This window comes from Anabrus simplex, chromosome 1 (genome assembly GCF_040414725.1).
Source record: "Anabrus simplex isolate iqAnaSimp1 chromosome 1, ASM4041472v1, whole genome shotgun sequence".
NCBI classification, from domain to species: domain Eukaryota; kingdom Metazoa; phylum Arthropoda; class Insecta; order Orthoptera; family Tettigoniidae; genus Anabrus; species Anabrus simplex.
In genome coordinates this window covers 1,073,531,880-1,073,956,279 of record NC_090265.1, presented here as the reverse complement: position 1 = coordinate 1,073,956,279, position 424,400 = coordinate 1,073,531,880, and the positions used below count along the sequence as shown (strand labels likewise).

Genomic DNA, 424,400 nt, shown 5'->3' with positions numbered 1-424,400 from the left:
GTTTAGTGTTCTCTTTTGTTGGTTGGAATCGGACCCGTGATCATGGGTCGGACACCACCACTAATCTTCCGAGGAAGACAATTAACCATTGAACGATGGGTAGGACCGCTGTAAAATTCAACATAGTTATTTAATAATAATAATAATAATAATAATAATAATAATAATAATAATAATAATAATAATAATAATTGTACCGGTTGGTACACCTCTACGCCGCACTTTTGAATTTTCCGCCTTAAAGTACTCCCCTACAGCAGAAACTCTGAACTTTGAAAAATGAATTATCTCAACGATTTCTCAGAAGATGTCACTGTGTTAATTTCGAACTGCTTTTGTTTACTAATTATCAAGAAGTGTGGACATTCTCTGATAGATGTCTCTACAAAAACGATGACCATGCACCCTGGTGCGAAGTGGTAGAACTTTATTTGAAGAAATTTTGTATTCATAAGTTTGTTCCTTACTAAATTTCGTTCTTTTATTTGTGGGTTGGCAATATAAATCTTTTCTTTCCGCCAGTTTTGAAGTTAGCCAATCAATAATTTCTGTCATTAATTTTCAGCCAATTGTGTCTTTCTTCTCCAATTTTGAAGTGTAACTGTAAGCTACCCAATAAACGACTGTGGGTGTGTCTTAATTATTCATGAAAGGTCTCGAATCTTCCCCGAGAGTATAAAAACTGCTGATTTTCCTGGCCACTTCAACAATATCTAGCTTAGTGTATGAAAGTATAGCAGGCGGCGGGTAGCGCCTCTTCCTTCGGGCAGCAGCTCTTCAACAAAGGTAATTGCCGTTTAACATTTTTATTTCTTGCTAGCACAGCAGTTTAACCCTCGGGGAAGGTCCGAAACCTTTTCAATGTAACCTACCTATCTAGAAATGTAACTTAGTGCCGGCTTATGTAAAAGTTTCTTATTACTTTAACTGTAAATCGGGGATAGAGAGTGCTTTACCCTCTCGAGCTCCCCTTCATTTTTGATTTGAGGTGACTACGTTTCCATAACCGATTTTCTACTCTTAATGTATTAAAATGTTCTTATACGAGTCACCTCCCTAGCTTGAGAATAGCCCCTTTGTCATCGGCCTAGTGCCTCCTAGGTTTTAAAAAGTGTACTTAGGAGTGCTAATCCACGCCTCCTTTCGTTTTTTGCATTTAGGGCCATTTAAATTAAACTATTAGTTTTCTTTTAAGGCCCTGTAGGCTGGGTACTAGATACCCCTGTTTAATTCTTGTAAGTTGTGTCTCGATGGCAAGTGATTGTAAAGTATAGTATTGCCTTTAATAGACTTGAAAGATTGAGAGCGGATCACCTCTTCCTGGTGTTTTGAAAGGTGCCTCTAGGAGGCTTGACATTACTAGCTGGGAGCAAGTGCTCCATGTAATTAGGGGTTTTATGCCCTTTGGTAATTTGTAGTTGTGAGCTGAGACCTCAGGAACTATAAAACTTGGGGCTCGAAGCCCAGATCTTGTAATGATCGCCTAAAACTTGTGCTATCGTGCTCTGGTTTATAAATTATACCTTGTACTAATTTTGGCTTGTTGTTGATTTGTTACTTGTTGAATTTTGAAAGTCTACATGAAAATTGTTAAGTTCTGAAAAAATAACCTTTATGGACATTTTAATTCATCTTTCGGACTTGTAGTTAGACCCATTCCAGCCCGCGCCTTCTTTTATCTCTGCATTCCACGGGTAACCCCGTAACAAGAACAATAATAATAATAATAATAATAATAATAATAATAATAATAATAATAATAATAATAATAGTGCATGGCATCTACATAGGCTTCGAGGTGACCTAATAAGGATAAAATGAATGGCGAAGATGTCATAAACATCCAGTTCCCAAATCAGGGGAATTAACACTATGAGGGGGTTGATTCTGAAAATTGAACCGGGGCCGTCGGACCAACGACAAAGCATTCTATTCATTTAGCCTCAAAGCTGGTCTTCAATTTGCTAAACCTTATGCTACCAACTCGATTGACCAGGTGTTGAGTATTGACGGTGGCAGAGGCCAGGGCATAACTTGTAAAGCAGCCTTGACAACACAACGGGCAACTCCGTTGGCTGTTGGCTGCAGCTCAAAATGCTTAAGGCTTGATGTTCCCTAAACTAACTATCGAAAAGGGGTAGCCTAATTCTAGTGGTAGCCCACGTCTTGATGCCAGCATACGCGACTGATTGACAAGTATCTTAATGTGATGATACAATGTTTTTAAGTGAGAAAAAAGACAAATCTAACCGTAAAAGTTCAGGATGGAATGCTAAAGCAAAAAAAGTAATGCATAAATGAAAGATCAAGCCATTCCACAGCAGTCCATTTCACATAATAAGGCCTCACAACTGTTCCGGATGTCTACCGTGACGGCAGCACCGGGAGGCAAGCTTGAAGCTTCTCAGTGTTAAGAAAGCAATGAGCGTGGCCATGTGTCGGTGCAATTATGTAAAAGTGTTTTAATTATTTTGATACCAGCATACGCCACTGATTGACAAGTATCTTAATGTGATGATACAATGTTTTTAAGTGAGAAAGTGTTTTAATTATTTTGATGCCAGCATACGCCACTGATTGACAAGTATCTTAATGTGATGATACAATGTTTTTAAGTGAGAAAGTGTTTTAATTATTTTGATGCCAGCATACGCCACTGATTGACAAGTATCTTAATGTGATGATACAATGTTTTTAAGTGAGAAAGTGTTTTAATTATTTTGATGCCAGCATACGCCACTGATTGACAAGTATCTTAATGTGATGATACAATGTTTTTAAGTGAGAAAAAAGACAAATCTAACCGTAAAAGTTCAGGATGGAACGCTAAAGCAAAAAAAGTAATGCATAAATGAAAGATCAAGCCATTCCACAGCAGTCCATTTCACATAATAAGGCCTCACAACTGTTCCGGATGTCTACCGTGACGGCAGCACCGGGAGGCAAGCTTGAAGCTTCTCCGTGTTAAGAAAGCAATGAGCGTGGCCATGTGTCGGTGCAATTATGTGAAAGTGTTTTAATTATTTTAAATGTACCAGTTGCGAATCGTTGTGTACAATGGTGCTAAAGTGTTATGTGCCCAACTGCAAGGGAAATTACAAAAATTATAACAAAGTGCATGTGTTTAAGTGCCAGAAAGATGAGGTTATGCAGCAGAGATGGTTACGTGCAATTCCAAGACAAGATTACCGAGTTACTAATTACTCAGAGGTTAACTGTTACTTTTACATTCTCACATAATCATAATGCACATAGGCCTGTTAGGTATTAAACTATACGCAACAACTGGTGATATGTAGATATGCTTACTCTCGTAAGATATGAGGTTATGTCAGCTTACAATTAAGGGATACATTATTATTATTATTATTATTACTCGAATTAGATTTATTATACACATAAAAATATATGCCTACACATGTAGGCCTATTCACTCTGTAAATGCATGAAGTTGGCTCACAGTGGTATCTTATTTTATAGGTATGCCACAGACATGTCAAAGCCAGTGATGGTTTGTGGGAAGTAACTGCTACTGGTTCAAAGACAAGAAAACTTTAACTGCTCCTCTTCCAAGACCACGACTGTCAGAGAATGCAGTCCCCTGTATCTTTCCCAACTGTCCATCATATTTATCTTCACATTCTGTCAGTTCAAGAGAAGAACCGCACAAAAAGAGAAGTAGAATAGAGAGGGAATCAATAAACAGAGCAATTGAAGATATCGTAGTATCAACAGTCATGCCTTATACACAGACAGAATTTCAGTCCACAATCTAACACGAGTGAAAAGTAAAATAAACATGTTGATGTTACCTGATGGTTGGTGTACTGTGGTGAAGGAAATGCAAGTAATTTTTCTGTACATGGATACATTAAAGGAACCACATTGCATAGCATATATAATAATGGAAGAGGACATGTCCACAAAAGTGTGTTCTAAAGGGGTATTATTGCAATGTAAATTTTCTAATATAGACAAAATTACCAACACAAATGAAGTACATTCTTTAGTTACAAAATTCCATAGCAACATTCCAGAGAATGAGTGTAACAGTGTGCAGAAAGATACAACGAATAAATTAATTCTAGGCCTAGCGGGTGAATTGATCACTGAGGAAGATGAGCCCACGTTTAATTTAACAAAATCATACTTAAAACTTTCCTTAGTTCCTAAACACAAAAGGGAGTATGATAATGATTTTCTTGTCATTTGTTCAATCTTCCAACTGATTTCTCCTCATGCTTACAAATTTATGAGACATTGAAGTAATTTAATTTTGCCACATGTTAATACTGTGAAAAGAGTATGTTCCAGCCTGAATGGTAGCCCAATATTAGAACAGAACCCTACATATTTTCTGGAATACATAAAACAGGAAGTTCAAGTTTTTCAAGAGAATGACAAATTTGTAACATTGATGGTAGATGAAATTCACATTAAACCATACATGGATTTCAAGGGAGGGAACATTATAGGCTCATGTGCTAACAGTACCAATGTTGCTACATCAGCACATGTATTTATGATCCAGAGTATTTTACCATCAAAGAAGGAAGTAGTTCATATTCTCCCTGTGTCCAAGTTAACAGATGATGATTTACACAGTATCATGTCAAAGGTTATTGTTGGTTTGGAATCTATGGAATTTAATGTTCTCGCTGTTTTGACTGATAATAATGCTCTCAACACCAAAGCAATGTCAAAATTTTCAAATCCACCTCAACTTAAAAGTGAGTATTGTAATCCAGGAAATCCTAACAAGTCTCTTTTTATCTCATTGACACTGTGCATTTATTTAAATGAATCAGAATTAATTGGCTCAACCAGAAAACTAATGGTTTGGAATGCGTGTATCCTGATTTTGATGTTTTTTTTCTAAAGTTGAAGTTGCATCTTTCAAAGCTATAAGGGACTTGTTTCAGGCTGAAGGGTATGGTTTGACTGTCAAAGCTCTATGGCCTTCAAGTTTTAAAGACAAAATGTGAAATATGTGTGTCAGTTGTGTAATGATCAGATAGTAAATGTTTTACTAAGTTAGTTGTAGGAGAAAAGCACAATTTAACATCATATGAGGGCACAGCTGAATTTGTAAAAGTAATCACTACCTGGTGGCATATTGTTAATGTAAAGACCCCTTTCAAAGTTGTAAGACTTAATGATAAATTTCAACAGCCTCTCACCAACAAACCTGGTGATGAACGGAAGGGTTTTCTTTAATGAAGTTTTGTACGGTGGATAGATCACTGGGATAATCTAGGTCTGAAATGTGGCAAATTGTCTAGTCAAACGCACAGGGCTCTTACTCAATCAACTCGCTGCCTTATACAGCTAACAGAGTTTTGTTCTGAAGTACTCAAATGGTCACATTTTCTTCGTGAAAAGTTTCGGACAGATGCATTGCAGGCACAATTTGGTGAAAATACAGACAACTTGCAGGTGGCCAATACCATGTTTCTGTTAGACAGGTGTTTGAAATTGAGAAAAAAATCAGAAACTTGAATTCAATTGAACTGCCCAGTCCTAATGGTAGGAAAATTGTTGTAAATGATATTGTTGATGAAGATATACTGTTAGATCATGATTATTGTGCAGTTTCCTCATTTCAAACATTTACAAGCGAGCTCAATGTAACAGACTCAGATCTTGACAGCACATCTGGTGTTGTAAGTGTTTTAACATACATAGCAGGTTATTGTTGTCATTCTCTTCTCAAGAAATAAAAATTCTAATTACCGGTACTGTGCAGATTTCTTAGTTTTGAAAGATGTTACTGTTAGAAATAGTCATCATAATGTTTCTGACAGCCTCAATAGGGGCAATCTGAAATATCCTGCAAGAAACAGCTGTAGGTACACTTAGTGACATACCGATACACATATGTCATCATAAAAAAAGATGTTGAGGCCAGAAGTGAGAGAAAATTTCTTAGCTTAATTAACCATAAGAAGTAGGTAAGTGATGTGACCCTGCAAATTGTTCTCTCAGCTGATGAATGTATAGACCACAGGAATGAATGTAGGGAGCACACTTCAGAATATTTGTATTACAACATTATTTGGAAGCGTATAACTATTCTAATAAATAACTACTGCAGGAACAAAACAAATAAATCAATAAAACATTGTACAAATTCAAGAAAGTCTGTAATTTTCTCAAAATAGGTATTTACAGAACTCATGTAATATGCAAAAGTATTGAAGTCTTTTTGCATTACTAGCATGCTTGATATATGATGATGTATATCTTATTAACTTTAATGCCAATGTTTTATAATTTGGACCTAGGCCTACATACGGACCAGGTGAATATTATGCTCCTCTTCCTTAATATTATTAACTCAGTGTCTTTCTAAATTTACTACTATTATAAACTTTAATTCAAAATGACAATAGTCAATGCATGCACAAAAGACGATACAAGTTTAGAAAATTTGTTATTTTCGCAATATGGAAGTCTGTAAATAAATGTTATGTTTCATATTTTTGTAGTACAGTCTACATGTTAGGCCTAAACTAATTTTAATGCGTTCTCTTTTTATTTTAAAGTCATTTACTGTCTATTTAGTGCCTATTTAAATTGAAATATGTTTGTGAATTTCAGTTCTGCGTGTTAGCAAGTCAGCCTGGAGTAAGTTAACATTGTAAAATGCTGCCGTGTTATAAACAGTGTGTTGTTTATCTTTAATTACAGAGTCTCTGAGATACGGTAAAAACGGCAATATAATTAAATGTCCTTTAAAATTTAAACTTTATTTGTTGGTTAATAAGTTATTCCACAAGCTAAAAGTATTAAAATCATGTTTGTGTGTGACCAGGCTTAGCGTTTTTTTGGATTGCGATCGCCTCCTTAGCGTGACATCACAGCGCTGTTGTGAGGCCTTATTATCTAGGAGGTGTTGCCCAGGCCCCCGGGCTAGTCAAGGTCTATTCGACGGCGGTCCTCTAAACACCGTTGCCTACGTTATAACAAATATCGTAGAGACAATACACGACACTTATTTTTTTCGAGGGCCCCCAAGCCACACTCCCCCTGCGTGACCATCGACTCAATCTACATGGCCTCCGACATGCTATTAATTTCTAAGAAGAAAGAGATAGCAGGGGAAGAGTGGGAAGTGATACAAGGAGTATCTGCCGGTTTCCGAGCCAGACTCGATACCGCGGCAAAGCTTGTATTGATTGGATAGTGTTGTAACGTGTTCAAATCGCTTACCTTATTTTTCTTCTATGCTCAAACCCAACGCATCGTCTCGCGACACGAACTGTCTGCCTTCACGCCTGCCACTTGACTGTCTGGACTGTTTCATCGCTCCACGCGAGGCCCTGTGACGTCATCGCTTCTCGCATGTTCCACGGTGACCTCGGTTCCGTATATATACGGGCTGCGTGTGCTTGTTCGATGTTCAGGTGTGGATCAAATGTTGGGATAGGCAGTGGAAGCTCTGGAAGTGTGCGCGGCTGGCCCGTGTACATACTGGTTTTAAAATTTCTCCGTTCAACCTACTGGGTGAGAAGACTTCATATTTCTTCTCATATTAACATTCATTCTATTGTGCCCTTTTCTTCGGTTTGTTAATTGGAATCCGAACTTTAGTCCCTTTTTTAAGGGCATTACGAAATTGTCACTCTGGTAAAAATTCTAACTCCGAACTTGAGATAGAAAAGTGAATCGAGAATGTGGACTGGACTCGCGATGTGTGATGTGTGAACTTTGCCTTCCATTCATGTGATGCGGGAGCTTCGCGGCCTGATCAGTACTCTGTCTCCTTATCCCTCCTAATTTTTCTTCTTTCTTCGCCTCATTGCCCTCCTTTTGCCTTTCCCTTCCTTTATTATTTTTATCCTTTTGTTTACCTTTGTTATTAAGATGGTGTAGTGTATCGCGGTCTGCTAACCCTTTTATCATCTATCTACATTAGGTGTGTTCGATGTTCACATGTTTTCCTATGTTGTCTAAGCTGAAATACGAATCTGGGGGATTGTGGTAGTATCTTGCAAAGTACTCCCTTTTTGGTATTGTAAACCTTTCTTCAATTAAAATTACTGCCAATTGTATTTTAACTATCTTATTCTGGTTCATCAAATGGCCCTGCTATGGGAGCTTATATGTAAACAAGAACATTGATTTGCTCACGTTTAACCTTTTTACTCGAATTTGTACGAGTCAAGATATGTTATTCACGGGGCATTTACCCCTTGGTTGTACCTCAAGGACAGTTGTAATTCTCGGGCTTTATATCCCTTGTTGTAACCAAAGATAATGTTGATTTTTTACGGGTCATTTTTACCCTCCGTTGTAATTGCGTGTGCCTATCTAAACTAGATTATTGACCCTTGAAATAGTTCCTCGTGATCTGTTATATATATATTTTTTGTGTATATATATCTTGTTATTTTGAAAACTTTATTCAATATATACGTTATCTTTAAAAAAGAATTCTGTGTTTTGGGAGTTCCCTTTTCTGGTATTCCTTTCCTATGATTTAACATGCACTTACCACGATAACCCCTCTTGGGTATGGCCCACCATTAATGTTTTTTTTTTAATGTTCCGAAGTACGTCTTCGTGTATTATACCTTCCTCTGCGCTCCGCTCTGCTGAGTTTATTGCCTTGTGAGTTAGAACTTGTATACTGGAGCATCCTGCCTCTTACGCATAAAGTGTTCATAACATATGGTAGCAGAGCGTGGTGAAGGGAAGAAGGTGATGGACAGCGAATTAAGTAGGCAAAAGAACAAGCCAAAAAAAGGGAGTAATAACCGACCCGATCAATACAGTGTTAAGGTGTGGTATTGAAGGGCCAGGGAAAAACCACATAGGCAGGTAGTATAATTGGATGGTTCTGCCGCCTCCTCCTCCTCCTCCCGCGGGAAATTTGAATTTTGGCTGGAAATTTGAATTTTGGCGCGAGATTTCCAATTGTGAACAAAGCCACGTGCTTTTTGACAGCTGTCATCGACAACAACGCATCGCTAACCTCACTGCTGCCATCTTGACGGGCCTAAACCTCAGTGGTACCAACTTAAGCTAACAAGCGCGAGGTAAAGAAAGCCACGGGTTTTTGACAGCCACGTGCTTTTTGACAGAAAACAACGCATTGCTAACCTCAGTACTGCCATCTTGACGGGCCTAAACCTCAGTAGTACCAACTTAACCTTACTAGAGCGAGATAAACAAATCCACGTAAGTTTTTTGACAGCCACGTGCTTTTTGCCAGACAACAACGTATCGCTAACCTCAGTGCAGACATCTTGACGGACCTAAAACTTAGTGGTACCAACTTAACCTCACTAGCGCGAGATAAACAAATCCACGTGTTTTTTGACAGCCACGTGCTTTTTTGACAGCTGTCATCCGCCATCTTTAAACTACAGAGCACCGTGCTGCACTCTTTATCGCAGTAGCTGCTAATTCGTCACCTGTCATCAGCAGTGCTGCCATATTGGCGGGCCTAAACCTTAGTGCTTTCAACTTAACCTCATTAGCGCGAGATAAACAAATCCACGTGCAGCTGTCATCCGCCATCTTTAATCCATAGAGCACCGTGCTGCCCTCTTTAGCTACTTACCTTTGAAATGTGGTGGTGGGTAATTTTTACGTCACAGCTGTCATCCGCCATCTTGCATCGCAAACCTCAGTGCTGCACTCTTTAGCAAGATACCTTTGAAATGTAGTGGCGGCAATTTGAAAAATTCTTTATGCTCTTGTTTGGAAACAAATCTATGCGTTTTTTGACAGCTATCATCCGCCATCTTTAATCCAGAGAGTACCGTGCTGCCCTCTTTAGCTACTTACCTTTGAAATGTGGTACGTCACAGCTGTCATCCGCCATCTTGCATCGCAAACCTCAGTGCTTCACTCTTTAGCTAGATACCTTTGAAAAGTACTGGCGGCAATTTGAAAAATTCTTTATGTTCTTGTTTGGAAACAAACCTATGCGCTTTTTTGACAGCTGTAATCCGCCATCTTTAATCAATAGAGCACTGTGCTGCTATCATGCGGGTAATTTCATCAGCTGCCATCCGCCATCTTTAATCGACAGAGCACCGTGCTGCTCTCTGTAGTAGCGGGCAATTTGAAAAGTTCTGTTAGCTGTCATCCGCCATCTTTAATCAAGAGAGCACCACGCTGTCATCTTTAGCTAGATACCTTTGAAATGTGGTGGCGGCAAATTGAAAAATTCTACGTGCACTTGTTTAGTAAACAAACTCACGCGCTTTTTGTCAGCTGTCATCCGCCATCTTACATCGCAAACCTCAGTGCTACACTCTTTAGTTGAAATATGGTGGCGGATAATTTAAAAAGAAAAATTCTACAGCAGCCATCTCTCGACGCTAATTGCACAAGATGGTGGCTATACATGACTCCTTAAAGGTGCTTATGCAAGATGGTCGCTATACATAGGTGCTTATGAGACTCCCTTGGGATGCTTGCGCAAGATGGCGGTTATACAAGGCTCCTTATGAGACACCCTAGGGATGCTTGCGCAAGATGGTGGTTGCTCTTATGAGGCGGCTTAAGGGTCCTTGCACAAGATGGCTAGAGACACCCCTAAGGATGCTTGCGCAAGTTGGCGGACGCAAGATGGCGGCTATACGTAGCTCCTTATGAGACAGCCTAGGGGGTGCTCGCACAAGATGGCGGCTACTCTTATGAAGAAAGCTAGCTTAGAGGCTACTGCGCAAGATAACGGTTGCTGTTATGCATGCGGTGGAGAGCAAATTGAAATTCTATGTGCTTAATCAACAGAGCACCCTGCTGCCCTCTTTAGCTGAAATGTGGTGCTGGATAATTTGAAAAATTCTTTTGACAGGTGTCATCTTTAAACAATGGCGACTATACATAGACTGTTAAGATCTTATCATTCTCTTCCTCCTCCTTCTGTACCTCCTCCTCCGCCTCTTATGTCAAGGCATAGCTTTATATCGAACAAGTTTAAACCTGCATCGCGAAGGCAAGCGTGTGCAGCGATAACATTATTGTACATGTTTAGACTTGCGAAACATAAGAAGAGTATAATCAAACGCTGTACTCGATACAACATGTGATCAGAACATTGATTGATGTGTTTAGAACACAAAATAATTGATCAAGACTAGAATCGAACACTGTACTCGATACAACATGTCAGGGGATACCCTTGTTCTCAGAAGATCAGATTGAAACATAACAAGACTAGAATCGAACACTGTACTCGATGTCGTTAACTTTAACATGTGATTCAGAACATTGATTGATGTGTTCAGAACACTACATAAGTAGAATCGAACGTTGTACTTAATACAACATGTTAGGGGAGAGCTTTGTTCTAAGAAGATCAGATTGAAACATAACAAGACTAGAACTGAACACTGTACTCAATACAACACGTCAGGGGATAACATTGTTCTAAGAAGATTAAATTGAAACATAACAAGACTAGAATCGAACACTGCACTCGATGTCGTTAACTTTAACATGTGATTCAGAACATTGATTGATGTGTTCAGATCACTAAACAACTAAAATCGAACACTGTTCTCGATGTTGTTAACTTCAACATGTGATTAGAACATTGTCTGATGTGTTCAAATCACTAAACAACTAGAATTGAACACTGTACTTAATACAACACGTCAGGGGATAACTTTGTACTAAGAAGATCAAATTGAAACATAACAAGACTAGAATCGAACACTGCGCTCGATACAACATGTGATCAGAACATTGATTGATGTTTTCAGATCACTAAACAAGTAGAACCGAACACTGTACTCGATACAACATGTCAGGGTATACCTTTGTTCTAAGATCATATTGAATCATAACAAGACTAGAATCGAACACTACACTCGATGTCGTTAACCTTAACATGTGATCCGATACAACATGTTAGGGGATACCTTTGTTCTGAGAACATTAGATTGAAACATAGCAAGACTAGAATCGAACACTGTACTCGATACAGCATGTGATTAGAACATTGTTTGATGTCTTCAGAGCAAAAGTACAACTTCAATGATTCACCTAGTGTAAAAATCAAAAACACACACTGTGCACATATCGCATAGCTATCTCGCCTATCACTTGCCTAGTACGAAAAACAAAAACACACTGTGCACATATCGCATAGCTAACTCGGCAACACTTCAAATGATTTGCTTTGTGCGAAAATAAAAAATCTATACCGCGTAGCTAACTCGTTCACCGCACTGCTAAGACGCTTAGTAATTGCAAATACACTGATATATGTCATACGAAATTCAAGAAAGCACACTGCGTAGACAACTCGCTCTGTCACTCGCTTATTAATTGCAACACGACTAGAACACTGATACACGTTAATCTTTTTTTCTCGAAACACACACACACGGATAAGAATGTTGCGAGATACTACATACGTACATGTTTTTTTTAAAAAATAGGGGGTGAAAAATCATAAATTATATGTACACATGTTGTCTCTTCCAAGTTGTAAGACGAAATAGACGCAGTACCACGAGTTTCCGCTATAGATGGTGAACTGAAGTAGCATGATATCTCAGCAAAAAAATACGCGTGAGCTTTCATACACGCAAGTCAGACACAACGATGGTTACCGCGATTCAAATACTGGCAACTTATGCCGTCAGGAAGGGCATCCGGCTAGATCATGTAATTACACGTTATGACGATCGCGCAGGTCCCTCGCCTAGCATTTGCTATTTTTACGGCTTCCAAATGTAGGAGTTCGAACCCACGAGAATGATTGCGGGTACAAGAGTGTTGAGGGTGATTCATCTGTCGTATGGGGGGCGATCCTACTGTTACATATTACATTCTCAGGTAGTTTCGAGGATGTGCAAAAAGCCAGCATTAAGTAAGGGCTGTTGATGGTGACGTTAAACCTTGTGCAGTCTCCTTCGAAAATGATTGCGAGTACAAGACGTTGATGGTGATTCAACTGTCGGATGGAGGCAATAAGCTGTGTGCAGGCTTCATCGGCAGGAGTAGGCTATGTGCCGGCACTGGGTTTTACCCTCTCCCTACTGTTGTATATTACATTCTTAGGTAGTTTCGAGGGCGTGCAAAAAGCCAGCATTAAGTAAGGGCTGTTGATGGGGACGTTAAACCTTGTGCAGACTCCTTCGAAAATGATTGTGAGTATAAGATGTTGATGGTGATTCATCTGTCGGATGGAGGTGTTAAGCCTTGTGCAGGCTTCTTTGGTAGGAGTAGGCTATGTGTCGGCACCGGGTTTTACCCTCTCCCTACGGTAGTATATTACATTCTTAGGCAGTTTCGAGGGTGTGCAAAAAGGCGGCATTAAGTAAGGGCTGTTGTTGGGGGGGGGTTAAACCTTGTACAGGCTCCTTCAACAGGAGTAGCCTATATGCCGGCGCCGTGCAGGCTCTTTCGATAGGAGTGGGCTATGTGCTGGTACTGGTTTTTAACCTCTCCGTACAATCATAATATTTTATGTTAGGAACTTACACCAGCTAAATGCTACACGGTTAAGAAAACGTTCCGTGAGTTACAAGTGGCTTATCAGCACGCAGTGTCCTCGTTCAAGGTTACTACAGCCGGAAGATGAGTGTACAATTTCAGTCAACGCATGCATTCCGCACCTCGCTCTGACTGACTGCGCCGATACAACTTCAAAGATAGTGTTCTATGTGGTAGAACAAAAAATGTAACCCATAGCCTGTTCCTAAAGCTTAACACTGTAAATGTTTGGAGCTCCTGTTTTTACAGCTAGATGTGGTTCCTAACGTAACAGGGCCTGGATTAAAAATATGAGAATCTGTTTTACGGCCGGTTGGCCTTCCTGACGCGAGATTTTAAATCACAAGAATCTGTTTTACAACTGGATGCCCTTCTAGGATTTTGGAAAGCAGTATCTAGCCTCTTACATCATACACTATTGTTTTACGGTACGGCCGGTTGCCCTTCCTGACGCGAGATTTTAAATCACCCGGTCGACGATTCTGGTTGGCGGCCTTGTTAGTCTGCGTGTACTTCGTAAAGTACAGTGGTCCAAATGGGGGAGCGCCACCGTCGTCCTCGATCCTAGGCTCCGTCTGTGTGGCTGCCTCCTAGGCAGGTTCTCCCTGAGTCCTGGTAGTCGGACCACTTGGTGCTGCTGGGAAACCAGCTCTTCGTAGCTCCTGAGGCTGGTTGCATCCCTAGGGCGGATGATGACCGCGGAGCTAGGGATCACCTCGCTGATGATCTCGAAGAGCGGCTCTCCGATGAACTCCGCTATCGCTTTAAGGGGATCGATTATGTAAATCGTCTCCTCGTAGGCGTGCTTCCCCCACCGGTTGTACACCAACAGCGCCGAGCATCGAAGATCGGGGGCTTCCGCAGCTATGCGCGCCCCTTGTAATTTCGCTACGGCTCTCCCGCAGTAGTAGTCGGCCTGTCTCGCTGGAACAGTTAACTTCTCCATCCTGGTCCTCCTGGAAATAAAGCTCCTAAAAGAGAAATAGCGAGCACTGAAAAGTGCTCAGCTCCGACAAATGCTCTTTCGAAAATGTACTAATAAGTACAACTGCCTGGCTAACACTTAGAAAGTACAGAGCGCCTGGCAAGGAGAGGGTCGTTTCCTACCCTATCCTAGCTCTTCCCTCTCCCAGCGTCGCGATAAGACCTATCTGTGTCGGTGCGACGTAAAGCGAATTGTAATAAAATGTATTACATGATAGCAGTAAACTTGTGTCGTCATCCAATGGCGGTGCGGCCCTTTCTTTTTTCAGACACAACCGCAACAGACGTGACCTGTATGTACCATTTCGACCACATACCATTCTTACATTTCCCCAGTACCGGGAATAGAACCCGATCCACGAGGACGGCAGTTAATTACTTAAACGGTTACACTACGAATGCAGTTCTCTAATATAAGCGTTTATTCCTTTTACTAGAAAAGTAGGCTAAATTGCTGGCTTTAATACTTATTATAATAGACCTAATGATGTGTTAATGTTAATTTTAACCGTTCACACTTCTTTGATCATTATTACATTGTTCATGATTAGGCACCCTAAATTAGGCCTACTGGCTGAAAAATTGTTAATAATTTTGTCATGTAGTCTGTTCTTAATGCCATTGCAACTGTTCACAATATATGAAAACTTCTTATAAATGACAAAATATATAAATTAGCATTATTTCTCAATTCGTAGGTTATGGTAAAACTATTAATTACATGTAATAAAAGGCAAAAACCTATTTTAACTGCCTTTTTGTTCTTAAATACATTTTAAAATACTAAACTCGCCGATATCCAACACAGAAATAGTGTGGGGAACGCCCAGACTTAGTCCCAATATGGCGGCGACTCGTGCGTGTCCTGACGTGTGTATATAGAACTTGAAGGTAGTTGGACAGTTTTCCCTCGTCCTGTTCGTGACGTCATCATAGTAGCACCGTGTTTGCAGCATACAGCCGCGCGTGCATCTCATTTCGCTGTACAAGGAGCCCAACACAACATTTCAAGAAGGCGATCTTATTTTGCCGTTTACTGCTGTCTGTCTTATAATGAAGCGATTTCCACTTACTATCTATATGTAGTTTCTTTCCGAATAATGCAGTTGGTTTTTATGTCTATTTGTATAGAGGCCTACTTTATTTTGAATGGTGTGTGTATCGTACTTCGTCTCTGTGAGATCTCTGATAAGTAGCTGTGTTTCTTCTCGTTAGTTGTTTGAACAGTTAAATAGTAGTTGGAGTGAAATTCCTGTGTTCAAGGTATCAGTGTAATGTATATATTTGCGTGGGGTTTCTTTGCAAAATTTTCAGTGTGAATAACATTTCTTAAATGTGTTATAGCAAATGATAACTGTTCATAATTTGTTTTGTTCGAAATAACTAACAACAATGCTTGGATGTGCAGTAACTAGTTATCTGTTATACAGCAAAAAAGACGAAATGAACCGCTATCGTGTATCAGTCATTTCCTAAAGCTTCAGACCTGCAAATTGTATGGATACAAATGTGTAAAGGGAATAATGTCTTCAATGTAGCTACTTCTACCGGGTGTTCACGGCATTTGACAGAAGCCATTTATGTTCACGATTCAAGAACAGAATTACTGCATTTACCTCCCTAGAAGATCTTGAAAACACATGTGGTATCCACAGAGAACCTTCTCGGTAGCATTTACAGTAGCATCCCAGTAAAAGCACAATTATATTCCTAAGAAATTCGTCAGAAAGTAAAAATAAGAAGAGAGCTGTTGATACTCTTGAGAATGTATCTCAGAAGAAAAGACAGAAAAACTGATCAGTCAACGGGTACTGAAGATACTACCTCAGAGGAACTTTTGTGGAGGGAGCATTAACCTCGTACGGCTGGTCCGTGCGATCTTTTACTTTTCATCAAACTGTCAACGTTGGGCTGGGTGAGCAATTATTGATGTAGTACCTTACTACTTTTACTTAAAATTCTTTTCGTTTGTGCCAGGTATAAAGTGTAGCTTGAAAATTACGCCCCAAGTGTGGCTATTCGTGTGCTCACCTTAAGTGAGTTCCTTTTCTAATATAACTCAAATCTTGAAACGTTATGCTGCATGATTCTCTGTGTGGGCAAAAACTTGAAGGATAAGTAAATGGGTGTCTTTCAGCTAGGGAACTAATGAGCCTGATTTACATGTGATGAAAGAACTTTTGAATTAATGCAGCCGGCTCTTCCTTTCTTTTTCCTCACCCGTCCCCCACCTTCTTTCCTTTGGTTAATAAAATTTATTGTCGGTCCGTTTTATAACTCAGTTAATGTTTGATTAATAACCCTGGTGGTTCTAATTTTGTAGGGCGGCCTTTGAGGTTTTCTTTGTTTGAACTTAGTAGTATCAATCTATTGTGCTACTTTTATTGCACCAAGTTGTCGTACTTTAAAATAGTTTTGACACGAAAAAAACCAATGTCTTACTTAAAGTTCTAGTCATGATCTTTAAATAACAATTTTCTTAATAGACTCATCATATGTTCAGTGAAAAACCGTGGGTGTTAACTCTACAAAAAAGAACGTAATTTAATATAAAGATTTGTATTTTCAAAAAAGTGTTAAAATATATCTTGGTATTGAATTTTGTTTTTTTTTTACGAATAGCGAGGCTCTTCTATTTCTTCCCTTTCCCTTGTCACTATTGTGCCGTTTCATTGTCCTGATTGACAAACACGGAGTTAAGATGTTCTCATTTGCCGTGAATAAAGTTTAAAAGTATGCATTTTAAGTGTCAGAAAGATACAAGTCAGATGATGCAAGCGCAGCTCGAATCATTGTGGCCGTGACCAAAATAAAATGTACCATCGGAAATTGTTAGCATCAACCAAAAGAACAAAAGAGGACTGATTTTGAAAAAGACAGGCCAGAAGATCGGCAGAATCAATCTCTAGAAGAAAGACGTTATTTTGGAGTTAAAATAATAAATTTGTCGATAGAAAACCGAAGACATATCAGAGACATACTTCCGCGCGTAATGTACAAAAATATTTTAATACGGAAAAGAGATATATTATAGAATTCATCTTGAATGCTCGAAAGAAGAAGTGAAAGATTTTAAACGGACCAGACTTATACAGATAAAGAAAAGGTTTCGTTAGGGAACAGATTTTAAAATACGCAATCATATAAGATAAATACTATTGAGTTAGACGAACTTAAGTCGCGTCAGACATATTGGTAATCTGTATATAACTTTGACATTGACGTTATATTTGAGAATATAAAACAAAATAATGGTACAATAAGGCTTTGCATCTAACAAAATGATGCTATTAATATTGTCTTTGAATCTGCTTTCCTTGGATGCGAAGGAAACTGGCGTTGTGGATCTGTAAATCGAGCATGGGGTTGACGACTGAAGGAGTCCAGCCGACATCACCAGCAGATGAGAGCTCATTTCTCGAAAATCCCAGGTGACTTGAGCCTATAACCAAAGGAAGGCCAGTACAGCGGAAGATGTAGAAGAACCATCACCAATCCCGGCAGCAGACGAACACAGAATAAGATAAGTTTTCAAAAATGTTTTCAATCATTTCATGTTTTCTTTTGTAGAAGGTTGCTGTTGTATGTTTTATTTTAGCAAGGAATCGGTCGTTATATCTTCGCGATATGATTCAATAACATGTATTTTCACACGAGTGATTCTAAAGTGAGGTATCATGAAAGATGATAGGTAGTCTTCAGCATGTTTTAAATACACCCTAAGATAGGGAAGTGAACATATATCAGTGAAGAGTTACGTTAGCGATATTCAGTTAGTTTTAATAACCATTGCCAATGATGGGAATTAATGATGAGAATATGATGTGTTACATATTAACCCGGCATTACTCGCTAGTGAGCGCAGCGCTCACCAAATATGCACTGTCGCACGTAATAATAGACTGAAGTCTTGGTTTTCCAGGATAATAGAAATGACTACCAAAATCTCTTTCTAACGATGGGTTTAACAGGTATAGGGAGTTTCAGAAGTAGAGGTCTTGTAAAATTCCAACAAAAAGCAATACACTACTGAGATGAGCGCCGCGCTCACCATGCGAGTATCCGCGAGTTAATATCGAGTCGTAGGTTACCAAGTTCGTAAAGATTGATTATTTATTGCCAGTTATAAGTCAGTACAGATAAAATATGAATATATATGGATAAATAAGGTATATATGGGCAGAGATATGACATAGTTGTTGATCCATGAAATGATATCTTGGTTATATATGAAGTGAATTGAATTGTTTGTTACATAGAATTAAATAAGTAATACTGACATATGCTGCGGTATACATATATAAAAGAAGTATGAGAAAGGAAGTGTAAAATGATGAAATAATGTTATATGAAGGAAGGAATCGATGAATTATGATAAATGCGAAGAGATATGAGGAAGGGTTTTCTAATGTGAATGAATAAAGAGTAGTTAAGTAACGCGAATGTGGATCAATGGTAGATTGAGTGGTAATAATCGCATGGCAAATGGCAACTTGGTATTGAACTTACGAGCTAATCATGATAGGTATTGGTCATCAAAAATAAATCCAGTAACCCATGATCATCAATCACATGGCAATTTCGAAGTCAAATATATATTACATATGTGATTTAAGCTGATCATAGCCAATATAATAGGTTGTCAGTTAGGATATACGATCTTAATGTCGTCTTAATAATATTCCATGACTAATGAAGACTAAGGATTTTCATCCATGGTATTCCTGACAAAATTGTATTGGAATGACTTAATTTTTTGAGATGATAGACTATAGTTTCAATCTAACTATGAAGCTACCGAGACTATTTAGGACAATTTCACCTATTTCTAGAATTGATATTTGAATATATATACTTATGATTAATTTAATTTAGAAAATATTGTATGGTAGGTAGCCAGTGCGAGCTACACATAATTGAAACTGATCTTATTCTGTGCAGGTCTAATTTGTGAAGTATGGAAGAAATCGTTCTTAATATCAAAATATTTTATTATCAATGTCATGATATTTTTTAACATTTCAATCTGAATATCAAAATATTTTTTAAAACATTTTTGTCTCTTGATAATTTAATACTTCAACATCAGGAGCCTATTTTTCGAATATGTGAGAGGCAATTTGTGTTGATTAAGATTAATATATTGGTTAACTAATTCCAATGTACGAAGACTTGTATGATGTGAATGATGTAATTTTAAAGTCACACTATGAGGAAAAGCTGAGATGACTATTTTCTTTTTAACGATCATCATGCAAATTTATATGAAGGGAAGACGTTATTGAGCAAATACTTTAAAAAACTATATTATTTTGAGCCTCAAGCAAATATTTAATTTATCCATTATAATTAATATTTTGAATAGATGATAGTTAATAAGAATGAATTCATCTTTATTATTTATAGATTATGCTATAATACTTAAGTTAAGATCATAGTAATGCGAGTATATGCATTTGCTGATTCTGCGGTTGACATTTCATAGAAACACATAAACTAGCTTCGGTGGTGGGATCATGTGAGGCGAATAGAGTAGGATAGATTATCTAGGAAACTAATGAACTTGATCATGCAGGGTAGGAGAGATAGAGGGAGACCAATGTGATGATGATTAGACTAATTTTTTATGATTTAAATGTACATGATTGGAGGTAATGAAGCCAAAAAGTAGGTTAATTTTTTATTGAAAACCTTCACTGCAATAACAATATATCCGCCATACGTACAGGGGATCCAAGTTATGGCAAAATGCACAAAATCAGGTCCCTATTGAATCATTCGTAGAAAGCTAGTCTGGAAAACTGTGATCTCTCCACCTACTTATCAGTCGACGAATCTATTGTACAATAAAAAGGCAGAGCATGCCTCAAACAGTATATGCAGATAAACCAGTCAAACGGGGATATAAAGTCTCGTGTCTTCCTGACTCCACAACAGGTTACATACTATACTTTGACGTAAAATGTGGTACAGCAGATGTGGCCAGCAATCAGATGTGAGAAAGGGTTGTTCTTGACCTATGCCAGCCATTTTTACACACATAGATTAGTAGTGTATGCCAACTTCTTCACCACATTCAATCTAATTCATTATTTGTCTGAGAGGTTTATTTTCTAGCGCTACAGTAATAATCAACAGGAAAGTACTACCAGCGAACTTGAAGGAGAAGTACAAAATGAAACGGGGCGAGTGTATGTTTGCAACGAAAGGTTCTGTTTCTGCTCTAAAATGGCAAGACAATAAACCAGTTTGCGTGTTATAATCTTCGCACAATCCAAAAGAGATTACATTTGTAAAAAGGAAGAACAAAGACGGGACAAAATGTGAAATTCCATGTCCTGTAGCGGTTGAGAAATATAATCACATAATAGGTGGTGCTGATCGATTCGATCAACTGAAGGAAAGTTATCAAGTCGGAAGGCGAGGCATAGGTTGATCCTATTTGATTTAGCAATAAATTGTGAATTCTTTCCAACTCTGAAAACTAAATCACAAGCAAGCTAATCAACTTGGTTTTCGCATTCGCCTAGCTCGACAGCTAATTTATGGGTACTCATCCCGTAAACGCAGAGGGCCTCAGCATTTCGAAAAAAAGTAAACGTGGTATAGTGGGAGTTCCAGTTTAAGTTCGATTGCAGAATGTATGGAAAACTGTGCCACAGAAAATCAGCTCAAGGCGACGATGCCGACACTGCAGCATCAAGTTGCAATATAAAAAAAATCAAAATCTCTTTATTTGCAAATGAGGTGTCTACCTCGGTGGCAAATGGTACACTAAAATACATTATTGTCAAGCACTAAATTTTAAATTAACAAGAGACGAAGAAAATTTTCCTAGAATACAATATTATACAATTTACGCTAATAATTTGTTCTACAAAACACACACATCATCCTTAATACATTTATATTGTTTACAAAATTCACTTATCATATCTTACAAACATAGTCAACTCATATACAGTATGTGAAATTACTTCTAATAATAATATACAACTGGTATACGATTAAAATTAACATTGAATTTATTTACATATTTATATTTTACCCATTTTGGAACCTAAGTAGCATAACGACCTGCTGCGTCTTAACCAGAGCCCCTTTTGACACCACTTTTCAGAGTTACTGAAGGGCCTTCCCAGCTACCGTGGCGGTCCCAGGGCCCTCGAAGTCCCCCCCTGTACTTCGCCCCTACAGGCAGTCCCCTACTTGGGCTGTCCAAACTCCATAGACCAGGGGATGGAATTAATTTAATCACACACATTTTTATTTACAATATCCTGCACTGGTCGAATGCCCTCTAACATTAAATTTCTTTTCTCTGTTGTTGTTTATTCTCTTCTTGAATATCTGTACAGATTTTGGAAAAGGATCAAACACTACCTCGGGTAAACTGTTCCACTCCTTCACGCCCTTCCCAATGAAAGAAAATTTACCCCAATCGCTTCTGCTAAAATTCCTTCTAATTTTGTACTTGTGGTCAGTTCTACCAATATAATTATTTTCCTACTGAAGCCTCTCACGGATATCTCTCCATGCTTCTTCTCCTGTATAGGCTCTATATAATCCTATAAGTCTAGTTTTCTCCGTTCTCTTACTTAAAGTTTCCCAACCAAGTTCCTTTAACATTTCTGATACACTACTCTTTCTCCTGAAATCCCCTGTTACAAACTTGCTGCTTTCCTCTGCACACCATCTAGTTCTTTTATTAGGTATTCTTGGTGAGGATCCCAAAACTTTGCTTATTCCAATAATGGACGAACCATACTTAAGTAACTTTATCTTTTAATTCTTTGTTGCATCCTTTAAGTAGCCTGATTATGACATGTAACGATCTGTATGCTTTCCCAACAATGTCCTCAACATGACCCTTCCAGTGCAAATTACTTTCAAATCTCACACCTAAGTATTTGCACTTCCCATCTTTTGGGATAACTACCTCATCCAAAGTATATTCAAATTCAGTTTTAAAGCTCCTGTTTGTAAATGTTGTAACAGTTGATTTGCCTCCACTAATCTTCATATTATTTTCTTCAACCCATTCTTGGATACTCTCAAGGTCCCTTTGTAATTCTGAGCAATCCTCAATGTTATTTATTTCCCTATACACAATTATGTCATCTGCATACAATCTTATTTTCGATGTTATATTGTTCCCTAAATCATTTGCGTATATTAAGAAAAGTAACGGACCAATTATACTACCCTGTGCAATTCCCTTCCATACTTTCTCTTCCTGTGATATATTATTTCCTACTTTGACTTTCTGAACCCTTGAATTTAGAAATGTTCTTATCCAACGTATAACCCTTACGTCCAATCCTATTCCCTCCAATTTCTTTAATAATATTCCATGTTCCACTCTATCAAAGGCTTTGGAAAGATCTATGGCTATGCAATCTAACTGGCCTCCTGAATCCAACTGATCTGATATGTCCTGCTGAAATCCCACAAGTTGTGCCTCGCAAGAAAATTTCTTTCTAAATCCATACTGGCTCCTCATGAACCAATTTTTATCATCACATATCCATCTGATGTACTTTTATATTAAACTCTCCAGTATTTTACAAACTATACTGGTCAGGCTGATTGGTCTGTAGTTCTCTGGTTTCCTTTTATCACCCTTTCCTTTATAAATTGGTATTATTATAGATTCCTTCCATTCCTTTCGTATTACACTATTATTTATGACATAGTCAAAGAGAAATTTTAAATAAGGCACTATATACCACCCCATTGTCTTTAATACCTCCCCAGTAAGTTGATCACTTCCTGCTGCTTTTCCTTGCTGAAGCAGTTGGATTTCTCTGAAAATATCTTCATTTGTGAATGAGAAGCTTCTTGTTTCCCTATGTGTCTCTCCCTCTCTAACTTCTGTTATGGTTTCCAAGTCCTGACAATCTTCTACTGAATCTCTCAATTCCCTACTAAAGAGGTTTGCTTTCTCAGTATCTGTTAAATAGTGTTCACCCCCTTCTCCCCCCATTGTAGGAATTTGGATTCCTTTTCCTTTTTGATACCTGTCTGTCTGTCTGTTAGGTCATCAGCCCAGAGGCTGGTTGGATCCTCAAATAGCATCACCAAAGGTTATGCGGTTATAAGGAAACCCCCAAAAACCAATGGCAGCACCAAAATGAAGCGTACTAGGCAAGATGAGGAGTGAGGTAGTTTGCCATTGCTTTCCTCACTGGGTCAGAAAGTACTATTGCTGCACGACTGACCCTATGAGCAGCACCTTTCATAACACTCAGATGCACTAGTCATGCTCTGAATGTCATTACTCAGCACTACCCATACCCCAGCAACTTCCATATTGTCACAGCCATGGATGTTGACTGGGACTTCGGTGGAAGCTACACTTTACTCTGGCCTGTGCCAAGAGATGGATGCAAAAGTACTGTATCCATCAAGAAATGACAGCAGGCAGTTTTGATACCTAATATATGAATACAGCTTTTTCCATTTCCCTTTGTGGTCATTACCCTCTTGAAGAATGCCATTCATATAATTCTCTTTTGCTTCCTTTTTCACTCTATTCAGTTCCCTCATTAGCTGTTTTCTAGTTTCTCTACTCTCCCTACCCTCTTTGATTTTCCTGTTTACTATTCTACATTTTCTTTTTAATTTTCTTATTTCCCTTGTATAATAAACAGGGTCTGAGGTCATTTTACCTTTCTTAACAGGTACAAATATCTTCTCTCCTTCCCAAATGATTCCTTTAAATTTAGCCCAAAGTGTATCCACATTACTCCCTTCACTTATCCAACAACTGAATTGTGATTTAAGGTAAGTCCCAAATTCATCAACTTTAGTTTTTCTGTACAATTTCTTGTCTTGTGTGACCCTCTTATTAAGCCTTTTTGGTACCAGTCCTACATCCATTATTACAGCCTTATGGTCACCTATTCCTTCAATTACCTCAGTTTTACCAACAATTTCCCATGGTTTAACCAAGAATACATCTAGTAAGTTAATGAGACGAGTCGGTTCTTGTACTACTTGTGTAAAACCTCCCTCCCAAATTAACTTATTTGGCAGCTTCTGTTCATGGGCTTCACTTGCAGCTCCATTCCATTCAACTTCAGGCAAGTTTAGATCTCTCCCAATTATTATCATATCATTATTATTGTTTTTATGAGTACAATCTATTATTTTCTCAAATATTTCCATGTCTCTTTCCTCTCTTCCAGGCCTGTATGTTCCTATAATTCCCACCTCCTTCATATTAAAACAAACTAATTTTATCCCTAATATTTCCTCCCTTTCATCGGTAAACCATTCATGTGAACAATAAGTTTCCTTCACCAGAATAAACACCCCCCTCCCTTTTTATCTTCTCGGTTTCTACAATAGACTGTGTACCCTTCTGGAAATACTTCTCTATTGCCCACCCCTCCTCTCAACCACGATTCCACTCCTATCACCACATCAGTCTCATAAGATTCCATCAATGTACCGAATTTTAATTGTTTATTTACTACACTCTGACAGTTTACCAAGAGCAATCTCAGACCTCCTTCCTCCCTAAAACTTGACTGTTGCAATTGGGAAACGTTTGACTTGCTTGAAAAACGCAAGAATGTCATCTGCTCTTCTGCCACGTTCCATTGTATGGTACCCCATATTTTGGACAGTGAGTTACAGATGTGTTGTGTATTTTATTTATGCACCTACATTATTGTTTTCCCATACTATGCAAATATGTTTGTAGAATGACAAGTAAGCACAGTATGTCTCTCATTTTCATGCTCTTATTTAGCAATGTATACTTTGTCTAACCCATGTAAATAAATATGACGACCTATATAATGTAGAAATTACTTTTAGTAGCTGTTTATCGTTTCTGCCTACTTCAACATGTAATTTCCCTTCTATCCTAGGTGTGGTTCCGAGAGACCATTGGGAACAATATGTCCCAATTCAAGTTTTGCAAAATCGGTACATGATAGGAAAGAAAAAGTGTCACTTTCCATTTTAGAACACCCTACTGCACTACTATACACTATACACCCGTACACTCCCATCACGCCCGACCACCCTAGCCACAAGTAATGTTCGATCCATGCGGTTTTTGATGACCAGACATATACCTTATATCTTCAATATCACATTCGACGGGACTCGGAACCCGCCTTCACGTACCAGTCCCTTCTTACACATCTTAACCAGTATCTTGATAGTTATCATCCCCACAAACCCTTTGTTCCTTCCGCCCCCCGCCCTTTCCAATATATTCATTGGTGGGATAATGAATGCCAACAACTTATACTAACAAGTAAGCTTCTATTCCGCACGTATCGATGAACCTTAACCCGTCACAATTATCTACGGCTGAAGCATCGTATTGATAAAACAAAACTCATTTTCAAAGAGAAACGCCGTGCCGCGTGGAGGTTGTTTATATCTTCCCTCAATTCGCACATGTCTGCTCTTCATTTATGGAACGCCATCCAAATGCTGTGGCTGCCTCTCAACATAAAAGGCAACGGGTCATACCACGTGATATTATAATTTTTCTTCATTATTTGATCCCCGATTATTCTTTACCAATATTCGAACTCGCCACCTAGAATCCACATAATCAATAAAGTAAAAGCTGTCCTTCATTCAGCATTCAAATCTTCCCCAGGTCCGAACTACATTACATATCACATGCTCCGTTTATTACCTTGGAGCGCACAGACTGTACTTCTCCATCTTTACAACGATATATTACTTACTACTCATATTCCTACACAGTGGAATGAGTTTTTCCTAATCCCTATTCTCAAACCTAAGAAACCTCCTACGGACCCGAACAGTTATAGTGGAATTGTCCAGGATCAAGTATTCGCAAAACTTTATTAAAAATGTTACTACAACGTTTGTTGTGGACTATAGAATATTATAAGTTAATTCTCAAGTACCAATATGCCTTCCTAAAAGTACATATGATACCATCCATATGTTGAGTATGGGCCTTCTCCTTGCCAAGTACTGTAAACAGAGTACACTTTCAGTATTTCTGGATATAAAACGAGCCTACGACTCTGTCCCTCTACATCTTCTCTGGGAAAAACAAGTTGCGAAAGGCCTACCTCCCGCCGTTGTCGTCATTTTACAAAAATTATATACATATCGTTCATTAACGATTAAATCTTCATATCATCAATAATCTAACCGCTCTTCTTGTAATGGTTTGCCCCAGGGCGAAATATTAAGTGGAATTTTATTCGCACTCTATATTAGTGATTTAGAACATCTCATTTCGCAGTATGCCCAAGTGCTTATTTATGCGGACAACATAGTTTTATATACATCTCATGGTAGCATCGATGATGCAAGAATACTGAGGAGAGACGTAATGAGTAAAGTACATGCATAGTTTCATGATAATGGACTTCAACTTTCTATCGATAAATGTGCTGCAATGGTTTTTACTCATAAGAGTTCTTATCACCGTTCTCCACTTACCTTCGATGGCTATATTATTTCCTTTACTACTCATCGTAAATATTTTGGCATAATCTATGATCAAAAGCTCATTTGGCATGGCATATTACATCGATATGTCAAGAAGCTGACGGATATCTCAAAATTTAAAAAATGTCTTACGTCGTCAATGGGGCGCAGATCCCAAAACTGATCTCTCATTATATAAAGCGACTATCCGCTCCTATCTGGACTATTGCATCCATATAATAGACATTGCTTCAGTCACATCTCTTACACCGCTTAATACTTTACAATTTCACGCCCTACGTCTCTGCATCGGAGCCCTTAGACTACTTCTACCAACGCGTGACTGGTAGAAACAGGTGAATTCCCACTTGTAATTAGACGGCACATGCTTGCAGAGAAATACTTGCTTAAACGTCTTGCCTTCTCGTCTTCCCCTTTAATACCGAAGTTGTAGCTCTTACAGGAATATTATCAACAATGCCCTCCCCGTTCAGGACGATTCCCTGCTATATCCACTGCTTCTATTACTCTAAACATATTCCTAACTTCGTTTCTCAAGAGTCCTTCACTCCAAATATATACCATTTCCTTTACTAGACTACACTATACCCCAAATATTATAATTTCTCATAAATCCTTATTCTCTGGATCGCCGTCTAATTCAGATCTTCCCTTTCCCCCGTTGAAAAAACTACGCATAAACCCTTCTGCTCGTGGTGTTAATATCTACACTGCCGGATCAAAACATTCCCAAGGAGTTGGTGCTGCTTTCTTTATTAGCAATTCCTGCACATATGAACAATTCCATCTCCCGACTACTTTTTCTATTTTCTCTGCTGAGTTTTTGCTATCCAACAAGCTTTACTTTATACACAACAATATTCCTTCACAAAAGTTACCATTTATACAGATGCTCGAATCGTTTTACAGGCATTATCGTCATTTACCCCCTCTTTAAACTGGTATTTATTATACTGTCAAATCTCTACTCTATCATCTTGAAAAAGAGGGAGTATATATAACGCTTGTATGGAGACCTGGATATTCTAACATTACCGGCAATGATCAAGCTCATTTTGCTGCCAAATGAGCCAGCCGTTTCTACACCCCTCCTCTTACAGTGGCCATACCACCTGTTGATTTCTATCCTAGTCTTAAAGAAACTGCTTACCGGTCCTGAAAAAACGAGTGGAACCAATCCACATATTATAAAGTTACTTATTATTACCAGTTTCAACCATACATTCCAACAAATCCTTGGTTTTCAAATTGCACATATAGACGGAGACATATTACTAACATAATTCGCTTAAGGTTCAATCATACCCTTACCCCGCAATATAAGTTTCGTTTTCATTTAGTTAACCTGCCTAATTGTGTGTGCGGTGATTCAGACGGGGATCTTAATCATTTATTTTTCCAGTGCCCTGCATATTTTCTCTCTCGTCGTAAGTTACTCACTAGCCTTACGCGGATGAAAATTCCATTCCCCACTAATATTACCTGTTTGTTATCTGACTTCCCCCGCCACCATAAACGTTATTAATCAATTTCTTGATGACGCTCAACTGATTTTATAACCATTATTCGTTCATAGTCTTGTTTTTGACCACTTCTCACTTCTCAGATTCTACGTCAATTCTGTTTTTGTGTCGCCCCTTCTCTTTTGTTCTTCGTTGCTACTGTAGCTACTGCGCTTCTAGTTGCATTGCTACCGTCTTTTGTCATTCCTACTACTCATTCTTTTTGAATCCTATCATACGTGTTTTGGTGATTTCTTCTTTTGTCAAACCGATCAAACTTCGCGCGTTACGGTTTTAGGTTATCATGTCGATTTTAAAAACACTCCCTTCCGATATTTTTCTCATAGTCCTTAATAACTCCCTAAATGTTCCCCCTCCTTTAATGTTGTTGATCCATGTCTTATCATTATTCCCAATTGTAGATCCGGTCATGTTCGTGTGGTAATAAGACACCAAGATGGATCACTTCGGCGTGAGGACTAGTACTTTTTGTGTCCATGTGCTTTATCATATGTGTCTTTACCTTTATGACTATGTTTTAATTATTAATAATCTTAGAGTTTCTTGGGTCATACTACTTTCCGCATAGTTGCTCTAATCCAACGTTCTCATGAGGGATCCCTTACACATCCTTTACCCAGACTTTTGCAGTTTTGTCACATGCAGAAATTGTGGTACAGTGTTTTTATCCAACATCATAAATTGCTGTTAATAATGCAGTGAAGTGTTTCATACTTATGTATTGGACCAAGGTGACAAATGCCAAGCCAGTTCAAATTACTAGACTGTAAAGTTTTGTAACCTTCATACTTCAATTATTTACCATCAGACAGTACGCTCTGGCTTCCATTTTGAACTGTGTGCAAGATTCTTTTTCGTGCGTAATCTAAGAATAACTTGACAATCCTAATAGTGTTCATGAACTCTATACCTCTTCTTCAATATGTGAAAAATTTCACCTGTATATGTTTTTAACGCCCCTATTATGCGTGTGATTCCGTTTATTAAGAAGTATAGTGACTGGGTAACAGTAAAAGAGTCCATAAGTGTCATGAAAGAAGGAAGAAAAAGAAGGTTGTTCAAACAGACTGTGGACCGTTCATGAATCAGTTTGCTGGCTGACAAAGCAGTTCTAGGTCCAGAACAAGAACTGTTCGTCAGTGACACGCGCAGTACACCAAAATAACTGTGAGCTGTGCATTGTGGTACAAGGCTGCGAACCGCTGATCGATCATCATCATCCGGCGGGAGCAGACGACACATTACACATACTATTACAATTAAATAGAATAACGGCATTATTATACAATGAAAAAGTTATACTTCGCTACACACAAGGTAACAGGCACTAGTTAATAAGAATGACATGACTATACTGAAGATGATTTTGATGATTTTGATGATTTTATGAACGTAGACTCCAGTGAAGATGATCCGGAGATACATTAAAATATTCCAAAAACAAAAAGGACATTTTAGGCAAGTTATTATAATTTCTACTTGTTTGATTCACGGAAATATTTTTGAGAAATTATTGTAGACAACCTCGTATTTTTAGTAGGCCTAATTAAGGACAATGTTATTCTCCGTCCCGTGGAGTAGGGAAAATAATAGTAATCCACCAGCTGTAATAATCACATAACCACATTTCAGTTGAGAATTGTAGTGAAGATAAGGTATATTAGATAGTATATTGGGCCGATGACCTTCGATGTTAGGCCCCTTAAAACAACAAGCATCATCATCATCAGATAGTATCTTGTCTGTTATATTCGTGTTTCCTTTGTGTACGGCAATCCTTTTGATACTTAAGCATTCAACCAAACGCAAGATTTCATTTCTATTAGAGCATAGTAGGATAACGTAATACGAAAGAAATAACTTTCTGCCTACGCGTTTAACTTTGTTGTTAATCCTTGAGCACGGCAGTTCTTGCGAATTTCAAACTTTAGGCCTAATTGCCATTTTCATTTCTATTTGTGCTTAATAATAATGTATTGTAATTAAGATACGTTTGAACGTAGTTTAAAGCTGTTGTAGTGTATTGTAGTGACTTATTAGAAATTAGAGTGCATTTTCTATTATTTTGAGTAGTCTTGCGAAGTTCAAACTTTAATTGTAATTTCCATTTCAGTTTGTGCTTAGTAATAACCAGTTGTATTATAATTAGGATACGTCTGAACGTAGTTTAAAATCATTATATTGTATTATAGTAGGAATCTTATTATAAATTAGTGTGTTTATTCTATTACTGTGAAATATTTGTGTAGTAGGCCTATAGTATCTGTAGTATGTATAGTATCTGTTGTATCTGTATTAACTCTCTTACTAGAATTCTGTTGCAGTAATTATGGTAGACTTTACTGCAGTATAGAATTGTGTAGACCTAATTCTTGTGTATTACTTTCGGTTTCCAGTAATTAACAGCAATTTTCATTCTGTTAGGGTGTTGTAGAAAAAAATTCGTAGAACTAAGTAGTATTGTAGTGTAGTAGTAGCAGCAGTAGCTTATATTAATTACCTTGTTGTTGTGTGATCTTTGTGAACTATCCTAGACAATATTTCTTTCCTTTCATTTTTATTAGCAAAGAATAAGTTATTTTATATTTCCTTTTCTTCCCATTATTCCGTAAATAATGACTACGCAGTGCAAGTGTAGGAACTGTGGGTGTGGCCAGGCTTTAAAGAGTATGAGGAAGCAGTTGGAGAGTTTGAGGGAGATAATTAGGATTCTCTCAGAGGACAGGAAGGAACGTAGGCCTCCCTGAAATAACGTACATCATACAGTAGGTGTACAGGAGGGATGGGAAGGAAATGGGGGAATTGTAGAAGACAGGTGGTCTAATATTTTAAGGGGACTGCAGGTAGAACAACCGAGGAACGATGAGGAACAGGGAACTGTTGCTGAGATGTGTGGAAGTAGGAAGAAGGGAAAAGGCAGGAAAGGGAAATGTAGTGCAGTGGAAAGGGAAAACCAGGTGGAACAGTGTCATGGGAGGGAGGAAAGGGGCGAGGAAGTAGATTCTGCAGCAGTGAGAGAAGATAGGTCTGATCAGGAGAGAAGGGGATCAAATGAGGTGGGTAGGGTTAAAGCTCTAGTCATGGGGGGTTTCATCGTTAGACATGTGGAGAAAGTGTGTGAAGGAAAGGGAACCAGGGTAGAGTGTTATCCAGAAATTAGGTTGAGGCAGATGTTGAGGAAAGTACAAGAGAAGGAAGAGGGAAAGGAGAAGGTGGTAGTGTTTCATTTTGGTACCAACAACGTAAGGCAAGCAGGTATAAGTACCAACATAATTGGGGATGTGTGGGGTCTGGTAAGTGCAGCAGGAATGAAGTTTAACGAAACGGAGTTTGTTATCAGTGGAATACTGTGTAGGAGGGACACTGACTGGAAGGTTATTGGGGATTTAAATGTGATTATGGAGTGGTTATGTGGGAAACTGGGAGTGAGATTTCTAGATCCTAATGGGTGGGTAAGAGACAGGGATCTGCGCTCAGATGGCCTTCACTTAAACCGCAGTGGTACGTATAAGTTAGGAAACTTGTTTAGAAGGGTTGTAGGCAGGTACGTTCAGGGCAACGGAGTGGACTAGGGAGCGGTGTTAAGCGAACAGGGAACTGGAAATCAAGTAGGGATGGCATAAAATTGTTAGTGTTCAACTGTAGAAGCATTGCAAAGAAATGTATCGAATTAAGTAATTTAATAGATATATATTTAGCAGGTATTGTAATAGGAATTGAATCATGGCTGAGAAATGTTCTAATGGATGTAGAAATATTCTCACGGAACTGGAGTGTGTATCGTAGAGATAGGATAGGAATGGTAGGAGGGGGAGTATTCATGCAGGTGAAAGAAGAATTTGTAAGCTACGAAAAAGTTAGGGATGAAAAACATGAAATTCTGGGTGTAAGGCTCATCTCTAAAGATAATAGGCAACTTGATGTCTTTGGAGTGTACATACCGGAAAAGGGTAGCGCTGACGCTGATTCAGGATTATTTGATAAGAAAATCAGCTATTTTGGAAATGATATGCAAAGGAATGTGATAGTAGCAGGTGTAACAAATGGCAAATAAGTTAATATGGGAAGGGCAGCTGTTTCAGAAAGTGATGGAACCAACTAGAGGGATGAATACTTTGGATGTGGTGCTAATAAAACCAGATGAGCTCTATAGAGAAACCGAAGAAATAGGTGGTATTAGTAATCACGAAGCTGTTTTTGTCGTAGTTAAAAATAAATGTGAAAGAAAGGAAGGCATTTAAATTATGACTATTAGGCAGTACCATATGGCTGAAAAAACAGGCATGAGGTAGTTTAAAAAAGTAACTATGATCGCTGGAATATGGTAAATAAAAATGTAAACAGACTGTGTAATGGGTTTAATGCAATTGTTGAGGAATGTGAAAATAGGTTTGTACCTTTAAAGGTGGTAAGGAATGGTAAAGGTCCACTACATTATAACAGAGAAGTAAAGAGACTAAGGAGGTGCAGGTTGGAACGAAATATTTACACAGTGACAATAAATTGAGTTACTTTGGCTATATACAGTACATAGGCCTATTTACGCAACTGTCAGTGTCATTTTGTGAAACAATCAAACATGGTAGTTTGCTTTTAAGCAAACCGGTTTCCAGATATCTTTGCCTGTATTGACATGAACTGCACCAACACACATACAGTAATTTACCCAATGACAATAAAACAAGGAGATACGCACCCTACACACTATACTGCTTTTTGGCCTACAACATTTTCTGTAACATTAAATTAATACAGTAGTCAAAGATCATAGAATCCCAGCACACTACAAAATTAAGAAATCCACAATATATTTACACAATGACAATAATATTTTGAATTACTTTGCCTATATACAGCACATATTAACAGAGCTGTCAGTATCTCATTTTTGAAATAATCAAAGATGGTTGTCTGATTTTAGCACTCTTTGATTTTAAGTTCAAAATATTCATTTCCAATGGGTTTCTCGGTCTATTACAGAACTGTCCACTTTAAACACTGTCACAAACCTCCTAACAATGTCTATGCAGGCAACAGCTTCACTGAATGATGGCGGTTGAATTTCTTCATCCCTATCATCAGCAGCATCGTCATTTTCATCATTCTGCGTTACTTCCTCTTCGCAAATTCTTTCAACATCCCGGATACCTCTAGTGATGACATCAACATCATCATCACAACCCACAAATTCGTTGAAAGTGATGGGTACATTACTAGATGCCTGCCCCCAGTCATGCATGTACACTCCTGCTTCTTTACAGTCCTTGTTGTCGGTACCCATTTCATCAAATCCAGCCTTACGAACGCAATATGGGATGGTTTCCTTAGTAACCATCTTCCAAACTCTTGTTAGCATAAGCATTTCTTGGAGGATGCTCAATTTAAGATCCACATTTCTGTCAATAAAAGCAAGTGCCTTAAAGACAAGAGCTTTCCGGTACTTTCTTTTCAGACTATGAATCATTCCTAGATCCATGGGCTGGAGTCTGCTAGTACAATTTGCTGGAAAGAAATGTACTTTCACACTCTGCAAAAATGCTAAGTCTATTAGATGAGGAGGACATTCGTCCATAATGAGAAGCACTTTCCTGTTTTTAGTTCCCATTTGTGCTTCAAGAGCTGGAAAGAACTTTTTGAATAAGTCCGCAGTCATCCAAGCACTGTCATTGCTAAAATATTTACACGGTAATGTAGCATTGTTTTTAAAAGAAACGAGGTTTCTAGAACTTTCCAATAACTATGGGATCCAGTTTGTCGTTTCCGTCCGCATTGCTGCATAAGAGAACAGTAATTCCCTGCTTACTCATTCCTCCCCCATGGTATGGCGCTCCTTTTACCCTTAAGATTTCAGAGGACATGCGTTGATAAAACAGGCCAGTTTCATTCACATTTTAGACATCCCGAAGTTCAAAGCCTTGCAATAGGGATGGCAGCAGGTCTTCTTTTCAGTGTTCCACACTTTCGTCGCTAACAGCGGTACACTCTACATATACCACCCTGCAAGTAATCCCGTGTCGGTTTTTTTAATCTATCCAGCCATCCGTTTGAAGCATTGAATTGTCTAAGCCCAACTTTCGCTAATATCGCAGATGATTTTATTTTTATTTTTTGCCCCATCGATTGGTACGTTTTCAGCACATGCCCCATTGAACCACTCCATCAGCTTAGATTCTAATTCTTTGTACGGCGACTCTTGAACGTTTTTCGCTGTTTTGCTTTAGAACCACACTGTGTTTCTTGATCTAGAATCTTTTCCTTATTTTTTAATATCCCTGACAATGAAGACTCTGCAAGTCCCAGATGTCGAGCCGTGTTACTACCGGAATCAAGTCCACTTTATCTGCGACAGATAGTTTTTGTTTTCGCTGCAATAGTCTACTTGATTGTGTTGTGTTGTATAGGTGGGTGAACAGTAGAAACATACTAGTGTTATTTAATATAAGTGGTATGTTCCGAGATGTCAGTGGAGAGATGGTGGCAAATATTTGTTTATAGGAAGAGGAGTTAGGGATTGGAGTAACTTACCAAAGGAGATGTTCAATAAATTTCCAATTTTTCGCAATAATTTAAGAAAAGGTTCGGAAAACAACATATAGGGAATCTGCCATCTGGGCGACTGCCCTAAATGCAGATCATTAGTGATTGACTGAACTTCTCTAAAACAACGAACTAGAGCAAAGTGACATAGAGCTAGATAATCCACGTGATACACACACACGAACTGACGCTATACTCTAATGCTGCTACAGATGTGCACACTAACAGAGCTCAGCTGCGTACTGCGTGCATCCAACAATACATCGCGAGTGTTTGAACATTGTGTCATCGTTAGTTTTCAGCCGCGGTCGGCTAAGTACGAGCTCGCTAGTGCGTGTTGCGGGGAATCGATACGGAAGATGATCGATCACTTTATATAAACACTTGGATCGAGAGTATGAATATTGATAACGGAGAAACTAATTTGCCCTTTACAACGGATGAATCTGTGGAAGGGTTCTTATTGTAACCGGAGGTTATTTCACACATTAATATAGGAATTTTCGATGGGCTTAATACTTTGTCATTACTTCTACTGTACTGTAGCGGACGCGGTCGGATGTGTATCAGAGTCTGACATTTTACTTTCGTCCGCGCTCTAAATTCCTATTATGCCTTGAATCACCCTTAGCAAGCTTATGACATCTTTTTCATACGTTCTTAATCTCCCATAACCGTAATGAATGAAATACATACTTGGGAATTTTAAAATGTCTTAATTCTAAATGCGGGTGTTGCCGAAATGTTAATTACGTTAAATAGAATATAAAATTGCATTGTTCTCACGGCATTATTTTCGGGACTTGAATTTTCTTCCATTAATTGTGAGTTTACGTTAAATCGAGGTAACGTAAAATCAGGGTTGTGCTGTATTTTTTAATGTTAAGGCAGTTTCGAATTAAAAATCAATTTCGGTAATGGGAGTGTCACAGTTCATCGAATTACGAGGTTGCTGGCTTACTCACATGTCCAAACTAACAAAGTCATTTGAATGTGCTCTATCATTGTCAAGATTATAATCTCTAATGACATTACAAATGTCCACCATATCAATAGGATGTATGTGCTCACTTGGAGCACCATTCCTAACCTCTTTTAGAGTTTGTTTCTTAGGAATTCCATTCCTAAGCTTCCCAGCAATCAACTCCTTATCAGACCGAATTAAACGTAGATACTTGAGACAGTTTTTATGCCCTACGTGTGATTTATAGAATATTACCAAAACACCATTACCACTTTCCGACACGATGAGTTTAGATGGACGCAGTTTTCCAATTGTAACGCTATTTTCAGAATTAAAGATTCGTTTATCTCTCCCACGAGTACCCCGCTCACCTGAACGGTGACATGCAAAATAATATTTTCATGGATGCTGGCTACCTCTTGTGGCCGTGGTTTTGGAATGCGAAGACAAATGTTCTTTTTCCATCGTCACTTTCCATTGATAGAAATCTACAAATGGAAAGGAAGATAGAATTTTCCAATCAGAATATTACTATAACACATTCAGGTGGTCAAAGGTATTCTGTCTGAAGAATTCATTATTACCTCAATGAAATACGCTCAGACGTTGATAAATAACTGTGTACCTTGTGGAAATAATTCACAGATAATTCCTCAATATCTTCTTCAATGTCATTCTGAATTCAGGTGTTCGCTGAAATCACTACCATACTTGACATCAGCATCACATACGGAGCAGATGGAGGATGGGATTTTCTGCTCTTCTATACCATGCACTCTGGTGACATGCTGTTTGAGCGAATAGGCCCTACAATATATTTTCCCACAGTATGAGCACAGATGTTTGGCCTTATTATCCAGGCTATTGTCTTCACTGCTGGAATAATCACTCGGAGATGTAAGAACTGAAAGAGCATCAAAATATCCAGTTGCAACTTTTCATGACACAAATAAATACAGTACTTAGATATAAGCCTACAAAGAAACATAATTCTCAGAAGGAGACTGAAGGATGTTTGACCCTTACAATAGATTTGTCACAATTCAAAAAAATTTGCTACGACTTAGATGTCAGCACTGATTATGTCTGTTTAAACAACTCGGGGTGAAGTTCAGGTTTACCTCAGGAATGCAGGCTTCTCAGTTCTCTGAACTGACTTGCGAGTAAAATATAAACAATGCCTGTCTTTTAGCCAGGTTGTTCTAAATAACAAAGAGTGATGGAAAAGAGCTAACAGTGCAAATCCCATTATGTTTAGATGTCCCTATCTCTTTATATAAAAATATGATGCTCTTTAGAGGGGCCGAACATCTAGGTCATCGGCCCCTAATTACATGATATAGGATACATACATCTTCATTATATGGTGTACGTAACAATCAAACACTAGGAGAGCAAAACAACAGAGTCACGCCGCAAGCATACGGTGCCTATTATCAGTACAACCACATGAATGTTAAGAGACAATCCAGTGCAAAAACACACCAACTATGGAGGGAAGGTCCTGAAGTATAAGAACAGGAATAAGGAAGTTTTGGTCTCTGGGCAAACCAGGGACATAAGATCCGACAGATGAATGGATCTTAATACAAGGAATAGAACACATCAGTCAAAATAACATAATACCATTTTTATAGTTTAAAGACAAAAATGTAATTAAAATTATAAAATGTAAATGGTGGGTGGACAACGATTCTTTGAAATCATTTCGGAAAAGGCTAGGAAAGCAACAGATAAGTAATCTGCCACCTGGGCGACTGCCCTAAATGCAGAACAGTATTATTATTATTATTTAGCGTATGGCTTATACAGACATAATCAGTAATATACATATATACATATTTACAGCTGAGAAACAAAGCAACTTGTGCTTCACAATTGAATGTCTAATTCTTCGATCCAGCAGAACAGTATTGATTGATATTGATTGATTGATACAACATTCAAGAAGACGTGATCTTATCAGCGAGCAAAAGCAACATCCCACAATAATTCAATGGACAGCGTCATTTCCAGAAAAGAAACAAATTGACGTAAATTACCTAAGAGGAATAATAAAAGAAATTTAGAATAATCAAATCAAGGCAATTGCAAATCGCATCATTCAAAATAAGCCTACAGTTCAGTATCCACAGGCTCTGATTTAAATATTTATATTCTGTAACAAAAGTTACTATCCTCAGATGCTCGCATCTATGAACCTATGCAGGAAGCTCTTCCACCGCCATTCAAGGCTAATAAACTCGTACTTTTGCTATCGTATTTCACAAAAACTGACCAGTAGATCCTGTCAGCTCGAATTCTGAGAAAATGAGCGAGTAAAATTTCCAACACAGCATCTTTTGTGCCACCACTCACACCGGTATCACCTTACCAAACAGTTAACAACCACCAATGACAATAAGCCGCTTGGCAATGTGACCACCGCTTCTTTACAAGAGGGGATTCTTCTATTTCTGCCATTGTCGTCTATTTCAGCCAGGTGTTTATAGTCAGTTCAAAGACAGTGAGTGTAGAGGTGAATTCTAGTGCGTGTTTAGTAGAAGTGATTTGCCCGATTTAAATAAACTAATAAAAGTATCGCCATACACGTGGATAAATGTGGGTAAGGCGTAAATAGGGACACAATGGAAATTATTTATCGAGTGCTTTCACTCCTTCGAAAATATTCAGTCCTAAAAAAGAGCAAGATTCGAATTTATTCAAAGTACATTGTTATTCCGCTTCTACTTCTGCTCCCACCAGCAACATTAATTCTACACCCAAACACATAGTGTGTAATTATCAAGGCTTTACCAGTATTCTTTTGAATAATCAAGAACAACCTCAAAACCTTCTTTGTTTGGAGATTTTTAGCTAACAACAGTTTGAAGCCTGTGAAACTTAAAAAACACTTGCAGACAAATCATCCAGAATCTGTAAGTAAACCTACATAAATTTTTAAGCATCATGAGCAACAACTAAAAGGTAATGTCAGATTTCCTTAGAAAGGACGTAACAGTTCCTAAAAGAAAATGCTAAGAGCATCCTATTTAATTGCAAAATCTAGAACGCCACATGTCATTGGTGAGAAATTACTCCTTAGCTGTGAAAATGTACGTGATCATACATGGAGAAAAGTCCGGCGATTGTCTGAAGTCAATACTGCTCTCAAATGATACAGTTGCTCGCTGTACTGATACAATAGCCTCTGACATAAAACATCAATGCTGCTATATCGTCATAGTGCCCAGCTTCTTGTTTTTGTACACTACTCTCATTAACATGAAATGCACGACGATTTTGTATTTTGTAGTTCTCAGGAAGGGAGGACTACAGGAGAAGATATTTTTGACAACAACCTGTCATGGACAAATTGTGTTGGTATATGAACCGATGGGGTGGCGGCATTTACTGAAATTTCAAAGGAGTTCAGAGCAAGAGTGAGTGCCGTTACTAATTCTGTAAAATTTACACACTACATGATAGACAGGGAGGCCTTGACTTCAAAAGTATTACAACCAGAAGTCAATAAATTGCTGAACGATGCAGACAGTGTTGTAAATATTGTGAAAGCAAGAACTTCAAACAACAGGCCATTTTCCATTTTCTTCGCGAGATGGGATCTACACGATTCACTTCTATTGCACATGGAGGTACGTTGGTTGTCCCGTGGTCGAGTCCTTTGTCACGATGTTACTGCGTGCTTTAGCAATGAAGAATGGTGGATGAGAAATTATATTTATTGGGTTATAAAAGTAAACGTTTTTCTGGAGCCTAGCGGGTGGTTCCCTGGCAGTCGCAGTGAACACATCTCTCCTCTACAAAGTATTCCACATAACATTTATGACATTTCAAATCCATTATAATATTATAAAACTTACACAGAACATACTGAATTTTACCATTGTTTGATCAAACAGAACATGTTCTAATTCACTTTCAAGACTTTTGAAGGCTTCTCAAGATTTGTCAAGTACTGCAAGCGATGTGACAGGTAAACATTTGAAGTATTGCATATTCTTGCGAAGTCTTACATTTGACCGTATACAACAGGCTTCAGTTTTGCGTTACACTGTTTCCTTGTCGCACTCAAGATTGTCTGGGAAGTAATTGATCCTTCCAAACATACAGTATAATAAAAGTAAGTTGAACACTTAAAGTTATTTTATTGTTTGAATAGAGCAACTACTACCATATATATAAAATACACTAAAGTAAATCAAAGAGGAATTTGGAAAGGGAATCACAATCCAAGGGCAGGAAATCCAAGCTAACGATATTGTTATTTTATCTGAGTCGTAGAAGATCGGGAGAAATTGCTGAATGGTATGGACACAGTCTTGGAGAAGGAGTGCAAGGTGAACATGAATAGTCTAAGTCCAAAACAAAAGTAATGGAGTGCAGTCTAATGATCCCTGGCCATGCAGGAAAATTTGATTAGGAAATGAAGTCTTAAAGTAGGTGATTACTGTTGCTTGGTAAGTAGAATAACTAATGATGGCTGAAGTAAGAACATAGAATGCAGATTAGCACGAGCAAGGAGAGCCTTTCTTAAGAAATTTGCTTACTTCGAACACTGATATAGGGCACAGAAATATATTTTTGAAGACTTTCGCCTGGAGTGTGGAATTGTATGGAAATGAAACATGGATGATAACTAGTTCAGAAAGAAAGAGAATAAAAGCTTTTGAAAAGTAGTTTTGCAGAAGAATGCTGAAGGTGAGATGGATAGATAGAATTATGAAGCTTATATTTTACAAATTACTTTACGTCGCACCATGGCTACGTTGGCACAGGAAGGGGCTAGGAGTATGAAGGAAGCGGCCATGGCCTGAACTAAGGTACAGACCCAGCATTTTCCTGATGTGAAAATGGGAAACCACGGAAAAACATCTTCAGGGTTGCCGACAGTGGGGTTCGAACCCACTATCTCATGAATACTGAATACTGGCCGCACTTGGCTACTGCATCTATCGAGCTCTCTGATTTACGAATGAAGAGGTACTGAATCAATTGGGGAGAGGAGAATGACTTGGCAAAATATGACCAGAACAAGAGATAGAATAATAGGAAACATCTTAAGACATCCAGGACTTGTTCGGTTGGTTTTTAATGGAAGTGTAAGGGGTAAGAATGGGAGGGGTAGACAAGGTATGAATATGACAAACATATAAGAGTAGATGTAATAGTTGCATAGAAATGAAAAGGTTGCCACAGGATAGGGTGGGATGGACGGCTGTATATCGACAGTCTATGGACTTACGACCCAAACAAATAACAACAATAAAAGTTATAACTGAATATATTTACGCGTCACACTATTGATATAGCGTACATGATTCCAACTGACACCAACCAGCCTAAGAACCGGAAACTACGGAATCAACATTCCTCTCGGTCATTTTGGATTCCCCTCTGGCAGTGGAGGCTGAACGTGGACTTAAAACGACATCCATAGTGTTCAATGCATATTAGCAACCCCGAAAACTATGGATTCAACACTATTTTTGGTTATTTTTACATGCCACCCTCTCCCCACCTCCGCCCCTAGCAGTGCTAGGGATGGTTTAACCTACAGTGCTTTTCTCCAGGGATTAAGCCATTTAGCACCAATTTATAAGTTTGAAATATTTTAACAGAATCTCTTGTAAATACCGAATTTAACGATTGCATGCTTTTCACAGTCATTACCATAATATTGTAGTATGTAAATTCGGAGAGTATCTCGGCAGATGAATTTTGTCTACAAGTTATAAAATATTTTTGGCGCTATTTGCAATGATCATGCTAATAAGAGTATGGAAATGTGGATCCAGTAGCCATAAGTATCTCAGCAGATTAACGCTAGGTATAAGCTTAAAACGTTTAAAGTAGAGTCTATCATTGGCCTTGCCTATATTTAAGCGCATGCCTACTTCGAACACCAGACCTGTATTCAACTGTAGAATCCTTGAGCTGACATATAGCCTGTCAATTTCTTCATCAGATTCCTAGAGCTGGAGTTAGCGTGATGCCAATATATCTGATGGTTGGTTTTAGGCTTTAAAACATGGTTTTCGATGCCCCAAAGGGAGTTATCGAGCTTTGTCCTGTCCTTGTACTGTATGCCATATTCGATATTTTGGGATGGGTTCTTGTAGACAGGATTATCCGCAGGATCCTAAAAGGTAAGTACACAAAATTTGATTCAGATTGACGGAACATTATGTAGTTGTATATGGAACAGACGGACAGACATTCTGCTTTATATACAGTATATACCTTTTAGTGATAGATGGACACCCTAGTACAGAATCTGTCGACCTCGGTTATCTTCGAGATTCGTTTTGGTAACCTTTGAAACACAGACTATGAATCGCTTATGCATCGCTGTGTGACATCGGGCGTACACTTTACGTACTAGTACTGTTGTTGTTTACGCAGGCAAGCCAAACTATAGAATTCATGCTAGGAACAAAATTCCCATTGAGAAATGTTACATACCGTTATATAATGTGTGTGTATGACACAGTTGTTGGTTTAAGGTAATAAACGTTTAGAAAATTCATATCGATCGATCATATTATCGATTCAATTCAGATTTACTTTCCATTCAGTTGGCAGTATTACAGGAACCGGGAAAGCTCCCCCCTTGCTCCTCACCACCGGTCAAAAATTTATCGCTAAAAGGTGCGCGAATAATATGCAGATTGCTGCGGCTGATATCATACATATCAAGAGATTATTTATGCAGACAATATAATTCACACCTCAAGAACCAGCGCGGAACTACAACAGACATTTAACGTGCTGGTGAAGTGGACAGAAGAAAACTTCACTTAAATGAGGATAAGAAAAGTCATTTTCAAAGACATTCAGAATGGGTTTAAAAGCTTCAGAGTTTTACATACATGAAAGACCTCTGAAGAATGTATCGAGTTTCAAAGATTTGGGTATCACGCTAAAACTAGGGGTAATGTCTTCTCTATCCACATCAATGCCAGGATAAATGCATCAATTAAAGTCACAAATGACAAAATAATGTGAATACATTTTCTATCAAAACAGCATTAAAACTATTATAGACTTGAAAGTCCCGCCCGTTCTCACATATGGTCTGGAGATTGTCTGGCCACATTTGAAAATGAAACAACTAATGCAAATGGAAAAAGTGAAGACAACGTTCCTTAAGAAGTTCACGGTGTGTATCAAAACACACACTTTCAAGGCTTGTATATGAGTTAATATGTGAACCATTCTACGTAGCAGATCTTCATTATCACTTGATGCTGCTATCTACATCGAGTTATGTACAGTTTATAGAGAAATTAAGGACAAAGAACAGACATATTGTACCAGGAAAAGTTGTGGGCAAAGGGCATGAGTAGGACCTCAGGGAGTGGAACTGGGTTTTGGAGCCGATACAGAGAAGGATAGTCTCGCAGAGCGAATAATAGATGGTAAATAAATTTTTTTTCTTAAAACAATTTATTAATTTTTCACACTGCGGTATGATTATTGACTCAAATTTTGCATAGAAATTAAATGTCGAAAATAATCTCCTTAAAAAATGGCATAAATATCATTGGTTTCAAAGTCTTTCATATGTGGGAATTTCCACCTAAAGTCTTTTTAAACCTAAGCACACTTTTATAATTGTAAATGGATATGAGAAATTATCAAAGTTTTCAGTTCTCAGTTCGTCAATCTCGATATATAGCACACTTGAAAGCCTACAGTCTTTCTACGAGAAATGAAACTGAAATTAAATTTATCACTTTTGAGAAATTATGAAAATTGTTCACACGCGACACTGAAGTTTCACTGTTCAAAATAAATGAAAAAGTTTAGTCAGTTTGTTACTCACTTATGACAAGAACTGTTGCTACCAAATGTCGAAAGATGGACGTCTGGAATGTTCCATGTAGAATCAGGATTGGCGATGTTGACGTTCCCAATGAGGTGATGACAGCTGGAACTGGATCACGTTGAGTTGTAGCTTGTTCGGGTGATTTTCGCACACAAAAATTTACTTAGTGTGAGTAGTTTATCACTGACACTGTTGAACACTATTTATGGCGTATGAAGAATCACAGTCCTTTCTGTACGAAATGCTATTTACAGTCGTTATTGAAACGTTCATAATCACACAGTTCACATAAAAAAAAGAAAGTAAGTCGATAAGCACAGTCTTTGAACACAGTCTGAAGTTGCTAGGGATTATTTTCTGCTAATCCTGTTACTATAATGTTATATTAACACAGAAAAGTTCTCACTTTTTTCACTCAAATTACTACTGTGAGTCTTATGTTGATGTGACGTGAATATGAGTTCTGGTAATTCTAAGTATTAGGCTCAGTAGAAGTTCAATGTTACTTGAAGTTACCTAAGTCCACACGTAATGAAATAGTTAATATTTGTACTCCAATAAGTTCACTCGCGTTACAGTCTTAAATGTCTTTAGGATTATATTGTAATCGCGACGCGGTATACTAACTGCAGTGCGATGTCCTTTAATAATTCTATCGGTGATAGAATTTCGCGTTCCGGAGATACGACGGAAAGTACTTCTACCGTGACTGCGCGAACATACTGTACGCGGGCCGGTCTCTTCGCTATCTCACTCACACAGCTGTTTGCTTGTCCTTGTACTAGTTTGCGGGCTGTCTGGCCTTGACATATATAGATACCAGCGCAGGGAGGGGTGGCGGCTCTCTCGGCCATGTGACCGTGATTACGTAATTTCGTTGAGACTTTAAATTATTATAACTCAACAACCGTTTGATGAATTAATTTGAAATTTACAGGGATTAACTTTTATGATGTTTGCTATAATTCAGCGTTTGTCCCGTTGAAATTGGTTAAGGCGTTAAAAAGCTGTTAAAAGAAAATTTCTTTCGAGAAATATCTCTAGGGGAGGTGAGCTTCAAGCGACAGGTGACGTCACTTGACTCCGCCTAGCGCACTCGTAGGGTCTGGCACATACTGGAACATTCTTTACATGGATGTTCGTACGTCGGTCGGATTTTTAATGCTGGAAATAACATTTCTTTCAATTAACATGGACCAGGACCTAGGCCTTCCTGGTACAATATGGAGTGAATTTTACTTCACGGATGCAATGATCTACAAAGACTGGCAAGGAGAAGGTTGCGAGTTGAGACATTTTGTTACACGCGTTGCCATGCATGGTTTTCATTATAAGTTGTATAAAACTAAGAAGTCCCATCAACCAGACTCGGACTGTGTTTGTGAACGTTGGGTCAAGACCTGTGAACGATACCATGCTATGACTCGTGCACTTCAGCACGAATCTTTTAACAGTTTTCTTGCAAAGATGATGAATGTTATTTTATTTCTTAATTTTATTTTCGTGTTTGGTCATTGGCTGCAATAAAGTTTATTAAAATATGGCAGAAAACATCGATATGGATTTTTCTAAAATTAGAGGAAATATACTGAGAAGTTATTAACACATTGGCTACCGCGTTTAATCAATACCTGCTATCTCAGGGACGGTCTCCACTGATTAACATTTAACAACATGTTAAATATTAAAAGTGTTGAATGTTAACTGGTGACACCAACAACATGTTAAATGTTAAATGTAGAATACTGTTTCTTCATTTAACATTGTGTCCACACTTAATAAACATGTTAAACTTGACTTTCTTTGTTTATATATAGGTAGTTCATCATATCAATTTGTGGTAATACATTTAGGTGGTGTGAGGTATTTTCAAACAAGGACAATGGACTCAGATGAAGAGGATTTGTTCTTTGTTATTGCCATTGTTGCTTCTTGTTATGATTTAGAAATGCAGTTCTATTAGACACATTTCCTCCACTCATACTGCTCATTGCTTCAAAAGGCCGGTCTCCACTAATTAACATTTAACAACAACATGTTAAATGTTAACTGGCGACACCATCAGCATGTTAAATGTCAAATACTGTTTCATTTAATATTGTATCCACACTTAATAAACATGTTAAACTTGACATTCTTTGTTTATATACAGGTAGTTCATCATATCAATTTATGGTAATACATTCAGGTGGTGTCCAGTATTTTTAAATAAGGACAATGGACTCAGATGAAGAGGAATTGGCCTTTGTTATTGCCACTGTTGCTTCTTGTTATGGTTTAGAAATGCAGTTTTATAAGGCATATTTCCTCCCCTCACTCTGCTCATTGCTTCAAAAGCAAACCACTTTGAAGTATAAACTTCGTCCGCTCCCGTCTACCGAATTTGCTGAAATTTCTGCAATTCTCTACTGTACTGGGAATGGAGGGACGCTAGTTTTTTTTTCGATTTACTTGCGGTAACAATTATAGATATTTTCGAGTTTCTGGAAACTGTCTGCTTTCTTCGCTTTATATCTGTATTCCTCTTATTAGACATCCCACAAATAAGACCTTTCTATTATATCATTAATTAAGTCCAGAGTAATCTCCTTGCTCTACTCCATTTCTGACTATACATTTTAGTATATTACAGAGAGAACGACACACGTGCGCGTACTGTATTTGTAGCTTATAACAAAGAGAATGAGTGTTGCGGTGTGTTGTAATTATAATCCTACTTCATGAGGAGCACGTCGTTCGCGTCGTTCAGGCTATGTGTTGACATGGAAACGGAAAGGAAGTTGCCGAAGCTGTGCCAACATCTCACGAACAACGACTTGACTTGACATGTTTTTTACTTGGAGCGGAAAACACGCCAACGTGTTAAAAGTGTTAACCTCATCATTCTGAGTTAACATGCAAAGTCAATTGGAAGACACAATCACAATATACATGTCAATTGTAACATGTTAAATTTAACTTGTTGATGTTAAATGTTAATCAGTGGAGACCGGCCTTCACACGACTTTCACCACATACAACTACGCGCGGAACGACCATCCTTTGTTTACTTCTCGCGGAGGACGTAGTCAGGCGGTGCACAAGACTGACAACCTGTGTACTTAGGAACTAAGGGGTTAGTGGTGGGAAGCTGAATTCGTAGTTTTTCTTGCCGAGTGGACGCGCCACTGTTCTGGACCAATGATTCGGGGGCAAACAAAGGAGGTCTGGGGCGTAAGCACCCAGTTAAGAGACGCGAAGTGGCATAAGACCTCTACTTTCCTGCACAAACACCATTGGTCTGCATTGGTTAAGACAAGGGCTGGACAAGGCCAATGTCTGGTCTGCTTTAATTGTGCCGGAGTTGGTAAAGGAGTCTAATTATCATGATAGACAGGGATGGAGTCACGTACCACTTTACGCTCGCCAATAGGAATGCGAGTAGCTACTGCAGCAATAAAAATGGCATGTATTGCTCTTCATTAAGTTATAAAAGTAAATATACTTCTGGGTGTGAGATGGTGGGTTCCTGGGCATTGCAATGAACACATCTCTCCTCTGACACTCTTTCCAAGAATGATTTCATTAAATTCTACCTCCATGTAATGTTAGAAACATGTTGTGACTAGGTGTCAATTTTTACCCACGTTAGAAAAAAAAGAAGAGATGCACCCGATGCCACTGTAAATTCTTCATAGTTTATATTGTCTTTAGTATGCTTGTTAAGCAAGACAGAGGTGAAGTGTGGTATCAGGTTCTTGATATTCTGTGTGAACCATACACTACTCACACACCCCCAGAATCAATAAGCCTACTTATTAAGCGCGCCACGTTAGTTGTATGCAATTCACGTCATCAGTGTCTAAAGGCAATACCTTGTCTATGCAACCATTCTTCTCTGTCCTCAGCGCCTCGCTTCGTTACTGAACAAGTGATAACATGAACCATAATGAATAGTCTGTGCCAAGTCCTGAAGGAATTCTTTCCTCGGTAGTCCTCTGTCCTTCTTCCCCGTGATTTTCCCTTCCAGCAAGAAATATTCATGTCAGAGGAATAAAATTATATAAAAAAACTCTGAAATGAATTTATTGATATGAGTGATAAAGATGTGTCATTATTTAGTAATATTTCAGGTGAGTATTTAGCACGTGAATCTACAAGTGAAAGAAATGAGAAGTTTTCTTTTTGCTAGTTGCTTTGCGCCGCACCGACACAGATAGGTCTTATGGCGACGATGGGACAGGGAAGGGCTAGGAGTTGGAAGGAAGTGGCCGTGGCCTTAATTAAGGTACAGCCCCAGCATTTGCCTGGTATGAAAATAGGAAACCACGGAAAACCATTTTCAGGGCTGCCGACAGTGGTGTTCGAACCTACTATCTCCCGAATACTGGATACTGGCCGCACTTATGCGACTGCAGCTATCGAGCTGGAGAAATGAGAAGTAGAAAGTAACACCAGTAGTTACAATCTCGACAGTATAAACAGGATGTAGCCTTCTAATGCTAAATACTGTTCAAGGTGATGATGAAAGGACGTTCAAACTAGAGCAGGACCAAAGAAGAAGCCGGTAATAGTAATCGATTTTGACCATTCAAAATCATTCATAGAAGTCTCTAATCAAATGAAATCATACTCCCATTCCCTAATACGTGCCCTGAAATACACTAATGCCCACGACAGTCTCCTTCGGATTATTTTTGGAAGAATAAATAAACTTAAAACAGTACATGAATATGCTTTTGTAATAAAATGAAATAACACTGTAACTAACTTCAAGTTTAGTTTGAAAACGAATGTTACATACCGGAATGTTGCAGACGTACATGATGAGCGAATTATTTCTTAGTACCACAGGAAACTGTACAATGTGAATATTCCTTCTCATGAGCTTTTGGTTTAACAACGTGAATTACCTTTAAGCGGCGATCAACAGAGGAAATAGCAGAGAGCTGGTTACCACAAATTTCACACAAATAGAACGTTGGTGTATTTTCTCCACTCGAAGAGTCAATACCATGAATATTTCGGACGTGTGTCAAGAGATTTCTCTTTGCCGAAAATGTTTTACCACAATACTCACAGACTGTACTTTCGCATTCATAATCAACGTTTTCAACAGCCATTGTTCATTCCATACAAAATTCCTCTCATTTAATATTCCGGTCTAACTTTGAACATGCAACACAAAGAAATAATTAGGAATCAGCTACACCAAGCCACGCTAAACTAACAACATAGCAGGCGGTCACTTAAAGCGTAAAATGAGCCTACCACTACGTCTCCACTCAAGACCTCCTTCCCGTCTTCTTCGCCAATAACCCTTCCTTCCCCCACCACACCAATAACCGAACGTTGCCGAACAGTACCCCTTCACTCAAGAACGTGAAGCCCCCGAAGTGATAGTCTGGATTGATTTTTAATAAGAATACATTGCAGCCGAATTGCCATTATGATATACAAAACGTTATGATTTACAATATTCCAGTAATGGTTTTTTCTCATTGTACATTTGAAGAAATGGTACAGTTCACACTGCTTATTGCACAACACACATGCACACTGTGGGAGATGGTTCGTGAAAACTTCGGCGCGCACATTGTTGGTGGTGAAATCCATGCACCGCTAGTCTGTTCAAGGCGCTTCTTAGGTCGTTGCTTGGTCTTGTCCAACTTCGATCCAACATGGCGTCTGTTGTGTAGAAGTCTGGGTCAATCTATGCCCTTTTCCTTCGCCTGGTTAGGGGCAATTCCTGTTCCAGCTGTATGGATGGGAGTGGCAGTCTGATTCTCAAATCTTCTATTTAGAAATGTTTCTTTGGCTAGCTCGTATGCCAGTCTTGAGCGCGACATCTTGGAGATTCCTAGAATTCTTCTAAGGAATCTAGCCTTGACGTTTTCTATAGTCTTTAAGTCAGTTACTGTTAGATTCTTCCAGATTAGTTCTAGCCCATAGATTAGTACTGGAAGCATCTTGGCGTAGAACAGAGCCATGGCTGTGGATATAGACAATCTAGTGCAGGGCCTTTCAAATGCCCAAAATCTCGCGCGTGCAAATCGAGGCGCAAGAGCTCCGTGCACTGTGCCTCGGTCCGACTCGGTTCAACTGGGCTTGTGTAGTGAGCTGAGGGGGGCGAAACATTTGGTGATAGACGGCTTGTTTATCAGTGAAATACATAAGCGCAATACAACAACATAACAATGGAGCTACCTGATTCGAAGAAAGCAAAGACTTCCGAAAATCCATTTCAATCTAACTGGGAACTTTGGTATTTTTTCTCAGTCATGACGATAAAGTCAAATGTTTAATCTGTGGACGACAATTATGTGATAAGTGAATCAAAAAGATCTATTTTCCAAAACAAAGGCTTTGCTCAAATTCTACGACAATTTGTCTAAGAAAGATTTTCCTAAGCTGCATCGAGAAGCAGCTAAAATTATTTCTATGTTTGGTTCCACATGCATATGTGAAAGGCATTTCTTTCCTGTTTTGACTTGTACGAAAACTAGATTGAATGAATGAAAACTGATCTGCATTTAGGGCAGTCGCCCAGGTGGCAGATTCCCTATCTGTTGCTTTCCTAGCATTTTCCTAAATGATTTCAAAGAAATTGGAAATTTATTGAACGTCTCCCTTGGTAAGTTATTCCAATCCCTAACTCCCCTTCCTATAAATGAATATTTGCCCCAGTTTGTCCTCTTGAATTCCAACTTTATCTTCATATTGTGATCTTTCCTACTTTTATAAACGCCACACAAACTTATTCGTCTACTAATGTCATTCCACGCCATCTCTCCGCTGACAGCTCGGAACATACCACTTAGTCGAGCAGCTCTTCTCCTTTCTCCCAATTCTTCCCAACCCAAACTTTCAAACATTTTTGTAACGCTACTCTTTTGTCGGAAATCACCCAGAACAAATCGAGCTGCTTTTCTTTGGATTTTTCCCAGTTCTTGAATCAGGTAATCCTGGTGAGGGTCCCATACACTGGAACCATACTCTAGTTGGGGTCTTACCAGAAACTTATATGCCCTCTCCTTTACATCCTTACTACAACCCCTAAACACCCTCATAACCATGTGCAGAGATCTGTACCTTTTATTTACTATCCCATTTATGTGATTACCCCAAAGTAAGTAAGTAAGTAAGACATTATGTGTGTTGGCAGCCATCCAGTGGGTGACCACTCCCCATGTTGCTTAACTCCTTATCTGCCTGTTATATCAGTTGTGCGTGTTTTTAATAATGGGTGTGCCTAAGAATCAAAGTACATTCAGTGTACATGTCTAGCACAGCAGTAACGTGTATCAGTAAGTGGCTGTACTGGATGGTCGCCCATCCAAGTGCTGACCACGCTCAATGTTGCTGGTCTGTGAACAATGAGACTGTTACTGATTTTGTTCGTAGTGACGACCACTTTCGTTAAGCGTGAGTTTACGTTGACGTGGGTTTACGGATGTTAATATTGTTTGGCATCGTTTATTTGCAGCATTTTTGGTGTGTGCACCGCCTCGTCTCTGGGAACCAGTGCTTCAGCTTATGTTATTTTGTGTTCCGTTATTGTTAATGTTAGAAGGCCGTTGCTGTTGGATCAATATTTAGGAAGTGAAAACTAGGCATGGTAGGTCTTACGTTCTTGGCGGGGATGTGGGGAGGGGGTTCCTGATTAGGTTCATCTGGGTTTCGGCTACTCAATCCACCGAGGGGGCCCTAAGTTGGAAATTTGGATTTGGAGTGGTTGAGGATAAGCAGTAGGAGGTTATTGTTTGGGTTGACTGGGGGGCGGTGAGAAGCGGTGGGGGTGGGTTTGGTTGTGCATGTGTTCTGGTTGATTTTGAGTAGGTGGTTTTGCGGAGATTTTGTTTGATTTCCTTTTTGAAATGCGGGCAGCCAGGGAACGATGCTGCGTGATTGCCGTGGCAATTCGCGCAGGTCGCCTGGTCGGTGGCACTGTACATTGGGTGGTATGAATAAAAAGGAGAATTTAGTATGTACTCAAGTTTTCTGAGTATATACTCCACTTCATAAGAATAAAGTTCTTGCGAATGTACTCACTAGCTGAGTATATACTCATGTTATGGAGATGGTGTAGTATATACTCACCTTCCTAAGTGTCTGATAGTAGTTTCCCATATGTGCTATGAATAAAAGGGAGTACCTTCTCAGATTGATGAGTATATACTCACTTTATTTGAGTATGGCAGTTAGTTGTCTCAAGCTTGAGTATATACCAATTTTTAGCTTCTGAGGAGAAATAACATGGCTGAGTTTATTAATAATGTGGTGCCTCGTGGAAAAATTTACAAAGAGAGAAGTGAACATGTGGACTAATAATTTTAAAAGTCTATATCGTTTTTCCAAAGTTAATGTGAACTGGTTAAACCTATACTTATTTGGACCGGAGAAACTGGAAACAAGAGGTGGTGTTGTTAAAAACATAGTAAAATTAAAAGCATTTTTAAGATTGGTAGGTAACCCAGGATTCCAGTGTGGCATGGGAGAAGAGCTTGGAATACATCAAACAACTGTGTCTAAAATCTTGTTGAGGTTATGGACCGCATCATGGTTAAAGCTGCAGTGTGGATAAAATTTCCTGAAACAGATATGGAATTTGAAGTTGCGAAACAAGAGTGGCAGGAAAAGTACTACTTTCCAGCAGCGTTAGGTGCTCTTGACTGCACTCATGTTGGAATTAATAAGCCTACACATTATGGTGATGAATATGTAAACAGGAAAGGTTATACAAGTATTACTGTACAGGCAACGAGCAATGCCAAGGAAGTTTTTACCAGTGTCGATGCATTATGGCCTGGATCTGTGCATGATTCTCGAGTCTGGAGAAATTCAATTGTCCAGACAACAGTAAGTCTGAATAGGGTAAATGCGTTACTATTAGCGGATAGTGGCTATGGTATTGCACCTTTGCTTATGACACCGTTCAGAAATCCACAAACACCTCAAGAAATTGCTTATAACATTAGCATTACCGGAGAAAGAGTTGTGATCGAACGATGTTTTGGGCAACTAAAACAACGCTTCCCAATTCTTCAGCACAAAGTACGCCTATCTCTAAATAAAGTGCCAAAACTGATCATTTGTTGCTGTGTGTTGCACAATATTGCCAAGTATTTACAGGATGAGGATCCTGAACTACAACCATTAGGTGGCAATGTAAGGTTAAAAGATGGAAATGAGGATGACATGGCAGCTGCTGCAAATATCAGGTGGAATGGTGAAGCTAGGCGAAATGAATTGGCAGAGATAATATATCAAGGTGTTTGAGTTGCAGCAAGTACCAGTGTCACTCTGTTTATTGTTCACAAAAATATAAAAAATGTATGCATAACAATTTATTTTAAATATATATACTCGACTATCATTCTTTCATCTCTGATTTTAACTTTTTTTCTGTGAGTTCCAACACTCTTATCTGTTTTAGCACCACCAAGCGCTGCAGGTCTGTATTATTTTGAGTTCTGGTTTCGTCATTTTCATAGTCGTCCAAAAGACTTCTTTTTCGTTTAGGGGTGGCTACATTTGGATAGTTGACGATTTCTACAGGACTCCCTCATTCTCCTCCCTCTTCCAATACTACAAATTCCACTACAGGTGGAGGAATGTGATGTGGCTGAACTTCAGGAAGCCCTACTCCAACCGCAGTTGCTCCTACAAAAAAACGAAAAACGTTTTAATTCACTAATTCAGTTTTCTACGGACAATTCAGTTAAACGGAGCTAAAATCCCAGGCCCAGGATTCAAACCCGGTACTCTGAACCAAATGCCTAGGTACTATTTGGTCCTTATAAAGCAATAAATAGAAATATCTTAACCTTAAAATATGTAGTGTTGGCACACAAAATACTGAAATTTCTACAAACTCTATAAACCTGTTCAAGAAAATAATCGTGAATATATTTTAGGAACATACCTGGAAATCGTGTCAATGTTAGATTAATATCCCCATCCAACAGCTCGTGGATAATATTCTCCCAGTCCTTCAGCACTATCCTTTTATTCCCCGTTTGGTTTAGGTCGCACTTTTGTTTCACCCTCATTTTCATATTGTTTATACTTTTCGTAATGGTGCCGATCTCTACTTTCTTGCCGCACATGGCTATCAATTTCGTTTGAATTGCCTCCAACGATTCGGATACCGATTTTTCTTTCCGAACCGCCGGCAGTTGGGACTTACTAAAAAGTACCGCATGTTCCCGCAATATATTCGCAAATGTTATCGGATGAATAATTTCCATATCGACGAACGAACAATCAGTGCAACTACAAACTAAACCGGATCCAATTGAGGTTATGTTGCGATTGGAACCAAACAAGGTAACAGTTGACGATCGTACACAACTTGAGTATCTACTCAGTTTCAAACGATCCACATGGCGGTGTGCTTGAGTATCTACTCCATCGGAGGAGAATCTTTTTATTTTTACTAAATGGAGTACATACTACTTGGGCTGAGAATATACTCCTACTAAATGCTCATGCTCATGAGTATATAATTTGAGTAAGTACTCACGTTTTATTCATACCACTCATTCAGGGTGGAGGTGGGTTCCCCACACCTGTTGTATCTGGTCTCGTTTGTGCACTTGGCGGCATGGTGATTCACTTTAAGACAATTGTAGCAAAGAATGGTTAATGATGGGTGAGGTGAGCGGGGTTGAGATGTGGATTTGAAATGTGGTGTGGGACGAGGGGGTGCTTTGGCGTTCTTTGGCTGTTTTGGTGGGTTTTGCTTCTGGGGTTGGGTATTTTTGACTGTAGTCTGACAGGTTTGTGGCTGAGCGGTAATGTGTGTTGATAGGGTTGATTTGCTGCTTGACGGTGGGGGTGGCAGAGGGGTAGGGCTAGGAATGGTTTGAGTGTGAATATCGGCGTCTATGGGATAGAATTTATGAGTTTTGTCTTGGGTGTCCGGAGTTGTTTGGGTGGTTGGAGTGACTTGTATGTAGGTGCTTGCGGTAGGGTGGTGGGGATGGTTAGGGTATATTTTGGCTTCATTCTTCTTCTGTTGGCTGTGGCTTGACAGCTGGCGTCTTAAGTTTTCTTGGCATTAGTTGCGGTTGTTTGAGTCGTGGCTTCCGCTGTTACGGGATTGATTTGAGATGTGGGGGTGGATCGGGTTTGGGTTCCTTGGTTCATGGTTTTGGGCGGTAAGTTAATTTGCTGACTGACGTCATTATTGATAGGATTGACAATGATGGGGGTAGGAATGTTGGTTTGTTCAATCACTCCTAGGATATGGTTGATGGATTTATTGCGATAGGGAGTGACCAACAATAGGTTGTTGTGCGACTCTTCAATGACAGCGATGTGTTCGGAGAAGATGGGCATGAGGGCACTAATGATGGCTTTCCTTATCACGGGGACCGGGTCTGGGTTCCTGAGGTTGAATATTAGCACCTTGCATTTAGGAGAGACTGGGAAGTTGGAACTCCCGCGTACACAGAAGAGTGGGGCTGTGTAGTCGACTTCTTCCGTGTCGTCTTCTGTTTCTTCTTCTTGTTCTTTGATGGAATTGTCGCTGTCATCTTCTTCTTGAGGGGTTGATTGGATGAGTGGTTGGCGGGGAGAAGAGTACGGAGAGGCGAGGGAGTAGTGTGGAGAGTGGTGGCGTACTGGGCTTGGGGTATTTAGTGGCGTTTGAGATGGAGTGAGTTGAATTAAAGGACTGAGAGATGATTCCATGAAGGCAGTAATTTCTGCTCTCCAGGTTTTTAGGTTGGCGGTTAGCTCGGTTTGCCAGGTTGGAGGTTGGCTCATGGTGAGTGAGTGTAAGGTAAGGTGAAGCACTGGATAGGTCTGATCAAACTCGAACTGAGGACCGGTGTCTGAATTGGCGCACTCAGTGGGTACCAGTCGTGTCAGGTTTAGTTTTAATTGGATCACGCCAAGGCAAGACACGAGCTGATAACCGCACTGAGCATTAGACAAATTGTTCTGTTTGTCTGCGCAACGTGGGTTTTGCACTCTGGTCAACCTAGTGAAGTCGTTTCCTGCACCTTGCGCCGTGCAGTGCACACTGAGAGGCCCTGATCTAGTGGGTTTAATAATATCATATTCAACCCTGTACCCTTCCAGACTTTGAAATGTGGCACCGGCATAAGACTATCACAGGGTCGCTGACTGGCTACTACCCACAGAGACATCTTCGAATATTATAAACTAACCTTAAATTACTAAGCGGGAAGGATAAGAGGGAAGATGAAATTAAATAAAAAGATCTGAATGAGAATCTTTTAAGAAAACATAAATTTATTAAGTAAAAAAATTAAACTCTGGCAAAGTAAACATCCCTACATCAATATAAACAATGTTCGGACTGTACATGGATACGTCATTCATTCGTCAACTCATATGAAATTCTTTTGTTCAAATTTTGCAAATTAATCTACATTAGGTCATTACACAAATCATCATCTTTCGAGAAATTCATCAATCCAATTACCAACCTCAACATTTCAACTTTTTCAACTATGACCATAAACCATCAATCTTATCAGCTGATTTAAAATTCACCCAACACATTACTGAATTTAACTCATATTACATCTCCTCGTCATTTACCAAGATTGCGTTACTCCACTAACTCTTTCCTTAAATTCATTATTTGATCTCCATTATATTTGGTAAACACCATATTTCAAAATATTAATAAAAATATTAATGTAGTTGACCATCACTTGTTTTTCAGAGTGACCTTTCGAAATTCAAAAGAAAATATACATTCTCAATGCATTCATCCATTCCTGAGTTCAAAATCAGTATCCACTTTTCGCACTCCCAAAATCATTTAATCATTAACTTATGAAAATCATAATTATACGATTATTTAGAATTATTACAATATTATCATCATGTAATCGTGAAGCTGTTTGTAAATTAAAAATCACAGCACATTATTGAATTTATGAACTTTACCCGTGCGAAGTTACAATCGTTAAATCATTAGTGACCATCAAGAATTATTCAATCATTTAATTTTGCTATCTCATTTAATTATTGAGTCCGCAACATTTCATTAATTCATTCTTACATTGCTTTATTTCCTACTCTATTTATATACAACACGGGAAAAACACGACCGAACCGACAAGTACACCTGACCCGGATTTAATTAAGTTACTACTCTGATTCATTATTTAAAACAATATCTCACGTACGCACACTCAGCTGTTCAAATAATACAAAGTTAACCATCAACTTCTGTAGCAAAGGACCTACGCTAAATGAAAAATCACAATCATAATCTACACTGACTCTATGACAATAGGGCGGAACCAGTATTGTCGCAAAATGTCAACCTCAAGTGAAAAGATTTCACAAAATCGAACAGAAATTTGCCACTGCAAAACCAGAATTTGCATTGACAAGTTCATAATAAATTTCACATCATATGTACAACACACAACAACAGTCAAACACATCATGATAGAAACACCATATCCATTGACCTGGCCGGGCATCGAACTCCAGGTATTCAGCATCGCAACGTTACAGTGACCTATCCTTTCGTACGACACAATGTGGGCGGTCATGAAGTGTAATTAGTATTTTAAACATCAATGTGCTGTTCATAAAATCTCTCAAGTGGTTTTGTATAACAAATGAGATCAGTATTCTCATTTTATAAGACCTTAACCAAAGCAGTGGATTCCTCAAATACACACAACCAGCCAGCGAACGATACTGTTATCTCCGAACGTAACACACATCTGCTATCTCCAATGACACGGCAAAGTTTATGTGGGCACTAATTGATCTCTCCGTTCTAATTTAATCCATATCTCTTTTAAATTATCTTACTAATCACTTGGCCTCCCTGGCTAACAACAACCATCATTCTGAAGCATTTAACGCTTTTCAATGTACCTTACACATTCTACATATCTCATTACTTAATTCGTACATTTCTCCTGGATTTCACATCATCTCAAGAAACACTTATCAATTTGCCGGCTCTGTATACCTCATATTACACTTCACAGTATCATCGGTTCGTTTCCCACGACTGGTATGTGTCTCTTAAAGGCCTAACTTCGAAACTGTCTCCCTAAACCTCACTTGAATTATATGACAGATTATTATTTCCTGACAGCACATTCCGTCTAATGGTCAAAATGTACAGGTTACTGACTGATAAAAATGGATCGTAAAATCTCACTGTAATGTGCGCCAGTGGCCCAGGTTCGACTCTTCACAACACCAAATATTTTTCTCAATGATCATAACATACTATCATGCACATGCCATAACTATTTCCCTATTCCTAGGATTATTAACCCATACTGAATGCCGTCTATCTTACTTACGTATTTACACACACACGGATATCACATCTGAAGATCACGCACTATGCAAATCATATTTCCACACACGTAATCAAGGTATTGAAAAGATCGTATTCACACACGAAACTTATTCTACACAAATTTACTTCCCCCCAGGCATTAGTATATCACATATTATTCCCCACAACTAGCTACCCTTTGCTACAGCAGAAAAAGAAATATAAAAATGAACTTTCATGCAAGGTAAGGAAAAATTATTTACAAATTAACAATAGAACGTGCATAGGTGATATATAATGAATCAGGTGATACTTATCGGTTTCGGTGGCGTCCCATTCAGCTACACAACATCTGGAATCTCAGGTAGGCCCCATGGTGGAGTTTTAGTGCATCATGCTGGTGACTTTAACATTTGCACTAATGTCTTCCTGGGTATCCATGTTCTTCATACTTGCTGGCGTTTTTATTTACACCGCTTCACAATTATCATCACACTAAAATCACAAACAACATATACGTGGGTTACTTATAAATACACTTTTCGCTATTATTGATACAATCATAAAGAAAAACAAAAAACACTCAGTCTGCAATATTCTGCGATACACGACTCGCGACACGGCAAAGCGTCCCAATACTCGAAATCACTCCGGACCTCGTTACCTCGTTACAGTTAATATTCAGGTACTGTTCCTTCACTCCCATTACAGTATATACGTGAAAGCAAGATGCGTCAGATTCAGTTATGCTTTGAGGCTTATACAATGATCAGGCTAAGAAAATGCTCAAGATTTCTACGAGTGACAAGCGCCATACACTATCCTTCTATCCCGTTCGAATCGCGCAGCAGAGTGCTTCTCCACAGCAGCGCGTGGCTTTCTTCCGGCACACCGACACACAGGGAAATCCCCTCATCAGTGGTGCAATATCCTCTTGGGTATAACTACCTTTATTGGTCACAATAGTTTATAAGGAGAACATCGTCTTAAATTCTCGTTTAACTGGAAGCCTAAAATTAATTCTACGTTGTACTTGGCGAAATTTTATCCATTATTGGAGAGCTTTTACACTGGCGGCCATATTTCTTTTCCCCTTCTTCTCGAACATACTGAACCATTCTGTTCATGGGAGCAATGGTATTAATTTGAGTATTGGATATTGGAATAATACTAGGCCACCCACGAAGCCGATGTCTTACAGTATATGTCATAAAGGGGTCCAGAAGAAGCGTTCTTATGTGAAGTGAGCGCGAGCGTCATTATGAGAAATCTCCAGAACCCTTTAGAAGGAGTTATGTCCAAAGCGAAGCCTCTTGATGAAGCTTGGGGACGCGTTCCAGTTCCCGGCTAAACTCATTCTAGGAGGGAAGAATGAAATAAATTAATATCTTTGGTTACAGAAGAGTTGCATTGGATTTGAGACAAGAATTGCAACCTGTATTATATCTGCTTTATTTTGATAGGCATTAGGGCTGCATTAATTAATGCATTCGCTAAGTTGCGCTCATGATAATTAATGCGGGAAAATTTTCCCGGGCACGCTAAGATTGCACGCAGCCAAGTGGCTTGATGACGCCACCCGGAATTATAAATTAAGGCCGCCAGGGCATATCAGGGTCATTCGTAGACCGAGAGGCTGCAGGAACGAATCGTCATACGGTGTGTTGGTCCTGAGAACAACGCTTTGTCTTCAAGCTACGCCGACTACCTGTACTGCTATTTCCGCAAAGATGTAAGTAATCAACTTGTATATTCAGATGAATTGAAGATTTTACCTGTGAGATTATGCTATGGGGAGATGAGGAGGGTCATACAGCTTATTTGATTATGCCGTCAGGTGATGCTTGATATTTGTGTAAACGAGCTCCCACAACCAAGTGGTATTTTGTTGATTTTCCCCATAGAATAGGGCTATAGGTCATAATGTGTATCTATAAAGGCAGGACCTGATATTTTGGTAAATAAAGGTCGTGCAAGGCTTGATTTCAGGCATAGGTTATGACAGCTGCATTCAATTACGTGTTGTGCAGATATACCAAGTGTGGTCTGTGGTCTGTACTGTTAGCTTGAGGAGATTTGGAGTATGTTGTTAAACTTGTGAGGTTGAATGACTGCCAGTTCAGAGAGGTATTTTGTGATGTTCTGTCTTTGATCTTACCATTAGTTTATGGATATTGCTGTTGGTGGTGTTTAGCGAGGATGTGCTGATTGTGTGGTTTTCTGGGAGTGAGGGATGATATTCGTGCGGGGATTTGACCTGCAAGGTGTTGTGTTTTACATGTGTATAATCGGATAGCTTGGAGTTGTGCATGTGGTAGTTTTTGCTGGTTTTTGACATTGTGTGGGAGAATTCTATGTTTGTGTTGTGTATATATTTTTGTATCATAGTGTTGTACTGACGGTTACCATATGTTTGAATGACATGATATTAGATTGAGGTAGCCAATTTAGGCTTTGAATGTTCGAGAGTTTAGCAGTAGGAACATTTTGATAAATTAGAAAGAGTAGGAAATTTATAGTATTTGAAATTTAATCGAGGACATACGGAGCGGCTTTTCCCGCCGGACTTTATAACAAGTGAGTTGAATGTCGGTAGACATAGGGGAGTTGCTGAGGCAATTCAGCGAGCAGATGAATGAACAGTTTGTGGCGTTTAGAGAGGATATGCGAGCTATTATAGGACGAAAGACTAGGAATAGTGAGCCATTCCCTAAACAGTGTGCCAAAAGCGAGGTACAGTTTGTGGCGCTTGGTGAGCATTTGAACGACCAAGTTAGTACAAAATTTAGAGAACCGGAAGTTAAGAACTCGGGACAAGTGAACGAACTGAAGGAATGCTTGACCAAGCAACTCACAGATCCATTCGCGGGGTTCCAAGAACGCTTGACCGAACGATTAAGACTCACAGAGGCACGGATAACGAGCCAAATAACTGAGTTTAAGGAACATCCTAGCATGCGTTTGAAGCCATTGGCCTCTAGAAATGAAGCGACTAGGGAAACCATAGCCAAGGTAGAAACGAAGATAGAGATCAATAGTAGACCATGTGTTACCCCTACAGAGGAAATGAATAGACAGGTAGAAGAGTCACACAGGACAATAGATGAACAGATTTGTAAGGTTAAGGGCAGTATTGGAGGAATAAAACAGCTGATTGAAGAAGAGGACAAGGAGATTCAGACTGAACCGAGAACCGTTAAAGAAGAACTGGTAGCAGTAATAGATCGCATAGATTCTACCCAAGAGAGGCTAGAAAAAGTAGAGCAGAAAGTAGCAGACAGTATGGAGGCGAGGACTCGAGAAGGAGTTGGGAGGAAAGAGCAAACCACGGAAGAGAATAAGGAAGGTAAAGTCAGCGATAAGGTGTCTGAGGAGGAAATTATCACAGAAGTTCAGCAGTCTGATTCACCGGTTGAACCGCCCGAAAATGAAGTGATGCGAATGGAGCAATCTGATACAAACAGTCCAATGGTTCAGGAGGCAGAAGCAGAAAGGGAAGATACACCAGGAAACGAGAATATTACCGTAGCCTCAGAAGAAGGATTGAATGACACAACAAGCAAGGAAGCTAGGGAAACGGCAACTTTGGTTTGGCTACAGGAAGGAGAAGAGGAGCAGTTCAAGAATCACATTGTGCAGAGATCTGGCAACATAGCCATAGTCCTGTCAGAAGGGGCTGAGCTCAAGTACTACGCGGCGACATCTGAGGGCGAAGACCTCGTAAATCCTGCGGTAGAAGAAAAGAGTCTGGAATGTGTGACAGCATACAAGGTCGAGGCCGATGATATAGGAAGGAAAATAGCAAACAACGTTAATGGGATTTCCGGACAAATAGAAATGGGAGACCCGACTGGGAACGCACAAAATAATCAAAGGGAAACGGTTGGAAAGTATCTTCAAGAAATAGCAGCCGGTAATGAAAGAGATGATCAATGGTATAACCAGCATTCGAAGCGAAATGAAGGAAAGAGAACTAAGTCATACAAGAGAGGCAAGAAGAGACAAAACTACCGATACCAGTTTGGTTGGTTCGGGAAACAAGTGAGAAGACGCCGTAGGTGGAAGATTGGAACCATCAAGAGAAAGAAGAAGCGGCGAAAAGAAGATATGAAAGAGGGACGAATGCTTGAACCGAGAAGCTATGTGGAACAGTTGAGGAGAAAACGTGCTGTTGCGAAGAGGTGGCTTTCCGCATGTCGTGAAATCAGGCGGAAGAAAAGTGACTGGAAAACCGAGAGAAAGGAATGTCTCTTACTCCACAAAGGAAAGAGTGGAACAGAGAGAGGGAACCTCTCTAACTACAGAAGGAAACAAACACGTAGTGCCAGGAACCTCTGCAGGCTAGAAGGCCGCATGAATGAGACAGGGTGTGAAGAAAGTTGCGAAATGGCCGTGAGACAAGGAACTTCTAAGTTTGGCAAATAGAAGAGCCATTTAGATAAACACCACTGTATATAAGTAGTATTGTAAATAGAAAACTGATGATAACCAGTAGTTATAAATTTATTTTATGAATTAGATTAATTGAACATCATGACGAATGAAGAGAATTTAAGATGAATTTAACAGGGATCCGTAACTAGATCACGAGTTAGTGTTAGTTAAGACACCCACTGTCTCTAACCCTACCGAGAGATACTACCATAAGTTCGCGGAGCTATACACTGGACCGTATAGAGTAATTCATAGTTATGAAAATAACTCATACAAGGTACAAAGCTTGGACGCTACAGTGACTAAGGTCTTTAACTCATCAAACCTTAAGCCCTTTTTCCAACCCGGCCAATATCAATTAGACAATCAAGAAGAAGAAGAAGAAGAAGGAGGCGAAGAAGAGGAAGAAGAACCTGAGGACGAAGAGACCGAAAATATTACCAGAGAGGAGGTTATCATTCCGGAAGAAGATGGAAATGACAGCGAAGAAGAACAACCAGAGATACCCAATGATGAAGAAGAAGCAGAAGAAGAAGTGAATATGATTTCTCCAGGCGACCAGCAACAGCTATCTGAGCAGCGCGAAGAAACGGAGTGTCAAGACTGCGAGAGTAACCACCGGAGATTTCTAGCTCTGCTGGATGCCTATTACCAAGTTAGGAAGGATAGGGAGGCTATCATGTCTGTAGCTGAAGATAGTCCCATGCCCTGAAGTTTTGAATATTGACAGCAGATATAATTGCAATGAGAAAATGATCTTGGAATTTGGGAAAATAAAATTCTTAACAAAATTTTATTTTGTCGTTCACGGGGGGCTATGAACCATTCTGTTCATGGGAGCAATGGTATTAATTTGAGTATTGGATATTGGAATAATACTAGGCCACCCACGAAGCCGATGTCTTACAGTATATGTCATAAAGGGGTCCAGAAGAAGCGTTCTTATGTGAAGTGAGCGCGAGCGTCATTATGAGAAATCTCCAGAACCCTTTAGAAGGAGTTATGTCCAAAGCGAAGCCTCTTGATGAAGCTTGGGGACGCGTTCCAGTTCCCGGCTAAACTCATTCTAGGAGGGAAGAATGAAATAAATTAATATCTTTGGTTACAGAAGAGTTGCATTGGATTTGAGACAAGAATTGCAACCTGTATTATATCTGCTTTATTTTGATAGGCATTAGGGCTGCATTAATTAATGCATTCGCTAAGTTGCGCTCATGATAATTAATGCGGGAAAATTTTCCCGGGCACGCTAAGATTGCACGCAGCCAAGTGGCTTGATGACGCCACCCGGAATTATAAATTAAGGCCGCCAGGGCATATCAGGGTCATTCGTAGACCGAGAGGCTGCAGGAACGAATCGTCATACGGTGTGTTGGTCCTGAGAACAACGCTTTGTCTTCAAGCTACGCCGACTACCTGTACTGCTATTTCCGCAAAGATGTAAGTAATCAACTTGTATATTCAGATGAATTGAAGATTTTACCTGTGAGATTATGCTATGGGGAGATGAGGTACTGCTTATAAGAGACTAATGAACTAGGAGTTTCATATTTCTGGGAGGTCAAAGTATGACGGACGAAATGCTAGTATTAATATTGGCTCAGGTTAGGAATTCTAAAACTATACGTTGTCCGTGTGATGGGGTGAGAGAACAGTGACGGAGAGTAGTAAAGAAACTCTTGTGTACCAGGTTAAAACTCTGAACGAGACTTGGTCAGTGTAACGTGTGAGACACGCTAGTAGTGAAGACAGGCATCAAGTTTGGACAGTCTGTAATATATGAATTTATTTTCAGTTACCCCAGCATCAAGTCAGAACGAGTGTTTGACAGCATCATTCCAAAGAAGCCACAACCAGGAGCTGAAGCCAACACAGCAACGGGTATCGAGCCAGGAACATTGGGAGCACCTGACCAGCACAACATCGAAGAGGACACCTCCCGACTACAGGGGGAGCTGTACGAAGACGCTACACCAGCAAGAATGTCTCCAAGTGGTCAACAGTATCTGATGCAAGCCCGGCAGTCTATCAGAATGTGGTAGATCCAGTGGTCCACAGGGATGGCCGCTCCGCTATGTCTTCTATTTTAAGGTCAGAGCTTTCCAATTCTGTTTCAAGCATGTCATTTAAATTTAGATAGGAATATGGGGGCCGTCAGTCAGCATATTTGTGTTAATAGGAGAGTTTCCCTTGTAATATAGAGCTAGGCCTCAAACTCGAACCCCGTACTTTAAGGTAGATGTTATTTGTAGAGTCCTTGTTAACGAATTTATAGTTCATTTTGATTGAGTTATTTTGAAGTACATGTTTGTGTAAGGGTCTGATCGAACTCAGTTGGGCATAGGAGGTTAGTCTACAGATAGGTACTTTTATTAGATCACATTCAGGCATTTGTTTCTGCAGACGTAGAAGTGTATAATTATGACCAAGTCGTGACCAGTAATTCACCCAGATTCATTGATAGAGCGAGCGAGTCCAGGTATTAAGAGATTGGAGCCCATAAGAGGCAAAAGTAAGATTTGCAGTCGGCCTGAGAGAGCCCAACCATTGAGAGTTTATTGAGTATATTTTGGAAATGCCAAGTATGGCAATGTGACGATCGCTTAATGATTAGTGTTTTGTAGCACCAGGATTTAGCCCATGAGAGGCATAAGTAAGATGAGCGAGATTGCTGAAGTATGGAGACAAGGGCAGATAGCCCAGGTATATTTAAATGAGGGCTTTAACAGCTGACTACGTGAAGTGTACTTTGAAAGGCAAGACTTTAGCCTGTCTTCCCGTTTGAGCTCGTAAATTAGGGAACTGCCGCAAGGGGAGGGGTGAGAATGGAGGTCATTGAGCTTGACGTCACAGGCGGGTGTGTTGGTCGTCTGCAGTATTTCAAGTATGCCAGAAGGGGAAGAAACGACCTTCATGGTTTGAGAGCAGAGAGAGATTTGTTTTATGTCCGATTTGTTTTACGTAAGATTTTAACACTGGCCCATTTTATACTGACACCCTTGTATGTGTTGATTGGATCTTTGATATTGTTTGCATAGGTATCTTGGACACCTTACCTGTCATAGGACTAGAGTTCGTGACCGTGTCAGGTCATTGTAAAATTTGTGGTGATTTTGTTTGCACCGGGGTTCGACGGCGCGAGGCATTGTAAATTTTTAAGGGAATCATTGTTTTTGTGTCATTAAGCAGATATCCATCTTTCTAAACTTCGTGACTTACACTATGGTTACATGCTTGTTGCAGATTCACGTGTTTTTGTGAAGGCAGTGAAATGATAGTCATCGGCTCAGCGTCATTTTTCCATCTCATATTGTAATGATCTTTTATTTGTAAATAATTCAATTTTATGTAATAAATCCCTATTTGTTAAACTTGGAATGCAGCGGTGTTTTCTGTTAGATATTTTATTTTAAATTTTTTATTTAGTCGAATTCTTACCTGAGGAGGCACATGTCCTAGTGTTTTATCTTTATGTTGCCCCATTATACCCATGTTATCCTGAGAAGAGCGCTCTACCGGCTGATTGAAGAGGACAGTGTTCAGGTAAGACTATGTGCACCAGCTCACGTCTGTGAGAGTCCGTTCACTACTGTACTCTGGGTTCGAGACCGGCCTTCGCCTGGACGGAACTTAATAGTGCAGTAGGGCACAATACTGTACGCTGATTTGTTGCACAGAAGGGTTTCCAACTTAAATCCAAGTAACTCGATCACACTTCCTTTCCCTTTATGAGTGGAAGATTCCATAGCTTTTATATTGCGCCATCCAATGACCTCGACACGTGTACTCCAGCTTCAAGCTAAGGCAACGGAATTTCAACACACATCCGGTCCCTACTGTAATTTCACTCCATTCTCCTGTAATTTCTCTAATTTATATTATTTTATGCCAATGATCCAACCCATGCGGGTTCATCATTCCCCCACTTTCTTTTTGGAAAAATTGCTGGCATGTGATTTTTCCATCACACATGTTCTGACTTATCATTGGCTTTCAAATTTACAGTTTCTTAACAATTCAACATTTAGGCTCCTGTTTTCCTCCTTAAGACGATAATTTTCCTTTAATAGCTCAACTACTTCCTTGAATATCTCTCTAAGTTTTAATGTGTCTTTACAGGTACCTTCTTCTTCTGAGCATTTTCCTTCCTCCTTTCCTCGTATCGATGATTCTTCTGTGGTATCGTAGGTTATCAGGGCATCTTCTTCTTCGCCATCATCCTTCATTTCGTCGTCTGCTCCGTCTCCTTCTTCTCCCTCTTCTTCAGGATGTCCTTCAAACTCATCTTCAACTATCAAAAGTGTGTCTTCTTCTTTACTCCCTTTCCTTCCAAGGAAAAACCCGGGGCATTTGCATTTAAGCCCCTGGATTCTTCTCTCTGTGTCATGTCATGGTTTTCATCCATCTCATCTCTACATCTTCTATCCAGATTCCCTTGTTGAATCGCACTACTCCATTTGTCCGATGACACTCCTTTATCGGCCAACTCCTCAACATATCTTCTTGACTCGTTCCTCCGTTATTGAAGATCCATTCTGTCATCCTCTTCTCTTCTTGGTCGACCTCTTCCATCACCTGGTCTATTATATGGCGGATAATGTCGTCTCATTTCTCTAAATCTTCCGTATCTATACTGGTACCCTTGTCTCCTATTTCCTCCGTAATTCTGATCACCATTTGATTCGCGACCCCTATCATTCCAGCGTCCTCTTCCAAATGACTGAGCTCTCCAATTTCTTCCCTGGTATCCTCCTCGATATTCTCTACCTTGGTTATCCTTATTCTTATTGCTGTACGTATTTGTTCCCTGGGTCTTCCTCTGTGGTGTATTTTCGTCCTTAGTTAAATGAATCGTATGTATTGCTTCGTTATTCCGGTTCCTAGGATGACACATATTCGACGTTTGATCTAGCTGTCTCAATAATACTTCGGCCTCCACAGCTGTCTTTACATTTGCGGCTATCAATGTCCTTTACACATCTGCAGGTAATTGCCTTTCAATCGAAGCTACCAATTATTCCTCTGGAGGCGGACACTCTAACTCCCGAAGTTTTAACAATTGCCCACTGAAAAAGTCGGCATATTTCGTGGGTACTTTACTCTGATATGTTCGCGAATATAACTCAAGTCTGAGCCCTTGTTGAACTTCCTGACCCCAGTACTTCTGCAAAAACGCACGCCTGAATCCTTCGAAATCATCAAAGCAATATTTAAAAGCTTTGAACCAGATCAATGGCTGTCCTTCAAGAAAACGTTCCACGACTCTCAGCTATCTATCAGGATGAATTCTATTATCCTGAATATACTCTGTCATTTCCCTAAAAAGTTTTTCGGTGTTATCTCAGGTCCACCAGTAAATTTGCTTGGCTTCCCCTCTGATAATCTCATTAGCTCAAAATACGGAATTGTTCCCATAATTTGCGGCGTTGAAGTCCATTCTTCAGAAGGCTGATTAGTAGTTTCAGGTAAACGAGTCTGATCTACTCCATTTCCCAATCCTACACTGCTAGAATGACTTCCTGCTTGTTCAATAATATTTTGTTTGTTTATCATCGAACGCATGAGCAGTTCACCCTTAGTCTCCTTCAACTTCAATATCTCAACGTCTTCCTTGAGTCCCTTGTTTGTCCAATTTCTTCTTTCATCTCTTTCATTAATTCCTCGTGAATGTCCACCTTGAATTCAGTTTCATGACATTTATGAGTCCATTCACTAATCTGCTTAGTTACTTCGCACCCTTCAGCTCGAAGATCTGCTTGTACTCCATTTATTTCCTCTAGAAGTTCCTTCCTATTTGCTACAATCTCCTCTCTCAGTTGGTGTTCTATCCTTTCTGAGGGATTGGACTCGGGGTGCCTACTAGAACTGAAGATATGCTGGATTTGGAGTTGTTCGATCTCGCGTTTGAACATGGCGGACGTAAATTGAGACCCATGGTCACTCAACATCTTGTCTGGCTTCCCCATTGATGGAATTATCTTATTTCGGATCTATGTCATACCGACCTGGAGTTCGCCTTCTGTACTGGGCACAGCATCACATACTTCGAGAAAACTTCTACGCAGACCAAAATGAATTGTAACCCTCTAATTGCCTTGGGTAAAGGCCCATAAAAATCTATCGCAAACAGCTCTCGTGGCTTCTCTGACAACAGCGGTTTAGGTGGTTGCCGCAGAAGATAAGTATTTGGTTTGATTCGTTGACAGGTGTCACATGTTGTCAACACGGTCCTAATCATCCGCCTCATGCTAGGCCAGACAAAGATCTCCTGGAGCGTCGAGGTATCATTATCGATTCCCGCATAACAGATGCAATGATGCGCGAGCCAAATCAGTTCCACTTGAAGCACGGGCGGAACAACAATACGGTATTTCGTATGGTCTTCATATATGAACTGGTCATGGATCCCGTAGAAATAGTTATATTTCGATGCCTGTCTCTAAATCTCCTGGTATTCAGGTGTTCCTGGAGTTCGCCGTCTGTACTGGGCACAGCATCACATACTTCGAGAAAATTCTTGAAGAATTCGATCAACCGTCTGGGCGCGGGCCAATTCTCTTGCTCTTAGCCGATGCGTTGCAGCCTGTCCAATGTCTCACGGTCACCCTCACTTCACTCGCAGTAATGAATAACTTGGGCTTCCGGTTCGGGATTTCGGCTTAACGCGTCAGCAATCACGTTGCCCTTTCCTGCGCAATGCTCGATCTCCAAGTCGAATTGTTGAATGAATAACGTCCAGCGATTTACTCTCTCGGTTGCCATCGTCGACTTCAAAGCAAATGTCAGAGCTTTATGGTCCGTTCGCAACACGACTTCCTCCAGTGACTGAGGGCTGTAACAATTGCCAACATCTCCCATTCTGTGACGGTATACTGGCATTCATGAGCCCGAAGCCTACGACTCATGAACGCGATGTAGGTTCTGCGTTTTTCCTGATCTGGCGTCTCCTGGTACAATACAGCCCATACGCCTATCATGGTTGCGTCGGTTTGGACCATGAATCTGTCGAAAAGTCGAGGTACCCAAGGTTGATGCTGTTGGCAAGTACTTCCTTAGTCCTTTGGAAAGCTTCGTCACAGGTCGAATCACTTTTCCATCTATTATTCTTCTTCAGGAGGTCCTGAAGAGGAGATACCGCCTCGGTGTAACCGGGGCAATGGTCGGCGAAAAACCCGCAGATTCCCCAAAACTGCCTGGTGTGTTTGACTCGCGTTGGTTTGGGGAAATTTTGAATAGCTTGAATTTTAACGGGGTTCGGAGCGACACCCTCCGAATCTATGACGTGTCCCAGGATCAAAATGCTTTTCAGCAAAAGTTCGACTTATCCAAATTAATTCTGAAGTTGTTTTTATTCAATTCTGCTAATAACATGTTCAGCTGCTCCAAATGCTCCTCCAGACCTTCGCTCGCAATCAGAATGTCGTCCACATAACGCACCGTGATGTCCTTCACCTGCTCGCTCAAATTCCTATCAGTGCCCTTGTCAAGGCGGATCCTGCGTTCTTGATCCCGAACGGCAAGCGATTGTAGACGTACGTCTGTCCGTCGAAAATGAATCCCGTCAGTACCTTGGATTCCCCTGACTACTCAACGTGGTGGGAGGACGATCTCAATTCTACCCCAGAGAAATAATTTTGTGGTTAAATTTCTTCAAAAATATCCTTAATGTTTGGTGCCCTATCGTATTCTGGTACCAAACGCTCGTTAATGACACGTGCGCCTAGGCACACTCTCAGCGTATCGTTCGTCTACTCCACGATGACTAAAGAGTATAAAAATGGTGATGGAGCTTTGGAAATTAACTGGATTTCTTCCATATCCTTGATGATAGGTCGGACCTCGGCATAATGTTTCTCGGGAATCGGGTACAGATTCCGTCGAAAAGGTTCCCAAATGGTGACGACGAAATTGTATTTGAAATTTGAAATTTTTCCCGGTTGTGATCCAAATGCATCTCGGGGCGTTCCAAGATTTCTTTCAGTCTAGTTCTTCCCTCTTCATGGATCATGGTTTTATTAATTTTTGATAGCACTGCCTCCTCGTATGTCGGTTCCTCCTCCTGTTCTAAGTTTGCAACCATTCTCTCGAATCCGATTATCTCTTCTTCCTGACGTTTCACTTTCAGAATCTGCCCAGGATGAAATTCCTCGTCGTAGGTCACTTGAGTAGTCCAGATCCTCTCATCAACTACGCAATCTCCACTTTCATTTAGTTTCACTCCTTCCGAATGCATGTTGATCTCTAGTCTGATCTCATTGCCGTGCATGTCGATAACTGCCTTATAGTCCATCCAGAAGTCGGCGCCTAATATAATGTTGTATTCCATCTTCTCGAGAATGATAAATTAATGTGAAGTTACGACCTCCCCGATCTGCAAATCTAAATAAACCTGAGCCTTGCACAATGTGGTGTGATCTGGAATGATTCACGTACCTTCATGTTAGAGACTAAAAAAGGGATCTGCTCCTTCGATTGTATTTCCCGTATGAGCGTTCGAGATACGACGCTTACGCTGGCACCCGTGTCTACAAGAGAGCACAAGCGCAATCCATTAGCCCTGATGTACACCACTGGTAATTCCCTGAAAATCCTCTTACTCTGTCGGTGTGCGTCTTCGATCAAATCCTCGGGTTGGATCACCCACGCATCTATGGTAACTGACGTCCACTGCGAATCGAAAGAATGGTTGCTCCCCGAACCGCAGGCTATCTCCTCACTGGTTAAGCGAATTTTTACGCCCCGGAGCTACTGGCGTACTCCGGAGCCTGGGGGTTCAATTCTCTTCCACGTCCTTCTTTCCTGTGGGCTTGCAGTTGCTTTCTGCCCCTTGTCCCGTGGTGGCCATACCTGTATGGGTCTGCCACTTGTCAATCCCGGACGGCGCGTTTCGCAGTTGTCCTACATACTGTTGTGACTCATTCCTGCGATCCCTTATATACTCTTCTCTCCTTCCTGGTCGCTGCCCTCTTGACCGTTGTCAGCTCGGTCCCCAATTCTGGTAGGGTCTCCTCCGCTGTCCATACTGGCGATACCGGAGTCTTGGCCCCTGATACATCCTCTCCCGGGGTCCTGGATCGCGGGTGTTCCAGCCGTCCCGGTATTCCCGTTTCGGTCCATTCCATGTCGGAGGCCCCGAATCATTCCTGATTCTTGAGGGATACATCTCCCGAACTTCATTGTTACTGGTCCCCTGGCTCTTCCTTTTAGGTGGGCCTTCGTCTTGATTTAAGTCGACAACGTGGACCGCCTCGCTATGGCGCTGTTGAGACCGTAATCCACTCGTTTGATAGAGCTGCCTCAATATTTGTTCATTATCCACCGCATTTCGGACATTCGACGCTATGAGCACCTTATGCACTTCCGGTGGGAGCTGCTTGCCCATGGCGGAAATCAATTCTAACTCTGAGGGAGGACTGTCCAATTCTTTAAACTTTAACAGCTGGCCCATGAAGTACTCGCAGAAACGGGTCTGCCCTGCGCCAGGGTACCTTCGCGAATACAATTCCAGTCTCAAATTTTGTTGCGTCTCGATCCCCCAATACTTCTCGAGGAAGCGCCGCCGCATCTCCTCATACCCATCGAAACAATATTTGAACGCCCGGTACCAGACCAAAGGCTGATCCGTTAGGTACCGTTCGACAACTCTGAGTTTCCGGTCCGCTGGAACTCTGTGATCAATGAAGTATTGGTCTACCTCAGCAAGGAACCCTTTCGGGGTAAGATGGGTGTTTGACCCGAAATTCTTCGGCTCGTCATTCGTCATCCGGATGAGATTATGTACGGGAATTGCTCCACTCTGTTGCTGAGTCGACCTTCCCCGAGGTGCATTATGCAATGGTGCATTTTCATTTCTCTGCGAAATGTCAGCGTTCGCCTCGTGGCCAATACTACTGGGCGGACTCACTCTGTCAACGCTATCCTGCTTCTTGAGGATCGATCGCATCACGATCTCACCTCTCGCCTCTTGGAACTTTAACAACTCGACATCCTCTCGGATCTCCTTGATAAGCTCCGTGTGGACTTCTACTTGGACCGCAGACTTGTGAGTCTTATTGTCCCACTCTTCCACTTGCATGTTCAGGCCTTGGACCTTCCCTCGGATTTCTTCTTGTTCCGCTTCCATCTCTTCGGTCACTTCCTTCCGAAGCTCCATGGCTTCCCCATGGGCCTGAGTCTGGACATCCTTGAGCTTGGCGGTGCAATATCATGCACTTTTTTCAGGCGGTCATTGAACTCATTCGCCACCTGGTCGAGGGACTCCGTCGTCTGTGTCCTTAGTTCTCGGACTTCCGCCTTGACATCTTGCGCGTCTCTCGCAACATCCTCGACACGGCTGCTCACCTTCTCCATCTCTTCCTCGCACGCGCTTACCATGGTGTCCGTCAGGTCGATCCTATTTGTCACCCTCATCTCCACTTGCTTTAATTGATGGATGACTTCCTCTAACTTCCCCTGAACGCCTCAGTCATCTTTTCCTCCAATCTCGCGGCGTTCTCGTCGCTACGTTCACGACCTAATCCTCCGCGAGCTCGTCTAAAGAAGCCTGATTCGTAGCCGCCTGAGCCTGGCAACATTCTGCCTGGTTGTCTAATTGTTCCTTTAAAAGTTTCCCCTGCTCCGCCTGCTTCTCGAACTTCGCCCTATCGTCTCCTGCCTGCTTGTCTAATTGTATCTTGAAATGTTCCTTCTATTCTGCCAACAATTTGCGCATCATCTCCCGCATGACTTCCACGTCCATGTTGCATTCAATCTTGGAGAAAGCGGATCTCCCGTCGGCAGAAATTTGACCACAGGTGATCGACAGAAAGCATAGATACATTCAAATTCCAATACAAATTTCAGCATGACCTATCTTTACTTGAAATTCCAACAAATCGATTCAACTGAGCCTACAAATGGCTTATATCACGCCGCCTATCACATAAACGCCTCAATTCATTGTGTGGGAAACTTCATCATATCACTCGAAAATAATAATAATCATTCTGCGTTAGCCCTTAACCTGGAATAAATTTTCCGGCCTCGCGTGCGACCTATCGTGTGCTCGATATTACGTATGCCGGAAACAGGGCATACTCAAATCACAAATGGATGTTATCACCTTGAGAATGATAAGATAACGTTAGCAGACAATTACCCGTGTCAAACTGGCAACATCGCATCCGTCACTGCGCAAAAATAAGAGCATGGGTTGAGGTAACCATCTCTCGTCCGCGGCATCTAAAGCCCTCTCGAAAGAAATATTTACATCTGCCAAATTTTGACACCTCAACACACAAATTTAGGCTGATACCCGTAACTGGCGGAATTTGAAGAATTTTACCGGCCGTTTTAACCTCACACTGAGAGAATCATAACATTGACTCCCAACGAACTGACCGCTTCATAGTCTGTCCCATGTATCAATTTTAATCTATGAGCGACACTCATGTGGATTTCCACTTAAACTGAACATATGATTTTGTAGTTCTTGCCATTTTTCTATCCTATTTATTATTCATGGTTCATCGTGTGTGAATTATCATCACGAGTTGTGACTTCCGCACAGCCGTACGATAACCTTAAGAGTCATCCTGAGTATCACACAATCTGAACAAATACTGTAGTATCCAATCTATAATTCTGAATCTTAGCACTTCGGACACGTGCTTAACGTCTCCATCCGTTCGGTTCGGTTACGTGGCGGGTGCTCCATTTCAAATAACTGCCAAACCGTTCGATACCAAATGTAATAAGATAGTGACAGGAACTTGGCAGTTTAACTCCATCATAGCACACTATCCTTCCCGTGGGTGGCCTCTGTCTTACTAGAAATGCTCCAGCGTAAAATATAAACAATGCCTGCCACGGTGGACGCCAAGTATACGCCCTTCCGGGCCTCGAATGGATGACCCGCGCATAAGAATGCCTCCACATAACAGGGTAAACACCCACGGATGGGACTAGAGTGAAGAGCAGCTCGAATTGCCTAACGGGCTTCGAACCGCTCCCCTTCCTACTTTCTATGCTGGCCTCGGCAGCTAAAACACTCGGGGGGTGGTACGTTCGAAAGAAAAGAAAAAACAACAAATATTTAAGATGGAGCCTTATGTAATGTGAAAGTAGGATTCTCTGGGTTCAGTTGTCTACTGGATACTGCTTAGCATAACTACAAGTGACAAGAATCATATAATGGGGGTTACGAAAACTAAATTATTCAAAATATGACATAATAAAAAATAGACACAACCCTATACAATGAATTCCCCGCACACGGGAGGAAAAGAAACTAATTAACACTTTAAAATTCGACTCGCCTATGGGCGTCGTATGCACAAAGGTATGACTGAGGTTTTGCGACCACTACCGTCTATCTTTCCCTCATTAGTTCGTACCTTTTGTTGAATTTTTATATTCTGTCGATCACACCGTGAGATGAGCTAATGTCCCTACACATAGTACTTCCTGTTCTTAGCACGTAATTCACCGGTTCCTGCACTACATGATTACCATATTAAAAGATATATTTACATAATACATAGACAAACACACATACCATTAGCTAAAATCCCCGGACTTCCCCCTATCTGTCCCCAAGACAAAACAACGTTGAACATCGGTTCTATTTGAACTCAAAATAAATGCACATTAAATACAAAGCACACACAGATATATATACACATCATGCATACAGGAGGCTATGCCTGTAAGAAAAACATGGTTATCTGTATATTCTGCCTCCAGTGCAAGCTTAATGGAAGCTTGCCCAAGGTGACCCATCCTGATCCGGGGCTCTAACTGGATGAATCCCGACTGAGAGGTACACTCCTGAAAAATCCCTAACTAGCTAGGTCTCATATCACCGGATATTGGGGGAGATTCATATTCATTTATTAATTACCTTCTAAATCACCATGATATATTCATTATATAAGCATTCTTAGCTGAGCCATTTAAACCAAACAAATGAGCACGGTGAAAACCCAGAGCGCCGAGTCTTACTACAATAGCACAGCAGTACCGCTCTGTCGCGAAGGGGAGCGGAACAAACACGCACAAGAAAAAGAAGGGAGGGTTATTCGCCGTACTGCAACCGGCACTCGTTCATTAGCTACGCCGGATTCTTGACCCCTCTCGATTATAATGGCCAGCCCTCCTTTTCTCGGAGACACATATGTCTGGCCCATGTGTTTATTCATCTTACAGCAGAATTCCCAAGAAATACTCATTTATTCTATACCTTCTCATTCTTTTCGTGAGCACCATCAATTCCGAATCATCTCATCATAAAACTATCTGGGCATTCGGCCCATTCATTACGTCTCATATCGCGTATCTTCTTTCCTTGGGCATAGGGCTCTCATGATTCCTCAATTCCACGCTCCTCTTCTTCCTTGCTCACCGCCCAAAGGTATGCATATATTGATATTTCTACCATACATACGACTCTGGCTTCCCTGGATCTCAGCCGGTTGCAGACAAAAACACTCCATACATTTCTGGTAAAATAATCAAGCATCACGGGAGACTCGCGAACTGTCCCTCACTATTATACCTAAATAACATATTTATGTACCTCTCTCGGTCAGGGATCTCTTATTTCTTGCAGCATGCAATTGTTATATGTGTAAGTTCGCATGTATAGCCTGACTGACCCATGATCTTCCCCAGCAAATTCTATAGCCATGTTGGACATTAACTAACAACCTTTGGACATGGTTTTCCCTGCTCATCCACTATTGTCCCAGCCACCCCTAGGGAAACTCAAATACTCTCCTGTCCTTGTCCCCATACATGCTAGGATATTCTACATATTACTAAGAATAACCCCTCACGATAAACTAATCATTAGGAAGAAAACAAATGGGTTGTCCGGGGAGTTAGCTTCCCTTGAAATTTACATTAACATGATCAAGAACAATAAAATTTCCATATTAGGACATGCATTATTTTACAACATTTAGGTACTACAAAGGAAAGCTCATCATACTACCGGTTCTACATTACGCGCTAAGAGATTATATTGACATCACTCATCTGTTTGGTGGACATGGTTTTTCCTTCCACGGGAGACCCATGGGGGCGCTTACTGCTGCATGGCCTCGGCGCTGGAGACAGGCGTGCTGTCCTTCAGCCCTGGTCCCCACAAGTGAGACATCCTGGATATCTCGTTCACAGCTGAAATCTTAGGGTAATCCAAATGGGTAACACTCCACCACTCGTCACACGGTCCTCTGCTTACCGCGACACACACACAGAGTTTACACCATGAATATGCAGGTCATTCTAATCACAGCTGTCGCGTTCACAGCAGGAATCGTGTTACTCACGAGACTTGAGCACCCTGACTTAGAGTAGCAATTTGGGTGATACCAATTTACTAATATCACGGACTCATTTAGGCCGGCATTGTATATAGCCGAAACCCGCCACTCGTTTATAAATTATGCTCGCAGCTTGTTTAATGACATGCGGCACAGAGACATTCGCCTAGGCTCGCTTGGCTTCCCGTCCACACTTCACAAAGGCTTCGTATTTCACGGCCGCGCCGGACACAATAACGCTGTCTTAGTATGCGGTCAGTAGGGTTCGGATTGTAAAACTGGAGCACAAAGTGACACAATATCCCCTCTCAACGTCCCGCTAGGAACTGCCTCCGGCGAGGGCCAGCCCAGCCTTTATGGTATACGCACCGGAAAACAATGGGCGTAAACGATTCACGGTACATTAAGGACAGCAGCTCCTTTCATCCCAGGAATTCAAAACATTTAAATGGTGCATATTGTAACCCACTCTTTCCTCTCTTATTTGAACCAAGTGTGCTCTCTCAACGATCGGCAGTTTTCACGTAATTTGCTTCCCGCTTTTAATTATTCCATTAGCGTCATCTGTGGGGTGGAGTCAACTTTGAGCGCGACTCTTAGCTTGGGGGACGCTTTCTCGTTCACATGTGTTTGCGATATGTCACTGCTGGGCATCTGATGACCTCGTTTCGTCCCCTGAATAAAGTATTCCATATTTTTAGTCTGGGATACGCAGAAAATTCAGCTCTATTCATCGGTGTGCCTCTCATAATTTTCCCATGTCTGGATCAAAATATCTTACAATTTTTACTCGCCAAAATTCGACGTTGGCACGCGTGAAACGTGCATAAAAACCGGAAGTTCCTTTTGTTAGTTTGGATCCCTGTAAAAATAGGCCACACCTCGGGGCGTGTTTGACTACGGTCGCGTCGTGTCATCTCTCCAACTCTGTCTGCAAGCTGAGAGGGTTTTTTCGCGGGGGCTTGGCTGCTGTTCAGCCTTCCCTATGTTTTCCAGGCGCTCTTTCGCTGGTTCCGTTCTGGCCAGACGCTGCTCGATCCCCATCGCCCATACTACTACCAATGACGAGACATTTAGAAGTGAATTTAATAAGGTAGTAAGGCACCTATGATTTCAATGAGCTGTACAGGACATTGTACGGTTTCGTTATGTATGTATGTATGTATGTATGTATGTATGTATGTATGTATGTATGTATGTATGTATGTATGTATGTATGTATGTATGTATGTATGTATGTATGTATGTATGTATGTATGTATGTATGTATGTATGTATTGCTGCCATAGACCTCTCCTTTATATGATTTCTAAATGAGGTGGCTGAAGGTTGAAGTGTTATTCCGAGGTATTTAAACGATTTTACGATTTCTATATATTTCCCACCACACTGCATTCTGTCATTGTGTGAGATTCTTCCACCCTGTCGGAAAACCATCTGCACCGTCTTGCTAGTGTTGATTACTAGGCTGTTGTTTGCGGCATAGTCTTCAAGTTTAACCATTACCTCTTGGAGTTCATCTCTGTTATTTGAACCTATCTATGTCGTCTGCATACATACAGTATATAGTGCAACCGAAGTGTTGTGAGTGATGTTTATAATATCAGTAACGGCCATGTTGAGTAGCAGGGGGCTGAGTGGATCACCTTGCAGCACTCCATTTGTCTGTATTATGGAGGCCGAAGATGTCTTGCCATCTTGAACTGTGACTGTTGTGTGCCAGGATGTTGTTTTTCGTTATTGTCAGCGTGTTATCTGGTATAATAGGCTTTCCAGATTATCAAGGAGTATTTCTCTGTCTAGATGGTCGAAAGCTTTGCTAAAATCAACAAAAACAACGTAAAATTTCTATTTTGGTTGTCTCGTTGCATTCTGTTGGACCTTTATGTTTTCTTACATATATATCATGATTTGAGTAAAGGAGTGAAATCACACGTAAGGCTTTTTTCGGATGATGTTATGCTCTATAGGGTAATAAATAAGTTACAAGATTGTGACCAGCTGCAAAATGACCTCATAAATGGGAAAGTAAATAAAGGATACAGATCTCTGCAAATATTTATGAGTGTGTTTAGGGGTTGTAGCAAGGATGTAAAGGAGAGGGCTTATAAGTCCTTGGTAAGACGCCAAATAGAGTATGGTTCCAGTGTATGGGACCCTCACCAGGATTACTTGATTCAAGAACAGGAAAAAATCCAAAGAAAAGCTGCTCAATTTGTTCTGGGTGATTTCCGACAAAAGTGTAGCGTTACAAAAATATTGCAAAGTTTGGGCTGGGAAGAACTGGGAGAAAGGAGACGAGCTGCTTCACTGAGTGGTATGTTCCAAGCTGTCAGCACATAACTGGTGTGTAATGACATTAGTAGACGAATAAGTTTAAGTGTCGTCTTTAAAAGTAGGAAAGATCACAATAGGCCTACCTACTCAGAAGTACAAATGAATGGAATACAAGGTCAGGTGATTTTTATTTATATTTACTTGACTACACTACACACTTTGTTCACGACTGTAGCCAACAATGCAATATTTTAATATGAGGAGCGACAATAATCAATAACAATACAACGACTGTTAACTATTACCGTGTAATCTCTTTAACTTCTTTTTAAATGGAAGTTTACAGGCGTATCGTGTTTTTTTAATGTAGTAAATTATTACCGTCGCGATAGTTTGAACGGATATCTATACGAAATACCGGAGAAGTTGCTGCAGAAGTTACGGTACTATTCCTTTTGATAATCTGCTTTTGTAAGTATAACCATCGAACCCACAGATATTTACAAATATTTTTAAAGTTAATATTATTACCTAAAGTATTTCCTAAACCTAAATTCGAAACAAGGTACACCTAGCTGGCCTACTTTACCTAGAAAACATAATTTACTGAAGACCATCTGAATTACTTGTTACAAAATTTAAATAAATATCACTATTCCCAATTTCTACCAACAAGCACTAAACACCACTATATAAACAGCACTAAATGAATCAGATATACACAAAATTAAGCTATTTCAATAGGTTTTCACTACTTTATCACTACAATAATGCAAGAGCTCTCTCAACAGCCAACCGTTCTCAAGCGCATCCAACAATGAAGGTCCAAGCACAAACAGAAATGAAATTCCCCTCATGTTGAGAGGAGATATCAAGGAATGACACACGCTACTATTTAATTATGTTAACACACTGAAAATGCATAAATAACACCAAAACCTTCACACACAAATACACTTGCTCTAATGAGAGAATCAGTAGTTCTCAGGTCTGCCCGCTAGAGAGAGCTCTAATAGCTGTCCCTCGATATCTCGCTGAGTGTCGGGTATTGTCTCGACTGTATTTGGAAGAACGTACCAAGGGAGATGTTCAATAAATTTCCATTATCATTGAAATCACTTAAGGAAAGGTTAGGAAAACAACAGATAGGGAATCTGCCACCTGGTCGACTGCCCTAAATGCAAATCAGTATTGATTGTCGATTAGGTATTGGATTGCATTGAGAATTCCCCTTTCATGAAGCCGAACTGCTGTTCCGGTATCGATCTTGCCGTTTCTAAAACGAGTCTATTCTGTAAAATCTTGGTATATATCTTGATGTTGTTTTCTAGAGCAATGCCTCTGTAGACGTCTGAGTCCTCTTTGTTTCCCTTACTTTTGTATTAATTTTTTGAACTGTGATTTCACACCAGCAGTGATTTAGTAGCAGGTTTGCAAATCGCTTCCTATCAGCATCACTAGTTATCGTATATGATTACGGTGTAGTTATTGGGTATGGAGTTAAAACTAAGCCCAACAGCATACAAGGAGAAGAAGAAGAATCGTATATGATGGTGGGAGTCTCGTCCGCGACATCGTACCGTACGGTTCGTTGTGTTCGAGGTTTCGTGTTCGGTGTCTGAAGTTTCTAGAACTTACTCCTGCGTTCGAGTGCTAGCTTGCGTGTGATTGTGCAGTGGTGGCATGAGTTCTGATAGTGGAGGTACTCGGGACTTTCATCCCGCGTCAAATAGTAATGTTGAACGGGAAGAAGAAGTGAAAATGGATACAAACGTGAATGATAGTTCTCCTCCTACCCCTTCGTTGAAAACTTCAACTCAATGCAATACTAACCCTCCCCCTCCTGTTCAACCTCCTAATACTAGTGCATGTAATTTATACCCATTAAACCACCCAGGACCGTATCTTGTTTTTGTTTCATCCAAACAAGGTAATAACATTGGCACCCTACACCCTATGGCTATAGGGCGTTTACTCCATGAAATGAACTTTCCTGTTAAATCCATCCAGTATAAAGGCCGTAACAGGATTCAGGTAAACTTTCACTCTCCTAATCATGCTAATGACTTTCTGCAGAATAAGTTCCTTGATACACACAAGTTGCATGCCTTTATTCCTCACTCCAATATCTTCCGCGTAGGCATTATACGCGGTGTTGAGAAAGATCTAACTGAATCCGATATTCTTACTTTACTTCAGAGTGACGTCAAAGTTCATTCAGTTCATCGCCTACGCCGTAAATCCCTCCAAGATGGTCAGGCAGTATATCTACCAACCGGCTCCGTAAAGATTGTCTTTTGCTCCAAAACGTTGCCCAAATATGTTTCAATCTATCATGTAATGTTAGAAGTCAATCCCTTTATATTTTACCCCATTATTTGTTCCAAATGCCAGCGTTATGGCCACACCATACGCAATTGCCAGTCCACTAACTTTCGCTGTCGCAACTGTGGTTTGAATCATCCTACCTCAGACTGCCTTGCTAATGTCAAATTATGTGTACATTGCAACCGGGAACACGAAACCGGTTCATCAGATTGTGCTGTTCATCAGAAGCAAGTGGAAATCAAAAAACTCATGTGCACTGATAACATCTCCTTCTCAGAAGCTTCTGCTCGACTCTTTCCACCTACTTATTCTGAGTATAATAACATTCAACAATTTCCTCCCATACCCTCTCAACATCCTTCTCCTATACAAAACGCCCCTCGCAAACGCAAATTCACACAAGTGATTGTTAAGGATTTGCCACCTAAACCTTCTCCCGGCTATGATAGAGCTGCGTATCTCCAGCTAGTGCAATCCACTACATCCTCTCGCCCCTCTCAATTTCTGAGTTATCAATACCCCATTCAACCCAGTCAGCCCACTCCCTCAACATCGTGCCCGTCAATGCCTCTGCAACCCGCACAGCATCCTCAAACAGGTACTACACTCCCTCAGCGGGAACATGTCCATCAGTGTGTTCTCAATCTTCTCCTGCAGCTTACTCAACTAATTGGAGATCACTCCAATATCTTACCCGTTATTAGTCAACTTCGCGAAAGTTTACACCTTATCTTTAATAATGGTAGTACGCATCCTTCAATGGAATGCTAGGAGCCTACAAAATAAACAATACGAATTCAAAATTCTCATGCACGAAACGTCTCCTCATATAGTCGCTTTGCAAGAAACTTGGTTTTCTCATACAACTCACTTTTATTTTCCAGGATATTCTATCGAACGCCATGACGGACCAGGATTTGATGGTGTCGCACTTATGATACATACTTCGTTATCGTACACTCCATTACATCTACAATACTTAATACTAAATACCTATTCCCTAGGTATTATATATCAGAACACGTATGTTATAAACTTGTATAATCCCCCTGATAACTACATCTCTTTTGCCCAATGGTTCAAATTTTTTAATCAGTTTCCACCTGATACCCAACTGTTGTTTTTGGGAGATGTCAATATTCATCATACTCAGTGGGGAGCCCCGATCAACACCTCCAAAGGCACACAGTTCTTACATGCTGTAACTCAACATAATCTCTTGCTTCTGAACGATGGTTCCCCTACCAGGCTCACTCCTCCTGGTTCGTTGCCTAGTGCAGTCGATCTATCACTTTGCCGCAACTCCATTGCCTCTATAACCACGTGGCGGGTACTCAGTGACACTCATACAAGTGATCACTTTCCTATCCTCATTACTTATGGCCACGGGTATATTACAAAAAACCCACTTAACGACAATTATATCGCTCCGCTACGTTCCCTGAAACAGTTCAATGCTTCGTGTTTTAACTCCTACATGGTAACCCAATTGGAGACCTTCCCTGTAACAGAATTATCCTATCACTCACTGCTCAATATAATAACACAGTATCTGGACCTATACCATCCTTTTACACCGCCATCAAACTCCATGACAACTGGTGCCTCTCAATTAAAGTGGTGGGACAGTGAATGTCACCACTTAATCCTTAAACGCAAGAGACTCTTCAAAATTTATCGTAAAACTCTAACCCCTTCACACTACTTTCACCTCAAACATCATATTGCTCATATCAAACGCGTATTCAATCAAAAACGACGACAGGCCTGGAAAAATTTTATATCCTCTTTCCATAACCATATTTCTGCATCTCAATTATGGAATGCTATCCGTGCTCTCACCCGAGCTTCCACTCACGTCCCACGCCCTCAAATCCCGCCGACTATTCTGAATGACTTTCTAAGGTCCCTCACTCCAGATCATGCACTTCCACCTTATACTCCAGCTATCTCTGCTTCCACTCGTCAGTGTTCAGTCCTTTCACGTCCCATCACTCTCCCTGAGCTCACGTCCGTTCTTACTTCCTGCAAATCATCCACTCCCGGTCTTGATTATATCTCTTATGCCATGTTACAACAGTTGCCGACCAAAGCCCTACACGTGCTTGTTCAGTACTTTAATTTTGTGTTACATACTACGACTCCTCCTCCCGAGTGGAACACTTTTTTCCTAGTTCCGGTTCCAAAGCCTCGACGTCCAATGACCTCCCCTCACAATATTAGGGGAATAATTTTGCCGTCTTGTATACGCAAACTATTTCTTAAACTCCTGCTCCAAAGGTTTTTCTGGTACTTAGAATATTATTCCCTCCTTCCCAAGTATCAGTATGCTTACTGTAAGGGTCGAAATGCTCAGGATGCGATCAATATGCTTATAATAGACATCTTATTAGCTAAATCTCGAAAAGAACACACTATTGCTGTCTTCCTCGATATACGAGGTGCCTTTGATTCCGTCCCCCTGAATATGTTATGGGATGTGTTATCACAGAAAGGCATCCCAACCACTTTCATCACTCTTCTACGTCATCTATTAACGTCTCGCACTCTAATCTTCAAACCTCCTCTCACTACGCCATCCCCTCGTCAAGCTACTGTCGGCGTCCCTCAAGGTGATATCTTCAGTGGAATACTGTTTGCTTTATATTTATCCGGCCTCGAACAACTTGCCCTCCAATCTGCCCGAATTCTTATGTATGCCGACGACATAGTTCTCTACTTTTCCCATAAAGACGTAGATGTTGCTCCCAAATGCATAACACGGCTGCTCATTCAAGTTCAGTCCTGGTTACACACTCATGGGTTCTCCTTATCACCCGATAAATGCTCTGCAGTAATCTTTACTACCAAGCGGGTTTACAACTCCGAGCCTTTACTGTTCGATACTTATGAAATTCCCATACGTTCGCACCATAAATATCTTGGCATTATCCTTGACCGTAAATTACAATTTTCCCAACATATACAACACCTACGCAACTGTACTACCACGTATATTAACCTCCTAAAATCCATTACACGTCGTTCGTGGGGAGCTGACCCTGCTACAGCAAAATTAGTCTACTGCTCCACCATCCGTGCTCGTTTCGACTACTGCGCACATATAATTGATCTTGCATCACCATCTGCCCTTCAATCCCTCAACACAATTCAAAACCAAGCACTACGAGTTTGTTTTGGTGCGTTGTCTACCACGCCTACTAATGTCTTATTAGTTGAAACTGGTGACCCTCCTCTTCTCCTTCGACGCAGATTTCTAGCATCTAAGTATCTCCTCAAACGACTTCTCGTGCTCTCCAATAACCTTCTCCCCAAAATACAATTACTCGCTCAATCATTCTCAACACCTATCACCCCTGCTTGCCGAGCCCCTGCCTTAATTTGGGCATTCGAGTCTGTCTCCCCTTTTAAATCTACTATTATTCGTAGTCATGTGCTACCATACTATTCTGTGGCATACGACGTGATTCAATATACTCCTACTATTATTCATTCTAAAGAATCTTCTTTTGCTATGCTCCCTTACCGGCTTTCATTTTTTCCTTTACATTCTAAAAAAGTTCGCATTTCATCCACTAATGCCTGTCCCAATTTTTATACTGATGGATCAAAAAATTCTTGTGGTGTCGGCTCTGCTTTTTATTACGAACAGACTCAGTATGCTGAATTGTTTCACTTATCGTCCCACTTTTCTATTTTTTTGGCTGAACTCCTTGCCATACGACAAACATTACTGTACATCAAACATTCATCCATACAATCTGCTAATATATTCACTGACTCTCTCTCCGTGCTCCAAACACTAAAATCTAACAAGTTTACGCTGAACTGGTATGTTTATAATGTCAAACACATCCTCTTCAATTTACACCAATCAGGTATCCAAATAACCCTCATTTGGATACCTGCGCATAAGAACATACCAGGCAATGAACGAGCCGATCGCTTAGCGAAAGAGGCTTCCCTCTTATCTACAACCCCAGCTACATTTTCTGTTCCAGCCACAGATTTCATATCTCTCCTCAAATCACAACAACGACAACTATGGCAAGACACATGGACAACATCTGCATGTCAGAAGGGCAAATTCTATCATAGTCTCCAACCCATACTACCTACTACTTTCTGGTATCAACACGCCACCTACACTCGTCGTCATATCATCAATATCATACGTCTTCGCTTTAATCATTCCCTTACACCTCTCTATAAATTTCGATTTCGCTTACAACCGCATCCCCTATGCCATTGTGGATCTGTAGATGCTGATATCAATCATCTCTTTTTTCAATGCCCATTGTACAACTCTCCTCGCCGCTGCCTGTACTCCAACTTAATACAATACAATTATCCACTCCCCTCGTCAATTGCATGTCTCATCTACAAGCCCTCTCCCACAATCATACGTATCTTAAATCAGTTCTTAGATCACTCTAATTTACAACTCTAACCCCACTTTCCCACAATATATTGACACTACTTACATATTTCATCATATTCTCATTTGCCTCCCGCCCTCCCTAACGCTTCCTCTTCAAACAAGACACATAAGGTTTGTTCCAACAAGAACGGGGACAGTTTGCAAACTGGCAGACGCATGCGCAGTACGGAAAGAGCGTTCCAACAAACTTCAAACTCAAACGCGGACTCGGAGTCGGTTGTTCCAACAGACTATGAACCGTTCATGAACCAGTTTGCGAACTGGCAAAGCAGTTCGTGCTCCAGAGCAAGTACTGTTCGTCAGTGACATGCACAGTACATCAAAATAAGTGTGAGCTGTGCATTGTGGTCCTAGCTGTCACTTCGTGAAGCGTGAACAGCTGATCGGTCATCATCTGGTGCGAGCAGAGGACACGTACACGTATATACAGTTAAATAGAAGCACGGCGTTTTACATAACAGTATTAAAAAGTCATTTGACTGCACACTTAGGTACACGAGAATGATGCATGACGATGACGATTTTGACGTTTTTGAAGGCGATTCTGATGATGATCGTATGAACTCAGACTCCAGTGAAGATGATCTAGGGATATATTGCAATATCCCAAAAGCGAAAAATGAAGATTACTTAGGCAAGTTATTACAATATTTTCTTACTTGTCTGCAATTATGTTTAAATGATATTTATTTTCACTACATGTAACTCATAATTTTGTAACCAAAATTTCCTTTCTCTCTTCCCGCCTGTAGAAGAAACAGTACCTCTCTATGACAATCAAACGTTTAAGGAGCATTTTCGCGTCAGTAGGGAGATAGTGGAAAATATAGTAGGAAGGTATGAAGGAAGTGACCAATACAAACATCAGTCTGGCCAATATGGAAAGCTTTCTGCACTGAGTCAGATTTGTCTGCAGCTGCAATAATAATAATAATAATAATAATAATAATAATAATAATAATAATAATAATAATAATAATAATAATAATAATAATAATAATAATAATAATAATAATAATAATAAAGTGTTGCTTTTCCAATATAGGTTCTGATTTTCCTGTGGTTTATTGGGCATCAAACTGCAAGTTTCCGGGATGTTGCAGATCGGTTTGACATTTCTCTGAGCTCTCTGCATAGAATTGTCAAACGATTGGCTGTCTTCATTAGTAACTTATCTCCGCAAGTGATCACTTGGCCTGCTGAAGATGAGAAAGTACATATCGAGCAGCATTTCAGGGAAAGTGGATTTCCTGGTGTCATTGGTGCCATAGATGGCTGTCATATTGAAATTGACAAGCCTGCAAAGGATCCTGACTCCTACATAAATAGAAAAGGACACTATTCGATACAGGTATATTTTATTGATCAACATATGTCTTCATAGAAACCACTGTTATTATAATTAATGGATGTGTGTATATATTGGTAGAGCAGTTGATTATGTACAGTACTTTTAATTTTCAGATGCAAGCTGTTTGTGACCACAGGCGAAAAATTTTGGATGTGTTTCTGGGGTATCCTGGTTCTGTGCATGATAGCAGAGTATTTAGAAATTCGCCTCTTGGCAATAATTTAGAAGAAAAATGTGGTCAGTATTTTCTTTTAGGCGACAGTGGCTATCCTCTGAAGAGAAACCTACTAACCCCCTTCAGAGACAGAGGCCAATTGAATGAACATCAGGTTAATTACAATGTGAGACTGGCTAGAAGTAGATATGTTATTGAACACACTTTCGGTATACTAAAACAAAAATTTAGGCAACTGTATCATGTAAAATTGAGAGATATCGAACTCATTGCACATTTGATTAGGGCAGCTTGTGTTCTGCATAATATATCTATCAATGAGGGATTTGTGTTCAATGAAGATGTCGGGGTTAATGTAATTCCTCAAGTTCAGTTCCATCCGGAGGATGAGGAGGACTTAAATGACGACAGGGATGCAGCAATGATAAGAGAAAATATAGCTCTCAGATTGTAGGTCTGCATTTAGGGCTGTTGCCTAGGAATCAGTTTCCCTATCAATTGTTTACCTAATCTTTTCTTAAACGATGTCAAAAATGTGGAGAAATGTAGAACATTTCCCTTGATAAATGATTCCATTCCTCTGCCTGTAAGTTAATATTTCCCCCAATTTTTCCTGTTGAATTCCAATTTTATTTTCATACTATCATATTTCCTACCTTTAACAAGTCCACACAAGGTTATTTGTCTGCTGATGTCACTCCACATTATCCTTTCACTGACCACTGACACCTGGGAACATACCACTTGCTCGAGCATTTTGTCTCCTCACTCGCAAGTCTTCCAGCCCAAAAATAGTGTTTTAAATGAGGAAATGAAGTTGATATTTAACCTGCTTGAAGCAAGAGAATTTTTATATGTAACATACATCTTCATTACAGACTGTTATGCCTTGCAACATTCCATCTGCAAGCCTTTGTGAATATACAGCACTAAATGCATCCACAATCCTCTATTTGTAGCTAGCCTCTGTGTCCTCATTTAGTTCCACACATCTCATCTTTAAATGATAGGAAACAAGTCTCACCATTGTTGTCTGGGCCACCCTGTACGTCTCTTAACCTCCATGATTGAGTCCATTATTATCCTAGGTAACCTATCCTCCTCTATTCGCCTTACGTGACCCTACTGCAGAAGCCAGTTTATGCATACAGCTTCATCAAGGAATTCATTGTTTATGTCTTCATTGTAAAATTCCTCCTGCCATTGTCTCTGCCTGTTTGTACCAGTGAACATTTTCGCTATTTTCATGAGTTACTTGTAACTTATGAATAAGATATCCTGGGTCCAGTGCGCTTTCACTCCCATACAGCAAAGCTGGTCTGAAAACAGATTGGTGTAAAGATAGTTTCGTCTGGTAGCTGACTTCTTTCTTACAAAATACTGTTGATCGCAACTGCAAACTTCCTGCATTTGCTTTGCTGCACCTTCATTCATTCTCACTTACTAGGTATACTACCATCCCGGGAGAATACACATCCTAAATTCTTAAAATGATCTACCTATTCCAGCTTTGTATCCCCAACCTGACATTCAGTTCTCTTGGATTTCTTCGCTACTGTCATCTGGTTAGTCTTGGAAAGGCTAATAATTTTCATATCGTACTCATTGCGCCTATTTTCAAGTTCCAAGATATTACACTGCAGGCTTTCAGCACAATCTGACATAAAGATCCAGTCGTCAGCATAGGCTGCTCACTACATTTCAACTTAACTGAATACCTCCCAGCCACTTTATACCTTTCAGCAGACGATCCATCTAAACATTGAAGAACAGAGGTGAAAGATTACAGCCTTGTCTAATCCCTGTAAGTACCTTGAACCAAGAACTCTTTCTACCATACAATTTCACTGCAGGCCAACTGAAATGCCACTGAATGCTTTCAGTAATCTACCCACAATCCCCTAGTACAGCTAACATCCTTTCTCCCATATGCCTGCTCCAGATCTATGAAACATAATTGTCTATTCCTCTCCTAGAATTTGTCAGTTACCTGATGCATACTGAAAATCGGATCCTGACAGCCCCTTGGTGATTTGAAACTACATAGGATTTCTACCAACTTGCTCGCAACCACTGATCACACGCTCCTTTCCAAAATGCCAGTTAATGCCTTGCCAGGTATAGGGCCTACAAGTTCAATGAAATACCTTGATAGTTGTTGCAATTCTTCCTGTTGCTTACACGTAGATGAAATTTTTGCGTTTGTCCAGTCAAAAGTTCCCTTACTAACATTACATGCTAATCTTATTACTGTATGAAGCCATTTCGTCCCTGCCTTCCCACTATATTTCACCACTTCAGGTATAATTTCATTCATTCTTGCTGTTTTAAGGCAGTAGAATTTACCATTCTTTCTACTTTCTCAACCATAATTTCACTGACATCATTGTCCTCCTTCCCATGAGCTTGGTTATTTGAGCTGTCAAGAGAAACATATCCTCATATGCTGAGATGATGTTGAAAATATTCGTTCCACCTTTTCGGTGATTCCCTTTGATCTAATATGAGTTCACCTGATTTACCCAGAACACTTTTCATTTTATTTTCCACTTCCAGTATTCTTTATTATTGTCCAGAAAGGTCTCCTTGCAGCTTCACCTAGCTTCTCCAGGTTATTACCAAAATCTTCCCATGACTTCATCTTTCATTCAACAATTATTTGTTTTGCCCTGTGTCCTTGTTTGAAGCCATTTCTGATATGCCTTCTCTTTATATTTACAGGCTGCTTTCAGTTCATCATTCCACCAAGGTGATTGATTGCTTTTCCCATTATTACACACAGTTGTTCCTGGGCATTCCCTTGCTGTTTCTACTACACTGTCCCTGTATGCCACCCATTTTCTTTCTGTGTGCTGAACCTGCTTACTATCTATTGTTGGGATGTTCTCACTAGTCATATCCATGAGCTTGTGCCTAATTTCCTCATCCTGGAGAGTTTCTACACTTATTTGTCTGCAGTCAGATTTCGTTTTCTCTATCCTAGACCTGGAGATACTTAGTTCACTACAGATTAGATAGTGCTCTGTCTCATCAAAAAATCCTCAGAATACTTGCATATACCTAACATATTTCCTGAATTCATAGTTAGTTATGATATATATACTGTTATAGATCTGGTACCTCTACCGCCCCATGTGTAGCAGTGAATACCCTTACGATTGAAGAATGTATTCATAACTGATAATCCCATACTAGTACAGAAGTCCAGTAAACACCTCCCTTTTCTATTAACTTCCATATCATGCCCACATATACTCATCACCTTGTCATATCCTTCATTTCTATTTCCAACTCGTACATTGGAAATGCCCATCAGCACTAACCTGTCGTTAATGTTGACCCTCACTATGATGTCATTCACTGCTTCATAAAACTTACCAATATTTTGTGGATGAAGTTATACCATATTCAGTAATAAATAAGTTACTGGACTGTAAGCGACTACCAAAAGACCTCAACAAATTTGTAGATGGACAGGACTACTAATTCTCTTAGTTCTCTTTTCTAGAAATTTAGCCACCCCTCAACCACTCTTGTCTAATTCAATAGCCCTCATTTTTATTACTACTCTCACGATATATCCTATAAAAAGTCTTTGAAAAATCAATAGCAATACAGTCCATTTGACCACCTGAACCTAAAATATCTGCTATAACTTGCTGGAATCCTACAAGTTGAGCTTCACTGAAATAAGCTTTTTTAAGCATGAACTGCCTTCTGTAAAATCAGTTCAGGAGGTTTACTAATGTGTCTAATCCAAAAGAATGCTTTTCCAGTGCATACAAACACCACATGTCAAGCTGACTCTCCTTATCTTATGGTGGGTTCCTCTTTCAGCTTTTCTTCCCATACTCGCATTACGTTTTCCAAGAGACACTTAAAAAGGAACTGGGGACAGTTTTCAAATAACTACAATTATCTTCCAAATAAACATACCTTTATTAAATATGTAAATATAATACAAATATATAACACTTCAAATTAAACATATTCATTCTCGAATAGAAGACACTTCAAGCTCTTTCATAAATCCTGCACATTGTGAAATGTTCCTTACTGTCTCTTGTTGTCTTTTCTTTACATTGTGCTTGATTGGAGAGTGTTTATGGTTTGTACATGTTCAAATTTGAAGTAAGTTAACAGAAGATTTTTCTTTTCTGGTATGTTCCATGTTAAAGCAAGTGTTTGAAATAAACAAGGTCTGGTTTCTCCTCCAGAATCCATACACTATGTATTGTTATTTTTAATATTTATACATTAATTAGAAATATATTACAAGTAAATATGAAATGTAAATACTGGACAGTCTAGCTTAAGCCAGTGAGGAGGACGGACGTGTCGTGTGGCGTGCGCCTGCTGAGTGGAGTGGATTAAGAGTGAGGAAGCGGTAAGGTCAAGCGGTCGGCAAGGAGATAGATACGATGAATTGGGTAGACGTAGAGGTTATGAGGAAAGTAGTAAGAGAAGTAATACAGGAGGTATGTCCGTTTGAACAATTAAAGAAAATGCTTCAAGAACAAGGCCAGGAGCAAGAAAAGACGAGACAGTGGATCCAGGATTATATGAAGAATACGAAGGCGATGATAGAAGGCAGCGAGAAAGAACTGGTGTCACTAAGAGAGAAAATAAAAAATATGGATGAAGAGATGGTAAACCTGAAGAAAGAAATCGAATTCTGCAGACAGGAGCGCAAGAAGAAATCCATATTTATTTATGGGGTGGAGGAAGACAAGGCAGAATCTAAAGTGGACATTATTTACAAAGTGGTAGATGTTATACAAAAAAAAATGAAAATAAATTTCAGTGAGGTAGATATAGACAATGTGGAGAGAGTTGGCAAGGTGGGAGGGCACAGGCCCATAAAAGTGTCGCTGCTATCTTCATTGATGGCAGACATAGTGATAAGGAACGCTGGTAATCTACAGTGTGAGAACATTAGAATTAAGAGAGATTTCGGAAGAGAAGAGAGTAGAAATTTTAAAATTCTTAAGAAACATCTTGTGAAAGCAAAAATTCAGGGATTGAAAGCGTATATTAGTGGTCAGATACTCGTGGTGAGCGACAGGAATTGGACCCGAAAGTGGACAATATCGAAACTGAAATTAATGGATGAGAGTTTGAGGCAAGAAGAAACTAGCAGGGCTGACAGTTCGAGGCAAGAAGAAACTACCAGGGCTGATGTACATACTGTAAATGAAGGAACACTGAGTAGATGGGGTTCCTGGGAAGAGATCATGAAAAGAGCTGAAGAAAAAGTAAATGCAAGAAGGATGGAAGTAGTCAGGAATTTAATGGACGAATTAGTGTCGGAAGTTTGCGCGAGGGAAGAAAAAGAACCACAGGGGAAGACAAGCGGACAGAATCGGAGCGAGAATAATGGTTTGAGGGAGGAAGCAGAAGTAAGAAGTGCCGGGATCAAAGGGAGAAGCTTGAGTTTGAAGGACCTATGGGACAAAAAAGGAAAAATGGAAGGAATAATTACGAGAAGTAAAAAGTCAAGTAACAGTAGTAAGTAACATAGTTTGCCTATGATGGAGGACAGAAGCGTAGTTATGGTGGTGTTTGTATGTGTGTATTTACTCAAGTAATGGTGCCTGTATGTGTAGTATAATTGTAATTGAAGTGATGGTGTCTTTAGGTAGAAGATGGATAGACCAAGTGTATGGTATTTATTCAAGTGATGGCATGACGGAGATCGTATTGGTGAGTGATTTATTAGTTAATGATAAGAGGTATATATGTAAGGATATGTGGTATGGAATTGAAGAGAATGATTGTGGAGTGCGATGGATGGATGATAAGAGAGGTAGTGAAGCTTAGAGGATATTATTCAAGTGAAGAATGATAAGAGGTAGATATGTATTGATGTTTAGAAGTTGGATCAGAGTTTAGATGGATGGATGATAAGAGAGGTAGCGAAGTTTAGATGGTACTTACTCAAGTAATGATGTCTATATGTGTAGTGTAATTGTTACGAGTTTGGAGATATAAAGGAGGTTGGATGGTATCTACTGGAATTGAAGTGTTAAATATGAAAGGTGATGATAATAGATATATGAGGGATGAATGATAAGAGAGGTAGCGAGGTGATAAGGTGTTTTTAAGTGTACTGTAATTGTATGGCACTTATTCATATAATGGTGTCTTGAGATATAAGATGGATGGATTGTTGAGTTCGAAGGGCATTGTAATGGTTAAAGTAAAGAAGTGATGGTATCTGCATGTGTATGGTATGATGGATGAATGATAAGAGAGGTAGCGAGGTGATAAGGTGTTTTTAAGTGTACTGTAATTGTATGGTACTTATTCAAGTAATGAGACTTGAGATATAAGATGGATAGATTGTTGAATTCGATGGATGGATGAGAAGAGGGGTAGCGAAGTCTAGATGGTATTTATTCAAGTAAAGATGTCTTAATGTGTATTATAATTGTAAAGTGAATGAGGACTGGAATTGAAGTGTTAAGTATGACGATGATGGATGAATGTTAAGAGAGGTAGCGAAGTTTAAATGGTATTGGTAAGTGATTTATATAGTTAATGGTAAATCGGCAAGCAAAATGAAGTGAATGATTGTTGAGTTCGATGGATGGATATTAAAAGAGATAGCGAAGTTTAGAGGATATTTTTTCAAGTGAAGGTGTATTTATGGATATTAGGAAAGATAGCGAAGTTTAGAGGGCATTTATTCAAGTGAAGGTGTATTTATGTGTATTGAGACAGTATTGGTTTTGATTTATTAGTTAATGATAAGAGGTACTAGGATAGAATTAGTATAGATTTAATGTTGTAATTAGTTATAGGCTTAATTCAGATGTAGGGGGTGCCCTAGCATGTGAGCTGGTCATCCGTCCATGTTAGAGGCAGCTTAGGATAGATTAGTATAGATTTAGAACTAGTATAGATTTAATGTTGTAATTAGTTATAGGCTTAATTTAGACGTAGGGGTGCCCTAGCATGTGAGCTGGTCATCCGTCCATGTTAGAGGCAGCTTAAGATAGATTAGTATAGATTTAATGTTGTAATTAGTTATAGGCTTAATTTAGAGATAGGGGGTGCCCTAGCATGTGAGCCGGTCATCCGTCCATGTTAGAGGCAGCTTAACAGATTTGGCTAGGGGTGGAACCTTGCATGGTTGTCCGGTATTCCGCCTGTGTAGGGTCCACCAAGTTAGTAGTATGTAATTTGGCTTAGGCTGGACATTGTTATTTTTCTTTATAACGGATCAAATGGGTATTATTACTGTAGATCTAAAGAAAAATAATAAATCTAAATCTAAAAAAATGTAAATACTGATAAAGTTACTATATGTAATTAATTAATAGGATGAAATGAATATTTCTAATTCAATATATTACATTATTTAAATCATTCTAGTACTATAAATGTACATAAAAGTGTCAATAAACTGTGCTGTTTAAAGTCAATGGCAAAACAATTATGTAACATTATTTGAATATTGCAATTTGGTCAATTACAAAATCCTCCTTCAAATCAGTAATGAGTTTCTGTCAGACAGGTAATCAATTAAACTCCACCTCACTTCCTCCTTCCCTCCTTTCAAAAATCTGTCACTGCAGGTGATCAAAATAAATGTTATCAAGCATTATATACCTAATAGAGCAATATAATTTCTAAGGAACTGTTACCCTTTAAACAAGAGCACTTTTATGATTTTGTACACACTGAAGTGAGATTAATGTGCATTCCATGAAAATACATACCACTGTCAAAGGCAAATTTCACTGGTATAAAAGTAAAATGAGGTGTCCAATCAATAAATGTTGACTAGAAATGAATAAGTATGAAAGAAATGTAAGTTATGCAAACCAATAAATGGACAAACAAGTGTAGTGCTTGAATAATAAAATTACATGTCATGTAATTATAAAAGATTGCATCAGAGAAATACATTGGATAAATTTCATCCATTGGGATCAGGATCCCAATAGGTCAATATGCTAAATTATTACCTTCAAATTTGAAGTACGTTGACAGTGGATTTTTTCTTTTCTGATATGTTCCATGTTAACGTAAAAGGTTTGGTATCTCTTCTGGAAACCATATACTATGTAGTGTTACTGTTTAATATTTATACAGTACATTAATTACAGAAATATACAACTTAATATGAAATGTAAACACTGATGAAGATATTACATATAGGGCCTAATTAAATGACAGGATGAAGTTAATGTTTCAATATATAACATGCATTATTTACATTATTCCAGGTACTCTCAATGTACAGAACATATTTCTTCCACTTTGCAGCCTCTGTCAAGACTATCTTAATATTCTCATAACATAAATGATGGTTTATGGTGTGGGTTACTGTAGTCATGTCCTACATTGTGAACCATGGGCAACAACTGAGTGGCCTAGTAAATGGTCCAGAGAACTGGGATACCAGTTGGACATAAGTCATGTCCTCCTAGTGCACAGGTGGCAACAGATTATCACTGGGACACTGTGCAAGTAGGGAAGTATCCTGATTCACTGAATTTTTACTGAGGACACTCAGAACCTTTCACTGTGGGTGGGGGCGATAAAATAACATCCACAGTATCACTTGCCTGGTGTAAGAGGCAACTAATAGAGGCCAACTCGCCCGGTTTGACCATTGTTTGTTGTGATGTTCTTTGCCTCTTATCGTGCCCTCAACTCCGATAGATGGGATTACTTTTGCGTACCGAGTATAACAGCATGACTCAATATTGGCGGGAAAGAGTTGGGGAGTTAGAAAATTGTTTTCTTTAGCATGCCATTCCTCTGGTTCATACATTGTCTGATACTGCTGGTACGTAACACACTGGTTCATCAGTATTCCAGCTATTGGCTCCCTACTCTGACGCGCTGTTTTGAATGAGCAGTGTGCAGATTTGGCAGAAGCTCACTTAGTAATAGTAGTATGACCTGGTCTAGAATTACAATTTAAGCCTATTCCAAATTATAGCACTACAATTCATTATTATTCAAAATTCAACCCTGAAAAGGGACGTTACTTAAGAAAAGCGCCTTCCTCTTCACTTTTATTAAATTCTACATTCATTTTGTTCCAAATTAACAGTGAAGAAGGGTTTACTTCTCTGGCTTGGAGAAAAAATTTGCCTCCAAGTCAGATAGATTTTTCCGCTGCCAGTATAGTGAAATGAGATTTTCCGACTCATCGGGTACTCCTAGAAAAGAGATTAGCAAAAGGGCATAGATTTGTCCTCCTGGGACACTCCACTCTTCGACCCTCCCACCCCCCGACGAAAAAAGACGAAGAGTGTTCACGGATCAAGGCTGTGCGGCTTGAAGGTGAAGTGTTATCTGATCCTGTAATGATTAAGAGGGGGTCCCACAGGACAGTATTACTGGAACTTTGTTTCTTTCTTATATACATGAATGATAGGAATAAAGAACTCTTAACTTGCATTCGTGAGATAGTGGGTTCGAACCCCACTGTAGGCAGGCCTGAAAATGGGTTTCCGTGGTTTCCCATTTTCATAACAGGCAAATGCTGGGGCTGAACCTTAATTAAAGCCACGGCTACTTCCATACCACTCCTAGCCCTTTCCTATCCCATCATAGTCATAAAGTAACTGTGTTGGTAAAACATAAAGCAACTTCTCTCCAGTAAAGAACCAGAATCATGCTATTTTCAGATGACGCTTCACTGTATAGAGTAATGAATGAGTTGTAGGATTGTGAGCGAGTGTTGTGGGATGAACAGCCGTTAATGATAATAGGTAAGTTTCACCGAGAGGAAAAGTCCTGAGTTTGAATTACTGTGTTGATGGGGTGATAGTACCTCGTGGGGAACACTGTAAGTAGCTAGATGTTAATGTCAGGAATGATCTTCATGATGTTAAGAAAGGTTACAGATCTGTTCACATAGTTATGAGGGTATTTAGGGGTTGTAGTAAGGATGTAAAGGAGAGGGTGTATTAAGTAAATGATAGAACTCCACTTAGAGTATGGTTCTACCATATGGGACCCACACCAGGACTACTTGTTATGAGAACTGGAAAAGATCCAAAGAAAATCAGCACGATTTGTTCTGGGTAATTTTGGACAAAGAGTAGGCCTAGTGTTACAAAAATGTTGCGAACTGTGGGCTGGGGAGCCTTGGGAGTAAGGAGACGAGATGCTTTACTATGTGGTATGTTTCGGGCTGTCACTGGAGAGATGGAATGAAATGACATTGGTAGACAAATAATCTTGAACGGAGCTTTTAAAAGTAGGAAAAATGTTGCTATGAAGATAAAGTTGGAATTCAACAGGACAAATTAGGTCAATTATTAACTGATAAGATGAGCAGTAAGGGAATGTGATACATTATCAAGGAAAATGTTTGATAACTTTACAAGACTTTGAAATTGTTTAGGAAAAAGGTAGGTAAACAATAGATAAGGTATCTGCCACCTGAGTGATAGCCCTAAATGCAAATCAATGGTGATTGATAAGACTAGGATGCGTATACATCGTTTGGCTTCCGCTGACAATATTAAAATCCTTTCTGAGGATGTTCAAACAGCATTCATCCAGGTTAAGCTTTTGAAAGGAAGGAGAAAGTTGAACTTCAGATATCTGTTGTGAAAGCATAATTCATGACCGAGATAGGAAATGGATGTTAAGGTTATTCCAAGTGAATGTCTCGATGGACAAATGGACTACTTTATTTCAGAATTACGTGAAGTTATCATTCTGCCAGGAATACCAGTAATGTCAACTTTACCATCAACATCATCAGTTTCTGTGCTGCTCAGTGTTGCAAACAATATGGAGTGCAAATTGAGTATACAGGTGACGAAAATATTAATCAACCTGTATGAAAAATATAGATCGAAATATGGGAAGCTTTTAAAATTAGAAATGTAAAGCAGATATGGATTGTTACAGCAGAAGTTCTAAGAGGAGACTTGCAAATGAACATCTCACCTAATCATTGTGAGAATAAGTGGAGAGTGCTCAAAAGGAACTGCAAAAAGCACGTAGATAATAAAAATGCCACTGGACGGAGTAGGAAGTACTTTGATTATGGTGAAGAACGATACCTTAATAAGTGTGTCTTCATCAAAACTGAAATCAGGTTCTACACTATGCTAAATTAAACCAGAATGTCTCTTTGCTACAGAGAGTATGTTTTTCATGAAAACAGAAGACTCTGAATCCTGTCATAGTGTTGAACAGCGACACTGTCCATGTGGCAACTACCATGGATGAGGAAGGTGGAGAACTAGTTCAGCAGCAGGAAGAAAACAACAGCGAACAGCAATGGGGCCCATTGAAGACTACAATGGGTAGGGGTTCTGACACGGGAAGAATTAAGACCAGTACAGAAATAAATTGAAAGAACATCTGATATGATCAGGAAGAGGAGAGTTTAGTTCTTTAGTCACACAGTAGGGATGGTTAAACAAATTTTAAATCACGTTCACAAGAGTAAGAATGGCAATCAGTGGGTGCAAGGAATAGAGATATGGCAGAGATGGGAATAACAGCAGACATAATACTGGACAACTTTTAGGAGAATGATACAAAATTTGAAAATGTTTCCAGGAGAAGGAAGGAACAGAATAACATCTGGACAGAAGAGGGGAGAAAAAAACACAGTGGAATAATGATGAACTATTAACTATTGGAAAACAGGAAACAAACAGAAATGATTGCAATGGGTTATTTTATGTGGTCCAAAGATCATCAAAATAAAGAAAAGAAAAAAAAATAATAATGTAAATTGTCACATCAAAAACAAAAGCATTAATACTTACCAAAAAAAACCAAAAACAAACAAATAGAACACTATATAATTTTAAGCACTGCGATGGGTACACAAATGACATTCTTTTTCCCTCAAGATTATGTTCCTTTCTTCCATTATCTGAACTACTCTATCGTTCTTCCTCTTTGTTTCTTCCAGTCTTGCTAACTCAATCTCGAGGCGTTTCTCCTGGTATCGTAATCTATCCTGCCTCATTTTCTCCAGAACACCAGACTTCCTCTTCATTGCAGTTTTTTTCTTCATTACTGGTAGGCCTACATTTACTTTAGCTGCTTCCTGCTGTTCACTGTTCTTTTCTTCCTGAAGTAGTTCTGCATCTTCCTCATCCATGGTAGTTGACACATGGACAGTGTCACTGTTCAACACTATGACAGGATTCACAGTCTTCTTCTCAGCAAAAATCCTGTCCATTTTCTCCGCGTAATCAAAGTACTTCCTACCCCTTCCAGTGGCATTTTTGTTGTCTACGTACTTCTTATACAAGCACTCTCCACCTATTCTCACAATGATTAGGCGAGATGTTCATTTGCAAGTCCTCGCTTAAAACCTCGGCGATGACCACCCACATCTGTTTAACATTTCTAATTTTGAAGCCTCCCACTTTAGGTCTATATTTTTCATACAGGTCTATCAACATTTTTGTCATCTGTATACTCCATTTGCACTCGCTACTGCTCATAGGGGTGTGCAGCATAGACGATGTTGAAGGTACTGGCGCAGAGACGAATGGGGTTACTGGTACTCCTGGCACCGTAGACCCCGAGGTTGACGGTACCGGTACCGGTAATCCTGGTGCTCGTGGAAAGATGATAAATTCACGTAATTCTGGAATAAAGTAATTATTATTTTAGAAACAGGTCCATTAGTCTATAATCTTATTAGTTGAGTCATTTTATTGCCATTTACTTACCTTCCATTGAGTAGGCCTAACAAGTAGTTTTGCACAAATTAGATTTATCTAAGAGAATGGCAGAGATGATCAAGAACACCTGTTTATCCACAGAAATCTCCCGCGTAATCGTGAACGCATGCGCATTGTAGTGTTTGTTGACCGTTCATGAACCGTTCCAACAGCCTGCTGTTTAGCGACGGTTCCCAACGAGTACATAGCTCGCGCATGCGCTTACATCAGTCCATGAATCGATACAAAACCGTACGCAAACTGCTTGTTGGAACGAACCTATAGCTACCGTTTATTCTCATCTCCCCCTCCACCGATCGCGTGTACATTTTCATATCAACACACTGTCGCCCCTCTTCATCTTTTGTTTGCGATTTCACTGACACTTTGCCCCCTCTACATCACCCCATATACGTTGCTCAGATATTTCTTTCCATCTGTCCAAAGTCCTACACTCTCACATATATCCACCCCTCCGTCGTTCCCCTGCCCTCTCCTGCTTGTCCCTTATATGTTGGCTCGGTGTGTATGTTTTGTAGAAGTCGCTGAGACGGCCACTCTAGCGTGAAGATTAGTATACCTTGTGTCCCTGTGCTTTTCCTATATCTCCTAGTCTTGTATACATATTTCCTCACTCTCAATTGTCTAGGTGATACGTCTTTTCCTGAACTACTTTGAAGTGCTTTGAACCCATATTGTGAGTCTGCTGCATGGTCTACTTCCCTCAATCTTCAAGTACTTCGTACTCAGAAAACATTGTCAACTGCATTGGTGTACTACTTTATTGAACTTGTGTGCGTGTGTAGAACTAGTACAAATATAATACAGTATTGTGTCTGGGTGAAATAACAAGCTCAAATCAACTTCACGAACACACAGTACAGTATCTCTTTGCACAAGTCTCGTTCGCTCTGTCGTGCGGTGCGGTTGTACAGCGAGTGCGCTTGTATCGAGTCGGTTCTAGAGTGTTCTACTTAGTGCTTGCCGAGTGATAGCGTGCTACACGTAGGTCGACATGGCTAGTGACAGTGGCGGAGGTGAAGACCCTGATCCTTTAGCTAATGATAATGTCGATCATGAAGAAACAGTGAAGACGAATCAACATTCTACACCTATCTCTAAGAATTCCTCGGTGACTAATAATCATAAACCTTCTAATTCTCCTAATTCGACTACTATACCCACTAACCATAATCTTGCTGCATATAGCTACCCTACTAACCATCCGGGACCATATATTGTATTTGTGTCAGGTAAGAGTACGAATAACATTGGCAACCTACACCCAATGGCACTTGGAAGACTTCTACATGAAAATAATTTCCATGTTCACTCCATTCAACCCAAAGGGAGAAACAGGATTCAGGTCGTTTTTCTATCTGCATTACATGCTAACTCATTTTTACAAAGCAAATTTCTTATCTCACATAACTTACATGCCTTTATTCCGCACTCAAACCTATTTCGCATAGGTATCATTAGAGGAGTTGACAAAAATCTAACTGAACGTGACATATTAGCTCTAATCAAAAGTGATATTAAGGTCTATTCTGTACAACGGTTAAATCGTAAGACGGTCGAAGATGGGAAGGTCGTATACGTGCCAACTGGATCAGTCAAAGTAGTCTTTTGGGCGAAACATCTTCCCAAATATGTATCTATTTTTCAAGTTGTGTTAGAAGTGACTCCATTTATTTTTTCTCCAATTCTTTGTGGGAAATGCCAAAGATATGGTCACACTCTCAGAAATTGTCAGTCGTCCACTTTTAGATGCAAAAACTGTGCCTTAAATCATGCGACAGCTGATTGCCTATCTAATATAATACAATGTTTGCACTGTAATAAGCAACACGCATCAGGAGCGACTGACTGTGAGGTACACCAACGCCAAATTGAAATCAAAAAACTAATGTGCCTCGAGAATGTATCTTATTCTGAGGCTGCTTCACGTCTATACCCACAGCCTATAGCCCCACAAGATACTCTTCAAAATTTTCCCCCCTTGCATACTCCTGCGCCTACACCGGTTGTTGAAGCTCCGCGTAAGCGGAAGTTTACACAGGTTATTGTTAAAGATTTGCCACCCAAGCCGACTCCCGGATATGATCGTATGGGGCACATGCAAATTCTGCAGAACTATCAAATTCCTCGCCACGCAGCGATGCCAGCTCAGCCACACCCCGCTTCCCATCCCCAGCAGAACCCAACTACATCACGACAACCCTTAACGCAGCAAACGGTAAACGAAGCAGCTTTGACATCTCAACATGATATGCAAAAAGACCAAGTCATACAATGCTTACGTACGCTCATGTTGCTATTACCCCCATTACTTAAGGACCAACCGAATATGTTATCCATGATTGGACAATTCTGCGACAGCCTACAGTCCCTATTCTCTAAAGACAATGAAGATAATTCAATGGAATGCTAGAAGTATTCGGAATAAATACCATGAACTAAGAATCTTAATAAAAGAAACATCACCGGATATAGTACTCTTACAAGAAACATGGCTTGCGCCCGATAGAGTTTTTTCTATACCTTATTATCAAATTGAACGCATAGATGGCCCGGGGTATAATGGAGTAGCGTTTTTAATACATCAATCATTCACATATCAGCTATTTCATCCCCAATGTCAAATACCTAACGTATATGTACTTGGTATAATAATTAATAATCTACATGTCATAAATATATATTGCCCACCTGACCAATATATATCATATAGACAATGGCAACAATGTTTCCAACAATTCCATGCCCAAAACCAGCTACTTATTTTAGGGGACATGAATATTCACCATACCCATTGGGGTTCCCAAGTGGACACACCTAGGGGAACTAACTTCTTAAACGCAATACAACGAAGTAATCTCGTAATTCTCAATGATGGGTCACCGACCAGACTAACTCCCCCTGGAGCACCACCAAGTGCAGTGGATATTTCATTATGCAGTTATACTATAGCATCCACAACTACTTGGCGTACATTGTGTGATACACATAGCAGTGATCATTATCCAATATTTATAACTCATGGTTCCGGATCTATAATGAAACCCCCCTGGTCAACTCAAGTAATGAGTACAACACGCTCTTTACATAAGTTTGATCCCGAGACGTTCAAGGTATTTATACTAAAACAGGTTGACAAATGTCCCGTCGATGACTTTAATTACAATAAGCTCTATCACATTATATATCAATATCTCGACTGTTATCACCCATTTAACCGAACACCTAATGCACACTCCCATAATATTGGTGGCCTCAGATGGTGGGATGATGAATGTCACCACCTCGTTCTTAAAAGGAAACGCCTCTTTAAAATATATCGGAAAACACTAAACTTAGTGAATTATATTCGCCTGAAACGCCATACTGCTACAATACGTCGCATATTTCATCAAAAAAGGCGCACAGCTTGGAAAGCCTTTATCAATTCTTTCCATAAATATATATCCGTCACAAGATTATGGAACGGGGTTAGAGCACTAGCGCGTGTCTCCACACAAATTACTAGACCTTTCATTCAGACAGATATTTTGGAACAATTCCTTTATTCATTAACTCCCAATACGGTGGTCCCAAAGTTCGTCCCTAATTGTAACGATTCTCCACTATCGTCTTCAGTTTTGCTACAGAACATCACCCTACGTGAACTCACAGCAACGCTAAAAAAATGTACCACCTCCACACCTGGTCCGGACTACATTACTTACACAATGCTAAAAGCACTCCCCAACCCGGCATTACAAGCACTTGTTAATCACTACAATCACGTACTACAAACCTCTACCCCTCCAAACGACTGGAATACATTTTTCTTAGTACCTATTCCAAAACCTCGGCTACCGTTGAATAATCATAAACATATTCGTGGAATTGTATTAGCCTCTTGCATACGCAAAGCATTTTTAAAAATACTCCTACAACGTTTTTTATGGTACCTAGAATACTATGAATTGGTTCCCAAATGCCAATATGCCTATTTTAAAGGTCGCAGTTCACAAGATGCCATTAATATACTCATAACTGACATATTACTTGCTAAAACAAGAAAATATCACACAATAGCAATCTTTCTGGACATACGGGGAGCGTTTGACTCAGTCCCATTGCATATGTTATGGGCCGCATTATCATCCAAAGGGCTTCCTACTCCGTTTATCACACTACTCCGAAACCTCCATACATATAGACAGCTCATAATCAAACACCCTGATGCACCACCGATTTCACGTCAAGCTACAGATGGACTTCCACAGGGCGATATTTTTAGTGGCATATTATTTGCCTTGTATCTCTCAAACCTCGAACAACTTGTACTCCAACATGCACGTATCTTACTCTATGCTGATGATATAGTCATATATACATCAGGTAAGGATATTAATGGTGCCCGTAATACTATTACTAAAGTCATGCTTGAAGTACAGAACTGGTTAAATGACCATGGTTTATCAATATCTCCAACTAAGTGTTCAACACTCATTTTTACGCAGAAACGGGTCTACAACACTGAACCATTAAAAGTGGCTTCCTATGAGATACCGATACATACATATCATAAATATCTCGGCATCATCCTAGATAATAAACTAAACTTTACTAGACATATCCAGTACCTCCGAAATATAGCAGACAATTATACAAAACTCCTCAAAGCTATAACACGACGATCTTGGGGGGCAGACCCTACAACAGCCAAGACAGTATACTGTGCTACAATTCGCTCCAGATTAGATTATTGCGCTCATATCATTGATATTGCTAATCCCGCAACACTGAATAAGCTAAATACCATACAACACCACGCATTACGTATTTGTTTTGGTGCACTCAAATCTACACCAACGAATGCTCTACAAGTGGAAACGGGAGAACCACCACTCCACATACGTCGGCAGTTCCTTACTTCCAAGTACCTAATACGACGTTTCATAACAGTTTCTCATCCTATTGTACCGAAACTCCACCTACTACATGAACGATATAACTCATATAATATCAGAGACAAAAGAACCCCTGCTCTAATAACAGTCTTCCAATATGTATCGACATTAACAAACAATATCATAAGGTGCGCCAAACTTCCCCATTATACAGTACCGTATGAGGTAGTACAATACCACACAGATACGCTCCAAGCTACAACTACTACTTTTGCATTCCTACAGTATCAAACCACTATGTTTTTACCACCCTCGAAAAAAATCCGCTTCTCATACTCTAACATTGGACATAATTTCTATACCGATGGATCTCGGAATTCATGCGGGGTAGGAGCAGCATTTTATTATGAACGAATACAACACATTGAACTATATAAACTCCACCCGGATTTCTCTATATTCACTGCAGAACTTATAGCGATCAGACAAACGCTCCTGTATATAAAAAACGCAGCAATCCCGAACGCTAATATCTTCACAGATTCTCTATCAGCATTACAATCGATCCAGTCTTCTAAATTCACGATGAACTGGTATGTTTATAATGTTAAGCAACTATTATATGACCTACATACTACTGGAACTCAGATTACAATTATATGGATTCCAGCTCATAAAAACATTCCCGGTAATGAAACAGCGGATAAAGCTGCCAAACAAGCATCACTCCTCAACACCCCTCCAATGACATTTATGACTCCAGTTACTGATCTAATTCCACTACTAAAGCAACATCAAAAAGCAACATGGCAACAGTTCTGGAATGACACTGCAAGAATAAAAGGGAAATTCTATTACAGTCTCCAACCCTCTCTGCCAATCAAACACTGGTATCAACGATCAACTTACACACGGCGTCATATCATAACTATTATTAGGCTACGTTTCAATCATTCGCTTACGCCCATGTTAAAGTATCATTTCAATATTGTCAGCCAACCGACATGTCAGTGTGGTTCAAATGAGGCGGATGCAAACCACCTCATTCTCCAATGTCAGTTATATCCTCAGGCTCGTACACGATTAATTGCAAGTCTCATCCGTTTACGAATACCGCTTCCCACAAGTGTGGCTTGTCTTGTTTACAATCCGTCACCGGACATCATATACATATTAAACAGGTATTTCGATGACACGGGCATCATATTGTAAACATACCATAAGATTCACGTTTCTTTAATAGTTGTGTCACTTACATCGTCTTCATAACACTCCCAACTATGCCTACTTAGGTTTTGTTTAATTTTTGTTATTATATAACTCTAGCAGACAATGTGCACAAAGTTCGCGTTACTATTGTCTTTTGTCGCCCCTAGCACACATGTTAATACGTTGTTCATTTGTTAGAAAGATCCAGATTCAGTAGGTAAATTCTCTTTGGTAGGTCAGATACTCTTTGGTAGGAACGGTTTAGGGTAACAAGACGTTAGTCATATCACATGTCCTTGGTAAGCTTTCATTACACTTTGCGCGATATATACATTCTACCCATCCATTTGTGTTATTCCATCCTTAATACTAGATCCTTAAGTTGTTGTGTGCTATCCTTTGTACTTCCCAATTGTCGGCTCGTTCCGTATGTCAAAGTAGAAGACGCCAAGATGAGCCACTTCGGCGTGAAGATATAGTACCTTGTGTCCCCGTGCTTACTCCTATGTCTATTACACTTACACCCACAAGATGTAGATGTTCACCCATACCAGTGATCCTTGTACTGCGAGATAAAGTATTTCTTAGTCACCATAACTAAATGTTTCTGAGTGTTCGACAGTGTTTCATTTACAAAGTATTGGAACTGGGTGTTAGTTACATACAGAGCCCAACCAAATATCAAGAAAGAAAGAAAGAATCTCTTTGCACAGTATATGATAGTGCGCGTACGAGCTTCGGCACGGCACGGCTCGGCTTATAGACCGCGGCAGACCTAGATTTAAAACGTGGACGTCTTGTCGGGGGTAGCGATAAAGGAGTTGATTATGTTATGAAGTAAGCAAAACATGTCATGTTATAAGGATTTCGTAGAAGAATATTACGCCAATGTTGCCTGCCATTGTGCTGCTGCTGTACACGTTTAAAATATTACATTATTGACATTAGTTATTATTGGCTAAATTTATGCTAATATTTTAGGGTAGGTCTACTTTCTTTCCGTGGATTTGGTTATAGTTTACCGTAGGTAGTCTGTAAAGTATTTTATCAATTTTGAAATTATTGCACGAATAGTTTTATTCTTATCATGAACCATGATCTACTTTAGGGCGATCTGATTCGTCTCTATTTCTGATCCTCTCTGATTTACCTCTCTAAATTGTTAAGTGTTACCGGGCGAGTTGGCCGTGCGGTTAGGGGCGCGCGGCTGTGAGCTTGCATCCGGGAGATAGTGAGTTCGAATCCCACTGTTGGCAGCCCTGAAGATGGTTTTCCGTGGTTTCCCATTTTCACACCAGGCATATGATGGGGTTGTACCTTAATTAAGGCCACGGCCGCTTCCTTCCAACTCCTATGCCTTTCGTATCGCATCGTCGCCATAAGACCTATCTGAGTCGGTGTGATGTAAAGCCACAAGCAAAAAAAAAAAAAGAAAAAAAAAAGTTAAATGCTCATCTTTCTTCAGTGATGTGCATGTAAATTCTTATTACAAATGCCAATTTTGGAGTACATATATATAGTAAAGAAAGTTTCCTTTCAAATAAGTCAACATTTTTCTTTTCGGTATTAGTTTATATGTAGCTATTAGTGGAAAAACATTTATGGTGTGCTATTGAAGACTTCCATGAATATTTTCACTACCCTTCATTTACCAAGACCGAACGAGTGCTTTGAGACATGAAGCTGGCAGCTTGCATTCGGGAGTTAGTGGGTTCGAACCCCACTGTCGACAGTGCTGAATATGGTTTCCCACGGTATCCAATTTTCACACCAGGAAAATGCAGGGGATGTGCCTTAATCAAGGCCACGGTCGCTTCCTTCCCACTCCTGCCCTTTCCTGTAACATCGTCGCTATAAGATCTAGCTGTGTGGGTGAGACATAAAGCAAATTAAAAAGATAAAAGTTGACCAAGATAACTTTCTGCTGGACTAAGACTGTTATCATAGGTTGATAGAGATCTATAAAGCAAAATTTAAATTGAAATGAATATTATTGATATGACAGTTGAGAGAGAAAGGATTTGGAAAGTGGAGAATTTCAGGTATCTGGGAGAGTGTTTTAGACAATAACCTGTCAGAAGGAGAGGTACTGTTATTGAGAATCAACAAGATTAACTTACCATATAAACTATGAACACTTACAAGAAGAAGATCTCGATCAGTGCAAAACTCATACACTACCAGACAGTGATCTGCTCAGAGGCTTTATATGCAGCTGAATGTTTGAACCTTATAAAAACAGGATTGGTCAAGAAGTTGAAACTGGAGGAGAAGAAGATACTGGGACCCCAAAGAACAGAGGATGGATCATACAGAAAGAAAGGAAACCTGACTGAAAAGATCTCAGGATGCCATCCGGAAGAGTAGAGCCATGTTCTTTTGACGTGTCTACAGAATGAACCCGGGAAGGCTGACCGATCAGATAATAAGATTTTTTGAGATCAGGAAAACTACAGTGTGCTGGTGTCAGGAGGCGAAGAAGGACCTGAAAGAAATGGGAATACAAGGAATGGAAATCAGCAGCAGGAATGCTTACAAGTGGAGGATCAAGGTCACCAAGAGGTTTCAGGATAAAGTTTACCAGGCGAGTTGGCCATGCGGTTATGGGCGCGCATATGTTAGCTCGCATCTGGGAGATGGTGGGTTCGAACCCCACTGTCGGCAGCCCTGAAGATGGTTTTCCGTGGTTTCCCATTTTCACACCAGGTAAATGCTGGGGCTGTACCTTAATTAAGGCCATGGCCGCTTCCTTCCCATTCCTAGGCCTTTCCTGTCCTATCGTCGCCATAAGACGTATCTGTGTCGGTGCGACGTAAAGCAGATAGCGAAAAAAAGAAAAAGTTTGATTCCATACCTAACTGCCGTGGACAGAATAAAGGAGGAATTTGCAGAGTGAATAGGATGAAAGAGTACTGGATGAGAATTAAAGCTCAGAAACAGATGAAGCTGAATTTTAATTAACGTGGTCTGTATTCGGCCAAAACAAAAGTAGTAGTAGTAGTAACTTACTGATATAAAAGACAGAAGTATAATCACAGAAGAGATCAGACTGAGGGCATGACAGTGGAGGATATTATCACCAAGCATCTAACCAAAGTAAAGTAGTGGTGTGTCTATATGTAATTTTAAAATGTAAAGCCACTTCTAGAGGGTTTAGATTCTCATAAATAACGTCAGGATATCGACAATACTGTAAAATCGCAAGTTTGTCTGCATTAACCCTTAGCTAGATATTCATTTCGGTCTGTGGAAGTTATTTGATATGTTTTGCTGTTATTTAATTGATACTGTAGATTTCAGCAGGAACTTGTTTTATTTATTACTGTTGATAAAGTAGTTTTATTTGTATAGGGCTATGCAGCTTTACTGCTTTCAAACTGTAGTTCATGTCTTGAATATTGTATTTTAGGAAAGCAGTGCCCATTTGGTTTTTAAATTGTACACAAGGTCCAGTTAGACCTGTTGAAAGGTGTGATTCTATAAAGGTGCTGTAAATTACCACAGTGCGCATGTTTCTTTGATTTCATGCTCTATTCTTGCATCTTGAACAATTTTCTTCGGATATGAAAATATCTTCAGTTTATGTGCATAACATTTTGAGAGTCTCAAGAAAATTAAAATTTTTAATGTAATTTACTGACAGTGAATTATAAAATGTGATGTCCGGCTCCTTGACTGAATGGGCAGCTTTCTGACCTTTGGGTCAGAGGGTCCTGGGTTTGATTCCCGGTCCGGTCGAGGATTTTAACTGCGTATGGTTAATTCCTTTGGCTCAGGAACTGGGTGGTTGTGTTACTCTTAGTACATTTCTCTGCATCTACATGCAATTTACGACACTACTAATCACCACATAAACGAGCGGTGGCACTTCCGTAGCCATTTTGATATTGGATTCGTAGAAAAATAATGTTTTATGGTACCTAAAGCAAAAGACAGGAGAGATTCTTTCTCAATGCTTGCTTTGGACCAACTCATCCATCAACCCACCCCATAAAGTATTCTTACTTATATAGAAGAATTAAAACCGAGACAGCCTCAAACTACATATTGCCCCCATTTTCTATGTTCCTATTGGCCACCTGTGATGAAGGCAATGTTCATATTGTCTCCTATAGAGCTCGCATTATGAGTGGCCACAGGGTTACCACATTCAGTGAACAGAAGGTAAGAGTGGCATTTCAACTAGACGAGGCGTTGATCATTGAAGCATGCACTGGATAACCTTACTTTCTCTCACTTTGTAATTTTTGTCACATTTTAGCTAGACTCCAGGGTATGCTAGAGGCCTGTAGCTGTAATCTATGTATAATGCCAATCTTGGTCATGCTGTGATCTCCTTGGAGCCACCACCATGTTAGATCTGAAACCTATACTTCATAAACTGGGTAACACCAGGCAAGTTGGTCATGCGGTTATGGTCGTGCAGCTGTGAGCTTGCATCCGGGAGATAGTGGGTTCGATCCCCACTGTCAGCTACCCTGAAGATATTTTTTCCGTGGCTTCCCATTTTCACACCAGGCAAATGCTGAGGCTGTACCTTAATTAAGGCCATGGCCACTTCCTTCCCACTCCTAGGCCTTTCCTATCCCATCGTCGCCATAAGACCTATCTGTGTTGGTGCGACGTAAAGCAAATAGAAAAAATACATTTAAAAAATTAATTGGGTAACAAAGTTTTATTATTTTTTCCACGTAGGATTAGCATCAGGAAGGGCATCCAGCCATAAAATTGAGCCAAATCTACATCAAGTGTTAACCCAAGTAAATTGGGAAATTTCCAGAAAGGAGAAGAAATATAAAATATGATGTATATATCACCTTGATTTCAGAATAGGCTAGTCAGAGGGCCTAAGACAAAGCCTTAATCTTTTACCCTTATTGTTTACAGTTTCTATGGGTCATTTAAAAAAGTCATGAGTTGGTCATGGGGGATTCAGATGGATTGAAATGTAGTAAGCAATTTGGCCTATGTTGATAATTTAGTCTTAAAGTACATATACTTGAAATCTTACTGTCTAATATTTTGGGGTTTGAAAAGAAATACAATGAGTATGATAAATTAGCATTTCCAAGACTAAAATGATGTCAGTTGGAATGGAGAGTCTAGAAGAATGGTCTCATTAAATGCCAAATACCAATAGGCAGTTCATTTATGCTGACGACACAGCAGTTGCTGCCCAAGGCTCCAGTTTTGCAGAGGTAGAAGAGAATGTCATAGATTTTGTGAGAGCTCTCTCTCTACTACAATGGTACTCACCACAAGCCAAACTCAGACAAGATGCTGGTCTGTACCTTCCATCAACAGGGAAGTGTGGAGACTAGCCTATATCACGTGCCAGAATAACCGGCTCCAACACTTTTCGATGCCAATACTAGGGGTAATATCTGTGCACCAAATATCATCAGTAAGCTGACAAACATAGCCTGGGGCATGGATCCTTAGGATATTTTCACTGTACCTAACTGCCTCAGAGTACACAGCACCAGTATGGAACACCTCTGCTCATGCAAAGCAGGTAGATGATGTTAGTAAAACTGCTTGGATCATGATTGGTTGCTTGAAGCCAATTCCAGTACAGAAATTGTACCTCTCATCAGGATAAACCCACATCACATTAAACTGGATTTGCTGTGACAGTCCTGCTTTTAGGATATTCTTTCTCTGTCCTCTCAAAAATTTTGGCAATTGGATGTCCCATTTTGGTGAAATTTATTTGTTTGTAAAAACTGAAATCTTTTCAGCTACAGAGAAAGATGTTCCAAAATGGTGTAAGGTTCAAAAAAAGTTGTTTTTATAGCAAATCAAGGATTGTTTGACATTCATCATCATCATCATTTCCCTTTATCCAGCTGTAGCCGGGTAGGGGCAAATATGGTTCCTCTCCACTTTCTTCGGTCTTTCCACCACTCCTCCTCCAACACTTGACATTAAGAATTATATATAACTGTGTAATCAGTTTTCTTGCATTAATAAACATGTTACATCAGAGAAAATATTATCGAATGACTTGGCTGTTCCATCAGACAAGCATTAGATGGGGAGTGAGGTTTGTAGACCCTAATGGGTGGGTGGTAGAGAGGGATCTGTGCTCAGATGGCCTTCATTTGGACCATAGTGTTACATGTAAGTTAAGTGGTTTGTTCAGAACGGTCATAGGGAGGTACATTCGGAGAAACTGGTTGGGCTAGGAAGCACTGATTAAGAGTACAGGGATCTGGAAGGCAACTAGGACCGACATAAAAATATTAGTGTTGAACTGTATAGAAGTATTGTAAAGAAAGGACTAGAATGAATGATGAGTTTGAAAACCAGTCGTCTCCAATTTTTTAATTAAAAAAATGAAATCTAGATTCACTTTCCTGCTCTACTGATGTGGACACACCATTTAGGCTGAAAACAAATCATCTCCTACTGTGTAAAGGTAATATTGCTCAGTGAATTCTGTTTGGTCTGAAAACATGCCATATCCTGGAGATGACCTGTTCTGAGCCTGAGCCTCGCATAGCGACAGCTTTACAAAGGAAATTTAATTTATCCTGTTCAGTACATACATATCTCCATCTTTCGTCATCGGCTATAACTCGATCCAAGTATACATAACTTCTTCCTGCATACATTATTATTATTATTATTATTATTATTATTATTATTATTATTATTATTATTATTATTATTTATTTTCCACTAATTGTAGTTACAATTTAGGGATGGTGAATGGAGAAAGGGCATAGCCCCACATACACAAAAGTGCCTCCATCACCACTTAAAATTATAATATACAAATATACAATTACATTCTACATAGTGTTCTTATATACAGTTACTGTATTTACATAGGCATATTTACATAATACTCACAAGACCTGTTCAACATTCAAGTAATTCCACACACACACACGCACACACACACAGTCTCTCTCCCTCTCTCTAGAAACCCCACATATTTTAGCTAGGCCGGCTCACTCATACCCATTTACCGTCTCAGTCACTGGGGATCCCATAACTTTCATCCATCCTCCCACTCATACTGAAAATTCACACAGTAGAGAAATTATGTTTTGTACAGAGGGTTTCGTTATATATACATCCTTTTTACGTCTTTACAAAAATTTTCTGCAGGTAGTTCTTTTATCTGCGGTGGGAGTTCATTCCACAACCGAGCAGAACGACTAAAGAAGCCACTTTGATACGATGCTGTTCTTACAAATGGAGGGAAAAGGGACACACCTCGACCTCTTTGAGCGGAACGATAGTTCAGCTGTAAGCGGTTGAAAGGGTTTATATGAATGTTACCTGCGAGGGATTTTCTCAGGAAAGCAATATCTATTTGTTTACAGAGGGTTGTTATGGAGGGCAGTGACCTGGCTGTATTTAAGTGACCGTGTTGAGTAATTAGTCGTTCTGCTCGGCGTTGAACTCCCTCTAGTTTCATCATGTTCTCCACTGTAGTAGGGTGCCAGGAAGGAAGCCCGTACAACAGTATTGGCCGTACTAATGACAAATAGGCTGTCTGAATGGCTTTCTTCCTGGCTCCCAGTAGAGATCTGCGGATGAATCCCAGGACTCTGTATGCTTTGCACCTTATTTCCTCAACATGCTTATTCCATTTTAAATTGCTGCAGATGTGAATGCCAAGCAATTTTATTGAGGTACAAGGCATCAGGTTTTTACCACACAGTGAAATTTCATGTTGTAACTGTGATCTTGCTCTAGTTAAGCGGATATATTTACATTTCTGTACATTTATACACATTCTATTTATTTTGCACCACAGAACCACATTATCGAGATCTGACTGTAACTTATTTACGTCGTTCTCATTGTGAATGGCTCTGTAAATGATGGTGTCTGGCTCTGTAAATGATGGTGTCATCAGCGTACTGTGCCATAGAAGACGATACACAACCTGGCAGATCCAGCGTAAATATTGTGTACAGCAGCAGCCCTATCACACTACCTTCGATCACACCCAAGGTGACTGAGGTTTGTTTTGACCTGGCCCAACTGAACACAACGCTCTGCGTCCGACCTACCAGGAATGATCGAAACCATGCCTGCAGGTTGCCTTGAATACCATACTTGTTAAGTTTTAACAACAGTCGTTGATGAGGTACCTGATCAAAGGCCTTACTCCAGTCGAGAGTTACGCAGTCCACTTGGGATATATTAGACTGGTCCAGGGAATGTTGCCACTCATCAATTACTGTTGTTAAAAGTGTAGTACAGGATTTTCCAGGGAGGAATCCATGTTGGTTGTTATTCAACAGGTTTCTCTCATTCAGAAAATCCAGCACATGTTTAACAATTAGGCGTTCCATGCATTTACATAAGCCAGATGTAATAGAGACTGGGCGATTTGTCTACATTTTCCCTGTCACCGTCTTTGAATACGGGAACGACATTTGCTTTCTTCCATTCTTCAGGAATAGTCCCACTGTTCATTGAAATGTTAAATATTGCACAGAGAGAACGTGCTAATGCTTCTGCACAGTGATGGAGAATTCTGGCCGGCACGTTGTCTGGGCCGTTCGCAGCATGAGGTCTAGTTCTCTGAAGACATGTTACGACCTCGTTAGCAGTGAAGTACAAGCTAGTTAGGGGCAGGATGGGAGGGGTTGATCTTGGAGTGAACATGTCTTCATCCTTGTCAGCAGTGGAGAAGTTACTTTTAAATTTACTATTGAATGTGTCTTCTATTTCTTGGGGAGAGGAAACTGATAGTCTGTTGTACTTGAAGACGGATGGAGCACTATTGCCGCTTTTGTTTCTAATGAAAGCCCATAGCTCTTTACTATTGGAACTAAGGCTGTGGATATATGAACTGTAGGCATCACGGATTAATGATTTGAGTTTGTTCCTAGCCAGTCTGTACTTCTCCCACCTACTGTCACTTGGGTTTTCCTTCCATTTCCTGTATAAACAATTTCTCTTTCGAATACCTGATGTTATCTCTTTATTGATCCATGGCGTTTTTCGCTTATTAGAGATAGAAACTTTCGGCACAACTTGATCGACACATTCAAAAAATACTTTTTTCCAGTTTTCCCAGATCTCGTTGATTTTTATATCGCCGGTGAAGGACGTGAGGGGAATAGGAAGACTTTTTGATAGAAGAGAGGAAAGATCATTCCAGTTGGTGTGGGAAAAATTATATATTGTTCTGGAGTGGAGTTTTGGGGGGGGGTTTCTGTAGCTCAATTTATATTGCTGGTGACTTCAATCTTGAAATTACTTGGTCTAGAAATGCCGCCCCAGTACCAAACAATCCTCTTGCTAATAGTTTTCTCTCCACCTTCTACGACATTTTCCTCCATCAGTTAGTGTTCGAAGCGACTCGTATTACTCAAAATTCCTGCTCCACACTAGACCTGTTCCTTACTAACTCTCCATCATTCGTCCAGTTCCTGGACGTAATACCTGGATTTTGTGATCTTTGAGCTTATGGGTGACAAGCGCTGTTCTCTCAGGTCTGTTATTGTCTGTCCAATCAAGTAGGGTTCGAACATTCCAGGTTCCTATAATCAAAGTTTTGGTAATCTTCGTTTTTCAACCGCATAAGGGGTGACCCGCTGGGTGCGGCCTCCTAGCCGGCTAAGAGTGTGACAACCGATGTTTAGCCCACATTTTCTAGGGCCTTCCCCATTCAGGGTGGGCAGTGGCGATCCTAAATAGGCCTGCCTAAACACAGATGCAGGACCGAATTCCTGAGTAGTCGCGGGGTCCCAGAAAGACGACCATCACACATCTGCTGCCAGCGTGCAGGTCCGAATTAGAGGCTTCCAGTTTCACCCGAAAGCCTGCCTCCACCATCCTTATCCCATTGCTGTTGGACTTGAGTTGAAGAGATTGACAGCAGGAAAAAGTGCCACAAGCGGGATTTTGTTTAAGGTGGATCGCAACTTGCTAGGAATTGACCCCCACACTATGATCTTGGAAGTATACCCTGCAGCACAAATGAAATGCGACATGCAGGTTCTAGTATCACGGACTGCCACAGACTCGAAGTACCATTGAGTTGCGCCTTCACAGCCAGTCCGTCTGGCATGACCTCATCCGCCTCCACGACCGATGAGAACCACAAAAAGGAGGTCCCTATCTGTTGTTTTCTTAAATGATTGCAAATAAATTGGAAATTTATTGAACATCTCCCTTGGTAAGTTATTCCAATCCCTAACTCCTCTTCCTATAAACGAATATTTGCCCCAATTTGTCCTCTTGAATTCCAACTTTATCTTCATATTGTGATCTTTCCTACTTTTAAAGTTACCATCCAAACTTATTCGTCTACTGATGTCCTCCCACGCCATCTCTCCACTGGCAGCTCGGAACATACCACTTAGTTCAACAACAATAAAGGTGTATTAATTTAATCCACCTATTCAATACTTTTATTTTCACTTATAGTAGTTACATAAATAGATTCTCAGTTAAATGGGACATGTTTCACCCTCAATCTTCAGCATAATAACAGTCATCAAGAGTACAACTAATATTAAAAGTGGAAGCTAAAAGTTTAGCCAGTTATTAAAATTCGGGACATAAAAATGTGAAAAATGATACAATATATAAAGATGCTAATGGAAACACTGTCAATGATTAAACTATAATCTTGTCGGAGACTAAAACATCTTCTATTAAAATTCCAGTTAAAACAGTTCATTTAAAATGTTAGTGGAAAACCAAAGTGGTAATAATATAAAGCCAACGACATGAGGGCATGAACACAAGCATAAACAAATTTCATCAGCGGCCTTGGACATATTGTATTTATGACAGTCATGTTTTTAGGCTGAAGATGCCCTTAATTGAGGGCAAAACATGTCCCATTTAACTATGAGTCTATTTATGTAACCACTGTAAGTGAAAATAAAAGTATTGAATAGGTGGATTAAATTAAAACACCTTTATTGTTGTTGAACTGTAAATTTTCAATACAGACCAAAAATGAGATTTATAACATGTAACGTACCACTTAGTCGAGCAGCTCGTCTCCTTTCTCCCAAGTCTTCCCAGCCCAAAGTTTGCAACATTTTTGTAACACTACTCTTTTGTCGGAAATCGCCCAGAACAAATCGAGCTGTTTTTCTTTAGATTTTTTCCAGTTCCTGAATCAAGTAATCCTGGTAAGGGTCCCATACACTGGACCCATACTCTAGTTGGGGTCTCACCAGAGACAAATATGCTCTCTCCTTTACATCCTTACTACAACCCCTAAATACTCTCATAACCATGTGCAGAGATCTGTACCCTTTATTTACAATCATATTTATGTGATTACCCCAATGAAGATCTTTCCTTATATTAATACCTAGGTATTTACAATGATCCCCAAAGGGAACTTTCAACCCATCAATGCAGTAATTAAAACTGAGAGGACTTTTCCTATTTGTGAAACTCACAACCTGACTTTTATCCCCGTTTATCATCATACCATTGCCTACTGTCCATCTCACAACATTATCGAGGTCATTTTGCAGTTGCTCACAATCTTGTAACTTATTAATTACTCTGTACAGAATAACATCATCTGCAAAAAGCCTTATCTCTGATTCCACTTCTTTACACATATCATTGATATATATAAGAAACATAAAGGTCCAATAATACTGCCTTGAGGAATTTCCCTCTTAATTTTTACAGGGAGAGATAAAGCTTCACCTACTCTAATTCTCTGAGTTCTATTTTCTAGAAACAGAGCCACCCATTCAGTCACTCTTTTTTCTAGTCCAATTACACTAATTTTTGCCAGTAGTTTCCTATGATCTACCCTATCAAATGCCTTAGATAAGTCAATCACAATACAGTTCAATTGACCTCCTGAATCCAGGATATCTGCTATATCTTGCTGAAATCCTACAAGTTGGGCTTCAGTGGAATAACCTTTCCTAAACCCAAACTGCCTTCTATCAAACCAGTTATTAATTTTGCAGACAAGTCTAATATAATCAGAAAGAATGCTTTCCCAAAGCTTACATACAATGCATGTCAAACTGACTGGCCTGTAATTTTCAGCTTTATGTTTATCACCCTTTCCTTTATATACAGGGGCTACTATAGCAACTCTCCATTCATTTGGCAAAGTTCCTTCATGCAAACAATAATCAAACAAGTACTTCAGATATGGTACTATATCCCAATCCATTGTCTTTAGTATATCCCCAGAAATCTGATCAATTCCAGCTGCTTTTTTAGTTTTCAACTTTTGTATCTTACTGTAAATGTCATTGCTGTCATAGGTAAATTTTAATACTTCTTTAGTATTAGTCACCTCCTGTATCTGGACATTATCCTTGTAACCAACAATCTTTACATACTGCTGACTGAATACTTCTGCCTTTTGAAGATCCTCGCATACACACTCTCCTTGTTCATTAATTATTCCTGGAATGTCCTCCTTGGAACCTGTTTCTGCCTTAAAGTACCTATACATACTCTTCCATTTTTCACTAAAATTAGTGTGGCCACCAATTATGCTTGCCATCATGTTATCCTTAGCTGACTTCTTTGCTAGATTCAATTTCCTAGTAAGTTCCTTCAATTTTTCCTTACTTCCACAGCCATTTCTAACTCTGTTTCTTTCCAACCTGCACCTCATTCTTAGTCTCTTTACTTCCCTGTTATAATATAGTGGATCGTTACCATTCCTTACCACCTTTAAGGGTACAAACCTATTTTCACATTCCTCAACAATTGCTTTAAACCCATCCCAGAGTCTGTTTACATTTTTATTTACCGTTTTCCACTGATCATAGTTACTTATTAAAAACTCCCTCATGCCTGTTTTATCAGCCATATGGTACTGCCTAACAGTCCTACTTTTAAGACCTTCCTTTCTTTCACATTTATTTTTAATTACCACAAAAACAGCTTCGTGATCACTAATACCATGTATTACTTCGGTTTCTCTATAGAGCTCATCTGGTTTTATTAGCACCACATCCAAAATATTCTTCCCTCTAGTTGGTTCCATCATTTTCTGAATCAGCTGCCCTTCCCATATTAACTTATTTGCCATTTGTTGGTCATGCTTCCTGTCGTTCGCATTACCTTCCCAATTGACATTTGGTAAATTGAGATCACCCCCTACAATCACATTCCTTTCCTTATCGTTTCCCACATAGCTGATTATCTTATCAAATAATTCTGAATCAGCATCTGCGGTACCCTTTGCTGGTCTGTACACTCCAGAGACATCAAGTTGTCGTCTATTATCTTTAGAAATTAACCTTACCCCTAGAATTTCGTGCTTGTCACTATTAACTTTTTCGTAGTTTACAAATTCTTCTTTCACGAGAATGAATACTACCCCTCCTACCATTCCTATTCTATCTCTACGATACACCCTCCAGTTCTGTGAGAAAATTTCTGCATCCATTATATCATTTTTCAGCCATGATTCAACTCCTGTTACAATATCTGGTAAGTATATATCTATTAAATTACTTAATTCTATTAATTTCTTTACAATACTTCTACAGTTGAGCACTAACAGTTTTATGTCTTCCCTACTTGATTTCCAGTTCCCTGTTCCCTTAACACCGCTCCCTTACTACTTTGATCATTTTTCCATTTACTTTTACACCTGCCTTACATATGCTAAGGCTTCTGTTATCGTAAGTTTTACAAAGGCGTAAGAGAGAATTGCTGAGAGTACATGCTTGTCTTACACTTTCTCTTGAGTATCAAATTTGTTTTACCCTCTTTGTGCAATACCACTGCTGATTGTCACCTGTGAAGGTCTTAGTTGAGCGAGATTCTCTGTTCTATTCCATTGTTATAAAGTAGTGAGAATATTTTGTGCCAGGATACTGCATCAAAATCTTTCTTGTTATCAATTAAGCTGATGTATAAACTTCGCTTCCTACTCAGCATGTGTTCTGAAAGTATTCTAAGGCTGCCAGCTGTGTCACCAGTGCAAACACCTTTTCAGAAACCAAATTGTTTCATTGGTGTGAGGTAACTGAACGTGCTTTCTATTCATTTTTAAAAATTATATTACGCAAGATATTCGAAGCATGTGGAATCAAGGTTATTGTTCTAAATATATAACATCTGATAGCATTCACTTTCTTCAGTACTGGTATAACCAAGGTTTGAAATTCAGATGGCACCTTCACAATAGATAGGTTGGATGAGTTCTTATAGTTTAGCAGTGAGTTAATCACTCACATTTGGATCATTTATTGGAAGCATTTCAATTCCAAGACCTTTCCGACAAGGCAGCACTTTTAAAAGCTACTTCAAAATCCTGTTTTGTCACTATTAAATGATGCTGAATTCAGTTTCTATTGCATATTGAAACTTAAAACCTTCCTGGTACAAGCTCTTGATGTACTGTCACAGTGCTTAGTTTGAGGTTGTTAGTGCTGTATTTTTCAGTGCTGGTGAACTTCTTACTTTGTGCTGTAGATCTTCAGAGTTCTCACATTGCCAAGAGAGGCATTGAATTTTGGCAGCTCTATATTCATGGTGTATTTCATTTTTTCGGCTGCCTGTATCTCTGTTAACCTTCCTCAGTCGTAATACTTTTCCATCTCCTTTCATTGATTTTCAAAGTCCGTTATAGCCAGTCCCAAGCCCGGTTGAGAAAGGAGGAGGGACTCTGGTTACACCCTGTAGAGATCGAAATTGGCAACATTATGAGCGGGGAATAGCAACAAACACCAAATCGTAAAGTAATCAGAGGGTGGGCACAGACACTAAGGGGGCAGCCTCCCCACTGTGCTTTGGGGACTGTAGGCCAATAACCCGCATCTCAGAGAAAATGTTATTACTGAAACTGAAACAAAGAGAAACCGGACAAAACAGATGACGATTTTTGGCATGAAACAGGTCACGAAAATTGGATGCTGGAATATACGAACATGGCGGCAAACAGTAAGGCTAAAACAGGTCTGTGCAGGGATGATGAACTACCAACTTGCTATCTTGGGATTGAGGTCCGATGGAAAGACCTTGTAGAATATCGAACACCAGAAGGTTTCACCTTTCTATATTTTGGCAATGAAGAGGGAAATTACCATAAAGAAGGCGTAGGGATGGTCCTAAGCAAAACAGCTAAGAAAAGCCTTACAGAATGGAAACCGATTTCGGGAAGAATTATGACAGCAAGATTTAATCCCAATGGTAGGAACATCAGCATAATTCAGTGTCATGCACTAACTGAAGCAACAGATGACCAAGACAAGAATAATTTTTACGCCTCACTAAGTGAAACAATGAATGGAATTAAGAAATGAGATATAACAATTTTGATGGGTGATCTAAATGCTAAATTGGACACTGACATCGAAGGAGTAGAACATATAATGTGAAACCATAGTTTGGGTGAAAAAAAATGACAATGGAGAACGCTTCATTAACATTTGTGCAGAGAGGGATCTTGTGATAGGTGGAACTATTTTCCCGCACAGTAATTGTCACAAGATAACATAGATGTCTCCCGATGGTGTGACGGAAAATGACTTTAGGAATAGACGAGGTGCAGATGTAGGGAGCGACCATCATCTCATCCTAGCACAGTTTCGAATTAAGATCAAAGCAAACAAGCAAGAAATGGAAAGCAAGCATAGAAAATATGATGTGATGAAACTAAGAAATGAAACCTTAAATATCAATTTAGATTACAGTTAACAAACTGTTTTGAAGTTCTTGGCAAGGAAAATGAAGGTACAATCGAAGAGGAATGGGAAAAAGTGAAAGCAAATTTTGTGGAAACTAGTGAAGAAGTGCTAGGATTCAGAGAAAGAGGAGTAAAAGACTGGATAACAGAAGATACATGGCAGAAGATCAAAGAGAGGAAGGAAGTTAAAGAGGAACTAAATCAATGCAAAAATCGTCATCAGAAGCTAACTGTACAGGATTATAATGAGAAAAATAGGGCAGTGAAAAGAAGTGCTTGGAAAGATAAGCAAAAGTGGGTAGAGGACCAAGTGCTGAATGCAGAGACTGCTGCTGGAAAAGGGGACTTGAAGACTTTATACGAGGTGACAAAAACCCTCTCAAGAAAGAAGACCCAGAGAGGAGGCCCTATAAGGAGTAAGGAAGGAAATATGCTTACTGGAGAAAATGAAAACTGAAGAGATGGAAGGAGCATTTTGAGGAAGTGTTAAAGATGGACTGGGGAAATGTTCGAATGGAAGAAGAAAGGGAAGAACAAATAATGCCAGAACAGTTAGACACAAGATTCAACCCATTTATGAAGGAGGAAATCATCACGGCTATCAAGATAAAAAATGGTAAAGTACCAGGAATTGATAATATTCGCCCAGAATACCTAAAGGAAGACATTGAACTGAAACATTTGCCCTTTACCCCTGTTTGCCAAAGTGTGGGAACAAGAACAGATACCATAGGATTGGAAAAAGAGGACTGCTTGTGAATCTCGCAACAACAACAAAAAAATGTGACAATTGGAGAGGTTTTACATTACTGTCAATTCCAAGGAACCTTCTAAATCAAATTGTAAATATTGTAGATCAGAAATTGAGGAGAGAATAAGTGGGCCACCATAAAAATAGATCATGTGTTGACCAAATCAATAGGCCCTACACTAAGGATCATAGTGGAACAATGTCAGGAATGGAATACAACACTATCTGATGTTTGTGGAATTCCTTAAAACATTTGACTCCCTGAGAACATCATTTATATGGAAGGCACTGGCCAGATATGGAATACCTGGGAAAATTATCAGCCTGATAAAGAGTTCATCTGAGAATTATAGTTGCCAAGTGATCCACGAGGGAAAATTGACCAAACCAATCGAGGTGAACTCAGGAGTGAAACAAGGGTGTATTATTTCTCCCACCATTTTTCTTATCACCATGGATCTGGTCATGAGGGAGGTGATGTTTGGAGCCAAAACCGAACTTCATTGGAAACTAATGCAGCATCTGGAAGATCTCTCGAAGCTTCAGAAAAATGGAAGAAAAATTGAAACGCATACAAGAACACAGAGCTCGAGCAGGAATGAAGATCACCTGCAAAAAGACAAAGGAAATGCAAATAAACAGCAAAATTGATCGAGATCAGAAGTTCCAGATAAATGGAGGAGAGATTGAAACGGTGGCAGAGTGTCAATATCTAGGTAGTGTAATGGCAGAGGATGGTGGTGCCAGTACAGATGCCACATCAAAAAGGCAAATTTCATATTTGTTCAGCTACATGCGATATAGAAAGCCCGTGACATCTCAACGAAGACAGAACTACGAATTTTCTGTAGCAATTTTAACACATTGGAGACCGCTCGTAGAAACTACGGGCGCGCTGTTTCATTGTTGCTAACGGAGCTTGGAGAATATACGAGCGTGTTATCACTGTAGCTAAAAAATAGTAGCTGCCGTTTCAGCGAGCTGTGACTTCACTAGGATACTGTTAAATGCTTCTGAAAATCCACAGCCTGTTTCCAGTCATTCAACCAGGTCAGGAATGGAATGAATGAAGCCCCCATCAGTGGCGGGGATAGGAATTGTGCCGGCTGCTGAAGCCTGCCGCACTCCTGTGGGGCAACGATTAATAAATGACTGATGAAATGAAATGATATGAGTGTTGCTGGAATGAAATATGACAGGGAAAACCGGAGTACCCGGAGTAAAACCTGTCCCGCGTCCGCTTTATCCAGCACAAATCTCACATGGAGTGACCGGGATTTGAACCACGGAAACCAGCAGTGAGAGGCCAGCGCACCACCGCCTGAGTCACGAAGGCTTGTTGAATGCTTCTATAAGCATAAAGGTACTAGTTATGAGGATAAGTCGGGAATTCTTTCAAGGCATTAACACAGCCACGTTCCTACATAACCTGGGGCTGCGTCATCGTTGACTCTCAGCTGTGAAATGGGTGGGAAAGTACGTACGGTACATGTGGACAGGAAGAGTGTGTGTTCTAAAGGCAGGCTTGTTTGTGTAATTCTTGTGAATATTTAGCATGCCTAAATCAAGTGTAAATGCTGGGGCTGTACCTTAATTAAGGCCACGGCCGCTTCCTTCCAACTCCTAGGCCTTTCCTGTCCCATCGTTGCCATAAGACCTATCTGTGTCGGTGCGACGTAAAGCCCCTAGCAAAAAAAAAAAAAAAATCAAGTGTACGAAATTTCAACAACGAATTCATAAAGGATGTTCTTATGGAAGACACGAGTTTTGAAAATGAGGATGAGGATAACAATTACACACTAAGTAAACATGATGATTCTGGTGCTTCAGGCAAGTAAATGTAGATAATGAGCTAATTTCAAATTGGTGTGAAGTGTAACATAGTTTAATACCGCTTCCTGAAGTAGGTTCAGTAATATTGTTTTATACCGCTTCCTAAAAATGTGGGTGTTTTAGGTTTACCTGCAGCAACTCGATGCAAATCCGTTGTTAAACAACGAACAGTGGGAAAGCAAATTACTGGTTGTAAACAAGGATACCCTATGCCAATTGACCAATTAGGTTAGAATCTGTATTAGTGTGTTTCAGTAGATGTGTCCACGATATTAGACACATTTCAAAATATTAACCAAACTGGCATACATAGCTGTGTCATATTTTTTAGTTTGTAAAACTTATTATCTTCATAAATTTATATTTAAAAGTTGCTGCACTGTTATGATAATTAAAACTCATTTTTATGTAGAATAAAGTGTGATCTTTCTAAATATTCCAAAAGTTGTTATAATCATGGCTTCCATGAACCTACTATGCTGGCGTAGCAGGGGGATAGGTGATAGTCCTGCGTGGCGCGTCCCAGGTGGCGGATAGGGGGGTCTTAACCGGCTTGCCGGCAAACTTGAGGGAAATAAAATACCTCTCACGGACCAAACACACAACCCCCTGTGGGTGGGGGATGCAGACGAAGAATTCACCCACGGTATCCCCTGCCTGTCGTAAGATGCGACTAAAAGGGGCGACCAAGGGATGATCAAATTAGAACCATGACACTACTTGTACCACCACGCGGGAAACACCATGGGTCGCTTTTACTTGCGTGTAGTACCACTATGTTAGGTACCACATAGGTTTGTGATTTGTAGCAAACGAGAGCGCGACGGCTTTTACAGTACCTGTGATTCGTAGCACTATATGAGCAACACCATGGGATGAAGGAACCCATGGTTCTGGCTTGCCTATGATTAGTAGGCCTACCCACTATATGAGGAACACCATGGGATAGTATGAGTCCCTGTGGTTAGTACCCTTATGTGATGAACACCATAGGTTTGTGTTGCCTGTAAATGGCGCATCAATGTGCGATACAGCATAGGTCTATAATACATGTGCGAAATTCATTACCTCTGAGTAGTACCATAATGTGTCGAATAACGCGAGTCTACGCTACTCTTGATTAGTACCGCAACATGACAAATACCATGGTTCTACTTTCCTAGCGATAAGTACCATTGTGAGAGGCTGCTGACTTGGATTTTGGACCCCTTTTGACTACACGTATCATCGATTCAGTATTGTGCTATAGAAGCAGTCCCTTGGTCAGTAATACTATTGTTCTATGCCAGCTTCTGTGTATGTGAGGCACTGTAGGTCGGTTCCACTGATCGTTTTAAATTCATATCCATCCATCTATCCATCCATCCAATCCAATCCAATCCAATCCAATCCAATCCATCCTCACGTTTTGAATTGTGGTCAGTAGATGTTTTTGGGCTTTTAATTTGTCATTTCATTTCGTCTCATTTCGTACCATTAGGGGCCGATGACCTAGATGTTAGGCCCCTTTAAACAACAAGCATCATCATCATCTAATCATGGCTTACCCTAGCTTTGAAAAAATTTTAAAAACCATTAAAATCCTGCGATTTCTGGAGGGTAGTACATTCAAATATGGCCGTCTCCAGTGTGTTAAAGCGGTGGTCCTGTATGGATGTGAGACATGGAAAGTAACAACTCAGATCACCAGGAGTGTACAGTTTTCATCAACAGTTGCCTCAAAAAAATTCTGCAGATACATTGGCCAGAGACCATCACAAATGAGGAACTCTTGAAGAGGACAGTTCAAACTCACATAAAACAGCAGATGAAAAGGAGAGAATGAGGATGGATAGGCCATTGTCTGAGAAAGTGGATAGGTCATTGAGAAAGAAGCACTTAGATGGAACCCACAAGGAGCAAGAAAAAGAGGAAGACCAAGGATGACTTGGAGGAGAAGGGTGGAGGAAGAGATGAGAGAAGATGGCATATCCTGGGCAGACTTACAGCTGATTGCGAGGGGACGGAACCAATGGAGGAGGACTTTTGTTGCAGCCCTTTGCTCTGAAAGGAGACACAGGATATAAGTTAAGTAAAGTCATTGATTTTCAGCGAAATGGTTTCTGTAATTCACGACTGTTTTTCACAGGGTATCTGTCTTTCCAACACTTCTTTTGAATCTATATCTTATAATGCAGTAAATGTTTTCTTCATGTTCTATCAAGTTATCTATAATTTTGCTGAACTACTACTGCGTTAGGTCATTCTTTAAGGCACAAATATCCCATATGGGCATTCGTTTTGTTGGTCTTGCTGGATATTTTCCTTCTAACCCAGGACTTCATTTTCAACAAGATGTGGTTTTCGTTAACAGGCTTGGGGGTGGTAGAATAACATCTACCTGTCATAAGAGACAAGTAAAAGGGGCCCGGGGGGTCTCAACTTCGGGCCTGCAGCTGAGTCCTGGCATTGCTTCAACTTACTTTTGCCAAGCTCCTCACTTTCATCTACCTTACCCGACCTCCCTTGGTCAAATCTTGTTCTTTACTGACCCCGATGGTATTAGAACATTTGAAGCCTAGAGAGTCTCTCATTTTCACGCCCTTTGTGGGCTTTGTCTTTCTTTGACCGACCTTCATTTTTCAAAGTGCCAGGCCCCTTAAATATTTTCCCTCTGATTAGTGTTAATAGCAGATGGTTTCCTGGTTGTACTTCCTCTTAACACAATAATCTCCACCACTGACACAGTTAAAAGGCATGCATACAAAGAAATTAGATGTCTATCTGAACAACATAATATGGATCATATCTGGGACTGTCCATTACTGGTTCCCATTTCTTTCTCATGTTGCTTCACCAGACTTGCACTGTGTGAATGGGTTAATTCCCCTTAGCATCTGTGGACTAAAATCCATCCACCCACTAACAAGAATAGCCAAGCTGAGGAAAGGAAACAGCAGTGGTCGCATGCAGCTCCTGAATGGTTTAGACCAATGTTTCCCAAACTTTTTGTCTGAAGTACCACCTCTTTAGTTTTTTAAAGTACTGCCAATACCTAAAAATTCTAAAGAGTAAGAAAATACAATTTTTAAAGACTGAATCATATTCTGAAAAGTAAAATCATGTTGTTTGAGTCATCAGTCCATATACTGGGTTATTGCAGATTTTCATGCCAGCCTGTCCTACTACATTTTCGTTTCTCCATAACTTCTACATCTACTCTAATCTGTTTATCATATTCATGACTTGATCTACCCTTACTGTCCCTCTGTGGGTGGGGGCAGTAGAAGACATCTACGGTACCCCCTGCCTGTTGTAAGGGGTGATTAACAGGGGGACCAGGTCTCTTAACTTGGCAATCACAGTTACCATAGCTGAGTCTAGCATTGCTTCCTCTTGCTTGTGTTAAGCTCCTTATTTTCATCTTTCTTGTCTGGCCTCCCTTGGTCAACTCTTATTCTCTTCCTACCTGACGGTATTAGGTTCGCGAGGCCTAGGGAGTATGTTATTTTCATGCCCTTCATGGCTCTTCCCTTTCTTTGGCTGACATTTTCATTCTTCAAAGTGTTGGATTTCTTCCTTTTGTTTCCTCTGATTAGTGTTAAGAGATTGTTGTGCCCAATTGTACTCCCTCTTGAAACAATTACCACCATTACTACCCTTACTGCTCTTACTACCTACACTTCCCTCAAAAACTGAACAAGTCCTGGACATCTCAAAGTATGTCCTATCATTCTATCTCTCCTTTCGGTCAAATTTTGCCACATGGTTCTCTCACTAACTCATTTCAGTACCTTTTCATTCTTGATCCGATGTACCCATCTTACTTTCAGCATTATTCTGTACACCACATCTCAAGGGATTCTTTCTTTCCTAGTTATTGTCCATGTTTCACTTCTATAAACAAGTGAGCAAATTTCTTTTCTGAAGAATACCTTACTTATTTTTGCGAGTCTGCATTTTATATTCTTATTTCTGCCATTGTTAGCTATTCTACTATTCAGGAAACAGGAAATGCATGCACTATCTGCTCTCAAATATTTATCTTTAAAATTATGCAATGGGTTTGTTACAGTATCTAGAATAGTGCTGCAAGCCAAACTAAAAAAACTAACTTAATGTGGTTTGTTTGTAAACCCACGATATAACGAAAGTTGGGGACCAGTTACTTTCTACGTAACACAGAGATATACATACGAAGATTCATTTTAAGAAACCTTCAGACATACAGGCTTGCGGCACAAGTCATTACAACTATTCTTTTTTCTTGCAGATAAGTTAGCGGATCACAAACTGCTATTTGTTGCATAGAAGCTATGCAGGCATAGTGTGTATTCACAACAACGTGGCTTTGTGGTTGCAGGTAGTAGCACAGAGAGCGCTGAGAAATCAGTTGTGTGGCAAGCATCGTGCGAAATGGAAGTAAACCGTATTGAGCAGCGTGCATACTTCAAAATAACAGTTCTCTGAGGGGAGAAATGCAAGAGAATAAGACCTAACGTTGGGCAATGCTCTCTCTCTCTCTCTCTCTCTCTCTCTCGACTGATGTCACAGATCTCAAGACTCTCGTGAGAATCTCAAGACCAATTCTCATCTGCTGCAATCTGTGAGACATCCCAGTAACTACAGTAAAACATTCCTATAACGGACACCTTCGGGACCGAAAAAAATGTCCATTATGAAGGGGTGTCTGCCCGCGGGAGGTTATGAAACCTGTACCATTAAACATAAGTTGGAATACAATAACCCATGCGTTGCATGTGTTAACAATTCTTGCAAATGTACTTTTAATTGTATACTGTATACAGTATTGTACAATATACTGCACTTTACTCACATGAGAACGTTGTAGATGGGCTGCTGCAGCTGCAATGTACTGTATTAAAGAGACAAAAACACTTCTATGGAAACCTCTATTGAGCACACTGTATTAAAATTAAGAAGAACATATGAGTTTTTGAAACTTTAAATCAGTATGTAGATGTAGCAATCTCCAGCACAGTACAGTAAAACATTAGCACTTGAAAAAATCTTTAATATTCGTTTGTTTTGTCCATTTCGGTTTAGCAATGATGTTTTCACTATGTGCAGTTAAATCCTGGGTCAAATTTACACTTTTTTCATTGTTTTGTTTATAATAGAATTCTTTCAGTCGCTTAACAAAGCGAGAGCCTCACTGTACGAGGTTATTGGCAGCACATTAATTTCCATATTTTCTTCAAAGTCGTCATTAGCATCACCTTCACTCCCGCTTTCGTCAGAATCTTCATTTTTGTCCTTCTTCCCTTGGATTGACTGAAGAATCGTTTTTGTGTCTCCACTCTCACACTCTGTTGGAATATCTGAATTAATTTCGATATAGGTGTTCACTTGTACACTGTAACCTGCTGCATTAATCAACTCTTGTGTTGTTTCCATGCTGTCAGGAAGGGTATCGATTCTATTTCGGAAGTCCACCACTAGCGGGAAATCCAGCTTTCAGAAAGTAGTTACGAATTATTGAGGCTGTGACGTTTTTCCACACATTGGTTATCCACGAAATTGCTTGGAGAACATTCAGCCCCCTTTGTCAGTGTTTGAAGGGTTACTTCATTCCCGTTAAGTTCTGATACTGTGTGCTTCATCACTAACTGTCTGTACATAACCTTGAAGTTCTTGATCACTCCTTGGTCAAGCAGCTGAGAAACTGATGTTACATTTGGTGGGAAAAAGACGATCTTCACATTTTGCAACTTAATTGTATCCGGATGCGATGCTGCATTATCGAGGAATAATAACACTTTTCGCTCCTGGTGTATCATTTTTCTGTCCAATTGTCCTAGCCACTCTGCCATTATTTCTCTGGTCATCCATGCTTTTATATTCGCTTTCCATTCAATGCCAAACTTCGTAACATCCATATTCTTAAAACACTTTGGTTTTGCAGCTTTTCCTATCACAAGGGGCTCCTCCTATTCTTCACTCATACTTGCACATAACAAGATCGTAAGACGTTCTTTTGCAACTTTTCCACCAGTACAACGAGTTCCTTTGAAACACAAAGTTTTGTCGGGTAAAGCACGGAAAAATAATCCAGTTTCATCGGCATTCAAAATATTTTCCGGAGCATACCCGTCTATGATCGAAGGTATTTTTTCTTGCCAGTTTTCAACAATCTCCATATTAACACTGGATGATTCTCCGCAAATCACTCTGAAGTTGATACCATGTCGCTTTCTGAATCTTTCTAGCCAGCCATTCGAGGCTTTGAAATCTCCAATACCTAATTCTGTCGCTTTTGCTTGTATCAATGGTCCTGACACGGACATTCTGACTTCTTATTTTAGCGAACCACTCTAGCGTTGCCTTGTCAATGAGAGCTCCACTACCACTTTGAAACAGTTTAATGCGCTGTTCGTTGCCATTTAAATGCCATTCATTCACTAGTTCCTCTTGTTTTTTTTACAATTTCAGCTGCTTGTGTCTTTCCAATCTTAACACTTTGGACAGTTTACACACACCACACTTCTCACGTTTATGATAGTCTATTATGCCTACCTTTTCTTTTAAAGTTAAAAACTTCCTCGGAGCCATGTTTACACAAATTTAACAACGTAAAATTGAACACATCAAAAGCCCACGAGTCAATGAAAAGTAACCTGATAGTGAAGGTACGAATTCTGGTGCTGTCGAGCATGTCAGATCACACAACATCCGGAAGTGATAGCGTAGCTTAGTGTTGCCTTCCAAGAATGTGTACAGTGTGGATCAAAAGTTACGGTGTCTGCGATTCTTGGAAGTACCGCCTGTGCAAAAAGTAAGCGAACACATACTGTACAGGGCACAAATACAGAATTTTTTGAAAAAGAAAGTGTCCGTTAGGAGAGGTTTAATTGGAGTTTCTCATGGATATGGTGTGTCCGCGTCCGTAATAAAGGGTGTCCGTATAAGAGGGGTAAATTACTCATACACAACATGGCATTTAATTACGGACCTAGAAAATCGTCCGCCAATGAGAGGTGTCCGTTAAGGCAGGTTTTACTGTATATGAGTGTACACTGACTGAGCAAATGTCATGGGATAGCGGAGCACTGATGCGCAGGTGTGTTGTCTGCGCACCACACTCCCCCTGTGCCAGCGGCAGTTGTATAGGGTACCTTGTGAGCAGTGGCTGTGCATATGACAGGTGTAACATGGAACGTTGTTGTGAGCTGACACTGTTCGAACGGGGTACTAATTTTTGATCTGATTTTTGATATGCTCTATTGGTGGAAAAATATCTAATTCCCTCCATGGGAACTTAGAATTTCCATTCGGGGTATGGTGGTCGGTGCCCGACGGATGGGAAGTGCGATTTCGGAAGTGGTGCGGGAATTCGGCTCCACACGATCAACCGTGTCCAGGGTGTATTGTGAATGGTTTAATGTAGGTGTCACCGCCCACAACAGACGAACAACCGGCCGTCCAGCCACCCTCGATGACCGTGACCGGTGACATCTGAGACGGATTGTCAATAGTGACAGACGAGCGACAGTGCAACAAATCATGGCTCAATTCAACACAGGCTTTGCTAGACACGTCTCCCAGTGGACAATCCGTAGGAACACGGGTTCTATGGGGTATGGGAGTCGGCGCCGCATACGGGTGCCACTGTTAACCCAACGTCATTGGGCACAACGATGCGCATTTGTCACCAGTCACCAGGGATGGACACTGGAACAATGGCGTAACGTGATATGGTCGGTCGAATCATGATTTCAACTGCACCATTCCGATTGGAGGCACCGTGTATGGCGCAGACCACATGAAGCGATGGATCCCGCCTGCCTCGAAGGTGTAGTCCAGGGGCTGGTGTCTCTGTTATGGTCTGGGGTGCATTTTTCTGGTATGGAATGGGTCCCGTAGTTGTTCTGGAAGAGACTTTGAATGGTACGCGGTATGTTGAGCTGCTGGGAGACCATCTCTACCCATTTTTGGCCTTCCAGCGCCCAGACGGTTCTGCGGTGTTTCAAGACGATTACGTGCCGCCACATCACTCGCATGTCACCCGGGAATGGTTTCAGGAACATGCAGCGGAGGTCCAACGACTGCCATGGCCACCCAGAAGCCCCAATATGAACCCTATCGAGCATATCTGGGATGTCCTGGAACGCAGGCTCCATGCCATGGATCCTGCACCCACGAACAGACCAGCATTGGCGGCCGCTCTGAAAACGATTTGGTGTCAGCTGCGTCCAGAGGACTACCAAGGACTTGTCGACTCACTTCCATGGCGTCTCACTGCAGTTTGCAAGGCCAGAGGAGGCCCCACACACTATTAGGTGACTATCCCATGACATTTGCTAAGCCAGTGTAAGCTTGATAGTATATCATAAGCAGTTATTACGTGAAATAACATTCTCATGTGGAAACGTGTATACTGATAAATTTTGTCAGAAGTCTAGAAAAGTACTGAATGTTCAGCTGTGATCCCCTTAACACCATTAATGAAATTGAAAACAGAATGTCAGTTTCTTAAACAGTTCAAGAGTTATTTGAGGTGAATATCTTAGCTGAAAAACCCTGTATAATTAGTGAATAACTGCAGATACCTCCCTGGATATCTCGCAGTTGTTGATATAATAGCTTCTTGCGATGCAGACCGGGCCGGAGGTGTTCTTTGTGACGATTCCCGTTCATCGATATTACGTGCTTTTAGGTGCCAGATCATCCCACAAGTATTTCTGCTGAAGTATTTTACTTCTTTTGAATAAGCAACACAGCGGGCTGTACTGTGTGGTGTCTCTTCAAAGTAACCTACATCCATGACTTACGTTGCATTTCGGACATCATCTTAGACACATACACAGTACACATTGCACCATCATATACCGAAGTACCTAGTTATGACGGGAATGACATTGTAAGGAATTATTTCCTTCGTCACCAAAATATCTGTAAACACAACAATGGGTAATATGGCTATTGAATGTGGGGTCTGATAACGATGCACGCCTACAATAGTTGTCAGTTTCTCTACTTAATGTCATTCATGTACTTAACGCTGCATACATTGCCAGAATGCGTATTCTTTATAATTGTTATACTGCTTCAAAATAGACCTCAGTAGAAATGAAAGAAATGCTCTAGTTGCTTGTTGACGTGTATTTACGGAATAGGGAAGGCCAGTGTTTAGCTATTCGCATAATCTGCAAAAACAGCATTCAGCTCCATCTACCTGAGGGCCTACGACGTGCTGCTCAACACACAATGCGGAGACAATGCTCTCAAGATCTCTTGAAATTTTTTTCGCGAGAAACAGTGTCTGTGATAGTCTTGAGAAATCTTGAGATCCCACCTCAGACTGCCCGTCACTAGAGAGAATGTCACATTGAATTGGTGGAGGCCCTTGGGAATAATGCCCTCCCATGCCATACAGTAGCATAGTGGATAGGAAAGTTTCAGCAAGGACAACCGGTGATCAGCAACACTCGGAACGGCCTGTCAGTCTGCGGACCGGCATGTCGTGCATTCATCGAGCAGCTGCTGGAGGAAGACAGATGATGGACGCTACTGTAGTTAGAGCGCGCTAGTGGCATCGAGACAGTGCTGAGTGGCTCACTCATAGATCAGTGACACAACACACACACACAGTTCATTATCGGCACAGCAGACATTGGCAGGGAGCCGAACTTCCGCTGCAGCAAGACATACAGAGCCATGGTACACTGAAAGGATCGTACGCTCAGACAGGCACCATTCATAGGATGTTGCAGTCAGAGCTGCAAATGCGCCAAATCACATCGCATTGGGGTGGGTACCGCATGCACTGACAGAAGTTCAATGGTGGTTGCAATATGCAACATGATCCGACCACCTAGCACGCTGGCAACAGGGCGGCAACCACTTCCTGTTATGAATAATCACCATCGATATGGCTAAATGGTTAGCGTGCTGGCCCTTGGTCAAGGCGTCCTGGGTTCGATTCCCGGCACAGGCTACTGCTTAGAGACAAGATTACAGGAGGGCGAGTAAGGAGGAGCGGATGGGTAGGGAGGGATATGCAGATGGGTTCGACTATGTGCTCTCTCAAAGTTTATATTTTTCATATATGAGAATGATTGCATCAAAAAGAACATTAGGTTTCTCAGATATTTCATTATTATTGTACCAGAGGTACACCTTCTCCGTCCATTTCAACTATGCGCCTTCTAGAAGGCCATTTGTGTTATGAATCTGAAACTGTGTATCTGAAAAAATTTGGACCTTAAATCCTGAGATGTCTTTACTATCGGCCTATGTGCCCCATCTGGCCGGAGGACGGACAATTCATTTTCGAGGGAAATTTCTATTCTATATGTTTGTAAACCTGAAGTATTTGTAGATTGTTTTCCTTGCATGCTAAAGGTTACCAGCACTTCTACGACTTTGTTCTTCCTTAAGTTATTAACCAATCAGAAATTTTTGTACATATCTTTCTAGCCAATTAAAATTGGGGGTGTGTACGGGCTTTCTGCCTAGGTCAAGAGAGTTCGGGAATCTTCCTCCTGAGTTACTATTGTCCCCTTCAAAATTGGTAAAAGAAGGAATATTTTAATATCTCAGTGTGTTAAAATATTATTTCATCAGCCAGGGTGAAAATTTTCCCAGTTCAGTATCACCGAGAGGCGAGCGGCTCGAAACCGGAATTTCCGAAGCAAGAGAGGAGAGCTGGAAATTTTTTATGTGTCTGACAGCCAGCTGTATGCCACGTGACCGGCGAGGAAGAATCCAAGGCTAGCCGATCGATAAAGTCAAGGCCGTTCTACATCTAACTGTACCTCCAATAAAATTATAACACCCGCTCGAGTGCAAGCTATTGACCAATCAGAAACTTTTACGGTGACACACCCTCGTCTCAAGACAATTATAATGTGGTGTTTCCCGAAGGAACTGCTCATTCTCATTCTGCGTCTGATTCTGACTGCTTCTTCTGGACGTGCTTCTACTTGGAAAATACGCCGACGCTCAATTTACAGACCTCCCTGGGTTCGATTATTTGGCAGTTCAGATTTATTAAAAATTTTGGTCTACGAATTTAGAAGATTATTGGAGAAGATACGTATTAATTCATAACATTTCTCATCGTGTGTGTGTATTGGACACATTTTAAGACTTGTTTGTTAGTTTCAGCTTATTCTATTCCGGAAAACAGAAGAGGAAGACTACGTGGAGAACGAGATAAATTCAAGATGCCAGCACACCAGCCAAAGGAAGTCCATTGTTATTCCATGTTCATCCTCGCAGCAGCAATGATGTTCTAAAATGTGAGGCGACTTCGGACATGGAGAGGACGGAGTTCGATGGTGGGTGACCTATCCCATGTCTAAGGTCATCAGCCAAAATCCAGCTTCAACATTCACTTAAGTACCATATTATAAATTATATCTGTCAATCTTTGTACACAGAATGTAGACATTACTCTTCCTTATTCATTTGCATAGGTTTCTCTTAGTATTGCAGTAGTTAGATATTTCATTTCTTCTTTCCATGGTGCAAGGTAGTTAGATATTGTGTGTGAATGTGTATTGGACTCTATTAGATAGTCAGTGCAGTGTGGATGTCTTCGAGATTCATTCTGACTGTCCCAATTCAGCAGTACAGGAGTGTATTAAAATAATAGACCTCTCCGATAATAATGATTTAATTTGAAATTGAATTATAATTTATTTGAAGTCATGTGGGACAGATTATTAGTATGTTTCTGTACGTCAGATTTTCCTCGACGATATTGCGATATTTTTGGATGCATTTCAAACATGTTAGAGTCATCTGATATTTTATCGAGCTTTAGTATACGCGGATATGTGACCACGCACGGTTAATAATAATAATAATAATTTAACTTCACCTCGGGTTAAAAGATAAAATAAGGTCATGAGTGTAAATATTATTTGCTTTTGTGTGACATTAATGTGTGCTCTAAATAGGCAAATGTGAGCCTGGAATACGGCCGAATCCTGACGGATCATTTATTGCATTTGTTACATTAATTGTATTTATTACAGTTATTATATTTGATATATTTATGGACTTGGGAATGGATCAATTACTTGGTGTTTGATTTATGGATCCATTAATTGAGTCTGATGTGGTGAGAATATGTTGTTGAACATAATTTCTTCGAGTGGAGCACGTATTAATTGATAGCCATGATATTAGGAGGATAATAATAGTGTCGCAACTCATCAACCATAGACGCGAATATTTATTTTTAACCTGCGTTAATGGCGTTCTACATGATATTTCCGATGATATCTATCTCTAACATTCTCATGAACATCGTTGTTGAGCTTAGTTTCATTATTGAAGTGATATCCTGACGTCATTACATTCCATTTCGTCGCAATGGTATTTCTTTAGCTGATACAGTCATATGAAATCTTCCATGACTTAGTTTTAAAATTTAAAAATAATAATCAAGGACTAGTATTTGTTGTAAATATTATTTAATGTTACCGTGTATCCTAGTGTGAATGTGGTATGTGTGATTTGCCATTATTTTGGGAATTGTGATATTTTTCTTGATGACATTCTGACTTGATTTCTTGTCTACTGCGTGTGTTCTGATCAATTATTCGTGATTTTGCATGGATCATATTTTACGGAGATGTGAATCTTTAGTGAATTTTATTTCAAAATAAGATAGAATAGGGTCTGATGTACTAGAAAAAAATGAATAAGCAAGGGTCATGCCCGTGAATGGAACTCACAAAGTCATTTCTTGTAAACCCTACACTGTTAAAAATTTTTCAATGAAGGTGATATTGATGAAAAACGCTACGTCAATTTATGTAATTATTAAGGAGAATTTTAAGATGATAATTATAGAAATATTCCAGTTAATGAATTTAGAATTTGAGGAAAATAATGTGAAGAAAATTTTGACAGGAGAAATTTATTTTACATATTTCTCATTAATTAGAGGAAGAGTTAACTCAATCATTAACGATTATTGAGTCAAAGAAATGTTTAATTTTAAAATAATCTGATTTTAGTAGAGAAGGTCTTCCCACAAATAGAGTTTATTATTATTTATTTCATTCAACATAGGCTAATAATTATATGTATAATTACAGATATTTAAATCAGCTGAATTTTGGGGGAAGACATTCCATATTATCGAGACAGACCGGCAGAGAAGATGTTTTTTAAAAAAAAATTTAAAAAACAAAACACAAGATTTTGTTCAAATTTCAGTTTTGTGAAGAGTGCTAGTTTTAATAAATGTTTAAAACCTTATTTAATGTTTATTTTTATTGTCGCTAGCCCTTAAGCTATCCCTGCCCTTAAAATTTTTTTGCATAGCCAGAAAACGAACAGTCTGCGACTGAGACTCTTGTTCTCCGGCTGAGTAGCCAGGTAAGAAGGGGTCACTATGAAAGCTGGGCGCTTTAGGGCCATTTTTTTATCTTCATTGCTCCGGTCTAAGTGTGTGTACGGCATAGTTGGAGGTAGGGGTAGACTTGCCATCGTAGGAAGGCCCAACAGCTCAAGGTAATGGCAGACATCTTTTAAAAATATGTGATAGCTCCAGGCAGTTAACTTGAGAGGAAGGTTTCAAACTTTTTCTGAGTGTAAAATTCTCAAGTTTAATATCACCTTTTAAATGTAATTTTCCAGGCAAGTCTAAGGTCTCTATTCAAATCCCTGCTGGGAAATATGTAACTTGGGGAGTAAAGAGTGTTCAAGTGGCAAAAGATCCACATGGGTCAATGCCCCGAACAAATAGCATTTATAAAAAAAAAATTAAAAAGTGTTCACCCTCTATTAATTCCCATTCAACTTGGTATGGGGGTGATTATGATTTTTTAACACTCTAAATTCTTCAAAACTATTTTGGTACTTAATATTTCACATCTAGTCACCTCTCTTTAGTATAGGATTAGCCTCTGTAACTTTGGCCCATAAACCCATGTAGGATTTTAGGTGTATTTCAAAAGGAGTGCAAGTGTTTCGCCTCCTAGCATTTTCTTCATGGCCGATTTTTTAAACCTTTTCGTGTGTACACTAAGGCCATTTAGAATGGGCACTTATTGCCCTTGTTTAAAGTGTCATTAGTTATTGACGAATGTATAATAGACTGTCGCTAAAATGACAGCAAACACTGTTTTGAAGTTTCTCTAGTGTAAAATTTGACAGAAAACTTGTGCCTCTGAGAGGCTGGACTGTAGTAAAATTTTGGAATGTAAGTGAGTGGAGCAAATGCGCTCTTTGAAATAGTGTGACTTTAGAGCTACAAAGCTTATTTCTTGTAAATTATTGTGTCGACAATTTTCTCTATTGTACCTGATTTTTGGACTTATAGTCCACTCTTGTTATCCGAGCTGATGTACTCTTTAACTGTTATTTGTTGTTGCTGATTCAGATCATCTTTCAAAGTTTGAAGTCAGAAAAAAGAAAGGAAAGAAATAAAATTTCAAAATTTATTGTTTTAAATTATGCTCTCATCTTTTCTCTGTCCACCCATTTACATCAGCACCTTCTTACACCTCTGTAAACCATGGAATTTCCGTAACAATTATAATTGGGTTTGAAGCGTTGCTCCAAATGAAACAATTGTCCAGAATGTTGAGCATGACTTCTTTCTTTTCGACCTTTAAAATGCAAGTCTTGATCAATGGATACACATAAATTTTTTTTTTAAAAATCTGACATGCTGTCCCTTAGTACAAAAATGATTGTATCTTATGGCATTGAAGTGTTCCAAGTATTGCAGTTTATAGACTCCGGAATCAGAGAATTTATCATGCTGATTAATTATGTGTGTGTTTTATAGAAAAGAGAAAAAAATATTATCATACGTTTAATAGTGAAAACCTTTATCAAATTCCTAACATTTTTAAGAAGCACAATCAACAAATAGCTTTTAAAACCAAAAATAATAATATTTCTCTTTTCCATAACATGCATACTCAGCATGATAATTTCTTTGAGTCCGGGGTCTGTAAACTGCAATGTAATAACTGTGAGGCCTCATGTGTTCGCCACACAGGCCAAAGCTTCTCGATACGGGACTTGGAACATGTTGAGCCCATAAATTACAATTGATTTTGCACTATGGGGCAGCATATGTCAGATTTTAAACATAGCTTTGCATCCAATGATCAAGACTTAAAGATTTTAAAGATTAAGAAAAAGTCATGCTCAACATTTTGGAGAATTGTTTCATTTGGAGCAATACTTCAACCCCAATTATATTATTAATGAAATATCTTCTATAATGCAATCATTCCATATATGCAAAATACAAATTTAAAGAGAGCACAAAGTCGTACCCATCTGCGCCTCCTCACTCGTCCCTCTCCTGATCCCTGTCTCTGTGTGGTAGCCTCTGCTCTCTCGTTTGTTAGTTTGGCGTTAGCTTTCGTGCCGTTTATACACAAGTTGCTGAACACTTGGGAGCGAGTCTCATGCAGCCGCATGTTATTTCATTTTCTTCTCCCTCCCCCTTTTCTAATTTTTAAAACTTTCCTAAATCACTCCTATCTTCTTTTCATACATTTACTCCATACTGAATCACTGACAAACGGATCCTCTCATCGGATCAGAAGGCCCACAAATTCTAGTTGTAAATGTCCCCATCAGCCTTACAATAACTTATAAATATATATCATCTCTTCATCAAGGAACACCTTGTTTTAATTTAAGCGCCTTTCATGTATATGTTTGATCAAGCAAGTCAAGAATCAAGAATAAAATACAAGTACAATTGTCACAATTTTAGCAGAATTCTAGATAAGTTTTGATGTGTTTCTTTCACTTTGCTTTTAACTGTATTCATGCACACAATTTTATGAATCAAGATTGTAGTCATTCGAACATGGGAGACGTAAGTTGTCACACAAGCACCATTAGACTTTGTATTCACTAGTAGATCAACATCAGCCTGGTTAAGACTTAAGGTACTTTTGGACTGTTTTTTCCAGAACAAATTTTACCAACTGATGAGCCCAACTTTGCACACAGGGGCAAAACTCTGGTAACCAGGAATGAGTTAGCTGGAAAATTTATATTGTCCATTAACAGACCATTTATATTGGTGTAACAAATTTAAAGACATTCTAAGTTTGCTTTTATATTTGTGACTGTTTTTGCATTGATATTGTTTCCATCATGGTATATACTGTATAGCTGAAGATGACCTAAGTTAAGAGGTCGAAACTAGTACCATTATTAATAAAACGTAGAAACATCAAATTAATTGTATTGAATAGGTGGACCTTCGCTACCTTTGTCATCAATTTTTCAATATGGACCCACAATGAAACTCATTGCTTATGAATTATAGCTAATCAGAACATAGTCTGTTGGTCTACATCTTACTAAATACTAGTACTGGAGTGAATACATACACAAGGCAAATTGATACTGATGGACCGAAAGAAGACTGCCTGTATATTGCAAGGACTTGTTTGTGATCCGTTGTGCAGAAAGGGACCCAAAGTCAGCAATAGTAATTTTTTAGTAGAAATGAACGTAAGTGTTTGGGGTGTAATAATTGAACGTTTTGACTTCTTGTGCTACCTATGGGTCTTCTTAACGAACTATGTTACGTAACAGTTCGAGCTTTTGCCACTTGATGCCATGAAAACTTTGTACAGTTGGTAAGAAAATGAGTGAAAGCTGCAATTGTTTTTTTCTCAAAATACAGTTCTCTTAATAGCTACAGTCAGTAATTAATATCTTCTGAAGTATTGCACTGAGAATCATGAATTTTTTTAGCTTTTTTAATGCTCAGTATCTTATGCCAATTTTAGGACCACAAAAATCTCAAAAATGAAAAATCTGATTTTAAGTCCCTTTCCGCGCAATGGGTTGCATATTTTGTAAAATGTGTGGAGTCTACAAAGGCTCAGTTGGATATTTCATTAGTTCCCTAGTGCCTCCGTCATCTTTGCTATCTAATCTCTGAAATATGACAATATCCAGTGCATAAAGTTATATTTCATTTTCATGTTAGTCTTTTCATCAGCCTTTGTCTTTCAGTCATTAGTTCTTCCCTTCATACTAAGAGTCAGTTAATGAGATAGGTAGTAGAGGGTGATGACAAAGTCCCTGTTTATGAATCACTGGTAGAAAGGTGAATTTCTCAAGAACTGTGATCATTATGGAACATCTTGTTCCATATTTGAAGTTCTTCCATGTAGCCCACTTGCTTGTACTTTGTTGTTTCTCCTTTTTGTTACAATAATTTACGGTCTGTAGTTCTTAATTAGTCTGTGTAATTTTTTTTAACTCTTTAGTTCTTCCCTTGTTATGAAATACTCTCTTTGTGTAAATTGCGTGGCATTTATTTTTGGATGCATACTTGTCTCTTCCCCAGATGATTTCAGTAAACACTATAATGAAGAACAAGATAACCATAGGTAAAGCTAAAATTTGCCTGTTTGCAACTTTGATGATTTTGATTTACTGGTTCTCTTCGCTGCATGTCCAGCTTGTAGCAGTTCTCCAAGGAAAGGAACTGAACGTATTCATTGGTAATGGAAAAGGCGAGGTAAGTCAATAACTACAAGGAACTATAAGTTTCTTGTAACTCCTGCCTGTGTTTTACCATACCAGTTATTTGATTCTCGGTTTTACTCATTGGCATCAGGTGCAAAATGCCCCAACACATCTCTACTGATTCATTTTTCCATTGATCCATTTTGTGTGTGTGTGTGTGTGTGTGCGCGCGCGCGCGCGCGTGTGTGCGCGCGCGTGTGTGTGTGTGTGTGTGTGTGTGTGTAACTTCAGATAAATATCTAAATTATTTAAAAGGAGATAATAGGAACATACCAGTCAAAGAATTACAGTAGGTAATCATAAGGGCTGTGTTTTCAGCACCCTTCCACTTGCTTCTTATTCTCTTTTAGTCAAAAGATGCTTGGAGTTCTTCTAATGTTTCACATGATATAGATGTGAATACATACACAAGGCAAATTGATACTGATGGACCGAAAGAAGACTGCCTGTATATTGCAAGGACTTGTTTGTGATCCGTTGTGCAGTATACCTGAAATATTTGTCCCAAATGAGTAAATTTATACACCAATATAAATGGTCCGTTATTGGACATTATAATTTTCCAGCTAACTCATTCCTGGTTGCCAGCGTTTTGGCCCCGTGTGCTAAGTTGGTCTTATCAGTTGGTACGTAGCACACCCACCAAGACACATGGTTAGTGCATACCGTGGAGGCCACTGCGTAGGCTACTTAAAGCCACCGGCAGTGCCAATGTACTATGAGAGACTTTGTCTCCTTACCAAAAATGTCCAATAACGGACCATTTATAATGTTTCACATTTCATAACCATCCTTTAACAGGCTTGTAGTTTGTAACTTTTCTTCAAGAAAAGTGAATGTTGGTAGTTTTGTGTTTTTTTAAACTCTGTTCATTTACAAGATTCCACAAAATTCTAAAGTACAGAATAATTGTAAACAATGATAAATCAGTCAAAACGAGAGAGAGAGAGAGAGAGAGTGTGTTAATATGATAAATTGCATTTAAATATAGCTGAACATGACAATAGTACTCTTGGACATGCCAACCTTAACCTTAATCCTTCAATAAATAAAGTGATTCCAATTTTAGAGGTCCTGTTAAATCTAATAATTCTGATGAAGAAACTAGCATAATCAGTAAACTTTTAAATGTTACACTTGACCAGGACATACCAGGTCAACAGTAAAATCTATTAACAATTGAAAGGTTTTCCAGTAGGTTCGCGTCTCTTTGGCTTTTTTTTTTGCATATATTTTCACTAACCGTCTGGAAGATAAATTTCTAATAAGAACTGGAAATAAAAGCAACTTTACCCTGGCGTAAGTATGTAGATAATGTATTCTGCATTTACAACACTGAACACACTACTAATGATAGCATACTGCAAGTACTTAACATACTTTGTCACTCCATTAAACTTATAAATGAACCTGAACATAGTGGAAGCCTCTATAAATACAGAAGCAAATATTTTTCCGATTTGTAGACCATGGTTGAATTGTGACACTGCTGACCTTCAAAGAGAGTAGACTCCTTGAGAATTCTGTGTGCTATTTTCAGTGAGAAGTTGGGAGCTACCAACCCAGTAGGATAAACGTAATGACAGGTCGGCATTAGAAGAAAGAGCACTGAAAAAGGAGACAAGGATAAATATGAAAGCACAAAAGGACAAGAACAATCTCTATCAAGATGACAGGGATGGCTGAATGGACATTTTTGTGCTCTTCAAAACTTAAGCTCTCTCTGGCAGGATTTGGAGGCTGACACTGCCATTTGATCACAGAAGGAACTAAAACATTATGATACATATACCCATTACATCTCATTGCAATATCATTCTCAATGAACAGACTGTATTCAAAGCACACATTAAATTAACACAGGATGTTGGTAGTAACAGACACAAAATATGTCATGGTTGTCAGTTACTGATAAGGACAGTCTGAATATCTTCATAGACTGCCATCTTCAAATAGATAGACTCTCCCTTTGTCAATCCCAGTTGATCATCTATTTCTTCCTTGTCCTTTTGTGTTGCCTGTTTGTCTTTGACTCCTCTTTCTGTTGCTCACTTTTTTGATACTCTCCTATCACTGTGTTTATCCTATTATGTGTTCCCATCTTTCTGTAAATTACTTTTTCATTTTCATGTTCCTTTTTATTACTTGAATTGACCTGTTGGGTTCTTTTTTCATTTTATGATCCTTTCTCCCTAATCTTTTACCACATGTTTTCATCTTTATTGTTTTGTCTTTTCCCTTTCCTTGTGTTTATTCAGCTTTATTCTTATACTACACTTCCCTCATCAAGACTGAAAGTCTGCCAAGATCACCCATTAATGTTTGTTGAAGCTGGGAAGCAGAAAAGAGCTCATTGGGGGCTGAGAAGAAATGGCTGAAGAACTGGAGTGATGTGGAGAGAGACAATCTGTTTGGAGATGACATTGTACGAAAATGTTGAGGTTTACATATTTTTTATCCCCTCTGCCAATGCTGACCTAACATTTTATTTATCCTGTTACATTTTTCTATTCATTTTCATATCTTTCTGTAAATGACTCGAAAAGATAACTTGTTTACCATATGAACTGTAATAAGGTCATTATCATTGCTTGTTTCAAGAAATTTGCTGTAAATTGAACTTATGACATCTTCTCTTTTCAGAAATTTAAGGAATTATGCTTTGGAAACAAACTTGAGCCCAGCTTAGAAAAACTGCCTGTCAATCTGCAAATCTGGCGGCAGGTCGGAAACAGAGAATGTCGATCTCTATATGAAAAGTTCATGGTCATGTACTCTGTGGAAGTGCAAGAGGCATCTATCAAATTTAATCGTAAACTGGAACAGAAAGTGAAATCTTGGCTAGGCAATGACGAGAAACTATATAAGGAAGCTCAGGCACAGGTATCTTTTGAATAAATTAATATTTTCAGAGCTGGGAAGTGTAATGTACATAATGCTGGATTTTTTTGGCAATTGTTCATGATTATGTAAGGTATATTGGATCCTTAATGAATAGTGAATCTAGTTGGAGAATTTAGACAGTAATATATTACTGATATTTAACGTGTGAATGCATAGATTCATTCCAAACATTGATTTAATCTTTACGAGAAATGTTCCTGAGCTGGCTATGAACCTACTACGCTGTCGTAGCAGGGGGAGAGGTGACACTCACATGTGGCGCATCCCTGGTGGAGGATAGGGGGTCCTAACCAGCTTGCTGGCGGACTTGAGAAAAATAAAATAGCTCTTGTGGACCAAACACTCATTAGACTGGGTGGTCAGTGGTTTTGAAGGCAAAGGGGGACGAGGAATATGCTCCAACACCAACTGTGGAATGAGTGGAGTCATTACTTACTGCCTTGTAGTTGGTAGGGGGACCTACAAAGGCTAAGGGACCATCCCAACAGACAGGGAAGGGGCAGCCCTTCTGTTGGTTGTGAGCAGGATGACTGCCCAGCCATAAAAAAAGTCAGTAGTCACGAAAATGTCAAACACAGTTGAAAACAGGACTTCCTCTATGATGACGACCAGGCATTGAATAAGGAATAACAAATTGAGAAGAATGGCTACATGGAACATGCAGAGTTTGGGCAGGGCAGGTGCAGTCAGTAATTTGAAAGACCGGCTGAGAAACCATAAAATAGGAATAGCAGCAATACAAGAGATTAGTCGGATGGAGACTTGTATAATGTATGCAGGAGGTTTCACGATGTTTTGCACTGGTAGTGGAACAATAGTTTTAGAACAGGCTTCCTTATATGTATACAAAGCAAAAAACCAGCAATTTTAAACTTTGAACGAAAAAATGGCAGGTTGTGCATATGCCCCAACAGAGGAGGCGAACGAGGAGGATAAGGACACATTCTATAAACAATTTTAATGAATAAATGACACGCTACCAGGGAATGTTGTAGAAATGATTCTGGGTGATGTGAATACCAAATGTGGGGCAGCATAACTTACTTGAAGAAAGTAATAGAAATGGATTGAGATTAGTTGATTTTGCTATTAGGCTAATTACAGAGAATAGTCCACCAAAATAAGAAAAAAAATAAAGTTTGAATTACAACCAAACAATTTGTTTTTAATGATAGATAAACCATGAAAATTTATGATATTTATTTATTTATGTCTTTCAGTTTTTAATTGTGTCATTAATTGAACCTTTATGCACAGTCTAAATTCATTTATTTCTCAATTGCTTTTAGGATACTGTTTATTATGATGAAAAGGTATGTAAATAATTATGGTAAATGTTAACTCTAATGCTCTTTCTCTTCACAGTAAAGTACTTGTTTAGGTTATTAGCAGTTTGTATAAGGTGTAATAAGGCAACAAATTTATTGCTGCAGGCCATGTAAACGCGACGAAAAAGGTATAAAAGTTCCTGTAGATGAAAAGTGTGTGGCTCAATTTGAATAAAATTTGCTATGCAAAGCAATACTGTACACTATCATTCATTTAAAATTTAAAATGGTTTCATACAAAGCTGATAGTGAAATACGTTGCGTGTTTACGACACTCTCGCAAGCAGGTGACTGGGGAGTTTCCCTTCGCTTGGAGCCACGTCTACAGGAATGCATTATGTGATGCAACACGCTGGCCACAGGATTAATTTTCTGAGTTACACTAACTTGTAAAGGACATATTTTAGATCAGCAATGTGTTCAAACTAAAGGATTCTTGGAGAAAGTAGAAAGAGAAATTTCAGGTGGGGAAGTGGTTATTATGGGAGATCTGAATGCACAGGTCGGAAATGAGAGACAAGAAAAGGAAGAAGTCATTGGACCATATGGATATGGGAAAAAGAATCGCAAAGGAGAGGAACTAGGTTCTGTGAAAGGAATGGACTTATAGTGGGGAATACATGGTTTCGAAAGAAAATCATCAGGAAAATTACGAAATATGGGTTGGGTGACAGAAAAACAAAATCAGTAATTGACTACTTTTTGGTGGAAAGGACAAATTGCAGGAAGTTGATGGATGTGACAGCTTTACCAGGAGAAGCATTTGATGGGGACCATAGAGTTGTGGTGGCAAAATTACAGTTGAAAAAAATGGAAAAACTAAAAGAGACGAGAAAGCAAAATAAAAGTATGGAAATTGAAAGACAAAAAAGTACAGGATTATTTTCAGGAGAGATTGAAGCAATAAATCCCAGTTACTGAAGTGGAAAATGCAGAAAAGTAGTGGGCCAATTTCAAAAAGGCATTTGTTAGTGCAGCAGAGAGTGCTTGTGGCAGGACATCTATGACAGTGAAAGAAAAAGAGACATTGTGGTGGAATGAGGAAGTGAGGAAAGTGGTGAAAGAAAAGAAGTCAGCCTGGCGAGAATGGAACCGAGATCGAACAGAAGAAAGCAAAAGGAAGTATCTTAACAGTAGACAGAGATGTAAGAAGCTGGTAGGAGAAGAAAAGAAGAAGAGTTGGGAATAATTTATACAAAAAAATGCAAGCGGATGTAAGTAGCAGTAAAAGGATGCTGTATGGACTTACAAGAAGTAAGACTACGGAAAGAGTTACAACAAAGCCAGTGAAAAAGGAAGATGGGGAACTATTAACATACCCAGGAGAAATAAAGAGATGATGGAAGGAGTATTTTGATAAGCTATTGAATGTGAACAACTGTACAGGGGAGATAGAAGCAATACAGTGTGAGGACTCAACAATAGAGGATAATATAACAGTGTGGAAGGTAGAGTTAACGGTACAAAAGATGAAGATGGGAAAAGCAACAGGCATGGATGAAATCAGTGTGGAAATGATAAAGGCTGCTGGGCCTGTTGGTATGCAATGGTTGTAGCAACTACTAAAGTGTATGTGGAAACACAAATATGTACCGGAAGACTGCAAAAAAGGGAAAGGGATGATAAAATTAAAGAAGGGGACAAGAAAGTTTGTGGTAACTATAGAGGAAACACACTTATATCGCAGGTAGTTAAAATACTGGAAAGGATATTAGAAAGAAGAATGAGAAGAAAGATTGAAGGAGAGTTAGGAACAATATGGCTTCAGGAGTGAAAGTTCTACAGTGGACCCAATCTTTAGCATGAGACAGCTGATGGAAAAGAACTGGGAATATGGAAAGGATCTGGTCATGACTTTCATAGATATAATATAGAAAAGGCATATGATAGTGTACCCAGAGAGAGGTTTGGGAAACCATGGTTAAAAAGAGGCTCAGAAGAGAAATGATAGAAATGGTGCAAGCAATTTACAACTGTATTAGCAGAGTAGTGACCCCAGTTGGAAAGACAGAATGGTTTAGGAATAAGACTGGACTAAGACAGGGGAGTGTGCTGTCATCTCTTTTGTTTATTATGGTCATGGACGAAATTGTAAAGGAAACAAAGGAAGCCTATGGAGATAAAGAGATGATACTGCTATTTGCAGATGATGTTGTGATCTGGGGAAAGGACAGCATAGAAGTGCAACAACAACTAGATGTACTGAACGAAAATTGAGAAGTGTGGCATGAAAATCAGTACAGAGAAAAGCAAGACTATGGTAATGTCAAGAGGGGAAAGGCAAGGAAAGGGCACTGAAAATTGGAAGTCAGAGTCTGGAAATTGTTGACAGCTTTAAATACCTAAAAAGTGAATTGATGCAAAATGCTAGGGTGGACATGGAGATTAGCAGGAGGGTACAGCAGAGTAATGCATTCTACCAAAGTGTTAGAAAACTTGTTTGGAGCAAAGAAGTACCAAGGAAAAATAAAGAGATAATGTACAAAATGTACTATGTACTCATACTGACTTATGCAGCTGAGACTAGTACTTTGACTAGCAGGCAAGAGAGTAGAATTCAAGCCAGTGAGATGAAATTCCTTATGATAGGAAAGACAAGGAAAGATAGAGTGAGAAATGAAGATGTTGGGGTAGGAAAGCTAAATGAGAGAATTGAAAAGAATAAACTAAGGTGGTTTGGACATGTATAGAGGATGGAGGAGAATAGAATTCCAAGACAGATGTTGGAGGCAAAGTGTGAGGGCAAGAGAGCAAGAGGAAGATTTATAACGAGACTAGCTGATGTACCCGTGCTTCACAACGGAATTCTACATTGTATACAGAATTCTAGGTTAGATAGTGTACACGTTGTGAGCAAGATTGTATTAAATTGCAAAGCTCTTAACGTTACCCTAAAAACGCGACGGCAATGTCACAAAACATCTTTTCTCATATGAAGACCGAGTTAGGGAATTTTCACTGTAATTGTAGACCCGCTTGCATACCATCAGTCACAATAAGGTTGGGAAGCTTTCATTTTAATGGTAGACACTCACTCTCCACCTGCCTTTTAACCTCGTTTTGACAACTGAAATGAACAAACATTACAGTGACGTCAGTAGGAATGGCGCAATTAAAAGCAATGCTTTCATATGAAATACTCGATCAAATCACAAACCACACATTTTCTCACTTTTAACGAACAGGTCTAAGTTCCCGATATTACAGTCCAAAGTTTCAGAGCTGGGATGACCCTGCCGCAGACAGCCGTGATCCGTGAACACTCTTCGTCTTTCTTTCGGCGGGAAAAAGGTCGAATAGTGGAGACTCCTAGGGCAAAAATCATGCCCTTTTACTAATCTGTTTCCTAGGAGTACACGATGAGACGTTAAATATCAATTCACTATACTGGCGGAGGAAAAATTATCTGACTTGGAGGCCAATTTCTCCTGCAAGCCAGAGGAGAAACCCCCTCTTCACTGCTAATTTGGAATAAAATGAATGTAGAATTTAATAAAAGTGAGGAGGAAGAAACTTAAGAAACGGCTCTTTTCAGGGTTGAATTTTGAGTCATTTAGTGAATTGTGGTGCTATAATTTGGAATAGGCCCAAATTGTTATTCTAGATCAGGCCATAGGCCTACTACTACTACTACTTTTTTGCTATTGGCTTTACGTCGCACCGACACAGGTATGTCTTATGGTGACGATGGGACAGGAAAGGGCTAGGAGGGAAGAAAGCGGCCGTGGCCTTAATGAAGGTACAGCCCCAGCATTTGCCTGGTGTGAAAATGGGAAACCACGGAAAACCATCTTAAGGGCTGCCGACAGTGGAGTTCCAACCTATTATCTCCCGAATATTGGATACTGGCCGCATTTAAGCGACTGCAGCTATCGAGCTCGGTACTACTACTACTACTACTACTACTACTACTACTACTACTACTACTACTACTATGTGAGCCTCTACCTTAAGTATGCACACTGCTCATTCAAAACAGCGCGTCAGAGTGGGGATCGAACAGCTGGAATACTATGATGAACCGATGTGTTACGTACCAGCTGTATCAGAAAATGTATGAACCAGAGGAATGGCATGCTAAAGAGGAAAGTTTTCTAACTCCCCGGCTATTTTCCGCCAGTAATCAGTCAGGCTATTATACTCGGTACGCAGCAGTAATCCCATCTATCGGAGTTGAGAGGCAGCATAAGAGATAAAGAACACCGCCACTAACAATGGTCAATGTAATGTTATTGTTCATCAATGTTATGCGCTTTCGATATTGTAGGCCTTCACATTTAGTTTTCTTCCGACTCTGAAATACCACTCTTATCATAGTCGGTACGGTAAAACTGAATAAAATATACATGGTCGAAAATTGTATTCTCTGTAACATTTGTTATGTAGGACTTTTCGATAGGACCAATAACATAGGTATTTAAAAATTAAATTTTAGGCGCCTTGCCCTAAACTACAATTTAATCCAGTTTGAATAAAATTGTTTATACCTTAGACTGTAGTTTCTTATTCGCCGTCTCTATATACCGATTTTCATTAAATTCTGTTAACCCATTTTCTCGTGGCTCGGCGTTGATGTGGGCTTAGCATCAAAAATAGAAATTCATGAATATCTGTGTTATCATAGCCAGTACGGTAAAAATGTATAAGACATAAATGGTCGGACATTTAATTCTATATGGCTTTCGTTATATAGTATTTATCGATACGACCACTAATAATATAAATATTTGAGGATTAAATTTTAGGCCTTCCCCCAAAGCACCATTTCACTCAGCGTGAATAAAATTATGTACAGCCTAGATTTTAGTGGCTCGTTCTCCGACTTTGCAAACAAATTTTCAATGAGATAGGACCGCAAATACTGTGAATATTTATGAATAAAATTTTTGGCCTTCCCCTAAACTACCATTTCATTCAGCATGAATAAAATTATTTATAGCCTAGATTGTAGCGACTTATTTCTCGACTTTGCATACCAATTTTCATTAAGATATCACCACTAACAACATAAATATTTGATAATTAAATTTTAGGCCTTCCCCTAAACTACCATTTCAATCAGCGTGAATAAAATTATTTATAGCCTAGATTGTAGCGACTTATTCCCCGACTTCGCATACCGATTTTTATTAAATTCTCTTCAGCCGTTTTCTAGTGATGCGTGTACATACATACCGACAGACAGACAGACAGACAGACAGACAGAGAGACAGACAGACAGAAATTACCGAAAAGTAAAAATTGCATTTCCTTGTTACTGTGGACATGGCCGATACAGAAATGCCATTCTTTTCAAATTCTGAGCAATGTACAGACAAAACTCTTATTTTATATACAGGGAGAATATTTTAAGTGTTTCAACTTCTTCTCGCATGCCGTGGGAAGTCCCGAGCGAGCGCCATATGGCTTCTGTCAACACGGCGAGATAAGAAGTGTTCACTGCAATGCGCAGCTGTTCAGCACTCTGTCCCTCAGTTAGTTAGAAAATATTGGACTTTTAAGGTGTGTTGTGAGGTTATTATCACGATGGTTAAATACACTATAGAGCAAAGAATATTTTTGGTCGAGTGTTATTTGCACAAAAAGAAGAAACCAGTTAAAAGGTACCTTCGAAAATTCCGTAGACAATTTCCCGGTGCGACAGTACCATCAAAACGTTACGTGCATCAGCTTGTTTAGAAGTGGCGTAGTACTGGTTCCGTAACCAATGAGAAAAAGAAGCGAAGGAGAACAGGTCTCACACAAGAGAGGTTAGAAGATATACAGGCAAGACTCCAGGTCAGTCCACATAAGTCGCTTCGGAGATTAGCTCAGGAAAGTGGTATTTCACCTTCTTCAGCACGTAATGCAACAAAATTGTAACGTTTACGATCTTATCGGACTGATTCAGTCCATAACATACTGCCTACAGATTTCAGTGCAAGAATACGATTTTGCAATTGGCTAATAAATAGTGTCCACGACGGTGTTGTGGATCCGAACTTTCTTTTTATGAGCGACGAAGCCTGGTTTCATTTGAGTGGATATGTCAATTCACAGGACAATAGAATCTGGGATACAGACAACCTGCACATTTTACAGCCGAGACCTCTGCATGATGTGAAGGTGGGTGTGTGGTGCGCTATCAGTGCCCGACGAATTATCGGTCCGATATTTTTTCAGGACACGATTACTTCTGACCGTTATATTCACAACATTCTGGAACCATTTTTTGCTGAACTGACTGAAGAAGAGATAAGGTACGGCTATTTCCAGCAGGATAGTGCAACGGCCCATACGGCGCGTAGCTCTATGCTACGGTTACGGGAAATGTTCGATGATGATCAGATCATCAGTAAAGGCTTATGGCCCCCTCGTTCGCCTGATTTAAGCACATGTGATTTTTATCTATGGGGAAATCTTAAAGGAAAGGTTTACAGGAATAATCCTTGAACTGCAGAAGAATTAAAAACTGAAATTAGGAACATTGTGCGTTCTATCGGTGTCCATGAACTACAAACTGTGTTTCGAAATCTCATTACAATATGTGAAGCTTGCATTGCAGCTGAAGGAGATCACTTTCAGCATCGTCTGTAAATACTGGTGAGTTCAGTTTAATTTCCTAGTTGATTTATTATTTGTTTATATATTTATTTATTACTGGCGAATTCAGTTTAATTTCCTAGTTGATTTATTTGTTTATTCATTTACTTATTTGTCCAGAGCATCTATGTAGCCGGCGAGTTCAGTTTCGTTTAGTTTCTATAGGCGTAATCATGCCGCTTCTTTGAGCCGACTATGCCTGCTTGTCATGGCGGGCACTGTGCTCGCTGTCTCCGCTTCCCAGTGCGCCTAATCCTCGGTACTGCGCTCTGTATTTTCAAATTAATCACTCTGTATATAGATGGATTGAATCAGTGAAGAGCAGCATAAGCGGCAAGCAGAGGAAGTCTTCACTTCCAAATCAGGAAGTTCTTGAATTTCTCAATTGGGATGATATCAGTTGGCCATCTCCTCGAGCAAGAGATTTTATCTCTGTAAAGGACAGTTCTAGACAAAACTTAAAACAGAAACGATTCATGTGCATCACAATGCAAGAGGCATACGATGAACTTATACCAAATTTTGTACTCACCGCAGAAACAACTTCCCATTTCTTTCGCGGACTCACTAGTAAAGCCTGCTCCAAATGCTTTACAACTTTCCCCAGTGTTTGTTTGCATTTATAAGCACACATTGACATACTCGGCTCTGCAATCGATGTAGATGGTTGTATTGTTGGACTTGTAGAACAGGAAGTTACTGTTGATAAAACCTGAAGTTTCTCTGAGCGGAGCCGAGTACATCAATGTCTGCTTATAAATGCAATTAAGGAATGAAACGTGGCAAGGAAGATGATGTTGCAGCGTGAAACAAGAGCTACTTGACAGAATTATGAGATTAAGAGACGAATGGCAAAAAAGGTCTGTAGAAAGAAAAAGAGAGCATTAGAGAAGGGAAGATTGAAGGAGCTGGAGGAAAGAGATATCAGGAGAATGTTCAGTGGAATAAAGGGAATAAAAAAAATAAAGAATGGCAACCTCGCACTACATGCTGTAGGTACAGAGCTGGGAAATCTGGTTGGAGACAAAATAAAATTGTAGAGAGGTGGGAAGAATATTTTAAGGAACTTTTGGATGCAGAAGAAATACAAGAAACAGAGAAATGAGGAACAACAGGAGAATGATAACAATAATTATGGTGGAGGAGAACCGTCGGTCGAAGAAGTGAAGGAATGCCATTAAGGAGATGAAAAATCATAGAGCTGCGGGGGATGATGTTGTGACATGTGCTGTGAGTGTTTATATATTTGGCCTACCTCAAGTAGATTTTGGATCATTTAAAAATTTGTATCCAATTTTATCATCTGAATTTGTGGAACACCTGTACTACAGGTGTCGATTTTTCTGAGACTTGCACAAGACCCAAGCTTCGATAAGTGTCCAAGGACAAGATGACCCGCATCAAATTAAAAATTTAAATTCGATTGGCTCAAATAAAATCGTAAGCTAACTCCTGTGCAGTCATTGGTCATTCATTTTGCTGTGCTGTTTCCTGTTGCACCACACAACGCTGGCTACTTTCGGGAAGCGTGTCAAAGTGTAGCTTCATTCTGTCTTCAGGATCATGTAGAGCAGACGTGTTGTCCAGGAGCCCTGTGCTCCAAGGGGAACTGTCTTTTTGGGGGTAAGCAAATCTTTAATTTCCTAATGTAACTTAATTTAACTTCATTTTATATCTTAAATTGTCACAAGAGTTTACCCATTGTGTTAATTAACATGAATCTAAACAAATTCATTATGGTGTAAAGGGGTTTTACTTCCACCCTCACGTTTGCACAAGGCAAGCTTTTCTAACAGTTTATGTACCTTAAAATTAAATTGCTCACTAAACTTGACCTCAGTAATTCAGCTTCATTTTAAATTGTTTTCCTGTGACCTGTATTTTTCTTTAGTGAGGGTGGTTGCTTCACATTTTCAGCTTGTAGTTTTCTTTGAATATCAACCCCCTCTGCGCAGTAATATCATAACTTCAGTTTTACTTGATGTCTGTTGTAATTCTAAAGGTGTTTTCCTACAAGACCATTACCAGCAAGATCAATGTAAGACTGCAACTTAATTACACCTGGGTTCATATATCTATTTTGTGTTTTTGCTAGTGTTCTTTATTTTCTTTGGTGTTTGTTTATAATAAATAGGACTACATCCCAAATTATTAAACATTTTAAAATTGACTGTCATTAAACACCAAATCAAAAGTGAAGTTTAGGGGTGAAACATCAGAGTCATTTGAAATTAAAACTGGACTACGGCAGGGCGATGGGCTCTCACCACTATTATTTAATTGTGCTCTAGAAATGGTAATGAGGGAATAGTTTAGGAAATGTCCCCCAAAGATAAAGATTGGCCGAAAAATCAAAACAAATTGCCTGGGTTTCGCCAACAATTATCATTACTAGCAGTGGACATAAAAGAAGCAATAACCCAGATATCAGAACTTCAAAACATTGCAAATAAAATTGGCCTCAAAATATCATTTGAAAAAATAGAAATTATGCCCCAAAAACCAACACATCTAAAAGAAGTTACCATAAATGGTAATAAAATCAAAATAGTAGTTCAATTTAAATATCTTGGAGAAGTAATAACACATAACCTAAATGAAAAAGTCTCATTTCAAGCAAGAACAAATAGATTAGCTAAAGCACAAAAATTAACATGTGATATCTACAAAATGAGATGTCTGTCAATAAATGCAAAAATAAAACAGTACAACACAGTTATAAAACTGGAAGCTACATGAGCAGCAGAAACACTTTTTCACCTGAATAAACAATCAAAGACTGACAGACTTAGGAAATTGAAAGGATTGGAAGAACCTGCATCAACAAAAAATACCAGCAAGATGGACAGTGGCAGATAATACCTAACAAAATTGTGTACAAAAAGCTAGAACCCATTTCAGATACTATGCGTAAGAGGAGACTGGGATTCTTTGGACATATCATGAGGATGCAGGATTCGAGACTTCTGAAACAACTAGTACAACACAATCTCATCTAAAAAAAAAAAAAAAAAACCACAACAGGATGTAAATGGATCAGAGAAGTAAGAGAGGATCTGAAGGAAATAGGCCTTACAACTGAAAACACCACAAATAAGATTAAATACAAAACTCAAGAATGCAAACCTCCGCTTTACCCTTACACAAAACAAACCAACAACACGCATCTTTTCAACCAAGGAAAGGGCACGAAGATCAGAGCGTCTGAAGAAGTACTGGGAGGACCGGAAAGCCCGAACAATCCCTTCAAAGAGACCTGAACGATGGACTGACTAAAGTGATCCTATGTGGTCATAAAAGAAGAAGAAGAAGAAGAAATAGGTATTAACTAAATTATTCCTCGGTCTAAGTTTTGGCCACAACCATGTAGGGTTCCTTCCCCTGTCCACATCCCTGGCCTTTAGTTACCATGTATTTTACCTTTTTTAATTTGATATTACGATGTTTTAACATTTCTAAATTTTATTTCATGTTTCAAATTCCTTCCTTTTATAATTTGTATGTTTATGTACTCAAATGCTGCCACATTGTTGATTTTTTGATATGGTTTTAACAATTCTAAATTTTATTTAATGTTCTAAGTTCCGTTCTTATATGTTTTGTGTGTTACGCGCATACCTACCATTGCAGATTAGGATACCCAGCAAAGAATTGAAGTATGGCGGTAATGAGCTACTAACGGAAACACATAGGTTGATGAAGATTTGGAATAATTAGATAATGCTAACAAGTTGGAATACCTCCATAGTGGTATCAATCCATAAGAAAGGGGATAGGGCGATCAGTGACAGTTATAGGGGAGTATTGTTATTAAAGGTTGTTTATAAAATCTTTGCTAAGATATTGAGTAAGAGACTGAAACCGTATGTGGAAGCAGTGGTAGATGAAATGAAATGGCGTATGGCTTTTAGTGCCGGGAGTGTCCGAGGACATGTTCGGCTCGCCAGGTGCAGGTCTTCTGATTTGACACCCGTAGGCGACCTGCTGAATATCAGTGTGGATTTAGTGAAGAAAGAGCAACAACGGACTAGATTTTTACCCTGAGATAGATTATGGAGGAGTGCTACGAGTACAACGTAACAATACACCAGTTATATGTGGACTTCAAAGCAGCCTATGATAGGATTAATAGAACTTGCAGTAATTGATCAGGTCCACCCTGGTGCTGATGGACTAGTCTGCGTTGCCACTATCTGTACTTCTAACAAGATTTTGCATATTTCCCCATATGTCTTCCGAAGCATCACAGCTAATAAGATTGGTGAAAATGATGTTGAACACCAAGAGTAGGATTAAGGTAATTGGTCGATATTTGGAGGTCTAAAACAAAGATATTCACTATTACTCATACTATTTAATTTTGCACTGGAGGGTGTGATGAGAAAGATGCCAAATAACCCTGATGGCACAATATTTAAGAGAACAAACCAGCACCTGGCTTTTGCTGATGATATAGCCATGCTGGGGAGGAGAAGAAGATACCTGAAAGATAACTATAATGTGCTGGAAGAAGTAACCTATATTGGACTGGTAATTAATGAGAAAACTAAGTATATAAATATGAGGAACAGGGTGAGGTGGAAATTCACAGACCAGTTCAAGGATATGAAAGAACAGATCAGTTTAAATATTTGGCAGGAATGATAACTGAATTACACGTTATAATTCTCATATTTTGGTCTGCATTGAATTGTAGATTAAAGTCAAAGAAATATTAATCTGTATTTTATTCCATCTATTCAGTACATAAAGGATGATTTTAATTAAGAATTAAATCTTATGAAGAAAATTATAGGGACATGTTTTGCCCTTTAAGGGCATCTTCAGCCTTAATCTCAGACCTGAAAGATAATAAATCAGGATCCTGATTGTTCTTAATAATTGTAGTTTTTTAAAGATAAATTACAAATGATAAAAGTGCGGATGGTGTAGTTATATGCGTCAAAAGATGAGCAAGAGGGATGACAGTAGTTAAGATATTCTTATAATAAAGCCTTACAAACACTCGTAATTTATATACTTTTTTGAATGTCCTTGTCTAAAAATGTGGTGACAAGTTGCATATTAGTAGTTCTATAAGAACACAGATTGCTGCATCGAATCTTGTTAAACGGCGTCCTGTATTGATTGAGGGAAATTTTTGAAAAGATAAATGAAATTACATACAACGTTTTTTCTTTAACTCAACTTTACGTTAACCAATTTAACATCATAAATAATAAAGAGACTTTCAACCAAATTTCCCTTTCGACTCCATATAAGAAGCTACAGTTGCACCTTCCAGCTAATATTAACACAGCTGCTTACCATCGAGCGCTCTTCCTCACTCGTATGTGCTTTAAGAAGACTGCAGACTTATCTCTTCACACGAGATTAACAACAAATTAACAACTTAAAATTTTATTATAAACCTCACTTGGAGTGATCAAAAGTACTTTTCTTCATCATTATTCTAAAAATTAAACTGTTTAAGCTCTAATTTGATTTCTTACGCCCTCAACCTTTACAGGGCGCCTTTTAGTAGAATTAACTGTGTTCTCAAAGAACTTTATAGTTGTGGCTACTTACTATCAAGCATTTCCCTTGCCCCTACAGCGTAATTTGAGAGAGCGGCAGAAATGTCTCATCACTAGCTTTAAAATGTATTTAAACTCCACTTGGAGTAATCAGTAACATTTTTCTTCGTCATTATTCTAAAGCGCTAGCGCTCTGGCCGCGCTCTAAGCCAGTGCTCCGAGCGCTTTGGGGGAAGGTAGTTGCGGTAGTGGTGGGAGGAGCTTGGCTGGCTGAGCGAGCGGTCTACCTGCTGCGCCAAAGCGAGCAGTCGATCCATCAGTCGCTAGTCTAGTCCAAGGCGCTTTGCTGACAGTGTGTAACTAAATCAGTTTCACAGTTGTCATGACTGAACATCATAAAAAAAAAAATTTTTAAAAAAGAGTGGTTAAGCAGCAGCCTTTAAAGCAGAATGGGAAATTTCATTTTTTAGTATAACTTATAAAGGGCATGCCAAATGCTTAGTGTGCCACCGGGATTTAATGTGTTTAAAAAAACACCATTTATAACAGCACTACAGTGCACACCACAGGGATGATTACAATGATTTGACAGACGCCAGTCGCCAATCGAAGTTGGAAGTATTATTGAAAGAAAATTTCAAGCAGCACTATTCTGTATTATTGTTTTAATTTTGAAATGCTTGTTTACAAATGGGAATGAAGAAATGATTGAATTATCTGAAGAACACTAACATTGTGACTTGCCGTATTTTTGTCTGACAGGAGATTGAGGAGAGTGAGGTTGGTGGACCCATTTTACGAGCAAGCTACAAATGTTCACTGCGAATTGCCAAACCTGGGAAACCCTTCACGAAATGGAATTTAACCAAGGAGTGCCTAATGGACGCGGCGGCATCTATTTGTCCTATGGAGCTAGCTGAGAAATTTGACAAAATCTCTCTTTCTCCTCAAACTGTGGCTCACAGAATAGACGATATGGCCGTCGATATGGAACAGCAATTAATGAAAAAGGCAGCAAATTTTGTAACCCTTTCCATGGCTCTTGACGAATCAACCGACATTGCGGACACAGCTCAGCTCGTTATTTTCATTCGAGGGGTAGATGACGATCTTTGGGTCGCCGGAGATTTCCTAGACTTGGTAGCTCTCAAGACACCACTACCGGTTTTGATATTTTCCAAGCTGTGGAGGATGTTTTTGAGTAAATGGGATTAAAATGGGAGCGGTTGACGAGTGTAATGACAGACGTCGTCTACGTACAGGGTTCCTCGGCTATGTAAAATTAAAAATGGCTGAGAGCGGTGGTACCCTAACGGCGGCAGTCCATTGCTTGATACACCAGGAGGCAATCTGTGCAGAAGTCGCCAAGCTTAAAGACGTAATGGAAACAGTTGTGCGAATGGTAAATTTTCTTCGCTCCCATGGACTCGCGCACCGCCAATTCAAAGAGTTCTTGGATGACATTGAAGCGGAGTATCTGGATATCCCGTAACAAGCAGAAGTAAGGTAGCTGAGAAAGGCGAAGGTGCTTCATCGTGGTTTTTGCTTGTGGAACACAGTACATACCTTTTGTGACATGAAAGGGCGGCCCGAAGTTCTTTTGCGTGAACCTAACTGGGTGGCAGACTTGGCATTTTTAAGTGACATTACTGCCCATCTGAATATCTTGAACACTTCTCTTCAGGGCAAAAAGCACAATATCTGCAATTTGGTGGAAAAAATTCAAGCGTTCAAAAGAAAATTGATTTTGTGGAAAAACCAGTTGCGTACAAGGAACACAGGACATTTTCCATTGCTTGAAACAGTGAAAATAAGATGTCAACTTTAATAAGTACTTGCAGGTAATTTACTAATTACAAGAAGAGTTTGAAAGATTTTCAGAATTATCAGAACTCCAAGCGGTGTTAGATGTATTTGTTCGACCATTTTCTCTTAGTGCAGACAGTCCTCCACAGCTATTTCAATCAGAGTTGATTGAACTGCAGTGCAATGTTCGTCTTAAAGACTGCTTTCTAATGTCACGAAGTTTAGAAATTTACAGCGGCTTTCCGCAAGAATAATACCCTTTTTGTATAAACATGCATGTAAAGTTCTGTCAATGTTCGGCCCAACGTACATTTGTGAATGTTTCTTTTCGGTTCTTAAGCTTACCGAAAGTAAACATTGTGCAACGATGAGCGATAGAAACTTGCGCAATTGTTTAAGAATAGCTGTGTCCAGAAATATTGTACCCAATTTGGAGAAGATTGTTTGCTCCAAAACTAAAAGCTTGTAAAAACTACTGAGCAAAAGTCACTCAGATATGTTCAGATTTCAGTTCTGAATAATTCACATTATTCTTTACTTAATACTTGATTTCGTTTCCTGCATATTCCATACATAGGAGTACCTTTCGATTTGTATATGCGGTATATTTGCTATGGCAAAACAGCCCTATCAATATGATGTCAACAAACCCACAAAAGCCATCGGCAGCACTACTGTACGTACGTATCTAGTCAGCACGCTCCGAACATTGTCCGTCTGTCTCAGGTCTCCTCGCTCCCACACTGTAGTGGTAGTAGGGGAAGGAGCGCTAGTCTGACTGCCCAGTGCTCTTCGAGCGCGGGCGCACTCTCCGAGCGCATTGACTAGATGGCCCTGTTCTAAAGTTTGAACTGTTTAGGCTCCAAACTTATTTCTAACACCCTCAACCAATACAGGATGCCATTTAACAAGATTCGACGCAGCAGTTTGTGCTCTTATAGAACTACTTGTGACCTCCCCTCTTGGAGAACAATCATTGAACGAGAAATGCAACCATGCAAGCTAAGGGCGCCAATCTTTAAGTTGATGACTTAAAGATAAAAATTTATAATCAAGCTTGGACGGACTCTTATCACAGGGATGGGGTGATAGTGCACTAATCATTAAGCAGGAGAATTAGAAATCAAAAGGCTAATTAAGGCAGATTGATTAAAGTGAACTAGGAAAATACTATTTATTATATTGAATATAAATGACGACGGCTTAACGAGAACTGAATTTAAAATAGGAAATGAATTTAACAAAAAGTTGAATGACTCTACTTCGCGAAAACTTGCAATATTTTTAACTCGCTTGCTCACCATGTAGTCTTGTTCTGCTGGTCCTTGGAAAGCTTCCATCCTTGTAGCTGGAACATCACCGGTCGTCTTTGAGATATCTTCATCTGCAGCTAAGTACCATTCCTGCCTTGCAAATTGCATCAACCACTAATTGGATGATGGCTTTGAAACTATCACTCCCTGTTATGCTCTATCCCATATATTGGAGATGAGCCCTAAGTCATAGTTAGAAAAACCTCCTTGGGTTATGTGGAGAGGATACTCAATTAATAATCCTTCCAACTTTACTGAAAATGTGCACTGAAGTTTCATTTCTATCTAGTTTAATACTACCTATTGTCTTAGACTGGTATAAACTGGTCTAATACAGAGCTGTTCGTACTTCCTGATGAGAGTGGCTATACACCCATCATTCAGAAATTCCTAAGTACCACGTCGTGGTAACGAAGTGAATGTAGAAGTGATAAACTATCACACTAGTCCACTATGGTACAACAACCATAAGACAAGTTATCAGACCTCAAGCGAAATACAAGATAGAAGAATCAAGAAGATTAATGATGCCAAGAGCTCCAACACGCCCTTTTATAACCTTTTCTGGCTCTAATTACAGGTCGCTACACGAGGTCCAATCAGTTGACACGTCTCTCCCCACTCCAGATATTAGAGTTGATGGGTCCCAACCAAGATATCAACTGTTCTTCTATTATCCCTTTCACTCAGTATCCATGGCAACATGACGCTCCTTTGAAAATATAGGCAGTGATCAGTTTGAATTATTCTGGTCGAAATACAATAGCTGTCATTACAACGCTTGAACACGTGCTCGCTTTTCCCAGAATTTGATGTCTAAATTTGTCCTTCCTTCTTCCTTGGCGATGTGGCAAGATAGAGGAAAATCTACTGCAAGTTAAATTTAAACGAATGTCGCAAGAATCTAAGTTAATATTAGGATATTCAGCCCTCGTTTACAAGTCGTAGTTACAAAGTAATGAAATGATAGTGAGCAAATGATTAAACATGAATTATAATAAAATTACATACCAAGATAAATATCATGACGTTAAATTCCTGAATTAATTACACATAATAAAATTAACATAATTACACTGTGACGTCTGGAACGTTACATACTAATATGCAACTTGTTACCAAATTTTTAGACAAGGACATTCAAAAAAGTATATAAGTTACGACTGTTTGTAAGGCTTTATAATAAGAATATCGTAACTACTGTCATCCCTCTCGCTCATCTTTTGACGCATATAACTACATCATCCACACTTTTATCATTTGTAATTTATCTTAAAAAACTACAATTAAGAACAATCAGGATCCTGATTTATTATCTTTCAGGTTTGAGATTAAGGCTGAAGATGCCCTTGAATAAAGGGCGAAACATGTCCCTATAATTTTCTTCATAAGATTTAATTCTTAATTAAAATCACCCTTTATGTATTGAATAGATGGAATAAAATAAACATTAATATTTCTTTGACCTTAATGATAACTGAATATAATTAAATCCCAGCGGAAATTGAGAATAGCAGCAGGTAATAGGTGTACTACAGCTTGCTAAATATTCTGTGTTCCTCTCTTATCTGGAGGTAACTGAAGATTATAGTTTACAAAACAGTAATAAAGACAGTAGTTATGTACAACTCTGAAACATGGCATTACACAAGAAGTTAGAAATATCCTAAGTACATGGGTACGCAAAGTGCTTCAGAAGATATTATATGGGGCAATATGTGAAAATGGCAGTTGGAGAATAAGACCTAACGAGGAGCTATATAGACTGTATAAGGACCCGCCAATCGTAGCAGACATTAAGTTATGAAGGTTACGATGGCTAGGGCATGTACAGAGAATGGTCACACAAGTTCCTAAGAAGATGCTGGACATGAAACCGGGAGGAAGTCGCTCGGTAGGACATCCGAGACTATGATGGCTAGATGATATGGAAGATGACCTGAAAAGATTAGGGGCCGGCATTGGAGGGTGGTGGCATCGAGAGATGGCTGGAAGAGAAATGCAGTCGACTAGGCCTAGGCCTATATAGGGCTGTAGCGCCAATAGTATGTAAGTTCCTGAGCTGGAGTTTACACAAATTGAAGTAGAGGAAAAGGTGGTTATTTTACTGTCTTTGTTGACTTGGTTTATAGGATCCCTTCCTTTGGCTAGGGAAAATTTATAACACCAAATACAATTAACCAAATGTCTTAACTACAGGGCATCGTGGGAATTTATAATAGTATGAAGTTCACTTTGCTACTTGAATTGAATGATGTTACGATATATACAAGTTTGGATTGATTGGGTTAGAATATATACAAGTTTAAATTGATTGAATTAGGATATATACAAGTTTTAGATACGGATAGCGTGAGGAAAAAGGTGGACTGTAGGTATAGGACACGAGGTAGATAGCTGGTTCATATCACTGGATGCCTGTGGAATGATTAACACAAATATATTTACACAATATTAAAACACACGTAATACAGAATAAAAAACACACACACAAGGATTTCCGAATGTGCTAGTTGCACCACAGACTATTGTCATTCGCCACGTGACCATCTGTCACTGCTCGATCTCACAGACTCATTATCTGTCATTAAGGGTGACGGTAGGAAGTAGCAGGTAGTCTACCACCCCGACAATGGGACTACAAAGAAGCACTGTCCTAATCTGACATCTGGTGAGGGCGTGCTTGCTAAAATTCACGTAAAGGTAAAGCGGCAAAGTTAAGTCTGGTATTAGTAATCAAACGTGCTGTCTGCCAAAAAAGGGTTAAACACTTCTCTCACACACAAAGTTAAAAAGCAAACTTGAAGATAACTTCAACACAAAAAAACATAACGTTCAGATATAGTTTTCTTGAGAAGTGGGGAATGAGCAGTGTTTTGTAATGGGCCTTTTAAATACTCCAGAAGAAGTACAGATAGTGGCAATGCAGACTAGTCCATCAGCACCTGATTGGATCTGATCAATTACTACGAGCTTCCAGCGCAGTGGACGGGGGTTGTCTTCCTTGATGATCACCAATGTGCCGGGTTGCACATTATTGTTTGATAGAGACCATTTACTCCTCTGCTGCAGGTGGGAGAGACAGTCTGTTGAATTCGCCTTCCAGAATCCTTGGAGCTGCCGTTGTAGTTGCTGCCATCTGGAGAGTACATTGAAGCGTACATTACTCAGATCTGGTTCGGGATGGGTAGTGATAGATCTTCCAATTAGAAAGTGACCTTGAGTGATAGCAACTAGATCGTCGGAATCATTAGATGTGGGACTAGAAGCCTAGACATCCTTTGATTTGTGTTGTGAGTGTTGCCAGTTCAATGAAGGTTAGGTATACCTTGCTCATCATTTGTCGAAGATGATGCTAGAACAATTTGATGCCAGCCTCCCAAATGCCTCCAAAGTGTGGAGATTGAGACAGAATGAAGTGCCACTGAATGCCTTCAGTAATAGTGAAGTTGGAGATATCTCATTGATGATGTTCTTCATCGAACATACAAAAATTAATATATAACATTTAACCTTTCCACTGTTTTTACTAGAGCGTGATCTTATTTACAGTGGGCCAGCATAATCAATCTCGTAGTATAAAAATGGATTGGCAATCGTTGATGTTCGTTCTCGATAATCGATTTAGTATTTTTTTTACCATTTGCTGTGTGTCACACCGACACAGATAGGTCTTATGGAGACGAAGGGATAGGAAAGGGCTAGGAGTGGGAAGAAAGCGGCCATGGCTTTAATTAAGGTACAGCCCCAGCATTTGCCTGGTGTGAAAATGGGGAAACCACGGAAAACCAGCCTCAGGGTCGCCGACAGTGGTGTTCGAACTCATTATCTCCCAGATGCAAGCACAGAGCTGTGTGCCCCTAACCGCATGGTCAACTATCCCAGTAATCAATTTAATTAGATGGTGCCTTGGGGGCATGATTATCTTATGCTGTTGGTTGATAGGGAGCTCTGATTGTTGTAATCTACCACCAACTCGTAGAAGCCCTTGCTCACAGAGAAATTGATTAAGGGATATAAGCTTGCTCTTCTTACTAATCGTGTTTGTAGCCCAAAGGGCATGAATCTCTGCACCATATGCAGATGCTTGAATGCTTTTGATACATGCATATAGTCTAGAACAGAGGCATCCAGCCTTTGCACGCTCGGCGTGCCAGCTGCGCTGCGCCGCACTCCGGCAAGCTGATTTCTGCTTTTCGTGGTGGGGCTGCCTGTCCTGACTGCCAGCACGTAGGACCGAGTCAAGTTGGGATCGCCTTCGCACCAGACGTAATGTAAACAAACAACTGTTCTTCCAATGTGTTGGTTGTCCGAAACATGTACATTTTGTTCGCGTGGTTCTCCGCGTACCGGCACTTGAAGAATACGAGCTGAGAGACAGACATGTAATCTTCCCCACCATCACTGCAAGGTCGTCTGCGCCAAAAGCACACCGGCGTGCAGCCAGAGTGCAAGCGCGCCCGGAGTGCTGTTTGGCTGCCTCTGGTCTAGAATGTAATAACTCTTAAGGTCTAATTCACTAGTCTTCCTTTCTGTGGAATGAAGTTTGGTGTTGGTGGCAAATCTGAGGCAGTATGCTGTCGCTCCCTGCAATTGTGTAAGCTTAGAGAATTGCTTCGTGAACTCATCTTCAGGTTGAAGTGCCACGAGATTGACCACAGGCTTCTGCTGTTCTGGGATGTCCTGAGTCTCCGCAGAAGTGATTGAGTCAGGCCATGACAGAGTATCTTCCACAAACCACAGTGGTCCATTCCACCAAAGTGATGTAGTGATAAGGGCATCTGGAGTAAACCCTGTTGAAATCAGGTCCACAGGATTATCTTTCCGTGCAATGTGCTTCCAATCTGTAATCGTTGTGCTGTCTTGAATCTCCGCAACTCTGTTGGCAGTGTGAAAATTTCCTACCCTGTAGGAGATGCTGCAATCCATGGAAGAACTATCGTCGAATCTGTCCACAAATGGATGCTGCTAAGAGTCAAATTTATGACAGATGTTACCTTCTTGAGAAGATGAGCTAGAAGCAGTGCTCCACACAACTCTATATGAGGGAGACCCTTTTCAGTGGGGGCGACCTTTGATTTAGCACACAGTAGCCTTGTGGTGCACTCACCCTGTATCTTCCACAAGCCACGATGGTCCATTCCACCAAAGTGATGTAGCAGTAAGGGCATCTGGGGTGAGTCTGCAAGATAACAGGTCCACAGAATTATCTCCTAATGCAACGTGCTTGGCTGTTCTATCTAATATAAATACAGCATCCGTACCGCTTCTCAGATGCATCTGAATAACCATGCAGTTGTATGTTGGTGATAATCCCCTTCTCTAACACTGGTCTGTTGATTCTAATTCGGCTAACGAGAGGAAACTGATTGTGTAGATGCTCCCAGTGCTGTAGCAGTTCTGTTGGTAGTTTCTTATTCCAACCTAAGTGCAGTTGCCAGTGTTGCTGCATGAAATATTTGCAGGAGATGATGAATGGACCCATCGGTCCTAACAGATCATATATTGACGCTATGACTGTGGGTACTTTTTTTTTTTTGTAACATGTCCGTTGATGTTAGTATTCTCGGTATCATTCACAATCTGCAGCTCATCGTTGGCAGGATGCCACAAGAATCCTGAAGTCTTAACATTATTGCTGTTATCAAGTTGAAGGGGCAGCTGGGCTTCTCTGTATTCTGGAGAAACAGCTTCGAGTAGTCGTGGATGATTGGAACACCATTTTTGAAGTTGAAAACCACCTCTTTGGACAAGATTGATGAGTTGTTCTTGATTCGTAGAGCTTTCTAGAGGGTTTCTGTTTCAGACATGCAGTAGTCTGCAGAGAAATCGCTCTGGAGAATTTCTGCTGCCTTGAGTAGACTGAGAGAGTCATCTATAAAGAGCTGCTAGAGCCTCCTAGTAGTAAGGAAAGGTGCTGAAGCTGTTCCTTATGTGACTCTTTTATAGGTTCTTCCGGCGATCGGCGTCATATGATTCTCTGAAGATTGCAGTCACGACCATCAACATTTACTTGTAGATACAACTGGCGAATGTCTGCTGTAAAGCACATTTGGAGAGTGCAGAATCTTGTAATGATGGACCAGGTATCTTGCTGGATGTTCGGCCCAATTCGGAGGATGTTGTTGAGTGATTTCCCACTCATAGTTGTGACAGACGCATCAAACACTACCCTCGTCTTTGTAGTCGAGATGGGGTGTGTAGTAGCTATGCTCATTATGTTGCGACATGTTGATAGCCTTCTTAAAATTACAAATTATTTATTTGATCGACCACCTATTCAATACATAAAAATATTTATAATTAGGATTTAATCCTTGTTACAGTAGTTTGAATGGGACATGTTTCGCCTGTTTTACAGGCATCATCAGCCATCATAACACCTCAAAGTTAGATCAAGATCCTGATGTTGTTAAAAATGTATTGTTGGATTTTATCACAATTTATAATCTTAAAAACTAATTACAAGTTCTTATATTGGAATTGAAAACAGTTGTGGTAGTTTAAAAATATATAAGACCAATAGCTTGGCTGGAATTATAGACTGACTAGATCTAAACACATTTAATGAATATGGTGTAAAGTAAAATATAACAAACTGTTGAAGTCTTTTAAATTAGAATGTCTAAACTTTTAGGAAACTCATTCCAACTTGAAAGTTATTAGGTGAATGTTATTGCAAACGTACCACAAACTAATGACTTCTGTTGTAAAAATCTAGTTAAAATTTTGTGTTCAAGTGAGCTTAAATATCATTTTGGAACATATATCATTAAAAATATAATTGAGAGATATTTCTGATTTTTATTAGCTTCCAAATAAACTTTAACATAATAATTTGTTGTAACCGGAATTCTGCTCCTTGTGTTGTAACAGCGTGGATGTTGTGGTGTGGGGGTGTGTCGGGGAAGGAGGGGTGGGCGGAGCTTTAGGATCGCGTGTTGTGTGCAGAGGGGAATTGATGGAAGCAGAAGAGTGGGGAGTTGTATCTACTGGTATGGTAGGAGTGTTTAAAGACGTAGATTTAAAGACTTTAAAAACCTACTAGCTTCTAATTTAATGTTCGTAGTAATTTGGGAATTTTTAGGCTCTGGAATATATAGAGTTACTTGTTCACAATGCAATTTTTCTTACATTGGACAAACAGGTCGCAGTTTTCATACTAGATATTTAGAACATTTTAACGCGTCAAAACACAATAAATTCTCCACAATGAGTTCCCATATGAAGGAAACTGGACATCGATTTACCACAATAGAACAAGATTTAATGATCATTAAAAGAATAGAAAAAGGCAAATTAATGACAGAGTTCAAAAACATATACATCTATTTAGACCAATACTTCAATAAAAACCAGAACTTGAACGATGTAATAGAAATAAAAAGCCCTCTTTATGAACAAATTCCAAAATTATTACAAACATTAAATTTAGAAGATAGTAGTTTTTTTTTTAAGTCTTTAAATCTACGTCTTTAAATACTCCCACCATACCAGGAGACACAACTGCCCCCTCTTCCGCTTCCATCATTCCCCTCCGCACACAACATGCGATCCTAAAGCTCCGTCCACCCCCTCCTTCCCCGACACCCTCCTCCCACTGCAACATCCACACCGTTACAACATGAGGAGCAGAAGCGCAGTGACCGTCAGTCGTTCTGGCACAGTTAACACTACTAGACAACATTACAACAGTCAAGGGGGTAAGTGATAAACCATCAGCATTACCATTCAAATCAGATTATTCCCATTGGCATCTAAATTTACATAGCTTCTTTTAATTGTAGACTTTCAATACGTATTCGGCAATCCTCTTGCTGCCCATATACAACATCTAACATAAATATTTGAACGTCCCCTTTTGACCAACTCTTTTACATGGCAACGATTCCAGCCTTACAAACCAAGCAGCGGCTAATGTTCCTCTAAAATCTACAACAACATTACTATAACTACGAATGGAGGACAATACCGGTTACGGCAGATAATTACGTTAAAGTTTATTTGGAAGCCAATAAAAATCAGAAATATCTCTCAATGATAGACAGCCTATAAACTTTATTGTGAACATCCTGTATTTTTAATGATATATGTTCCAAAATGATATTTAAGCTCATTTGAACACAAAATTTTAACCAGATTTTTACGTTTGCAGCAACGTTCACCTAATGAGTTTCAAGTTGGAATGAGTTTCCTAAAAGTTTAGACATTCTAACTTAAAAGACTTCAACAATTTATTATATTTTACTTTACACCATATTCATTCAATGTGTTTAGATCTAGTCAGTCTATAATTCCAGCCAAGCTATTGGTCTTATATATTTTTAAACTACCACAACTGTTTTCAATTCCAATATAAGAACTTGTAATTAGTTTTTAAGATTATAAATTTTGAAAAAATCCAACAATACATTTTGAACAACATCAGGACCCTGATCTAACTTTGAGGTGTTATGATGGCTGATGATGCCTGTAAAACAGGCAAAACATGTCCCATTCAAACTATTGTAACAAGGATTAAATTGTAATTATAAAGATTTTTATGTATTGAGTAAGTGGTTGATCAAATAAATAATTCGTAATTTTAAGAAGTACTGTACATTGAGCCTCCATGACTCAGGTGGCAGCGCGCTGGCCTCTCACCACTGGGTTCCATGGTTCAAATCCCGGTCACTGTATGTGAGATTTGTGCTGGACAAAGAGGAGGCGGGACAGGTTTTTCTTCGGGTACTCCGGTTTTCCCTGTCATAATTCATTCCGGCAACACACTCCGATATCATTTCATTCCATCTGCCATTGATTAATCATTGCCCCAGAGAAGTGCGACAGGCTTTGGCAGCCGGTACAATTCCTATCCTCGCCGCTAGATGGGGGCTTCATTCATTCCATTCCTGACCCGGTCGAATGACTGGAAACAGGCTGTGGATTTTCAAGAAGTACATTGAATTTCAATACGGACTCATAATGATAATGATTACTTGTAATGTTGATAGCCTCTGTATGTCCCAGAGCTTCGTATTCTTCTAGAAAGTTCACGTAGTTGTTGTTGAGTTGGGTGTTTATAATCTGCCGTCTCTCAAGATGATGAAGCTGTGACATAGCCGTGAGCGAGTCACCAATTTCTGTTGAGTCCTTGTGAAGTGAAAGCTGTACCGTGAATCTTCCCTCAGCATCTCTCCTTGTGTAAAATGCTTTTCACATTCCAGTTAGTCCTTCAGTTTGATCGGCTGATTGATATCTTCTAATTCTCAGAAGCGTTGAACTAGATGGTCAAGTGAATTGTCACTCATGGCGAAGAAGGATTGTACGGTCTGTGAATGTGCTTCAGCCATTCTATATAACTGAAACTGCCGTGCAAGAATCCACTCAAGTTCCGTGTTCTGGAGAACAGGATAGTCACCTCATCTCACTCGTTTTTCTGGTCAAAGAAGCTAGAAGAATACCTCTACACCAGTCAGTATGTCAGTTCGCCCATGTTGGTTGAACATAGAGTCGGCTAGAGGGAGCTCTTTCAGAATACCCCAGTCAGCAAAGTGGCTTCAAGCTGACTTCATGCGACTGGTTCATTGGTTCGATGAAGTAGGGTGTGATGTTTCAATCTGCATGAATAATGGGAGCCTGAATAACAGTTACTAAGATGTGTCCAGGCCTAAGACAATTTGAACTCAATCTATGTTGTTTGACAAAGTCCATACGTTGTTGGACACTGCTGCTAGAAAAAGCTGAACATTTGGAGAGAGGGTGAACACCATCACAGAATAAACAGTTATTGCCAGTAGAGACACAAACCTGTCTTACCGGTGTATTTGATGTCAATAGCATGCCGTGGATGTGAAGACAAGCTGGTTTGGAGGTCCAGTTTGATTTGATCAGTCAGACAGATTTGATCTGTCTTCTAAAAATTGACATAATTTGTCTAATCTCGCAAATTTCAATTTTGATCTCATCAGCTCCCATTGTATTCTGCTGACCTCATCAATTTGTTGAAGAATCAACTGCGATATAAGAATTTGATGCAAAGGAATGTTCAGTTCAAGTGCTTCAATTGCATTTAGATTACTTGAAAATAGATTTAGAAGTGACTAACTGATGTACCCGTGCTTCGCTACGGGATTCTCAGAAAGACTGACTTGGTGGTTTTCCTAACTGAATTCAACATAGGTCATTACAAAAACATCAGTAGTAATGTAGCGACTGAAAGCAATGTTATCAAATGAAAAACCGCACACCTTCTCACTTTCAACGAACAGTATTATGGTCAGATATAAGGCTTTTCAGGCGTTCGCTCTATTAACCAGCGTTTTGTCTTAGGTCTGACACTAAACTCGTCAGAGTGGGATGTGTCAGACCCTACCCACTGCCGCTGGTTGTATGCAGGTGAGCTTATCAGAAGCCTATATATGAGGCACAGTCTGATAACTGCATACGGGAGATAAATCTCCACAATGGAATTATTGCCCGCCTAGCAATTCCGTATGGAAAATTCTAAATTCCCATGGAGGGAATTAGATATTTTTCACCAATAGAGCATGTCAAAAACATATCAGATGTAAGGCTTTTCAGGCGTTCGCTCTAGACCTAAGACGAAACGCTGGTTAATAGAGCGAACGCCTGAAAAGCATTACATCTTATATGTTTTTGACATGCTCTGTTGGTGAAAAATATCTAATTCCCTCCATGGGAATTTAGAATTTTCCATTCAGTATTACGGTGCCGATCTAACAGTCCAAAGCTCCAGAGCTGGAATAACCAGGTCGCAGACTGCCGTGAACACTCCTCTGTCATCATTCCATTAAATATGCACACTACTCATTCCAATCAGTGCCTCAGAGTAGGGATTGAATAGCTTGAATGCTATGATGAACTATTGTGTTACGTACCAGTAATATCAGAAAATGTATAAACCAGAGGAATGGCATGCTAAAGAAGAAAGTTATCTAACTCCCCAGCTACTTCCCGCCAATATACAGGCAGGCTGTTACACTCGGTACGACCAGGCGAGTTGGCCGTGTGGTTAGGGGCGTGCAGCTGTGAGCTTGCGTCCGGGAGATAGTGGATTCGAACCCCACTGCCGGCATCCTTGAAGATGGTATTCCGTGGTTTCCCATTTCTACCCCAGTCACAATACCTTAATTAAAGCCAAGGCCAATTCCTTCACACCCCTATACCTTTCCTATCCCATCGTCGCCGTAAGACCTACCTGTGTCAGTGCGACGTAAAGCAAATTTTAAAAATCCTCGGTACGCTGCAGTAATCCTACCTATCGGGGATGAGTGGAAACAGACGACAAAAAGCACATCACAAAAAACAATGGTCAATGTAATGTTATTGTTGATAAAGTTTATGAGCTTTCTATATTTCAGGCCTTCACATTAGTTTTCTTTCGACTCTGTGATATTAGGGCGTCTTACAAAATTATTTATATTGTAGACTGTAGTTCCTTATTCTCAGACTTTACATACCGATTTTCACTAAATTCTGTTTACCCATTTTCTTGTAACTTGGTGCTGATATGGACTTAGTAACAAAAATCCAAATTCATGAATATCTCTGTGATTATATGCGGTACAGTAACAATGTATAAGACATAAGTGATTGGAAATTTAATAACTACTACTACTAACTTACGACATAACTAAAGTTATGTTAGTTATGTAGTATTTATCGATACGACCATTAATAATATAAATAACTTATTTGAGAATTACATTTCATGTCTTCCCCTAAACTACCATTTCACTCAGCGTGAATAAAATAATTTGTAGCCTAGATTGTAGTGGTTCATCATCCGACTTTACATACCAATTTTCATGAAATTCTCTTCAGCCGTTTCCTCATGATGCGTGTACATACATAGAGACAGACAGACAGAAATTATGGAAAAGTAAAAAATGCATTTCCTTGTTACTGTGGACATGACCGATACAGAAATACCTTTTTTTTTTTTCCTTCAAATTCTGAACAATGTACAGACAAAACTCTTATTTTATATATATAGATTGTAGATTTGCGTACAGGTGGAAGGTTTAACAGGTTCTTAATATGAGATGTTGCAATAAGTTTAGGGTTATTGTATCTTTGACAGACTGTTTGCCATGCAATCTTAAAATTTGTAGTTGTTATGGAAAGAGAAATTTGGAAAGGGAATCACAGTCCAAGGAGAGGAAATCAAAACCTTGAGATTTGCCGATGATATTGTTATTTTATCTGAGACTGCAGAAGATCTCGAGAAGTTGCTGAATGGTATGGATGAAGTCTTAGGTAAGGAGTACAAGATGAAAATAAATAAGTCCAAAACAAAAGTAATGGAGTGCAGTCGAACGAAGGCAGGTGATATAGGAAATATTAGATTAGGAAACGAAGTCTTAAAGGAAGTAGATGAATATTGTTACTTGGGTAGTAAAATAACCAACGATGGCAGAAGTAAGGAGGACATAAAATGCAGACTAGCACAAGCAAGGAAGAGCTTTCTTAAGAAAAGAAATTTGCTCACTTCAAACATTGATATCGGAATTAGAAAGATGTTTTTGAAGACTTTTGTGTGGAGCGTGGCATTGTATGGAAGTGAAACATGGATGATAACTAGCTCAGAAAGAAAGAGAATAGAAGCTTTTGAAATGTGGTGTTATAGAAGAATGCTGAAGGTGAGATGGATAGATCGAATCACGAATGAAGAGATACTGAATCGAATTGGTGAAAGGAGATCGATTTGGCTAAATTTGACGAGAAGAAGAGATAGAATGATAGGACACATCTTAAGACACCCAGGACTTGTTCAGTTGGTTTTTGAAGGAAGTGTAGGTGGCAAGAACGGTAGGGGTAGACCAAGGTATGAATATGACAAACAGATTAGAGCAGATGTAGGATGCAATAGTTACGTAGAAATGAAGAGGTTGGCGCAGGATAGGGTGGCATGGAGAGCTGCATCAAACCAGTCTATGGACTGATGACTCAAACAACATGGAAAGATTCTTAATTTGGTCATGTGCTTCACCTGTAAGTGAAGATAACAAATAATGATACCTTTGTATAACTTCGTGTGAATCATTGTTTATGACTAAATTGGTAAACGTACCAGAAAAACAAGGAAAATCAGTTATGTTGCCTGCAAAAGATGGCAATTTAATAGTTGGAAGTGCTAGTTCTCTCTTGAATGAACCAAAGTGAGTATCATTGGTTGCTCCAGAAATGATGCGTTGTCTCCAACGTGATTTTGCACTCTCTACTAACAATGTTGCAATTTTATCTACTACGTCATAGTACAACGATTTGAAACTATTTTAATCTCCAGTATGATTCTCAGTTTCATCCTCCAGTTCTAACTTATCTTGCGCATTTTCGTACCTTTCTCTTATTCTGGGTAGATTGTCTACTCTTCCCTTAATTGCATTTATACTTGATCCTGATTTAAAGTTAATTATGAAGTTGTACACACGTGTCATACTGGCTTTCACTAGGTCTCGACTGTTAATAAGGAGTTGCTTTTCTTTGGAATCCGTAGAGGGAAATAATACGGATTCAGATCTGAGTATGTACTTACAGATGGTGCATAGGATAGTTCATCAAAGTTGGTCTGCGTGGCTGTCGTATTTCCTCCAGCACTGACAGGAGATCGCTGGTTGCTGTAAACTAGACCCAAGATGGCAACATACGAAGTGGAAAGCGCCATGGCGGACGAACTGACCAGAATTGGAACAAATGTGCCTGCCATCGGAAGTTGTAGTATTCCTTTCCAAGATGGCTGCTATCGGCAAGATGGCTGGTATGATGGTTCAGTCCTGCCAAAGATACACGTGATAATATCACATTAATGAAGATTCCACAGAGATCCAGCCCGGAGGACCATAAATTGAATGATGTTAGGATATATATATATACAAGTTTGAATTGATTGGGTTAGGAAATATATTTCAGATACAGATAACACGAGGAAAGAGGTGGACTGTAGGTATAGGACACAAGGTAGGTAGCTGGTACATACCACTGGATGCTTGTGGAATGATTACTACAAATATATTTACACAACATAAAAACACATGTAATACACAATTAAAAAAACGCTCCCTACAAATATTTACACGCACAAGAAATTCTGAGTGCTAGTTGCACCGACCATTATCATCGGTCTGTCGCCGCCCCATCTCACAAAATTAACTATATTTCATGCCATCTCACAGACTCACTGTTGTGACTTGGAAGGTTATAAGAATAAAATAAAGGCTAGCCTAAGCACTGTGACATGCAGTTAATATATATGAAAACATTGTGAGAAGGGAGGTATATGAATAACCAGGATCAGGTTAGGTAAAGAATAGTACACACAGTACACTTACGACTACATAAATTCCACAACAGTGTTGCACACCCCAAGTCAAATAAAAACAGAAAATATTAAACAAAACATGCAAAAACAAACAAAGATAACTTACCTCAAAGGGGTAAATGAGTAGAGAGCAAGCTTAGAGTGGATCATGCAAGGGTGACCTCTGTATCAGAACCTATCTACTAAAATTTAGAGTTGAATTTCAAACGGTTGTCATGAAAGGATAACACCAGTTTTAGGAAAGGTAAAATTTAATAAAGGTATATAAGGATTACAGAAGAATGAATGACATGGTTTGATATTAAGATAAATTGGCAAGAAAAAGGAAAGGCAATTAATTAAATAAACTGAGAAGGATAATAGGAGAGAAATGAAACCAATATCTTAGTACGGTGAAAATACATAAATGTTCCCTGGGAGCAGAAATCAGGAAGGGAATGCCCTCCCAAAATATAATTCACAGAGAACCCACTGTACGAGGAATGCAAAGGGATCAAACCTGAGATTAATTAAGTAAAGGGAAGTTTAAAACAAGGTCAGTAAATATCACCACTGACACATCAAGGCCAATGAAACACAAGGAGAAAACACTCCTTAATTCAATAATATACATAAATTAAATTCTGGAGAATCATAAGGGTTGACACAACCAATCAACCATGAAGTGGTGAAAACAAAAATGAAATCAGTAACTATCACCACTAAGTCTTCTAGGCCAATGTTAATACTAGGAGAGAACACTCCTTAAAACAATTTACATTAATAACATTCTGGAGAATCACAAGGGTTGACACAACCAATCAACCATGAAGTGGTGAAAACAAAAATGAAAGCAGTAACTATCACGACTAAATCTTCTAGGCCAATGTTAATACCAGGAGAGAACACTCCTTAATCAATAATTGTTAATCAAATGTAACAGAATTTTAATAAATGATGATATCAACGATCTGGTGAGGGCTTGCTAAAATTCAAGTAAAGATAAAGCAGCAAAGTTAAGTCTGGTATTAATAATAAAACACTACTGAATGGCATGTCTTCATCGTTTAAAAAAATATTCAGGCCTGTTTTTAGGATTGTTTCTCTTCCCTTGTGATGTAATGGATCCCTAAGAGATGGGCTAGGGAAAAACCAAGAAACTATTGCACTTCTAAGAAAGCAAAAAAGTTTGGAATGAGTCAGATATTTGTAAAACAAATCCATCAGTATGCAGCAGTACATTTACTAGTAAATGTAACCAAATAGACTTTGGTTGCCTCGTTCTGAAGAACACCCACACTGTTGTAACGATTATGATAGTACATGTTCTCGGAAGTTCAGTCGCACCTATTTAGGCACTCAGATAAGAAGCTGTTTATTTGTAGTATATGCAGTAATGTAGCTTTTCAGAAATTGCAAATATAAAAACTATAGTGACTCACTCTGGGTAAGGGTCATTCACCTGAAATAAATGCCAAGATACATTTTTTCTGATCTCTCATCTAGTATGACATGAATAAACTCACTTTAGAAATAGGTGCTATTGTTGTAATGAGTACTATAAATAGTAATAATAACTAAAAGTTTTATGAATCTGATTAGTATTCAATAAGGTGGAAACAGAATTATTTGCTTTCGATCAAAATCAAAATCACTTTATTTACAAATGAGGTGTCTACCTCGGTGGCAAATGATACACAAAAATACTTTGTAAATATTTTTTAAAAAGAACATTTCCTAAAATACAATACTATACAATTTACACTAATATTTTTTTCTATTAAACACACAGCTCATCCTGAATAAATTTATATTATTTACAAACTTCTACTCATATCTTCTGTACTTTCACACATAATAAACTCATATACAGTATGTAGAATCACTTCAAATAATACTATATTTACCGAGCTCGATAGCTGCAGTCGCTTAAGTGCGTCTAGTATTCAGTATTAGGGAGATAGTGGGTTCGAACCCCACTGTCAGCAGCCCTGAAGATGGTTTTCGGTGGTTTCCCATTTTCACACCAGGCAAATGCTGGGGCTGTACCTTAATAAAGGCCACGGCCGTTTCTTTCCCACTCCTGGCCCTTTCCCTGTTCCATCATTGCCATAAGAGCTATCTGTGTCAGTGCGACGTAAAGCAACTTGTAAAAAAGAAAATAATAATACTGTACAACCCAGGGCCCTCGAAGTCCCTATTTGTACTTCACCCCTACAGGCAGTTCCCTACTTTGGCAATTCAATCTCCATAGACAAGGGGATGGAAGTGATTTATTCACAAAAATCATTTATATACAATAACCTGCACGGGTCGAATACCCGCTAACATTTCTTTTCTCTGTTGCTGTTTATTCTTTTCTTGAATATCTGTACAGATTTTGGAAAAGGATTAAACACTTCCTCTGGTAAACTGTTCCACTCCTTCACACCCTTCCCAATGAATGAAAATTTACCCCACTTGCTTCTGCTAAATGAATGAAAACCTACAACTTGTTTTCCAGTCATTGACTGGGTCAGGGATGTAATGAATGAAGCATATATAGGTTATTGGTATGATGGGGTCGCCACTCCTAACGTGATTTATTAATGATTGATAGATGCTATGAAATGAGAATGGAGAGTGTTGCTGGAATGAAAGATGACAGGGAAAAATGGAGTATCCGGAGAAAAACCTGTTCAGCACAAATCTCACATGGAGTGACCAGGATTTGAACCACGGTATCCAGCGGTGAGAGGCCGACGCGCTGCCGTCTGAGCCACTGAGGCTTGCTTCTGCTAAAATCCCGCCTAATTGTATTCTTGTGGTTACCCCTGCCGATATAATTATTTTCCAGCTGAAGCCTGTCACAGATTTCCCCCCCCCCCCCCCGTGCTTCCTCTATATAATTCTTCACTTTCTCTAGTATACTCGGCTGGTGAGTACTGCGCTCCTGTGTGGGAAAACAGCGTACATTCGAGCAAGATTGACGTACAGCTCAATGAAACCATGAGAGTTGTTACTGGTACAGTGAGGTCCACTCCTACTCAGTGGCTGCCTGTTTTAGCAAACATTGCTCCTCCAGATCTGAGGAGAAAAGCAGCAAAGGTACAGTTGCTCAAGAAGACCTTTGCACACAGGAACTCACTTTTGTTCAATGCCTTACGAGATCCACCTGTGATGAGGTTAAAATCCAGGAATCCACTCTGGACTGATCTACACTCCTATGAAAAATTCAGTGTAACAGCAGAATGGAGACAGCGATGGGAACAATGTCCACCCACCAACGCCTTTCTGATTAAAGACCCAACGAAGAAAGTGCCAGGTTTCGATCTTCCTCGACATGAGTGGTCAAAACTCAACCGTTTCAGAACAGGCCACGGCAGGTGCCGATATATGATGAAAAAGTGGGGATATTGTGAAAGTGCTGCGTGTGAGTGTGGTGCTGAGAAGCAGACATTGCTTCATGTTGTTGAGAGCTGTCCACTGTCAGCATTTAAGGATGGTTTACGGACTCTGCATGAATTGACACCAAGTGCAGTGGACTGGTTGTCGAAGCTGGACATTCTAGTTTAATTACCTCTATATTTTAATTTGTATGTTAATTGTATATTTTTACAGATTATGCTTGTAAATGCCATACGATAATAATAATAATAATACCCGTGTGGGGATTTACCGGTTACCTCCATCGGGCGTGTCCCATTGGAATTGGGGAAGCTCGGTGGCTCTGCCGCGAGCAGTCAGAGGGTAGTAGGGAAATAAAATACCACCGTGGAAAAAAAAAAAAAAAAACAAACTGGTCCCTTGCCAGGGTTACGGCGAAGACTGGTAAATGACCAGGAGCCAGAAAACATCTTGAGGCAACCTCTAGGGCTAACAACCCTAGTTGTAAAAGGATGGGTACCCGTCCAAAGCAAAGTCAAGTCAAAAAGCATGATGGCACAACATTTCAAGAAACATACCCCAGGGGGTAAATCTTCGGATAAATCCCTCATCGTGAACGCCACGGCACACGAGTCTCGTTCGGATTCTGGGGGAGACTCAACATCATGCAAGAGACGAGTCGGAGCGTCTCGGTGTACCCCGAAGAGTCAAAAACTCAGGCCAAAATCTAAAACCTTTCTAGCAACTTTCAACATAAATTCACTTACACAAACTGGCAAGCTGAAAACCCTCACCAAAGCTCTTCACGAAAATCAGATATCCATAATGGCCCTACAGGAAACAAGGTACCCAGATGAAGAGATTTTTGAATCCGAAGGCTACCGATTTTTCAAGAGCAAAGCGCAAAGAGGAATCCTCAATGGAGCTGTGATGCTTGGAACCGCGTTTGCTGTTAGAACCAAGATCCTTAAATCGGTTGCAAATTTCGAACCTGTGAATGACAGATTGTCTATTCTCACAATTAAATGCGCGAACAAAACCTACTCCCTAGTTAACGCACATGCTCCTACAAACGATGAGAACAAGTCTGATCCAGATGAAGTTGATAATTTCTGGGACCTACTGGATGAAAAATTAAACAAAATCCCCAAACACCATGTCAAGCTTCCTTTGGATGACTTCAATGCCCAACTAGGTCGTGAACAGAAGTACAAGAAAGTTATAGGAAATTACCCTGCTCACAAAAGAACCAATCCCAACGGCAAAAGACTGGTGTCCATTTGCGAAAATCACAACCTGCAGGTCATGTTGACCCACTTTCGCCATCTACCCAGAAGCAAAAGACTTGGCGTTCTCCCGTCCAAGCTCTCGGAGAGTTCCAAATTGATCACGTTGCAATCTCCAGGAGAAACAGCCCTGAGATTATGAATGTCAAGGTAAAGAAAGGCATCAATGTGGCCTCAGATCATTATATGTCTCTTATCAAATTCAAACCAATTCCCGCAAACACAAGGAAGACAACCAAACAGATCACACGCTTCGACAATGATAAACTTCGGCAAAGGGTCGAGGAGTTCCAGGAGAAGGCTAGACCAAATGACTGTGACTTTAACAGCGCCAAAAGTCTCCTTGTTGAGGCCGCCAAAGACGTTGCAGAACTCAAGAGAAGCAAAAAGCATGCCTGGTGGAATAGTACCTGCGAATCAGTCCTCCAAGAAAGACTCAATGCGTGGAAATAGTACTACTCTACGAAATCAGAAAATGATTGGGAAACCTACAAAACCCAACGTGCCCAAGCAGCTAGGGTGTTCAGAACTGAGAAACGTAAATACGAAAAATCTCTCATTGAAAAGATAGAACAAAACTTTAGGAAGAATGAAAGCAGAGAGTACTACAGAGCCTTCAAACGCAAACTCACTGGCTATAAACCACCATCTCTATGCTTTGAGTGAAAGGACGGCACACTGGCAACGTCAAATGAAGAAAATTGCAGCATTCTGGCAGATTACTTCAAGAATTTACTTAATTGCTCTAAACCGCAAAGCGCCATTGAGACCAAGGAACCCTTACTCAGGTACCCAGATTCCAGACCACCCGACAGAGATGAAATGAAGCGCCACATTGCCCGTCTCAAAAATAACAAAGCGCCGGGGGAAGACTCAGTAGTAGCAGAACTATGGAAATATGCCCCAGAGGAATCACTTGATATCTTGCAAAAGCAAATAGAAGAAATTTGGAACAAGGAGACCCTACCCGAACATTGGAAAATAGCTTTGATCCATCCATTACACAAAAAAGGCAGCATGAAGAACATCAACAACTACAGAGGAATATCTTTGCTACCCGTGACTTACAAAATTCTATCACTTGCCATCCTGGAGCGTTTGGAAGCACAAGTCGAACATCAAATAGGTGAATACCAAGGAGGGTTCAGAAAAGGTCGCTCAACAGCTGAACATATCCAAAATCTCAAAACGATCATCAGATATTGTATACTAAGGTCCAAGCAGTATGTGTCTCTCTTTGTGGACTTTAAGAAAGCGTACGACTCCATTGACCGGGAAGTCCTGCTGAAAAATGAAAGTGAAATTAATTTGGAGTTGATTTGAAACTGCTGGCATTAATTAGAGCCACCCTGACCGATACAAAATCCAAGGTAAAGTTCCACGGATGTCTCTCGCATTCTTTTGACATCAAAACAGGAGTCCGACAAGGTGATGGGCTATCCCCGATACTCTTCAACTGTGTTCTTGAAAAGATCATCAGAACCTGGCGGGTGAGATTACAGGAAACCAACTACAGTCCATTGAGAATAGGAACCAAATCCAAGGGGATCACAACAGACTGCTTAGCATTTGCCGATGATATTGCTGTTCTCTCAAACAACATAGAAACCACTAGAGCTCAAGTTGAAATTTTAAAGGAAATTGCTGAACAAACTGGTTTGCAGATATCGTTTGAGAAAACAGAAGTAATGACTAACATCAAAGAGGCTCCACCAAAACTCCATACAAAATACGGGGACATCACCCGAGTAGACAAATTCAAATACCTGGGTAAGATCATCATGAAAAGTGGACTGGACAAAGAAGCACTTCAGGAGCGAGTACGCAAACTGGAAATAGCCTACCAAACATCCCGCACAATCTACAACAAAAAATGCCTTTCCCAAAACACCAAGATACGTCACTATGAAACAGTTCTGTAGCCAGTAGTTCTATATGCAGCCAAAACCCTGTCTCTAAATGCCAACAAAGGACTCCTTGAAGAACTGGAGAAAAGAGAACGCAAAATTGTGAGAGGAATCTCAGGATCAAAGTACAGAAATGGAATCCATCAAAAGAGATCCAACAAGGAAGTCTACAGCAAAATAGAGAAAATTACCGACACAATCAGAAAAAGACGGGCACAATTTTACGGTCATCTGAAAATAATGGACGGAAGAAAGTTAACTAAAGAAATCTTTCACTTTTTTGATTCAAACCCCAAAACCACAATTCCCTGGTTTAGAAATACCAAAGAAGACCTGCAAATGCTACATATCTCAGCTGAAGACGCCCTTAACAGAGATCTCTTCCGCAAGAAAATATTGACGAACGGGCTAAACCGAGACGAGCAACCGAAGAGAAGACACGGTGCCCCTTGGACACAGGAGCGTAAGCAGGCCCACTCACAAAGAATGGCCCCAGCGAATTATATATATAATAATAATAATAATAATAATAATAATAATCCTATATGTCTAGTTTTCTCCCTTCTCTTACTCATAGCTTCCCACCCAAGTTCCTCTATAATTTCTGATACACTACTCTTTCTCCTGAAACCCTTGTAACAAATCTTGCTGCTTTCCTCTGCACACCATCTATTTCTTTTATTAGGTATTCCTGGTGAGGGTCCCAAACACTTTGCGTATTCCAATAATGGACGAACCATACTTGAGTAACTTTTCTCTTTTAATTCTTTGTTGCATCCTTTTAGTAGCCTCATTATGACATGTAACAATCTGTATGCTTTCTCAACAATGTCATCAACATGACCCTTCAAGTGCAGATTACTTTCAAATCTCACACGTATTTGCACTTGTCATCTTTTGGGACAATTACCTCATCCAAAGTATATTTAAATTCAGTTTTTTGCTCCTCTTTTGTACATGTTGTGACAGTTGATTTGCCTCCATTAACCTTCATATTATTGTCTTCAACCCATTGTTGGATATTGTCAAGGTTCCTTTGTAATTCTGCACAATACTCTGTGTTATTTATTTCTCTATATACAATTGTCATCTGCATACAATCTTATTTTTGATGTTATATTGTTCCCTAAATTGTTTGCGTGTATTAAAAGTAATGGACCGATTATACTACCCTGTGGAATTTCCTTCCAAACTTTCTCTTCCAGTGATACATGATTTCCTACTTTGACTTTCTGAACCCTTGAATTTAGAAATGTTCTTATCCAACGTACAACGCTTGTGCCCAATCCTATACCCTCCAGTTTCTTTAATAATATTCCATGTTCCACTCTGTCAAATGCTTTGGAAAGATCTATGGCTATGCAATCCAACTGGCCTCGTGAATCTAACTGATCTGATATATCCTGTTGAAATCCCACCAGTTGTGCCTCGCATGAACATTTCTTTCTAAGTCCATACTGGCTGTTCATGAACCAATGTTTATCTTTACATACCCGTCTAATACTTTGCTATTAAACTCTCCAATATTTTACAAACTACACTGGTCAGGCTGACTGGTCTGTAGTTCTCAGGTTTCCTCTTGTCACCCTTTCCTTTGTAAATCGGTATTATTATAGATTCCTTCCATTCCTTTGGTATTACACTACTACTCATGACATAGTCAAAGAGAAATTTTAAATAGGGCACTATATACCACCACATTGTCTTGAGTACCTCCCCAGTAATTTGATCACTCCCTGCTGCATTTCCTTGTTGAAGCAGTTGGATTTCTTTGAAAATATCCTCATTTGTGAATGAGAAGCTTCTTTTTTCTTTGTGTTTGTCTCTATTTTCTGGTTAGGTTTCAAACTCCTGACAATCTTCTACTGAATCTGTGAATTCCTTACTAAATAGATTTGCTTTCTTGTTATCTGTAAAACAAAAAAAAACAAAAAAAATGCTCACCCTCTTCTCCCTTAATTGTGGGAATTTGGATCCATTTCCCTTTTGATTCCTAATATATGAATACAGCTTTTTCCATTTCCCTTTGTGGTCATTACCTTCATGAAGTATGCCATTCGTGTAATTCTCTTTTCCTTCCTTTTTCAATCTATTAAATTCCTTTATTAGCTGTTTTCTAGTTCCTCTGTTCTCCCTACCCTATTTGATTTTCCTGTTTGCTATTCTACATTTTCCTTTTAATTTTCTTATTTCCCTTGTATAATAAACAGGGTCTGCAGTCATTACCCTTCTTCATCATCACCATAATTTCCCTTTACCGAGCTGAAGAAAGTCGCAGATCAAATATATAAATGTATAATTTTTGGATCTATCGACAAGCAGTGCTAATTTCTAAAATTATACAGTGCCTCATGGACTGCAGCTGAACTCTTCAAGAATTTACTCTGTCCTACATTTAGATACGTATTTGATTCTGGACTTCTTCACACACAGTGCTCTTAAACACATCTAACTTAAGAGACGTTTAGAAGCACAGTGCTGATCTTCTCTTCAGGAACTTGCTCCGCCGTACATTTGCGTATTTGATCGGCGACTCTTCATAAATTTTGGATCTATCGACGGGCAGTACTATTCCCTAAAATTATACAGTGAAATTAAACTGCAATTGAACTCTTCAAGAATCTGCTAAGTGCTATATTTGGATACGTATTTGATTCTGGACTTCTTCCCATTCAGTGCTGTCTAACACTTATGTCTTACTAACATTTTGATCCATGACTTCATGATTGACACGCAATGCTGATCCTTAAAATTATACAGTGCCTCATAAACTGCAGCTGATAAATACGTATTTGATTTTAGACTTTTTTCATAACGTGTTATAGTGCTTCATAAACTGCATCTGACAGAATCATCTAAACTTCATATTTTTACCTGTGCATCTTATTTGTGATTGACTATATTTCAATGCACAGTACTCCCTAAAGATTTTAGTACTTCACTATCAGCAACCTACAAAATTCTTTATACTTCCCAGTGTATTTATCTGTGCATTGTTTTACACTTATTGATCGGCTGATGATGACCAAAAGTAATGGTCGAAACGAGTACCAATTTTAATTAAATAGAAATGTAAACTTACATTTCTTATTTTAATAGTATTGAAAGATTGAACCATTTTATACTTTCTTTTAACTTATTAGTCATCTACAAGGGAGCCTCCGTGGCTCAGGCGGCAGCGCGTTGGCCTCTCACCACTGGATACCGTGGTTCAAATCCCGGTCACTCCATGAGATTTGTGCTGGTCAAAGCGGAGGTGGGACAGGTTTTTCTCCGGGTACTCCGGTTTTCCCTGTCATCTTTCATTCCAGCAACACTCTCCATTCTCATTTCATGGCATCTATCAGTCATTAATAAATAAATCACTTTGGGAGTGGCGACCCCATCGTACTAATAGCCTATATCTGCTTCATTCATTCCATCCCTGACTCGGTCAATGACTGGAAAACAGGTTGTAGGTTTACATTTACATTTACATTTACAGTCATCTACAAATGCTCGAGCCGATTCTGCAGTTTGCTGTACATTGTCAAGTTGCCGCTTTGGAATCTCATTATTTTACGTTGTCCAAAGCTGTAGCTCTGTTTGAAGTTGTGCAACCATCCACTACATCCCTTGAAGTCACTGTAACCTATGTCCTGCGCAATTTGATGTCCATAATGTAGTAGGTCACTATCATGTACATCGTGTAACTTGTCTCGAGCGTCCTTGAATCGCACAAACAACCATTTTTTTAACATGTTCGCCTTGTCCTCCCTTGAAGTACCATAGTTTCAATTATGCACCACACAGTCATATTGCTGCGGACTTATTCAAAGTCTGTTAGTAATAGTTTTTCTTTTACTGTGTTGTGGATGATCATTCACGTACATGGACGGTGACTGTTCTTTACTATGCTTCACTGGAGCTAGGAGTTGTGACTCCAACATGGATGATGAACTACATGCCTGGACAGCTATCTTTATATCACTTTCACCTGTATCGTCATCACTGCAATCCGCATGTGGATTGTCCACATAATCGAGAGTATATGACACTACACATTCAACTGACTCATTTTCCAAAAACACTAATATATGATATGCCACTTCTTTCTCACTATGCAAAATGTTTTGCATTTCTTGCTGACGGAATGTCAACGTACGCAACTGCTTTGTTTATGGTTGCCATTGCACTGGTTTATATCAATACAACGAGCAGAATAGCACTGCTGTGATGTACGTGTTGACTGTGCCATTTAACTGCATTTCATAGCCTCAAGATCTATTCACTAATGGATACCTACAGTTCCATCCCCTCTTGCCATTTGCAGCCAATATTGCACATGCGGGGCAAACGATAGGTGTGGCTTTGAATGCATTCAATACCATTTTCCGTTTGCGACCTCGCACTCATGAGGGTTCCTTGTCAGACCCCCGTCCTTCCTAAAACTTGACTGTTGCAGTTAGGTAACTTGCAATTCCTTAATTTCCTGGTTTGTTTTCTGAATTTCATGGCACTGTTCTTTAGTGTCCTGCGTGGATATACAAAATACTATCCGCACTTCCTTCATCCACATCTGCGCATAAATAACTAAAGTATATTACATCTAAAGTAATGACATAGATATATCTGTTAACATAATACAGTAGGCCTGATACTTGGCACCAGAACCCGTACAGTCATAGGTTCATGAGGGATTTCTCTTGCGACTACTGATGTATTGGCATTTGTTCCTTCCTTCCATTAATTGTGGGGAAGAGCTAGTCAGGCTTAGGTCAGATTTTCAGCTTTATGATTTCAAGGCTCTTTATAAATCACCATTCTCCCATTCCAATGCCAAGGATCACCTGACCACAAGCTGAAATAAGAGTATGCCTGATTGAAAATCAATAAACTTCATTATTCAGAAATTATCAGCAAAATTATCCTCACTGCCATGCAATTTGCATCTGCCAAGACAGTAACTTTGCGGATATCCGCATCCGTGCAGGGCTCTACTGTTCTTCTGTACTCCTTTCAGAGCCTTCAATTACAGTAGTTTAAAGAGTACAGAAGTGCAATTATGTTCTGTGGTACTGTAAACTCTTCAATATTTAAACACAGTTCCCTTGCCAAGAAATCCTTACCTCAGTTACCTAATTTACCTAAGTCTACCATCTTAACATTATTAAAGTGCTTACAGATACAAATCAAACGTCTGGTAGTTTTGGCAATTTCCTTGTTCACACAAGACCATTCTGGAAAATCATGCCTATGGGGTAATTCATAACTAACACATTTGTTGAATTTAAGAGGGATAGTGTTGATTTCAGATATAGCAGTGTCCACTTCATTTCTATAAACATCATTTGAACCAGCACATAAAATCACAGTCATGTTTTGTCAGTTTCTCACATTTTTTATGAACATTTGCTGTTATCACAGAAGTAGTAGCCCCAGGATATAAACTACCTTTAATTGCCCTGACACTTAAGTTGTTTTCTATTTGGTGAACTGTTAGCTTCCCTGAGACATATGTTAAATGACTCAAGAGCAAATGGTTTCTTGTGCTACATCCATGTCAACCTTCCATGAAGTACAATCTTACAAATATTTGGAGTTCTGTTGCGATACAAATGTGATACTGCAATATACGAACAAGTAAGTTGTCGCCAAAGAAAAGAATTCAAGTGAACAAATGAAGACTGCAAATATATTGAGTGTTCTTTGTACAGTGTTCAAGTACATACTGTGTAACTTCTATTTATACAATAACAACAGCATTCAGTTACAACATAGACTCAAAAGAAAAGCAGCTGTTTCATTTAAATACTGCTTCAATTTGAGGACGGTAACAATTGATAACACAGTAAGTTGGATTGGATGCTGGGCGCATGTCTTTTTAACTACAAAGGCAAGGATTCCAATAGTTACAAAACAGAACAAAACAAAACCCATATTTAAAGCTGATATCAAGTTCTCCTACAGACGGAGTGGTGTTCAGCATACTAAACTACAAAAAGTAAGAAAACTTCTGCTTACAATAATATTGAAAAGGATATTTAGGAAACTGCCATTTTCTCCTCTTAAATCCAAAGCTTTCAATTGGCACAGTAAGCACACTTATACATCAATGAGACATTCCATTAGTAATTGTAAACATGCCTGGGAATCACATGGCAGCTGATATGATAGGGTTTGGAAGACTGCTGTTAACAGACGGGGCTGATATTTAATATCCTCAACCACACTATCAAGATATATACATTAGTATGCCCTACAATGATATTCACAAAAACATCCTTGTTGGGAGGCAATCCCAAATTTTGCGCAGACAGTGGATCATGAATTAGGTAAATACTAATGCTGCGGACTATGGGTAATGGAGGAAGCCCAATTTCAGGGAGTGGCGACCCTGCCCACATGAGTCCCAGAGCACATTGACCCAGTGTATAATATTTGGTATGAATCCCAACCTCAGGGTTGTGACAGTACTATGTTTTAAAGAGATCGGTCTAGAAATCAAACTTTTTTAATGTAGCCTATCCAAAGAAAAATTATAGAATGACCATCTAAATATCTTTGATGACACCATTATACCTTCTATATCACCTCATGAATACATCTGCTATCTAGGCGTGAACTTTTCTAATGCGTACATATCTGATCCAAAGTCCATTCATACTGCTCTGAAGACTAAATTAGAGTTGGTGACATCTTCACCTCTGTCACATCCTGACCAGAAGTTTAGTTTAATCAAATCCTTAATTTGTCCCTCTTTAATTCATGTATTTCAAACACATCTGTCAAAACTACTTTAAACATTCCTTATCAACACAGACAAGATGATCAAAGGAGTGCTGAAATAAATTTTACAACTGCTCGTAGATATGCCCAATTAAATGGTATTACATCCATTGTAGGTATAAAGATCTCTGTTTGTTCAGAGCCGAATAGGAAGCCGTTCCCCAACAACTCAATGGTTTTGAGGACTTGAAAAAAAGGAAATATTTATATGCTGTATATATAAAAATAAAAAATCTGCGTACACATACATCACTAACTCCTACACTTTGGATGAGGAAAGTGATATCTATCTGCATCAATTGAAATTAATAAGATCTGAAAAAAAAATTAAATTCCAGGGACAATTATATAGATGCTCATTAAGTTGGGACAGCTCCCTTATATGAAAAATCAAGTATGGTGTATACTACCCCATAAAGGTGTTATTCTTTATAAAGACCACACACTGCTAATAATTGGATCTTGCACCACAATGGACTCTTGCTGTGAATAGAAGGATGCCCTCAAAATGACTAGTAATGTTTGCAGTCTGAGCTGTTCTGGAGTCAAGTCTCAACGGTAACCACTGTTGCTATACTGAGATCAAAACCCTATCACATACCTTGGCTATTACCTGCACGGTGAAACTCTTCACATTGCTAGTCACCACACCATCCGTCACATGTTAGTAGACTCTTTACAAAAGGAGAGGACATACAACTCACAAGGAATTTTCTGGAATCTCTTATGTAAGAGAGCACAAAGTGAATTGATATAATAGCCTGTAAAGCTGAATCAAAAACTGAAGATTGACAATGAGGAGGACATTTATGAACCCAATATCCCACTATAAAAATAAATACACTCTTGATCATATTGAGGTGATTGGATTGATGATGGGTGCTTGTGGAATGATTCCAAACCTTCTTGTAAAGACCTGCAAAATGCAGGGTATCCCATATAATACATTCAGAGAAATTGCAATCTTGGCAATTACGAGATCTGTCAAGATTTTACAACATCACTTACGTACTATGTAAACCTTGTCTTATTTTCCTTAATCTCTTGTACTTTTTTCTGTCTGCAGTTGTCTAACCATATTACAGTATTTGTATATGTTATTCTTTGTCCTTGTGGCACCCTTAATCATTTTTAGGAAGCTAATAATAAATTATCATGTATCCTTAATGTGTGGCATAGAGATGTTCCAGCACCAAAAATAAATTCATACATTCAGCTTCATCCCATGAGTTTATTCCAACTTCATGTCTTACTGCAATCACCTTTCTGCAATTGTTCTCACCTGTTTTTAAAGAGTACTCATTTTTACTACTTTCATGGCTGTTAACTGCAGGCAAATGCTGGGGCTGTACCCTAATTAAGGCCACAGCTGCTTCCTTTCCACTCCTAGTCCTTTCTTATCCCATTGTCATCATAAGATCTATCTGTGTTGGTGCAATGCAAAATTTGAGAGAACGTAGGAAGCCAAAGAAGCTTTAGACTTAGAATTGCATATTACTGAGGAGTGTCCTCAACATTTAAGAAAATGTTGTATATTCCTAAGTGTCGTAAAATACTTTTAGTAATCTGCAAGTTAGTTTTCCACATATTGGCTTGACTTTGGATTCTTGAATCATCTTACAGTGGTCATTTATTTGGTAATTCATAAAAACCATGTTGGTGATCTTAATTGATAGTCTGTCAGATGGGAAGCTCTTTGCATTGTGGTTCTTCTTATGAAATAAAAATATTTTGGCTTGGCTCGAGTGATATTTAAACACAGTGAAATTTTTTGAGGAGTACAACACATTGAGTGGGTGGGATAACGTGATAACATAGCTGATGCTTGGTTGGACATTTCTAAGTAGTCTTTGAAGTCAAAACTCTTCCCATTTGGCACTGACTTTGGTATAAATATTTTTCATTCACTATAGCATTTGCCAATATTAAAAGTCTGTAAAGGTAATTAAATTTTTTACACTTTTTCACATTTTCAGATGATTTTTTCCTTACAAGACCATTACAATCATAGATTCACAGTTTACAATGCAGTACGAGGAAAGCGGCCTGCGACAGGGTCTCATAAACCAAATAAGATGTTTGTTAGTGAACCAGCAAATGATGAAAAATCCAAGTGTGACTTTTGTCATCCCTTAACAATGACTGCTGAGGATAATTTTGGAAGGTATTTTTGCTCTTCAGTTTTTCATTCCTCTTCAGATATTTTACAGCTTTCTTTTAATATTAAGCATGTTGAATTGTCATTAAAGGCAAAATGACTGAATTCAATATTGTAGTCCTTAAAAAAATTTCTAAAATAGATTCTTTGTCAATGTACTGTTCATCAGGAACCAATTTATTGTACTTTTCCACAAATTGTAGATGTTTAAGTTGTTTGATGAGTACTGATGTCTACGACTAAAGTAATTCACTGATAATATTTTTCATTTTTATACTCAATTTGATGGTTTTTAAGCACATCTTTATCTCGTTCAGAGTTAGGAGACCAGCATCTAGATGTTACCTACTTGCAACACTAATGCAATGTATTTAAAAAAAAGAAAGTGAAAGAGGACCTTCTTTCTGAATCCTTGTTTAAACACTTTACAAAGTAGTTCTTGGACAGATTTTTCATTTTAAGATAACAATTTCATTTGTTGTTACTGCGTGTAAGTGATCTGCATTCCTTCATTAGTGCCCTCTGTGGATCAGTGCTAGAGTTTGGCCTCTGGATCCCAAGATCACAAGTTCACACCCGGCCAATGTAGTCGGATATTTGAAGGGCAGAATAAATTCCATTATCCATTAGACATTCCATGACCTACCATGTTGGCATGTAAAAGATCTGGTGACACATCTGGTGTTAAGCCGAAAAATATCCATTAAAACTCAGCCATAGTTGCCCAAGAAAGATTCAGTTTACTCTGCTGTTTAGTAGTGTGACAGAATTTGTTTGTTACAGTGTGATGGTAAGTGCGTACACTATAATGGGATATGGTAGAAAGTGACATAACAGTTCAGAACACCCTTCTCAAAGGTATCACCACCTTGACGAAGGCAAAATATATTTTGCCAGGTATTTTGGAGGCTTGCTTGTTCAAATGGAGGTATACAAGATTAGAAGACTAGAAAGATAAATTAACTACCGATATTAATGACGAATAAGGTCATAAGGTCTCAATAACGTAGACGAATAATTACATTTGTACACTATAGAGTAAGGTTATGATACAACCTTAAAGACACTTTCAAAAGACAATCATTTAAATCAACCTGCTTAGATATGGAGAGGTTAAACGAGAGTGAATTGACCAAAGTTTAAATTTTTAGATTCCGATACACATGATCTTTCGAGCAAAATATTTTCAAGGAATCTTGGTTATCTTAATCTATACAAATATTACAAACTAGAATAACAAGGTGGAGATAAAAGGACAGGAAAGGAAGCCGAGAGTTCACAGCATGGAAAGTAATTTATTCAGTGCACAAGAAGGTTACGAGTCCCGCACACGAAGATTCCCATAATTTGCATTAACAAAAATAACAAATCTGTTCTGCTTGGTGAATGACTTTGAACTGTTCAGAACACTGTAGTGGCACCTTATGTCAGTCACTCCCCAAACTATGTCAGTAATCCAGAAGAGAGAAAGATGATCAAATTTTACTTAACATTTTTCCGTGTCTCCCACCTGATGAAAGTAGTTGAAGTTCATGGAGCAGAAATCCAATGTACTCAGGCATCCACACTAATTACACTCTCAGTTCAACCTCCTATCAGAAGAGGTGGCGAGTATGTATATGGTACAATGTCCTTCGAGAATGTACAAGAAGGAAATCAACAAGTTGGAGAACTGACATCATGGAGATGGAATCAGCTGATCAAACAATATAGCAGCCAGTATGTTGTTGGCAGGAGTAAGTTACAGTACATAGAATGGAATACGGGGGATGTGTGAGGCAGACCGTACAAGGTAAGTAAAAAAATAAAAATAATTGGAACACACAGTATTAATATTGCACAGTATAGCTGGACTAGAATAAAATGAAACTTCAAAATTAATGAACAGGCAGCCAGATGGCATTAAATCAATGTCTGCATATGGTAGTTGAAACCATATTATTATTATTATATTTTTATCTGGAGGATTCTCAAAATAGATCCCAAAGGCTTTGTTGAATGACTCTTAAAAGAGCTGGCAAATCACATTCTTTTGTAAATCTTATGCCAGGAGATCATGAAAGTATGACAGCCGTAGTGCTGATGTTCAGTTCAGTACTAGAGAATATAGTCGAGGTTCCTATGCAGGGGCACCACATGTAGAAATTGGCTTCCCTCCCCTCATCTATAATAGGATAAGTTCTGAGGTTTTTAGCATTGTTATATTCGTTCAAGTAGTTTCCGACCTATGGGAGTTAGGAAGACTTAAGTTCTCGTGTTGACACACATTGAACCAGGCTTTGAGAAGCGATTGAAAAGTGGAGCTGTGTCTGTAGATCTGACTGCTATATACGACAGTCTGGAGGGAAGGTCTTGTGTATAAATTCCTCAAGTGGATGGGTTGTAAGTTGCTGTCCCAATTAATAAACATGTTACCAAACAGATTGCTCATGATAATAATGCATAATAGGCATAGCAAAGTTAAAATTCTAAACAGTGGTCTCTCTCAAGCATCAATGCTACCTCTGCTGTTGTTCAATTTCTCTATTGCAGATATGCCTAACTCTACCACCTGAAAGTTTGCTTATGCTGACGATCTAACATTAGTTACTTAAATACGGATCTTGCAACTCTAATGGAGTACTTCAGGAAGTTGTACTTAACACCAAGCACCAGTAAAACAGAAGCTTGTTTCTTCTGCCTAGACAATGGACAAGCATATACTAAACTTGAAATAACTCTTGATTGGATTTTGTCTTCCAAACAAGCATCTAGCAGTGCTTTGCTGAATTAACCCATTAGCGCCCAGAAAAAAATGTTCCTACTTTAATAATATTTTCATTAATTTGTGATGGTTAGGGTATACGAATTGGGAAAACACAATATTTTCAAACAAGAATTTATTTTACGAGATATTAGTTGATACCATATGGTATCACTGGGCGGTTACACTGCTATCATTGTACAGGGTACAATAAATGGTTAATATTGTTCCAACCTGTTGACACAGCTCACCGAGTATGGTATGTAGCAAAACATGTTACGCAAAAGCCTACATTACACTTCAGACATATTGTTCTGCCGAATGACTTGCACCCTTCATTGGCACATCTTCTCCTATTGCAGTTTGCAACAAAGTGATTGAGTCCATCAAATCTCAAAGCTGGCATTGTACACTGACAGAGCAAATGCAACACCAAGAAGGAGTGGTCAGAACTTTATGCCAATTGCAGGGTAGACTGATGTCACTGAGGTATGCTCATGATGTGAAATGCGCTGCTGTGCTGCGCACGTAGCGAACGATAAATGGGACACGGCGTTGGCGAATGGCCCACTTCGTACCGTGATTTCTCAGCCGACAGTCATTGTAGAACGTGTTGTCGTGTGCCACAGGACACGTGTATAGCTAAGAATGCCAGGCCGCCGTCAACGGAGGCATTTCCAGCAGACAGACGACTACGAGGGGTATGGTGATCGGGCTGAGAAGGGCAGGTTGGTCGCTTCGTCAAATCGCAGCCGATACCCATAGGGATGTGTCCACGGTGCAGCGCCTGTGGCGAAGATGGTTGGCGCAGGGACATGTGGCACGTGCGAGGGGTCCAGGCGCAGCCCGAGTGACGTCAGCACGCGAGGATCGGCGCATCCGCCGCCAAGCGGTGGCAGCCCCGCTCGCCACGTCGACCGCCATTCTTCAGCATGTGCAAGACACCCTGGCTGTTCCAATATCGACCAGAACAATTTCCCGTCGATTGGTTGAAGGAGGCCTGCACTCCCGGCGTCCGCTCAGAAGACTACCATTGACTCCACAGGATAGACGTGCACGCCTGGCATGGTGCCGGGCTAGAGCGACTTGGATGAGGGAATGGCGGAACGTCGTGTTCTCCGATGAGTCACGCTTCTGTTCTGTCAGTGATAGTCACCGCAGACGAGTGTGGCGTCGGCGTGGAGAAAGGTCAAATCCGGCAGTAACTGTGGAGCGCCCTACCGCTAGACAACGCGGCATCATGGTTTGGGGCGCTGTTGCGTATGATTCCACGTCACCTCTAGTGCGTATTCAAGGCACGTTAAATGCCCACCGCTACGTGCAGCATGTGCTGCGGCCGGTGGCACTCCCGTACCTTCAGGGGCTGCCCAATGCTCTGTTTCAGCAGGATAATGCCCGCCCACACACTGCTCGCATCTCCCAACAGGCTCTACGAGGTGTACAGATGCTTCCGTGGCCAGCGTACTCTCCGGATCTCTCACCAATCGAACACGTGTGGGATCTCATTGGACGCCGTTTGCAAACTCTGCCCCACCCTAGTACGGACGACCAACTGTGGCAAATGGTTAACAGAGAATGGAGAACCATCCCTCAGGACACCATCCGCACTCTTATTGACTCTGTACCTCGACGTGTTTCTGCGTGCATCGCCGCTCGCGGTGGTCCTACATCCTACTGAGTCGATGTCGTGCGCATTTTGTAACCTGCATATCGGTTTGAAATGAACATCAATTATTCGTACGTGCGGTCTCTGTTTTTTCCCCAACTTTCATCCCTTTCGAACCACTCCTCCTTGGTGTTGCATTGTCACTGTCAGTCAGTGTATTTCGGGCAACACTTACTCTCCCAGGAATTTTTTGTGGGACACCATAGCGTTTTAGATGCACTTGAACAACTTCTCTACAGAAGTCAAGTTGTGATGTGCCCTTGTGATTCTTGCGGTAAAGGAACCATGCGTTCACAATGGCAATATCCAACAGCCAAGTGAAAATAGGCCAGTACCATTTTTTTGTATGAATACTGACACGGTATTGACCAATACCCTGATCCATTATGTCTGTTCCTCCCATACCAGGGTTATATTTTGCGATACAGGCTGGACGAGGAACCATAACATTTTTCTTGTCTTTCTGGAAATATCTCTTCACATTTCCTATTGCGGCCACTCCAGTACTGTTAGAGACAACGGTGACAATAGCATTATCCTTCCATTGTACAAAAGCAATGCCATTGTTGCGTTCAGTCGTGTGATGAAACTTCCCACGGGGCTCTTTAGAGAAAGCTTTCTTGTCTGGCAAGGGGCATGACTTGGATATGCGATTTTCTCTTTTGTACCAATTGCGCCGTGTCCTAAATGCCTGAGATAACTGAATAGATTTATTCCTGTGCAGTTCAGCTTGAGCCACTGGCGAGTGCAGACGTATTTAGTGGAGGGTCCCTGGAGTGGGAGAAGGCAGTTTAAGTGCGGAGTGCAGGAAGGCAGTGAGGTGCTTACAGGCAATGATTGGTGTGGAGCAGTACAGGGCGAGCATAGGAGGATGGGAGGGAAGAAAGAAGAAGTGAAGACAAGAGGATGTAAAATAGAATTGGAAAAAATAGGAGAATTAATGCTATCTGCGGCGGTGATTATGATATTGCTTTGGATTGCTGGGGTAGAACTGAACCCAGGTCCGACTTTCAGGGGAAATATGAGCTGGGAGGACATGGAAGCAATTAGAAAAATCGTAAAGGAGGTGGTCGTGGAGGCCTGTCCCTTTGAGCAAATCGAAAACATGATCCGGGAACAAACGAGGGAGTTTGAAAAAATGAAGGGGTGGTTCCAAGAAAAGGCAGAAGACACAGCTTTGCAGGTGAAGAAAAATGGCGCAGAAGTTTCAGCATTAAGAGAGAAAAGAGGGCGGTTAGAAGAGGAGATGGCGAAACTGAAAGCCGAAGTAGTTACTAACACTCCAAATCGTGGAAATAAATGCCTATTTCTATACGGCGTGCAAGAGGAGAAGAAGGAAGATAAGACGAGTATAAATTATAAAGTAGTGGACCTAATTCAAGGGAAAATGATAATAAATTTCAGTCAAGGGGACATAGATGATGTGCAGAGAGTGGAAAGATTTAGAGGTAGTAGGCCTATCAAAGTGCAACTACTTTCTACGTTGATGGCTGATATAGTGGTTGGTAATGCAGATAACTTGCGGAGGGAAAAAATATGGATAAAGAGGGACATGGGAACTGAAGCGAGAAAGATCGAAAGAATCCTTAGAAAACATAGTATACGAGCCAGGCAGCAGGGGTTGAGAGCAATCATCAAAGGACAGGAACTAGTGGTGTCAGGCAACAACTGGAGTAAAATCTGGTCGGTGGAAAGACTGATGGACCTAGAAATGAGGATGAAACAAGACGAAGAGGCAAAGAGAAGTGTAGAGAATAATGGGGAAGATAGACAAGTGAAAGATATTGAAAATGGAGAAGAGGAGGATGGTACAAGTGTAATTATCGAAAGTATTAGTGAAAAGTGCGAAGAGAGACAGGGAGAGATGCTAAGTGGAAGTGAGTGTATGAACGACGACAAGGAAGGAACAGGGGACGGACAGTGCCGTGTGGAGATAGAAGAGCAAGCGAGTGAAGGAGGCAGGGAGAGTGAGCAGCAAGAAACTGTGAGTGCAGAGTGTAGTGGTGTAGGGAGCAACAAAGGTTCCGAGAAGACTGATCAGCAAGAAGGTAAAGCAATTATGAGTAAAGGAAGAAGTAAGGGTTTAAAAGACATCTGGGGAATAAATACAAGGAGCAAGAATAGAGGGGGAGACTTAGAAGGGAAAGAGGGAAAGTTATAACTATATTGGAAAATAGGATGTGTGAATATTGAGGGAGTAATGAATAAATTAGGGAATAAGAAAGTCCGGGAAGTAATAGAAAGTTTTGATGTTGTGGCACTCTTGGAGACGTGGCTGGATACAGGGAGGGAGATTTCATGGAAGGGGTTTGTGATAAAATATAAATATAGAAGAAAGGAGAGGAATAAGTTACGCTCCCCAGGAGGGATGATAGTTTTAATAAAGGAAGAAATTAGTGATCTGGTAGAGGATATAGAGACGGATATGAAAGGAACTATATGGTTGAGATTGAATATGGGAGGGGTTGAGGGAAAGGGGAAGATAATAAATCTAGCTTTCGTTTACTGCCATCCTAGTAGTTCAGCGTATGCAAACAAATATTTTTTTGAAGAGTTATTGGTGGACATTAGTAGGATAAGAGGAAAGTTTCTAGGAGAAGAGGATTTGTTGTTATTCAGGGATTGGAATGCGAGAATAGGGGAACAGTGCCCAGTATATAGTAGGGAGGATGGATTGTGTATGTGGAAGAGTAGAAGGAGTGAGGATAAAATTATAAACAGTTATGGGGAAAAGCTCCTAGAGATGTGCACTGTGGGGAAATTGTATATCCTGAATGGATGGATGGAGGGTGACAGTAAGGGGAAATTGACATATGTTACTGAGAAGGGTGGTAGTGTGATAGATATGATCTTAAGTTCGGAAGGAGTGACTGAGGATATTGTAAGAATGGAAGTAGGAGATTGGATTCAATCACACCATTTCCCAGTGTGGGTTATGTTGAGAAGAGGGGAAGAGAAAGGTACAAGGAAGAAAGCTGAGACAAAGGATAAACACGGGAGTAGATATAATAAGTATAAATGGACGGAGGAAGTGGGAAGGGTTTGGAATAGGGTAGTAAAAGAGGAAGTACAACTTCTGAAATATGGGTGGGAAGGTGCATTAGAGGAGAATAATATTGATAAAGCCTTGGGATTGCTGCTACATCCTATAAAGATGATAGCACAGAAGGCAGAATGTGGAAAGAGAAATAAGAAAGAGGGAGAAGCATGGTTTAACAGAGAGTGAAGAAATGCGGAGAAAAGTGATGGGCACGTTAGGAGAATACAGAAAGAAAGGTGGGAGCCAAGAAAGGGAGATTTTCTGCATTTTGAGGAAGGAGTATAAAAAGAAAATTTGTGAGGTAAAAAAGGTGTGGTTAGAGGAACAAATTGAAACCATAAATAAGGATTGTAAGTCTAACAACTTTGAGAGAGTATGGGATACGATTAATAGAATAATTAAAGGTGCAGACGTGCCAAGTCTCCCGATTTGAGCAGGAGACTCCCGATTTTTCATCGTTCCTCCCGATCGCCGGGTCCGATCTCCCGATTTTCAGAGCAATGTCCGTAATTTTCGTATTATTTTAAACTCCCGCGGGTTTCCTCATTCTATCGATATATGGCGGAGTATGGCTGATCGATAGTAGTTCTAATAATGATACCATATGGCAGTACGGGGCACGGTGGCCAGTCATGTGCTGCTCTTTGGTCTATAATACAGTCGTTCTCTTTGCAAGCGAGTCAAGCGAGTAACATTTTCTTTGGAGAAACCTAACCTCAGAAGTAGCACACCATAGTCGTTCTACCCGAGGCAAGACCTGCAGAAGTGCTCGTGTTGTGCCTTAATATTTGTTTTGGTCAAAATGTCAAAAAAGAAATATGATGCAGTGTTTAAAAGTGCTTGTAGGGAAGAGTTTCCGTGTTTGAGTGAATCCAGAAAGGGACCAACGTTCACATTCTGTACTTTATGTAGGGGTGATTTTTCAGTTGCACATGGCGGGAAATGCGATATACTCAAGCATATACAAACGAAAAAAAATAATTAGAGTGTCCAGTGTGTAGAAAGAAACCAGAAACTGAACTTTTCATGTAAAAACCAAGATGTAAATCCTATGACGAATGCCGAGGCGTTATTTACATCATTATGCCGATCACGCGGGACCTTTGTTTTGCAAAATGTTTCCTGATTTGGAAATCGTTAAATGATGTGGGTGTGCTAGAACGAAAACAGCTTCTATCATTACAGAAATGTGCATGGAAGAAAGGGCAAAAATTGTATCACATTTGCAGGTGAATGCATTTTCTGTTGCTACTGATGGTAGCAATAAAAGCGACTTGAAGATATATCCCATTGTTATAACATTTTAAAGCCTGAATTCAATGAAATTTAGAGGTGTCTACTCTCTGTGTCTAATTTAGAAGGGGATGTTACTGGAGCTAACCAACCTTTTGCTCTCAACTTTTTGTGAATTCTGCATTCCATTAAAAAAACTGCCTAGCTCTTGGTGTTGATAATGCTCCAGTAATGGTAGGATTAAAGAATGGTGTGGCAGGATGTTTGAAGCGGGAAAAGAGTAACATATCATCGTAGGCTGCTCTTGTCACCTAATTAATCTTGCTGTCGAGAAGGGTGCGGCGTGCTTGCCCTTAAATGTAGATGAAAGTATAATTGATATATTTTATTATCTGGAAAGGAGTGCAAAGAGGAAAGAAAAGTTCAAAGAATTTCAGACTTTACACAACACAGAGATCAGGAAAATTCTGAAGCATGTGCCTACTCATGGTTATCACTTAGGTGTTTAGATAGGATTTTGCTTCAGTGGGACCCTTTGGTTACATTATTCAGGAACAAAATTATGAGTAAGGATTCTCAGATGGGAACTTTGAAGACTTACAAAATTCCTAAGCACAGTTTAAGTGCAGATGTGTCTTGTTTGTCTGAAAACGTTAAGGATTGTCACAACATTTCACCTCACTCCTCAGTTAAAAGGAAAACCCAGTCACTAGATTCACAAAAAAAAAAAAAATGAAACTACTTATGACACTAAGAGCCATGCATTGTCACGTGAAGTACGACTTTTCATGTTCCTTTCATCAAAATTTCATAAATCTTTTTGCCCTTTTCTCTCACGTTTTATGGATATCTTTGAGAATGCAAACGTAGCTCTTCAGTCAAGTATGCCGCACATCCACTTATTGAGGTCAGTTTTGGAGGAACTATTGAAGAATGTGATGGCAAGGTTTGTGAAACCAGACGTTACTAAAAGATCCTCCTCTCTCCATGATGTAGATTATCATACTCCAGCAAATCGAAAGGATGGTTGTGATCTGATGATACGGAACTCTGCGTTTGTTTTAGTGAACACGTTGAAGTCTGAGGAAAAGTGCATATTCTTTAATGTTTTTCTTCATTGTGTGACTACATGGTACACAAATTTCCATTCAAAGATGAAGTTTTAATTAATGCAGAAGTTGCAAATATTTCTGCTATAAGTAAGGCATCATTTTCTAGCCTTAGATTTTTCATTAACAAGTGTCCGAACATTTTGACCACTGAAACGGAACATTTGGATAAAGAAACTGATATTCTGCACTCCCAGTTCTGTAACTTTCAGCCCGAAGAAACAGACCTGTAAAAAGAAGAATTGATGTTCAATGGGCATTGGTAGGTCAGATGAAATCACCTGATGGTGTACTTAAACATGACAGACTCTCTAAGGTGATGCTTGCTATTTTATCAATTCCACATAGCAATGCAGAGCGTGAAAGGATTTTTAGCTGAGTCACAAAGACAAAAACACAGTTCAGGTCCTTGCTGTCTGAACAAACTTTGGATAAACTTTTAACCTTGAAATCAGTTCAGCAAGGCAAGTGCTTTGAGCAAAAATTTAGTTCCGAGTTTCTGAAGAGGGTTAAGTCTGCTACTGGTGTGTTGAACAACAATGTGATCACCATGTTGAAAGACGAGAAGTCACATGTTCCTACAGTTCAGGTATGTCCAGTATTTAGTATTCACATGTAAATGATGAAAAAAATGTATATATATGGGCAAATAGAATTGTTAATGTATTGAATTATAATGTTGTGCATGTTCTGCCGTCAGTGATGTGTCGTAATACGTCGCGAATCACGAAATTTCTCCTGATTTTTCACTTTTGAAAGTTGGCATGTCTGAAGGTGGTAGGAATATAGAGAGAGCGAGTATTGAGGAAGTTCAATGGGTGAGGTACTTTGATGAATTACTGGGGGAGAAGGGAGAAGAAAGATAGAGAAGGGCAGGGGATGAAGTAATTTGGAGGAATAGGAGAGTGGCAATTTATGAACTGGACAAGGAAATTACAAGGGAGGAAATACTGAGAGTGATAAGCAGAGTTAGAGGAAAGTCGGCCGGGGGATGTAATGGGATAAATAACAAGTTTTGGAAAGAAATTAGCAAAAATGAGACTATGAAAGAGGGCATAGTTAAATTATTTAATAAGATCTATGAGGGAGGTAAATACCCGAAGAAATGGGAAATAGGAATTGTATGTCCAGTATATAAAGGTAAGGGTAGTAGGAACAGTGTGAACAATTATAGAGGAATATCTCTGTTAGACTCCTTAAGTAAAATATACACTGGGGTGTTAGCGAACAGATTAAGCGGGTGGGCGGAAGAAAATGAAATATTGACAGATTTTCAAGGGGGATTTAGGAAAAAGAAGAGAACAGTGGATAATATAATGATAGTGAAGACTGTTTTAGAAAAGTACAAGAGTATGGCTAGAAGTATGGTTTATGTGGCAGCAATAGATTTTGAGAAAGCATTTGATAAGGTGAATAGAGAGGCCCTATTAGAGAAATTAGGTAGGCTGGGGATTTCAGACAAAATGTTGAGAGCAGTAGAGGGAATATATAGGGTTGTCAGGTTTTGTGTAAAATTGGGAGATGAGAGACTGAGTAGACCCTTAGAGTCCAGGGTGGGTTTAAAAGAAGGGTGCAAGTTATCGCCAGTATTGTTTATTTTATTTATTAACGATATTCTGGAGGGGCATGGGGCAAACAACTGGGCTGTGCCGGTAATTAATGGCCTGGAGGTACCGGGACTGATATTTGCTGATGACGTGATATTGATGACGCTAATTTCAAGGGGGATGAATAGAGCTTTAAATGCAGTGTCGCTGTTTGCGAAGAAATGGGGCTTGAAAATTAATGGTAATAAATCTAAAATATTAGTAGTTCAGGGAAACAAAGGAAGAAAGATGGAAGGGAAATGGATACTCCAGGGAGAAAGATTGGAACAAGTAAAGAAGTTGGAATATTTAGGAGTTATTTTTAACAGTAAAGGAACGTGGAAAGATCAGATAAGAAGGATGAAAAACAGAGGATTGGCAGCCCTAGCCTCAGTCAGAAACCTGATAGCCAAATACCCGGGTATTAGTTATAACACCTTGAGGCTAGTGTTAAGATCGGTTATTTTTGGGAGGGTATTGTACGGCGCAGAAGTTTGGGGGTTGGATGAGAGAAGAGGGGAATTAAGAGGTATTATTAGTAGTTTTGGTAAAATAGTGATGGGTTTGCCGAGATGCACAGCAAATGCAGGGGCGGAATTAATGTGGGGAGGATTTAGAATCCGAGGGTGTGAAAAGAATAGTTAGATACTGGATGAATTTTAAAAGACAGGAAGGTGGGAGGGTTTTACAGGCAGCGTATGAACAGCAAAGTAAGAGCATGTATAAGGGCGGATGGCTAGAAAAAATTAAGGGATATTTGGAGATGATAGGATTAGGACACCTGTGGGGGGAGGTATGGACGAAGACAGAAGTTAGAAGGATGAAGATTCTTGAGAGGAGGATTAGAGATATTAATAGGCAGAAATTATTGGGGGAAAGTAGACTGAGAAATTCGCTGAATGTTTTGACGAAAATAGAGGAAATAGCAGGGATGAATATTAGATTCATTGACAGGTCTAAAAGGTATGGGATGATGTAGTGGCTCTTAGGATTGCATAGGAATAAGGGGTGGCTGCAAGGGAGGGACAAGACTGTGTATACTTTGCAGGGCAGTAAATGATGATTTTCACTTATTAAGTGACTGTGAAGGAATGAGTAAGATAAGGCAAAGATTATTGAGTGCCGCTCATAAGAAACTATTGGGAAGAGGGGACGAGCAATCAATTCTGAGATGGATTATTAAGCAGTGGGAAAGCGGGGGCGAGTTGAACAGGTATTTATGTGCGGTAAAAAAGTCCTGTGAGAGCAGAATGAAAGAGGGTGTGTTAGAGGGTGGACAAGAGGGTAGGTGATTGGAATAGGCATGTAGATTGAGGGGAAGAGAGTTTTTGCTAGAGTTGTATATTAACAAAACCTAATCCAATCTTAAGTAGGCATAGTCGGGAGTGTTATGAAGACTTTGTAAGTGACACAACTATTAATGAAACGTTAACCTTATGGAATGTTTATAATATGATTTCTGTATCATCTAAAAATCTGTTTAATATGGATATTACCGCTGGTGTAGGGTTGTAAACAAGACAATCAACACTTGTTGGAAGCAGTAGTCGTAAACGTAGTAGACTTGCAATTAATCGTGTTCGAGCCTGAGTATATATACAATGTGTATTGGCATGGCGGACGCGTTAGAAGCGAACTGCAGTATTATGTACTTCTAAAGTGGTTTATCTTTTTGATACGGCGCTTTATTTGTATGTAAGTACACTAGCAATATTTAAGACACAAGTGGATATATTGGTATTTATGAATTAAATTTATAGACCACAAGAAACGATATCGTAAACCATACAGGTTAGAACAAAAGAGTCACTAAAAGACAGTCGCCATTCTCACGGAAGTCACGGTCAACTAGATTCACCGAACGCTGAAAATGCCTGACGTAGAGGCACAGAGTGATCTAGTGGAGCCTTGCAGAATGTGTAGGCGTAGTTTTGAAGACGATGAGGACTCGGTGGAATGTGAAGCATGTGAGAAATGGGTTCACAGGAAGTGTGTGGGTTTGACTCAAGGCAAATTTGACACACTTAAAAGGACTAATTGTAAACTCACATGGCTATGTAACAAGTGTAAGCCAAAAATGAGACAAATGGAGGATCAAGAGGTATTTATTCATAAACTTGTAAGATCCATGGAGTCTATGCAATCTGCTATAGATCATATGCAGCAATATATGGAGACTTTACTTACAATAAAAGTTCAAGAAATAATAGCATTAGAAATGGACAAAATCACTCGTCCTCAAGGACAAACAGACGTTGCAAATTACAAGAATTTGGACGCACCGAGAATACAGGAAAATCATAAGCAGAAGCCGAGAAGAAAATTGACAGAGTCACCAGCTGCATCTACACGTAGGAATTCCTTAAACGATCAGCAATCCGGGATAACCTCAAATGCTGTCACAATCGCACCACAAACTTTGGTGACAGAAACAGAAGATACAGGTGACCGATTCGTTGAAAGGGACGCCCAGCAGCCTACAGCTATGGGACTTAAGCGTAGACAAAACAGTCAATATCCAGAACAAGAATTGCAATAAAAAATCAGAAATTCACCAGACTTCCAAAGAGTTACTGCGCCAGTCGGCGTAGAGAGAGAGGCGGATGTAGATGAGGTAGTTGTACAACCTGGTAAAGAGGAAGCTCCATGGAACAAAGTCATGGGACGACACGTGGACAATACAATCAATATCCAGACCATCAGGTGCAATCAAGACGCAGAAGACCACCAGACGTTCAAAGAGGTACTGCAACAGTTGGAGCACTGAAAGCAGCAGAAAGAAATGTATGGATATATGTGGGTCACCTTAGCAGCGAAACAACTGCGCTTGACATCACCCAATATCTGAAGGAGAATGGTATTGATAATGTCACCGAATGTTCAATGTTGACCACCCAAGGATCAAACAAAGCCTTTAAGGTTGGAGTTCCCATCAAGTTTAAGGAGAGAATATTCAGCCCTGATTTTTGGCCAGAAGATGTGACTTTTTGCTCCTTTCGTATCCGACAGCAGTGAACTTACATGCCTCCTATGGAACATCGAAGGCCTCAAGTCACTTATGCGCACTCCTGAGATATCCATATTAGTTCAAGATTTAATAATCCTAACTGAAACTTTCCTCCTGGAACCAGTCGGCATCAAGGGCTACTATTCGGTTCATTCACTGGCAACGATAGGACATCAAGGCAGACCGTCAGGAGGAGTATCCTGTTTCTACAAGCCGTCTATGGGTCAAATAGTTAGTGAATACACAGAATTCGACATCCTGATCATCACTTTTAGACACTTTGCTGTAATCGGAATGTATATAAGACCCAACGTTTCTGCAGAAGTTGTGATAGAAACCATTTTGCATGCTTTAGAAAAAGTGAGTAATAACATGCCAATACTACCAACAGGAGACTTTAATTGCCATCTGGACAAACCCGACCGTAAGGCTCTAACTGTTTTCGAAGCCCTTGAAGAAGAAGGATTTTCTCTGGTCAACCAAGAACAACTCCCAACGTACATAGGTTACAATGGCTCGAGTGTCATAGACCTAATATTCTTCAGAGGTAACGAATTTCACATACTACAACAGAAACACATTTGGTTACCGATCAGAAAGCACATTCCAATACATACTAGTTTCAAAATAGATGACTTGGAAATCATTGACATTAAGCAACAATGGGCCCCACGGCACATCAACATAGCATCACTGGAACAGTCACTAGATAAAAACGCAATAACCTCATGTCTATCTAGAGGGAATATCGATAAGGCCTTAGACCTACTAGGAAATACCTTACTTAACTCAGCTAGAAAGATGCTCCGGAAAAGAATAAGCAAGCCCTGGTTTGACGAGGATTGTTACACCCAAAGGAAAGTAATCTTGGAGAAACTCCACAGATGGAGAGAACACAAAACAGAAATAATGCTGAAAGAATATTCAGACGAAAGGAGTAAATACAAGGAATTAATCAGAAAGAAGCGACAAGACTTCATTGTAAAGCAAGAGCTGGAGACAATAGCAGTAACAGAATCAAAACCGTATAGAATACTTGAACCCAACAGAACGAAAGTGAATCCCACTATACCGATGAAAATATGGGAGGAGCATTTTTCAAGTATATATCAAAGGACCCAAATGGCCGTCATACAGACTCGAACCACGCAGCAGGATCCAATCATGCCAATCACAGTGGAAGAAGTATGGAATGCATTTCAAAGATGTAAACAAGGAAAAGCGCCAGGTCCGGACAACCTCACAAACGAGCTTCTAAAAGAATCGGTTTCTCTAACTGTAGTTATATGGACAGCAATATTCAATGAATGCATCGTACAGAGGAAAATCCCTAGGAGGTGGAGGGAATCTACTATCCAGGTGCTATATAAAGGAAAAGGGCCAAAGGACTCGCCAGATTCTTATCGTGGGATAGCCCTCGAATGTGCTCCTTTTAAAGTATTTACCAAGTTAATATTAGATCGCATCCTACCACAAGATTGAGGGGAAGAGTGAGTAATAAGCAGTGCTTAGGCAATGGAAGGAGAAAGTGTAGGTGTGGAGTACATTGTTAAGCATGTGGAGTTGGGTAATTGATATGTGATTTCATAAAGGCAGGGTCTCCTTGTTTATGTTATGGCAGGTTGGAAGGGAAATGCTGAATGTTGCTGTTTTGGTATCGATTGGGAGTAGGTCAGGGAACAATGATTGTGACGAAAGTGCTGAGTACATAAGGACACGTGAAGAGTATGCTAAGAACCTTGAGACAGTGACTGATACAGGTAACAGTTTTACTCCTATTATTATTATAGTATTATTATTGTTATTAGTATTATTATTAGTATTGATATTATTATTATTATTATTATTATTATTATTATTATTATTATTATTATTATTATTATTATTATTATTATTTGTGTTATTATTAATAATAATACTATGAATATGTTGGTATTATTATTACATAAATTGTTATTATTAATATTATTATTATTACTATAATTAATATTATGCATAGTGGGTTGTATACAGTAGAGCAGGTGCTTTTGTCTCACTATTCAAGCATAGTGGGAGCTGGTAAGAAAGGATGGGTAAGGGAGGGCAGGACATGTGCAGATGGCAAGGAAAGTGGGGAAAGGGTGAGATGGACTCACCCGTAAGAAGTCGGGGTGGGAAGGGCCCAAGACAAATATACTTATGCTGGACGTGACATGAAGACACTGAGGATGGCTACTGGGTGGCCCTGTCTGAGGGGGTCACATATCCGGAGTATCCGACGGACTTCATGGCATGTCCAAGGAGTACGATTAGGAGTGGAATGGTGAGAGGGAAAGCATTGTCATCTGGTTAGATCTTGGGGCCTTCAGGAGGTCTACACGGGAAGGGCCGATCGAGTCATCATTGGGAGGGCGGCCTTCTTCTCACCAGGGGTGATGACTCGGCCGGACGGTAGGTTATTATGTGGTGTTCTTTTCCATTTGTTTTTGTCTATAAACTGTGGTGTTCTTTTCTTTCTTTTTATGTATATTAACTATGTCTGTCTGTTTTAAAGTTAGTAGTAGTTTGTGTGTGTGGCTTAAGATGAACGCTGTTATTTTTCTCATTCAACGGATCGATTTGGTATTTGTTTACTGTGATCTAGAGAAAAATAAAGAATATCTGAATAAATAAAGAATATCTGAATCTGATTTATTCCTGTGAATAAATTGTCCATATGAATGTTGTACGGAATAAGTTCATTAGGCAGTTCATCCAGCATAAGCACTAACGGAGATGCAGCTTTACCAAATAGTCTGTCATAGTCACTGTCACCACACGGGTTTTTGCCCTGATACAGGTCAAAGTCTATCAGATATCTATCACTTGTGTTTAGGCAGCACATTTTGTAGCCAAACCTTATCGGTTTACCGCGTATAAATTGTTTACAACCATGGTGTCCATAGTACCTAATCATTGATTCATCATACGACAATGGCACAGTTGGAACAAAATTAGTTAGGCATTTTTTCTTTATTCTGTCCATCAGTGGTCGCATCTTCCACATCTTGTCTTCAAAATTTGGTTTTGTGTTGTCCGCACAGTGGAGAAATTTCTGTATCTGAAGAAAACAATTTCTCCTCAATGAATTGCTGACAAGGACATTGTTAACATCTTCACTAGCTTCCCAGTACATCCTCTTTGAAGGCAAAAGATTGTACCCACCTAGAAACAAAATAGCAAAGAAGCATCGCAGTTCTGGCACTGTTATTTCAGGGTTGGTTTTATTTTGGTACTGTTCATAACGCTTACACTCTTCAGCAAGGTATTCTAGTGTTTCATCATCAAAAAACAATTCAAATAAATCAACACAGGACATATTTGAATAGGTTGTGTAGCCAGGAGGAGGTCAGGGAACATCAACACGTTCTAAGTCACCGTCAACCCATTCATAAATAGCTGGGTTGGCTAATCTTTCTAGAATCCACTCAGGAACTTGTTTTTCAGGTTGTTGTTGTTGCTGCTGTTGATTTTTCTCCGTAGGCTGCGTGGATGGTGAGAAAGTATTAGAGGAAATTTCAAGGGGTTTCGTAATCTCCTCCAATACGTTCGTTGTTTGCTAAGCGTATTTCAGCTGCAGCACGCAGCTGACGTCCAGTTAGGTTATGAACCATTCCTCCCTCATCTTCATTGGCTGAATCTTCATCTGTGTCTACATTACCATCCGTTGGTTCAATGAAAATATCCTCAGTCTGATGTCCTAACTCATCATCTGCTTCCAATATATCCATCACTTCTGATAAGGTCAGTCCACCCCGGGAATGATAAAAGATAAACAAATATGTAATCAACTACATTTAACACATAAGTAACCTTTGAATGTACGATATAATATTTTAAAGATTACTGTATCAACGGCTTGATATCATAAACGCCCAGTGATACCATATGGTATCACGCACTTAGAGGCATTGCTGTGTTGTAACAGATAATATTGTTGAAATTCAAATGTTACAGAAGGTTTCTTTGATTCATCGTCAATGTTATAATATACTGATTAGAAAGGAATAATAGATAAGGACAATATTATACTTACACATATCGAACGTCCATAATCTTCACTCCAGATAATCACACCTGAATTCATGCAAGCACTCCCGCCAACAAACCACTCGTAAGTGTCGGAAGTTTCTTCAGGCGCATGCGTCACTTCAAGCCAAAGAACGTATAAAGCTCCAACTAAACCCCTCTTGCGACTCAAGCTAGTACCAGCTCAGTTAAACTTCTACAGTGGGCGCTAATGGGTTAAGGGCATTTTATTTTTTTTATTTAGCATATGGCATTACACATGCAATAAAATTAAAATGTTGAAAGTATAAAAACAATCTATTAGAATTTGAATGCTGGTTGCTTAAGAGGGCATTCAGTTAGTCATGGACAAGAAACAGAAGCTGTTAGCTGGGTAGGAGTGCAAAGTTTTCAATCAACCAAGGAACGTTACTATTTTGGGTCTCTACCTTACTATTTAGTTTATTCATGTTGCATCACACCTTCATTGTTTATCTTTCATTTGTAAAGCAATTTAGAGTTATCGATTCAAATCTCGTAATAATTCGAGAAATCGATTTGACAATATGTCTCTAAATGTATCATCATTTTCCCTTTTCCAGTTGACATAGTGTGGGGGCAAATATGGTTCCTCTCCACTTCATCCTGTCTCTCCACCATTCCTCATCCATCGCAGTGTTCCAGTCCAGGTTCATTGTCCTGTGCTTGTCTTCACCGAGTCCATCCACCATGATCTTGGTCTTTCCTGTACTCTCTTCCCTGCCTCTGTGTTTTTCTTGGCAGTATTTCTTCTTTCATCCGCTTGACATGTCCAAACCACCTAAATCTGTTCCAGTTTGTCATTTAGTTTTTGCACATTTAGCTCTTTTTGTATGTCTTAATTTCTTACTGTATTACTCCTTGCCTTCTGTAAGATACTCGTGAGGAATTTCATTTCAGCTGCCTGAACTCTACTCTTATCCCTCTGAATCATTGTCCAGGTTTCTGCTGCATATGTCATTATAGGTAAGTAATATCCCTTGTACATTACTTCTTTAGCCTTCATTGGTACATATTAATTCAATTTTAGCTACTGTACCCAGTAGTAAAAGGCACTCCTCAGTTGTATCCTTCAACTACTTTCTGTCAGTTCACTTCCGAAGTATTTGAAATGTTCTATCATTTCCACTTCCATGTTTCCAATTTGATAGCTCCTTTTCTTTCTTTACTTCCTGTACTCATCATCATTGTCTTGCTCTTCCCCATGTAGATCCTCAATCCTCATTGTTCAATCCTTCTATTCAGTACATTCAGCTGTTGTTGTACCTACTCATCTTTTCCCCATATCACATCATCATCTGCAAACATTACATTCATTCTCTTCCCTATATAATCTTCCCTTACTGCCTTTATGATGTCAACCATCATCACCATTATGAACAGTAAAGGTGACAACACACTCCTTTGTTTTAGCCCAATATAAATTCCAAACCAGTCTCGTCTGTCCACTGTTGCCTTCACATAGCTGTAACAGTTATCATATATTGCTTTTATCATGGCTATTAATTCCTTGCTAACACCTCTGTGTGTTAATCTTTCTCAAACTTTTGATCTGGAGATGGTGTTGTATGCCTTTTCTAATAAGTCTATAAAAGTCATTACTACATCCTCCCCATATCCCCAGCTGAACGAGCGTTAGTAGTGTAATGTTTTATTTTACCTGGCAAGATTAAGGCCTTCAGGCCTTCTCTTCCATCTAACCAGGCACTGAAATATACATATATTACATTGTATTACTTACAATAACTAGATCTAATACAAATTAAATTAATAATAATACAAGAATGGTGAGATTACATTAAGATGAAATAAATTAAGATTAAATTAAGATGAAGTAAATCAGATATAATAAAAGGATAAATTCTTAATACTAATATCCTACATGTAAAAAAAGAGGCAGTACATAAAATTTTATTTTAAAAACAAATCGGATAAGAATTTTAGACTCTCTACCAGGACATCCATAACAATAGAATGGTTGTAAGTAGCAGCATCAAGTTTATAGATGATCCTTACTGGTGCATAAAATGTCTCCAAAGTGCTTCCGTGAAAGTGCGAATAGCACTTAACCCCCTGATACTTTCAGGAAGGAGGTTCCACTCACGGCAGGCAATTACTGTAAATGATTTATCGTAGATGGCAGTTCTATGGGTAGGTAAAGCAAGGATGGAATTATTAGCAGATCTGGTGTTAAGACTGTAATAAGAGGATAGGTACTTGAAATATGAAGTAAGGTAAAATGGCTGTGAAGAATGAAGGATTTTATGGAGATGGCATAGGGTATGCACAGTGCGATGGATTTCCAGTCGGGGCCAAGATAGGTGGTTATATAAAGGAGTTACGTGGTCATAGTACCGTACGTTACAGACGTATCTCACACATGCATTTTGACCACGTTGTAATCTGCTCAATAACTTGCCCCGAGCGTCTCTATAAATCGTGTCACAATAGTTGGAATGAGGGAAAACCAGAGCTTCTACCAGCATTTTTTTTTTTTTTTTCAGGAAATAAGTATTTATACCCGTGCAGCATGTGCAATGCAGAGAATGTTTTCTGGGTGATGTTCATAATATGCGTTTTCCATGACATGTCATCATCGAAAGTAACACCTAGGACATTTACTGATGACATGAATGGTATGTTAGTATTACACAACCTAATAGATGGAATCTCTGGTCAATTGACCTTCGCGAGTACTTTCGGGTAGCAGGAGACACAATATCCCTCCCAAAGGCTATTAATCTATTCTACAAGTAAGAATATTCACACACGACTGTTTGTAACATCAAGGACACAATTCAACAATTATACACCAGCCTGAACTTGGATTTATGACACCGCTTTACGCGACAAAAAACACACGATCATTTTTCAAATGTTACAGCATTTTAATCACAACACTCAACTTACCTAAATTATTCTCAATCTCTAGCTGTTGTTTATAACTATTGGACATTGTTTTCGTATCAAGTTCAGATACAGAATTCTTGGGATTATTATACCCAAAGAAGATTACGATCTTTATCACGACTGTTAATAGCCCAAGACCTGCAAAGTCGTGGTCTTCATAAAAAAAAAAAAAAAAAAAAAAAAAATCTTTTAGTTTTCATTTACATTCTTTTAAATTTATTTCCCATGAGTTCAGACACTATTTATTCTCAATACTCTTAGTTTGTAATAGGCATTTTTCTATATTATAATTGTAGCATGTTAACTTAAGATGTTTTTAAAGTGTAACATATTATCAGTGGCTTCCTTGTACATTTATTCTCAATACTCTTAGTTTGTAATAGGCATTTTTCTATATTGTAATTGTAGCATGTTAACTTAAGATGTTTTTAAAGTGTAACATATTTTCAGTGTATTCATTGTATGATTGGTTAATGATTCTGACTTTTGACCTTAAGGTTACCTAAACCTACAGGCTGATGGTGCTCTTAACAAGGGGTGAAACATGTTCCTAAGAAGTGTACATAGTATTACGTAAATTTCACCCACGTAGCACGTGGCTTGTATTGAATAGGTGGTACAATAGAATAAATTATTTTGTGATAATTTGCTTATAGTTTCGGGTATCCAAGGATGATGGCTTGCATTTTTGCTGGGTTTAACCTAAGACCACATGTCAGAGACCAAGAAGAAAACGATGTTAGATCCTGATTGATTTTGTCTATGGCCGAAAATATTAGATTTAGAGATGTATGGAGGTACATTTGTACATCTGCAACATAAATATGGTATTTGCATGGTATTTGCAATGCGTTAGATTTTGGGAGACATCATTCATGTAAATAGAAAAAAGAAGGGGTCCTAACACCAACTCTTGGGGAACACCACACTGCACAGACCACTGAATTGATTTGTTTATTCTATCTGTAACTCACTGCCGACGGCCATACAGGTAGGAATGCAACCAAAGGAGGGCGCTGTCCGAGAAATGGAGGGAATACAATTTCGAGAGCAAAATGTCAATGTCAACAGAGTCAAAAGCTTTGCTCAAGTCTAGGAGTATTAAAACTTGTCACTTCATTGTTGTCCATAGCTTCTCGGATGTCCTCTGTGACCTTCAGTAGGTAGTACTGTGTGCTTGACGAAAACCAGATTGTAGTGGGTCAAGTAAGTTGTAAGTCATCATGTAGTCTGTTATTTGTCTATGAGCGATGAACTCTAGCGCTTTGGATAAAGCAGAAAGTATGCAGATGGCTCTGTAGTCAGAAGGGGAAGCTACTTTTTTTTAGAGGACGTATAATGCCTGCTCTCCATATTTCGGGAAATGTGCTGTCTACAAGGGAAGAGTTAAATATGTTAATTAGTGCAGGTAATATCACATCCAGAATAATTTTTATCATCTCTACTATACTGTCATTTCCTTTTGCCGTTGATGTTATCCAATTTATAGCAAACCTGACTTGTGAGTGGGTTGCTGGACGGAAGTAGAAGTTTTCTCTATCTGTTCGCGTCCTTGCATAATTCACGTTTAGAACTTCCTGTTTCAGGGCTGCATTTAATGTGCAGTTAGATGAAAAATAATCGTTCAGTTTTTCCAAGGGTATATTTATTTCGTCGTCATCATGCTATGGCGCTGCAACTGCGTCCTGTAAAAGTTTATTCTTATCAGTTCTTTGTAGATCTCTATATGAAAATATTTTCGGTTTGAACTTGGGATTTTTAATAGAATAGGCCATAAATATAGCATCATGTCGCGATATACCTGGGACACTAATTTGACCGTGATGAAGAACTAATTCAGGTTGGTTAGTGGCAATGAGATCAATTAAAGTGTGTGATGTGTCTGTGTGATGTGTAGCGTTGAGAGGGAGAAACGTTAAATTGCAAGCTTTAAAAGAAGTTAAAAGTTGGGTTGTCTGAGGAGAGTTAGGTTCACGAAGGTTTATGTTGAAGTCGCCCATTATAATTATATTTGAGTAATCAGTGACTAAATCTTGTATTTGAGTCTCTAGATCGCATAAAAAACCTGCTTTTGATGGCTTATATACTACACCCAGAAGACATTTTACTCCACTCACAGTTATTTCCAGGAACATGAACTCAGGTTTTTGCTCGTACGGACCTGGAGACCTACAGATTAGTTTAGGATGTAAGCTGGTCATAACATATGCGGCGGTACCCTCGGAGGGCTTATTTAATCTATTGGATCTAAGAAATGTATAACCCACCAGCTGCAGTCTTTCTATTGCATGGTGTGGTTTTAACCAAGATTCAGAGATAAATATTGCATGGAAACTACAAGGCATAAATAGAGGTTTTATTTCGTCCATTCGCGCCTCCGCATGAGGCTTTGAGTGTTTATATGGCAAATTTTTAAAGCATTACTGTATGGAGAAAGCTGGTGGTTAATGATGTCCCTTGTCGACTGGGAATGGCAAGAAAGCTCAGATGACAATAGGTGTGTGTTGCCTGCACAGCTGGTTCTAGCGACATTGGGGGAGGGTGGAGTAAGTGAAAGGTTTTGTGGAATGTTTGCAAGGAAGAGAGGAGCCTGTTCGTTTTGTCTCAAGTTCGTTATCAGGGGGACTGTAACTTACGTTGTTCTCAGTTATGTTGGAGATGATTATGACAATAATGGGAATGGAAATAATTTACAGTGATCAATACGATAATGGCAATGTGTCAATAATGTAAGTGGAAATAAACACGACAAAAATAAGGCACTGAACCCAGTCTACCACCACTAACCCCAATCTACCACTACGGCAAGCAAAAGTAAACTATATTACTAATTACGTTCTAATAGAGAGTTAAAGTTAAAAATTATGATATTATACTACAAGGATAACTCTAAAATTAAACTACAATGAAAGTTACAAAATGTTGTGACCATTTCTCCCGCATATCACTTTAGTTCATTTAACTGTTCCATAGTGAACACTTTATACTTATTTGATCCTATTTTTATATTAATTATTCCATCAATGCTCCATACCTGGCGTACACCAAACCTCGAAATTGCCTCCTTAAGGGGGGACGTGCATTTAATACATGTGCAAATGTAATCATTCACCAAATCCACAATTTGTAAGGTACATAACTGAAATTTAGTACAGAGGTTAAGAATGGTTAAATGATCTCTTCACTATTTTTCATAACTTAAGCAAAATTAAATTGAAGCGCTTTGCAATTTATAAATTTTATGACCCCGTGATCAACAAAGGTACCATTTTCTCATACACTTTTCAACAAATTGTCAGGAAAATTGTACAGTGTAACCTCAATATGTACAGAAACAACTCCACAGAAGCATTTTTAAATATAATGATATTTAATTAATTTTATGTTTAATTATTTTGTAAACAGAAAAACAACCATAAAAAATCTATATTATTTCTTACAGGAATTATATTAACATTTGGCCCCGTGTATATGTTTGTTATACACACAGCAATGGGGATGCCGAAAATCATGACTCTATCTTTTCCAGTTTCTGAGAAAGGTGTACTTTAATAACAGAAATGGTGATTCTGAGAAAATGCACTTTAAAGTTGAACTTACTTTTTCCTTGCAATTCTGTTTATTAAAAGGCTCCAGAACTGTACTGAGTGTCCTCATTTCCTTCAAGACTTATCTTTTGGTTTCTTGTTTTCTGCCGTCCTTGCTTTACCAGGTCTTCAGCTGACGTTTCAGCTGCAGAGAGGAGCTGTAAATATATTTTTCTCAAGATGTCTTGAGTGAAAATTCCTACCTTAAGGCCCATTCTTTCTAATACTTACATCGTCACTAAGTTCCTGCCATTAAATACAAGAACTGTATTATAGGTTGCAATTCTGACAACTGTAGCAGATGAAAATGTGGTTTTAGGGCATCGTTTCCTTATGAGTCAATTTAGAGATTAATTTGGAATTGGGTTTTGCCAAAAACACACTTGTTGAGAAGTTCAGGATCGGCCAGAAAACTGTAAGTGGGCTTGACAACATGTAGGATACATTTTGGAAGCCTCTGCTTGTGGATGTAGCAGTTATTATCCCTCTGAGCCTGTAGATATTTACAGCAGCTAATGTGGCACAGTTTATGAATGGGTTGTTCATCTGTTCACACCATGTGAAAATATGTATCCCATACAGTTCTTACTTTGGACCTAACCTCATTCCTGGTTTGTTTCTCATGCCTTGCGTTCACTAACTTCTGCGAAATAAGTTTATAACGTGTTCTATACACTCTTTGTGACCATAGCATTATTGAATGATGAAAGAATCGAACACTTGCGTAAATCTCCGTCAGTAGCAGAAGACAAAACAAGAATGAATTGCTTCTCCATAAACAAAGCAGCTGGTTTGGTATTGTTTATAAGATGTGGCATGCGGAACACAGTCATAGATGATGTATAAAACCAAAGAGTATGTATCACAGCCTTCTATATGTATCCCGTGCAAGTTTGCTTGAACGAAATCCACGGAATCGTTCTTCACTGAGCTAGTATTGAAGTAATGCTTCAAAAGTGGGCATGGCAATAAGGTCGCGCCACACATTTAATTATTATTTTTCAGGCAGTTCGGATGCGATTTCATCCTTGAAACTTTGGGAATATATTGTCAATGAGTTCTACTATTAAATAAAAGATAAATTGAAAATTGACATTTTGGGTCCATTTCATGAACGTCCCCCCTTAAGGACTGCAAGCCTTGTTGCAGTCAGATCTTCTCTTATTGTGACCGCCGTTCCCTTAAGTCCTCTTTTCTTGTGGAAGATTTCACTCTTCTTACGGTAGGAAACGAATTTCACTATCAGAGTTCGTGGCTTTGCACCCAGCCGTTTTCCAATGCGATGGCTCCTGTCAATGTCCTGAAGGTCAAGGTCGACACCAAGATCTCTTGCGATGCTTATTGCGATGACATCGGGATCTTCCCCTTTCTTTTCCGGAATGCCGAAAATACGGATACTTTGCCGCCGCTGGTATTGCTCCAGTTCACCTTGCTTGTTTTTAAGGTCACTTTTGATTTTCACAAGTTCTCTGTCCTTAGCCGGAAGCTGATCTTGAAATAGTTCAGTTTCCTTGTATTCCGTTCTTAGTTTCTGGAACTGCAACATTAGGGGTTGTAACTGTTCAGTTATGGCCTGCTTAATGAGTTCTTGTATGCTGGCGCCATGCGGCGGACTGGCTTGGAGGACCTTCTTAGGAGCCATTATGAACACTGTTAGTTTACTTAACTTTAACGTTAACACGTTTAACTTCAGCACAAATCAAATTAATACTTCTCACGTCAAGCACTATGTCACCTGCGAGAGAAAATTTGCGTGCGACTAACAGCTAGCGGCCATCTTAAATTAGCCATGCAGTTAGGGTTGCGCAGTGTGTTCAAACCCCACTGTCAGCAGACGTGACGATGTTTTTTTGTGGTTTCCCATTTTCACACCAGACAAATGCTGGAGCTGTACCTTAATTAATACTATTGCCCCTTCCTTCCAACTTCTAGCATTTGCCTATCTCATCGTCACCATAAGACCTATCTGTGTCGGTATGACATAAAGCAAATTGTGAAAAATGAGAATACACAGCCTGTTTCTAGTCATTTGACTGGGTCAGGGATGAATGAATGAAGCCCCCACCTAACGGTGAGGATAAGAATTGTGCTGGCTGCCAGTCTGTTGCACTCCTCTGGGGCAATGATTAATGACTGACAGGTGAAATGATATTGGAGAGTGTTGCTGGAATGATTGATGACAGGGAAAACCGGAGTACGTGGAGAAAAACCTGTCCCACCTCCGCTTTGTAAAGCACAAATCTCACACGGAGTGAGCAGGATTTGAACCACGGAACCCTGTGGTGGGAGGCCAGCTTGCTGCCGCCTAAGCCACAGAGGCTCTAAAGCAAATTTTAAAAATAAAAAATATATTCCCAGTTCTTTTCCATGATCTGTCTCAGAATGAAAATGGGTTCCACTCTTGACCTTCCCTTTCTGAATCCAAATTGTTCCTCTTGCAACTGTCTTTCCACCTTTTCTCTAATACTTCTTTCCAATATCATTTCCATTATCTTGGCAACGTGGGAGATGATGGTGATTCCTTTCTGGAATATTTGTATTATAGCCCCCTTTTCCCAATTCTTGGGCACCTGTTTTTCTCTCCTTACACGCTTGAGGAGTATTCTATTAGTCCACTGGACCCCCTCTGGTCCTGCAGCCTTGATCATTTCTATGGCTACTTCATCTATTCCCACAAATTTTCCCATCTTAATCTTTTTAACTGCCTGTTCCACCTCTGTCATTGTAGTGTCTGATTCCTTCTCTGTTATTCCTATTCCTGCTGCCTGGATACATTCTCCACATGTCTGGATTCTCATGTTTAACGGTTCACTGAAATATTCCTTCAATCTATTCATTATCTCTTACAGTTTTGTCAGTATTACTCCTTCTTTATTCTTCACAAACCCTGTGTTCACCGTTTCATTCCTACTGGTTCGTACAATACTAAATAATAAATGTTTCCCCATTTCAAGCTTTCCTTCAATCAATCACTACTGCGCCCAGGTGGCAGATTCCCTATCTGTTGTTTTCCTACCCTTTTCTTAAATGATTGCAAATAAATTGGAAAATTATTGAATATTTCCCTTGGTAAGTTATTCCAATCCCTAACCCCCCTTTCATACTTTTAAAGACACCACTCAAACTTGTTCCGTCTACTGATGTCCTCCCATGCCATCTCTCCTCTGACAGCTCGGAACATACCATTTAGGCATAGATAAAAATCCACCTATTCAATACTTTCCACGTTTAATGTGGTTATTATCTACATGATTTTATGTAGACTTATTTAGGTCAGGTACATGTTTCACCCATTATTTTGGGCATCTTCAGCCTGTAAACAACCTTTAGGTCAAGGTTTGGGACCTTTTTAACCAATATAAACATACCTATATATACACTATATACAATATATACAAGCATTAATGAACTCTTAAGATGGGTAACATAAGTTAATACAGTTAAGTTTTTTGGTCCTAATCTATCTAATATGAAAAATGTCCAAAACTAAAATGGATCTTCTTTTTAGTAAAGGGGATTACATATCAGGGTTTATGTGACCCCTATATCATATTATGTTCTTGACGTACCGTGTCTGTTGACAGGATGTGTCGTCAACAATAAGTGGAGATTTTAACTGATTGTTGCTTGTAGGTTGGTCAAGATTGAAAATATAAATTTAAATTAAATGTGTTTTAACTTGGCAGTTCTATTCTGGTTAACTTAAAATGTTCAAAAATAAAATGAAATGGATCTTCTTTTTTATCATAAGTCTTGAGAAAGGGTGATATTAAAACTGGGGCTTATTTGACCCACGATTTTCATTTTCATGTTCTTGACGTAACTAATATTTAAATGTGTTGTCATGCACATGTGGAGATTTAAAAAACCGATTGTTGTAGGTAGATTGGTCAAGAACGTTGTGAATGAAACTGTTAGCGTCTTGACTTTGGGTCTCATGTAATGTCAAGGAATTGACAAGAGTACAATATTAAGCTGTTTCATAGTTTTAGGCTGCTGCTTAATTGAGAAGGAACATCCTAGACACTTGATACAGTCTTGTATGAATATTGTTCCCGTTGATGTGTTGCTTGGTCTTTGGGAGGGATCTTAAGAATATCTGTAATGAAGTAGAAAAGTAATATTGAATTAAAAATTTAGAGCACGCGTTGTGATAAAATGTATTAAATTAACACCTCTTAACTGTAAAATGACTTACTTGTTCAATTAATACTAGATGGACCTGTCTGTTCCGGCAGCGCCTGTCTTAACAACATTTCTACTCCTGGTGTTGTACTGGTGCGGTAATGGAGGGGCGGGGCATGGAGGGAGAGTGGGGGTAGGCTGGTCTATGGGCGTGTATGCTGTTGCTGGAGGGGAGTTTCTAGAAGCGATATGGGCGGGTTTAACTTTTGGCATGGGGGATGAAGCATTTGAGTGTGGAGATTTAAATAATTGAGGGATTTTGTTTTGATCTGAATTCACGATATTAATTAATCTAGGTGTTAATTCGTACAAAGGATTTTTAATTTCATTGACGTCGTTGAGATTTTTGTTTTTATTGTAGGTTTGGTCTAAAAAGATGTGTAGATTTTCCAGTTCATTCATTAATTTCCCTTTACCTATGCTTCTAATGATAGTAAGATCTTTCTCTATGGATGTAAAGTGATGGCCCGTTTCTCTCATATGTTGGCTCATCGCTGAGTACTTATTGTGTTTTTGAGCGTTATAATGTTCCAGATATCTCGTGTTAAAGCTTCGGCCAGTCTGTCCGATATAAGAAAAATCACATTGTGTACATGTTAGTTTATATATGCCGGACCTTGAATAACGGTTGCTATTGTGATTGACCTTGTTGTGGTTAACAAATATGTTTCGATTGGTGTTGACTGTCCTGAAGGCTATATTAATATTGTGCTTCTTTAAAGTATTTGCGATCTGATGGACGGCTGGGTTGTTATATGTAAATGTGGCGAAACTAGTTTTTTTAGGTTTTTCTGGGACGAGATTAGTGGACAGTTTAATTTTGATTTTATTAATCAAACGGTTGACCATGTCTATTTTAAACCCGTTGAGTTGAGCAAGATTCCTTATGTACTTCAGTTCAGTTTTTAAATTGTTGGGAGAAAGAGGAATTTTTAAAGCTCTATAAATTAAATTATAGAAAGAGGCTTGTTTTTGGGACTTGGGGTGTAGGGATGAATTCATAATAGTTAAGGGAGAGTGTGTAGGTTTCCTGTATATTCGAAAATCGAAGGTATTATGTCCGCGTGTAATAGTTAAGTCCAAAAAGTTTAAAGAGTTCCTAACCTCATCCTCTTTAGTAAACTTAACGTTGGGATCAATTTTGTTTAGGGACTTCAAGATCTCGTCACTATTAGTGACATTTTTGTCGAAAATTACAAAAAGTATCGTCTACTAATCTGAGCCATAAACATACGCCTTTTATTTGTGTTATAATTTTTGTGTGTTCTATTGTGTCCATATAAATGTCTGCTAAGATGCCAGAAAGAGGGTCGCCCATCGCTAAGCCTTTTTGTTGGTAAAACTTTCCATTGAAAGAGAAAAAGTTGTTGCTTAAGACAAAATTTAATATCTTCATGAATTCTTCAATTTCCATCTTACTAAGGCCGCTGTGTTTATTGATATTATCACGGATGATTCTTACAGTTTCTTTGGTAGGGATGTTTGGGTACATATTTATGACGTCATAGGAGCACATTGAGTGATTGGATCGCAGCTTAAACTTGTTTAAAATTTCGCAAAAAGTGAATGAATTTTTTAAAGGATGTTTATTATTGAATACGTAATGTTTTTTAGGAAGCCGTGAATGAATTTTGATACTTTATAGGTGGGGCTGTTTCTACAGTTTATGATAGGGCATATTGGAATGTCCTTCTTATGAATCTTTGGTAAGGCTCTGGCTGTCGGAATACTAGGGTTCATGTTAAAACGTTTTTGTTGTTCTTGTTCATTGAAAAGAAAGTTAGAACTTCTTATTAGAGGTTTTTAGATTTCGCTGAATTCTCGTGGTTGGATCTTTGTTGACTATTGCGTATATTTTGTCCTTGTAACATACCATTTAATCGAGCAGCTCGTCTCCTTTCTCCCAAATCTTCCCAGCCCAAACTTTGCAACATTTTTGTAACGCTACTCTTTTGTCGGAAATCACCCAGAACAAATCGAGCTGCATTTCTTTGGATTTTTTCCAGTTCTTGAATCAAGTAATCTTGGTGAGGGTCCCATACACTGGAACCATACTCTAGTTGGGGGTCTTACCGGAGACTTATATGCCCTCTCCTTCATATCCTTACTACAACCCCTAAATACCCTCATAACCATGTGCAGAGATCTGTACCCTTTATTAACAATCATATTTATGTGATTACCCCAATGAAGGTCTTTTCTTATATTAACACCTAGGTACTTACAATGATCCCCAAAAGGAACTTTCACCCCACCAACGCAGTAATTAAAACTGAGAGGACTTTTTCTATTTGTGAAACTCACAACCTGACTTTCAACCCCGTTGATCATCATACCATTGTCCACCGTCCATCTCACAACACTATCGAGGTCACCCTGCAGCCGCTCACAATCTTGTAACTTATGTATTACTCTGTACAGAATAACATCATCTGCACACAGCCTTATCTCTGATTCCACTTCTTTACACATATCATTGATATATATAAAAAAACATAAAGGTCAAATAATACTGCCTTGAGGAATTCCCCTCTTAATTATTACAGGGTCAGATAAAGCTTCACCTACTCTAATTCTCTGAGTTCTATTTTCTAGAAATATAGCCACCTATTCAGTCACTCTTTTTTCTAGTCCAATTGCACTCATTTTTGCCAGTAGTCTTCCATTATCTACCCTATCAAATGCCTTAGATAGGTCAATAGCAATATAGTCCATTTGGCCTCCTGAATCCAGGATATCTGCTATATCTTGCTGAAATCCTACAAGCTGAGCTTCAGTCGAATAACCTTTCCTGAACCCAAACTGCCTTCTGTCAAACCAGTTATTAATTTTGCAAACATGTCTAATATAATCAGAAAGAATGCTTTCCCAAAGCTTACATACAATGCATGTCAAATTGACTGGCCTGTAATTTTCAGCTTTATGTCTATCACTCTTTCCTTTATACACAGTGGCTACTATAGCAACTCTCCATTCATTTGGTATAGCTCCTTCAACCAAACAATAATCAAATAAGTATTTCAGATATGGTACTATATCCTAACCTATAGTATATCCCCAAAAATCTTATCAATTCCAGCTGCTTTTCTAATTTTCAACTTTTGTATCTTACTGTAAATGTCATTGTTATCATAGGTAAATTTTAATACTTCTTTAGTGTTACTCACATCCCCTATCTGGACATTATCCTTGTAACCAACAATCTTTACAAAGGTGAAAAATGAGAGTATCCTCCTAATTCAATGCAATAAATATTCCGTCATTAGACGGAGTAAACAAATTCAAACATGTTTCGGCTCGTTTGAGCCATCTTCAGTGAAAAATGAGGGGAGTTTGAAATAATTTACATAATATAAGTTGAAAAAATGCTAAAAAAAACATAATGAAGGAGCAAATGAAAAAACAAAGAAGAGAGAGCCAAGACGGAAACAAAATTAGCACAAATATACAATATTTACATCAATATGCGGAGCAAAAAACAACTCACTGCGACAAAATTCAGTGAAAAGATGTTAATTTAAAATAATAATTGAAACTAAAAACTGTGTTAACCTAAGAAAACAAAGGTATGAAAAAACAAATGATGCAGATGGAAATGAACAATAGTAGCACATGGTGAGGTTGTGGACCTCATAGTTTACAAAATATTGTTTAGTAACAATAACAAAACAGGTTGAAATCACTGTCGAAAATCATCCTGGTACTGGTACTGCCTAATAGTCCTAATTTTAATACCTTCCTTTCTTTCACATTTATTTTTAACTACGACAAAAACAGCTTCGTGATCACTAATACCATCTATTACTTCGGTTTCTCTATAATGCTCATCTGGTTTTATCAGCACCACATCCTGGGTGAATGTTTCCCAACGTTTCTTTGGCTACTACCTTTTTGCAGATTCTTTTCGCTTCTGTGTATTTTGCTCTACTCACTTCAGTATTTCGTTTTCCATTCCTTCCAGATGTTGTTTCTTTCTCTCTTACCCTTCCCAGTGTTCTGCCAAGTGTTTTCTCTGCACACCTTACAAAATGCACTCTTAAAATTATTCCATTCCTGTTCAACATAACTACTGTCTCTCCTTGGTATCAGTTTTTGTAATTCTTTCCTAAACCCTCTTTTCCTTCAGTCTCCATACCCTAATCTTTTTTTTTTTTTTTTTCCTTGTAATTTTGTGACCTTGCATACTTTCAACTTTGTTATTACTATTTTGTGGTACCTTAAAAAGCTTCCTCAGGCATAGCTGCAACACCCATAAGACCTTTCCAATGTCCAATGAACTATGTGTTCCCTATTATTAGTTGGTTCCTCTGCCAAAAGTCCTCTAACATATCCCCTTCTTGATTCTTGTTGCCATACCCATAAGGCCCCATAATCTCTTGCGGCCCCTCTCTCTCTCTCTCTTCCCACTTGTGCGTTCAGATCTCCTATTTCATGACTTTTTGTTGTCTTCTATGTATTGCTCCATATTCAAGGAATTGTTCTGTATTCTCTTCTTTATTTCCAGTTTGTGGAGAATATACTTGGAGCAGATCTCATATTCCTGTCTCAAACTGTACCCTTGCTATGATCATACTGTCATTGAATTTCTTTACCTCGTCCCCATAATCCAGGACATCCTTTCTAATGGTCATTCCTACTCCATTTACTGCATCCTGTCCTCCACTGTAAAACAGCCTGCACCCTTTCTTCAGTTTTCTTTCCCCTCTTCCTCTCCATTTTGTTTCACTAAAAATAAGGATGGCTATGTCAGGGTTAGGATGTCTACTGTCCCAATTCATATATATTGTGATACTCGTCGCCAACTTATCACAGCTGCCCCAGTACCTGAAGAACTGCTCGTCATTTGTGTGGGACGCCCTAGCATTTTCCGAGGCCTCACCATAATTGCACCCGTTATAGGCTATTATTACGATGGATTTGCTACTTCCAAAGGTATTTTAGAACTTCTAGCAGAAAGTAATGAGAGGCCACTGCTAATGTGGAGTACAGATGTCTTTGCAGTCGCCCCTAACCTGGGAACTGACACTGCCTTATGGGTTCCAGTGTCATTTCCTACTCTGAGGGGACCATCACCCCACCTAAGAAAACTCATTTGCCCTAAGCCATTAGTCCTCTTAAATGGTTGAGTTATCACCGCCTGACACTCGGCACAGAGTCGCTGGCTCTACGGTCTACTCTATTACCATAGTGTTCTTGAACTGTCCAGAACAGCAAATTATATATCCTTATTCAACATACTTTTTGCTGTTTAAAACTTAATATATTTTTGGGTCTAAAAAAGGGCAATATGAATGAAAAATGTTGTAATGTTCAGTAAAAGTACCCTAACCCTTCAATAAATATTTCTGTTTTATTTTCTTGGAAAATAAAATGTTGTACCCCGTTGATGTTTTTATCCATTGACAGAGTGTTATGACATATTGCTGTTTTATGGACACTATTTGGTTTTGAATATGCCTAATTAACATTATGGCACCAATTCTTATTGAAGTTGCAATATGATATGGATATACACTATAACCCAATTTAAAAAATGTCTAGGCAAATTTAATTAATCTTCTGTTTAATGAAGTTTCACTATTATGAAAATAATCAAAATACCCCCATGAGTTTGTTATATTGGCATTTCACTATATTTTGATTCCCCAATGCTTTGGTGGCTATCACTTTATGACATCTGTTCATGTAGATTTCTGTAAATGTAGATTATTTTTAAAAGCTCATCTGTATATACAGGATGTTCCCATAAGAGCACGCAAAAATTTAACAGGACACTGAACAATTTGAGGTAAGGAACCTGGGGTCGGAGAAAGCCAGCTTAAGGATATAATAGGAATACAATCACATTACTATGTACTTTTTCATTTACATTAGTTACAGTTAGCTGCAAATACCATCATTGACACAATGAACATATCGTTTGCACTGTATTTTACAAAATGTGCTGAAACCGGCGGCCATCAACCTCAATGCAAGCATGACATCGGCGAACAAGATTCTGACGCACCCTGACAAATATCCCTGGTGTATTTCGAATCGCATCACAAGCAGCTACAATTCTGGCAACTAATTCATTCTTTGTATCCACTGGGGTCTCGTACACAAGTGACTTTAGATATCCCCATAGGAAATAATGAAGAGGATTCAGGTCAGGTGACCTCACAGGCCATGGAATAGGACCTCCTCTTCCAATCCAGCTACCAGGAAATACACAATTGAGATGGTTGCAGACATCCACACCGAAGTGAGGCGGAGGACCGTCATGTTGTATCCACATCCTCACACGAATAGCCAAGCGTACGTCCTCCAACAACTCGGGTAGAAGATATGGCTCAATGAGGTTGTCACCTAGAATGCCAGCCCAGTTATTCACAGCAAAACGTACTTGATGGTGTGACTATACTATAGCTTGAGGGTTTGCCACAGCTCACACATGGCTATTCCTGCTGTTCAAAATACCATCACGATCAAATGAGGCCTCGTCAGTAAACAGCACAATTTGGAGGAAATCTGGTCGCTCAGTCCATTGTTGGAGCAACCACTTACACAATGCGACCCTTGGTATAAAGTCAGTCACAAGCATTGCATGGACGCGTTGTGGGTGATGTGGGTGTAATTGTTGTTCGTGGAGTACTCGCCACATGCTAGTATGTGCAGAGCCCATTTCACGTGCAATACGACTAGTACGTGTAGTGGGGTCCGCTGCAGCACGTTCCAGCACCTCCTCTTCAAAATCAGGTGTGCGAGTGGTCCTCATGTTGCCAGGTCCCTCGTTTCTTCTTTCCAATGAACCAGTCTCCCGCATTCGTCGATCAAGAGAAATAAACACTCGTCGTGACGGATGATGCCTGTTAGGAAATCGTTCCCTGTACAGCCTTTCAGTAGTGAGAGCATTGCAATGTACTTCTCCATATACAAGGTGCATGACAGTGAGTTCTGCAAAATTAATTTTAATACTAATCAACATGATTTTCATAATTTATATTTATATAATTTATATTAGGCTTTTTTCGCTGTACAGTGAATTCAGGTTTTTGTTAAGAATAGACAGTTGTAAAGACGAGGTCAGTAGAGCTGCTGAAGCAAGGTTAGGAGGAAACGAACAACTAAAATTCAATGGATAACTCAGGATGTACTAGGCCCGATTGACAAACAACAAAACTACAAGAATGCAAAAAATGATGAGGGCAGAAAAGAATGCAATTAAAAGAATGAAGTACAGATAGAAAGTGCGGGACAGCTAAGGAAAAATGGCTGAAAGAGAAGAGCAAGTATATCTACCACTTGAGTCACTACCGATCTGCATTTAAAGCAGTCGCCCAGACCGCAGATTCCCTATATGTTGTTTTCCTAGCCTTTTCTTAAATGATTGTGAAGAAATTGGAATTTTATTGAACATCTCTCTTGGTAAGTTATTCCGCTCTCTAATTCCCCTTAGTATAAATGGATATTTGCCCCAATTTGTCCTCTTGAATTCCATCTTTATCTTCATATTGTGACCTTTCCTACGTTTAAAGACACCAGTCAAACTTATTCGTGTACTTATGTCATTCCACGCGATCTCTCGACAGACAGCTCGGAACATACCACTTCTGATATAGATGCTGATTCCCTTGGGGGATCTGAAATATTTGCCCCGAATGAGTAAATTTAGATTAACAATATAGTTGGTCCATTATTGGACATTATAAATTTTCCAGCTAACTCATTCCTGGTTGCCAGCGTTTCGCCTCAGTGTGCTAATTTACATCAAAGAAAGGACAATAAGTTCCACCTTTTCAATACTATATATTGTGTGAAAGTTTTACGTTACAGCTAAAACATCACAACTTTTGTACATTCGGTACTGGTTTCGACAGATTCTCTGTCATCATCAGCCAAGGATAGTTGCACATACACAAGTATAAATCATGACTCCTATGGTGTGATTACAGTGGTGAATTAAAAATATACATTGTATGATTAAAATAGTATACACATATATAGATTGAAGGTCAGTAAAATGAGACTAGTCATATTTCTATAAGGTGTACACCTTAATATTTCTAATTAAAAGGATAACTTGTTGAGAGAAATTCTGTTTTTGTAATATATAGTTATAGTGAAATTTGATTGTAGGCCTAAATCTGTAATACTTTAACTTTTTGACCAGTCGATTCGTTGAAGTCATGAACCATGTTTGACACATTAAAAAGGTAAACAAACATTTAGTCAAATGGTGTTCCACATAAAATATGTATAATAAAATTCGATTGAAGCTTCAACTTGGACTTAAGAAAGGAAGAATTATGTTAAATTTTTTACTAAGTATTGATGTTGATAATTAGTGTGTCCATTGAACAGTTCAATATGTCGACTTATGTTCTGGAATGTTGGTTTATATCCTTTTGAGAAAATGGTAATTGAGATTCTTGCTAAGGTGGTACTTGAAGATCTTATGTTGTAAGTTGTGAATACATGAATGATTTGGAAAGATCCTGATCCAAGTCGGAACCTATAAGAAATAAAACGCGATTTAAAGTTATATGAGAATCGGAAGGAGTTAAAATTCGCGAAATATTAGCGAAATGAAGGACTCACCTCAGGTGCCAAGTTGATAGTAGATGTATCGGAGTGGAACTAACAGGCTAAATGTGAAGAGACGGACCTCAGAAGGAAGCAAGGAGGGGCGGAGTTACTGAGTAAGGGGAAGGGGAAGCGCGGTGGTGGCGGGACTATAATCGGGTGGGTGCGGACAGCGGTAGGGGTAATATGTAAGCGTGTTATGGATTGTTTTGAAGATAGATCGATTTTTGGGTATTTTAAGATTATTCAATATTTTGATAAACGTATCAAATAAAATCGTAGGTTTGTCGGATAGATCATTGAGATTAAAATTTGAATTATGGTACTGATCAAGTGAGATGTAAAATTGTTCAGTGAAATCAAGTATTGGACCTTTATTTACTATTTCAATGATGTCTATATCGTGGTGTATGCCATAAAATTTGTGTTTATAGTCATGTATATGTTGGCCTACTGCGGAAAATTTTCTGTATTTAATTGCATTTACGTGTTCTGTATATCTAATTTTGAACGATCTACCGGTCTGTCCGAGGTAGGTACTGAGACAGTCGTTACAATGAAATCTATAGACACCTGACTTTTCAAAAGGGTTGGAAGGGTTAATTGAGTTAGAGTTGTGTAGAATGTCTAGGTTTCTATTATTGGTTCTGAAGGAAATGTTAATATTCTGCTTCTTAAATATATTTGTAATGTTATAGATATTGCGGTTATAGGTAAAAGTTGAAAAAGTTTTTGATTTAGTGGTTTGTTTAATTAGGTTCGATTTTGGGCGATGTCTGAATTTGCTGATTATATTTTCTATAAAATTCTTATTGTAGCCATTATGAAATGCGATATTGCGTATAGTGTTTAATTCTTTATTAAGGTCTGATTTCGACATAGAAATATTGAATGCTCGGTGTACTAGGCTATTGTAGGTAGCCCGTTTATGATTAGGGGGATGAGTAGAGTCCTGTTGTATAGTCGTAGCAGTATGTGTGGGTTTTCTATAAATTTTATATTTAAAGGAAGATGGGAGCCTAGTGATAGTGAGATCTAGAAAATTGATGGTATTGTTGACTTCGGATTCTAGTGTGAATTTAATGTCTGTGTCTATAGTGTTAAGCTGTGTTAGGGTGGTAGCTGCGTCTGTAGTGCGTTGGTCCATAATAATAAATACATCATCGATGTACCTGGACCAGAGATGTATATTGTTAAATGTGGCGTTATTGTCTATTTTTGTATGTTCTAAAAAATCTAGGTATATTTCTGCTAAAATGCCAGAGGCTGGTGAACCCATGGTTAGGCCGTCCTGCTTGTATATTATTTTATCGAATGTAAAGTAGTTGTTATTGATTAAAAGCTTCAAGATAGACATAAAGTCAGCTATCTCAAGTTGACTAAGTTGGCTATGGTTGTGTAGATTTTGAGGGATTATATGAAGGAGTTTTTCTGGTTTGATACTAGTGTACATATTAGTGACGTCAAACGAGTGTAAAGAGTAATATGGTTGAAGTGTAAAGTCATCTAGTTGTTTAATAAGTTGAAGTGTATTCTTTATAGATTTCTTGGACTGAAAGGTGTAGTGTTTTTTAAGGAATTGTTAAGTGAATTGTGCTGTTTTATACAAAGGACTAGGTCTATAGTTTATAATAGGGCGTATTGGGACATTAGTCTTATGTATTTTAGGTTGTGCTTTGACGGTGGGAAGTCCTGGGTTCATTTGAATTAGTTTACTTAAGTGTCTGTTTTAACTGCCGTTGAATGGCTTGTGTTGGATCTTTGTTAATTATTGTAAAAGTGCTGTCTGTGAAAAAATCTTTAGTTTTGGCTACGTATTCCATTTGGTTCATTATTACAGTGGTGTTTCATTTATCTGCCTTCGTGACGATGGTATGAGTATCTTTTATTTTATTTTTAAGTTGAATGATCTTATTTCTATCTTCAAGTTGTGTTTTGGTGATATTCAGGGTAGGTGATATAAAAGTTTTCTTTAATTGTTTATTAGCTTCGTGTCTGAGTTTATCTTGTATGTCGTAAGGGATCTTTTTTATCGCTACTTCTGTTTCTACTATTAGTTTTTTAGCAACATTTGATGGGTTGTAATTAGGCCAGTTATGTTTAGGGCCCTTTGATAAAATAGCGATCTCTTCGTCATCGAATGTTGTGTTAGATCCGCCCCTCCTTGCTTCCTTCTGAGGTCCGTCTCTTCACATTCAGCCTGTTAGTTCCACTCCGATACATCTACTATCAACTTGGCACCTGAGGTGAGTCCTTCATTTCGCTAATATTTCGCGAATTTTAACTCCTTCCGATTCTCATATAACTTTAAATCGCGTTTTATTTCTTATAGGTTCCGACTTGGATCAGGATCTTTCCAAATCATTCATGTATTCACAACTTACAACATAAGATCTTCAAGTACCACCTTAGCAAGAACGTCAATTACCATTTTCTCAAAATGATATAAACCAACATTCCAGAACATAAGTCGACATATTGAACTGTTTAATGGACACACTAATTATCAACATCAATACTTAGTAAAAAATTTAACATAATTCTTCCTTTCTTAAGTCCAAGTTGAAGCTCCAATCGAATTTTATTATACATATTTTATGTGGAACACCATTTGACTAAATGTTTGTTTACCTTTTTAATGTGTCAAACATGGTTACATGACTTCAACGAATCGACTGGTCAAAAAGTTAAAGTATTACAGATTTAAGCCTACAATCAAATTTCACTATAACTATATATTACAAAAACAGAATATATGTGTATACTATTTTAATCATACAATGTATATTTTTAATTCACCACTGTAATCACACCATAGGAGTCATGATTTATACTTGTCTTTGTGCAACTATCCTTGGCTGATGATGACAGAGAATCTGTCGAAACCAGTACCGAATGTACAAAAGTTGTGATGTTTTAGCTGTAACGTAAAACTTTCACACAATATATAGTATTGAAAAGGTGGAACTTACTATCCTTTCTTTGATGTAAATCTTGTTTCAATACGGAACCTAAGTATGAAATTCTTAACGTTAAATGATATAGCCAACCAGGCAAAAAGTAAAGCTCATTATTATATGAGCCTAAGAATTAAAATAGAAAAATTAATCAAAGACATAGACTTTATTAAGAAATGCATTGCTCATAATCTGACTCCTAATTTTCTAAAGAACAACAACAAGAGACTCGTTTTACCTCATCAATATAAAGTCTACCATAAAACCAACAAATTATGGCTCAAAAATGAACTAAAATTTCTACATAAGCAAAAATCACTTTTAAACAACCGATTATATGAGGCTCACCTCGAAGTTGCTACGTTGTTATCAGACTCACAATGGAATATTTTCCAAGAGAAAGTTTACAGTAAGCTATCAACTTTACCTGTCCAAAAACAGTCCACTTTAAATAACAAGTTTCAAACTCTCCTTAACAAATCTTCCACAACCAACAAACCATCTAATAACCCGATCAGCCCGGACACTGCTAGTCACCCCATAACCAAATTTCATCCGCCATTCCTCAACTTATCTAACGCAACATTCGATGACGAAGCGATCGCTATTTCATCAAAGGGCCCTAAACATAACTGGCCTAATTACAACCCATCAAATGTTGCTAAAAGCTAATAGTAGAAACAGAAGTAGCGATAAAAAAGATGCTTTACGACATACAAGATGAACTCAGACACGAAGCTAATAAACAATTAAAGAAAACTTTTATATCACCTACCCTGAATATCACCAAATCACAACTTGAAGATAGAAATAAGATCATTCAACTTAAAATAAAATAAAAGACACTCATACCATCGTCACGAAGGCAGATAAAGGAAACACCACTGTAATAATGAACCAAACAGAATAGGTACGTATCCAAAACTAAAGATTTTTTCACAGTCAGCACTTTTACAATAATTAACAAAGATCCAACACAAGCCATTCAACGGCAGTTAAAACAGACACTTAAAAATACATCCTTTCTCTTAACCGACAGTGAAAAAAGTAAACTAATTCAAATGAACCCAGGACTTCCCACCGTCAAAGCACAACCTAAAATACATAAGACTAATGTCCCAATACGCCCTATTATAAACTATAGACCTAGTCCTTTGTATAAAGCAGCACAATTCACTCAACAATTCCTTAAAAAACACTACACCTTTCTGTCCAAGAAATCTATAAAGAATACACTTCAACTTATTAAACAACTAGATGACTTTACACTTCAACCATATCACTCTTTTCACTCGTTTGACGTCACTAATATGTACACTAGTATCAAACCAGAAAAACTCCTTCGTATTATCCCTCAAAATCTACACAACCATTGCCAACTTAGTCAACTTGAGATAGCTGACTTTATGTCTATCTTGAAGCTTTTAATCAATAACAACTACTTTACATTCGATAAAATAATATACAAGCAGGACGGCCTAACCATGGGTTCACCAGCCTCTGGCATTTTAGCAGAAATATACCTAGATTTTTTAGAACATACAAAAATAGACAATAACGCCACATTTAACAATATACATCTCTGGTCCAGGTACATCGATGATGTATTTATTATTATGGACCAACGCACTACAGACGCAGCTACCACCCTAACACAGCTTAACACTATAGACACAGACATTAAATTCACACTAGAATCCGAAGTCAACAATACCATCAATTTTCTAGATCTCACTATCACTAGGCTCCCATCTTCCTTTAAATACAAAATTTATAGAAAACCCACACATACTGCTACGACTATAGAACAGGGCTCTACTCATCCCCCTAATCATAAACGGGCTACCTACAATAGCCTAGTACACCGAGCATTCAATATTCCTATGTCGAAATCAGACCTTAATAAAGAATTAAACACTATATGCAATATCGCATTTCATAATGGCTACAATAAGAATTTTATAGAAAATATAATCAGCAAGTTCAGACATCGCCCAAAATCGAACCTAATTAAACAAACCACTAAATCAAAAACTTTTTCAACTTTTACCTATAACCGCAATATCTATAACATTACAAATATATTTAAGAAGCAGAATATTAACATTTCCTTCAGAACCAATAATAGAAACCTAGACATTCTACACAACTCTAACTCAATTAACCCTTCCAACCCTTTTGAAAAGTCAGGTGTCTATAGATTTCATTGTAACGACTGTCTCAGTACCTACCTCGGACAGACCGGTAGATCGTTCAAAATTAGATATACAGAACACGTAAATGCAATTAAATACAGAAAATTTTCCTCAGTAGGCCAACATATACATGACTATAAACACAAATTTTATGGCATACACCACGATATAGACATCATTGAAATAGTAAATAAAGGTCCAATACTTGATTTCACTGAACAATTTTACATCTCACTTGATCAGTACCATAATTCAAATTTTAATCTCAATGATCTATCCGACAAACCTATGATTTTATTTGATACGTTTATCAAAATATTGAATAATCTTAAAATACCCAAGAATCGATCTATCTTCAAAACAATCCATAACACGCTTACATATTACCCCTACCGCCGTCCGCGCCCACCCGATTATAGTCCCGCCTCCACCGCACTTCCCCTTCCCCTTACTCAGTAACTCCGCCCCTCCTTACTTCCTTCTGAGGTCCGTCTCTTCACATTCAGCCTGTTAGTTCCACTCCGATACATCTACTATCAACTTGGCACCTGAGGTGAGTCCTTCATTTCGCTAATATTTCGCGAATTTTAACTCCTTCCGATTCTCATATAACTTTAAATCGCGTTTTATATCTTATAGGTTCTGACTTGGATCAGGATCTTTCCAAATCATTCATGTATTCACAATTTACAACATAAGATCTTCAAGTACCACCTTAGCAAGAACCTCAATTACCATTTTCTCAAAATGATATAAACCAACATTCCAGAACATAAGTCGACATATTGAACTGTTTAATGGACACACTAATTATCAACATCAATACTTAGTAAAAAATTTAACATAATTCTTCCTTTCTTAAGTCCAAGTTGAAGCTCCAATCAAATTTTATTATACATATTTTATGTGGAACACCATTTGACTAAATGTTTGTTTACCTTTTTAATGTGTCAAACATGGTTACATGACTTCAACGAATCGACTGGTCAAAAAGTTAAAGTATTACAGATTTAAGCCTACAGTCAAATTTCACTATAACTATATATTACAAAAACAGAATTTCTCTCAACAAGTTATCCTTTTAATTAGAAATATTAAGGTGTACACCTTATAGAAATATGACTAGTCTCATTTTACTGACCTTCAATCTATATATGTGTATACTATTTTAATCATACAATGTATATTTTTAATTCACCCTTGTAATCACACCATAGGAGTCATGATTTATACTTGTGTATGTGCAACTATCCTTGGCTGATGATGACAGAGAATCTGTCGAAACCGGTACCGAATGTACAAAAGTTGTGATGTTTTAGCTGTAACGTAAAACTTTCACACAATATATAGTATTGAAAAGGTGGAACTTATTGTCCTTTCTTTGATGTAAATCTTGTTTCAATACGGAACCTAGGTATGAAATTCTTAACGTTAAATCAGTGTGCTAAGTTGGACTCATCAGTTGGTAAGAAGCACACCTACCAAGATGCATGGCTAGTGCATACCATGGAGGCCACTCCATAGGCTACTTGGAGCCTAGTGCCAATGCACTATGAAGGCCAGGCAGGTATCAATTTTTGAAAATGGAACCAAGTCACTCATAGTGGGCAACCAGGAATGAGTAATTGGAAAATTTATAATGTCCAATAGGAGACCAACTATATTGGTATTATAAATTTACTTATTCGGGGCAAATAGTTCAGGGTCCCTATGGGAATCAAGCATCTATATCATCTGATGGCCAGGCAGGCATCAATTTTTGAAAATGGGACCAAGTCTTTCATAGTGCATTGGCACTCTTGGTGACTCCAAGTAGCCTATGCAGTGGCCTCCACGGCATCCTTCGTTGTACTGAATACTCCTGCAACTGTCAGAACTACGTTTGTTTTCAGTCCAACGAATGCTCGTAGGCCATAATCTGTCACGGTGGTTCATAGCCACTTAAAAATACGGTCAGCCAGGTGGACCGAGAAGTGTTTTGCGATATTTCACCTCTGGACTTTACATCATATCTCCTTGCCTCGTTTCAAGGTTCAAATCTCCAGTTCGTCTTGGAGTCTGGCTGTATCCCCCTCACTTCGAGGTTCAAAATCCCATTTCTTGAGTTATTTCACCTCGCATTGAGGTGTAGGATTGCCGATGACGTTTCCCTCATCTTCTCCCCGTTCTACAGGCAATATCATGTACCTCTACTCATACTTCACCCCAGTCACTACAACCATCACTACCACGTCTAGCCCTGGTCAATCCACAGCCGAAGCAGCGGCTTCAGCATATCATATGGCATTAATACTGTCTTATGCCCACAAACCCATTTGCCCAAGACATCTTCCCGTGCCCACTGTCCCTCAGTACACTCCAGGCGTACAGTATAAGCTCCATGCATCTCGCACCCCTCCGGGAGGTGCACCAGCCTCTCGCCGTATTGCTACTGATCTACCGCCACCGCAAACCTCAACTCAGGAAGAACAACTCGGAATGGAATCTACACTCACGACAACTAACGCTCCTTCGGATTCAGAATATCCACCCCTTCCTCCAGGCCAGCGCTCAGTCACTTCCATTCGCTCCATATAACCTCATCCACAAGGCTCTCGAGCATTTCTTTTCCTGAATTCTGCTGCACTCGAAAGATTCTCACCACACTGCTCCACTTCAACATGAAGAAAGAAGAGATAGCAGATATTCGACCAACAGGGAAAGTCATCATCATCAAAGTAAATGGCGAGAAAGCAGCTCATAAACTATCAAATACACCTGGTGCAACACAACTATTGTCGCGGCCACCAAATTAGGCGGGTGAGGAAACTTGTGCTGTCGTCAGATATGGGAACGGCGAAGCGGCAGATGGTCGAGAGTCGCTTACCTCTGAGCACGGATTGGCAACGCTGATCGTGCAGTGCTGTCTAGTTGAAGCCCATCCGCTCCAGGCCACCTTACCGAATCATTCCGTCATGCATCTGTTGAGCTCGCACCGTAGGTGCAGTTAAGGATGGATAGTAAATGTGTTCAGCCTGTTGTTTTTTCGGGTCCGTTATCTGAAAAGGACGAAGTAAGTGCGAGAAACGAACAAGAAACTCCTCTAAAGCGTCGTCGGTTGGAAGGGCTTAAGAAGGATTTAGCCAGCCAGACAGAATTCGTAATTGTGAAGGTACTGCAATACATGCAGAAGTTGGCCGACTCAAATATTTTGCAGACTGTGAACTTCAAGAAAAGCCAAGAATTGACTGCAAAATGTGTAATTTTAGCCTTCGTTCGGTCCAGAGATGTGTTAATGAAGCGAAATATTCACCCAACCATAAAATACTTTCATCTTCAAGGAAAACTTGATAAATTAGCTCTCTCTTGGGACCATGAGGTAGTAAGGTTGCCACCCTACTACTGCCAATACAACCCAATTGAAATAATTTGGGCTCAAGTCAAGAAAGAAGTGGCAGAGAGGAACAAAACATTCAAAATAAAGGGCGTAGAAAAACTCGCGTCAGAAGCCATCGACCGTGCGACTGCTGCAAATTGGGAAAAGTGCTTCAATTGCGCGGAAAATCTTCAAACGGACGATTGGGCCAAGGAAATAAGGGACAAAAGAATGGAGCCATTCATCATCAGTGTAAATGACGACTCGACAGATGGTGAGATGAGTGATGACAGAGACTAAGAAGTCGTAGACTGCATTTTAGCTAGAAACCGATTCTTAATTCATAGAAAATTAATGTAAACCTATTCTTTAAAGTAGTTATTGTTCTATATTAAGTACAATATACATTATTGAAATATTTAAGGTTATAATGTAATAAAACTCATACAGATTAATATATAATCCCAAAGTAGTTAGGCCGTCCTGCAGCCTGTGCTTGCTCGCGCACCACGAACTGCCTCAGCTAGCGTCATTTACATGATCGCTTTCCGGGCAATTTTCCAGGAAAACTACAAGACTCACAAAAATATGTTTCAGATAAAAAATGTAAGTCAGGCGATTTTTTACATTTTTCCCACAGACAAAATTTTATTGGCTGAAGAAATAAAAACTTGGCCGCTTACTGAAATTTTCAATACATGATTCTACGGATTTAAATTTACTCGTTCAAGATTTTATTTTTGATAATTATTTAAAGTGGTTTATGTGGGAAATAGTTATACCACTGAAATCAGCAGTCTTTTCTGAGGCTTGTAGTATAATTTGTTTCGAAACATTGTATGAAGTAACATCAGGAGCTTGAGAGAGAACAACCTGCCTTGCGCTCCGAAATGATGTGTTCAGTTAGACATTTCTTCGCCAGTTGCTACATAACCTTGGCAACAGCGTAATTTCTCTGACCCGCCTAATTTGGTGGCCGCGACGATAGGTTCTTCTACACCCTTTCAGTCTCTCGAACAGCTCACATTCTAGACCCCACCTCCACCCTCTCGCCATCTTCTACTCAGCTGTGTGGTCAGAGGGGTTGACCCTGCCATTACGGAAGAAGTCATTGTACAAGAATTAAACGCTGATGGAATCTCCATCCGAAAGGCATTCCAAATAAAGAACTCCTTCGGACCGATCTTCATGATCCGGCTACTACTCCTGACCATCGAAGAGTCGATTGCCTGCTGTCAGAAGTGGTCTACATCTATCGGCAGCACTAGTGTGTTGAACCATCACATGCTCCGCCTCCTTAACTCCTACGATGTGAACGCTGCTTGCAGTACAACAGTCATAGCACCAATCAATGCCGCACAGAGCACCCAAACTGCGGACACTGCAGCCAAGCACACTTCACACCCAGCTACTCAAATATTCAGACACCAGCTCTATGCCACACTTGCGGCCAGACTCATGCTACCTAGTCAAGAAATTGCAGAGCTCGCCCTGCACCACCAATGGATCAACCAGATTTTGTCGCGCCACTACGCCCGCAACAGACACTCTTTGCCCACTGCCCACCATTGAAGGTATAATCAGGTTCACCACCCTTTCGCTTATGAAAATTTTCCCCTATCATCGTCCATTTGTTTTTAAGTCATCTCCAAGCTGCAGCCAACCAGGCACTAAATTTATACTTTCAGACAATATACTCTGGTCAGCATACCCACTTTCTATTCCATCGCTTAGAAACCGTGGTTTAATCCTCTATATTTATTTATTTCCTCAGATCTTACAGTAATTAAACCCATAGATCCGTACACCTCATACATTAGTAACCCAAGCAATATATTAAATAAAACTAATGGAACAAATCAAAATTAAGCTTTTAATCGGAGACCTCGGCAAAACGCCAACACTGCATAAATAAAATAAATGCCTTCGGCACTATGTGGAGGTTCATAACCTTCCCCCATCTTTTTGTGTCAGCAGTAATTGTCTATTCTTTTCTTCCTCACACGTCACGCATCTGAGCAAGCAGCCACTGTCCTTGAGCCACGTTTCCATATGCTCAACCTGTCTGCTTATTCTTAATCATGACTCCCTCTACTGTCCCATCCTACTGCACACACATATCGTTCCTTCAGTCTGCTGAGTTGTACCGACCTAAGTTGCAGTAATCTACTTTTCACTTGAAAGATGAAGATCATGATCCACTGTGTCACTATTATAGAACAACACTTAATTCAACACTCACCATGACTTCCTTTTACAATTATCAAGTTACTTGGCCATTCTCATCTTCCACTTTGATCACTGCACATAAGTATGTGTTTAAATTTCCACTCCTGGTCCATTCATTCGCCACCCATTTTATGATTTTCTGTTTGTACCCCTGTTTAAGTAGTTCTTGCTCACTAAGACTCAATAGCTTACTTCTCACTTTTTTTAATGCTATGCATTCATTCACCAAGTAAAGGTCATTGTTCACATTCTCACACAATAAACACTGTAACTTATCTACACTTCTATGCCATCCCTTATTTCTATACAGTCCCATAAACTACCATAACAAACCTCTTCTTTCTGATCTATTTACATTGATAAGGCTTATTCTTGCAACTTGTGAAACTCTGTTATAAAGGCTAAGAGAACCTCTCCCTCTGCGCTCTTCCATCAGGCGCTGCCTTTGGCTGTCCTTTACCCTCCCTAATATCTCTCTCTGTCTACTATTCCCCTTTCTATTCCAAACTATTTTCCAAATATACCCCATACAAATCCTATCGAAATATGTTTTAATTTTTGTAAGCCAACATTCCGTATACATATGTTTCAACTGTTGCTGGTACGCTGCTTGCTAGTTGTTTTTGAAAATGACGGAAGGATCATCACCGTAGTACTCCAGTGCATAAAATAACAGCTCATCGAGAAGAATTATCCCTCCATTCGTATCCTCCTCTAATCATTCATACATCCTCCTATCACCCCTTTCTTGCAGTCATACATTCATTCTCATATATCTCCACATGAACTCGCCCTTTCATTTATGAATTCATACATACATACATACATACATACATACATACATACATACATACATACATACATACATACATACATACATACATACATACATACCGTAATTCATCAGGTAAATTAAAAATATAAATAGCAAGCATCCTGTTATTGACCCAATCAAGCCTAACCAAGAGCCCAACAACTTCCCTACTACCTTATTATTCATTGAGCTCGATAGCTGGAGTCGCTTAAGTGCATCCAGTATTCAGGAGATGGTGGGTTCGAACCCCACTGTTGACAGCCCTGAAGATGGTTTTCCGTGGTTTGCCCATTTTCACACCAGGCAAATGCTGGGGCTGTACCTTAATTATGACCACTTCCTTCCCATTCCAAGCCCTTTCCTAACCCATTGTCATCGTAAGACCTATCTGTGTCAGTGCAAAGTAAAACAACTTGTAAAAAAAAGAACCACCTCCTTCAATTCTTCACTTTTCCATCTAACAGCCTGAATCTCTTGGCCAGAGAGAGGGTGTTACCCTCTGAGTGGCCCACTCCCCCTTCAGGGAAGGAATGAAAACTATTTTAGATGATGATGCATCCACAGTATGCACTAGCCATGCGTCTTGGTAGGTGTGCTCCTTACCAACTGATGAGCACAACTTAGCACACTGGGGCGAAACACTGGCCACCAGGAATGAGGTAGCTGGAAAATTTATAATCTCCAATAACGGACCATTATATTGGTATTACATACCACTTAGTTGAGCAGCCCGTCTCCTTTCTCCCAAGTCGTCCCATCCACTGGAACCATACTCTAGTTAGGGTCTTATGGGAGATGTATATGCCCTCTCCTGTACATCCTTACTACAACCACTAAATACCCTCATAACTATGTGCAGTGATCTGTACTCTTTATTTACAATCCTATTTGTGTGATAATCCCAATGAAGATCTTTCCTTATATTATCAGGGTACTTACAATGATTCCTATAAGGAGTTTTCATCCCATCAATGCAGTAATTAAAACTAATAGGACTTTTCCTATTTGTGAGACTCACAACCTGACTTTTAACCCTGTTTATTATCATACCATTGCTTACTGTCCATTTTGCAACATTATCAAGGTCATTTTGCAGTTTCTCACAATCTTGTAACTTATTTATTACTCTGTACAGAATACCATCATCCGCAAGGATGTTGAAGGTTGTATGATTGTAGGAAAGGAAGATGCTGCATACAGGAAAATCAAGGAAACCTTTGGAGAAAGGTAAACTAAGTGTATGAATATTAAGATCTCAGTTGTAAAACCACTTCTAGGGAAAGAAAACAAGGCAGAGAGAAGGCAGGAGTATATCCCACAGTTGTATCAATGGAAAGAAGTAGAATATGGTTCTGGAACAAGAAGAGACTGTTAATGTTGATGAAATGGAGATCCAATTTTGAGGTCAGAAATCAACAGAGCTTTGAGAGACTTAAATATGATGATGATGATGATGATGATGATGCTTTTGTTTTAAAGGGGCCTAACGTCTAGGTCATTGGCCCCTAAGACGAAAATAGGAACAAGGCAGCTGGAATTGATGACATACCTTCAGAATTACTGACTGCCTTAGGAGAAACCAGCATGGCAAGGTTATTCCATTTAGTGTATATGATATGATACAGGAGGAGTGCCATCCAATTTTAAGCATACATACATACTGTACCAGGAAGGCCTAGGTCCTGGTCCATGTTAATTGAAAGAAATGTTATTTCCAGCATTAAAGATCCGACCGACGTACGAACATCCATGTAAAGAATGTTCCAGTATGTGCCAGACCCTACGAGTGCGCTAGGCGGAGTCAAGTGACGTCACCTGTCGCTTGAAGCTCACCTCCCCTAGAGATATTTCTCGAAAGAAATTTTCTTTTAACAGCTTTTTAACGCCTTAACCAATTTCAACGGGACAAACGCTGAATTATAGCAAACATCATAAAAGTTAATCCCTGTAAATTTCAAATTAATTCATCAAACGGTTGTTGAGTTATAATAATTTAAAGTCTCAACGAAATTACGTAATCACGGTCACATGGCCGAGAGAGCCGCCACCCCTCCCTGCGCTGGTATCTATATATGTCAAGGCCAGACAGCCCGCAAACTAGTACAAGGACAAGCAAACAGCTGTGTGAGTGAGATAGCGAAGAGACCGGCCCGCGTACAGTATGTTCGCGCAGTCACGGTAGAAGTACTTTCCGTCGTATCTCCGGAACGCGAAATTCTATCACCGATAGAATTATTAAAGGACGTCGCACTGCAGTTAGTATACCGCGTCGCGATTACAATATAATCCTAAAGACATTTAAGACTGTAACGCGAGTGAACTTATTGGAGTACAAATATTAACATTTTCATTACGTGTGGACTTAGGTAACTTCAAGTAACATTGAACTTTTACTGAGCCTAATACTTAGAATTACCAGAACTCATATTCACGTCACACCAACATAAGACTCACAGTAGTAATTTGAGTGAAAAAGTGAGAACTTTTCTGTGTTAATATAACATTATAGTAACAGGATTAGCAGAAAATAATCCCTAGCAAACTTCAGACTGTGTTCAAAGACTGTGCTTATCGACTTACTTTCTTTTTTTTTTTATGTGAACTGTGTGATTATGAACGTTTCAATAACGACTGTAAATAGCATTTCGTACAGAAAGGACTGTGATTCTTCATACGCCATAAATAGTGTTCAACAGTGTCAGTGATAAACTACTCACACTAAGTAAATTTTTGTGTGCGAAAATCACCCGAACAAGCTACAACTCAACGTGATCCAGCTCCAGCTGTCATCACCTCATTGGGAACGTCAACATCGCCAATCCTGATTCTACATGGAACATTCCAGACGTCCATCTTTCGACATTTGGTAGCAACAGTTCTTGTCATAAGTGAGTAACAAACTGACTAAACTTTTCATTTATTTTGAACAGTGAAACTTCAGTGTCGCGTGTGAACAATTTTCATAATTTCTCAAAAGTGATAAATTTAATTTCAGTTTCATTTCTCGTAGAAAGACTGTAGGCTTTCAAGTGTGCTATATATCGAGATTGACGAACTGAGAACTGAAAACTTTGATAATTTCTCATATCCATTTACAATTATAAAAGTGTGCTTAGGTCTAAAAAGACTTTAGGTGGAAATTCCCACATATGAAAGACTTTGAAACCAATGACATTTATGCCATTTTTTTTAAGGAGATTATTTTCGACATTTAATTTCTATGCAAAATTTGAGTCAATAATCATACCGCAGGGTGAAACAGTAATAAATTGTTTTAAGAAAAAATTATTTACCATCTATTATTCGCTCTGCGAGACTATCCTTCTCTGTATCGGCTCCAAAACCCAGTTCCACTCCCTGAGGTCCTACTCATGCCCTTTGCCCACAACTTTTCCTGGTACAATACATACATACATACATACATACATACATACATACATCTTCTTCTCCTTCTTTTTTAGCCTATTTCAATCCACTGCTGGATATAGGCCTCTTCCATGTGCTTCCATCTTCGGTCTTGAGCCACTTGGAACCAGCGTGTTCCAGCCAACAGCTTTATGTCGTTGAGCCATCTCTTCTGGGGTCTTCCAATGCCTCTCTTGTGTTCCTATGGTCTCCAGTGAACAATCCTAGAGGTCCACCTGTTGTAGTCTTGTCGAGCTACGTGTCCTACCCATTGCCATTTTAGTCTTGCCACTATCTCTAGGATGTCTGTTACATTAGTTCTTTTCCAGATGTCCTCTGAACGGATCTTATCCCTAAGGCTGATCCCTAGCATGTGTCGCTCCATGGCTCGTTGTGTTTGCTGAAACTTGCGAGCACTTTCCTTCGTCAGAGTCATCGTTTCCAGACCGTAAGTTGTAACTGGCAGCACGCACATATTATAAACCTTGGTCTTCAGGTTAATTGGAACATCCTTGTTGGTGAGGATGAATCTTAGTTTTCGGAATGCAGTCCAACTCATACCTATTCTGCGAGAAATTTCTGCACGTTAGTTGTCTTTTCCAAGTTTTATCTTGTGTCAAAGATAGATGTACTCATCGACAGCTTGTATATATATTGGTTTCCCATTTTAATAATTCTCATTATAGACTATTATGCCTTTCAGCGTTCAGTCTGCAAGACTCTGTGAATTTACTAAACATCGCCACAATCCTCTATTTGCAACTAGTGTTGTGGCCTCATTTAGTTCTATGCCTCTTATCTTTAGATCATTAGAAACTGAGTAACCACTGTCGTTTTGGTCTACCTCTGCTTCTCTTACCCTCCATAACAGAGTCCATTATTCTCCTAGGTAACCTACCCTCCTCCATTCGCCTCAAATGACCCCACCACCGAAGCTTGATTATGCATACAGCTTCATCCATCGAGTTCATTCCTAAATTAGCCTTTATCTCCTCATTCCGAGTACCCTCCTGTCATTGTTCCCATCTGTTTGTACCAGCAATCATTCTCGCTACTTTCATGTCTGTTACTTCTAACTTATGAATAAGATATCCTGAGTCCACCCAGCTTTCGCTCCCGTAAAGCAATGTTGGTCTGAAACCAGACCGATGTAAAGATAGTTTTCTCTGGGAGCTGACTTCCTTCTTACAGAATACTGTTGATCGCAAATGCGAGCTCACTGCATTAGCTTTACTACACCTTCATTCAATCTCACTTACTAATTTACCATCCTGGGAGAACACACAACCTAAATACTTGAAATTATCTACCTGTTCTAGCTTTGTATCACCAATCTGACATTCAGTTCTGTTGAATTTTTACCTACTGACATCGATTTGGTCTTCGATACGCTAATTTTCATACCATACTCATTGCACCTATTTTCAAGTTCCAAGATATTAGACTGCAGGCTTTCGGCACAATCTGCCTTTACAACCAAGTCGTCAGCATAGGCCAACCTGCTTACTACATTTCCACCTAACTGAATCACTCCCTGCCATTTTATACCTTTCAGCAGATGATCCATGTAAACTACAAACAGTAAAGGTGAAAGATTACAACCTTGTCTAACCCCTGTACGTACCCTGAACCAAGAACTCATTCTACCATCAATTCTCACTGAAGCCCAATTGTCAACATAAATGCCTTTGATTGATTTTAATAATCTACCCTTAATTCCATAGTCCCTAGTATGGCGAACATCTTTTCTCTTGGTACCCTGTCATGTGCTTTCTCTAGATCTACGAAACATAAACACAACTGCCTATTCCTCTCGTAGCATTTTTCAATTACCTGGTGCATACTGAAATTCTGATCCTGACAGCCTCTCTGTGGTCTGAAACCACACTGGTTTTCATCCAACTTCCGCTCAACGATTGACTGCACCCTCCCTTCCAAGATGCCAGTGAATACTTTACCTGTTATACTAATCAATGAGATACCTCGATAGTTGTTGCAATCCTTCCTGTTCCCTTGCTTATAGATAGGTGCAATTACTGCTTTTGTCCAATCTGCAGGTACCTTACCAACACACCATGCTAATCTTACTACTCTATGAAGCCATTTCATCCCTGCCCTCCCACTATACTTCACCATTTCAGGTCTAATTTCATTTATTCCTGCTGCTTTATGACAATGAGAGTTTATTTACCATCCTTTCCACTTCCTCAAGCGTAATTTCACCAGCCTCATTTTCCTCCTCCCCATGAGCTTGACTGTTTGCAACACCACTAGGAAGATTCCTTTTACGTTGAGAAGATGTTCAAAATATTCCCTCCACCTTTCCAGTGATTCCCTGGGATCAATTATGAGTTCACCTGAATTACTCAAAACACTGTTCATTTCCTTCTTCCCTCCCTTCCTAAGATTTTTATTACTGTCCAGAAAGGTTTCCCTGCTGCTTGACCTAGCTTGTCCAGGTTATTACCAAAATCTTCCCACAACTTCTTTTTGGATTCAACTAGTATTTGTTTAGCTCTGTTTCTTTCATCTACGTACAAATCCCTGTCTACCTCGGCCATTGTTTGGAGCCATTTCTGATAAGCCTTTTTATGTTTACAAGCTGCTCTCACTTCATCATTCCACCAAGATGTTCGCCTTTTCCCGTCTTTACACACAGTTGTTCCTAGGCATTCCCTTGCTGTTTCTATTACAGCATCCCTGTATGCCACCCATTCACTTTCTATACCCTGGACCTGCTTACTGCCTACTGTTCGAAACTTTTCACTGATCATATCCATGTGCTTCTGTCTAATTTCCTCGTCCTGAAGATTTTCTACCCTTATTCGTTTGCAGACAGATTTCACTTTCTCTACCCTAGGCCTAGAGATACTTAGTTCACTACAGATCAGATAGTGGTCTGTATCATTGAAAAATCTGCGAAAAACTCGTACATTCCTAACAGATTTCCTGAATTCGAAGTCGGTTAAGATATAGTCTATTATGGATCTGGTACCCCTAGCCTCCCATGTGTAGCGGTGAATAGCCTTATGCTTGAAGAATGTATTCGTAACCGCTAAACCCATACTAGCGCAGAAGTCCACCAAATGCTTCCCATTCTCATTAGCTTCCATATCTTCCCCACATTTACCAATCACCCTTTCATATCCTTCAGTTCTATTCCCAACTCTCGCTTTGAAATCGCCCATTAGCACTATTCTATCCTTGCTGTTGACCCTGACCCCGATGTCACTCAATGCTTCATAAAACTTGTCAACTTCATCCTCATCTGCACCCTCACATGGTGAATAAACGGAGACACATCTAGTCCTGATTCCTCCTCCAACTGACAAATCTACCCACATCATTCGCTCATTTACATGCCTAACAGAAACTATGTTGCGTGAAATGGTATTCCTGATAAACACCCGTCAAGTACACTTTATAATCTCCTATCTCTTCCTCGTTATCTCCCCTTACCCGAATATCACTTACTCGTAGCACATCCAGATGCATCCTCTTTGCTGACTCAGCCAGTTCTACTTTCTTTCTTCCATAAGCCCCATTAATATTGATAGCTCCCCATCAGATTCTATTTCGTTCGCCAAGTTGTTTCCAAGGAGTCCCTCGCCTGTCAAATGGGAGTGGGACTCCGTTACTCCCATAGATCCGAGGCTTGCTTAAAATGTTCTGAGCTTGGTGAATTCATGAATCAGGATGCTACCCTACTTGCACATAGTCCAAGTGAGGATCTCTCCTCTAACGGGTTATGGACCACCGGTGAATTTTATAGTCCTAGCCACCTGAGCACAAGGAGGGCCATGACTCAGAATATGTCCGAGATGCCCACTCCCATTCCATAGCAACTGGTATCCCGACTCTCAGGACCACTTACTAGGCCACTCAGCCATTGCCCATGGTTCATGAACTAGGACGCGACTACAGTAACCCACACCATGAACCATCCAATTTTAAGCAGAATGTTGTTATACCTATTCCCAAGAAAGTCAATGCTGGCAAGTGAGAAAACTACCACACCATTAGTTTAGTATCTTGCTGCTGCAAACTTTTAACAAGTATTATTTACAAAAGAATGCAAAGACAAGTTGGAACAGAGTTGGGCGAAGACCAATTTGGCAATATAAATGGTCCGTTATTGGACATTATAAATTTTCCAGCTAGCTCATTCTTGGTTGCCAGCGTTTCACCCTCGTGTGCTAGGGTGGGCTCATCAGTTGGTACCTAGCACACCTACCAATACGCTGGCTAGTGCATACCGTGGAGGCCACTGCGTAGGCTAACTGGAGCCACCGGCAGTGCCAATGCACTAAGAGACTTTGTCTGTCCTGTCAGGACAAATATTTCAGATTCCCTATGGGAATCAACATCTATATCATCTGATGGCCAAGCAGGCATCAATTTTTAGTGATGAGACAAAGTCTCTTAGTGCATTGGCACTGCCGGTGGCTCCAGTTAGCCTACGCAGTGGCCTCCTTGGTATGCACTAGCCAGCGTATTGGTAGGTGTGCTAGGTACCAACTGATGAGCCCACCCTAGCACACGAGGGCGAAACGCTGGCAACCAAGAATGAGCTAGCTGGAAAATTTATAATGTCCAATAACGGACCATTTATATTGGTATTATAAATTTGCTCATTCAGGACAAATATTTCAGATTCCCTATGGGAATCAACATCTATATCATCGACCAATTTGGCTTCGGAAGAAAGGTAGGAACACGTGAAGCAATCCTGACTTTAAATCTGATCTTAGAAGACTAGTTTAAGGACAAGCTGACGTACATGGCTTTCATAGATCTAGAAAAGGCATTTGATAATGTTGGTTGGACGAAGCTATTTGAGAGTCTGAAGGGGATTGAGATCATATACTGAGAAAGAACAATAATCTGCAATCTGTACCCAAATCAGTCTGCAGTGATAAGAATTGATGGCTTTTTTACTAAATTAAATACACTAAGTAGGAAAAATATAAGAACCCCTAATCCCAAAAGTAGCAATGCAGAAAGGAGTGAAGCAGGGCTGCCGTTTGCCCCCCTCCTTTTCAGTGTTTATATACAACAGAAAGAGAAATCTGGAAAGGGAATCCCAATCCAAGGAGAGGAAATCAAAACCCTGAGAAATGCTGGTGGTATTTTATCTAGTCTGCAGAAGATCTGGAGAAATTGCTGAATGGTATGGACACAGTCTTGAGGAAGAAGTACAAGATGAAAATCAATAACTCCAAAACAAAAGTAATGGAATGCAGGTGAACAAAGTCAGGTGATGCAGGAAATATTAGATTAGGAAGTGAAGTCTTAAAGGTAGTAGATGAATATTGTTACTTTGGTAATAACATAACTCATGATGGCAGACGTAAGTACAACATAAAATACAGACTAGCACAGCAAGGAAAGCCTTTCTGAAGAAAATAATTTTGTTCACTTTGAACATTGATATAGGAATTAGAAAGATGTTTTTTAAGACTTCTTCTGGAGCATGGCATTCTATGGAAGTGAAACATGAATGATAACTAGCTCAGAAAGAAAAAGAGTAAAAGCTTTTTAAATGTGGTGTTACAGAGGAATGTTGAAGGTGTAATGAGTAGATCAAATCACGAGTGAAGAGATACTGAATCGAATTGGTGAGATGAGATTGATTTGGCTAAATTTAATGAGAAAGAGAGATAGAATAGTAGGACACATCTTATGATTCCCAGGACTTGTTCAGTTGGTTTTTGAAGGAAGTGTAGGCGGTAGGAATGGTAGGTGTAGACCAAGGTATGAATATGACAAGCAGATTAGAGGAGATGTAGAATGTAGTAATTGCATGGAAATTAAAATAGCACAGGATAGGGTAGCCTGGAAGGCTGGATCAAACCAGATTATGGACTGATGACTGAAACAGCATCATGAGATCTCTATTGTTAAGCAAGAATATATTGTGTATATACTTCTTAATTGACCTTTATCTCTTCATTACAAACACTATTCCTTTATTTTTTCAACTGTTTATACCAATAGATACGATATTGTGTGAGACTTACAACTGATGGCATTATAAGGAACATCACCCAATACATACATATATTGTCTGCGAGTACAGGAGGGATCAAAAATGGGAACCAACTTATGGGTCCACCTTTTCAATATAAAACAATGTTATAATGGTTTAATTACAACATTTTTAATCAGCAATTAGGACTAATTTCAATGCCAATTTCTGTGTCATCTTCAGCCAAAAATTGAGAACAGACACATATATAAATAACCATATAATGTAATGGACTAGAACAATGTAACTCTGTGTTTAAAATGATTGAAATGGGCTAAGAGTTAAAATGAGTGAACATGAACTAGGAGAAAGTTGACAACACTGAGTTAAAATGCTAACATTCATTCTATAACAACATGTAACATTTTAAATGAGTTTGCTTATTGAAATCATTAAGAACTTGCGAGTTCGAATTTCCATCACAAAATGTTCGATAGATGTTTTTTCACTTATGAGTATGAGATTCTTCAATTTTGAGTTAAAAGCATGACGTTCATTCTTATGACAAAACATAACACTTTTAAACCTCTTTTCTGCAAGTCAAATAGGAACTTGAGGTTCCGGGTTCGACTTTGCGTTACCAATTATTTAATATAAAAAAGAAGCTAATGTCACTGAGATTGAACAAGATCTTGAAGTTGTAAGTAAAGGTCCTTTGCTGGATGTTACTGAGGGTAGTTACATTCACATAGATCAATATTTCAATTCAGGCCTAAATCTGAATGATTCATTCATATCCTGAAGGCAAGGCCTCGTCGCTGCAACCACATTTGTCTCTCCTCTGCTGAGCGTTTCAGGTCAACATATTTTTTCAAATTCAGCCTGTCCATCACGGAATCCAGATACTTCTTCCTTGGCCTTCCTCTACCCTTCTTACCCACAACTTTTTCTTCCAGCAGAGTCCTGAGGAATGTGTTATGTTGAAGTGTGTGGTTAAGGAATTTGGTTTTCCTCTTTTCTATAGTGTTGATCAATTCCCGTGTTAATCTGAATGAAATTTCAGAAAAACCTGAAACACTCTTTCATTTCCTGATTAATTTTTTAGAAATAAAATTCTCAATAGTAGATTAGTCTTTCAAAATTTGCACAATACCTTTTCACGCCATGCACATTCTCCGCATTACCCTCCCTATATTTCCCCACTTTTCCCCCTCTTTCCACCCCCCACACCTCTCCCGCTGTCCCTCCTTCAAACCCTCCCCCTCCTACCACAGCACACAGTGCTTCTGCAACCTGGTGCATCATACATTCAGTTTCTTCTCTACCACACGCCACAGCACACGTCGCCAGAGGTCTCACACTATCTCATCACTTGCACGTAAAATACGCTCCATTTTAATTTATTTAAATAATTTCTCCCCTTTTTCTTCTTTTCTTCAGGTACCATATTGAACTACCCTGGCACATAATATGGCATCCACCTTACATACATAACAATAATAAACTTCAAATCACAAGTTACAGCACAACCCCCAAGTTGGGAAAAGAACACCTCATCTTATTCGAATACTGTATTTTCAATTAAAAATAGGAGAGGATTTCCACCAATCAATACTTATTTATTGTATATATTAAACTACAGGACCGGTTTCGACCTCATATTCAAGGTCATCTTCAGCTGAACCATACATACATATTTATATAATGAAGCTTTGATTAAGATTGTGGTGTTGAAGGAATGCCATATGATGATGATGTACATTTAGTTACATACAAATGGGGCACGTCTTAGCGTGAACTGGCGTGTATGTCATTCTGTACAATATTGCAACTGTATGTCTAAAATGTTGAAGGTCTTAAAACTAGTGTATAAAACACGTCTTTTCCTAAACTAACTTATATATATGTACAAGATAAAAACAATATATTAAAACACTTCATGCATATGAACATTCGTTCTTGCTTGGTGGTCAATACATCGACTAACTTCCGTATTTAAGTCTTATTCACAGTTGTACACTTCAGCTGCTATTCTTGGAGTTTGTAAAATTGCATGGATAAATGTTTTGTCTTCCTGTGCGTATGTGAGATAAAACACTTTCAATTTTTTAAAAAATTGCCAAATGTATGGATGAAATTCAAATTGAAAGTGTTTTATCTCACATACGCACAGGAAGACAAAACTTTTATCCATGCAATTTTACAAACTCCAAGAATAGCAGCTGAAGTGTACAACTGTGAATAAGACTTAAATACGGAAGTTAGTCGATGTATTGACCACCAAGCAAGAACGAATGTTCATATGCATGAAGTGTTTTTATATATTGTTTTTATCTTGTACATATATATATAAGTTAGTTTAGGAAAAGACGTGTTTTATACACTAGTTTTAAGACCTTCAACATTTTAGACATACAGTTGCAATATTGTACATTATGACATACACGCCAGTTCACGCTAAGACGTGCCCCATTTATATGTAACTAAATGTACATCATCATCATATGGCATTCCTTCAACACCACAATCTTAATCAAAGCTTCATTATATAAATATGTATGTATGGTTCAGCTGAAGATGACCTTGAATATGAGGTCGAAACCGGTCCTGTAGTTTAATATATACAATAAATAAGTATTGATTGGTGGAAATCCTCTCCTATTTTTAATTGTGCAATTGTCAATACGGAAATGAAGATTATAGATTACGATACTGTATTTTCAGCCAAAAGGAGTCAACTGATCCTTAATTTAAAGAAGATATACGTCGTACTTCTAAAAGAGTGATATAAGCCTCCTTCTTATATTAAATAATCGGCAACGCAAAGTCGAATCCAGAAGTGACATAAGCGTCTTTCGTATATTAAATAATTGGTAATGCAAAGTCGAACCCGGAACCTCAAGTGGCTATTAGACTTGCAGAAAACAGGTTTTAAAGTGTTATGTTTTGTCATAAGAATGAATGTCATGCTTTTAACTCAAGATTGAAGAATCTCATACTCATAAGTGAAAAAACATGTCGAACATGTTGTGATGGAAATTCAAATTCTCAAATTCTTAATTATTTCAGTAAGCAAACTATTTTAAAATGTTACATGTTGTTATAGAATGAATGTTAGCATTTTAACTCGGTGTGGTAACAATTCTCCTAGTTCATGTTCACTCATTTTAACTCAGCCCATTTCAATCATTTTAAACATAGAGTTACATTGTTCTAGTGCATTAGCTTGTATGGTTATTTATAGGCCTATATGTGTCTATGTCCTCAATTTTTGGCTGAAGATGATGCAGAAATTGGCATTGAAACTAGTCCTAATTACTAATTAAAGTGTTGTAATTGAACCATTATAACATTGTTTTGTATTGAAAAGGTGGACCCATAAGTTGTTCCCATTTATTCTCAGTTCAATACGGATATATATATGATGAAATTCTTAATCTTAAATACAGTACGGGTCTCAGATTTCTTCTGAATTCTTTTCAGTCTGTCAAAGGAAAAGTTTTGTTAGAATATATCAGAGAAAGCACGTGTGGCTAAGGGTAATCGTGCAATGGTAATACAGCCAGCGTCTCAACGCCAAGTGCTGGGTGGCTGAAAATAACCTTGCTCCCTAAAAGAACCAATGACTTCTGGTGGAGGAACTCTTGCAGGTGGGATTATGGATCCCCAGTGGAGGAAATGCCACTGAAATCCATGCACCAGCAGCGTCAATTTCCCATGTAGGGGACAGTTACAAATGACATCCGTTGCCCAGTTAAGGGGCAGCCGGAATACATTGCTGGCAGTAGCTCTAAAATGCTTACAAGAGTGGGGACCTCATAGTAATAACCTAAATATAAATCGGAATTGTGTATCAGGAAAAAAGGTAGGGCGTCCCTTAGAAGTGGCATTCAGTACCTGGAATTCTGGGGGTGCTAAGACCTGTGGGCAGCTAGAAAGGCATGTGGCTGGAAAGATTGAATAAGACCTGGATGTGGGCACTGTAACATTGTGACTCTGACTGACAAGGTGGAAGAACTGGTTGGTTGTATGAATAATAAAGTGCCACACATTCTTGGTCTCAGTGAGGTAATATTAAAAGGATGTGGAGAAAGAGAACTAAAGATTTAGGCTATATTGAAGTAGGGGATGAAAGAGCAAAAATGGTTTGGAATGATAATAAGCAAAGTAATACAAATGGTAGTGGAAAGTGAAAAAATTATAAAACGAAGCCAAAATTAAGAAGCGAAAGCAGGACTGGATACAAGTTATGTTCCTTAGAAGGGATATCAGGAAGAGTAAATACAGAATTTCCTGCTGAATGTGGATGGATGTTACAGTTTCACAATACTGTAGCGGATTACACATCATATATACAGGTAATAATAAATTATATACTATTAATTACAGGTTCTTACATTAACTGAACTCGTATAAATATCTATATACTGTACCGGTTACGACCTGTACATGCGTATTTTTTATAGTCAATTGCATTTAATCATCACGCGTAATATTCCGAGCTAGCCTGGTTTGTTTACATTCGGTGGAACGAGCGAGTCGAGGACAGCTGTTGTGTGACGTAGCTGCAGGGGCAAGACAGACCACCCGCCTGACACGCCAAGTGTAGCTGGCCTGACCTAGTATGTTCTGGATTCAAGCGTCACACCTTCACGAACATTCGATTAAGAAAATTTTAAAACTCCTCTAATAATTATGGTAGCGACTTGAGCGACATGTCATTTTGAAGGGAATCATATAAACGTCGCAAAGCGTGAATCTCAGGTAAATCCGTCGAGGGATTAATGAGATAACCAGCTTCAAGGGATCACGCTATATGGTGACATAGAAGCTCCCAAACCGAATATAAGGAGGGCTCACTTTAGCCTGATCAGTCAGTCACAGCCGAGTATTCAGCCTGGCTCTACACGCTGCCATAGTCGTCAGAGGCTATCTTTGAGTAGTTACAGTCTTCATGCGGAACTTAAACCATCACGGCCATATGGGACTTATCAATTGTGCACGCGTGAACTCTAAAATTATTCAAAGTCTTTCTGAATATAGACTTGTAATATCTGTGAGTGTTAAGGAACAAATTATTCTAAGTCTTTGTGGACATTGACTTGCACTTTCTGCCAGTGATGAACTCTAAAATTATTCAAAGTCTTTATGAACATGGACTTGTAATATTTGCGAGTGTTAAGGAACAATATATTCAAAATCTTTACAGACAGTGACTTGCAATTTTTGCCAGTGATGAACTCTAAAATTATTCAAAGTCTTTATGAACATGGACTTGTAATATTTGTGAGTGTTTAGGGACAATTTATTCAAAGTCTTTACAGACAGTGACTTGTAACTTTCACCAGTGATGAACTCTAAAATTATTCAAAGTCTTTTGTGGACATTGACTTGTAACTTTTGCCAGTGATGAACTCTAAAATTCTTCAAAGTCTTTATGGACATTGACTTGTGATTTTCGCCAGTGATTATTCAAAGTCTTTACAGACATTGGCTTGTAATTTTCGCCAGTGATGAACTCTAAAATTATTCAAAGTCTTTTGTGGACATTGACTTGTAAGTTTTGCCAGTGATGAACTCTAAAATTCTTTAAAGACTTTATGAACATTGACTTGTAATTTTCGCCAGTGATGAACTCTAAAATTATTCAAAGTCTATATGAACATGGACTTGTAATATTTGCGAGTGTTAAGGAACAATTTATTCAAAGTCTTTACAGACAGTGACTTGTAATTTTCGCCAGTGATGAACTCTAAAATTATTCAAAGTCTTTATGAACATTGACTTGTAATTTTTGCAAGTGATGAACTCTAAAATTATTCAAGGTCTTTGTGGACATTGACTTGCACTTTCTGCCAGTGATGAACTCCAAAATTATCCAAAGTCTTTATGAACATGGACTTGTCACTTTCGCGAGTGTTAAGGAGCGAATTCTTTTAAGTCTTTATGGACAGTGACTTGTAATTTTGCCAGTGATAAGAAACCAATTATTCAAGGTCTTTATGAACGTTGACTTGTAAATTCTGCGAGCGACGAAGAACACATTTTCGATGTCTTTGTGGACATTGAGTCCATCAGCCACATTGGACTTAGGTGATGAGTGATTACCTGCAACATCGTCAGAGACCATCGGAGATCATCCAGAACATCAGAAGTTCGAGACTTACTCATACTCAAGCAACCTGGGTGTTCCGGCCTCATCTTAACGGAGTATTTGGCATCTTCCGGAACTTGTTCCAGCCTGTTCGGCCCGGTGAGCTGGAGACCCGGACCATTAAAAGGACGATGATGAAGACAACCCCTATCTACAATGAGGTGATGTGCAATTTGTTATGCATTTCATGAATAAACTCTTATTCAATCTGATTAAAATTGTTCTTGTAGATAGGACCCTGCCTCCTGTACCAAGCCCTAGCTAGTGTCTATCCAGTTTCGCCCTGAGAACTATTTCATGCTTATGTTAAAATTAAAATCTTAAAGTCGAGCTCTTTTACTGGTACAATACAGCACATGTTTCATGACATAACCTCACAAACAATGTGATCATCCAGCTATGTGAAAAGTACTAATAATAATAATAATATGAATACTAATAAGTAGATGTAAACACTTCATAACCATACCTCAAAGTATAAAATAATAATAATAATAATAATAATAATAATAATAATAATAATAATAATTGTAAAAAAAATTCAAGCTCGATACTTACATTATTTACCCAATATCCTCCCTATAACTTCAAACAATTTATACAGTCCATCACACTCGTCGACGTTGCCTTGGGCGTAGATTGTATCTTCTCTCTTCCTTGGCCCCATGGCCCAGCTGCTTACCCACCTTGACGGGACCAACCCACTTAGGTGCAAGATCTGTGTGAAACCCTCCAATCTTATTACTGACTGGGAGTTACGTCGCAGTACTTGTTGGCCTGGTAGGAAGATCTGGGTCTCTTCGACATCCTGAGCCTTTGCCTGGGTAAGGGATCTCTTCTCAACCAAAGTTTGCTTCTCTTGATCTCCTGCTGCTGCTGCTGCTGCTGCCACTCTGCTAGGGAGACAGCTGAGTCACCTTGACCAGAAGTGGGTGGTGGACGAATCTCCCAATCCCCGGTGCCATATACCTGTCGACCAAGGTACAGCTCTGCTGAGGAATAGCTGGTGAAACGGTTGATGCCCCGTCGCAGGGCAAAGAGTGACTGCAATATCTGACGGTCCCACAGTTGATGTTCTTTGTCTATTAGGTGGACCCTTAGCACCCTTTTTATCTCCTGGTTCCGTTGTTCCGTTGGTTGGCTGTTGGGTTGTAGATGGGGGTGGTCCAGTGCTCCACACCCCATTCTGTCATCATTTGCTGCCACTTCCTTGTCGTGAACTGACTCCTGTTGTCTGACAGAATGCACCGTGGCTAACCGTAGCATCTGAATATCTTGTCTTGTAAAAGGCTGGTGATGCATCCCGTCGTGGCTTCTGGTATCGGAAAGGCCTAAATCCATCTTGTAAAGAGGTTGGTGATTACTAGCAGTCCTGTTTTACACCGTGGTGTTCTAGGGTAGGTACCCATCAAGTCGAGGGCTATGACCTCCCAAGGGCGTTGCAGCCGTCTTCCTCGCTGACTAAAATATGCCTTCCTGTTTCTCGCCTTGGTGCAGGCACAAATGTAGCACCACTTCACGTAGTCCAGGATGTCTTTCCGCATGTTGACCCAGAAAATCTTCGTCGGATAGACTGATATGTCTCTTCACCTCCTGGATGTCCGGCTTCATTGCTGTCGTGGAACTTCTCGAGAATGTCCGTCATGTGTTGTCTAGGAATCACCACTACTGCAAGCATGTCGGAGAGGTACGACCTATACATTAAGAGTCCTCCATCAACTCGGAAGTTCTTGTAGCACATCTTGAATTCCCTCGGGACGATTCGACTATAGGTGTTCTGTCTCCTAATCACTGCGTCATGGTCCTACAGGGCTTGTCTTGTTCTTGCCACTGTTTGATTACTCCTAGATCAAGTTCCTTCTTGATGGTCATAAGGACAGGTACCTTAAGCTCACTCTGGTGTTTTCGTGGGAACTCTCTCGGCAGTGGTGCTCCTAGCTTCAGGTTCCATTGCCTGGTGCCTAGATAAACTTGTCTGCTCCTATGTTCGTTGGTCCTGGGAAGAGACACACATCGAAATCAAATTCTGCGATTAACATAGCCCATCGCATCAATTTAGATTTTTAGCCAAAGACCGAGTTCAACAATTTGAGAGCGGCGTTATTGGTGTAGAGCTGGAACTTCTCTGCAAGTAGCCTCTGAATTTGCCAATGGCCCACACCACGGCTAAGGCTTCCATCTCAGCAGTGCAGTAGCGTTTGGTGGGAGATAGCTTTTTGTTGGCATACTCAATGATGTCCCCTTCTGCTGTCACTCCTCTCCTGGAATAACACTGCTACTAAGCCGGAGTCGCTGGCGTCTGTTTGCAGGCACATCTTCCGTTGAGGGTCAGGATGGGCTATACCGGGAGCGGTGAATATCGCAGCCTTAATGCCTTGGAATACTGCCTCTTCCTTGCTGGTCCCTCGAGACAGACGGTTTTTATGGAGTAGATCGGTGAGTGGTATTGCCTTCTCTTCAGAGTGTGGCACGATCCTACTATACCACCCACACAAGCCAAGGAACTGACGTACTTGTCACTTGGTCTGCAGGCGTTCAGCTTCTTCGATAGCTCTATTCTTCTCCGGTTGCCTTTCTAAGCCTTCAGATGTTAGGACATGGCCAAGATATTCTACGCGGGACTGGGCGAAGTGGCACTTCTCCAGTTGGCAATTCAGTCCCTGATCTTCAGTCATTCCAGTACTTTCCTCAGATGTACAAGGTGTTCTTGAAAATTCTTGCTGTGAATTAAAATGTCGAGATACACTTGGCAAAAATATCCAACATATCCTCATTATCCATCAGTCGCATGAAGGTGGCTGGAGCATTCTTCAATCCAAAAGGCATTACTGTAAACTGGTACAAATCTCTTGGTGTCATAAAGGTGGTCAGTGGTCTAGAACTTTCCTCGACCTCCACTTGCCAGTATCCGGAGTTGAGATCCAGCATGCTGAAAATCCTAGACCCACTTCCTTGTTTCAGCGAGTTAGGCATGGGGTAGGCATCACTGACGGTCTTCTCATTTAACCAGATCAAAAATTAGATGGATGGCTTTTCCGGCGTTTGCTCTATTAACCAGCGTTTCGTCTTAGGTCTGATACTAGACTCTTCAGAGTGGGATGTGTCAGACCCTACCCACTGACGCTGGGGTGTATGCAGGTGAACTTATCAGAAGCTTATTTATGAAGCACAGTCTGATAACTGCATACGGGAGATAAAACTCCACAATGGAATTAATGCCCGCCTAGCAATTCCAAATGGAAATTCTAAGTTCCCATGGAGGGAATTAGATTCTTTTCCACCAAGAGAGCATATCAAAAATCAGATCAAAAATTAGATGGATGGCTTTTCCAGCGTTTGCTCTATTAACCAGCGTTTCGTCTTAGGTCTGACACTAGACTCTTCAGAGTGGGATGTGTCAGACCCTACCCACTGACGCTGGGGTGTATGCAGGTGAACTTATTAGAAGCTTATTTATGAAGCACAGTCTGATAACTGCATACGCGAGATAAAACTCCACAATGGAATTAATGCCCGCCTGGCAATTCCAAATGGAAATTCTAAGTTCCCATGGAGGGAATTAGATTCTTTTCCACCAATAGAGCATATCAAAAATCAGATCAAAAATTAGATGGATGGCTTTTCCGGCGTTTGCTCTATTAACCAGCGTTTCGTCTTAGGTTAATAGAGCAAACGCCGGAAAAGCCATCCATCTAATTTTTGATCTGATTTTTGATATGCTCTATTGGTGGAAAAGAATCTAATTCCCTCCACGGGAACTTAGAATTTCCATTTGGAATTGCTAGGCGGGCATTAATTCCATTGTGGAGTTTTATCTCCCGTATGCAGTTATCAGACTGTGCTTCATAAATAAGCTTCTGATAAGTTCACCTGCATACACCCCAGCGTCAGTGGGTAGGGTCTGACACATCCCACTCTGAAGAGTCTAGTGTCATACCTAAGACGAAAAGCTGGTTAATAGAGCAAACGCCGGAAAATCCATCCATCTAATTTTTGATCTGATTTTTGATATGCTCTGTTGGTGGAAAAGAATCTAATTCCCTCCATGGGAACTTAGAATTTCCATTTGGAATTGCTAGGCGGGCATTAATTCCATTGTGGAGTTTTATCTCCCGTATGCAGTTATCAGACTGTGCTTCATAAATAAGCTTCTGATAAGTTCACCTGCATACACCCCAGCGTCAGTGGGTAGGGTCTGACACATCCCACTCTGAAGAGTCTAGTATCAGACCTAAGACGAAACGCTGGTTAATAGAGCAAACGCCGGAAAAGCCATCCATCTAATTTTTGATCTGATTTTTGATATGCTCTATTGGTGGAAAAGAATCTAATTCCCTCCATGGGAACTTAGATTTTCCATTCTCATTTAACCTGCGGAAGTCCACACACATTCGATACTCCCCATTTTTCTTTTTCGGTAGGACAATAGGTGAAGCCGATCAGGATGTAGAGGGTTCGATGAGACCTTGCCCTTCCATCTCTTGAATCTTCTGGATGACGAAGTTGCGCTTATCCGGGTTGATTGGATATGGACGTTGCTTGATGGGTGAGGAAGTGCTGCATTCAGTGGTGTGTGTTACAGTAGTAGTCCATCGTATTTTATTGGTAATGACTTCCGGGAAGTCCGTTAAGGCGGGTCTCAGCTCCTCTTCTTCACTCGGTTAAAGATGCGTTAACTGGATATCTCCCAGGTCCATGTCGACTTCTGTATCCTTGCGAGTCCGGCGAGTCCACCATGCCAGGCGACCCTTAGATGTCTGTCATTTCCCAAAAAAACTTCATGAACTGCATAGTCTAGGATCACCTTATATTCCACCAGAAAGTCATGACCTAATATGATGTCAGATATCAGGTTCTTAATCACTGCAATGTCAGTTACAATAGGCATGTTTATGCACTTAGCGGTTACCCCATCCGCTGCTCCTACTACCCTTCCGAGATGGTGAGACTTCGTAGGCGGTAGTAATTTGGCGACAGTCCCATTGTCAAATGAATGGCTTGCTTGGTTGTCGAGTGTGGCTGAAAAATTCTCGTTGCCTATCCTTAAGATGTTAGCTGGGCGCGGTTGGTCTTTTCTACTCACAACTGACCAGTCCCTCTCCTACTTGACTAGGGTTGCTTGTCTGTCGTGTTTTGAGGTGCATTCGCATTCCCGGTCCCATCCCTCCTCAATCCAGAATGGGCTGGACCTAGTTTTCTCACGTTGAGGCTGGGCACTTATTCTTCAGTGTCCTGTTCTTCCACACTGGGTGTTGTGTTGTTTGAGTCATCAGTCCATAGACTGGTTTGAGGCAGCCCTCCATGCCACCCTATTCTGTGCTAACCTTTTCATTTCTATGTAACTATTGCATCCTACGTCTGCTCTAATCTGCTTGTCATATTCATACCTTGGTCTACCCCTACTGTTCTTACCACCTACACTTCCTTCAAAAACCAACTGAAGAAGTCCTGGATATCTTAAGATGTGTCCTATCATTCTATCTCTTCTTCTCGTCAAATTTTGCCAAATTGATCTCCTCTCCCCAATTCGATTCAGTATCTCTTCATTCGTGATTCGAGCTATCCATCTCACCTTCAACATTCTTCTGTATCACCACATTTCAAAAACTTCTATCCTCTTTCTTTCTGAGCTAGTTATTGTCCATGTTTCACTTTCATACAATGCCGCGCTTCACACAAAAGTCTTCAAAAACATCTTTCTAATTCCTATATCAATGTTTGAAGTAAGCAAATTTCTTTTCTTAAGAAAGCTCTTCCTTGCTTGTGCTAGTCTGCATTTTATGTCCTCCTTCTGCCATCGTTAGTTATTTTACTACCCAAGTAACAATATTCATCTACTTCCTTTAAGACTTCATTTCCTAATCTAATATTTCCTGCATCACCTGCCTTCGTTCGACTGCACTCCATTACTTTTGTTTTGGACTTATTTATTTTCATCTTGTACTCCTTACCCAAGACTTCGTCCATACCATTCAGCAGCTTCTAAAGATCTTCTGCAGTCTAGATAAAATAACAATATCATCGACAAATCTCAAGGTTTTGATTTCCTCTCCTTGAATTGGGATTTCCTTTCCAAATTCCTCTTTGATTTCCTTTACTCCCTGTTCTATGTAAACATTGAAAAGGAGAGGAAACAAACTGCAGCCTTGCCTCACTCCTTTCTGGATTGCTGCTTCTTTTTCAAAGCCCTCGATTCTTATCACTGCACACTGATTTTTATACAGATTGTAGATAATTCTTCGTTCTCGGTATCTGATCCAATCATCTTCAGAATCTTAAATAACTTGGTCCAATCAACATTATCAAATGCACTTTTCTAGATCTACGAATGCCATGTACGTGGGCTTGTCCTTCTTGATTCAATCCTCTAAGATCAGACGTAAAGTCAGAATTGCTTCACGTGTTCCTACATTTCTTCTGAAGCCAAATTGATCTTCTCCCAACTCAGCTTCAACTTGTTCTTCCATTCTTCTGTAAATAATACGTGTTAAAATTTTGCAGGCATGAGATACTAAATTAATGGTGCTGTAGTTTACACACTTGTGTGCACCGGCTTTCTTGGAAATAGGTATAACAATATTCTGCCGAAAATCGGATGGGACTTCTCCTGTCTCATACACCTTACACACTAAATGGAATAACCTTGCCATGTTGGTTTCTCTTAAGGCAGTCAGTAATTCAGAGGGAGTGTCATCAATTCCAGGTGCCTTGTTCCTATTTAGGTCATTCACAGCTCTGTCAAACTCTGACCTGAAAATTGGGTCACCCATTTCATCAGCATCAACAGCCTCTTCATGTTCCAGAACCAAATTATCTATACCTTTACCTTGATACAACTGTTGGATATGCTCCTGCCATCTTTCTGCTTTGTCTTCTTTCCCTAGAAGTGGCTTTCCACCTGAGCTCTTAATATTCATGCACCTAGATTTCCTTTCTCCAAAGGTTTCCTTGATTTTCCTGTATGCAGCATCTACCTTTCCCAAGACCATACAGTCTTCGACATCCTTGCACTTCTCCTTCAGCCACTCTTCCTTAGCTACCTTGCACTTTCTATCCACTTCATTCTTTAATCACCTGTATTCTTTTCTGCCCTCTTCATTTCTAGCATTCTTGTATTTTCGTCGTTCATCAATCAGGTCTAGTATCTCCTGAGTTTTCCACTGATTCTTAGTTGATCTTTTCTTCCTTCCTAACATTTCTTCAGCTGCCCTACTGACTTCATTTTTCATGACTATCCACTCTTCCTCTATTGTGTTTCCTTCAGCCTTTTCATTTAGTCCTTGTGCAACATGTTCCTTGAAACAATCTCTCACACCCTTTTCTTTCAACTTGTCTAGATCCCATCTTTTTGCATTCTTTCCTTTTTTCAATTTCTTCAACTTCAGATGGCATTTCATGACCAACAAGTTGTGGTCAGAGTCCACGTCTGCTCCTGGGAAAGTTTTGCAATCCAACACCTGGTTTCTGAATCTCTGCCTAATCATAATGAAGTCTATTTGATACCTTCCAGTGTCTCCAGGTCTTGTCCATGTCTAAAGCTGTCGTTTGTAATGTTTGAACCAAGTATTGGCAAGGACTAAATTATGATCAGTGCAAAATTCAACCAGCCGACTTTCTCTTTCGTTCCTTTGTCTCAATCCGAATTCTCCTACTGTATTACCTTCTCTTCCTTGACCTACCACTGCATTTCAGTCTCCCATCACAATTAGATTCTCGTCACCTTTTACATATTGTATTAGATCTTCTATCTCTTCATATGTTCTTTCGATTTCCTCATCATTCACTGAGCTAGTAGGCATATAGACCTGCACTACTGTGGTGGGCATTGGTTTGGTGTCTATCTTGACGACAATAATTCTTTCACTATGCTGGTCGTAGTAGCTTACCCGCTGCCTTATTTTCTTATTCATTATTAAACGAACTCCTGCATTTCCTCTGTTTGATTTTGTCTTGATAATTCGGTAGTCGACTGACAAAAAATCCTGTTCTTTCTGCCAACATACTTCACTTATACCAACTACATCTAACTTTAGTCTATCCATCTCCCTTTTCAGATTCTCTAACCTACCACAACGATTCAAACTTCTAACATTCCACACTCCGACTCGCAGAATGTCAGTATCCATCCCTCCTGATGATTGCTCCCTCTCGTGTAGTCCCCACCCGAAGATCCGAATGGGGGACTAGTTTACCTCCGGAATATTTTACCCGGGAGGAAGCCATCATCAGTATATCATTCATACAGAGAGAGCTGCATGTCCTCGGAAGTTAGTTACGGCTGTAGTTTCCCGTTGCTTTCAGCTGTGTAGCAGTATCAACACAGCTAAGCCATGTTGAGTATTATTACAAGGCTGTACCAGTCAATCATTTAGACTGCCACCCTTGCAACTACCGAAAGGCTGCTACCCCCCTTTCGATGAACCATTCCTTAGTCTGGTCTCTCAACAGATACCCATCCAATATGGTTGCACCTGCGGCTCAGCTATCTGCTTCATTGGGAAACGCACTGGCAGCACTTCCCAACTGTGCTAGTCTCTTCTGTAGCTTTGCTCTTGGGTTCCTCCTCCAACTGGATGATGATTCTATGTAGATCATCAAAGGATCTCGGTTTTGAGACTTTCACTACGGGTTAAATCTTATCGTGGAGTAGGTCTGTGATGTTTGGTAAGATCTCGTTCTCGTTTCCTTCTGGGTGCAGACGCTTGAAGAGCTCGTACTTGTGTAAGACAAAGACGCTAGCTCTCATGCCAGTGGGTTGTGCCTCAGTCAGTAGCTTCCTTTTCACGGAGCTCTTCACCCCTTTGGAATTAAACCTAGCGAGGAATTCCCTCTTGAAGTTCATCCAGTTTAAATTTAAGTCCTTCAAGTTATTCCACCAAGTAGCGGCTTTCCCCTTTAATCGCGGTGTGATGAGTTGCACGAAGATGTCCTCTGGTAGATTAGTACTTCCTAATAGACTAACCGATTCCTCGACAAAGCTAGTCGGGTTCTCTTCCAGTCACCCGTGGAATTCCGGAAAGCTCTCTATAATCACCTTCGGTTCTAGGAGTCCTGTATTGCCAGTTGGGTTTGAGGGGGTTAGAGGTGTGGTGGTATGTCCTCTTTGGGTTGATCTACTGTGTTCAGGATGCTTTTCCTTATATTCTGCAGGTCTCCCTTGATGGTCAAAAACCGGTTTCTAACCTTCCTTCAACAGCAGAAATACGGCTCCCTTAATTTCCCTCGACAGCAGAGATGCGGCTTTCAAAATTTCCCTCTGCAGTAGAAATTCTTCCCTCAACCTGTTGCTTTATGCCGGAAACCTGGATTTCCACCTCCTCCTTGAGGTTCAAGATATCCCCTTCCAGCTGGCTTAATCTACTATCGATCTGTTCAATCTGTCCCAGTTTTGACCTGATGTCTGATATCTGCTGCGTTAATCAATTGGTGACGTCGCTAATTTGCGATTAAATTTTGTCATCTACGGTTGAAATTTTCGATTCTAGGCCCTGTTCTACTTTGTAAACCTGTGTGTACACTTGTGCTATTTGTCCGGTTAAAACTGTATTCGCTTGAGAAATTTCGTCTGAAATTTTGTCATTTACTTTCCAAAATTGGTCTGCAATGTGTTATGTTAGGAAGGAATTGATGTCTGAAATTTTGTCCGAAAGTTTGCCATTTACTTTCGAAATGCTGCCTGTTAAGGTAGGATTGAGTGTCTATATTATGTTCTTTAACTTAGAACACATTTTTGTTATATTTACCTCTTCTTCTCTCTCCAAATCTTTGTCAACTGTGATGAAAAACTTTTTGGGTTCTCCTTTTTCGACGAGATCTTCCCATAACTGTGTCTGCAGAGATTTTTTCTTCCCATTCGTCGGGATATTTCTCTTGGCGAGCTCATCTTTGAGCTGTTGTATGGACATATTTCCTAGTATCACTTGCATTTTGATCTATTTCGCACTTTCACTCATATTTACTCGTAAATTCTTACGTCCTCGGCACGGTCGCCACTGATGTATCTTCAAAGACGCACACAAAAATGGTGTCTGGTACACTTATTATTAAGAACTAATTATTTACAAGTTACACATTAACACGCAGCACATAACCTAATCAACTGCCGTCGCAAACAAAACACACATTTCAGAAACATCAACAAGCCACCATTTTTAACAACTGCCTATCACTAAGCACATGGAGATTGCAACCTTGAAACAGTTGACTGATGTTGGCCCAAACACAACACGTGCTCACGAGTACAATTCCTGTTAAACCATAACTCCTACTAAACAGTAACTCCTCTTACCATTGAGACTCTCTCTTTATATAGGTTACTTGGCCAGGTTTCTAGAATGATATGTCACAGTATACCTTCTCGTAAGTTCTCGAGTGCCTAACAACATAGTTATAATGTAAAGAATATTCTACAATCATCTAGTGTCAAAGATACATCATTCTGGATGTTACAGTATATTTCACAATACTGTAGAAGATTACACATCATATATACATACATACATACATACATACATTATCATTATAGACTGTTATGCCTTTCAGCGTTCAGTCTGCAAGCCTCTGAGAATTTACTAAACGTCGCCACAATCCTCTATTTGCAACTAGTGTTGTGGCCTCATTTAGTTCTATACCTCTTATTTTTAAATCGTTAGAAACCGCGTCTAACCATCGTCGTCTTGGTCTCCCTCTACTTCTCTTACCCTCCATAACAGAGTCCATTATTCTCCTAGGTAACCTATCCTCCTCCATTCGCCTCACAATACCCCACCACCGAAGCCAGTTTATGCGTACAGCTTCATCCATCGAGTTCATTCCTAAATTAGCCTTTATCTCCTCATTCCGAGTACCCTCCTGCCATCGTTCCCATCTGTTTGTACCAGCAATCATTCTCGCTACTTTCATGTCTATTACTTCTAACTTATGAATAAGATATCCTGAGTCCACCCAGCTTTCGCTCCCGTAAAGCAAAGTTGGTCTGAAAACAGACCGATGTAAAGATAGTTTCGTCTGGGAGCTGACTTCCTTCTTACAGAATACTGCTGATCACAACTGCGAGCTCACTGCATTAGCTTTACTACACCTTGACTCAATCTCACTTACTATATTACCATCCTGGGAGAACACACAACCTAAATACTTGAAATTATCGACCTGTCCTAGCTTTGTATCACCAATCTGACATTCGATTCTGTTGAATTTCTTACCTACTGACATCAATTTAGTCTTCGCGAGGCTAATTTTCATACCATACTCATTGCACCTATTTTCAAGTTCCAAGATATTAGACTGCAGGCTTTCGGCACAGGTTGCCATTAAGACCAAGTCGTCAGCATAGGCCAAACTGCTTACTACATTTCCACCTAACTGAATCCCTCCCTGCCATTTTATACCTTTCAGCAGATGATCCATGTAAACTACGAACAGCAAAGGTGAAAGATTACAGCCTTGTCTAACTCCTGTAAGTACCCTGAACCAAGAACTCATTCTACCATCAATTCTCACTGAAGCCCAATTGTCAACATAAATGCCTTTGATTGATTTTAATAATCTACCTTTAATTCCATAGTCCCCCAGTATGGCGAACATCTTTTCCCTCGGTACCCTGTCATATGCTTTCTCTAGATCTACGAAACATAAACACAACTGCCTATTCCTCTCGTAGCATTTTTCAATCACCTGGCGCCTACTGAAAATCTAATCCTGACAGCCTCTCTGTGGTCTGAAACCACACTGGTTTTCGTCCAACTTCCTCTCAACGACTGATCGCACCCTCCCTTCCAGGATGCCAGTGAATACTTTACCTGGTATACTAATCAATGAGATACCTCGATAGTTGTTGCAATCCTTCTTTTTCCCTTGCTTATAGATAGGTGCAATTACTGCTTTTGTCCAATCTGAAGGTACCTTACCAACACTCCATGCTAATTTTACTACTCTATGAAGCCATTTCATCCCTGCCTTCCCACTATACTTCACCATTTCAGGTCTAATTTCATCTATTCCTGCTGCCTTATGACAATGGAGTTTATTTACTATCCTTTCCACTTCCTCAAGCATAATTTCACCAACATCCTTTTCCTCCTCCCCATGAGCTTGGCTGTTTGCAACACCACCATGATGATTTCCTTTTACATTGAGAAGATGTTCAAAATATTCCCTCCACCTCTCCAGTGATTCCCTGGGATCTATTATGAGTTCACCTGAATTACTCAAAACACTGTTCATTTCCTTTTTCCCTCCCTTCCTAAGATTCTTTATTACTGTCCAGAAAGGTTTCCCTGCTGCTTGACCTAGCCTTTCCAGGTTATTACCAAAATCTTCCCATGACTTTTTTTTGGATTCAACAACTATTTGTTTCACTCTGTTTCTTTCATCTACGTACCAATCCCTGTCTGCCTTGGCCCTTGTTTGGAGCCGTTTCTGATAAGCCTTCTTTTTACGTTTACAGGCTGCTCTCACTTCATCATTCCACCAAGATGTTCGCCTTTTCCCATCTTTACACACAGTTGTTCCTAGGCATTCCCTTGCTGTTTCTATTACAGCATCCCTGTATGCCACCCATTCACTTTCTATATCCTGAACCTGCTTACTGTCTACTGTTCGAAACTTCGAAATTTCCTCGTCCTGGAGACTTTCTACCCTTATTCGTTTGCAGACAGATTTCACTTTCTCTACCCTAGGCCTAGAGATACTTAGTTCACTACAGATCAGATAGTGGTCTGTATCATCGAAAAATCCGCGAAAAACTTGTACATTCCTAACAGATTTCCTGATTTCAAAGTCTTTTAAGATATAGTCTATAATGAATCTGGTACCCCTAGCCTCCCATGTGTAGCGGTGAATAGCCTTATGCTTGAAGAATGTATTCGTAACCGCTAAACCCATACTAGCACAGAAATCCAGCAAACGCTTCCCATTCCCATTAGCTTCCATATCTTCCCCACATTTACCAATCACCCTTTTGTATCCTTCAGTTCTATTCCCAACTCTCGCATTGAAATCGCCCATTAGCACTATTCTATCCTTGCTGTTGACCCTGACCCTGATGTCACTCAATGCTTCATAAAACTTGTCAACTTCATCCTCATCTGCACCCTCACATGGTGAATACACGGACACAATTCTTGTCCTAATTCCTCCCACTGACAAATCTACCCACATCATTCGCTCATTTACGTGCCTGACAGAAACTATGTTGCGTGCAATAGTATTCCTGATGAAGAGTCCTTCCCCAGACTCTGCCCTTCCCTTTCTAACACCCGTCAAGTACACTTTATAATCTCCTATCTCTTCCTCATTATCTCCCCTTACCCGAATATCACTTACTCCTAGCACATCCAGATGCATCCTCTTTGCTGACTCAGCCAGTTCTACCTTCTTTCTTCCATAAGCCCTATTAATATTGATAGCTCCTCATCGAATTCCATTTCGTTCGCCAAGTTGTTTCCAAGGAGTCCCTCGCCTGTCAAATGGGAGTGGGACTCCATTACTCCCATAGGTCCGAGGCTTGCTTAAAGTGTTCTGAGCTCGGTAAATTCATGAAGCAGGATGCTGCCCTACTTGCACATAGTCCAAGTGAGGATCTCTCCTCTAACGGGTTACGGACCACCGGTGAATTGTATAGTCCTAGCCGCCTGAGCACAAGGAGGGCCACGACTCAGACAGGTAATAATAAATTATATACTATTAATTACTGGATCTTACATTAACTGAACTCATATAAATATCTATATACAGCACATGTTTCATGATATAACCTCACAAACAATGCGATCATCCGACTATGTAAAAATAATAATAATAATAATAATAATATGAATACTAATAAGTAGATGTAAACATTTCATAGCCATAATAATAATAATAATAATAATAATAATAATAATAATAATAATAATAATAATAATAATAATAATTTGAACTCGATACTTGCATTATTTACCCATGGGTTAAAGAATATTGTTTTCAAGTTATAGCAGTCTATTACACTTGCATCATCTTGTAGATCAAAGCCTTAGTCTTACCCTCTACATGTGCAGTTGGTTCTGAGAAAAGTGTTCCTTTGAGGAACTTGCACTGCATCATTTGGTCATTTTTTCTTGACTGACTGTACAGTATGTTCTTTACTCTTGAAGAGCTTCTTCAGGACGATTCTTTAGATCAGCACCACATCGAAGTAATTCAGCCTCCATGGCTCAGGTGGCAGCGCACCGGCCTCTCACCACGGGCTACTGTGGTTCAAATCCTTCCTGGTCACTCTATGTGAGATTTGTGCTGGACAAAGTGGAAGCGGGACAGGTTTTTCTCTAGGTACTCCCGTTTTCTATGTTATCTTTAATTCCAGCAACACTATTCTTCTTCCTGATATGTTTCTGCTTATGCAGGTCATTCACGGAGCCTCTTCCAATCTTCTCTTTTTTCCTACAGACTATCGTTCATCACTGTCTCCCATTGTAGTCCTCTCCGATTTACGTCATCGTTCACCTGATCCCTCCATCTTGTTCAGGGTCTTCCAATTGGTCTTCTTCTGGATTCTGTCCATTCCAGAGCTCTTCTTGGTAGGTAATCTTTTCTGTCCCATTCTTTTGACGTTGCCGAACCATTTCATCCTATTTCTCTCCATAGTTTCTTTGAGGGTGTTGTTCTGTAGTGTGTTTCATATTGTTTCCTTTCTTATCCCTCACAGAAAGTGCATCTCTGTCGCTTGTAATCTACTCAGATTTTTTTTTCCATGTCCAACATTCTGATTCATAGGTCAATATTGGCAAATAATATGATTTATATATAATGATTTTTGCTTTGGTAGTTAATTTCCTTTTGCATCCGTCATCATGGCGCAGGCCAGAGCAAAGTGTAGATCCATGGCTGTGACAATATGGAAGGTGCTGGGGTATGGGTGGTGCTGAGTAATGACATTCAGAGCACATCCAGTGCATCTGAGTGTTATAAAAGGTGTTGCTCATATGGTCAGTCATGCTACAGTAGCACTGTCTGTCCTAGTGAGGAAAGCAATGGCAATCTACCTCACTCCTTGTCTTGCCTAGTATGCCTCATTTTGGTGCTGTCATTGGTTTTTGTTGTTTTCCTATAACTGCATAGACTTTGGTGGTGTTATTTGAGGATCCAACCAGGCTATGGGCTGATGGCCTTACAGACACACTGTTATTGTCCTGGGATATACTAAACAGTGTCAATTACAATGGAGATAGCCCGGCAACTGGAGCTTTCTACTCAGCAATATCCAATGTACTTTCTGGATCTAGTGTTCATCTACTACACCTGAGATGCTGGTGAATGTTATGCCATATACTGCAAATCTACACCAGATCCTACATTATATTTAAACTAGCTGTAGTACTCGGCATTGCTCGGATGTTATTTGAATGTTTACTTTTAAGATTAGTATTACCAGTTAATTTGTGGAAAGTGAATTTTAATAGAATTCCTTTTTGAGGTATTCCTTTCTACCATCTATTATGCAGTTTTAGAGTTATTCAGATGTGCTTGACTTCAAGTTTTAGATTATTTCATTCTTGAGTAAAACTTTGCCCTTGTGGAAAGTATTTGATCCTTTAAAAAAAAAAAAAAACAGTGATAACTACATGTAGGCCTATTTATCTGTCACACTACAGATATGATCTACACAATTTCAACTGTCATTGAGACTGTCACCAATCAGCCTTGTGACCCAAAAAGCAGTGGATTCAACACTAATCTGGGTCATTTTAGACTATTTACTATGAAACCCCTTTTTCCCTCCTGTGTCAATGGAGGCTGAACGTGGACTTGAACAGTATTCAGAGTGTCATAATTCGTCTCAGCAACACGTAAACAATGGATTCAACATTAATATAGGTTATTTTGCATAATTTTTAAATGTCATCCCCTCCCATTTCCCACCCGCAGCGGGGGTTGGGAAGTTTCATCTCCATAGTACGTTTTTCCAGATGGTAAGTCATATGTATGTGTACCAAGTTTTGTTGAGAGCTATTCTGGAACATACTCACATATATACATAATCTCAGTTATTTTTACATTGATTTTCACCCCCTCTTAACCTCCATACTGATTGCGGTGAATTATGACTTAACCATCCAGATTGTCACAGTTCAAATCAGCAACCTCGTAAACAATGTATTTGACATTACCATCAGTCATTTTCATTTATTTTTATATTTCACCACCTCTGCTAGGAGTGCTAGGGGTATTTTATCCAACAGGTTTTTTTTTTTTTTTTTTCAGATAGTAAGTCATATGTGTACCAATTTTGTATGAGAGCTATGTTAGAAAAAACATACATACATCTGTAATTTTGGTCATTTTGGACAATTTCTTTTCCTCCCACTTATGATCTCCATGCCGATGGGGGCTGAGCATGGACTTCAGCGACGTTCGGAGTGTCGCTATTTGTCTTGGTGACCACGAAAACTATGGATAAATCACCCCGAAAATCCTGAAAACTATGGATTTGATACTATTATGGATTATTTTTATTTATATTTGCATTTTGCCCCTTCCCCTAAAGTTTCTAGGAGTGTCTCATCCCCACAGTATTTTTCACATATAGTAAGTAATATTTGTACCAAATTTAGTAGACAGCTATGCTGGAAAATACACACATACATCCATAATCTCAAGTCATTTAGTTCATTTTTTTACCCTCTCGCACCCCCTATGCCAAGGGGGTCTGAACTTGGACTTTAAGAAATTCTGGAGTATCACTATTCATCACAGCGACCCCGAAAACTGTGGATTCGACACTATTTACGAATTTTATATCTCACAACCCCACGCCCTCTACGGATCCTAGGAGTGTCTTATCCCCATGCGGTTAGTCTTCTGATAGTCAGTCGTGTGTACCAAGTTTCGTAGAAATCGTTCCAGTAGTCCTGAAAACTATGGTTTCGGACTAATATCTGTCCTTTTATAGTTATATGTATATTTCACCCCTCTGCTGGGGGGTTCTAGGAGTGTCTTGCCCCAACAAATAGTAAGTATTATTTGTACCAAATTTAGTTGTCATTTATGCTGGAAAATACAAACATACATACATAATCTCGGTCATTTAGGTCATTTTATTTTTTCACCTTTTCTCACCCCTTGGATTTTAAAAAATCCAGAGTGTCACTGTTCACTTCAGTGACCCCTAAAACTTTGGATTTGACACTATTTTTGTTTATTTTATATCTCATTCCCTCCTAACCCTTCCCCACAAAGGGGGATGAACTTGGACTGATAAAAAAAACGGAGTGTCACTATTCATCTCAGCGACCCTGAAAACCATGGATTCGACATTATTTTCAATTATTTTTATATCTCACTCCCCCCACACACCTCCTTTCCACAAAGGGGCTGACCTCGGGCTTATAAAAAATCTGAAGTGTCACTATTCATCTCACCGACCCCAAAAACTGTGGATTCGAGACTATTTTAAATTATTTTCATGCCTTACTCCATCTCGCCCCCCACCCCAAAGGGTGATGAACTTGGATTGTAAAAAATTCCAGAGTGTCACTATTCATCTCAGTGACTCCGAAAACTATGGATTCGACTCTATTTTCTGTTATTATTATATCTCACTCTCCCCTCACCCCCACCCCAAAGGGGGCTGAAATTGGATTTTAAGAAATCTAGAGTATCACTGTTCATCTTAGCGACCACGAAAACTATGATGGAGTCAACACTATTTTCGATTATTTATATACCCCCCCCCCCCAACCCCCACCACTAAGGGATAAAAAATCCGGAGTGTCACTATTCATCTCGGTGACCCCGAAAAGTATGGATTCGACATTATTCTCGATTATTTTTATATGTGAAACCCCCCCGCCCCCGAAGGGTGCTTGTGGTGTCTTACCCCCACGAGGTTTGTCTCCTGATACTAAATCATAAGTGTACCAAGTTTAGTTGAAATTGTTCTATTGGTTTAGGAGAAGATGTAATACATACAGTACAATGACATTTATATATACGGACCTATAGATAGATTACTTTGTAGACTCGCCTTTGCTGGTTGGGAATCCCCAGTTGCTCTTCATTAGTGTAGGTGATAACTCGTGTCACTCCACTTTTGATATTCTATATTTTTCACAGTTTTATAAATATTTTATACATCTAATACACAGCTACATTGTTCAAACTGGTCAGACATATCAAAGTTGGTCCTATGACATGAAAGTACGTCTTGATTATGGCATGTTGCATTGCTATTTCCAAATAACAGGCATAAGAATGAATCTCTTAATGACGGCAGGTTCCCATCCTCCTATACAGAGCATTTATTACCGGACTATCATGACGTAGCGTAAGCTGCTGTCGCCTAGCGACAAGCTGTCCATCAATTCGATCCCATCTTGGTGCGGCTTTGCAATTGAATAGAATTTCATAAGAATACTCATAATAATAAATCTACCTATCCGATTTGGTTCAAACTACTTCATAAACACACTCAAAATTAAGAACAACAAATTGTGAAATTTTCAGCGAAAAAGGTCCAGTAGTTTTTGAGTCTATTAATCTCAAATATACCAACATCCAATTTCATATATATATAAGATTCACCCTGTGGATATTGTAGAAGTTGGAGAAAAGGGTCCAAATTAAACAGAAGACTTCTCCATTTATTAAAAGGCTCTTTTAGTGTTTTAGTTAACTAATATCAAATGTTTATCTGTATTCACAGTTCTTATGTAAATAGGAAAGCAGTGTGTTCATTCATAGCACATGATAACTAGTTATCTTCTAATCTGTTAGTCCTGTAAAATTGTCCTTAATACAGGGGTTTACTTTGCAAAAGTTCTGGTAGTTTTGATTTTTTGGTATGTTGTTAGTGTTGAGCCCGTAAGGTAAAATCCAAGTTTTCGACCTTGGGGTGCCACTACACGCTCCATGGCATTGAAAAAAAAAAAAAAAAAGATCAAAATTTTTTACCCTTTCTCTGTTTTTTTGAAATATCTCCCATTGGTCTAACAAAAAAACATTGCTCATTTCGAATTTGAATTGCAGTAAATTTGGTTAGGTTTGAGCCCGAATTCAGCTCTGTAGCTTATGTAGTGATTCAAGTATGGGCTTTTAAACAATTATTGTGTTTTTATCAGAAAGTTGCAAAAGTTGCAAAATTCACCAAATTTTGTTAAATATCTGTTAAATTAAGGTATTTAGAGCAAATGTTATATGGATCAGTTTCAAAGTTGAGTTCCTTTTTTTTTTTTTTCTTTTTGCACACAGAGCATAATAGGGCATTTCTACAACTCATATTTGAAAACCTATAGTTGTTCAAATTCAGTGTTGTGTAACAGGTATTTTATAAATAGGGAGACAAATGCCAAACGAGCAGGTGTTGTGCTCTGTTTGGGGCAAATAATGATTGAGGGAGAGCACTCACACATACACACAGAAGGTATTATCTGTGTCTGATGAGAAGTTGTGATAGCTTGTAGGTACAACATGAGGAGTAATGGATTACATTACATTTACAATTAAGTTCCTTTTGTAACAGAACTAGTGAGAAACATGTGAACATGCTCCCTTCTCACATTGCTTGAGACAAGAAAGATGTTAAAAGTTTGTGCTGTTTTTTTTTTCTCAACATAAACCATTCCCTACAAATTGCTGTTACCAGTAAGTAGTGGTATGGTAGGAACATCCAATGTTAATTTTGGCACTTGTCTTACGAACTTGGTTTGGAAAGAATCTCCAGAATTGTTTGCGATAACTTCAGAAATGCTCAATTCAAAAGTAAAGATAAAGTGATCACACTTGCTTTAGTTACTAACAGTGCTAATACTCGGAAAGAAAAATTGCTGTTGACCCGCCAACAATCTTCCACAGAATTTATGTAACCAAACTGTTAGATGAAAACCTGAAAAGGTTCTTCACATTGGAATCGTCACCTTCTTCTTTGTCACTATTTAGGGAAGAGGGCTTGCAAAAGGGGACTAAATCATCTTTATTTTCAGCATTCACACCAACCACAGAAGCTGTTGAAGGAAAAATTAATTTGTTAATGGTGGATGGAGGTCATCTACCTCATAAAGTTGTTTGGCAGTGGAATTTGAATTTGTTATGAGTTATGTAACATACTTACAAGTACACTATGGTTCGAGCATTTCTGTAGTGTTTGATGGTATCGTTCTGATCTGAGTGGAAGGGGCACGAAAAGTGCAGAATGTATTCAATGGAAAAACTTCTATTCATCATATGAGATCCTATTCAATGAAGCCACATGACCAGAAATTTCTCAGAATTTTTTTTTTTTCAAATTAATGGAATAAAGTACATTTCATTGACCTACGAAAAAAGGTTTTGCAAGAAGGAAGTGTAACAGTAAAACAGGCAGTAAAAGATACAGATGTACTAATTGGTGAAACTTATTTCTGCTAGATCTCAGTATGACAACATTTTTATCATTGATGAAGACGTTGACCTTTCAGTTCTTCTAACAGCAATCGCTCCGATGAAAGACAACTTGTACTTCAGAAAATGTAGAAAAAGGAGGATGCCTAATGTGTTGTACTCCAGAAAGTTATTTAAATACAAGTGTAGCGGAATTATTTTGTTCATCCACGTCTTCAGCGAGTGTGACATGACAAGTGCACTCTTCAGTTACAGGATGACAAAATTTTACACTCTTATGGAAAATACCAACCCCTGGAACAAATAGTGCTAGTATTTTTCAATCGTGCATTAACGATTGACCAAGTGGCTAAGGCAGGTGAAGCTTCTCTGATTCATATAAATGGGAGTAACCTCAGTACCTCTGCATATCTCAGTAAATTGCACTACCATTTGTTTACCCAGTCAGCTACAAGAGCACCATCCAGTCTAGCATGTTTACTCCCAGAGATGTTACCATCAGATACAGAAGTGGTTTAGACATGAGAAAAATCCTCTTTAGTGGAGCTGGCTATCTAATTGATTTGGCTTTTCATGCCGAAAAATGGAAAGAAATGTGGCTCCTGAATCCCTCCTTAAGATAATATCTTCCAGCTGAAAGGAAAGGTGCGAAAATGCTTGTGGTTACCGCAAAGCAGATCTCATATGTACTTCTCTGTGCATCTGTTCCCTGGAAGAACTTTTGAAAATGTACCTGACATCCCTCTGAAGACAGCAATAAAGATGAAGACGACCCTCCCGCGTCCATAAATGAATGTATAAACAATGCTATGGAAAACTTTGATACTGAGATAGATGATAAGGATGAGAAGCAGCAGACAAAGCTTGAAGAGGTCCGACGTGGCCCCTCAAAATGGCAAAAACTGTAAATAACTTGTTCTAATGTACGTCTCACTATTAATGCCTTAGTTTTAACCTGTGGTATACAAACTTAGTGCGGGTGAGTTGGCGGTGCGGTTAGGGGCATGCAGCTGTGAGCTTGCATACAGGAGATAGTGGGTTCGAGCCCCGCTGTCGACAGCCCTCAATGTGGTTTCCCGTGGTTTCCCCATTTTTACATCAGGAAAATGCTGGCGTTGTACCTTACTTAAGGCCACAGCCGCTTCCTTCCCACTCCTAGTCCTTTCCTATCTCATCATCGCCTTAAGACCTATCTGCGTCAGTGCAACATAAAGCCAGTTCTAAAAAAGAACTTAGTGCACATTTTAAAAACTATTTTTATGTATCCTTATTGCTTCATGATATCCAAACTTTAAGTTGTAATGACAATGAATGTTGATTGAAAAATGAATTACAAGTGAAAATTGTGTTTGTGCAGATAATTTTTTATAGCCTTTAATCAAACAACTGCATATCTTGAAATATAAAAAACCGGGCGAGTTGGCCGTGCGCGTAGAGGCGCGCGGCTGTGAGCTTGCATCCGGGAGATAGTAGGTTCGAATCCCACTATCGGCAGCCCTGAAGATGGTTTTCCGTGGTTTCCCATTTTCACACCAGGCAAATGCTGGGGCTGTACCTTAATTAAGGCCACGGCCGCTTCCTTCCAACTCCTAGGCCTTTCCTATCCCATCGTCGCCAAAGACCTATCTGTGTCGGTGCGACGTAAAGCCGCTAGCAAAAAAAAAAAAGAAAAAGAAATATAGAAATGTCCTTTAATGCTTTATTCTACAGCAAATTTACTCACCTTTAAAATTTATCCTTATAATATTTGTTCTAAACACCTTTGTTTAGGAGATATTTAACAAAATTTAACAAAAATCTGCTGCAGTAAGTCTTTTGTAATTTAGAAATTCTCTCCCTGTTTGCTTCATGATTTGATCAGGATGGTTGGATGATTTCCTCTATTTGAAATTATTTACGTGAGGTTAGATTGCCAAACAGAGTTACCAGAGGTTGTTTGTGTAAGTATCGAGGAGACCCTTCCATGTATCGGGTTTTCTCATATGAGATTTGGAGTCCAGTTTTAGATGCAATTGCATGAAGTTTATCCAGGGACTGAATTGCTTCTTGCCTATTGTTAAATTACCAGATCATCTGCGAAGGCCAAACATTTAATGTGAATTTTGTCTTTAACTAGCTTGCCGATATTAATCCCTTTTGTTTCCTTTTCCCAGGTTCGGACTACTTTCTCCAGCACAGGATTTGAATAGTGATTGAGATAAGCCTCTCCTTGTCTGACCCCTATTTTCAGTAATTTCAACTAAGAACTAAACTTTCGAGGTGGTGTCAGTCATTGTCCATCTGATCAGATTTGTTTTCTTATCTACTCTAAACTCTTCCAGCACATTAAAAAGTCTTTGTCTATCTAAAGAATCATATGCCATTTTGAAATCTATAAAATCTGTCATAATTTGTCTGGTTTTAAATATATGTAAGATGGTTTTGAGATTAAAAATTTGTTCTACACATGATCTTTTTCTGAAATCTGCCTGATATCCACCTTTTAAGTGGGCTGTTTACTTCTCAAGTCTTGTGAGCAGTGCTTTGGTGAGAATTTTGTAGGCAACTAGTAACAGTGATAGCTCTCGGTAATCATTGACATCAGATTTCTTATGCAAGAGGTGTATTAAGGCACACTTCCACTCATCAGGAACTTTTTTCTATTATCCAGATATCTTCAGTAAGGGTCTGAATTTGCTGAGCTAGGCTATTACCTCCTATATTCCACATTTCACCTGTTATACCAGCTCCAGTTGCTTTGTTATCTCTTACTTCACTGATTATTTGACTTCTTCAGACGTGGGTGGTTCCGAGTCCAGATTAGGTTGGGGTTTTTCAAAAGAAAGGTGCTGGTGAGGGGTATCCCAGTTTAACAGATTTTCATAACAATTTGCGAGAAGTTTGCAATTTTCCTTGTTACTTGTTTCATAGGTCCCATCTGAACGTTTGAAACAAACAGTAGGTGCCTTATAATTCGATAATTCATCTAAATATTTTATAAAAGTTCCATGTATTATTTTTCTTGAAGTTCTATTCAATTTCCATTAATCTTCTTTTATCATAATTGTGTTTTTCCGATATGATGGTTTTCGAAACCTGTTTTTGAATTTTGAGAAAATCCCATTTTTGTTTGGTTTTGTGTGAATTCAATTTATTATTATAAAATAGATCCAAGAATGAATGACTCCTATGTATTGAACTTTTTTAGGATCTATGGCAAATATTCTGTCAGTGCAGCCAACATCTTCAAGCTGAATAAGTGGCATGCGTTGTTTATTACAAAGCAGCACAGCCTGTTCAATATTACTGAAGTTGAGTTCATCGACCTATTTAACACAGCAATCAAATGGTTCAAGACCGTTAATGCTATGGATCATATTGCAAGGTGAGAATAAGTGTTAAATATGAACTAGAACACTTGTAGGCTTGTTTCTGTTTTTTAATGCATGTATAGAGTGGAAGCAACTATTATGAACTCCTAGGTTTTGTAGAAGGGTCTAAAAACATTGAAGTTTGATTACAAATCATGTTTGAAGTGCCGTTCATGCTTTCCCTTTTTATGACATTACCAGTCTTGACTCTTATTGCCTTATATTCTCTACCATAGATGTAAACTGTGACTTCTGTTGAGATCCTGAGGACTGGACAGGATGGGGACTTGGGATCGATTCTAGGAACAGTACACAACAAATCAGATTGACATATCGCCAAAAATTTCACCATGTATTAATAAGTCTTAATAGTTCTACATACACTATTCTCATCTACAAAACTGTATTTTTCTGGTCGTTTCTGAGGGAACTCCCTATCCTCAAATCAATGATTGAAACTAAAAGTCTTTTCAGTTCCCTTTGAAAATATCTTGAAGTACACTGTCGCTCTTTAGGACGCCTAGTAGACTACTCAAATGGAAATGCAGATCCATGGACTTGAATTCTTGGGCTTTTACCGAAGAAGGAGCCCCACCATTGTTTAAGTCTTTCCTCACTGGGTGTCTGTTCAGATTACTAAAGGGCTCCTCTACTGGACATAATGTCTCTAAGGCTGCCTATCACCCTGTTGCCTCTAACATATCCAATTATTTTTTGCCAAGTCTTTGTCTATCTCTCTGAACTGCCTCCCGGTTCTTCACTTACTACCAGTGAGATTATACTGTCTTTCAGGACCCTATTACCAAGCTTGATAGTTCCAGTCACTTAAGTGTGGCCAGTATCCAGTATTCGGAAGATAGTGGGTTCGAACCCCATGGTTTTCCATGGTTTCCCATTTTCACACCAGGCAAATGCTGAGGATGTACCTTAATTAAGGCCACGGCTGCTTCCTTCTCACTCCTAGCCCTTTTGTGTTCCATCGTTGCCATAAGACCAATCTGTGTTGGTGCGACGTAAAGCAAATTGTATTTTTTTTAATTTTTTTTATTACCACGCCTCCTACGGAGCTTCTCTCTGATATGAACTCTATCACGGTTACAGAGTTTCTCCCTGTGAACTTAATCCTTACACTTCTGACTGAGCTTCTCTCCCACTACGCTCTAAAACTCCAACTTATGATATCAAGTCTGTCTCTCCAGAAGTTACCTGCATTCTTCCCAAATATCAACCTCTACTGCTTCATAACTTGAATATGTTTTAACCTGATTGGCTCTCGTGATCCTCCTACCATTGTAAGGGTGTTGTCTATGCAAGGCCTCTGGAAGTTACTAGAACAATGTATTTTTCTACAGCGCCATAGCACTGCGATGTGACATACACAGCCCTACCTAAAGTTTGGCAACAGCTAGGCGCTGACACAATATTTCACCACACTGCACTCACTTTCCCTAAGCTTTACTTTATACTGAATTTTATGCGTCACTATGTGCATTACACTCAAATAGAATTATCACTCACTTGCTTACATTACTAAACAAAGTACTGTTACTTCTTGATGCTGATATTCACTCTCTTAAATTTTTAATACATTTTTCAAGATCGTTCTCTCTTGGATGTCGCAGATTCGACACTCGCTCATGTCCTTTTGCTTCATAATAAAAGATGGAAGGGCACCATATGACCTGCGGTTATGACACTTCTTTGGCGAAATTGAAACACTAAATCTGGCTAATGAAATAAAATATTAACAAAATTGGGCACCACCTGCAAAAAGATTTACAGGAATAATTGACTCTGTCATGCATAAATGAACTCCCTTCTCCCAAGGCGATGGTCATCAGGCTGACAAGGCTCCAAACTTGCTTCATTACCTTGGGTAGCATGCCAGGTTTTTCCTTACTCCACCAATAAAAGATTTGCTATATGTTTCACTATTAGAATTTACTCCCAAAACAAAGCAAGCACCAACAATAATCATTACATGATGAGACCAACTCGTTTTGCCACTTACAAAAATAAACATTCCCAAACAACATCTGCAAACTATACACCACAATTATACATAGTTCTGAAAGCCACACTTCAGATTGGTGATTTCGTACGGATAAGATGACAGTCCATGCTTAACCTTACCTTACATTAGCACAATAGCATCACCACCGTGGAATTTATTTATCCCGGGTTATATCTGTATGTTAAAACAAACCCTGTCAGCTCACTAAACTCTGTTAATCAAACAACTTCACCATGTAAAAAAGAGTACTTCTGTGGACTAGATGCAAGTCAAATCAATCCAATAACAACCAAGCGCTGAACACTTGGCTTACAATTTCTTCTAGCAATAACCAGTTCTGTGCACACCACCACATTATCTGCAGATTACACCTAGAAAACCCTACCCACAGTGTGCATTACCTCAGGAGAGGAATAATTCAGAGTCTGGCTTACAAAAGAACAATATGTAGCATCTTCCACCTACTGCTCACCGGGAACTTGTAATTACCGAGTAATGCCCTCGTCAGTGTAACCGTAAAGAACTTGTACAGCAAAGATTTCGTAATGGTAATTGTCATGAACAGCAACCACAATGGTCATGAACAGTAATAGTAATCAACTCGTTGCACACGCGCGCACACACACACATATATATAGGCTTGCTCCACGTGACTGTCATGCCTGCAAAAGTTCACTGGAAGCAACGCTCTAACTGCAACATCTTCAAGTGTCTCCTAATCAACACAACCTCATTCGAACTCGTAACTTCTGGATTGGTTACCGAACTGCCGATCCGCAAATAGCGATCTTGCACGTTCATCCACATAGATGAATTACCATCTTCAGCAAACACTTCCTGACTGTACCCCGGGTTTCTAAACCACTTGTTGCAACACTTTTAACCGACTTCAACCGTCTATACTGATAAAGTCATTGCTTTTCTTGTTGCACAATCTTCACTGCTAGGTTATGAGCACAGACTCTTAGCCAAACAGAAATTTATACAAAATATAATGTTGCACATATTCAATATTCCCTTACTACAAATTCTTCTTACAATATTATGTTTTTACATCTTAATTTAACAAACTCACATGATATTCACTACTTTATATTACAAATTCTTTTACAAAAATGTACTAACCTAAAATTAGGAGATTGTCATTTATAAACATTTCCTAACATAAAATCGGGGATCATACTTGTGTACGGTTACAAAACTAAAATCATCTCTTTTATTTGATGGATGTTAAAAATACCTTGTTGGACTAAATTCTCTTAGCATTCTCTTTTGTTTACATTTTCAGTATTATCAATAGGAATGCTGACTTCATTTAACTGTAGTGGTGCAACCTATTAGAAATAACTGATTGTTGAAATTAATGTACACATCACCCATGTGGTATCCAATCAGAGAACTTATATTTCAGCATTATTACCTTTTTTGTTTTTCGAATTGAGCCTTTATGGACTTTGTGTTAACAACTGATCTCGTTTTCAGTGTCTGTGATGTGTTTGTCTGCCGACTTTTACATCCTGCCAGTATCTCTTGAACCCATCGTCAGCGCTTTCTTCTGTTCCTCTGGTAAAAGGGCCCCTCCATTTTCTGGGTTCTGTCTCCACCATAAAACCCTGACAGCTTTTCACCATTTTCTGAAACCAACCCTGTCATTGATTTTATCTTCTATAATGCCCACCTCTCTCAGATCTTTCTCACACTCTTGGAACCATCTCAACTTAGATGCCTTGGGTTTTAGAAACTTCCAGATTTTCTTTGTGAGCCAATCATTATTCATGCGGAAGATGTGCCCATAAAATAGCAATCTTCTCTTTCTAATTGCTGTTGTTATCGGTTCAATCTTGCTGTATACTTCTTTATTGGATTTCAGTCTAACCTGCCCGTCAACCCATCTGTTGTACAAAATCTTCCACCATAGTCAGCATTCTCTTATCAGTAGTTGATTGACATGTGCTTTTCGATTCATACACAGAGTCTCCGAAGCATATAAGCCTTCTGGTCTAACAACAGTGCTGTAATGTCTTAATTTTGCTCCAAAACTCAGCATCTTCTTATTATAGATGTTTTTAGTCAATTGGAACACTCGCTCTAATTTCTGGATGTGGATATTGGTCGCTTCTTGTTCTAGCTCATTCTCTTGGATTACTTCACTAACGTACTTAAACTTCTTGATTACTGGGCGAGTTGGCCGTGTGGTTAGGGGCACGCAGCTGTGAGATTGCATCCGGGAGATAGTGGGTTCGAGCCCCACTGTCGGCAGCCCTGAAGATGGTTTTCCGTGGTTTCCCATTTTCACACTAGGCAAATGCTGGGGCTGTATCTTAATTAAGGCCATGGCCATTTCCTTCCCACTCCTAAGCCTTTCGTATCCCACCATCGCCATAAGACCTATCTGTGTCGGTGTGACGTAAAACAAATTGTAAAAAAAAAAACAAAAAAAAAAACAAACAAAAAAAACCTTCTTGACTCTACCAATCTTTCCAATGTCTATTAACATAAATTCTGGACTATCACTGATGTTCGTCATGTATTTCATCTTCTCAAAGGAGATGTGTAGTCCTACTTTCTCTGTTGTTTCTTTAAGAAGATTTACCTTCCTGATTGCTGAACTGATGATGTTGGCAAATATGGCTAAGTTGTCCATGAAAGCCAGACAGTCAACATACACTCCTTCGTGTTTGGAGCCTAATCGAAACCGATCTTTGTTTCCTTCTTCTTTGTTCAGCAAATTTCTCCATTCTTGGGTTACCTTTTCCAAGATACAATTGAAAACAAGTGGAGAAATTCCATCCCCTTGTCTGACTCCAGTCTTTATCTTGAAGGGCCCTGAGATTTCATTCTGGAATTTTACCTTTGATATTTTGTTGGTTAGAGTCTGCTTAATCAAGTTTCTGGATGTACCATCCATCCCATACTCTTCCAGAACATTCAATAATGCCTGTCGGTCAATCGAGTTGTATGCTTTTCTGAAGTCCACAAATATGACCACACGTTCAAACCTCCCAGTTATCTTGTAACTGATGATGTTCTTCGGATTGAGAATTTGTTCTGGACAGGAATCACCCTTTCAGAAACCAGCCTGGTATTTGCCTATCAGCTTATCAAGATTCAACTCCAATGAGTGCTTTAGAAAGAATCTTATAAGGAACAGGCACTATCGATATACCTCTGTAATTGTAAACGTTCTTCTTGTCTCCTTTTTTTATGGAGAGGATGGATTAGTGCTGATGGCCATTCAACTGGTATAGTACCTGTTTTCCAATGCTCCTGAAAGAGACAGACTAGTATGTCCAGAGTATCCTCATTCACCAGTTTTAATAGTTCCGCCACTATGGAATCTTTCCCAGCAGCTTTATTATCTTTCAGACTGTCTACGAGCTGCTTAATTTCCATCTTACAAGGTGCTGAGAATTGGACAGACCTTGAATAGGAGGGGAGATGAATAATCTTCATGTTGGCTCATCATAGTTGAGCAACTTGTTGAAGTACTGAGCCAAAATGTTGCAATTTTCTCTATTGTTCAGGCCTAGCTTTCCAGTAGCATCTCTGAGGCATAGACTAGGGGCTTGATAACCTTTCAGATTAGATTTGAAGGTTTGATAAAAGTCCCTGACATTGTTCTTCCGGAAGTCCTGATCGATCTGTTCCATCTGTTGTTTCTCGTGCGATCGCTTTGCATATCAAAATACTCGGACTGCAGCTTTCCACGCATCACAGAATTTAACAAAATCTTCCTGATCATTGGTCGAATTCAATTTTCTCCGGCATCAGTTCTCCGAGCCATTGCATTATCACAGGTTTCGTTCCACCATTGATGTTTTCATTTAGGAGCTGCCAGGATTGCGGTGTTAACTGCCTGTTGGATCTTCGATGCTATGTCAGTCCAATTCTTAGATTCAAAGGTCAAGTTGTGGTGATACTGCTCCTTAACTTCTTGACTAATCTTAAGTTTGGTCACATCATATCTCCAAAATTTATTTCCAGTGTTTGGAGTCTTACTTGAGAGGAATGAAATTCATCTTAACCTTGGAAAGGTAATGATCAGAGTCAAACATTACACCTCTCTGAACTTTAATGTTCATTATCTCTTTCATTGCTCTTCTAGAGATTGCAGCATGGTCAATCTGTTTCTCACCATTCAAGTTACCTGGTGAATGCCAAGTCTTCTGTTTCCTTGGCTTATGTGTATAGAACATCGACATTACCTGCGGATCAAACATCCGGCACAATTCAACAACTCTTATTCCGTTTTTGTTGGTCATCTGCAAAACTCCTTATCTCTGATTCCACTTCTTTACTCACATCATTTATATACGGTATATAAGAAAACATAAAGGTCCAATAATACTGCCTGGAGGAATTCCCCTCTTAATTATTACAGGGTCAGATAAAGCTTTGCCTACTCTGCTTCTCTGAGATCTATTTTCTAGAAATATAGCAACCCATTCAGTCACTCTTTTGTCTAGTCCAACTGCACTCATTTTTGCCAGTAGTCTCCCATGATCCACCCCATCAAATGCCTTAGATCAATCGCGATACAGTCCATTTGATCTCCTGAATCCAAGATATCTGCTATATCTTGCTGGAATCCTACAAGTTGCGCTTCAGTGCAATAACCTTTTGTAAACCAAAACTGCCTTCTATCAAATCAGTTATTAATTTTGCAAACATGTCTAATGTAATCAAAAATAATGCTTTCCCAAAAGCTTACATGCAATGCATGTCAGACTGTTTGGCCTGTAATTTTCAGCTTTATGTCTTTCACCCTTTCCTTTAATCAGGGGCTACTATAGACTGTCCTTTAATTTGGTATAGCTCCTTCATGCAAACAGTAATCAATTAAGTACTTCAGATATGGTACTATATCCCAACCCATTGTCTTTACTATATCCCCAGAAATTTTATCAATTCCAGCCGCTTTTCTAGTTTACAACTTTTGTATCTTATTGTAAATATCATTGTTATCATAGGTAAATTTTAATACTTCTTTAGTATTAGTCACCTCCTCTATCTGGACATTATCCTTGTAACCACCAATCTTTTTCATACTGCTGACTGAATACTTCTGCCTTTTGAAGATCCTCGCATATACGCTCTCCTTGTTCATTTATGATTCCTGGAATGTCCTCCTTGGAACCTGTTTCTGCCTTAACACGTTGAGTGCCAAGCGACCCCATATTGGTACATGAGAGTAGTCAAGTTCTTGAACTTCACGTCCCCATATGGGGTCGTACGTTCGTTCTAAATTGAGAACTGTGCGAACCCATTTGGGTGCGCATCAAGTATGTGTTTCAAAGCTGTATAAAGTCTTCTCCCGCCATCTGCTGGTCTTCCATTTAAGTACGTGCATAGTTCACCTTCCATTCCTCAATTCCTGTTTTGGCGCAATCCCATATGGGTACGTCAAGTGTGTTTTGTAGGGTGACAAAGTCATTGTCTATCTCGTGCACGGATTGTTTATGTAAGTGTGCATGCTGTGAGTTTCCTTTTCTCTTTTAAGTCGTTTCGATTAAATCTAGCAGCAAAAGACTTAGTGCAGGTAGTCTGGACGACATATCGAATAAGCTGGACAATGATGTTGTAGACGAAGTATATAGTTACAGTGATTTTGAACCCAGTACAGAGCAAATAGCAATCTCGCACGTTCATCCACATTGATGAATTACAGTCTTCAGCATACACTTCCTCACTGTACTCCGGGTTTCCAAGCCAGCTGTTGCAACAATTATGACCATGTTCAACGATATAGACACTGGTTTCCCATGTTGCACAATCATCGCTGCTAGGTTATCTTACTCAAATTAAAAGTTATACAAACAAAATTACATACATAAGTCGCAATATTTTACCTAATATACATAATAAGTACACCTAATATATCATAATTACATTCTCATTTCAGCGATAATTTGCTTGGTTAAGCCTGTAAACATTTTGGCACCAGGGAGTAACTCGATGTTATTAGCTCACGGCACTAGACGGCAATCCTATGAAATTCGGTCTGGCACTCAACGTGTTAAAGTACCTATACATACCCTTCCATTTTTCACTAAAATTTGAATGACTGCCAATTATGTTTGCCATCATGTTATCCTTAGCTGACTTCTTTGCTAGATTCAATTTCGTAGTAAGTTCCTTCAATTTCTCCGTACTTCTACAGCCATTTCTAACTCTATTTCTTTCCAGTCTGCACCTCCTCCTTAGTCTCTTCATTTCTCTGTTATAATATAGTGGGTCTTTACCATTCCTTACCACCTTGAAAGGTACAAACCTGTTTTCATATTCTTCAACAATTGCTTTAAACCCATCCTAGAGTCTGTTTACATTTTTATTTACTGTTTTCCACCGATTATAGTTACTTTTTTTAAACTCCCTCATGCCTGCTTTATCAAACATATGGTACTGCCAAATAGTCTTACTTTTAAGACCTTTCTTTCTATCACATTTATTTTTAACTACAACAAAAACAGCTTCATGATCACTAATACCATTTATTACTTTGGTTTTTCTATAGAACTTGGCTGGTTTTACCAGCGCTATCGTATTCGCAAAGACGCACACATAAGATGCTGTCAATTATGTACACTGTTTTATTTACAAATTATATAACCTGTTAATAGTTGCCCATCAAATGAACCACCATCTTGAACTCAACTGACTGCCACATTAGCATGTCAGCCAGCTACGAAACACTTGTACCAACACAACACAACCACTTCAATGGAAAAACCACAACAGGAGTTCACATACTTAACGCGACTAACGACCCTCACTAACCACTCAACTCAACTCCGTCATTTATATTCCTTGCCTGGCCAGGCCTCCAGAAAAGTATGAAACATGTTTTGCCATATCTTCTCGAGTTTCCAGTAACCTATGTACAAATTAATAGAACATTCTGTAAAACTCGAGTGACAAATGTGCCTTGTTCTAGAATCTTACCCTGTGTTGCACAACATTACATCGGATTTTTACATCATATTTACAGGTAATAATAAATTATATACTATTAATTATGTGTTCTTACATTAAATAAAGTTGTATTAATAAACATACAGCAGAAGTATCATGACATAACCTCGCATGTTCTATTACACAAGACAGATCATACAACACACAAATAATAAATGATACGACCACGATTTATACCAAATAAAATCCGTACTGACAATCTGTCATACATAACTACGTAGATAATAATAATAATAGACGTAAACAACTTCATAAGTAGAAATACCAGCATATATAGCCACACTTCACAAATAATAATAATAATAATAATAATAATAATAATAATAATAATAATAATAATAACACTTACTAATGTGCTTTATATTTTCACTATTTATCCATGGGTTAAAGAATTGTTTCCAGTTATACTAGTCCATTACACACTTGCATGAATTTCCCCCCTATAACTTGAAACAATTTCAACATTAGAATAATAACAGTAAGTTATTTATTAAATTGACCACCTAATCAATACAATACATTGTCTTGGATGATTTACATTGATCTATTAACTAAAAATGGTACATGTTTCGCCTAGTATGAAGGCATCATCAGCCATAGTCTTAAACTCGGAATAAAAATAAGCACTTGAAATAACATATAAATAATGAGATAACTTCTAACAATAACTACAACATCTCGAAACAAATTCTAAACCTGAAATCCAAAATCCATAATAACAACGTTGTGATTACTAAAGCAGATGAGGGCAACACCATAGTAATAATGAACAAACAGGATTACATTAATAAAACTGAAACTTTTCTTTTCAAACAAAACCTATACCTTAATTAACAAAGATCCAACAAACAAAATACAGCGTAACTTAAAGAAACTTCTCAAAAATACTACTTTCATTTTAAATGATCAAGATTGTCAGAAATTAACTGTAATGAACCCAAAATTACCTACAGTCAGATCATTGCCCAAAATTCATAAAAAGGAGGTCCCCATTCGACCCATAATTAATAGTATGAACAGTCCTACTTATAAAACTTCTCAATTTTTACACAAATTCCTGAAAAAACATTTCAAATTTCATAACTCCAACCCCATAAAGAACTCATTTGAACTTTGCACTTCCCTAAATAAATTCAGTCTGCAACCAAACCACATTTTATGTTCTTTCGACATCACCAACATGTATACAAACATCCCTATCAATAATACTATTAACATCATAAAAAAAAAATCTGTTGAAACATAGCACATTGAGTAAAATCGAAATTGATGAATGGTTAAAATTAGTTTTGTTTTAGATAACAACTAATTTACCTTCAATAAGAAAATTTACAAACAGGAAGGTTTGGTGATGGGAGACCCGTTATCTGGTATATTAGCCGATATATACTTAGATAATCTCGAACACAGTAAGATCATTAATAACATCAATGGACTCTGTCTTTGGCATCGCTATGTCAATGATACCATAGCAATCATAGATAAACAAATCAACAACAGTGATAACATACTATCATTAATTAACAATTTGGATAATAACATTAAATTCACCAAAGAAGATGAGATCAATAGCTCTTTGAATTTCCTTGACGTCAAAATCACGCGAGTATCAAACAAGTTCAACTTCCAAATATACAGAAAACTCACCTTTTCTCCAACAACCATAAAAAACGATTCATTACATCCCAACTCACATAAAAAAGCCACTTATCACAGTCTAATATATAGAGCATTAAAAATTCCGATGTCTTCTACTAATTTAAAGAAAGAATTACTGTTCATTAAGGAAATAGCTAAATTAAACAGATTTAATACAGATATAATTGACAAAATCATCAACAAAACCAAATTAAAATTAGCTACAAATTTAACTCCATTGAAACCCGTCAAACCAAAATACACAATAGAGAAATGGGAATGTTAATATCCACCTTTTCAATACAATATATTACGTGAAGGTTTACATTTAAAACATCACGTTTATTTACATTTGGTACCGGTTTTGACAATGCTTGATGTCATCATCAGCCAAGACAACTATACAAAGATATATTACATTAATCGTGACTCCTACAGTAATATTACATTAATAGTATTGAATATAAACATGAGTATAATTAAAAAGTATATACATATAGAAGCTGACAGTCAGTGCGATAAAAGATTGTTTTTTATAAGGTGTACACCTTAGTATTTTAGTTAAAAAAGGAGAAAGTAATGAAGATGAAGTATCATAGTCAGCTTTTAGTGCTATATTTGTCTGTTGAACAGTAGAGTTATGTATATGAAGGCATTGTAACCATGTTTAACATTATAAAAGAAGTAGACACATGCTTAGTTATGAATATTTCTACATAAAAGTGTGTACAGTAAAATCTAGAAAGTATTCGAATGTGGCTTGAGCTTGGACTTAATAGATTGTCACAGCACGTTGATGTTGGCATATAGGATGTCTGTTGGTAGATTCTATGTATAAGTTTTTTGTACACTAATTTTATATGTTTATATCATATTAGTGGATAGAGCATTTTGGATTAAGTGCAGTTCTGTTGTGATGGTATTGAAGAGATTCTTGTGCTTTGAGTTGCGAGTACATAGGTTGTTCGAGAAAGATCTTGAACCAAGACGGAACCTATAAGAGAATATAATCCGCGAATTTAGAATTACGTAAGCCAGGAATGTATATTATTAATAAAAGAATAGAAGACTCACCTCAGGTGCCAAGCCATGTGCAGATCCGCCTTTACCTTCAGTTAGCCCGTTGGTTCCTCTCTGACACATCTAATACTGGCTTGGCACCTGAGGTGAGTCTTCTATTCTTTTATTAATAATATACATTCCTGGCTTACGTAATTCTAAATTCGCGGATTATATTCTCTTATAGGTTCCGTCTTGGTTCAAGATCTTTCTCGAACAACCTATGTACTCGCAACTCAAAGCACAAGAATCTCTTCAATACCATCACAACAGAACTGCACTTAATCCAAAATGCTCTATCCACTAATATGATATAAACATATAAAATTAGTGTACAAAAAACTTATTCATAGAATCTACCAACAGACATCCTATATGCCAACATCAACGTGCTGTGACAATCTATTAAGTCCAAGCTCAAGCCACATTCGAATACTTTCTAGATTTTACTGTACACACTTTTATGTAGAAATATTCATAACTAAGCATGTGTCTACTTCTTTTATAATGTTAAACATGGCTACAATGCCGTCATAAACATAACTCTACTGTTCAACAGACAAATATAGCACTAAAAGCTGACCATGATACTTCACTTTCATTACTTTCTCCTTTTTTAACTAAAATACTAAGGTGTACACCTTATAAAAAACAATCTTTTATCGCACTGACTGTCAGCTTCTATATGTATATACTTTTTAATTATACTCATGTTTATATTCAATACTATTAATGTAATATTACTGTAGGAGTCACGATTAATGTAATATATCTTTGTATAGTTGTCTTGGCTGATGATGACATCAAACATTGTCGAAACCGGTACCAAATGTAAATAAACGTGATGTTTTAAATGTAAACCTTCACGTAATATATTGTATTGAAAAGGTGTATATTAACTTTCCCATTTCTCTACTGTGAATCTTGATTCAATATGGAACCGAAGAATGAAATTCTTAATGTTAAAAACCGAAATACGCTAAATTCACGTTCACTAACCATAAGATTTATCCGATAACCAATCCATTAATAAACCACGATGTAAAAATAGCCTACACAACAAAAAACACTAATCGCAATTTATTCTTTAATCATAACTCCATTAACATCGCAGACAATAGTTACTCTGGATCAGGAATATATAAATTGAAATGCTCTACATGTAATTCTTCTTATGTTGGCCAAACTGGCCGCAGCTTCTCCACCAGATATGCCGAACATTACAATGCTCAAAGACATAATAAATTCTCCGCAATGGCCAACCACATGAGGGACACAGGACATAAATTCACTACAATAGAACAAGACCTTCATATTCTCAAAAGAGTCGATAAAAGTAAACTTATGACAGAATACGAAAATTTATTCATTTTCCTCGACCAACATTTCAATAAAGACAAGAACCTAAATGACATTATTGATTTTTTTTAAAAAGCCCCTTATATGAACAGATTTTAATTCTATTAGAAAATTCATTTCCCCTCACTAATATATTCTTAAAAATTTTCAACCTCAAATTAATAAACATTCACACATCCTCTACAGCTAATACACTCCCCTCCCTTCCCCTCACAGCTAGCACCTCTAATTCAAATGCAACCATTAAACCCATAGCCACATCCACTCTAATATCGCTCCCTCCAATTGCTCCTCACCGATACAATACGCGCAGTAATACACTCTCCTCCTTCTCTCCCACCAATAGCAGCTCCCCTCCAAGTACTACGAACAAGCCAATAATCACGCCTCCGCAAACAGCTCCTCCTCCAACACAAACCTGCAGCTACAACACTCGTAGTAAGAAGTCTACAGTTGTCAGTACACTTGATTCATAATGTACAAACTACCTTCACCTCATCAAATGGTAAGTATACACGATCTCCGCTAAAAATTAAAAAAAAATCTTTTCACACAATTAATACCAAGTTTCTGGTTTCCTTTTACAGATTCAACTGTCAGTAAACTCATATTCTTCACAACATTTTAACATCGCTTCAAATTGAGATGGTCCATAGAGGTCCAATTTTAACACTGTTCTTCAACCTTTAATCTACAACTTTTTATCTTCTCATCAATGTGTTCTACATTTCTGCCATATGCCCATGACTTTTGTCTTTTGTCTCCTGAAAAGGAATATAGTGATCTCCTGACCAACCTTCAACATTATTTCCTCAATATTACTTTTTGAATAAATATGACTGATCGTCATTCTCGTCAGAGTCTAATTGTAACCGCCAATCAGTCAACTTAATTTTTAGCAATCTTACTACTTGTTCATAACAGTCTGTTGCTTTGTCCACTTTACTTGTAATAGCAACTTTTATGTCAATAATTTTCATACTTTCACCTTTGTAATTCTTCACATTGTAAAAAAAAAAAAAAAAAAAGTTTAAACCAGCATTGTTATTTTGAATGTTAATTTTAAAGTCTCTTCAAGACTTTTTAAATCAATTTCATCTTCTTATATGTTATTTCATGTGCTTATTTTTATTCTGAGGTTAAGACTATGGCTGATGATGCCTTCATACTAGGCGAAACATGTACCATTTTTAGTTGATAGATCAATGTAAATCATCCAAGACAATGACTTATTGTATTGATTAGGTGGTCAATTTAATAAATAACTTACTGTTATTATTCTAATCAAATATCATCAATACAGATCAAAATGATATTTATTACATGTAATACAATTTCAACAGTCTGTCACATTCATTGACTTCGCCTTGGGCATAGATTATATCTTCTCTCTTCCTCAATGTCGCTGGATGTGCTCTCCTCCTCTTGACCAGATTGTGTCGTGTCATTTGTAACCTCTCCTCCAGGTGGACCCGTGGCATTACGAGGCTTACTCTGTGTGCGCAGCGGTTGGGTGAATCACAGCCATTCTGATGAGTTGACCTTGACAGAAGAGTTGGTCTTTTGTAAGTAGACACCATGGCCCAGCTGCATATCAGCCTCAATGGGACCAACCCACTTAGGTGCGAGACCTGCGTAAAACACTCCAATCTTATTACTGACTGGGTGGTTACGTCACAGTACTTGTTGGCCTGGTAGGAAGAACTGGGTCTCTTCGACATCTGGAGCCTTCGCCTGGGTAAGGGATCTCTTCTTGGCCAAAACTTGCTTTTCCATGATGTCCTGCTGCTGCTTATGCTGCCACTCTGCTTGGGAACAGTTGCACCATTTCGACCAGAAGTGGGTGGTGGACGAATTTTCCAACTCCAGTGCCGTATAGCTGTCAACCAAGGAACAGCTCCACTGGGGAATAGTCAGTGACACGGTTATGGGTCGTCGTAGGGCAAAGAGTGACTGCAGTACCTGACAGTCCCACAGTTGATGTTCCTTGTCTATTAGGTAGACCCGTGGCATCCTTTTTATCTCCTGGTTCCGTTGTTCCATTGGATTGGTGCTTGGGTTGTAGATAGGGGGGGTCCAGTGCTCCACACTCCAATTCAGTCATCATTTGCTGCCACTTCCTCGACGTGAGCTGACTCCCGTTGTCTGACATAATGCACTGTGGACAACCATAGTGGCTACATACCTCACCCTGCAGAAGACTGGTGATGAGTCCCGTCGTGGCTTTTGGTATCGGAAAGGCTTCAGTCCATCTTGTGAAGAGGTCAGTGATTACTAGGAGTCCTGTTTTACCCCTTGGTGTTCTAGGGTAAGGACCCATGAAGTTCAGGGCTATGACCTCCAAATTGCACTGCGGCTGTCTTCCTCACTGACTTGAATCTGCCTTCCTGTTGCTCACCTTAGTGCAGGTGCAGATGTAGCACCCTTTCACATAGTCAAGGATGTCATTCCGCATGTTGACCCAGAAGAATCTTCGTCGGATAGACTGATGTGTCTCTTCACCTCCTGGATGTTCAGCTTCAGTGCTGTCGTGGAACTTCTCAAGGATGTCTGTTGTGTGCTGTCTAAGGATCACCACTACTGCAGGCATGCCTGAGAGATGAGATCTGTACATTAAGAGTCCTCCATCAACCTGGAAGTTCTTGTAGCACATCTTTAATTCCCTCGGGATGAGTCAACTGTCAGTGTTTTGTCCCCTAATCCACTGCGTCATGTTTCTACAAGGCTTGTCTTGTTCTTTTCATTGCTTGATTATTCCCAGATCAAGTTCCTTCTTGATCATAAGAACAGGTCCATTAGGTTCGCTCTGGTGTGTTTGTGGAATCTCTCTCTCAACAATGGTGCTCCTAGCTTCAGGTTCCATAGCTGGGTGCCTAGATAAGGTGTCTGCTCCTGGTTCATCGATCCTGGGACGTGACATATATCAAAATCAAATTCTGCAATTAACAGAGACCATCGCATCGGTTTAGATTTTGAGCCAAAGTTCAACTTTTTGAGAGCTGCAGTATCAGTGTACAGCTGGAACTTCTTTTCCTCCAAGTAGCTTCTGAATTTGCCCAGGCCCCACACCACAGCTAAGGCTTCCTTCTCGGCAGTGCAGTAGTGTTGATCGGTGGGAGATAGCTTTCTGCTGGCATATTCGATGATGTTCCTTCCGCCGTCACTCCTCTCCTGGAATAACACTGCTCCTAAGCCGGAGTCGCTGGCGTCCGTCTGCAGGCACATCTTCCGTTGAGGGTCGGGATGGACTAGACCGGGAAGCTACTCACACAGATACTATTATCAGAAATGACTACAATCATCCATTTAAAGTTAAAAATTTCATTTTTGTTCCGTATTGAATAGAGAAATATACAATATTAAATAGAATAGTTTTCGATAGTTTGTTATTAAGTTGATCCAAATAGAAGTTACAACCTGTTCATTTGGGACTGGTTTCAACACATTTGAAGTATCATCATCAGCCAATTAGCAAAGCAGAGCAAAATTAAATCATAAAGTTCTAAAAACACATAATATAATGATCATAGTCAAAAAGAGTACATAGAATAATTAACACAATTTTGTGTTGAAGCAGTTCTAGTTGATGTTCATAACACAATGATCACAGCCAAGAGAGTAAAAAGATCAACACTGTTTCATGCCGAAACAATTCCAGTTGAAGTTCATAAGCTGGTCTTGTACAATCTTGTTGTGCTGCATTCAAATATTAAGACGTATGAAGACGTATTAAAGGCCAATAACGACTTAAAGGACTTGTTCTAAGATGAAAACTTGAAGGATAACTCGTTATGAAATTGAACTTGTGATATGCAGTCTTGTAGACATTTGTTTTTCAGAGCAATCATGAAATTTTTAACTTTAAATGATAACGCTTACCAAGCAAAATCCAAAGCCTATAACTACTTAGGTCTTAAATACAAGATTGCTAAGCTGGGCAAAGACATTAACTTTCTCAAACAATGTATCGCGCAAAATTTGACCCCAAATGTTCTTAAACCTATCACTTTTAAACATGGCAATTCTCCTGATTATTCAAGAACACAAATAAAAGTCAAGAGGATTTGGTTAATCAATGAAATTCAATTCCTTTATAAGAAGAAATCTTTCCTGAACAATCGTCTTTATGAGTCTCACCTTGAAGCAACTCGCCTACTGTCAAGCGCTCAATGGGACTTATTTCAAACCCATGTAGACAAGTTATTCATTATACATTCCAAAAAACAATCAAATTTAGATAGAAAGCTCAACAATCTCAAACATTCATGAATTTTCCCTTTTTGGCCGAAAGTATTAACGCCATGTCATTAGAAATGTCTGTAAATGTATGTTTCTTTTCAACCATATGCTCTCCCAATGCTGAATATCTTGTATGTTTGACTGCATTAACATGTTCTTTGTACCTTATAGCCAAACTTCTTCCAGACTGTCCTATGTATTGTACCAGGAAGGCATAGGCTCTGGCACATACAAGTTATAAATTTTATTTATGAGTATACAATTAAGTTCCGATGCATGAACAGCTGTAGCAGAAATTTGTAGTACTTTGCCAAGATTTCTGTTGTTCTTGGAAAGTTCAGAAATTTTTCTTGTTCTTGGAGGTAATGTCGTAACATGGAAAGTTCAATTGGCAAATGAAATTCTAGGTGTAAGGCTATTTCTAAAGATAATAGGCAACTTGATGTCTTTGGAGTGTACAGACCAGGAAAGTGTAGCACTGACACTGATTCAGAATTATTTGTTTCTTGTCATAGAGATGTTTTTGAGATTGGTGCAAAAAAATGACCTTGGTTTGAGTTTAAATGAAAGAAGTACAGAAGAGAAACCATTGTATAAACTAGTGTTTGATCATTTAAGGAAGGAAAAGAAGAAAAGAAAACTTGAAGATCTTAAATTTATTTAGGTATTCTCATTCAATTCAACGGAATATTAATTTATGTAATGATCATTTTCATAATATTTCATTCGTTTCTTTATTCATGATACGGTGAAATTAGGATACAATACTTCTTTAAATTGTAAGAAAAAAGAAAAGATAGTGTTATATGTTTTATTCCTTGAACTGACATCAGTGATGCAGGGAATGGATGATTTTCCCAAAACCTGTATGTTAAATTAATAATTTTCTATCATTATAAGGTGTATTGACAAGGTGGACTCAAAATCAAAATATTTTAAATAGTTTCTTTAATAGATTCAGACAAGTCAATACAGGATCAAGTAAAATATCTGTTATGGTTAAGTTTGTCATGCTAACAACTCAACTCTGTCCTTTATATACCTTGCCTGGCCAGGCCTCCAGGAAAGTATGACACAGCATGCTTTCTCGTATCTTCTTGAGTCTACAATAACCTAAACTATGTAGAAATGAATAGAACATTCTGTAAAACTCGAGTGACAAAGGTGCGTTGTTCTAGAATCTTACCCCGTGTTGCACAATATTACCGTACATTGGATTTATACATCATATTTATAGGTAATAATAAATTATATACTATTAATTATGTGTTCTTACAGTAAATAAAGTCGTATTAATTAACATACAGTAGAAGTATCATGACACAACCTCGCATGTTCTGTTACACAAGACAGATCATACAACACACAAATAATAAATGATAGACCACGATTTATAACAAATAAAGTCCGTACAGTCAACCTGTCATACATAACTATGTAGATAATAATAATAATAATAATAATAATAATAATAATAATAATAATAATAATAATAATAATAGACTTAAACAACTTCATAAATTGAAATACCAGCTTATATAGTTACACCTCACAAGTCATATTAATAATAATAATAATAATAATAATAATAATAATAATAATAATAATAACAACAACACCTACTAATCGAGCTTGATATTTTCACAATAGACCCATGGATTTTAACGCCTGGACCGATCAACACGAGACCAATGCTGAATTGTAGCTAATATTCTGGAAGTTAAACCCTGCAAATTTGAAGTCAATCCGTCCAGTGGTTCCCGAAATATAATAATTTAAAGTTTGAAAGGAATTCTCGCCCCTTCATCACCTGATTAAGCGCTGCTCGCAAGACCCATATAAATAGGTCACTGGGCCGAGGCCATAGCCAGTACAGTGTGCAGAGAGTACAGTGTGCAGAGTGTGTACAGTGTGTGCAGTAAGTGTGCCGTAAGGACAGTATGCTCCGTCACGATTCGCGAGGACATAGTCGTGGCCACACTCGAACGCTGTTAAAATAATACAACAACGTTGTACGTAAAGTTTCTGCCGCGCCGTGCCGACGGAAATATTCTAGATATTTCTCCGACTGAATTGTCGTAATATGATACTTGTAAATTTGTTAACCGAGTGAAGCTATAATTGGAAGTGAGAATTGAAGTGCCCAATATTTTACTGATCAGTATACGACATCGCGAACTTTACCAATTTCACGTAATTCTGAACTGTGATAATAATATAAGTCGTGTGTGGTGAACTGAAACCCTAATTTAAGACCATTTCAATCAATCTAAGATATATTTCTCTTACGATAGTATAACAGTGAACTGTATAAGACATTATTTCACTCGACATTCGTCCCATAACAGGGCTAGAAGTAACTATTTTTGTGTGCACTTTCTTGATCTTTCGATCACCACTGTGAGAAACCCAGTGAACATTAAGGACTTTTTATGACTATATTAAGTAGTACAGACTAGTGTGGTGTAAATCCAGCCATAAAATCGCCTTAATCTGTGAATAATATTATTTCAGAGACTGTGGTAGAGACTGTTATAAATCACATTTTTCAAGTGCTCAGACATAATTATTGACAATTATGAACTGTGTTAAATCTCAAACCCATGAACTGTGTTTATAAAAACTGTGTTTTCCGTAACATGGACTGTGAATGCTAATTCAACACCGAAAAATTAATATAAGAATAGAGCTGTGCATTACAACTTCTGTCGGTGTGTAGTATTAATATCCGTGATATTTGTGAATTTTTTTGTAGCCTAGAAATCACCAGAATGAATACTTCTACCATTCCTCTCTGTAGTGGCATGCGGTGAACACTTTCATTACCCCAGCTGCAAAGTTTTCAAAAAGAATGTAACTGCAGCCCCACCATTCTCCCTGAAGCCAACATTACTATTTTAAAATCTCACTCAGTAACTAAGTGGAAATTTAACAAGCAAAGAGATCAAACATGAGAAAATATAGGTGTTAAAGAACTTATGAAATTATAACTCACTTGAATAAGAAAATGATCAACCAAATACTCTCACATATGTCCAAATTGGTATTCATGGCAGTGTCAACACCATGAAGCGTACTGGGACTAACGTTTTGCTTTTTTAACTTAAAATGCCTAACCTAAACTGAATGAGCAAAAGTTTTACGGTTTCACTCGTTTTTTTGAGTGTTGGTAGGCCCTACAGCAATGGCAAACGAGAGAAAATACTCCTCACAACGTATACCACTGCTATATTCATGAAGAATGCCACTGAACTTGTGAAAATGTAATCTATAATCCAAGAGGAACGCTACAAAAGTTTGCAATATACCACCATTATACACAAACACACTCGTACACAGCAACCAAATACAAAATTCTTTTAGTTCGTGCTTGGCTCTGTGTTTATGCAAGGCAACCTAAATATTTTTCTGCGTGCATCGAAAAACACTCTACACGTGTGATCAACGAATCACTCCTAAATCTTCATACATGCCGAAATATTAAAATAAAATAATTACTTTTATTACAGTAGATTTCTTAATGGCTATTTTTATTAGCAAGATAATGTGCAAGTGGCTCTACTTCTTATTTTTCTTGTAGCCTCTGAGGTGTGGCGCAGAACACTTCGAGTGTTAACTATTACAACTATCATGTAGCCAAGCTAGCTGCTCTGCTGCCATAAAACGCTGTGAATCTCAAGCGAGGCCAATAGCTATCACCCCGCCTCTCCAAGAGAAGGGAGGCGTAAAGCGCATCTGTCAACCAAGCGTCTTGAATTTCGCTGGGGTTGGAGAGAGCTGGACTGCAGTAGAGCGAACAGGTTACCTGCTTTGAATCAGCTGTTTTCAGATTTTTTCTTAACTTTGTAATGAAACGTTCTAAGGAATAATGAGAAAATGTAAATACAAAATTATTTGCCCAAGAGCGCTGGAGTAGCTGGGGTTCAGTGCACACCATTGCCTCTCTGGATTGTTAGGTACCGGAAAGGTCAAGCTTCAGGGAGTGGAACCATTCCTCGTGCTGAGAAAAGCCATCCATTAGGCAATTGTAACAAAAAGAGTGGAGTACTTTTTGGAAAAATTGCCAAAATTACAGTCTCACTACTGTAGGAGCAAGTCAACAAACGTATATCTGGAGCCTGTAATTCTGTCGATAAATCAGCTGTATGAACTGTACAAAGAGAGGTACAAAGGACCGAATAATGTGACTGAGTAGATACACCTTTGATACCATTTCTCTCTGACTTAAATATAAGATCGTTCAGACCAAGTAAATGAGTATGAGTATATAAAACATATCACCATCACAGACAAAGCTTGAAATGAGAAAATGAAGGACAAAATGTTTGCAAAAGCTGTAACATGTGCAGTGTTCACTATGGACCTTCAGGCAGTAAAGGTAGTTATGTGTCGGAGGGCTAGTGCATTATATTACAAATCAAAGCTTGCAGTACATAACATTCCTGTATATAACTTAGAAACCCATGATGTAACGTGCTATAGGTTTGGTGAAAATCAAGCTGATCTGGTAGCTCCAGTCTTTGCATCTGCATAGTTCATACAATAAGCAAGCAGTTGGATGTTTTTTTATTATTTCACTGTTTCATTTACTGCTTTAAATATGTCTTCTCCCTTCGTGCTTCCACTTAAAGAACACAAATCAAGAAATTTTTGTGTTGAGAAATCACTGAAAATTATACGGATAAAAATATATATTTTTTTGCTAGTGGTTTTACGTCGCACCGACACAGATAGGTCTTATGGTGACGATGGGATATGAAAGGCCTAGGAGTTGGAAGGAAGTGGCCGTGGCCTTAATAAAGGTACAGCCCCAGCATTTGCCTGGTGTGAAAATGGGAAACCACGGTAAACCATCTTCAGGGCTGCCAACAGTGGGATTCGAACCCACTATCTCCCGGATGCAAGCTCGCAGCCGCACGCCTCTAACTGCACGGCCAACTCACACAGTTTGTTGAAGTTAGCTAAGAAAACTGGGGTTGCAATTTTTCAGAAATTTCTAGAAAACAGTTGCACTAAACTGGAATGTGACTCAGACCATAGTGCAATTGAATGTAAGTTAAAGAACTGCAAAATCACACTTCCCAGCTAATTTGCATCAGTGTCAAAAGAAACACAAGGAAAATCCCAACCATACAATGCTGTTTATCTCAATTACTCATTCTTTACCAATTATGCCATAAAAGATTAATGGATTTATGACTACATTCATCACAGATGACAAGCTTGTGACCCAACTGTAACGGACCTTAAAGTTATTAAATACGACCCACCCGGAGTCATTTTCTATAAATTGTATTTTTTGGATGATTTTATGAAGATGCTTTTCTGTGGCTCGATTTGGGTATTATAAAAAATCAGGATGTTGGAATAAAGGTAATATAAACAATTAGGTTTTATCAATTTTATCGTGGAATCCAATATTGCATCACTCAAAGTAAAGGTTTACACCTATTCAATACTAATATGTATTTACAAAATTATAAATTACATGGAACTAGTTTCGACCCACCTAGGGGTCATCAACAGCCATATTAAAGCATACATAAGTTTTTGTCGAATCCTAAAACATGTTATTTTTAACTGTAATAATCTTATGGATTTATAATTTATAAAGTGAAGTGTGGTAATGAGATGAGAAATGTTAGTATGGTACAGGTGAGTAGTAATTAATAATAATACGAGGAATATATATACAAAGAAGTTTGGAACAAAGTACAAGTGTTGTATTGTGTTGTAAAAATATAAACTCATGGATCTCAGTTCAATACGGACCAACAACATGAAATTCATAACCCTTGATCACTCAAAGTTTTGTGAAAATTTAACTGATCCAATAGCATTAACTGATGTTACGAATTTTTTTTTAAAAATGTAAAATTTAAATTTATTCAGTAGCTCTATCTGAGTATCCAGTGAGGTGTTTACATCACAATATTTTAAAAAATCAATTATCTTGTGTTATTTCAAAAATAAACTGTTTTTTCTGTCCTGTAAACATCAGGTTTTGTCAGTTACACAGTATAAAACCTTATTAATTCGAAGTTCTTGGGACTCCGAATTACGTTATTTCGAATTACCCACAACTCACTGGCAAACATAACCTCACACAATGAAAAAAAAAATTCAAAGACGAGGAGAAATCTATACTGGCTTCCTGTACTATATGCATTTTAGATGTCTATACTTGTACGGAAAGTACCCTATGGCCTTAAAACATGGTGGCTTATCAAACTTTGCTGTAACCAGGATTCTCCCTTCTCTCGCTTCCGTCTGCATTACAACGCAGTACAGTGACTATCCTTGTACGATTTCCCGCCATGCCACTTCTCTCGTAATTCAGAAATGCCAACCCTTGCCGCGTCACAAAGTAAACCCATTAATGCATGCGATCACCTTGATTCTCGGTATAAACCTTTCGAATGCCATGGAAAACACTATTTCTAAAATGTATCCAACGAGGTGTACTTTATTCAAATAATGCACTTGGATAAAACATTGCAAACATAACCTCACGCAATGAAAAAAGAACACGATTCAAAGACGAAGACAAATTTTGCTAGCTCCCCTGTGCAAATGCTTTATCTTTTGTATTACTGTACAGTTTGCATTTTTAGATGCCTTTACTTGAGCGGAAAGTGCCCGACACCCTTAAAACATCGTGGCTTATCAAACTTTCCCATGACGAGGGAAGGAATTCTCTCACTTCCATGTACATTGCACCAAGTACAGGGACCCCACCCTTGTACGATTTCCCAGCTGGTCCTTCTCTCCTTTAAAACCATAAGTCCGTTTGGGCTCGGCATTAAAAAAAAACAATGCAGTTTCATCGGCATTGACAATATTGTTCGGTTAGTACGAATTGATTACGGAATATGAGCCATGTTTTATCCCGAACTGTCGGCATCATCAGTGTTCGTGGATTCTGCTTCTCCACATGCTGCCTGCTACGTGGTATTGTGGTATTCTTTGAAGCGTTCAGTGCAAAATAATTACAATTTCGCTCAAACTTAGCAAATTTGAAGCACACTGTAGACACACCGAAGTAAGTGAAACTGCGAAAGCTACCCCTGCATGTTCCAGAAGGCGCGTTCTTTCATAACGCGGAAAAATTTTGAATTTAAATTACTCTATAAAAGACATTTTTTAATTTTTTTTAGTTAAAGGCAGTTTTGAATTAAAAGTCTGAATTTCGGTAACGAGACCGACATTGTTCGTCTAATTATGAATTACCCGTATTTCGAATTAAACAATTTAAATAACATGCAAAACCATACCTCATGTTTCTGGAAATGAGAGCTCTTCGAATTAGGTGAAATTTTGAATTAACCGATTTCGAATTATTGATGTTCTAATGTATTCATTTTTAAGGGATGATATACAAAGTGGACTGCTCATTTTTCTATCCCTTAATTGTACACAACAGTATCTATTTTTCTCAAATAATGCATTACATTTTCATGACTACAAAACTTAACTCATCACATTGCATTGTGTCCATTGCTCCTACTACTGAGTACGTTGGTACTTTGATTTGGGTTCACTGTTGTACATGTTGTTTTCGATCAGCTGCTGGTTAATTTAGTCAGTCGTTTGCTCTTCACATCTGCAATTTTGTATCGTGATTGAATTGTTTAATGAAGTTCTCCCTGTCTATATCCCCTCACCCAAGTTGGTACCCCGCTTCATTGTACAGAGGCATTGTCAGGGTTGAACAAAGGCAGCCTACTTTTTTTAAGCAGTTTTGAATAGTGATCTCACTTTATAATTCCCAAGCACGTTCAACAAAATGCATGGAATTTAATATACAAATATTCTGCTCTTCTTTTCAGTCATAGCCAGTCTTTTATGAACAGACAACTTTGTTTACTTCAGCTTCATGTACTTCTCGATACCTTGTCTAACAATTGGCAAGGGCTCATTCGTTTTGTAAGAAATAACTCGACAGTCATGTCCCTTTAATAGGATGTGTCAATTGAGTGTGCTGCACATCAGTCTACAAACAGTAGGATTTTTCTATTTATCTTCTAGTTCTTGCATCAAGTGATCAAAGGACTCTCTTGAAAAATAGATAATGTAATTCAAGCCTTTACTAGTATGGAAAGTTACAGTCATTCTCAACACATTTTGCAATTATCAGTTTCTCTGTGTCGGTTTCATTACTACATAGAAGTAATGTCATTCTCACTTTACTCAGCTTTTTTGCATGATACTTTTAACTGTTGCACTCCAGTGTTTTTCTATCCTTGAAATAACTTATTCCCATCTTGTGGGCTAAATATTATGCATTGGCCATGGTCACAATTCCATTACCAGTAAAGGAAATATTAAAAGTATGAGCTTATCGTAAAAATGTGGCTTCTAATTCTAGAAACTGTCCTTTGTGAACATGTCATTCTCCCACTTCCACCTGATGGACGTTTATCTTATGTCCTCTTATGCCCCCCTCACTAGGGCCTGTCAGTATAATTGCAGATGTACTGCAACCATTAGGTTTATATCTCTACCCTGTAGTGTCAACAACAGTCCATTACTTCTGAGGTTTTGACTAAAGAATGCAGTCCTGTTATATTGATTCTGTTGTTGTAGTCCCAAATTATCTCTTACAACCAAAAGCCTTGCATGAGAATATTATATGATAGTTTCAGTCTCCTTTCTGCAAACTCTGCATTCTAGGTTACCCTACAAAATTTCCATTTCATCAATATGTTGCTTTGCAGATGCATATCCTCTGAGACTGTTTGTATCACTCTTAACTGAATTCTACTATAATATTGAGTAATGTCTCAATTTTTTCTTACATGGTCCGTTGATAAATGATTTCACATGTTTCATACTTGTGATTGCTTTCCAATCTTAATAATGTTTGTTCCTTGACCAACATTTACTGTATATCATATATACATTCCTGGCAACACCTGTGCAGAAACTTCCACAAACATTTCTATCCAATGCAAGTAAGATAATAAAAGCTCTCTGAAAGAAGTCCTTCAACTACCGACCGATACTCCAAACCATATGCTATACACAGCAACCAAATACAAAGGCACCTTTTGGGAAGCTTGACTTCAACATATAAACATCTGTTAGGTTTTGAGTAGAGAGAATAACCCTTAACCCTTATACAGTATAAATGGCACAAGGGACTTTAAAACAGAGAGTTATGACTGCTTGAATCAACTGGGCATTGAAGTGACCGACCTAGTCATCAACAGTAGCACTCAGTTTCCTGATACTAGGAAGGTTCATACCAAATTGTAAGAACATGAATTTCTGTACTGGAGTGAATTGCCCCATAATGGTGAAAGTGTCACATTATTTAATTAATACACACCATCTAATAAAAGGACATTTGATCACCATGGTCTTTTATGTTCAGAATGCCAGGAAGCAGTCAAGATGACAGCTAACGTTGTTGCAGTTTGCTGCTTACTGGGCAGGTCCCAGGATAATATCCTCTGTTGGTGTTGCCGCAGAGAGCACAAAACACTTGCCCACGTCCTGGGTGCTTGTCTGTTTAGAGATGTTTTAAGGAAGTTGACACCACAAGATTCGATACATGATAGGCAGCGTCCTCAAAGAACAAGGCTATATGGTCTACAAGGAAGTGTCTGGATTGGCAGCAAATGGAAGCACCAGGTGAATAGATATCATAGCCTTTAAACCAGAAAGCAAGAATAGAATGTTCATTAACCCAACTGTGCAGTTTAAATTGCATTATGGTCAACTGGAAGAAGTGGATTTAGAGAAGAAGAGTATGACTTCACAGTCTTGTGTTATAGAGAAAAATGTGGACTCTAAAATGTATGCCACAGGCTTGATGGTGGGAACCCCAAAGACAATTCCTAAATTCTTATCCCAGTTTTAGACTTCATTAGGCATAGAAAAACATTTGTTGACAAACATAGTAGTAGCTGTTGATTAATTTTGAGAAAACATTTATACAGTCCTTGGTATCGTGTGTTGCATACTCTTTGCTTTTTAGTTCCTTTTTTGCTGTATGTGAACATTTTTTCATATTCCATACTAATGTGATTTATTAGATTTTTTAATAACTTGTTAAGCAATGATGGTAAGTTGTGTACTGAAAAATGAAGTTACTTTGTCCTAGTGACAACCCTATAATTTGGAAAGTTAAAAAAAAAAAATAGAATAATTACTTCTCTGTTATAACATTCGGTATTCCAAGTGCTGATTGTGATCCAAGAAAACTTGAAGCTGATCCATGTTGAGCAAGTTGAGCATTTCCCTCAATGCTTTTGTGATCTAAGATCCATATTATGTAATTTTGTTCACCAAGGTTTGAAAGTGCATTGAGAGCAGAGATTCTTACCAGCAGAGTGTGTGATGGATACTGACTGGGTAGTAGTAATGGACCTTGGTGTTTTCTTATTATAAATAATATCAGTAAAGAACTGAAGTCACGGATAAGGCATTTTGCAATTGTTTTACAGTATAAAGCAGGAAATAGTTACAGAATCGTGGGTGACTGTAAAAAGATCTCAGCAGTGTTCTGAGATGGGCAGCAGACAGCAGTATGATGGTAAACAGGATGAAAAGTTGGGTTATCATTTTCACCAGAGGAAAAGTCCTTTCAATTTTAAGATTTACTGTGTTCATAATGTGAATTTAACACATGGGGATCACTGTAACTACTTACAGTAAGTGTTAATAAAAGGAAAAATCTTCATTGGGGAAATAACATAAACAAAGTTGTAAGTAAAGGCTACAGATGTATTTGTGAGGTTATTTAGGGATTATAGTAAGGGTGTAAAGGAGAGGGCATATATATCTCTGGAAAGACCCTAATTAGAATATGGTTTCAGTGTATTGGACCCAAACCAAGATGATTTTTATACAAGAACTGGAAAAGATCCAAAGGAAAGCAGCATGATTTGTTCCGGGTGATTTCCTACAAAAGAGTAGCATTCCAAAAATGTTGCAAACTTTGTGTTGGGAAGACTTGGGAATAAGGACACAAGCTGCTCGCCTAAGTGGGATGTTCTGAGCTGTCAGTGGAGAGATGGCGTGGATTGACATTAGTTGACAACTAAACTGGAATGGAGCTTTTAAAGGTAGGAAAGATCATAGTACAAAGATAAAGTTGGTATTCAAGAGGACAAATTTGGGCAAATATTCATGTATAGTAGGCCTCTCTATTAAGGTCTCTCTATCGTCTGACTCCATGGTTAGCCAGTTCGATTCCTGTTGGTTGAAAAAAGAAATTCACCATCAGAATCATCTTCATCCTCCTCCTACTCCTCCTTTCCCCTTATCCACCTCCTGCCAGGTTGGGGCATTTATGGCACTTCTTCACCTTTCTCTCCCCTTCCACCATTCCTCTTCCATAATTTTGTCCCAGTCCAGGTTTCTTCTTCTTGCACTCCTCTCTATTAAATCGATCCTCCTTGTTCTAGGTTTCCCTCTCGCTCCCGTTCCCTCGGTCATCTGTTTGGGTATTCTTTTCTCCTCCATCCCCTTTACATGTCCAAACCATTTAAGTTTAGTCCTATCATTTCTCTCTTTTAGGTTTTCCATTCTGACCTTTCTCACATCGATTCTCAGTCTTGTCTTTCCTATCATACTTCTTGGGTATTTGATTTCACCAGCTTGAATTCTACTCTCCTCCCTACTTGTCATTGCATATTAGTGACTCTGGTGGAATCTTTGTTCAAGGTTATGATTACGAGTAATGCATCCATTTGGCTGTGTTTAGAGTATCAAGGTCAGGGAGATATTTTTATATTTGCTGTTTACCAGCATGTTGTCTCATATGTCTGCATGCACGAGGTTATGTACTCATTTTTATCTGCTCATACTTATTGTTAGACAGTGTTCGGTAGACAGAGCAAACATGAGAACATTAGCAAGAAGAGGAAAATACAAATGAAAATAGAAGTTATAAAGATACATGGGAGTTGGATTACTTTGTTGCAACCAATAATAGCAAGTTGCAATGTGTTGTGTACATGCAAATAATATCTGCTTGTTAAGAGACATTATAATACTTCACATGAAAAACAACTGAAGAAATATGAGGGGCTTCAAAAGCTGCAATTTTACAAGATTACAAGAAAAACTTGAAACACCAGACAGATATGTTTACAAAAATGTCATCTACATAGACTGCTGCATTAACTTTTTCTTACATTGTATCATTGGAACATGTAAAAGGGAAGAAAGCATTTAATGATGGAGAAATAGTTAAAAGATGTGCAGTTACTAAGCCATTTGGTGAAAGCAGTATATCTACAAAATTTGCAACTGTTCCCTCTCTCATCAGACAATCTGAAGACAAGTACAGAGTATCGGAGGACAAATTACACAGAAATTAGAAGAGATGGTTGGAAAATACAGTTATTTTTCTCTATGCTTGGACAACTGTGTCGACTAGACTGACACCAGTCAACTTTTGATTTTCATCCTTGCATCCGGGAGATAGTAGGTTCGAATCCCACTATCGGCAGCCCTGAAAATGGTTTTCCGTGGTTGCCCATTTTTACACCAGGCAAATGCTGGGGCTGTACCTTAATTAAGGCCACGGCCACTTCCTTCCAACTCCTGGGCCTTTCCTATCCCATCGTCGCCATAAGACCTATCTGTGTCGGTGCGACGTAAAGCCCCTAGCAAAAAAAAAAAATTTTTTTATCCGTATAATTTTCAGTGATTTCTCAACACAAAAATAAATTCTTGATTTGTGTTCTTTAAGTGGAAGCACGAAGGGAGAAGACATATTTAAAGCAGTAAATGAAACAGTGAAATAATATGGCGGTTTTGAAAAGTGCTCTTGTATTGTGACTGATGGTGCATCTTGTATGAGAGGAGGAGATTTTATTTTTATTTCTTTATTGCTATTGGCTTTACGTCGCACCGACACAGATAGGTCTTACGGCGACGATGGGACAGGAAATGGCTAGGACTGGGAAGGAAGCAGCCGTGGCCTTAATTAAGGTACAGCCCCAGCATTTGCCTGGTGTGAAAATGGGAAACCATGGAAAACCATCTTCAGGGCTGCCGACGGTGGGGTTCGAACCCACTATCTCCTGAATACTTGATACTGTTACAACTAACTAATGTCATTTTGTTCCGTATTGAAGATACAATAAGTAAGATTCTTTCAGGAATGAAATTACTGTGTCCACCTATTCAATACAGTTATAGTGATTAAATCCTACATGAATTATAAACACTAGTTAGGAACATGTTTTGCCCTAATTTTGGGCATGTTCAGCCTAATACTAATCTTAAGGTCAAATCTCATATCTATTAAACATTGGAACTTAATACTAAATACAATGGTCTTATGCTAAAAATATTTTTACAAAAGTTGATAATTACATAGTTTACAATATGTACATTACCCGGGAATGCCAGAGTTTTCAAATTTCGATTTTTTAATTTTCAATTATTTTTCCCAGCATTCACATACTAGAGAACATTTAAAAGTCATTTTTCTAAAACTTGGATGATTGGTTTCTAAATGGGGGCCTGGTACCGTATGGTACCGCACGGCGCTTGACATATCTTTTGTATGAAACAATACTTAATATTGTTACAGAATATCGCTTACAAATTACTTAGCAATAAACAAAGGAACAAACAGTGTTTATAGGTTAATTTGTGACATCCCTTTTGGAATTCCGAAAAATAACAATAGCTCAGACGTGACATATCTTTAGGAAAATGGAATTATACTACTATAGACTTCAGGTTTTAGTCACCTATTCCCTTTTCTCACTAGTTTGGAGTGGCAAAAATTAGTTTACACAGACGCCCACACTATACTTGACGCATTCTGTGCGGCCGCGGAGTTCGCATCCCGCGACCGCGCAGTGCTGGCATTAGTTTGTTGGCGCAATATAGTGATGTAGGTCATTGGATCTCAAAGTGTCAGATACTCTAACAAGAAAAGAAGTGTGAACAACTGTATTTATTTCTCTTCAAAATACCACCCAGATATGTATATAGTGTTAAATATTTTGCACCTTCCTAATTCTGATGGTGGCATTTGCACATGGCCACTTAGAAGTAAACTGATGACGGATTGATTCAATTGCACTATGGTCATTTCTCCAGGGTTACCTTAGGATCTTCTTAATTTTTAAAACGCGCATACTTGATGGCTTCAGAGCACAAGGAATTCACAATTTCATTGTCAAAATAAAACTCAAAAATATTTCAATCAACATCATACAGTATTTCAAAAAGTGAAAAATTTCACGCTAGGGAAGTGGATTGTTGTGGGAACCAGGTTATCCGCCGTCCAGATAGCTGGTGGACGAGGTGATGATTTCTCTCTTTTCATGGGCCATGTATCATTATCGGACTTGGATTCCCTACTCCTGTGCGGAATTTGCTGTTTCAGCACTACTTCAGCTGGTACTCGGAGTTCACCTCCCGTAAGGTTATCTGCGAGACCCCCTTCAACTTTCTTCAGCCAGATCTTCATCAGATAATACATAACATTCTGGTGGTTCAATGTATATGGCTTCAGCATCAGTATCCTCTTCATCAATAACATGTACCCAGTAAAACTGTTTGTCTAAGAGGACCGTGGAACCTCCTTTATCTGCCTTTGTAACAATAATGTTATTGTCGTCTATTTTTGTTTTTGGTCATCACGTAACCGGCAGCATAGTAGCAGCTCGCCCCGTAAGGTCATTCACAGCAAAGAGGACATATTGTTTGGTTCAGACCAATGTTACATCACTTTAATTTGTGGAAAAATTAGATGAAATGAAGAATTGGATGGGATTAAGAGGAGGAAATTCTAATTCATGTGAGGTCTCAGAATTATAGCAGACTGAAGGAAAGGAAGAGAACAGAAAATATTTTAAGAAAGACTAACTTTATTGGCTATTTATTATTTATTATTTTACGATTTTAAGATAGTGACTAACTTTATAGATGTTATTTATTATTTTACGAATTGAAATTAGGTTATTTTAAAGGGTTCTACTAAATGGCAAAGTAAATATTAAATTTAGACACGAAGAAACATTTTATTCTTTTAAATGTAAATAAGGACGTAAAATTAACATATAGTGATTAATTTATTAGATTTTATTATTTATAATTTGAAAATTCTAGTTTAAAGTCTGTAACAAATGACATAGTAAGTAAGTGAAAAGTGAAACACAGAGAAATGTTGTAACAATTTTCAAGATTTATATATAATTGTTCTATTTGTACCAATGCACCAAGTCCAAAGATTAATTAATGTTTGGCACCGCGGAAGAAGAGAGTAGTTGGCTCTCGAAACATGTACGGTAATTAAATATAATAAAATGTGTAAAGTATTGACAAGGCGGGAAAGTGTTCTATACAGTTTTGAATATAAGTCAATACGGACCAACATGGTGAAAATAATCAAGTGCTCTAATGGGTGCGTTAACTATGTAAAAAAAAAACCTCAAAACTGGCATTTACTAACACAAGTGCACATACCTTCTTTGGTGAGGGAGTTGGACAATCCTCAGTGTTCACATTGATTATTTCTGCATTTTGGACTTTGGTGATGCATCCTATTTCAACAATTTGGTTTGCTGTATTTTACTATTAAATATAACTGAGTGAAACTTTTTAGTGTGTGGCCCTCGGCATGAATTGTCTAAATAATGTGGCCCCCAATCCCTCTGAAGTTAGACAGGCCTGATCAAATGCATCCAACCCTCCTAGATTCTCTAGAGATGCTGCCATGCAGTTGTCCTCTACAATATATGCCATAGTCATTTCCTCAAAACATTTCTTTAATTATGTGACAAGGATGATCAGTACCTATTATATGAGAACTGGTTTGAATAAATGTAATGTATTGTTGTAGGTATCCAGTCCTTTTCTGGGATATGTTCCCTCATGCTGGAGCAAGTCAAATGCATGTTCATGTTCATGGCATTCTGGGAACAAATGGATATCCTGGCCAATTTGGAGATTTGTTTTCTATGACTAAGAATTTTCGCAGCAAGGAACACAGTTACTACTGGACCAGTGTTATAAAGATGCATGAAGCTTTGGGACTAGTATTACGCTTTAACAAAGTAGTTGCCTTAGCACCTCTGGTAAGTTATCCCTTCGTAAGTATATACTTGTAGGTTATGGTTTTGATATAGTATATTGAGATTTTTATGGTATATAATTGGCAATAGTAATGTAATTAGTTGTTGAAATGATTAAATATGCAAGTATTTAAATCTGTTCATTCAAATAATGTGCGTTTTCAAGTAATTTGACTAACAGAAAAGGATGAGAGAACACTTTTTATATTCACACGCACTTTACATGGTATACTGTACACAATCTTTCAGACAAAATCATATTCATATGTAGGGCATATCAAAAAACCAGTTTTGTACCCTTTGTAACCCACTGTAGTAGGTATACAGATTACAACTTTCATATGGAACGATCATGGCAGGGATGATTAATCATGATTAATCATCTTGTGAATGTCCAATCATATTCCAATACAAAGGTTATCATCAATGTCAAAAACTGGATCTAGTAGTGCCCTAACCACTCACAGACATTTTCAATAAGGAACAGGTCTATTAGCCATGTTGGTTAGGAGACTTGATAAACGCTTTAGAGAGTACATTAGTGTGCACAAGTGAGATAGACATTACCTTGTTTGAAAACTATATTTTTGTTGTTGCACAAATGGCTGCATGTAACTTACAGGCTTTTCAGTCTGTCAAACACACAAATTCACTATAAACATTACACTATAACATACCTGTTAGAAAACACACTATTAAACAAGGATTAAATTAATGTAATAGAGCACACAATTTGTGTATATAAAGCGATTACATGTCATTTAAGCATAAGTCTATTAGAGGCCTATTTCGCTTAGAGCATTCCACAACATGGTAATGAGGACAAGTCAAATCACACAGTGCACACACACACAACTATTGTCAGGTTCATGAAAGATCCTAGTTTTGCAGAGTTCATAGTGGTAACAATAGAGTAAATTAATATATTATTTTGGGTCCACATTTTCAATACTAAATGTAAATAGTTTAAATTACATAGGGACTAGTTTTGACCTAGTAATAGGTCATCGTCAGCCTGAAGTAAATTAAAGCATAAATATCGAAGAAAAAATAAACAATGTAAACACAAGTACAGTCTTTTTAAAAGTACATACCATGTGGGGTATTGAGCAGCAATATATTAAAAAATAATAACTCTTCCAATTGAAGAAGCACTGAGCGGAAGTTATGTTGTTTATTTATGAATAAAGTTCAGTGCGCCGTATATCATTAAAAGTCCAGTGTGCACTAAAAGATGTTATTGAGAAGAATTATCAGTTGTATGCTGGCTTCTTGAGTTTGCTGCTGTATATTCGAAGAAGTTACGTCCGCATTGCACTGCAAATTTATATCCACCTTTATTTAACTCCATATATGTTATTCCGCCTCGTGAAACATCCATTGTCCTTCAAGATTCCAGAAGCAGAAGAGCTTTCTTCTAGCATCTTACTTCGCATCGACAATTATTTCAAGTTTATAAACATCTTGAGAAGACAATATTACGGTACTTTAATTTCAATTGATCTCTGAATGAACAACATCATCGCTTGAAAACCAACCTTTTTCGATTTCCACTTTCACAACTTGTCATTTTTATACGACGCACGGGACTTTTTTATGGATCTCTATTTTTGACATAATATAGCACTTCTCTGGATTCCTAAGCCTCCACGCGCAACAATTACCTAGTTCCAAAAAACTGAAGAGCCTTTCCAACATCCATGTGTTTTGTCGTCTATGAATACCTTAAAAAATTACATAACATGGTATGTACTTTTAAAAAGACTGTACTTGTGTTTACATTGTTTATTTTTTCTTCGATATTTATGCTTTAATTTACTTCAGGCTGACGATGACCTATTACTAGGTCGAAACTAGTCCCTATGTAATTTAAACTATTTACATTTTGTATTGAAAATGTGGACCCAAAATAATATATTAATTTACTCTATTGTAATCACAGTTCAATACGGATCTATCATTATAAAACTTATTTCTTTTAATTATTGATAGTGGTAACCATGAATTGCCATAGAATTGATAAAATGTCGGAGATTCTGGTTTGTATTGGTCCAAGTTCTATTCGTCATTCCTTCAGTCGAATAGAATTCAGTACAAATATCATTCCTTTTGGCCAATCTTTCAGCCAAGAATTTCTTCCAGTGGCCTGTATAAGGTAGAACGAGCTTGAATCTCAAATCTTCAATTAAAAAAGGCTCATTTGCAAGTTCATAAACCAGTCTTGATCTAGTAAATCTGGACACACAGAGGGTTGTCTTTAAGAATCGGGCTTTGATTTTTTCTAGAGTGTGTAGGTCATTCTTTGTTAGCTTATCCCAAAGGATTAAAAACACACACTATTAAATAAAAAATTATGTGTTTCATTCTTAAAAGAACATCAGATTCTATCACGTCGTTGAAATTTGGAACTTATCTTAATGAAGTTCTGTTTTTGTCTCCACTCCAGTATACACTGTGAGGCATTTGAAAGACCATTGCTATTTCATTGGCTCAAATCCAAATGGCTGCCACCCTGGTCAGGTCAGTGATACGCTGTACCTCCCCTTCAGGTGCTTTACTGCTAGTTTTCCCTTAGTATTATCGTTGTTGTTCTTGTTGTTGTTGTTGTTGTTGTTATTATTATTATTATTATTATTATTATTATTATTATTATTATTATTATTATTATTATTATTATTATTATTATTACAGTACTACTTTTAATACAATTCTTTTAGAAACCTATGCAAGGGTTCTTAATAAACATTTAATGGTGTGCTTATTATACTGGTAATTTATTATTTTATTTATTATTTGCTAATCAGCCAACTAGGGACCATGATAAGCTTCATTATACATTCTGGCGTTTACTCAGTTTTCGATTGATCCAGTAGGTTTTCATTAGCTCACTGTGTCAAGCACTGCGTTCATCCGACCACTTTGCACCTGTTGTCCACTTTACATCCCGGAAAGTCCCAAATGTCACAATGCTTTTTCTGAAAAGTCTCATTTGTGCACATCATTTGGTTGTAGACCCCTTTCTTGAGGTTAACCTACCAGGGAACTGGTTTTGAGTCAAAATGATTTAAAATGCATTTTGTCCAACGAGAGTCATCCATCCGTCATAAATGACCGTAGAAGCAAGCCCTGCGTTTGTGCATTGTGTCCGTGATCTTCTCTATCTTACAGTAGATTTCTTGTCTGAATTTTCTTTTGTACATACCGTTTTTGTAATTTAGGCAAAGAATGTTGTGGGGAATCTTTCTTTTTGCTCCAACTTAGCGAGTGCACATTTCTCAGAGAAGATAAGGCATTCTGACACATAGAGAGATACCGCTTGGATTTTTTAATTTATTGCATAGATTCCATATCGCACTTCAATAGATTCACAATTAAGTATTTATTTATTTTCCACCTAGTCGATACAATGATTGCTTAAGGCAATTTTTAATGGTCAAAAGTGGTACATGTTTCGTATATTATCAACATCTTCAGCCACATAACACTGTTTAGATGAAAAATATATAAAATTGACAAAGTAATGCTTTAGAGGAAGTGTCCTTAAAATTAACATAAGATTGACAAGATTAAAACTATTCAGTCATAATACTTATGAATTTCCCATCATAATTACGCTTTTACGAATGACAACACAAATTACGATTTTTTTGTTGATTTTTAAGTGTAAGTGTGTGAAGTGTTCAAAAGGATACACATGGAACGCCATTACATTTTGAATTCCCAGAATATTTATTTTTGGAATTCTCAGTAATCATTTATATCCCTGCCCTTTCCTATTCCTCGTTTAAGAATATTTAGAGTTTTCACTTGCCAAACGCAGTGTGTTCTTCCAGTGCCCGTAAATGTTTCTCACTTTCAAGAATCTTATTTAAATTATAGTTCCAGAAAAATATATACATTTTCAATAGAATTCAAAAGATTACCTTTTGTATCTTTCCTAAAGATGGTTAAGTCTTGCTTAATAGATGTAAAAGCATGATTTTCCTCCCTTATGTGACTACTCACTGCTGAGAATTTGCTTCTCCGCATTGATATGTTCCAGGTACCTAGTCGTGAAGCAATGTCCACTTTGTCCGATATACGTAGCTTCACATCAATTACATGCAAATTTATAAACTTTTTTTCACCCATGAGGCCCTATGTTCCACCTGGAATGAAAGGAAATAAGTCAAGTCTTCAACCATAGTTCGATAAACTCTGGTAAAGATCAATACTCTAGCTCAGGTGTCTATAAATATGAAGAAACAACTTTTTTTATTTTTTTATTTTAATTTGGACTATGAATTTATTTTAAGATTCAAGTTGAAAGTACTTGATTTTATATACTGTGTATACAGTGTTTTTAATGTTTTAGACCTTGTTTTAGACTATTTGAACAGCTGAAGATGGCTCTTAGGAGCCAAAACATGTTTGTTTTTTTTGTAAATATAATTGATCACTAAGAGTGATTTGGTGGATCTTCCCAACCGTTATAATTTAAATGTAAGGCAACTCGCCCTGTATATAAACGAGGCTGTATTGGGGTCACGGTCCAAAGTTTTGACATAAAATACTGTACATATCTTGTGAGAGGTATTGTTGAAATAAAGTATCTAGTTAGTATGAGTTTCAGATTTTTCCATCACTGGGGCATTAGATGTGGTCGGCTGGGACTCCTGTTGCACAGAACTCACATCACCTCGCTCAGCCACCTTAACTTTGAGATGCTCGTTATGACTGGTGAAACTAATTCTAGTACCTCCTAAAACTTGAGACATTGTTAAAAAGTTCTTGTTTGAGCTGGATCCTCATCTGAAAGCTCTCCTAAAAGTGTCAAGTAGGCTCTCAAGTGTTCTCATTGATTTATCGTGTCCCTAACCCACTTTAATTTGTCCTGGTGTTTCTCCTGTACTACCAGTATCACATGCTCACTAAGTTCAGTCTCTGCTATCCTCAATAGCTGTAACAACACTTGCCGCAGACCCAGAGAAGGCATCACAGGACATGTCATGTAGCTCCCACCGAGCTCGATAGCTGCAGTCGCTTAAGTGCAGCCAGTATCCACTAACAAGTAACTAATCTCGTGTTTGTTCCATATTGAAGATAACAAGAGTTGTATTGAATAGGTGGCTACAATAAATTTTATTCTAATAGAATCTAATTACAGTATCCAGTATTCGGGAGATAGTGGGTTCGAACCCCACTGTTGGCAGCCCTGAAGATGGTTTTACGTGGTTTCCCATTTTCACACCAGTCAAATGCTGGGGCTGTACCTTAATTAAGGCCACGGCAGCTGCCTGCTGTTCCTACCACCAACCAGCTACAAGCAGCAACTAGTTAACTAGGCTGGTGTGATTCAGGGTTTAATGATACAAGATTGTCAGTTTGGACCTGGGTGAAATATATCTATATAAGGGCTGTAAATAAAGTAGTTGCCGTATTGATAGAACACAATATGTAGTGAACTAAGAAGTACATTTGCATTACATTCCCTCAATGTAGTCACCCGCAAAGTCTATATCTTTTGACATATGTCGGGAATGCGTTAGGGACTGTTGGCAAGACGTTTTCTGTTGACGACAGCAATGGAGCACCCTGTTGCACGGAGTACAGATGTCACATCAGGAAATCAGTGGCCTCAGAGGGGTTCCTTCAACTTCGGAAACAGGTAGAAGTCACCAGGACTCGTGTCTGATTAGTACGGAGGGTGTTCCAAGACCTATGAATGCCATGGTTGCAATGAGAGCTTAACATTGTTTGCGACACGACAACGTGCGTTGTTATGCAACAGGATAGGGCGATCGTCTCACAATAAATGTGGGCGTTTGCACCGCATAGCCAGATGCAGATGTCGCTCCAGAAATCGGCAATTGCAGTCGCTGTTAACGGTTTGTCCCTCAGGCACACTATCCGTAAGAATAACAGTATCACAGTCAGCATAAGCTTCACCCAACTGGGTTCCTGTCGAAATTTATGTGGACATGGCGAACCTGGGTGATGCCATTCATTCGATTGATGCTTTAATTCAGGCCGCTAGGCTCCTGAGCACGTCTCGTTAATGGCAACAATACACAGCAGAGATGCGTGAGGTCAACCTCTATGGATAATTCGCGGACTACGAAAACGAGACCCTCGCATTGTCATACTGGTCTTGAAGAATGGACGGCCAACCTGTGCGATGAAAATCCGCAGTCTCATTCCGACCCTCATGAAACGCCTAGACCCATTGTGCAACCGTCCTATATGGTAATGCATTCTCACCACAGGATTCACGTAATCCGTGATAACATTCTGATGCATTTTTGCCATGGGCAAACTCGATTTTAATCCACGAACGCTGAGCACCTTTTGAAAACATGCTTTAGAGTGGTAAAACCGACACTCTTCACTTCAATGCCACACAGCATCAATACTCCCAACTGGATGCCAACCAAATGCATTCTACACATCAACGACAGTGCTACGTGACCGCTTCCATATCCTATTTGCACGTGCCCGATCTCCTGCGAAAGTCTGGACTACATAATACCAATATAGTTGATCCGTTATTGGACATTATAAATTTTCCAGCTATCTCATCTATATTGTCTGGACTATGTTGCAACTACTTTATTTACAGCCCTCGTACATATTGTGTGGTGGTAGATTTCAAAATCTTTGCCCACCGTGTAACAAAATAGCACTCCTGTCAGTGCTCTGTGGCATTACAGGCCTTTGAGCACTGATAGAATAGAATACTTCCATCCCCCAGTTTTGGATCACCTGAAACTGGGGAGGGGAGTAAACATTTATTGTAATCCAAAATATGTTTTGACCCATGCTTTCTCTTCCTTGTTACTGTTTATCTTTAACTACAATAAATATTATAATCAAACTTATTAACTATTTCAACTCAATTTCTAAATTGTAGTTCTTGTTAAGTTTGTTTATTTATTTATTTTTGTCTTAGACGTTAACAGAGATATATAGTCTAGGACAGACATGTATCTTATCGTCCGTAAGTTTTATTAGTGCTTTCTTGTGTGTCACAATTCTTTGTGAGGATCACTACACTTATTAACTTGATAGCTACAGTAAGCACAACATTAAATAGAACTACATATATTTTGCATAGCACTTTACACAGGCACAGACAAGCATGTACTCCTGTGGCAAGGTCCACTAGCTTTCACTCACTGTCTGGGGTTGGCTTGGCGCGGCTACTCACGGTACTTCATTTCCTCATGCTGGCTAGTTGGAAGGTTCTGCACACTGCTGCTTTCGGATGGAGGGTTGTTTTGCCACTGTTACGATCTCCGCTTACATTGCGTATATTCCCTACCTTGCATGCTGCTTTTTCGACGAACACGTCGGCGCTGCTCCACGCATTCAACTACTCCGCACACCTGTGCTTTGGCTGCTCCATTCATCACGTGACTCTGACGTCATCCTCTCTACGCTTCGCCTGCTCCGTCGTGTGTGTGCTGGTGCTTTCCTATTGGACATGTGATAAATACGCTTCTGGAACTTGCTCACCTTACTTTTCTAGATCTTTCTATACCGCTATATATTCCCACTCCGCTGCTCCATAATGGGAGTCTGCCTTCCTCTCGGAGTGGTGGAGCACCAAAATAACCGTGCTACTTTGTATTATGTTACTTCCATCTGGACTGTTAATCTTCAAGCAATTTGGTGAGCAAGATTTATCATTATTTGGACATTAATTTTTCATTTGGGCCATCTGCCACTGCTGAACTTTTCTTCTGCCGACTTAAATTTCGTATTTTCAAATCTCATATGCAAGACTTCACTTCTACAACACCTTTTTAATCACGAACTGCGCTACGGACAATGCAAACATTTGTAATCACTTCAGTTGCCTCCTAAGGTGTATGCTATTTTGTATTATTAATATCATAAATTCTGTTCCCGCAACATAGTAATACCCGGTGAACAAAATCCTTTCTCCATTTTATGATCCTTTTCCCACTTCCCTTTCCTTACTTTCGTACTTCTTTTCTTTCAGGTTTTGCTCCTCTTTTTCTTATTCAGCTTCTATATTCTTCATTGTACACTTGTATTTGGTCATAAGGCTTTTCTTTGATACATTTCTGATATTACTATTTGTAAATGTGGCACATTTATCTTACTTTCTCAGGTTATACATATATATCTTTCACTACTTATTAAAATTTGTCTTAATTTATTTATCTTGTTGCAAAATGTTTCATTGTTAAATATATCTTATCCATAGGCCTATTGTTAATCTTTGGTTTTTCTCTTGTTCTCATATTCTTTCATTTCCTGGCCTACTTCTTCTTACTGCGCGTTTCCATGGTTTAATTATTATTATTATTATTATTATTATTATTATTATTATTATTATTATTATTATTATTATTATTATTATTATTAGCGTATTCTCCCAATAATGGAAGACATTAAGCAAATAACTCAATCAAGCTTTCTTTGCGTTCTTCTTGTTCTTCCAATAGGCTTTCATTCTCTCTGAGAAGGCTTGTTTACATTCTTCCGACCATTTCGGTCTGCACTGTTTTTGCTTTGGTTGCTCTGATGTAACTTCCCACTTGTTGACTTTGTGTCTGAAGGTGTCTCTTTCTAAAATGTCTGTTGCACATATGTTTGCGTTTTTGAGGTCCTTTCGAAGTTCGTCCAGCCAAGGTGTTGAATTCTTAAGTGAGCTAACATAATTTAATATTCTTTTTGACAGTCGATTTTCTGGTAATCTTGTGAGGTGTCCAAAGAATTTCATTCGTCTTTTCTTAATGTCAGTTTCAATGTTTGAAACTTTTTCTGTTGTTTTGATTGATTGTAGCCTGTAACCATCTTGGGTATATCTTGCTCCTAGGATTTTCCTGATGATCTTCCTCTCTTGCTTTTTTATTTCTTCTAATTCTTGTTTACTGTTAAGTGACAATGTTTCACTTGCGTAAAGGACTGTTGGTTTTATGACTGTGTTGTAATGCCGAATTTTTGTCTGTCTTGACATGCATTTTTTGTTGTAGATGTCTTGAACTAACCCTAATGCCTTCTTGACTTTTTGGAGACGGTTTTGCTGTGAGATCTTCTCAAGGCCTGTCGGTTCGATGAATTCTCCGAGGTATTTAAAGTACGAGACCCGGTCGATTTTACCGTATTTTGTTCTCAGGCTCGTGATATCTGTCTTTGAACAGAAGAATTTAGTTTTCTCAAATGAAATCTGTAGTCCCACTTTTTCTGTAGATTCCTTAAGTATCTCAAGCTGCTTGATGGCAGTCTCCTCATCCTCTGTTAAAATCGCCAGATCGTCCGCAAATGCAAGGTATGGTACGTAGAGGTTGTTTTTGGGAAAGCCCAATCGGATCGGTTTCCAAGATTCACGTTTCTTGAGTTCCTTCTCCCATTCTTCCATAACCTTGTCTAGGACAACGTTGAACAGAATAGGAGATAGTCCATCACCTTGTCTCACACCTGTTTGAATGTCGAAGGATTCTGAAATTTCTCCCATAAATTTCACTTTAGATTTTGTGCCCGTTAGTGTTTGTTTTATGAATTCTAGGGTTTTGGGATCTAGTCCTCTCTCTTCTAGAATTTGGAATAGTGAGGGTCTGTCTATTGAATCATATGCCTTTTTGAAATCTACAAATGTGCATACTGTAGGCTTTTGTCTAAGGGCTCGTAGTTTAAGTATGGTTTTGAGGTTGAAAATTTGTTCTGGGCATGACCTGTTTGGTCTGAATCCTGCTTGAAATTCTGATAATTTGGGTTCTAATTGTTGTTGTGTTCTATGCAAGAGACAGGCTGATACTATTTTGTATGTGACTGATACAAGTGAGATTCCTCTGTAATTGTTTACGTCTAACTTGCTGCCTTTTTTATGTAGTGGATGGATTAGAGCAATCTTCCAGTCATCCGGGAGCTTTTTGGTTTGCCAAATGTTTTGGATTATTTGTGTAATTTCTCTGAGTGAATTTGGGCCTAAATTTTTCAGAAGTTCAGCTACAATTCCGTCTTCCCCTGATGCTTTGTTGTCTTTAAGTTTCTTGATATGTGAATAAATTTCTTCTTGAGTTGGTGGTGATGAATTTTCCGGTATGATTTCTGGCTGTACTTTCGGGAATCTCTTTTTGGGTTCTGGACAATTTAAAAGCTGTGAAAAATATGTAGCTAATTCTTGGCAGTTTTCCTTATTTGTCAAGGCTAGTTTACCATCGTGCTTCTGAAAGCAAAGGTTCTGTGGGGAATATCCTTTAATTTGGTTCGCAAAGGTCTTGTAGAAATCGTGTGTGTTGTAATTTTTGAAGTTGTCTTCAATTGACTTCAGTTGGACATTGACGTATTTCCGTTTATTTTGTCTTAAAATCTTGGATACATGCTTGCGAACTTCGAAGAATTTCTTCTGTGTTTCTTCTGATTTGTTACAATTGTAGTTTTGAAATGCCTTTTTCCTTTCTTCTAGTGCGGTCTCACATTCTTGATTCCACCAAGGATGTTTTGGTTAAATTAATTATTATTATTATTATTATTATTATTATTATTATTATTATTATTATTATTGTTGTTGTTGTTGTTGTTGTTGTTGTTGTTGTTGTTGTTGTTGTTGTTATTATTATTATTATTATTATCCGAGCCTCCTTTTTCTACAACCTTTTTGCTTAAGCTCTATACTATATTATATCACTATCGTATGTACATTTACTATTACTGCAATGCACCTCAGTTGATACTATTCTTTATCGCACGCCTCCAGCTCTGTAATATCACACACTACACCACAGTTTGGGTAACACAGCTCCCTACACCACCCAGCGGGGCTTTCTTTCCACCCTCGTGGCTTTTGACTGGGAACTGCTACTCTATAGGTTCCTGTGGCGTGGCAAAACCACATCATCCCTCCACCACATCTTTATAGAGTTATCCTACAATTACAACATACATTTTGAATGAATGAATGAATGAATGAATGAATGAATGAATGAATATATGAATGACAACATTAATTGGTGAATGAATGATTTCATGATTGAATTGTGTTCATGCATGAATGCATGAATGAATGAACGAATAAACACTCTTCTCACCCAGTCACGGATAGCCACCAACTGGGGAGAGAGTATTCATTAATGATTGATTGATTGATTGATTGATTGATTGATTGATTGATTGATTGATTGATTGATTGATTGATTGATTGATTGATTGATTGATTGATTGATTGATTGATTGAATTAAATGAATGCTCTCAGTCTACCACTGTGGAACCCGGCAGTTAAGGAGAGAACATTCCATTTTGTATGAATAAATATCTGAATGAAAGTATGAATGATTGAGTGGATGAATGAATGAACAGTTTCTTTTTAAAAAAATTTAAAAATTAATCCTCTCTCTCAGTCACAGATAACCACCATCTAGGGAGAGTGTTTCATGAATGACTGCATGACTTTGTGAATGAATGATTTCATGATTGAATCGTGTTTGTACATGAATTAATCATCTCACCCAGTCACTGATAGCCACCAATTGGGGAGAAAGCATTCGTTAATGGATTAGCAATTGATTGAATGAATGGGTGAATGAATGAATGAATTGAATCCATGTTCTCAGCCTACCACTGTGGAACCTGGCCGTTAAGGAGGGAACATTCCATTCTGTATGAATGAATGTTATCATTCAATTCACATGCAATTTAATTATTAACTTAAGGAAAAAAGAATAACGACGCAATAGTACAATATATCTTTTGCTACATTTATGTCATTTTTAAACCTACTAGTAATTACCATATTTACGCAAATAATCTCCACATATCTTTTTAAACAAATTGAGGCGCGAAATTGGGGAGCGGGTTTTTATTTGAGTCAAGGGTCGCAACATGCTCCTGGCATACCTAGTTTTTGATGTTGGGTTTACAGTTATGCTTTGTGTAATCGCAAATGGAATAAAACTGTCCCCATATGTCATATTTAAATGGTAAACTATTCAGAGTAATTAAAATTCAGAATTTCTCTGCGTATGATAAAACGTGTCTTCCAGAACGTGCAGGGGTAGCTTTCCGCACTTTCACTCCCTTCGGTGTGTCTATAGTGTGTTTCATAGTTGCTAAGTTTGAGTGAAATTGTATATTCTTTTGTATTGAACGCCATAATATCACATAGCAGGCAGTGTGCAGAGAAGCAGAATCCATGAAGACTGGCGATGCTGACAGTAGGCGAAAAAGCCTGGCCCATAATTATAATCAATTTGCATGTACCAAACAATATTGTGAATTTTATAATTATAATCTATCAGTTTCATGTCCGTATGATACTTGGTATTCACAATTACAATTCTTTGTTCTTGTCAATATTGTCAATGCCGATGAAACTTCTATTTTTTTTTTTTTTTTTTTAATTATTACTGCCCAGTCCAGCCGGACTTACGGTTTAAAAGGAGATGGGTTCACCGTACTGTATTACAATGCAGACGAAAGCGGAAGACTTCTTCTTTTCATCATAGGAAAGTTCAATAAGCCACGATATTTTAAGGGTGTCGGGCTCTTTCCGTCCAAGTACACGGCATCTAAAAATGCCAACAGTACAGTAAACGAAAAACAAAACACTTGCACATGGGAGCCTCCATAATTTGTCCTAGTGAGGCTATGTTTGGAAGTGAGTTATCCAAGTGCATTATTTGATTAATGTAAATGCTCCTTGTTGGATACATTTCGGAAATAAATTTTCTCCATGGCATTTGAAATGTTTAAACTGTGAATCAATGTTGCATGCAGTAGCGGGTATCAGAACATTTTGTGACGCGGCACAAGTTGAATTACGAGTTGGCGGTTAATTCAAAATCACATAATAACGTGGTTTTACTGTATTGTAAAAATAACATCTGAGTTGGCCGGTGTGTCTGTTTCGAGTGTTTACGTTGCACGAAAAGAATTATCCACCGCTGGTTGTGTTACTATCCGAGTAAAAAGAGACCGTGTGTGCGAAGTGTTTTAGACGTGGAGAGTGACGAATTCGTAATTTAGGAGAAGGTTTTAGTGGTGCAAGGGACAACGAATCCTCTGATCTACAGGGAATCGAGACTATTGCAAGTTCAGATTAACGAAATACCTGTCACGTAAGTAGGCCTACTTGCTAATTTTCATGGCATTTTATAGCAATGATAATGTATTTTTATCATCTCAGGCAAAGCATCTATATCCGTAAATTATCATATTCATATTTGCGTAAAGAACATGTAGACCTCACTGAGTGATATGAACTGTTTGTTTATACCTATGTTACTCTTTCGATGGAAGGAATTTTAGTTCATTTCATTTTTTTTAAAATGAGCCTTCCTAAAATTAGGGTGCGGGGATTAGCGGCGGAGATTATTCACGTAAATACGGTATATCCATTCCCATGTTATCACACCCATTTTTCTTTCTGACCTAGATGTAATATAGTGTTACATATTCTAGGACAAACATGTCTCTTATCCTTCATTATTTTCATTAACGCTTGAATTCTATTATTTTCTTTTGCCACATACTTTTTAAAATACAACAAAATTTTCCTTTTCTTCCTGGTGCAATCAATTCTTTATTTTATATTTTAATGATTATGTAGAATTCTTTCTCCCTTTCTAGATTTTTTAAATATTCTCTTTTTAGATATTTTACTCTGATTGCATCCATCTCGCTACAAACTCTTCATAGATGTGCCTCTTCCATTATTCCCCTACAAAGTAAACAGTGGTTCTCGTCATCTTCTCTCTGACCGTTATTCTTATATAGTCCCATTAGCCACTACACCATACCTCTTACTTCTCTATTTGGGAGACTTTCTTTCTTAACTGACATTTTTTTGGGATAATTTCATAGAATTAAGATAACATCCTTTTAGTCTTACATTCTGCCATAATCATTTATGTCTCAATATCTTTCACTCTAGTCATTACTTTCTTGCACTATTTCTTGTCTTTGTTCTGAGTCTATTTATCCCAATATTCTCCCATTCCTATTCTATCAAGCATCCTTTTAACTTTTGTTAACCGGCAATCATCAGTTAAATGTTTCATCTGGTTTTATTACCTTTCCCAGCTATATCTGCTTGATATCACAAGAGCATTTAAAATATTTTTATGTAGCTTATCATCAGTGTTTGGCATCTTCCTTTCCAAACATACTGTGCTATGTAGAGTGGCCAACCCTTTCATTGTAGCTCACCTTATTTGTTGATCTCACACCCCATTTGATGTTATTATAATACCTAAATATTCTATTTTATTGACCATTTCAATTTCTACACCTAACGACCACCTTTCATTTTTCTTCATTTTATTTCCCTGTTTGCAAACCATTACTTTTTTTAATGTTAATTTTCAAATTCCAATTCCTGCAATATTCAGCAGCTTTCTCGATACTATTTTGCATACCACATGGTGTTAAAGACAGCAGAAGGATGTCGTCTGCAAAAACCAGGCCAGCAATTTCTTTATGTTCTTTATTTTTCAGACATGGGCATGTCCTATCCGCCTTCCCTTCATTATCCAAAATGTTGTTAGTAGAGATATGAACAATATTGGTGATAATTTACATCCCTGCTTAAGACCAATATTTGAATGTATCTCTCCTACCACTAGGTATTCCTTTATTTTCATTGTCCACATCCCTTCTGTATACAGATCTTTTATAGCCTTAATCATTTTATTTGACTGCCCTATTTTAGCCAGCCTCACAGCGACAGCCCATTTGCTGACCGAATCAAAAGCTTTTTTAGGTCTATAGCAGTAACATATAATCTGATACCTTTGCTTTTTAAATATTTATCAGTTATTATTGTTTTAATTATAAATATATTGTCTGTGATTCTCATTCCTTTCTTGAATCCTGACTGGTATACAGAGAGTATAGAGTAATCCTCTGCCCATTTTATAATTCTTTTTGCTAATAACCCGTTATGTATCTTACTCAGTTGTCCAACAAGGTAATACCCCTGTAATTATTTGTATTCAGTCTGTTTTCCTTCCTTTTGTATATAGAAGATATTATTCCTTCTTATCAAAATTTTGGGATTTTCCTACCAACAAAACTTTTGTTAAATATTTTAGTTATTATTTCCTAGCTCTTTCCAGAAAAATAAATACATTTTCAGTATTATTCAGAAGATTACCTTTTGTAGCTTTCCTAACGATGGTTAGGTCTTGCTTAATAGATGTAAAAGCATGATTTGCCTGACTCCTGTGACTACTCATTGCTGAGAATTTCTGGTTCTTCTCCGCATTGATATGTTCCAGGTACCTAGTCATGAAGCTATGTCCCATTTGTCCAATATACGTAGCTTCCTGAGCTGTGCGATGAGGTCCATGATGATGATTGCCCTCTCTTCACTGATGGTATCTTCTAGGTCTTCCAGAAACTTGTTCTTTGCATCTTGATTGCAACCTGTCTTGCAGGCATACACCTTGGACTAGTGTCAGTTTCTCTTTCCATGGGTAAACTGTTGCCTTTATAATTCTTTCATTTAGTTATTTATTTATTTAATCGTGTCAGAAACATACATTATATCTTACATTAACATCAGGACAATAACAAATCTGGTACTATAACCATTAATTATTTCTTTCACTAATGTACTGGATCTCTGTAATATCACCTAACTCTTTTGTCAATATCACTCCTGCTCCATTCCTCATCTCTCTGTTGTTACCATTCCAGTGGAGGGTATTGTTTTTTCTCAATTCCTTCCCTTTACCTTTCCATTTAGCTTCACTCAGTCCCAGGATTGATATACTGGGTGAGTTGGCCGTGCAGTTAGGGGCATGCAGCTGTGAGCTTGCATCCAGGAGATAGTGGGTTCGAACCCCACTGTCGGTAGCCCTGAAGATGATTTTTTGTGGTTTCCCATTTTCACACCAGGCAAATACTGGGGCTGTACGTTAATTAAGGCCACAGCCATTTCCTTCCCACTCCTAGACCTATCTGTGTCAGTGAAACATAAAGCAGGTTGAAATAAAGGGTTGATATTTTCCTTCTCTCTGTTATGTCCACCAATTCTTCACATTTCTTAGTTAAACTCAGTCCATTTATTGTTCCTATTTGAGTGTGTTGTCTTCTCCTAAGTTGTTACACATTTGCAAGGCCTGGCCTATCATCAGGCTGTAAGCAGTCATACCTGGCATAGGTGTTGCTGACCACTCTGAATTCTTTGTTTGCATCTAAGGCTCGTTTAAGTGTTGAAAGAGATTGCAGTTACTCTCCAACTGACTTGCTAGGCACGTTAGAGAAGATTTTCGGTCTGTAGCAGTCCCCTGCAGTCCCCTGCCACATCTGTAAGGCAGCAACTTACTGTTGAATATATGTGTCATTTCCTACACAAAGGGTTCAAAAAGCCCCCTAAGGGTGAACTTCTCTGCCCAAAGCAGAAATTCTCAGGTTTGATAAAGGCCACCCACCCCTCAGCCAGACAGTCACAGGTATTTCCATCTACTGTCACATTCGGTAGCAGAATGTACCTGACCTGACAACACTCAATACTTTAAGTTCAGCTTTACTGGGATGTCACTTTTTCCCTGAAAATACTTTTCAGGTCGGCAACTTTGATCAGCCAAGCTCATAAAAAAATATGCTACAAAATACAAAATAACTTACCTGAATCATATTACTATCTTGTCCTCTTTAAACATAATTGCTTATTTAACTATCCAGATACATTTTTCTTCTTTTTTTTTTTTTTTTTTTTTTTTTTTTTACCACATCTGCATCATCTGACTTTATTCGACTGCATGACCATTACACTATGTGATCAAAAGTATCCGGACACCTGGCTGAACATGACGTACAAGTTCGTGACGCCCTCCATCGGTAATGCTGGAATTCAGTATGGTGTTGACCCACCCTTAGCCTTGATGACAGCTTCCACTCTCGCAGGTATAAGTTCAATCGGGTGCTGGAAGATTGGTTGGGGAATGGCAGCCCATTCTTCACGGAGCGCTACACTGAGGAGAAGTAGCGATGTCGGTCGGTAAGGCCTGGCACAAAGTAGGCTTTCCAAAACATCCCAAAGGTGTTCTATAGGATTCAGGTCGGGACTCTGTGCAGGCCAGTCCATGACAGGGATGTTATTGTCATGTAACCACTCCGCCACAGGCCGTGCATTGTGAACAGGTGCTCTATCGTGTTGAAAGATGCAATCGCCATCCCCGAAGTGCTCTTCAACAGTGGGAAGCAAGAAGGTGCTTAAAACATCACTGTAGGTCTGTGCTGTAATAGTGTCACGCAAAACAACAAGGGGTGCAAGCCCCCTCCATGAAAAGCACGACCAGACCATATCACCACCTCCTCCGAATTTTACTGTTGGCACTACACACACTGACAGATGACGTTCACTGGGCATTCGCCATACCCACACCCTGCCATCGGATTGCCACATTGTGTACCGTGATTCGTCACTCCACGCAACATTTTTCCACTGTTCAATCATCCAATGTTTACGCTCCTTACACCAAGCGAGGCGTCGTTTGGCATTGACCTGCGTGATGGGTGGCTTATGGGCAGCCGCTCGACCATGAAATCCAAGTTTTCTCACCTCCTGCCAAACTGTCATAGTACTTGGAGTGAATCCTAGTGTGGTTTGGAATTCCTGTGTGATGGTCTGGATAGATGCCTGCCTATTACACTTGACGACCCTCTTTAATCGTCGGCGGTCTCTGTCAGTCAACAGACGAGGTCGGCTTGTACGCTTTCGTGCTGTACGTGTCCCTTCACGTTTCCACTTCACTATCACATCAGGAACACTGGACCTACGGATGTTTAGGAGTGTGGAAATCTCGTGTACAGACTTCTGACACAAGTGACACCCGATCACCTGACCCCGTTCGAAGTCAGTGAGTTCCGCGGAGCACCCCATTCTGCTCTCTCACGATGTCTAATGACTAATGACTACTGAGGTCGCAGCTATGGAGTACCTAGCAGTAGGTGGCAGCACAATGCACCTAAGATGAAACACATATGTTTTGGGGGATGTACGGATACTTTTGATCACATAGTGTATTTCCATTTTAGATTTATTTTGATCATGTACTCCTTCTCCAAGACTGTATTCATATCATTCAGCAATTTCTCCAGATCTGCAGTCTCAGATGGAATCACAAATCTTGAATTTCTGATTTCCTCCCTTGAATTTTGATTCCTTTTCCAAATTTCTCTTTGATTTTCTTCACTGCCTGTATATAACCATTAAAATTGATGGCGATAAACTGCATCCCTGCCTAGTTCCTTTTCAATTAGTCAGTTCTCTTTCATATCCCGTGATTGTTTTCAATGCAGTTAACTTTGAAGTCTCAGTACCTTCCATCCAGTTTTTTTGGCCAATAAATAGATGAGAAATGTGGCTTGCATGAAGGGCATAATTATTAGTGCAATTCAACTGAACCTAGCCATAATTTAAAACATCACTGAAAACGTGTGTGTGTATATATATATATATATATATATATGCCAGGCTGAGTGGCTCAGACGGTTAAGGCGCTGGCCTTCTAACCCCAACTTGGCAGGTTCGATCCTGGCTCAGTCCGGTGGTATTTGAAGGTGCTCAAATACGACAGCCTCATGTCGGTAGATTTACTGGCACGTAAAAGAACTCCTGCGGGACTAAATTCCGGCGTCTCCGAAGACCGTAAAATTAGTTAGTGGGACGTAAAGCAAATAACATTATTATTGTGAAAACGTATATATAAACATAGGTCATAACAATTCTCATAAACCATCCATAGATACATAAACGTCACTACCAAAACACCCAAAAAAAATACTACAGAAGAAATCATACTAATATAGCCACATGCTGTCAAAAATAGTCACCATCCCACAGGTATACTGCTTCAGTAAATTGTCCCTGTATGACAAGCTGAATCCTAGGGAAACACAGGTTACACTCTTCAGTCTATGTAATCGTGCTGCTAATCACAAACTTAACCTCATTTGGGAAGGATGGCAGCTTGAGTTCACTCTGTTGTCAAATACCTTGGAGTTCAGCGTGATTGGACACTTACTTTTAGAGTCCATTGTCATTCTGTCAGTATGAAGGTCAGAGTCTGGAATAATCTACTACACATGTTAACGAGATCAAGCTGGGGAGCACATCCAGCAACTGTACGAACTATGACCCTGACACTTTCTCTACAGCTGAGTATGCTTATCCTGCATGGGTCAATTCTGTTCATTCCATGAAAGTGGATATTGCTTTGAACGACACATGCTGACCAGTTTCTGGCCGTATAAACCAACAAATATCGAAAAGCTCTACCACACTTGTGGCATATCTCCACCTTCAGTCTATCGGCTAGTAGACTCAAACAAGAGGTGGGCAACCGTCATCCTCTCTATGATCATGAAGTAGTAAGACAGTGTCTCAGAACATGGAAAAGTCTCATTAATAACAGCAAGCCAGCACCAGCCATATCAAGTGTTCGTAGGAATCAATATTGGAAGCAACAGTCCTTGGCAAACAGAAGGAACTCCAGCGTATACTGTACTTCGCAATCTTGGCCCATCTGGAAGACCCACAATAGGATAAGAACTGGAATGCCTAGAACCAAGGCTACACTAAAAAGATGGGGTTATACACAGAATGCCAACTGTGACTGTGGTGTAATTCAATATCTTAAGCATCTATTTCACTGTCCAAACTGCCCCTGTGGAAACCCAATTTGAAGACTTCATTTCATTCAGTGATAAAGCTATTGTGGCTGCTTCATGTTAGAGCGCTTTCAAAATTCGAGGGTACTTGGATACAATCATCATCAGGTATATTGTAGATATGTAGAAAGAAAAATATGGTATACATAAACATCACTTAAACTGCTGTATTATTTGACATTATTTCCTCAGCCATAGAATAGGTCACTTCCCAGTGAAAAATTCCTTAATGGTTGATTAGTTATTTTATTTTGTTTTGTTTTATCTTAACACGATACAGTGCTTCCTTTCTTTTTTCATCAAATGTGTGTTCAAGCACTTCACTATCAACGTTTTGTAATTTGCTGCCATCTATGTCATACATGGAGTTGTAGGTGCAAATTTTGTCAAAGGCAGCTAAAAGTTTTTTGCTTTGTAAAGTGAAACCTAAGTAGGGTTTCACTTTACTCTTCATCTTCTCCCTTGCTCATGATCTCCTGCATGGCAATTGTGCTGGTTGTAACAGTAGCGTTGTCACTCAACTGTGCTATGTTCATTATTCTGCAAGTGGAGAGCTCACAGTCTGATAGACAGAGCTTGATAGCTGCAGTCTCTTAAGTGCGGCCAGTATCCAGTATTCGGGAGATAGTAGGTTCGAACCCCACTGTCGGCAGCCCTGAAGGTGGTTTTCCGTGGTTTCCCATTTTCACACCAGACAAATGCTGGGGCTGTACCTTAATTAAGGCCACGGTCGCTTCCTTCCCACTCCTAGCCCTTCCCTGTCCCATCGTTGCCATAAGACCTACTATCTGTGTCGGTGCAACGTAAAGCAACTAGCAAAAAAAAAAAAGTCTGTTAGTTCTTGTTCCAGTGCATATTTGTTTATTATCACTGCATCCAGTTCAACATATCACATGGAATTTTTAATTGGAGCAACATGCAGTTTTACTCACCAACCATTCACTGTTCCATGTTGACACCGAATTTTAATCAATTACATCTTTGTTTTTCCATCAAATGTGTTCTCAAGCACTTCAATACCAACAAAGAATTCTCTGGCTGGAGATGTCCACTTAAACCCCGGTCCCACCACTTGGGAAATGAAAACAGACATAAACATCTATTGTCAGAATGTGCAAAGCTTAAACAATAAGTTGTCTGATTGTGAACTATCCCTGCCAGACTTAAGAGAAGTTGACGTGATCGGACTTACTGAAACATGGCTCTCTTGGGCTAGTGACAGTGAACTACCACTCAGTGCTAATTACAGCATATTCCGTCGTGATCGCGCTACTCTAGGTGGTGGAGTGTTGCTAGCAGTGAACAGTGCTTTACCATGTAAACGAAGGACAGATCTCGAACGGAACTGTGAGTTAGTGTGGGTGGAGCTACTCTTTCCTCGACACCCTGTACTTGTGGGATGTTACTACAGACCACCAAACAGCCAATTCAGTGACCTTGAGCAGTGCCTGGACTCAGTCATTGCAGCTCTCCCTCATGGTGAAGTAATTTTAATGGGCGACCTTAACTTGTCTATAAAGTGGTCTTCTCCAACTACCGGACTGTCAGCTAACAACTGTGACACACTTTATAGACAGTTTTATTAATGGCCTCGGACTGAAACAGTTTAATATGTACCCAACCCGTGGACCCAACACCCTGGACTTCATACTCTCCTCATTAGAACTTAAAACAATAACCCCAGGCAGAAACCTTTTCCTGTGCGACCACCAGTCCCTCGATGCTACATTCCTCCTTCCACACCCCTCCTCAAAGCCTCACAGCAGGACATCCTACCGCCCTACCTACATCTGGCGCCGTGCCGACTGGCCTGCAATGTGTCGTGCCCTGGAATGCCTTCCCTGGAGTCTGCTCGACATAGCTGATATCGAATCGGCTCTTGACCTGCTGTACGACTGGCTGCAAGCTGCAATTAAAGACTTAGTACCTGCACAACGGGATACTACTAGCAAACATCAACACTGGATATCACAAGAGACCAGACTGATATTATTTAATAAGAAGAGAGCTTGGCGCCTGTGGAAAGACTTCCCTAACCCACACACTCACAATACCTTCGTTAAAATCCGCCGCCACGCGAGGTTTATGGTCAGAAGAGACTACAAAACACATGTAGACACTGTCACTGAAAACGTCCGCAGCAATCCCAAGCGCTACTGGAGTCTCATCAACACACGGAGAAGGACGGAGCAGATTCCTGTCAGCGTGAACCACAACGATACAACAGCAGATGGCGCCGATCGCAATGAACTGTTCAACAGGTATTTCTTCTCCAACTTCTCCCCTCCCTTACAAAACCAACCGCTCCCTCCCGTTGGTACAGCTTCAAACTTCATCCTCATGGTTACCAGTCACCTCCGGTGTCCCACAAGGCAGTACTCTTGGCCCCTTGCTGTTTTCTTTGTTTATGGACGATCTGCCGTCCGAACTCAACGAAACAGCGAATACCCTACTCTTTGCTGATGACTGCAAGATATTTAGGGAGATCAGGAATCCAGCAGATGCAGCTCTGCTACAGTCATCGCTTAATGCCCTCTCGAACTGGTGCCGTACTTGGAAACTTATCCCCAATCCACAAAAATGCAGCCACATGACCATAACACTGCGTAAATCTCCTCTACCAACATCATATTACCTACTCGACAAGCCCATCACCGTGGTTACGCAACAGCGTGACCTAGGTGTAATATTCGATACAAAATTACAATTTAAGACCCATATAGAAACATATACAACCAAGGCTATGAAATTACTAGGCATTCTCTATCGCTTCACAGAAATTTCTGACCCCGTTGCTCTTCGCCACTTCTTCCTCACGATCGTTCAACCTCTCTTAAACTACTGCTCTCCGATTTGGTCAACAGCCGCCCCCTCCAATATCAAGCAGTTAGACAGAGCAGTGTCCTTCTTTGCTGCAATTGTAAGGAACAGAAACCCCAAGCTCAGAAATCTGTCTACGCAGCAGATATTAATGGCAATTAATGTGTCACCGCTGCACATCAGGCGACAGGTAGCTGACCTGAGTTTCCTCCACGAGATCTTAAATGGACATTACCGCTCGGAACATCTTGTTTCTCTCTTCTCTCTCCGCGTTCCTTCCCGCTCCACCAGAACCAAAGACCTTCTCCACATTCCCCACACTCAGCACTCAATACTTCAACGATCTTTCCTAATCCGCCTCCCAACACTCTTTAACAATATTAATAGGAGACAAGAGCTTGATATAGCATCAAATAAAAGTGTATTCGAGAGGTGTGTAAATAGTATCTTAAAGATAAGTTGATGTGAAGGGATTATACTGCCATCTTGACCCACGACGACTTGGCTATGAACATGGACATTCTCATGGTTTTTGATTTGGACAGTTATTAGTAGGATGTGTACCTGATCTTGTTATATTTTGTTATGTTTGTTATATTTTATTATGAAAGTTTACGTTTGTTAAATAGTCTGTTGACAGTGCAAGTGAAATTTGCTCAGTGTAGCTGTATCTTGTGCTTCGTGAATAAATAAATAAATAAATAAAGAATGACCACATACCTGTCATCATCAAGTTGACATACTAAGAAAAAAACTTTTTAAGGAATGAGTGCTTTTTATATTATTCTGTGTGGCTAATTGTTAATTTTAATGGAACTTTTCACAATCAAGACAAATTTTAATATGACTAACTTTTTATAAAAGTTCTCTTCAGTGATCATCATCATCAACAATTCCCCTTTTCCAGCTGACACTGGGTGGGGACAAATATGGTTCCTCTCCACTTCGTCATCTCTCTCCACCATTCCTAGAACCAACACTGTATTCCAGTCCAGGTTCCGTTGTCCTATGTTGTTCTTCAGAGTGTCTATCTATCATAATCTTGGTCTCCCTCGTCCTCTATTCCCTGTCATCTGTCATTCCAGTGCTTGTTTTGGCAGTCATTTTCTTTCATCTGCTTGACATGTCGAGACCACATCAATCTGTTCTGTTCTGGTTTTTCATTTAGTTCATCCAGATTGAGCCCTTTTCATATGCCTTCATTTCTCTCTCTATCCCTCCTTGTCTTCTGTACCATACTGCTCAGGAATTTCATTTCAGCTGCTTGTACTCTATTCTCATCTCTCTGAGTCATTGTCCAGGTTTCTGCTGCATATGTCAATATAGTTAAGTAATATCCCTCGTACATTACATCTATAGCCTTCATTGGTACATCTTTATTCCATATTAATCTCCATACCTGGTGGTAAACGGCACTACCCAGTTGTATCCTTCTACTAATTTCTGTATCCAGTCTTCTATTTTCTGTCAGTTCACTTCCCAAGTATTTGAAGTGTTCTACTATTTCCAGTTCCTTGTCTCCAATTTTGATAGCTCCTTTTCCTTCTTTACTTCCTTTACTCATCACTATTGTCTTGCTTTTCTCAACGTTGATCCTCAATCCCCATTGTTCAATCCTTCTGTTCAGTTCATTCAGCTTTGTTGTACCATCTTCTCATCTTTTCCCCAGATCATGTCATCATCTGCAAACATCATTACATTCATTCTTTCCTCTCTATAATCTTCCCTTGCTGCCTTTATGATGTTATTCATCAATATTATGAACAGTAAAGATGACAACACCCTCCTTTGGTTTGGCCCATTGTCAATTCCAAACCATTCTGTTCTACCCACTGTTGTTTTTACACAGCTGTTAACTGTTATCATATATTGCTTTTATCATTGTTAGTAGTTCCCTTGTTAGTGCCCCTGTGTGTCAGGCTTTTCCATACTCTTGTTCTGGAGTTGCTGTCGTATGTCAAGTCTATAAGTCATTACTATATCCTTCCCATATTCCCAGCTCTTTTCCATGATCTGTCTCGGAACGAAGGTGGGTTCTACTGTTGATCTTCCACTTCTGAATCCAAATTATTCCTCTTGTTACTAGCTTTCCACCTTTTCTCTAATTCTTATTTCCAATATCCTTTCCATTATCTTGGTAACATGGGAGAGGATGGTGATTCCTTGGTAGTTACTACATATCTTCTTATTTCCTTTCTTAAATACTGGTATTGTAACCCCATTTTTCCAATCCTTGGGCATATTTTTCTCTCTCCATATACACTTCAGTCCACTGGAGTCCCACTGGTCCTGCAGCCTTGATCATTTCTACAGCTGCTTAAAATATTCTCATAGCTTTTCCCATCTTCATCTTTTTTAACAGCCCATTTCACCCCTGTCATTTTAATGTCTGATTCCTTCTCTGTTACACCAAGTGAGTTGGCCGTACAGTTAGGGGTACGCATCTGAAAACTTGCATTCAGGAGATAGTGGGTTTCCACTGTCGACAGCCCTAAAGATTGTTTTCCGTTGTTACCTATTTTCACACCAGGCAAATGCTGGGGCTGTACCTTAATCAAGACCACGCCTGCTTCCTTCACACTCCCCTTTGCGATCCCATCATCACGATAAGACATATCTGTGTCAGTGCGAGATAAAGCAAATTGTAAATTTGTAACTTCTCTGTTACTTCTTCTATTCCTGCTGCCTGCATATCTTGACCACATGTCTGGTTTCTCATGTTCAGCAGTTCACTGAAATATTCTGTTTATCTGTTCATTATCTCTTCTGGTTTTGTTAGCATTACTTCTTTATTCTTCACAAACCCTGTGTTCACCTTTTCATTCCTACAGTTTCTAAAAATTCCAAATAATAATTTCTTTCCCCACAGTTCAAATCTTCCTTTACTTCCTGGGTGAATGATTTCCAATTTTTCTTTGGCAACTGCATTTTTGCAAACTTATTATTATTATTTTTTTTTTTTGCTTATATGTATCTGGCTCTCTTCAGTCTTTTTTGTTTTCCATTCCTTCCAAGTTTTCTTCTTTTCCTTTACTTTATCTTTCACTCGGTCATTTCACTATGTTCTCTCTTTCTCTCTTACCTTTCCTGATGTTCTACCACATGATTTCCCTACACACGTTACAAACTTGACTTGACTTATTTCCTTTTACTCTTTTGCAGAGCATAGGGCTTCGACAAAGCAGCGCCAGCGTATCCTATTTTTAACCAGGGTCTTGAGTTCTCCAAAGGTCTTCCCTTCTTGTTTTGCCTCCTCCATCACACTGCGTCTCCATGACTTCCTGGGTCTACCTTTCTTCCGTTGTCCTTGGGGGTTCCAAAACAGAGCCTTTCTCTCCTCTGAATCCTGCTGCTTCCGCAGTGTGTGGCCAATCCATTTCCACTTCCTCTGCTTTATTTATATGCCAATGGGCTCTTCTTCTGTTTGTTTCCAAAGATCTTCATTTGAAATTACTTTTGGCCAGAAAATATGTTTAATTCTCCTTAAGCATCTGTTTATGAATACCTGTAGTTTATGAGTAATTTCTGAGGTAACTTTCCAGGTTTCACAACCATATAACAGTACTATTTTTACATTTGTTCGGAAAATGCGAAGTTTGGTATTCATTGATATTTCTCTGGCCCTCCATATCGGATAGAGTTGTATGAATGCTGCATTTGCTTTGTGGATTCTCACTTTGACATCAGAAGCTGCTCCTCCATCCTGCGCAACCACACTGCCAAGATATGTAAACTCTTCGACTTCTTTAATGTCTTCATCACTGACTCTAAATTTCCGTTTGCTCTTCACGTTGATATTCATTGCTTTTGTTTTCTGGGCATTTATCCTGAGGCCCACTGCTCCCGCCTCTCTCTGCGGATCCTGTATCTTTCCCTCCGTAGCAGTATGTTTTTGAGTCAATAGGCATAAGTCATCGGCATACTCCAAAGTCTCCAATCTGTCACCCAATCCCCATTGGATGCCTCTTTGCCTTCCCTCCGTAACTTTCCTCATGACGTCATCCAGAATAAGAAGAAATATAGTTGGAGATAGGACACACCCCTGCCGCACACCAGAGTTTATAAAGAAAGGCTCCAAAAGCTTCCCTTCATGGATTACTTTACACGTGAAGTTGTTGTAAGTCTCTTTGATGATTTTGCTGATTTTAGTTGGTACACCGTACTTCTGTAGCATTCTCCACATGGTGTTCCTTTTCAATGAATCAAAAGCCTTCTTGAAGACCACAAACAGAAGATATAGGTCAGAATTGTATTCATTAAACTGTTCAATAATAATTCGTAGAGTGTTTATTTGGTCTATGCATGAGCGGTTATTCCTGAAACCTGCTTGTTCATTACGCAGTTGGTTTTCTATCCGTGCTTTTATCCTGTTCAGGATCACCCTTGTCATCACTTTACTGGGAATTGAGAGCAAGGTGATACCTCTCCAGTTGTGACAGTTGGTCATATCACCTTTCTTTAGTAATTTCACAAGGAGTCCTTCTCTCCATTCCTTTGGCATTCTTTCCTTATTCCAAATTTTTGTGAACAGTGGATGCAACAGATCGGCTGTCATATCGGAGTACATAGTTAGAAGCTCAGGTGCTACATTATCCACTCATGGGGGCCTTCCCATTCATTATTTGGCTGATCGCTTCTTTTATCTTATTTCTTGAGGGTGGTTCAGTGTTGATACCATCAGTTTCACAATCTTCGTTCACCTCTACCATTTGTCTATCTTTCTCTACATTTTCTCTGTTCAACACCTCCATGAGGTGTTCTCAGCATCTATTCAATTTAGCTTCATCACTAGTGAGCACATCTCCTTGTTTGTTCTTGATGGGTCTACTTTGTTTAAATTTCTTCTTGGCAAGTTTCCTTGTGATGTCATACAAGCCTTTCATATTTCTAATCTCTTGCTGCAGTCTCCGCTAATTCAGCAAGGTCTGATACCCATTTTTTCCGGTCTGTTTTCGCACTCTTCTTAACTTCCCGATCTTTAGCATGGTATGCCGCTTGGAGTTCAACCTTCTGGGTTCGTGTCCTGCAATTATTCAACTTTAGTTTCAACTTCCTACGTTGTCCAATACATTCCCAAGTATTTGATGTCATCCAATTTTTCCTCCTGATGTTCTTGAAGCCAAGTACCTCCTCTGCTGTATCTGTCAAAGTGGTTTTAACTTTCTTCCAGTGTTCTTCAACATCATCTTCATCTAACTGTAGTGCTGTAAACCTGTTACTGAAGACAAGCTTGAACTGTTCCTTACTTCTATCATCCTCTAGCTTTCCAACATCAAACCTTTTCGTTTGTTGCTCAAATTGCCTCTTTGCAGTTGCAATCTTAATTCGGATGTTGGTAGTCACTAGATGGTGGTAACTGATTATATCTGCACCTCTTCGATTTCTGACATCCAAAAGAGACCTTCTCCAGCTTCTGCTAATTGCCAGGTGATCAATCTGGTTTTGAGTTCGCTGGTCTGGTGAAATCCAAGTCACTTTATGGCATTCTTTATGATGGAATAGGGTTCCACCAATAACAAGTTCATTGCTTGCTCAGCAGTCTACCAAAAATTCTCCATTCCCATTCCTAGTACCAAGTCCATGTCGCCCCATTACTTGTTGAAGACCCAGATTTTCAGAACCCACTTTGGCATTGAAGTCTCCCATAACAGTCACAATGTCCCTTTTGTTTATTGCCTGAATGGTACTCTGTAGTTCTGAATAAAACTTAGCCTTATCATCTGCTTCCGCTTCTTCTGTAGGTGCATAGCATTGAACAATTGAAACATTCCTGATCTTCCCCTTGAATCTTGCAGTGATCATCCTTGATGAGATGGGCTTCCAATCCATCAGACTGTTCTTTGATCTCGTGTTTATAAGAAATCCCACTCTTTCCTGATGTAGGTCATCTTCATTTGGCTTATCAGAGTAGAGGAATGTTTGTCCCCTCAAAGTTCTTAACTCTCCAAATGTATTCCACCTTACTTCACTAACTCCTAACATATCCAGTCTGTACCTCTCTGCCTCGGTAGCAAGTTGTGTTAGTTTCCCAGTTTGATACAGTGTTCTGACATTCCAAAATCCAATTTTCATGACCTGTTTCAAGCCAAAGGTCATAATCTTAGGATCCGGCCGGCTGCTTTTCTTAGTTTCTTTAATAAGTTAGTTTTAAGCGACTGTGAGTTATTAGCCCACATTCACAGAGTGTCATGGTGGGGCTGCCACCTTTAAGCCTTGACACTTGCTCCCACCTCAGATGTTACGGGTGGAAAGGATGCCATTTACTGCATCCTTAATTGTGATATGGTTATTCCGCCATATATTCGGTCGCCAGAGCCATGTCTGTGATAACAGGGAGCACCACAGGAAGATGAGGTTGACTTTTGCAATTGGAGAGGCTATTTGTTGCGCATCCAACTGCCTTGCACCCCCCACGTTACAAACACACTCTTAAAATTATTCCATTCTTGATGATCAACATAACCAATATCTGTCCTTGGCATCAGTTTTTGTAATTCTCCTGAACTCTTCCTGAACATCCTTTTCCTATAAATTTTTCAAAGGGAATACCTACATTTTTAACTGCTTCCCATGGATGGCCAAGATAAACATATCTCACCTAATTGATGTATCACATTTAATCTACATTATCATTTTGGGGATGTTAGGTTATGTCATAATTATTTGCTGATGTGTTTTGAACCTGCAACTAGGATCGTATTCAGAGCAATAACAAAGATTTTAGTGGCATGCAAACAGTTACCGAAGCATAAGAGATAAATTAATACAACTCCCAGAAGGTTCTTGAGGTGAGATCTATGAGGTCTACCAATCCTTTCTAGAACTAATACTCATTTGGCTCTCAAAATTCCAGAAATTCCTTTCCTATCCCATTGTTGCCCTAAGACCCCTCTGTCAAGTAGCAAAATATTTAAGATTAAGTACTTATAATATTATATTTAGCAGTCGACCTATTCAGTCCTATTCAGTGCATGTTATATACATTTATCTAGAACATGTTTCTTCCGAAGGGACATCATCAGCTAGAGTGCTTAAACAAATATACATCAGATATAAAATCACATTTCAAATGGTAATACACAAGTTCAAATTCACTATATTACAACAAAACATTTGTAATAAACTGCCAAATTATGAACACTACATGGTGTTCTAGTCTCTAACCAAAAGTTATATTGTGATGGCGTTAAGTAATAAATAATACTTGTACTGTGGTCCTAATTAATCAATTGAAACTATTAATAAAATGACCATATTTAATATTCTTGAATGACCCTATTTTAATGTAGCAATAATCCCTCTCAGTCAGGCACAGTCACGAGGGAGCTAAGCTTCTCAAGAGTAAATATATTTCTTTCGACACTCACTCAACGCTTAATACATGGACTGCTCGCTCTGGCTATCTCCGTAACACAAGTATATATTTATTCTCTCTTCAAACTAATTAAGCCTACCTCGGGTACTCTTATAAAATTCCACTGGTTTCATATCTGACCAAGAAGCCTCTACTATATGTGTCCTGTCGTCCCTTACTTCTTATCTCTCCTTATTCACCTCCCCTTCACTACCAGTCTACTGTTTAAAAATCAATCCTACATCACACGTCCCTAAATAAATTACAAAATGAAAGCCGCAACTTATGAACTTCCTCACAGCACGTGTATTAAATCTCGACCAAAATTAGATCAATTATTCACATTATGAAGACTCTTTGACTCGAAGCTGTAATCGCCGCTATTGGTCACAAGGTCAGGTCTATATCCCAGTACTGATGGGTTTTCTCAAAAAACAAGTTTCACACGCAACATACTACTAATCTACCATGCAAACTACTTTACACATACTTAATGCCATCTATGTTCATATTCGCCTCTACAACAAAATACACGCTGTACTTCAATAGTACTGAAGACTATATTGAACACTCGATGCAGAAAAATATTACGAAGATAAAACTAACACTAGTAATCCAAAAACTATACTGTTCACACAGGTTAACACCCCTTTTGTATTAGTACAGTGCACAAAATAACTTATCGTAAACTTAACTGGCCCTTGCTACTTAACTGAAATAAAATTGAAACATTACATGTATTAGTCCGACTCGTTGGCTGAACGGTCAGCGTACTGGCCTTCGGTTCAGAGGGTCCCGGGTTCGATTCCTGGCCGGGTCGGGGATTTTAACCTTAATTGGTTAATTCCAATGGCACGGGGTCTGGGTGTATGTGTTGTCTTCATCATCATTTCATTCTCATCACGACGTGCAGGTCGCCTACGGATGTCAAATAGAAAGACCTGCACCTGGCGAGCCGAACCCGTCCTGGGATATCCCGGCACTAAAAGCCATACGATATTTCATTTCATTACATGTATTAATTTATAAGACGACTAGCTGTACAGGTTAAAAACAATCAAGGGTTTACTCATCCCGCTCCTGTCTGCTCCATAATTTTGCACACCGCTTTGGCCATCAGGTCGGGCCCAAGCGATTTCACATTCACACCATCACATCTATGGCAATCACACTGGTAAAGTTATTATGCTTGAAGTCCATCTTCATGGTTTAGCTATAGATTTACAGTATGTCCTGAAATAATTTGAAGTTCACGACTCGGTTCACTTCCACAATGTGTCACACACAAAAGACAGGTATTAAATGATGGTATGATTTATAACACAGTCATGAACACACTATTTTAGGTCAACCCTGGCATCTAACATCATAATCCAATAGATATTATTATTTCTATTAACTCCACTCTGAAAACGTTCCCAGTTTAGATCATGGTTGTGTCACTTGTTCCCAGGCACTATGTCCAAACAGCAAATCACTTCCTCTCTCGGACATACATTTCATTACCACACTTGGCAAAATCAGTAACTATTCTCCTATTTCCATTTAATAATCCCTGCGGGTTAATTTCATCTCCCATATTTATAGTTCTTATCCATTTAATTACAGAAATGCTCAGTGCTCTAAAGTCCATGTTTTATGGAAGAATACTATAACACGACTCTACCGTTCATCTGCTGGGCGCCCGTTGAGGCTAGCTCAATGCAACCGAGCTGGCGTGATGTAAATGCGGGCAACTTACGTAACAAGCATACGTCACAGTGAAGTTGGAGAGTGAACACACATTGCGGGGAAGGGAGGGAACATTGACATTCACTTGTGATTACGAAGATCTCTTCCACTACTCTGCAAAATGCTGATTGGGGTGCAGTTCTTAAAACAAAGTGCAAAATATACCTGACCTTTTCAAGATATTCCAGATTGATTTACACTGTGCTTGATATAAACAGTCTTTCTTATATTTATTCAAAGAAAACTGACACACAATTTTTTTGTTACAATCTACAAGGTTACAGGGTTTAAGTGTACAAGCTACAATTTACAATTCCTTGGATGGACATGACAGTATTTCCATTTTTTTAAAAGTAAAATTCCTGTTATTCATTATTCAACAAGTTTACTGCTGGATTTTGCATAGTGTTGTATTGTTGTGTGATTTTCTCTGTTCACTGAATTTCTGAAAATAGTATTTAAAATTTAACAGACATCCAAGGATAATAGCTAGCCTCTAAATGGCGAGAGGGAGTTTCATCACGAGTGAGAACATAGATATTTACTATCCAAGATTAAAATACAACAACAATGTAAATGTCTCTACCAAATAGATATACAGTATGTCTTCTAATAAATAACCTAACTGATGTTATTCCCGGTAAGCACGATTAGATTGTTGGTGAGTTTATCAGATAATTTAAACCCTAACAACTACAAGCCACAGCTTATCCACCTTAACTCCGTATTATATTAGACATGTTTCTAAAGGACCTCTTAAAATTTAATAGTGAAAATTGTAATTCATTACGTAAGTTATAAAAATATTTGAGGTTGTAGGCCTAACTCTTTATTGTATCCGGTCAAAATACATAAAGTGCAATGAACATAAATAACTTATTTCTTACAAGGTAAATTGAAAATGACGTGGATATCTGCCCTCTTTCCTTCTTTCTTTATTTTCTGCCTCCATTTCAAACTCGTGTATCGCTGCAGTGATCGAGAGTGACTGGGAGAACTTCGCCCAACCTTCACTGTCTGTGATTTAGCCACAATGTCACTGTTGTTGAATAGCACACCATGCACTCATCGCCTGCCAGCCCGCCCACTTACAGTGCTGGGCGCCCACGGGACAGAATGCCCAGCGTGACCACCTCTGTTCTACCATGTGAGCAAGTTCATTGTGTGGCGTTGCCTGCTTCCTGCCTCGCACCTCAGGACCTCCCTGCTACGTTGTATAATACTCCTGTATCTCTTATTACATCACATATATGATTTCACCAAGTAACCAGTATAGTCTCATTTATTTATTTAATCATTACGTGTGCTTCAGGTACATTATATATGCCTTTTTTCTGAAAATTTTACCATCTTTTGCCATGATATTAATTTGGTATTACTGCTGTCCTTCCCGCTTGCCACATTCATGCGAGGCTGTGATTCGTTCGTTTCTACCAGTATCTCGCTCTAGCTCTATCTTTGTGTGTTTCCAGGTTTCTCTCTCTTTGTAATGGAACTTTCCGATGGCCAATAGTGCTGCAACGGCCACCGATTTCCTACACGTATAGCTAAAAATGACATGACTTAGCTTGCTACTATTGCTTCATACAACCTACCCAAAATGAAATAATTCTTTACCATATATTAATTTTGTTTTATTAATTTATCATTGGTAGTGAATCCAATTGAGTTCACTATATTAGCTATGTTGATCTACTGGAAAGATCCCTCCAGCACTGTAACTAAGATAAGCTGCAAACAACAAAATGGAACACTAGTTGGAGGTGCATCACTCTGCTGGAACAAGAAGGGTGGCAGAACAGACTTGGCATCATTTTGGCACAATACTGTAGGCATTCATTCTTAAGTTCCTTTCCTACCAACATCACTTTAGTTTTGGACATGTTAATTATATATGTTGAAAGACGTGTCCTTTCCATTAATTTGTATTCATTATACTGTGTATGTATTGTGATATTTTCAGATGTTAATATGTTATTCATAACTGCAATTAAGAAACATTTATTTACTATATTGATTGTAAGGTCTGTTGCTCCTACTGTTCTGTTATATTCATGTTCTTACTAAATGTTACTTTGTTCCTTGATCTGTTGGTGTTAAGAATCCTAGAATAGTATGTTCATTGTTGCAGGTGCCTCACAGATCACATGAGCTCTGGCTCATATCTAATGAGCCCTGCAAAGAACTATTTCAACTTTTATATTATACTGTAAAAATGTACCAGTCTGGACTTAGCCAATTTTGCTTTAGCATGGGAGGTGCGTTGCCAGTTCCAAATCAGGAATTTGATCCTGAGAAGTCTCTGCCATCTGTGATTCAGATTGGTACCAGAGGAGACTGTTCCTCATCTGTAAATGACATCAGTTCTGTAGAGCTGTACCTGGTAAGTTTTTAACTGTCCACATTTTCTCAATAGTGTAGTATAGTAATTTATTGAACATTACAGGCTTTTCACCCAGATACATGTTCACAATGCCAGATTACATAAAACAGAAAGAACCTTTAAAACCAACGAAACTGAACAATTATAAACAGAACTAAAAACACACCAACTAAATCTACTAAGCCCTTACATGGGCGGATGGCCAGTCCACATGTAATGGCCAACCCTACAACTCTATATTCTTACAACTAACTTGGTGGCCCCCCACACGGGCGGGATACCAGTCCCCATGCAAGGCACCACCCCTAAACTAAATCTACTAAGCTGCCACTAACATGGGCAGATGACCAGTCCACATGTTAGGGCACCCCCTACATCTAAATTAATCCTATAATCCTAAAATTAACTTGTTGGCCCCCTACACGGGCGAGAAACCAGTCCACATGCAAGGTGCCACTCCTACAACTACTGTCCGGCCGTGCCATCCTCCCCTGGTGAGAAAAGGAGCCACCCTCCCAGGGATGACACGCCCGGCCCTACCCGTGGGGCCCACACTTTCTTAATACCTGAGGTGGAAGAGTGCTCCTTTGGCTTGCTTTGGTGCACAGAGTGAATTCTGGGTGGACTGGGGATATCTTGTGCATTAGGTGGTTACAGTCATGTAAGAGTGCTTGGTCGTATAAGTAGTGATCACAATGATCTATAGATATAGCTATTTGGATATTGATAGTAAAATAAAAACTGAATTAGGCATGAACACATTCAATGAATCTGCATGAACTAGCTTCCATGATGGGGTCAAGGAGCAAACCAGTTGAGTTATCAGTTCAGATCATGTGAGGCAAATAAAGTTTTTTTCTTTTTTTGCCTGGGCTGAGTGGCTCAGACAGTTGAGGTGAGGTGCTGGCCTTCTGACCCCAACTTGGCAGGTTCGAACCTGGCTCAGTCTGGTGGTATTTGAAGGTGCACAAATACATCAGCCTCGTGTTGGTAGATTTACTGGTACGTAAAAGAACTGTGAGACTAAATTCTGGCACCTCATTGTCTCCGAAAATCGTAAAAGTTGTTAGTGGGACGTAAAGCCAATAACATTATTATTATTATTATTATTATTATTATTATTATTATTATTATTATTATTATTATTATTATTATTCTTTCGAATGGGCCACCAGAGGACCACGTGCCAATTTCAATTCCTTCTTCTTTGTTCTTTCCTTTTCTTCCAGTACACTTTCATCTGTTCACTATGTTTCTTCTTTCTGTCTTCAGACCACTTTGAACCAGTCTTTTTTACTTTCCTACCTTGGAATCCTTCTATTTTCAATACTTTTTCCCGAAAGCCTTCTCTATTATTTATTTCTTCAGTTGTTATATTGTTTTTTTCTAAATCCTTTCTTATTTCATTGACCCAGCTTGTCGTTGATTTCTTACCCCACAAATTTCTGAAAATCTTACTGGTTAATCTACTATCTTGCATTCGATATAAATGTCCAAAAAACATAAGTCTCCTTTTCCTCATTACATCTGATATATTTTCTATTTTATGATATATTTCAGCATTACTTCGTAATTTCCAACCTTCTGCTGTGTTTTGTGGGCCTAATATTTTCCTCATGATTTGCCTTTCTAGTATTTCTAGTTTATCTGAATTATAGTTTAATGCCAGACATTCGCTTGCATATAGGCATTCTGGCTTCACTACTGTGTTGTAATGCCTTATTTTTGCATTTTTGGATAGGCATCTTTTATTGTAGATATCTTTGGTGACACCATAAGCTCTCTCCATTTTATGTACCCTCTCCTTTACTGCAGATTTTTCCAAACCATTTTCTTGGATTATTTCCCCTAGATATTTGAATTTTTTTACCCTCTCTATTTGGCCAATATCTGTTTTCAGAAATTTTGGTGCATCCCAAATATTTGTTAAAAATTTTGTTTTTTCTGCAGAAATTCTTAAGCCAGTTCTGCTGGCGATTCTTTCCAAGACATTTACTTGGGTTATAGCAGATGTCACATTTTCAGAAAGTATTGCAAAGTCATCTGCAAATGCGAGACAATTTATTTCGATCTTTTTGTTTCCTCTTCCTAACCTTATCGGTGAAATGTTGAGTTCAATAAGTTTTTCGTTCCAGATTCTCACTATTTTCTCTAGGACACAATTAAAAAGAATTGGGGATAGTCTGTCGCCTTGTCGTACACCAGTTTTTATTTTGAAAGGCTGTGATATCTCTCCCAGAAATTTCACTTTAGAGATGTCTGTAAGTGTTTCACGGATTAGATTTGCCAGTTTAGACTTTATGCCAAATTCTCGAATTATTTTATATATAGTTTCTCTGTCAACAGAATCAAAAGCCTTTTTGAAATCTACAAACATGACTACAATGTCCTTTGAATTAAGTAACCTGTGGCGAATTATTGACTTAAGATTAAATATTTGTTCCGAGCATGATCTTCCTTTCCTGAAACCACCTTGATATTCACCTAAATGATTGTCTAGTGTTGTTTCTACTCTGTTTAATAAAATCTTGGAAAATATTTTATATACCACTGCTAATAAAGATATTCCTCTGTAGTTATTAACGTCCTGTTTATTGCCTTTTTTGTGGAGTGGATGTATCAAGGCTACTTTCCATTCCTCAGGAATTTTTTCAGTTTTCCAGATTTCTTCAAAGAGTAATTGTAGCTCATTTGCTATATTTGGCAAGGACCACTTCAAAAGTTCCGCTGTAATAGAATCTTCTCCGCTAGCTTTGTTGTTTTTGAGGGTTTTAATTACTTCTTCAATTTCTTTTATAGTTGGTGGTATGTCTTCTTCCAAATTTTCATTAATATCTTGAAATTCTAATTTATGACTTGGTTCAGGACAGTTCAAAAGTTGATCAAAATATCTTGCTAATATCTCACAATTTTCAGTATTGCTTAGTCCAATTCTGCCGTTTTCATCCTTGAAACTAACATTTGTAGTTTGGTACCCCTTTAATTCATTCTTAAAAGTCTGATAAAAGTCACGGGTGTTATTTTTTATAAAGTTTTTGTCCATTTCTATAAGTTTCTCCTTTTGAAAGGCTCGTTTAGTACTTCTGATTATCCTTGCTGTTTCCTTCCTTTGTTGTTTAAACTGATCAAAATCTTCAATTTTCTTTGAGCATTTCCATTTTTTCCATGTTTTAGCCCTCTCTGCTAAAGCTTCTTCACATATTTCATTCCACCATATTTTCCTTTTATTTTTTATTGGCCCAAATGTTTTCTGTGCTGCATAATTAATTGCTTTGGATATTTCTTGCCAGTTGCCTTGTTTAGCCACTTTAATTTCATCTTGGTAGTTTTTAATTGATTCTTTTGTTATAGTAAGTCTGTCAACATTATATTTTATTAACCTCTGTGGCTTTCTTTGTTCTTTATTAGGTAGGAGTTTGGCTTAAATTTTAGAGAGATAATGGTCAGAATCAAATTCACCATTCCTTACTACTTTCAGATTCATAATTTCTTTTGTACTTTTTTTTGAAACAGCCACATGATCTAACTGAAATTCTCCTAACATTGGGTTTGGAGATATCCACGTTTTAGCTTTTCTGGGGAGTTTTCTAAAGAAGGTTGACATTAGTTTCAGGTGATAGCTTTGACAGAAACTGATTAGCCTAATACCATTTGTATTTGTTCTTCTGTGGGCTGGGTAATGTCCTACTACATTTCTAAATTTCTTTTCTCTACCTATTTGTGCATTGAAGTCACCTAATAGTAATATGGTGTTCATTTTCGGAATTTTGGATATTTCATTTTCCAAACGATGCCAGAATTCCTCTGTTTTTTGAGGATTTTTCCTATTGTCTTCATTTATTGGTGCATGGCAATTAACAAGTGTGTACGTTTTGTTTTTGCATTTAATTGATAGGATAGATATTCTTTCTGAGTTGGATTTAAATTCTGTTACATTTCCTATTATACTATTATTATTATTATTCTTCTTCTTCTTCTTTCGAATGGGCCACCAGAGGACCACGTGCCAATTTCAATTCCTTCTTCTTTGTTCTTTCCTTTTCTTCCAGTACGCTTTCATCTGTTCACTATGTTTCTTCTTTCTGTCTTCAGACCACTTTGAACCAGTCGTTTTTACTTTCCTACCTTGGAATCCTTCTATTTTCAATACTTTTAACCGAAAGCCTTCTCTATTATTTATTTCTTCTGTTGTTATATTGTTTTTTTCTAAATCCTTTCTTACTTCGTTGACCCAGCTTGTCGTTGATTTCTTACTCCACAAATATCTGAAAATCTTACTGGTTAATCTACTATCTTGCATTCGATATAAATGTCCAAAAAACATAAGTCTCCTTTTCCTCATTACATCTGATATATTTTCTATTTTTTGATATATTTCAGCATTACTTCGTAATTTCCAACCTTCTGCTGTGTTTTGTGGGCCTAATATTTTCCTCATGATTCGCCTTTCTAGTATTTCTAGCTTATCTAAATTATAGTTTAATGCCAGACACTCGCTTGCATATAGGCATTCTGGCTTCACTACTGTGTTGTAATGCCTTATTTTTGCATTTTTGGATAGGCATCTTTTATTGTAGATATCTTTGGTGACACCATAAGCTCTCTCCATTTTATGTACCCTCTCCTCTACTGCAGATTTTTCTAAACCATTTTCTTGGATTATTTCCCCTAGATATTTGAATTTTTTTACCCTCTCTATTTGGCCAATATCTGTTTTCAGAAATTTTGGTGCATCCCAAATATTTGTTAAAAATTTTGTTTTTTCTGCAGAAATTCTTAAGCCAGTTCTGCTGGCGATTCTTTCCAAGACATTTACTTGGGTTACAGCAGATGTCACATTTTCAGAAAGTATTGCAAAGTCATCTGCAAATGCAAGACAATTTATTTCAATCCTTTTGTTTCCTCTTCCTAACCTTATCGGTGAAATGTTGAGTTCAATAAGTTTTTCGTTCCAAATTCTCACTATTTTCTCTAGGACACAATTAAAAAGAATTGGGGATAGTCCGTCGCCTTGTCGTACACCAGTTTTTATTTTGAAAGGCTGTGATATCTCTCCTAGAAATTTCACTTTAGAGACTGTGTCTGTAAGTGTTTCACGGATTAGATTTGCCAGTTTAGACTTTATGCCAAATTCTCGAATTATTTTATATATAGTTTCTCTGTCAACAGAATCAAAAGCCTTATTATTATTATTATTATTATCATCATCATCATCATCATCATCATCCTCCTCCTCCTCCTCCTCCTCCTCCAAGACTGTGTCAGTACTCTTCAGCAGTTTCTCCAGATATTCTGCACAGTAAGATAAAAATACAATATTGTCTGCAAATCTCAGAGTTTTGAGAACATCTCCCTGGACTGTGATTTCTTTCTGTATGAAATCCTATACCATTCATTCCATATAAAACTTGAAAAGAAGGCCAGATAGACTTCAATCCTGCCTCACTCCTTTCAGAATAGCAGCTAGTTTTTCATAGCTCATATTTCTTATCACTGCTGTTCCCCCTGTGGATGTGGGTGGTAGAATAGCACCCATGCTATCCCCTGCCTGTTATAAGAAGCGACTAAAAGGGACCCTGGGGGCTGATAACTTGGGAGCGTGGATTGGCGACTAGGGGGCCCTTACCTGAGTCTTGGCTTCTCATTTTCACCTATCCTATCCAACCTCTCTTGGTCAACTCTTGTCCATTTCTGACCCCGACGGTATTAGGTGCCGAGGCCTTTGTGGCCCTTGTCTTTCCTTGCCTGATAACTTAATTTTTTCCTCTCTGATTAGCGTTAATAGAGATTTGTTGCCCAGTTGTAGTTCCTCTTAAACCACCACCACCACCACTTATCACTGCTGGCTGATTTTTGTATATATTGTACATAAGCCTTCTTTCTCGGTATTTGATTCTGAATACCTTGACACCTATTAATTCAAGAATACTCTGAGAGGAACAGACAGTTATGTTTCGTAGATCCAGAGAAGGCATATTACAGAATATCGAGGGAAAAGATGTTAGCCAATCGGAGGGGGGGAGGGAGATTAAGGGTAGATTATTAAAAGAAATCAAAGGCATTTATGTTGACAATTGGGCTGCAGTGAGAATTGATGGTAGAACGAGTTGTTGGTTCAAGGTACTTACAGGGGTTAGACAAGGCTGTTGTCCGTAGTTTTCATGGATCATCTACTCAAAGGTATGAAGTGACGGGGAGGGATTCAGTAGGGTGGAAATGTAGCAAGCTGTTTGGTGTATGCCGATGACTTGGTCTTAATGGGACATTGTGCTGAAAGCCTGCAGTCTAATATTTTGGAACTTGATAATAGGTGCAATGAGTATGATATGAAAATTAGTCTTTCCAAGACTAAAGTGATGTCAGTAAGTAAGTAACCTATGAGAATTGAATATCAGATTGGCAATACAGAGCTGGAACATGTAGTCCATTTCAAGTATTTAGGATGTGTATTTTTCCAGGATGGTAATGTAGTAAGGGAAATTGAATCAAGGTGCAGCAAAGCTAATACAGTGAGTTCGCAATCAACAGTATTCTGTAAGAAAGAAGTCAGCTCACAGACAAAACTCTTTACACTGGTCTGTTTTCAAACCAGCTTTGCTTTATGGAAGTGAAATTGGACAGAACAGGATATCTTGTTCGTAAGTTAGAAGTAACAGAAATCAATGTACAAGAATGATTGCTGGTACAAACAGGTTGGAACAATGGCAGGAGGGTACTTGAATTGAGGAGAAAAAGGCTAAGTTAAGAACAAACTCGATTGATGAAGCTATACACATTAACTAACTTCAGTGGTGCGGTCATGTGAGCAGCAATCCTGCAATTAATTTGAATGAACTTCAGTTTTTAATACCATGACGATGATGGGTAGACTCAGTTTCTAATGATTTAAAAAACAAGAGGTTTGGAACTAAACAACGCCACAGAGCTTGTTTCAAATAGAGGATTGTGGTGGAGTTCAGTAAATTCAGTGAAGCTTACAGACTGAACGCTGAAAGGCAAAACAGTCTATAATGTAGATGTGTGTATGTCTTTTAGATCTCATTTTGAATATGTAGACTGTTGAACAAATTATGGAAACATTGTTGCTTTAAGAATGTGTCATGAAGTACTTAACACGTTGAGTGCCAAGCGACCCCATTTGGGTGCGCAGTAAGTATGTGCTTCGAAGCTGTATAAAGTCTCTTCCTGCCGCCATCTGTTGTTCATCTATTTAAGTATGTGCATAGTCCACCTTCCATTCGTCAATTCCTGTTTTGGCGCGACCCCATATGGGTACTTCAAGAGTGCTTTGTAGGATGACAAAGTCATTGTCTATCTCGCGCACGGATTGTTTATGTAAGCGTGCAGTGCTGTGAGTTTCCTTTTTCTCTAAATCACTATGAGTGATTTCGAGCAGTAGAAGACTTAGTGCAGATAGTCTGGATGATATGCTGAACAAGTCTGACAATGACGATGTAGATGAAGTATATAGTTACAGTGATTTTGAACCCAGTACAGAGCAAATAGCGATCTCGCACGTTTGTCCACATTGATGAATTACAATCTCCAGCATACACATCCCCACTGTAGGTACTCCATGTTTCCAGGCCAGCTGTTGCAACAATTACGCACGTCTTCAACAATATAGTCGCTGGTTCCCATGTTGCACAATCATCGCTGCTAGGTTCTTTTAGCCAAATTAAAAGTTATACAAACGTTATTATATACTTATTCAGTATTCCATAACTACTAATTCTTCTTATAATATTATTCTCTTACATCCTAATTTACCAAATTCACATGATTTTCACTACTTTATATAACACCATTTTATACGAAAATTTCTTAACTTCAAATCGGAAGATAATCATTTACAAACTTTTCCTGAAAGAGAGAGATGTTCCACCTATTCAGTACAATAATAAATTGTTCCACAAATTAATGTTGCAACATGTTTAATATAGTTTGGGACCCGTTTTGACACATATCCATGTCATCATCAGCCGATACAAAAAATGGCAAGAAGTCAACACACAAAAAACATTAAAGGGTAATTGTAACACTTATGACACTTTCTTGAAGAATTAATAATTGAAGTTCATGTAGCACTTTTTAGTGAAGATAATTTTTGTAGATATCTTAGGTTCTTGAGCACTCTTGCTGTAGATCAAACCTCAAGATCGAAACTGGTCCCAAACCATATTAAACATGTTGCAACATTAATTTGTGCAACAATTTATTATTTTATTGAATAGGTGGAACATCTCTCTCTTTTTGGCATTGTAATTATCAGTTCAATATGGATCAGTGATGAAGTTTTTAACTTTAAAACATTTCCTGACCTATAATCTGGGATCGTAATTTTTACAGCTCTAGTATGAGCAGGCTAACACGTCTTTCATAATCAACAGTATATAACGCGTCCCTGGAAAGGAAAAGATAAGTATGATCAAGCATCGGGACAGTAACTACTCTATAAGTGCAACCCCATATGGGGGCGCATGTACGTTTACAATTCGTAATGACCAATAATGAGGTCACAATATTTTACCTAACCTAATATATTATAAATATATCCTAATTTCAGCGATCATTTGCTTGGTTAAGCCTGTGAACGTTTTGCCACCAGGGACTAACTCGATCTTATTAGCTCACGGCGCTAGACGGCAATCCTATGAATTTCGGTCTGGCACTCAACATGTTATCTACAGTGAAGACATGCCCAGACATTGCTTGCCTCCTTTTTTTCACGGTGTATGAATTTTGATCCTGGTGCTACAGCAATCCTGTACCGAGCGGATTGGCAGCCACGGCTCTGAATTCAAGCTCTGGATTCGGGAGTTGGGTGGGTTTGAACTCCACTGTCGGCTGTCTTGAGAATGGTTTTCTGTGGTTTCCCGTTTTCACTTCCAGGTAAATGCCAGGACAGTTCCTATTTATAGGCCACAGGCAATTCCTTCCATCTCCTTACCCAATTTCATTCACCATTGTTAATTTAATCTTCATTAGCTCAATTGACGTTGGTGAGAGGAAGGGCATCTGGCCATAAAAAATATGCCATATATTTTCATCTCACATCATCCCCTACCCCATATCAGGAAATGGGACTATGGGATAGACATACGGTACTTCAGCAATCTTGCAATTAATTTGAATGAACTTCAGTTTTTAATACATGTTAAAATATAGTATTTTATCAATAATTTACCACTATAAGGTAAAATTCATTCATTGTTAGAATAATTCTAGTTTACTGAATTTACTGTAATACAGAATTTCACTCGTTTTGGGCTCTTGTTTTCTTATATTTAGTGAGGTTTTACTGTACTTTCTAACAGAATTAAATGTTGATGCTTTTTGAGTTAGGATCGACCCTTTTCATCATCATCATCATCATCATCATCCTTTCCCCTTATCTAGCTCCTGCCAGGTCAGGGCATTTATGGTACTTCTCCACCTCCTCTCTCCTTCCACCATCCCTCTTCCATCAGTTTGTCCCAGTCCATGTTTCTTCTTCTTGCAGTTCTCTTTATTGAATCAATCCACCTTTTTCTAGGTTTCCCTTTCACTCTTTTTCCCTTGAACATCATCTCCATTATCTGCTTTGGTATTCTGTTTTCCTCCATCCTCTTTACATGTCCAAACCACCTTAGTTTATTCCTATCAGTCTCCCATTTAGGATTTCCATTCCAACCTCCTTTCTCACATCTTCATTTCTCAATTTGTCTTTCCTCAGCTGCATAAGTCAGTATGGTTGCATAATACATTTTGTACATTATCTGTTTACACTTCTGTGGTACTTCCTTATTCCAGACAAGGTTTCTTACACTCTGGTAGACCGAGCTCGATAGCTGCAGTCGCTTAAGTGCGGCCAGTATCCAGTATTCGGGAGATAGTGGGTTCGAACCCCACTGTCGGCAGCCCTGAAGATGGTTTTCCGTGGTTTCCCATTTTCACAACAGGCAAATGCTGGGGCTGTACCTTAATAAAGGCCACGGCCGCTTCCTTCTCACTCCTAGGCCTTTCCTATCCAATCGTCGCCATAAGACATATCTGTGTCGGTGCGACATAAAGCAACTAGCAAAAAAAATTACACTCTGGTAGAATGTTTTTCCATGTTCCAACTTCTTGCTGATCTCCATGTCCAGCCTTGTATTTTGCATTAGTTCACTTCCTAGGTATTTTAAACTTGTAATAGCATTTTGTAATGTTTTTGTAAACATCGCATGATTGTTAAGTACTGAGAAGGTGGATTAAATTTTGTATTTATTTTATGTGTAATCTTATTCAATACGGAACCAACTATGAAGTTTATAACCTTCAATATTTGAAACTGTCCACAATTTCAAGGCTTTGACCACCAATTTTCACAATGCCCTTCTCTCGTCTTTCTCCTCTTGATATCACCATGGCCTTGCTTTTCTCTGTGCTGATTTTCATACCATACTTTTCAATTTTCTTGTTCAGTGCATCAAGTTGTTCTTGTACTTCTTTGCTGTTCGTTCCCCAGATAACAGGATCGTCTGGAAATAGTAATAACTTCATCTCCATATTCCCATATGCTTCCCTTGTCTCCCTTACAGTTCTGTTTGTATCCATTAGACCCTTTTCATATTTTGAACTATTGTTAATTAAAATATTAAGATCCAGCCAAGACAAGTCCACCTAACCTCAAAAACATTCTCACTCACAATGAGCCATATCAACCTCCATCCCCTTCTGGCTTTCTCCCCTGTGAACACAGCCCCTGTAAGACCTGCCGTTTACATACACCAAGCACCACTTTTACCAGCAGTATCACCAACAAGTCTTACCCCATACAAGGTCGTGATGACTGTACTTCATATCTACCAGCTTCCGTGAAGACTCTGCCCAGCTTTCTACATTGGCTTGACTAGCACACACTAGCTAAATGTATACGCAGACACCGCAGCACCTGCAAAAACCCCAATACAGATCTTCCTATCCCCATTCATTCCAGGCACTTTCAAACCACGTTCGATGATTGTTTCACAGTTAAAGCCCTTAAATATTTACCCCATAATTCCTACCTTCTATCCCTTAGAGATTCCGAAGTTGGACATCAGCTGGTGCTCAGGTCCGGGGAAGCACCTGGCCTTAACATTAGATAACCACTCCTTTTTTTCCATTCTTTTGTCAGTTTGTCCTCCCACTCCCCGCACTTGCCAACACTTACCATTTTGTTATTCTATCCTTCACTGGCGAAGACTGCAGCCAAAAGTTTTGGACCCATGTTTTCTTTCTACATGTATTCTATTCACGCGGTCTTATACCCAACTATCTTAACATACTGCTGACTGCATAGTTCTGCCTTCTGAAAATCCTCACCTAACTGAGCGAGTACTTGCACAGGTTGAGTCGCGTAGCTGTCAGCTTGTGTTCGGGAGATAGTGGATTAGAACCTCACTGTGGCAGCTCTGAAGAATGGTTTTCTGTGGTTTCCCATTTCCATAGTGATATTCCAAGAAAAGTGTTATGTGCTGAACAAATTAACCTGCAAGATAATTGCATGGTAACTGATAAGGGCCACTAGTATTAAAAATATCACACCTGTGTTGAGGTTACCTCCTAATTAGCTAGGCCTCTTATATTAAGAAGTCAGTCAAATACTGAGCTGTTAGTGGGGTGTAAATCCAATAAAATTAACAAATATTGATCTGTAAATGTACTCAAACTTGAGTATCTGCATTGTTTAGTACCATAAGTTTCATCTGTTGGGGGTAGTGGGCCTATAGTATAAACGAAACTATAGTCACGTTGAAGTTGAAAGACATGAGGTTTGAAGCAGTCGACTTCAAATATTTTTACTATAAGAAAATTGTTTCAGTATATTATTTTCATAGGAATGAAATCCAGTCCTGCAAATTTAATACATAAGCATGAGAACTTCATGTGTAACATTGTGAAAGAGACCTTAGGAAATCTTTAACACTTCTTCCTTGTCAGGAACATCGTAGTTCACTTGTTGCCAATATCCTCAAATATGTAACTCCAATATGTACGTACATACAATATTATGTATTTCCATCTTCAGAGCTAATACAGAAAATTCAAATTAGAGCAGAAGTATGATAGAGTGAGGTTTAGTTCCCCTGTAGTGTTACCTACTGAATGCATGATTCGAAGCAGTGTATCAATTCATTCAAGTGTTCGAGTGAATCGATTCACAGGAATGGCGAGCTCACGGCACACAATTCAGCTTACTCGCAGCGGACAATGCTGAGTGGTGCACTCACGGCTCATTAGCGGGACACTGGACGTTGGTGGGGAGCTGAGCTTCCGCTGCAGTGAGACAGTGAATCATGGCACACCAAAAGAATCGTGCACAAGCACGGCTCAGTGAGACACAAGATACACATGGCTCCTTATCGGCACACTGCACACTGGCAGAGAGCCGAGCTTCCGCTGCAGCAAGATATACAGTGAGCCATGGCACACGGAAAGAATTGTATGCAGTCACGGATCAGTGAGACACAACACACACATGGTTCATTATCGGTACACTGGACATTGGCGGCAGCCAAACTTCCTCTGAAGCAATACATACAGAGCCATGGTACACTGAAAGAATCGTATGCTATAATGAACTCTTGAGCTCAGCTCATTTTAAAATAATACCCACTTGCATTCACTGTCCTCTTCCTACAGGGAGGTTTAAATAATAGATGGATTTATTTGCAGTGTTAGAAAGGAAGTCAGAGCATAATTCTAAAGTAGCTAGTGAGTAGGTAGGCTATTAGGTTATACTGTTTATTAGTTTAAGGAATCTTAGTATTATAACTTAGTTGACATTTGACATTTAATTAAACTCGACTCTAGCCTGCTCTATGACTATGAGTCATGCTCATGACCACTCAAAAGTACCTGTTTTATATTGGGAAGAACGGCTCAGTATTCTCTCAGTTCGTATGTCACATCGTTGCACAAAACTTAAATCATATGTGGACAGTAAGTGAGCCGACTGATGCAATAACTTAACCAACAGTATGTTGAATCAGAAACCCAGTGGGCTACTCTACATCTCGGGTAGCCTATACAAAATGACGATTTTAAAAAATCCTCTGTTGATAGAAAAGTACATATTTTCAAAATTGACTGAGCGAGTTGGATGTGCAGTTAGTAACGCATAGCTATGCGCTTGCATCCGGGGGATAGTGGGTTCGAATCCCACCATCAGCAGCCATTAAGATGGTTTTCCGTAGTTTCCCCATTTTCACACCAGGAAATGCTGGGACTCTGCCTTAATTAAGACCTTCCTAATCCCAGATCTTTCCCATCCTGCATCGCCTGGAACCTTCGATGTATTAGTGACTAGCATTTTTTTCTAAGAAAGGAGTTCATATAATGAAGACCAGATGGCAGCAGCGAGCACTGAATGCTGTTGCTGCTGTCTTACCAGTACATACTACACAGATGCAGTAGGAGCGGTGACTCTAATGTGCCGTGATCGGATCACTGTATCGATTCAGTAACGTGAACAGAATCAAGTGAATCGATTTCAATAAAATGAATTGAATGTCCCATCACTATTCCCCTGTAGTGTCTGGATAGATCATCTGTACCAAAGGATAAATGAGGAAGAAGTAGTGAACAAAATAATGGACTAGAACTTCTGTTCCTAATTACACCTTCTCTTTTGCAGGTCAGGGCATTTATGGTACTTCACCTTCCCCTCACATGTTCACTACCAGCTCCTCAACAGGTGCTTTAAACCTCCAGCCCTGCCCTTTTAAATCCCCTCAGCTCTATAGTGCACTATTGTACATTAAATGTTACTGCAAGAAAACAGTCATAGGTACAATGTTAAAAATTTCGACACATCTTGATGATGATCACTAGTAGTGCATGAGGCTATGGTACCAGGTTTGACATTTTCTTGGATGGCGAGGCACACCACGCTTCCCACAGAACCATCTGGTTTCACGCTGGATGTTGCTTTTTGTGTACACTGTGCACCGTCTAGTTGAGAAAATGTCAGATTACGTGCCTGGGAATTTAATGAAATACATGATCCTTTATTTTCCCGTCAAGTCGAAATGGTGTATCATTAGGTGGAGTTCACTTAGAGGGCTGCACTGGTGGGTTGCACATAGATACTGATGAGTCTGCTGAAGAATGAGATGGGACCGGCGACAGAATTATTTGCAGCTTCTGATGGTTCTTCTTGTTCACTGTCTTTTAAGAAGTTTCTACATATTGTCGGCATGAATGTCAGAAAAATTATTTTTGAGTTTGCATTGGATACATACATACATTATCATTATAAACAGTTATGCCTTTCAGCGTTCAGTCTGCAAGCCTCTGTGAATTTTATAAACGTCGCCACAATCCTCTATTTGCAACAAGTGCTGTGGCCTTATTTAGTTCTCTACCTCTTATCTTTAAATTGTTAGAAACTGAGTCTAACCATCATCGTCTTGGTCTCTCTCTACTTCTCTTACCCTCCATAACAGTCCATTATTCTCCTAGGTAACCTATCTTTCTCCATTTGCCGCACATGACCCCCACCACCAAAGCCAGTTTATGCGTACAGCTTCATCCATCGAGTTCATTCCTAACTTAGCCTTTATCTCCTCATTCTGAGTACCCTCCTGCCATTGTTCCCACCTGTTTCTACCAGCAATCATTGTCACTGCTTTCATGTCTGAAACTTCTAACTTATGAATAAGATATCCTGAGTCCACTCCCGTAAAGCAAAGTTGGTCTGAAAACAGACCGATGTAAAGATAGTTTCATCCGGGAGCTGACTTCCTTCTTACAGAATACTGTTAATCGCAGCTACGAGCTCACTGCATTAGCTTTACTACACCTTGATTCAATCTCACTTACTATATTACCATCCTGGGAGAACACACATCCTGACTTGACTTACTTGACTTAATTCCTCTCGTTCCCACTGGAACATAGGGCATCCGTGAAACGTCTCCATTGTGGTCGTCGACTTTCCAATGCTTTAACTTCCTTCCAAGTCTTCCCTGCTTCAAGAGCCTCCTCCTCTACAGTCCTCTTCCAGATCTTCCTAGGACGACCTCTCCTCCGTGCCCCTTGCGGATTCCACTCCAGTGCTGTGCATTCTATAGATCCCGCTGGCTTTCTCAAAGTATGACCTATCCATTTCCATTTCCTCCTCTTGATTTCCACTGCAACTGGAACTTGGTTTGTTGTTCTCCTAGCTCATCATTGGATATAATTTCAGGCCATCTGATGTTTATGATGTGCCGTAAGCAATGGTTTATAAATGTCAGCAAGAGATTAGCGATAGTTCATGTAACCTTCCAAGTTACACAAGCATACAGAAGGACTGATTTAACATCTGTATTGAAAATTTTTATTTTCGTTTCCCTTGAAATGTTGTTATTCTTCCATACTGTATACAGCTGCATGAAGGCTCCATTTGCTTTCCTTATTCTGGCTCTCACATCCTCTTCCGCCCCTCCTTCTCTTGTCACTACACTTCCCAAGTAGGTAAATGCCTCTTCAATCTCTTCTCCTGCACCAAACAATCTTTCATCAATTTTAGCATTTACTCTCATTTCCTTAGTCTTAACAACATATATATTGAGTCATGCAGCCTCTGCTTCCTTCTGTAATCCTTCTAACTTGTGTTAGACAAAAGACAATTATCATCTGCAAATTCTAAATGTTCCAGTCTTTCCACAATTCCCCATTGTATTCCTCTTTTCCTTCCACCCAACATATTTCTCATAACATTATCGAGCACTACTAAAAAGATTGTTGGTGAAAGAACGCATCCCTGGCGAACTCCACTTGTGACATTCACATAATCTGAGATTTTTCCCTCATGTACTACTTTACATTTATACCCTTCATACACTGCCTTCATAAGATTCAAGATCTTATCCGGTACTCCATATTTCACCAAGGTCCTCCACATTACGGTCCTATTTACTGAATCAAATGCTCTTTTGAAATCTATGAATGTCAAGTATAATGTGGCCTGCCATTCATTACTTTGCTCTAGAATTATTCTTAGCATATTTATTAGATCAACGCAGCTGCATTGTCTACGGAAACCAGCTTGTTCTTTTCGAAGATGAATACACATCCTAAATACTAGAAATTATCTGCCTGTTCCAGCTTTGTATCACCAATCTGACATTCAGTTCTGTTGAATTTCTTACCTACTGGCATCAATGTAGTCTTTGAAAGGCTAATTTTCCTACCATACTCATTGTACCTATTTTCAAGTTCCAAGATATTAGACTGCAGGCTTTTGGCTCTATCTGCCATTAAGACCAAGTCGTCAGCATAGGCCAGACTGCTTACTACATTTACACCTAACTGAATCTCTCCCTGCCATTTTATACCTTTCAGCAGATGATCCATGTAAACTACAAACAGCAAAGGTGAAAGATTACAGCCTTGTCTACCCCCTGTAAGTATTCTGAACCAAGAACTCATTCTACCATCAATTCTTACTGAAGCCCAATTGTCAACATAAATGCCCCTGATTGATTTTAATAATCTACCTTTAATTCCATAGTCCCCCAGTATGGCAAATATATTTTCCCTTGGTACCCTGTCATATGCTTTCTCTAGATCTATGAAACATAAACACAGCTGTGTATTACTCTCGTACCATTTTTCAATTACCTGGCGCGTACTGAAAATCTGATCCTGACAGCCCCTCTGTGGTCTGAAACCAACCACTGGTTTTCATTCAACTTCTTCTCAACCACTTATCGCACCCTCCCTTCCAAGATGCCAGTGAATACTTTGCCTGGTACCTCTATAGTTGTTGCAGTCCTTCCTTTTTCCTTGCTTATAGATAGGTGCAATTACTGCTTTTGTCCAATCTGGAGGTACCTTACCAACACTCTATGCTAATCTTACTACTCTATGAAGCCATTTTATCCCTGCCTTCCCACTATACGTCACCATTTCAGGTCTAATTTCATCTATTCCTGCTGCTTTATGACATTGGAGTTTATTTACCATCCTTTCAACTTCCTCAGGCATACCTTCACCATTATCATTTTCCTCCTGCCCATGAGCTTGGCTATTCGCAACACCACCAGGAATATTTCCTTTCACATTGAGATGATGTTCAAAATATTCCCTCCACCTCTCCAGTGATTCCCTGGAATCTATTATGACTTCACCTGAAGGACACATACTCCCAGCCCCGTGCCAGTGGAATTTATCAATTATAGTTAAAATTCCCAACCCTACCGGGAATCAAACCTGGGACCCTTGTGACCAAAGGCCAGCACGCTAACCCTTTAGCCATGGAGCTGGACGGATTTTTGGGAAAGCCTGCAAAATGTAGAAAAACATTTTTTCGGCCACTTCACTGTTTTTCTCATGAATGGATGCATTGCCAAATACTTGTTGGCTGTATCCATTCTGTGGATAAAGTGATTCTAATCAATGGTGTTTACAGGTTTCATTTTGTTTCCCAAACCTGTTTGGAACTTCAGCCATTTCTGCAGAATGTACTATTGAAACCATGGTAATTATTTTTGTGTCCATCCATGAACATAGCAGTACTTCATTGTCCCTATCGATAGGGTCCGGCACGGGGCTGGGAGTATATGCACGATGCGCAGGTCGCCTACAGGAGTCAATTCAACGGACCTGCACCTGGGAAGCCGAACTTATCCTCAGACACTCCCGGCATTACAAGCCATACGCCATTTCATTTTTATTTTATTTTTCCAAAGATCAAATCCAAATGGTTCATGGTGTGGATTACTGTAGTCACGTCCTAGTTCATGAATCCTGGGCAACGGCTGAGTGGCCTAGTATGTGGTCCTGAGAGTCGGGATACCAGTTGCTATGGAATGGGAGTGGGCATCTCGGACATATTCTGAGTCATGGCCCTCTTCGTGCTCGGACAGCTAGGACTATACAATCCACCTCCACTTGGAATACTTAACATTTCTCTACTCTTCTTCTTTCTGACCTTTTCCCAGTTTCCAGGAGTGATTTTAATCGCATCTGTTAATTTCAGTAGCTTGAGGTCTGTGTGTTTGTGTTCATCTTAATACACATCTTCAAATACAACACATCATGGCGTGTTTTGTTCTTGGAAGAACATCATCAGATTCCATCAAATATTTATGGACATCATTAAGGTAAGTTCCAGATTTTGAGTTCCTAAGTATTAAACAGAAATAATGAGCAAAACATGTCATTCTTTGTTTAATAGTGTGTATTTTAGTCCTTGCTTAATAATCGTTTTACAGGTATGTAGTAGTATAATATTTATATTTAACTTGTGTGTTCAACAGACTGAAAAGCTTTTAAGATACATTTAGGCTAAGCCCATTCAAAGTGCCTACTCCAGGAAACTGGAAAAAGGCCAGAAAGAAGAGAGATGAGTTGTTAAGTATTCCAACTGGAGGCTGGGTGGATCTTCAAACAAATTCTGCTTTTAACTTTTAAAACATAATGAAAGGCATGGCTAGTATAATGGTTTATGAAGGAGGTATTGCATATTTTAACATTTCATTCATAATTATTTTGATTGTTGTTATTTTAACAAATATTTCCAATGGATAGAAATGCATTTTTCTCAACTGTAGTGAAGACGAGTATGCAGTTCCCGGGTTTGCCACACCATACCGCTAGATGTTACCACCGTCGCCGTTCGCTCTCCACTCAATGCGCTTATCATACAGCTGTCTGGTATTGTCATAGTAAAGAATTTGCTAATAGTCCTACTTTTACTTGTCTATAGCTTTAAATACAACAAACACAACTTCCTGATCACTTTACCACCTGGGCTGATGACCTAGATGTTAGGCCCCTTTAAACAACAAGTAATATCATCATCATCATCACTTTACCACCTATCACTTCTGTTTCTGTATAGGTGTAGTGTTCTCTATCACATAGTTAGAATTCAAACTCAGTGCTTAAATAGTATGTGTATGAGTCAGAATGAATGAATGAATGAAGAAAGAAATTGAAGACTTTAAAGTAAGTAGTTATATTAATTTGAATAATATGTGTTTCAGTTCAACAATGTAAACACTGACCCGTATATGACCATCTCCAAACTACATCAGTATGTAGAGATGTTGAGTTCAAAAAGTGCCTCGGCTGAAGAAGATATGGTTAGCTATTTTAGATCCTTTAGTACGAACTGGTGATAGTTCTTGTTATGGTAAGTAGGTATGAGGCTTTAATAACATCTGATTTCATAATTGTAACATCAGAACACAGTGAACTGTATAATCATAGAGATGTGGATTTAACCAAGGAATAGTTTCTGCTATTGTTCTGTAATACTTATTTTGAAGCATTTTCATTGTCAAGCATTTCATTATGATTACAATTTTGTAGTCAAGTTTGAAATTTGGATTTACATTTTATTTCAGTTTTATGGATGTTCATTTTAATTTGATCACAAGAGAGAGAGAGAGAAATGCATTTATTTCTATTTCCCCCATTTGAAGGCTGCCAAAAAGACAAAGCTTACATGAAAATTTGATTAATAATTACAAGGGTCGTTTAAAATATGTCTGTAAATGATAGGCAGGCCTATACCATAGGAAAGTCTACTTAATAATTTTAAAAAATTGTATCAGTCAATAATTTTGAAATCCGTGAGGAATTCTTCATAGGACAAAGATACAGCTAAGAGTATAAATGATTTTTTACTATTGCTAACAATCCTTTCAGGGCTGCTAACCCAATGTCCTTAATAAATTGGTTATGCAAATTAAATTTCTTACAAAAGTTGTGAAATGTGAGAGTAATGGTGCCTCGTGCTCCTAAAACATTTATGGAGTCCAGATGATATTTCTCGGCATAGTATGGAATTGTAGGTACATATATATCATATTTCCCGTTGTGTACATCATGTGGTTGAGTGGATGATGCTTTGGTTCTAATTGTGGGGTCTGTTATGAACCCTTTACTTGAGCCCGGTGGTATAGCTATCATGTCAATCTGCCTGTTTGACCCTGTCTGAGACAATCCATGTACCTCCTTGTAAACTGTATAATGCTTTTCTCTCAGGGCTTCAGCAATCATAGATCTTATATGATGATGTTGTGAATTCCATAGGGTGTCATTAAATGGACAGGAACCCAAGACGTGACCAAGTGTTTCAATCTCACTGTGGCAACGCCGACAGTGGTTATTGTCTTGGGACCTGTTAGGTAATGCACGAACTGGAACTACATTTACTGTCTTATGGCATTTCTCCAGTTGCTACTGGTTAAACCTTCAGGTTTTCTTACCCACTGATTGGCTAGTGTGTATTCCGTATACAGTATAACACCCTTATTCTTTTGTGGTAAGGCACACCAGGCATCAAATTCTTTCCCACGGAGTTGTTGTCGTAGGAGCGAGGCCTTGACTGATTCGTATTCAGTATTCAGGAGTAGGCCAAGTTTTTCGAAGGACTTCTCTGTTTCTGTATGGAGGTCTCTGGTATGGTTAATGTGTATATTGCTGGATCATTGGAGAACTTGGCATGCATTTATTTGTTGTAGATAAGCCTCCCAACCACACTTGTAAAGACAGAGTCCTATATACTTTTTATCAGAGTATAACATCCTGTCTGGTGTATCTATTGAAAGCTGAAGAACTTCTTTCAAGATGCTTTTGCTAAGTTTGTCAGTATCAGTTAGGAAACTTGCAGGTATTCAATGTAAATGTGTAGTGTGGAATTTGTAGATCAAAGATGAGCAAATGTAGGTTGATAGCACATTACATTTCTGGTGTGGTTGCAATAGTGGAGTTGATGCTAATGCGTCTAGTTTACTCTTAAGTTTTCCATCATTAATTTAGCATCAAATACAGTAACATTGTAATAGTTTACTCCAAGGTAGCGGATTGTCTCTGCAGGAGTTATAGATTTAATTTCATTGTAACCATCTAATGTTAGAGATTTGTAGATAGGACTTGCTTTTACTATGGAAATGGATTTAGATTTGTTGACATTGATTGTTAGGTCAATTTCTTCAAATCTCTTGATGGCCATTTCAGTGATCTTCCTAGCTGAAGTCTTGTTTTTTGCTACAATCAACGTATCAACAATAAAGCCTAGAATTATTACGTTACGAAAGCCCGGCTTTATACAATATCCATGTTCTTCCTGGAACTCTGTTGATGAAAGTTCTTCTGAAATGTGGTCAGTTGCAATGTTGTAAAGCACCGGTGATAAGGGAGAACCCTGCATTGTTCCTTTATTGAGAACAGTTGGTTTTGTCTTCTTGTGATGGGATTCTATTTGAGTAGTATTATTAGTTTGTAGTGCCATTATTAGATCAGACAGTTTTGATGGTAGAACGAGGGAGGAAGGGCATTCTTCAAGTGTTCATGCCCTACGTTGTCAAAGGCCTTAGTGATATCCAGGTTACAGTCGACCTCTTGGTATTTGGCTGATGTCAGAATGGATTCCAAGATGGAAATGTTGATGAGTGCCACCAGAGTTTGTGAAGCCATGTTGATTTTCATTAGAGCTCACATAGCTACGTAGTCGTGTATCTCATATGTGCTCTATTACTCTTCTCACTAGTGAATAGATGGTTGTTGGTCTCCAGTTATCTAGATCCATGGGGTCTCCTACCTTATGGATAAGCATGGTTCTAGCTCTCTTACGAATCTCGGGCACCTGTGTTCTTGTTAACATGGTTGTTGCAATCAATGCTATAATTTTGTAACACGTGTCATGTTTAAGTGCCCTCACCAATATATGGTCTGGGCCAGGGGATGTGTCAATGGTTATTTTCTTGATTGCATACTCTACTTCTTGTTTAGAAATGACAGTATTCATTGTATCTTCTAATTCTACGTATTCTGCTTCAGATGTGTGTGAAAGAATTTCTCTTTAATCCCTTAATTAATCTTCAAAATGACTTCTTAAATAACTTCAACATTTAGAATTGCTTTGGTATGAAGTGAAAAAAGATTGCATAACCTTGATATTTGCAGAGATTTATACTGAAGTACTTTTTGTTTTGTATTTTTTTGTCAATTTATCTTATTTCTCAATGAGCGATTTTATATACAGAAACGTTGCAAGAGTTCTAACATAATTACGCAAACAGTTGTATTATCAGCTTGCTGCATGATGATGATGGCAATAACAACGAGTTGCAAAGGCTGAATGTTAATAAGATAGTGTGTAGCTGTGATAATTATCGTAAAGTACTTGGTTATTTTTCAAAATGTACATCAGAAGAAGCCTGTTTTGAATACCTATAATGCATTATCTATCTCACAATTCAGAATCCTTCGTAATTTTCCATATTAAAAGTATCTATAAAGTTATGTATGACAGATTCTGACTGTTTTACATTGGAGGATTATAAGAAAATGTGTCTTTTCTGATAGAAAATTAATTGTACTTGCCATAGCTTCAAGAAGTTGTATTTCATGTTGTTAACCATCTCCCACAGCATAGACAAGGGAGACTGGAGTAGTTACATGAATATATTTAATATAAGAATTGTTATAATTTTTAAGTGTTTTAAGATAATGATTTGACTGAGATATTAAACTGGACATATACCTTAAAAATTATAGTAGGATAGTTTTTCTGCTTATTTATCAGAGACTGATAACCTTATCTAAGTTTTGGGGAGGTCATTCGTTTCATAACATTTAATCTTGTGTATGTGGCTTAAGAAGACTTGTAACATATTAACCTGATCATGAAAGCCAAGTAATACAGCTGAGGATATCATCGTGCTCACCACATGACACTTGTGTTACATGTTACACCCAGTCACGATAGCCAAGCTAATCACGTGACACTCTAATATCTGTCTGGGCAGTAGTCATCTTTGCAAGCCAGGCCTTTAACAGATAGTTGGGCCACACATTTGTTACTCAACTAACGTACTTTTGTTCAAGCAATTTTAGATGTCCACTGAGGTATGGGAATGAGTTATAAAAGTCTGATTATTAATTACTTTATTTTCTTTTATTAGTTGAAGTGCCTGAGTTACTCAGTGTCAGGCACTCAAAATTAACTTGGTGGGGACTATACTGATGGACAAACTGCCAGAAGTAAACTACGTAAATACTACTCTGAAATAATTTTTTAATGTAAAGAAGAATGTTGCTCTTTTAAGCAAAAGAAAGTGGATTGTTGTCGTCTGTACTTGTACACAGTGGAATTCATGGTTGATGTCTGGTGAGTAGCTGTGTGATAACTTTGAAATCCTTTTTATTTTTCTTCCAAAACTAGTAAAAGCAGCTTCAACAGTTGATGTGATTTCCTTCGGAAACTTGAAAGATCAGAGAAGGATACTTCATGCTGACACCCTGTTTTTAAGGTCATTCAGTGTCTGTCTAAAGCCTATCTTGATCAAACTCAAAAATGGTACACAACTCTTTCCAGTATGAAAGCCAGAACATAACCCAGACAAAGCAGTATGGGAAGTTATTGCTGTAGGGGTGTTAATTAGAGGAGGTGTGGTGACAGCCATATATATTCATTGTGGAATCCTCTTTCATTGCTGCCTGAACTATGATTCTTATATGTCCTTTAATGCTTGAGTAAATTATTTATAAACAATGTCAGTTCAACTCAGATATAATACTGTGCATTCTAACATGTAAGTGTTGGATGTCTATTCAGGCTCAATACAGCTCTTCTCTTCTCCCCCCTCTCTGACAGTCAGCACTTGGAGCACAGAAAGCTCCTTCCCTACACTGTGTGTTTGAGTCGTGCCCTGTCCCTGCTTTCTCAGTTGTAGCAGCTGAGCTTTGTGCAGATTGTAGATATGAAGAACCAAGCAAGTGGCTGTGCAGTTTGGGTCTCATAGCTATCAGCTTGCATTCGGGAGATAGTAGGTTCGAACCCCACTGTCGGTAGCCCTGAAGATGGTTTTCCTTGATTTCCCATTTTTACACCAAATAAATGCTGGGGCTGTACCTTAATTAAGATGACACTTAATTAAGATGACAGTCACTTCCTCATAAGCAAATTATCACAAAATAATTTATTCTATCGTACCACCTATTCAATACATGCCGCGTGCTACATGGGTGAAATTTACATAATACTATGTAGACTTCTTAGGAACATGTTTCACCCCTGTAGGTAACCTTAAGGTCAAAAGTCTGAATCATTAACCAATCATACAAGGAATACACTGAAAATATGTTACACTTTAAAATCATCTTAAGTTAACATGCTACAATTATAACGTAGAAAAATGCCTATTACTAACTAAGAGTATTGAGAACAAATAGTGTCTGTACTCATGGGAAATAAATTTAAAAAATGTAAATGAAAACCAAAAGAATGTTTTAACGAAGATCATGACTTTGCAGGTCTTGGACTAGTAGCAGTCGTGATAAAGATTGTAATTCTCTTTGGGTATAATAATCCCAAGAATCCTGTATCTGAACCTGATACGAAAACAATGTCCAATAGTTATAAACAACAGCTAGAGATTGAGAATAATTTGGGTAAGTTGAGTGTTGAGAATTAAATGCTGTAACATTTGAAAATTGATCTATGTTTTTTGTCGCGTAAAGCAGTGTCGTAAATCCAAGTTCAGGCTGGTGCATAATTGTTGAACTGTGTCCTGACGTTACGAACAGTCATGTGTGAGTATTCTTACATGTAGAATTGATTAATAGCTTTTGGGAGGTATATTGTCTGTAATTAAATAAGAGAGAAGTTAAAATTGGTATTTTGAAGCACACGTAATGATAAGTCGCTTCCTTCCCACTCCTACCCCTTTCCTATCCCATTGTCGCCCTAAGACCTATCTTGTGTCGGTGCAACATAAAGCAAAATGTAAAAATAAACAAATATCTGAAGAGGAGGTAATGAGAGTTTGCTGGTGGAATCTTTTGTGAATCTATTAAAGTAGGATTGAGAAATGGAGAGACCAATGAAAATCTTAAAATCATGTTTTTAAAAGTTGACTGATTGCAATAGATGACATCTTCATCTGCTTGCAGAGTTGTTCAGCAAATGGAATAACTAACTAAATTGGCTGAAAACTATTTTTGTATAAGTATAATAAGTAACATAAAAATAAATTGCAGTGGGGTGGTATAAGTCAGTAAGACCTATTATTGTTAATATTAGCAGACAGTGATTAAAAAGAATAAAATGAAGTTTTATTGAGTGGCGTCCAGTTTGAGTTATTATAATAATATTTATAATATAGAGTAAGTTGGGGAGAGATGGCGCACATTTTGTAATGTTCGTACAGCAAGTTTTCGGCAATATTTCGATTAGCTTATTTTTATGCTAGACGTCATTCCTTAGATCTCTCCTCACTGCCTTTTGAAGGAAATGGTCTTAATGTAAGGGAGATTACAGAAAGAGATTGTTTATTTGAAAGTGTGTCACCTGCGCCATCTCTCCCGTAGTGTCCGGGTGAGATGGTGTTATGTACTTGATATGTTAAGGAGGGAAGAAATTAAGAAGTAAACTATGATTACAGGTTCAGTACATTTATTTACCTTATTTACATTCATTTGTCTATTATTCCTTGGTCAGTAATGAATCAATTATTTAAACTTCAAGATTTATCCCTCAATCCTTTTAGGATATGTTTTTCCTTACTCTCTCTAGTCCACAATCATTACACAAGTTCTTATACACTGAACACAATTCATGCAGCCACTTGTTGCAGGTGGTGCACTTAATCCAATCGTCCTTCTTTTTTTGTCAAAGAATAGTTCTCCCAACACTCCACACACTTGTTGCAATCATCAGATATTGCATTATTTTGCCCATCTAGAATAATTTTAGCTGCTTCATTGGAATGAGGTTTTTCTCCTTTCCTACTCTTTCCCGTTGTGGCAGTGGTTGCAATTTTTCCTTGCACTTTGTTCTTTTTGTTCACTGAGATTTCTCTTTTGTTGGAGATATTACGCTTTAAAGTTGCATTAACCCTGACAGTAACACCATACGTTTTTCTGACGTGTTGTGCGAATGAATGCCATCTATTCCTCTTAAGGAGGGGAGAGTTATCCCCTCCACCACCTCTATTCCTTGTTCATTCCATCTGGTAACTTTAATGTAACTTTAAATAATAGGCTTTGAGTGACATGTCTTCGAAATGTGTGGTGTAACTAAAGCGATATTTATAGACGTGTTACTGTCAGGGTTAAAGACATGTACCACAAACTTCGATTAGGCTGTAGCTGCTTCCTGTTCTCCATAATTAGTATAATTTGACACAGAATTAAACAAAGTACATGTAGGCTATATATATATATTTTTTATTAACAAACTGATCAGAGAATGGAAACACATTTTACACATAAATGGAAATTCAAAGAATACCGTGCTATCTCTCCTGGAAATGTAGTGCGCTATCTCACCGGACATTTGGGGAGAGATGGCGCACCCCTGCCCCAGGAACTGCGTTGGCCCAACGTGGCGTATTTTACATCAGCATAGTCCTTGACTAACCTAGTCACCCGCCTGTGGCAATGCAATGTTAATTTAGCTTGAAGAACCCAGTCAGTGGGCTTTTATATCATGCCGCAGCAAAACTTTGAAGGTAGAAAAGATGTACTTACCAGAAATATCCAGGTTTTCAGGCGAAATCACTTGCACTATGTGACATCCAACAGATAGCTTTTGTTCTCACGTACACACCGTACTTATGAAAAGCAGTGGTGGAGCGATCTAGCAGGTGATTGCCGCACTGGCCTACCCTGCGCCATCTCACCCGGTGCGCCATCTCTCCCGGAATCACTATAATAATATAATAATATTACGTGTATGATGACATTTTTTTGTCCACCCCTCACATTGTTCCTTAAATTTTGAGGCACATAAGTAGGCATGCTTCCCTTGTTATGACGTAGTTGCTTCCTTACTGTCTGTGGCCCTTTACAGATTTTTTTGCAGATCTTGATTTATCTCTTCCTTCAAGCATAAATAAAAGTCAAGTATTGGAATAACAGGTGTACAAAGCCTTTAAAGTGTTGCTGGAATGATCTCCATAGCTACTCCCTTTACAGTCTGTAGAGTTGGTTACTGGCTGTTAGATTTAAACTTTCACTGATATTTCCCTTATTTTTCACTGTATCAGAAAACTGTATAGAACAAAAATTCACCATGAGCTATTTTCATGTAAAACCAACCATAAGGGAGATGCAGTGAGTTTAATGTTTTAGGCCCCTTCTGAAGCATCTCCTCCTGGTGAAATTTTTTGGACACCTTATAGCGAAGATCCTACTCAACTTTATTCTAAATTGAAATACCAGGTTTCATTAAAATCCACTCATACAGATTCTGTAACAGACATGGACAAATTTTAAATTGAACTTGACTTAGGACATTACATTGGTGTCAGTATTCTGTCAGAATACAATGCTAACGGACTGGAAAGTTGTAGTTAAAAGTTCTGTTATCATATGAAATGCTCAACCAGGTAAAAAGCAGCACATTTTCTCTCTTTTCATGAACAGTACTATGCTGGTGTTCTAACAGTGCCAATTTCCAGAGATGGAATAACCTGGCACCAGACAGTGGTGAACCCTGCTCTGCCATTTTCCCTTCAAGTATGCACACTCCTCATTCATATCAGTGCCTCAGAGCAGGGATCGAATAGCTGGACTACTATGATGAGCCGGTGCGTCACGTATCCAGTAGTTATCAGAACATGTATAAACCCGAGGAATGGCATACTAAAAACATTATTTCCCCAGCCACTTCCCGCTAATTTTCAGGCAGGCAGTTCTACTTAAGAAACTGTGATATTGGAGCATCTGATGTAAACGAGATCCTTCTTCCTACTTTCATGCCTCCCTCTTGTCTTATTCTTCAAGCAATCATTCTTTTACTTTTGTTTCCTCATTTTGATAATAATGTTTAGAAGAAGGAGAAGGCAGGGAATCAAAATGCTACCCATAAATGCAAGATCCATTTGAACTACATGGTGATATAGACTTCACTTCACAGTTAGGAGATACAATTTGCACCAAAATCTTCTAAATTGTCTGAATAATGCAGAAAAAATCCAAAATTTCTGAAAATGCCAGTGGAATTATTTTCTTTCAGGTATCATTGAAATATGGCCACTGTACTATCAAACAAAAGATTGTGTACGTCTATTTATTCCAAGCGAGTTGTAATCCAACCAGCCAGGTGAACGGACGTGTAGTGCTGAGTGTGTGACAAGAATGTGTCTGCGAACAATACAGGTGTGCTATAGGGATGTGGCATTGTAGGATGAAAGTGATATTAATTCTCAATGTCAACAGTCCCTGTAACTTTATACAGTTTGTGTTAACAGCATGTGTTGTAATGGTACTATTGATGATCAGTGGTATGGAGTTGAATCCGAGCCCTGGACTGTCTTGGGAAGATATTGAGAAGCAGAAGGAAGTTATGAAGGATCTGTTGATGGACCGGAACAGGGAACTGCAAGACATGAAGACTAATTTAAAAACAGAACTAAGTGAGATCAAAGAGTGTCTGGTGCAAAATAACTTTGAGTTGGAGGAAAGTAAGAATAAAGTTCTGGACTTAGAGGTAAGAATAAGGAAGCTTGAGATGGAGGAATTGACACGAGAAAGGGAAGCTAGGAAGAGAAGTATCATTATATATGAACAGGCTGATTCAGAGAAGGAAAATTTTAACGAGATGTTGGACAAAGTAATTGCCTTAATATGCAAAAAAGTCAGAGTGGAGTGTAGTGAGAGTGACATTGCTAATGCTTTTAGAATGGGACAAAATACAGGAAGAAGGCCAATTAAAGTATGTTGTCAAGCCTTAAAACCTGGAAAATGTTGGATAATGCAAAACACCTGAAAGGATCATAAATTTAGATTAGGAAAGAACTGGGTGCAAAAGAAATGAAAAATATGAAAGTACTATGCTTCCATTTATCTCAAGCAAGGAAGTCTGGACTAAAAGCATTTATCACTGAAAACAGGCTTGTGGTGGTAGGCGATTCTTGGTCGAGAAAATGGTTTGCCGAGCAATTGCAGGAGATGGTGCAGTGACCAGAGACGTCAGCAATGTATAAGATCAGTGTCACGGCTGGTGCACACGAGAATGCTGAAGCAGCAGTAGCAGCTGAAGTAAAAGTGTTATCTGAGCTACAGGCTCAGCACACCACAAGGTTGAAGAAAGGAAGTGAACAAACAGCTGTACCTACAGAAGTCGTTGACGCCAGTCTAGCAGACTACCAGTTCGAGTCACGTGCAGGATCCAGCAGAGGAACAGAAGACAGGAGGAGAGAAATAATGGCTAAAGGTGAAAGTTTAAATCTAAAGGACTTATGGTACAAAAAAGGCAAGTCACATGAGGACACTATGGACAAGGAAATTATTAGTTCACTAGAAGGCAGCATTTTAGAAGTAGAGAAATCGACGGTAACAAGAAGCAAGGCTACCAACCTATCAGAGGATAAAAATAAAAAATAACTATAATGGAGACTAGGATGTGTGAATATAGGGGGATTTTTGAACAAGGGAGGAAATGAAGAGATGAAACAATTAATGACCAGTTATTACCTTTGTTGAGAGTTGGAGTGCACCATGATACAAAGTCCATGTGGTGGTTTTAAAATATATAACAAGATGAGAGATAGGAGGGTTCGAATGGGCAAGTATCCTGGTGGAATACTAACTCTGATAAGGGATGATATACAGGAGAAAATTGAGCTTGTAGAAACAGAAATGGAAGAAGTTCTTTGGATAAAAATAAAGATGAATGGGAAGGGTGAAGTAAGCTTATGTCTTGGTTTTGTCTACAGCCCTGCTGAAGGTTCCCCATTTACAAACAAAGATTTTTTTCTTTGAGTTGGGAACAGAAATAAACAGATAAAGGAATATGTATGAAGATGTAGGTATTATGCTTATGGGGGACTTAAATGCGAGGATTGCAGATCGAAAACCAGTGTGTAGTAAAGAGGTAGAGGCAAAAGTAGTTAATAAGAGAATGAGTCAAGATGAAGGGTACAATAGGTACGGCAAAAAATTACTAGAATTATGTGGTATGGAAGAACTGTATATTCTGAATGGGTGGTGGCCAGGAGAAGTGGGTAACTTGACATCTACAACAGAATGCGAGGAAGTGTTATAGATCTAGTATTATGTTCAAAGGAGGCATTACCACTCGTCGAAAGGATAACAGTTAAAGACTGGGAAGAATCCAACCCCTTACCAATTATCATCAAACTGATAAGTAGGGAAGAGCATTGTGTAGCTTGTTATCAAGGAATAATATTAAAAAGAGATTAGTGCCAAGAGAAAGGAAAGACATTGAGGATTATTTTAAAGGGTGAAGTTTCGAAATGATGAAGATAGGGATAGGACTTATGATTGAAAATAACCAAATGGATGCTTCAATTCAGCTTCTAGAAAATATTATATTGACAGCAGGACAGAAGATGTGCGTGAAGGGAACAGGGCTGCCAAGAAGTACTGGGTGGCACAACAAAGAATGCAGAAAGAAAAGGGCAGAAGTAGGAAAAGCTTTAAAATCCTACAGGAAGGTAGGGGGTCTTGAAACAAGAATTGCATTCTGTAGCAAACGAAAAGAGTATAGAGAACTGTACCGGGAGGTACACCTCAACCCCGGACATTTAAATGATGCGCCTTGAAGAACGCTATCTAACATATAAAAATTGAAACATCTAGTACAAGAGGTTGGGACGTTGATCAAAAGATGTCACTACTAAATGATGGAGTAATATGTTATTTTAAAGTTTCCTAAACTGACTGGATTTCTTTATTTTGTTTTGGTGTATCACAGGAAGTGCGCACTTTTCTCCATAGATGCCTCTGTTAAAGAACTGATGTCATGCACTCTGGTGCAAAGTGGAATAACTAGAGATTTAAAGAAGTTTTGTGTTTATAGGTTTTCTCATCTGAATTGACTTTCATTATTTTTGATACTTCAAGGTTTGCATCACTTCTTACTCATCCCGCCAGCGTTGGTTTCTGACCAATCAGAAATTTCATGTATTTATTTTTCAGCCAGTCAAACGTTTCTTGTACCTATTTTATCCGCCAATAAAAATGAGAGGGTGTGTCCGGATTTAGTCCAGAGCCTTCTCGAAACTTCCTCTCGGGTATAAAAGCTATCGCTTTTTCGAGTTAACTTGTCTTATTGATCGCCGAATTACTGAGTGTGTGTGTTAGAGAGGAGATGGAGGTCCTCATTCTTCGGCAGGCAGAACATCAGCCCAGGTAATGGTCACCAGTTTTTTATCTCTGTAGTTATCTCTGCAAGCTGAACTCGAGGGGAAGGTTCCAATTTTTAACTATGTAACTGTCAATTTCGTGAAATATAAATTTTCTTCCTTATGTAAAATTTAATGTAAGTCGTAAGGTGTTAAACTGTAAATCGGGGATAGGGAGTGCGTTACCCTCTCGAATTCCCCTTCAATTAATCTTGAGGTGACTAAGATTCTGTAACTGTTTTTCTCCTGTAAATCATAAATTAACTTGTCCTTCTAGTCACCTCAGTAGTTTGGGATTAGTCTCTGCATCATCGGGCTGCAAGCCCAAGTAGGGTTTTAACCTTGGTTTTCTAGGAGCACAAGTGTACGCCTCCATACATTTTTGAGTTTGGGCCAGTAATTTAACCTATTCTTTTTCACAAAGGCTCAGTAGAATGGGTAGGCTACTAGATACCCCTGTGTAAACTAAAAGGTACTTCATATGGTATTGTAAATTCAGGTTGTGCCTAGAGAGGCATGAAGGTGTAATTCTATTTAGCAGAGACGCTCTTTTCCATCTTGTAATAGTTAATTGTTGCCTTGAGTAGGCCATAAGAGTTCAGGAGTGCTGTCTCCTTGAGAGAATTTGTAGAGCATGTAAGCTCTTTTGTGGTAATGTAATAGATATTTGTGTACTATTGTGTAGTGCCTTTGGAAGACCGTAACTTGTAACTGTTGGAGCAAAGTACTCTTGAAGATTGTGTTTTGGGAGATTTCTCTCCTTGTCTACCTAACTAAACGCAACATTAGCGATGTTGGAACCTTGTAAATAAGTAGCTTGAAGCTCAAAATTGTAAATTACCAATTCTTGGCTTTTTCTATTTTTTGTACCAACTACCTCTGTACCTGAAAGCTTGTTACTTGTTGAAATTTAAGATCTGAAAAGAAATATAACCTTTATTTTAAAGTTTTAAATTAATCTTTGACTATCGTAGATAGACCCATTCCAGCCCGCACCTTTTCACTTCTGTGTTCCACAGATAACCCTGGAACAAGAATTATTAGTAAAACAAAGTATTCATGGCAGAAGAAACAAGCTGAAATTGTAAACAGAGATTCCAAAAGATAGGACAGTAAGAAAGTGTGGAATAGAATAAACCAAGTCTGTAGAGATAGAAAAAGTACAACACAAGTGATTATAAGTAATGGGGAATAGATCAAGCATTTCAGATAGCTATTAGATGGGGAGGTTAATTGAATCGGTCTTTTTTAAAAGGGCGTAAGTCAGGGTTTTTAGCATTTTCATGTTTGTAACACTTTTAGATATTACAGAGGAAGGCCTATCATTCGTGTTTAAAAGGGCGTCTGTAATGCTCCTGGTTGGTTGGTTGGTTGGTTGGTTGGTTGGTTGGTTGGTTGGTTGGTTGGTTGGTTGGTAACGGAAGAATGAAATACGCAATTGTTTTTAAATGGGCAGATGTCGCTGATGTACCTGTTTTAAAAATGGACAGTTGATATGGAAACAGATGATGAGCGCCGGAGCGGGTGAAAAACAACCCTGTTTGTTGCTGCCTTGTGGAATGAAATCTACTAATATATTATTGTGCAAATTAAAGACTTAATTACCTGTAAAATGTCAGATGATAGCAGTGTAGAAGGTGATATTGAAGATGACACTACAAAGAGGAAGAGATCCTTCCAGGTACAAAAGTAACAAAATAAAAGCAGCTTGTCTGAAGGGAGTAGCCTATGTCAATCACAGAGGCAAGTCAATTGAGGCTAAAAAACCTGAATTCTCTTGCAGGTAAGCACGGCTTAAGTACGTTATATAGCATGTTCCGTCTATGTCAGTCCCATTATATAGAAATGCATTACCATATCACAAATAATAGAAATAAATGATATAATCATTGACCACCACACACATAACCTCAAAATATCGTAATCCGTTTCTTATTCTGACAGCAGTTTTATTTATTTTTGCAGATGTAAGAAGAAATGTTTGGAAGTCATTAGAGAAGAAAACTGCTTAGAAATTTTCACAAATTTTTACAATATTCCTACTAAGAACGAGCAAGATATATTTCTTCAAGGGCTAATAGATGTCAGAGAGGTCAAGCAGAGGCGACCAAGAAAACAGGATAACCCTTTGGAACTAATTTCTGCTACTTTTTGTATCATGTACTGGTCGGTTTACTTCATCAAGAGGTTTGCGTGAAAGGTTTCCTCTCAGTTTTTTATATTAGTGAAAAAGAAGTTTGCAGAATAAGGCTGCTTAAGCAGTCTGGTAAAACCCCAAAAGACAAGAGAGACAGGGGAGTTACACGCAGGCTTCACTCATCTATTCATGATGCAGTACGGGAGCATATTCAATCATTCCCCTTAAAGGAGATCCATTATACTCCTGAAAAGTTGTATTACCTTTGTGCAGAATTAGATGTGTAAATAATGTGGACATTGTTCTTAGAGAAGCATCCAGAATGTAAAGTAAGTTATGACTTTTACTGGAATTTATTTAAAAAAAACTTAATTATCAATTTGGGTGACCTCAGGTACCTGTGAAGAGCTCACATTGAAACTTAGATTGCCATATCTTAATGATGTAGCAAAACGCACAGCGGCTGCAGAGTTGATGGTACATCAGCATCGAAGTAAAATAATTTACTCTGCTCTCAAGTATGTAGCCAAAAAAGGAGATAGATGTATTGGCATTGTCATTTGATTACATGCAGAATATTAGTCTGGCAAAAGTGCCAGTTCAGGAACTATTTTATTTAAGAAAACTTACAGTGAAGGTTTTTTGCATTCATGATATAAGAAAAGGAACCAGTTCATATTATGTTTACCACGAAGGAAACGGTAAAAAGGGTCCTAACGAGGTATGTTCCTTTTTGTTTCACTACCTAAACTCAGTGCCCAAAAACATCACAGAGCTTAGGCTGTTCTGTGATAACTGTGCTGAACAGAACAAGAACCAGCCACTCTGCAGATTTTTACTATCACTGACAGATTCTGGCCGTTTCCAAAAAATTCAGCAATATTATCCCATGCGAGGGCACAGTTTTATGCTCTGTGACAGAGATTTTGGAATCATCTCAAGAAGGCTTCGTCGATATGACAGAATTTTCACAATCCATCTGATTATAGAGCACATTGTACAAAATACTGTTAAAAGTAGGCAATTTCATACATACATACATACATACATACATACATTTCAGCCTTTCAGCGTTCAGTCTGCAAGCCTCTTTGAATTTACTAAACGTCGCCACACGCCTCTATTTGCAACTAGTGCTGTGCCTCATTTAGTTCTATACCTCTTATCTTTAAATCGTTAGAAACTTAGTCTAACCATCATCGTCCTGGTCTACCTCTACTTCTCTTACCCTCCATAACAGAGTCCATTATTCTCCCAGGTAACCTATCCTCCTCCATTGGGCTCACATGACCCCACCACCGAAGCCGGTTTATGCGTACAGCTTTATCCATCGAGTTCATTCCTAAATTAGCCTTTGTCTCATCATTCCAAGTACCCTCCTGCTATTGTTCCCACCTGTTTGTACCAGCAATCATTCTCGCTACTTTCATGTCTGTTACTTCTAACTTATGAATAAGATATCCTGAGTCCATCCAGCTTTCACTCCCGTAAAGCAAAGTTGGTCTGAAAACAGACTCATGTAAAGATAGTTTCGTCTGGGAGCTGACTTCCTTCTTACAGAATACTCATCATCATCATCATCATCATCATCATCATCATCATCATCATCATTTCCCTTTATCCAGCTGTAGCCGGGTAGGGGCAAATATGGTTCCTCTCCACTTTCTTCGGTCTTTCCACCACTCCTCCTCCAACACTGTGTCCCAGTCCAGGTTTCTTTCTATAATGCTGCGTTGGATGGTATCCTTCCATCTCAATCGTGGTCGTCCACGGCCTCTCCTTCCTTGGATTTGCATTTCAATCACCTTTTTTGGCATTCTTTCGTCGCACATTCGCTTTATGTGCCCAAACCATCTTAGTCGGCTCTTCTCTATTCTATCATTCATTTTTTCCACTCCAATTTCTTCCCAGATTTTCCCATTATTTTGTCTCTTCTACTACTCCTCAAGAACTTCATTTCGGCTGCCTGTATTCGACTCTCATCCTTCTTTGTCATTGTCCAAGTTTCTGCTCCGTAAGTTGTTATGGGTACGTAATACATCTTGTACATAGTATCCTTTGCTTCCGTTGGCACATCTTTGTCCCATAACATGTTTCTTACACTATGATAGAAACAACTTCCACCTTGAATCCTTTTACTAATCTCAGCATCCAGTCGAGCATTCTCCATTAATTCACTCCCCAGGTATTTAAACATTTCCACTACTTCCAGGGGCTTGTTTGCAAGTCTAATCTGACCTTTCCCTTCTTTCTCCCCTCTAGTCATAACAAGAGTTTTACTCTTTTCTACACTTATTTTCAATCCACATTCTTTAATCTTCCCATTCACCACATTCAACTGTTCTTGAACCTTTCTGTCGTCTTCTCTCCAAATCACAATATCATCTGCAAATAACATCATGTTCATTTCTCTTCCTCCATATGCTGCTTTTGCTGTTCCCATGATGTCATCCATTACTATTGTAAACAGGATTGGTGACAGAACACTTCCCTGTCTCAGCCCGCTAGTTATTTTGAACCAACTTGTCCTGCCAACTTGTGTTAGCATGCAACTACAACATTCCTTATACAATGCCATGATCATTTTTATTACTCCCTGTCCAATTCCTTTTTGCACCAGACTGTCCCAAACTTTCGTCCTGGGAACACTGTCATATGCCTTTTCAATGTCAATGAATGTCATCACCATATCATTCCCGTACTCCCAATGCTTTTCCATTAGTTGTCTCATAATGAAAATGGGCTCTATTGTTGACCTTCCACTTCTGAAACCAAACTGATTTTCCTGTATCTGCTTCTCAACCCTCAACCTTATTCTACTTTCCAGTATCCTTTCCATTATCTTAGCAACATGGGATATTAGAGTAATTCCCCTGTAGTTCTTCAAAACTTTCTTATCACCTTTCTTGAAAATTGGGATGATTATTCCTTTTTGCCAATCCTCAGGGACCTCCTTATTCTCCCAGACATTCCTGAGAACCTGATATGTCCACTGCAGGCCTCCAGCTCCAGCTGCCTTTATCATCTCCACTGAAATTTCATCTATTCCAGCAGTTTTTCCATTCTTCATCTTTCTTACTGCCATTTCAATTTTATTCATGTCGCCGTAAGACCTATCTGTGTCGATGCGACGTAAAACAACTAGCAAAAAAAAAAAAAAAAAAAAAAAAAAAATTTATTCATTGTAATTTCTTTATCCATTTCTTCATCAACTAATTGCCTTTCCTGGTCGTCCATTGAATGACTGTCATCCGTTCTTATGTTCAGCAGCTTCTGAAAATACTCTCTCCATCTCTTATTTCTTCTGGCTTTGTTAAAATTATGCCACCTTCATCCTTCACAAATCTGGTGTTTACTTGATCTCTCTTTTTGTTTCTTAAGATACCATACAGTAATTTCTTGCTGCCCTGCATATCATCTCAATTTCTGTGTGAATAAGGCCCAGCTTTTCCTCTTTTCTTCCTCCACTACTTTCTTGGCCAAATTCTTTGCCTCCACATATTTTCTACTTTCTTCAGTCTTAGATGTTTTCCATGTTTTCCATGCCATTTTCTTTTCCTTCACTTTAATCTTCACCCTATCATTCCACCAGTGTGTTTCTTTGTCTTTCACATTTCCTGATGTTCTACCACACACCTTTTCTGCACATCAAACCAGTGCTTCCTTAAATCTTTTCCATTCCTCTTCAACATTCCTCACATCTGTACTGGGTACCAAGGGTATTATTTCCCTTTGAAATTCTTCTTGTATGCTTTTCTCCTTCAACTTCCATACTTTAATTCTTTTCTCTCTTCTTAATTGGGGTTTTTCAATCTTTCCAACTTTCAATTTTCCTATCACAACTCTATGATCTCCACCAAAGGCTTCTTCAGGCATAGCTATTACATCTACAAGGTTCTTCCGGTGTTCTTTCTCTATGATTATATAATCAATCATGGTCTTTGTTCGTCTGTCTCCCCAGCCATACCTTGTAATCTTCTGATTGTTCTTCTTCCTAAACCAGGTGTTTCCAACAATCATTTGATTCCTCACGCAAAAATTCACCAACAACTCGCCTTCTGGATTTACATTTCCATATCCAAAGGGCCCTACAACATCTTCCTTTCCTTGTCTTTCCATTCGAACTTGTGCATTTAGATCTCCCATCAATAGTACTTCCTTATCTTCTATCTGTCTCTCCACTTCCTCTAAGAAGTCCTCTAGATGTTCATCTATGCAACCAGTTTATGGGGCATACAACTGAAATAGATCTTTCACGCCGTTCTCAAACTGGAGTCTCGTCATCATCATCCTATCACTGATGTACTTTGTATATTCCACATATTCTTGGATTTCTCTTCTAAGTATGATGGCCACTCCATTTTTTGCTTCAGGTCCTCCGCTGTAATACAGCCTGTATCCTTCTCTCAGAGGGATCTCCCCTGTACCCCTCTTCTTGGTCTCGCACAGTCCAAGTATGGCTATATCTTTCTCTATCATGAAGTCAACCAGTTCTTCTGTCTTTCCCATCAGTGTCAGTACATTTACTGTTGCAATTTTGATGTAGTTTGGTGCTGGTTGCCCATTTTTCACAGTTCCCCCAGCGCCTGAAGAGCTGCGCGTAGCTTTTAGCAGGGGACCCCCTAACCTTTTCCGAGGCACCATATCTGCTTTGTCCATATAGGCTATTGTTACGATGGGCTCGCCACACCCAAAGGCATTTTATACCTGCTGCCAGGTTCAAAATTAGGCCGCCCCTAACATGGAGACAGACGCCTTTCGTAGCCGCTCCTCTGGAGTACAGACGCTACGGGTATGCCCCTTCCGCCATCTCCGCCCTACCGAAGTCCACCTTCTCTGCCGTAGATGCCGTTGAGGTCTTCACTCGTAACCCTGATCTGGGACCCATACCAGATGTTACACACCGGGTCAGTGTGCTCTGGGACTCACATAGGCAGGGGCGCCACTCCCTGGGTAGGGCTGCCTCCGAAGAGGGTCCCTACCTGCTACCTGATACTGTTGATCGCAATTGCGAGTTCACTGCATTAGCTTTACTACACCTTGATTCAATCTCACTTACAATATTGCCATCCTGGGAGAACACACAACCTAAATACTTCAAATTATCGACCTGTTCTAGCTTTGTATCACCAAGCTGACATTCAGTTCTGTTGAATTTCTTGCCTGCTGACATCAGTTCAGTCTTCAAAAGGCTAATTTTCATACCATACACAATGCAGATGTTTTCAAGTTCCAAGATAACAGACTGCAGGCTTTCAGCACAATCTGCCATTAAGACCAAGTCATCAACATAGGCCAGACTGCTTACTACAATTCCACCTAACTGAATCCCTCACTGCCATCAATTCTCATTGAAGCCCAATTGTCAACATAAATACCTCTGATTGATTGTAATAATCTACCTTTAATTCCATAGTCCCCCAGTATGGTGAACATCTTTTCCCTTGGTACCCTGTCATATGCTTTCTCTAGATCTATGAAACATAAACACAACTGCCTATTCCTCTCGTAGCATTTTTCAATCACCTGGCGCCTACTGAAAATCTGATCCTGACAGCCCCTCTTTGGTCTGAAACCACACTGGTTTTCATCCAACTTCCTCTCAATGATTGATTGCACCCTCCCTTCCAAGATGCCAGTGAATACTTTGCCTGGTATACTAATCAATGGGATAACTCGATAGTTGTTGCAATCCTTCCTGTTCCCTTGCTTATAGATAGGTGCTATTACTGCTTTTGTCCAATTTGAAAGTACCTTACCAACACTCCATGCTAATCTTACTACTCTATGAAGCCATTTCATTCCTGCCTTCCCACTATACTTCACCATTTTAGGTCTAATTTTATCTGTTCCAGCTGATTTATGACAATGGAGTTTATTTACCATCCTTTCCGCTTCCTCAAGCATAATTTCATCAACATCACCCCACGAGCTTGGCTGTTCGCAACACCACCAGGAAGATTTCCTTTTATGTTGAGAAGATGTTCAAAATATTCCCTCCACCTCTCCAGTGATTCCCTGGGATCTATTATGAGTTCACCTGAAGTACTCAAAACACTGTTCATTTCCTTCTTCCCTCCCTTCCTAAGATTCTTTATTACCGGGCGAGTTGGCCATGCGCGTAGAGGCGCGCGGCTGTGAGCTTGCATCCGGGAGATAGTAGGTTCGAATCCCACTATCGGCAGCCCTGAAAATGGTTTTCCGTGGTTTCCCATTTTCACACCAGGCAAATGCTGCGGCTGTACCTTAATTAAGGCCACGGCAGCTTCCTTCCAACTCCTAGGCCTTTCCTATCCCATCGTCGCCATAAGGCCTATCTGTGTCGGCGCGACGTAAAGCCCCTAGAAAAAAAAACTTCTTTAGTACTGTCCAAAAAGGTTTCCCTGCTGCTTGACCTAGCCTTTCCAGGTTATTACCAAAATCTTCCCACGACTTCTTTTTCGATTCAACAACTACTTGTTTAGCTCTGTTTCTTTCATCTACGTACAAATCCCTATCTGCCTCAGCCCTTGTTTGGAGCCATTTCTGATAAGCCTTCTTTTTATGTTTACAGGCTGCTCTCACTTCATCATTCCACCAAGATGTTCTCCTTTTACCATATTTACACGTAGTTGTTCCTAGGCATTCCCTTGCTGTTTCTACTACATCATCCCTGTATGCCACCCATTCTCTTTCTATATCGTGAACCTGCTTGCAGTCTACTGTTCGAAACTTCTCACTAATCATGTCCATGTACTTCTGTCTAATTTCCTCGTCCTGGAGATTTTCTACTCTTATTCGTTTGCAGACAGATTTCACTTTCTCTATCCTAGGCCTAGAGATACTTTTAGTTCACTACAGATCAGATAGTGGTCTGTATCATCAAAAATTCCCCGGAAAACTCGTACATTCCTAACAGATTTCCTGAATTCAAAGCCGGTTAGGATATAGTCTATTATGGATCTGGTACCCCTAGCCTCCCACGTGTAGCGGTGAATAGCCTTATGCTTGAAGAATGTATTCGTAACTGCTAAACCCATATTAGCACAGATGTCCAGCAAACGCTTCCCATTCCTATTAGCTTCCATATCTTCCCCACTTTTACCAATCACCCTTTCGTATACTTCCATTCTATTTCCAACTCTCGCATTGAAATCGCCCATTAGCACTATCCTATCCTTGCTGTTGACCCTGACCACGATGTCACTCAGTGCTTCAAAAAACTTGTCAACTCATCCTGATCTGCACCCTTATATGGTGAATACACTGAGACAATTCTTGTCCTAATTCCTCCAACTGACAAATCTACCCACATCATTCGCTCATTTACGTGCCTAACAGAAACTATGTTGCGTGCAATGGTATTCCTGAATAACAGCCCTACCCCATACTCTGCCCTTTCCTTTCTAACACCCGACAGGTACACTTTATAATCACCTATCTCTTCTTCGTTATCTCCCCTTACCCGAATATCACCTAGCACATCCAGATGCATCCTCTTTGCTGACTCAGCCAGTTCTACTTTCTTTCTTCCATAAGCCCCATTAATATTGATAGCTCCCCATCAAATTCCATTTTGTTTGCCAAGTTGTTTCCAAGGAGTCCCTCGCCTGTCAAATGGGAGTGGGACTCAACACGTGTTCTTTTTGGCATCTAGGAGAGGACCTGTCCCTTCACCATCAGCACACTAGCATATGCTTCAGGAAAAGTGCCAATTGCAGTTAACAAAATGCATGACTTGAAAAAGATGAAGCAGTATATTCCACATGAACATATAGAATTTTATGAGGAAATTTTCAACTGGCCTACTGAGAATAATGGTGTAGATAGTGATTGAAAGGTAGTGAATTAGTTAATGTGTTATTTTATAATGTAAACAATATTTTGGGTTTCATTAACATTTTGCTCTTTGTATGTGATTCAAAAAACATCCAGTGTAATAGATTGTTGTATTATTGTTAAATCATTAAGTTTGTCCCTGTCCTTAAGGTAATCTTTTTAAAGGGGCTGATTTCATCTTGCTCTTTTTTTAAAAGGGCAGTCAGTATTTTCCATAATTGAAACCTATAAAAATACTATTGTGTATTTTTTTTTTTTTGCAAGTTGCTTTACATTGCACCGACACAAATAGGTCTTATGGCGACGATAGAACAGGAAAGGGCTAAGAGTGGGAAGGAAGCAGCCGTGGCCTTAATTAAGGTACAGCTCCAGCATTTGCCTGGTGTGAAAATGGGAAACCACAGAAAATCATCTTCAGGGCTGCCGACAGTGGGGTTCAAACCTGCTATCTCCCGAATACTGGATACTGGCCGCAGTTAAGCGACTGCAGCTATCGAGCTCGGTATTATTGTGTATTATGTTCAGTAGGCAATTACATTCAAAATTAATAAATATTCACTAAAACTAACAAATTATACTTTCAATATGTTATCTTTATGGGTGCGTTCCTCCTGAAGTAGTAGGTTTTTTTTTCAATTTCCCGCAAATTTACATTTCTTGACTTTCGCCCCTTTAAAAACGACCGATTCAATTGCAAACCCAACATAGAAAAGACTGGGATCTCGAGAGGATTAGAGTGCACCCTGTCTGCCTTAGACCAGGAATTTTAATTAGTGAAGTAAAAGATTTAATAGAGAAAGAGCAAAAAGGTAAAGCTGGAGCAATTTCAGGTATTAATAATGAATTCTGGAAAGAAGTAAGTAAAAACAACTTTATCCTCAAGATATTTGACAGAGTAAGAATACCAAAATCATGCCAGGAGGGAGTTATTTGCCCTATATATAAGAAATGGGGTGAAAGATCAAATCCAGGTAACTATAGAGGGATGACGTTACTAGATTCTCTAAGTAAGATTTATGCAGGGATATTGGCAAAAAGACTAATGTATTGGGCAGAGGGATGCTCAGTCCTGTTGGGACTCCAGTCACGATTTAGGAAGGGAATGAGGATAAGTGACAACATAATGGTTGTTAAAACATTAATGGGTAAATACATGAAGAAGAAAAGAGGCAAATTGTACATCACAGCAATCAATTTAGAGAAGGCTTTTGACTCGGTGAGTAGATGGGTTGTCATCTATAAGTTGAGTCATCTCGAAATATCAAGGAAGATGATAAGGGAAATTGAAAATATGTATGAGGAATTTAAATGTTCTATCAAAGTGAAAGATGGGGTAGTAATGGGAGAGATTTTTTCAAAACTGGGTCTCAAACAAGGTTGCAAATTATCACCAATATTGTTTTTAATATTTATTAATGACATTTTCAATTCCTCCAAAGGCTTTGAGAAAGGAGCATTTCCATGTCTCGAGAACTAAGATATTCCGGGTCTTATCTTTGCAGACAATATCCTGCTGCTCACATTAACCCCTGCCAAAATGCAGAACAGGATTAATGGGATAGTAAATTACTGTGAAGAGTGGATCTAAAAATCAGTCCAAATAAAACCAGAGTTATTGTGTGTTAAAGGGGAGACAAACTCTCAAAAAGTGAACAGTGGTGGATGGGTAAAACAAAATTAGAAGTAAAAAAAATCAAATACGTAGGGACTATCATAAGCAGCAATGGAAGATGATTAGAACAGATAAAAAGAGCAAAAGTGAAGGCAGTAAGTGATGTGGCTAGTAGGCGTAGCAGGGGGAGAGGTGCGTCCCAGGTGTTGGATAGGGGGGACTTGAGGGAAATAAAATACCTCTTGCGCACCAAACACACAACCCCCTGTGGGTAGGGGATGCAATGAAGAATACACCCACGGTATCCCCTCCCTGTCGTAAGAGGCGACTAAAACGGGCAACCAAGGGGCAATGAAATTAGAACCATGATACTACTTGTAATTAGTACCACCACGCACGGAACACCATGGGACGCTTTTACTTCCGCGTAATACCACTATGTTAGGTACACAATAGGTTTTTGATTAGCAGCGACAATGTGTGTGAGGAACAACACGGGATAGTGTGAGTCCCTGTGGTTAGTCAACTTATGGGAAGAACACCATAGGTTTGCATTGCCTGTATAGGTTTGCTTTGCCTGTAAATAGCGACACAATGTATGAAACACCATAGGTCTGTGTTACATGTGCGCATTACATTACCTGTGAGTAGTACCATAATGTGTGGAATACCGCGAGTATGCTACTTTTGATTAGTACCGCAACATGACAAATAACATAGTTCTACTTTCCTAGCGATATGTACCATTATGAGGGGCCGATGACCTGGATTTTGGACCTGTTTAGACTACAAGCATCATCGATTCGGTATTGTGCTTTAGAAGCAGTCCCTTGGTCAGTAATACTATTGTTGAACGCTAGTTTCTGGGAATGTGGGGTGTTGAGGGTTGGATCCACTGATTGTTTTAACTTCATATCCATCCATCCATTCATTCTTCATTCTCACGTTTTGAATTCTGGTCAGTGGAGGATTATGGATTTTTAATTGTCTTTACATTTCATCTCATTTCATGCCATTAGGGGCTGATGACCTAGATGTTAGGCCCCTTTAAACAGCAAGCATCATCATCATCATCAGTAGGCCTGTAAAAATCTTTCTTCTTTTTGTACCACTTTTCCCACATGGTATTTAGCTGAAGATATCCACTCAGTGGACGAAACATGCACTAGTATTTGCTGTCGGGTAATAACTTTATCTAAATAAATAGTGTATTGAATGGATGGATCTTTTACATTTGTATATTTTTATATCTCTAAAGTGAATTTTATTTTAGTGTCTAGGGTGTTTAAGGTATTTAAATAATGCCTGAGATCTATTATTGCATACGTGTCATCCACGTAACGCACGCAAAATTCTAATCCCTTTGACAAATGATTAGTGTGTGTTTGAGATGATCTAAGTATATATTGGCCAATATACCAGAGGCTGGAACTCCCTTGTGAAGGCCTTTCTGTCGGTAAATATTATTAAAAGAAATAATTATGTTCCAGTACAAATTTAAGAAAAGTAATAAAGTCTTCAGTCTCCGATGAACTGATTCGGTTATGTTCCATTAGTATTTAAAAAAATATATATTAACTGTCTCATCTGTTGGAATATTTGTATAGATATCCTTTATATCGAAACAACTTGTGTGGAATGGAATAAGTTTAAAATCTTTTATTACACTCACTCATCTATAGGCTTCTGAGGGACATGAAGTTCCTGAGCCGATCTCACAATACTCTTCCGTCCTTTTCGATCTTGAGCCCGCTCTTCCCAGTTATCAATTTAGAAGGTCCAGTATACCTTGTTGATCTCCTTCTACCAGGTGCTTCAGGGTCTTCCTGAAGGTCTCTTCCCATTAAGAGATCCCTTGTATAGATCTACTGGTGCTCTGTCACCCTGCATCCTCAGTACATGTCCAGCCCAGCGCAGTCTGTTGGATTCTATCACACCCATTATAGTGTGTTGTTGAGAGAGAGAGTAAATCTCATAATTAGATCTTTACCGAGCTCGATAGCTGCAGTCGCTTAAGTGCGGCCAGTATCCAGTATTCGGGAGATAGTGGATCGAACCCCACTGTCAGCAGCCCTGAAGATGGTTTTCCGTGGTTTCCCATTTTCACACCAGGCAAATGCTGGGGCTGTACCTTATTTAAGGCCATGGACGCTTCCTTCCCACTCCTAGGCCTTTCCTATCCCATCGTCGCCATAAGACCTATCTGTGTCGATGCAACGTAAAGCAGCTTGCAAAAAAGAAAAGATATTTTCTGCCAGCTTTGAGAGATAGGATCAAACACTGGGCCAAATATTTTTCTATAAACTTTATTCTCAAAGACTTGCAACTGCTGCTGCTCTTTCTTGGTTATACTCCATGTCTTGGAACCATACAGAAGTACTGGTCGAATGATTGTATTCTAGATAATCATTTTCGCATTCCTTGTTAAAAACTAAGAGCCTAAAAAGGCCTCATAGAGTAAAATGCCTTATTTGCATTCTTAAATCTAGCTTGGTGTTTCTGTTGCCTTTGATTTTTGCTCATTGATTAATACACCAAGGAATTTAAACTCCTCTACTCTTTTAAATGCATATTTCCCAATCTTCAAACGCAATCTGGCAACCTCCTCATGATTCGGTCTCTGTACAACCATGTAATGTGCCTTTTTATCATTTACTCGTAAACCAATTTTTGCTGCCATTTCCTCTAGTTCTACAAATAACTGCCTAATTTTTAATTCATTGCAACCCATAAGAACAATATCATCTCCATATGCAAGGACTTTATGTTATCTCCCCAATATGATGCCAGCAGGTACAAGAGGAGATAGTGCCTCCCCTTGTCTCAGTCCAGTTTTATTCTGGAAGGAACTTGATTTTATGCCCTTGAGTAAAACACAGCTAACATTACCATCCATACACAGTTTGCAAATGTTAATTAATTTTATGGGAAAGCCTAACTTTATCATGATATTCCACAGCCCTTCTCTATAGATTGAATCATATGCGTTGAAGAAATCTATAAAGACATAATGAACCGACTCCTTGTGTTCCCACACATTATCATTAATAGTCTTAATTGCAAATATGTTGTCTGTAGTGGATCTGTTACTATGAAAACTGTTCTGATATTCCTCAATAACATTTTCAGCAAATGGTTTTAAACGCTATAAAAGACTGAATTTTGTAGGCCATGTTTACAAGAGAGATACCATGATAATTTCAAAGTTCTTTCTTATCCCCTCCTTTATAAATTGGGACAATAAGTGATTCCTGCCATTCTTTTGGAATAACTCCATCGTGCCATATCCTTAGAATGATCTTATACAGGGTGCAGCAAAATTCGCGCACTCGGGCATCACAGCACGACTCCTCACATGCCAGCAATAAAAAAATGTCTCTTACAAAAGTTCGTCCTACGAGTATATCTGGGAGAAAAAGGACATTGAAGAGTGGTAATCTGGCAACACTGTAACCACACGTAGGGCAACTACCTCTGTCAGCACGCATTAGTCGTGCTGTACAGGTGGTGCAGTGGATAGAGTTTTGAGTTAGCATGCAGGAGGTCGAGGGGGTCAATCCTGGTTTGAGGCATGTTTTTTATTTCGTAAATGTAGTCCAGGTGGTATGGTATCTGGCATCTTAATCATCAACAGCGATTGCAGCAGGTCCTCTAGAAACCATTTGCACTTACATACTATGATCCTAGAAATGGACGAACATTCGTTTTCATTGGTCAGCTTTGAAAGACGCCCTTTCCATGTCGTGGGCGTGAATTTATTCGCACCACTTCATCTACTAGATGCGTTACAACGTGTTCAGCGTTACTAAATTTTGTAAATGTAGGATACATGTGACCTATGAAACGGTGTCTTACTGTATTACAGTATGTAATGTCCGATGGAAATTAGCAAATAAAAAAGTGCGCCTCAACCCAGGATCGAACCCTCGACCTCTTGCATGCTAACCCAAAACTCTATCCACTGCACCATCTGTACAACACAACTAGTATGTGCTGACAGAGGTAGTTACCCTACATGTTGTTACAGTGTTGCCAGATTGCCACTCTTCAACGTTCTTTTTCTGCCGGATATACTCGCAGGACGAACTTTTGTGAGAGACATTTTTTTATTGCTGGCATGTGAGGAGTCGCGCTGCGATGCCCAAGTGCGCGAATTTCACTTCACTCTGTATATGCATTTATGTAATCTTTCTCCACCATGTTTAATAAGCTCAGCAGGAATGTTGTCACTACCTGAAGCTTTATTGTTTTTTAAATGTATAATACTTAGTAATACCTCTTGATATGATTGCTCTGCTATTTGTTCTTCTGATAGGGAACTAGATGGTTTACCGATACAGGGTTCTGGATCAGCACAATTCAGCAAGGAATCGTAGTATTGCTTACAGTAATTAAATAATTTGTCCTGATCAGCAATTATATTTCCAGATTGGGTGCCATTAAGAAACTTAGGTACGAGATTTTTTTAAAGACATTCTTTCAACAACACTATATCTTTAGTTACCTTTGCCAATTTCACCTTTAATCTAAAGTAAGTTTTCGCATCTTTATTTGCCTGGTTGACATTCGAATTGCAAACTATACTCGATCTTGGTTGAAATCCTTTTTTAACCCGATGAGTGCTACGCCCGCCTATAGGCGGGCTGACGCGGCCGATCCAGCACTGCTACGCCCGTCTATGGACGGTCCACGAGAACTCAACATAATATTGAACATAAGTGTAAGATTTTCCTATTGCATTTAGATTTATAAAGAACCAACTTTTATGTACATTTTAAGCTAAAAACCCCACTGATAAGTTAAAAATTGAGGCTTTTACAACTTTTTTACCTACGAATGAAAAAACTCAGCACTGAGGTACCAAACAGTCAACTGCTAACTCAGCACTTAAAAGGTTAATTATGTTGACAGTTCCATATATCTTGCGGATGTTCCTGTTTCTGTAGTCATCTTGGATTGATTTTATTTGTTGTCTCAAGTAGACTTTTTTCTTTCTACACAAATATTTTATTACTTTGCAAAAATCTACCGAGTTCTTCATTGGTGGAGAACGTAATTGTCTGGCAAGAATCTGTGTATGAACTGAGAGATTTTGTATGTTGGAGTATTCTGAAAATTTATAATTGGTCTAATTGGTACACCATCCATGCATAACTTAGGCAGTACCCTTACTCTTGGGAGTCTAGGATTCATGATTATAAGTTTGTTTACATCCTGGTCTTCGAGTATAAAGTTGCTCTCTTTAAACGCCCTTTTAGATTCTTTTAAACACGTGAGGTAGGGTCTTTTCCAACTGTGCTAAAAGTGTTGTTATTAAAAAAATGCTTCGGTTTTGTCAATGTAATCTACCTTACCTATTATCACTATGGTTCCCCATTTATCCACCTTCGTAACTATTATATCACTTAGTTTGATTTTTAATTCAAGATCTTTGTTAGATTTTGTTTTACCCTGAGAAGACTTCAACCCATTGATTAAGGTGGGAATTTTATTTTTTTTGCCTCATATCGCAAGTCATCTTGGACTTCCAGAGGGAGGCTTTGTATGGCCGTTTCTGTTTATGCTAATGTGATAATTAGGTCTTTTTCTCTGTTAGTACTGGGCAATTAAAATTAGGACCTTGACCTAGTGTCTGAATCTTTTCTACAGTGAAGCTAACTTTAGAAATGTTTTTTTACGGGGGTGGGTATTTATTGCGATCCAGTACTGAATTTGGCAACAATGTTTTTTTTTTGTTTTTTTTTTCCTCTTGGAACATTGCTTTTTAAATGTGCTAACTTATTGTTTAGTGCCTCTTGTTTCCTATCCAGTATAACTTCCATTTTTCCCTACAATATCTTTGAAGTGAGTCCCACTCCAAGGGTAACAGAGAATGGGGCTGATAGATGTGCCAAATACATTTCTTCATTAAGAATTTTTTTTTCCTTTACATGAATTTAATCCCTCTTTTTAACCAAATTTGATCAACCTTCTTTTGAGTTACATGCTGATGAATGGAGTGTGCTTTTCCTTTGGGTGCCATTAAGAAACTTAAGTACGAGATTTTTTTTAGACATTCTGTCAAAAACGCCCTACTTTTAGTTACCTTTGCCAATTTCCCCTTTAATCTAAATTACGTGTTCGCATCTTTTTTTGCCTGGTTGGTATTAGAATTGCAAACAATAAACCTCATTGTCCGTATTCTTAAATTTGTACTGGAGCATAATTCTTTTTTTTTTTTAATAATAATATTTACTGACAGAAAGGCCTTCCCAAGGGAATTTCGGTCTCTGGTATATTGGCCAGTATATACTTAGATCATCTTGAACACACACTAAGCATTGGTCAAATTGGATGCATTACATGAATGACACGTACGCAATAATAGATCACAAGCTTGATGACAGTAATAACATTTTAAACACTTTAAATACCCTAGACATAAAATAAAATTCACTTTAGAGGATGAAAGGGAGGGATCTTTAAACCTTTTGGTTATTACTACAATTCAGAATAGTAAGTTTTCCATTTAAAATACATAGAAAACCTACTTCCGTGTTAACTACAATAAAAAATAGTTCTCCACTCCCAATGCACAAAACAAAAATCAGCTTATTACAGTTTCGTTCATTGAGCCTTCAACATGCCCTTGTCAAAACCCGAGCAGGAAAAGGAACTTTCATTTATTCGGAAAGAGCCTTGTTATAATGGCTTCAGTGCAAATGTCACATTGAAGATAATTAGCAAGTTTACAGGTAAACCAGCAATCAAATTTGTCAGTAGAATAAAAAAAATATTGAAAAATATGTCAAGTTCATATTTAACAACACTAATGTCTATGCATTGACACACTTGTTCAAGAAGCATATTTACAGAATTGCCTTTTCCACAAATAACAACATGAAACAAGTTTTCAATCATAATACCATAGATTTTCAAAGGAGAAAAAATGTTTAGACTCAGGAATTTACAAGTTGACATGTTCCCATTGTAAAACGACATTCGTTGGACAATCTGGATGTAGTTTTACCATAAAGTACCAAGAACACATTAATGCTGAGAAACATAGAATATTCTCAGCCATGGGGGCTCACATGAGCTTGACAGGCAAACATTTTACAAGTATTGAACAAGATATTATCATAATGAATAAATTGAATAAGGGTAAATTAATGAAAACTTTTGAAACATACATATCTATTTGGACCAGCTAGTCAATCAATCAATCAATCAGTCAATCAATCAATCAATCACTACTGATCTGCATTTAGGGCAGTCGCCCAGGTGGCAGATTCCCTATCTGTTGTTTTCTCAGCCTTTTCTTAAATGATTGCAAAGAAATTGGAATTTATTGAACATCTCCCTTGGTAAGTTATTCCAATCCCTAACTCCCCTTCCTATAAACGAATATTTGCCCCAATTTGTCCTCTTGAATTCCAACTTTATCTTCATATTGTGATCTTTCCTACTTTTAAAGACACCATCCAAACTTATTCGTCTACTGATGTCCTCCCACGCCATCTCTCCACTGACAGCTCGGAACATACCACTTAGTCGAGCAGTTCGTCTCCTTTCTCCCAAATCTTCCCAGCCCAAACTTTGCAACATTTTTGTAACGCTACTCTTTTGTCGGAAATCGCCCAGAACAAATCAAGCTGCTTTTCTTTGGATTTTTTCCAGTTCCTGAATCAAGTAATCCTGGTAAGGGTCCCATACACTGGAACCATGCTCTAGTTGGGGTCTTACTAGAGACTTAAGGCAGGATTCCACTGAGGCAACATTTGGACGACATGGAGCATGCGGCTGGCAACAAATGTTGCTCTTTGTAGCATGCGGCTTGTTGTCAGTCGGGCACAAAAGATGTGGTATGCTACATGTGTTGCCGGGTGTAGCATGTGTCACTTGTGGAGACTTGTCGCCAACTACAAACGTTATTCCATCAAGGCAACCAAGACAACAGTTCCTCACTCGACTTTGACCAGCTGGTGACAGCTATACTTCCTTGTTTCGAATTTCTCAACATATCATCTCACGAATCATCCCGGAAATGTGCATGGCCCGGAGTGATCCAAGCTGATAAGGCATGGGGCCCTTGGCAAACAAACCACGTCGGAATTTTCAAGAAGCGAAAGCCATTAGTGATGATTTTTTGGAGTACTTTGTCAGATGAAGGTCGTGTTCCATTACAGAATCTGTGTGCCTAGAGGTACGGGAAGATTTAGAAACTTCTTGTTCACTGGAATTTAATGATATTTTTAAAAATTAAAATGTATCAGTTTTAAGCAGAATATCCTAGGCTAACCCTATTTTGATTATTTTACCCCCTTATAGTTCATATTTCTAATACAGTTATACTAGGATAATTAAAGAACTCGTGGCAATTATGACAATAAGTAGACAAAAATACCATGGCACTACAGCCCTTGAAGGGCCTTGGCCTACCAAGCGACCGCTGCTCAGCCCAAAGGCCTGCAGATTACGAGGTGTCGTGTGGTCAGCACGACGAATCCTCTCGGTCGTTATTCTTGGATTTCTAGACCGGGGCTGCTATCTCACCGTCACATAGCACCTCATTTCTAATCATGTAGGTGAGTGGACCTCGAACCAACCCTCAGGCCCAAGTAAAAATCTCTGACCTGGCCTGGAATCAAGTCCGGGGCCTCTGGGTAAGAGGCAGGCACGCTACCCCTACACCACAGGGCCGGCAATGAGTAGACGTAGTGAGGAAGAAAAAGACTACGATGAAACAGTGTTGGAAGACTGCGTAATTAGAGTAACGGCGAAGAATATCCAAATAAAAAGTAGATTAATTGTTGTGTGTTAACAGTGTAGAAAAGAAAACCATTTGTTGTTATGCTATTAAACGATGTGTTTACGAGAAATCCATAGGAATGGAAATGCCATAATATACTGATATGTAGAATTTATTATTACTATTACTATTATTGTTCGTTGTTTATTATTATTATTATTATTATTATTATTATTATTATTATTATTATTGTTGTTGTACAATAATGTTATTGGCTTCAAGTCCCACTAACTACTTTTACGGTTTTCTGAGTCACCGAGGTGCCGGAATTTAGTGCAGCAGGCGTTATTTTACGTGCCAGTAAATCTACCGACATGAGGCTGATGTAGGTCTACTAGAACACCTTCAAATACCACCGGACTGAGTTTGAATCGAACCTGTCAAGTTTATTATTGTTGTTGTTGTAGTTAGTACTATGATGTCATTAAATTCTATTTTAATAGTTATCTCTAATTTATTTATTTCTAGTGCAAACTATTGCCAGTACTAATAAGGATAAAACCAGGAACTGAATAATAATGATGATGATAATAACCCTTTCAGACCTGAAAGGAAACTGGAGGTGTGAATTTTTGTTTGTATGTCAAAAACTGACTAAAATGCTCCTCAATACACATATTGATAGTTTATTTTACAAAATAAAAACTAACATCCGGAAAACAGGACCCACACAATTGTGCGTATCAAAATTCAAAACCTCGTTGTATCACGTACGATGGTGTAGCTTCAAAATTTATGTTCACTAACCAATGTACACACTTCATTGAATATATTCCGGTATTCAGTAAAGCTTCTAGATTAATATAAACGCAGTAAATAAATACTTACTTTCGGCACTACTGCTTCCTGCCATCTCGCCGATCAACTGTGCTTTTTAAACTCTTCTTCCTTCGCCCTGGCGGTCAAGCGCATACTAAAATCAATTGAAATACACGCCACGTGTCCTGCACAATCACTGCAGACCGGTGTAGCACCGAAAAAACATCAAATACGGTCAGGGATAACTAAAATACGAACCCGCACAATTGTGCGTACTCGGTCTGAAAGGGATAATAATAATAATAATAATAATAATAATAATAATGGCTTTGCGTCCAACTATCTACTTTTACGGTTTTTGAAGAAGCCGAGGTGGCGCAATTTAGGCCCGCAGGAATTCCTTTAAGTGCCACCGACACGAGGCTGACGTATTTGAGCACCTCCAAATACTACCGGACTGAGCCAGGATTGAACCTGCCAAGTTCGGGTCAGAAGACCAGCGCCTCAACTCTCTGAGTTACTCAGCCTAGTGGGCATTGAATAAATCACAATTTGATTTACAAAAGTTCATAAGCAGTTAACTTATTTCATTTATTAGAGGAAAACAGTAGCAAACAATCAATTCACCTCACGTTCCTCATTGTAACCTGACGTTTGGAGCATCGATGTCAAGAAGTTTTCATTTTCTGAATTTTTTTGCTCTCAGTGGAAAGCTGAACGCATTTTTTAAGTTTTCTTCAGTTTGTGGACACTGCAGTCATATTTTTCTGGGGGCCGTTTTAACATATGCTTTCTTTTCTACTGTTTTTATAATCACTCAATGTTACATTCCGCAATTCCGGAGCATTGTGATAATCCCCAATTAAATTCGCAGTGTTTTCAATAGCCCACTTCATCTTGTCGCACGGCAATTGAAGCACCAATCCACACAGTGTTGGATCCCGGGCGACACTGTTCGACAAGCATATTTTTGAGGCATGCGGCCCCAGAGACTGTTCGACAGATGGCAACATGTCTCATGCCACACAGCCGCACGCTACATGTCGTACCGTGTTTCTTCAATTGAAAGTCAACTGCAGCATGCTTCACTGTCACATGCTCCATGTCGCCCAAATGTTGCCTCAGTGGAATCCCGCCTTTACATGCACTCTCCTTTACATCCTTACTACAACCCCTAAAAACCCTCATAACCATGTGCAGAGATCTGTACCCTTTATTTACAATCCCATTTATGTGATTACCCCAATGAAGATCTTTACTTATATTAATACCTAGGTATTTACAATGATCCCCAAAGGGAACTTTCACCCCATCAACACAGTAATTAAAACTGAGAGGACTTTTCATATTTGTGAAACTCACAACCTGACTTTTATCCCCGTTTATCATCATACCATTGCCTACTGTCCATCTCACAACATTATCGAGGTCATTTTGCAGTTGCTCACAATCTTGTAACTTATTTATTACTCTGTACAGAATAACATCATCTGCGAAAAGCCTTATGTCTGATTCCACTTCTTTACACATATCATTTATATATATAAGAAAACATAAAGGTCCAATAATACTGCCTTGAGGAATTCCCCTCTTAATATTTACAGGGACAGATAATGCTTCACCTACTCTAATTCTCTGAGTTCTATTTTCTAGAAACAGAGCCACCCATTCAGTCACTCTTTTGTCAAGTCCAATTGCACTAATTTTTGCCAGTAGTCTTCCATGATTTACCCTATCAAATGCCTTAGACAGGTTAATCACGTCAATCAACAAGGATAAAAATTTTAATGATATGTTCGAATATAGGAATCCCCTTTATGAACACATTTTAAATTTATTTGAAAATATTAGGCAGGAAGCATGACAATCTAGTGAATAGCAAAAAATGGGTCAAGTCCCCAGGTTCCAAATCAGTATCTTCCTCCCCCCTCTACCCGCCTCCTTGCAATAGTGAGCAGGTTCCAACTACCACACACCATTACTACACTATGCTTAAAGCCAGAGCTACGGGTGTGAGACCACTCCCCAGTAGCTGGACAAACACTCACATTGCCATTTTCATTCCTTGGTTGCAGATCAAGTTGCAAACTAACAACCTCACCAGTACAATCAATTGCATAACATCTCACTAAATTGCTCAATGAAGTTTTAAATCCACATGATATACGACAAGTCTCATCACATTTGAGACAATCAACAACTTGTCAAAGGATATAGTGACACAAAAGGACGCTTTATACATCTTAGTTTTTAACAATCTGAGATTACAAGATCATTCTTAGACTCTTTCAATGGACATTTGGACATGTTGTTACGTTTAGTTTTTAAGGAACAAAACTTTTTAAATTAGTGGATAGATATAGTCACCCCTCCTTACACACACACACACACACACACACACACACACACACACACACACACACACACCCACACCTCTCCCCTGTTCATCATATAATCAATTACGTATTTGCTTAAGGCAAAATATATTGTATCGGTTAGGTGGAACAATTGTTCTTGATTTATCCAGCAATCATTCTCGCTACTTTCATGACTGTTACTTCTAATTTATGAATGAGATATCCCAAGTCCACCCAGCTTTCACTTCCATAAAGCACAGTTGGTCTGAAAACATACTGAGGTAGAGATAGTTTTGTCTGGGAGCTGTCTTCCTTCTTACAGAATACTGTCGATCGCAAGTGCAAGCACATGCATTAGTTTTACTGCACCTTGATTAAATCTCACTTACTAAACTACCACCCTGGGAGAACACACATCCTAGATACTTGAAACTATGTATGTGTTCCAGCTTTGTATCCGCAATTTGATATTCTGTTTTTTTGGATTTCTTATCTACTGACATTGATTTAGTCTTGGAAAGGCTAATTTTCATATCATACTGATTGCACCTATTATCAAGTTCCAAAATATTAAACTGCAGGCTTTCAGCACAATCTGCCATTAAGACCAAGTCATTGGCATACACCAAACTAGCTGCTACATTTCTACCCAACTGAATCCCTCCCTGTCACTTCATACCTTTCAGTAGATGGTCCATGACAACTATGAACAACAAAAAGATTACAGCCTTGTCCAACCCCTGTAAATACCTTGAATCAAGAACTCATTCTCACTGCAGCCCAATTGTCCACATAAATCCCTTTGATTGATTATCATAATCTACTCTTAATCTCATTGTCCCCCAGTATGGCAAACATATTTTCACTCAGTACTCTGTAATATCTCTTCTCTAGATCTACAAAGTATAAACATAACTGTCTATTCGTCTCGTAGCATTTTTCAGTTACCTGGCGCGTACTGAAAACCTGATCCTGACAGCACCTCTGTGATCTGAATCCCCACTGGTTTTCACCCAACCTACTCTCAACCCCTGATCGCACCCTCCCTTCCAAAAATCCCAGTGAACACCTTGCCTCATATACTAATCAGTAAGATACCTCGATAGTTGTTGCAATCCTTCCTGTTCCCTTGTTTACAGATGGGTACAATTACTGCTTTTGTCCAATCAGAAGTTACCCTACTAACATTCCATGCTAACCTTATTAATTTGTGAAGCCATTTCAACCCTGCCTTCCCACTATATTTCACCATTTCAGTTCTAATTTCATCCATTCCTGCTGCTTTATGACAATGGAATTTATTGACCATCCTTTCCACTTCCTGAAGCGTAATTTCACCAACATCTTTTTCCTCCTCCCTATGAGCTTAGTTTTTTCACAAAGTCACCAGAAAATATTTCCTTTTACGTTGAGAAGATTTTCAAAATATTCTTTCCACCTGTCCAGTGATACTCTGGAATCTATTATGAGTTCATCTGATTTACCCAAAATACTATTCATTTCCTTCTTTTCATTCATTTCATTCTTTATTACTCTCCGGAAGGGTTTTTCTGCTGCTCGACCTAGCCTTTCCAGATTATTACCGAAATCTTTCCAGACCTCTTTTTAGATTCCACAGCTATTTGTTTTTGGTCTGTTTCCTTCATCTACGTACAATTCCCTGTCTTCATCAGTCCTTGTTTGGAGCCATTTCTGATACGCCTTCTTTTTACGTTTACAAGCTGCTCTCACTTATCATTCCAACAAGATGTTCACTTTTCCCCATCCTTACACACAGTTGTTCCTAAACATACCCTCGCTGTTTCTACTACAGCATGCTTGTAAGCCACCCTTCTCTTTATATCTCCTGAACCTGCTTACTGTCCATTTTTCAGAACTTTTCACTAATCGTATCCAAATACTTCTGTCTAATTTCTTCATCCTGGAGATTTTCTACCCTTATTTGTCTGCAGACAGATGTCCATTTTTAATGTCCTACACCTAGAAATACTTAGTTCACTGCAGATCAGATTGTTGTCCGTCATTGAAAAATCCTCAGAAAACCCGCATATTTCCAACAGATTTCCTGAATTTGAAGGCGATTACGATATAGTCTTTTATTGATGTGGTACCCCTACCCTCCCATGTGTAGCAGTGAATAGCCTTATGCTTGAAGAATGTATTCGTAACTGCTAATCCCATATTAGCACAGAAGTCCAGCAAATGCTTCCCATTACTATTAGCTTCCATATCTTCCCCACATTTACCAATCACCCTTTTGTATCCATGAGTTCTATTTCCAACTCTCGCAATGAAATCGCCCATTGGCACTATCCTATCCTTGCTGTTTAACCTTACTACGATGTCACTCAATGCTTCATAAAACTTGTCAATTTCATCCTCACCTGCACCCTCATATGGTGAATACACTGAGACAATTCTCGTTCTTATTCCTCCAATTGCCAAATCTACCCACATTATTTGCTCATTTATGTGCCTAACAGAAACTATGTTGCATGCATTAGTATTCCTGATGAGCAGTCTTATCCCGCACTCTGCCCTTCCATATTTAACACCTGTCAACTGCAGTTTATAATCTCCTATCTCTTCCTTGTCATCTCGCCTTACCCAAGTATCATTAACTCCTAACACATCCACTCTTTGCTTACCCAGCTGGTTAAACTTTCTTTTTTCCATAATCCCTATTAATTTTGAGGGCTCCCCATTGAATTCCATTTTGTTCGCCGAGTTGTTGCTAAGTAATCTCTCTCCTATCTAATGGGAGTGAGACTCCGTTACTCCCAGAGGTCCGAGGCTTACTTAAAATGTTTTGAGTGTGCTCGATGAAGATTCTGTGAAGCAGAATGCTACCATTACTTACACATAGTCCAAGTGGGAATCTCTCCTCACATGGGTTAGGGATCTCCTGCATTGTATAGTCCTAGCTGTCTGAGCACAGGAAGGGGCATGACTCAGAATATGTCCGAGATGCCTACTTCCATTCCACAGCAACTGGTATCCCGACTCTTAGGACTACTTACTAGGCCACTCAGCCATTGCCCATGGTTCACAAACTAGGATGTGACTGCAGTAACCCACACCACAAAGAGGTCGTAAAACTCATTCTCATCTTCTAAGTTTTCACACTGCGCATCTGAGATGAAGACTAGAGCGAGAAGAGAGGTATGGTATGAGCCGAGGAGACAAACAGGTGGGTGGCTGTGGGGAAGTAGCCTGTAGCCAAGGCCACATTCCAGTGGATTCTAGCCACTCTAGTGAAGGTTCTTCACTCCGCCTCAGTACCATGTATAATCACCACTGGCATAGTTCAGGTTTCTGACATGCTGTGGCATGCTTGCAATCAGTAAAGTGAAGTAACTTCAAGGAAGAAGGTCTTATTCTTTCTGAGTAATGCTAATGAGGCCTGGGAGTCTGTGCCTAGCCATGAGGTCAGGAGCATGCAGCTGTGAGCTTGCATCCGAGAGATAGTGGGTTCGAATCCCACTATCAGTAGCCCTGAAGATGGTTTTCCGTAGTTTCCCATTTTCACACCAGATAAATGCTGGGGCTGTACCTTAATTAAGGCCACAGCCGCTTCCTTCCAACTCCTAGCCCTTTCCTATCCCATCGCCGCCATAAGACCTATCTGTGTCGGCACGACGTAAAGCCACTAGCAAAAAAAAAAAGTGTCTATGATTAAAAATGGCCGTTTTCAATCTGTCCCATGCATGCTCAGTGCAGTTCATGGCCAGTGAATTCTCTGGCCAATTCACATGGTAAGATACCCGCCTCTCTCATGAAGTTCCTCGCTGATGCGCCTCCATTAGGATGAGTATTGTCATCAATGAAACAAATTCAGCATTATATTCATCCCTAAAGGATTGTACAGATTATTGAAGAATTTCATTGGTATACCACTGGGCAGTTAACGTCCCTTGAATTGGTATCAAAGGTGTGCGACAGCCACGCATAATTCCAGCCCAAAACATTACACCACTCCCTCCATATGCATGCACCTCTTGAATATGTAGTACTTTCCACCACGTCCTTTATTTTTCCATACCCTTTGTCATTGTTTATCTGGCCTAAGTGATATCCGTGTTTCATCTGTAAACATGACATTGCACCATTCACTTAACCCCTATTAAGATGTTAGATGACCATATTCTCTTTTTAGCACAATGATGATTCTACAGATGAACGTGTCAAAATGAGCATAATTGGGCTCTATGCAGCCAATTGTGTACAGTTTGTACAGATACATGCACCATGGTTGCCCTCAGTAATCCATTTTGCAATTGTTGAACAGTCAAAGTTGGTCTTCTCTGTGCTATTACATGGATACACTGATCTTGACATGGCGTTGTCACTCTTGGTCTCTTGTGTTACTGTTTCCACTTTTTTGATGCTGCACTTCGGGTATCCCCTATGATATATGATACTGCTGCTTATGTATTCCACCCTGAATCAATGCCTCAACTCTGGCTTAGTCAAACTGGGAAATATGCATTGCACATGAAAGGTAAACACAAACTGGAGCTCATACTGCACTGTATACACTATCTCCAGTCTTCATCTGAAATGGCATAATTCACTTCAGGCTCAACACAGACCATAGGCAGTGTCATTTGCTGTATTATAAACAAGCAAATTAATAACTTGTGTGTATACAGTGCTCTTTACACACGTAATGTAATTTGTAGAAAAAGTACTTTTGTTGCAACTGATTGAGGAACACAATACTAGACAAACTTCCCGTACGAATGGCACACAACTTACTTTTTTGAGAAAATATCAATGACCTTCCTATATAACTTTTGCTGAGTTACACAAGTTATCATCATCATCATCATAGAACCCCTCCAGCATGCCGGGCAGGGTGGTATTGAACGAGTCTTCGCCATCGTTGTCTGTCCAGAAATGCCTCACCACTGACTCCCACTCTTCTCTCCACATCCTCTCTCAGCTGGTGTAGCCATCTCTTCCTAGGTCTTCCCATTGGCCTTCTTCCTTCAGCTCTTCTTTCTAGGCATGCATGTAGTGTCCTCATGCGAGGCATTCACTTTACATGTCTATACCATGTTAGTCTCAAAGTCCTTAGCTTCTCTTTTATTGAGCCCACTTCCAGTTCCATTCTGATATCATTGTTGCGGTGTTTATTGGAGGGTAGTTCATAGAAATTTTCATTTTACATGCTTGCAATTTACTAACTTCTCTCTCTTTCAGTATACATGCTTCTAGACTGTATAAGAAAACAGGCACAAAGTATGACTTCAAGTCATCTTGGTTCTCGTGGGCACTTTGTTATCCCAAAGTAGATGTCTTACGAGGTTGTAGAACAGAGGTGCTCAGCTGGGCACCCGTTGAGGCCAGCCCACTGCGGCCAGGCTGATGTGACGTAAATGCGAACAGATTACGTAGTAAGCATACGTCACAGTGAATCGAGAGAGTGAACTCACTTTGCAAGAAAGAGAGGGAACATTGACGTTCAATTGTGATTACGAAGCACTCCGCTACTCAGCAAAATGCTGATTGGGGTACAGTATTTAAAATAAAAGACTATAATCACAAAAGAAACCTGACCTTTTCCAGATATTCTGGTTTGATTTATACCGTGCTCGATATAAACAGCCAGTTTTATTATATTTATTTGTTCAAAGAAAACTGACGCGTTATAATTTTTATGTTACAGTCTACAAAGATACAGGGTTTAAGCGTACAAGCTATAATTTACAATTCCTTGGATGGGAATGACAGTATTTCCATTTAAAGAAAAGTAAAATTCCTGTTATTCATTAAGCAAAAAATAATATAATTACGTAACTCAACAAGTTTACTGCTTGATTTTGCACAGTATTGTTGTGTTGTGTGACTTTCCCTGTTCATTGAATTTCTGAAAATAGTATTTAAAGTTTAACAGGCGTCCGATGATAATAGCTAGCCTGTAAATAATGAGAGAGACTTTCATCACAAGAGAGGACATAGCAGGATTAAAATACAACAATAATGTAAATTTATTTACCAGATAGATGTACTGTACAATATGCCTTCAAATAAATAACCTCACTGATTATATTCCCAGTGAGCATGATTGGATTGTTTGTGAGTTTATCAGATAATTTAAACCCAAACAACCACAAGTCACATCTTATCCACCTTAACTCCTTATTATATAAGAAATGTTTCTAAAGCACCTCTTACAATGTAATAGTGAAAATTGTAATTCATTACATACATTATACAAATATTTGAGGTTGTAGGCCTTACTCTTTATTGTGAAAATGAAAATGAAAACCTACAACCTGTTTTCCAGTGATTGACTGGGTCAGGGATGTAATGAATGAAGCATATATAGGCTGTTAGTACGATGGGGTCGCCACTCCCAAAGTGATTTATTAATGAATGAGATGCAATGAAATGAGAATGGAGAGTGTTGCTGGAATGAAAGATGACAGGGAAAACCGGAGTACCCAGAGAAAAACCTGTCCCGCCTCCGCTTTGTCCAGCACAAATCTCACATGGAGTGACCGGGATTTGAACCGCGGTATCCAGCGGTGAGAGGTCGATGCGCTGCCGTCTGAGCCACGGAGGCTCCACACTCTATTGTATCCGATCAAAATACATAAACTGCAATGAACATAAATATTTCTTACAAGGTAAATTGAGAATGACATGGATTTCTGCCCTCTTTCTTTCATTACTTTCTGCCTCCATTTCAAATTTGGGTATCATCGCAATGATCGAGGGTGACTGGGAGAATTTCACCCAACCTTCACGGCCTGTGATGTAGCCACAACGTCACTGTCAGCCTCACAGTGCTGGGCACCCACGGGACGGAATGCCCAGCATGAGCACCTCTGTTGTATAAGTTGGAACTGCGAGCCATTCTGTTTACTATTTCATCTGTAGTACCCCTGCCGGAAACCATACTCACAAAATATTTTAATACCTGTACACATTTAATGTTTTCACCCTCAAGCTTTATGTAGCAGCCAGTATCTTTCCTACTCATTTTCAGTGTAACAGTTTTTGTTGTGTTAACCTTATCCTTGCCTATGACATATCCAGGTACTCCCAGTTCTCTGAGGCACTTACATATGACTGGTCTAGGCACCCGATTGTATGCCTTTTCTGGTCTAAGAATACTACAATTGAGCCTTTCCCTCTCTCCGAGTGCTGTTCCATTAACATCCTTAGGGTGAAGATCAGGTCTGTTGTTTTTCTGTTGGTTCTAAATCCATGCTATTCTTCTTCCAGGATAGGTTCTACCACTGCTCACAATCTGCTTTCAATAATTTTTTCCATTATTTTCAGACCATGGGGAGAAGTATGATACTCCTATAGTTGGCACACTTTCTTCTGCATCCTTTTTTAAATAAAATTGTAATAACTCTGGAACCCAATTTTCATACCATATTGCTCTCAAAGTTCTGTATAGCACTGCAGGTATACCCGCTGCTTTGATTATGTCAACAATAACTTCATTGATGCCAGCTCCCTTACTACTTTCCATCCTTTTTTTTTTTTTAAGGGCAATTTCTACCTCAGACCAAGTAATTGGATCATCATCTGTCCTCCAGCTTTCCTCCACCTCTTCACTAGTTTCTCCCTCGCTCAGGGGTGTATTGAAATAGATTTGAAATAGGTCTTCATTTCATATTTCTTTTTTTCTCCTGACTACATTCCCATTTACTGTTTCTAATTCTGTGATGTCCTCTTTGTCAGGTCTATTGCTTTTAACCAGGCTGTACAGCATCTTCATGTTTCCTTTACTACGAGGCTATTCCCAAAATAAGGTCTCCTATTTTTTTATAAATACAGAACTCTGTTCGTGTGGCTGTTGGTCACAATATTGTGAAGAGTGTTTCCCGCGCTCGCATATAAACGTGCGCACGCCGCGCTGAGGCACTCGGTCTTGGCTTAGCAGCTGTTGAGAATGGAGCTCCCGTTGGATGTTACCGCCAAGTGCATAGATGTCAAAAATGTTCGTAACTGGTGTAGAGAGTTTGCAGCCGGTCAGACTTAAATTCACAACAAACAAAGGAGCGGGAGACCGTCAATTTCCATCAAGACAGTCGTGAAGGTTGAGCAAATCATGCGTGAAGATCAGCGGATCACTCTGGATGATCTCTGCACTTTGGTTCCTGAGGTTTCCCAAAGTGCGGTTCACAGAATTTTAACAGCAAAGTTAAAATACCGGAAGGTGTGCGGAAGATGGGTGCCAGCACACGACAAGGTGAAAGATGAGGTTCATAACTTCCTGAACAGTATGGCGGCAAGCTGGTATGACATGGGCATACAAAAACTGTCACTGCGTCTACAAAAATGCATTGACCGAAATTGTGATTATGTAGAAAAATAGCTAAATGTTCAAGCTGTAAAATGATGTAAACCATTGTAGAAATAAACAGGTCCATGTATTTATAAAAAAATAGGAGACCTAATTTTTGGGATTACCTTCATATCTTCCTATAGTTTTTGGGCAAATTCACCCCAATCTCTCTCAATCCTTTTTACTTCTAATTTCCTATTTCAGTATTCTTGGTCTTGCTTTTGTATTTTCTCCTCTGTCAGTTGACTGTTGTCACAATTTCTGGCTCTTTTGATATCCCTCACTTTCATGAACTTATTTTGTATTTCTATTGCCTCTTTCACTCTGTCATTTCACTAGGACATCTTTTTTTTTATTTTGCTTTCCTGCTTGTTCTTCCACACACTTCTTCTGTACTGCTGATGAAACGTTTAAAATCATTCCATTCCACATCACTATAGCTGGACTCAGATATTGGTAACATGCTTTTGATCATTTCTTGGAACTTCTGTTTACGGACCTTGTCTTCTGCACTTGGATTCCTGTCAGGTCAGTCACCAGAAGCTTATGGTCACTATCAAGACATTCACTAGGAATAGCTTTCACATCTCACACTCGTTCTCCACACCTCAGGTCAATTGTCTTGTAAACTATTACTGAATTATAGCTAACATCCCAGCTGTACTGTGTTATTTTACGACTTCCTTTCATCTGGAACCATGTGACTTTATTGGCAAGTTATTCCTTACAAATGCCCTACCACATAACATGCCTAATCCCACAATATTCCAAACTTTTTTTGAGGTGTATTGTATTCTATGAACAGGACAGGCTGAGGACTTGGGTTCGAATATCAGATTGACCTTGATATAAAACACTTTCTGACACCATTAAATTCTTACTCTAATTTATTTAAACAGACTATCAGTATATCCTCCCAATAATATTACATCACACCTGTAATTATTCTCTTCTCAATATTATTTTTAAATAACCAGTTTATCAGTCTCCGACTTCTTTGGAAAATACACACACTTTTATGATTCACTATACAACATTTCTAAATACCCTTCAATCTTTAAAGTCTCTTAACTAGTTGATACTTATCTCGGGTTTTAAAGCTTCTTTCTTTTGCTTCTTTATTGAATTCTCGTTGTGGTGTTCCTCTGAATCTTCCCTGACAGTTTCAGGACTCGAACACAGAACTCTAAGGTGAATACTATATGAAGTTACAGTCTCCTTCAAACACTCAGTGAGTTCTCTACTTACTGTCTGTGTACTTTGCCCTGTGGGACACTGCTAACCAGTTCTACTGCCTGACAGTCTTAATTGCTGCCTAATTTGAATAACTTCTTATACTGTTGTCTTCACTAACTGATGGCAGGCTCAACTACTGCCTGATCTGACTAACTCCATATACTGCTATCTTCACTGACTTCATTCTACAGAGTCTGTTCTCTGCCAAGTGATCTAGTGTCCATCCCTTCCCAAGAGAATGCTCCTTTCAAAGTTAACAGAATAACTGCCCGAATGACACCAGAATTATGACCAAGAATGACCACCAAGAATAACCTCAGAATGACACAGAATGACCAAGAGGCTCCCTTGTCACTCCCCTTTATCTCTTCTCTGAGTTTCTTGAACAAGTCATTCCCTACTACTGTGTTCCCTCACATCACTGATCTGTTAGCTTCCTATTGGTTACTTCAAGTGTGATCCCACCCGTCTCATGGATGTACATGTGACTGGTGACCTTCCCAAGATTCCTTCTGGAAAGAATTATTACACCACAGCATGCGTTCTTATTTTTACAGGGCACCTTGCTACGTGACTAACAACAGGTTTGGTTTTTCCTGGTCCACCCACTAAAAGCTTCTAACTATGACCTTCTAGTCTGTTTACTTGTTTCTAAGACAAATATTCTGATTGCACAAGTTTGCCTCATTCTTAGCTCACTGAAATGTTCCAAGTTGAGACTAACTTTAAGAAATGCTTTTAATTATAATTGAAATTCTGCACTTATTCACTGCACTGATATTCTATTACACTTACTCACTCACTTCCACTGTTTTTTGCTGTATCTTCCCTTTATATAATACGCTTAAACTACTTGTGATTATTAGGGATTTCTGACTGGGAGGTCATGGATCGAATCTCGTTCGATGCGCTCGCCCCATGATTTCCCACGGAAGGACGTATTGCGAATTGGTGCTCGCGACAGTATATTTTGGGACAGGGGGGCTGAACCCCATAATGTCCCATCTGGGTATGGCCTTGCAGAAGAGGAAAGATTAATCTTATGGAAGGTAATGAGAGAGGTTTCACCAACAGTTTTTAAGATAATTCCCTCTGAGTGCGATGGCTTTTATGAATAATTATTGCTTCATGTGATGATTATCAGAAGTTGAAACCGCTCTCTTGAATGGTTCAGTAAAGTACTTATATCTTGAGGTTGCAGTTGAAAGTTGTACAATTACAAGGAGTTAACATGGACCCATTATATGAAGAATTTGAGAAGTAAAAAACAGTTTTAGTGAGTATGCCAGTAAAGACAGTGATGTTTCAAAGTGGGTAAAATTCTTCACACCAGCACATAATGAAAGAGTGCCTAATATTTTAAAAGTTGTAGGATTTTCCAAAGTACACTGGGATCTTATTAATTTAATAAAAATGAGTATTGAATTGTTAAATGATGCAAAATCATTTGCAAAGTATGAGTAACAAAAGTATTGTGGTGATTCTGTAACTAAGGCTTTAAGATTTCACTGGGTAATATTCATTTTAGCTGCCCATCACCACTTCATTCACTGCTTCATATTATGGATAGAAAATTAGTGTTTGTTAAAAAAATAAGCGTGAATTAGTTATTGAAATGTGTTGATAAAAATTATTCCTTTATAATTTTTTTTTTTTTGTAAAACTGGTAATCCTACTTCAACTGGACAAGTATGTCCAGTGAGCTATTAATGAGAAGTGATCGCATTCACAGTGAGCCACTGCACACAATCCTAATACCGTCAGGATCGGAAGAAAACAAGAGTTGACCAAGAATGACATGCTTTTTCATTCTGTATGGGTTTGTGAAATTAATCCCAACGTATTCACAAACTATCATTGGAATCAAAGGGAAAATTTGAGTTATTACTAGTGAAACTGAGCAGCACTTATGTAGGAAGGTCATTGATAATTTCATCAAAAAGTGTGTGCCACTTGCAAGGGAAATTTGTCTAATATTGTGTTCCTCAATCAATTGCAATAAGTGTGTGTATAAAAATTACAGTACATATGTAGAGAGCACTGTATACAAGCAAGTAATTCAGTTGCTTGTTTGTAATACAGCAGATGTCGCTGTTGTGTTAAGCCTGGGGTGAACTATGCCATTCCAGATGAAGACTAGTGGTAGTGTATACAATGCACTGAGAGCTTCAGTTTGTGTTTATGTTTCATGTGCAATGTCTAATATTGTGTTCCTCAATCAGTGCAGTATCTGTATTTTCTTAATAAAGATGATTTTACTAAAGTAAAAAGCCTGCTTTCTTTATGCGACACACTCTATAAACAGTGACGTTTCATTGCTGGCCTCATACATGAAAAGTATTTATATATATTTCAAAATGAAAGTATGAATAACTGAACCAAGAAATTTTGTGAGAGAGAATGCACATATCAAAACATTTTTGCATCGCCTTGGGCTAAAGAGTTCGCGACTCTTTATAAAAGAATGAAAGAGAGACGTACAGAGGTACCATATCATCATTATTTATTGCCCAACAAAACAACAAATGAGAGCCTCGACAACAATTCAGTTTTGTTTTCTCAATTTGAGTTACTGAATACAGCACACACTAGTACCTTTAATACGAAGTAACACATCTCCTTGCATTAATGACCGTCCTCTAGTTCATGAAGGATGTAATATTGGTCCAAATTATCTCATTCCTCAATGGTAATTCAGCGTAGATCTCACAGACTGATTGGTGGGTCGTGGCATCCATAAACTGCCTTCTTTAATTCATCCCAGGCATGTTCGATAGAGTTCATGTTCATGTAACGTGGCACCCACTCTCGTCAAGTGATATCATCACAAAGTCATAAATGAGAACAGCACAATGGATGCGCACGTTATTGTCCACTAAAACACATTCTCCTCTAAAATTCTGGCGATACAGTGTCACTATGGGACACACAAGGTTGTCCCTGTATCGTTCAGCCGTGACATTGCCTTGGATCACTATGAGTGGTGTACAGTGGCCCTACATAATGCCATCCTTAAACATCAAGGGGCCACCACACGTGCTGGACAGTGTGTCTTGCGACGTGAAGCCTGACTAGATTGCATCGAAACATGTTACCAACGATTGTCAAGAACAAGGATTATGCAACAGTCATCGGTTACTTTTATGTCAATTCTGAAGAGACGATTCAACATAACATTGGACCCATTTGTACCGTGCCCCATGATGTCTAGGTTTTTGATCTGGATCTCGTCATGGGCATCGAGAGTGAAGTTGTGCCTCGTGCAACCTGTTTCTCACAGTTTGTAGCTGCACAAACATCATTATTCAGCATGGTGGCATTGCATTGAGGGTTCCTCAAAACTGAAATGGTCAACAACTGCAGTTGTAGTAGCCCTTGCATGACCTGTGGGAGGCAAATCATCAACAGTTTCTATACCCCTGTACCGCTTCAATGTTCGAACCACATCACTTTTGCTATGGCCCACACGTCAAGCAACTGCCCTTGTTAACCATCCTTCTTGACATAATGTGGTCGTGCATACACGTTCACATGTCGACACTGCATATCTTACCAACCTAGACACTCACTACCCTGCTTAGAACACACCTCTAATGCTTCCCCGCCCCTAGTACTTCAACTGAAATGCCATATAATCTCGAATACCACCCACCACCGAATAAAACCCACACCTTTATTTTGAAAGAACAAAATTTTTAAAAAATGTGAAGTCAAAATTATTTATAATCTTTACTAACACACATCAAATGATTAGAAAATACAAATAAAAGGAAACAAACCTTTCCAGAACGATATCCAACGAGGTCAGTCATCATCATCAGTACCAACTTCGGAACTTTCATCACCATCACCTTCCCACAAATGTCGTCATCGCTGCCATCCATAGCATTAGAAATGCTACATTTCCTGAAGCTCTTCCGTATGAGGTCTCCAGGGATACGACTCCATGCCGCCAAAATCCACAAACACAGTAGCTGAACTTCCGCGTGCTGAATGCGACCAGTTGGCGTCAGTGTGTGACTATCAGCCGACATCCATTCTGCATAGAGCTGTTCCAAGGCTGCTTTAAATGGACGGTTCACGTAGACATCCAGCGGCTGTAGCAGACGTCATCACGCCCGGAATGACTGCTAGGTCATTTTCCCATCCTTGATATGTTTTTTCACAGCGTCTGTTGTGTGGCCGCGGTAACTATCGAGAACAAGCAAGCTCTTTTGTCCCAATAATGCACCAGGGCGACGTTACCAGATACACTTTACCCAGTCTTCCACAAGTGAACTCTCCATCCAGTCGGAGTTCTGAGATCTGACGATAACACCAGCGGGTAGATTTTTAGGAAGCGTCTTTCGCTTGAGAACAATGTACGGCGGCAATTTAGTTCCGTCAGCAAGAATACACAATATTACCGTACACAGTTGTTTTTCATTACCACTTGTTCTAATGATAACACTTTTCGCACCCTTAACATTCATAGTCCTGTCCACTGGCATTTCAAAGTAGACTGGGGTCTGATCTGCATTGCAAATTTGGGAAAGCAAATGTGTATTTTCCTTCCGCAACCGAATTATGGGACGCTGAAACGACAATAACTTCTCATCATAGGCACCAGGAAGACACTGTGAAATTGAGGTACGCCTTCATATGCTCAACCCATTTCTTTTATAAAAATTACAAACCCATCCTCGGCTTGCCTTAAACCCTTCTGATGAAAGTTCCTTTGCGATCTCTAATGCCTTCAGCTGACACATTTCGGTTGACACACCATATCCCAATTCCCGCCTTTCTGTCACATATTTATAAAGTTTCTTTCAATTTCTGGAAACTGTACACTCAGTCTACGAAAAGCTCTACGATCACCACTACATGTTAATAGCACATTTTTCTTCTTTCTCCAATCGCGAATACACGATTCATTAATATCGTATTTCCTACCGGTGGCACGATTTCCAATAATTTCGGCTTCCTGAACTACTTTCAGTTTCTGACTCACAGTAAAAGATCGCAAATGCTTTGTGGAATTCACGCTGATACTCCGAGAACGTGTGCGAGATTGATGCCAAACGCGGAAGTAGCGTATACTGAGAGTGGAGAGAGCATTGTTGCCAAGCTGCGCCGGCGGTGATGCTCGATTTACGCGCATTCGGAAAGATAAATTTCCCAAAATTTTAAATAAGACCTGCACCCAATTTTGGAAGCGATATTTTCAATAAAACAGTGCGGGTGATATTCAAGATTATACGGTGCTACCTTCCATTTGAGCATGGTGTTCTGCCTGGGGTTGGGGTTCTTGTTGTATGTGAGTTGAGAGTACGATTACAAACATTGTAAGGGTAGTTTTTCTGATCTGCAAAGGACAGACCTTTACATGACACACAGGAATGATGCAAAACTTTTTAATGTAAATTTGCAGAGTCATTGTTACTTTGTTTTTCCATCTGAATACCAAGTCATTTTATAGCATATTTATTGGATATTTTGTTCTGGAATATCTTCCTCATATTCATTCCATATCAAGATAGGATGTTGGTATAATGAATTATTAAATAAAGTTTATGTTTCTTCTGTTTTCAGGAATGCTCTTCAAGACAACATCTTAGTAGTTCTACTGAATCCAAGAAGTTTTTTTTAGAACTATTCAGTATGTAGTTGTGGTATTCCGTGATGTAAAAAAAGGAAAATGGCAGTGCTTAGTTCGATATTATTGGAAACTGTGATACTATTGTACCTCTGGGTCGTAGACGAAGTGAATTGGACAAACTTATGTTCATGAACCTTTTGTAATAGCGAATAACATGAATTTTAACATACTGTTATGACATTATCATGACGTAGTTTTAAGTACAAATTTTAAAACTACCGATATGTAATATATTTATGAACAAGAGACAGGATGAAGTGTGTTGCCTTGTGAATAAAAATATGCTTCATATTGTTGAATACTTATGAAGTAGTACAGGGATAAAAACTACAGAACAAGGGATGGAAACCAATTTAATACTAATGTATAGAATCCATTACAAAAGTACACAGTATTCCCTGCACGTGTTAGATATATAATTTGGTGTGTAGATACTGAACCAGCACTCGTATGTTAGGGTTGCCAGGTCTCCTGTATTTTACCCATCTCACATATACGACATATTTGATAATGTTTTCTCTCGTGTTTCATAAAGTTTTATTTATTTATTCATTCATTCATTCTAACATTTCCGTATCACAAGTACGAAGGATGAGTTTTCCACCTAATCAATACTTTTTATACAAAATGTTTAAAATTATCTACATTTTGTAAATAAAGTATTGATTAGGTGCAAAACTCATCCTTCAAACTTGTCTTCTTAAATTATCAATACGGACAATGAAGCTGATAGATTATAGTATTTCCGTATCATTCAAATATTATCATTCCCAAATCGACAATCGATATTACCAGTTTATCATCTTTACATTCTCTGTTTTTTCATGTTGTCAAGCCTAAAGCTTCCATGACAAAACTTTTCTCTTGTGCTTTGGTAGCGTGTAGACGTGCAGCTCAATCTCATTTCAGTGTACAGTTTGTATTGTACTTAGTACATCTATTTAACTATGGGTAGGGAAAGTGATGACGAGGATCACTCAAAGACACCACCAAAGAAGGAGGCTCGCTGTATATGCGTGTGTATCTGCCCTATTGGTTTTTTTTGGTGGGATCAGTAAAAATGAATGAGCATAAAGCTTTTTGTTCTTTATACAGAAGGGAATTCAGCATACCACATGGAGGGGCAAGAAATTATTTGCAGCATGCAGCAACTACAGGTAAAGTAATAATTTATTATATTAATAGATTGGTAAAATGCAGCAGTTATATTAATTTTTTACTTAAATCTCAGGCCTATGCCTATATTAAGAAAGTAAAAGAATTTATGAAAGCTTATAAGTTAAAACAATTATTAATATTAAGTCCTTAACTTTTGTAGGTCACAGAAACAAAGAATGAGAGGCAAAGAGAAACAGTAATATCTCCAAATTTGTTAATACCAGCAGCACATCACCATTAAGTTACAAAATCATGGCTGCTGAAGTAATTACAATCTACCACACCGTGAAGCATAATGTAAGCTATAACAGCATGGAATGCAGAAATACACTATTTAAAGAAATATTCAGCGATTGTGATGTAACTTGTAAAGTGACATGTGGTCGTACAAAAGCGGAACTGATAGTAAAGAAAGTGTTAGCCCCAAAGAGTGTAAAGGAAAAAACATTCTTAGCAATCCATTTAAGTTTGAAACTTTCTTTTCAATAGCAACAGATGCTTCAAATTGCAAAAACCACAAAATGTTCCCCATTGTGATAAGATATTTTGAGCCTTTGGAAGGAGTCCAAAATAAACTTTTTAATTTCATTGAACAAGCAGACAAGTCTGCAATGGTATATATAATTTATTTAAGTATTCAATTCAAGGCCATGGTTTGAGTCTTGATAAAGTGAAAAAAAAATGCTAATGATGTTAAACATAATTCTGTAATGAAAATATTAAGTAATGACAATGCTACCTAGCATATTAAAAGCAAACTGCTCCAATCACGTTTTACATAATGGATGTAAACATGCATATGAGTCATTGGATGTGGATATTGAATTAAGAATATTAAAACTGTATGGTCACTTTGCATGTTCAGTCATTTTTACATTTGTTGATTTAGAGTGGTCTGAAATGTTGAAACATGTACCCACATGGTACACCTGCAGTAGATAGAGTGTTATCTAATTGGGAAGCCATTCAAAGTTATTTAAGAAATGTTCAAGATTAGAGTGTTATCTAATTGGGAAGCCATTCAAAGTTATTTAAGAAATGTTCAAGATTGTCCTAAGGTTCTACAAAAATATTTCATTGGTGATGAGCCTGAAAACCTTTTGACTCTTGAGGTCAATTTCACCTATTTCTCTCATATTGGTAATATTCTCCTCCAGACTACTAAGTTAGTTAATAGAAAATTCTGATTTAAGTATCATGGAAACTTTCAGTGTACCAAGGGCTCTCCTTGATAAAATATGCCAAAGAATGAATAATAAATATTTTGGAGGCACAACACACAAGGTTTTGAATATGTTAGGTAGTAACATTAAGAAATTGACAGAAAATAATTTCATTGTTCTAAAACACTTTGCACTCGTACTTAAATAAGCACTTCAATATTGCACAAAATACTGTATGCCCATTAATAATTTTCTTCCTCTTTGCCGTAACAAAGAAATTAAGTTCAATGACTTACAGGGTATTTTACTCGTCAGTTGGTACCTTGCACACCTACCAAGACGCATGGCTAGTACATACCGTGCATTGGCACTGTCAGTGGCTTCAAGTAGCCTACGCAGTGGCCAACCTAGCACACGAGGGTGAAACGCTGGCAACCAGGAGTGAGTTAGCTAGAAAATTTATAATGTCCAATAACGGACCATTTATATTGGTTGACGATACTCATTCACAGACATACTGTACTTCATTACGTGCTCTTCAGACCACTCAAGGATGTGCTTAGTATGGATATATAAGTTCATGAAAATAGAAAACTAATCACACAAGACACTTTCATTTTGTATGCATATAACATCTGATTGTGACTTTTAATTGATTTTATATCCATTTATAACTGAATTTTTGATATGACTGTATGGTTTAGAACATAATCTATATATATAAAATAAGAGTTTTGCTCAGAAATTAAAAAGAATGGTATTTCTGTATCAGTCATGTCCATAGTAACAAGGAAATGTCTGTCTGTCTCTCTGTACATGCATCATGAGAAAACGGCTGAAGAGAATGTAATGAAAATTGGTATGTGAAGTTGGGGACTGAGCCACTACAATCTAGGCTAAAATTCATTTTATTCACACTGAGTGAAATGGTAGTTTAGGGGAAGGTCTAAAATTTAATTCTAAAATATTTGTGTTATTAGTAGTCCTGATTGGAAAAAAAAAAAAAATGTTAATTTATTGATTTCACCACCTAATCAATACAATAAGTCTTGTCTTAGTTGAATTTACTTTGGCATGTTAACTAAAATGGTACATGTTTTGCCTTGAATTTAGGCATCATCAGCCATTATCTTAACCTTAAAATAAAATCAGGCACCTGATTTAAATATACATGAAATAAAACAATTTTTTTAAAAAAACCTTGGAGAGACTTGAACTAAAATTAACATATTGTAAAAGACTTGTAATGAAGTTGGTTTTAAAGATATTACGATGAGTGAGGAAAGATACAATTGGTGAAAGTAGTAGTAATATTGACTTAGAAGGCTTCTATTAAAACTAAAATGATCGAAGCAACAGTCTGTTATGCTAAAAAATTATGTTGGCCGACCAGCGGTTACAACGAAAATGACGACAAAAATCGTATTTAATAAATAATGTAGAATAAAATAATAATGAAAGATGGTCAAGTGACCAGCAATTATTTGTTTACAAGAGAAAGAGTCAAAAATCAATGGCATATGGTGATGTGGTTCAGTTTGATCAAAAAATACGAAGTAGAAGTTGACGGTTGAAGAATGATGTTTAAATAGGACCTTTTTGGACCATCTCAATTGGATGCAATGCTACAATGTTGTTAAGAACGTGGGTTGATTGACATTCTAATCGAAACGGAAGTGTGACAGTTGAATCACTAGACGATGGTGAGGGTAATTTGTTACGTTATTAACTGAAAGTTATTGTCGATTGTCGGCTTCTTACTACGAGTGTTATAGATGTAGGTTTGAGTTGGAGGTGGAACTGTTTGCGAAGGCGTGACTATGGGCTTGTTTGTAGTACTTGGAGGGGAGCTACTATTGGCGGGAGAGAAAGAGGGAAGTGTATTGCTGCGCGTATTGTAACGGGGAGATGCCGTTGGAGGGGCGATAATACAGTGGGTGTGGTTAAGGGTCTATTGGTTGCAGCCGAATTAGCGGTACTGGCGGTGAGGGGAAGGGAGGGGAGTGTATTAGTTGTAGAGGAGGTAGGAGGGCTTATTGATTTGAGGTTGAAAACTTTTAAGAATATATTGGTGAGGGGAATTGATTTTTGTAATAGACATAAAGTCTGTTCGTACAAGAGGCTTTTTTTTATCAATAATGTCGTTTAAGTTCTTATCTTTGTTGAAATGCTGGTCGAGGAAAATGAATAAATTTTCATACTCAGTCATAAGTTTGCTTTTATCGACTCTTTTGATGATATGAAGGTCTTGTTCTATTGTAGTAAATTTATGTCCTGTGTCCCTCATGTGGTTGGCCATTGCGGAAAATTTGTTATGTCTTTGTGTATTATAATGCTTGGCGTATCTGGTGGAGAAATTTAGCTATTTCTTTAACGAATTGTAATTCTTTCCTTAAATTACTGGATGACAGGGATTTTAATGCCCTATATATTAGACTGTGATAAGTGGCTTTTTTATGTGAGTTGGGATGTAAAGATTCATTCTTTTATGGTTGGAGAAAAGGTGGGTGTGATTTTGATGTCTTAAGAAATTTAAAGAGCTATTGATTTCATCTTCTTTAGTGAATTTAATGTTATTATCCAAATTGTTGAGGAAAGATAATATGTTGTCACTGTTATACATTTGTTTATCTATGATTGCTATGGTATCATCGACATAACGATGCCAAACACAGAGTCCGTTGATGTTGTTGATAATCTTGCTGTGTTCGAGATTATCTAAGTATATATCAGCTAATATTCCGGATAACGGGTCTCCCATCGCCAAACTTTCATGTTTGTAAATTTTCTTATTGAAGGTGAAGTAATTGTTGTTTAAAACGAAACTAAGTAATTTGAACCATTCATCAATTTCAATTTTACTTAATTTCCTATGTTTCGATAGATCGTTCCTTATGATGTTAATAGTATTATTAATAGGGATATTTGTATACAGGTTGGTGATTTCGAAAGAGCATAAACCGTGGTTTTATTGCAGACTGAACTTATTTAGGGAATTGTAAAGTTCGATCGAGTTTTTTATGGGGTTGGATTTGTTGAATTTGAAATGTTCTTTTAGAAATTTGTGTAGGAATTGAGAAGTTTTATAGGTAGGACTATTAATCATAACTCTATTAACATCACAGACAATAGTTACTCTAGATCAGGGATATACAGACTAAAATGCTCTACATGTAATTTTTCTTATGTTGGCCGAACTGGTCGCAGCTTCTCCACAAGTTACGCCGAGCATTATAATGCACAAAGACATAACAAATTTTCCGCAGTGGCCAACCACATGAGGGACACAGGACATAAATTTACTACAATAGAACAAGACCTTCATATCCTCAAAAGAGTCGATAAAAGTAAACTTATGACTGAGTATGAAAATTTATTCATTTTCCTCGACCAGCATTTCAACAAAGATAAGAACTTAAACGACATTATTGATTTAAAAAAGCCCCTTGTACGAACAGACTTTATGTCAATTACAAGAATCAATTCCCCTCACCAATATATTCTTAAAAGTTTTCAACCTCAAATCAATAAGCCCTCCTACCTCCTCTACAACTAATACACTCCCCTCCCTTCCCCTCACCGCCCGTACCGCTAATTCAGCTGCAACCAATAGACCCTTAGCCACACCCACTGTATTATCGCTCCCTCCAACGGCATCTCACCGTTACAATATGCGCAGCAGTACACTTCCCTCTTTCTCTCCCGCCAATAGTAGCTCCCCTCCAAGTACTACAAACAAGCCCATAGTCACGCCTTCGCAAACAGTTCTACCTCCAACTCAAACCTACAGCTATAACACTCGTAGTAAGAAGCCGACAGTCGACAATAACGTTCAGTTAATAACGTAACAAATTACCCTCACCATCGTCTAATGATTCAACTGTCACACTTCCGTTTCGACTAGAATGTCAATCAACCCACGTTCTTAACAACATTGTAGAATTGCATCAAATTGAGATGGTCCAAAAAGGTCCTATTTAAACATCATTCTTCAACCGTCAACTTCTACTTCGTATTTTTTGATCAAACTGAACCACATCACCATATGCCATTGATTTTTGACTCTTTCTCTTGTAAACAAATAATTGCTGGTCACTTGACCATCTTTCATTATTATTTTATTCTACATTATTTATTAAATACGATTTTTGTCGTCATTTTCGTTGTAACCGCTGGTCGGCCAACATAATTTTTTAGCATAACAGACTGTTGCTTCGATCATTTTAGTTTTAATAGAAGCATTCTAAGTCAATATTACTACTACTTTCACCAATTGTATATTTCCTCGCTCATTGTAATATCTTTAAAACCAACTTCATTACAAGCCTTTTACCATATGTTAATTTTAGTTCAAGTCTCTCCAAGGTCTTTTTAAAAAAATGTTTTATTTCATGTATATGTAAATCAGGTGCCTGATTTTATTTTAAGGTTAAGATAATGGCTGTTGATGCCTAAATTCAAGGCGAAACATGTACCATTTTAGTTAACATGCCAAAGTAAATTCAACTAAGACAAGACTTATTGTATTGATTAGGTGGTGAAATCAATTAATTAACTTATTGTTATTATTCTAATCAAATATCATCAATAAGGATCAAGAATGATATTTATCACATGTAATATTAGTGGTCCTATCGATAAATACTACATAACCAAAGTTATATAGGAAAAAATTCCAATCGTTTGTCTGTTATCCACTTTTACCGTACCGGCTATGATATTCGTGAAATTGTATTCTCGTTGCCAAGTCCACATCAATGCCGAGTCACGAGAAAATGGGTAGACAGAATTTAATGAAAATTTGTATATACAGTCGGGGAATAAGAAAATACAGTCTAGGCTACAAACAATTTTATTCACCAAGGTTGAAGTGGTAGCTTAGGGGAAGGTGCCTAAAATTTAATTTTAAATGCCTATGTTATTGGTCCTATCGAAAAGTACTTCATAAACAAAAGTTATAGAGAATACAATTTCCGGTCATTTATATTTTATTCAGTTTTACCGTACCGACTATGATAAAGAGTGGTATTTCTCAGTCAGAAGAAAACTAAATGTAAAGGTGTACAATATCGAAATCTCATCAAATTGATCATCAATAACATTACATTGACCATTGTTAGTGATAGTCTTTGTGTCCTATGCTGCCACTCATCTCCGATAAATGTGTACCGAGAATAACAGCCTGCCTGAATATTGATGGGAAATAGTAGAGGAGTTAGATAATTATCTTCTTCAGCATGCCATTCCACTGGTTAATACATTTTCTGATGTTGCCCTTACGTAACACACTGGTTCATCATAGTATTCCAACCATTTGATCCCTACTCTGACGTGCTGATTGGAATGAACAGTGTGCACAGCTTAACGGAATAATGGCAGGGATCCACTTATGACCTAGTCTAGAATTACAATTTCGTCCAAATTATAGCATCGTAATTCACTAAATAACTCGAAATTCAACACTGAAAAGAGCTGTTTCATTAGCAAAACTTCTTCCTCTTCACTTTTATTCAATTCTACATTCATTTTATT

At 38.9% G+C, this 424,400-nt stretch overlaps 1 protein-coding gene across 5 annotated transcripts; it reads left to right on the top strand.

Annotated features, from left to right (window-relative positions):
- The first annotated feature begins 106,835 nt into the window (after window positions 1–106,835).
- On the top strand, window positions 106,836–416,848 carry LOC136857995 (uncharacterized). 5 transcript variants are annotated; one of them, XM_067137165.2, is made up of 9 exons: window positions 106,836–106,970; window positions 141,642–141,815; window positions 144,467–144,706; window positions 190,878–191,065; window positions 279,375–279,551; window positions 312,639–312,873; window positions 346,534–346,785; window positions 365,769–365,917; window positions 416,481–416,848. In XM_067137165.2, the coding sequence occupies exons 2-8, from the start codon at window positions 141,642–141,644 to the stop codon at window positions 365,901–365,903; spliced, it is 1,401 nt and encodes a 466-aa protein (XP_066993266.2). In that variant the 5' UTR covers window positions 106,836–106,970; the 3' UTR covers window positions 365,904–365,917; window positions 416,481–416,848. The 5 variants fall into 5 exon arrangements, with proteins under 5 accessions (XP_066993266.2, XP_066993268.2, XP_068081499.1 ...); XM_067137166.2 differs by lacking the exon at window positions 106,836–106,970 and adding an exon at window positions 106,977–107,115; XM_067137167.2 differs by lacking the exon at window positions 279,375–279,551.
- Window positions 416,849–424,400: the final 7,552 nt, after the last annotated feature.

Coding starts and splice junctions, on each gene's coding strand:
- LOC136857995 (XM_067137165.2), top strand. CDS start 141,642: ATGATTTCAGTAAACACTATAATGAAGAACAAGATAACCATAGGTAAA. Junction 144,707..190,877: donor ATAAGGAAGCTCAGGCACAG/GTATCTTTTGAA, acceptor TCACATTTTCAG/ATGATTTTTTCCTTACAAGA. Junction 191,066..279,374: donor GCTGAGGATAATTTTGGAAG/GTATTTTTGCTC, acceptor GAACTTTTTTAG/GATCTATGGCAAATATTCTG.